The sequence below is a fragment of the Theropithecus gelada genome, chromosome 4 (assembly GCF_003255815.1).
Source record: "Theropithecus gelada isolate Dixy chromosome 4, Tgel_1.0, whole genome shotgun sequence".
NCBI classification, from domain to species: domain Eukaryota; kingdom Metazoa; phylum Chordata; class Mammalia; order Primates; family Cercopithecidae; genus Theropithecus; species Theropithecus gelada.
The window spans coordinates 167,708,944-168,242,615 of record NC_037671.1 but is presented as its reverse complement, the minus strand read 5'-3'; the positions used below and the strand labels follow the sequence as shown (position 1 = coordinate 168,242,615).

Sequence of the window (533,672 nt, the reverse complement as noted above, 5' to 3'; positions counted from 1 at the left end):
TTAAAGAAATTTTTTTTTTGCTGAAACAATAAAGGAAGTAGTGGTATTTGTTGATTCAGTGAAAATTTTGAGCCTGATTACAGTGTACATAAGTGGTGTAAGATATATAGGGTCATAAGACTTAAACTTCCTATCCCTTTGTTTCACAAGACATCGTCAGCCCGCTGCCTCAAATTAAACAGTAATAAACGGCAATAGGAGAGCCCTAGTTGAGTTTTTTTTGGATGTAAGGGACAGACATTTACTCTGGCTGACTTTAGAGGGGAAAATGTGTGGCTCACAGAAATGAAGGAAATCTGGGGAGCCAAGTGCAGGAAAGACAAGGTTCTGTACCTATCAGGACTGAGCAGTAGGGCCTTCAAGACAGGTTTATCAGGACCCTGCACCCAGAATGCTTTAGCTCTATCCATTTCCTTCTTTGTTCACCTCATTCAAGATACACATTCCTGGGAGAGAAAGTCCAGTTGGCATGGCTAGGGATACGAGGCTCACTCCTTGGCCAGGGAAGAAGAGCTAGGTAAGATTGATGAAATGGGGATTGTGTAGTTCCCCAAAGCACAATTGGAGTACAACTAGGAGATGCAGTGGATCCTCCCAACAGTTAGTATTCTTAAAGTACAGAGAAGGGAGATGCTGGTGAGACTTTATAGGTGAGAAGGGGCTTCAGCTAGACCTTTGAGGATGAGTAAGAATGAAATAAATGAGGAGGAGGGAAGATTTCAGGTGGTGCTAAATGAGGCGCAAAGGCTTATAGTTAAGATTGAGTCAGATGTCCCCGCTAGAGTCAGAAGTGGCAAAGATGAAGAAGAAGATGATTATTCCTTGGAATTGCATCAATAGGAAAGTAAGGATAATGCTAAGTTTAAAGGGACAGATAATTCTGTCAGAGAAACTGCAAGTATAGAGATAACTAAATAGCAAATATTTGGGGAAAGCTTAAAGGAGACCTATGTACTTTTGAAAGAAAATCCAGAATAAAGGATATGCTGGAAGAACTTTCTAGACATGAGATTGAGAACCCAAGTTGGGGGGTGAATCGTGAGGAAGGGTAGAGTCCCTGCTTGTTCAGAGGCAAGAGGATAGGCTGGGGGGCTGGATGAATGTTGAGATATCAGCACAATGATTTGGATGACACTTATTCTAGAAATACCAGATCTTACCAATACAAGGTGGAAGTCACTGCCAAGGGAAGGAATACCGTGTTGGATGAAGACTCGGAGGTGAAGGTGTTTTGGGATCTCTACTGTAGTCAGATTGCATAGGGATCAACAAGAAGTCAGTAAAAGATGACAAAACAGGCCAGGCATGGTGGCTCACACCTGTATCTCAGCACTTAGGAGGCCGAGGCGGCCAGATGACTTGAGGTCAGGGGTTCAAGACAAGCCTGGCCAACATGCCTGGCCAATTTTTAGGAGAGATGAAATCCCATCTCTACTAAAATGCAAAAATTAGCTGGGCATGGTCTCATGCACTTGGGAGGCTGAGGCACAAAAGTCGCTTGAACCCAGGAGGCAGAGGTTGCAGTGAGCTGAGATCTGCCACTGTACTCCAGCCTGGGCAACAGATTGAAACTTCATCCAAAAAAAAAAAAAAAAAAAGATGGCAAAACAACATCTCTGTCTAAGTTAAAATTAGCATGAATTTCAGTTGCTTTTCCAAATGACTGGATGGAAACACTTTTTGGTTAATATTCAAAAGCTAGGGTTTCCAAAACTTTGGAGCAGATTATAAAGATAAGATAATTTATTCAGGAATTTAGCCTTTGTTCCTAGACTTAAAGGATTATTGGAAATATTTGGAAAACAGCAGAGTGGCATATTTTATTTGTGATATTTTGTATCCCTTATATAAATGGAGAAGTTGCCACAGAAGTGTCTTGATTTTATATCCTTTTCATAAAATAAATGCATTACTAGAAACACCAGACATTGCAGTGTTTTACTGAAATAGGATCCTGTTTAGCTATACTCACCCTTTTTCTCTGTTTGCCCATTATTTTTCCTGGAGTTATCTCAAAAAAATGGATTAAAAGAAAAAGCATGAACCTACAAGCAATCTTTAACCTCAAATATTTGATCTATGTCATCACATTTAAGTAGCTCAGAATCTGTTTGGAAAAGACAAACGCGAGACTTTGGCTTCTCTTTGCCCCTTTGAAAGAGTCAACATTGTTAAGGCTTATTATTAAGCCAGATTTTCCCCATGCCTAGGTCACCCAGCAGTGGCCCTTTCTCAGTCTGCCTAAGGCAATATAGAAACAATTGTTTTCTTTTATGTCATAGTTCTGTTTCCACAAAATTAAAAGGAAACCAAATGCTACTTGCTGCAAAAGAGGCCATGAATTATGTTTTAATAAAAATAATCACCCACTATTTATCTGTTTTGTAAGTTTAAAATTTCATGGCCTGGATTTACTTACAATGAGCTATAGCAAACCTTTAGAAACATAACCTATGGGGTATCTGCCTGGCCTTAAATAGGGCCTTCAATGCATAGTATATAGTTTGTTCAAGGAGAAGTGAACTAGTCATTGATGTGGCTCATTACAACAACCACAATAACAACTATTTATTAGTCTGTTTTCACACTGCTGTAATGAAATACCAGAGACTAGATAATTTATTTAAAAAGGAGGTTTGATTGACTCAGGGTTCTGCATGGCTGGTGAGGCCTCAGGAAACTTACAATCGTGGTGGAAGGGGAAGCAGGCACCTTCTTCACAAGGTAGCAGGAGAGAGTGATTGCTTGTGAAGGAGGAATTATCAAACAGTTATAAAACCATCAGATCTCATGAGAACTCATGCACTATCATGAGAACAGCATGGGGAAACCACCCCCATGATCCAATCATCCCCCACCAGGTCCCTCCCTCAACACGTAGGGATTATGGGGATTTCAATTCAAGATGAGATTTGGGTGGGGACGCAGCCAAACAATATCAAACTACCATGAATTCTGCTGGTTGGGTTTGTAGTAAGTTCTTTACAAATATCATCTATTGAATATAGATAATCATAATATAAATATAAATAGAGATAATTGCAATAAATCATATAAAGCAGGTATTATGATGATCCATTTTTCAGGTGAGGAAACTGAGGCTTAGGGAAATTAGGTAACTAGCCTGGCATCACACAATTAGTAAGTTACAAGGTCAGAGTCAAATCCACATCTGGATGGTTCCAAAGCCCACATGTTCACCATGCATTGCTATTTTTTTTTTTTTTACTTAATAAATGCCCCCACATGTGACATTATGCTAGATTCTCAGCTAGAAAACTGTACTCTAACTTTTTTAAATCGTTTTTACATTAAAAACTTACATTTTTTATTTGAAATGTATTTTAAGCTTAAAAAACTTTTACAAATAGTACAAAGAATCTTTGTATGCCCAGATTCCTCATATACTAACATCTTACATAGTACAATTATCAAAATCAGGAAATTAACACGGATACAATTCATACTTTCGCCAGTTTTCCCCCAATAGCTGGGATGACTAGGATGATACAATTCAGACTTCACCAGTTTTCCCATAAAACTAGGATGACATGTTGCATTTAGCTGCCATGTCACCTTGGTCTCCGTTAGGGACAATCCTATACTTGCATGACCCTAACAGTGGGAGTCTTTTTAACTCTGTACCCTCACTGCTTTGCTTGCTCCCTCCCAGTCTCTTGAATCTAAAACAGTGTCTCAGCCTTACTTCAAAAAAGTACTGGCCAGTTATTTCTGCATAATGTTCCTCAATTTGGGTTTGTTTGTTGTTTCTTTATAAATAAATTTGAGTTGTGCATTTTTAGTAGAAAATATTACGAAGTTACATTGTGCCCTTCTCAGTCCTTCATACCAAGAGGCACCTGATGTTAATTTGTGTAATCACAGCTGACATTAACTTTGATCTTTTCATTAAGGTGATATCTGCCAGATTTCTCCACTGTAAAGTATTTTCCCTTTGTAATGAATAAGTATGTTGTAGGGGAGATACTTTGAGGCTATGTCAGTATCTCATTTCTCATCATGCTTTTGCCCATTAAGTTCATCATTCATTGATAATTCTTATTTAAACAATTATTATAGTATTTGAAAATGGTGACATTTTCGCCATCATTATTTCTACAGTTATTAGTTGGAATTCTATTGCAAGGAAAAGCTTTTTTTTCTTTCCTATTTATTAATTTATTCAATAATTTATTTATAACAGTGTAAATAAATTTTATCCTCATGGATTCTCATATTCCATGGCTATTGTCTATTACTATTCTTATTTATTTTATTCGTTCAAATTGTCCCATATTTGGCCAAGAAAGCCCCTTCAAGTTGGCTCCTGTATCCTTTTGACATGTCCATGTCCTTTTTTAAAAGCACATCTTTACTTTCTAGCAACACAAGAAGTTCCAGGATCATCTGGTACTTTCCCTGCCTGTCTCTGTTATCAGCCATTTCTCCATGGAGCCCTGGTTTTTTTTTGTTGTTGTTGTTGTTGTTAGAGAATGGTATTTAGAAGCCAAGATCTGGGAGTTGGGTATACTCATTGCTACTGCAGTAGCATTGCTTCTCGTCTTTCTTAGTGGAGAGAGCTAAAAATGTATGTGTGTACACACAAATGCTTATTCTATATATATTTGCATATCTGTCTCCTGAATATATATTATATATATTAAAATCACTTCATAGTGATAACCTCCAATTCCAATCCATCTCGCAAAGCTTATTTTAGACTCTGTTTATAACTCCTTTCTCTGACAGTGAAAAAACCAGAATCTCATTTGCTCCAATATATTCACTTATTTGCTCAGTACTGGAATTCACAGAAAGTAGTTTACTCCTATAAGTACATTTGTACATGGTTCATTTTATCTTTCATCTTAGTGTACATTGTCAAAACACTGTTTTTCAAAGTAACCTAGGTTAGTTCCTTTTTCTCCTTCCCTTTCTGCCTCGTTATATTATTCATTCGTTACTTTATAGTTAGGTTTATTTGTCTGTATTCTCTGCCAGTTATCCATTTATTGCCCCTTATCTCCACATTCACCCTTTGTTACTTACTCTGCAGTAATGGAGCTGGATCCTTTAAGTATTTCTCTGCAGTGAGCATGATGTTACAATTGGTCAGCAAAGAGCACTGAGGGCTGTTGTAGGAGAAAGGGGCTTCTTTCCCTTGTTCTGATGTGCTGCTGTTTTTTGTTTTTGTTTTGTTTTGTTTTGTTTTGTTTTGTTTTGTTTGAGACAGAGTCTCGCTCTGTCGCCCAGGCTGGAGTGCAGTGGTGCAATCTCGGCTCACTGCAAGCTCCACCTCCCGGGTTCATGCCATTCTCCTGCCTCAGCCTCCAGAGTAGCTGGGACTACAGGCGCCTGCCACCATGCCCGGCTAATTTTTTATTTTATTTTAATTATTTTATTTTGTGTGTGTGTATTTTTAGTAGAGACAGGGTTTCACCATGTTAGCCATGATGATCTCAATTTCCTGACCTCCTGATCCTCCCGCCTCGGCCTCTCAAAGTGCTGGGATAACAGGCGTGAGCCACCATGCCTAGCCCTGATGTGCTGCCGTTTTGTCTCTTCACTCCTGCCACACGGTGGCCAGCAGTGTGTAGAAAAAATTTAGTGCTGCTTTGTCCCAGCTGCTTGTTCAGACCACATGATCCTTTGGTGAGCTCACAGCTCTGGCCTTGGCCTGGTGACTACCTCGATGTGACCCTCCTAAAGTAGACATTGCACACCTCAGGTCTCATGCTGCCCTGCTGATGAGTGGGCTCTTAATGTGCTGAGTCATTCTCTATGCCCTTCTGCCAGTCTTGACTACTTGCACTCCAGAGGGGTGCTTTCGGCTTGCTGGCCCTGGCTGCAATTTCTTCCTCCCAGCTTTGGCATGCCTACCAGAGGGTGTATTTTTTGCTTGCCTGATGACTGTGGTACAGCTCTGGGCCCAGAGAACCCATTACTTTTTAGTATTTATTGAGTATCTCCATCATCTCACATGAGAGCTCAATCGCATCCTTGGAGAGGGGCCCCTTCCAAGTTTGTTCATTATTTTTGTACTCTCTCTCAACTCTAGAATATTCTTTAGGGCTGTCTTTACACCTTCATAGTTATTTCCCTGTTCATATTGAACTTCTCTATTCAAATTACTGCATGACTTGTGCCTCCTGGCTTGGACTCTTGACTGATGCAAATTCCATTTTGGATTTTCTTCATCATCCCTGTTGATTTTGAATATCTATATATCTTGAGCACACGAATCACTACTATGGTTGCCAAAAGTCAGAATTTTTTAAGAAGGGTTACTCAGAAAAGAGTCACTCCTCTGCCCGCCACTATCCATTCTATACTGCTCTCATTTTTCCATCCTTTCCAACCCAATTCTACCTATTTATTGTATGTAACTAGGAGTCATTCCCTTCTCCTTACATGTAGCTAGTGATTAGTTTCTGGTTTATCTTTTCTCTATTTATTTTGCACTATTGAGCAGATATGTGTATAATTTCTCATTTCCTTTTTTCTTACACAAAAGATAGCAGGTTTTTTTTTTTTTTTTTCATATTTTGCTTCTTTCACTTCACAGTATACCTTAGGAAGCACAGCATATCAGTTCATAGAGATCCCTTATCACTCATTTTTTACAGCTGCATAGTACTCCACTGAGTGTACTATAGTTTATTCACCTACTCTCTTAAGTATTCAAGCTCTTTCCAACCAATATCATAATAAATGACCTGTATATATGTATTTTTGTACTTTTGGAGATGTATATTTAGGGTGGATTCCTAGAAGTAGGACTGCTCAATTGAAAAGTAAGTGGATGAATCATTTTGTTAGTCATCACCAAATCCCCCTCTAAAAGGATTGTGCCAATCTGTATTCCCACCGGCAATGCATGAGAGTACCTGTTTCCCTCTATTCTTGCCAACAGAATGTGTTGTCATACTTTTAAATTTTTCCTTATCTGATAGGTGAGAAATGCAATTGTTTTAACTTGCATGTCTTTAATTATGGGCTGTTTGAATATCTTCTCATAAGTTCACATGCCATATATCTGCTTTTAAATGAGTTGTCCATGTCTTTTTTTTGTTTTTCAGGTTATTTTAATCATTTCCCTCACTAAGAATTCTTTGACTATTGAGGATATTAACCCCTTATCTGTGTTATAAATTATACATATTTTTCCCTTTTCACTTCGTGTATGGTTCTCCTGCAATAAAAATGTTTTGTTTTATGTAGACACATTTATCAATATTTAATTCTTCTGGATTTTAAGTCCCTATATCAAGGTTAAAGAAAAAGTCACCCATATTTGCTTCTTGTATTTGCACAGTTTAAATGTTTACATTTGGATCCCTGATCCATTTGGAGTTTATTCTTGTATATGGTATGCGATACAGATTTTATCATTTTCTAAAGGCTACCCGATTTTCCCCATCTTTGCCCTAGCAATACCTATGTAAGATACGCTACATTTCCATATGTCTTGGGTCTCTTTGGGGACTTTTAATTCTATCCCACTGGCCTATTTTTCTATTCCTATGGTCAGGCCTAAACTGTTTTAATAGAGGCTTTCTAGTACGTTTCAGTGCGTACCAGAACATTTCTCTTCACAATTGTTATTTTAATTGCTTTCCTGGATATTCTTGCATGTTTACCTTTCCATATTCACATCAGTAACAACTCGTCCTTGATCGTTAATTTTATGTGATACCAAATTGAGGAAGCAATTCAGGGACCCAGGGATACATGCCCATTAACAATGAATAATTCAGCCAATGGGAGATCATGCAGAGACCTGGGCCCCAGAAGATTGAGGACCAAGCACCAGTAGCCCAGATGGGGTGAAGAGGTAGGAGGCAAACCCCAGGTAAGTACATATCTGGAGTCACAGTTGGGTGGAACATCAAGATAAGAAGGTGAGAAGTAGTGGCCATGCCCAGAAGAGATAGCAGAACCATAGCCTTACACCATGGTGGGAAAGGGCCAGCAAAGTTGATGCAGGAGCCCATTTGTCCTAAGTCCTCAGGTGAAGTGAATTTATATTATTCATTAAGAAGAAAATATTCCCAGCCCTCTGTTCAAATAGTTAATATGGCTTTCAAGAGTGTTAAGTGTATTTATATTACACATCTCTGATGTAAGGTTTACTTTATTTTATCCCTAGAAAAATCTAAGTTTTTTTCTTGGAGGGTTTAATAATTTGAAACTAAAAATTTTAAAAGCATTTCAAACAGCCCCTTTACCTCCTCTGCCCACGCATTTACCAAAATAAATAAGGCCACCCTGCAAGCCACTCTCTGATTTGCATGGCAGTGAGATCTGATGCAAATTCTCACATTTTAGGCTATTTCGGGGTTTGTGAAAATGGCAAAGGGTTCCTTTCTTTAAATAGTCCTGGGCATGATACCCTTGTCCAGGGGATTTTGACAGTACTGTTACTGCAAATTAAAAACATTTCAGGAAATAAAATGTTCATGATAAAAGAAAAATTTGGGGTGGTATCAGCTTTGGTTTTTGCCGTAAGAAAACATCCCAGTCTGGAGTGGAGAGTTAGAACTTGTGGCCTGGCTGTCGACTGTGGCTCACACTTCACTCCCATCCTGCTGCCTGCCATAGAGGGCTACACTGTTCCTAACCGCCCCCACAACACCCCACACACATTTCACTTCTTCCTCCTCCCAACTCCCACTGCCCCACAAAGAAATCAGGATTGGATGCCCCTTTGCACCCCTCCGAATTCTTTAAAAGCATATAAAAGGTACGTGTCATGCTCAAGGGCTTTGTATGTTTAGTCTAGTGTTTATACAGAATCCAGCACTGCATCTGTTCATAAACAGGTAGCATATGATAACCCCTGGTTCACCCCACCTGGTAAGAAGATTGTGCAGGAAGCACCATTTGTCACGTCCTCACCCTTTGCTCATCCCCATGCACCATCTCATCCTGCCCCACTGCCCGGAGCAGCCAAGGTCCCCATTCTGTGTTCCAGGTGGTGGACACTGTTTAGTTAATGAGGATTAATAATGACACATTAACTATTAGAGGGAATTGGAAGAAATGGAGAGGGAATTCATAGTTACAGAGCACCACCTTTGTCCAAGGCAAAAGTGCTTGAAATACTGTGTTTCATGTAATTATCATAGCTCTCTATGAACTGGGCATTTTTATCCTCATTTTTCATAGAGTCATTTGTGAGTCAGGAATTTTCTCAGCTCTCCCTGGCCCATAGGCTGTGCTGAGTTATGGTACGTTTGATTTCCTGGCCAGTGTGTAGTAAGTGCTCAAGAATCTTTGGTTATTTGTAGCTTAATCATGGACTTTCAAAAATTCAAAGCCTGACCCCCATATAATTATTTTCAAAGTTTCAGGCACCAGCAGGGATATTTTGGTGGATTATCTCTGTCACACAATGTAGAAAGAAGACTGCCTTGTCCGACCCTGAGGAAGGTTTCTCCGACTTCTCTGATTTTGTTTCTTCTCTTTTCCATGCATTTGGCTGACCCCAAATTTAGAAAACCTCATAACATAATTTGGCTCTCTAGATTTTCTGAAAAGTAAGTCTGTCCCTCATGACCGAGCTTACTCTACATTGCCAAAATGCCAGCAAAGTCTGACCTCAAAAGGACGGAGTGTGCTTCTCCCCAGTTGAGAATGTCATTCACATTCCCTTTAAGGATTATTCCCAGTACAAGGGGCTGCTTCTGAATGCAGCGAAACGCAAATGATCAGTCAATATATGTAAATCTGCTTGACCTCACTAATCATCAGAGAAATGCTAACTAAACGTAAGAGAAGCCATTTTTCAAAGTCCAACAGATTACTCCAAATTCAAAAGATGGATACTATCCCCAAGTCAGCATGGATGTAAGAAAACTCTCATATATTTTGATGGAAATGAATGTTGACGCACATCTTTAGATACCCAATCATCAGCGTTGATCAAAATTTGAAATGTGCATATTTGTTAGTTCACTTTTAGTTGTTTTCTGTCGTTCTATAATCGCTTTTCCGAATTTTTGTCTCATTTTTTCTCCTTTCTTTTCTTTCTTTTTTTTTTTTTTTGCTAGAACTCTTACTGGCTGAAGTGTCTTTCCTTGTGATGCACGTCCTTCACCTGCTTTCACTTATGCTCAGTTTATTCCTGCTTGTTTAATTTGAGAGAGGGAAGCACATATAACCAGGTTGTTTTTTATTTAAGGGAATTTCCTGAGTGCCGCCCTCATTCTTCAGGCCCAAAAATAAATGGGAGATGTGTCTTCAAGAAAAGGAATGAGCAGCTGTTGTGAGAGGCCTCCAGCAGAGGCTGACTCTATGCCATTCTGGGGATGTGGAACTGGGTCACCACATGGATAGTTCACTTTTTCATCCATGGCCTGCCCAGCTCCTGGATCTCCTCTCCCTAACTGAAGAGCCAGGGCTGCCATTAGCCCACCTGGGGTCTAGTGTGAATTACAAGGCCTCCTCTTTAGATGAAAGCACCCCTCTGGCCAGTGCTTAGTGAGCAGATGGGTGTCTCTGTGTGATTTGTCTTAGCTTTGTTTAGAAAGGCAGGGGCTCTATCCCAGCCTCTTTTATTCACCCTCTGGGCCAGGCATGCTTTAGCAGGGCAACACCTGTGCAACCTTACCTGGGGGTCCTGAAAGGATGCTGGGTTGTCTTGCAGAGCCAATGAGAAATTGGCACTTTGCCTGACCTGTAATATGGGCCTCAGCCTCCTTGCCCACCTGAGACCAGGCTTTAGCATTTTTGGTGGATATGTTCGGTAGTTTTGTTCAGAGTATGGCCATTTCTTTGTTTCATTAAAGACAGTTTTCTTCCATGAGTTTTAAGAGAGAGGAGTAAAGTAAAATCCCTGTTTATCCAGAAGCTTAATTTCAGAAACAGAACATTATAACTTATTTGAAATTGTCTTTCATTTTACACTTTTCTTTGGATGCCTGCACACTCATAACTGGCTTCTGTCAGTCACACGCACTTATTGCAGAGAAAACATACTTAGATTTCTAGTTACATGGTATTGTTCAAAAATAATTTTTTGCTTGACTTTCGTGCCAGTCAAATGCTGCCTCATCATCTTTGGGTCCTAGACTGTCTTCAATGCTCTTTTGCAGTTTTCCCAAGAATGCTGCTGTCTGGAGAGGTAAACAAAAGGGTTCAACATTTTAATTATGGCATATTTCACTTATTTTCAGTACACAAACCCCACGTTACTTAGTTTCAGAATTCCAGTGGGCTGTGATGACAATTTTAGCTAAACCTACCAGCCTATTGCAGGCTTGGTGGAGTGGTTTGAATTAAGCTATGGCTATTTGTGTGTCTACCTTACAGGAGAAGAAAAAGAAACAGCTATTTGATAAGGAAAGGCCAATTTTTCTGAGCATTTTTTTTTTTTTTTTTTTTTTTTTTTTTTCTGGTTGTTTTTACTTTGTTTTATTGGGTTGTTCCCTCCAGCAAGAAAAAGACCGACTTATATTTGGCCACATAGGTGAAAAGTGGAATATGGAATCCACATTAATTGGTGGCATTTTTTTTCCTGATTCATTCTGTTCTCTTAGGGATTGCCACCCTGGGCAGCTGGACTTGTTTGTGGGCAGCCACTAGTGAAGAGAACTCTTCAGCCCTTTCTTCCTAAGTTCTATGTTTTTGACATTAGAAAAGACTCAATTTCTGACTATATTCATGACTTTCCTGTAAGACCACTCCAACAGGAGTTGTTGGAGCCAGGATGGAGGCTCCTTCTCTTGTGGGAGGCAGCTTCTCCTGCATACTTAGATTTTGTGACCTGGTTTCTGGATTTGAACAACAGTCGATTTGTAAATAGCTTCCAAAGGACACCCGAGTGTCCCCAGGATCATACTGAGCCATTAATTCCTATTTTGTAACTTTGGTGGGTGGGACAACTTTTTCCTCTAGAGAGAATCTTTTATTTTCTTTTTTCTTTATTTAATAATATTCTCTGGGTTCCAAGTAAATTTTTATGAGGAGGAGTCACAAAAATATACTGGGAGGAGAGGGGTAAAGACAACATAAAAGTAATGCATGCTTTAATATAGCTGAGTTGACTGAAAATCAGAAATAAAATTTTAAGCCCCTCAACTGTCTGAATGGATGCCTGTCTCAGCCAAGGACATTCCAAAGTTAACCTGAAAAATTAGTTCAGGCCACGATGGGAAGTGGAATTTGGACATGCCTCATTATACACTCCTCCCTTTTTGGAATTTGGGCGCAGCTGACCAGCATTAACATCAACACAGACACCTAAGACCAACAGAACAAACTCTAAGTCTGATAAGAAATATTTACAAGCTGGCCAGGCGTGGTGGCTCACGCCTGTGTTCCCAGCACTTTGGGAGGCTGAGGCGGGTGGACCATCTGAGGTCAGACGTTTGAGACCAGCCTGGTCAACATGGTGAAACCCAGTCTCTACTAAAAATACAAAAATTAGCCAGGTATAGTGGCGGGCACCTGTATTGCCAGCTACTCAGAAGGCTGAGGTAGCAGAATCATTTGAACCCGGGAGGTGGAGGTTGCAATGACCCACGCCCACGCCACTGCACTCCAGCCTGAGTGAGCAACAAGAGCGAAACACTGTCGCAAAAAAAGAAGAAAGAAAAAGAAAGAAAGAAGAAAGAAAAGAAGAGATTGATTTACAATCTATTCTCTCTGAAGCCTGCTACTTGGAGGTTTCGTCTGCATTATAAAACCTTATTCTCCACAATCCCTTATCATAACCCAGACATTCCTTTCTGTTGATTCCAGGTCTTTAGATAATAACTCTTTCAACCAGTTGTCAATCAGAAAATCTCTGAATCTGCCTATGAGTTGGAAGTCCCCTCTTTCCCCCACTTTCCAGTTGTCCTGCCTTTTCGGACCATTCCAGTGAACATCTTACATGTATTGATTGATGTCTTATGTCTCCCTAAAGTGGTATAAAACCAAACTATATCCTGGCCACCTTGAACACATGTTCTCAGGACCTCCCGGGGCTGTGTCATAGGCCATTAGTCACTTAAATTGGAGCAGAATAAATCTCTTTAAATATTTTAGAGTTTGACTTTTTTTGTCAACATGACAATGGCTTGCTTAGTCTAACCAGCATGTTCTAGGACGCTGTAAAATTTAAAAAAAAAACCCAAGTACCAAACAAATCACTCTTCAAGGGGAACAAGCTGACAGTAATGGGTACAAAAGATGGCTGGTTTAGGTGGAAAAGTAAAAGAATCAGCCACCCCCTTTAGGGTTTTGCTGAGTGTTGTAGATAGGGCTAGGATTGCAGTGAGCAACACCTTAAAAATGCTTAAGGCCCAGGTCGTTGGGAATTAGCATTCAGATGTAATTGAAGCTAAGATGTTTTCCAAAATGATTAACATTTCTTGGCTTAAAAATTGGGGAACTAGGCCGGGCGCGGTGGCTCAAGCCTGTAATCCCAGCACTTTGGGAGGCCGAGACGGGCGGATCACGAGGTCAGGAGATCGAGACCATCCTGGCTAACACGGTGAAACCCCGTCTCTACTAAAAAATACAAAAAAACTAGCCGGGCGAGGTGGCGGGCGCCTGTAGTCCCAGCTACTCGGGAGGCTGAGGCAGGAGAATGGCATAAACCCGGGAGGCGGAGCTTGCAGTGAGCTGAGATCCGGCCACTGTACTCCAGCCTGGGCGACAGAGCGAGACTCCGTCTCAAAAAAAAAAAAAAAAAAAAAAAAAAAAAAAAAAAAAATTGGGGAACTAGCACACTGGGCTGCCTAGGGCTGTTTGTACAGGGAAGGCCTCAGAAACACCAGAATCATCTGAAGCCCCTGGGGGTTTTACATAGCTGAGGAGTTTTACTTGTTCATTTGTGTGTTTACACCCTTGAGACAATACAATCTAAACAGTAATCGCCCTGTTAAGTGGTAGTCGTGCCAATCTTGCTAACTTATATCACAGTTCTCTGTTTCTTCAAACATGATGACCAAAAGAAAACCTTTTCTGGATATTTAAGTCAGGGATAGCTTTAAAAACCTCCATGGCTGCCATGCAGTATTGATGGAGTTTGCTCCTGGGCCTGTGGAGGTTTGTAAACTAGCCTGGAAATGCTCCTTTTAAAACTCTGCCTGCTTTTCGTGCTTTGTTTGTGTTGTTTCTTTTCTGACTGTGTGCGGGGCCTTGTCGGTCCTCTGAGGGTCTGGCCTATGGTTCCTGGCCCATAGAAACTTTTCTTCTTTTTATATCTTGGCAGCTCTCAGGCTCCTGGAAGACTGCAAACCCTGCAAGCAAACTTGTTAAGGTTTTAAACATGAATCAGAGACATCAGCAAAGGCCAAATGGGACATCCTGCAATCTTTACTGTGGACCACGAGAAGCTATTTTTTCACTATAGGTACCTTTCTTGCTTACTCCCTGATTTCTGGCTTTGCTTTATGTGGACGAGGTTTTGGGATATTAATTTAAGATAAACTAGGAATCACCATAATTTCAAAGAAGAAGAAAAAAGTATGGTAAAAGCAATATTGTGTTTTTTATTCAGAGCTTGTGTTATATTCTGTTCACAGTAATGGAGAGTTCCCTTTACTGCTATGATGCCAAGGGGTTGGGCATTAGGAGAATTGTGGCCAAGTCTTGTGGGTGGGGAAATCTAAAACAGCCACTTCAGATAGCTTTGGATTGGGAGAACTTGGTAGACGGAAATGTGACTTCCTGTCCTGGTTTTGTTGCTGCCTCAAAAAAATTACCCATTTACTCTAGATCTGTTTCCTAAATTGTAAGTTGAAAGATTTAGAAGAGAAAATAAGATTCTTCTAGCTTAACATTTTGATTTGTGTGTGTTTCTACCTAAAGATCTTTAAAATACAGGACTCCTGGCACATGGCCAAATGGTAAATACCAGATCGAATGCCATCCTGAGATCAGATATCAGGACAAGAGCAAGAGAACAAGTTACCTGAGTCTCTCTCATCAACTCTGACTTGACAGAACAAGGCAGGCAAGATTAGAGACAAGCACCACCTTCCTGGCACTGTAACCTTTTCATCAGCATCCATTAGACAATGCAGGATGAAGTGACTACTCTGTTGTGGCCCAGAATCCATCAGAATTGATGACTAGGAATAATTATGACACACTCCTGGCCAGTTAGGCTTCGGCTGGTATTTGTTTTGCTGCCTGAATTTTATAATCCTCTTTCTGGTCTTAAAAATATTAAATCTCATTCTGTGTGTTCCACGTTTAATAATTTTCTGTCCCTTGAGACTTTGCCGTCTGCATACTGAGTGTAAAGGGCTATCTTATTCTGAAAATTTCTAGCAGCTTTTGTGTTTAGCAAAACTGCAAAATTCATAAATTGTAAAAGGAAGTTAGGAAGGGCGAGGAAGCACATTTCACTTTCAACATATTGTCAGAAATGAGTGAGCTACAGTCTGGGGACAAAATCTTGGCCATGAAATGATGACTTGATACCCATCATTCTGATCTGTCACAGTGATGAGAGCAGGCAGATTGGTTCTTCTTGAGGGTGTGGGGGCCTCCTGAGGATGGTGACTGGTTTGGAAGAAGAGTGGAGATTTTCCTGTCTCCCTTTCAGACTGTATTCGCACATGCTCACCAGCGTCTTAGAAGAGCCACTGAGAAAACCGTATGCAATATGCAGAACGCATTGTATTTTAAATTTGGATGTCATTCACAATCACACACTTGCTTAGGAAATGTTATTTAGATATTCATGGCACAGTATGTATACTTGGGAAAATATATGTGTGGAAGGTTTTAAAGTCTGGTAAGATTCGAAATTCCTGTATGGTTCTGTCTGCCTTATAAATCTCAGGCACATATCTGATTTCTAGTCAGTTGTCATCCATTTACTAATATCGCGGGTATTCTGAGAGATTCTAGGATTATTCACTAGGGTCTAATTCATAACTGTGTCTCCATGTTGAATTATAATAAGCCTACTCAACCTACATTCTTGCTTTCCTATTACAGATAAAGTCCAATTCCTTGCTATCAGTTACAAGGGCCCTTATGATCTGGCCCCTGCCTATCCCTACAGCGTCCACTTCTATACCTTTCCCTTCCTATCATTCCTTCTGTCACACTGGCCTTCCTTCTGTTCTTAGAACACACCGATCTCATTCTCATTTCCTCAGGACCTCTGCTGTCGCTCTTCCCTCTGCCTGGAATGCACATCTCACTTGGCAAGGTTGGCTGCTTCTGTGATTTAGGTCTCTGCTCATGTGTCACAACTTCGGAAAGGTCTTTTTGAACTTCCCTGTTGAATGTTACTCCCTCCCCACCACTTCATCACACACATGTTTTATTTTTCTCTAAGTACTCATCACTCTGAGAACTAATCTTTGTTTCACTGATTTCCTATTTGTTTCCCAGGCAGAAATGCAAGCTCCATAGCAGTAGGGACATTGCCAGTGTTTTCCAGGTACCTGGCACAGGGCAGTGGCTGAGTCCACATTTGTGGACTCAGTGGCTGCACATGTGCTTTCTGCAAAGCCAGCGTTAGGTCATGAGAGTCAGAATAACAACAACAAACTAAACCACAAAAAAAGTTATGTCAAACAGTGGTCCCTACCAAGTTATAAATCTGTGCTTCCTAGGGGATTCACAGCACTGGCTCTTGGAGAGATGAAAACATAAAACTCTATTACCCCATGGAATTTTCCACATCCGCTTGCTTGCTCCCATCCTTGTCCCATTGTGACCCACTCTCTCCCTCCAGATGGTGAATGCTACTGGTATCTCCTAAAGCCTGACTCAGGAGCCGCCTGCCTGAGGAAGCCCTTCCCAGAAGCCTCCTCTCCTGCCTCCCTTCACACCTCTCCCCTGCATGTCTTCTACACTCTGATAGCATCCTGACTTATATTTGGCTGACATTCTTTTCTAGGGAAGCTACTTTTTCTTTTGGTGCATTGGTAGGGAGGAGGGGGATAGGCAAGGATCCTTTTTTTTTTTTTTTTTTTGAGACAGTGTCTTGCTGTGTCGCCGAGGCTGGAGTATAGTGGTGCAGTCTTGGCTCACTGCAACCTCCGCCTCCCTGATTCAGATGATTCTCCTGACTCAGCCTCTCAAGTAGCTGGCATTACAGGTGTGTGCCACCACGCTTGGCTAATTTTTGTATTTTGAGTAAAGATGGAGTTTCACTATGTTGCCCAGGCTGGTCTTGAACTCCTGACTTCAGGTAATCCGCCCACCTCGGCCCCCCAGAGTGTTGGGATTACAGGTGTGAGCCACTGTGCCTGGCCTGTTTTTTCTTTCTTAACTGAAGCCACCTGTGTGTCTTCTATTAAATGTGCCTGCTGTCATCTTCAGAAAGTAATTTGTTTCATGAGAAAAGCAACAAAGGAATGTTTGTCTACTGCCTACATTTAAAAATGCCCAATAAGAGTGTATCCATTCAGAATGGCCTGCCCTCTCTAGTGATGACAGCCTGCAATTCCACGGTTTTCAATGAAGTCACTGACTATTGTGAATCTCAGAGTTGGAAGGGCTGTGGAGGTCTTGTCTGCCAAACTCCCACCACAGGCAAGATGCTGCGAACCCTTTCAGCACAGTAGCAGAATTACAGAGTAGAATAATAGGGTTAGTCATTTCATCTTTTTCCCTGCCTTGGGCAGGAACAAAGCTAAAGCACCCTAAGCAAATAGAGAGATTTCACACCATCCCCGCAGATTTATTCTTTGCAGGACCCTCTCTTTGGTGTTTCCAAAGGCAAAACCATGGTGTCGAGGTGTAAACTGACAACACAGGAAATCGGTGGTGGGGCCAAGCCAATCTAGATGCTCAGTCCCCAGTTCCAGGCTCCTAGACCAGACCACATTCCTGCCGTTTCCATGGGACCCAAATGTTTGTGTGGGTGTAGTAATTTCCAGGAGGAACTGATTACAAGGCAGCTGCCTCACCTCTACTGGTGCCAGGAAAATGAACCCAGTGACCTCAGGCAGCAGGCATTTCCCCACATCCTCTACCTGATGTTCTGGACCTTGAGGTTTCACAACCCAACTTGACTCAGTGTAGGGTGTTATTTAATTGCACAATAAAACAGGGCTACATAGTTTGCTGTGTTCACACCTGTGGGATGTTGAGCTACAAAAAGCAGAAAAGGCAAAAGAGTGGAGGCCAACGAAACTCTATAAATCATTTTCATTTCCCACCACCCCTGTGTCTGATGCTCAGGTGGTTTCTTTCTTCTGTCAATTTCTCTTGAGTCCCTGCTGCTCAATTAGAAAACAAGCAAGGAAAGAAACCAAAGAGCATGATCCAGGAGAAACATTTTCTGGGAGGTTGGGAGACCTCAGACCCAACTCAGGCCTCCTGTGTTGGTCCCACTGGGGTCCCTCTGCCTCTGTCCTGTGGGAAAATACACTGCACACAGGCCAGCAGCTTGCATCTACGCTGAGCAAGTCCGCCCCCAGGGTTGGTGGTTCTATGTATGCGTGTGCATGAGTGTGTGTGCAGAGAGGAGGCTGTGGGATAGAGAAGCTGTGAAAAGGCTTAAAATTTAACCTCCAAAGAGGATGCTTTAGTTCCAGAGAGTCCCCACTAAAGAATCCTAGCACAAAATTAGGGATGTATGCATCCTTCTGTCAAAAGGTGTTGCCAAGAAACACGTCAAATACTTGTACTTTTTGTTCAAACTCAGAGTTAAGTCACAGTTAATGCACTCATCAAGACTGTTAAATAAAGATTCCAGTCAGAACAGAAATATCTAGAGCTCCACAAGAAATCTGCTGGTGCAGACTGTCACCGGCTTTGAGATGCCTGGCTCTGCTGATGTCACTGTGTCCTGAGTTTCTCTCTGTGCTTGTTATTACCCATGTTTACATTGCCTCTCCATTCCCCACCCCAAACAGTCATTTTATTTGAACAACCTCTCCTATATCTCTTTCTTCCAAACAACAACAAAAGGGGAGGTGTTGCCAGTGGTCTCTGATGGAGACTCAGGGATTCATGGCTGTGACATCTAAATAGCTGCCCAAGGTCCTTCCTGCTTTGCTAAGTGACCAGAAGGGCACACAAATGACTTTCTCTGAACTTCCAGCTGTTCTGCACTTGCTTTTTGGGCCAGATTACTCAGAATTATGAAGATTTTATAGCACATTGGAAAAGTGATTGCCAGGTCATTTTCTAAAGCCTGAGTTTTCCTGCATTTTATCCCCAGCTCAGCTTTTACCTGGTAGAATAGAATTTTTTTTGGTTTTCCCACTTAAGAGGAGGAATAAAAGAAATGGGCCTTCAGAGCCATTTTTAACAGTTTAGAAATGAACACAACTGCTTTTTCTGTCTCTTGGCTGGTTTGACAGAGAACAGGGTTTCACATTCTAAGATGGGGAGTTCCAGAGGGATCAGGACCCCTACAGCTCTGGATGTCCTCAGCCAGGGTTTACAGGCAACCCAGGTCTCAGTGGGATGGATGGCTAAGCCTCAGCTTAAATTACATGTGGTGGTGGCAGGTAGCATGGGAACTCAAGGTGTGCTTAGAACAACCTCTGGAATGGAACACGTGGGGTTCCAGTTCCAGCTCCTCCATTTACTTACTGGTGGTGTGACCTTGGTCAAGTAACCCAATGTCATTATGTATCATAATGATAAATGACATCATTCCATGATCCAGAGTGGCTACCTCACAGGATTATTGGAAGGGTTAAAGGAGCTTATATTTACTTGGGTTATTATTCTGGTGTATAGTAATTGTAGGGCAAAAAGAAGAGATTTGTTAATCACTGAGAAATAGGGAGGTGAAAAGGTTAAAGAAATCTGAAAACTATTGGAAGAGGGCATAAATTTGTGGAATTGACATTTCATTTTTATTTGATGAAAGTTCTTTGGAGTTCTTGCAAATGTAGATGTGTCTCACCTTCTCTGCCACCCTGACACTTAGGCTACATCAATACAGCTTCCCCAAGGACCGTATTTTTGTCGTCTCAAAGTTGGTTAGATTGGGGTCACATTTATTACGTTTAAAAAGAATGTGACCCATTTTTGAGCTCTTGGATTATACTTAACTATTTTAAAAGATTAGAGGAAGTTCTTACAGAAACTACCTTGGTGAATTCTGGAATTACAGACATTTTTCCCAAAATACATCCAAAGAACCAATTACTAATTTTACTACAAATCATTGGAACAAATGGTTACACATCATCTCAAATGGAGAAAGGTCTCTTCTTTGACGAAGAGAAAGGAATTTCTTTTTCTCACTTCTTTCTTCGACTCTCAATGGAACTCCAAATCAAATTCTCAAATATCCTTAACAGAGTGATCCCCTAATGCTGTAATCAGCTATGTTGCCATGTTCAAACACAGTGCAATGCTTTTTGTTCATCTGTTATCAAGCTTCTTTCTCTTTAATTCCTTTCAAGAAAATGGAAATTCAGTGAGGAGAAATGTACCTGCGTATTAGTTCTCCCTGTGTCCAAGGTCTGCAAGGATGCAAACTTGAAAGACGCTTCCACTCCATGGGGCAAAGGTGTCTCATCTTTATCAGCTTCTAGGAGGGACTCTCAGACCCGCGGGGCAGGTGCCCAGGGTGGGCAAGTCTTGCCTGGCCCTAGGACCAGGGGAGTAGCCTTGGGGGCCAGCGGTTCGTGGCTACATCACCGTACGCCATGTGGCAGGCCGGGGTCAGGGGACCATAGCCGCTGTCGCAACGTTCTTTTCCAGAATCCTCCTCCTCTTCTTTTCCCTCACCTGTCCTGCCTTCCACCTCCCTGGTCTGGCTCTTTCTGCCCAGTGGGGACCTTTCTCTCCACACTTAATGGAGCAGCACCAAGCATAGTGTTGGGGGTGAACTCAGGACAGACTTATTACCATAATTCTGAATTTCCTAGCTTTTGTCAGTGTAAGCCAGATGCTTAATGCTATTTTAATGCAGTTGTTTTGCGTGTGAATAATATGCTCATTTTGCCAAACCTCAAGCCCTGGAACTAAGATCTCATAAAAATGCCTAGAGTCCAAAGCTAATAGCTGTTATTCAGCTGTTACAGGGTAAGGCCTAAAATGTTTCAGATTGATGTTCTCACCAGGGCAGAGAGTGACATGCACCTTCTGAGGGGTGGCTGAGGCTCTAGATGCTTGAGGAGTAGGAAGAGCTGTGTCCCATCAGGTCGTTCCAGTTTGCCCCTCCACGTGGAGGTCTCTGGTATAGAGGTTTAAAGTTTATTCTCTCCTCATTCCCTAGAGACAGCTTTCTCTTTTGTGGTCCTCTACTCAGCGAATACCCTCACCTCCAACCCAAGCTGAAAGTTTTGGAAGTCATCTTTGATGCTTGTCCCCATCCCCCAGTCTGCATCCCCCCACCATTTTCATCATATATATCCAATCATCACTGACATTCATTCAACAAGTATTTATCAAGGCCCTATTGTGTGCCAGGTACTCTTGTGGGTGTGACAATAAAATGATGAGCTACTCTTAAGAAGCAGTGTAGGGTCATGGTTAGGAGTATGAACTGTGGCCCAGAGCAGTGGCTCATGCCTGTAATCCCAACACTTCGGAAGGCAGAGGTGGGGGAATGACTTGAGCCCAGGAACTCAAGATCACCCTGGGCAATGTAGGGAGACTCTGTCTCTACAAAAATTTTCTTAAAAATTTGCTGGGCATGATGGCATGGGCCTATATCCCAGTTACGAGAGAAGTTGAGGTGGGAGGACCACTTGGGCCCCGGAGGTCAAGGCTGCAGTGAGCCAAGATCATGCCACTGCACTCCAGCATAGGCAACAGAGTGAGACCCTGCCTCAAAAAAAAAAAAAAAAAAAAGTATTAACTGTGAAGCCAGGCAGCCAGGTTCACATCCTGGCACTATCACCTGTTAACTCTGTGACCTTGGGCAAGGTCTTCCTCCCATTGTACAGTGGATTAATAACAGTGCCTCCCAGTACCTCCTTCGTAGTTACTTTCTGGTACATAATGAATTAGCATTTCTAATGCACTCAGTGCCTGGCAGGTATTAAATACCATGCAAGTATTTGAAAAATAAAACATAGGAGGGAGGACATGAGTGTCAAACTGGCACACAGACATGGGAGGCCCTGGGAGCTCTCAGATGGCTGGGTTGGGATCTGCAAGACCAGTGGGCAGCAAAGTCCCATGAGCTCCATCTCCTGCTACTCTCCTAGTTCAGGCCTCTGCTGTCTCTCATCTGGAGTGCAGAGGCATCCCTCTAAGTGGTCTTCCTTCCTTCTTCTCCTCCTCTCCAGGCTCAGCCAGTGGGGCTTTTCTAAAATGTAATCTTATCATGTCATTTCGTAAATGACATTCTTCAGTGGCTCCCGAGGGCCCTTGGGTTTCTGCCATACTCCTCGGTGGACTTACTGGGTCTGCATCATTCTTCTTCCAGTGTCTCTCTGGTGCTCTTTTCCTTCTCTCTTCAATGTCTGAGACACACATGCATGTGCTATTGCTTCAACGCCACAGAACTGCTGTCTGTTCACCCTACATGCCACCGTCTCTCTCCCCACTGGCCTTGGCACTTTGAGTTGCCTCCACCTGGAAGATCTGTCTGCTCCACCCCACCTTTTCCCTGGTAAACTCCTATCTTCCTTTAGACTTCAGGCTTTCAACCTCACTTGCTCAGGGCAACCTCCCCTGGTCTCCACTGTGGGGTTCTTTGCTTCTCCTCTGGTCTCCCACGGTCCCTCTCAGGGCCCTATCACAGCATATTGGTTAGTTTTTTGATTGTGTCATTTTTCTCTTTACTCTCAAATAACATGATGGAGAGTAGCAACTGTCTTTCTTGTTCAAGAGTGCACCCCCAGAGCTAGGCACAGTGCCTGGCATGCAGTAGGCTTATAGGACATATGTTATGGGTTGAATTGTGTCCCCCCAACAAATGGATATGTTGAAGTCTCAATCCCCAGCACCATAGAATATGGTCTGATTTGGAAATAGGGGTGTTGCAGATAGAGTTAGTTAAGATGAGGTCATACTGGAATAGGGTAGGCCCCTGATTGAATATGACTGGTGTTTATAAGAACACCATGGCCAGGCACGGTGGCTCCCACCTGTAATCCCAGCACTTTGGGAGGCCGAGGCAGGTGGATCATGAGGTCAAGAGATTGAGACCATCCTGGCCAACATGGTGAAACCCCACCTCTAATAAAAATACAAAAATTAGCTGGGTATGGTGGTGTGTGCCTGTAGCCCCAGCTACTAGGGAGGCTGAGGCAGGAGAATTGCTTGAACCTAGGAGGTGGAGGTTGCAGTGAGCCGAGATTTCGCCACCGCACTCCAGCCTGGTGACAGAGCAAGACTCTGTCAAAAAAAAAAAAAAAGAGAGAGAGAGAGAATGTCATGTGAAAATAAAGACACATGCATACAGGGAAGGTGATATGAAGATCTGAAGATATGCTGGGAGAAGATAGCTGTGTTAGGCTGTTCTTGCATTGCAATGAAGGAATACCTGAGGCTGGGTAATTTATAAAGAAAAGAGGTTTAATTGGCTCATGGTTTGCAGGCTGTAGAGAAAGCATAGCACTAGCATCTGCTTAGCTTCTGAGGAGGCTTCAGGAAGCTTCCAATCATGGCAGAAGGGGACACGGGAGCAGAAATCTCACTTGGCAAAAGCAGGAGCAAGGGGGTGAGAGGTGCCACATGCTTTTAAACAACCATATCTCATGAGACCTTACTCACTGTGGTGAGAACAGCACTAAGCCATGAGGGATCCACCCCCATGACCCAAACAGCTCCCACTAGGCCCACCTCCAGTACTGGGGATTACATTTCAGTGTGAGATTTGAATGGGGACAAATATCCAAAGTATATCAATAGCCATCTACAAGCCAAGAAGACAGTCCTGGAATAGACCCTTCCCTCACAGCCCTCAGAAGAAACTATCCCTGCTGACACCTTGATCTTGGACTGCTAACCTCTAGAACTGTGAAACAAATTTCTATTGTTTAAGCCATCCAATGTTATGGAAATTTGTTATGGCAGCCCTCGCAAACTAATATTACATGTTTTTTCAAAGACTGGATTTACGACACTTTTAAATGTGCTCCTATAAGTAAAGACTTAGCACATGCACAAATATACCCCAAACAGCTCCGTATTCCACAAATAGATGGACCCACAAGAATGGCAAGCGCAGGTGGCTCTTAGTCATCACAGCAAGCAGCCAGTTTTAGCTTCCAACGACCCCCTCTCCCTGGGTATTCCAGGAACTTCACCCGAGTGGACAGGCGAGGTGACCCTCTCTGTGAGCCACCATAGGGGGAATGTGAGCTGGTGGGCCAGCAGGTGCTTGTTTTTCCCTCCCAGTCAGAAGACGCAACTGAGAAAAAGCCAGAAGAGATGGCGGTGGGACAGAGCAAAGATCAAGGAAGAAGAGAAATAACAGCAGGAATGCGGAGCCAGTGTGTGTTCATTCGGCCTCCAGAACCACACCACAGGATGTCAGGTTAGGTTGTACAGAAGCCAAGATGTCAGGCGGGAATTTCCACCCTTCTTAAAAAAAAAGTTCTCCTCCTCCATTTGATTGCAGCCTCTAATAAGCAATTCTTCCAAATTTCTTCTGACTTCAGAAGTTCAGAGTATGTTGAGCTGAAGAAACACCAGGATCATAATTATGGTTATTATAGGGAGCTGTGTGCCCATCACCACAGCATCTGGCTGTAATCACATACTTAATGGAAGGCGAGATGATCTGTTGCTCATAATGGGCAGTTTCTGAGCCAGGCAGCCACCAAGCACCCACCCTACCACTTGGAGGCCCAACAGAACAGATGTTTGTAGAAAGAAGAGATGCTTATGTCTGTCTGGAGGGCCAGTGACTTCAGAAACAGTGTCAGGGAAAGCAAGTTCCGTAACTGGGTCATGGCGCATGTATGGCTCAGACCAGCCAGTAAGGATGAGAAACGGGCTTTCCCTCCACTCTGGGTGACAGGGAAAGCGTGGAGTGGGGGCACATCTCATTGTCCTCTCACAGATGGTGAAGTGGAAAGCTGTGACTGTGGGACATGAACCAACACTTATTCCCATTAATATCAAGTACCTTGCCTTATTCTTCAGCAATTGAGATGCCCAATGCACTGAAAAGGCAGAGGGAAAATCCCTCTAGCCAAACAAATCCTTTGAAGCGTGATTATCTTGGTCTGCTCAAGCTGCTGTAACAAAATACCATAGACTGGGTGGTTTAAGGAGCAGAAACTGATTTATCACAGTTCTAGAGGCTGAGGAGCCCAAGGTCGAGGTGCCAGCAGATGCGGTGAGGACCCCTTTCCTGTCTTGCAGATAACCACCTTCAGCATCTTCTGCTGTGTTCTCACATGGCAGAGAGAGGAGGCTCTGGTGTTCCTTCCTCTTACAGGAGCACTAGTATTATCATGGGGGCTCCACCCTCTTGACACATCCTAACCTAATCACTCCCACAGACCCCACCTCCTAGTACCATCATACTGGGGATTAGGGCTTTGACATATGAATTTTATGGGGACACAAACATGCGGTGCACAATAATTAAACTTATTCTGTAAATTGTGTGTGTGTATGTGTGCATGCCCACGCCATTCACTTCTTTTTTAGACTTCAGGTTGGAGAGCTGAGAAACCTAGTGCCTGAGCAGGCCTCATTCCCTACAGAGAGGGCCTGTGACCCCCTCGGGCCTCACCCTGTCTCAATCTACAGACCACAGTACTTACCTTGTGCCCTGCACTTACTGCACGAGGTCTTGACTATAGTACAGTCAGCTCATTCATCAGTGAAGCCCTTTAGATTGGCACTATTAGAAACCCTGAAGCCATGTGATTCCACTGTTTGCCACAGATTCTGGGTACTTTAGTCAACATCCTTAAACATAAAATCCTACAGTTGTCTAACCTCTCTTGGATGACCATGCCCACGGTTTCTATACTTCTCCCTTATTCCAGTCTTCTGCTGCTGCTTGCCTTCTGTGGTTCCAGTGAAAATAAACTTCCTTATTTCCTTAAGCAGTTTTATATCCAAAAATCTTCTGTGTGTCCCCAAAGGCATCTCAAACTCAACATGGCCAATAGGGAATTTTTTAAAATAAAATTTCCTTTTAACTTTTAATAAGAATTTATTTTTGCACGTTTAAAAAATTGTAATTTTCAGGACATGTAAGAAAAATATTTTTTGAAATAAGCATACCTTTGACATAGAAATCACACTATGTGTGTGATCTTTAACTAAAAAAATTAATCAAGAACTATGACCTCATATGCTACACAAGACTATTTGCCCATCCATCTGTCCTTTTTCATAGCCCCATTGTGGGGCTTTAGGATATAGTTCTGTACACATCTCCATATCTACAAAGAATTAAGATGCTATATCAAAGATATCCAGAAGTTATATTTGGTAGAGAATTAATTGGCTTAATTGTTGATGCATAACACAGACCACTAAAAAGCAACATAAGATATAGGACAAGTAAAATAGAACATTGTCACTAAGGTCAGATAATGGAAAAACAATCACATCCTTTAAATTTGATGCATTGAAAACAAAGTCACTTCTTCAGAATTATTACATAAACAACATACAAAACTCCAAAAGTAATAGCACAGAGTCATGATTTTGATAAGGCACTTTAAAGACAGCAATCAAACATATAAAAATGTCAAATATAAAAAATATTAAAAGCGATAACCATAGAACTAAACAGGAAAAAATATTGTATTAACCTGTTGTCATATTGCTATAAAGAAATATTTGAGACTGGGTAATTTATAAAGAAAAAAGGTTTCATTGGCTCATGGATCTGAAGGCTGTACAGGAAGTGTGAGGCTGCTTGGCTTTGGTCGGGGGGGCTTCAGGAAACTTTCAATTGTGGTGGAAAGCAAAGGGGAAGCAAGCATCTTCATATGACCAGAGAAGAAGGAAGAGAGAGATAGGAGAAGTGCCACACACTTGTAAACCACCAGATCTCGTGAGAACTCACTCATTATGGAGTACCATGGGGGGATGGTGCTAAACCATTTGTGAAGACTCCACCCCCATGATCCAATCACCTCCTACCAGGCCCCACTTCCAACATTGGGAGTTATAATTGACCATGAGATTTGGGTGGGACACAGATCCAAACCATATCAAATATGCATTCCTGGCCAGGTGTGGTGGCTCATGCCTGTAATCCCAGCACTTGGGGAGGCTGAGGCAGGCGAATCACCAGGTCAAGAGATCAAGATCATCCCAGCCAACATGGTGAAATGTCATCTCTACTAAAAATGCAAAAATTAGCTGGGCATGGTGGCATGCATCTCTAGTCCCAGCTACTTGGGAGGCTGAGGCAGGAGAATCGCTTGAACCCGAGAGGTGGAGGTTGCAGTGAGCCGAGATTATACCATTGCACTGCAGCCTGGTGACAGAGTAAGGCTCCGTCTAAAAACAAAAAAACAAAAAAACAAAACAAAAAAAAGAAGCATTCCTTCTAGACAGTCTTTTATTTTATGAAGTAAAGACTTTAAAAAAATTATATAAGGGTAAAAATTATTTATCGTATATTTTTTAAAGCTACCATCAAAGTTCAAGTCTCCATAAAAAAGAGAATGTTTTCCTTCAAGTCAATGAAGTTCTGATTTATACATTTTTCTAGAGAAATAATTATAGTCTTCATGCTAAGTATGGGAAGAAAAAATAGCTTTTAATTATGTTTGTCAATTATTTTATTCAACATTTAGTGAGTGTTATGTGACACTGTTTTAGATGCTGAAGACAGAGAAGTAAATAAGACACAGTCATGGGTTCTAGAGAACTTAGCCTAATGGAGGTGGATGTACCATTGGCAATCTTAAAGTTACCTCCCTTGGTCCATAAGATTAAGGTCTCCTTCAAACTCTGGCATGCTTGGAATCTTGTTGCAAAACAAATAACAGTGTACCTAGTTTGTTACTCGTAGCACCATGACACTATTAATATTAACTATCTACTGATTAACTCTCATAAAGGATTCTATAAAAGCTTAGAGGGCAGAATGTATTTAAGGGTAAACAAGTACTGGTCAGCTTCAAAAATAGCATCAAAATTCTGCTTTCTCCAAAGTCAAGAAAAACAAGAAAAAATTCATTCTGAGTATATATAAAACTGCTGGAAAGAGATCATCCTATATATTTCACACATGTGCAAATATCATATATGAGGAAGTATGAATTATTGCACCGTTATTATTAAACAATGAAGCATGCCAAATCAGCTGTCAGGTTTTGAAGAAGAACCATAGCCCTCTTTCAAGAGATCCCACCACATTTTCAGGAAATGAGCATTTTCTGTAGACAAGCTGAAGGCAAACTCTTCCACTTGAGCTGATGCTACAAATGGGGCTTCAAGAAGTTTCGTTCACAGTGCTCTTCTCAATAGCAAAGACATGGAATCGACCTAGATGCCTATCAGTGGTGGACTGGATAAAGAAAATGTGGTACATATATACCATGGAATACTACACAGCCATAAAAAGGAATGAGATCATGGTCTTTGCAGCAACAATGATGCAGTTGGCCGCCATTATCCTAAGTCTATAATCCTAAGTGAATTAAAGCAGAAACAGGAAACCACATACTACATGTTCTCACTTAGAAGTGGGAACAAAACATTGAGTACACGAGGACATAAAGAAGAGAGCAATAGGTACCGGGGCCTATTTAAGGGTGAAAGTGGGTGGGAGGAGAGTGAGGACTGAAAAACCAACTCTCAGGTATTAGGCTGATTACCTGGGTGACAAAATTGTTTGGATGACCCAAACCCCCACAGCAGGCAATTCATCAAACAAACCTGAACATTGACCCCTTGAACCTAATATAAAAGTTGAAAACAAAAAAGTGTACTTAATGAAAATGCATCTCCAATCTTCAGCTCCTGTTCCTCCGATGGATCCACCATTTGGCTACTGTCCCTGCTTGGAACTGGCCAGCCCAAATTCATGGGATCGCTCAGGGAAGATGCTGAAGAGAAGTCTGAAGATGAGGGAGAAAAGGGAGGCAGCAGGGGTGGTAAAGAAACCTGCAACTCCTCAGGGTCAGCCATGGGGAAGGGCTGGGATGGCAGAGCCAACCAGAGCAGCCAAACCGATACTGTCTTTCAACTACTTGCCAGCAGTGAGTTTTTAATATCCCTTTGCCCACACCCCCACCTGTGAAACTATGTCTCTGCCATTGGCTAGTTCAGTTGGTAATACCACCACCTACTTACCTGACTTATCCTCCTCCCTTACTCGACATCCTACCCACCTATCAAGTCCTGCAGGGTTGACTCTCAAAATACTGCATATGTCAAAATATAAGGGAACCTGGCATTCAGAGTAGAGCCCCGTGGTGGTTTTTTTTTTTTTTTTTTTTTTTTTTCCAATGAGAAGATCCTCTCCATAAATCTCAACATTTTTTGAGGGGAGCTAATTTAATTGATAGTCAAATGTCTACCTAGCTATATTTAAATGATTAATTTAGCTATACATGCATACTTAACATAAAATATAAGATACTAATTTAGAATTTAATATCATCACTCACATTTCATCAAACAGTTCCATTTAAATTCCTCATGTGCAATTTTGACAGCAGGGGCTTTGTCATCTCTGGAACCTCCTGTAGAATTAATACTGTTTTCTAGAGCAAATCACGGTCAGTTCTGTGGTGTTTAAGGCACCGTACTTTTGGAGTCCAGATGTGATTGTGTCTCTGGAAATATTTTCAAAAGTCACAAGAACCCATAGAACAGCTGTTTTTTCAGCTGCAAATGGTAAGGCTCACTATGTAATTACTTATATCTTCATTTTAAAGTCATCTTTCAAACATTTGTTTATAACACCATCCAACACTTGCATTGGTGAGGTCATAATCTTAGGGAAAATATTTCTTGAAGTCCCATTTCTTTTCTTGTCAGTTTCCAAATGATTTCAGTAAGAACCTCCTATGTTCGGCATTCTTTTACGTATCAAGCTAGGAAAGATAGTAATTTGCTGCTAATTGAAGAGATCCTAAGAAGCAATATTGAAGAGTTCAGGTCTCCCTTCATTCCCCTTAGAGCAGGCTTTCTAGAACCCTGACCCAGGTATGTTTAAGTATCAGAGGGAGTGCTCCCCTCAGATGAGCTGATTCACTGGGGTCCAGGGCCCAGGCTCTAAGCTGGACTTCAGTTGAAATCACTGTGTGCCAGAAATGTCTCACCCCAGCTCTAGCCTGGCTGGACTGTGCTTCTCTTCAAACAGGGCTTTCTGTCTCGAGACTTTGGCATGCTCCTCTTCCTCCTGCTAGATGCTGTTCTCTCTCACTCCCCATGTTTCCATATTTCAACCTACTCATCCTTTGCAGTTCAGCTTCTAAAATGATCCCAAATCCTGGTTAGCCATTTCACACTTTGGATGAGAAGATATGAATAATTCAGCCCAGTCCATCACTATTGTAAAAGCAGCTGAAGATCAAGTTCCATCAAAGTGGAGCCAACAATATCTTTCCTTACATTTTCAGAGGAAAGCAAGCATATCTTCAGAATAGTGATGAAATCTGCCATGTAGGCCTCTGAACATTCTCTTGTGTATTTTCTGTGGCCCATTATGGTAATTTCTTCTCCTCTTTACCTTTTTTTGTAACTGGGTGATTATACTGCCAATCCCTGGGTACTATCATTTGCATTGCAATATGAGGCTTCCATTTAATGCTTGCAAATTGTGGGACCAAGGCTGAAACTCCAATGTGGGAGTTGCTTCCACATAAGTCAGAAGAAGTTACATATACATGAGTGTGGCTCTGAGAATAAAGAACGTCTTTTCATAATCACAATTTAATATTTAAAAATAAAATCTCAGTTAACAGAAAAATAATAGGAGCAGGATTACCACAACAGACAGAGGAGAACTGAAATGAAGTGCTCTCATGAAAGTTTCATAAAATACAACCACACACATATTACACACTTGGGAGAAATCCCATAAAAGTTCTACACAGGAAGAGGCAATGTTCTTCCTGCCGCCCTTCCATTTTAGCAAGGATTTGTTCTGAATTCTGAAGTCCCTACAGGTGAGTGCTCACAGGCATTGCAGCATTTCAAAGGAAAGAAGTTACTATCACTGGACTGGGAAGATGGAGAAGAAGAATGAGCTCTATCCCGAGAAATCACAGGTGATTGCTATCAGAGGACAAGGATCTTCATATAGATGTGTTCTAATTCAGGTTTTTTTCTAGAAGACATAGTTTTGTTTTTTTTGTTTTTTGTTTTTTTGTGATCTCAAATTCAGGGGAAAGCATGGTGTTTTGAAGGAGGACAATTTTCCTAGAGGTAAGAAGACCTGGATTCTAGTCCCATTTCACCTCCTAACTATCAAGTAACCCCTTAGTAAGACCTTGACTTTGTTATCTATTTATCATGGAGATTGAATGAGAACATCTTGAACATTTAATGCTCTAATCCGGCTATCTAATGCTCATTGGTGTGTGAAGACTAGTGTAGCAGGTTCATAGTCTATAGCCACCAGGGCCAAATCTTTACCTGGAGTGTGTTACTCCAGCACTGAGCTACATAAAGGAGTTAGTGGGACACCAGATCTGGAGCCTGATAGTTGGCTTGTCTCTGATTTGTTGGTCTGGCAAAATGCATTCTATTCTGCACAACAATCTTCCATGGAGTTAATTTTTCTGTGGAAGGTGTGCACACAGGGGTGTGTGTGTGTGAGAGAGAGAGAGAGAGCCAGACAAAGACACACACACACACACACACACACACAGAGAGAGAGAGAGAGAGAGAGAGAGAGAGAGCCAGCTATGCTCCAAGAAGTGCAAAGTTAAAATACATGGAATTAACAAAACCAAGGACAGAGAGGTGAAAATGAAAATGAGACAGTCCTAAGCCAGATTCTGTTAGAAAAATAGCAACAGAAAAGTACCAGTACTTATAAATAATGCTCAAATAATACTTTGTTCTCTGCAGTTTAGCTGTATGTCCGTATTTAAGTAAGATTTTTTTTTAACTTCCCACGGTACACTGATGCATAAATAAGATTTATTATATGTAGTAAAGCAGTTTCAGGTTCTAGGAAATTCCTTAAGTAAAATTATTTATTTAAAAATACTCATATTAGATATGATAAATATTTTCCAGTTTTCAATTAAGGTCTGCTTATTTCAAGAAATATCTAATATAATAAACCAAGATACAAATTCCAAGGCTGCTACCCTACAACAAAAATATACAGATGTTCTTTTGCGCTTTATTGTTATAAAATTGGACACATATGGAATTGTTCATAATTGTTCACATAGTAGGAAAAATGTATAGTGACAATTATGAACCTAAATCTTTTTTTCTAGTCATTTGACCTATTTGGAGGCAGCATGGTGGAATGCAAAGAATAAAAGCTTTGTCAATTCTGGACTCAAATCCTGGCATTGCCACTTCTTGTAGGATCTCGAGTGAGTTCCATAATCTATCTAAGCTTCAGGTTCCTCTCCTATAAAAAAAAAAGTGATATTTTAGGAGATGGTTTTGAAAATTAGAGATGATGTATTTAAGTACACAGCAAATGGCACTTGATAGGAGCTCTATGATAGCAGCTATTTGCAATGGACTGAACGTTTGTGTCTCCTCAAAATTTTATGTTGAAAGCCTAATCCCAGTGTGACGGTATTTGAAGATGGAGCCATTAGAAGGTGATTAGGTCATGAGGGTGGTGCACTGTTGGTGGGACTGTAAACTAGTTCGACCATTGTGGAAGACAGTGTGGCAATTCCTCAAGGATCTGAAACTAGAAATACCATTTGACCCAGCCATCCCATTACTGGGTATATACCCAAAGGATTATAAATCATGCTGCTATAAAGACACATGCACACGTATGTTTATTGCAGCACTATTCACAATGGCAAAGACTTGGAACCAACCCAAATGTCCATCAATGATAGACTGGATTAAGAAAATTTGGCACATATACACTATGGAATACTATGCAGCCATAAAAAAGGATGAGTTCATGTCCTTTGTAGGGACGTGGATGAAGCTGGAAACCATCATTCTCAGCAAACTATCGCAAGGACAAAAACCCACCACATCGCATGTTCTCACTCATAGGTGGGAATTGAACAATGAGAACCCTTGGACACAGGAAGGGGAACATCACACACTGGGGCCTGTCGTGGGGTGGGAGGAGGGGGGTGGGATAGCATTAAGAGATATACCTAATGTAACTGATGAGTTAACGGGTGCAGCACACCAACATGGCACTTGTATACATGTGTAACAAACCTGCACGTTGTGCACATGTGCCCTAGAACTTAAAGTATAATTTAAAAAAAAAAGTGCCCTTATAAGAAAAGGCCAGAGAGCTAGCTAACTGTCTTTCTACCATGTGAAGACACAGCAAGAAGTCCATAGTCCGCCACTCAGAAGAGGACCCTCACCAGAACCTGACCATGCTAGCAGCTTGATCTTGGACTTTCAGCCTCCAGAACTGTAAGAAATGTTTCTGTTGTTCGTTAACCACTCAGCCTATGGCACTTTATTACAGCAGCCTGAGTTGACTAAGACACTGTTGTTATTCCATTCTATTGACCTGGCCTGTTGCAACACTCCCAGTTACATGTCTACATGTCGGATGAGAAAGAACTGGTATATCCACAATGTGGACATGAAAATAAGTTCTCTCTTCATTGAGATGGAGGGTCATGGAGGAAGTCCTGCTAATATGAATATACATGAAAACTACTCTCTGGCGGTCACCCCTGATTTTCCATGCTCACAATGATGGGGATAGAATGGGCTCTCTCATTCTCATCCTAGACACACCATCATTGTAAACAATTGTGCTCCCATTGGAAGTTTCAATTTTTTGTGCTCTCATTGGAAGGCCTAATAACCACACTCCCAGCCACATACAGAATTTAAGGAGAACCTAATCTGGAAGAAGTGTTAAGGAAAAGTGCACACACCAAAAGCTTGGCAGCTGAAAAGAAGTCCTGTCACTCTAACAGTTTCTCATCATTTAAAAAGAAGTACACACACACACACACACGCACACACACTCACACACACAGAGAGAGACAGAGAGAGAGAGAGAGAGAAATGAAAATGTCTCAGGGTGGTCTGTGCAGATCTAGCCCCTGACTACAACTTTTCCCACAATTTTTTCCTCCCTCTGCTTTGGCTGCCCTGGTCTAGCTTCAGGCCTGCACTCCTATTCTCTCTGCCTGGAAAGCCCTTCTCCCTGATCTTTGCATGGCTCAGACCCTCATTATGCACAGGTATCTGCTCAAAGAGAAGGCCTTCCTGACCCTCTCTGGATAAGAGAGTGCCCGCCCCATCTTTCTCTTCCTCCATCCCGCATTTTTTTTCCTTTTTCCCCTTCCTTCCTATCTTTCCCTAACCACTACTCTGCCTTCTTATTTTTTTTCTTCATGCACTTAACATGACTGGAAAATTATTTATTCACTTTTTCTTATTTTCCTATGTCTGTCTTTAACACTGAAATTTAAGTATCATTAGAGTGAGGAATTAGTACTTACAATGCTGGTATGCGGTAGGCACTCAGTATTTGCAACATAAATGAATAAACAGAGAAGCAGGAGACTGGATTGTCTCTTCGAGTAGGTAATGACTTTCCAACTCCATGATTCTGCAAGTATTTTCCAAATGCAATTAGATTGGGAGTATTAATGAATTTCTATTTTCAGTTTACACAAGGTCATAACTATTTAAACCAGTTCCTATTTAGTAGCTATTCAAGTAGCTAAGTCAAGTAACGGTAAGTAATTCAAGTGACTGTACTCAAAGTTAAGCCAGTGAATCTTTAGGTTGGAGGTGAAATCTGCCATACAGGCCTCTGAGTGTTCTCTTGTGTGTGGTGTGTGGCCCATTACACAATTGGATAAGTCTTAAAACTGCAGAAGTGTTTGGGTTCTCCACTACAACAAAACCAACAGTACTGTTTATAAGCAATATTTAGACCCAACACTGTAAGCTCAAGGAGGACAGGAAGCACATTTTTTTCTCTCACTGTTTCATACTCAGAATCTAGCAAAATACTGGGCACATCATTTGATGAGGAGCTTAACAAATGCCATTAAATAAATAGATATTCAAGTTTTATTTCTCCTAGTGACTTTAGCATTGTAAACAGCTAATGAGACTATTGATCATGCTCTGGGGTTTGCATCTAAATACCCACCCAGTACAGTTACTGGGGTGCTGACTCCCCGATCCTTTCTCCTTCCTTCTGATGAAATGGCACCTCATTCTCCTTGGTAATCATTTGCCTGCTGCTTGTTGGTTTTTGTTGCATTTGGTGCTTTTTGGCCTCATTCAGTGGATGTTGCTTTTATAGCTACCTCTGTTTGTGTCTTTGTCCCCACCTGTTTCTCCTCTGTGCTTGCTGTTTGGCTGTAGCCACCACAACAGCTTCTGAAGATGAAGCATAGTTATGTCACAACTCATGGACAAGGCTTTCTCAGTTCGACCCTGAGTGGGTGACAGTGTCATCCTCAGAGTAATCAGAGGTCTTTTGTACTAGAAGATGAAGGAAAGGCATGTGACTCTTTCTGACCCCACATGAATATCCCCAATAGCTTACATCTTTTGATTTTCTTATCAAAAGAGAATAAAATTCTTTCGATTCTCTTATCAAAAGGTGTTAAGGTAAAAACACCTTAGGATGTTTTCAACATCTTCCCCACCTGGGACATCCTTATCTTACCCATGGATGCTGGGCAGCCCTTTTCTCCCCTTCTGGTCTGAAAAAGTCTTCTTTAGCACCCACTCTTAATGAACCAGGAGCACTCCTGCAAATGAGTTACCAGTAGGGGCAAATTAAGTCCCTACCTGAATTTTTGTTACACACTTAATTTAGTTGACCAATATCCAAAAACAGAAAAAGATAAAAGAAAAGTAGAGAGCTTTATTATAATTTTAACAACCATTTTCCAAACCTTTCTAACTTGATATTTACTTATTTAAAAAATATTTTCAGGCTTTCCTCTCCTTAAAGGAGTAAATTTTGCTTTGTTGCCATTAGCTTTACACATCATCAAAACCCTGAAATTCCATAAAGCATCCTTAATTTTAACTTTATTTCATGTTTTTATTTTTTAGAATAAGAGTTCAATGACTGACCCCACTGCCCCTCTGAGGGTAGAGATTACCACTCCCAAATTCACTTACGATAATGGCCTCCAGCTCCATCTGAGTTGCTGCAAAGGACATTATTTATTCTTTTTCTACAGCTGCATAGTATTCCATGGTGTATAAATGCTACATTTCCTTTACCCAATCAACTGCTGATGGACACCTATGTTGATTTTATGACCTTGCTCTTGCAAATAGTGTTGCAATAAACATAGAAGTACAGGTGTCTTTTTGATATAATGATTCCTTTTCATTTGCATAGATACCCACTGGTGGGATTGCTGGATTGAATGGTAGTTCTATTTTTAGTTCTTTGAGAAATCTCTATACTGTTTTCCATAGGGGTTGAATGAATTTACATTCCCACCAACAATGTATAAGAGTTCCCTTTTCTCCACATCCTTGCCAACATCCATTTTTTTTTTTTTTGACATTATAATTCTAGGCATTCTGACTGGTGTGAGGTGGTATCTCACTGTGGTTTTAATTTGCATTTCTCTGATGCTTAGTGATGTTCAGCATCTTTTCATGTTTATTGGCAAGTTGTATGTCTGGTTAAAAGTCCTTTTAAGTAGGAGTTAAATTCACTCTACAGAGAACTTCCATGACCTCAGTCAGAGACAAGAATTTATTCTTGGAGATAATGAACCAGGGCCATTTAGCCTTCAGGCACAGCAGAAGAAGAGTGAGTGTAGTACTGAAACTGTAAAAGATGAGTGTTATTAGTCTGTTCTCACACTGCTAATAAAGACATACCTGAGACTGGGTAATTTACAAAGGAAAGTGGCTTAATGGACTCACAGTTCCACATGTCTGGGGAGGCATCACAATTATGGCAGAAGGTGAATGAGGAGCAAAGTCACATCTTACGTGGCAGCAGACAAGAGAGCGTGTGAAGGGAAACTGCCCTTTTATAAAACCATCAATTCTAGTGAGACTTATTCACTATCCCAAGAACAGCATGGGAAACGCCTGCCCCCATAATTCGATTACCTCCCACTGGGTCCCTTCCACAACACGTGGGGATTATGGAAAGCTGCAGTTCAAGATGATACTTGGGTGGGGACAGAGCCAAATCATGTCAATTAGCATAGGAGTTTTAGTATCTAATGGCTTTTCAGAGAGCAAGGGGAGAGGATGCAGAGAAAGACAGAATGAGAGAAAGAGTAGGAGGAGAGCAGAGGAAGTGGAAAAAATATTATAGAAATAATGTAAGAAAACTTCTGAGAACTGGCTGACATATATTTTCAGATTGTAAAGGCCTAACAATGCTCAGTCCATTGAATTTAAAAGACTCACACCAGGGCACATTGTGAAATTTAATAACACTGGGGATAAAGAGACAAGTCAAAAAGTTTTGAGAGAGAGAGAGAGAGACAGAGACAGACAGAAACATAAAGAGAACAGCAGATAAAGAAATGGGGATTATAATAAGTATTAGGCTTCTCAGAATCAACTCAAGAAGCTCAAAAACAGTGAAGCACAGTTTTAAATATGAGTGGAAATTATTTCTAACCTGGAATTGTGTCCTTATTCATGGACCATGAAGATAGAATAAAGACACATCCAGACATGTAACAAGTAAAGAAACCAAAAAAAAAAACAAAAAAAAAAACCAAAAAACAAAAAGAAAACAAAAAAACCCCCAACTTCCCATGTATTCTCTCTTAGAAAATCTTTGGAGGCACCTCCCTCTCTCCCTCCCTCCCTCCTTCCTTCCTTCCTTCCTTCCTTCCTTCCTTCCTTCCTTCCTTCCTTCCTTCCTTCCTTCCTTCCTTCCTTCCTTCTCTTTCTCTATTCCTTTCTTTTATTGAGACAGCGATTTGTGCTGTTGCATAGGTCAGTGTGCAGTGGTGTCATCATAGCTCACTGAAACCACCAGCTCCTGGGCTCAAGCAATCCTCCCAGCTCAGTCTCCCAGGTAGCTGGGACTACAGGTGCGTGCCACCACCCTGGCTAATTTTTTACTTGTAGAGGTAGGATCTCATTTTGTTGCCTAGGTGGGTCTCAAACTCCTGGCATCAAGCGTTCCTCCTGCCTCTGGCCTTCTAAGCTGTTCGGATTATAGCTGTGAACCACCACGCCCAGCTCTGAGGTTTTTCTTATGTAAATAAAGAATAAACCAAGAAAGAGGAAGACACGGAGTCCCCAAAACAATGGCTCAAACTTGGGAGAGAAGAAAAGGGAGTTTCCAGGTGGATGGAGACAGCAAGTCTCAGGATGTCACCCATGGAGCAGGCCGCAGCCTGGGCACATGGAGCAAAAGGAAGGACGGCTCCCAGAGAGAACCATTCAAGTAAAATGATGAGATGGATAGATGGCCTGATGTGTTTGATCCTATTGAAAGGGACTTCATGCTTCCGATGAAAAGTTTGGGTAAGGATTAGTAACAGTGATATTAAAAAATTAAGTAAGCAAGCAAACACGTGAGGCTATTATTATAATAGCCTCAGAAAGTAAAAGTTGTGTGAGAAAGTATTTGTAATCATAGACATCACCTGGCTCTATGGTACAGCTGTTAGAGCATCAAACTCCACAGCGTGATGTAATTTGTTATATGAATTGAGATTTGATGTGATCAAGGAAAACCAGAGATATGGCAGTTGCCTGGGAAGGTTTTGATTTGTAACTATCATAGTTTTTCAGCAGTTTCCCCTTGTCATTCTCTTGGGGTGTTATTTTTCCCCCCAACAGAATTCTGCCTTCTTCTCTACGATCCTATGATCAATGAAAATAAGTAACACTCTGGAGCAATTCCTGTCTTTATTTAAGCAGGTGCTAAATAATTATAGACATCGTTAACATTTAAAGAGTGTATTTCCTTTTAAGTCCTTAAAGTACATGTTCACCTTCATGTTTCCTATGAAAAGTAAATTTCAACGAGGAGAAGAAACAAAATGGCAAAGCAGTTTGAAAAGCCCAAATCTTGACTGGTTCTGGTAAACAGAAATGTGACAGGTGGTTTCATCTTCCTGAAATCACTGTTTTATTCTGAAAAGAATGGAAGTAACTCTGGCTTAGAATCCCTTTAGAAATGATGGGGACTTTGAACTCTTCTTTTGTAAGGTGCAGTTGTGAGTTACATATACTTTCTAGGGAGTCATATGCAATTGACTGATGTGTTGACATCGAGAGATCAGTTGTGCCATGTATCTATTTTCCAGGCTTATTCATTTAAAATAGCTCCACAGTGAAAATAAGTGTTGACACTGAGGGTTACTAGACACTGAGGGTTTTTTTTTTTTTTTCTTTCTGGAGTTATTGTTCTTATGTCCTGGAATATACTTTCTTGAAAGTCTTTTAAAACTATGATAGTATCTCATATTTCCCCAGTGGTTCTGCCTGAAGGCAGAGAAATTGATTTCAATGACCTCTCAAGACCCCCTTTGAGTCTTAATATATCTGAGTTTGCCACCTGTCCTGCAGGCCACCAGAAGGTGTCAACCATTAACCACAGGAAGTTCTATGGCCCCATGAAAATAGTGATTAATAAGAGAGGAATACCCGAAGTTGACCTGCCATCCATGCACCTGATTTTCTCCTTGGATATCGTAAAGGTGTTAGAGTTAAGATGAGAGATCTCCATAACACCCAGAGAACGGATCTACAAAAGAATTTTAAAAGATACTATTTTCTCTCATCATTTTAGTGATACAGTTTGTAATGGAGGTAAACCTGTGAAGATCCATTGCTGTGATTTTAAAAACTGTAATTGCAGAAACTTAAACCTCCTTAATCTGGAATTTGGACTGAAAACCACCACTAAATGAGGAGACTGCCAATACTCCTTCTTTTAACCATACAGACGAAATATAATCTCACTAGAGCTTTTCTTAGAACCCATCTGGAAGCCTGGGAAAAGTAATATGAAGAATTCAAAATTTTCCTAGGCATATAAAATAATGAGCATGTTTTAATATGTTTCAACTCAGTGAAACATTTTTACTCCATGAGTGTGAAAGTAAGATTTGATCTGGAAAATATTTCTGTATTATATTAGGACTACTTTTTCTTCTTTTTTTTTCAGATAAAGCTGTATCATTTTACAAAGTGCAACTGTATGAAGATATAGAGAACTGAAACTTACTTTACAGTAAAATCTGAGCAATTTTATGATTAAATAGTATCCTTCTTCCCTAGAGCCATGTGAATAATAAAAACTGCCCCAGAATTATGTAATTTAATCTTTGTTCATTCAGATGTTCACTCAACACCTCTTCCTTGTGCTTGTGTTTATTACGTTAATGGATTATTTATATTTTCCTAATTTTTCTTTTCTGTCTCCCTCTTTCATTTATAAGAGTGCTGGTGGTTACATTGGGTCCAGCAGGATAATACAGGATAATCTCCCTATCTCCCCAAATCTGATTAGCAACCTTAATTCCATCTGCAATCTTAACTCTCCTTTGCCATGAGATATAACACATTCAGAGGTTCCAGGGATGAAGACATAGACATTATTCTGCTTACAACATCATGTCAATTCTCACCACAGTAGTCTCAGGCTGATCCATTAAAAAACATGCTAGCTGGGTGCGGTGGCTCACACCTGTAATCCCAACACTTTGAGAAACCAAGGCGAGAGGATGACTTAAGCTGAGGACTTGGGGGCTGCAGTGAGCTATGATCACATCACTGCACCCCAGCCTAGGCGACAGAGAGAAACCAAGTCTGTAAAAAAACAACAAATAACATGCTGGATAACATCACAACTCTATTTGAATAACTTTTTATGTTATTCAATAACTTTTTATGTCTGTTAGGGTAAAAACCAAAGTCCTTATAATAATACTTCCCATGCCTCTTATGGTCTGACTCCCTGCTCCATCCCTGACTTCTAGCTTGCTCAGCCCCAGCCAGTCCGAAATACACCCCACCCCTGCAAAAAAAAACCTTGCCTCAGGGCCTTTTCCTTAAGTATTCACATTGCGGATTCCATTAGCTGCAAAAATATAATCAAATATCACCTTATCAGTGACTTTCTTGATAAAATAACTTCTCTCATTCCTCTGGCAATTGTTATCACCTTTATTCAATTTTATTTTCGCTGTAGTACTTATCTTTATATGACCTGCTACATATTTATTGTTGTTGTGTTAATGTTCTGCCTTACACATGTCCACTAGCGAGGCTGCATGTAGGAATGAGAGTAGGACTTTTGTTCTTATTGTTCACTGTTGTATCTCCAGTTCTGAGAAAAGTGCCTGGCACACAGAATACTTTAGTGAATGAAATAAATGGATGGATGGATGGATGGCTGGATGGATGAATGGATGAATGGATTGGATGGATGGATGGATGGATGGACAAACGGATGGATGGATGAATGGATGGATGGGGGGACGGAGTGCTGTTGCTTTACACAGGGCAGAGGTTATGATGTGAGGGAAAATGACCCGTGTTAAGTAGAGCGCTTGGATTTATCACAAATAGATTTTTGAATAAAAGGAATTTTCTTAGCTTTATCACTAAGAGAAGAGGTACAGAGAGTTCCTAAGTCAACATGACTAATTTTTCCTAGAATTATAAGAATTTGCTCTAAAAACCCTTCGGGAGAGGGCAGAATGCCCAGGAGCACACCCAGTTTGTGGCAGGTGCCATGTGGAGCCTGCGCCCAGGAAACTGCACCCAGGTCCAGGGAGCCTGACAGCCTCAGACAAAAAGAGAAGCTCAGCTTAAAGTCTACATGTGTTTAAATTTGTTTTTAAATTCTTCATTTACAAGGGTGAAAATGGGACTGGGCACAGTGGCTCAGGCCTGTAATCCCAGCACTTTGGAAGGCCAAGGCGGATGAATCACTTGAGGTCAGGAGTTTGAGACCAGTCTGGCCCACATGGTGAAACCCTGTCTTGACTAAGAATGCAAAGCTAACTGGGTGTGGTGGCACATGCCTGTAATCCCAGCTGCTTGGGAGGCTGAGAAAGGAGAATCGCTTGAACCCTGGAGGTGGAGGTTGCAGTGATCTGAGATCGCGCCACTGCACTCCAGTCTGGGCGACAAGAGCAAGACTCCATCAAGAAAGAAAAGAAAAGAAAAAAGGAAAAGAAAAGGTGAAAATAGACTAGGCATGGTGGTGCCCACCTGTGATTGCAGTGCTCTGGAAGGCTGAGGTGGGAGGAACACTTGAGCCCAGAATTTCATGACCAGCCTGGGCAACATAGGAAGACCCCGTTTCTGCAAAAAATGAAAACAAATTAGCCAGATGTGGTGGTGTGCACCTGTAGTCCCAGCTACTGCAGAGGCTGAGGTGGGAGGATCGCTGGGTCCCAGGACTTCAAGGCTGCAGCGAGTCGTGATGGTGCCACTGCACTCCAGCCTGGGCCACAAAGGGAGACCCTGTTTCTTAAAAAAAAAGGTTGTGTGTGTGTTGGGTGGAGGGGGGCGCAGGGGTGAGAGAGAAAATTCTTCTCCATTAAATTTCTGCCAAATTGTTGTCTATTTCTCAGAAATACTGAAAATAGTTAACTTACCCGTGTTAGCACATGTGTGTTTCAGACAGAAATACACTGATACACCAATTTTAAGTGGTAAAATGTGTAAACTGAAAACAAAATACAAAAAAGCAGTACATACAGAAGATTTTTAATCTCGGTGAAATTTTCAAGGACAATGGAACTTAATGGTAATTTATTGGATGTAACCCAAATTTCATGCGAAAAATTCTTCAGGAAGAGTTGACAGCACTTCCCTTGAGGCAAAAGAAGAACCATGGTACAGAAACTGCTTCATTCTTTTCTGTGCCCTGAATCCATTTCTGAATTTCTTACTTTCCATTCCCATTCTAAAACTTTTGCTTTAGCTGTATGGTTCTTTATGTAATGTTGAAATTGCAAAAAATAAACAAAAATGGCATAAGGTTTTGTGAAGTTTTATTGCTACATTTTCATCCTTAAAGCAGAGAAATAAATAGCTGATAAAATTCAGAGTCCTTCCATATTTATCCAATATCTGCTTTTCAGGTGCATTAATTTTATATAAACCTTTGGGAGTGATGGATATACTCACTATCTCGACTGTGGTCATGATTTCATGGTATATACCTACATCAAAACTTCAAAATGTGTGTTTTAAGTGTGGGCAATTTATGCCAACTGTACCTCAGTGAAGATATTTTTTAAATTTTAGAAATGCACACACACATCTTCTAAAGCTACACTATTCAGTGAACTCCCATGGTTATTTAACTTAATTAAAATAAAATAAAATTAGAAATTAAGTTCCTTCATTGTACTAGACACACCTCGAATGCTCAATAGCTTCATATGGCTAGTGGCTATCCTATTAGACAGTGCAGACACAGGACATTCCCAGCATTGCAGGAAGTTCTATCGGACAGCATTGCTGTAAATAATTCTCCGACTTAGCCCTCATTTTCATTTCTATGCCTTTACTTTATGATTTTATTAAAGCTAAGGTCTCCTGCTTTTAGCCTCCACATAGAAACTGGGGCAATCTTTCTAAAATGCAGATCTGCGCTAGTTACTTACTGCTCAAAATCCCACAAATTTCCCCATAAGATGAAACCCAAACTTGCAAATGGAAGCTAAGGGAAGGACCTTTCCATCCTCCTTGTCTGCTCTGTCTCTTTACTTCTTTATTTAGGCTCTGTTCTCTAGAAACATTAGCGAATTTGCCCCTCATCTTTGCCAAGGAAGCTCACTGTTTGCATCTGTACTGGGTGCATTTATGCTTACACTTTTAAATTTTGAAAATGATTTTACCTATGAAGTCTTCCAACTCTCCTTGGATTTTTTTTTTTTTTTTTAAGAGATGGGGTCTCACTCACCTAGGCTGGAGTGTAATGGCACAATCATAGCTTGCTGCAGTCTCAAACTCCTGTACTCAAGTGATCCTCCCGCCTAAGCCTCCTGTGTAGATAGGACTACATGGGTGTACCACTATACCTGGTAAAATTTAAATATTTTTTTAGAGATGGAATCTCACTAAGTTGCCCAGGTTGGTCTCAAAACCTGGACCTCAAAAGTGATCCTCTCTCCTGGGCCTCCCAAAGTGCTGGGGTTCCAGGTGCAAGCTACTATGCCTGGCTTTTTAGACAATTAAGTGATAAAGTTTGTCCCATGACATCTGCACATGAGTCTATTTATTTTAGGAATCTATTGAGACTTTCTTTGTGGGTTAATGTATGTCTATTTTTATGCGTGTTCTATGTGGACTTGTAAAAGAAGGTACAATTTCTGTTTATAGAGTAGGAGGTTTGATGTGTATATTTTACATCATCCCATGGATGGCATTTTGATACATGAACTATATTTTCTATGCTTATACATACTCTAGAATATTATATATTTTTTATTAAACATATAATCGTATTTTAAATATTTTTTAAAGGATTTAAGCCTAATTTTCTTGGTCATAATAAAATGTGTACATTCATGCACCACTCAACGATGGGGGTACATTTAGAGAAATGTACCATTAGGTGATTTTGTCATTGTTTGAATATCATAAAGTGCATTTCCACAAACATAGATGGTACAGCCTACTACACATCTAGGTTATATGCTATGGCTTATTGCTTCTATGCTAGAAAATTACAACATGTTATTGTACTGAATAATTTAGGCAATTGTAACACAATGAGAAGTATTTGTGTATCTAAACATACTAAATGTAGAAAAGGTACAGTAAAAATATAGTATAATCTTATTGGACCACTGTCATATATGTGATTCATTACAGAAACGTTATGTAGTGCATGACTGTACTTGAATTATCTTAGTTGAAGACAAATAATTTCATACGATTTTAGTCTCCCTTCATTCTCCTCCAAACACTTCACCATTTTTAAACTCTGAGGTTTCAGGCTAGGCAATAATAATTGTGGAGAGGGTTATGAGGTTGCTCATCCCTGTCTCATGATCTTAGATATCTTGTAGGGATGGTCAACCACTGATCATACCAGTTTCTATTACCCATCTTTTCACATGTCATCATTTGAAAATCAGAAAGTGCATTAGGTAATTATGTGACTTATTCTCTCTCTGTCATCTCTACGACTATGCAGAGTATATACACACATCACACAAACCTATGAAACTAAATCCGCTGTGCTGACACATTGCCTCCTCTGAGGCCTCTTCCCTATTTGACTGCTGGAACACTGATAACCGGGCCCTGGACCATCCAATCCTCCAGGCAGGAGTTTGAAAGAGCCTTCTCAGAGTATCTCATAAACCCTACAAGAAGGACATACAGATAATAAAACTGGATAGCATCAAACTGTGCAGATAAATCCGCTAATGTGAAGTGTTTAGTGGACAATTCCTCCCACCTACTTAGAGTTACATACTGATTTTTTAGTGTTCCTCTCTTAAATATGAAGAGACAGCCAAGAACTCTGTCACTTCTGAGGAAAGTCCCTAAAATGAAAAAGAGATAAGAAAGGAAACAAGCAGCAAAAGTAACCTGCAGAAAAAAAAGCTATGCCGAAAGAAAGAATGTATTTAAAACTTTACTGATATCCTCAAGAAACAAAAGAAGACATTGTAGACAGAAAGCAAGAACAGGATGCTATATGATGGGAACATCCAAGAAACAAGAAAAGAGCCTTTGGAAATTAAAAAACTGTTAGCAGTTGAAGAACTCAATTGAAGAATTAGAAGATAAAATCAAGAAATTTCCAAGAAAGTAGAGCAAAAAGGCAAAGAGATTTTAAAAAGATTAGAGGAACAACGACTACTGTTTGTTAACCAAATTTTATGTGTATTAATATGTGAAATAATTAATAATAATAAATTTATTTGAGGAAAAAAATTTTTTTTAATCACCTGAACTGGATTGGTCCTTGCAGGCAACATAAGAGTTGAGGACATGGTGGTGTGGAATGTCCAAAAGGTGACCTTGACTTGTGGTTGATTAGTTTGAAGAACACCTAAAAGAGATGGGTAATAGGAGCTGGTATTATCAGTGGTTGACCATCCCTACAAGTTGTCTAAGATCATGGGATGGAGCAAGCAACCTTATAACCCCCTTCAAAATAATCTTTTTAACAGTTTATTCCAGTTTTCTCTTTTGATATGACTCCTATAGCTATTAGGGCGAAAGACTAAGACTCAGGCCAATTTTAATATGTGTAGTCATAGATTTAATCCTTCAAAATCTTATGTAATTTTCCACTACCTCCAAAATTTAAGGATGATGAACACTGCATAGGAATTGTTTACATTAAAAATTACTATATTTTTAAAGTTAAAAAATTATTTGCCCTTTATAGCATCTTGACTTCCTCCCTCAGTGTTCACAAATTTCTCTTGTCTCAGAACCCTGACCATAACTATCATTTATAACACTAATGTTTTCTTTTTGTTGTTGTAATTAACAAGATTTACATTCAGGTTTTATTTTTCATTAATTAGAGACAAGTGGACAATTTCTCTTTGGGGTAATTTATAGATGTGGCATGTTGGAAAAACACTGATCTTTTCTTGAATTACATTGTTGTTTATCTTTCCTTTGTGTTCCATTTCTTCAGTTGCATTGTGAACTCATGAAGGTCAGCAAATTACCTTACACTTTGAATTCGCCCTTTAGTTCCAACCACATTACATTGAAAAAGTAGCACTGGCTTCTATCTCTTGAATTCTTATTAGAAGTGAGGCCATCTTCACAGCCAGCTCTTTGAATGTTTACAATGGCTCTGCGAAGAAGGAGACATTATTATCTCCACTTTCTGGATGAGAAAACTGAGGTTTATAGAGGTTAGTAACAGGGTCCCCCAGCCAGTGAATGGCGGAAGTGGGAATCAAAGCCATACCTGTCTGGATCTACAGCTGGAGTTCCTAGGAACTACGCTGTTTGAACTGACTATTCATTTCCTTTTGTTTCAGAAAGATTAGTTTTCTTTCAGCTTCAGGAAGACAAGCTTGGGAATATGTCACAAAAGGCAATGAACGGTGTTATTCTGTTCATTTCTCCCTTTTCTTGTCTCTCTGCTGTTTCTTACGATTGCCCCTTTCCACTAACTGAAGGGGCCATGGCTGGGACAGTGACAGAAATAAGGGAATGTTGGAGGATGTTGGGGACAGAGTTTTGGGGCCTCTGGCAATCATCAATATGCTAAGCACTTAACAATCCTTAAACAATTTAACAGTAGAATGTCCAATGTCCAGGAACAAATTATTTCCATTGCCATCCCGTATGGTGGGGAGCACAAAAGAATACTGTTCGGGTTAGCAGGGGGGCTGGCAGAATCCCAGGTCCACTCTGAACCCACACCCACACCCTTGTCTCAGGCCCCCTCGCCTGTCATTCCTCCAGAGAAAAGCAGTCAAGCCTCTCAGCGGTGGGGAATGACCACCATTTCCAGTGCAGGCTGTGAAACCCACGGTCTCAAAGGAGAAAGAATGTGAGTAGTGAGGAAGGGAGTGTTGTGGACAAGAATAAAGAGAGGGGACTGAAGCCTAGTAAATGGGCAAAAATAATGAGTTGAGAAACAGCTTGCTAGAAAATGGCTAGAAATCCGTGAGAAGAAGGAGAGTCCCTGAGGAGAAGGGGAGGGGACAGGAGAAAGAGAAGGGGTCCCACTGAGAAGAGGAAATTGTGTACAGCCACCATTAGCTTGGGATCCGTTCCAGAGCCATCCTCAGGTTATTTTTCTTGTACTGTCTTTCAAAATGTAAAATTTTATACATGTAAAGGAATATATATATATATATATATATATATAAAGTATGTTATAGACACACACACACACACACACACACACGCAGTAATTTTTACATTGTTACAATTTTGTGCCTAAATAAAGTGTGCGAAAGCACATGGTAGGTAAAACAGGTTCTACTCCTTGGTGACCATGCAAGAAAGGAGATATATTTTTACCTGGAGTATGGGATGATAATTTTTTCTCCTTTGCTATTTGAAAGGGTGTATTGCAGGTAAAAAAAAAATTTAACTTTTGGGGATGCAAATAGCTTTTCCCAGTGTCCAGGGCTTACACCCTTGTCTCCTATGTAGCTGAATTGGAAAGGTCCTTTAAGCTCAGGCCCTCCAGCGGGGAAATGGTCTTTTCTCCTGGTCATAGTTTCAATTGATATTAAAGTTATAGAGCACTTTGTGCCCCCCAAATAACTTTTTATTAGATTGTGTGGCAAGAAGTTAACTTAATGATCTGCAAAAATTAAATAACTCCAAAATTTTGAGGGACACCTATCAAGAGAGATCTGTCCCAAAAAACAAGCCTGACTGGAAATTTAGTTCCACTGGGTTGTGGCACTTCGTGGGTGACTTAACCCATATATTTCCCACTCCCGTTTATTGAATTTCTTCCCTTGTTCTCTGGGACTCTGTCCCAGCCCAGGCAACAAGGTTGGAGGCACACAGAACTTGAGGACAAGAATGTCAAAAGTCCTCAGCTCAAATGTGAGGCAGGAGTGATTTAGGAGAAGATGCAGTAGGCTATCACTGCTCCCTGTCACAACCAGAAGAAGAGCCTCTAAGCTGGAAGGGAAGAGAATTGGCATAGAACTAAGAGAGTTAGACAATGGAAGAGGGTGCCTTGCAGCTTACTCTGGGTTGAGTCTATTTCTTGGTGGGATATAGCAGGAAGAGAGAAATACCACACAATTTGGAGGTTGCTCACATAGAGGCATTCCATAACTTGCTTTTGATATGGAATTCTCTCTTGCAGAGATATAATTGATAATGCGGTATATTCAAATATAAATGCACCATTTATTTTCCTTTTGGTGGGAATTGTGGAAATAGAGTTTATACAGATCTCTGTTTATAGGGCACAAACCATACAGATGGCCCATTTGTGTGTGAATTTGCATGTTTTATGAATCCTGACTGTCAATTAAAAAGCATTTGACTATGCCAGAAAAAATTAAATTATCTATTTTCTCTATTGAAAATCATAATATAAAGCCAATAAAACATACACAACCCCAACTCCAACAAAAAAGAAAGGCAAGGAAAAAGTAGCATAGAAGTGTGGCAGGCACTCAATGAATGAGAATATTTGTTACTGTTCTGGATTTTCTTTATTTTTTTTCAAACAGTCTCACTCTGTCACCCAGGCTGGAGGTCAGTGGCACCATCTTGGCTCACTGCAACCTCCACCTCCCAGGGTCATGCGATTCTCATGCCTCAGCCTCCCGAGTAGCTGGGACTACAGGCGTGCGTCACCATGCCTGGCTAATTTTTTTGTATTTTAAGTAGAGACGGGGTTTCACCATGTTGGCAAGCCTGGTCTCAAACTCTTGACCTCAGGTGATCTGCCTGCCTTGGCCTCTCAAAGTGCTGGGATTACAGGCGGGAGCCACCACACCCTGCCTCTGTTCTGGATTTGTGTGTGTGGCATTTGTCAGCTTTGTAAAATTAATAATTTTTTGAAGAAATGTTCATGTCACTAATTTCATATTATATTTTTTCTTAAATAGGGCCTCCAACATAGTTAAATCTGCTGTCCTACAACACTGTATCTGCTCCTGATTCAGTTATAGAAAAAAATTAATTTTGGCACATTTACTTCATCTCTCAAAAATATACCCATGAATATCTCAATATAGAAAATAAATATTATTTTATTCTTAGTGGAAATAGCATTTCAATGTTTTATTTTTTTCCTAATAGTACTAAATGCAGTTTCACTCTATGAACTCAGTCATTCTTTATATGGAGATACTGTGGTATAGGGAAACAGATGCTCTGGGGACACACAGGAAAACACTGAATCCTAGCACTGCCACTGACTGCAGTGGGCTCTTCAGAATGTCACTAGTCCTACAATCTCAGTCCCCTCAGTTTCTGGAAGATATGTGATAGACATACCATTATGAATCTATCTCACCCTAGGATCAGGCCCGTCTCTATTTCAGAAGGCCCCTGTGTCTGCCAGACAGAAAACACCTTCATGAATAGATACTTAATTTCGTCAAATGCTTTTTCTGCATCTGTTGAGATTATCATATGGTTTTCTTTTTTATTCAACTAATATGGTAAATTGATTTATTTTATGACACTAAACAAACCATGTATTACTGGGATAAACTCTACTTGTGATGTATTTTTTTAAATATATTGCTGGAGTCAACTTGCTAATGTTTTGTTAAGAATTTTTGTGTTTATGATCTTGAGGTATGCCGGTCTGTAGGTTTCTTTTTTGTGTGATTTGTTTGGTTTTGATATTAGCAGGAATGTCCCTAAAGTATGTAGAGCTTCAGACAAATATTTTTTGCCAGGCCTCTGTCTATATAAACAATTTGATATAAAACATAGTACAAAATTCATGGGCCTATGTGAGGTCTAATAAAGATGTAGAAAAATGGGTGGAGAAGAAGTACTTATACATTTGTTTATTGTCTAATTATTGTTCATAAAGGCTTATTTTGGTAGTATCTATTCCTATTTAGGTCCAGAAACTATCTCCTCCAGTTGTTTATTATCAAAGGCATAATTTCTGGCTTTGTTCTGTCTCCCACTTGGAGAAAATGTAGCAATGCTCTTATTACTCACAATGCTGGAACCTGTTTGTGTTGAAACAGCATAGATCTTCTTACCTTTGCAATTCCCTAATACCACTTCTTTAATATTCGTTACATCACTACTCATGATGCCACATCAACCATCTGCTACCCATGAATATTAGCTTTCAAAGACTCACAGTCAAAGTTGTTACTGTTCTTTGTTGGTGATGGCCACAAACACAGGTCTTACCCAGAATATGCAGAAAAAATATGAGTGATATTTTGTGTTCTGGTCATGTTACATTTACTGTTTGAGATTTTGTAGCATACATGTTGGACTTTTTAGACTGTGACCGGTGCGTTTCTAGAATGTGATCTCTTTCAATGTTGACTGTGCTGCTGCCGTCTACACACTGACACGAGGGGCCCGTGGGTAGGGTAAGAAGGACAGTCCCATTTGTGCAAGAAGTGTCCATTCCTCATCTGGTGTGACTTAAAAACATCCTGGGAGAGCACAACCACATCAATCAGAGGCAAGAGAGAACATCAATCAGAAGGCCAATTGATGCTGCAAGGCAATGCTCTCAACGGCCCCCCAGCAGGAACAGGTACAATAGCTTCCAGGGGACTGCCTGGCATATCTTATGAAGCTTATGGAAGGGGCCAAGTGACCAACTTGGGTGTTAAAGGTGAAAGTGTACAGGGCAAAGGATTCTTGCTACCATGGACAAAAGACATCTGCCGCCTTTAGGTGCTGTGATCGTGGGCGGCACTGCCGTCAGAATGTAGATGGGTGAGAGTCCAGGCATGGGTCCAAACATGTGACTCAAACCCAAGGCTTGGCAGTGACTTCTTGGTAGGCCAGAGTCCTGAACTTGCTCTGTGTCTGACATAAGTGAGAATCGCTCAACATCAGCAGTTTTTCAGCATCATTCTGGGAGACCAATCTTGCATGATCCTACAAGAGCAATATTATGTTGCCCGGAGGGAACAATCTGCTTGCCAAGCCTCCCTCTTGGAGTTGGATCTTTGCCATGGGATCCTGGGATAACCCCAGAGATGTGAGTCTCTGAGTTCCTTGGGCATCTGGTTGATACTGTGTGCAGTGTAGAGGGTCAGAGACGGGAGAATCTGGGCCCAGGGCCCGTTAGAGTCCCAGTCCAACCTCAAGGCACCTTGCCCAGATGACATTGCCAACCCCAATAGATTCCAGGCAGCAGAGGGTGACTTAGAACATCTTGAGGAGGGCACGCCAAGTGGGGTTTCTGAAGCATAAGGGCATGGAGCAGAGGCCAGTTTTTTTGAGTCCAAGGGCAGTACTGGATATCAGGGGAATGTAGGCCTTATAGAATGAGTTGGGGAGTTTCCCCTTCTCCTCTGCAGTCTGTGTTTGTATGGGATTGGTGCTATTTCTTTAAATATTTGATAGAATCCACCAGTGAAGACATCCGGGCCTAGAGTTAACTTTGTGAAAATCAAATTAGGAATTAAATTTCTTCAGTTTTCATAGGTCTATTCAAGTTTTCTTTCTTCTTGAGTTAATTTTGGTGTTTTTTGCTTTTCAAGGAATTTGTCTATTTTATCTAAGTTAAAATTATTGGCATAAAATAATTCATAATATTTCCTTATTACATTGTTAATGCCTATAGGATTTATTATGCAGTTTAGTATTTCTCCTCTTTTATTTCTGATATTGGCAAACATTTGTCTTCTTACTTTCTTGACCAGTCTAGCTACAAGTTTATCAATTATTTTCAAAGAAACTGCTTTTGGTTTCATTGGTTTTCTCTATTGTTTGGCTGTTTGCTATTTTATTCATTCTTGCTCTTATCCATATTATCTTCTTTCTTCTTCTACTTCAAGTTTATTTGTATTCTTTTTTCTACTTTCTTAAGGGGAAAGATTATTTTAGTCCTACTTTTCTAAAATAAGCATCTACAACTATTCATTTCCTTTTAAGCACCCCTTTAGCTGCAGCACACAAATTTTGATATGTTGAATTTTCAATTTTACTTAGTTTAATTTAATTCCATTGTAGTTGAATAATATATTTAGTATGGTTACAGTGTATTACAATATATCTGTGGAACATTACATATGTAATTGGACATGCACAAAAAGAGGAGAAAAAAAGGAGAGTCAGAAAAAATATTTTTTAAAATTTCAAGACTTGTTTTATGGCTCAGTGTCTTTTTAAATATTTTGAGGCTTGTTTTATGGCTCAGTGTACGGTCTATCCTGATGTATATCCCATGCGCATTTGAAAAGCATGTGTATTCTGTAGTTGTTAGGTGGAGTGTTCTATAAATGACAATTAGGTCAAGCTGGTGGATGGTGTTATTTAAGCTTTCTATATCTTTATTGATTTCTTCTAATTACTCTATCAATTACTGAGAGAGAAGTTTGAAATATCCAATTATAATTATGAATTTGCCTATTTCTCTTTCAAAACTACTTTTTTTTGGTTCATATATCTTGAAATTCATTCATTTAAATGTGCACACACATTTAAAATTGTTGTGTCTTCAGGAAGAATTAAGTCTTTTGTCATTATAACATGTTCATCTTTATTCCTGGTAATATTCTTTGTTGTAAAGTTTACTTTGCCTATAATTAGTATAGCTATTCCACCTTTCTTGTGCCTAGTGATATATTATCTATATTTTTAATTCTTTTACTTTTAACCTGTGTCTTTATTTTTAAAATAAATTTCTTATAGATAGAATATGGTTTTGTCTTGCCTTTGCACTCTTTCATAGAGTTTCTGTCTCTTATTGAATAGTTCAGATTATTTACATTTAATGTAATTATCAAGTAGGTTAAAATATAAAATCTTCTGATTTATTTTCTTTGTCCCATCTGTTTTACGTTTCCTTTTTTTTTTTTTTTTTGCTTTCCATTAGATTTTTTTTATTAACTTTACTGAGAAATTATTTATTTACAATAAACTGTGTCTTCTTAAAGTACATACTTTGTTGAGTTTTGACAGTTGTAAACTCACATGGAATCACCAACATAATCAAGATACAGAACACCTCAATAATAGAATAGTTTTAGTATTCCATCTTATCTCCACTATTAGTTTATTAGCTATACCTACCTTTTTTAGTAGTTGTCTTGGAGTTTACAAATTGTATCCTTAATTTATAATAGTTACCTTTCAAACAGTATCATAGCAATTAAGAAGTAACGAAGAAACAGCTATACAAGTTCATTTTCTCCCTCCCATACTTTGTACTATATATAAGTTTTCAGATATTTTACTTCTAAATATATTTTAAACCCCACAACACATTGTTTTATTTTTTGTTTTAAACACTCACTAACTTTTAAAGAGTTTATACGATGAAAAAAATGACTTATATGTAACCACAAATTTGCCATTTTTTATGTTCTTCATTCTGTGTAGAGATCCAAGTTTCCATCTGGTTGCATTTACCTCCTGCCTATAGCACAAGTTCATTGACAAGAGAGTCAACTTCTGTTTGTCTGTAAAAATCTTTTGTCTTAATTTTTGAAAAATATTTCTCTGGGTATGTAATTCTAGGTTGACAGGTTTTTTTTCAGCACTTTAAAGATATTGTTCCATTTCTTTGGGCTTGCATAATTTCTGATAAGAAATCTATAATAATTTTTATCTTTGTTCCTCTCTAAGTGTACCTTTTTTTCTATGGATGCTTTAAAGATTTTTTTCTTTATTCCTTGTTTTCAGCAATATGATTATTATTTCTCTTGAAGTTTTCTTGTTTTTTTATTCTGCATGGGGTTTGTTGAGCTTTTTAGATTTGTGGGTTTATAGTTTTCAACCAATGTGAAAAATTTTCTGCCATTATTTCTTCATATTTTTTTCCTTCTTCTCCCCTTTTTCTCTCTTTTGTGGGTGCCCAGTTACATACATATTGTTCTACAGATCACTGAGGCTATGTTCAATTTTTTTCCCCTTTTTATTCTCTGTGCATCAGTTTGAATAGTTTCTATTGCAATGTCTTCATGTTCACTGATTCTTTCCCCCCTGCAGTTTCTAATCTGTTAATCCAGTTCAGTGTAGTTTTCATATGTAAAAGTTCTATTTGCATTTTTTATATCTTCTATTTGTCTCCAAGTCATGTTAATTTCTCCCTCTGCCTTCTTGTAATATGAAGTATATTTATAATAGCTGTTTTAATGTCTTTGTCTGCTAATTTCATCTCCTTTATCAATTCTGTGTCTATTTCTATTGATTAATTTTCTCCCTGTTTTTGGGTCAAGTTCTCCTGCATCTTGGCATGTCTAGAAATTTGATTGGATGCCAGGCATAAATTTTATGTCTTGAGTGTTGGAATTTTTTTTTTTTTTTTTTTTTTTGGTCTTCCTTAAAGAGAATTGTGATTTATTCTGGCAGGAGGTTAAATTGCTAAAGATTAGTTTAATAATTTTGAGGCTTCTTTCAAAGCTTTTTAAGAGTGGGTCTAGAGTAACTTTTACTCAAAATTTGTAACAAACATCTGACTCTTCCAGGGTCTTTACTGAATGCCTTGTATGTTCAATGAGGCCTCTTCACTCTGGCTAGTGGCAACTTGAATGGTTTCTGGTCTTATGTGAACTCTTCTATTTATTCAGCTTATGGTGACTCAGCAACTGTTCTTTCCCTGAAATTGTAGAGTTTTACCTAATTCATGTGCAGACTGAGTCAGTCAAAGACTAGAAGGGAGGCCATGCAGATTTCTGGAGCTCTTTCTCTTCTCCACAAATTCTAGTCACTTCAGTCTCCCTGAACTCTGGTCTCCTTAACCCAGTGAGACCACCAGGCTTTGTTTGGGATTCTCCTCTTAGTGCTGTAATCTGGGAATTGCCTCTAGGCAAAAAGCCAGTGCTCACAGAGGGCTCACATCGTTTATTTCCCTTTCTTCAGAGATCACAGGCCTAAACAGTTCTGCTGATTAATGTCTGAAAATCGTTTTTTATTATATTTTACCACTTTTGTAGTTATTTATAGTCGTGTATGTGTGCACGTGTGTGTGTGTGTGTGTGTGTGTGTGTGTGTGTGTGGTGATCCAGACCCAAGTATTTGGCAGGAATTACATGGAAGCAGAAATTCCCCAGATACAATATACTTTGAACTTTGCCTCAATATTCTTTGAGTGAGAAAAAAATGCTGCAGATTGCTAGGATCTCTTATAAATGAAAAACTGTTTAGTCGTAGACATCCTCCCCTTATCTATACTACTTCTAGTTCTCAGAAAACTTTTTATCCCAGAGCTTTAGTTGGAGATTTGAAATCAATATAGTGATCTCCCAAGTTATAACTTAATTAGTGCCAAGATTATGGTCTCAAGTTGAATTAGTTTAAATGGAAAACTTAGTTCTTAGAGGCAAAATGTTGTACATTGGGGATCTGTCTTTGGAAAACCATTTTGCAATATAAAAATTCAAAAATTAATGACTACTGTAGTATGAAATTAATATTTTTAAGAAGTGATAAATTGGTCATGAGGGACATTTGTGCTTTCCTGGAACAGCCAGCTAGAGTCCACAGTTGAGGATAAAACTTGCCAAATATCTCACCTTTCAAGGGCAGATAAATGGGTTCTTAATGCCAGTCCTCCAATGTGGGATTTACTAGCAGAAGGCATTTAGCAGAACCAGTTTCTTAAGCCCCACTCCTTTGGTTTTTATAAAATAAAGGACACAGAGAGGGCAAGGATATGGGAGCACTGAAGGAAGGAGAGTCCGTAAAGCATGAACAGTGCCTTTCCCCTCCTCTTCCCTTGGTGGAGAGACTTGGAGGCAGGGAGTAAGGAAATTTCAATATGTTCAACCCTCTTGTGATGAAATCTGTGTTCTCCAATTTCCCTATACCCCCAGGAAGAACTGTGAGAGTGGGAGTCTGGGGGATGCCACTGAGCTAGCACAACAGTTGATGCTATTGTTGCTGAAACTGTGAGCGTGCCCTAGGGCAGCCTGTGATACTCCCTTGGCTTGGCAAGAAGGGATGAGTAAATGCCGTGGAAGGTAGTCTGGTTTATCAGAAGCAGAGACTTTTGGGTGGATTGCTTGTTGCCATGGTGTTAAAGGAGAAGAGGACAGAAGGACGGTGCAAGGGTGGGCCCCCATGGAGTTCCCTAAAGACTAACAATTTCATCATCCCCACTTGAAAGATATTGCTAGCACTTAATGTTGGTCCCTTTGTATTAGACTGAGAGGCAGAGAAGGAACTCACCACCTCTGATGTCATTTGCTATGAAAGTGTAAGCCATTCTCCTTCTCCAGGGACCAAGGGGAAAGAGAAGGGAGAGGGAGTTTTGGAAGTTTGATTTCAAAAAACCCAAGATTAAATATTAAACCTGAGTGGGATAAAGAAATAAGATGTCTGGCCTAGTCAGAATGCAGGGCTGTGGGCCCAGAATATTTTGTGCTGTTTGAAAATGAGTAGCTTCATTCTTACATACATCTATGTTGAGACAGTTTCATTAAACATTAATATGGTTATGCAATATGTGAAACCAAACATAGCATTCAGACAGCTTTTCTGTTGTGTTTGGTTTTACATGCTTGCGAAATTCCTTTGAGAGGATTTTAATGCATGGACTGTTTTGACTGAGCTTTTAAAAATATATATTTTTCAGAAAGCTTGGACATAAGATAACTCTCTCTATTCCTGGCAAATCTCCCTGTAGTAAGCATAGGCATTTGTCATTACTTTAAAATTCTTTGATCTGTACTCAAAATTATGATCATTTGTCCCGAAAATTTTCATTACTTCTTCATGATGAGTAGTCATGAAAGCATCTAAATATCTTTGAATGGCAAATGCTGTTTCCATGGTACTTCTTCAATGATCCTCGGTGCTTCCATTTCAATCAATCACATACATGAATTTGAATGATTTTGACTGGCTTTGGCACTGGGTAATTGCTTTGGCTTAATGAGGGACAACAGTGTTGGCCACCCAATTATTAGAAAATCACAATCTTCAGTTTTAGATATTACCATACAGTTATTACTATATGTACTATTCAGCATAGTACAAGAATTGCCTACATAAATAAGTAAAAATTCTTATACATTAGTTCCATTACTGCTATTAAAACATTATCACAAACTTAGTGTCTTAAAATACACATTTATTACTTAACATTTCTGGAGGTCAGAAGTCCTCAAATCAAAGTGTCAATAGGGTGGTACTCCTTTTGGGGCTCTAAGGGAGAATCCATTTTGCTTCCTCTGCAAGTTCCTAGAAGCTACTTGTATTCTTTGGCTTGTGGCCCCTTCCTTTCATCACTCTGATTTCTGCTACCATCATCACATTTCTTTCTCTCACTCTGACCCTCCCACCTCCCTCTTATAAGGATCTTTGTAACTACACTGGAACCACTGGATATTTCAGGATAACTTCTCCATCTTAAGATCTTTAATTCATTAATTATTAATTTTCTTTTTCCAGAGGTGAGGCTAGAAGCACATTTCCCCCTATGATTGCAGACTGCAGATTAGTCTTTACATACAGGCACAGAGAGAGAGAGAAAGAGAGAGAGAGAGTAAAGCACAAAGATTCTCCTGAGAACTAGTTGGGGGAAACAGGAGATTCCAAGGCAAAGAGGTTTTTCTGTCTCACCACACAGTGATTTTAGAGCAGTAGGTAGAGTCATCCTGATGGGCTATGCTGCTGGGCAAGCCAAGTTGCTGTGATGGGTCAGCTGGTGCATTATCCCACCAAGACTGGGTGGGTGTGTCTTAGTGCCTTCCTAGCACCTGCAGAGACAGTGCTGGGCATGCTGCCAGAAGCATGGCCGGGGTTCAGGGTCTGGGGTTCCCAAAGCAAACTAACCCACCATGAGGAAAAAAAAAAAAAAACAACTAGACAAAACAAAGCAAAGCCTCAAGTCTAATGACATATTATATTTTCAATAGAGCAGTGATGCATACATTTAAATTGTTGCACTGTAAGTTGAATCAGTTTTATATCTAAAGCTTATAGGTGTCAACTTCTGTAGATGTCAATGTAGTGGTCAAATAAAAAAGTTATTTGCTGGGGGAGGGGTAGTCACAGGGCCTCAGAGGAATTGTACCAGAAACTTCTTAAAAATAATCTACTCCTTGAGCTTTCCTCTTCTGTGAGTCATCTGGAGACATGATTGCCTCCTAAATATTGGTTTTGCTTCCTCCTTGCTTTTTCTTACATTTAATTTTCTATTCCATTAATAATTTCAATTCTATGGTTACATAAGACTTTTTTTAAAAACATAAACATTTTTAGAGAACACTGAAATTCAGCAGGGAAGTGGCAGTGAACTTCTGAGGCACAGAAGGAGAGAAAAGCAAAGAAGCAGCTGGCACAGCCAGGATCAGCTCAAAGCCAGAAGGAACTCTACATTGGGGGGCAAAGCTAAATAAAGCATATGGCTACTACACTACTATGGCCACCAAGAATCAAAGCCAAAACATCCTACCAAAGCAATACTATAGCTACACCCACAAGAAAAAGTCATACCCTACTAAAGCCAATCCATAAAATTGGAAGAAGAGACTGTAAAGTGACTTTTACATCAGAAGTGCAGATATGAATGTAAGGACACAAGAAACATGAAAAAGAAAGGAAACATGATACCTCCAAAGGGACATAATAATTCATCAGTAACAGATCCCTAAGAAAAAGAAATTATGAAATGCCTGAAAAAATTTAAAATAATGATCTTAAGAAAACTCAGCTAGATACAAAAGAACACAGACAAATGATGCAAAGAAATTAGGAAAACAATTTATGATTGGAATGGGAAATTGAACAGAGAGATAAATATCATAAATAAGAACCAAACAGAAATCCTGGAACTGAAAGATTCCATGAATGAAAAAAGTACAATCAAGATCTTCAACAATAAACTAGATCTAGCAGAAGAAAGAATTTCTGAACTTGAAGACAGGTCTTTTGAAATAACCCATTCAGACAAAAAGAGGAAAGGAAAAGAATAAAAAATTAAAAAGAATGAAGAAAACCTGTGTGACATACGGGACACCATAATGTGAACAAATATTTAATGTTTGGGAGTTAAGAAGGAGAATAAATGGGCCAAGGCAAAGAAAACCTATTAAATAAAATAATAACTGAAAACTTCCCAAGTCTTGCAAGAGATACAGACGTTTAGATACAGGAAGCTCAAAGTTCCCAAGTAGATTAAATCCAAAAAGGTTTTCTCATATATATTATAGTCCAGAGGCCAAAAGTCAAAGACAAAAAGAAAATTCTAAAAACACCAAGAGAAAAGTGTCCCCATCAGGCTAATGGTGAATTTCTCAGCAGAAACTTTATATGTCAGGAAAGAATGGGATGACATAATAAAAGTACTTAAAGAAAAAAATTGCCAGGCAAAATACTATACCCAGCAAAGCTATCCTTCAGAAATAAAAGAAAAATAAAGTATTTCCCAGACAAACAAAAATGGAGGAAATTCATGATCACTAAACTAGTTCTACAAGAAATGGTAAGGGATTCCTACATCTGAAAGCAAAAGGACAATATCTACTTTTGTGAAAAAATATGAGGATATAAAACTCACTGGTAGAGAAGATAAACAAAGAGAAAGATAAAAGAATCATATATTAACTCTGCAAGTCCCCACCAAATTGTAAAAGTAAACATTAAAAGAGGGGAAAAAAGAATCAAAGTCTATATAAAACAACTAGAAAACAATTAACAAAATGACTGGAGTTTGTTCTCACATAACAGTAACAACCTTGAATGTAAATGGTTTAAATTGCCAAATTAAAATACATAGGACAGATCAATGGATTTTTTAAAAAGACCCAACTATATGCTACCTGCCAGAAATTAATATCACCTGAAAACACATAGACTGACAGTGAAGAAGTGGTAAAACTTTTCCTTGCAATTAGAAACCAAAAGCATGCAGTCAGAGCTATACTTATACCAGAAAAACACATACTTTGGGTCAAAAAACATAAAAAGAGATGAAGAAGGCCATTCTATAATAATCAAGTGATCAATTCAGCAAGAGGATATGACAATTATAAATATATGTGAACTCAATATCAGAGAACCCAGATATAGATAATGCATATTATTAGAGCTAAAGAGAGAAAGAGAGAGACACAATACCATAATGGTTGGGGACTTCAACACCCCACTCTTAACACTAGACAGATTAATCTTGTCAGAAAATCAACAAAGAAACAGATTTAATCTACACTTTAGACCAAATGAACCTAACAGACATTTACAGAAAATTTTATCCAACAGCTGCAGAATATATATTCTTCTCATCAGCACACGGAACATTATTCAGGATAGACCACACGTTAGGCCACAAAACAACTCTCAACAAATTGAAAAGAAGTGAAATTATATCAAGTATTTCTCAGCCCATTGTGCGCTGAGAAATAAAAGTGGGCAAAGGATATGAACAGACATTTCTCAAAAGAAGACATTTATGTGGTCAACAAACATGAAAAAAAGCTCATCATCACTGGTCATTAGAGAAATGCAAATCAAAACCACAACGAGATACCATCTCACACCAGTTAGAATAGCGATCATTAAAGTCTGGAAACAAAAGATGCTGGTGAGGATGTGGAGAAATAGGAACACTTTTACACTGTTCATGGGAGTGTAAATTAGTTCAACCATTGTGGAAGTCTGTGTGGTGATTCCTCAAGGATCTAGAACCAGAAATACCATTTGACCCAACCATCTCATCACTGGGTATATACCCAAAGGGTTATAAATCATTGACCACACAGAATCAAAGCCAAAACATCCTACCAAAGCAACACTATAGTTACATCCACAAGAAAAAGTCTTACCTTACCAAAGCCAATCCAAAAGATTATAAATCATTCTACTATAAAGACACATGCACACATATGTTTACTGCAGCACTATTTACAATAGCAAAGACTTGGAACCAACCCAAATGCCTATCAATGATAGACTGGATAAAGAAAATGTGGCACATATACACCATGGAATACTATGCAGCCATTAAAAAAAAAAGAGTTCATATCCTCTTCAGGGACATGGATAAAACTGGAAACCATCATCCTCAGCAAACTAACACAGGAACAGAAAAGCAAACACCGCATGTTCTCACTCATAATTGGGAGCTGAACAACGAGAACACATGGACACAGGGAGGGGAACATCACACACTGGGGCCTGTAGGGAGGTGGAGGGAAAGGCGAGGGAAAGCATTAGGACAAAGTACTAATGCATATGGGGTTTAAAACCTAGGTGACAGGTTGATAGGTGCAGCAAACCACTATGGCACGTGTATACCTATGTAACAAACCTGTACGTTCAGCTCATCTGTCCCAGAACTTAAAGTTAAAAAAATTAATCTCAACAAAGAGGCCTAGAAGGAACATACCTCAACATATACAGGCCATATATTACTATCCCACAGCCAACATCATACTGAATGGGAAAAAGCTGAAAGCCTTTCCTCTAAGAACTGGAACAAGACAAGGATGGCCATTTTAACCACTCTTATTCAATATGCGACTGCAAATCCTAGCCAGAGAAATTAGGTGAGAGAAAGAAAGAAAATGCAGCCAAATTGGAAAAGAGGAAATAAAATTGTCCCCATTTTTAGATGACCTAATCTTATTTATAGAAAACCATAAAGACTCTACCAAAGAACTCTTAGAGCTGATAAACAAATTCTGTAAAGTTGTGTGACACAAAATCAACATGAAAAATCAATAGCATTTCTATGATATTGTTGATAGCATTGTTATTCTATCAATAACAAACTAACTAAAAAAGATGTCAAGAAAGCAATCCCATTTATAATGACTACAAAAAATAAAATACATAGGAATAAATTTAACCAAGGAAGTAAAAAACTCCACAGCAAAAACTACAAAACACTATTGAAAGAAATTAAAAGGGATATAAACAAATGGAAATTTTATACTTATGAATTCGATAAATTAATATTGTTAAAATGATCATACTACCCAAAGCAATGTATAGAATCAATGCAATCTTTATCAAAATACTAATGATATTCTTCATAGAAATAGATTTTTAAAAAACCTCCTAAAATTCGTATGGAACCACAAGAGACCCTAAATAGCCAAAGCAATAGTGAATGAAAAGAACGAAGCTGGAGCCATCACGCTACCTGAGTTCAAAATATCTTACAAAGCTATGACCAAAAGAGCATTGTATTGGTACAAAACCAGACACGCAGACCAAGGGAACAGACTAGAGAACCCAGAAATACACATATTTACCAGCCAATTGATTTTCAATAGAGGCACCAAGAACATACACTGGGGAAAGAACACCCTCTTAAATAAACAGTGCTAGGAAAACTGGACATTCATATGCAGAAGAATGATGCTAGGCTCTTACCTCTTACCTATACAAAAATCAATTAAAATTAAAGACATAGGTGAAATGCTTCAGGACATTGATTTAGGTAAAGATTTTATGCTTAAGGCTTCATAAACACATGCAACAAAAGCAGAAATAGGCAAATGAGATTATATTAAACTAAAAAGCTCTGCACAACAAAGAAAACAACAGAGTGAAGAGACAATTTGTAGAATGTGAGATGTTTGCAAACTGTTTTCCTGACTATGGGCTAATATCCAGATTATACAGTGAACTCATAAACTCAAACAACTCAGCACCAGAAACAAATAATCTGATTAAAAAGTGGGCGAAGGAACTGAATAGACATTTCTCTAAAGAAGATATACAAATGGGCAACAAACATGAAAAAATGCTCAACATCACTAATCATTAGGAAAATACAAATCAAATCCACAATGAAATATCATCTCACCCCAGTTAGAAATGACTACTATCAAACAGACAAAACATAAGTGCTGGCAAGGATGTGGAGTAAAGGTAACTGTTATACATGGTTGGTGAGAATGTAAATTAGTACAGACATTATGGAAAATAGTATGGAGGTATCTCAAAAAACTAAGAATAAACTACCATATGAGACAGCAATCCCAGTATTGGGTACTTAGCTGAAGGAAAGAAAATCAGTATATTGAAGGGATACCTGCACCCCTATATTTATTGCAGCACTATTTACAATAGCTAAGATATGAAAGTAACCTAAAGGTCCATCAACAGATGAGTGGATAAAGAAAATATGGTGTACGTGCGCGCGCACACACACACACACACACACACACACGTGAATACTATTCAGCCACAAAAATTGAAATCCTGACATCTGTGTACCTTAAATGAGCCTATAGGACGTTAAGTGAAATAGGCACAGAAAGAGAAATACTGCATGTTCTCACTCATATGTAGGAGCTACAAAAAAATTCAGCTCATGGAAGAAAAGAGTTAGAATTATGGATACCAGAGGTTGGGAAGGGTAGAGGGAGGAGAGGGTGGGGAGAGGTTAGTTAACAGATACAAAATTACAGCTAGACATGGGAAATGAATTCTGGTGTTCTGAAGCTCTACAGCATGAATATAGTTAACTATAATTTATTGTATATTTTTGAAAAGCCAGAAGAGGGGATTTTGAATGTTCACAACACAGAGAAATGATAAATGTTTGAGGTCATGAATATTCCAGTTTCCCTGATTTGATCATTATACATTGTATACATGTATCAAAATGTCACACTGTATCCCATAAATATCCACAATTATTACATGTCAACTAAAAAGGGAAAAATGTGGCTTCATTGAAGGTAAAAATATAACTCATTTGAAGCTAGATCTGACATTCCCAACTCCTCAGAAAAATAAGAACAATAACAGTGTTGTGGATATTTTTGTCTCATTTCTGACTTTAAATGGGAAAGTCTTCGGTGTTTTAGATGGCTATTCCTTATAATGATATGGAATGTTTTTATATTTTTCTTTCACTAATATTATCATAAATCAATGTTAAATTTTCTCAAATGTCCTAGAACAACTATAGAGAATATCACGATTTTTTTCTTTTGTGCATCATTGAGATAGTAGTGTTAATGAAAATTCTACTATTAAGCCATCCTTGAATTTTTAGAATAGAACTACTTAGTCATGAAAACATATTTAGTGTTGAATTTATGTTGTCAATATTTTAGTTAAAGCAAGTACTTTTTTTCTTTGTTGGCTTTTATAAGGATTATATTAACTTTGAAAACTAATTTGGGAAGTGTTTCATCATTCTGCAATTTTGGAACATTTAAAATAACACAAGAACTGTTGTTTGAAAGATTTTTTAAGGACTTGCTCATAAAATGATCTGGACTCAATTCCTTTTTTGGAGATAGTTAATGAAAAATTGAAATGTCTTCCCTAAATGTAAGCTTATTAAAGCTTTCTAATTTTTATTGAATCAATTTTCCCTGAAAATTGTACATTTTATTGAGTTCTAATAATTAGTGTCCATAAAGCTAAAAAATGTTTTAAAATTAAAAATTTTCTTTCCATCCTTGTTTATATTGTCAAATATTCGTGTTTCTCTCTCTCTTTCTTTCCAGTTACCCCATGTCATTAGTTTGCATATTTATTGATACTTTTACAGGTGAGATACTGTATTTATTAATCAATTTATCAATTTTGCTGTTTTTCTGCTTATTTAACTTCTGCTTTTATTTTTATTATTTCCTCATATATCTCTATGATTTGGTTTTGTTTTCTACTTCTTCTGCTGAATATGTAGTTTGTTTTCTTCATTTAGTTTTGTGTAAAAATAAAATCTAAGGCTATATATTTTTTCTGTGTATAGCTTTGGCCACATTCATTAAGTTTAATTATGAGATATTGTGCCATTATTTCCTGAATAAATTGCAATCCCTTTTAAATTTTCCTCTTTAACATACTTTTCCTTCCTCAAAGAGTTAGTTTTAAGATTATTAACTACCTTTTTTAGAACAGGTAATATAATTTTTTCAAAAATAAAAAAATAACATGCATAATGAACAATCTCCCACCAATTCTATTTCCATTTTATCAGTCCTGTTTTCCCCTGTACCATTTAAATGGACAACTTTTTACACTTTTATGTATCCTTCTAAAGTTTTCTTATGTGCATACAAGCAAAAATCCATTCTTTTATCTCCCCCCACCCTTTTTGAAAAGTGGCATGCTATACACACTATTCAACATATTTCTTTTTAGAATTTAAAGTTGATTTTTAGAAAATTTTCAATATCAGTGCACAGAATGTCATCATTTCTTTTCTCCCTTCTTCCTTCTTTTTACAGCTCCTCCTTTTTACGGTAGTCATTAAGTGGAGGCATCATAATTTCTAAAAGCAGTTTCCTATTATTAACATTTCAATTGTTTCCATTTTTTCCTATTACAAACTTTGCTGCAATTAATAAGCTTAACATATGTGGAAATATGAGTTAGCATAAGTTCTGAGTAATAGAACTGCTAGGTTAAATGATTTGTGCATTTGTAATCTTAAAAGATATAGACAAATTCCTTTCTATAAGGATTGTGCCTGTTTGTACTTCCACAAGCAATTATGAAAGTGTCTATACTCTTATTCAGTAGAACGTGTGGTCAAAGGCTAGAAGTTTTGTCAATCCAATAGATACAAATGATATTCAGTGTGGCTTTAATATGTACTTTTTCGTATTATGATTGAAGTTGCATTCTTTTCATTTGTTTAAGAGATACTTTGTTTTACTCTGAATCATTCGTGTTTTCTTGCCATTATTTTCCTATTAGGTTATTGCTTTCTTTCTTTTTTAAGGATCTCTATATATATTAGGAAGATAAACCATTTGTAAAAATATGTCAGGGTAAAAGATGCAAGATATAGATCCAACATTTTTTATCCAGATCACTTTCCAGTTGTCCTAATGATATTGAATAACCTATCCTTCCTTGCTGATTTGAGGTACAACTTTTATTATATTCCAAATTCCTACATGTATTCATTTCTATTATTGTTCTTCCTATTTTGTTCTATTAGTTGGTGTATTCATAGTCAATTTCCTACTGCTTTATTAAATGAGGCCTTTATAATATGTTTTAATACTTGGTTGGGCTAGTCTTCTAGTTCTTTCTCATTGCTTTTTTAACTCAGAGCTTTCCTATCAATTCTTGCTTGTTAATTTTTATCTATGATCTTAAAGATCAACTTGTCTAGTTTCAAAAATAAGCATATAAATAAAAAACAAAGGTTTGTATTTTTGAATAATAAATTAACCTGGAACTTGGTATCTATGATACACTCTTGCTTTCTAAGTACATGGTATGTGTTTCCATTTCTTCAAACCTTCTTTTGCATCATTTAATAGTTTCAAAATTTTTTTCATAAAGCTGTTGCTATTACAAAGGGTCCTTTTCTTCCATTATATCCCATTACATCTTATGTATAATAAAACTATGGATTTGCATGTATTTGTACTCGATAACCTTATTATCTTAATTTCAAAGTCAGCTTTCAGTTTATTGTTTTGGATGTGTGTAACAGATTGTAGTTTCCAAATCTAGCCACCAATATCCGGTCATCACATATATTCTTTCTACAACGTAACATTGATAGTTTCCCATCAAGACATGGGGATCTATATTCCCTTTCCTTGAAATTAGACCAGACTATAACTGCAGCAGAAGTGATACTATGTGACTTCTGACTCTAAATCATATTAAATAAAAACTTTTCATTGGGCCTGCTAAGATCCAGGCACCACATTGTGATAAGGCCAAGCAACCCATGGAAAAGACACACAGTCACATGGGGTGAAGCCGAGAAGCAATGTGAAGAGGCCACATATCATTGTTCCAATCACAGCCTTAGCTGAGGCCTCAGTCAACCACCAGCAGCAATCACTGGGCATATAAGTGAGCGAAACTTCAGAGGATTCTAGCCACTAGCCTTCAAGTTACCCCAGCAGATAACCAGCGGCACATAGACAAGCTCAGGCCACCAAGTCCTGCCCAAGTTGCAAATTCATTTGCAAAATAAATATTCTAAGCAACTAAGTTTTAAGATGGTTTTTTGGCAGTAATAGATGTGGATCACAAGGTCAGGAGTTTGAGACCAGCCTGTTCAACACACTGAAACCCCGTCTCTACTAAAAATACAAAAAATTAGCTGAATGTGGTCGTGGGCGCCTGTAATCCCAGCTACTTGGCAGGCTGAGGCAGGAGAATCGCTTGGATCTGGGAGGGGGAGGTTGCAGTGAGCCAAGATTGCACCACTGTACTCCAGCCTGGGCGACACTGTGAGACTCTGTCTTAAAAAAAAACAAAAACAAAAACAAAAAAAACAAAACATTCATCAGCAAATTGTAATGATTTTAGATTTTTCGTTATAATTTTTATAACTCTAATTTTTTTCTGGTTGTGATCTAAGGATAAGAACAGCACACTCGATGCGACATACGCTTCCTTCAAAATCTAATAAGACATACCAAGCAATGTGCCTCTTTCATAGTAGTAATGCATGCAAAATGAAACAATTTGATTTTACTTTAGAGGGTATATATTGACATGTCTCATTCAGATCACTGGAGCCCTAGAAACTTCACAAAGGTAGATGGCCCAGTTTTTTTTGAAAGGGGGCCATTTATCTATTGCCCTCTAGCATGCTTGTGTCTTCTCAAGTTATCTAGGGTACTTGCTGAATTCTTCAAGCAGTGTGATATAATCAATGTAATAAAAACTTGATTTCCCATGGGACAGTTAGACAAACAAGGTCACTGTGGACTAAATCATGATATAAAGCCATGATTGAAATAACCTTCAGAAGGCAATCCTAAACAAAAAGAATAAAGCTAGAAGCATCATGCTACCGGACTTCAAACTATACCACAGGGCTGCAGTAACCAAAATAGCATGGTACTGACAAAAACGGACACATAGACCAATGGAACAGAATACAGAATGCAGAAGTAAGACCACATGTCTGCAACTATCTGATCTTCGACAAACCTGACAAAAAAACAAGCAATGGGGAAAGGATTTTCTATTCAATAAATGGTGCTGGGATTACTGGCAAGTCATATGCAGAAGACTGAAACCAGACCTCTTCCTTACACTATATAGAAAAATTAACTCAAGATGGACTAAAGACTTAAATGAAAAACCCAAAACTATAAAAACCCTGGAAGACAATGGATGCAATACCATTCTGGGCATAGGACTGGGCAAACATTTCATGATGAATACACCAAAAGCAACTGCAACAAAAGTAAAAACTGACAAATGGGATCAAATTAAACTAAAGAACTTCTGCACAGCAAAGGAAACTGTCAACAGACTGAGCAGACAACCTAGAGAATTGGAGAAAACATTTGCAAACTATGCATCTGACAAAGGTCTAATATCCAGCACCTATAAGGAACTTAAATAAATTTACAAGCAGCAAACAACCCCATTAAAAAGTGGCCAAAGGACATGAACAGACTCTTTTCAAAAGAAGACATACATTTGGTCAACAATCTTATGAAAAAAAGCTCAGTATCACAGATCATTAGAGAAATGCAAATCAAAGCCACAGTGAGATAGATACAATTTCACACCAGTCAGAATGGGTATTATTAAAAAGTCAAAAAATAACAGGTGCTGATGAGGTTGTGGAGAAACAGGAACGCTTCTACACTGTTGGTGGGAACGTAAATTAGTCAAGTATTTCAGAAGACAGTGTGGTGATTCCTCAAAAGCCTAAAAACAGAAATACCATTCTACCCAGCAATTCCATTACTGGGTGTATCACCAAAGGAATAGAAATAATTCTATTATAAAGACACATGCATGTATATGTTCACTGCAGCCCTATTCACAATAGCAAAGACATGGACTCAACCTAAATGCCCATTAATAGTAGACTAGATAAGAAAATGTGGTGCATATACACCATGAAATACTATGTGGCCATAAAAAAAGAATGAGATCATGTCTTTTGCAGGAACAGGGATGAAGCTGGAGGCCATTATCCTCAGCAAACTAATGAAGGAACAGAAAAATCAAATACTGCATATTCTCACTTATAAATGGGAGCTAAATGATGAGAACACATGGACACATAGAGCGGAACAACATATACTGGGACCATTCAGAGGGTGGAGAGTGGGAGGAGGGAGAGGATCATTTTATATTTGTTGTTTATTTATTAATTATTTATTAAAACAACTAATGCGTACTGGTCGTAATACCTGGGTGACAAAATAATCCATAGAACAAGCCCCCATGGTGCAAGTTTACCTATAAAACAAACCTGTACGTGTACTTCTGAACTTAAAAGTTAAAATAAAATAATAAAAATATTTATAACACTTGCAGACACACACATACACACACACACACACACACACAGAGAGAAATAGCCTTGAGAAAATATAGTGAGGGCGTTATGCTATCCTTGCAAGGTAAAAGAAATTTATTTTTATTTTTACTTTTTTATTTTTTACAAACTAGATGTAAACCTTTATTTCACAACTGTGTCATATTCACTTTCTGAAAAGACATGGACCGGGGGACACAGCTGAAAACACTGGGAGGCCAGATGCTGGCATCTTCCAGGTGGGAGCATAGCCGTGATCACTCTAGGGCCAATGTCTCCTAGGGCTCTCAGGCAGCACAAGCCAGAGGCACCAGCACTGTGCAATCCCAGTTTTACTTAGAGCCACCTCTTTTTTGTGGGGGGGGGGCATTAGTCCTCATTTCATGCCAGATTTTCAGTAGAGGCTCCCTGTTCTTCCAAATCAGTTCAGGACTGTAAGTAACATACCATATTCCAAAGACAGCTCCCCCAAGATGTGCTGCATAATCAAAAAATTTCCATCCCAGGATCATTCCTGCCGTATCCATGGCATTAATGGCTTTTAGGGCACTTCCTGCCGTGAATGTGAATATTGGAAGAAAATAATGGCAAGCCTCCCTTCCGGGATCTTAGTGTGGACGGCTGCGAGGATCATCACGGTGGCGCGAGATGCATCATGTCATTGTCCATATCTTCGTTTGGCCAACTTTACACATATAATTGACAAAATTGGAAATAACATCTGCAGATAGGTACACTGCCATGAACTGCTCTTGACCCAAAATGTTCACTATACTGGAAGAGAAGCTCCACAAAACATACATATTTGCTGCCATGTGAAATAAGGAGAAATGATTGAGTGTTGACAGCAACATTGGAGAACAACGGACCTTTGAGGCTGGATTAGATGTGAAATATCTGATCACTGTCCACTGTAGAGAAGGTACTCTCTATAAACAGAAAACAAGGACGTTTGCAGCTATGATACCTGAGTCCGCTGACCATTACTTAGGTTATTCCACCCCTTGTTAATCTCTTTTCTGAAGTCTCCTTTTTGTGGTCTTATGCTGTCCGACCAATCAGCTTTTATGCCATCGAAATAACTCTGGACCCTGGATTTCAGTAATTCATATTGCCAAATAGCAGCTGATCCAAATGCACAGCCTGTAAACCCAACAGTAAAAAAATGAAGGTTTTAGGAGAGTCCTTATAGGACAGGGAGAAAGATAAAAGACATGTTTCTTCCACCAGAGGAATCAAAGCACTTCTTTTGTATCCTTCACCACTTGTCCCCTGTCTGATCTTCGGGGTTCAACCTCACTGGGTTCTTTTCTGAATCCACATTTTTTCCTGAATTAATTAGTTAAAGCTGCGTCTGAGCAGCTGCGGCTGGGCTAGGGCCTCAATGAGCTCCTCGCAGCTGCTGCTGCCCACCAGTGGAGCCCACGCTGGACCACAGCCCCAGCCTCTCTGCGCCCAGCCTCGCCACTCCATTTTCCGGCTGAAAGAAAATTTTAGGCTGGGCACAGTGGCTCACGCTTGCAATCCTAGCACCTTGAGAGGCCAAGGTGGGTAGATCACCTGAAGTTGGGAGTTTGAGACCAGCCTGATCAACGTGGAGAAACCCCATATCTACTAAAAATACAAAATTAGCAGGGCATGGTGGTGCATGCCTGTAATCTCAGCTACTTGGGAGGCTGAGGCAGGAGAATCGTTTGAACCTGGGAGGCGGGGTTGCAGTGAGCCGAGATGGTGCCGCTGCACTCCAGCCTGGGCAACAAGAGCAAAATTCCATTTCAAAGAAAAAAAAAAAAAGAAAGAAAATTTTAGCGCCTTCATCCGATATCCCAGGGATTGTATTTGTGTGTGTGTGTGTGTGTGTGTGGTTTTTGTATTGTTTTGTATTGCCTTCTGTTTCCAGAAGGCAAAAAGATTTCTGGAAACACTGATATCAGTGGAGCCACCGCCTAAGTAAGCTTACAATAATTTATCATTCTCCAAAATTCATCAATCTTTTGTACATAGATCATATTAATTTGCTGTTACTGACATAGCAAAATGTCAGTCCACTGACTGGTGGCTTAAACCATATGAATTTATTTTCTCAAAGTTCTGGTGGCTAGAAGTCCAAGATCAAGGCATCGGCAGGTTTGGGTCCTCTGAGTCCTCTCTCCTTGGCTTGCAGTTGGCCACCTTCTTCCCATGCCCTCACATGGTCTTTCCTCTGTGTATGGACATTCCTGGTGTCCCTTTGTGTGTCCAAATTCCCCCTTTTTACAAAGACCCTACTCAGATTGGATTAGGGCCCATTTTAATGGCCTCATTTTAACTTAATCCCCTCTTTAAAGGCCCTGTCTCCCAAAACAGTCCTATTCTAAGGCACTAGGGGGTTAGGGGCTCAATATATAAATTTTAGGGGGACACACTACCACAGTGTAACCCATAATAGAGGTCAGACAGGTAAGATATGTGTAGTTGTGATGGAAACCAACTCTGGATCCTTCAAGTCTTTGATCCTGCACTAATTGCAGCAGTCATTCCAAGGGTGTGGTATTGCTGTGCTTTTCTGTTTTGGTGGATTTCTGCTTGACTTTTCCTACTTAACAGTTCCAACTCCGTGAGTTAGGAAACTAATATGGTAACGCTGCTAGATGCATTCTATATTTCTATCAATTATGCTTTTAGAAATGGGGCATATAGAGTGTGGGAGAAAGAGAGACAGAGGGAAGGAAGGAAGAGAGATTTTTAGCATTTGATTACATTTAAATGTAACTGTAATTTTTAATTAAATTTTTTGAGTTTAAATTTTTTTCAAATTAAAGTTTAATGTTTTTCATTTTTTAATTTTAAAATTTAATTCTAATTTTGGAGTGAATGGTTTTATATCATTTGTTGATCTCTCTCAACATTGGGCAATCAATACTTATATTTGTGTTAAGTAACATTTTATAATTTATATAACATTATATTTTTCATCTTAAAAATAATTATGGTCAACGACTTTGTAAAATAGTTTTTTAAAAACAATTTTGTGGCCGGGCGTGGTGGCTCATGCCTGTAATCCCAGCACTTTGGGAGGCTGAGGCGGGTGGGTCACGAGGTCAGGAGATCGAGACCATCCTGGCTAACACGGTGAAACCCTGTCTCTACTAAAAATACAAAAAATTAGGTAGGCGTGGTGGGGGGTGCCTGTAGTCCCAGCTACTCGGGAGGCTGAGGCAGGAGAATGACATGAACTCGGGAAGCAGAGCTTGCAGTGAGCCAAGATTGCGCCACTGCACTCCAGCCTGGGCAATAGAGCGAGACTCTGTCTGAAAAAAAAAAAGAAAAAAAATTGTTTTGGAGTTATCAAAAAGATTCACATTTTTTAAAATCCGAAAATTATAGAAAAGAACCACGTTCAGTAAACCCATTTTCAACAGGTAATAAAAACAAAAAGGAGACACCAATGCTGTTAGGATTTTGAGATGCACCATGCAGACATCAGGTTCAGAGTGGCTTCATCTTTATTAAAGTCAGAATTTGCATCTAAGAAAAGTTTCACATGATTAAATCAAGAGATGCAATACACTCAGGCTTTTCATGAAATTGACATCATTATTACAAATAGTGCTCATTTGAGGCAACTGTAACATTATTGCAATGAGAAACACCTGTCCCCTTTCCTCTCAGGTCCCTATGGTGGCTTAGGTTCATGATTACAGCCACCTTTAGGACTAAATACACAAAAGCCTTACTCTACATCTGCCCCTTTGACTTTAACATAGTTCTCAAAAAGAAGTGCAATAAACTTTTATTCTTTCTTGATTAGATGGAGTTACAATTGCCAAAATAAAAATCCAAGTTCCAATTTTGGTTTTAAAACTAGAAAAGGAAAAAATGTTATTATCAATAATGACTTTGGGAAGAATTCTTTAAAACACAGTGAGGGTGAGTTCTTTTGGAAACAACTGTATTCTATGTTTATACATATTTATATATAAAAGGTGTCCTCATTGGGGGCGGGGGGTGCTGATCCCACCAGTTCCTTTGAAGCCTTTTCTCCCCCACTGCCAATGCCGGAGGGGAATGAGTCTTCAATGGCGGCTCAATCTAGCTCTTGCGTTTAGGCTTGGATCTCATTCCAATTTAGGCTTTTCTTTCTCTTCTTCCATACCTAGAAATACAGGCAAAGTGTTTTATTTGAGCATCAGATTAAACTACGAGCAGTTTGTTTAATCTGGTTTGCTAACACTACTCACACATCCACTCATCTGCCCTCACTTCTCCCATTCACTCTCCTGACACACCCCCGTTTCCCTCCTAGCTAAGAAGGAAAGCCATGCACAACTTTCTCCAGAAACATCTTCTGTGACCTCTCTTCCCCACCCTTTCCACAGAATCAGGACACAGCATCTCTGGGACACACCCAGCTCCTATGGCCTCTGGGAGACAAGCCTGCAAGTTGATTCATGACTTGCTGAGTTTGCGTGGAAACCCCAGCTAGACTGCTTTTTAAACTAGCTTCTGGCAACATGAGGTGTGCAACTCATGAGTTTCAAACAGACTTCATTTATTTTTACTTTAGTCCTGTCCCTTCCCAAGGCAAGGACTTTGGATTTTAAAAAGCCATTTCTTTTTTTAAAGGTCCTAGAGAGTTTATTAGACAGAAGAACTGTTTATTTCCACACTCATGAATCTTAAACTGCAGTTCTCTCTCTATTCAACCCAATCCTGGTAGAATCATGTTTTTCTTCCTGAAGGACTTGTACGTACTGGACCAGTAAGACCCTTTGCCTATCGTCTGTAGAGAATAGTCAATGATGTTTCATGTTCCTGAAGATGAAAATGTTCATCATTTTTAGGAATTACAGTTAAATCTGGCAAGTGCTTCTTGCTTTTTTCTTTTTCTTGTACCTAAACATTTTTTGAATCTTACCAAATTCTCAGTTTCTTTGTTTCAATAGCAAAAATGAAACAAAATAACTTAAAATACCGCTTTGCAGGTTTTGTTAGTATTCTTTCATAAATTGCAAGCTTTCTGAGGGTAGGGCCCTTCCCTGTTTTGTTCCTGATTATATCCCCAGCACCTAACACAGGGTGTGTGTCTCATTGCAGGAGCTCAATTAATCTTTGTTGAATAAAATTAATAAGCAGTGAACACAGAGAAGACTTCAGAAGCCTGGACTAGTGGAAAGCAGTAGAACAAAATATGGGACTCCACAATATGAAAATTATGAAATTTAACCCCAGAGGGTCATAATGCTAGGGCTTACAATAGGAAGGACTTCCCCACCACATAACCCCCAGCTCCTGGTATATGTTTTGTGCTGTCAGAGTAGTGGTGGTGGAATGTGGGTAACGTGCTCTGAACGAATGTCCCCAGATGGTCTTTTATGTTTGATTTTCATGGCTAAGGAACTGGCAGAGATCTGGAGCACTTTTTCCAAAGTCCTTCTCAGAAATCCTATGAAGGAAAACTGAAAGTTGAGGAGTAAGGACATCTGACGGAAGGAGGAACAGGGTTGAAGGCAAGAAGGTACAACACGCCTTCGTTGTTGGGTAACCACGGAAAAAAGAAAATAGCACAGATTCAGCTCAAACAGCACATGTGTCTTGAACCTCAGCTCTGTCCCTATTCCCTCTCCTGTGGAGAGGCTATCAGGGGCTAAGAGCAATTTGCTTCTCTTTTTAAAGTCTGTTTTTTTCCAAAGCGTTCTGCTGCAGATGGGTTGACTTGGCAGCAGTGCTGGAATCTTCAAAAGCGCGGGTGGAGAACGGGGGTTATTCACTGACCTAGAGAGGGAAAATGGCTTCCCACCTACTTTAGTTTGGCAGCTGTGAGGTAGAGAGAAAAAATTAGACAGCTGTAAATAATGTCTGCAAGAACCAGAGATAAAATTTCCATGCAAAAGGCAGGAAGAAATCTATCACAAAGCAGAGGCAGGATACACTTTTGGGACCAGAGGAGACAAGACTGCAGGGCGCTGAGGGAGTCAAGTCACATGCCCTTCCTGCAGCCCGTGGGGAGGGCTCCACCAGGGGGCAGTGCTGGGACATTGCTAAGCCTGGGTGGGCCTGGGCGGAAATGACCTGTACGGGCAGCGGGAGGCGAAGAGGTGCAGGTTTCTGCACACATAGACCTCTCCTGTCTCCCGGCTAGCCTACTTTCTCTGTCCTCACACCAAACTTTTGGTTTTGAAAAGACTCATTTCTGGTCTTACAAAATGTAGCTTTAATAAGACTGGTCAGATATACCAAAATTGGGATAAAATCTTAGCTTAAGTACAGAAATATTTCAGCTGTGAATTGTGTCCGAACTGCCCTTCCCCAAACTGCTACATTGAAGTACTTAACCCTCAGTACCTCAGATTGGGAGAGAATGCCAAGGGTGTGGCTGGACAGCCATGTGCTAATGAAATTAGGTACGTGACTCACAGATCCAATCAACCTCCACAGCAGATGCCAAACATAGAGAGGTGGTTATGTGAAAAAGATCCACGGAGTGCCCTCTTGTCTGACTGCTTGGACCCCCGCGACTTGCATGGGAGGCCAACACGGTTTTTGAGAATTTTATACCAGCAGAAACATTGACAGCGTGGACTGAAAGGGACAGAGACAGGATGAAATGAAGGACCAATGACTTCAAAGATGGTTCAGCGACTGGTTCCTCCTTGGTTGTAGAGGGTGGAACTATTGCCCAGGGCTGTGGGGGTGGGGCTCCTGTGACCCTGCGCCTGGAAGGCAGGGCTATGTATCCCCTCCCCTGTGAGCCCTGAGGACAGAGCATCTAGCCAAAGAGGATTATTTTCAAGCCTTAAAATGGAATGGAATTTCCCCCGCTAGCTTCAGACTTGCTTGGGAACCATGATTCTTTATTTTTCCCCTGTAACTTCTCCCTTACAGAATGGGAATGTATATTCTATGCCTGTCCCACCATTCTGTTTTGGAAGCAGATATCTTTTTGTCTGGTTTCCCAGGTTCACACACAGCTAGAGAACAATTTTGCTTCAGGATGACTCATACCCTGAGTCTCATGCATACCCAATTTTATGATATTTAAGATGAGATTTTGGACTTGAGAGTTGATGTTTGAAAGACGTTTGGGGTTGTTGGGATGGCATATTTTCATGGGGTGAAGGACATGTATTCTGGTGGGGGGGAGTGAAGTATTATGAACTGAACTGTGTCCCCCGCTCCCAAATTCATACGTTGAAATCCTAACCCCCAGGATCTCAGAATATTACTTTACTTGGAGACAGGGTATTTACAAATGAGGTCATCAGGGTGGGCCCTAATCGAATACAACTGATATCCTTATACAAAGGGGAAACTTGGAGACTGGACTGAACATCAGTTAGAAGGCACTGGCTCTGCCATCACCTATTCTGGAGGGTCACTTAAGATTTTGGGGCCTCAGTTACCTTTGGTGAAAGGAAAGGGTCGGTTTCGATGATTTCCAATCTCTCAGCTGTAAGATTCTGCAATAATGTGAATTTTATCTTGAAGTTGTAGCTAACATAAGCTACCCAAGTAGACGGAGCTGAGCTATTAAAAACCATTATAGAAAAAGGAGGGTGGCTCCAATGCAATCTTTCTTCTTCTTGGGGGATTGTATGGTAACTGATGTGAAATAATCAGGATTGTAGTACTGTACTCCCATGTCCTCAATTCATCCTAACATGCTTCTTTTGGTGAGTGGTTTTCGACTGAACAGCTAACAGAACCAGCAGCTAATGTGACTGAGTAAAGTGGCCAGGTGAGAACGAGGGAAAGTTACTCATCTAAAGCAGATAACTGATACTCAATTCTTTTTTCTTTTCTTTTGTTTTTGAGACATAGTTTCACTCTGTGGCTCAGGAGGATGGAGTGTGGTGGCATGATCTCGGCGCACTGCAACCTCTGCCTCCAGGTTGAAGCGGTTCTCGTGCCTTAGCCTCCCAAGTAGCTGAGATTACAGGTGTGAATGCCGGCTCATTTTTGTAGTTTTAGTAGAGATGGAGTTTCACAAGGTTGGCCAGACTGGTCTTGAACTTCTGGCCTCAAGTGATCCGCCCACCTTAGCCTCCCAAAGTTCTGGGATTGCAGGTGTGAGTCACCGTGCCCAGCCAATGGATAACTGATACTCTATTCTAAACCATTGTCACCAGAAGAGAACAGTGGTCTCTGTGTTTCCAGATCTTAAAATATTTGCTAAGAAGGTGAAAATCTGGCCTTTATGTCAAATCTCCCAATTTTTTTTTTTTTTTTTTTTTGAGATGGAGTCTTGCTCTGTTGCCAGGCTGGGGTGCAGTGGTGCGATCTCAGCTCACTGCAACCTCTGCCACCTGGGTTCAAGCAATTCTCCTGCCTCACCGAGTAGCTGGGACTACAGGCACACGCCACCATGCCCGGCTAATTTTTGTATTTTTAGTAGAGACGGGATTTCACCATGTCGGCCAGGATGGTCTTGATCTCTTGATCTCATGATCCACCTGCCTCCGTCTCCCAAAGTGCCGGGATTACAGGCGTGAGTCACAGCGCCCAGCCGAAATCGTCCAATTTTAAAATACTGATTCAAAACCAAAAATTCCACCGTGTACGCCTAACAGAACTTGTTAGGTAGAAGTTGGGGGAGGCCATCAGTTTGTGACCCCTCTTGTAAATGAGGATGATACTTACTTGGCACAAAACATCTGTCTCTGTGGAACTAACTAGATGGTCCTAGGTACATAAAGTTAATTTTCATATCTAAAATGAATTTTTAAACAGTCAATCTTATGTTACTTAAGAGAATGGCATAAATCAAACAAATCATTTTAAAAAACCTTAATTTCATTATTCATTTTTAACTCTTCATTCAAAACTGCTAAAAAGCAGTATTCTATTAATGTAGAGTGGATATTTCTCTCTACTGGTTTTCAGGTCATCCTCTCATAGAAGTAGCAGAACTGTGGCCAAATGACTGTCAAATCAATCAATTCAAGTGTAAACAGGTACTTAAATACTTCCTGAAAAACATATATTGGACACATTCATTTAAGTTTAAATATAGCCTTTCTCCCAAGAAGCTGAGAAAGGTTTATACTTTGTTCTCAAAATATTATTGTCAAGTAACTAAATACTTCTGTATATTAATGGAGCAAGATCGCTATTTCCATTGAACAGGTGGAACATTATTAAAAGATTAGTTACTGGTTCCCCAGCTGTGGCCTGAACAGAATTAAAAATGTTGATACTTTTTCTAATAGAACATTGATTAAAATCAAAAGCTGCTGAGAAAAGAAACCCTCAAATTCCCCTGGACCATTTAACATTGGCTAATACCCTGACACGTACAATCTTAGAGGATCCACACACACAAAAGTCCGATTCAGTAACCACACACAGTAACCATGGACTCACTGTGCTTTATTTGTCTGATTCGATTGAGCTCCTGGCAGGGTGTCTGGCACAAAGCAGGGTTCTCAATGTCTGTGTCACAGAGTCCATTTACTGCGGGTGTCTAGAATGCTGTGATTGTGTCAGAGGAAAGAGCCAGGGCTTCCTAAAATCTCCAAACCATCTTGCCTTTGGATGTATTTTCATGCACGACTCAATCACTACATGTCTATGCTGGCGCTTTTTCCACCTTTCAATTTTTATGCTGTTTTACATACACTTCGGACAGGTTTTGCACAGCTTGGATAAGATTACGTGCCTTGCCAAGATAGAGGCTCTGCCATAAATGGAAACAAATGAGAAATCAAATCACAGATTAAAAGAGTTTTTGCAGCCACGAAATATTATCTTTTACTGCTTGTAGCTCTTTGCCGCTTTCAGACCTTCCATATGACAGCCACTGGTGAGTCAAGGTGGCTGGAGCATCGCTCACTGCTTAGATAGAGCTCTAGCAGAATGGCAGTGAGACCTTTCCCAGGTGACTGCACCCACATAGAAAGTGGAGATCTGGGTGACTTTAAAGGAGACTGGTTACATTTAATAATGTATCTATTTAATTTGGGGCCCCTTTAGCTAACTAAGGCAGTATTGTGTTGTTAATGTGGACACATTTCCCTAATATGTGTTTTTTGTTAACACTACATTTTTCCCTATAAAATTTTATAGACATGCCTCTTTCCTCTTTAGATTTGGATGTTTTACTAGCTAATAAGACCAAGTGACTAGTAAACCTTTCGGGTAACTGTCAGAAGCTCTTAAATTCATATTGTAGTTATAAAAATGGAGCTCTTTACAGGAGATCCTGTGTGAAGGCTAAAAGAAGAGGCTACAGTGGAATTTTCCCTCAGTCTCTGCATAGACTCTTGTCGGCAGTAATTCTCTTGTTTTATGTTCCCTCAGACAATACTTACGTCTCTGTGTATCCCAGATATAGTTGTTCAGAACTTCTCCCAGCAGGTACAGGAAGTTCATTAAGATGGTTGTAGACCCAAAGAAGATGATTCTGGCTCCTGGGCCAATGTGTTCCAGGAAAGGGTACACCCACATGCCAGTTACATGATGCACCCAGCACACCCTGCAAAGGAATCGGAAAGGAGACAAGGACAGGAGTCACTCTTATGGCAGGCATCAAAGCTGCTGTGATGCAAATATATACTCCCTCACTCTCATCATGCTTCAGCATTTGCCAGTCTCAAGTTCGCTTCTGATACTCAGCAGCTACTGGAAATTTGGTTGTTGTTTTATTTTACTTTTTATTCTTAAGTAATTATAGACTCACAGAAGAAGCACAACACACTCACCTTCCCCTCATGCTAACATCTTGTATAATCCTGAGACAATTAACCAAAATTAAAAAATTAACATTGATATGACAGTACTAAATGATAGGCTTTATTCAGAATTTCCCAGTGTTCCTGTGAACGTCCTTTCTCTGTTCCAGGATCCAATCCAGGACCCCATGTGGTCTTCAGTCTTCACATCTCAGTCTCATACTCTGGCAGTTCCTCAGTATCTCCTTGTCTTTTATGACATTTGAAGGGCATTTGAAGTTGTTGACTTTATTAACACTGTTCAACAATCTTTTAAATCTCTTCTTTACAGAAAGAGACAATATGGCATTGGGCAACCACAAGAGAATAAGACCTAGGTGAGTGTGTGCCAGATACCTTGCCATATGGCCTTCCAACTAGACACCAACACTCATTCCATATGGTGGCACAACCATGCATACCCTAGCAGGTACCAGCTTCCCACTCCTCTGATCTTCAGATGTGACACTGATTTCATTTTTTTCCTATTTTACTTACTTAATCATTCTCTTTGTGTTCCAGAAATATTTTTGACTCAGTGGGAATAGTAACATCATGAATTGCCACCGCTTTCAAAAGTTTAGTTAGAATATCGGCTCCATTAGCTTGGATCCTGACATGACTGCTTACAGCTGTTTTCCAAACATTCTTGAGTTCATTCCTTTATAAACTGTTGGCAATTATGAAGACTAAATAAAATACAGATAACTCGATTGCATTGGGAATAAAGATGACTTTTCATACTCACGTGTTCTGAGGTCATTTTCCTTATCCATGGCTTCACTCTAAGTAGCTTATCTACACATAAACATTACTGGCAGGGCGCAGTGGCTCATGCCTGTAATCTCAGCACTTTAGGAGGCTGAGGAAGGTGGATCACCTGAGGTCAGGAGTTGAAGACCAGCCTGGCCAATGTGGCGAAATCCTGTCTCTACTAAAAATACAAAAATTAGCCGGGCATGGTGGTGTGCGCCTGTAATCCCAGCTACTCGAGAGGCTGAGGCACAAGCATCACTTGACCCTGGGAGGCAGAGGTTGCAGTGAGCTGAGATCACGCCACTACACTCCAGCCTAGGTGACAAAGTGAGACTTGGTCTCAAAAAAAATAATAATAATAAACATTACCTACACATGTACCTCATTTTTGGCAGGAAACCTGGGAATCTATACCTGAGAACCTGCATTATCAATGAGGGTGATACCCTCCCTTCTCTTGCAGGTGAAAATTCTTTCTGGGGTTGGTGGTAAAACAATTTTACACTATTTATGTAGAAAGCACAGATACACACACACATATATACACACACAGATGTACATATATGCATAGAGAAACACATCAATAGGTGAACAAATAATCAAATGTGGCATATCCATGCAATGGAATATTACTCAGCCATAAAGAGGAGTAAAATGTTGATACATGCTACAACACGGAGGGACCTTGAAAACATTATGCTAAGCAAAATAAGCCAGACACAGGTCACATATTGTATGTGATTCCACTTACATGAGGTACCTAGAATAGGCAATTTCATGGAGACAGAAAGCATAGTATCTATCAGTTACCAGGGGCTCAGGGGAGTGGGGAATAGGGAGTTATTGTTTAATGGGAACAGAGTTTATGCAGGGGATGATGAGAAAATTTTGGGTATAGATACTGGTGATGGTTACACAATGTTGTAAATACATTTAAGGACATTAAATAGTATACTTGCAAATAGCTAAAATGATAAATATTATATTATGTATATTTTAGCACAATAAAAAATGTTCCTGTGGTGGAAATTAGGAAAAATATATGTCTACAAAGGTTCCTTGGTAGATGGAAGCAGTAATGAAAGAAAGCTTGAGGAACAATCTTACAGCAAAGAGGCATTCTCTAGGTCTGTCCAGGTCAGCCTGAATCACTGTCGAAATGAAAATATTTGCATCAAAAAAAGAGGCCATATTAGTCCAAAGATTCTGTTAGAAAAGCTGAAGCAGTTGTGAGAATCAGCAGAAATTAAATGGTTAGAACTACCCTGTGGGATTCTGAGAAGTCATATTTTTTTGTCTATAAATTAGAAGCAGTTTCATCATTCTGACATTGTCTTAAATAATGTAAGGAAGGTGCTGCGTACCCATCAAGTGGTTTATTAATCTCCATGGAGAGAATATGCAATATTCCCCCAATTTAATACCATTTAGCTGTAGTTGATGTTGCAAATCAACTTATAAAATTTTAATCAGTCTGTGCTACAGGGTGTTTGCGCTGGAGCAGCCGGATGGATCTGGATTAAATGTGAGTCAGGCCATGCCACTGTTCTGCTGAAAACTTGCTTCCTCTCCTACTCAGAATAAAAGCCAGAGTCCCTAGATGGTTCTTCAAAGACCTACCCGCACTCTTCTGATTTAATCTCCTGTTATTCTCCCCATCGTTCCCTGCCACTCCAGCCCATTGACTCCTTGGTGTTCCTCGAACACTCTAAGCTCTCTCTGTCTCCGAGCTTTTGTATTTTTCCCCTGCCTGGAACAATACTCCTCACCACCCCCACAGCACCTCCCTGGACTCCCTTGTGTCCTTCAGGTTTTCATTCAAATGTCATCTTTCCAGTGATGTCTCCCCTGGCCACTGCATCTAAAAATTGCAACTTCCACCCTCAAAATGTCTGTTCTCGCTCCCTTTATTTTTTCTCCCAGCCATATAATATACTCTACTTATTTTTATTTGTCTGTTTATTATCTGTTCAATGAGCAAAGGAATTTTGTCCAATTATGTTCATTGCTGTATTCTGTGGTTCTTGGAGCAGTATCTGGCAGAGTATGCACTCAATAACTATTTGTTGAATTAATAACCTAATTAAGGAATATAAACAGCAACATCCGTTTACTGAGCCATTACTATAGTGCAGATACTTCGCCAATAACTTACAAATTTTTTTAATCTCAAAAAAATCCCTAAAATCTTTATGCTTTTTGTCACTATATTTAATTTAAGTCAGGAGTAGGGAAACCTTTTCTGTAAGGAACCAGATAGTAAATATTCCCATATGGTCTCAATCACAACTACTCAACTCTGCCATTGTAGTGCAAAAGCAGCCATAGACAATATGTAAACAAGTAAGTGTGGATGTGTTCCAATAAAACTTTATTTATAGACACTGAAATTTGAATTTGATGTATTTTCACATCATGAAATATTCATCTTTTGATTTTTTCAACTATTTAAAAATGTAAAAACCATTCTTAGCTTTTGAGTCATAAAACAAACAAACAAAAATCCAGGTGGTGGGCTGGATTTGGCACACGGGCTGTCATCTGCTGACTACTTGTTTAAGTAGTTCTTTGTATTTCACAAAGCTCCTTCAGCACACTATGTCATCTAGTCTTCTCAGCAATTCTAGATATAGCATGGCATTCTCATTGTACTATTGTATGAATCGGAGCTTATGGGGTATAAATGAGACTATGTCAGAACTGCCAATGCAATGTGAAATTCTCAGGTTTGCAACCTACAAGGCAGAGAAGCAGACAGCTATTCTGAGTGTGGTGCTCATAAACATGATATGTAATCTCCTTTACTTTATACATACCTATTAGGTATGATTATTCTCTTTAAACAGGTAAAGAAACTGAGATCAGACTAAAGAACTTATCATAAAACTGGCAAAGCTAGGAAAGAAGTGCACATCTGATTTCTTTTTTGCTGCATTGACTTGCTTCCCTAAATGAGGCATTCAATATTGTCTCCAAAATGGAATTGAGTGTTTCTTGTTTGGTTTGGTTTGGTTTTCTTAACTTGGTAGGTCATCAAACAATCTCAGATAAAGAAATCCTGTTATTTGGGGTTTCACCTGGATCAGTGTGAATGATGCATCCACTTGTCTTAACAAGTTGTTCTTTCACCATTTGTTTCCTTGATTTTTATCAGGGCTCAATTCTCTGCACAAAGATGACTCATGGCCTTGCCCATCTATCTGGAGAGTTCCTAGTTCTTGGCTGACTTTTACTTTCTCTCCTTCTAAGGTCTTCTTGTCTTAGTGCTCAAATAATGTATGCTTATGGTCATGGTACCAATTTTAATTTTAGCCTAAGAAGTCAATAACCATGATATGTGTGCATGAATATATATGCACATATTAGTATAACAAGATTTTTTGACTGTCTATTTTATTAAATGTACCTCCAATTTCATTCACTTTAAGTACCATTTAAAAAATAACATTTATTCATGCCTCCTATCTCAGTGCTTTGCTATTCACAAATGATACAAAGTAAACGGGTTACATGAATGAATTAAATTACACATGTACCTTGAAACTGTGTACACCTATAATGCATCAATGAAAAAAAGTAAATGAGGCAGAGCTAATTCCTGTCCTCATGGAGTACAATGTAATGAGAAATACAGATAATTAAGAATTACAAGTGTAGTCAGAATTAAGAAAGGGTAAGTGTAGGGGTGCCATGGGTACACAGGGATTAGTCCCCAACTTTTTTTAAACCTCCCACTTGCCTTTAGTCTTTCTTTTTTATTTATTTATTTATTATTATTATTATACTTTAAGTTCTAGGGTACATGTGCATAACGTGCAGGTTTGTTACTTATGTATACTTGTGCCATGTTGGTGTGCTGCACCCGCCTTTAGCCTTTCTTTCTCTTGTGTATTTAACTTTCTTTCAAATTGGTGTTTTTCATAGCTGATGAATGTGTTCAAATGCGTCTCATTAAAGCACAACCAAAAGTTCCCAAGTATTTCACAAGTACTACTCAGGTCTCTCCTCTTCAAAGGCAAACTTCTCCAATAAGTGGTCCAGATTCACTGACGCCCTATCTGTACATTGTACTCACTTTCACCCACAGCAGTCTGGTGTCTCTTCTTGCTATTCGACCAAAAGATACTGGTCTTTGACATCAGCTTCTCCTGGTTTTCCTCCTACCACGTGGCTGTTCCTATTCCCTTTGTCAGTGCACCCTTCACTACCCTACCACTAATTTTTGGATTTGCTTAAATCTTGGTTTCCAGACTGTTTTCTCTTATGCATTCTCAGTTGATGAGTTCATTCACGGCTATGGCATCATGTTCACTATCTATACACAGGTATTTTATAAACTGATATTCTAACCCAGATCTCTCCTCTATTCTAGGCAGTTTATCAAACTGTTCTTAAGACATCTCATTTTGCTCATCTTAAGCAGACAGTACTATCATTCATTCAGTTTTGTAACTCAAACATCGCAAGTCATCCTTGATACTTCCCTCTCTTTCACAGCGTTTAGTTAATCCATTATTATTATATTATTTTACAATTTTATAACTTTATTTGATGTATTTGACGATCAGCAGTTAGTTCTCATCCACACTGACTGTCTGTAGATTTTTGAAAGTGGTAACAGGTACATAGGTAATGGAAGTATAGAACTTATCTGGTGAATCTTCATCCTCAGAACATTTTCTAGCCAACCACACATGGACACAGTATGGGACATTCCTTATTCCTTTGGCCCAGACAGTTTTGTTGGGCCTGGTATCAATGCACACATCTGGAGTTCCCATCTCCTTCGTGGCAAATTTCCAGATCTCTCTGAGTGCCCAAGGGGCAGACTTCTTGAAGCCCACTCCATGGACGTGCTTGTGAATGTTGGTGTATCATCAATGAGGTCACCACCTTCTTGATGGCAGAATGGCCCTTTTTGTCTCACCACCCTTCTTTGTGAGAGCCATTCTGCCAGGCCCAAGTTGGAAAGGAAAAGCGTGAGTAATTGTCCAATCCATTATCTTGTCTTATCAAGGTTACCCCTTACATCTCTCCAATATGTTGATTTTTTCCCACGTGCATCACCAGCATCTTAATTTGTGTTAGAAGCATTTCTGTTTGGAGGACTGTGATAGTTCCTAATTTGTCTCTACATCTATTTTTTCCCCCTTCCATGTCATTCTCACTGCGCCAGAGTGATCTTTCCAAACCAGAATTATGAACACACCATATCCCTGCTTTCAACATGTCAAAGGCCTCCCACTGGTTTTTTGTTAGAGACCCAAAGTTTCAACAAAGTCTAGAGTGCTCTTCATAGAGTGGCTTCTATCTGTCTCTTTGGCCCCATCTCATATCTTGCTCCTGTTCCTCTTTGCATTCCTGTCACACTGGCTTTCATTTGGTTCCTGGATCTTGTCATGTTCCCTCCTGCAATGTGGGTTTTCATATATCCTTCTTTCTGCCTGTACTGTTAGTTAGCCACCCCTTAGGCTAATTAGGTTATATGTATCCTTTCTATATTAGCTCGACTGGTACAATTGATCAATTATCACCTACTCAGGTAAAGTCTCCCCTGATCTATCCGATTAGGACAGATTTTTATAAGTTCTTATAGAACTAGGGCTTAAATTTGAATATCTTTATTTAAATAATATGTTTCTCCCCCTCTACAGTGTAAGTTCTGTGGGGTGAGGCATTGTGTTTATTTTTACCTCTCCTTGGATCCTCAGCACTTATCAGAATGCCTGTCACACACTAGAAGAATGAATGAATGAATAAAGTAGCATTTAAACTGTGATAGAAAGGATAAGAATTCATTGAGTAAAGATAGGAGGGAAGAACTTTCTAGCCAAAAAAAAAGGCATGTCTAAAGAACCGAGAACAAGAAGAAGAGAACACTTTTGTTGTGATTAAGGAAGAGAGGGCAGAAGGATCAGGCAGGTGCCAAAACATGGGTTGATTTTTAATCCATGGTAAGAATTGTAGACTCCATCCTAGTGTGCAAATAGAAAGTCTTTGAAGATATGAAATAAATCTGAAATAGCTCAGATTGAACTGAACCAATCGTATCAGAAATGATAGTGGCTAGAGAGGAACAACAGCACTGGCAATGAAAATTAGCCAAAAGATTTAAGAACACTTAGATCAGTGCCTCTCAAACTGTTGAGTCATGAGTGTGGCATGCTGGAGATTGTCATGAGAACTGGTTGTTAAATCTTTAGGTGGTTTGCAAGCTGGTTGGTTGGTAGCTTGAATTCAACCATGGTGGGAGTATTCACACCAAGGATATGGGCAAATGCTACACATTAGGTATTCCCTCCCTTGCCTCCAGAAGAGCTAACTGGTTGTTAAACATTTGTCAGTAACTCACTGGTTACCAGCATTTTAAAACAGTAACAGATGTCAACAGAAGAGAAAATATTACACGGCCTTGCATATAATGATGATAAGAATTATTTTGTGAAACTTCTATTTCAGTTATGTGTGTTTTAGTTTACAGTAAAAGAAATTTGACAGGCACTGATTTAACAAATAGAATTAAGATAACATGGTGATTGATTAGATTTAGGCAGTGAGGGAACCGAGATGAGTTAAGGATTAATCACAGATTCCTGACTTGATTAGTAGGGTGGAAACAGTTGCCATTTCCTGAGAGAGGGAATGCTATAAGGGAGACTGTTTGAAGGGATGATGAGTTCAGTCTGGACATGTTGAGTTTGAGGTACCTGTAAAATATCCAAGGGGAGATGTTTTGAAGGCAGTCAGTTCTATGGATTTGGACTTTGAAGAAAGGACTTATTTGGCAATACAGGTATCAAGTTCATTGGCAAAATAAAAAAAGATCATGGTTGAAACTATCAGGACAGACTGAGACCCAGGAAGAGTAGAGGGTCTGAAGGAAGTGGGCCCATGAGAGGTCCTTGGAAAAGGTTAAGATTTAAGTGATAAGGTCAAGGAGGATGAGCCTAAAAAGGACATCAAGAAAGATGGGCTAGTCACAGGGAAGCAAAATAGAAAAGTGTGATGTTGTAAAGCCAAGGGACAAGTGGTTCAAAGATAGACAGCATCTATTAGCACAGGGTCTTCATTGAGAATTATTAGAAAAGTGCCTTTCCACCAATAAAGTGGAAGGGAAAACATTTTCAGATTCCAAGTGGTATGTACAACATTCAAATCTACTTTGGATGTTGACTGAGTATAAATTATATATAGTCAGTTTAAAAAATGACATTGTCAAGCTCATAGCTCTTTTTGCTACATGGCCAAATTTCATCCTATTCTGTCATGAGTTGGGGTGGTCACTGGAGCCCTTGAGGAGCGCAGTGAGGTCGATATGTCTTCCCTTTCTCTTCTAGCTATGCCACCTTTCTATTTTTGAGATTATTTTAAAGAGGATTTAAAAACTTTCTCTATTATTCACATTTAGATAAGGAATTAGGTTGTTTGAGATCTAGGCTATTAGCACCGAAGACACAGACTCATATGGCAATAAGAGCTAATTAGCTAACCACACTGAATGGACATGTGCTAAAGGTTATATGAGCAGCTCTTTGGAGAAGGTATTGTATTACTACCATTTTACAGATGAGGACACTGAGGCCTAGAGAGATTAAGTGGAGAATCTGAGATACACACTTCAGCAGTTTAGTGTTCAGCCTGGATGCCAGGCTCCTGTACTGCTCTGAAGGCTAGATGGTGATGGATGGGGACGGGGTTCTGGAAAGCTTTTCTTTTAATGTTTTGCTCAGAACCAAAAAATGATCTAAGTATAAAATCTCCCTGTAAAGTTTTTCTTTTTCCCACTGACTATAAAAGTAATTCATGCTCATTATAGAAAATGTGTGAGATACAGAAATGTTGCAAGATGCAAGATAAATCACTGTGGGTGAAGTTTTAACGCAAGACTAAGTGTCTTATAAAACGCAGAGCTCAGAATTTTACAACTTCCCCTGAGGAGGGGGAAGAAACGCTGCAGACATAAAGTAATAAACACTTCCTTCAGAGAAGGCACTGACTTACCTCTTAAGAAACAGTTACATCACATGTGCATTTAACCTACCGGAATTTACTGCACAGCTTGGCAGGCAATGAGCATGTGCCCCAGGGTGAGATAAGATATGGGATGTGCATCAGCTTCTCACCCAGTAGGTTTCTGTGAGCCTCTCATGGTACCTCCAACCTGAAGCTCCTGAAGGACTTTTCAAGGACAGGTTTGACTTTTGGCTCAAATGCTGATTTTACACCTGGCCCTCTCTTGAGAGCTAATGGTCTAATTTTAGAACCATTCTATAGGTCCCTTGGACCATTGCCTGAATATTGATTGCATGGAGACTGCTTCTTGCTCCATTTAAAAAAATCTGAAATTCTGCTGCAGTTTCCTAGAGTTCATGCACTCATTCATTTATTCAATGAATGTTTCTTGAGTCTTCACTCTGTGTCAGGTGGGGTGAGCAGCAGTGGGGATTGCATGGCTGTGAGGGGCTCACGGTGTGTGTGGGGGTCTGCTGAGATTCCTGATGAACAGCCTGTAGGTCTCAGAAATAGGACAAAGGACATCAGCTTAGATGGAAACAGAGCTCAAAATGGTCTCCTCAGTGAAGTGTATGGTAAAGCCAAAAAATTAATGCATCCATTCACAGGTAAATATCAAATAGAAGGAGCCAATCCGAAATGATATTGAAATAATCTCTAACTCAGTTACAAGTATGATTGTAGAAGTCCATTTTTGACATTCAGAGGGTTTAACAGTATTTTTCAAGACAATATTTTAAGGCATAATCATAGTTTAATATTCATCAAAGCTGTCCCAATTCTTTTCAGTGGAGCTAGCCCAAATGTACAGAATCTGGGAGGCATCCACATATGGGGCAGGCTTATGCATTTGTATCCTGTGCAGTTACACAGGGTGTTGTGCTCAGAAGGGGATCACACTTGTTTTAAGGATCTGCTGTCACCATCTTGAAAGTCTTACATCATTTTTGAACAAGAGGCTCCACATTTTTATTTTGCACTGGGCGTCACAAATTTAACTGGTCCTGCCTATGCAGTTATGTCATCTATATTTGGGATCAACTCTGAGCTCATCCACAAATTTGTTAGTTCACCTTGGATACTATCCACTGAGCCTCAGCTTCCCTTTTGGTAAAGTGCTATAAACCATACCGCCTACCCTAGAGATGTGGTCATCAGATAATGTAGTTTTCGGCATAGTCAACTTATGTTAGATTTAAAAAAAAAAAAGCAAACAGAACAAACAAACAAAAACTTTCCACTGCTTCTCCTTATGCAGAAATATATAATATTTTTCTGTACTTCTTACATGCACGAATGTTTTCAAGGTTACAAGTCCCTCCGCCCACCCCTGGGGAAAGAGGCAAATTGTGAATGCCTCCCAGAACGAATTCCTGTAATGAGGTAATGTGCTTTCTTCCTGATTCTAAATCACAAATATCAGAGTGATTAATCCATAAAGGAGGCCAATAATCCACTTCAGAACATTTTCCTCCAACACATCTCCTGGCACACGTCGGCAGTGATTTTAAGTGATGTGCTTCCATGCAGTCCCACTTTCTAAAGTCTACCTGGTTTTATGGTGATGTTTCCCTGGAGAGAATTCAATTTGAATTCCTCTTAATAACATTCATGACCTGTTTTGCTTAACTGGAATCATTTGGAGCTACTCAAGGCACATAGATGCCAAACATTAAGTAGACACATTGAACATTGTAGGGAACATGTGTTTTTTCAGAAGGGAGGTGGGGAATGTGGTTAGCAAGGCACTGTGACTGCCCAAGCAATCATCAAAATATGGCAGAACTGCTAGCTCTGGAAGGGGAGGAGGAAGAACATCTGAAATTCCACAACAGAAAAATCATAACTTTCCATACTTTGCAGAAATTATCTTCAGCGTCTTTCTCTGGCATCGTTTAAGTCCCTCCTTCCACTAGATGCTTATTTTTAGTACTGCAAACAATGTTCTGATATCCCAGCCATGATAATGTCTTCCTTGATCTGGTTCCCTCCTTGGACTACCAACCTCTCTCTCTCTCATTGAGAGGTGACAATGCGCTAGCAGCCCTCGCTCGCCCTCAGTGGCTCCTTGGCCTGGGTGTCCACTCTGGTGGCGCTTGAGGAGCCCTTCAGCCCACCGCTGCCCTGCAGGAGCCTCTCTCCGGGCGGGCGGAGGCCAGAGCCTGGCTCCCTCTGCTTGCAGGGAGGTGTGGAGGGAGAGGCGCGGGCGGGAACCGGGGCTGCCTGTGCACTTGCGGGCCAGCCCGAGTTCCAGGTGGGCACGTGCTTGGCGGGCCCCGCACTGGGAGCTGCCCGCCGGCCCAGCTGGCCAGGGCAGTGAGGGCCTTAGCACCCAGGCCAGCAGCTGCAGAGGGTGCGCCAGGTCCCCCAGCATTGCAGGCGCCCAAAACCTCGCAGGGCTTCAGCTGCCTCCCCACCAGACAGGGCTCCGGACCTGCAGCCCGCCATGCCCGAGGCCCCCCACCGCCCCCGCTCCTGCCTGGCCGGAGCCTCCCCGGCCTCCCAGACCACCCCCGGCCGCTCCACAGCGGCGGGGCCCATCCACCACCCAAGGGCTGAGGAGTGCCGGGCGCGCTGCCCGGAAATGGTGGGCAACTCCCCTTGCAGGCCCTGCCTAGGATCCACTAGGTGAAGCCAGCTGGGCTCCTGAGTAGGGTAGGGATTTGGAGAACTTTTATGTCTAGCTGGAGGATTGTATATGCACCAATCAGCACTCTGTATCTAGCTAGAGGTTTGTAAATGCACCAATCAGCACTCTGTGTCTAGTTAACTGGGGTGGGGACTTAGAGAACTTTTATGTGTAGCTCAAGGTTTGTAAATGCACCAATCAGCACTTTGTGTCTAGCTCAAGGTTTGTAAATGCACCAATCAGTGCTCTGTGGCTAGCTAATCTAGTGGGGAATTAGAGAACTTTCTAGCTAAAGGATTGTAAACGCACCAATCAGCACTCTGTGTCTAGCTAAAGGATTGTAAACTCACCAATCAGCACTCTGTCAAAACGGACCAATTGGCTCTCTGTAAAATGGACCAATCAACTGTCTATAAAATGGACCAATTACCTCTCTGTAAAAATCAGCAGGATGTGGGTGGGGCCAGATAAGGGAATAAAAGCAGGCTGGGAGCCACCTGCGGCAACCCATTCAGGTACCCTTCTGTACAGTGGAAGCTTTGTTGTTTCCCTCTTTGTAATAAATCTTGCTGCTGTTCACTCTTTGGGTCTGCACTATGTTTATGAGCTGTAACACTGACTGCTGAGGTCTGCGGGTTTACTCCTGAAATCAGCAAGACCACGAACCCACCAGAATGAAGAAACTCTGGACACATCTGAACATCTGAAAGAACAAACTCTGGACACACCATCTTTAAGAACTGTAACACTCACCGCAAGGGTCCACAGCTTCATTCTTGAAGTCAGTGAGACCAAGAACTCACCAACCCCGGATGCAGCATCACCAATCTTCTTTAATAAAGAGCAAAATTCTACATCTTTCTGAACTCCTGCTGTGTGCCAGTGCCTGATGTCAAACTACAGCAAAACTATCTCTGTATCGTTTGTCACATTTGTCCTTTGGGTGCTGCTTCTACCACTGTGAAATGTTTCTTACACATTTTTTTCAGTCAACAAATGTGTATTGGTGCCTAGAAGGTGTCAGACCTGTGAATACAGCAGTCTGTAAAGAAGATGTGGTCCCTGCCCTTGCGACAGAGCTCCCAGTGTATAGCAACACAGACATTAGATGACACCGCAGTATTACACACTCACTTGTGCAAGGGAGGGGTGGTGGTGTCAAGTTTTTTTCCCAGTTGTGTTGCAGTGTTCCTTTTTAAAGTTTATTTCAATGTTTATCAGAATGAAACCATCAAAAGTTCTAAAATTTTATATTAAAAAAGTAGAAACTCCCTGCCCCACCAACTGCCTTTTAGTTTCCTCTTCATGCCCTGTTCTGCTCCAAGAGGAAGCCACATTCAACTCTTTCAGTGGTTTCTTCTAGATTTCATTTCATTTCAATTTTTTTTTTTTTTTATACAGAGTCTTGCACGTGTCACCCAGGCTGGACGACAAGTGACCTCGCCTCACTGCAAACTTCGCCTCCCAGGTTCAAGCGATTCTCTGCCTCAGCCTCCTGAGTAGCTGGGATTACAGGTCCACACCACCACATCTGGCTAATTTTTGTATTTTTAGTAGAGACAGGGTTTCACCATGTTGGCCAGAACTCCTGGCCTCAAGTGATCCACCCGCCTTGGCCTCCCAAAGTGCTGGGATTACAAGTGTGAGCCACTGTGCCTGGCCTAATTCATTTTTTAAAAATTGAAGTATGATTTATATACAAAAAGGTATACATAACGTACACATGTTGATGAGTTTGCAGGTGAGTATAAGTCCATTGAAACCATCACCATAAACAGTGCCATAAACATAACCATCACCTGTAAAACCTTTCTCTCTCCGTTTTTTTGGTGATACAAACATTTAACATAAGATCTACTCGCTTAAGTTTTAAGTACACACTAGAATATTGTTAATTATGGCTTTTATGCTGTATAGTAGATCTCAAGGACTTACCTTGAATCATTGAAATGTACCCTTTTACCAACACCTCTTTGAGTCCCTTCCCAGCCCCAGGTAACCACCGTTCTACTCTCTGCTTCTATGTCTTTGGCTATTTTATATTCTTGATATGGGATCATGTAGTCTGGTTTATTTCACTTAGAATAATGTCACTTCAGTGGAATCCACATTTTAGCAAATGGAAGGATTTATTCCTTTTTAAGGGCTGAATAATATTCCATTCTATGTATATACACCTTTTATTTATCACTCATCTCTCATTGGACATTTAGGTTGTTTCCATGTCTTTACCACAGTGAATAATGCTGCAAAAACATGGGAATGCTGCTGCCTCTTCGAGACCCTGATTGCAACTCTTTTGGATATATACCTAGAATCCTGGATCATATGGTAGTTCTGTTTTCTACTTTTGAGGATCCTCCATACTGTTTTCCATAGTGGCTGCACCAATTAACATTCCCATCAACAGTGTACAAGGGTTTCCTTTTGTCCACATCCTTGCATACACTCATCCTTTTTTTTTTTTTTAAATAGCCATTTTAACTTGTGTGAGGTGATATCTTATTGTAGCTTTAATTTGCATTTCCCTAATGATTAGTGAAGGTGAGCACCTTTTTGTATATTTGCTGGCCATATGCATGTGTCTTTTTTGAAGAAATGTCATTTCAAGTCGTTTGACCATTTTTTTTATCAGGTTATTTTTGTTTTTTTGCTATTGCATTGGATGATTTCCTTAGAAATTTTAGATATTAATTCTTTATAAGATATAATTTACAAATACTTTCTCCCATGCCAGGGGTTGCCTGTTCACTTTGTTGATTGTTTTGCTATGCAGAAGCTTTTTAATTTGATGCAGTCTCATTTGTCTATTATTGCTTTTGTTGCTTGTTTTTTGGCATATAATCGTTCATAATAATCCCTTAAAATCTTTTCATTTTATTGCTTCAGTTGTAATGTTTCCTCTTTCATGTCTGATTTTATTTATTTTAGTCTTCTCTTTTTAAAAAGGTAATCTAGCTAGGGGCTTGTTGATATTGTTTATCTTTTCAAAAAAATCAACCCTTAGCTTAGTTGTTATCTTCTTTTAACAATTATTATTATTTTTCATTTCAATCGTTTTTGAGGAGTAGGTGGTATTTAATTACATGGATAAGTTTTTTTGTGGTGATTTCTAAGATTTTGTTGTATCGATCACCCGAGCAGTGCGCATTGTACTCAATGTGTAGTTTTTTATTCCTCACTCCCCTTATACTCTCCCTGGCGTCCCCAAAGTCCACTGTATCATTCTTATGCCTTTGTGTCCTCATAGCTTAGCTCCCACTTACGAGTGAGAACATATGATGTTTGGTTTTCCATTCCTGCATTACTTCACTTAGAATAATGGTCTACCATTCCATCTAAGTTGCTGTGAATGCCATTATTTCATTCCTTTTTATGGCTGAGTAGTATTCCATGGTGTATATATACCAAATTTTCTTTATCCACTTGTTGATTGATGGCATTTAGGCTGGTTTCATATTTTGCAGTTGTGAATTGTGCTGCTATAAACATGCACGTGCAAGTGTCTTTTTCATACAACGACTTCTTTTCCTCTGGGTAGATACCCAGGAGTGGGATTGCTGGATCAAATGGTAGACCTACTTTTAGTTCTTTAAAGAATCTCCACAAGGTTTTCCATAGTGGTTGTACTAGTTTACATTCCCATCAGCAGTGTAAAGGTGTTCGTTTTTCACCACATCCATGCCAACATCTATTATTTTTTATTTTTTGATTATGGCCATTCTTGCATGAGTAAGGTGGTATCACATTTGGTTTTGATTTTCATTTCCCTGATCATTAGTGATGTTGAGCATTTTTTCATATGTTTGTTGGTCATTTGTATATCTTAATTTGAGCATTGTCTATCTATGTCCTTAGCCCAGGTTTTAATGGGAATGGGATTGTTTTTTTTCTTGCTGATTTCTTTGAGTTTCTTGTAGATTCTGTATATTAGTCCTTTGTCAGATGTATAGATTCTGAAGATTTTCTCCCACTCTGTTGGCTGTCTGTCTACTCTGCTGATTGTTTCTTTTGCTGTACAGAAGCTTTTCAGTTTAAGTTCCATCTATTTATCTTTGTTTTTGTTGTATTTGCTTTTGGGTTCTTGGTGATGAAGACTTTGCCTAAGCCAATATCTAGAAGGATTTTTTTTTTTTGATGTTTTCTTCTAAAATTTTTATGGTTTCAGGTCTTGGATTTAAGTCTTTGATCCATCTTGAGTTGATTTCTGTATAAGTTGAGAGATGAGGATCCAGTTTCATTCTTCTACATGTAGCTTGCCAATTATCCCAGCACCATTTGTTGACTAGGGTGCTCTTTCCCCCCCCTTTGTGTTTTTGTTTGCTTTATCGAAGATCAGTGGCTGTAAGTATTTGGCTTTATTTCTGGGATCTCCATTCTGTTCCATTGGTCCATGTGCCTATTTTTATACCAGTACCATGTTGTTTTGGTGACTATGGCCTTACAGTATAGTTTGAAGTCTGGTAATGTGATGCCTCCAGATTTGTTCTTTATGTTTAGTCTTGCGTTTTTTAGTTTCATATGAATTTTAGGATTGTATTTTCTAATTCTGTGAATAACGATGGTGGTGTTTTGATGGAAATTGCATTGAATTTGTAGATTGCTTTTGGCAGTATGGTCATTTTCACAATATTGATTCTACCTATCCATGAGCATGGGATGTGTTTCCATTTGTTTTTGTAGTCTATAATTTCTTTCAGCAGTGTTTTGGAGTTTTCCTTGTAGATGTCTTTCACCTCCTTGGTTAGTTATATTTCTAAGTATTTTATTTTATTTTTTTGCAGCTATTGTAAAAGGGGTTGAGTTCTTGATTTGATTCTCAGCTTGGTCACTGTTGGTGTATAACAAAGCTACTGATTTGTGTAGATTGATTTTGTATCCTGAAACTTTGCTGAATTCTTTTATTAGTTCTAGGAGCTTTCTGGAGGAGTCTTTAGGGTTTTCTAGGTATACGATCATATCATCAGCAAACAGTGACAGTTTGACTTTCTCTATACCAATTTGGATGCCCTTTGTTTCTTTCTCTTGTCTGATTTCTCTGGCTAGGACTTCCAGTATTATGTTGACTAGAAGTAGTGAGAGTGGGCATCCTTGTCTTGCTCCAGTTCTCGGAGGGAATGCTTTCAACTTTTTCCTGTTTGGTATTATATTGGCTGTGGGTTTGTTGTAGATGGTTTTATTACATTAAGGTATGTCCCTTCAATGCCGACTTTGCTGAGGGTTTTAATCACAAAGCAATGCTGGATTTTGTCCAATGCTTTTTCTTCATCTATTGAGATGATCATGTGATTTTTGTTTTTAATTCTGTTTATGTGGGGTATCACGTTTATTGATGTGTGTACGTTAAACCATCTCAGCATCCCTGGTATAAAACCCACTTGATCATGGTGTATTATCTTTTTCATATGCTGTCAGATTTGGTAGGCTAGTATTTTATTGAGGATTTTTGCTTCTATGTTCATCAGGGATATTGGTCTGTAGTTTTCCTTTTTTGTTGTTATGTCCGTTCCTGGTTTTGGTACTAGGGTGATACTGGCTTCATAGAATGACTTAGGGAGGACTCCGTCTTTCTCTACTTTTTTGAATAGCATCAATAGGAATGGTATCAATTATTCTTTGCATGTCTGATAGAATTCAGCTGTGAATCCACCTGGTCCTGGACATTTTTTTGGTTGGCAATTTAAAAATTACCATTTCAGTCTCACTGCTTGCTACTGGTCTGTTCAGCATTTCTATTTCTTCCTGGTTTAATCTAGGAGGGTGGTATATTTCCAGAAATTTATCCATCTCCTCTAGGTTTTCTAATTTGTGTGCATAACAGTATTCATAGTGGCCTTGAATGAACTCTTGTATTTCTGTGGTATCAGTTTTAATATCTCCCGTTTCTTTTCTAATTGAGCTTATTTGGATCTTCCCTATTCTTTTCTTGGTTAATCTCGCTAATGGTATATCAACTTTATTTATTTTTTCAAAGAACCAGCTTTTTGTTTCATTTATCTTTTGTATTTTTTTTTTGTTGTTGTTGTTTGTTTGTTGGTTTCAATCTCATTTAGTTCAGCTCTGACCTTGGTTACTTCTTTTCTTGTGCCGGGTTTGGGTTTGGTTTGTTCTTCTTTCTCTAGTTCCTTGAGGTGTGGCCTTAGATTGTCTCTTTGTGCTCATTCAGAGTTTTTGATGTAGGCATTTAATACTGTGAACTTTCCTCTTAGCACTGCTTTTGCTGTATCCCCTTTTACTGTCACAGATTAACAGCAGATTTCTCAGCAGAAACTTTACAAGCTAGAAGGGATTGGTGTTATATCTTTAGCCTCCTTAAACAAAACAATTATCAGCCAAAAATTTTGTTTCCAGTGAAACTAAGTTTCATAAGTGAAACTCCCTATGGGAGAAATTGTGGGCAAAGGGGATCTTTCTTGGTACTGTGCTGTGGTGGCTTAGGGGAAGCGTAAATCTGATAGAGTGAAACTACTCATTGCATCCTTTTAAATGCAGCTTTTCTCAGACATTTTGCATCATTGGTGTGCTGCAACCTTTTTCTTGGGTTCCCTAAATCTCACAAAGGCAATCTTGTTCATGAATAGTTGCTTAATCAGTGTTTTTTGGGGGGTAATGGCCAAGACTGGAGACTTCCTATCCTGCCATCTTGCTGATGTCAACCTCTTTCTAGGTTTTATACCCATATGTCTTAACAATATCTATATACTGCTATTTCTTGATTTATCAATTTTATATATCATCTGATTTCCTAAATTAAAAGATATGGCTTCAGTCCGCTTACAATCCCTCCCCCTTTTTTCCCCCCTATTTTTATCAGCTGTTTAGTTTTATCATATTTTGAGAAACTAAATCAGTATTCAGTATTTATGATTATTATGATTATGCAAACTTTGCTCATGGCTGAGTCAAGTGGATTATTATTGTTTTCTTATGCCTTTGGTGTTGTATCTAAGAATTTTATGTCAACTCAAATTCCCTATATTTTCTTCTAGAATTTTTATAAGTGTTGACTTTTACATTTAAGTCTATGATCCATTTTGGGTTAAATTTTGTGAAAGGTGTAAGATTTATGTCTTGATTCAGCTTTTTACCACATGGACTTCCAATTGCTGCAGTGCCATTTGTTAAAAAGATGTCCTTTCTCTCTTGAATTGCCTTTGCTCCTTTGTCAAATATCAGTTGCCTACATTTGTGAGAGTCTATTTCTAGCTCTTTATTTGGTTCCATGGGTTTATGTGTTTATTCTTTTGCCAACTCCACAATGTCTTGATTACTGTAGCTTTATAGTAAGTTTTGAAGTCAGGTAGTGCCAGTTCTCCTACTTTGCTCTTCTTCAACATTGCACTGGCTGTTTGGGGCCTTTTGACTTGCAACATAAACTTTAGAATCAGTTTTTGCTATCTACAAAATAACTTACTGGGATTTTTGGTTAGGCTTACATTAAACCCTTTTCCCATTTGCCCCGAGAATACGTGCCGCCAGTGCTTGCAGCTGTAGCATTTACCCCGAGATACTTTTGCCACGAAATATCTCCGTTTTGTTATTATTTTTTGCATTGCTCTAGTATGTCAACTTTGGAAACAAAAGACATTATTCTATTTATAGTATTCTGCATTCTGTTTTTAGTAGTGGTATTTCCACTTAGAAAATACAGTAACTCACAGTCACTGAAAATGTAAAATTCTAGAAAATGCGGCATTCCTACATGTGATATTAACATCATTCTCCAACAGTTGTTGGCCGAAGATTCATTTGACGAATCTAGTTTTTCCAAAATAGACGATTCTGATGATTCAGACAATTCTGATATTAGTTTTGTTTAGAAGTAACTCCAAGAACAGTTTTTATATTTTATTTTCACACTGAAAATCAATCAGATTTGCTTTGTCCTCAAAGAGTGTGTTTATGTAAAATTAAATGAGTGCTGGTAGTGAGTTGCACTTTTTTTTTTTCCTAAATGTCAATTCTCCTCCAGCTTCAATCTATAGATTAAGATTTTGAGTATTGCCATGCATAAACACAGAATATTGTTCTACTTATTCACATCTACTTTCTTTTTTGAGAGTTCTATAGTTTATTGCATATAGATCCTGTGCGTATTTTATTAGATATTATCTAAGTATTTAATTTTTGGTGCTATTGTAAATGGTATTCTTCACATTTCAAATTCTAACTCTTTACTGTAGTTATAGGAAAGCAATTGATTTCTGCATATTAACATTGTATTCTTCAATATTTTTATAATTACTTACAAGTTTCAGAAATTTTTGTTGTTAATTCTTTGGGAATGTCTGTATAGATAATCATGTCATCTGTATATAAACACAGTTCTTTCTCCTCTCTTTCTCTCTTTCTTACAGGGTCTCACTCTTTCACCCAGGCTGGAGTGCAGTAGTAGGATCATAGCTCAACTCCTGGGCTCAAGTAATCCTCCTGCCTCAGTCTCCTGAGTAGCTGGGACTATAGCCATGGGCTACCTCACTCAGCTACTTAAACATTTTTCTTCTCTCTTTTTTTTTTTTTTTTAAATTTTTTTTTAGAGATGGAGTCCTGCTTTGCTGCCCAGGCTCATCTTGAACTCCTGCAGTTTTGGCCTTCTAAAGTGCTGGGATTACAGTTGTGAACCACTGTGCCCAGCCCAGTTTTTTCTTTCTTCCCAATTTGTATTTACATTTTATTTTCTCTACTTGTCTTATTGCAATAAGTAGGATTTCCTATATGATATTGAATAGGAGTTGTGAGAGGGAATATCCTTGCCTTGTTCGCAGTCTTAGGAGATAAGTATCCAGCTTCTTACTTTAAATATGTTATCTGTAGGGCTTTTTAATTTTAATTTTCAATTAATTTTTTTTAATTGTTAATTTTTGTGGGTTCATAGTAGGTGTATATATTTATGGGTTACATGAGATATTTGGATACAGGCGTACAATATGTAATAATCATATCAGGGTAAATGGGGTATCCATCACCTCAAGCATTTATCCTTTGTGTTGCAAACATTCCAATTATACTCTTTTAGTTATCTTTAAATGTTATTGACTGTGATTACCTTTTTATTGATATCAAATACTAGATCTTATACATTCTTTTAATTGTTGTACCCTTTAATCATCCCCACTTACCCTCATTGCCACGATTAACTTTTCATGCCTCTGGTTCCCATCCTTCCACTATCTATCTCCATAAGTTCAACTGTTTTCCTATTTAGCATCCACAAATAAGTGAGAACATGTGAAGTTTGTCTTTCTGCGCCTGGCTTATTTCACTTAACATAATGACTTCCGGTTCCATCCATGTTGTTGCAAATGGTAGAACCTCCTTTTCATGGCTGACTGGTACTCCATTGTGTATATGTACCACATTTTTCTTTATCCATTCATCTGTTTTTTGACACTTAGATTGTTTCCAAATCTTGGCTATTGTGAATAGTGTTGCAATAAACATGGGAGTGCAGACGTCTCTTCAATATACTGATTTCCTTTCTTTTGGGGTCCCTAGCAGTGGGATTCCTGGATCATATGGTAGATCTATTTTCAGTTTTTTGAAGAGCCTCCAAACTGTTTTCCATAGTGGTTGTACTAATTTACATTCCCATCAATGGCGAACAAGGGTTCCCTTTTCTCCACATCCTCCCCAACATTTGTTATTGCCTGTCTTTGGATAAAAGCCATTTTTACTGGGTTGAGATGATATCTCACTGTAGTTTTGATTTGCACTTCTCTAATTATCGATGATGTTGAACACCTTTTTCTATACTGGTTAGCCACTTGTATGTCTTCTTTTGAGGTCTATTCAGATTTTTTGCCAATTTTTGAATCAAATTATTATTATTTTTTTTCCCTATAGAATTGTTTGAGCTCCTTGTATATTCTAGTTATTAATCCCTTGTCAGACAGGTAGTTTTCAAGCATTTTTTTTTTTTCCCAATCTGTGGGTTGTCTCTTCACTTTATTGTTTCCTTTGTTGTGCAGAAGGTTTTTAACTTGATGTGATCCCATTTGTCCATTTTTTGCTTTGGTTGCTTGTGCTTGTGGGGTATCTCAAGAAATCTTTGCCCGGTCCAATGTCCTGGAGAATTTCCCCAATGTTTTCTCATAGTGGTTTCATAGTTTGAGGTCTCAGATTTAAGTCTTTAATCCATTTTGATTTGATTTTTCTATGTAGCAAGAGATAGTGGTCTAGTTTCTATCTTGTATATATGGATATCCAGTTTTCCCAGCAACATTTATTGAAGAGACTGTCCTTTCCCTAATGTATGTTTTTGGCACCTTTGTCAAAAATGAGTTTATTGCAGTTCTTTGGATTTGTTTCTGGGTTCTCTCTTCTGTTTCATTGATCTGTGTCAGCTTTTATGCCAGTACCACGCTGTTTTCATTAATATATCTCTGTAGTATAATTTGAAGTCATGTAATGTGATTGTTTCAGTTCTGTTCTTTTTGCTCAGGATAGCTTTGGCTATTCTGGGTCTTTTGTAGTTCCATATAAATTTTAGCATTTTTTTTTCTATTTCTGTGAAGAATACTATTGGTATTTCGATAGGGATTGAATTGAATCTGCAAATTGCTTTAGGTAATATGAACATTTTAACAATATTTATTCATGGTCATCCATGACCATGGAATATCCTTCGTTTTTTGCATGTCGTCTTTGATTTCTTTCACCATTTTTTATAGTTTTCATTGTAGAGCTCTTTCACGTCTTTGTTAAGTTGATTACTAGTTATTTAATTTTACTTGTAGTCATTGTAAAGGGGGTTACTTTTTGACTTCTTTTTCAGATTCTTCAATGTTGGCATATTGAAATGCTATGGATTTTTTTATGTTGATTTTGTATCCTGCAACTTTACTGAATTTGTTTATCACTTCTAACAGTTTTTTTGGTGGAGTTTTTAGATTTTTCCAAACATAAGATCATACAAACAAGGATAATTTGACTTCTTCCTTTCCAATTTGGATGTTCTCTATTTCTTTCTCTTGTCTGATTGCTCTAGCTAAGACTTCCAGCTATATATTTTTAATAGATGTTCTTGATCAACTTGAGGAAGTTCTCTTCTATTTATACTCTTCTGAGAGGTTTTTTTCCTTTAAATCACAAGTGGATGTTGGATTTTATCAAAGTCTTCTTGTGCATCTTTTAGTACGATCATATGATTCGTCTTTGGCTTACTGATGTTGTGGATTATATCAATTGGTATTTGAATTTTGACCATTCTTGCATGCTTACGACACATTCCACCTGGTTTTGGTGATTAATTCTTTTAAATCTATTTTATTTTAAAATTGATACACAATATTTGTACATATTTATGGGGTACATGCAATATTTTGTTATATGCATAGACTGTATGCATATACTTGATGCATGATCAAGTCAGGGTATTTGGAGGTCTCCATCATCTTGAGTATTTATCATTTCCATGTGTTGAGAAAATTTCAAATCCTCTCATCCAGCTATTTTGGAATAATTGTTTTTATACATTGTTCAATTTGATTTGCAAACATTTTTGAGGATTTTTTGCATCTATGTTCATGAGAGATACGTGTCTGTAAGTTCTCTTTCTTGTAATGTCTTTCTCTAGTTGTTTTGATATTAAGGCAATGGCTGGCCACAGAGAATGAGTTAGTAGGTATTCTCTCTGCTTCCATTATCTGAAAGAAATCATGAAGAATTGGTATCATTTCTTCCTTAAATGTTTGGTAGGATTTGCTAGTGAAGCCATCTGGGTCTAGTGTTTTCTGTTTTAAAAGGTTACTAATTATTCATTCAGTTTCTCTAATAGAGATAGGTCTATTAAGATTATCTTTCTCTTTGCATGAGTTTTGGTGATCGTTTCTTTCCAGGAATTGATCCATTTTATCTAGATTATCAAATTTGTGGGCATAGAGTTGTTCGTAATATTTCTTTATTATTCTTTTAATGACCATAGGATCAGTAGTGAGATTCCTCTTTCATTTATTATATTAGTAATTTGTATATTCTTTCTTTTTTTCTTGGTGAGCCTGTCTGGAGTTTTATAATTTTATCAGTCTGTTATAATAATCAGCTTTTGCTTTTATTTTTTAAAATTTTATTTCTTCTTTAATTTTTATTATTTCATTTCTCCTTACTTTTGACTTAAATTGTTCCTTCTCTAGTCTTAGATTAAAAACTTATAATATATGCATATAATGTTAAATTAACCTCTAAGCACTGCTTTCCTTGCATCTCAAAAATTTTGGTGAGTTGTATTTTCATTTTCTTGTAGTACAAAGTATTTGTAAATTTCTCTTGACACTTCTTATTTGAACCATGGGTTATTTATTAGTGTGCTATTTAATTTCCAAATACTTTGGACTTTTCTAGCCATTTTTTCTTTTATTGATTTCTAGTTTAACTCCCTTGTTGACTGTGACATACTTTGTATGACTTACATACTTTGTATGACTTCTATGTTTTTTTAACTTTGTTAAGATATGGTTTTTTAAGGCCCAGAATAGGGTTGATGTTGGTGAATGTCCTGCATAAGCTTGAGTGGAATATGTAGTCTACTTTTGTTGAATAAAATATTCTATAGATGTCAATTAGATCAAGCTGATTGATGGTACTGCTCAGGTCAACTATATCCTTATGAATTTTTTGCCTGCTTGATCTAACAATTGCTATGAGAGGGGTGTTGAAGTCTCCAATTATAATAGTGGATATGCCTATGTTTCCTGGAAGTTTCTATCAGTTTTGTCTCATGTATTTTTATGCTCTGCTGTTATGTGCCTATACATTAAAGATTACGTTCCCTTGGTGAATTAATCCCTTCATTATTATGTAATATTCCTGTTTATCTCTGATAATTTTCCTTGTTCAAAGTATGCTTTGTCTGAAATTAATATAGCTAACATCAACTTTATTTTGATTACTGTTAGCATATTCTATCTTTCTTTATCATTTTACTCTTAGCCCAGCTGTGCCTTTATGTTTAAAGTGAGTTTCCTGTAGGAAACATGCATAATATTTTAGTCTTGTTATTTTTACCTACTGTAATAATCTTTGTCTTTTAATTGATGTATTTAGGCTATTGACATTTAAAGTGATTATTGATATAGTTGGATTAATAACTACCATATTTTAACTGCTTTCTATTCATTGCACTGGGCATCTGTTTCTTTTTCTATGCCCCCCCTTTCTGTTTTCTTTGGTTTGAGTATTTTATATGATTCTGCTTTCTCTTCTCTTTTAGAATACTTCTGATTCTTAAAAGTATTTCTTTTTATAATTTTCTATACTATAATCACCTAATAAGTTGTTGCCTTTGTAACATTAAAAAACACTTCTCTAATACCTCACTTAAAAAGAAAAATCAAATATTTTCTTTGATGATTATTTATTCCTTATTCTATGCTCTTCTTTATTTAGTGTAGATCCATGTTTCTGAACTTTATTTTTCTTCTCCTTGAAGAACATCTTTTAATATTTCTTCTAGGGTAGATCTGTGGATGATGAATTCTTTCCATGTTTGCTTGTCTGAGAAAATATTTCTTCTTTACTTTTGAAAGATAATTTCCCTAGATATATAATTCTAGGTTGACGGCTTTTGTCTTTCAATACTCAATACTTTTCCATTCTCCTCTTGCTTGCATGATTTCTGATGAGAAGTATATTATAATTCTTATCCTTGTTCTTCTATAAGTAAAAGGAAGCCCCCCATTCTACCACTCCCCACCACCAGCTTCTTTCAAGATTTTCTCTTTGGCTTTGGTATTTGTAGTTTTTCTTTTAAATATATTTTTAGAATATATTTTATATATGGTAGAAACTTTACACACCCCTATGGATGTTACACTCAGACTGTTTATAATGAAGGCTAAAAATACAAGGGAAAGCCATATAATGCTTTGTGGAAATTTCACAGATTAAAGTAGCTAAAATGGAGGCACTAAAGACTTACTCATTCATAAATGTTTTCAGGTATCCTATAGGAAGGAGAAAGGTAAATTAAATTAAGAGTTACAACTTTTACTCTTTCCTGAGAAAGTGGCAGAAATGATATTTTGGTAGGACTGAATACCAGAAAGATGTTAGGTCTGAGTACATTATTCTTTTTATTTGAATGACTGAGTACTAGTTGACTTCCCTGTTGACCTCAGAACAAGCCAGCCAGCATAATAAAGCCCCCATGTGCTGCTATGAACTCAAATAATCAATTCACAATCAAAGAGAAGTGACACTTACCAGAATGCATTTATTTTAGACAATAGAGAAATGAGCAAGCCCAGGTGTTGAGTCACTGGGAAAAATGAGGACACACAAATCAACACAAATCCAAAGCTGTTTTCATTCCTCAATGTTATCCTTACACCTTAAAAAGTAGAATTCTCTTTTCTTCCATAGTTTTTATATTGTACTTTTATTAGTGTGCAATCACAAACTTGTCTTTCATAAGATTCAGCACTAATGAAACTATTCTAGTCACCATTGGATTCTATTTGTCTCCAGGGCAATAATATAAGACAACTGAGGGTTATTAACATGTAATAAGATCAAAGGCATACTAGTCCTGCTTAGCGGACAGTTGCTTAAAAGAAAACCTTGGTAGACATCATGCCTTGCCTTGTTGTCACACCCAGAGACCAAGTTCTTGACTCTACTGGCATTATCAATATTCTATTTATTTTCATTAAGCAGTGACATGGTGAGTATTTGGATACTGTCTGATATGGTTTAGCTCTGTGTTCCCACCCAAATCTCACCTTGAATTGTAATAATCCCCATGTCTCAAGGGAGGGACCAGGTACAGATAGTTGAATCATAGGGGTAGTTTCCCCCATGCTGTTCTTGTGATAGTAAGTTCTCATGAGATCTGACACTTTTATAAAGGGCCTTTCCCACACCTTTGCTCTGCACTTCTTGCTGCTGCCATGTGAAGAAGAATGTGTTTGCTTACCCTTCCACCATGACTGTAAGTTTCCTGAGGCCTCCCCAGTGCTGCAAAACTGTGAGTCAATTAAATCTCTTTCCTTTATAAATGACTCCATCTTGAATATTTCTTCACAGCAGCATGAGAATGGCCCAACACCACGTGTAAGCTGCCAAGGCTTGGGACTTGCACCCAGTCTGTCACCAAGGTGAATAACAAAAGAAAGACTGCTACCATGGACACCTACTTGATGGCTTATGTGGTGAGCTCCTTGCTACTTGAATACTAGCAAATGCCACACAATAAAGGGCTGATCAATATTAGGCATAAAGCTTCCATACAAGAGCACTGATTATTAACTTTAATGACTGCCTTGAACATTGCAATCCGAGGCAGCATTATTGTCCAAACTCATTAGAAAAGCACAGGGGAACTTGTTTTAAGATATACTTTGGTTTGCAAAGCAAGAGTCAATTTAAGGCCATCTCCCAATATTTGTCTCTTATAAAAGCTACACAGTTAGTTTAAAGATAAAGGAACTTAAAAATAAACTATTAACTTGCAGTGAACTGAGATTGCGCCACTGCACTCCAGCCTGGGTGACAGAGCAAGACTCCATCTCAGAAATAAATAAATAAAATAAATATAAAAATAAATAAATAAACTATTAAAAGTGAACTAAGAAGCTGAATCACTGCCAGCTACATTTCAGTAGTTTGTCCTCACCTCATTTGTATGTGTCAGATATTTCTTCTGCTCCATGATGCCTTCTTCATGGAAAATTCATTCAAAGGCTTACAGTATACAATTTAAAACACGTAGCTCTATTTTCTGTGTGTGGCTATATTGAAGAATTTATTTGGTCACAAGTATACATATGTAACAAACCTGCACGTTATGCACATGTACCCTACAACTTAAAGTATAATAATAATAAATAAATTAAAAAAAAAAAGAATTTATTTGGTCAATTCAAGCAATATCCCTATTAACTTAATATGCTATAAAAATCAAGACTTTCCTTAATTTAGTAATTTTTCGAAGTATACATGGTCAAAATTTTAATTAACAAAAATAATTTAAAAGGTCTTTGAAAGCAATGGTTAGGGAAGGCATATCACTAGTAGTTTTTAATTTTTTCTTTTGAAAAGGGACTTACACCCTCTTCTGATTATCTAATGCTAGATTACACTGGAAATCCTGGCTGGTAACTTATTCTTTTCTATCTGTGTGCAACTGAGTAAATAGCCTCTTGCCTCTTTCCAGTTGTGTTCTAGAAACCATCATTCAAGAGTGGAGTGCCAAATGTGGACAAAGAAAACGGGAGAATTGCAAAGCTAATATTTCTGAAAGATTTATTTTTAACTTTGATAAAAACTTGTCCAGAAATACAAACAAGTATGTTTTGACAAACATTAATTACTCTAGTTCTCAATTATTTTTAAAACTGCAGAAATTCATCTCTGAAGAATTTCAGCTGCCAGTGTGTTGGAGAGACGTGCTCATTACTACACCAAGTCCTAGTTCTCAGCATCTTTAACCCTCATGGATCCATGTTTTTGAAAGCATCCACCACTCATTCACTGATTTATTCCTTTAAAATTTATTGAGCCCCTCTTAGGCAGCAGGCATCATGCCAGACATGGGGGCTCATCTGGTGAATGTCACAGTGCTTGCCCATAAGATTCTAGCCTAGTGGTGGTGCAGGGTGGATGGGTCACAGCAGGGTCAGAAATGCCATGATGGGGTGAATGGAGGGTGCCACTTAAAAGGGGCAAGTGACACTGACTCAGAATGTCAGGGAAAGCTTCTGGATGATGTGACATCTGATCTCAGACTCAAGGTTAGATTGGGACTGGCAGTGAGACCTGGAAGGAAATGGTCGAGGCAAAGAGAACACTGCAAATCCCAGAGGTGAGTTCGTGGAACTAGAAGCAGTTTAGTAGAGCTGAAGTGTGGCGTTCTGGGAAGAGGCAGAGCTTACTGCTGACGAGTTTTGTGTGTCATAAATTACATGACTGTGCAGCATCATACTGTGGTTTTTAAATTCAACCAGACCCTCTCAGTGGTCTGAAATTCCTCTGCTACTCATTTCTCTCTTTAAGCATATGGGTACTTCATAACTTCAAACTTCCATATTTATCCAAAAAGTAGAAACAAACCAAATGTCCATCAATTGATGACACCTGTAACAGGCTCTGTTTGACACCTTCAATAGCCCAGCTACGTGTGTTGCTATTCCAGCCATGCTGTTCCTGTAATGCTTCTAGTCATATACTGCTGGTAGACTTAGGTGATGGTGGCACTCACACAATGCCCTTCTATGACAGTTACACCTGCCCTATGTCATGCTATTTCTCGACTCTGCTAGCTGAGACTTGGAAGAGTATTCTTAAGGACTGTGAGAAGAAGAGGTTAAAGCAGAGAAGAAATTGTACATGATGCCAAGGAGAAGTGGTGCTGCTCTGTCCTGGATGTCAAACAGGAACCACCATTGCTTACCATCTACCCTGGAGAAGAGCACTAAGCTCCCTCACAGTCAGTTGACCACCTCTGTCAAGGAGAGAGTCATGGGCCTGGAAGTTCTTTCTAGCCATCCTCCTCAGGTATGAAAGCAGTGGCACTCAAGATAGCACTTCCATGTCACCCTTGAGATGTGATGCTTATATTAGAAAAGATCTATATGCCAACACAACACATCCCATCTGGTCTGGTAGTACTACCATGTGTCCTGCTACTACTGGCTTTAGAACACAGACAGATGTCACAGCCTTGGGAAAAAAACACAATAAAAATTAAGATTGCTCTTCTTCTGAGTGTACATACTGTGTCTGGTGACTGTCTTTACCTTCCAGCAGATGTGGAATAGCAAGCAAGAGTCTGATGAGTCTGACCTGCTCATTGCCCACTGCAATTTTAGAGAGTCTTGCTCTGTTGCCCAGGGTGGAGTGCAGTGGCACAAGCATAGTACACTACAGCCTCAAGTTCCCGAGCTCAAGCAATCCTCCCACCTCAGCCTCCTGATTAGCTGGGACTATTAGCTAGCTATGTTGCCCACGCTGGGTTTTGAACTCCTGGGCCCAGGTGAGCCTCCTGACTAAGGTTACAGACATGAGCCACCACACCTGGCTACTTTTAAATGGACAGCATCTTATATTAGACTTATGTACTTGGAAGATGCCTTTTTAAAAAGACACCTGTCTTTGTCTGATAGGCAAATAGCACTATTTCAACTTGTATTCATATTAACTATTTCTTTATAATACATTTTCTAAAATTCTTTACATATCTTTAGTTTAAAGTTTAGCATGTGTGGCTAGACACTTTGTGTGGCAAAGGGAGAATAAGGGGAACATGTTTATAGAGGGCACTTGGCCTGATGTGATGGGTCTCTGGCTGCCTGACAATTTCTTTCAAGTTGTTCACTCCTCTAGGGCCTGATCAGATCTCCACAGAGTATAAATGACAATTCCTGGATTTCTCCAGAGGCTGGCAAGAATTTAAGAATGAATTGTCATTTCTTTGTTGCAGTCTTCCAGCAGAGGTAGAAAACGTATGTAAACCTGGCCCTAGGACTCCATTTTCTTTCTTATCCATTTTTTTTTTTTTTTTTTTTTTGCGGCAGAATGTCACAGGGCTAAATTAGTCATTCTAGTTGCAAAATGATTTGTATTTTTACCTGTAAATTTATGCATCATTTTAGTTTACGTAAGATTTTTGTACATAATTCTCAGCTCTATGGATGACTTACACATCTTGTTTTTCTACTGTTGTGTGAGAGTATCACAGCCCAAGGATACGTCATTGTGCAAGAAAAAACAAAAGTGCTACCAGAAAGAAAAAAAATACCCAAACTGGAAAAAATAAACTATTGAAGAGTTTTAAGTAGGAGGATTGACAGGATAAAATTTGCATTTTAAAAAAACTCTCTGGCTGAGACATGAAAATTGGAGGAGAGGCAGTGTATGAAAGCTTGCCAGAAGGGCTAGAGCATCAGGGAGTGTGAAGAATGGGGCCTCCCAAGGAGGCTGAGTAGGAGCAGTGTTACAGGAAATGGGCAAACCAACCACTCTACCAACCAATCACCCAACTAAGCAACCACCCACCCAACCAACCACCCAACCATCCAACAACCCAACCATCCGACCACCCAACCATCCATCCAACCACCCAAGCAACCATCCAACCAACCAACCAATCATCCAAATAACCACCCACCTACCCACCCAGTCATGAAATAATCAGTTCAAAGAAGGATGCTGTAGAAAGGAAAAATGAAAACGGTTTTGGTGGGGAGAGTCGAGGTGGAATATATATTGCAGTGACAGGAGGAGGGCAAAATGTCAATGGCTCCAGGTGCACTGAACTGCTTTGGCTCCCTGACTATGGTTTCCTCTCTGTTGCTTCTAGGCCATCTCCTTTTTCTGCCTGGGACACTTTTATCCTGGACCTTCATAAAGCTAACTCTTATTTACCCTCCAAGAGGCAGCTTACATGTCATTTCCTCTGGGAAGCCTTTTAGGACTCTCTAAGTCTGGGTTAGAGAACCTTCCTGTAGACTCTATTTTTTCTCTTGCAAATAGCAGTTATCAACTGGATGACTATTGCTTTTTAGTTCCCTGTATCCTTCAATAGACTGTAAGCTCCTTGAGGACACAGCTGAAGCTTCTTCCATAGTCTACCTCCTGCACCTGGTAGACACCTGGTAGGCACTCAATAAGTGCTTGTTTGAGAGCGTTAATGAACTTTGTCACCAGTCAAGATGTACCCAGATCTTTCAGAATATTAGAGAATGAGAATTAAAATATTATAATAATAATAAGCCAGTTGCTTATCTTACTTTGAAAATTATTAGGGAAATGGGTCTACTTACATGTACAAAGTCAAAGTTTTATATGGTTATTTTAGATCAAGTTTCTCTTGCCATTTCCATCACATCACAAGCAAATGGTCTTTTGGGCTATAAATTTCTGTTGACTCTTGGGGTATACGCTCATCTCTGCCACAGATAACTCTTCATCGGAATTGTTTACTTTTAACCAGATGTTAATGTGTGCCTCTGTTTGGTGCTGTGGGAGATACAAATGCCTGGGTACTGGTTTCCTCTCAGTTTCTGTCAGCTGTGGAAACCATCTGCTAAAGGTGGGACTGGGCAGGACAGGGGTCCCTGTGAAGAGGCTCACATACATGTATCCTCCCATGCAGCCCACAACAGAATATGTTCTGAGCCTTCAAAATGCTCTCATACTCTCAAAGACACCAAGAAGGCACCCCTGAGGGAAATGAAGAGGTTATGATTTTGCTAATTAATGAATCTTTCCTCTATGTGGAATGGTTTTATTGCCTGAACTGGGTCATCTCTCCTATAGGATGTGAGTCACTCTGGCAAGGAGCGCAGTCTGTGAGGTTTCTGCTACAACTTTATCAGCTTCAGTTGGCAATTTAAATGAATCAGGCAGGTGGGAGAAGAAACAATAAAGCTGAAATTCAATATTGGAGAAATGGATGGCAGGGGTGTCGTAAATATTTTATATGGTTACCACTGAACTAAATGTAAGAGACGTAGGGGTGTGTGTGTATGTGTGTGTGTGTGGTGCGGGGGGTGGGTGCGTGTGTGTATGTGTAATATATATTCATTTTCCCTATTTGCTTGCATTTAAAACTCACTGTTGCAATTTCTCTTATTAATGTCTATCTTAAACATATTTTCTGTGATATTTTATTGATGTAATGTCTAAAGAAAATGTGCTTGGATTAACTCTTAGAATACTGGAGACAAGGAAGCCTTCTTTATTTTCTTTAAGATAATTTCAAGTGCTAATCTTTTTCTTGCTCTAGATAGTGAAGGGAGGGGATTTTGGGGGCAGACTTTGGAGAAAGAGTTAATCAAATAACCACAAAACTTCAACTATTTTTAAAATCCCCTAGCAGAAATCAACAGAAGATTCTAGTAGTGCAGCACAGAGAAGCTGAACCAAGTCTGGAGAATCAGAGAGGGCTTCCCCAAGAAAGAGAGTTAAGTTGAGGCCTCAAAGAGGAGCAGGATTTGAAACTAACACTGGTGCGAGACATGACATGGGGAGAGGTGGGATTTGTTGGTGGCACAAAGAAAGTGAAAGCTTTGAAGTGGACGAAGCTTATTGTTTTTGACAATCAGAGAAGATCACTGTGGCTGAAGCTAGCAAGGAAAAGGGAAGGAGGAATATGATGAGGCCAGAGGTCAGCAGGGGTCAGGTAATGCAGGGCCCCCTAAACCATGTAAAGGAATTTTGGTTCTTATCTTGAGGAGCAATGGGAAGTCATCCACAGTCTTGGAGCAAGGGAGTAGCATGATGACATTTGTTTATAAAAGATCACTCAGGGATCCTTTGGATAGATAGGAGTTGGCGGGGGGGATGCCAGTTCTAGCAGTGGTTGAGGGGAGAGATAACTGAGGCTGGGACCATAGTGTTGGCAGTGGAGATGGAGCAAAGGATAAAGATTCTAAAAGTACATCAGAGGTACAGAAGTCTGAAATTGGTGAACAACTGCCTGGAGTGGGCCTAAAAGAGATGGGTTAAGGATGTCTCATAGATTTCTGGCATGAACGACTAGTTTCAGGATGATGACAAGCGGATGCAGGTTTGTGGGTGGGATGCAGACATCTGGCATGGCATGAGGTTGGTTTGCAATTGCTAAATGAATAGATATGGAGTAGGTTCAGGAGAGAGGTATGGGATGGAGTTCGGAAATGGAGGCATTGCAAACATATGTGGATGGGTTTACCTAGGGAGAGTGGGTAGTAAAACAAGAGGACCTGGAAGTGAGCTCTGAAGAATTCCAACACTGAGGCTTGGGGGGAGTGGAAAGAGCCACTAAATGAGGCTGAGAGGGATCATCTTCAGAATGGAGGGAAAATAAATGGTTACAACACCTAAATCAGAGGAAGAGAACATATCAGGAAGTGGGGGTGTGTTTTAGTATCAAATTGCTGAAGTGTCAATTGAGAAGAGGTCTACAGAGCATTCCATAAATGCAGCAAAAGAGAAGTCACCAGTGACATCAGCCAAAGTTTTGCTAAAGTAATGACAGCTGAAGCCACATTGGCGTGGGTTAATAATAATAATATTAACATAGTACATTCTCTGTGTGATTTACTGTCCTGTGCGTTTTACATATACTAAAGACTAGTATTAGTTTAATGGTAATGCCAATCTGATGAGAGAGTTATTATTATTCCATTCTACAGATGAGAAAACCAAGAAACAGAGAGGTTAAGTGACTTGGCCCAGTTCATATGGCAGAATCAGAATACAGGCTTAGGCAGTCTGGCTCATGAATTCACTCTCTCAACCATTACACCACCTTGTCTCTTAAGCCTTTGCTGTGTGAGAGTAGAGACAATGGAGACAACTCTTTGAAGGCAAGGCACTCAGCTGTGAGTAGGGAAATAGGGAAGCAGCTAGAGGTACAGGGGCTGGTCCTAGAAGAGCAATGTTGTAAGGTGGAGACTGGGACTACAGTGTGTTTAGATGCTGATTGAAAGGATCCAGCAGTGAGAATGAAGTTACAGGAGAATGAAGTGATGAGCACGAATGGGGTCCCAGGAGAGCTGGAAGGGTATGAAGCCAGAGTCCAGAAGGAAGGATTGCTTGCTGAAAGACATAGAGACCGTTTTCCTATTGTCTCAGGAGCTGAAGAGAGGATGGGTGCAGAAATGATGTTTGCAGGGGGAGATTGAAGGAGTCCCTGTTTAGAGTCTTTTATCTTCTCTGTGAAATAAAAGGCCAGGCCATCTGCTGGGAGGACTGGGAGAGTGAGGTGGAGGCAGAGGGAGTGAATACAGATGGCTGGAGAAATCCACAGGAAAATTGCCAAGTAGCATCAAGGGCACAAGCAGCATCACACTGGTGATCTGAGCAGACTATGGGGAAAAGAAGCAGTGGTGTGGGCATGGCTGCAGGGAAGCTAGGGAGTGTGGGAACGATCATAACCACATAAAACATGACTTCAGGGTGGGGCAAGGTTAATAGCACATGGGGAATTCTAGTTGTTCATGTACTCCCAGAATGTCTAAGAACCAGCTGTTGGGGTAGAACAACAAAAAACTCAGAATAATAAATACTGGGGATTGAGACAGATTATATACATAAGCCTTTTCTATACAGATGCAGGTCTAAGAAGTCGATTTGACCAACACCCAAGTGGACATTCTCAGGGGCCAAGGGCAAGACACACTCTCTGTTGTCAGGCTTTCAACTGCCCAGATGGACTTTTCCTTACAAGATGAGAAAATAGTGCATTCTCAGCAACGTGCTTGTACAAATACGCAGATTGGAATAATGGGAAAGTAATGACATTCTCAAATCTCATGGGAAAAGCAGAGCTCCGGAAATAACTTAATATATGAACCATAAGAAAATTTCAGAAAACTATTTAATATTCTTAATAGGTTATGAAGAGCCACACATCCTGTAAAGTAGGACCAAAACTTGTATGAAGAACAGAGGATAAAAAGAAAGTAAAGTAAGGGTGGGGGAAGAGAGAGAGAGAAAAAGAAAATGAGCCTTTCTCCTAGGGTCTCTGCAGGCATTCAGGAATTTTGTTGCCTAGGAGGAAGGAAAGATGTTCTCATTTCCTGAGCATCCCTATGGACTCTTTAATCCTCACAACTCTCTGAGGCAGGCGTTCTTTCCCATTTTAAAGGTGGTAGCAATGAGGCTAAGAGAGGATAAGTAATTTGCTCAAAGACCCCAGGAAGAGGGGAACTAAACAAGGAGCATCTAACTTCAAAGATCTGGACTTCTGCCTTCCAGGGTAAGGTTCATGAGGGAAGAAAGTTGCAGAAAGAGCTAAGCTGAGGCTCTCTGAGGACGGAGTATTCCTAGCGTGTAAACAGAATAATAATGGCCACTGGAACTGAGTGCAAGTTAGGTGCTGAACATTGTATACCCATTTTTCTGATTCTCACAGCAATCCTGCCTGATCACTATCATCATGCTTTTTTTTTTTTTTTTTTTTTAAGATAAGGAAATTGAGGCCCATAGAGATTAAGTGATTTGTTCAAGTATTTGTTTTTTTCCTGCTACTATGACACATTGCCACAGACTTGTGGCTTAAAACAACACACATTCATCGGAGAATTCTACAGGTTAGAAGTATAAAATAGGTCTTATTGAGCTAAAATTAAGGTGTCAGCAGGGCTGAGTTCCTTTCTGGAAGCTCTACGGGGAGAATCCCTTTCCTTGCCTTTTTCCGCTTCTAGAGGGGGTCCTTGTTCCGTGCTCACAGCCCCTTCCTCTGTCTTCAAAGCCAGCAATGGCAGTTCGAGTCCTTTTTCCACTGCATCTTTCTAACTGTCCTTCCGCAGTCATGTCTCTCTGACCACAGTTGTGAATGGCTCTCTACTCTTAAGGGTTCACAGAATTAGACTGGGTCCACCTGGACAAAGCAGGCTAACCTGCCCATCACAAGGTCCTTACCTTAATCACACCTGCAAAGTCCCTTTTAACATGTGCCATGTCAGGGAACATATCCAAAAGTTCTGGGGATTTTAGGATGTGGATATCTTTGGGGGTTTGTGGTGGGCATTATTTTGCCTTCCATACCAAGGTTAAACGTTATTAAAGGGGCTGAGTCCAGAGTTTAATTTAAACTTGGCCAGGAAATCCTGTTGACTCTACCTTCAAAATATATCCAGAATCCTATTAACGCCATTTCTACCACCAGGGTCCACGCCACTTCATCTCTTAGCAGGATTTCTTCTATAGCCTTCCCTTCTCTTCTCCTTGTTCTACCCTTGCCTTCAATCCACTCTTAACACATTTGCCAAAGTGATTCCTTAGAAATGTCTCAGTTCATGTCAAGTCTCTGTCCAAACCTTCCAATGACTCCCAACTTGAATTAAGGGCAGTCTTTTCAGTGGCCTATAACGCTATCCTTCCCTCACCCTAGGAGCTCTGTGCACTCTCCCCCTCACTCTGTTTCCACACACAGTGGCCTTCTGCTTTCCTTGAACACACCAGGCTTATTCCTGGAACCCTGAATGGGAGGGGGTTTACTTCTTTATTCCATGTACTCCAAGACCCTGAAGTAGAAGAGAGGGACATGGCCTGGTTCTGAGATGCCTCTTTCCTTTCTGGTGGGGGAAAGGGAACAAGGATGAATATCTTCTGACTTCACTGCCTGTGCTTGTGCGAGGGGCTTTCCCTGTGGTTGGCAAATCCCTGCTTCCCACTGATCAGTGCTGTGAGGCTGAAGTCCAGGTGCTCACCTCTGCATCGGTGCATATGTGTGAGGTTTGCAGGGGTCTCTGAAGTGTTTCTGCAATGAAGAGCTTCCTTATGTGGGGGATCTGGCTGGCTCCAGCTAGACCTCTTTAACACCCCCTGGTTCCTGTCCAGGGTAGCACACCCCATGGTTTCCTGCTGCTGGAAAACCCTTGCCCAGGAGCCATTCTTTCTTGGGTGGGCTACCATCAAGACAGCTCAACTCCAGCAACCTTCCTCTATGTCAAACCAGATCTACAAGAAACTCTGACACTTACAATGATGGGACCACAGGCCGCTTTACAGCTTCCCCTCCCTCTGCCCTGCCATATCTTTCCAAGACTCTTTTCCTTGCTTAAATAGGAGACATAAGGAAGGCTAACAAGTCAGCTTCCTAAATTCCTGCCTCATCGCTATTATTTACCAGGGATTCCCTTAGAGATTCACACTTGGCTTTGGTCAGTATGGAGAGGCCTTTCCTTCCCCCAATGGCTCCCCTAGATCCAAAACTCAAGACTGCAAAGACCCTGTCCCTCTTCCCCAACTTGGGAAGAGGGTGGGGAAGACGGGCATGATGGAGCATGGATGGACTTGGTGATAGTAAGTGAGAAGAGTCCTTTGTCTGTCTCTTATAAGCCCCAAGAAAGGTAGCTCTCTTCAGAATGTGAGATACTTATTGTTACAGTAGGTAGTTAGTCAGACATGAAAGGGCAGGAGAGCATTCCCCCGCTACCTCCCTACAAACAAGAATGTCAGGCAACCATCAGGTGATGGTCAGTCAGTTGTTGTTAAAACTGCCTCTTTCAAATAATAATTGGTTGCAGTTGGCACCAGGGAAAGGCAGTCTCCCAATGGAGAAAGACACCTAAAGTTCATGATCAACAGCTTCCTGATAAGATCTCAGGAGGTGGGTGAGTGTGCTCAAGCATGCACACGAAGAGGCAAAATGGTGGAGTTTAATTGGTATATGACCTTCTAGGAGCATTCAACGGGTAAGGGAAGAATGCCGCAAGTGAGCATGCACGCAACTCCAATAAACACACTGAGCATGCGGCCCCTGCCAAGTGCTGGTAGGCCACTGTGCATGTGGGCAGCCCACTCCAAGGAAAGAATCAGGGGGAAAGGAACACAAGACCCCGAAAGCATGCCAACACATAAAACACCAAGTCAGAAGGTCAAACTGCACACTTGTTCTCCCAAGTTGCCCACTTGACCCTCTTCCAAGGGTTCTTTACTTCCTTTCATTCATGCTCTAAAGCTTTTAAATAAACTTTCACTCCTGTTCTAAAACTTGCCTCAGTCTCACCCTGCCTTATGCCCCGTGGTCAAATTCTTTCTTCTGAGGAGGCAAGAAATGAGGTTGCTGCAGACCCATATGTATATGCCACCAGTAACATTATCAACTTCATTCATCTTGGACTCGGTTCTCTAATGCCAGAAAATCAGACAAATGTACACAAACCATTACAGATATAAAAGTCAACAGCTATGGTGGAGTGAAAGAGTCAAGTTGAACTGAGAAAAATGTCATCTGCTGGTCAAATAACACATGTCGGCCAGATTTGTTTAACTGGTGAAGAAACATCTGATTAAATGGAAGGAATTGAATGTGGTCTAAAATTTCATTTTCTTAGTAAAGAGGGTACAAATTTTTTCCTAAAAATTTTACTCATTCATAGCTAAATATTCTAAGACTTTAAAATTTGAGTACACTCTTATTTTTATTTTTGAGAACTTTTTCTCTGGCTTACAAATACTGTATGTAAATAAAAAGTAATGTATGTTTCCAGCAGAAACTTGAGATACAAAAACATTTCAACAAGAAGCCAAAAAATCATCCAAAATTGCCCAGTTGAGAGACAATCAAATTTTGTGGAAGATAGAATTCTGACATGAAATAATTTAGAAATGATCGTAAAAGAATGAACACACTTCATTCTGTAAACCAAAAATAAAATCCTAAGCCTCTCAACCAACTGAATGGACCCCCTCTGGGCCAAGGGGACCCTAGAGAAACCTGAAGAATGGAATTCACAGCCATTAGGGGAAGGCAGGTTAGACATGCCTAATTGTACCCTCTCCTTTTTGGAGTTTAGGCATAACCGACCAGGATTAACTTTAAAATAGAGATCATAAGACTAACAAAACAGACACTTCATGGCAATAAGATTCCAAATTTCAACCTGATTTTGATGTAGCATCACATAACAGATGGTAGGTCCTGAAGGAAATAAAACATATCTTAGCCCAAAATATATTTCTTTGACATATTTTGAAATGGCTCTGCAGAGCCATCTTTTGTGGGGGATCTTTGCATTTGTAGAGAGTCTCCATTAATACAGCCAGGACATTCCTGGATCCAGGATAGATTAACCAAGAGCCTGATGCCTTTTAGGGTCTGAAAAGAGACATTTACCATCCATTCTCTCTGAAGGCTGCCACCTATGAGGCTTCATCTACATAACAAGAAACTTGGTCTCCACAATCTCCTTTATCTTAACTCAAGCATTTATTTCTACTGACTTAAAGTCTTTAGACAAAGCTTAACTCTTTCAAACAACTCCCAATCAGAAAAATCTTTGAATCCACCTATGACTTGTAACCACCCACTACTTCTTTGAGACATCCTGCCTTTTAAAGTCAAACCAATGCATACCTTACATGTATAGATTCACATCTTTGCTTGTAACTTCTGTCCCTCTAAAATGTATAAAATCAAACTGTAACCCAACAGTCTTGGGCACACTTTCTCAGGACCTCTTGATACTGTTCTCTGGGCTATGCTCACTCATGTTTGCTCAGAATAAACCTCTTTAAATATTTTACAGAGTTTGCTTTTTCCATTAACAATTCTGATTTTACTTTGCTTTATTTTCTGAGTTGGAAAGTTATTCGATGAACACATTTGGGAAATGAGATTTGGAATATGGAATTTGTTTAAAACCACTAGGGCCCAGAGACAACAGACATCTCTATTTTGCCTTAAATACACTCACAGCAGTTGACAAGGAATATTTATACTTAAGTGGAAACACCCAGGATCCATTTCGTCCCCTTCACTAACGCCTACTTGTTCTTGATGTGTCCTGGGTTGAGAGATCAACATGTGTTATACATGGCTTCTGACATCTCACATGGGCTCCGATTGAATGAGAAACCCCTGAAGGAGGGGAGAATAGCCAGGGGCTGGAAGAAGACTCCTCAGGACAGAGACTACTCTTAAAGTCTTGAGGATGTACATTTCCTAGGGTCTGAGTTGGTTTCCTCTTTCTGTATCTTGCAGATTGAAAGGCAGAGCAATGAGAAGCAGCAGAACTGCAGAGAGACAAGGATTCCAGGTGCTTGGAAGTGAGGGTGGAGGCAGCCTGGGAAAAGATTCAGCCCCAGACGACTGCACCAGGTGGAGCAAAGATGTCTTCTCTTTTATAAATGTCAACCAGAAGGCAACAAGAGTCAGGAGTCCATGATTTTACAGCTCCCCGTTGTTACCCAGTACCCCTGTAAGATTTCCTAATCATTCTTTTATAATTAAAAAATATATATTTTCATATCCTTTAGAGTTGTTTATGACTACTAAAATTGTTTTTGATTTTGTGCAAATGATCCAGAATGAGTAAAAAGAAAACATTTATGGTAACTAAAATTCTCAAGCCTTGAAAAGAAAACATTACTGTTTATACTACTATTTGTTGAGGAGCATTTCAGAACTGATAAATAGCAAATATAGGTATTTTTTTTTTACTGTGAGTCAGGCATTGTTCTATGGGCTTTATATGCAGTAACAGTGTCTTTCCAACTACGAGGTACATTCTGTCCTCCTCCCTGTTTTACTTCTGAGAAAGCTAAAGTCTAGAAATGTTTCCAACCCAGAAAGTGGCCTCAGCTACCAGGCTTGGCTGGTTCTTATGTATTTCTTCTCAACAAAATAAAAAACTCAGTATGTTCATTCATGGAGTTACTCTTCACACAGCAAGGGCAGTGGAGGGTCCAGTTAACAGACTACAATCTGGAGCTACACACTGGGGCTTGTACCGTAGTTCTGGCAACAGTCCAGTGGCTCATCCTGGGCAAGTCATGTACTCTCTCTAAACTTCAGCATGCTTCCCTGTAAAAATGGGCAAGATATCATGCCTATCTTTAAGGACTGTTTGGGCAACTAAATAATATTTGAACTGAACTTGGCACAGTGTCTGGCTCAAAGGAGTGGTACCCATTATGATTCCTGATACTTAAACTCTTACATCAGACACCAAGGAGACCTCCGTATGTATCCAGAATGCTATAAATAAGGGTCCTCTCAATGATTGGGGAAAATCTCACAAACAGGTGCAGAGAAATGCGTGTTGGGGGGGATGATGATCAGGGGAGTGTCCAGGAAAGGAGTTAAGAGCTCCCCACAAATGGACAGGTGATGTTTGGGCTGGGGGAAAGAGAAACGTGGCAAAGAGGCAGAAGTCGTCATAGAAGGAGATGGGATGGCCTTTAGATGCTAAGCCTGGGGAGGACTGCAACGGGGCTAGGAAACAGAGCCACCAAGAATAGGAGCTCAATGGGAACCAGTCAATGGGGAAAGTCCAGGTCCCTCACTTTCTCTACTCTCACTATCCAAACCTGGGAAGAGAATAGATTCAGATGAGGAGGGCCAGCTGAGTCTAACTGGACAGTAAGTTAGAGTCCCAGCAAAACAGCCAGCCAGCCTGGCCAGCAGCCCCTGAGGTATAGATTTAGCTCAACCTTACTCAATATTGCACAGACCATCTACTTCTTTTATAATTAGCATGTGATGAGAGGAATGCTTTCTTTCATCTTGGCATGGGGCTCTGGAATGTCCAGTTACAACCCTGGTATGCTATCAAAAGATTTCATATCCCAAACCTTTGGCTGTTGTGTCACTGGTATGTTGGCCCTAACATAGTCTGAAAGGAAGCAAAAGCCAGTACCCTTTTGATAACAATTAAAATCTTGGATTTACATAATGTGACATGACGTGAGGGCCATTGTTTAGCTTTTGGCATAGTTATGAATGCCCAGGGCAGAACACCAAAGGAAAAAGTCTACTTTGAATGCTTTCTCAGAACAAATCTGAGAGAATTCACTGGTTAATGTAAATACATGTCCAAACAAGTACTGGTTTGCTTAGGGAGTACGCAGAGCTGGCAAGCCTCACTTGGCACACAGAGCATGAGTAATGCTTCATTTTCATGAGGGATCTTGGGGGTCTATAATGAGGACTATGTGGCATTTCCCATGTGTCTCTTTGGAACGTGGACTGATTCTACCCACAACGGAAGACAGGCCATCAGAAAGTACATAGTTCCTGAAATCTCTGGGGCTCTACAAGATGCAGATAATTTAATAGCATATAAATGAATTTGCAGAAATATACCCAGAGTTCCCAGAGTAAAGAACTTGCCTTTTCCACAGGTAAGCAAATAGGAGTGCAAAGTAATGAGACCGTATTTGGGGTAGGGGTGGGAAGTAAGACTGATTTTTAAACTATGGCTATAGGCAGTTCCAGGTATGTTTTAAACATCGTGGCATCCCTGGAATAATTGTGCAGCCTCCCTACTTGACTCTTCTGAAAGATAACACTCCTTTGAATGTAAGTTCATATGTATAAAGCACATAAATCCATTTTTAAGACATAACTTTAGTCATATTGCAGGTATGAGTTCTGATCATTTGGACATTTTCTATCAGAGAAACTTAAGGTTTAGGATGAGGGAAAAAGCTTAGAAAGTAATTAGGAAAACAAACACTTCCCTAGTCCTTGCAAGTGGTCTTTACTAGTTGAAGGAGGGGCCAATGGGAGGAGCTTATTTATTTATCTATTTATTTATTTATTTTTGAGACACAGTCTTGTTTTGTTGCCCAGGGTGGAGTGCAGTTGCGCGATCTCGGCTTGCTGCAACTTCTGCCTCCTGGGTTCAAGAGATTCTTGCGCCTCAGCCTCCCGAGTAGGTGGGATTACAGATGCCCACCACCACACCTGGCTAATTTTTTATATTTTTAGTAGAGATGGGGTTTCACCATGTTGGCAAGACTGGTCTTGAACTCCTGGTCTCAAGTGATCTGTCTGCCTGGGCCTCCCAAAGTGCTGGGACTACAAGCGTGAGCCACCACGCCCAGCTGGGAGGACCACATGGTCGTAAAGCTCCTCCCAGCTGGACGCGGTGGCTTATGCTTGTCCATATGGACATCCTCTGGATGTCTCCTTATATCCAGCCAGAGGGTGTGACTTCCTGAAGCAAATCTTTCTGCTCAGATTTGGGGCATCATGTGATTATGCAAAGTGTGTCATGTACTGTAGCATCCTTTATTTTATATTTCAACTCCAGCTGGAGCAAGATGCTCCATGGAGATAGGGCCTCCCAAAGAGCTCTAGGATTTGGGGGGATTAAGTACAGTTGAGGGGTGTTTGGGAGAACATTATCCAGTCCTTCAGGCTTAAAGGAGGGGATGGTGACCCAGAACTCAGGACAGAAGAGTCCCAAGAGGCAGAAATGCTGGCAGGAGGGAACTCCTCTGTGCGTGTTAATATGTCAAAGAGGACTTGGAATTATAAAGAGAAATAAGAAATTCTCTATGTTAAGATAAATAATTTTTGAAGTGTTAAAAACCTGATAAGAACTGAAATTAATGTGAGGTAGACTCGCCAGGCAAAAATTCTTTTATCAGATAAATTTGGCACCTCGCACTTCGATCTGAACTGTGCACAATAGATCAAATGAAGATTTCTTGTGTTTTATTTACCCCAATATTTAAAAACAGAACAGTTTAATGCATTCTCCATGTAACAGCTAATTCTGGAGTATGTTTTAAATGGACCGAGGAAAATGTACAATTTTCACTTGTTTCCTAGTAAGTTTAAAGTCATTGCTCTAAGAGGTCACTTCTGTTCTCATCTGTGTTTGCTGCAACTCCCCTTCCCCCCAACAAAAGCAACAACAAAATCCCAAAGCAAAAAAGCCCTTAAGCAATAAAACCGGTGTCCAAGAAAAACATTTAGTTTGAAAAAGAGTTGAAAAATGTAGCCTTGGAAGAACCACTGCTTACATGGGATTGTTCAACAAATTCCTGTTGTGTGAGGTTTGGCATATACTTTCTAAAAATATAAGCATCTGGGGAAACGAGACAAAGCACAGGTCTTGGACCAAATGAGGCACACAGTGTGAATCTGTTAGTGATTATATCCGTAATGAAATATGTGCCCAAATTTAGCAGTGCAGAACCTAATACAATAAGAAAGCCCAGCAGGCATGGTCCTTACCATAATATATAGCCAACAGAGAAGGTACATATGGCGGTGAGTCCGCTGCTCCTGCTGGGATACTGATGGTGCGATGTCCTCATCTCGATTAATATAAAGGGCAGAACCGTGGTGTGCTGGAAAATAACAGAGACTAGGTGACACAGATTCTTATCATTGTCTCTCTGTAGTTGTTTTTTCTCCGGTAGGAGAATGCACACTATAAATTCCTAGGAAAGCGTCAGGCAGAAAGAAGTCTACGGCTCGCCAAAGAAGTAGAATGGACATAAAACCACATAGTGCCTTGATTGCTCCATTAATATTTTTCTTCTGTATCTTAATTTTTGAAATTTTATGGTATTTTTTGCTCATTACAGAGAATTTTGATAACATAGAAAAATGTCGAAGAAAAAACTGGAACAAAAGAAAGGAGTAACAATAACCACTGTTAACATTTTGGTGTATGTCCCATTTTTTCTTTCCCTGTTCATATTACTTATACATAGTTAATATCATACTGTGTGTGCAATTTTGTTTTGGATTTTTATCATAATATTGCAGCATGAGAATTTTTGATACGGCATTTTAGAAATTCTTCTAGAAAATCGGTCTTGACCATAGCTTTGGAGAACTCCATTATATGGCTATACCAAGATTTATTTAACCAATTCTTGTTCCTGGATATCAAGATGTAAAAGATTTTCAACCTTTCATTTATTAAAAACATCATGATGAACATCTTTCATAGAACTCTTTGTCTGAATGTTAAATTATGTTTTTGTTGTCAAAGGCTATACAGATTTTAAGGCTGTTGATAAATAATGCCAAATTATGTGTGCGCGAGCAGCAGGTTAGCAAGCAACGCCAAATTAGCTTTCAGAAAGGGTGTGCCAGTTTGGACCAGCAGTGCATGAATTTAGATATGATGTCTGAAGGCAGAATTCCAAGAAGCTGAGTAGAACATCTTTTTGTTTTTCTGATCCAGTGGTTACTCTAGACACTAAGTTTATTGGAACAGGATGGAGATGAAATTTATCCCATCTATAGGTAAGAAGAAAGGAAACTAAAATTCTTAAACCTTTCAAATGTTCAGATGCCCTCGGTTTTGAAATTTAGTGGACAAATATGAGGAACAAAGAGTTTCTAAGATAAAACTGGCTCAGGATATATATTTACCTTCCAATATTGGAGACCTTCTCAAGAGTATAAAGATGGCAGAACTGAAAACTGACCCATCAGCAGTTTTAAATTCTATTTAGTACTTCCTAAATAGCCGTGAAAGAATCATTGCCTTGCTCTTCCTGTATTATTTGTGTATTCAAGGCAAAGGCAGGAAATTGAATATTATGATTTTCAAAGTCTAATAAGTATTTTAGTAAAATGGAACCAGGTGGCAAGTGGGCCTTGGCAGGCAAAAGGCATGTTGGGGATATCTAAATGAATATCTTTGGAGCAACCTGTTGTTTATATTCTTAGAAAAAAATAGAAAGGCATGATTTTTAAGAAATATTAAGACAGTGGACAATCTTTGCTTTAAACATTCTCCTTTAGATAACTGTGCTGACTGCCAATATATTAGTAATTAGAGTGTGGCATTCTGAGAAAATCAGGTGAGTGATTCCACAGTTGGGTAGCTTTATATTTATCTTTTATCTTCCTCATTACTATTTTTTAAAAACAATATAATTAGCTCTGAAGAAAGTCATGCGAGCCAATGTATATGTGTGCTAATACAGAGACAGTATGCATTTTAAAGATTGATTGATTTTTCATTATAGTTACCTCAGATGACATCCGCCTGGAATGTCGCCAACAGTTTGAGATGGCAACAGTAGTTTTACAATGGTGCATTCATGTAAAATTCAAATGTACACCTGGCAATAAGGCTATGTCTTATCAAATCTTACACAGAAGAAAAATACCTGCAGATCAAACCTTTATACTGATGATAATGCTGACCCTGAGGGCCTGTGTGGGTTATAAATGACAATGACATTACTTTTGGATCACTGATATTAATACATTTCTTAAGTTCTACCCTTCATTCATTGCTCCAAATAAGTAGAAAATCCTCCATTTTTTAATAAATAAATATTGGTTGTATAAATAACCAATCAGAATATGCTTATTCAGTTGTCATTATTTTATCAAGGAAAGTGATAAAATGTATGCCTATCTTCCAGATAGGACATCTGATAGTTGCTGATGATCAGATGTATCTGGGAAAATCAGCATGTACTGTAATCATTCCAGGAAGAAAATCAATTTGAAAAAGGAATATCTTTCTAGATCACTTCATCATTGGCGTCATCACCACTAAACAGGAGCAACTTGTCCCATCAGTGACATAACCACAGACAAAAGATCTTTTTGTGGCTAGCTGCGTATGTGCAGGTTTGTCCAGTGACAAATCTTAGTAGGTTTTTCTATGTCAAGGTAATAGCTTATCATTTGGAATTTTCATGCACTAAAGACTGTGGATCTCCCTCTCTAGAAATTTATAATGTAAGTTATGCTTATTTATACATAGTATATATTAACAAACATAAATTAGTGTAAAATATTTGCTGCAAATATAAACGTTGCCTTACAGTTAACTAAAGTTTTGTGAACTAAAAGAATGGTAAAAAACTACGAATGGTCCTGCTGAATAAGTAACCTTTAGCAGTTGAGTTATAACTTAAAATCCATAGCAGCAAGAGAGATAATTATTTTAGAACTACAGGTACGTGAAATCCAGTTCCAATCCATTCTCAGGCAATACTCTGCTTCAATGACTTAAGAACCAGAAGGGAAATATTTAACTCCAGTTAAAATCATCATCGCATAAGAACAGCACTCTTACATTTTGCTCACTGTGGTATCTGCAGCACTTAGAAAAGAGCATGGCACAAGAGAGGTACTCAGTCAACGTTTTTTCACATAATTTAATCTTCAAACCAACATCCTATATGGATATTAACAACTCTATTCCGTAGATGGGGCAAAAAAGGCTCAGAAAGGTTAATTATTTTGCCTAAGATCACAGAGCTAGTAGGTCTAGAGGTAGGATAGAAAACCAGTTCTGGGCCGGGCGCAGTGGCTCACGCCTGTAATCTCAGCACTTTGGGAGGCCGAGGCGGGCGGATCACAAGGTCAGGAGATCGAGACCACGGTGAAACCCCGTCTCTACTACAAATACAAAAACTTAGCCGGGCGCGGTGGCGGGCACCTGTAGTCCCAGCTACTCAGGAAGCTGAGGCAGGAGAATGGCGTGAACCCGGGCGGCGGAGCTTGCAGCGAGCCGAGATCGCGCCACTGCGCTCCAGCCGGGGGGACAGAGCGAGACTCCGTCTCAAAAAAAAAAAAAAAAAAGAAAACCAGTTCTGTATGCCTCCAGATCTCATGCTCTTTCTTTCTGCATTAGAATTATATTTTTACAAGATATCACAGTTGAATAATGTTTGAATCAATAAACCTGTAGGAGTGCATAATTGCAGATCACTTACATTATCTCCCAACGGATTGGAATTAGTTTTTGGTTGGGCCTCAAAACAAATAAAAAGGTCTTCACTGTAAAAAATGATTTTTGCTAAATATGTTTTTCCTGTGGTACATTATCATATCAATAATAATAAACAATAACATTAGCTAGCATAGAGTCAGAACTTTTTTTAACTTTTATTTTAGATTTGGGGGTACATGTGAAGGTTTGTTATATAGGTAACCACACGTCATGGGGGTTCGTTGTACATACTATCTCATCACCCAGGTTTTAAGCCCAGTACCCAATCATTATCTTTTCTGCTTCTCTCCTTCCTCCCAACCTCCCCCCTCAAGTAGACCCCAGTGTCTGTTGTTTCTTTCTTTATGTTCATAAATTCTTATCATTTAGCTTCCATTTATAAGTGAGAACATGCAGTGTTTGGTTTTCTGTTCCTGCATTAGTTTACTAAGGATAACAGTCTCCAGCTGCATCCATGTTCCTGCAAAAGATGTGATCTCATTTTTTTTATGGCTGCATAGTATTCTGTGATATACAAGTACCACATTTTCTTTATCCAATCTGTCACTGATGGGCATTTAGGTTGATTCCATGTCTTTGCTATTGTGAGTGGTGCTGCAATGAACATTTGTGCGCATATACCTTTATGGTAGAATGATTTCTATTCTTCTGGGTATGTACCCAGTGATGGGATTGCTGGGTCTAATGGTAGTTCTACTTTTATCTCTTTGAGGAGTTGTCATGCTGTTTTTGACAATGGGCTGGATTACACTCCCACCAACAGTGTATAAGTGTTCCCTTTTCTTTGCAACCTCACCAGGATCTGTTACTTTTTGAAAGTCAGAACTTTCTAGTGGTATGATGACACTTACAGACGGCTGGAAGTGAACTGAAGCATGATCTGTTTCTGTTTCCCCAAACACAAATACCATTTACAACTTATAGTATTTTCAGGTAGATGTAGATCCATCTTGGATAAATGAGAAGGTTACAAAGTCTGGTCACCAGAGGTGGCTCTTGGCTCTTAAGAATTCTTTGGACTGTTCTCTGCAGTACGTTGTCAACAGAACAATTCCCCAGGAGCTGAGTTAAAAACAAGGCTTGACTTGTTTGAAGGACTAGGTAAAATGAAGCATTGACAGCCCAAGGAGTAAACCTTTGGTCTTCCATATAAACTCCAACGTAGAAAGTACTGGTCTAGGATATCAGTGGTGAACCTATCCCAAGCTCTATCATCCATTTTAGCTAGTTTTAATGAGGAGCTATAATTTGGAAGATTGTGTCCAAAAACCAAGCCTAAATCTATCCTGATTTGTTGCATCATTTGTGTTTTTCTTAATGGGGTCTTGGTGGGTCCCCCGTGATGCAGCGGAGTGAACTGACTCCACTGCCATGGATGCTGTGAACCGACCGGCCTCCCGTGTCAAAGGTCTGTCTGCAGAAGAGATCCACAAGGGGGTGTCACCTCCACACGGAGCAGTCCTCACACCTGAGATAGGGCTGGATTCACTCAAGGACCCATGATTAATTCTGATGTGAAGACCCTGAAGCAGATGGGACAAGAAAAAGGGCTTTTGCAGAAGAGGCTCAAAGGAAGACAGCAGTGTAATGAAGTGGAAAGATTAGGAGGCTGGCCTCTGAGATCTAGTTCTGATTTTGTCCTTGCTCACTCTCAGACTCACAGGTTTTCACACGTGTGTGAAGCTTAGTATTATTCTTTGTAAAATGAGGTAGTTGGATTAAATTAGGCTTCTCATGAAGAGCTAAGGAGTTTTGCTATAACACATGCTAGAGCTGACCCACATATGCTTTAGGGACAGTAGACACAGTGCCAGGGCCCATGAAAATGCCTTAGTTTCTTTTAGAATCAGAAGAAAAAATGAACTTTCAGAGTTGAAGATTATATTCATCTGTATACCAATGCCATCATAAAACATCATATACATATACTTACACACATACACACGAATGTAAGAAGGGACTCACTAACACAAAGTGCTTAAAATCTACAAAAGCCACACTGTGGCCCTGTTCATGCTACTTGATTTTTTTTTTTAAAGTTCTCAACCAATTCACATTTTTCTTAAATAAATGTACTTAAAGAAAAACTGTATGTAAACTCTCATAAATGGAATATCATTTGCCATAAATAGAAAATAACCACAAAACCAAATACAATAAAAATGAATTAATCTTAATAAATATTTGTTAGATTATTTTGAGGCCTGCCCTATCTGTGTTAAATAAGGACGTTAGTAAATACTAGAGGGGCATTAAAGATATACTGGCGTAAGGCTGGACACAATGGCTCATGCCTGTTATCCCAGCAGTTTGGGAGGCTGAGGCGGGTGGATCACCTGAGGTCAGGGGTTCGAGACCAGCCTGGTCAACATGGTGAAATCCTGTCTCTACTAAAAATACAAAAATTAGCCAGTCGTGGTGGCAGGCGCCTGTAACCCTAGCTAGTTGGGATGCTGAGGCAGGAGAATCACTTGAATCTGGGAGGCAGAGGTTGCAGTGAGCCAAGATCGCGCCATCGTACTCCAGCGTGGGTGACAGAGCAAGACTCAGTCTCAAAAAAAAAGAAAAGAAAAGAAAAGAAAAAAGATATTCTGGCATAAAAGAGAGACTCTCCTAAACAGAATGAGAAGGACTGAAAGATAATTCAGAGGGAATAAACTTTTCAGTATGTAATTCAATATTATTCAATGTCAGGTCCCTGTGCTACATAAATTATCTTGCAAAACACCAGAGCTATACAGTCTGCATACTGGGGTATACTGGAATAGATTATTTATAAGTTGTAGTTGTACCTTCTAACTACTAGATTATTTGATTTATGAATCAAATGTCCCTTCACCAGGAAACTGGAAAGATGGATGAGTTGGAAGTTTAGGTTCTGACAGAAGAATGTAACGGTATTAAAGGAAAAAAGTTCACATTACACAAGAAGGATCTGGACTGGCTCCTGGGGAAAATTTTGGACTATCTGTGATGGCAATGAGTGACCTATAAACTACAGAGAAGTTTTGGAATAACCTTCGCTGTGGATTAATAGAAGGACAAAAATTATGCTGCACGATGGTATAAATCCAGGCAAGTCAGATGGATGAATTAGGGGGCCTCTCAAGATTATTTTAGATCTGTAGAATTGAGGGTTATAATCAGAGTGTACAACAGAAAAATTAATAGGCAATATTTGAAGACTATGTTCAACTGCTATTTCTCTCATCTTTCTCCTTCTCTCCAAAATATTTTTTAGTAGGAGGGTACTACTCCCATATCATATGAACACCAGGCAAAAATCGTTTCTTCCTCAGAAGTAAAACCAGCTTTTGAACGTGAGGTGTGGCCAACCTCATTGGGTCATAAAAGACCTGGCAATCCCGTCCGCTATTGGCACCTGTAGGATACAGGCAGGCCTCTGGAAGTGTTTGCACAGTTAGGTGTGCATCAAATCGCTAGATGAGCTTATTCTTGCCTTCATGTTTTCTAATACCCCAATGACAACTTTGGATCTTAAATAAAAAGATGGCAGTGTGCATGTGCCTGTGTGTTGCACGCTTAATAAAGACATGCATATCTTTGCAATCTACATATCTTTGTGTTACTGTGCACCTGTATTCTTATGAGCACCTAGACTGCAGGCAGGGCCAGCGATGTGACTGGACTTGCCTTTGAAGATGGGATAAGGAAGGTCCAGTAAGTTTACAGCTATATTGTATATAACAATAATATGAAAAACTATCCTAAGATACAAAAAGTGTGCACTCTAGATTGTAACTTGAATATTTTGTTTATTTTTTCCTGTTTCCTCTCACCTTGCATAGAACAAAAGGGTATTAAAAATGAGAAAATTTTTATCCTGAAATAAAGCAAGAGGAAATTTCCAGATTTGAAAATAAAGCCCCATTGCATTAGTAAAACATGATCTAAAACAACAGAAAGGGAACATGGGCAAAACTGAGAAAAATCACCAAACTCTGACTGATCGTAATCTTTGGCGAAGCTTCTAGGCTTCCCAAATAAGTCAAATGTTTGAAGAATACAGGAAAACGCAGCATTAGTGAGGGCATGAGGAGAATCAGCGTGGATCTTCCCTTGGGGCCACTGTACACTGTTAGCTGGATGAGATGTTTCTCCTCTTCAAGGGAGATAGAAATGACATCCCAAGTAGCTTGGAAAGAAAACTGATGTGGGCTCCAAAAAAATCCCCCGAATTTTTACCTTGGGAAATCTGACAAAATGTTTTATCTTGAAACTATCATTATTAATTTTGTTAATTGGTCAGCTCAATTTCTGTCACCCTTCCTCCCTTCCTCCCTCCCTCCCTCCCTCCCTTCCTAGTAGAGATATTGTAGTGTTTTGAATGATGAGGAACTGCCAGTCTCAGCCACTATACTTTTTGTTTCTCCAGAAGTCAAACAGAACTTCCTCTTGTCATGGGTCTCCCTCTCCCCAGGGCCCGGTGCTGGCTTTAGTTTGGTGCTGCCTATAAGTATGGCATAGAATCTCTCTCCAGAAACTGCCAGGGTATTTTTAAACTGTGCCTTTTTGGCATAGGTTGGATACCTGTTCCTGCTGGCTGTCAAATCAGGCTGAGATGCTCTTACACCGGAACAACCTCATGTTCAAAATCAGGTTAGAAACAGTGACCCAAGGTGAAAACCTCAGGTTCAGACAGAACAACACTTACTGAGTGCCAGCATGTTCTGGGCACTTCCAAAACTCTTTATAGGCTAAGGACTAAATTTGGAATTTACTCACTTCTAACATTAGCCCCAACAACTCTTAATATGGTTTTAATAATTATGCCAAATAAAACAGTGCTGCACACTTAATAAAGACATGCATATCTTTGCAATTAAGAGCAACTATATGTCATAGGAACCATTACACTAGGACAGTGACACGTTTTACTGGGCTATTATTTTTGCATTTAAAGATTTTAAATATGACTTGAGGCAGTAACTATCTCTTGCTGAATCCTCCTAATGAGGACACCTAGGAGGTGCTAAGGGGCCATGGCATTACCAGGAGGCTGCAGCGTGGTGTGTATTTTCTCTTTGCTTTTCAGCCCAGCAGCCTGTGGGCAATTAAAGAATTCTTTTTGCAAGTGGGATGCTATATAACACCCATTTTTAAGTAACCTAGTGTTTGCTTTCTTCTACAAAGATTTCCCAATTAGTATGTGTAGTTCTCACAGAATAGCACCTCTAATGAATACCCTCAAACAAGCAAACCACTATACTATGATGAGCTGTATGCAGACTTGCAGACAGTCAACAATGGCGCAAAAGCCAGAGCAATTTGCTCAGCTTCGTTATGTCAAGGAAAGACCTCACATAATGGTGGACATTTGAACTGAATTTTTAAGTGTGACTAGGGGTTGACAAGCAGAAGAAAGGGTAAAGGAAAGTGTTCATTCACATGGCCAAGGAGAAGAAAAAGTATGTAAAGGTAGAGCACAGTCCACTAAGGGCACTGTTACCACTGCAAGACGTGAAAGAGGATGAAAAGCTGGGTTTGCATGGGTGAGGGTGAGGGAGGTGTCTGCCAAACCCTAGAGGGTTTTGAGCTGAAGTCTGCCCTGCAGGAAGCAGACGTTCCTCTGTAGGTTCAGACATCTTCCATGGAGTTTAAGATCTAGAGAAGTAGGAGAAACAAATTTGGATATTAATAGTAGAAAGATTAAGCTGGAGAAAGGGTGAAGAAGAGAGTGAAAAGAGGAGAGATTTATCTGCCAAGTCGCTCCTCTCTCCTGCCTGGCTTCTATTCTGCTGGCTTTTCAAGGAAGGGACTTTCCATGACTTTATTCTAGGCCACCTCCTCAGCCTCACAACTCTTCCTCACATCTCTGCAGCCTCCTCACCTACAATTTCCCCTTTTCTACTCTTCTTTTTCTCCTTTACTTTAATAAGTTCTACAGTACTGAAAACAACATAAGGTAAAGAACAAAAAGAAAGCTAGTCTAACTTTGTAAATGTCAATTTGACAGGTAAACAAAGAAAATATTTTTTTCATCCCTCTGTGTTTATGCTGCTTCCCCTATTATTAACTGGATGTGCAGAAATATGGAATAACAGTAATAATAGCTACCATTTACTGAGTTCCTAATATATGCTGAGTTTATACTAGACATTTCCCGTTATTATCATATTTAATTCTCACAACAATCCTAATGCAGTAGTTATCTTCTTCATTTTATACATGACAAAATGTAGGAACAGAGGGGTTCACTTGTCAAAGGTAGTGTAGAACTCATAAATGGTGTAGCCAATATTTGATTCCAGATCTTCCTGACTCTAAAACATGCTCTTTTACTGACACACGCTGCTTCCCACACTTGTTAGTTCATTCATTCATTCAACAAATACTATATTCCTACTATGCACCAGTCATCCTTGCCTCCAATGGACTGTTGTTCTAGGAAATGTGTCTCAATTAGGCAAATAAAAATTTAAAGTCTCTCACCTTGGAAAAGATCTCATTCACTGGGGTTGCAATGTATAGGATCTTGGAGTAGAAGTGGATCACACAACACATGCAAATAATTGAAGTTATTCTGTGAGATCTATTTATTGCATGCCAGGAACTGTACTAATCGCTTTACATGGATTAAAGCTCATTTAATTCTCAAGATAATGCCTCAAGGTATATGTCGTTATCATCATCAATTCCATTTTACAGAGACTGAGGCACAAGAACTTAAGAAAGTTGCACAAGTTTATCCAACTGGAAGGTGGTGAGTTTGTGCTCAGACTTGGGCAGTTTGGCTCCCGATGCTCCACTGCCTATGGAGCACTGGGACAACCGAAGGATAAAAGAATGGCCAGGGGAAGATCTCATAAGAGGGAAGGGAGCTGACTGTGTCATGGCTGTGTCTGGGAGAAGGAACCTGAAATAATCTCTCGTCATCCCATCATTCAGCTTCTTAAGATTCCGGAGTCTGAGGGACAACAGGTCAGTCTTTATGCCCATGTTGGAGGGTAAATCGCATAGGTAGCAAGGGCCTCATGGAGGTAGAGGGGAAGAAGGGAGAGTAACTCCAAGCCACTGTCACAGAGAGGCATTCTCTTTCTGAGATTTGTGCTACCTTTCTTGTGTTTTTGGTGGCCTATTCTCCTTAAAAGTATTTTGGAAACTGATATGGTTTGGCTGTGTCCTCACCCAAATCTCATCCTGAATTGTAGCTCCCATAGTTGCCCCGTGTTGTAGGAGGGTCTTGGTGGGAGAAAACTGAATCAGGGTGGTTTCCTTTATACTGTTGTCATGATAGTGAATAAGTCTCACAAGATCTGATGGTTTTATAAGGGGTTTCCCCTTTTGCTTGGCTCTCATGCTCTCTTGCCTGCCACCGTGTAAGACATGCCTTTTGCCTTCCACCATGATTGTGAGGCCTCTGTGGTCATGTGGAACTGTGAGTCCATTAAACCTCTTTTTCTTTACAAATTACCCAGTCTTGGGTATGTCTTCATCAGCAGCATGAAAATGGACTAATACAGAAACATTTTGGGGAGTGAGGTGAAGAATGGGAGAAGAGAGAGCAATGGGGGACACGGCAGAGGTGGATGGCAAGGGAAAAGTGAAACTCAAGTAGGTGTTCCTGCAGTCAGTAAAATTTAAAGCATGGAAGTATTTTCTTAAGGATCATGAAAAAAGTGACAAGTTTGGGGAGCAACTACAGAAAACCGAAACATCATTCACAACATTCTGAAATTTAACAAAAGGAACCTTGAAAAACAATAACCTAGGGTTTTAAAATTATTCACCTGCTTTTCAGATATTTTCTCAGTAGAATCCACTTATTCATAGATATCAGCATCCTCCAATGTCAGAGTATGGCTTTAAAAAGACAATTCTGACTATGTGGTTGTCTTCATTAAAATCTTCCTTTTTTTTTTTTTTTTTGAGTTGGAGTCTTACTCTGTTGCCCAGACTGGAATGCAATGGTGTGATCCCATCTCACTTCAACCTCGCTCTCTCGGGTTCAAGCAATTCTCCTGCCTCAGCCTCCCAAGTAGCTGGGATAACACGCACCCACCACTATGCCTGGCTAATTTTTGTATTTTTAGTAGAAACGGGGTTTCACCATGTTGGTCAGGCTAGTCTTGAACTCCTCACCTCGTGATTCACCCACTTCGGCCTCCCAAAGTGCTGGGATTACAGGTGTGAGCCACTGCGCCTGGCCAAAATCTTCCCACTATCTTCAAGTAAAGTCCAAGTTTCTTGGCATTGCCTTCAAAGGCCCTTACTATGTGATTCAACCTACTTTTCTAGATTAATCTTATACCACTCTGGACTGGCAACTGTTATTGTTCCACTAAAAGACCTCAAACTTTCATGTCTTTGTTCACCTTCTTCTTTCTGACTGCAATCCCTTAATATTTGGGATTTTATCCTTGGTATATACATATCGCAGAGTCCTTTTCCTCCCATCAAAGAATCAGCCTCACATTTTTATGCATCCTCAGTTAGGCGGGGCTGCAGAAGGCTCTAGTCCTGGCAACGGGCCTATTATTAACAGAAGGGATGTGGACACTCCTAGGTCAGTGCATTTAAAAGCTAGTGTGTGTTCACTCTCTCTCTTCTCTACCATAGTGACTTGAGAGCCACATGTTAAGACCATAGATGGAAGAGTTCTGGATGTCTGCATTATTACCTAGAAGAAAGCTGCTCTGGAGGGTCAACTGGATAACAATACACTTTGTGTGAATGAGAAACTTTGTGGGGTTAATCTACAGAGAATGAAGTTACTATCTTTGGGTAAGTTAGCCTATTCTGACTAATACACTATTCCACAAGGTCAGCTCTGTCTTAGGGGGAGTTAATTCCTCTTTTTCGTGTTCCCACTGCATACCTACATGATGGAACTTAATGACTATACTGAGATCTATCTCAGTATAATCCTATAGAAATAGTATACACATGCGGTATAGAAATAGGGTAGTAATATACCACATAATGCTATAATTACCATGAGGGAAGGTGATCCTGATGCAATGGAAGTACTTTAGGGAGAAGGAACAAACCAGTTGAGCATTGTATGCTAAACTTTTGTTGAAGGAACCTATTAGTATGACTTCCCCTTAAGCAAATCTTCTGTTTCCATTGACTTTCATTAGAAAAAAAAAAAAATCCTTGCAATTTAAGAGGAATAAGAAATAAGTTCCTGAATGCAATTTATAGATAAATTGAAAGATACATTCATCTTTACGGGACAAAACAATAATTTCCTATTATGTTAAGAAAGGGAGCTATTTTGCCCCAAATCATAATCATAAGGGAATAAGCCACCAAACTTAAGCTGTGTACTCACAAAATACGTAGAGGCATTAATTTTTCGAAGTGAAAATAGTAACACATTTCCATCGACTTTTATAATTTCATCACGCTCCCATATCACAGTGAGGAAGCAAATTTCAATGACACTAAAGATGCTTCTTCACTAAGTTTTCAAATACAATGATTTCAAATGGTTTTAATTTACCCTTGTTTATGATGAAAATAAATGTTATTTTGATTGATTGGCAAACGTCTACTAGCAGCAATAAGAGCAATTATGTTTGACATGGAGACATTATAAAATCTATAACCCAAACCTTTAAAGCCTGATTTAAAATGTCAAATTTGACTTATGAGAACCAGTTATAATCCTGCTTCATGTAAAAAGCATTAGGTTAATGCTGGAGCAAAGTACTCTTGCCAAGCATGCACTGGCATAATTAATCAGGGATATTTCAGAAATGAATCATCTCCAAGGGGTTATTGATTTACTGTCATGACACGTTTTTCCTATGGGCTGTGATGGTGCTCTGGAGCTGGGATGCACTGGCATGTATTTTTCAGTGACTAAGCCTTGATCTGTCCTCCTGGATTCCTGCCATCTCTGCACTGACATCTGCAAACACTCACATTTGACAGCCTCATGCCTGAGTGTGGTGGCTTCCAAGTTGATTAGAATTAGTTCAGAGGGGTTTTGGACTAGTCTGAGTGTAATCGAAAGCAGAGAACCATGAGTCTCAAGAGAGTGGCAAGCACCCTGCAAATGGCATCATATTAATAGAGAATGTGCCTGTGCATATGCACACACACATGCCAGCATACACAAGCACACACCCATGCACACGAACACACATGCCAGTATACACAAACACACACCCATGCATACACACATGCAAATATACTAGTACATATTCATGCATTTGCACACATGCAAACACATACACTCATTCATGCACACACAAGCACACACACCCATGTGCACACACACAAATGTGCACACACACATATTAACACACTTAAAGAATGAAGAATATTTCAGCTTTAATCTTCAAGGTCATCTCTATCACCTATTAAATGAAATTAAAGCTCTTAGAGAAATACTATTTTATTTAAACACACATAAAGTATTTATAACTTAGCTCTTTTTCACAATGATTCCATGACATAAGGTAACGCTGTCAAAAGGGGCCTTTAAAGCCCAGTATAGTCTAGAGTTCTCCCAAAGATTAAAGGAAAAAGCCAATGGAGAAAAAGGCAATTTAGCTCACAGTTCAAAACCTTTTCTCCATAGTCTTTGGCTTTGCAAAAAGAAAATGACACATTTTCAACACAAAGCAATGGGGATAGTTACAGAAGTGTGGGTGGGAAGGCAGTAGGTAATAGGCGGAGAAAGTCCTCTAAGAAATGGATAACATTTCTGTTACATCAAATTCCTATGCCCTTTGCAGGTCTTTGCTCACGTTATATTTCCCTGTACATTCCATATCTTGCTTAGGCTGCCTGGAAGATTCTGTGATCAAGGTTGAGCTCAGATGAATGGAGACTCTAGTGACCACACCGGCTCTGCTAAGTGTGGGAAGAGGGGGAAAGGATGGGGCCAGGAAGTCTTTCACCATTAGCCGGCTATGTAACTTTGAGTCAATCGGAGCCCTTCTCGACCTCAGGCTCGTCGTCTGTAGGATTCTGCAGTACTGGACAGTAGGAGTCCTGTTTGAATCTTGGGAATTTTTGTCTATATCCTTGATGACACATTTTTGGATCCAGGGTTTACATCTGCCCTTCCTTTTCCTTCCTTCACTATATCAACTCTGAGTTTAAATACTATACCGTATCCCAGAGAAGTGCACAAAGTGAGTGTCCAGAAAAATCAACGAATGTTCCTAAAGTGAACTCACTCCAGTAACCAGCACTTGGATCAAAAACAGCTTTGCAAGCCTCCCAGAATGTCCTCTTCACACTTCTTCTTGTCACAGTGAATCTCCACAAAGGCAACTACCATTCTGACTTCAAATACCATAAATCAGTTTTGCCGATGTTTACATTTGTATAAATGGAATCATATGTTATGTTTTCTTTTGTGTCTGACTGCTTTTGCTCAATATTACATTTGTGATATTCATCTGTATTGCCTTGTGGCGCTGCAGTTTTCCTTCTCATTGCTGCATAGTACTCCGTTGTGTGAATACAATACGATGTATTTATTCATTCTGTTATTGATGACACTATGGTTCTCTACAGTTTGGTGCATTTGGGAAGAGTGCTGCTATGCCCATTCGCGTGCATTCTTCTTTTGGTGGTCATGTTTGCATTTTTCTTAGGCATATATACTGAGGAGAGAAACTGCTAGCTCATAGGACATGATCACTGATATTCAGCTTTAACAGACAGTGTCACAGAGTTTTCCAAAGTTATTGTACCAATTTACCCTCCCGTCAGCAGTGTATGAGAGTTCCACTTATTCTGTATCCTTGTCAACACTTGATATTGTCTTTTTCATTTGAGTCATTCTCATGCTTGCCCTTTAAATTTCAGTGCTTTATTTCTAACTTATCACCTTCTGACTCAAGTCATCCAGATTGTCATACTGTTGCTGGTCAGGTTCCCTGTGTGGCAGATTCTGAGATGGAAATCAGCATGCAGAAGTTTATTAGGGAAGTGTTCTAGGACCAACACCTGTCCAGGGAAAATAAGAAAGCATGATCTAGGCAAGGAAGGTGTGGCCTTGTGATGCAGTCTGAACAAGGGCCTGAGCCCACCCTACTAGGAGCTGCAAAGTTGTGAAGGCCCTGCCTTTCAGAGTTGCCCCTAACAGAGGAAGTGGGTCAGGTCTTTAAAGCCCAGCATGGACCAGTTTTATGGGATGAGGGCTGTCACAAGGAAGGTGGTCTGAACTTAGTAAGGCTGCTGTCTTCACATGAGGGCAGTTCTGGAGACAGCTTAGAGCAGAGGGCTGAAACTGAGGGCACTCCCACCTGCTGGGGAAGTAAGTCCGATCCCCAAAGGGGACCTGTGTGGCACATCCCAGCATCCACCAAACATGGTTAACACCACACCAAATAATACAGCTAGTCTGAACCTCTGATTTTAAAATCCATAGGTGGAATATCTACAATGAACAGATTCTGACAATCCACAATTGCACTGCAGGGTTATGAATTTGCCGACATCGGCATTTATGGGGACTTAGTGCTCTTATGAAACAAGAAATTGGTCAGTACATGATTAAATTCCTTACCACCACTTAATTTGGGTGCTATAAAGTCAGCCCCTATAATTTTATATATGGTCATGCACAGCTAATAAGCCTCCTTGACATATAACTGGCTTTCTTACTAGCCAGGGCATAGTTGGCACTTGATGCTCTTTAAAACTTGTTATCAATTTGTAGCTATTCAACACCTTATTCAGCTGAATAAGGCACATGTTAGACCATCTAGCTGTGGTTCCTGTAGACTTGAGGCTCAGGGAACAATGCCATTCGTGCAGACAGTATCAAGTGCTTATTCCCTCGTGAGGCAGAGCACCAGGGAAGGGAGCCGGAGGAAGAAACATGCTCTGAGTTCCACATGTAGATCACACAACTAATCTTTGGTTTTATTCCTCCTTATGGCCCTATGTTGTGTCATTTTCACACACAGACCAATATTTTAAATGGCTTTATTTCCCAAACTGTGTATATCAAGTCATAACCCTCCCTATTTCTGTTATAATTAATCATGGATATATATTTTGGCCAGCTTCAGATCAGCATGAGATCAACAATATTACAACATTGTGCTCACAGAGTTCAGCCAAATCAAAGAAACCTGACATTTTCATCAGCCTCTGCAGCCTAATTCTGGGTAGAGGCACATTTTTAAAGCTTAAACACAGTTGCAGATCCTTCCCTGTACCAAATTTGGTTGACCCCGAGGAGTCAGGTTTCCATTCTGTGACTATCTCAGGTAAACGGAAAAGTCCCCAGTGTACACAGTGATGAGTGGCATTTCTATCTCTTCACCAGGAGCCTCCCTCATGAACAGAGACTGGACCTTCAAAAACTGCTCATCAGCTTTTGTCTTCAGGTCCAACCCTTGCTCCAGCCAATATATCTCCCTGACTCCATATTCTTCTTGCTTCGATAGTCATAAGTCTATGATATCTGGTAGTCACTGAAGAAGGAATCAAGATGAGGGCAGGGCTAAGTTGGAGCCTTGAGAATCTTTTCAGTTTCAAGAATCAGAAAGGATGAAGGGGAAAAAGATGGGAGAAAGACTGTTCAAAAGGTACAGAATGTGCAACTTTTTGGGTTGCATGAACTAGATATAATGGCCAGTTCCTGGATTACTGGGGCTAGGAATTGAGTGAGTTGAGGATGATAAAAATAGCTGTGTGCTGTGCTATACGAGGACAGACAGCTTATAGATTATGAAAGTAGAACACACTAAAAGTAAAAATCAATTCAGTAAGTGTTTTGGTAAGTGGGTGAATATGATCAAGGAATGAAGAATGACTAGGAAAAGCTAGGATGCATGAAGCATATCAGGTGTTCTTGTAATAAAGGGAAGTCCAACAAACCCTTCTCCAACATGGCTTCAGAGGACCCTTTCCTCTGGCCTCAACTCACCTGGGTTCTGATCCTCACTGGCAATCACCTCAGTCTGGGGGAAGCACCATGGCTTCCAGAATTTGAACAAAAATGTTTAAATCCTTCAAGTCCTTGAGCAGGAGATGTTTTACAAACAGAGATGAGGATTAGGAAAAGGAAAAGAAAGAGAGAGAAGCAGGACTGCGTCCCTTTTCTGATTCATGTGCATATTCTTTGAGGTCAGGTCCTTCCATTGGCTCTGCTTAAATTGGCTCTAGATCATATTATTGTCCTTAATGAATTCTTACCCAGAATGGAGTGCCATGGTGTGATCATAGCTCACAGCAGCCTTGAAATCCTGGTCTTAAGCAATCCTTCCACTTCAGCCTCCTGTGTAGGGCTAAACTACAAGTGTGTTCCACCATGCCCAGCTGATTTATTTTTTATTTTTTGTAGAGATGAGGTCTCATCATGTTGCCCAAGCTGATCTCAAACTCCTGCCCTCAAGTGATCCTCTTGCCTTGGCCTCCCAAAGCACTGGGATTGTAGGTGTGAGTCACCATGCCCAGCCCTTCCTGACCATTTTTTTTTTTTTTTAGTTTTACTGGGTTATAATTGACAAACAGAAATTGTATATATTTAAAGTGTACAACATGAGGTTCTGATATATGGATACATTGTTAAATGATTACCACAATCAGTTAATTAATATATCCAACACCTCACATAGTTATGTGTGTGTGTGTGTGTGTGTGTGTGTGTGTGTTAACACTTAGGGTCTACCCTCTTAGTTTCAAGGACATAATACAGTAAGTATCCCTGATTAATTCTTGACAGCTGATCTCAGGCAATTTCCATTTAACACCTGCAATGAATGGGCCATATTATTATTTTTATTATTTTTTGAGACAGAGTCTCACTCTATTGTCCAGGCTGGAGTGCAATGGCATGATCTCGGCTCACTGCAATCTCTGCCTCCCAGGTTCTCCTGCCTCAGCCTCCCAAGTAGCTGGGATTACAGGCACTTGCCACCACACTCGGCTAATTTTTGTATTTTAGTAGAGATGGGGTTTCACCATGTTGGCCAGGCTGGTCTTGAACTCCTGATCTTGTATCCACCTGCCTCGGCCTCCCAAAGTGCTGGGATTACAGATGTGAGCCACCGTGCCCAGCTTATGGGCCATATTATTCTTACTGCCCTCCAAATCATCGCCTGTGACACACTACAGAGAAGCAGGATTCTAAATCAAGAGTAATGAAGAGAAATGCCACTGAATGACATTTGAATGCCTGTGGCATGGTAGGGGCTAGAGACTGGGCAAATGAAATGCACCTTGAAGGAACAGCTGGGAAGGAATGTGCACACAGCGTTTCCAGTTAGTAGGTGCTTAATACATGTTTATGGAATGAGGGAATGAGTGAGGATTTTGCAGAAACACTGTGGATACCAAAGGCATTACCAGGTTACTTTTTGTCACTTTAAGTTCAGAGGAAGGATGAGGGGGTGTTTAGTTCTTTCTATCAGGGTCTCTCTCAGAAATCTTTCTCCTCCTAGTGAGGTATATTGTGTTCAGCTCTTGCCAAACTTAAATTGCATCCATGTTAAAGAGGAAAAAGGCTTTAGCACATTCCTTTGGGGAATGGAAACAATTTATTTTGTTTGTTTCTAATGGAGCGGGTTAGCTCCAAAATCTCACTGTGAGGTCTGAGAATCTGAGTTGAGGACCGCCAGGCAGCTAGAGGGGCAGAGAGAGGGGGGAGGAATGAAGAGAAGGAGAGAAAGACTGAGACCTTATCAGGTGACTGAGATAGCAGCAGCAGCCAGGGATCAAGGCAATGCATAAAACAGAGTTCCTGGATTCACATCAGGAATACATATTTAGCCAAATATTATAAGAATATAAACGCTTCCACGACGATTATTTAACAAAGAAATGCTAGTTTTTATTTTAAAATTACAATCTTCCCCTGCAGCTCAGCACAACCAACTTCAGTATCTTTGGGGGTGGGGCAGAATGGAGTGGCTTTTGTTTGTCGGTTTTCCCTCCTGGGTATTCAGAAAAATGAAACTGCCAAGCTTGTAGTTCATCTTCCTTTGCAGGAGGAAAGGAGAAGGGCATAAATGCAAATGACCTGGGCGATAACAAGTAATGAGATTTTGGAAAGACTCTCCGATTTCTCAACACAAACTAGATGACGAGAAACATAAGCATGATTTCTCATCTGCTGGTACCCCTTGAAAGCTTATTTTGTAATATAATTTATTTCCAAAGGGTGGGCTTGGTCTCCTAACAAGAGTGGAGTGTTGTCATTGCGAAGCTGCAAATATCAGTACACAGCCTCAAGGAAAACGCATTCTTCTCAGAGTTCCCAAGCCTGTAATAAGACTTGCTGGCGTGTTCAGTGATATATGGTCTTTTTATTTTCAGCAGAGAGCAGTATGCTTTGGGTCTTCAAAATATTGTTTAATTGCTTTACAGAAACCAATCAATAACACGCAGGTAAAGTTTTTGGTAAGACACATAAATCCTAGCATGGGGAGACCAGCTGTTGTGAGATTCTGGCTCGGTGCCAGTTTCCAACTGGGGAGTCTCAAGGAAATGATCCTGAATCTGGGGCTTTGTTTGAATTTCAATGGAACATAATCGGGCGACATCTGGTCCGCCACCTTGTGCTGGCTTGGCCACACTTCATCCACCATGGCTCTGGGCACCTCCTACGGGGCTTCCTGCGAGCGCCAGGCACCCGTGCCTTGCCCATCACCAGATGCCAATCAGTTTTTCACAGTGGGGGACAAAAAGAGAACTTGGGGCCTTGAAGATGCCTGCTGAGAACATCTCATAAAAAAGATCTTAAAATGCAATTTGGGTCCCACTGCCCCACAAGTTACTGGACACCAGACAAAAGAGAATGCAAAAGTAACTTTGAGGGGAGGAAAAGTGAGCAGGAGTGAATAAGGATAAGCACTGGAAATCCACAGTGTGGGCACAAGATAAAGTAAAGGTAAAAAGGGTGAAAAAAATCAATGAATAAAGGCCAATAATAAATACCCAGGCATATAGGCACTCATACTAATAAAATAAACAGGTATAATCAAGTTAAAAACCATTTACACATACTAAATTAGCAAACTTTTCTTATAAAATAAGAATCTGTCATGTTGCAAGAATACAGTGAAAAGCACCTCTCATGAATACTGGACAGAAAATATAACTCAACCACTGTTGTGGAAGCAAACTGTCCCCACTAACAAGGACTATAGTTCGATTTCTGGGAATCTGTGCTAAAGAAATAATAACTAGCCTAAATAAAAGAAATAAACATAAGATAAAACACATTCTCCTTCAGCTTGGTAAACAAAGATATTTTCCCTAACCCTACTTACAGTAGCAAAATAATTTAAAATAATCTTAATAATCTACTATCAGGGAATGGTTTGTCAACTAAGATATATCCACTCAGTGGAATATTACACAACCATTAAAAACATCTAAAATACTTACATATCATATTTAGACGTCAAAGAACATCAAAACATATTTATATTATCATATTTAGTTTCATAAATATTACATGGAAAAATCTAAAAAGAGCACATCATAATGTTAACACAGATTCCTTTGTCTGAAGAACCATGAGTGATCTTTCTTGTTTCTACATTTTTATATTTTTTAGAATGTTCTTTAATTTGTGTGTATTACCTTGTTATTAAAGTCACATTCATAAAAATTTTTTAAAGCATACATTAAAGAAAATGTGTATGTACAGGAAAGTATTTGAATAAAGTGTTTCCAAGAAAACACAGAAATATGAAGAACCAGGGCAGGGCTTACAATAAGCTGAGCAGATGAGCAGGAGAAAGGGCAAATGGGCATGTTCCCGACATCAGAAATAAGAGTGAGAAGGAAGTAGAAGCTTAAGTAAGTTATAAGAAAGAAAGAAAGAAAGAAAGAAGGAAAGAAAGAGAAAGAAGGAAAGAAAGAAAGAAAGAAAGAGAAAGAAAGAAAGAAAGAAAGAAAGAAAGAAAGAAAGAAAGAAAGAAAGAAAGAAAGAAAGAAAGAACGAAGGACCAGGATATAGAAAACAAAGAGGGGAAGCTATCAAATAAAAGTGGTATTGCTGAATATTGACGACTTTTGCTTTGCTAGGGAACCATTTAAAAATGCTTGGTCACCATAAGCAACACTGGGGAAAGGCCATATGAATTTACAATGCAGAAAAGTCAAAGACAACTGGGGAGAGTAAAGGTGATGTACTAATCTGATCTTCCTTATACATAATCATGACCAAAAGAGTCGTTTCAAGCTTTCAAGTCAGTCCTCTGTGACATCAGTGCCCTAACAAATACTACTTGTGGCTCTCTCCTGTCAATCCACTCATCTGTGGTGTTAATTTTATGAATAATATTTCAGGCTGGCTATGCAGATTTATTTGAGGAGGAATGTAAAGGGGAGAAAATTAGAAAGCATTGCAATAACAACGCATATGAGAACTTTTGAAAAACTGACCATTGTTTTGGCAGAAAGTGTAAAATGCATGATTCATCTGTGGTCCCCCTAATGATTTTCTATCCGTAGATTGGCCCTTTGGGAAACTCTACTAGATAACATAAGTCTTTTTAATATCTTCCGTTGCTAGACTGTAAACCTTAATTTTTTTCTAATGAGTCTTCAATTTTTAGTTCTGTTTTGATGCATATTGCCTCCCTCTACCTTTTTCTTATCCTGCGTAAAACTCCTTTCACTATTGTAGGAATCTGTAAGAATCCCTATTTCTTTTTTTTTTTTTTTTTTTTTTGAGACGGAGTCTCGCTCTGTAGCCCAGGCTGGAGTGCAGTGGCCGGATCTCAGCTCACTGCAAGCTCCGCCTCCCGGGTTCACGCCATTCTCCGGCCTCAGCCTCCCGAGTAGCTGGGACTACAGGCGCCCGCCACCTCGCCCGGCTAGTTTTTTGTATTTCTTAGTAGAGACGGGGTTTCACCGTGTTAGCCAGGATGGTCTCGATCTCCTGACCTCGTGATCCACCCAGTAAGTTGATGTGATTCTTGGCAGCACCTTCCATCATTTGAAGAGCATGGCTTCTCAGAATTTTCTTAGTTTCTTTGCCTCTGTTCCCCTATTTGCTTTGCAGCTTGAAAAAGTGAAATAATATAGGGGAGTTCTCGTTTTCCAGCTGCACAATCAACGTAAGGCAGAGCTGTATGTTAGAGTTTCTCCCACAGAAAATAATTTTTCCTACTTCTTACTTGCGGATGGAGCCTTCAATTTTCTGGAGAAAAAAGTACCGTGGAAATGATGTCACCCTGTTTTAACAACATGAAGTATTTAATATTTCCTATGCTACTTGGATTATGTAAGCCCATTTACCTTCCCTCCCCTGGCACAGTTTAAATTTACAAGTGGTTTTAATATAGAGATGATTTTGCTAAGCAATATAAAAACACTTCCTCTTGCAAATTCTTAGACTGCTTTCTGTTATTTATTTCACTGAACATCCATGGACTGAGCTGCAGCAATGCTGAAAGCGTCTTTGCAGCAGCACCTTGAATATGTCTTCCAATTCTATTTATTAACAGCAAAGGATACGTTAGATACTCTCTCTCATAACTCAAACGTTTTCTGAAAGATAATCATTAAGAGAAATTGCTGTAAACTAACCATTTGCTTTTTCAAGGGTGCAAGGATTATCAGCCAACTTAAATTTAATGCACCAAAATCAATGAGGAAAAAGACATCAAGAAGTTCCCTAAATCACTACAAAGCTAGAGTTGTTTGTTTAGAATATCTTTAACTAGAGCCTTTTTTATTTTTTGTCTTGTGAAGCAATGGTAACTATGAGGTAACTCTAATTTTCCATCTTTATGAACTTAACCCATTGGTGGAGGGTAGGCTGGTGTTGATTCAATTTCTCCAGGTGTGGTGAAAAGCTTTAGACTCAAACATTTAAAAAAATTGCACAGAGGAAAGGTAAGGGTCATAATTTATATATATATATATATATATTTTTTTTTTTTTTTTTTGAGACGGAGTCTTGCTCTGTCGCCCAGGCTGGAGTGCAGTGGCGCAATCTCGGCTCACTGCAAGCTCAGCCTCCCAGGTTCACGCCATTCTACTGCCTCAGCCTCCAGAGTAGCTGGGACCACAGGCGCCCGCCACCACGCCCGGTTAATTTTTTTTGTATTTTTAGTAGAGACGGGCTTTCACCGTGTTAGCCAGGATGGTCTCGATCTCCTGACCTCGTGATTCACCCACCTCAGCCTCCCAAAGTGCTGGAATTACAGGTGTGAGCCACTGTGCCTGGCCTATATATGCTTTTTAATAGATTTTTTGGCACATAAATTCTGACTTTAATCAAAGCTACTTTTCAGGGTGAAGCTTTTGCCTGCTTAGGCCAAGGCCACCAGTATCCATACACCTCCCCCAAATTCAGCCTTGCAGGGGCTGGAAAATGCCAACACCAAAGAGCTACCCGTGGCCAGGCACGTTGGCTCACATCTGTAATATCAGCACTTTGAGAGGCCGAGGTGGGTGGATCACCTGAGGTCAGGAGTTTGAGACCAGCTTGACCAACATGCTGTAACCTCGTCTCTACTAAAAATACAAAAATTACCCGTGCATGGTGGTGCACGCCTGGAATGCCAGCTAGTTGAGAGGCTGAGACAGGAGAATCGCTTCAACCCGGGGAGGTGGAGATTGCGGTGAGCTGAGATCGTACACTCCAGTCTGGGTGACAGAGGGAGACTGTCTCAAAAGGAAAAAAAAAAAAAGAGCTACTCATGCTTTCCTTCTTCCTTCCCCATTCCTCTGCAACATCTGATGTTTGTGGAAGATGACTCAAGTCATCTCCAGGCTGTTGCTTGTGGGTTTGAAACTCTGGGAGTCTCCTTTCTTTTAATTTCTCTTTCTCTTCCTACCAGCTAAAGAGCTGAAACCAAAGAGAAAGACATTCTTTTTGTTCGTTAAAGGGATGGTGGGGGGGGAGGTGAAGGGGAATTAGGGCTTCTTTAAGCAAAATATACTGTTAAATGAATTGCAGGTTTTTGCAGTTGTGGGATGGGAAGCCCAGTGGTTACTGAAGTTACACCTGCGTTGGAATTCTAGCTTTGCACTTACTAGCTTTGCGACCTTGGGGAAGACATTTAACTTATTTAAGCCTCAATTCACACAGCTGTAAAATGGGCTTAAAAAGGAATAACGACCTAATGATGTGGTGCTGGAGTAAACCAGGCAATGCATGTAAAGCAGTCACTATAGTACCTGACACAAAGTAAGTGCTCAGTCAATGTTTGTGTTATCATTTTATTGTTCCAGCTGTAGTCTTTTCCTGATTCTTTCTTGTGACCACAGCACCCCAAAGTTTTTGAGTTATCTTGGACCTAACTGGACCCAGCAGGGAATATATTATCATGGATAAATGAAAAAAATGAATGAATAAAATTTACTGGTTTCCAAAGGAAAGCAGAGAATACATTCAAATTTCAATTATTTAATAAACACCAAACACAACAATATATACTGAACCGGAGAAGTTGGATGGGATAAGGGGAGGTATCTTTAAGAGCAGAAGACCCTCACTGTCTTCATTACTCCCTTCTCCAGTGCAGCTCTGGCCACATACTCTACAGAATTTTTTCCCTTGGCTCCCACTATATTCAAATCTTATGATACTAAAACTTTTAGGCAGCTCAAAGGCAGTAAGTCCAAAACTAAATTCATGATCAGCTATTGTGCCCTGCCACTGCTCTCCTAGTGCTCCCTATCCACTACCCAACTAATTGCTCAAATGAAACATTGAGAGTCATTCCTGACTTCCCTTTGGGTTCCTGGCTGGTAAAACTGGACAGGGAACACCAGCAGTGAACTAAGTTTGGGGGTACATTCCCAATTTTGGTTATGAGCACTCAAAAAATGAGAAAACCTTTTGATGTTCAACTTAATGGGAGTCTGGAGCTTGCAAAAGAATTCTTAGCTAGGTGATAAATGCAGCTATAATTGTGAATATGCTCATTTAAAAGAAAGGCATACATATATATTAAGACCAGAAGAGGGCCCAAGAATAAACCTTGAAGGACTCCATGTTTAATGGCTGGATGGCAGAAGAGATGTGCCTGCAATGCATAGTAGAGAAAGTAGCCAAAGAAATGAAAGGAAAACCAGAAAGTGTAGTATCAGGGAAGCCAAGGGGAAGAAAATAAAAGGAGAGAGTGGTGTATGGCATTTAATGCTGCTGAAAAGGCAAAATTGGGACTAAAAAATGTCTATGGATGTTCTGGCAAATGCAGGTTGTCTTAGTCTGTTTTGTGTTTCTATAATATAATACTCAAGGCTGAGTAATTTATAAAGAAAAGAGGTTTATTTGGCTCACAATTCTGGTGGCTGGAAAAGTCCAAAATTGGGCAGCTGCATCTGATAAGGGCCTCGTGCTGCCTTCACTCATGGCAGAAAGCAGAAGTGGAAGTGGATGTGTGCAAAGAGATCACATGAAGAGAGAGGAAGTCTTAAATTCTAGTCCCAAGAGTTTAGGTTGGATATATGGGCTAAGAGGATCCACTGCACTTTTATCTTCTGCCCCCATCATCCCCTGGAAAAGGTTTTGCCAAGGTTTCTGTTGACCTCTGCTATGGTTTGGATGTGGTTCCCATGATAGCAGATTGTTAAAAAGAGTCTGACTGCTGTCATGGTAACTAATCCATTCCTGCACAAGGTCATCCATCTATTCATGAGGGATCCACCCCCATAACCGAGACACCTCCCATTAGACCACATCTTCCAACATCAACACAGGGGGGATCAAATTTCAACGTAAGTTTTGACAGGGGGTGAGTCTAGAATATAAGACTCTTTCACAATTGTTCCTCAAATTATTTTCAGGTTAAGCTTTCATTTATATTCTTCAAAATGTCTCTGCCTCAACTGTGCTAGTTCCTTCCTTGGTTTCTTTCTCTATTCTACTTCATACCCCTCCTTGATTCTCCCTCTGCCAATCATGCCCATGAAATACCTTCATTAGCTGGGAGAGGCTGCAGTCAGAATCATTTGCAAGAAGAAAAATCTTTAAACCAAAATTTTATGAGTTTTGCAAAAGGATATGGGTGAGAATGGAAGATATTGCTCTCTTTAGTGTTAGCGGTGGTTAAGAAGAAATTTTTGCATTGGGATCACATATAATCAGCACTGCTGAATCAGTACAAACAATTCTATTGATGATTTGAATCATAATATGCTGGTGGTTGTTCACAAAATTCATGAAGAGGCTGAATGAACACGAGCTCATTTGAATTTGTTCAGCCACAATCAATAGTCTCCCATTTAGTGACAGATGAAACAGGGTGGAAGGCTTTTGTCTTCATTTTACAGATGAGGAAACTGGGGACTGCCCTTCTTTAGCATTTTATAGAAATGGTTAATTCTAGTGAGAAACATCCGGCCTTTATCACTAAGGATACCTAGATTAAAATACTATTGATAGCATGGATTCAACTGGAGGACTCTGGGCATCAGGTTGACTTATAACAGGTATTCAGTAGTTATTCGTTTCTGTTCCCTTCCCTTCCTCCTCTTTAACTTTTGAAATCCCAGTTAGAGAAAACAACCGGCCACTGTGCAGGGATATGCTGAGCCTGAGAGTGGCCGGAAATGACAAACTTTAGGGCGGTCTCAGCCTCTCACTCAAATGCATACTTTTAGAACTGTCTCCATCTTCCACATATAGTATTGAAAAAAGTGAGAATTAGAACTCATGACTTATATTTCTGTCTCCAGGGCCCTTATCATAGCACCCAGAACTTGACGGATGACCCAAGACCCAAAGGTTAAAAGAGCAGATTAAAAACACCCGGCTAAAACCCTCTGCATGACCTGAGACAAATAACAGAAAACATGGCAACTTTATTTGCTGAGCCATTTAGGGCTGGGAATGTTGTGAGAACTAAAATAAAACAAAACAAAGAACCAAAACCAAATCAAACAAACAAGAAACCAAAAAAAGTAGGCATAAAGCCTTCTGTAAAAATATAAATGCTTAACTATAACCGTTCAAACACATATACACGTACAAAAATTCACTGTGTATTTCCACTGAAAACCCTAAAGATTCACAAGTGTTTATTTGTACTAATTTCAGAAATTTAATTTGATTTTTAAAGATTTCTTCATTTTTTTGACAAGGTCACTAAATTTTTTTTTTTTTTTTTTTTTTTTTACAAAGTTATGCTACCTGGAAATATTTAAGATCACTCTAAATAGTAAACACCACATTTCAAACCTCATTTTATTTTAGTGATTCAGGTGTTCTTGACTCCAGGAACAAATGAGACCACAGGATCTTGGAGTGCACCCTGAAAGCCATCGGGCATGGACGGAGGCAGTGGGAGCTGCCAGCTGCCTTTGCAATTGACACGGTGACTTCAGCAAAAATGACATGGGAGCCTTGGCGTGATTCTTTCAGAAACAGTCATTCACTGGAAAGCCATAAGATATCTTAAGTGTGTAGGTTCTATGACTCTAGCTGCATGCTTTAGGGGCAAATGAGACTAAAGCTTAAAAATGCTTCCAAAGCCAATTATATCATTTAAGATTTCTAGCCTCCTCCTCACCACTGTCATAAAATGAAGAAAGGGACTTAATTTTTGCATCCCCTACTGACATTTTTACCCTACTGACATTTTTACAAGAGTCAGAGAAAATAAGTATCTTCCAGCTAATTTGGATTGTTTGTAAAAGAATGTAAGTTTCTTTTTTCTTCTAATATGTCAAGATCTGGAGAGTGTCGAACAAAGAAAACAAGAATCTGCTACAAACTGCCGATGAAGTGGGGAATCATAGATATGAAGTATACATTGGATTAGGTAAATGCCATATTGATAATATATGTTTATTTCAGTAAGATCCTTTTCCACCCTATTTCAGCTGTAACAGTTCCATTTTTATCTGCTTGACGTCTATGGAAGATTTTGTTTGGATTTTGGGTTCAATAACTAAAGAAACATTTGAAAATCACTGTGCAAGAAAAATGTCTAAACCTGCCAAAATAAAATTTACTGATGGCAAATGAACAGCCAATGTTCGGGTTGGAGAAGTCAGTAGCATAATGTACAGTAAAAATTGTAGCCCCAGAAACCAGCCTATGATATGACCTAAATAAAACTGTAGACTTAGAAGGGAAGGAGAGAAAACAAGGGGTTGGGGGAACTTTTAAAGTACCATTGATTTTTTTTTTCCACTTAAGAAATCCTAATTTTCCTTAGATTTTAATCACAGTGTCCATTTCCCAGCCAGTTGTTTTCACTGCTTTCCTCTACACATTATATAGACTTATTGGGAAGTTTACTTCTGTTTATTTTAATTTATTTTTGTCCTACAATTTATCTCAGTTCCTTTTGAATTTGGATTCTGTTTATCTAGCTCAGATATTTGATTTATAAAGCTTTATGTATTTGCTCAAGCATCTAAGCCACCATTTGTAAAGGAAGACTCCAAAACTGTATAATAATGAAAATAACCATGTCATAATTTTAGACAACTCAGGATAGGAAAACATGTTCTTCAACTACTCCTTAATTTTTTGAAAGATTAATGATTTGTGAAACAGATATTCTGCAAAAGAGAGTATCTCAAGTTGAGAGAGGACATAGCAACAGGGTTATAAGATCTAAGACTCTTTGTGAAAGGATTAGTATATAACATCACACCTAGAAAAATAATGAAATTAATATAAATTTATATTTCTTATCTTTTAGAATCCCCTCAAATTTCCATACAGTATGGTCCCTCTCTCCAGAAAAATCTATATAGGCACATACTCTCATAATCAGAAAATATTTATGACCTCCAATCCACCCACGGATAATGTGGGTGACCCCATAGTATGAACTGAATTGTGTTCCCCAAAATTCATATGGTGAAGCATTAACCCTCAAAGTGACTGTATTTGGAGACAGAACCTTTAAAAAAGCAATTAAGCTTAGGTAAGGTCATAAGGGTGGAGCCCTAATGCAGTAGGACTGGTAACCTTATAGGAGACAGAGACACCAGGGGCATGCTTGCACAAAGAAGAGGCCACATGAGGACATGAGCAGACACCATCTGCTAGCCAAGAATCGAGGCCTCAGGAGAGAGACCAAACCTGCCGACACCTTGATCTTGGGCTTCCAGCCTCCAGATATGTGGGAAAATAAATTTCTGTTGTTTAAGCCACCTAGTCTGTGGTCTTTTGTTATGGCAGCCTTAGCAGAACAATATACCTCATAACTGAAAGAACCATTTTCATATATAGAGAAGAGGGTGATTCAATTGTTGTTGCTAACTGCAGGCCCCTACTGTTCCACACCTGAACTGTTCTGTATAACAAAACAACGTAAGGGGCTCTTCTATGCAGTCATGCTGGGTGATGTTCTTATGTGAGAGTTTACCTAAGATCACAGAATCAGAAACTTCTAGAGTGAGGAGAATCTTTTGGGACAGGTTCTCACTGTCACCCAGGCTGGAGTGCAGCAGAACGATCATGGCTCACTGCAGCCTTGACCTGGGGCTCAGATGATCCTCCCACCTCAGCCTCCCAGTAGCTAGGACTACAGCTGTTGTAGTCCCACCACAACATACCACCAAGCCTGGCTAATTATTACTACTATTATTATTTGTAGAGACGGGGTGTTGCCATGTTGCAGGCTGGTCTCAAACTCCTGGGCTGAAGCAATCTGCCTGTCTTGGCCACCACGCTTGCTGGGACTACAAGCATGAGCCTCTGTGCCTGGCCAAGAAGAGCCTATTTTTAAGTGCCTCACACAGCATCACAACTCTAACAATATCTTCCTTAGGAAACAAAATAATAAACGCTTCATTAGAGTTACAATTGTATATTATCTAAGTCAGTGACTTAAATTGGAGGGGGGTGGGCAGAATTAACTCAATAGTCTACGAGTCAATATCTAAAAACAAAACAAAACAAAAGATGGAAAAGAAGAAAAAGAAGTTCGTGCTTCAGGTTGTGTTTGCAGATAAAACAAAGCAGAGACACCCTCACGATGTCCAGGACTTTCCCTCATGGTGCGATCTAACTGTTCAAGTACCCAGGGAAGAGTCTCATTTAAATAACTTAAGTTGTTTTAAATTTGTCATGATGCCTCTAGGATGCCCACCTGGGCCAACATGTCCACCTGATGAGGGACCACTTTGGATGCCCCTCTCTGCTTCTGGCAGGTTACAGAAAGCTTCAGTACAACTGAGAATCAAGCACGTTTAACACCCTTTCCTCTAAGTCATGTTGCAAAGTGGCTTTCTTTGCTTTCCACATTTTCCCCAGATCTCTCGGTAATTACCAAGAACTGCTACTGCTACTTATTATTATTTTTGTTTATTGCTGTGTACTCCAACAGACCCACAAAAGGCAGGAACCCACCACTTTGAAAAGGCGCTTTCTCCCTGCACAGAAGGGAGCAAGCCTTTGAAGAGGAAACAGTCTGTGGGAGCTGAGTTCAAAGCACTCCCTGATAGTTAGGAAGCGAGAGAAGACTTCAAAAAGAGGAAGGGTCAGTCTTTGATGAATTTAAAAATTCAAAAGAATTTCTACTGCCAGCCTAACAGGGAGATTCTTTCACATTGTGCTGTAGGGAGAGGAGGTGGCATTTTTACTAACCCATGAGATTCGATGTAAACAAACCAAGACCAGTAACTTCGTGATAGGGGATTAAGTGTTGTTGGAGTGGAAGTTTCTGTTTAGTTTTAAGAATTTAAAAACAGTTTGAAATGCTTCCTTGAATTACACATTCTGAAAAACTGAAAATGATTTACTCTCCCTGTTTAAACATTTTTCAGTGCAAAAACTGAGGACTTCATAGAATAACTACACAGTAAATGCGTCCTTGGTGACCATCAGCTCATGATACATATTTTGTTTAGGAATAATCTGTTTATATGCACTGTGGGAGACAGTTAATGAGTTACTGATAGAGGAGGTATAAAACTCCTAACTTCCCTGCATGGCTATGCTGAAGACCAATTAACTGAAACATTTGTGCCAGGACCCCACCTTGAAATTTGGAAAGCATTTTTCATAGAATAACAATGGAATAAATAAATGTTGGTTAGAGGGATTTGGTTAGCATGATATTTGATATATTTTGGGTAAAATGGGTCTTACCTAGGTGGTAAGGTCAGAAACCTAACTTCATTGTTTGTATAAAGAGAATCATACTGAGTTCTTAGTTCCAACTGAGCAGGAAATTTTTAGAACATGACCCATTCAATACTTAGGAAATGCCTATGGTTGTTACCAGGTGTGACAGACAGATTCTAAGACGCTTTCCAATGATTCCAAGTACTCGGTATTCATGCCCTCGAATGTGGGCTGGCCTAGCGACTTGCTTCTAACCTACAGAACATGGTAAAAGGGACAGGATGTCACTTCTACATTTAGGCTAGATAAGATTGTAGCTTCTGTTTTGCTAGCAAGTGTCCTCCCTTGGCTTTGATGAAGCAAACAGCCATGTGGGGAGGCCCACATAGCAAGAACTGAAGGGGCATCCTCTGGCCAAAAGCCAGCTAGAAACTGAGGCCCCCGATCCAACAGCCTTTGAAGAGCTGAAACCTGCCAACAGCCATGTGCACTTGGAAGCAGATCTTTCCCCGTTCAATCCCTCAGATAAGATGCCAAACCTGGCTGGTACTTTGATTGTACTTTGAAAGGCTCTAAAACAGAAGACCTAGCTAGGCCTGTCTGAAATCCCGATCTACAGAAATTGTGAAATGATAAATGTGTGTTGTTTTAGCTGCTAAATTTGTGGTGATTTGTTATGGAGCAAAACAGAAAACGATCTAACCAAATATAGATCATCTAACCATTCTGACCTTACTCATACATGTTTGGGTTAGCCCACAACCAGCTCAACAGGGCCCCTAATGTTGTTTCAGAGGAATTTTACATACCTTCTTAACTTCTTAGCACATTAAGGAATTTGTGAAAAATTTCCCCACTCTTGGCCTCCCCCATATCCTCATTTTCCATTTATTCAATTACCCAGTATTTTGGATTCCTATGCTGCTGGCTGTTCCTGTACTGTGCATTAAGAGAAACTTGGACCCTCACGTCTGTAATCCCAGTACTTTGGGAGGCCAAGGCGGGTGGATCACCTGAGGTCAGGAGTTTGAGACCAGCCTGGCCAACATGGTGAAACCCCATATCTACTAAAAATACAAACAATTAGCTGGGTGTGGTGGCACACACCTGTAATCCCAGCTATTCGGGAGATTGAGGCGGGAGAATCACTTGAACCCAGGAGGTGGAGGTTGCAGTGAGCCGAGATCGCGCTATTGCACTCTAGCCTGGGCAACATGAGTGAAACGCTATCTCAAAATAAAAACAAAATGAAACAAAACAAAAAAGACAAGAGACCCAGTGGTAAGACCACCCTCAAGTCTGGCAGAATGGATGGTACTCACATAAATATCTGCTTTCCAAGAGACAAATAAGTGATACAAAAAGGGGCAAAGCGGCATGAAAATTCTGAAAGGAAGAATTACTATCTGGGGGATGGAGTTTGACAAAGCTTTGGAGATGAAGAAATGGAGCATATCAATGGAGAGGAGATGTAATGGGATTTATCTGGGAAACATAGTTTGCTTCATTTAAAGCAAACAAAAGGGAAGGCAGATTGCCTTTCTTATCCAGTGTGTAGATGTAGATGGTGGGAGGAAGAACAGTGAAAAGAATGATAAAAGGTCAAGAACCAGGATGGGACTCAAAAATGGCCAGAAAAGTTGTAGCTTGAAAGTGCAGTGCCATTTGGGGCCAGAGGAATCTAGGTACACAGAACCCGAAAAAAACAGCAGGCCAGTGAATGTATTTATTCATTCAGCAAATAGGTATTAAGCACCTATAATAGGCAGCACAGTGCTGTTCTCACAGAGCTTACAGCCCAGTGATCTCAGAAGGCTCAGCCATGGTGTTACCCCTACTCTACCCCAGGCCAAAATTTGAAGAGTTCAATCTAGTTTGCAAACAGTGTCAGGTGCGCTTGTTCTCAAGATAAGAGCTCTGGAGACTTCTATGGGTCAGTTAAGTAAGTATGTGAATTAATTTCTTAGGGCTGTTCTAAAGATGACCGCAGCTTGGGTCATTTAAAACAACTATCGGCTGGGCGCGGTGGCTCATTCCTGTAATCCCAGCACTTTGGGAGGCTGAGGCAGGCAGACCACATGAGGTCGGGAGTTCGAGACCAGCCTGGCCAACATGGAGAAACCCCATCTCTACTAAAAATACAAAATTAGCTGGGCATGGTGGCACATGCCTGTAATCTCAGCTACTCAGGAGGCTGAGGCAAAAGAATTGCTTGAACCAAGGAGGCAGAGGTTGCCGTGAGCCAAGATTTCACCATTGCACTCTAGCCTGGGGGACAGAGCAAGACTCCATCTCAACAACAACAACAACAACAACAACAATCAATCAATGCATTCTGTCACAGTTCTGGAAGATAAAAACATGAAATTAAGGTGTTGGCAGGGCTGCAGTCCCTCCGAAGTCTTCAGGGGGAGAATTCTTGCTTGCCTCTTTCAGCATCTAGAGCAGAGGTGTCTAATCTTTTGTCTTCCCTGGGCCACACTGGAAAAAGGATTGTCTTAGGCCACACATAAAATACACTAACGATTGCTGATGAGAAAAAAATAAATTGCAAAAAAACAACCTCTCATGATATTTTAAGAAAGCATACAAATTTGTGTTGGGGTGCATTCAAAGCTGTCCTGGGCTGCACGTGGCCCATGGGCTGTGGGTTGGACAAGCTTGATCTAGAGGCTGCTGGAAGTCCTTGGCTTGTAGCCACGTCACTCCAATCTCTGTCTCTGTGGTCAACCTGCCTCTGCCCCTGCTCAATGTGTGTCTAACTTCTCTCTGCCTTTCTCATACAAAGACACCTGTGATGATGGCATTTGGGACCCACCCAGGTAATCCAGAATAAACTCCTCTCAAAATCCTGAACTTAACTGTATCTTTTTGCCACATATGTGAATAATCACTCTTTTGCCATAATAGGTTATATTTATAGGTTCTGGAGATTTACATGTGGATATATTTTTTATTAAAAATGTTTAGATTTCAATATAAACTACTCATAGGAAATCCTTTGAGATTTATAACTTGCCCATTGTCATTTTAGTTATCCCATGCTCAGATCAGAGTAATTGGCATGAAAACATTTAAAACGTGAAAATCATGTAATTCTTTCAGGAGATTCCAAAGAAGAAAGGTGTGGAATAACATAAAGAGCTGCTTCCTATTCCAGGGCCAGCCTTGAGAAGGAAAAAAGACACAGGTGATCACAATCATGGAGAATAGCGATTGAGCCTTAGGGCCCATGCACCTGCTGTGCCAAGACAGGGGACCATGCCTGGGTTCAACCAGCAGGGGTGCCTATGTGGTCTGCCTTGCTCCAGACAGGCCACCACACTTAGAGGCCCCATGATGCCTGCCACACGTGCAGTTTCCTTTTTCTAGATTTCTTATGCATGGCTTGCCATGGCTGTACATCTCAGTATTCCACTTTCCTGGTCAAAGCCAGCTGGACAAAGAGCCAGGACTTGATCCAAAGACAGCCTTCTGTAGGCAGGCAGCGGCCCCTAGGGTGACCTGTTTGAATCACTACATGCCCAATGGAGGTGCATAATATGGAATTATGACTGGTGACCCAAATAACATTCTTTCGTTTAGAGACTTTACATGTGAAACACACATAGGGCATCAGCAAACATAGGGGGGTTGAAGCAAAAGCCACAAGAAGGAAGTAGACAGAAGCCAGGAGATAGTAGAGGCTCTGAGTAACACAAACTATGCAGGGGAGGGGTTGTCTGTAACAGTGGAGAAACCATGTACTGGTAGTGCAGTAGGAAGTCCATTCTGGAAGAGAAAGGAGCAGAGGTGGGAGAGCTAAGTGTTGAACTGGGGAGGCTATCAGAATTGCTATTCCATTTCCAGGTCTACTGTTGGATGAAAGGAACTACTGTCCTGTCCTGGCCATGACAATGAACAATGTTCACGTCTCCACAAGGCCTGGCTGTGAGGTGCCTGGCTGGTTTCATGTCCATGCATCCCCCTAATAGGTTCATATTCACTTCAGTAACCCAAGCTTCTTTCTTTCCCACAACATGAAAGGACTTAAAACCCAGCCAGCATATCCAGTATTGTCGTCGAGGAATGCTTAATCACTGATGATTCCGTCACTATGTTACTGACAGTGTATTGAGGAAAGAGCTTCAAACCAACCTTTTGTCCCCACAGAAGATGTACAAATCAAAGGACAACTCCATACCTGGATGTAGCTTTAGGATTTTCTTCTGCTGTGGTCATTAACATCTCAGGTGAAAACACTGTAAAAACTGCAATGTATTTACAAGTGACGATCAGATTACTTTGTGGTAAACTTACCCTAATTTTTAACATATTCATCCTACATAATTATATACTTTACTTTTAATTAACACAAATGGCCCCTCTTACAAACCGAAATTAAATATAAGTGGGGGTTGGTCATTTCATTTCCCTCTGAAGAATGAACCTCCCCACAATGCTGAAATTTTTTTGAAAAATGTTTAAAATGGCATAATTTCTGATTTATTATGTTCTTGACATTTGCTGTGCTTCAAGATCTCCTGTGGGACTTTTAAAAATATGGTTGCTCATGCTTTACTCTGAGATTCTGATGAAGGAGAAATTCAGCTAACTGATGGGGTTGCATAGGAAGTGGAGGACGAAGCACACCTAATTTTTGCCTTGATTCAACAAGTATTCAGGCAACTGAATTCATAGAGCTTGACTCCTGGCTCAGGATGAGCTGGCCTTTTACATCAGCAAAGCTGATCTGTGGGTGGGAGATGTCCGCCCCTTTGGGTTTCATCAATGGTCCCTCTCTGTTTGCAGTGGTTACCCAGAAAAGCTGTTCTCTGAGGGTGGTGGTGATGGGGGTGTTAATCTCCTCCCACTACTGGCAAAACCATCGAGGCCTGACGAGCAACCGAGACATGGTCTTCAAAGCAACAAGCTATAGCTTGGTGTCTCTAATTACACCCTATATTTGAGGGCACTGGAGACAGCCTCCTGAGACATAAAACCGTGCCTTCAAAAATATGGGAGGAAGCAAGGCCCTTATGTGTTCCATTGTGACATAGTCTATGCAAACAGTGGCAAACCCTAGCTCTATTTCCATACTTAGGGCACATGACTATAAATGTCCTCCGTTGTCTTTAAATTTACTTGCAGATATTGGTATGTACTGGTAGGAGTTTTCTGTTTTTTCCCTGCAGAAATAATGCAGAATTATTAGCCCCATGGATAATATTATTTTCAAGGCTCATAAAAACTCCATTGACTCTCAATAGTCATAAGACACTCCCAGGAGACCACAAAGGAGTACTTTTGAGATAGATACTGATGCTCAGCATGGCTCAGTTTGCCAGAGGCAGAACCCAATATGGGTTATTAGCACTTCATCCATGAGAAGCAAGAGCCTTTTAGACAGTGTTCAGTGAGGCTCTCATGTTTTTGTAAGGAAAAACCAGACGAAAATGGAAAGATGAAGACCTCCTGAACCATATCCACCCAGATTCAAACCAGGTCCTAACATTTACCAGCAGTTAGTCTGATTTCAGCAGAGTCAATGAACTTATTTTTTTTATTTTTTATTTTTTTTTTAGGCAGCAAGCATAAATGTTTAGAGATCCCAGAGAAAGGCTGCCTGGTTTAGAATCCTGGCTCTCTCATGTACCAGCAAGGAGTTCTTAGGCAAGTTTCTTAACCTTTCTGTGCTTCAGTTTCTTCCTCTATCAAATGGGAATAATATTAACAGTGAAGAATAAACTTGCCCAAGGTGATGTCTGGCCATTTCCCTTGGCTACTGGAAGGTTCCCTATAGGCCCTTAGAATGTCCTGGCTGGTAGAAGTGTCTTTGTTTGCTAGGGCTTTAGCCACCAGACGGTCTTAACAGTGATTTATGATGGGGGCTTTAAACCAAGAGGTATCAGTTCTGCCTCCAGACATAACTGGAGACTAAAAGTCAGCGATGTGGGTAGTATGTGATCAAGTCCTCCTAAAAATCTTGGACACCCTTTGGGAGGCCGAGGCGGGCAGATCATGAGGTCAGGAGATCGAGAGCATCCTGGCCAACATGGTGAAACCCCGTCTCTACTAAAATACAAAAAATTAGCTGGGCATGGTGGTGTGCACCTGTAGTCCCACCTACTCAGGAGGCTGAGGCAGAGGAATCACCTGAACCCGGGAGGCGGAGGTTGTGGTGAGCTTGCCCCACTGCACTCGAGCCATGCGACAGAGCGAGACTCCATCTAAAAAAAAAATAAAAAATAAAAAATAAAATAAAATAAGATCTTGGACACTAAAGCCCAGGTGAGCTTCCCTGGTTGGTGATATTCCATCCGTATTATCACACAGAGTCACAGAGAGGAGTTAATGCCATATAACTCCATGGGGACAGGACAACTGGAAGCACCACATCCGAGCCCCTTCCGGGCTCTGCTGTATGAGCCTCTTCCCTTGGCTGACATTATTCTGTATCCTTTTCCTGTCATAAACCATAGCCATGAATATAACAGCTTCCAGTGGGTTCTATGAGTCCTTTTTTTCTATTATATCTTTGAAGCTGAGAGTGTTTTTGGGAACCCCTGAATTAGCAATTGGTGTGAAGTGAGGACATTATTCCTTCTAATTTCACAGTTGGTTCTTTTGTTCATAGTTGGCTAAACCTTTTGCATTCTCTCACTGGCTGTTGAGAGGATTACATGAGTTTTTATATGTAAAACACATAGAACATTACATGGTATGTAAGTGCTCAGTAAATGTTGGCTATTATTTTTATGAACTCCACACGCAAACATTTACTTATTCAATGCAAATTTCTGTGGTGAATGGCTCAAGCAGATTGTCTCATTTAATTCTTGACGTGGTTTGGCTGTGTCTCCATCTAAATTTCATCTTAAATTCCCACGTGTTGTGGGAGCGACCCGGTGGGAGGTGATTGGATCATGGGGGCAGGTCTTTCCCATGCTGTTCTTGTGATAGTGAATGGGTCTCATGAGATCTGATAGGTTTATAAGGGGGAGTTTCCCCGCACAGGCTCTCTTCTTGCCTGCTGCCACCCATGTAAAATGTGACTTACTCCTCCTTGTCTTCCAGGATGATTGTGAGGCCTTCCTAGCCACGTGGAACTGTAAGTCCATTAAACCTGTTTCTTTTGTAAATTGCCTGGTCTCAGGTATGTCTTTTTCAGCAGTGTGAAAACAAATGAATACAATTCCTAACTAACTGTAAGAGGAAACTGAGTGAAACTTAGAGGGCTTCAGTAGTTTACCTAAGTTGAGTCAATTAGAAGCAGAAGTGAGGCCCTAAACCAAGCCTGTCCCACCCACAGCCCAGGACGGCTTTGAATGTGACCCAAAGTGAATTTGTAAACTTTCTTAAAACGTTAAGGAGATTTGTTTTGCAACTTTTTTTTAAAGCTCAACAGCTATTGTTAGTGTTATTGTATTTTATATGTGGCCCAAGATAATTCTTCTTCCAATGTGGCCCAGGGAAGTCAAAAGATGGGACAACTGTGCCCTAAACCCTGATCTCTGTGACCTGAACACACACCCATATGTCTTGAAAGCCTTTGCTTTTAGCTGATAAGCTACACTGCCTCATAAAATACCTCTGCTGAAGGAATTCACCAACTATGCATTGCTGTAAGGATTACAGATGATGTTTGCAAGCTCCCAAGGAAAGTGTTCAATAAATGAGAGCAAAAGTCATCAAGTTTCCAGTGTTTTTCCCGGCAGGATAGAAACACTGAAATGACTCTGTAGGAAAAAGCTGGATGAAGAACCTCACTTTTGGGACTACTTCAGCACCCTCATCCCAAACTTGTTTATTTCTTTTCAAAGCAATTATCATTCTGTATGACTGCAGCTTTGGGAGGTGCAATATTTATTCTTGATTGGATTTTTGTACTGACATATGAAATGAATAAACATTTCAGTTTCTGAATTAGAGTGTATCAAATTCCATTATAGTATCAATAAAATGAAAGAAGCAGTAAATTTAGTACAGAGCCTCAGGGGAAAAAAATCAAATCACCATGAAACTCTACACACTCAAAATCTTCTCTGGAAGCTGTGTTGCTTTTTCCTTTTGTATACTTCTGTATTTGTTAAAAAAGAAAACCAGACTTTGGATAGTGGTAGCACTTTCCACTGAAATAAACTGAATAATACCTTTCCATCTACCTTGAATGGTTGTTGTAAGTATCAAATGATATAATGTATGTGAGAGAAAGTGTTTTGCCAACTGAACTCTACTAATATAAGAGATTATTATAATATTAACTTGGGTAATGTTCAATGTTTTCCTGAATAAACGGAGAAAACTTGTTCATTAAATGGGCTTTGAGAAGGCTGACCCACCCTTTCCCAACTAAAAGAGACAATGGCTGCTGATCCTTAATGATGCTAATTTAGTGACAGGGATATTACAGATTTGTTTTTCTTCTTCGAAGGTTAAACTGTTATTCAAATGAAGGATTGAGCATAGTTCCTTCTTAGAGTAGCTATTTAAATATAATGACCTCACAGAGAGTGAAGGTAAGTTCAAGTGCTTTGGGTTGTGAGAAAGGCTTTAGTGGTAACATAGCTTTGAGCTTGTGAACTCCAAGCTGAATTTATACATTTTTCAAAAAGAGAGGAATTAACTTGATAATGTAACATATCATAAAACATCTGAGAAGACACTGAGATCCCAGCACTCTTCTAAAGAGCCTGCACAGGCAGCACCTCTTTGCAGCTAAATCAGCTCTCCAGCCTATACATTGATGCTCACAGTGTTTTGTTTATGAAACTTCAGAGCAAACCATTGGAGGTCAAAGCCTTCTCTTTGCTATATCTTCTGCTACAAGTATATGGTGCATTCTCAGCATTGACATGATTAAAGCCCATACCCATGTGATCCATTTAGTACATTATCAGAGCCTACTCAGTGTGCTGTGAATTCATGCAGCCCTTGGAATAATCTCATGGCCCCCAAGGGGTCTACATACCTCAGACAGAATTTTTCTGTAAGAAAAATCCTTAACTTCTTACCTAGCAATCAAAGAGGTCAATGTCTTGACCTGCGGCTGCCCCCTCAACCTCTTGCTGTTCCTCCACTCAGCCCCTGGGCTGGGGAAGCACCTGCAGTCTGTGCCAATTACAGCCTCCACCCCTTGTCCACCTTGATTGATAAGTGAACGCCCTCATCCTTCCAATCTCATCCACGTTCATTTCCTCCGGGAAACACTCCTTACCTCCTTCAGGAACAGAGAGTTATTCCTCCTTCTGTCTTCCAGTACCATTTAACATATACACTGTATCATTTTATCTCACAATGTGATAACTGCTACTGGGTACGATTCCCTCAATTACCTGTCAGCTATTTGAGGGCAGTTGTTATGCGTACTCATCTTTGCATTACTAGTGCTGATCAGAGAAAGTAAACAGGTTTCAACTCCTGACCCAGCTGACATGGCTTGAGAGGACCTGCCTGAAACACTGAGGTGAGGATTTTGATGGCAAATCTAGGCCTGGCAGGAAAGAGTGCTGTGATGGATTAGCTACGTCTGTATTGGGAGCAGGAGGGGAGATGAGGTATGAGTGATGCATCTGCAGTCTTCCCATAGAGATGTGTGCTTGATAATGTTAGGATATGTTTTCCTATTTCACTCTCAGTGGTAGTATGGCACTTCAGGGCAATACTTCCGAACCATAACCAGGTGACAACACAGAGTTCCTTTTCTTCTTGATCAATTCATCAAAAGTCTCCTTCCTCTACTGTCCTATATATAGCAATTGTTCAACACTACCTATGTTACCACTGGCTACTGCCAAATAAAATGTACAAGTTAATCTGGGGTGACTTAAGATCAGATATCTTGAAAGATGAGATGTCACCTGGTAAAAAGATTCCGGGCATTTTTTGTAGTCTAGGATACTTTATCAGGTTATTTTTAACTGGGAGGCTATTCAATGAAAAAAATAAAAGGCTAGGGTTCCAAGCAAGTGTATAATTACGGGAAGCACCTTGCTAATTCCAAGAATGTATGGGCTTCCTTTTTTTTTTTTTTTGAAACTTCTCTTAGTGTTATTTTCTTAATTTCATTTGGCATAGAAAGAATATCACTCCTGATGATGCATCCTAGAATTATTTGTCTTTTATTGCCTTCTTGAATTGTTTTAGATAAGTGGTGAATGTCTTAGTATAATCAACCTCTGCATGGAATAAGGTTTTAGCACCTACATACACAGCTGCAAATGTTCCCACATCATCAGCTGATTATTTATCAAGTACTGGAAAGAAGCTGGACCAAGGACTTTTTTCTAAAAGGAAGAGACTGAATTTATATAAGCCTCATGGAGTATGAAAAACACCTTCTAGCCTGATCTCAGGAACCAGCTCTGTCTGCCCACAAACATTTTGTAGATCTAGGATGGAAATAATGTTGGCAGAACCCAATAACTCTAGTGGGTCATTCATATAGGCCATCAGATAGGCACTAGGCTCAGTAACAGCACTTCACCTTTTACAACCACATGCAACCTGGGATAAGGGAGACAAATACCCCAGGACCAGCAAGGGCTGTCCGTAGGGGCATATCCGCAGCCATGAGTAGCATGCACTTCCTGCAGAGATGCATGAAACATTATTATTTGTATAAAATGGAAGTGTTCTGTGTCAGGCTAATGGATGCTAAGTTTATCTTTCTTGGATTTTCCAAGCTTAAAAAAAAACTAATTTAGATTTATCTGTAGGTGTCATCTTTCCGAGACTCCTTGGACACATGGTGTGGCGACTTAGCATATGGATTTAGGATTCTCCTAAGCACCTCTATAATGGCATTGGGTCACTAACTCTAACAATGTGGCTGCATCAAAACAAGCCATGATTTAGAGTTAGGCAGAAATGGATGTCGATTCTGGCTCTGCCAATCACTAGCTATGAGATTATGGTCAAGTGATTTTACCTCTTTGAACTTTGATTAACTTTTTCCATCTGAAAAATGGGGATAATTCCCCCTTCCCCATATAGTTGTGGGCATTAAACAAAGTTACATATAAAAACTGCCATACAGTAGAATTTCAAAAAGCACAGCTATTTTATTATTATGGTTATTGATATAAATATGTTATCATGTCCATTAATTTGAGCTTGGTTATGAAATATAAGTGGCTTGGGTTCTATTTTCCTCATATTACATAGCAACCCTACCACTCAGTCTTTAGTCTGTTTTCTCTTGCCAATGATTAGAATCCCTTGTGTTGTTCCTAAAATTTGGCTGCGTTCTTGCTTCTCCTGGCCTGAGGATAACTTCTCCTTACACTGCTATTGCTCATGCTCATTCTAAGCCCTTCTCCCTACTACTTTTCCTCTTTATCCTGGAGGAGGAGACGTGTCAAAGAGATCAAAACACAGTTGTGTGACTTAGGGATACACAGGTTGAGTATCACTTATCCAAAATGCTTGGGACCATAAGCAATTTGAATTCTGGAGTATTTACATACACCTAATATCTTGGCAATGGGACCCAAATCTAAACATGAAATTCATTTATTTTTTATATATGCCTTATACACATAGCCTGAAGGTAATTTTACATGATATTTTAAACAATTTTGTGCATAAAACAAAGTTTATATTAGGTAGCTCCATGTGAAATTTTCCACTTGGGGTATCCTATCAGTTCTCAAAAAGTTTTGGGTTTGGGAGCATTTCAGATTTTAGGTTTTCAGATTAGGGTTGCTCGACTTGCATTGCTTAAATGCTCTGTGCTTTTGTTTCCTCACCTATAAAATAGGGAGAAAAACAGAACCTACCCATAGGGTTGTCCTGAGTATTAAATGAGTTGATGCTTGCAAATTCCTTAGAACAGTGCCTGACACACAGTGAGCACAGTGGAAGTGTTAAATAAAAATGAAATGAAATACAAAGTGAAGCTTTTGATCGGAAGTGTAACAGTAGGGCTGCATGGAAATGAACTCTTTCCCTAGCTACTTTCCTTCTATCTCTTAATGCCTCGTCACAGAAGTGGTAAGATGATGACAGCCAAGTCTGAGTTTGGACCTGAGGGAAAAGTTGTCAGGAAAGTCTGGGTTGAGTCAGGGATATAGGCCAAGGGGCAAAAGGGCTCCACACAAGTCTAAAACAGTTCAGTCTTGCTCACCAGGGTCAGGGTTTTCACATAGGGGTTTGGGATAGTTGTTCGCTGAAACAGCATTTCTCAAGGACTCCCAGGGCTTGTTTCTTTTAGGGGCTGTCTTGAGCCTTTGTTAAAAGTGACTTTAACATTTAACTTGTGCCCAGCACAGGATCAACTGTAAAGGCTATTTTTTATGGCTTTATTTGTTGTCGTTGAATTTTTTTTTTTTTTTTTTTTTTTTTTTTTTTTTTTTTTTTTTTTTTTTAGTCAGACCACTTTCCTAATGCCCTCTGCTGATGGATAGAGATTCTCCAGCTAGCCTCACAAACATCAGGTCAATGTTTGTAAAGGAAAATCTATAGAAATCTGAGAACTTCTCCACAAGCTAAGAGCAAACAGGAATGTGTATCATTTCCATCTGAGGAGTAACTAACTCTTCATGATGGTCCTTTAAGTCAGATACTCATAGAGTATGGTCTGCAGACTGGTGGCTGGCCATTGGTATAGATTCACGGAAAGGTAAGTACAGGAATTGAGAGTAAACACTTGAAGGATTTTTAAAGCCACTTTCCTATTGAATCCAATAAAAAATGTCGGCCCTGAATATTGTTTGGTTTTTTAAAAGATTTATTTTCCTAGTAATTAATTTTTTATTATATTTGGTAAAAATTTTGGTTCATGACAGACTGAAAATTTTTTAAAAACCAAAAAACCCAAATACAAACAAATGCTCCTTTACCAGTGATAGCATTAATTGTTGGGAAAATTCCACTAGCCATTGGTCCAGAGGGAAGGAGCAAAGATTGGATGATGTGCTCGATCTATGATCTCATACCTTCATGATCCTAGGCAGAACAGGGTGGCTATGGTTTATTTGTTTTATGTAGAAATATGAAAAAATCCTTTTAGAAGTCCCAGCTATTATCTTGCCATGTTAAGATCAATAGACTTGCCACATGTAACTTCTCCAAGCTAAACTTTCGTCATACATAACGTAAAAAAGTTATACTTAATTTCTAGGGTTCTTCTGAAACTCAAGTAGTCAGCACTTGTACAGCACTCTCTATTTGCCAGGGCTTATTGTAATGTGAAACTACACCACCTATACTCATTTCATCCTTACAACAATCCTTAGAGATATTCACTATTTTAATTCCTATTCTGTAGATGAGGAAACTAGGGCATAGAGGGGTTAAGTGACTTGCCCAAAGTAAAACAGTCAGGAAGCAATGCAGCTGAGATTTAAACCCAGGAGGTCTGGCTGAAGAGTCTGTTCCTTCATTGCCTATGTCATACTCTTTTTCATAAACGGTTTCAATAAATGTTTGCTCTCGGCTCATTTATTCTCTTTGTCCATTTTAGATGGGCTTAGGTAATAGTGAAATTCTACCTGGAACCTCTAGTGTTCAATATATCTAATTACAGGGAGATATTTCGCCTCTGCTTTTCTGCCTGTTGCCACATTTCACAAGTTCCAGTCAGGTAAAACATCCTGAGCCAGATGTGGTTAATATAATGAAGCCAGGAGACTACGGGATGAGTCTTAATTGTCTATGTGGCCAACACATAGGCCACCCCCTGCCAAACTCCTCACTTCATTTATTTGATCACCCAATTGTCCATAATCCACATTTTGAACACAGGCCATGTATCAGGTCTTGTGATAGGGCACAGGAAAGATCAAGACACATGTCTTAATGTGAAGAGGGAGAAGTTTACTAGGTAAGGTAGACTTATAAACATGGATGCGGAAGCGGGAAGATGAGAGGGAAACAAGAGCGTGTGGTGAAAGAGGTGGGAGAGAGAACACATGGTCCTTCCTACATTCTTTAGGGGCTGCTGTTCCAGCCAGTGGTGGCCCCTCGGCTCATCGACAAGCAGCCGGATACAAGTATCCACCATCTCCTCATTCTGAAGCCACAGCCACAGTCTCATCCAACAAAGGAAGTGAGCACAAGATTTTTGAGTGGCAGTGTTAGCATGGGTTCTGTGGGTCCTGAAGGTTTTACCACTAATATCTGCTCAAAAACATTCAGAGGACTTTCACTTCTGTTATGAAATTTCACAGGACTTGATTGCCCTTTTCTTACATTTCAATTCTGAATGCCTCTTTTCTTCCTTCAGGAGCCACGCCAAATGTCATTTCCCCCATACATCCTCCCCTCATCACCACCTGCCCCACTCCAAGCAATGTTGCCAGTCTCTCTGCACACCCTTGGCAAAGCACATATGCTGCAGTTACAGCTGGAAATTCATCAATACCTAAAAATTCTGCCATGAGTGGACTGTGTCTTAGTCATCTTTGTTTCATAGTGGCCAGTTCAGTAAAGACTTTTGGATGACTGAGCTTCTTTTAGGCTGCCCCAGTATCAATTTATCCTGGTAATTATGTCTACGGTGTCTGGATTCAAGATGAAAGGGAAGTTGTAATTGGTTCTCCTCCATCTCAAATACAAGCTAGTCATACAGATTTCATAGGAGTCTCTTAGTGGCAATCTTATCCCCTACCTTTCCCTTTTAGAGACAAAATCTTTTTAATAACAAAGGTTTTGCTGCAGGATCTATCTTTTCTAGCATTCACATGTTAGGCATTCCCACTCATTACAGTTCCTTTAAATGTTCCAGCTTTTCTAGGGCCAAATAGCCATTGTTAGAGTGTCTGTTTCCACCCGATTCTATGACAGACACTGTTAATTGTCTATTCACTTTCTTTCTTGCAAATCAAACTCAGATTTTTTTAAAGCTGGTGGAGATCCCATGACCTCAGAGAAAACAGAACCCCTTTCCCAGACCCAAAGGACAAATTATGATTGGATTAGGGCTCAACATATGACCCAGTTCTAGCCAATGAGATAAAAGGAAAAGCTGGCTGGGGAAGGGCTCCCTCTCTAGAGTAAAAACTGAAACAAAAATAAATATAATAGTGGGAAGAAAGTCTTTCTCTACAATGGCTTCCTTTCTGCTTGGGTTGTTGTTATGAGAAAATAATTCTGGGCACAACAGGAGCCATCTTATGGACAGGAGATCATAACTTTGAGGATGAAAGGCCAACACTAAGGGTGGTGATAAGAAGCCTGAAAAGAAAATGGGGCCGGGTGCAGTGGCTCACACCTGTAATCCTAGCACTTTGGGAGCCTGAGGTGGGCAGATCACCTCAGGTCAGGAGTTCAAGACCAGCCTGGCCAAAATGGTGAAAACCCGTCTCTACTAAAAATACAAAAATTAGCCAGGCACAGTGGTGGGCACCTGTAATCCCAGCTACTCGGGAGATTGAAGCAGGGGAATTGCTTGAAACCAGGAGGCAGGGGTTGCGGTGAGCTGAGATTGTGCCACTGCACTCCAGCCTGGGTGACAGAGAGTGAGACCTCCATCTCAAAAAAAAAAAAAAAAAAAAAAAAGGTCTTTGGTGACACTGTTGAGCAATGGAAGTAACACAAGAAATACCCCTTGACTTCTTTTTATGGGAGAAAACAGACTTCTAAGTTTTCAAGCTTTTGGTCATATTTTCTCTTACTTGTAGCCAAAAGCTTCCTAGCTGATACACTTCATAATTTCTTTTTCCTGCTTCTCTCATGAACTCAGACTCAGCTCTTTTCTCTTTTCCTACATTTCTAATAGAAAAGTTCCTTCAAAGCTAGGTTCGGTTAGAGTAGAAATTGTTTTTCCAGAGCTGGTGGTAACCTTAATGTTACCTACTGAATAGATGAAGAAACTAAGGGAGAGAGAAGTTCAACGATTTGGCCAGGACATGCATACAAAATATTGGGCATGCATACTAAATATCCCGCTTTTCTGATTTAAAGTTTAATCATGAGTTTATCATATATTAGTTGACAGAGATGGTATCTTTCTTGACTTTATAGCCCCAGCCCCTAATACAATGCCTGCACACTATATGTTCCTTATAAAGGTTTATTAAATGAATAAATTGTAGCCTCAACTACATTATAAGCTTCATGAGACAAGACTTCTTCATGACACATTATAGATTAAATTGCAGCCCCAACTACATTATAAGCTTCAAGAGACAAGGGTCCAGCATGGTACAGGGCACACAGTAAATGCTCAAAAATATATGTTGGATAGATAAATAGATGGGGTTTGCTAATGGATGTGTGACACTATATTTAAGAGCTGAAAAATTAATTAGTTAAAGGCATTGAACTTCAATGCATTAGATGATTAATGTCAAGGGGGTGGGGACAGTATACAAAATAGTTCAACTCTTGCATTCTACAGCCAGGCAGTGGGGTTTAGATTTAGATGCCTTGCTTGCTGGTAGCATTGCTCATTGTAAGTTATTTAACTTGTCTGAGCCCCAATCTCCTTACATGTAAAAAAATCAAGATAGTGACAATTATCTCCTTCGTTGGGTTTCTGTGAGAATAAAATGGAATCATGAACATAAAACATGTAGCACAGAGCTTGGTGTGTAGAAAAAATACAATTGCTATTATGATTGTCTATTTTTCCGGTGAAAACATTTCTTAAGGAAGTGTAGACATTCTTTTATACATGTGGTTTAGAGCAAACAAAGCAGTGTCATTTAGGTTGACTTGATGCAAATGTGTTTTAGTTGGGGGGTGGCTTTTTTGGTTTAGGTAGCTCATTTTGCTTACAGTTTGAAGAGGAAAAAAGCTAAGCAGATGGCACGGTGACACAAAGGACTGGAGCCTACTGTTGCTAGAGGTTGTAAAAGTGGAACCCCATGGTTGCCAGCTTGGCTGGACTTCAAACAAGTCCCATAAAGAGTGTGACTCGCTCAAAAGGGGGCAGGAACTTGGTGTGAAGCTCTCTAAAATGCAAAGAACAACATCATTATATCCACAGTAGCTTGACTCAGTGCTGGGCTCTGGCCATAGGCCGGATGGCAAGAGGGCATCAGAAAATCACAGGCAGTGCACCTGTGGAGGGACTCCAAAGACTGAATCCTTTGAAAACGCCTGACTCCAGAACAACGACAAATTACCAACAGATGGCGTGAGTCACAGACTCCGAGTCCGAATAAGGCATCTGCAAACTCACGGCAGAGGCCCTGCCCCGCTGGGCTGAGCTGGACAGACACAGGCCCTGGCCCAGATGGCTGCGAAGGTCACCAGGAGGGACACCAGCCGTATGCGCTCAACTCATGAGAACTGGCACAACTCATAAGGCCCAAGGAGGCTTCCCAGGATTAAAGGAAACAGAAACCAGATATCATGGTCAAATAAAACCTCACATGTCATTTTGGGGGTTTATTAAATACAAGAAAATTAAAATGTGATGGGGTTCAGTACATATACTCGAAAATATTTTAAGCTGAAGGAACTTGGGAAAATGGCAGAAGTAGGAAGGTCTTCTCACCTCCTCCCTTCCCCGCCCTGCCTTCCTTCAAGCAAACCTTGGGAGACCCTCACTGGAGAGGTGCCCTCCCTAGATCCAGAGGAAAGAAGCATCTTTATCTCTGAAGAGAAGAATTGTAACAAACAGGATTTCCTCCAGTTTATTATCAGTAGGTCACACTTTTTAGTCCAATTATACTTCATAACTATCCACTTCTGTGTTAAACCTAGCATAAAAAATACATGGGTTTCCCTGTTTCTTTAGGTCTTCCTTTGCCTTAGGCAGGCATCCACGTCACGTAAAACCTAAATACATCTGTAACATTTTCTCTTGTTTATCTATCTTTGTTATAGGGGCCTCGGCCAGGAACCTAGATTTTTTTTTTTTCTTCCTCTACAAATGGATCTGGGAGAAGAGAGTGACATGGGAAGCCTCGGAACATGGCATGCCAGGGAGGCATTTAGCAGAAAAAGGCCACCGTTTTCCATTCCAGAAGCTTATTTGATGTACTTCCTTTCTCGTGCACAGGTTTAGCTTCAGGTCAGAAAAGTCAGGTAGATATTTACATTTCCCACATACCTTCCCTGCCATTATTCTATAAAATATGACCACATGCCACAAAACAAAAATGTATCCATACAGATTTCAGATGTTTTCCTTTTTCCACTGTTACAGACACATATATGTCCTCATAGAGACCAGCAATGATGAAAGGAAATACTAAATTCTATTTAGTTTAAAAAAAAAAAAACTTGCATGGAATTAAGTCCTCAAAGCATCTCATTTGAAGAAAAATCTTATCTTCTGGGTTTCCACAGCACCCGGGGCATAACCTACCACCTTACATTGCATGTCACCATTCTCCACTCTGCCACTAGAATTTCAGCTCCTCATCTGCTGTTCATCTTTAAATCCCTACCTCCTACTGCACCATCTAACTTTCAGTGGGCCCTCAATGAATGACAGATGAATGAATGAATGAATACATGCAGGCACGCAGGGCTATGGAGTAATGATTAGGCCTCCCTGCCTCCCCCCGCCCCAGGAAGGGAAGTGCATTTGAACTCAAGGGAATAATACCTTTGCCACATTCCAAGACAATCTGATTGGAGTTCATTTCATCCTCACCTCCCAAGTAGTGTTTGCTCATGTAATGTATCATGGAATATCCACCACGAGCCACGAAAGGCCACTTTCTAAATTAAAGGTCCAAACATTTTTGTTCCATTTTATTATCACTGGTGTTGGTTTAGGTTCCTGAGTCTAACTCTGATCCATTCTTTTTTGATAGAAGTATCCTAATCAGCATCTGTGTGAGGAATCCTCACTCACCTGGAAAAAGGAAGCCCCAGTGAGGCAACACTGGATGGATGGGTTCTTTCTTCCCCTTCCTACTTATTTCTCCAATAATTAAACTATTTTTTTTTCCCCAAAGAAAGACAATAACTCCGAATCAGTTCTCAATCAATATTTTCTTCTCCTTTGAAGCAAAGCTCCTGAAAGGAATTTGATGCTCCCAACCAGGTGGGGGAACTCTGAACTCTGAAGGATTTTCTCTTTTCTTTGGGGAAACCCCTTAGGATATTCATGGCATTCTCACTCATCACTCTATTTCTGAAAGAAGGCAATTGACAAAAGCAACAGGAGTCAATCTCATTGTTGCAATTTTCCTGAGCAACATTACTTTTTCTTCTTTTATGAGTGTGTGTGTGTGTTTGTGTGACAAGAGATTATAAAAAGAAATCTTTTACCTTTGAAAAGGCTAATTGCCCAAGGTTTTACTTAACAGTGGGAAAAACTGTCAAAGTCCAAGTCTTCCTCTCCTCACAGCAACATAGTCCCCCTACCGCCGACCCCCGACCAGGATGGGTGGGCAAAGGTATGTTTAGGTGGGTCTTTGTAATTTTCAGAGTTTCACTGCCTGCCGTTCAAGCACCATGGATAGATGCCAGACAGGCAATGGAGCTGGCTTCCCAGTGGCATCTCACTCAAAGTACAGGTTCTTTTTTTTTAAAGAAAGAAAAAAGACTTTCTTAATTTACTAACTTGGCAAACTATGTACATGCTAGAGGAAAAAATAACAATTATTCACACGTGGCATAGCAAAGTGAAGGCAATTCCCCATTCATACTGTTAAATTAAGTTTAGCCTAAAGCTACTGCTTACATACTTGAAATTCACCCTAAAGAGTTTTCTGTACATAGTGAACTGTAACCTAACTGAATGTGTAAACAGATTGTAACCTACTCTTCTACCAATCACCGAGTTTAGGCCAATCAAACGTGGCCAACTATTCAAACCACATTCAAATAAGACCAATGCCAAACTGTAAGCAATCTGACCAATCTGGCTATTTCTATACTTCACTTCTGTTTTCTACACATCAGCTTTTTTTTTTTTTTTGGTCCATAAATCTTCTTTGACCACATGGCAGGGCCAGAGTCTCTCTGAACCTACTCTGGTTTGGGGGCTCTCTAGTTCACAAATAATTCTTTACTCAATCAAAGTCTGTTAAATTTAACTTGTCTATGGTTTTCCTTTTAACAATACATAAGCAGGGTTCATTTCCCCGTTCTTCTTTATCTCATCAAAGCACCAAACATTTCTGAATTTCCTGGGTCCTAATTTGAGCAAAATAAATTAATCACCCAAGGTCATGTAATCTCAGGACTTGGTTTTGAAATGTAAAACATTTTATATTTAAAAATTTGGGTTTTAAATTTCAGATTTAAAAAATGGCTGCAGTGCCAGGCAGAGCCAACCCTCATGGTCCATGCCCCCAAGGTGATGGCCATGAGAATCCCCTCATGCTTCAACCCCTTTCTGGACATCCGGGACAAGAGGGTTGGGTGTTGCCTGGAGTGCGGGCAGACCCCAGGGGTCCAGGAGTGATACTCTTGGACTCCAACTCCACCAGAGAGGGCAATAAATCCTCTGGTGGTGGCCTCCAAGCTTGCTGACTGTTTCACGTACATGTCAGTTGTCATTATTTGGCTCAGGGGTACTAGCATAGGCCCGGGAGCTTCCATAACAGAAGAAACAGGAGGCATGGCCAGCATGAGTCTGAAAGGACCTTGCTTTAAGTGTCTATGTCAATTTGCACCACCTTCCACACATAAACATGTATTGACAGGCAGAATTTTGGATTAGAGGCCAATGGAGCCAATATGGTGTCATGAAGCAAAATTGCCAGAAAGGTAAAATAAAACAAAGAAGAAAGGATCCTGTGAAGTAGGCAATCTTGCGGGGAAAAATGAATTTGGGAAGCTTGTATTCTGCCATAAAGGGAAAAGGGAAGCAAATAGCTCAGTTATTAGCAGGTTATAGTGATAAAAATATGTAACCTACTTAAGACATTTGCATCTTTAGAAAAGATGGCAAAAAAATCAATTTTTAACTCAAAGGAAGGATTATTATCTAGAGTTTAGGGGTAAGAAGCATCTTGGCAAAGAAGGTGTTTGGGGGATGGTGGATAGTTCCCTTTGATGTATACCTTACAATTATGGACAGCTGGCCTGCACACATGCATTTGGTGATGGTATACTGCCTGTGTGCCATGGTTTGGTGGAGGACAGTGTCTATTTGACTAAGAACCGCCCTTCATGGGCTGCTCAGCCTGAGCCTCAGGGTGTCCACACGCCAGACTTTCTCTCTTACCACCTGATATTCTTAGCGCCGCTTCCACCTTACCCTTAATTCTCATGAAGTCCTGGAGTACAATAAAAACTCAGAAAACACTGCTAATTCAGAGGGGCTGCCTGTCTACTAATTGCTGGGGTTTATATGAAAATTCCATTAAGCACAGAGAAACAGAACAGATTGAGAAATACCTCCAACTTTCTTTGCACTGTGGTCCCCCCAACTGATCCTTCATACAGTTGCCAGAGTAATCTTTCGAAACCTCACATCTGATCTATATAAAATCTTTCAAAAGTGGCAGAGCCTCCACAGTGCCTTTATGATTAAATGGAGAGATCCCTTAACTTGGTATCTAAGGTCTTCATGCTCTCATAGCTGACTACATTTCCCTTTCATGTTCCACCAGTCTTCACCTAGAATCTGCGCAGGAGGCATATCAAAGAACTCACAGTTTATTTAGTATTCTGGGCTTTTCCTCCATCATCTATACGTATGCTGTCAAATACGGTAGCTACAACAGGCATGTGGCTATTAAGCCCTTGAAAAATGATTAGCCTAAACTGACATGCGCTGTAAGTGTAAATGCCAGATTTTGAAGATTTATTTGAGCACAAAATAAAGACTGTAAAATATCTTTATAATCTAAAAATACTGGTTACCTGTTAAATGGTAATATTTAGTATTTGTTGAATTAAATAAGATATACTATTAAAGTTAACATCACACTTTCTTTGAACTTCTGTTTAATCTGGTTTGCATTTGTGGCTTGCGTTGTATTTCTGCTGGACATTACTGGTCTACAGCTATGCCCATGCTCCCTCAGCCAAGAGAGAGAGAGCCCTTTTTCACTCTGTTCATGAGATAGCTCCTCTCCATCTTGTAAGATGCAACTTCAGCATCACCTCTTCTGGGAAGATTTCCCAGCTGAGTCAATGCGCCTCATCTTATCTCTATTTTAAAAATTAGCATAATACCTTATTTGTAATTACCTCTTTAGGTGTTAGTCTCCTTCACTATTTTGAAGGAAAAGATCCTTCCTCCACTATTTCGGCATTAGGTACTGCCATTCTGTGAATGCTTGCTTAACGAAATAAATGCCGTTTCAAACCTGAACATCAGTGGTATGCATTCATTTATTCTCTAACACATGTGTAATGAACACTTGTTATACACTGTAAGAGATGTTAAGATAAAGTATTATAATCTCTTATATCTGTATAATTTACTACAGTTTACACAATACTATTATATCCAGTAACTTTAAGGAACTTTTGCTGGGTGGCAGTTCATTTATTTTTATGCCTATTTGTTAGATGAGGAAACTAAAGCCAAAGAGTGTGACTGACTTTCCCAAGGTCATCCATACGTGATGTGATTAAGTCAACATTTTAATTCAAGAATGGAAGGTGTGAAAGTTAATTGTACATTTAAGAAGCAACAAATGGTTCTGAAGGCTGAAATAAAGAGGGGCAAGACGTAAAACTGGAGCGAAGTTGAGGAGTCAGACTTGCTCTGTTGGTTAATATTTCTCAAATTTTAGTTATTCTCTTACTGTCTTCATGAGCTTTCCTATATCTAAGAACAAGTTGTGCTATTATTTGTTTAGTATTTTGAAAATGAATTATAGGTTGACTCACTTATTTTGCTGACCATCTAGGTAATAATATTCATGGTTTGATACCTATATATTGTTATTAAAATGCAAAAATACAATAATATATTATTTGTCTTAATGCATAGGATATTCCTAATATATAACAGTTAATATTATGCTAATATTAATCATATTGGTATAATATGTATAATATAGTATTATACATATAGTTGTGTATATTACACATATGATTATACTAATATGATTAATATGATTATACTAATATGCTTATTATAAAAGAAAAAGGAAAGTGTAAAAAAGTGTGAAGTTAACTTTAATAGTTTATCTTATTTAATTCAACAAATACTAAATATTATCATTTAACAGGTAATCAGTATTTTTAAATTACAATATCATAATATACTAATATGATTAGTATGTAACTATAGTAATCTAAACTATAATATATAAGATAGTATGTTATAACTTAACTATCTTACGTATTATAGTTTTACTTTAATAAGTATTTACATTTTTACTAATACATAGTAAAATAAGTATAATAAGTTTGTATAAGTAGCAAAATCATTCACCACTATGTCCCTAAAATCATTTCATGTACCAATAGCAATATCATACCTTCCATTGGGAAACTGCTAGGGACATTAGCAAACCATTAAAGGATCTTAAACTTTCACAGGTTAGAATTTAATTACATTTTAAACATAATCGGGTTGCTATTTTAGACTTATAGAAGCCAATCTCCTCGTTTGAGGGTAAATGGAAAGACAATGAAGAGATATTAGCTCTAGTCAACTGTAAGTTAGGAAAGTTCTCTGAGCTCAGGATCACATTTTTAATTACTTTTAAAATAAAAGACACTAAGGTCATGAAATGTTCCATTGAATCTTGATGTGATGTCATTTTCTCTCACTGAATGATGAAGCCTTATAAATGGGACAGGTTGCAGATGAAATAGTACCACAGAAACCCACAAATTTCCTCCTTGACTCTGGTCAAAGATCATTTTTTTTTTTTTTTTTCTGAGAGTCCAGAAATGAGAGGCATTAAAAATGAAATTATTACAAAAGAATTAAGAAAAAAACAACTAAATGGCATTGCCTTGGTCATCTTTTTCTGTGGAGGGTGGTCTGTGTGGGGTGCTATCTGCTGAAAGAAGAATGATGAGTTGTCACTGTCATGGTGGTTCAACTCATTTGAGACACAAGCAATGACATCATAGCAGTCTCCTGGTAAATGAGGGTGTGGTAGCATTAATGATGGTCTACATGCTCTGGTGAGTTGGAAAGCATTAAATTGCAAATGTGAAAATGTCCATTACATGATAAAATATACACTTTTCCCAACAAGCTGCACCTGCCTGTTTGTGATAGAACTCCAGAGAGGGTAGAAGGGAATGGACAACAGGTTGCAGGAATACATTGTTGGGATTCCCAGTTTGGGATATATTAGAAGTGAATGTGTCTTTCGCCAAAAAAGAAACTAAAAGGTTAAAAAACTGCAATACAATTACACACTAAGGTAGTGTCAAAGCTAGAATTATAACTTAAGTCTCTTCAAACCAATTCCATTTTGGAGGCAAAGGTCTTCATATATGAGTAGTAAGTACAAATTGTTTCCTGTGCTTTGTTCAAATGGCAGGAAACAGAGCTGCTGTCTTCACACTGCCTTAAGGTCAAGTCCAAGGGTACTCCTGGAGTCAGGTCTTGCCCCTACTGAAGCACAGGACCCACTTAGGGCCATATTCTGCCTCCTTTGGCTTGGAGAGTCACAGTTCCTCCTACTGGCCCCAAATCTGGGTTTCCATCATGGCAATGGCATGATCCGGCACTGCCAAAAAGATCTTAGCCAGGCATCCTTCAAAGCAATGTCTCATGTGGCCACAAAAACAACCTTTGCCTTTTATAGAGAATAAGAATTGAACTCTTAAATTTAAAGTGAGTTGGCGTTTTATACTTGACATCTTGGAAATGAAAAAAACACATTTTTTTAAAAACTAGCTCCACACCTACACAAAAGGAGCAGATGAAGGTTACTTTTATTTTCCCTGTTCCCCAGACCACACCCACCTTGGGGCCAATTCATCACTTTTGCAAGAACCATTTCTTCATTTGGTTTTGAGCTTTCAATAGTCCCAGAGTCGAAGCCCCCTGAGTGCCTCTTGTTTGTCCAAGTAAATGTGGTCCCACCCTCTCATGGTGACTCAAATCCTCTTTCCTGCTCCTCAGCTGTTCTCTCCCTCATGTGGGCCTGTGGCTGTTTGATGCTGTTGCCTGCCTGTAGACTCTCCTGGTTTTGGTGTTGGGACACTTGCTCCACCTGCACATGGCAGTCGTGGTGTCTGTCCCACACAGAGTCCTGCAGAGGGCCACCATCTTGCTCAGCCCCTGCTATAGAGATAGCCTTACCTAGCCACATTTTGTACTACTTAACTCCACCCTCGCCTTGGCCACAACTGACTGGTCAGAGGCGGATGCTTCATTCAAGAATAGTCTAGTCTGTATGTAAAGAGGCCTGGTGCGAAAAAACCAAAATACAGCCCCTTGGGGGCCTCAGGTAGGTCATTGTAGGTCATGAAGAACAGTTAACTATGAGAGAACCAAATTTAAGAGGGCAGGGCAGAGATTTTCAAAGTATGTTCCAAGGTGCCTTTGGGGTTCTGTGGGGGTAACGCAGGGCCTGGTACAGGGATGAGGGGAGGTCCGAATGGGAGGGGCTGAGCCGACTGCCACTTTGCAGTTCAGTTTTTATTAGCTTTAAATATAAGATGTTACTTAAAGAAAGAGTTTCAGGCTTAAAAGTGTTTGAAATCACTATAGAGAAAGATAAAATAGAAAGAGAGGAGGTTAAAGGAGGTAGATAATAGATACCTAACAGATAAAGAGGAATGCAGTGAGCTCTGGGGGAATTACTGGTCACATTAAGGACCACGAGGTGACGACCCATGCTCTTCCACTCTTCCTGCAGCTCAGCCCTTCGGCGGCCCCAGTTCCTCATGGCCTGTCCTGGGTCCCTGTGCATGTGCACCCTGATAGTTGATGCTGCCAGCCCACCCCTAGGTCCTCCAAGACCCAACCCCTATGGCCACTAAATCTTTGTTTTTTTGCATCAAAAGAACCCTGTTGAAAGAACCCTAAAATATCAGTCAGGGCTTTCCATGCTGAAAAAAAAAATTTACCCCAAAGAGATCAAGCTCTTTTGTCCTACATTTGGAGGACATGACTCTGCAAGCTTATAGGAATATTTTAGGCCCTAAAAGTCTGTTTTTGTGCTTTTGCTTTTTCAATTTTACAATCTCTTAGATCCAAGAGTTTAGAACTTTCCAGTCCCCAGGCTGGAGGACACTTAAAGATTATCTCTCATTGGTGCTTTCTGAAACCTTCCTCCTGATGCCAATAGGGCCAAATGGGGATGAAGGAGGGGCATGGGGCAGGGGCACGGGGCAGTCGTAATGGCTCCTCTCCACCAGACAGCGTACTCCACGCAGAACCCTGCTGGGCTGTTTCCAACCCCATTCTCAACACTTTGTCCAGGGCCTAGGACGTAACAAGCACTGACTAAGCATTTGTTGACAGGGTGACTGACTGGCTACAGGTAAAATTCTTGCTTTCTGGGACAACCTTCTGATTTCCAAGAAGTCTTTTCTCTTTGTTCAAGAGACTTAATTTGATGATAAAAGTTCAGACAGTGAATTATCTTCTTTAGGACAGGGGTGTCCAATCATTTGGCTTCTTTGGGCTACATTGGAAGAGAAGAATTGTCTTGGGCCACACATAAACTATACTATAACACTAACGATAGCTGATGAACTAAAAAAAAAAAATCACAAAAAACTCAATGTTTTCAGAAAGTGTATAAATTTGTGTTGGGCAGCTCTCAAAGCTATCCTGAGCTGCATGTGCTGCGGACCACAGGCTGGGCAAGCTTGCTTTAGAGCACTAGATTCCTTAGAAAAATAAGATCCTTGGTGGCCTGCCCTGACATCCCAGAGTTCCCTAAGAGAGGATGGGAATTAGCTACCCCTTGCTAACTCCACTCATTTTTTAATGACCAGCTGTGTAGATTCTACACAATTGTCACAAAATTATGCTAATTCTGAGGCCTACCTATTTAAAAGTCAATAAAAATTAACTGCCTATATTTTCACTTCCAAAAACACACACTGAGATGAAAGTCTGGTAAAAATATTTGTAGCAGCTAACAGAATTATTTGGGGAATTATGTAATCAAAGAAAAAGATCTCTTGATTTAAAAAGTTAAGAAGAGGCCGGGTATGGTGGCTCAGAATCGTAATCCCAGCACTTTGGGAGGCCGAGGCGGGTGGATCATGAGGTCAAGAGATCAAGACCATCCTGGCCAACATGGTGAAACCCCATCTCTACTAAAAAAAAAAAAAAAAATACAAAAATTAGCTGGGCAACGGGGGGCATGCCTGTTGTCGCAGCTACTTGGGAGGCTGAGGCAGGAGAATTGCTTGAATCTGGGAGGCAGAAGCTTCACTGAGCCGAGATCACGCCACTGCACTACAGCCTGGCGACAGAATGAGACTCCATCTCAAAAAAAAAAAAAAAAGTTAAGAAGAGTGGAATGTGTAACTGCCATTTTAAGGCAAGCCTGAACAGGTGACTCTTGTCATTATACCTGAGCACTTTTGTAAGACAAACCAGTGGATAAATGTTGAAACAGAAGAAGTCAGAGAACAATGATGACTGGTTTTCTCTATCACCATTACACAAGATTCACCAGCAATTACAAATGATCTCTTTGCAAATGAGCAGCTTTCTCTTCAAGAGATCTGGAGCATTTTTTTTTTTTTTAATTTGCTAAAACCTATTCCCTTAATCACAGATGTGCTCTTTAAAAAAAGTGTATGTGTTATTGACTATAAAACAATTATAAAAAAAAATGCCAAAAGAGAGAGTAGAGGCATATTACATGAAAATACATACAAATTTGCCTCTAAAATTGGGACAGAAACAAGGGAAAAGCAAGACAAAGTTGCCCCATACAGTTTAGAGTTTGGGGAGAGGCAGTCAATGAGACAAATTGTGTTTTCCAATACCTGAGTTGTAAGCAGATTCTGACTTTCACTTTATGATATGTAAAATTCGCTTCTTGGAGCTATGGGTTTTTTTTTTCCTAATTATTAAATAAGCTGCTTCTTTTAGGCAAATAAAGCTAATAACATCAACATGAAGATGCAGGAAAAAGTTATTTGTAGTTTTCGAATCTTTACTCTCAGTGACAGTAAAGATTTCAATCTCCAAGTTCTTAAAAGAAGCAAAATAAATAAGAATACCTGGCTTATGTTTTAGGAACTTTTGCTTACTTAAAGAGAAAGCAATGGCAGTATTTAATTATTGAAGGCAAAAATGACTTTCAGTCAGTCATTTATTCATTCTACAAGCATTTTCTGAATTCTTCTCATGTGTGAATTATCAGAGGCAAAGAGGCTTGAACTGCCTCCCACTCCCTTTCCTTGTGGGATGTCTAAGACACGAGCCTGATTAACTACAATATAAAACAGAGAGGGATATGAATAAAACACTGTTAAGATACTTTAGGGAGGGGGAGAGCTTCTCAATGGGCAGACAAGGGAAGGCTTTCTGGAAGAGGCCACACTTCAGCATAAAAGGACAGTGGATTTGAACAGGCAGAGACAGAAGGGAAGACTACAGCAGTCAGGGAAGGCAAGGATGTTGGGAAATGGTGGACTTTGCCAAGAACCTGGTATAGACAAAGGACAGTGCTTGGAATTAAGTCTGAGGAAAGCTACTGGACTCCAAGCAGGAAGACTTTTAAATACCATATTGGAGAGTTTTAACTTTATTAACTGGGCAATGGGCACTTGTTAAGGGGCCTTGAGGCAGAGAATGGTTTAAGAGATGTGGTTTCAGAAGATTAATCTGGCAAATGTACAAGGAATCTATTAGAGGGGAAAAATGGAAGGCAAGGAACCTTGCTGGGAGAACATCACAATGGTCTTAGTGTCAGGGACTGAGGACAGCTGTAGGAGCAGGAGGGATGGAAACCACGGGTAGATTCAGAAAACACTGAAGACAAACATTGTTATGGCAGGAAGGAAGGGAAAGGGAACATGTATTAATTGAGGACCTACTACATTACTCACAGCACTAAACATGTAGAATGAAGATACATCTTGTTTTGCTTTGTGCAGTTTAAGACTTTGCCTTTTTTGGAGGGTCAAGGGATTTATTATTATTTATTAACAATAGCCATGTTCACTCTCAATGTGCTCTAGTTTGGATAATACATTACATAACCGAATTTTAATATACTTTTCCTCTCTTATTTCTCCAAACAATTCTGTTTATAGATGAAGAAGCTGAAGATCTGAGAAGTGAGTTACCTAATGGCACCTGACCAAGAGGTGGCCAACCTGGATTTGAATCCAGACCTACATAGTTCCAAAGCCCAGAATCTCCTACTATTCCTGGTTTCCTGCTCTCAACTTAATGGCAGGTCATGGGGGGCATTGAGGTGGGAAATGCCCATTAAAGGAAATAGGGATGTTGGGAAGAGGAAAGGGAGGGTAAAAGATGAGGAGTTCCGGTTTGGATATGTGGTCTTAAGGCACTGGAAGGACACTGAAGCAGTTGGTGACATTGGCTGCAACTCAGGAGCAAAATCACACTCTAGTTACAGATTTGTGTGCCTTCCAAATCAACAGATGCGGGAGTTGAAACCCTGGGACCGAATGACATCACCAAGCACGAGACTGCAGGACAAAGGTCACAGCTCAGACGCCTGCAGTGGCCAGGCAGGTAACACAGACGAGGCAGGGCAGGCAGGAGACGTTCAGGAGGAGTAGGAGGAGGTCTTATGAGGACTATCTTAATTTCCCCTAAAAATTATTTGCAATTTTAAATGGCAACACTACAGCCCTTACGATGGTAGTCTATTTCTTAATTAAGGCTGGTGACTCGACTGATTTCCAGTAATTTAATTTGAAATAAATCACAATTTATTTATAAAAAATAGTTATTCTGTTAAAGAGAAGCCTCATTGGTAGAATAGAACATTATAAATTATAGTCATTCAATTTTTGTCCACCTTTTCATCATAAGAGGAACTTCAAGTGAGAGTCTTTTTTAAAAAAATGCAATTACTTTTTATCAAAATTACTAGCTACATTCAAGTACATTAAACCAAACTGCAGTGCATTTTCACTGTCTTAAAAACAGACAAATATAATTCAGACCCTGTTGCCATAAGCATGAAGTGGGGCTGGGGAGGGAGATGGGAAGAGAGGGACAAAGCCTTGGAGGAGAGAGCTTTTCAAAAAGCAATACCCCCAAATTTCAAATTATTTTTTCAAATTATTTACATTTGAAAAAAAATTAATTCATTAATAAAAACTTGAGTTACTAGTCTTGTCCTTGTTTCAAACTCTCGATTGCAAGGCAATAAACACCTGTAGCCTTCAGAGGCCTAAACCAGTGGTTTGCAAACTTTCCTCAGTATCAGAAGTACTTAGACTTGTTTACCTGGAGGACTCATTACAGCATAGATTGGGAGGCCACATTTTGGAATGTTCTGATTTTGTAGGTCTGGGATGGACTGTGAGAATTTGCATCTCTAACCAGTTGCCAGTAGATGCTGATGCTGCTGGCACAGGGACTACACTTTGAGAACCACTTGCTCAACACACCAGTGGGTCTGCTAGACAGAGGCTGGCTGGCTTCTGCCTTTTTCAGAATTACTGTGGAGCACAAACATCCACCAAGGCTGTTTCTCATGGCACTCTGGAAAATGATTCAATGACACTGCTTCGAACAGAGGTCCAGCTTTTTGCCTCATTGTCTGTGTTCTGAATCCAACCTAGTTTAATATTTTGGAAAATGTTACCCTTTTCTGTACTGAGCAAAGTAAATATTTTGTCAGTTGTTAAGGATGAGCTGCAGAATAAGACCTAAAGATGTATCCAAATTCAGCAGGAAGGCTTGGAGCTGCTTTGGAACTTTTTCCAGATTGTGATTTGCAATGTATTTCAGAAGCCAGCCGAAATACCAACCACTTGATCTATTAAGAAAAGGCTGAATGAACCTTTTCACAGCAGAATATATTTTTCCACACCAACTCTCATTACACTTGGCAAAAAAAAAAAAAAAAAGGAGAAAGAGGAGACAAACTGCTTTTCTGTCAGTAGGATTTCATATGAGTATTGTTCTTATATAAAGAAATTGGTAGCAGAGAGTTTTTCAACTGCAAGAAATTGTTAGCAATCCTCTAGTTTGTCAACTGCTAAAACTAAGGCCCAGGGATGGTCAATGTCATTTGCTAGAAAACCAGACAGTGGCAGAGCTGAAATGAAATTCACAGGCTCTGGACTCTGAGGCCAGCACTGTTCTTTTCACACCACACTACTTCCCTTGCAATAAGAATCAGAACGAATTGACATTTAAAAAAAAAAAAAAAAAACAAATACTACCAATGGTGCATTTCACACTGCCTTTCCTGATAATTCCTAACCCCATTAGTTACTGATGGCTTCACCTGCTAGTGAGTGCTATGGGGGAACAGACAGAAGGGAGTCCTGGAGGGTCCTTTTTGGATGTTCCTTACTAACCCAGCATTTGCTGAAGATTCTCACACTATGGTGCTTTGGGGTCTCTTTAACGTACTATGTGAGCTGAGACTATAGAAATATAATCCTCATTATGGTGAAATTCACATTCTGTCAAGGAAGGTTCACATGAGGTAAGGGATCTCAGAGATCACCAGGTTCACATATCTCATGTTTAAATGAGGAATCAAAGCTCTCAGGAGTTGAGGAACTGCTGGGGTGTTCACAACCTATGAAAGTACAGGGCTAAAGCCTGACCCCAGATCTCTTGCCCTGCAGCATGTTGCTATTTCTACCTTATCATCCTGTCGACTGTAGTACAGTGTGTTGATTTAAGTCAGAAAATTGCATGCTCCACTGTGAATCTAGATCCAAAAATACTGAATCTGTTCAGCATCAAGAAAGAAATACAGTAATCACAACAGCTATGATTTCTTGAGTGCTAAGTCTCTCCCAGGCACTGCTATAAGCACGTTACATGAATTATTGCATTGAATCAGTCATATCACTGAGGAACACAGAATATCATAAAATTGGAAATTGAAATTAAGGATGAAATGATGAAAATGCATGAAATGCATTACATGAAAACAGAGCCTATGCTATTTTCCCAGAATATAATATCGTCTATTAAATGCAATAATCTAAGTAAAAGATTTAGAACAATTCTTGGCTCACAGTACATACTAAATATTAGCTGCTATTATCATATTTTCTCTATTTCTTTGTGTGGAACAGAACAGAAAATTTGGACCTAGATAAAAGTTATGAGCCATACAAGATCCCCAGCTGCCACCAGCAAAGACCACAGAGAACACTGTGTAGTTTGGACTAAAATGCTCTCAAAAGCCAAAAGCTGAAGCCAGAGACCACAAAATTAAACAGGTCTGTATTGGGTCTTGGTTTTAAGGAGCTCAGAGGGTTTACCTGGTTCCTCCTCATCAATCTTTATCACATGCAATTGGAGGGGGGAATGGATATAATATGAAAACCTTTTCCTATGAAGACAGCTTGCATAGGCAAAACAAATTACTCAAAGCCAGTGGTGACAACCCAATTTCCTTAATAAGAGTGTGCTGATCTACTAGCTAAGAAAAAGAATATCACCATTAATTAAGATGAAACTACAATAATAATACTCATTAAAGCACCCATGGTAGGTAAACTGCCTTGTAAATTACCCACCTGGGAATGCTTGACTTACTAGGTATTTGCAAATTGGTTAAACAACAACAACAACAAAAACTAGTGATATCCAGACCCCAAGTCCATTCTTTGGCCACCTACTTTCTCTACCTGGAGCTACAAGAGATTCACTGTGTTTGTAATAGAGGGATAAACTGAGATCAGTCGGTGAAAGATGCATAACGGTAGATTTTGGCTCAAGATAAGAAAGAACTTTCAAAAAAATTAGAGGAAACCAGTAACAAATGTGCTGCCAGCTGAGGTGATGTGCGCTCTGCACATGATCAAGGAGAGGCCCAATAAACACTTGAAGCGTGAGTAGTTATTGGTATCACAATTTTCATTGTCATTGTAATCATTATCTTATTAGCATCCTATCAGGTAGATGTAAACATTGATGAGAGTTGAAAATGGTTCCACTTAGAGAGGCCAAATACCAGAGTCAAGATTTGCTCTTAGGTCAAAGTTGAGTTTGAATCTAGAATCAGTTGCTTACCAGTGATGAAGCTTCAGAGTTGGCAATCAAACCTAAGTCTCGGTTTCTGCATCTGTATGATAGAGATTATAATAACAACGTCTCCTGTTCATTTTTTCATTCACAAGTTACTCACAAAGCATCTACTCTGGACCATGCACTTTTCTGGATGCTGGGGGATGGACAAGACAGATAAGATCTCTCTTTTCTATGGGTTCACATTTCAGTGTGTGTAGACGGAGTCAAGTAAACGTAAATATAACAAACTAAATACATATGTACATAGTAATAAATGTTATGAATTCAATAAAACAGGATGTCCAGGGTATCTTTAATCAGGATGGTCAAAGAAGACTTCTCTCAGAAGGTGACATACAAGTTGGAACCTGAAATAAGAGAAGGGGCCAGCTTTGACAAGCTCCAGCAGAGGAAGCAGCCAAGACCCTATGACCTGACCCCAGCCCCCTAAGCTAGATTGGCGTGTTGGCATGAGCAGCTCAAGATGAGGCTGGTGGTGAGAATTCCAGGTAAGGTGGGAGGATCTGCAGCACAGTTCACAGGACAAAGGAAGTACCTGGCAAAAAGAACAGTTGGGTCATTATTCATATTCTGAAAACTCCATGACATAGTAATGCCCTTGTGTAGTGAAGGCAGACAGAGGTCATGGCTTCTCTGTTGGGTGACACCCCAAAATGCCCAGGCCTGGGCACAGGGACAGGTTTCCATGCTACTCTGCTAATCTAACCTACTCAATCTAAAAGCACAATCTACATTTTAACCATGGGAGAGGAGAGAATTTTAGAGCTGGAAAATAACTGGGCCTGCTCATATATCAACAGTCATGATAAGGAATAATCTGAGGCTTTCTTGAAGCCCTGAGGAGTAGAAGAGTTAAGAGGGTGGGATTCTAGACCACCGCCCCTTATTCCAACCAGAGGAGTTCTACCGGCATCTGTTCTTTTGTTATATTTTTCACTTGAAAACTGAGTTGTGTTGCTAAAAAAACTCCAAGGCTTGAAAATCACCAGTTGACTCCAGTTTTGTTTTGTTTTGTTTTTGGACATAGGAGCTCAATCTGTCACCCGGGCAAGAGTGCAGTGGCACGATCATAGATCACGGCAGCCTCGACCTCCTGGGCTCAAGTGATCCTCCCACCTCAGCCTCCCAAGTAGCTGGGACTACAGGCATGCACACCTCACCTGGCCTGACTGCAGTTTCATAGATAAGGGACCTGAGCCTCAAACTGAGCCCGAAGGTCATTAGCTAATTAGCAGCAACCTGGGGCTAGGGTCCCTCTCTTGACTTCTGATTTAATGTTTCCCATCTGCTTTATTACATTAGAACACTTATTCTGATCTTTACAGATACGGCATTTGCTTCTCTTCAGCTCTATGTCAACCAGTATGTGTTCCCTTTCATATAAGTGTGTATCTGAGTTCTGATGCTCTAATGAGTTCTGCTATTTTGGAAAGTAACTCTTCTATTTAATTAATTTTGAACAACGAATACAGGACCAGTTTTCAGTATATTTTCAGTTCACAGAGGTTTCCTCAGAACCAAAAGATGTTTCAGCTAGGGTCTAGGAGTGAGGTTTGAGGGGAAGAGGATTAAAGCAACAATTTCTGAAAGGATTATAAAAATGTCGAATTGCTCTGTGCTACCTGAGGGAAAACTAAAGCTGAAAATTGGTTAAAGAGAAAACTGTGGAATCAGGGGTCAGAAAGTAGCAGAGATTCAGGAAGATAATAAAAGACACAATTTTCAAAATGTTGAGAATGAAGAAGGGTCCTTCATTGTTACCTTTTTGCCAAGGGCTTCCTTTGTGCTGTGATGCCTATTTTTAAGAATCGCCATCTTAGATCATGAGAATGGTTTATGTTCTATCTCAACTCAAGTTTTTGTGGTGGAGGATACCATCTTGATACTTTAAACCATTAGAAGCTGGTTTAGTGGAAGCAAGAAATCTGTAAAGATTTGTAAAGGGATATGTCAAACCCTTGCTTCAGGGACAGCAAGTTGGGCTGGAGATTTGGCTTAAATAGCAACGAATTTCCTATTTGGAAAAGAACAGGAACAATGGGGAACATATGATATTTTATTCTATTTTTGACCATGGAAAGCAATCCTGGCATGTAGGGAAAGGTATCTAAAGTGTTTCCCAGATTAGCTGACAGTAGTGGGTAAGATGCCTTCCTTTGGTTAATTAATGCTGGCAGCTAGGGCAGGTGACCCAAGCATTTTCACAAGGTTGGAAATTTGCAGAGTTCAAGGTTTTGGAAGAAGTTAAACAGGATTCTCTTCAAAGGAGAGTAAAGATGTTTCCCAAATATCCCACAACTAAATGGAAGAACAAACCCTAAGTGAGGACAATATTAACAGTTAGTATAAGTTAATATCTTCACTCTTTATGGAGTTCATTTAGGTTGCAAAAGACAAGTAAGTGAATTCACAAATGAGATGATGCAATTAGCAACACGCAAATGAGAAAACATTCACACTAAAATAACAATGAGCTGTTGTACTTCCTTCTATTGCATGAGTGCTGACAGGGTTTTAGGGAAACTGGTGATCTCAAGCATGGCAGGGGGCATGGTAAATCAATATAGCCCTTCTGGAAAGCAGGTTGGTAATACATATTGAGCCATAAACATGATCCTACCATGTGATCAGTAATCCCACTCTTGAGAATCTATCCTAAGTAATCAAAAATATGTGGAAAGTGGCCGAGCGTGGTGGCTCACGCCTGTAATCCCAGCACTTTGGGAGGCCAAGGTGGGCAGATCACTTGAGATCAGAAGTCCCAGATGAGCCTGGCCAATATGGTGAGACCTTGTCTCTACTAAAAATACAAAAATTAGCTGGGCGTGGTGGCAGGGGCCTGTAATCCCAGCTACCTGGGAGGCTAAGGGAAGAGAATCACTTGGACCTGGGAGGCAGAGGTTGCAGTGAGCAGAGATCACACCACTCCACTCCAGCCTGGGCAACAGAGCGAGACTCTGTTTCAAAAAAAATAAATAAATAAAAAGTAGAAAGCTATAACCATAAAGACGTTTGTTGAAATAGTGTTTAAAAGAACACAAATTTAGAATAGGTGAGAAATTTCAATTCAACAAATGATAATTGAATATCTACTATGAGTGGGGTGTACTAAGGCAGAGTTCCATCCCTCAATAATTTATAATCACAATTTAATGACTGTACTCTTTGGAATATTATGCAACCATCATATCAATCCAAGTTTTTGACTGTAGGCAATAGAAACTGACCCTGAACATCATTAACATGACAACAACAAAAAAACACAATGTTTGGAAGGCAATTGGGGTTCACAAAATTAAATGGAGTCTGAAGGATCAGGCTGGTAAAATGCCAGCAACAAGAGCTCTAGAAGTTTGGTTGTCGGAACACCAATAAGCTGGTTCTAGTTCTATGTTAGAAATAAATTATGAAAACTTAACGAAAAGCATAAAAATTTCTCAATTGAATATGTCAAGTATTGTGTAATGAAGAATACTACTGTTGACTTCTAACAGTGGTTTTGCTACTAACTAGTCATAGAACCCTGTGTGACTTATTTTACATTTCCCAGCCCTAATATTACAGCCATGTGTAAAATGAAGAACCAGATTAGAGATTATTTAAATGATGGTGCTCTGCTAGCTTCCTTGTCGCTTGAGTCTATATCAAGAGAGGCAACGTGTTTGAGATTCCTCCTTTCCTTTAACTGCTCTCATGCAGCTGGGGAAGACACTGTAGAGAAGCATAGACCACTTCTGTTTAAACCTGGACGCAGCCACATAATCTGTCTCAATACAAAGTTCCAGCTATGTACTACCCATCAGTTGGAGTTTGCATGGAAGGAGAAATCAATTTGCCATTCCTGGTCTGTACTATGTTGTTCTATATTCACAGGATAAGTTAAACCAGAAAAGCCAAGACATCCTAGCAGCAACAAGTAAAGTCTCTGCTGAACAGAATCTCCAAGAGTAGCTCTTGTCCTGCTGCTAAACATCAATTCAGCTTGTACAATCTCCCTGGTAACAGAGTACAATAAGCTATCATCCAGGCAGCCTGAAAGTTTTGTCATATAATTCAAACAGATTTTAGGAGCTCTCAGCATGGTGTTCTTCATTCAGTTCCTACAGGCCTTGCCCTTTGTCCTCTATCCTCCCTGTCCATATACCTGATGACTGTCCCATTTATATTCTGCTGGAATCATCCAAACTGAACATAATGGAACTTAGAAACCTAGAAAAGCCCTGGATCATCCGGTCTTAATAATCAAAAGAGTCTGGAAACAGAAATGTCAGAACTTTGTATAATCAAATAAGGATCAGTTAAGGGAGAAGTCTACTGAAGGGAACACTTTTTAAAATGAAACAAGAGTCTTGACAGTTTCTCTCTTTCAAATCAAGTTTCATCTCACCAATAAGATGTGTTCATTAGGGTGAGATTTAGCTATATATATCACACGGACTCAAAATCACAGTGCCTCAGAGCAGGGATCAGTAGGCTACAGTCTATGAATCAAATTCAGCCTGCCACCTGTTTTTGTAATTAAAATTTTATTCCAACGTAGTCACTCATTTGTTTATGTATTGACTGTGGCTGCTTTTGAATTATGACAGCAGAGTTGAGGAGCTGTGACCGAGACTGTATGGACTACAAAGCCTAAAATGTCTATTTTCTGGCCTTTTACAAAAATGGTTTACTAACCACTGCCTTAGAGTGTTCATTCATTACTCTCTTATGTAAAGAAGTCTAGAGGCTGGGACTGTAGGATTAATAGTGCCATCAGAGAACCAACCCATTGCATCTTTTTGCTTTGACATCCTAGCACACGGGTGCTAGGATCCTCTAGGTCATCTCATGGTCCAAAGTGCTGCTGGGACTCAGCCGCCATATCTAAATATGTCAAATCCAGGTCTGAAGAAAGAGGAAAAGAAGACACTGGTGAAGGAGGGTTCCTCCTTGATGAGTCAGCTCTCATTAAGCAGTCCTCTTGATAGTTCCACAAAACACTCCACTTCTATTTTATTTGCCAGAACTTAGTTGTTTGCCATATCTACCTTCAAGGCACACTGGAAAATACTGTTTTTTTTTGTTTGTTTGTTTTATTGTTGGTGGCCACATACCCAGATAAAAATAAGAGTCCATTGTTCTGGAGAAAGGGCAAAGTGAATGCTGAGTTAGGATAGCACCAGTCTTTGCTAAAAAACACTATTATTTAGTGATCTCATGAGTATCAGGATTCACAGCTCATCCATACCTTTTTCCATTGTGGGGGTGGCAATGTTTAAAGAATGAAGAATTTGCATTCTGACATCATAAATACAATTTATTTTATCTTATGTTTAATCAGTTGGTGTGCATATTAGCCAATTATTAATCGGTCAGTGATAGATCAATTCATTCATTCAACAAGACCTACTGAGCACCTACAATGTTACAGGCTGAGAGTGAAGCAAAGGGATCTGAAGTGCAATAAACCCAATCTCTGCCCCCAAGAAGTCCCAGGTCAATGAAGGAGAAAGACAAGTAAATGGACAATGGCCATTCAGGGTGGGAAATTTCCCACACCACCGTATATTTGTACACCACGGAAAGCACACAGGAAAGGCTTACAATTTGAGGTGCATGCTGATGAACCAGTTGGGAGGAGTTTGTGGAAGAAACAGGAGCACAGCTATTTCAATATGAGGGATTAGCAGGTGCCAAGACACAGAGGGCAAAGGGAGAGAACAGGCATGGAGAGGTTGGTGCAGCACAGGTGTGCAGGGGGAGGAAGGTGGGCAAAAATCACACCCAGAACAGAAGGGACCATGGCACCAAGATGTTGGGTTTCATCCAGAGTAGGCACTGAAGAGTTCCCTTAGAAGCAACAGGACTAATCTGTGTTTCATAAGGATGAAACTCTGGCTACAATGAGGAGGATTTGGATGACATGTGAAGGCAGGAAGACAGGGGAGAAAACCTCTATTTACCCCATCACATATTCTGCAATGGTGCTTAGGTTAAAGTATGACCTTGTATTGTTGCACAAGAAGATCCACTCACCCAATAGCTAATTAGCAAAAAGGCCTAATAATAATAACCTGGAATTCATTTAATCCTCATAGCCATCCTGGGAAGCCTCATCTTATAGAAGAGGTAACTGAGGCTCAGAAAGGTTAAATGGCTTGTGTAAAATGTCACAGCTATGAGTGACAGAGTGGGACTTGCATTAAGGTTTTCTGATCTCAAGTCCAGTTATCTTTCTGCTGCATGAGAGCAATGAGCATTCCAGACTCAACCAGTCACCCTAAATTCAGTCCAGGCAGGACTATCTGCATGTTTTGGCAGGAACATATCTTGATGGCATTAAATGTAGGAAAACACGGAGGCATTTCCCTTCTGTTACTTTATGAGGCAAGTTATCAAGAGTAGTTTACTAGGCTTTGGCAAAGTCTCTTAATAGGAAAAATCAAGCATATGTTTTATTATACTTTTGTTCAATGTTGTGGCAATTATTCAGAAACTCATGAAAGATCTGTTTCTTTAGCATTCCAGCTTTCTATTTGATTATAGTCCATCTTGCATCATTTATGTGGAGAGCCACAAGAATTATCAAAATAGACATATTAAAGTCTCAAGTCAACTACATTTAATAAATTTTAATCTTTTAACTTGTTGTCATAGATTGTTGTCTTCTCAGAAAGAACTTCCCAGGCCAGGTGTAGTGGCTCACCCCTGTGATCCCAGCACTTTGGGAGCCTGAGGCAGGTGGGTCACCTGAGGTCAGGAGTTTGGGACCAGCCTGGCCAACATGGTGAAACCCTGTCTCTACTAAAAACGTAAAAATCAGCCAGGTGTGGTGGCGGGTGCCTGTAATCCCAGCTACTTGGGAGGCTGAGGCAGGAGGATTGCTTGAACCCAGGAGGCAGAGGTTGCAGTGAGCTGAGATGCAGTGGAGTTCCACTGAACTCCAGCCTGGGTGATAGAGTGAGACTCTGTCTCAAAAAAAGAAAAAGAAAAAAGAGAAAAGAAAAGAAAGAAAGAAAAAGAAAAAACTTTCCAGACACCTGTGCTCCTCTCCCAACCTTCATGTTTGAGTTAGATGCTGCCCCTCATTTATTATACTATCCAGTGTGCAGTCAAGGAGCTTAGAAACCTGCTTCATGATTGTCAGCTTCCTCGCCTGTTTCTCACTTCAAAGATGGTAAGATCCTTGAAGTCAGCAACAGGATATTTATTTGTCTTTATATATCCAGCGTCTGGCACAGTGATTGCCATTTAATAGCTCACAATAATTATTTGTAGACTAATTAATAAAATTAAGCAACAATGTATATTTAAAATGATACTGTATCAAAATCCTTAGCACATTAAAACGATTTTTACTTTCTCTGTAATTTTACTGCCAAAAAAACACAAAAGCTCTAAGAACAACTTCAGAGTATTTCAAGGGGCTATTAGGGGTCCATTTTGATATTTGTTAAGATTGAGGATCACAATGCTTTTTCAGAAGTTGATCCAGAGATGGCTGCATTGTGGTTCCATTTTTTTTCTCCCTCTGTCATATCTCCCACAATAAGCACAGGCTTTGCAGATTAACTCTGCCTTAGTTTAAAATCGGAAATGTTATGTTGCTGTCTTAGAAGATGAGATGTTATGCTGGGCACATATATGCCTTTCGAATTCACTCTGCTTTCTGTTTGTCAGCCCACCATGCTGCTACTTGATAGGAGGAAAAGGCTCCTATGTTTTGGTCTGAATAGGAGCTAAACTCATGGGACTTACTGCCTACAGACACACAAACACTCGAAGCTCTTCTACACTCATATGTTTTACCACTCTCCTGAAGAGTGTGGCACCCTGAGCCACCGAGTTTTCATTTTTTTTTGATTCAGTTTGAAGGCCTGAATGAAGTGCTACTATAAATTAATGAGACATTTTCATGAAACGGAATTCCTATTCAGGAATTCATGATCTGGTCAGTCATCTGCTTAAAACATGTCTGGAAGTCATTGCCTTAAACCCTGTTCTAAGAGTGAGGTAGGAAACCCCAAACAAATCTTGTACTACCACAGGTGATGCAGAGGGAGCCTGAAGTCCTGATTAATTTCCTCACATTTGTGTGCTCCTTCCCATCCTATAGGGAGGCTGGGGTAAAGACGGTTTGGTTGATTTCAGAAAATGCTATCTGCTGAGCTTTAAAGACTGTCTATATAGCGTAGTTGTGGGTTTTTGAAAAGGTGGAGAGAAGAATGGGCTTGAAGCATGAGGCGATTAAAACTGGTCTTCAAGAATACGTGGAATTTGAGTTGTTGGTGGGTTACAAGCATTTTTCAACCTAGGGCAATGTTGCTGTCTGGGGGACATTCAGCAATGTCTTGAGACATTTTTGCCTGTCACAAATTGTAGGAAGAGGGGTTGTTACTGGTGAGAAGAGTCCAAGGATGCTGCTAAATATTCTACAATGCACAGAACAGCCCTCAGGCCCTACCCAACAATAATTATCTGGTCCCAAATAGTCAATAATGCTGAGGCTGAGAAACCCTGGGTTACACAAAGGACATTCAGAACAAGTAGGATACCACAGGAAAGGAAAAATTTAGAAATAAACTTATGTTGGATTTTTTTTTTTTTTTGAAACAGGGTCTCGCTCTGTTGCCCATGCAGGAGTGCAATGGTACGATCTCAGCTCACTGCAACCTCCACCTCCTGGGTTCAAGCAATTCTCCTGCCTCAGCCTCCCGAATAACTGGGTTTACAGACGTGTGCCACCATATCTGGCTAATTTTTGCATTTTTATTAAAGACAGGATTTCATCATGTTGGCCAGGCTGGTCTCGAACTCCTGTCCTCAAGTGATCCACCAGTCTCAGCCTCCCAAAGTGCTGGGATTACAGGCATGAGCCACCACACCTGGCCAATTTTTTTTTTTTTTTTTTTTGAGAAGGAGTCTCACTCTGTTGCCCAGGTTGAAATGCAGTGATAGATGCAATTTCGGCTCACTGCAAGCTCTGCCTCCCTGGTTCACGCCATTCTCCTGCCTCAGCCTCCCTAGTAGCTGGGACTATAGGTGCCCACCACCATGTCTGGCTAATTTTTGTATTTTTAGTAGAGACAGTGTTTCACCTTGTTAGCCAGGATGGTCTCGATCTCCTGACCTCATGATCTGCATGCCTTGGCCTCCCAAAGTGCTGGTATTACAGGCGTGAGCCACCGCGCCTGGCCCGATTGTTGGAACTTTTAAAAATTGTTTAGACTCCTTCTCATCAATCTCCACTTAACCTAATGTTCACATATGAAGGACCTATGGGATATTTTCACATTTAAATATTCCTTTGCTGTCGGTACAGAGTATAAACTAGGAAATTTGCAATGTGGTGGGGCTCTGTGGTTCCCGGAAATGGGTTAGCCCACACTAGAATTCACTCTTTCAGGATCCTGTGGCCCATGTCTCCTTCATAGCACCAGCCACAATACACATCAATGCAATTCTTATTTATTATATGCCTCCTGTACTAGAATATAAACCTCCCACAGCAAAGGACTGGATCTGGTGTGCTTCCGGTTTATCTCAGAGCCCACCAGTGTCTGGCGGTGGGAGGGGAGCTAAGAGAGTAAACTCTTGAGTCAAACTGCCTGGGTTTCAATCCTTATTTCACCATTAACTCACTCTGTCACCTTAGGCAAGTCACTTAATTTTAACAAAGGCTCAGTTTCCCCATCATATAGAGAGGGATATCTGGTGCCTACCTCACAGATAAAACTAAGTAAGTTAATATGTGCAAAATGCTTACTAAACGTTTGTTGATGAGGGAAGCATCCAAAAGCAAGCAAAGATAGGGTTAAAAATCTGTCTGCCCCCTACAAAATTAGGAAGAAAAAACTTCATAAAACATATTGGCTTCTACCTTTTTGGTGTTCAAAAAATTTAAGACTTTTCTTCTTTGTGATCTATGGTGGAAGGCTGTATGTTAATATTTTTAGTCAAAAGGCCTTGAAAGCCATAGCAGAAGACACAATTTTGCCATATTGATTTGACTTAATAAATGTTCCACCCAGTGTCTCCGCCATGTCGGTTTCTCTCTACATATTTTCTCTAGGTTAATTTCATTTTTTATTGTCTCCTGATAAAAACTGATTTATGGCACTTTGGTAAGTCTACTTAAGAAAGGAACTGAGTATTCTGTGGTTGAATGCCACTAGTCTCCTTCCTGTATATGAGCAGCCTCTTTCTACAGTGTTACATTCTTCAGCATCACAGGGCTCTTCCAAGTACACAGAGGGTTTACACTTTGTTTTCTAATTCAAATTGTCTGAAACTTTACTGTGTTCTGTACATCTACTACTCCTTCAGGTTCCTGATCTCTTGCTACTTTTCATCTTTCCTTCACTATTTCCTATGTGTCTACCTTGTGGAAGCCCTCGGGAGAGAATCATGATCTCTGGTCATTCACTTAGGTACACAATTATTCGCTTGACACTCAAGAAGCATTTATTGAGCACCAGTGTATTAGTCCATTCTCATGCTGCTAATAAAGACATATTCAAGACTGGGTAACTTATAAATGAAAAAGGTTTGACTTATAGTTCAGCATGGCTGGGTTGGCCTCAAGAAACTTAAAATCATGGCAGAAGTGGAAGCAAACACGTCCTTCTTCACATGGTGGCAAAGAGGAGAAGAATAAGCAAAAGGGGGAAAAACCCCTTATAAACCCATCAGATCTCATAAGAACTCACTCATTTTCACAAGAACAGCACAAGGGTAACTGCCCCCATGATTAAATTACCTCCCACCAGGTCCCTCCCATGACGCGTGGGGATTATGGGAACTACAATTCAAGATGCGATTTGGGTGGGGACACAGCCAACCTGTATCAACTAGTGTATTTGAAGCTCTGCTCCTGGCTTGTGGGATACAGCAGTGAACACGACAGGCAAGGCCTTGCCCTCCTAGAATAGACGTTCTTGAGTGTGAAGGGAGATGGTAAGAAATAAGCAAGCTAATGAACAAGGCAATCTCTGACAAGACAATATTCTTACAAAAGAAATCAACAGTATAATTGTACTAGTTTTCTATGGCGGCTATTACAAATTACCATGAACTTGGGGGCCTACAACAACACATATTTATTATCTCACAATTCAAAGGTCAGGAGTCTGACATGGGTCTCACTGGGCTAAAATGAGGGAGTTGTCAGGGCTCTGTTCCTTCTGGAAGCTCTAAGGGAGAATCCATTCCCTTGCACTTCCCAGTTCTAGAGTGGGTCCACATTCCTTGGCTCATGGTCCCCTCCTCCATCTTCAGAACCAGCAATGGCCAGTGAAGTTTTTTTACATCGTATTACTCTGACATTGACTCTTCTGCCTCCCTTTTCCATATTTAAAGGATCCTTGTGATTACAATGAGCCCACTGAGATCATCCAGGATAACCTACTTATCTTAAAGTTAGCTGATTAGCAATTTGCATCTCATCTAAAACCTTAATTCCCCTTTACCATGCAACATATTCACAAGTTTTGGGGATTAAGACTCCTTTAGGGGACATGAGTCTGCCTACCACAATGATATAATGGGTGACCATGACCATGATTTTAGTATCCTGTTCAATACCTACATAGAAGAGATGTTTGGTAAATTCAGTACTTGGTAAATGGATCACAACTATATATATTTGCTTCTTGTTAAAGGGTCAGAGCAAGGGCTGTGTTTTCTTTATTGCAGGAACTGCAGGGGTGAGGTGACTTCAGCCAACCTTCTAGGTTAACTAAAAGTTTTCCCAGTGCAGAGAGACACTCAGGGGGCCCTGCTCTTAATACATCAGGCTCCAGAGGCGAAACCCCCCAGCCTTTCTCCTACTTGTCCTCTATGTCTAGCTGCTGCCATTTGGCTACTGCAGGACCCAGGGTGGTGATCTTTCTTCATGTCCTCTCAGCAATTGCTTCTTCCTGCAGCTTCCCTGAGCACTCTACCACCTTCATTTCTGTCGGCTGTGGCAATTTTCCTGAATTATAAATGGAGATTTTTTTTTAAGGATCCTAGGAGATCATTTTCCAGATAAGGAAAGTGAATTTTAGAATAGCTGGGGGAAAATATCTAAAATGGTTTAGAAAGGCTTTTGATGGATGAAGTGTGAGATTAGACAGTTTTATGGGGTTGCTTTTATGCAGTATGAATATGGTAAGTTTAATTTTTAATTTCTGCAGCGTTGCTTGATTTTATGATGCCACTATTTTGCTGGATGTATCTGACAAATGCTATTCTTCCTCCTCACTAAATTATAGCCTTCCGTTCCTTAAAATGTCTCATAAGAATTAAGCCTTGACAGTCTAACAAGACCTAGCATCACTGACCCTTCCTGCCCCTGATTATATAACACAGTTGGCTGCATATGTGTCACTTTGCCTCTTTCATTTGTACGTATTTATCTTATTCTGAATTCATGGCTGTGTTCTCCATGCAAATGTAAGCTCTCAGCAGAAAGGGAGAAAGTGGCCCATGGCTCTTATTTTGCTTGTACTTCTACCCAATGGCTACAGAGTTCTGTGGCCAGAAGTTGCTAAGTTAGATTATTTAATAAAGAGTGTTGCTTGAAAATACTGTAGAAAGATAATTTTATTTACTATTTACCTTTTACCTGTGCAATAGAACATGGGCAGTGTTCATCAGAACGATTTCAGAATTCATTTTTTTCAGAGAAAGTAACAACAAGGCATACTGGAACATTCAAGAAGGCCAGTCTTACTCACAAGAAGAAAAAGCCTCTACAGTGCATTCCTTAGAATGCTTTAGATGGCATTCTGGTCTCATTTCATATTGAGTTATAGCCAATTAGAAATTACCCTTTATACAGACAGACATTTTCATCTCTCTATAGAATGGCCACTAAAATCTCTCACCCAGAAGACGGTAAAGCAAGTCTGAAATATCCTAAATTAAAGACATAACTCTACTGACTGAAATTCTGAGGGTAACAAACCTTTTAGGCAAAATGAATTATGTCTGTCAATGTTATGTTTTATGCTTAGCAAAATGTACTGTGAAAAAAATGAGAATTTATTTTCTTAATTTCCTTTCTAATTTTTCCTTAAATCCACCCTAAGGATCAGCACAAACTCACTGATTTTATAATCTACTCCCATTTGGAATCTGAGATCAGGAAAGAACTCACCTTCTATGACCAAAAATGTGAGTTGCCTGAGTTTTCAGTCTGCTATGGAAGCCCAAATAACTAGTTCCACCTTGCTTCTGGACACGAGGATATAGCTGATGACACTGTATTTATGACACAAATGGGAAGGAACAGGTGTGTGTGTGTGTGTGTGTGTGTGTGTGTGTGTGTGTGTGTTGTAATGGTTATGGGAAATCTAAATTGAAAGTTTGCTGCATGTAGCTATAACGTTCGCTTAGATAATTGCTTTTTGTAAACATAGTTTCTTACAAAGTCTTTGCTTGCTGCTATGGAAGCAATGACATTAACAGAAATAACAGTGGTGCCACAAATCTTCAGGGATTTTTTTTAATGGAAAGGAAAATTTTAAAACTAAAAATATACTTTTTATTTGCAACTATGGGAATACAAACACCAGAAAAACACAAGAGGACTGTATATTTGGGACATGGAAGGTATTCTATCTGGTGGTTTTAGCAAGACAGTCATGGAATGGAATCTAGGTCTTAAGTCATTGCAATTGGGGCAAAGGAGGGGAACAAAACTGCATTCACAAAAAGAAGATTACCTGGAGGGTGTGATACAACTCCCCTCATTTGTTCCTCAACATGCTCCATGTACCACTCTTATGGATACAGAGGCAGCACCTTAATATCTCTTGAATTTATATTACTTATGATATCTGAATTGACATTTATTTTGCAGTGCCCATTAAAAAATGTCCAGATCTAAAAGCACTGAAATATAAGAGAAATGCCTTCTATTTTTGTCTCCACTCTAAACATCAACACTAGTTGAACTTCTGAAGGCACATTATTACAATCAGTGGCCTAGCTCATTTAAGTTGGCCTCTATCAGCCCTATTACCAAAGACCATGAAATGGTTTTCTGCATGCTTGAACTTAATGATCTCATAATTATTGCTGTAAATTATTTATATCAAAATGCTGACTCATAAAACTTGGTTACAGAAAAATTTTCTTTACATTAAAGACCTCTATGCTTTTTGTTTTTGTTTTTGTATCTTTTTGCTTTCTTCCTGATCTTACAAGTTATAGAGGGTTAAAAGGAGAAATGTTACTTTCTGAATGTTAAATCCACTGCAGGGCTGTGGTAGACCTATGCCAAAAAAGCAAAGATTTGCCTCTGTTTCTCTTATTAAATGGATATTTGAAAATACTACCACTAACCTCTGAAATCTGAAAATGAGTGGAGTTGGATTTATGCCCTTCTGTTAGCAGGCTGGCAGTGGCACCTATATTTACAAAGTTGAGTATATTATACCAAGGATATTTTTATTCACTTAAATTTTACATCAGTTAATTGATTTAGAAAAATATTATTCCAGATTTTTGTGATAGAGAAAATGCAATGGTTAAAGATTACGAACTACCTTGAAAAGGGGAAAAAAAAATAGTTGTTACTTAAAATAAATCCAGAATGACTCCATGCCAGAATTACATCAACACTGCGTTGTAGAAAGTTGCCTGCCAGCTATTACAGTGGACAGTGACGGATTCAATTTTAATTTCTGCAGTTAATGCCATGTCACACATGTGGCTGTGTCAGCCTTCACTGACCTTTTGGATCTGACAGTGTGTCTATACAAGCACTGGAGCAAGTGGAAACTTAATAAGAAAAAGAGAAGTCATGGATCAACACAGGCATAATACCTTGGTCATTTAAAAACACAGATTCAATAAATGGATAGATAGATGATTTCTAATGATTTGGAGGGGAATGAAATAATATAACAATTACACAGTATTTCCATTGGCAAGGCCATCAAAAGTTGATTCCTCAAGCACTTCTGCTATCCATAAATTCTCATGGTTGATACTTTTCTTTGCCCTGCAATCTGTATTTTATTAAAAGCTTTTGTTTGGTGAATTCTTTGCTGCTGGCTGAAAGACCTCATGAATGCCCTGGAGTGTTGTAATAGCACATTAATGCAATATTACATTAATCGATGGCACTGCAGACATATACAATTTTAAAAACAAAACAACTGCAAAATTCACATCTGCATTGTATGGGCGAGTGTGATGTTGACTTGGCAAAATGTCACATTCCAAATTCAGCTATCCTGAAACCAATCCAATTTGTGTATTTTACATCAACAACAGAAAACACTGATTGAGCAAAGGTAATATATTTATGCATCCATCATTTATCACCGGAACATATAATGTGAAAAGAATGAGACATGAAGCCAAAGAGAAACATTCCTTTAAAATGAATTAGAAGGTTCTAAAGACACTTATTAAAAGGACTCATACAGGAAAAACTGTATAAATTAACCCAGTCAAACTCTGTGGATACAACAGGAGCCAAGCCATGGTCATTGCAGCTTTGAATACCTGCCAGACTGTCACCCTCATGTGGCTCTGTTTTTCATCCAGAAGGGGATTGGAAGAGATTATCTGGATAATTTGTAGAAAGCAGATTTCATGTTTTGCTACTCCAGCCTTGGTTCATGGCTGGGGTGCTCTATCCCTTAAAAGCATGGACTGGGAATAAGGAATATAGATGGACATATTTTCCAGGGAAGCCAATTTACTTGCCCCACTGCCCTGGACTACACCAGAGTTTGGTGTGCTACATGTGTTTGGTACACAAAAAGCATTGAACAACTCAGCCAAAAATCTTGCAGACAGCGTTTTCAGACAGAAGTCTGTGGAAGATATATCTGGTAAAATCAGTGACAATATATTATGAGAATGAGGAAACAACCCAGAGGTAAAAGACATGGATGGTGGGTAACATAATTTTTATTATGTGAAACTCCTCTTCTACTAGATAGGCTTGGATTACTTAACTGTAGAAATGACTCCTTCTCCTTTCCCTCATCTTCATCTCAAAATTTCTGTTTCCACCTTCTGGAACCCCTTTTCTTTGTCTTTATCTCTGAGGTGGACATGTCCCTCCCCCATTCTAAAGATAATCACTCTACCTTTCCTCTCAATTTGGACTCTGCATATTGTTCAGGATCTCGTTCTATTAGCTGTCTGTATGGGAGATGAAAGATGGCAATACATTCTTTGCTACTCCCTCCACTGTGAGGCGCATCTGGTTCTTACCCTTGAACCTGAGCTAGCCTTAGGGACTTGACTGATGACCAATAAGAAGCAGCAGAAGTGATGCTCTGGCCTTCTGAGGCTAGGGCTTACGAAGCCTGGCAGTTTCACCTGGAATACTGCCCTAGGAACTGTAAGTTGCCAAAAAGAAGTCAGACTACCCTAAGAGGCTGTTGAGGCCACAAGTAGGCATTCTGGCCAACAGTTCCAGCTGAGCGCAGCCTTCCAGCCATTCCCACCACGGGCACAATACAATGTCAGCCAAAGACCACAAAGTCACCTCTGTCATCCACATTTGGAACAGAAGAATCACCCTGCTGAGCATTGCCTCAATTCCAGACCAACACAATCCTAAGCTATAACAAAGTGATAATTGTTTAAAGTCATGAAGTTTTGAGGAAGTACATTATACAACAGTGGATACTGGAACAGAGCCCTCTCTAACCTTTAGTTTTGCATTTTTTAACTAATTCCCTTCCTTCTTCTATCTACAAATCTGTTCAATTCTTCCCAGTGTTAAAAATCTTCCCTCAGTCCCACCATACTACATGACAAAGCTCTGCTTCCCTCAGTGGTAGCTATCTCTAAAAGACTACTTTATACCTACAGTTTTTATTTTCTCACTTTCCACTCTGTAAACACATGGCAATTTGGTTTTCACAACCTCCATTCTAAAGTGGTAGAATTTCAAAATTGGAAGAGATGTAAAAGGCTGAAATCATCCAGCCATGTCTTCTGTCGAATTCTTCTTCATAAGGTCCCTTCTTTGTTGTAGGTGCCTCAACCATGATACAGCATCTCAAGGGATATGGCTCATGGTTCCAACCAAGGATGTTCATTTTATCTCTGGATATCTGAGACTGTGAGAAACTCTCTCTGATTCTACACAGAATTCTGTGTTTTTAAAGCTTCCATCCATTGGTTCTAGTTTTCTTGCTTCTAAGTACATAGAAAGAGCCTAATCTCCCCAGTTTAGAGGGCACAGTATAGGTAAGACATAGATTAGGCACTGGTAGTAGAGATGGAGAGATGAGAATATATCTTGCACTTCTTCCAGTCTAAAACATTTTATTGATACTGAAATTTACTTGCATCTTGAAATTAAGGTGGAAAGTGAAAAGGCGAATTTTGTAAATATCCTGTATCTTTCTTGAATGTAATTTAACTTAAGGTCTCAAGCCACTATTCCATTTGGCTGTAGGAAACATGGAGACTGTCTGGCTATGTGACCTTCAGTAATTTAGCTGCTGAAACTACAGCCATTTCCAAGAGATTAAATCTTGTTCAGTTATTTCAGTCAAATTCAGAATTTAAACATGGTCAAATTAGAGTTCTAACTTTCCTTATCTTTTCCTGGGATAGTAATTCTAAGAAGGCCCATATGTATCATGGCCTCATGGGGGAGGTACCTGGTTCATTACCTGCTCATCTTTGATGGAGACTTCTACCCACGCTGCTTTTGCTGTGGACATTGTTTCTGTTTCCACAGCCTCCAGCACAGAGAATCCATATCAAATTTACTGATGATGTTCCCTCATCAGGTCACCAAGGCCCTTCTGACCCTCTCAGGGCAGTCTCTCAGGACATGAATCTTAAAATGTTTTCCATGTTGCTGGGACACCTCCACTAGTGATTGCTGCCTTTCAGTCCTCTGGGATGCTGCTTGCTTCCTCTCCTGGGAAGTGATGCTCTAGAAATCAAACCCAGGTTCCCTGTATGCTGGGATTTCTCAAAACACTTGTGGAGTTTCAGTGATCTCCCATTCCAGGGGCACCAGGGAATGTAGAACCTTTTCAGCATCTTTCAGCATCTAAACTGCAGATTCTCCTCCTGCCAGCAGCTAAAACATAATCTCTTTTGGGACAAGAAGCTTCTCTGACATCATCCTTAATTCTCCCCAAACTCTACTGTTGATGTGAGAATTGTCAGGCTTTAGTTCTTGATATGCAAAGGAAACATTAAAGAAAATTTTTAAAGTTTATCTTTAACAAATTCTGTCTTATAATTAAAACCAAACCAAACCGAAAACTAACCCTGGCTCCTGGCTATCTTTTATGAGTTGCATGACCCAATTTTAGAAGTCAATAGCCAAGAATCTGCCTGTTTTTTTGTGATTAGCTGTCCCTGAGGATTTTAGCTTCAGGGACATGAAGTAAAAAAGGAATTACCAAGAAGGAAAAAAAACATTGGTTAGGATTTTAAAAGACAGGCCCACTATAACTACATTTGATTTGGTGGTGCTTACTTTATTTCCTGAAAACTGTTATTAAATTAAATTGATGGTACCTCTTACATCAGTGGCACAGTAGGAATGAGAGGAAGAAGAAATCCAGAAGTCGTTTCTCTGCAACGTGGTATAAGAGAGTTGTTAAGAGTAGACTTGAATAGCCTGAATTTAAATTGTGGGTTTGCATTAACTGGGTATCTTTGTGTCATTTACTAACTTTCTAAGCCTCATTTCCCTCATCTGTTATTTAGGGTAGAGTCTGGCACAAAGCAAATACTCAAGCAGAGTTTGTTGTTCTGATGTGTGTGATGTGTTCTAAGGTGTTTGATGTGGAGGAAAGTACAGAAAAAAGGTAAGGATGACTCTATTAATCAGATTTACAACTAACTTGCTAGTTCCTGAGGTGGAACTAGAAGCAGGCTGTCTTTCCACCAAATCATTGTGCCTTTCCGAGAATGCAGATTGATGAGGCATGAATAAAATGCAGGCCTACTTTAATTTCATTCTCTCAAGACCTAGTGGGATAGGAAGGAAAGGATCCCCAGGTCCTTACCAAAGAGGAAAATTAAGCATTAGTAAAGGTTGGGCATGGTAAAGGTTGTGGAGATGTCCACACCTATGGATTTCTAATCTAATGGATAGAAGAGCAACATCTGCATCTCTCAGATTATTCGTGGGGTGCCTTCTACTTATGGGGCCCATTGAGGATAATCCTGTTTGTAACCAAGTGTGGTCAGACTCAAAGAGCTTAGCTTCTCAGTATAAGTAGCCCACAACATCCTTTAAAAATATATAGTGCAAAGCCAACCACAGATTTAAATTTAAAGCTAGCACTGGTGCCTAAATCAAACAGCTACGTAGCAATGAAGTTGTATCAGAAAGCTTTATTTTTTTAATTTTTAAGATTTTTTTTTGAAACAGAGTCTTACTCTGTCGCCTAGGCTGGAGTACAGTGGTATGATCATAGCTCACTATAGCCTCAGACTCCAGGGCTCAAGTGATCCTCCCACCTCAGCCTCCCAAATAGCTGAGGCTACAGGCACAAGCCACTGTACTCAGTTTGGGAGCTTTTCTTTTTAAGGCCTACAAACTTTAGCCACTTTGGGAACAGTCTGGGGTTCAAAGAATATTTCATAATAAAGTGGTATCTGCTTGGGCTTCCTAATAGAATTGTCCCATGGACTCTTTGCAAACTAAATGATTTACTTTACTGCCTTGAGCAGCAAGGTACATGGCAATGACTGATATTTACTGAGATGGGAAATAGGTTTGGGAGGGATATCGGAGTCCAACTTTCAGTATGGATGTGTTACATATGAAATGTCTATGGGAAATCCACGTGAGATACTTGGTAGGTTTAGAACTCAAATGAGATATAAATGTGGGTGCTCTGTTGACTTTTGTTGGGTGAAACTGTGGAGTACGAAGAATTCCCTCCAGAAGAGATTGTAGGAAGAGAGGGAGAGTCCAGCAATGGTCCTGAAGCAATGCAATATGTAAATGTCCAGGAGAGGAGGAGCCTACAAAGAAATGGAAAAGCAAAATGAGAAGCCAGGAAGAGAGAGTTCCAAGGAAGTGGGACTTGCCTGATAGGTCAAGCATTGCTCAGAGAGTCAAGGGAACTGAGGTGTAAAAAGTGTTCATGGAATTGGTCAATGTGGCAGTCACTGATAACTAACAGTTTCAGTGGCGTGGTAAAGGAATTCTGATTCAGAGTCAGTTGAAAGATGAATGGAAGTCAAGCAGTGGAAATATTCTGGGTTGACAACTCTTTGGAGAAGCTTAGAGTGAAGGAGAAAGGAGAAAGAAAGTAGAGATATGGGGGCACTGTGTGGATAAGGAAGTACTGAGAATTCAGTACAGGGGGTGTGCAGGGAATATAGCTCTTGCTACACCAGTGACTCCTAGTATCTTTAACGTGAACTGAAATCATTATGTCATTTTCACAATGATGCCATAATTTCCATCCTCTACTCCAATGAAACTGGCTTAAAAAGTATTTTCTCTATTCTCTTCAGTAGTAAATTCACGCTCTACCTACAACTTCAACTTTCAACTTCGGTGGCTAATTACCCACACTAACCTTTCTCTGTGCTCTAATACTGTATTTTGAGATGAACATCTCATGTTGAGATGCACCAGTGTCTCAAAACTACACATCCTTATAAAAAGTATCAATTTTCTCAGTCAGATCCTCTTCACTTCCTGATTTACTCTAATGAGACATCCAGATACCCATGCTCAAAATCATATCATTCTTTCCTGTCACCAGGAAACTATCACATGTTCTTTGGCTTGAGCCTTTCTCTTGGTGGTCCCACTCTCCCCACCACTTCCATCTGTCAAAAGTCTACCCTTCCTTTAAAGCTTATACTATCTAATCCAGGAAACTCTTCCTGATCCTTCTAATTTGATGTGATCTCCTAACATTTAAGCCTTCTTGTATACTTCTCTTAAATTAGATTTATCTGAGGGACTGTCTTGTTTGCCTGAGTCGACTTTAAACTTGTTGAGAGGGGCTTTATCTTACTTGCTTTTTACAGCCCTTCTATCACTGGATGAAGTGGCCACTCACCAAAATCTTGCTTAGTTGACTCAAAAGCAAATTGTTAATGAATTCTTTAGATGACAATAAGTTTTCTGGTATACGCATGCAGAATAAATAATACGCTGGACACTTAAGAAAGCACTTAACTGGAGTACAGAAATGAGCTCATATGAGAATCAGGACACAGCCAAAAATTATTTTTGTTTCTTGGAACAAGTATTTATTTAGCTTTTATTATGGAATATTTCAAATACACATAAAAGTAGAAAGAATAGCATAATAAACCCCGATGAACCCATCATCCAGCTTCAACAACTAACATTTTTACCAATTTAATTTCAACTATTCATCATCCCCACCCCCATCTTTTGCTGGAGTATTTTAAAGCAAATTTCAGACATTGTATCATTTCGCTTATGTATATCTCAGTAAATGTCTTTACCAGATGAGGTTTTGTTTTATAATTTAATCATATGTCAAACCTAATAAAATTAATTCTAATAACTTAATATGATTTAACATCCTAGTCTTTGTTCAAATATTTTCAATTCATTGCAATCATTTTATTGAAATACTGATTCTTTAAATAGTTATAGCCTTTTTAAAAGCAACTTAATGCAAGAAATGAACTGTTGATTCTTTTAGCATATGCACTGGAAGAGGTTAAGGAGAAAGGAGACCTTCAATTTCTGAATTAGTTTCCATGATTCATTTCCTTCCCTTTTCTGCTACTGCAGTTTTGGATCTTTTTTGCAGTTTATTTGTAGGTTTATTAATGATTAGGACAGGAAAGAAGGTATGGCAAAGGCTGCTATTTGTCCCACAATCTCTCTCATCCCCTTCTTCCACAAGGATAGATATACTGGTATTTACAGATGATGTTTCTTAGACTCACTTGCAGTTAGACGTCCGTGCAACCCTGCAACGTTTGGGAGCAAAAGTGATGTGTGCAATTTTTGGGTCATGATCTTAATTGGAAAGAAATGTGCCCTTTCCTCTCATCCCCTCTTTCCTAATGGCTTAAATGCAGACATGGTGTGGTAGGCCATCTGCCACTATGCAGATAAGGAACAACCTCAGAAGATCCACAAGCAACCAGATGAAAGAGTCTGGGGCCCTAGATGACCTCATGAGGAAGAACCATCCTGCTAACCTCCAGACCATCAATTTAAATGATTTTGATATCTGTTAAAACAGCTGTTCTGATATCTTAAGATAGAATGTAAAACTCAACAATGTCAGTTTTATAATTTTTCTAACAACTGAATAAGAGCATCTATTCCCAACGCCACAGATAATCAAATGTTGTCTGTGTATGTTTCCAATTATTACTAGCTGTCAGATGCTGTCCTGGAGCATGGTGATCAACAAACATTAACTAAGCATACGCCATGGGAAGCAGCAAAGCAGAAAGGCTGGCTGGGTTTGGTTCCAGGCAAACTTTTGTTTGCATTTTCCCTTGCCACCTCTTAGCTATGAAGCAGTTATTTAAACTATATGAAACTTTAAAAATCTGTAAAATGGAATGATAGCAGTCCATAGAAAATCAATTATAGAGAGTAAACAGAGGACTGAACATAGTACTTGGTCCACAGAGGTATCCAGAAAAGATAAATTTCCTTTCCTTTGGTTCTCTGTGCACATAAGTCACAGGGTCTGATAATTTTCAATATATCCACTATTGCTGTAGCCATTCAAGTCTCCAGGACTCTTCCAAAACAGCAATACTACAACAGGACATTGATTGGGAAGTCCTGGGGTATACAACACCAACTTCTTTTTTATAGGCTATGAAAGAAGTTATGGGAGATACTCATGGATGAAAAATATGGACTTTCTCCCAAAGATTATATGGCCCACTTAGAAGAAATGTTGATAAGCATGCATCAGATAGGGCAATACCAGCGGATGGAATACAGAACCCTCACATCTCAGAGGCTTTGTCTCCTTTCTGTAACAATAGATGTTCCTGACCTACAGTGAGGCTCTGTTCTACCCAATTATTCAAGGATCTAGACTGGCAGACTTACCAACCAACCTGGAAATAAGGGACTAGAGGATCTGTGGGAGGTGTTTATGGGCCAGATCTGCAAATTATTACATAATGTCCACTCACATTCTATTGTCTCATAATTGTCATGGCCAGACCCAACTGCAGGGGATGCTGAAAAATGTCTTCTGGTTGAGTGCCCAAGAAAAAGAGAAATGAGTATGAGGATCAGTATGCCCTAAGCAGCTGGCCTGATGGATAAGTTAATGAACTATTTTATTCAGCTTCTACTTGAGTAGTGGGAGAATACACTTAGAAAAACTTGCTCAAAAACTTCTACTAACAGTGTCTTCCAAAAGCCTTTCTATGATACAAGAAACAAATTTAACAAAGATGATTTTAAAAAGAATTATCAGAAAAAGTTTCCTGAGCACTTCAAAGTGACTTTAGTAAGTAAAAATAATTGCTTTAAAAAGTTTTAATGTAAGAAAACATAAATTATTTTAGTTAGAAAAACAGTAAAGCCTTGGATTACTGTCCTATGGAAAAAAACAATAAGCACATTTGTGTCGAGAAATGTTTGAACTTTCAAGGGATTCTCAAGAGTCATTAGCTTCAAGTTGTCTTTTCCTAAACAATGATGTCCCAGTTGCTGGATCATCAGCATGCAGGTGACCCGGAAACCACACACACATTCATCACAGCCATTGTCAGCATCTCTGAGATACACAGAGAAACTTGCTAAGAGGCTGCAGACTATTATGTTTCACTATAATGATATTTCCAGAAATAAGAGGAATTACACATTAATAAAGCAATGAAACTATGCAGGTAACCATGACAACTGCTGCAAATTCAATAACATTTTATGTTCCTGAAGAGTTTTTTTTTTTCTTTTTTCTTTTATTGCCAGTAAGATCAGAGAAATTATGAGAAGGAACTGAGAAGCATTTATGTCTCATCTGTATGCTCAGACCTCCAAAGACGTCAAGGGTGTGCTTAGCACATTATAATACCAACTCACAGCAATCTTTGAAAATGCCCTTCTTGGTTCCTAGATGCATATTTATCTTGAGAAACAGTCAACGCCTGGAGCCCAAAGTGCAATGCCTTTAAATGACATCTGGTCAGAGAACCATTTCTCCAAGTTGAGTCCAATTTCATCTCTTTAGATAAAGTACATTCCCTTTTTTGAATCCCCTCAAAAACAATTGGCTTATCTCTAATGGCACGCCCATGGAAACTTCTGAAGGCTCTTAAATATCTACATCAGATTTCAGAAAATTTTAAAGAAAGACATATAATCTGAGTTGTGCAGTCATTTTCCAATTTATCAAATCATGGGGGGGGTGTGTGTGTGTGTGTGTTGCTTTTGTTGCTTCTGATGTGCTGACAAATGAGAAGGCACAAATGGGAGATTATTTTAAAGATTCTCTCTCCTCCCCTCCAGAAATGGGCGAAACAAATAACTACTTTTTCCCACTTTTCTGCAAGTTCTCCTATGATTTCTCCTTTTTATTTATAGATTGCCATTCAGATCAATATAGAAAAGAATTATTCTGGATGACAGCACATTAAGCAGTAGAAAGAGCACCAAAGGCCATTATCATGAAGCTGGGAAAAGTTCCGAGCCAGCTAAATAAGGCCACAGGCCAGAAGCAGCACCTCTTTCACTGGGAGAAAATAGAAGGTCAGAAGGAGGCAAGGCCAGAGGGGAAAATCATCTGCCCCTCAGACACCACTTCTCAATCTGCCCTTGCTTCGGGATCAAGTAAAAGATGAAGCCATCCATCATCTTTCCCCTAAAAAAATGCCACATGACAAGATGTTTAATTGCTTTTTGTTTTCCAGGCAAGGCTCCTCTTTTCTTCTGGTGGCTTTTCTTGTCATCACTTTGGCACTCAGGAGCACCTCTGCCAGCCACTGTCCTCGTCTGGTCAGACCTCCTTGTGCCCAGGACGTTGCCAGCCCTGCCTCCTTCTGGAAGTGCTCTCCTCAGCTGCCCTGCACTCCTCCTCCCTGAGATCTTCTCCCTCCCTGGCAAGGGCTCCCTCCCAGCTTCCCTGCATTGTGTCCTCCCCCGCGCTCCCTCAGGGTGGCCGGTCGCCAAGGTTCCACTCTCAGCCTTCTTCTGTTCCTTCCTAAATCCAGCCTGTGCTTGTCAACGTTTTCCCGCAGCCCTGGAGAGGGAAGCCTTCTAAAATGTTCATCTGACCCCAACTTCCCCCTGCTTAAAACTCTTCAAAAACTTCCCAAAGCTATCAGGATAACACTGAGTCACGTTTCCTTTCTTTCCCATTTCTCCAGTGTGTAAACTAATCATTGTACTCACACACAACTTAGCCTTACTTCTTGTTTCCTACAGGGTAAAACCTAAACTAGTTTTTGGTATGTAGGAGTCTCCAGGATCTGAACCCCTGCTTATTTCTCTAATCACACCTCCAGCTATGCTCCACCTTTACCTCCTCTTCCAGCTATATGTAAATATTCCGAATTCCCTAGACTCAGCATGAAATGGAAATTGCTCCCTAAATCACCATAGCCACCCTAAACTCCCACCTTCAGCCTTTACAGTGGTCCCAGAGCTCTTCACTTCTCCACCCTTCCAAGGAGCTTTAATTTCCCCTCCTTTATTGGCTGTTCTTTCTCAAGAGGAACCCAGTCAATATCCAGAACAATCCCAGACACAAGGGGTTAAATAAATATGTGTTGGGCCAATCTCCATGAATGGGTTAATCTCTTACTACGACTCCTCTTCATTCTCTGGGTGAGGCCCACTTTCTAGGGACTCCTCCATAGTACTGCTCACAACGGGGCTTCTCCCTCTTTCCAGTGGGACTAGACAGATAAAACCTTGTTTCTTTATGGTTCTGGTCTAGAGAGCTGCAGATGTGCCTAGAGAGCCTTGGGTGCCGCTGCAGGACAGCATCAGGGACAGTGACGACAAGCAGCATGCTAGGAGCCACCTGCCGTGATGTGGAGAGATCAAGCACATGTTCAGGTTCTCCAGGGGTCCTGAGGTTACAGCATCTTGGGGGACTCCCAAAAACACAAGCCAGGCCAGAGGGACTATAGGGACCTTTAGGTTTTTATCCACACATAAACCACTCGACTTGAAATTATCCAAATAAATAGATGGATTCAAGAAATTTATAAGTCAACCCAAGTTATGATCACCTGAGAAGAGAATGTCTCATATTTAAAAACCTCAGTTTGCACGGGACTTTTCCCTGCTCATCATCATGATAGGGCAATTTGGTTTGGCTCTGTGTCCCCACCCAAATCTCATCTGGAATTGTAATCCCCATAACCCCCACATGTCAAGGGACGACCTCATGGGAGAGGATGGGAATCATGGGGGCAGTTTCCCCCATGCTATTCTCGTGATAGTGAGTGAGTTCTCATGAGATTTAATGGTTTTGTGAGTGTTTGACAGTTCTTCCTTCACATGCTTGCTCTTTCTCACCTGCCGCCACGTAAGACATGCCTGCTTCCCTTTCTGCCATGATTATAAGTTTCCTGAGGCCTCCCCAGCCATGCGGAACTGTAAGTCAATTAAACCTCTTTCCTTTATAAATTATCCAGTCTCCAGTAGTATTTTTATAGCCATATGAGAGTGGACTAATACACAGGGGTAAGCAGAAAGAATCATGCCCTCATAAATCATTTGTGACTTTCTCCAGCCTCTCCCACATTTTACTGATTATACTTAAAGCAATTTATATCTCTCATCTATACTGAAATATATATCCTTTTTCTTCCCCTATTTTTTTTTCCCTATATCTTGCTGAATCATCAGGAGAAAGTTTATTTCCTCACTTTCCTCCTAAATCCCTGAAATTCTCTAACCTTCAATATGCCCTTCCATGAAATGGGATAATAATCAGGTTGTGAGGATTAAATAAACATTATCTAAAAGGGCTTAGCACAGCAAGAGGGACGAACGTGATGCATGTAAGCTGTGATCATTGTCCTTCACATTCCATTTACGAGTGGTAAACAGAAGAAAATACAAGAGACAAATCTCTATTAAGGAATAGGAAAGCAGTACATTTTACAACGAAGTTCACATATAAAGCCAGAGCCATCAACTTCTTAGTTCTCCTTAAAATAAGCAGAACTGTCCTTCAGAATTGCTATGATCATTTAACAACCAATAGTTATTTTTCACTTCTAAGTGCAAGGCCCTGTTCTAGGTCATGTGGAGGATATAAAAAGAGAGCTTTGTGGAATTTACACGACAGAAGTCTATTTCTTTTCTATATATTCTCACTATTTCTCAAAAGGTCAAAGCAGCTTGCAATGAAAGGCTCAGGGTGGTGAAAATCAAGACAAAATGAAGAATCAGACAAAATATATGGTAGGAATGAAAGACAGAAAACTGTACCTGAAGCCACAGATAGGCTGGCTGTGGCTCGAGGGCACTAACCGTGTCAGAGGAGAAGTGGAAAGAGCTCTCATTAGCAGAAAGGAATGCATCACTATCAGGTGAGGCAACATGGCTTCTATTACTAAATTTTAGAAAGAGATTATTGCATGGATATGCTCATATTGAATAAAATAATAGAAAATATCTTCAGAGTGGTTTTGCAGAGCAGGCAGAAAGTGCCTGGAGCTGGACACACTTGATTTGAACCCGGGCTCTTGGTTGGATCATCATGGACAGATTCCTTAACTCCTTTGAGTCTCAGCTCCTCACCTGTGGAATGGTGGTGATGATCCCTCCCACTCAGTGGTACTTAGGGAACAAATGTGATAGCATATGGAAGTGGCAGGCCCCTAGCAGTTACTTAAAGATTTATGTATTCCACTCCCCAGATCCACCCTCTATGTGTCATCACTATTCCTTGTAAATTTATATGGACTTGAATGTTCATACAATAACTTTTTATAAAAATGGATGGATCATAGGTCATCTACTTGTACAGGTGTTTGGATATCTGTCTCCTTCACTAGATTATAAACTCACAGGGACAGGAGTTCTTTCTGTTTTGCCTGCTAGCATAAATAGTGAGGAGCACCTAGCACATAATATGTGCTCCATTGATACTGGTTATAGGAATAAAGTAAGGCTTTTTTTTTTTTTCTTCTTGAGACAGAGTCTCACCCTGTCGCCCAGGCTGGAGTGCAGTAGTACGATCTCGGCTCATTGCAACCTCCACCTCCACGGTTCAATAGAATCCCCTGTGTCAGCCTCCTGAGTAGCTGGGACTACAGGCATGTGCCACCATGCCTGCCTAATTTTTGTATTCTTAGTAGAGATGGGGTTACACCACATTGGCCAGGCTGGTCTCGAACTCCTGACCTTAACTGATCCACCTGTCATGGCCTCCCAAAGTGCTGGGATTGCAGGCGTGAGCCACCATGCCTGGCCTAGGAAGAAAAGAAGGCATTTTTGTTGAGGACTTATTCATTCAGTCTAAGGATGTGGCTTTTTAGTGACCAGATTGAAGCACATAGCATAACTGCAGAGGGCTGCGGCTTCTTTGATGGATGCTCTCAAAGATCAACCTTAGATGTCTTGAACACTCTCAGACTCCTGAAATTAAATCTGCTTTCCCTCCAGCACCAGCACTGAAGTTAAAAGTTTAAAGCAATTAAACAATTGATTTTATCACTTTTATGTTTTTTACATCTACAAGTCTTCAACTGTATAATCTACTGTTTATCATTGTAAATGCATGATAATTCAGCTTCAAAACAGAATGAGGAGAGTTTGGGAACTAGCCTCAAAAATGAATTACCACTTATGTAACAAAATTATGGGAAAACGTGTTTCCAGTTCCAAATAACTGGCTCATGAACGAACTTTTGAAACCCAAAATCATTTGCACCTCAGGGTTGTCTAAAACATGCAAATGAGATACCAGAAAAGTTTTACATTTATAAATGCCATTAAGATTTTTTAAATGTAATCTAAAGTAAAATGTTTTGTGTCCTTCCTTCCCGTCCCTTTCCCTTTCTTTTCCTTCTTCCTTCTTTCCTCCTAGATTCCCACATTTCCTTCCTTTCCCATACCTTCCCATGTTCCCCAAACACAGTTTTCGAAAATCCTCTATATTCCAAGCTGCTTTGGCAGAAGAAGCTCCAAAAAAGTGTTAAGACTATGACTCACCTCATTGTAATTCTGCTTATAGGATTTATGGAAAAGTAATGAGATCCAAGAAAATAAAATAAAACTTTAAAATCCCACTGACAAGTAAGTTTTTTTCTGTAGGAAATTGAGTTATATAAAAGATTTATATTTTGTTTCATGTAACCCAGAAAAAACTCATGTCCCCTGTTAACTGCAGTCTTTAATTAGTTATAGATGATTTCACTCCATATTTTAAAGGATTAATGCTAATTGAAACTTGTAGTACACTTTTAATCTTATATTAAATATTAATATTAATTAAATTTTCCGAGAATCTTGAGATGGTGCCAGTATTTTATTGCAATAGAAACTGAGGCAAAGATACCACCCTATAACCAACCCATTAGAGTTATGTGTGCGTGATTATGCAGATTAACTCAGGTTTGTCTCTTTGCCATAATCTCCATTCAGCTCAGATCTAGATATCACCAGGACAGCTTCCCTTACTTTGTGTTCTTCCAATAACCACATTTTTTGAACCCCAGGGATGCTTGTGAGACCAACAAATTCAAAGATCTTCAAATGTGGCTCAGAACTATGTAAGGGAGCATTAAAAAAAAAAATAGATATCCCAGATATCTATTTGTCTTATCCCAGACAGAATCCATCAGAACCTCTGAGTATGAGACCTGAGCCATCCAGGGTTGGCCAACATTAATGCAACTTCAATGGCATGGAAAGAAGAAAGCATCATCAAGACCTCTAGAAATGGGATGGCTTTCAAAGGAAAAGAGTTTTCAATGGGGATCATATCTCTTTCAAACATGTGTGCTAGTATAAATATAAATGATGATAATGTAGAAAATGTTTGAGAGTTTGCAATAAGATAGGAAAGCAAAGAGGACAACATCCCATCATGTTAGAATACAGGTTGAGAAAGTCCTTACCTGGGGCTTTGGAAAGAAGGCCTCTGTTCAGCTGAAGGAGCTGTGCCAGGACACTGAACGAAGATTTTTGTAAGAAAATGCTTTATAGTTTATTCCCATGCACAAAAATAATCTTATATGATTCTTAAAAAAAAAAAAAAACAGGACAATGAAATTCTGAATATAACTTAAAAGTGAAGATACTGTCTGATCAGACTAAATAATAAGCTCCCTACTTTTCTCATCTCTAAAATGTTTACACCAAAAGATAAATGGAAAATATTGACAGAAGAAAGCCAGTGCTGAGCACTGAGGTCAGTGGGAGAGCAAGGGCATGAGAAGTCTCAGGCATCAAAAACTCACCGGGCCTGGGCCTTGTCTTTTTATTCTGTCTCTCGACTCCTGCAATCTGTGATCCATGATATTAAATATCAGAAGTCATGGTGTTCCTTATGGTTGATGTTCTTTGTTGTACTTTCCTTTCTATTTCTCATCCTGCTATGGGCTGAATGTTTCTGTCCTTTCAAAATTCGTATGTTGAAACCCTCACCTCTAAGGTTATGGCATTAGGAGATGGCCCTTTGGGAAGTGATTAGGTCACTGGGGTGGAGTCCTCAATGAACGGGATTAGTGGGCTTTTAAAAGAGGCTCCAGAGAGATTCCTTGTTCCTTCAGCCATGTGAGGACACAGCAAGAAGCTGGAAGGCTGTAATCTGGAAGAGGATCCTCACCAGAATCCAACCATGCTGGCACCCCGCTCTTAGACTTTCCAGCCTCTAGAACTATGATAAATAAGTTTATGTTGTTTATAAGCCACCCAATGTGTGCTATTCTGTTACAGCAGCCTGAATGGACTAAGATACATCTCTTCTTTATTTACGAAGCTGAGAAGTATTTCAGGAAATACATTTAAAATGACTCATATTAAAATAAGAGGGCTCTAAATTAGGGATGAGGGTTTTGAGGGAAATTGTGTTCTTCAGTTAAAAACATTTAGGTACAGAAAAAAAGGATGATAGTGCAATTTAAAGCAAATCACCTTTAAGACACATCAAAAAGGATAGTAAGGTAAAATGATGAAATATTTCTGAGTTTTCTATGTCAGAACCTTGCATGCAAACTTACCAAATATAGGCAATTGGGGAAAAATTCATAAGCAAATAATTTAGCATATGATACTCAGCAAAACCTAATGAAAGATCATCAAGCTTGATTTCAATATATAATAAATTACTGCATTAAAAAACTATTTTGCAAATACATTACTGTTCTTAAAATAAGTTACTATATAAAATGTGAGCAGGGGCTGGGTGTGGTAGCTCATGCATGTAATCCCAGGACTTTGGGAAAGCTGAGGCAGGAGGATCGCTTGAGGCCAGGAGTTTGAGACCAGCCTGGGAAACATAGTGAGGCCATTGTCTCTACCTTGGGAAACATAGTGACCCCATTGTCTCTACAAAAAATAAAAAAAAAGTAGCCAGGTGTGGTGGTCCACACCTGTGGTCCCAGCTACTTGGGGGGCTGCGGCAGGAGGATCGCTGGAGCCCAGGAGTTTGAGGGTGCAGAGGGTGCAGTGAGCCATGGTAGTGCCACTGTGTACTCCAGCCTGGATGACACAATGAGACTCTAAAAAAGTCTCCAAAAAATAAAAAAATTAAAAATGTGAACAGTTGTGTAAACAATTATAATCTATAACTTTGACTTTTATCTCAGTTGCATGGCTTACTTATGTAACTCTACAAAATGATGAGTCTGGAAGGCTTGAGCTTTTAAGAAAAAAAATTCATAAATTCTACTGAATCCACTTTAAATTTATAGAAATACAAAATTACTTATTGAAAAATCCCAGGCAGTGTAAAAAGGAATGTTCCGGGAAGTTGCTATTGCCGGTCTTACAGATGTATGTTTCCCAGGATTACTTTGTAGAGATTATTAGAATTTTAAAAATGAGAGTGGCCAGAAGTCTTCTACAGTCTCCTTAGAGAGTTCTAGAAGGGTTAGATGGTCTTATTTATTTATTATTATTATTTTTTAAAGAAGTTTATTTATTTAGTAATTTTTAAAAGAAGTGTATTTGGTAAAAGAAGTATAGAGCTGGCGTAAGAGAATAGATGACTTGTACCCCGAAATCTTCTGCTGTCTCACCTTGACTGCCCCAAACTTGGACTGTCTCAGCCTTGCCAGGGTTATAGAAGGGAGGTCACAGGGAGGGAAGCTGAAGCAGCCTTCCAGTGCCACGCTAACCCTGACTTCCAAATAAGGTTAAAGCACAGCTTCATGTTATACAGAGTCTGAAATGTCAGCCAACTTCACCAGCATGAGAAGTGCAATCAGGCAACATTATGCAGCAACATAAATATATCACTCAGTAAAATGGAAAACCATATAGCAACAACTGGTGTCAACATCAATTAACATGTTTAAACAGTGACAACAGTTTACTCTATGAGTGTGCATACTGAGGAAAGAAACGCCCTCCTCCTAGAGTCTAAATCATATCGATGGGCAGCTTACAAGTAAAGAGAGATACCTCTTCCTCCCATCTTTTCTCTATCCATTAACTTCATCCTCATTTGTGGCTTATCCTTCATTTTAAACTCCCATCTCTCCATTTATCATTGTATCCTTTGAGCATCAACCTCTCCTTCAGCAAATGTTTTTTAAAAATCACCTAAAAGAAACAACAGTGGTATGCCAATGTTTTCCATTACCTAATTTTTCCAACCTGTTACAAAATGCAACTAATAAAATCAAGAGTGAGTATCATTCCTTAAGGAGGTTAAAAATTCATGTTCATCCAACACCAAATTAAGGGGCAATTTTTGACAATGCTGCGGATACCCTTCTGTACATCACTTGTGAAATGGCACTCCTTGAAGGCCTGTATTTCATCAACTTGGCAAAACTTCATTTCAAGGTCATTTCCAAATGCCCTTCTTGTGCAGAGCAGCATGCATGGCACCAGGTCAATCCTTTAGTCATTGCTGGAGCAAGCTTTCTGTGGAGCAGCAGCCTGCTTCAAAGTCAGATGGGCATTTGAAAAGCATGCCAAGAAAACTTTAAGCTTTGAAATGCTGCAGAAGGAAAGGTCGCAACATCTTTTAATTGCTTTCTCTCCCCGCAGAAGGTTGCTTTTCATATTTTTATGCAAATATTACAGACCTACCCAGTGTGAAAAACAGGTTAAAAAATGTGGTAAGTGATTTTGTGCATATGTCTTCAATTGAGCAGAGTGTCGAGTGCCAAACTTCAACCAAGCTGATCATACTGCAGTTCTGTGTAAAAGCCCAAAGTGGTGGAATCTAGTTGCTATAGCTGCAAATTAAACAAATAAATGAGACACCATGGAATGCAGCAAAATATCTGCGGTCTGATTAGTTCATATTTGCCATATGTGTGAATATGAGCAGTCAAATTCTGAGTTTAAGCAAAGATCTTTCGAATAGGTATAACGAAGGGGGAATTCTTAACAATAAATAAGGAAGATTTGAATTCTCTGTCCAAGGATAAGTAACTTACATTTTATATCAGTTTTAAAGGAATTTCATTACTTTTTTTTGTTAGGAGTACAAATTCAGTGTTGCTAAAAATATACGATTTCTACCGGGGCAGTTTTCTTTGAAACTTTAGATTGAGATTGACACTAACTTGCCAGTTATTATACGGTAATAAGTTAAAATCTTTAGCTCTAGGGAGGCTTTACTTTTGTTTACATTAACTTTGTTTAATTTTATTTATTGGGCCTGCTGTGTGGCAGGCACTGTGCTCTGTACTTGTGAGGACAACCGCGTGAATCCCACAACACACTCTACGCTTCCTATGAGTAGAGCTCAGTAGAGAAATTGAAGAAGACCATTTGAACACAGAATTCCATTCTGACTAACCTCTTAAATCATTTACACCAAACTGTCTTCACAGAATAATAAAACCAGAGAAAACTCGAAAGGTTATCCAGTTCAGGTCCCTTTCAAATGTCTGCATTCATTAGAAGTGCAGCCTAAGGAAATGAAGTGGCTCTTTTGGGTTAAACTGGTGTGGGAAAAAGAACAGAGTAAAAAAGCCATATTAGTATGTACGTAGTGATGGCAGAGGGTAGGTATCAGAAGGAATGTCTACTAACAATGGTCTGTTTATCCCAGCACATGGAGATAGCAGCAATATCAGCAGCAGCACCTGGATATACAGGATCCTTAGCTATATTACCAAAGCCAATGAATTAATGTACTTGATAAGGATGAAATGAGTTGCATAAAGGGGAAAAGTTTCTACCAATCTGGGCTACTTATTACAGCAAGGTTTACACATATCTGAATTAGACCATTACCTGTAAGCTCAGTTCCTGCATATAGATACAGAGATGGTAAAAACAATAGGAGAAAATCATCCTTGCTTGGATGAAAAGGAAAATAATAAAAAATGCCAGGAATGTTTATCAGTGACTTAATGAAATATGTTTGGTGAAATATAATGATAATTTAAATTCAGCAGCATCTCTAACTAGATGTTTACAAGGCTCCATGGAGAAAGGCCCCACGGCACACAGGTACAGAGAGGGCAGCTCTTGAGTGGTCCAGTCCAAGATTGGCTGCTCATAGGCTGTGAGCGCTTGGGCAAGTTATTAGGCTGGACACTTGGAGGCCATCAGATATAGCTGTGCCATTTGTTTGAAATAAGAATATGGATCCTGAAAATTATAAATCAATCAGCTTGACAAGGGTGCTATAAGGTTCTACGACAAATCACTGAAAGGCTAGAATGGCTCACTGAAGGATGTAGAAAATTCAATGATCATAGGTACCGGCTTAGGTTCACTTAGAGAAAATAATTTTATTTCCTTTCCAGAAAGTGTTACTAGACTTGGAGAATAAGGAAATGTGATAGAGGTTCGTTCACTCAACCATTCATTCATGCATTCCTTCAAAGAACATTTCTGAGACCTATTATGTGCCAAGCACTGAGCCAGATAATGGAATATGCAGAGGATGCTAAGACCATCTGCTTGCCCCCAAAGGACACCAACTTCCAAAAAATGTAGCAACAAACTACCAATACAGCACAGCAGATGCTACAGGAGAGGTACCTGCTGTGTAAAGAGGGTCATAAATAAGGGATAGGCATGGGAGAAGCAATGCACGCATGAGCAAGTGATGTAATGGGAGAGGTGATGCATGTATGAGCACACTCGGATAAGAAGCAGAGTTCTGAATGGTAGAAAAGGGCTCTATACCCACTCAGTTCGGGAGTGCAGTGTGCAGGGGCTGTGACAGTGTGGCTGGAGTGCTGTGTTAGCCACAGGTTAAAGGGGACAGGGAGGATGCTGAGGACCTCCTGTACAAGCTGCACCTCAAGAAGAGGCATAAATGGGCTCAGGGAAGTCAGCCAGCACCTCAGTATCCCTCAAGAACCAGGCAGTTTGGGGACTAATTCAGTAGATCAGATTCAGAATCAAAGGGTCATGAAAAATGTATGAGATTGAATTTTTTTTTTTTTTTTTTTTTTTTTTTTTTTTTTTGAGACGGAGTCTCGCTCTGTCGCCAGGCTGGAGTGCAGTGGCACAATCTCGGCTCACTGCAACCTTCACCTCCTGGGTTCAAGCGATTCTCCTGCCTCAGCCTCCCGAGTAGCTGGGACTACAGGCATGTGCCACCATGCCCAGTGAATTTTTGTATTTTTAGTAGAGACAGGGTTTCACCGTGTCGGCCAGGATGGTCTCGATCTTTTGACCTTGTGATCCGCCTGCCTCGGCCTCCCAAAGTGCTGGGACTACAGGTGTGAGCCATCGCACTTGGCTGAGATTGAATATTTTCTATTGGGGGTTGCCACACTCTTGTCCTGGCTTCTCTTTAGCTGACCGTCTTTCAACAAGACCCGAATAAAGAAGTATAAAGATAAGATGAGGATGGGAGGCCATCAACACATTCTTGCTATCTCCATGATCTGGAGAAAGGTAAACTTGGAAGTAACATGAAAAAAGGACTGGTGAAGAAAGAGGGCAGAGGACAGGAGATGAGAGATGAGGCTGCTGCCTCAGTTCAGCTGAGAGATGACCAAATCTTAAACTAAAGCAGACATTGTGGACATGAGGAGGCTGGGGCCGATCTGGGAGCTATTTTGGAGGTGCAGCTGATAGGACCTGTCACCTAACTGTGGGGGATGTCATAGGAAGAGGAGCTTTGAGATGCATCTTGCCATTTTTGAGATGGTAACACAAGACAAATAAGATTTAAAGGAGGGGTTAGCTCAAGCCATCAGTATGGTTTATCTCAAGGTCCTTGTATCAGAGGCAGAATGTGATGCCCACAGGGTAGTTGGATTAGGAAGCACAGACCTGGGAAGGGCGCATGTAGAGCAGAACCTGAAATCATGGGAGAGAGTGAAATCTTCGTGGAAAGAGAACATGAGGGGAACACAGAGGACTGGTTTTAAATCTTGCTGAATGGATGAAGGGACTGGAGAAATTTGGGTGGCAGAAAAGAAGACTCAGTTCCTTCTAAGAGTCTTTCCTGTAGCTGAAAGCCACCTGTGACTGTGGTTGGCTATTGAAGCTCCATCACTGGAGATGCTTAATCAGAGGCTGAAAGGTAATTAGCCAGGATACTGTCCAGGTGATTTAAGGTTCACATGGTAGATGAACCAGATGATTTTTAGAAACACAAGTTTAGGATTCTAGGATTCTGTGGTTCTATGATAGAAAATGCAGCCTCTTTCCACTTTACTTTCTTTGGCAGCAACACAGATGTGTGCTGAGGTGGGAGCTTCAATTAAGAGGGAACTGGAAAGGATACAGGTATGGACTTCCGCCAAGAAAACGGGTCTGTGGCTAATGAATGATCTGTCTGTGGCAGTGAAGAAGGAAGCCAGTTCCTAGAACACTACCTTCCTGCCTTCCACCACCCCCTCCCCTAAACATAAAGACCTAAGGGCAAATGAATGGAAAACATATGAATTAAATTTATTTTGAAATATCTATAGATTTAAGTATTAGGGGAGAAAGCACTTGTGTAAACCACACTCTGGGTTTTGCTGACCTCAAATTATCTGAATATAACTTATAGACTTCTTGATGAACTAATACTATTGCTGGGCCGACTCATCATTTAAACAAAGAAACAAGGGCTGAGTGCAAGCCAAATAATAGCATTAGTCTTGAATTCTACCCTAGCATGGCAAATTAGTTCTCCAAAAGGATTTGTGATGGCATGAAATTGCCTTAAAAAGCCATTGTCTGGCCGAGTGTGGTGGCTCACACCTGTAACCCCACCACTTTGGGAGGCTAAGTCGGGCAGATCATGAGGTCAGGAGATCGAGACCATCCTGGCCAACATGGTGAAACCTCCTCTTTACTAAAAATACAAAAATTAGCTGTGTGTGGTGGCGCATGCCTGTAATGCCAACTACTCGGGAGGCTGAGTCAGGGGAATCACTTGAACCGGGGAGTCAAAGGTTGCAGTGAGCCAAGATCGTACCATTGCACTCCAGCCTGGTGACAGAGCGAGACTCCATCTCAAGAAAAAAAAAAAAAAAAGAAAGAAAGAAAAAAAAAGCCATTGTCCCATTCTTTCCTTAGAGAGAGAGAATAACTAATGCCCAGATAAAACAATTAATATGTAGAAGAGCTTTTCAACAAATTTGAGCCAGGCTGACCTGTAGCTATGCATTGTTCTGGAATGTGATCTTTGGACATCAGTCCAGGCCTTCTCAGGCAATAATGGCAATATAACATGCACAAAAAGACCCCTTCTGGGAACAGCAGGTCATGTGTGCAGGATTTTCCTGCACTGCAGCTGAAATTGAAGAGTGAGGTTAAATACAAGTTAGAAAATAAGTAAATGCTTTGAGGTTGTACTCTCTGTCAACTATTATGAAGGGGAGGAGAGAATGAGTGAGAGAAAAAGAGAACAAGAGAAAACATGGACATAAATTGATAAGGATGATTCATTCACGCAACAAATATTGATTGTCCATTTTGTACAGGCATTGTTGTAGGTATTTGGGATAAATCAGCAACTGAAATAAAGACCCCTACCCTATGTAAATTCCATTCTAGCAAGGGAAGATAGACAATAAACCATAAATAAAACATATAAGCAAAACCACATTCTATATCAAGGATGATTAGTGCCATGGGAAGGGGGAGCAGGTTAGGGGATTTCAGTGAGTGGGGAGTATGGGGTTAGCTGTAGTTTCTAATTGACTGCTCGAGGTAGGCATTACTGAAAAGGTGAGGAGGAGGGTAGAGGAGTGAGCTAAGCAAATCTCTGAGGACAGAGTCCAAGAAGAGAAGGGTACCTAGGGTGTTCAAGGAACCATAAGGAGGCTAGCTTGATCCATTAACATCTATTGATTCATCAAATGGTTACTGAGTACCTATAACACACCAAGCACTATACCAGGCACTAAAGAGAAAAAAGGCCAGGTGCAGTGGCTTATGCCTGTAATCTCAGCACTTTGGGAGGCTGAGGCAGGAGGATTGCTTGAGGCCAGAAATTTGAGATCAGCCTGGGCAACACAGTGAGAACTTGGTTCTACAAAAATTTTAAAATTTAAAAATTAGCCATGCACTGTGGGGTGTGCCTGTAGTTCGAGCTACTCAGGAGGTTGGGTTAGGAGGATCCCTTGAGACTAAGAGTTCGAGGTTAAAGTGAGCTATGACTGCACCATTGCACTTCAGCCTGGGCTGTGCAACAAAGTGAGACTCTGCCTTTAAAAAGAAAAAAGAAAAAAAAAAAAAAAGAGAGAGAGAGAGCAAGAGAAAGAGAGAAAAAAATTAATCCCTAAACCTTAAGTAGCCATGGAGAAGGTAGGGTATAAAGAAGTGTATGATTTGACTCTGCCATTCTGCCTTCTTTATTCTAGAACATTTTTAACCCTCTTTTTCCTCTCGTCTCCCCCTTTCCCAGCTCCTTACCCTGTCTTCCTCTTTTCTATGGCCATCTCACATCTTCTCATTCATGACACTATCCTTCTTTCTTTCCTCTATTCCTCTATCTTTCTTCATTCTCCATCCTGGCCTCTCCCTGTCTCCCCTTTCTCCCTCCAGTTTTCCTTGTCTTTTTACCTCACAAGGTAGTTCACAATTTATTCAAACATCAGCTTAAAAATTATATATTTTTTCCAGTTCATAATATTCTGGTTAAAGTAACAAAAAATGTCATTGGCAATAGCTAAAAGTAAATGCCTTGAAATTTATTACTGATCTGAACAAACAGAATAATCAAATCTTCACATTAAAATTTAAATCTGCAAAATCTAGCATGGGAGGACTGGACTTGTTAGAACTAATGATCACAGATGAAAATTCACAATGGAAGAAGCTATCATCATCCATAAAATTTGGTAAGAAGAAAGCTTACATATGGGAATAGCATGAAGCAGTTCTGAAAGCATCTGACTCATTGTTGATGTAACTCTCCTTGTTCCTGGTTTTTGGGGGTCTTATTTGTTTTCTTTGGGAGGTCCATTTGAGAGTCCTAGAGAGAGGTTCCTAAGAAATGTCTGACCTCTGTTCCAGTTTCTTACTTTCATTTTTGAAAATTTCCAGAATCTTAGTTACTTTAGAATACTTTAGAATGGAAATTGGAAAAGGCCAGTTTTTTTTTCATATAAAATATTTAAGATATTCTTTCAACTAATAGCTTATTTTTATGAAATATCTAACATCAGTGTGGCACAGACTCCATGAGTAATGAAATGTACAATCTGTGTATCCCAGAGCTGGAAAGTTACCATAAGTCATGCTATCTACCAAAAGAATAACATCAAATCTGAGTTCCTGCAAAACCAATGATCATCCAAGTGGCATTTAATGCCTTCTCTTCTGGGAAAGACAGATGCACAAAATCTGTAGTAATTACCAAATGTCAAAATAATATTGAAGAGAATAAATCATTGCCTAAATTAAGGTTCTCTTGAGGATCAGTTACATATAACAAGAACAACTGATAAATCAAGCGTGAAGAGGGGTGGAGTTTATTATTTTTTTCTCCTCATAAATCACACGGGAAATGAACAACTCCTGCTGTGATTATAAGAATATCAAGATCTTGTCTGCTTAAAGATCTTTGGTAATAATAATAATATTCTAACCCTATTCAGTGCTTTGCATTCTGAAAGCACTTTATAAACATGAATTAGTTCTTCAGTAAGCCGAGGCACTATGTGATTGTTGGTATTTCCTGTTAGAGCATCACTGAAGCTCAGCAATCTTTCTAGAGTTTAAATATTTATTTATTTATTGCTTTCAGTATATATTTACTTCACATGACAATGCATTAAAATCATAATAAGCAGAAGAGAAAGGTTCATTGTTCTATTTTTGCAATGAGGAAACAGGCCAGAATAACAATAGGGCTTCTCCTTGTCAAACTGTAAACGGCCCTTTGGGGACTACGCTGTTGGCTTGTGGAGCTGTTTTCCTACTTGCTTTCTTCCATCTCAAATATGCCATTTCCAGCCTGTAAAACTGCATCTGTTTTGTGTTTTTCTCAACCTGCAGCCCCACAATATCTATCAGGGTGATTTGCAGATCATAGGTTTATAATACATGTTTGTTAGATTGAATTATATCAAAGTCCAGGTCCACATGTTGCAGGCCAAGCAGAACTCTGTCTCCTACAACTGTCCATGGCCACCTGCATTACAGTTTGGAAATTCTGATTCATTTGCTGACATCACTTGTGCTTTTCTTTCATCTGATCATCAGTGGACTGAGGACAGAAAGATGGTGGAAGGACAGAAATGTAAATATGACATTCTTCCAAGTTTCAAAAGCACATGCATAAACATTCTTTTAATCATCAACATTTATTGAATGCCTAATGTTTGTCATGTGCTGCAAGTTGCTGAGAATATAAAGTTAAATAGGCTACAAAGAGAGAACGATTTTTGATTTTAGATATTGAGCCGGTTCCATTTAAATGTGCCATATTGTATATGCTTATATTTTTAATTACAATAAATTAAAACAATAATTCTCTCTTTTGATATTTTCATAGAGCCTGGAGATAACTTAGTATTTATACAACAAGATTGCATTACTTTTCTAATTCACTGATTTACTCATTTCTTCTCCTCTTCAAATAAATTCTAAGATTGGTTGCTGAGAAAAAAAAAAGTAGACAATAGAAAGGAAGGGATATGCCACTCTCCTTTCATTATAATCATGTCTAACTTCTAAAACTTTAGTGTAAAACAAAAATGAAAGCCCTGTGGATTTCAGATCCTGTAAGCTTTCTTATGCCTGTTTTCTGACTAATTTTGTGCTGGGCAGTTGAATGCTGCAAATTCAAGACCGAGTTGATGACGTGTTCTGAAATGGTGTCATCATATACTTAACTATATCTCAGTTCTGTGGTTCTGGGCTCTAGATTCCTAGAAACTATGTTGAGACTCTTCAAATAATGAATGTGATTCTGCACATAAGAAGAGTGTGCATTCTTTCTTGGAATTCTTTTAATTATAAAGATCTCAACAGGCAATGACTGCATACTGTAAATGTTTAAAACTTCATATTTTCCCAATCCCTCAACATCCCCCATCAACAGGTTATGAGCACTCCAACCAGACGACCAGGTGCACCAGTGTGATAATGCTGGTACTTGTCACAAGTTCCCCATTAGCCCTCTCCTGACATTGACCTAGTGACATTCAAAAGCACCAGTGCAATCCCCTCACACCTTTTGTTTGTGTACTCTACTCTAGCCCCCAATAAAGCCACTTACCCATGGGTTTTCTCTCTCCCCTCCCCATCTACCTGGTTGAGCCCACTCCCCAGAGCTCCTACATGGACCCTATGTCGTGGGGATTGCCATGCCTCTTGTCTCTAACTCCTGTGAGTATATATAACAGATCCTTTAATTTCTTATGTCTCTCCCAATGTGATTTCTGTGGCCATAATGGAGTGATCATTACAAACTCCAACAAAGAGACCTACTCCCCTATTTATATCACAGGCAGCCAGGCCTACAGCATCATAATCATTTGTAGAAATAGGGAAAAGTTACAGAAGACATCATCAAGATGGCTGACTAGAGGTACCCAGCATTCACCTCCTCCAGTCACATGTTGAACAGAGAGTCTAGGGGAGAACACTGGAATTCAGCAAAGAAGTGACAAAGCCCCTCTGGGGCATGGAGACTTGGGACAGTAGCACAGACAGAGAAGCAAAGCACTTGGCTAGGATCGGCTCAGAGCCCAGAGAGACCTCAGGCACAGGAAAAAGGTAAGGTGAAAATCCCCAGCAGTCCACATTTCCACCCTGGCTGCCTGTAGTCCTAACAAGAAGAGAGCCCCCAGCTCACAGGACCTGAGTCCAGTATAGGGAGTTACCTGGAAACCATGTGACTGCATTGTTCCCTAGAGGAAATCAAGCTGAGCCCCAAGCCTGCAGGACACAGGCTGCCACAGAACATCATCATGTTGAGAGTAGAGCCACCACCAGTGTGCATCCTGCCCTGGGGCCCCAAAACCCCTAAATCTCCTCATCTTTGGGGTCCCTCGGACATCCCATCACATCCACCCAGAGGGATGCAGAGTCATGATAGCAGCTGTGCAGCCAAGACCCCAGCATCTGAGCACACACGATATTCTACACCCCAGGAAACAGGCAGTCCACTACAGTGGGAAGGCTGCCCATGGAAAAGAGGGAGGCAGTGCATGCACTCCTCAGAATCCAAGAGCTGCCTGTCTGAAGCCTGCTGTTGCTGCCACCAGCAACCCCAACCTCTGCAGTAGCAGAGTAGGTGCCCCTCCCATAGGACTGTGGATCCGCCTGACCAGGCCCACCACTGATGGCAACCTGCTCTCTCCAGAGCAAAACTGCTGCACACCCACACATGCCCTCCAAGGGCCAAAGAACCAGCCTGGCCAAGATATGTCACCACTGGAGACCCCACCCCCTCCAACAAAGTGGTTTTGTACTCAAGTGCATCCCTCAGGGACCCAAGGACCAGCTGTCCAGGGCTGCTACCATCACCAATGACCCTGCCCCCTCCAGTGATGAAGTCACCCAGGCCCACTGCTGTCAGAGAACCTGCCCACTCCAGTGATAGAGCTGCCATACACCCATGCTTCCTAACGCCAGAGCCCCCAAACTGATCTGCCTGGTGTCCCTGTTCCCAGCAAAGCCATGCAATAGCCTTTACAAACAACCACAGCATAGGCCACTGAGGTACTCACAGACACCAATGATGCTGATTATAGCTGAAGAAATCATACGGAGACTACATTACTGCCCCCATACTGAATCAAAGCCAAAGCACCCTATCCAACTGTATATTTATGATACATATACATATACAGAAAAACATTTTTCCCTATGAAAGCTACTCCATAAAATCAGAAGAGGCAGTGTCCCACCAGAAGCACAGATATCAACATAGGGAAACAGGAAATAAGAAAAAGGAAATGTGATGCCTTCAAAGGAACACAGTAATTCTCTAAGTAACAGACCCCAAAGGAAAACCAATCTAAAATACCTGACAAAATGCAAAATAACAAGGAAACCTGGCAAGATACAAGAGAACACAAATAGATTCAATGAAATCAGAAAAACAATTCATAAGCTGAATGAGAAATTTTTAAAAATAGATATCATTAAGAAGAATGAAACAAATGTTAGAACTGAATAACTCAGTGAGTGAAATAAAACTAAAATTGAGAATTTCAATAATAGACTAGATCAGGCAGAAGAGTTTCTGAACTTGAAGACAGTTCTTTTAAAATAATCCATTTAGGGGAATGTGGGGAGAAAAAATGGCAGATAAGAGGCAGGACTAACTTGCAGCTCCCACTCAGACAAAACCATGTGTAGAGGCTCATATCAAGAACTTGCTCCAGGAACCACTGCAGGAACATACCAGGAAAGCCAAGAGAAACCACAGACCCTTTGAAGGAGGTGGATTGCTGCTGCAGGCCCTGTGGGACAGCTGAGGAACTGTGAGTTGGCTTGCTTTCTCAGCTGGGAGGCTTGTAGCCTGGGGCAAGTTCTCAGCACTGCTCACCAGCTGCCTGGAAATAAACTGTGTGATATTGGGAGTGGCATGGTGGGAGGTGGGAGTGAGAACGGCTTTTCATGCAGCAGGGTGCATGGGAGCTAAGTGGCTTTCCCTCACTTCCCTGGTGACCTGTGTCACACAGCAGAGGCAGCCACAACTCCCCTGGGAACATAACCCCCTTGGCCTGGGAACTACACCCCCAATCTCCCACAGCAGCTGCAGCAAGCCCTGCCCAAGAAGAGTCTGAGCTCAGACATGCTGAACCCTGTCCCAGCCTGACAGTCTTTCTCTACCTGTCCTGGTAGCCCAAGACAAAAAATATAATCTCTTGGGAGCTCTATAGCCCAGCCTCACCTCAGAAACTTGAATACTCATCCAAAGGCGACCCTAGGGTAAGCTTGTATCCTCCCTACACTCCCACAGCTGATGCACTCTTCATAGCGCCACCTCCTGGCTGGAGGCCAGCCATCACAAAACCAGTGCACAAAAATACAACCAAGAACCCTCATGGAGTCCACTTCCCTTCCCTGCTACCTCCACCAGAGCAGGTGCTGGGATCCACAGCTGAGAAACCTGGAGACAGATCACGTCACAGGACTCTGCAGACACTTCCCAGTACCAGGCCAGAGCCTGGTAGTTCCACTGGGCGGCTAGATCCAGAAGATAAATAACAATCACTGCAGTTCGATTCTCAGGAAGGCCCTCCTTAGGGGAAGGGGTACAGCACCACATCATGGGAGAACCCCAAGGGACCAAAAAATCTGAACAGCAGCCTTGAATCTCAGATCTTCCCTCTGACATAGTCTACTGAAATGAGAAGGACCCAGAAAAACAATTCTGGTAACATGACAAAACAAGGTTATTTAGTGCCACCAAAGGATCACAGTAGCTCACCAGTAATGGATCGAAACCAAGATGAAATCCCCAAATTGCCAGAAAAAGAATTCAGAAGGTCAATTATTAAGCTAATCAAGGACGCATCAGAGAAAGGTGAAGTCCAACTTAAAGAAATCAAAAAATGATACAGGATATGAATGGAAAAATCTCCAGTGAAAAAGCATAAATAAAAAATAATCGCAACTTCTGGAAATGAAGAAATCACACTTAGAGAAATGCAAAATGCACTGGAAATTCTCAGTAATAGAACTGAACAAGTAGAAGAAACAACTTCAGAGCTCAAAGACAAGGCTTTCGAATAAACCCAACTCAACAAAGACAAAGAAAAAAGAATTTTAAAAAATGAATAAAGGCTCCAAGAAGTTTGGGATTGTGTTAAATGACCAAACCTAAGAATAATTGGTGTTCCTGAAGAAGAAGGGAAATCTAAATGTCTGGAAAACATGTTTGAGGAAATAATCGAGGAAAACTTCCCTGGCTTTGCTAGAGATCTGGACATCCAAACACAAGGAGCTCAAAGAACATCTGGGAAATTCATCACAAAAAGATCATAGCCTAGGCACATAGTCATCAGGTTATCTAAAGTAAAGACAAAGGGAAGAATCTTAAGAGGTGTGAGGCAAAAGCATCAGGTAACCTACAAAGGAAAACTTGTCAGATTAACAGCAGATTTCTCAGCAGAAACCCTGCAAGCTAGAAGGGAGTGGGGTCCTATCTTTAGCCTCCTTAAAACAATTGTCAGCCAAGAATTTTGAATCCAGCAAAACTAAGCTTCATAAATGAAGGAAATATAGTCTTTTTCAGACAAATGTTGAGAGAATTTGCCAATACCAAGCCAGCACCACCAGAACTGCTAAAAGGAGCTCTAAATCTTGAAACAGATCCTGAAAATACACCAAACTAGAATTTCATTAAAGCATAAATCTTACAGTACCTATAAAACAATAACACAATGAAAAAAAAACAAGGTATTCAGGCAACAAATAGCATGATGAATAGAATAGTACCTCACATCTCAATAATAACATTGAATTTAAATGACCAAAATCTTCTACTTAAAAGGCAAAAAATGGCAGAATGGATAAGAATTAACCAACCAAGTGAATAGTACCTCATATCTCAATAATAATGCTGAATGTAAATGACCTAAATCCTCTACTTAAAAGACACAAAATGGCAGAATGGATAAGAATTAACCAACCAAGTGAATAGTACCTCACATCTCAATAATAACATTGAATGTAAATAGCCTAAATCCTCTACTTAAAAGATACAAAATGTCAGAATGGATAAGAATTAACCAACCAAGTACCTGGTGTCTTCAAGAGACTCACCTGACACACAAAGACTCACATAAACTTAAGGTAAAGGGGTAGGAAAAGATATTCCATGTGGCCACCAAAAGTGAGCAGCAGTAGCTTTTCTGTTTCTTTTTTTTTTTTTTTTTTTGAGATGGAGTCTTACTGTCATCTAGGCTGGAGTGCAATGTTATGGTCTCTGCTCACTACAACTTCTGCCTCCTGGGTTCAAGTGATTCTCCTGCCTCAGGCTCCTGAGTAGCTCAGATTACAGGCACCCGCCACCATGCCTAGCTAATTTTTGCATTTTTATTAGAGACGGGGTTTCACTATCTTGGCCAGGCTGGTCTTGAACTCCTGACCTTGTGATCCACCTGCCTCGGCCTCCCAAAGTGCTGCGATTACAGGAGTGAGCCACCGTGCCTGGCCAGGAGTAGCTTTTCTTATATCAGACAAAACAGACTTTAAAGCAACAACAGTTGCTTTAAAGAGGGACATTATATAATGATAAAAGGACTAGTCCAACAGGGAAATATCAAAATCCTAAATATATATGCATCTAACACTGGAGTTCCCAAATTTATAAAACAATTACTACTAGACCTAAGAAGTGAGATAGACAACAACACAATAATAGTGTGGGACTTCAATACTCCACTGACAGCACTAGACTGGTCATCAACACAGAAAGTTAACAGAGAAACAATGGACTTAAACTACACCCTAGAACAAGTGGACTTAACAGATTTTTACAGAACATTCTACCCAACAATTGCAGAATATTCATTTTATTCATCAGTGTATGGAACATTCTCTAAGATAGACCATGTGATAGGCCACAAAACAAGTCTCAACAAATTTGAGAAAATCTAAATTATATCAAGTACTCTCTCAGGCCACAGTGGAATAAAATTGGAAATCAACTCCAAAAGGAACCTTCAAAACCATGCAAATATATGAAAATTTAAGAACTTGCTCCTGAATGATCATTGGGTCAACAATGAAATCAAGGTGGAAATCAAAAAATTCTTTGTACTGAACAATAATAGTGATACAACCTATCCAAACCTCTGGGATACAGCAAAAGTGGTGCTAAGAGGAAAGTTCATAGCATTAAATGCCTACATCAAAAATTCTGAAAGACTACAAATAGACAGTCTACGGTCACACCTCTAGGAACTAGAGAAACAAGAACAAACCCAACCCAAACCCAACTGAAGAAAAGAAATAATCAAGATCTGAGCAGAACTAAATGAGGCTGGCCATGGTGGTTGTCTAGGCGCAGTGGTTCATGCCTTTAATCCCAGAACTTTGGGAGGCCAAGGTGGGTGGATCACTTGAGGTCAGGAGTTCAAGACCAGTCTGGCCAACATGGCAAAACACTGTCTCTACTAAAAATATACAATACACAAATTAGACAGGTGTGGTTGTGCACGTCTGTAATCCTAGCTACTCGGGAGGCTGAGGCATGAGAATTGCTTGAAACCAGGAGGCGGAGGTTGCAGTAAACCAAGATTATTGTACCACTGCACTCTAGCCTGGGCAACAGGGTGAAACTCTGTCTTAAAAAAAAAAAACAAAAAAAAAAACCACAAAAACGAAATGAAGTTGAAGTAAAAAAAATACAAAAGATAAATGAAACAAAAAGTTGATTCTTTATAAAGATAAAAAAAATTGATAGACCATTAGCGAGATTAACCAAGAAAAGAAGAGAGAAGATCCAAACAAGCTCAATTAGAAATGAAATGGGAGATATTGTAACTGATACCACAGAAATACAAACGATCATTCAAAGCTACAGTGAACAGCTTGATTAACCAAGAAAAGAAGAGAGAAGATCCAAACAAGCTCAATTAGAAATGAAATGGGAGATATTGTAACTGATACCACAGAAATACAAACGATCATTCAAGGCTACAGTGAACAGCTTTATGCATATACACTAGAAAACCTAGAGGAAATGGATAAATTCCTGGAAATATACAAACTCCCTAGATTAAACCAGGAAGAAATAGAAACTCTAAATGGACCAATAACAAAAAGTGAGATTGAAATGGTAATTAAAAAGCTACCAATAACAAAAGTCCAGGGCCAGACACATTTACAGCTAAATTACAGTTAAATTCTATCAGCCATTCAAAGAAGAATTGGTACCAATCCTATTATACACTATTCCAAAAGATAGAGAAAGAAGGAATCCTCCCTAAATCATTCTATGAAGCCAGTATCACCCTAATACCAAAACCAGGAAAGGGCATAACAGCAAAAGAAAACTACAGATCAATATCCCTGATGAAGATAGATGCAAAAATCCTCAATAAAATACTAGCTAACTGAATCCAACAGCATATCAAAAAGATAATCTACCATGATCAAGTCGGATTCATATCAGGGATGAAGGGTTGGTTTAACATTTGCAAGTCAATAAATGTGATACACCATGTGAATAGAATTAAAAACAGAAAATTACATGATCATCTCATTGGAGCCATTCTAGAGGTTGGCTCATCAGCAAAACTCTTCTAGACATTGGCTTAGGCAAAGACTTCATGACCAAGAACCCAAAAGCAAATGCAACAAAAACAAAGATAAATAGATGGGACTTAATCAAACTAAAAAGCTTCTGCACAACAAAAGAAACAATCAGTGGAGTAAACAGACAACACACAGAATGGGAGAAAGTCTTCACAATCTATACTTCTGACGAAGGAGTAATATCCAGAATGTACAAGGATCTTAAACAAATCAGCAAGAAAAAAAAAATCAAACAATCCCATCAAAAAGTGGGCTAAGGATATGAATAGACAATTCTCAAAGGAGGATATACAAATGGCCAACAAACATATGAAAAAATGCTCAACATTACTAATGATCAGGGAAATGCAAATCAAAACTGTCTGACTCCTGTGAGGATGGCCATAATCGAAAAATCAAATAATAACAGATGTTGGTGGGGATGTGGTGAAAAGGGAACACTTTTACACTGTTGGTGGTAATGTAAACTAGTACAACCACTAAGGAAAACAGTGTGGGGTTTCCTAAAGTAACTAAAAGTAGATCTACCATTTGATATAGAAATCCCACTCCTGGGTATCCACTTAGAGGAAAAGAAGTCATTATATGAAAAAGACACTTGCACATGCATGTTTACAGCAGCAAAATTTGCAATTTCAAAAATATAGAACCAGCCCAAATGCCCATCAATCAATGAGTAGATAAAGAAAATGTGATTATATATATGTGTGTATATATATATAAGTGTGATACACACACACACACACACACACACACTATTGAATACTACTCAGCCATAAAAAGGAATAAAATAAGTACTGGCATTTGCAGCAACCTGGATGGAATCAGAAACTATCATTCTAAGTGAAGTATCATGAGTGGGAGCTAAACTATGAGGATGCAAAGGCATAAGAATGATACAATGGACTTTGGGGACTCAAGGGAAAGGGTGGGAGGTGGGTGAGGGATAAAAGACTACAATTTGACTATAATTTGCTTCAGAGAGAAGCTTTTTTGGTTGTATCTACTTGTTGATATTTCAGCTTTCTGTATCTGGATGTTCATATCTCTCCCAACACTTGGAAAGTTTTCAGCTATTATTTCATTGAATAGGTTTCCTATGCCTTTTCCCATCTCTTATTCATCTGAAATTTCTATAATGGGAATATTTGTTTCCTTAATGTTGTCCCATATGTCCTGCAGGCTTCCTTCATTCTTTTTTTGTTGTTGTTGTTCTTTATTTCTTTTTTTTCCCCTTTTCATCTGAATGGATTTTTTTTTATTTCAATAGGTTTTTGGGGAACAGGTGGTATTTGGTTATATGAATAAATTCTTTAGTGGTGATTTCTGAGAAATCAGATTTCAAAGAAACAAAGAAAATTTACAATTAAAGCTAATGAAGTACTAAAAAGAAAAGATGGCAAATAAACAACCTAAAGATGCACCTCAAGGAACTAGAAAAGCAAGAACAAATAAAACCTACAATTAATAGAAGGAAAGAAATAATAAATACCAGAACAGAATTGAAATAGAGACAAAAAAATTTCAAAAGACCAACAAAAGAAATACTTGTGTTTTTGGAAAAGATAAGCAAAATTGACATACCATTAGGTAGACTAAGAAAAAAGAGAGAAGACTCAAATAAATAAAATCAGAAATAGAAAAGGAGACATTACAACTGATACCATAGAATTACAAAGGATCAGGAGAGGGAACAGCTCAGGGGTAGAGCATTTGACTGCAGATCAAGAAATACAAAGGATCATAACAGATTATTATGAACAACTATGTACCAACAAATTGAAAAACCTAGAAGAAGTGGATAAATTCCTGGACACATATAACCTATCAACATTGAGCCAGGAGGAAACAGAAAACCTGAATAGACCAAGAACAAGCAATGAGATTGAATAAGTAATAAAAAGTCTCCCAACAATGTAAAGCCCAGGGCAGAATGGCTTCACTGCTAAAGTGTACCAAACTCATAAAGAAGAACTACCATAAATACTTCTGAAAATATTCCAAAAAATTAAAGAAGAGGGAATTATTCCTAACTCATTCTATGATGCCAGCATTACCATGATGCCAAAATCAGACAAGGACAGAACCAAAAAATTAAACTATAGGCCAATATCTCTGATGAACATATATGCAAAAATCCTCAACAAAATACTAAAATCCAACAGCATATCCAAAAGTTTATATTTATCCCAGAGATTAAAGGATGATTCAACATACACAAATTAATAAATTTGATACCTCTCATAAACAAAATGAAGGACAAAGCCCATATGATTATCTCAATAGACACAGAAAAAGTATTTGATAAAATTAAATATCATTTACAATAACAACTCTCAACAAATTAGGTATAGATGGAATATACCTTAATACAATAAAGGCCATATATGACAAACCCACAGCTAACATTATACTAAAGAGACAAAAGCTGAAAGCTTTTCCTCTAAGATCTGGAACAAGATGGAACTAAAAATGATGAGCTCATGGAAGTAGTGAGTAGAATTGTGGTTATTAGAGGTTGGGAAGGGTAGCCAGGAGGGGAGAGTATGAAGAGGTTGGTTAGGAGACACACAATTATAGCTAGATAAGAGGAATAAATTCCAGTGTTCTAGAGCAATATAGAATGAATATAGTTAACAATAATTTATTGTATATTTTCAAAAAGCTAGAAGAATTTGAATGTTCTCAACATAAAGAAATGATAAATGTTTGAGAAAATATACATGCTAATTACCCTGATTTGGTCATTACACATTATATACATGTTTTGAAATATCACTCTGTACCCTGTAACTATGTTAAATTACTACATGTATGTTAAAATTAACTTTAAAAGGTACAAGTAAAGGAAAACAGAATTAAGTAGCTGGTATACAAAGGAGGCAGGGAAACATTTAAATTTTATAGCATATGTATGTGGTACCCATTGAAAATTAAAATAAGCAAATACATTTTTGAAAAAAGCTACAAATAAAGCTAATGAAGTACTAAATAAAATGTTTTACCCTCCTACATTGTCAGATGTAGTTTTACAAAACAAAATAGAAAATATGTGCTTGGATAAGCAGTAAAACATATAAAATACAAGCTATAAATATAAATATTTAATATTTAATATAATAAGAATATAAATATTCTAAAACTATATTTTCCTTGCCTTCATTTCAGCAAAATTATTAAATATGCTATTATAATGGAAAATTTCACAAAATTTTCGCTCTACTGATAGTAATAATCTAAAAGATGAATCAAAAATAAAATTATAATCAAAATGTATACAATTTGAATTTTCAATTAAAATACATACATTAAAACAAATGTGAGAACTTTTTTGTTCTTGAGACAGGGTCTCACTCCTGTCCAACTGTCTGGAGTGCAGTAGCATGATCATGGCTCAAGCAATCCCCCCACCTCAGCCTCCTGAGTAGCTAGGACTACAGGTTCATAACACCACATCCAGCTAATTTTTTTTTTTTTTTTGAAGAGACAGGGTTTCACCAAGTTATCCAGACTGGTAAGAAATTTTGAATGGACTTATTTCCATATATTTAAAAATATTATTTTAAAATTAATATTAAAAACCAATTAGAATTAAAAGCAAATACAAATTATAATAGTTATTACAACTTAAAATATTATTTAAACAAAGAAGAAAATGCTCATTTATTTGAAATGTCATTTTATTACACATTTTATGAAAATTATTCATAATTCCAGCATTTAATGTTCATATTTTAATTGCTAGGCTAAAGGATCAGCATCATGGTTTATCAATTTTGTATCTATAGTTACACAGATACAGAATTCAAGTAATGTAAATTGTCTAATATTGCAAAATATGTCTGAGCCACCATGCACAACTTCTTTCTCCTCAGTAATTCTGGAACTATCAATTGGAACATGAGGAAAAACAAAGAACTGGTCATTTATCACTATTAGGGCACAGAATTCATTGTGAAAGAATCTATTGAGCTCACATTATCTTAGAGGATTTGACATATTAACTAATTTATCTTTTCTCTTTCCTAAATATTTGTGTCATTCAATTCCTCCTGGTGTTTCTAAGTAGTATTTGTCTCCAGGAGTAAGAATTTTAAGACATCAAAGTGAATCAAGGTAAAATTAACAGAGGCAAGTCAAAGTTCTAATGGCTGGATACATGCTTAATAAACCATTTGTTCAAAACATTAAAAATTTAGAACCAGGATCCACAAAGACTGTGATTCATTCTCTGGCATGAAGGTAATATTGTGCAGTTCAGGCCTGTTAACAATAGGCCAAAGTGGCCGAGACTTTAATTCTATAGCACATGACGCAATTATTTGTTGTCAGCAAAGTTTCTCCTAATGTCAGAACAAGGTAACTGACATCATTTCACATTCAACTGGAGGCTGCAACTTCAGGAGTCTCCCTTTAATACTCACAATTTGGACACTCTAATTAGTTATCTAGGTGATATTACTCCTCCTCATATTTGGAGATGTCACAAAAGATACTATTTGTACAAGAATATGCCTACCTTTTGGCCACAGCCTGCTCCTGATTGAACACATGACAATGTTTTTTGGTGTAACGTTTGAAGTGATGATTTACAAAGCCTATCTCCATTTACAACTCAGCTCTTGGAGATAAGGAATTTCATAATGTCTTTTTCTTAAAAATACGCACCTAATTATTGACTGATTTATCTTAGACAGCTAAAATATGCTAAACAGTTTGAAAGTAAGCTTTAAAATACCCTGAAGATGTTTCTCTTATATTTTGTTAACTTTACTGTTGTAAAAGCTATACAATGCTACTCTTTTTGTCAATAATCAATTAATGTTTTGCTTGTTCAGATAAAATGTGGCCACACATTTGAGGCCAGACAGGCTTGCATTCAGATCCCACTTCTACCACCCTGAGCTATGTCATTTGGGAAAATTATATAATGCTTCTGAGGTTCAGTTTCTTCATTTGTAATTGAGATCATTCCTTATTTGCAGTGCCATTGTGAAAATTTAATGATACAATCACTGTGGAGTGCCTGGCACACAGTACATTCTCAAATAAATAAATAAATAAATAAATAAACAGTAGCTATGTAACTGACAAAGAATTATGGAAATCAGCTATAGTGAATTCATTCATCAATTTAATAAACATGTATTGATCCTACTGTATTCCAGACAACTGGGCAAAGTGCTTGGAATAGGAATTCAAAGGCTGGTTTGCACTAGGAGCTTAATATTTCTGTGGGGATACAGACATGCATAATAGAGATATGAAAGTGTTGTGCAAGCACAAGTAACAGAATAGCTAACTTTGCTTGGGGAGTTAGGAATGGCTTCTTAAAGAAGATAGAAACTAAGCTAGCAGGAATTTGTCAGGAAAGACTGAGAAGGGCATTTGGGGCAGAAGATTCAAAGGCATGGAGTTACGACGTGCTTTTCACATTCAAGAAAAGGAAAAAGTTGGAGAGGGCCATAGTAACCATGCCAGGCCCCATGGATGGCTAAACTGAACTGACAAGACCCAGCTGATGTGTTTGGAAATAGACCAGAAGTGCCATGCTAATCCTTCAAGAGTGTGGCTCTAACTGAACTAAAAAAAAATTCAATTCTCTGAGATATGCCACTTTTGATGAATTGGCTTAAGGAAGGATTGATCAAAACCCTTCAGTACAGTGATGTTTGTTTGCTAGACACACCACTTTTCTTCAAATATACCAAAATTGGGGGCAGAAGGGAAACTGTTATTTTGTACTCAAGGCTCATGATTTCCAGCTCTTCCTTCCCCTATAATTTCTTGTGATGGGCTGCCCTTTTCACCAGGAACACCCCGGGACATGTTCTAAAACTGCTGTAACCAAAATGCATGCTTCTTAGTTAATAACAAAGTAGTGCTCAATTCCAAAAGCTGAAAGGGAAGATGACACAAAATTTCACTGCAGAAAATATATCCTCAAATGTTGTAAAATGATGTGAAAACCATCCAAAGCACTGGATTTGAAACTAGTGAGGGGAACATCATGGCTAAAGCATCAGAAAGAATTAGACTGAGAAGAAGGAAAAGGCCTCAAAGCCACAGGCAAACACCCTAACTTGGGCAGAACCCTAAGAGGCAAACAATCCCACTGCTAAAGACACCTCCAAATGCCTGCAACAGATCTCCGAGAGAAAGTAACAGCCTTGCTGCCCATCTGAGGGAAACTGTCCAGCTGCAGTAGTTACTTCCAACAAAATCCTGTCAATGTGAGGTGCAGGTGGAGCGGAGGGCTGGTGGCTGTGTAGGTGGGAATCCAACCCTGGGATCTGAGGACAAGCCTTCTAATGGCACAGAAATTAAATTCATCCCAGAATTCGCTAGTTATATTATTTAACACCACTGACACACCCACCTTAATAATCTGTGGATTCATCTACTACATAGTTTGAATAATGACTCAATTTCATGGGAAGAAGTTTCTATTTATATTCAGTAAATATTACAGTATTCTCTAATTGTAATTTCCCATTATAACCTTCCAAGATTTCATGGATTTTTAGGCAAATTCTATGGAAGGTCTAAATAGCAGATAATAGCTATTTAATAGATTTTTTTTTAAAATAAAAGAAAGCCATTTGTTTTAATCCACTCACCATTCCGTGATTCAGCCACCCTGGGATAAAATTATCCAGCAGCTTCGGGTATATCATCTCTCTGTCATAGGCATAAATGATCCAGAACACTGCTACAACAAACTGGAAGGAAAAAGAAATCTTTTATTTCAAGTTCATTGACTATTCACAACATACAATTTATTGGTTAACAATAGTTTAAAGAACCCAACAGAATTTGGAATCTATGATGAAAGACAGATCGGTAAACCAGCTAATGATTGGAAACACAGGTCTAGCTTCATTCCATTAGTAGTAAAAGTTAAGGTGCCTCCTGTATCTCTGATCTCCCAACTGTGTTCTTTCAGGCAAAGGGATTGGTTTCTGAGGGAGAAAGAAGAGGCCTGTTTTCATGAACAGCTCCGTTTCAGGGCTAACTGTACTGATCTGATTCCTCTCAAGAGGGTTTAAAAGTTCACTGGTGGTTTTTTGGATCCCATTACCCACTATCTAGGGTTAGCACACATTCAGGAAACTGTCGGGTATGTCCCTTTTCCTTGAACCCATCATGTGGTTTAAATTAATCTTCACATTCTCAAATTTCCACTTCACCACTAGCAGCATTGAAACCACTGCTATAAAATCTCCTAAAGTCACATTTCCAGCAAATGTATTAATTTATACAGACTAAGCAAGGGCTTTAGCTGCACTGAGAAGCTAGGCCCATGGAGGGTAAAGGAAGATTCCTAATTCTCTTGGAATAACTTAGAAGTTCATCTGGGTTCCAAAGGTTTGTTTTGGCCCAACAGCAACATAATCATCAAAAGAGAGTAGAATACTCAATGTATTATTTTACCCTTCTTCCAACTAATGGTGAGAAAAGAAGTTCAGATAAAATAATGAATGGCCCGAGGTCTTAACCTTCAGCACTGAATTTAAAAGAAGTGTATGTTTTTGTAAATGTCAAAAAATGTAGCATAGAAAGGGAACCATCCCACAGGAAGAGATAAAAGTCTCTGTAGAGTGATGTCTCAAAATAAAAAATGCTACAAAATGGAAAAATATAGCATAAATATTAGAAACAATTTTGACTTCATTTTATATCTCATTCATGCTCCCATATTTTATTAATAAAAATAATAGTTTAATGCCACTTCAAATTGGTGGTTTTGGTAGGTTGGTGGAAGAAAAGACCAGAATGAAAGAAATTAAAGTGGTGGTAGGTGGCAGGTAGAGGCAGTAAAAGGCGACTCCTGTTTCATGGCAATGGGCAGTGAGGGAAGGCAAAGGAGGCCGGCTATCTCAGACATGTAACAGGGATTAGGAGGGTGTGTATGATCTTACAAAATAGGAGATCCAGGCAGTATTTTGATTGGCTAAAAGTCAGAGTAAAAGGAGATAGAAAGGGAATGACTGATAAGCAAGGCCCAGGAAAAGAAAGGGATTAGGATTATAAATACAGATGAAGCATCCTTCCCTTTAAAGTGAAATGCAAGCACTTTTGCTGACAGTTGGAAATAGAGCTGAGTGCAAAGGATTTGGGGCACTGCTATGGATAATGTGCTAGGAAGTCCATAGAATATTTAAAAGGAAGATTGTCATGAATCAGGAAGACCCAACAGAGATCTAATAACAAGATTTTGTAATAGAACCAACCAGAATGTTTTCCCAGGCTGTCTTGAGATCTGTGAAAATGAGGATTTAGGAAAAAGAGGGTTTAGGAAAACTTGAGGATGCTAGGGATTTTGTAGCACAATGGCTTGGGTAACTGGGGAAGATAAAAGGTTGAAAATAAGGGATGCTATGAGAACAGAAGAACGTCTTTAAGCAACTGGCTAGCATTTCTAAGCTGGCACTTGGATTACATGAGATATCACACCTAAAGATATTAGTGACAGACAGTAAACAATTAAAGATAGTCATTCCTGTTTTCACTTCTTTTGCTGGATAGATGTGACAAGTGACACCAAACCAATTAGGGCTGATCATGTGCTCTGATGCCAGGGATGCATCGCCAGGCATCACAGCAGTACTACCCCGCCCCATGATTCCAGCCTTGCTATTCAAAGCGGATCAGCAGCACTCATGTCACCTGAAAGCTTTTAAATGTACAGGATCCCAGGTCTCACTCTGATCTGTTCTGATCCTGTGTTTCAATAAGATCTTATGCACATATAAGTTTGAGATGTTCTGCTTGGGGAGGCTCTACTTTGGCCACCTTGAGCCTCCTCCCTTCCCATGGAGTGAAGAGATCCTGTGGCCAAGTGGCTTGTCTATGCAGAGCATGCACCTCTTCCCTTGGAGATCACACCTGGAGTAACTGTGAGCCTGGAATTCCCTGCCCACATAGTCATGAGTATGCCTTGGGGGCATTTGTGGATCTCCCCCTCCAGTCTGAACCCGAAGGTAGACTGTGCAATAAATGTGTGTTTGCCTTAACCTGAGGGTGGTAAAGGCACATCTGTTTCTGGAGGGTGAGGACCAAAGGTTTGCATTTTGTCTGGGTGTCTAAATACAGGCATGGAGCCACTTCAGTCCTGGATGGAGCCACTGATGCAAATCTCTTCACCTTTGCCATATAACATAACCTAATCAAGGGAATGACATCCCATCATATTCACGGGTCTCTCTGATACTCTATGGAAGGGGATTGTACACGCTGGTGCAGCAGGGGATGGAATCTTGGCGTCATGTTGGAATTCTGCTTATCATAGGCTCCCACTGTGTTCTTTCTTTCCAAATTGTTTTGACTCTTTTAAGTCCTTTGCATTTCCATTCAAATGTTAGAGTCTTCGACTGTTAATTTATACAAATATACTGCTAGAATTCTCATGGTGACTGTTTGGGGAGAGCTAACATTTTAATAATATTGAATCTTCCAATCCATGAGGATCATTTGTATCCCCTAACTTGGGACTTCTTTAATTTCTCTCAGCAAAGTTTTTGGTTTTCAATGCACAGATACTGCACGTATTTTGTTGAACTTATCCATAAATATTTCATGTTTTGTGATGCTATTGTGGAGAGTATTATATTTTTTAGATTCTTTTTTGTTAGTTTATAAAAATGAACCAATTTCTGAATATTGACATTATATTTTATACCTTTGCTAAATTCATGTAGTAGTTCTAGTCGCTATTTTAGAAATAGTTTTGCATTTTATACTTACATGATCTGCAAATAAAGACAGTGTTTTTCCCTTATAATTTTATGCATTTTACTTTTTTTTTTTTTTTATTGCACTGCCTGTGACCTGCAGCAATACGTTGAATAGAAGTGATGGAGAGTGAGCATCCTTGCCTTCATCTCTATCTTAGGGAAAGTGTTCAGTCTTTCCACACTTACGTTTGATATTAGCTGCAGGCTTCTCTTAGTTGTCTTTTATCAAGTTGAGAAAAATCTCTTCTATTCTTACTTTATTTGGGAATTATATACATACACAATGAATAAGTGCTTAATTTTTGAATTTTTTTCAGATGGTTTTGTTTCATATATTGAGATGATCACACAGTTTTCCCTCTTTATTCTGTTAATATGGTGAATTATATCAATTGATTTTGAAAGTCAAACCAACCTTATATTCCCGGTCATCATATATTATAATTTATATAAATATATATATATATGTTTTTACTGGATTCAATTTGCTGATACTCTGCAAAGAATTTTCTTTTCATCTCTATTCATGAAGTATACTGATCTCTGATCTGTAATTTTCTTTTCTCATAATGTCTTCACCTAATTCTGGGAATAGTATAAATTCTGGAATCAAAAGATGAGTTGGGAAGTGTTTCCTCCTCTATTTTCTGAAGAGTTTTGCACAAGATTAGTGTAATTTATTCCTTATGCAATTGATATACTTCCCTAGTAAAGCCGTCTGGACTTGCAATTTTTCTGGTGGGTAGATTTGTGAATTCATTTTCTTTAATAAATATAGGGCCATTTGGGCTTCCTACTTTTGCTTGAGTTGATTTTGGTCATTATTATCTTTTGTGGAATTGCTATATTTCACCTATGTTTTGAATTTATAAAATTGTTCTTAATATTTCATCATGGAAACTAACAAATGCTATGAATCCGGTATTTTTTCCCTAGAGAGAGCCCACTGTTAAATATTTACTAACATACCACTATTAGGAGTCACTTTCTGTTCACCACAAGTGATCATTCACAGCATCCACAACACATGAGACTCAGTGTGAAGCTTTGGTCAATACTTTGATCCCTACCTTATACTGAGGGAATTATATGGGTTATTAAAAGTGAAGTGACTTTCAAGAAAGTGTTAGTTACCTTTCTAAGTGTAATACTAGAAGGTCAGGAGGCCCAGCTAACTGAGTAATCAGTCTTCTAAATAATTCTTTAGATATAAACACAGAACAGATGGTAGCTTCTTGGCTTCCTGCACTGATATCCTCCTGATAGTATAGCCATCAGCAAACCCAAAATAAATTTGAACTCTCCTACCAGGGCATGGATATGGAACAAAAATAGTTTCTCTTGGACAGGCTAAGCGATACTGAAACCTTCCACTGTTGTGAAGAAGTGTCTTCTCTGGCCAGGAGCAATGGCCAGCTATTCCTCATCCTACACCTGCTGCCTCTTGGCTGCCAGGAACAGAATACTGTACTTGAACTGAGAGTGGAAGGAGCACAGTCACTTTCCAGTCCTTTAAGCTTTGAGACAAAATACTTGAGTGACAGCTAGTCATTGATGTCTCATTTGAACCCCCAGAATTACTAGGAAATTAATGCCAAAAGAAAATTGGATTCACAATTTGCCTCCTTTTGAAAGGAGTCTCTCACATGGAGTCTAACAGAAGCTGAAACTTCAGCTTTAGTCCACTTCTAAGAAGAAGCTTTATTGATTAATGGGAAATTCTTTGGAATTGGGTAAGACCAATTAGAATGCAAAGGATGTTGGAGAGAAATTTGCCATGAAGAAGGCTAGAGTCATTTATCTATAGATTGGTCTATAAAGGCCGGATAGCATCATCTCAAACATTTACTGTTGATGGAGGGAAGGAAGGAGGGAAGAGGGGAGGAAATGGATACATCCTTAAAGTCTGCAGCTTCAACTGGATAAAATCTTATATATATTCTGATATGTCAGTACTGAGACTTTACCAAATACTCATAGGAAAAAGTTTAAATTCTGTTTGGGGCTCTATTACCTTGCTTCCAGATTTCTTTTTAATGACTTAGTTTCCAGTCAATTCTTTCTGTTGCAGAAGGGTAATCTTTAGAAATGTTTCCAATTGTGATTTCTCTATGCAAACAGAGAAAGCATGGGCATGAGAATAAGCTGGGTGTTGTGCATGCTATCTGGCTTCGTCTCTGAGGGCCCCCATGCAAAGAGTGAATGTTTCCTTCAGCAGGACCCTTGCCTTCCTACTTTCGAGATCTATGGAATCCTGGGTGTCCAAGTCCTCTCTTTCTGGCTGATTTTCCTCAACCATACCCTCAAATTCAGAAACATATAGTGAAGCTTAGGGCTCTCTAAAATGCCACAGTCTCCTTTGTTCCAGAGGACAATCAGTTTCTAGGATTCATTCCTAAAAGCATGACATGGAATTCTTCTCCTTAGAATGTAAGTCTGTGAGTAATGTTAATTTTTTTATGCTATGAATTCTGCCCAAATCATCTTAAAACCCGAATCTCCATATAGAGAATTGCCAAAGCACATGTTGATGTTATGCTCTTTTTTTCATGGGTTTTAACTTCATCATTTTGATACATTTACAATTTATCCATATTTGCCTAGATTTCTGTTCTTCATTATCTCTACTGACTCAGGAAGTAATGATAGAATACAAACCCAGCTCCTACAAATGCCTACATGATTTGGTTCCTTCCTTTCTCTCCAATCTCGGCCTGTGGCATGTTCTGTCTTGTTCCTTCAAGCCCAACCGGTAATTTGTTCCTGAAAATTATTAAGCTCTTTCCTGATTCAGGGCCACAGCATTTTCTACTCTGTGCCAGGAATGCTCTTCCCCTCCTTTCACATGGCTGGATTCTCTGTTCTTTCAGGTCTAGCTTAAATAGCACCTGCACTAGACCTTCCACTGCTCTGTTGTCTATTATAGAACCTGGCAGACAACAGGCTCTTGCTGTTGTTGCTGCTGCTCAGTTCTTCCTTGTTTTGTGGCTCCTCTATGAGAAAGTGAAGTATCAGAGAACAGGAATTGGTTTGTCCTGTTCATTACTGGTTCCCCACTGCCTGGCATAGAGCATGGATGTGATAAAAATTTGCTGAATAAATGAATAAAGTCTATTGCTGTTCCTTGTACATGCCAGACTCCACATCTCCCACAGGAGCAAGTACCTTTTTACTCCTTTTCTTCCTATTGACCTAAAATTCCTCCTGTATGTTCCCTGTGGATTTTTGTCCTTCTGTGTGTAAGGAAGAAATCTCCTTCCTTCCAGGCTACTCTTATGGCCCAGCCCTTCTCAGATCATCTATGAGATAGCTCCTCCCTCACCTGCTTAAGTCTTCTATCATCCTATAATAATCCTCTGGACTTCAAGATCAAGAGCAAGACTGAAAGCTCTCTTTCCTTAAGTCAACCAAAAATTAGTAGAATGAGAAACAGAAGCAAAACTGATGAAACAGTAGGAAACACCCATAATCCAAACATCACTCTTTAAAAGGCTGCCAAGTGTTAGGAAAATTAAACGAGGACATGGGGAGACTCTGATGGAAGAAACAAGATCCTGCAGCTCTCTGGTTCAGCGAGCAGAACAGAGCGGTCTTTACAGGTGGCAAACCCTGAAGGACATTAAATGACCCTTGGCTGGGAACATGAGGTCTCGATGCATGGAAGCACTGGGGAAATGCTCTGATCCCTGTTTGGCAGTAGGGGTCAGAGGTGATGATGCTAAACATGGAAACGGGCTAGTGTGTCATCTTTGCCAGAGCAGGATGTGGGTGCACTAAGGTCAACAAGAAAAGAGTGGTGGTAACAAGCCTGAATATATGGCTCATGCTCACCTGATGGAAACAAAGCTTTATGTCACCATCCAAAAGAGTTGTGATAAAAATGAGCTGAGGAGAGAGAAACGAGTTGAGCTCACACAGAGGCCATTCTCCAGGACAAGGCAGTCGTGGAAAATAGATGGAAATTCAAGCTGCCCTAGCTCCGTTCCCTAGCCTGTCTCCAGTTCTATCCTTTCACAAATAGCTGGCTCGGTAAGAACAAACCAATTTAAGAATGCATAATCACAAGAAACGAAAGAGTATGGGATGTAGTCATAGATACCACAAAAAACATAAAGAGGAAGATGATTTTAAGAAGTCAGCGGAATGATACACACCAGAAAAGTTTGCCCCAATAGGTATAATTCATGATCAAATAATTCTCCATTAAAGAAAAGAGGTCAAAGAAGAAAAACTGAGATTCGAGAGAAGATAGAGCAAGAGGAGAAGAGGATAAAGGTGAATGAACTTATGAAATGAAACATAAAAAATAAAACTGAAAGTCACATTAGAGGCAGTAAAAGGAAAAATTGCCTTTGGTGAAGACAGTCGGGGTTTAGCTTTCTGCAGAACTGTGGACTAGATACACTGAAAAACCTTCCTGCTGTGAAACACTAGGTGCTAAATAAATTACAACAAATATACTTTTAAATGTATTGCTGAGCACACAAGAAAGGAAGGGAAATCACTGGGAGCCACAAAAAAAAAAAAAAAAAAAAGAAGAAGAGAGGAAAAATGAAAACAGAAGCAAACTCAGAAACTGGGACTGCCTGGAGGCAAATACCAATATGAGAGTCAGAGCACTCTGTGGACTGTGGTCAAGGAGATGGAAGGCAAGGCCTGAGGCCACATAACGCGATGGAGGAAATCAAGCCAGAAGAGCCTGGCCCTCAGAGGGCCTACACCTTCAGAGAAAGGGGAGCCTGGAGAAAGTACTCTCTACCAAGTCAAATAAATTGCTTTTTACTCCTAATTGCCCAGACTTTTTTAATCAAAAAGGTTTTTTAATTTCATTTAATTTTTTTCACATTGAGGTAATCATTTTTTCCTCTTTTATCTTTGTATTAGGAAAGCGAAGCTAAGATAATTAAGCAAGGTCTGCAAGGTCTGAAAATAAATTTTAAACTTACACCAAATAACTGTAATGGATACTCTAGTGCTTTCCCAGATCCCCTCTTCAGAGTCAGGGCATCCATTGGCCAGTGCTTAGGACTATCAGTTGCTGGCCATTCTCAGCTATATCCTTCAACGGGAGTTGCCCTCAGCTACAGGGAATGGAACAGCCCAAGGTCATGCTCCCTCCTCAAGGCAGTACAAACCCAATGACTGGCTAATGCAAGGATACAAAGACCCTACCCAAATTTAGGATGACTGTGAAGGGCCATCCCAGCTCAAGAGCTCCTACTGTGTCTCAGTTACAACTACAATATGGGTGAGCTTCCCTCTCTGCCCAATGCTGTCTTCCTTACTTCCTAACAGGGGCACCTCCCAAAGGCTGCCTCCTTCTGCATCTCAGAGCCTGGTCACAGGAGTCCAATCTAAGACAACACCATTCATGTAGAAGTGCAACAGACAGATACATTGAAGCACGAACATATTTGTAATAAATAAATCACTATAAGGAAATGTATAAAAAGTAAACATTCTTTACAATCTTCACCTGCAAAGATCTTTATTGCCAAAGGGAGAGGTATATCTTTCAAGATCTTTTTCTACATATGTAAAATGCACTCTACACATTATTCTATGAAATTAGGTCATACTATACCTAGTCTTCTGCAATTCTTCTGACTTAATATTTTAAGAAGATACTCCATGGTTCTTAAGTGCTCCATAGAACCCCACTGTAGGATGATGTACCATAGTTTACTCAAGTACTCACTAATGGATATATGCATTCTTTCCAATTTCCCAGTTTCTAACAAGGCCACAGTAGATGTGTTACATGTATGTTTTTATGTACCTACATTGGACCTCAGAGGGATAATTTGCAAAAAGCAAAATTACGTTTGCACCAACCTACATACTAGGAGAGATGCTCCAGGATCTGAGGCCCCCATTGTTGGCTCGGCTTGCTGACATGAGGCTCCTTTGTCACTCCCTGTCCCAGTACCACTGCCTTCACCCCAGCTTCAGGCTCTAATGTCCCTATCCTGGACTCCTGCAGTAGCCTCTTGGCCAGGCTCACCGGCTTCAGTTCTCTTTAACTCCATCTATGCTTTATCTTGGTGTCTGAGTAAGCTTTGAAGAACTTGCCAGTTCAAAAGTCCCAACGGCTCCTCCATGCCTGCAGGACAAAAAATCGAACTTCCTTTGTGGTCAAGCCCCAAATGCTCTTCCCAGTACCTTTCCAGCTTCTTCCAGGGACCCTCTTCACCAGACTATGTGTGGCTTCCCAAACTCATCACACACTCTAAGTATACATTCCTTTGTGGGTTTTATAACTGCAGCTTTAAATTCATTAAAAAACAACCCATTTCAAAATCTAAGCTTTATCCATTACTGCTATCATGGTGCACTTGTTTTCTTCCCCCAGTTTCTTGTCAAACATAATTGCTTCTTTCCTTGACCCCCACAACACTGTGCTTGTAACACTGGCCTACTTAATTCTGACTCCTGCACAGCTGCCAGTTCCTCTAAGCTGCTGAGGGCTCTTTCACCCTCCAGGTCCCCATCAATGTTGCTCCCTTTCCCTAGAATGCCTCCCACCATCCCACCCAGCTCACCCTACCATAGGAGTGGGAGCTTAGATATCACCCCCCTAACAAGAAGCCTCTCCTGAGCTGTCCTAGCTTCCGGCCCCTGGTCTTCGCACATGCTCTCATAGCACGTTACATTTTTCCTTCGTAACATGAGCACAGTTACCATGAAATAACTGACTGTACGCTAGGAGCGGTTGCTCACGCCTGTAATCCCAACACTTTGGGAGGCCAAGGCAGGCAGATCATGAGGTCAGGAGATCGAGACCATCCTGGCTAACACAGTGAAACTCTGTCTCTACTAGAAATACAAAAAATTAGCCGGGCGTGGTGGTGGGAGCCTGCAATCCCAGCTACTCGGGAGGCTGAGGCAGGAGAATGGCGTGAACTCGGGAGACAGAGCTTGCAGTGAGCTGAGATCACGTTACTACACTCCAGCCTGGGCAACAGAGTGAGACTCTGTCTCAAAAAAAAAAAAAAAAAAAAAAAAAAGAAATAACTGACTGTGTAATTACTGGTTTCTCTTCCCAGTAGAATGTAAACTCCATAAGGGCAGAGACAAAGTCTATCTCTTCTCTGTTACACTGTCCCATCTCTTTTCCTGCCTTATATTTTGAAACTATTTTGAGTGGCTCCCGTCTATAATCCCAGCACTTTGGGAGGCTGAGGCAGGTGGATCATTTGAGGACAGAAGTTCAAGACCAGCCTGGCCAACATGGCAAAACCATGTCCCTACCAAAAATACAAAAAAAAAAAAAAAAAAAAAATTGCCAGATGTGGTGGTGTATGCCTGTAATCTCAGCAATTCAGGAGGCTGAGGCAGGAGAATTGCTTACCTGAGAGGTGGAGGCTGCAGTGCACCAAGATCACACCACTGCACTGCAGCCTGGGCTACAGAGAGAGACACTGTCTCAAAAACAAAACAAAACAAAAACCCCTCTATTTTGAAATAATCTAAGACTCATAAATTGAAAGACAACACAGTGTTCCCGTGTATCCTTCCCCCAGCTTTCCCCAGTGATATCATCTTACATAGCCATGGTACATCCTCAAAACCAGAAAATTAACATTGATCCGATACTATAACCTACAGACCAAATTCAGGTTTCACCAGCTTTGACATGCACTCATTTTTGGTGGAGGTGGGAGTGGTATCACACATATAGATTTGTGTCACAACTGCCCTGCTCAGGATACAGAAGCATTCTGTTATCACAAAGAAACTCCCTGGTACTAACTCTTTTTTTTTTTTTTTCCTTTCTTTCTTTTTACACAGAGTCTCACTCTATCGCCCCAGCAGGCCTGGTACTAACTGTTGATACTCACACCCTCCCCACAACCTTAACTAGCCCCTGGCAACTGTTGATTTGTTCTTCATCACTGCAGTTTCGTCATTTTGAGAATATTATACACATGCGATCTTTCTCAGTGCTTTATTAAGGCTGGCTTGCCTTTGTGTAGTCTTAACAATCTATGGGCCAGAGATTTCAAAAGCAACATGTTCTTTAAGAATCATAACTACTTTAAGGTAGCTACTATTATTTTACCTACTCTTACAGATGAAAAAAACATATCTTTAGAAAATTTTAATTTTAGTATCTTTCCCAGAGTCAAAAAGTTAATAATGTCCAAACCGGAATGTGAGGTCAGGCAGTGAGACCCCTATGCTTTCAAATTTTTTTGCAGGGGGAGTAGAGACAGAGTTTCACTTCATTTCCAGTCTGGTCTCGAACTCCTGGTTTCAGGTGATCCTCCAGCCTTGGCCTCCCAAAGTGCCGGGATTATAGGCATGACCCACCACACCTGGCCACTTTGAATCTCTCTAAACACTTTTTGTACATATTAGATACTTTTGAATCTATTAATAATTAGCCGAATAAATAAATTAAATGCCAAAGACTATTATTTCATAGCTAGTTCTGGGTCCCCTAGAAGAACCTGCATATAGTCGGAACTCAACTTTTGGCTAGTAAATCTGGTTAATCATTCTAGAAAAAAACTAAACGGAAAGGAAAATGGTCATGAATGGTGAAAAATCATCAAGCTGGTCCTCTGGATTGAACATGCTTCACAAGGCCACAGGGTAGCAGCATTCTTGTCTGTTATAGTAATAAATGCATTAATAAAATCTCTGCTGGGCACAGTGGCTCACACCTGTAATCCCAGCACTTTGGGAGGCCGAGGCAGGTGGATCACGAGGCAAGGAGTTCGAAATCAGCCTGGCCAATATGGTGAAACCCCATCTGTACTAAAATACAAACAATTAGCCAGGCATAGGGCACCTGTAGTTCCAGCTACTCGGGAGGCTGAGGCAGGAGAATCACTTGAACCTTGGAGGCGGGGCTTGCAGTGAGCCGAGATCGCACCACTGCACTCCAGCCTGGGTGACAGAACAGAACAAGACTCCATCTCAAAAAAAAAAAAAAAAAAGCATTTCAACCAGGATTATTTGACCAGGTACATCTTCCCTCTAGGAAATTCATATCCATAAGAAAGAGAAGCAATAGTGACTTAGAATACTTGCTGGTCCTAACTGATACCTGGGTCTTGCCTTGTACCTTGCACATTTCCTTCCCTACTCAAATTTTAGTTAATAGGCTCCCATCATATTCTCACTTTATCTTTGAGGTAGAATCTTCCCCCAGAATGCCAGCTTGCATGGATGGATCCCTGTGACTAGCTGTCTCTCTGGATTTGCAGATGGGGTCTTTGAGGTTGTACCCTGTGTCATCCCTGTGACTTCAGGCTGAAACCGCACCAATCTTGCCATACTCCTCCAGTTCTGTCTCTTCTCACAGCCTCAGGCATCTCTATCTGGTCAGTTTTACCACTGACCAAAACATGAGAATGATGGCTATTAGGGTTGATTTTTTTCCCACCTACAGAATCCAAATTGCCTGGGCTTGGCTTCTAGTGGTGGCAGTCTTATTTTGTGAAGAGTGATGTCTGAAGGGTCTGGTTAGCAAGGTGGTGTGCATTGTGAGAGGGTAGGGCGTGGCGAAAATAAGGCCTGGAGGGAGGAAACTTTTGTACATCTGGTTGTCTTACGCCTCACACAGGTGAGATTATCCCGTAAGTTGAACATTTTACCACTCTAATAACTAACCCTTCTGTTATGGGCTCAGAGTTAGATCCATTTAGAATGGAACTCCACTCCAAATAAATAAAGCAAGGCTTCTTTCACTCTCTGTCAAGTGACAATAAATGAAATAATTAAACAGATAGCCATAAACCTCACATAAGACTATTTTTAATATGCTAGGGAACCACTATCAATTAGGATTGATTTACGTTTCTTTTGGAAAAAAAAAATCTATTTGGGCCTTTTCTCCACCATAAAATCACTGAATAATCAAACTCTTGCTGTCTTTCTGTCTCATTTTTTAAATAAAAGGGGACTATAGATATTTGATAAAATTACATTAATGTAAGTATCCAAAGGGTAGCTGTAAGTACACAGGAGAGACATCCAGCTAAACACATCTCAGTTACCTGAGGATAAAAGTAAGAAACACCTAATTTAATCCAATCTAGTACAAGTTAATTAACAAACCAATCATGCTTTTTTTTAGAAGCATCCTATGTTAGATGACTATGTGTCAATGCCTATATTTGATGCCTTGGGTGTAGTAGCAGAGTAACAGAATACTATTGACCAGAATACTACTGTAACAGTGGAAAGTGAAGGCTAATAAAATGAAATACAGCGTACCCAAGAAAGATACACTAACAGGAGAATGATCATAATAGTGAGTAGGTGTATGGGCATTAAAGAGCAAAAATGCATCGCCAGTTTTGTAGACAGGACAGAGTTCCCTGGCCACCCGAGGAAGCATTGTGTTCTACCAGGCCAGTCAATCCCCACTGTACAAATGAATTCATCAGATTATAGTAATTTGACTACCTGTCACTAGTATCATCCAATTCAAGTTCACCCAGAATTCGGCGTCCCTTTTGGCTTCTTCGAAGTTATTGCCTCTAGGGAGAGTTTGGGCAATCTGACAATTTTTTAGTTCACCTGATAAGCTTTTCACAACATAAATTACTTATGTTTCTGATTTAATCTTTAGCCTATAATCATTTACTCAGCATAAGTTCATTGACTGAGAGAAGGATTATCTCAAAATAGACTAACAAAACAGAGTGTTCTAGGCTACAAGAACATTTCGGGACTTCCAAGCACACTAGGACACCCACAAATGACTATATCACTGCTCTGGAATTGCTATGGGGCTAGGAGAGGAGGAAGGCTATGGTTTTCTGTTTTGTTTATTTTAGATTATATACATTAAAAACTAGGAAAATACATAGCAAGTTATACACATAATTTGCAATGGGAAAATAACTTTTGGAGAGGCTGGCATATTTGTTTATTGGTATTGTATCAATAACACATCAATATTTTTTGTTTTTCTCTATGAACCATTTGCCATTCACATTTAGAACATGAACATCTTTAAATGCGAGCACACTTACAAACACAATGGTGAATTATTTCCCAAAAGTGAGTAGTTGTAGGAGGACTTTTCTAATACCTTCCTGTGGGACTTTCTTATTATAAGGGTAATAAGTGCTTATTGTGGAAATTGGTGTGAACTTTTGCATTTTGCCTTTAAAATTTTTCTATGATGATCTATGCTGTATAAATAAAGTGGGAGGAGTCAGCAAACAAATGGTCATCTTTGGAATCAATATGACTCAAAGATGGATATACACTGTCCATGAGTCTGCAATCTTTCTGCTTGAGAGCACTTCAGAGCTTTCTTTCTTGGCATTTGGTCTACCTGCTTAGGCCCCATCTAGAATCATGGACCAATGATAGATATTTTTGTTGTTGAAAAACACTTTTCATCAATTAAGAGATACGGTTATACTCAACTAATTAACTTTGAGTATCAGCAGTTGAGGAAGGTGCCAAGATTGGGGAGAAACATCTGCTTTGACACTGATCTGTGAAGGGGAACCTGGGGATCCAACATAAATCTACTTCATGAGGGTGATTTTCTCGCCCATGAGCTTTTCTTTCTTTCTCCTCTCTTAATACCCTTTTTGCTTGAGACGCTTCAAGCACAAATGTCATTCATCAAACATCACTGATCAGATCTCATAGGGCAGGCATTTTCTTTCAATAGGACAGAGGCAGAGAAAGAACCAGCTGCTACAGCCAGGATGGCAGCAGTTTTCCCACCCTAATGGGCCCCAGTCTTCTTCCGGACATCACAATCTGTAGGGACGAGTGGCTTCCTGTTGCTCAGTGTCTCTTATTTATTAGGTAAGATCCTCTTCTAGAGTCAGTGAAATCATACGATAGTGGTTAGCTTAGTGACTGGCACTTAGCACTCAATATACGATAACAGAACTTGCCAGAATGTCTATTGAAGGCTTCTTTCCATTTTCCTTACTTCCATCCCTTTTTAAAGGGATAAAAGGCATAAGAAAGTTTCTCTGCCTTTCTTAACACCATAATATAGAAGGCACTTACCCAAACAGTCAAGATTAATTACAGAAGGCCTTTGATGAACAACAGGGCTCAGGATGCTACAGTGTTTGCCTGAGTGACAGATTTGACTTACACCACCTCAAATCCTTGTTTAAAATGGGTGGAGGAATCAATTATAAATTTAAAAAGAAAAGCAGATTTGACTGAAAACCCTTGATAAAGCAGAGTTTTGGTAATTCTTTTAAAATGTTTCACGGTGTAGGTGTCATTCAGTTTTTAGGATGCTGCTGTGGAATGCATTGGATCACTTCTTGCCAAAAATAGTTTTTTTGCAATTGTGTAGCTACAAACTATGCCTTCTTGGAAGCCCAGCGATGATTCACAGATGATATACTGGATACATTTTGCAACCAATTTTTTTAAAGGTAGCCAATTCTACTGATATAACCTTATTTTCACATATTAAAAACAAGTACGTTGGGTAAACATATGGTAGCTAAAATCTGCATGCAATATTTGAAATGAGAAGACAAAGAGGGAAGGTTTTCTTTTCTTGTCAAAACGTGCACTTTGCAAGCTGTCCTGTAAAACTGTATAAAACCATTGGCTCTACAGTGTGAAACAGTGTATCAAAGGGAGACAACAGAAGCACAAATGAACACAGTCTGTTAAGCCACCTCAAGGAAAAAGATAAAACAGTTATTTTCAATCCAGATTCTACACAACTCCTATTCTTATTCTGATACATTCTCCAAAGTTAGAAATTTTGGTCAGCTCAGGCCTTATGTACATAGCTAAAGATGTCTATCAGGCAAATGATGAAAAGTAAAATTAGGTTAGGTTTGTCAAAAAGTTTAGAGTACAATCACGCATCACTCAATGACAGAGACATGTTCTGAGAAACATGTCATTAGGCTATTTACAATCCTGTAAACATCATAGACTGTACTTACACAAACCTAGGTGGTATAGCCTACTGCATACCTAGGCTCTATAGATGGTATAGCCTATTGCTCCTAAGCTACAGACTACTGAATACCACAGGAAACTGCAACACGATATTAAGTATTTGTGTGTTTAAACACACCTAAACATAGTAAAGGCATGTTGTTGGTGGTTTTTTCTTTTCTCTCTCTTTTTTTGTTTTTTGGAGACATAGTCGTGCTCTTGTTGCCCAGGCTGGAGTGCAGTGAAGTGATCACAGCTCACGGCAGCTCGAACCTCTAGGCTCAAGCAATCGATCTTACTGTAGTCTCCCATGTAGCTGGGACTACAAGAGCATGCTACCAAGCAGGTTACTTTTTAAATGTTTTGTAGGAACAGGGTCTGGCTGTTCCCCAGGCTGGTCTTGAACTCCTGGCTTCAAGCAACCCTCCCATCTCAGCCTCCCAAAGCACTGAGATTATAAGTATGAGCCACCACATCTGGCCCCTAATACAGTTGTTTTGCTTTTTGTTTTGTTTTTGAGACAAGGTCTCACTCCATCGCCCAGGCTGGAGTACAGTGGCACAATCTCAGCTCACTAAAACCTCCATCTCCCAGGCTCAAGGGATCCTCCCAGCTCAGCCTCCAGCTCAGCCTCCCGAGTAGCTGGGAATACAGGTTTATGCCACCACACCTAGTTAATTTTTTTTTTTTGTAGAGATGGGATCTCACTATATTCCCCAGGCTGGTCTCAAACTCCTGGGCTCCAGTGATCTGCCTGCCTCGGCCTCTCACAGATTACAGGTGTGAGCAACCATGTCCAGTCCATAATATAGGTTTATAGTCTTATGGGACCACTGCTGTATATGTCATCTGTCATTGATGAAAACGTCATTATACAGCACATAACTGGTTGCTAAGAGCAAGCACTCCGTTAGTTGGAGTGTTAGGGTTCAAAGCCTGGTTGATTTACTGGCATCATTTACTTGCTGTGTGACCTCAAGCAGGCAAGCTATAAAATGGGAACCCCATCTGTAAAACTGCAAAACAGAAGAGTCTTCGGTGAAGTGAGAATTCCTACCTTCTGGGGATGTGAGGATTAAATAAATTGTTCCAATATAGCCCTTAGCACAGTGCCTGGCCCACAGCAAGCATGTAGTGAGAGTCAGTTCTCATTCCATTGTTTAGGCTCTTGGGTTGTTTGCAGGTTTTGCTTCCTTGGGAAGGGCTATAGTGAGAAGACTCAGAAAGTACAAGTGGAACTGTTCGCTCACAGGCAGGAACTAAAACAGGTGACAGCAGAGGCCTCCGTATGTGGTGTATTCTTCAGAACTCTGAGCTAATGGGGTGGGTTCAGGTAGCATTTCTGAATGTTCAGACCAAAACGTTGCTTTATTAATGAATCTGGGGGCCATTTTCCTTTGTTGACTCGGTGCTAATTTTATTGTCTAGTGTAACAGCCACCCACTGGGCCAGGGCATGCTCACAGTACCCTCTGGCCAAGGGAGTGCGGAGTCTTCCTTCTTTTGAGTTATGTATGCATGTATGAATGCAGTCTTCTTATTTCATGGTTGATTTTTAAGTGAAACAAAGGGGAGGGGAGATGTCCTCAGGATCAAGTGGCAAGGTGATAAAATTCCTCTCTCGTCATGCCTGTGAACTTGGGCATGCCACTCCTTTGTGTCTAGGATTTTTTCTTATTTCACATTCCTCTCCAATCTTTTCTGGTCAAAAATGAACAAAGTAGCAGAGAACCCAGAAAAGTGCAAAAGCAGACAAGACTTAAGGGCTCCTTCCACTCCCTCTGTGGCATAGCTTTCTTCAGTTTCCTCATGTGGCAACAACTCCACCAACACAGCCCAAATTCCCAGTATACATTTGTTGCTATGGGTAAATCAAGTACCGACGTAGCCTACTTATGTACAGACCTAACCTAAAGGGACATTCTCTGGTGGGAAACTTCTGGAAAATGTGCTCTTCAGAGGTGCTTAGGAGACTGTGAGCTGGCTGGCAGGGCTACACTCTCCTCACCACCTGCCCTCTCCTCATCTTCCCACTTTCCCACCTGAGTTTCTGCATCACCTTCCCAATAGTCAGAATTATGCCTTAACTTTTGTTCCGTAAGAGGGATAGAAAAAGGTACAATGAATGAAAGTCCTATCCTGGACTGGCTATTTGTGGTAAAATAAGCAAATCATTAGAATGGTAATCACATGGGCACAATTAAGTTAGTAAATTTTGTGTAGGTGGAAGGTCCACTAGCTCCTTCCTTGAAGGGAAATTACTTTTTTATTGGCTGATGTAACAGTACATTTTGGTCCAGCTAAAGGAGCTAAGAGTTACCTCAAAACACCCACGGGGACAGTAGTAATTTCAGGAACACCCACAGAGCAAATAAATTATTGTTTCCTTTTCTACACAGAAAGCAATGGTTAGGGTGGAGGGATGAGGTGAAAGGAGAAAGGTAGAAAGAGAAAGAGAGATAGGGTGAGAGAGAGGGAGAGAGAGAGAGAGACAGAGAGAGAAAGAGAGAGAGAGAGAGATGGGGGTGTTGGGGAGATAGAGGGAAAGAGGGAGGGAGTGAAATATTCAGGGAAGGAAGAAGAAGTGTGAATGCTTTTTTTCTTTTCTTTTAAAATCAAGAATATTGCATCTTGTCCCTGGTCCCCAAAACAAGGACATATATAAGATCCTGGTTTTGTGGGTCACATTGTTGAGGACAGGAAACACATGTCTAGTGTTACTGAAAATCAATTCTACCTTTTCCTGATCTCAAATTTCAAATATGTATTTTACTTATGACTATAATTATGGGAAGAAAATATCTTCATTTTGTGAGATATTTCTGTGATTTTTTTTCCCCAGAGAGAGAGTAGGAACTCTGTGAAATGATCTATGGGACATGATAATGTCTAGGGGAAAGGGTGGTCAAGGAAAATTTTACTTATTGAACCCAGTTGTCTGAATCTCTTGAGTTTGTGGTCTAAAGCAAGGGACACCTCTGACGAATTTGATATGGAGCTTTAGAAATTAAACCATTTCATCAAATGTGTAAGAAATCTTTCCTTGAGAAGGACTTCTTCAAATATCAGATTTCAGTTGTTGTTTATGATACTACTGGTAAGAATACACTAAAAATGATTATTGGTAGAGAATGAATGGGAAAAAATATACCTTTTTGGCTACAACAGAAAATGTCCATGATTAATCTTATCAGCTTTACTGTATATATTTTTCATACTGACATAAAAAATTACCTAGACTCATACTAGTTTTTACTTATTTTACATATTGTTATTCCCTAAATTTGTTACTTATTGCATTTTTTAAAACTCCTGGTTTTGTTTGGGTAGCAATATGCCCAGCCCCTAAGGATAAACCATAATTAGTTTAAGCCCTCATGGTAACTTCATTTCCTTCCGCTGCTTCTTGCATTCCCAGGCCCACACTGCTGGTTGTAGCTCTGTGATGGTTCTGACCAATGGGACCTATGGTGAAATCTGCGGGTGGAGCTTCTGGGAATAATCTATTCGCCTGAGGAAGAAACAGATACTTGGGGAGGGCTCCCTAGAGTTTCTTCCTTTTCTGTCCTTGAGCATGGTTGTGAAGGATGTGATGCTTGGTGCTTTATTAACCCTCTCGAGGATTTAGGTGGCAAGTCCAAGGACAAAAAGGTAACACTCTGAAGATAAATGTGTGGAAAATATAAAATGTACAAGTCTCAAATGAAAATACTGCCTGGACATGGTGGTTCGTGCCTATAATCCCAGCACTTTGGGATGCCAAGGTGGTGGATTGCTTGAGCTCAGGAGTTTGAGACCAGCCTGGGCAACATGGCGAAACCCTGTCTCTACAAAAAATACAAAAATTAGCCGGGCATGGTGGCACACACCTGTGGTCCCAGCTACTCGGGAGGCTGAGGTGGGAGGATCGCTTGAGCCTGAGAGGTGGAGGCTGCAGTGAGCCGAGATCATGCCACTGCACTCCAGACCAGGCAACACAGTGAGACCATGTCTCAATAAAAAGTACAATATATGAAAACACTGAGCAATACCACCCTGAAACTGCCTGTCAAAAAGTTTCATGTCTTGTGAGATATTAAATATCTTTATTATTTAAACCACAGTTGGCTGGATTACACTCAACTAATCTTGAATTATTTAGACACTGCTCCTAATGCTTGGGATAAAGCAGTAAATGAAACACACAACTTCCCTGGTCTCACAGAGTATGAACCAAGTCAGAGAAGACAGACACTACACAAATAAAAGAATAAACATAATATGCCAGGTAGTGGTAATCATCATGGATAAAATAAAGTAAGGTAAAGGAACAGAGAAAAATGAGAGGCTAATTCATATAGATCATTCATAGAAGCTTTGCTGAGCTTATTTGAGCAGACTTGAATGAAGTGAAAGAGTGAACCAGGCGGATTTCTGAGGGTATTCTGTTACTCGCAACTGAATGCATCATTAAGTTATACATCCAGTAAGTTCTTAGTCATTCTTCAAATAGAGCTTAGATGTCATTATTTCTGAGAAGTCTTTCAGGACCTCCCACCTACTTAAACTAATCCCTCTCGCTTTGCAGATACTTCTCTGCACCTTAAACACATGTATTATTATACTCATCACACCCTATTTTAATTTACTTGTTGATATAGCTTATAAAGCCGCCCTCCCTAGACTGTGAAACCTTTGAAAGACAGATTGATTTTCAGCCAACACTATCCTGACTCTTAGCACTCAGTACTTGCTACACAGTAGGCTCCATGGGTCCACAAATAATTACTGATTTGACGAGCACTTCTGTCCTTTGAACGGTCTAGCTATAAACGTGCGGTTTTCCCTGTTATATATTTTAAAGTGGGCATCTATGTGAAATTTTGTTACAGTGTGACTATTATGTTTAAGAAATTTGTCTTGGAAGCATCAAAAAAGCTGACCACTCTGAGCTAGCATAAACGTGTGCAAATTAAATAGGTCACCTAAGCAGAAAATCTTTGGTTCTCAACTGAGGAGAAAAGAATACATGAGATGATTGAGAAGCAACCTGGTTTCTTATCAGTTACATATATCTAAACATACAATGTCCTTGATCTTTTGAAAAGTTATTAAAAAATAATTGTAAGATCACTTACGTAGTTTTGGTAATTACAGTTTTCTGAGCCTTTCTCCCGGTGTTGGGAAAACATGGCTCATTTTCCTTACTGATCTTGAATGAATTCTCATCTATGAACCTTCCTTCTTAGGTAACTCAGTTCACATTCCTTATTTCAGTGCAGGCGGCAAGCATTTGATTAACTCCACCTGCAGTGTACTGGGTTTTACCATAAAACATGATCTAGCCAATGTATTTTTAACTTCAGAAGTGAAAAGAAAGGAAAAGGACATTTAAAGAAACTTAAAACATCAGTTAAGGCTTAAAGAAAATAGAAAAGTCTTGACTTTAGGTATCTGTGTGAAAATTTAATAAAGAGAGGATCAGAAGATATTAAGTGTATTTTTAAGTTGAATCCAGAATTTGTAGAATAGGGTAAACAATTTATTTTTTTAAATTTCCCCCTTAATATCAAAACAGAAGGAAAGGCATTTGCTTTTATTTATAATCTCAAATAGAATCAAATTCTCTTCCTTTATGTGTTATATTAACAGACCTTAATATTAGTCATTAATATTAATTTTCTGGTTTCCCATTTAAGCCAATCTCTTTCATTTAAAAATCAGTAATGAAACTACAATTTTTAAGTTGTAGGTTTATGACAATCTAAATTTATATGCATCTCAAAACCTTTCTTAAAGATAGCTTAGAATTAGCTAGTATGTCAACAAATGACTTTTGGGAATTACTTTTCTAAAACAATAGCAATATACTTTTTCTTTGAGTTTGCATTTGAGATTTTAAATCCATTTTCCATGTTTCCTAAGGAAGCAGATACCATACAGTCCTATTACAAGTAAAATCAAGTTTTAAAGGATTTTGGAATAGGTTGATACCTATAAAATCTTCACCAAGTCTTTACAAGACATGATTATAACACTAGAAATGGTTACTTAACAAACAGCTTTCAGTCAAAACTCAGATAGGAAGGTCAAATTCCTGAAAAGTTAATACAGGCACATGCCAGTTTGCTCCTAATAACCTGGACACCCATCCCAGGTTAGAACTGATCGAAATCTCCAAGGTCTCCTCAGACCCACTCAGAAAGGGCTATCATCTTCATACCGGGATGGGGCAGACCAGCACTGGGGCTAGAGCAACCAGACTAACACCAGGGCAAACGTGTACTGGTGAGGTTATGAGGTTAGATTACGTGCATTATTCAAGCTGAGCAGCTACAAACGAATAGGATGCATAATTTAGAATGAATAAAAAATGGATAATTAGTTGGGTATGGTGGCTTATCCCTGTAATCTGGCTACTCAGGAGACTGAGGCAGGAGAATCAGCTGAGGCCAGGAGTTCAAGACCAGCCTGGGAAATTTAGTGGGACCCCTGTCTCCAAAATAACTTTTAACTTAGCAGGGCATAGTGGTGCATGCCTATAGTCCTAGCTACTTGGGAGACTGAGGTGAGAGGATCCCTTAAGCCCAGGGGGTTGAGGCTGCAACGAAATATCGTTGCACTGCATTCTAGCCTGGGAAACAGGGTGAAACCCTGTCTCTATAAAAAAAGACAGCAAGTTTAAAATGTATAAATAATTGTTCTTTTTCATTAAAGAGCTTCTTTGGTAGGCAGTTGGAGGCACATTTAGGATTCCTGAGAGAGGCACTTTCATAGTCATTAAATTCATAGATATATATTTTATTTATTTATTTATTTATTTGCTGTTTCTGCTCTTCTGTCATGCCCCCCTACTTTTGTGGTTAAAAGTCTAAGCCTAGTCTCTTAGCCATAATGGTATCTGCCAACACAAAAGTCAACAAACTCACAGGAGACAAAAGACATTCTTGGTCTGATTGCTCCTAATAAACTTCAGTGCTTCCAGACCACATAATGTCATAGAATTATTTGTAATGATTCTTTAAAAGGGTGACAGGGTTCAGAAATAAACTGCACATGGTAAGAAGAGCCTCCCATGGGTTATCCTTGCAAAATTAGTTGCAAGGCTTTGGGAGTGCTGGTGGTTTCCGGCCATTAGCATTACTAATCAAGGCCAGCTTTGTATTTATGGGAATCTACACAAATCAAGATGATACATGCCATGTTCATTCAAGCAATCTTGCCTGATTTCTTCAAGGTTATGCTGAAATAAAACTTTCCTCCAATTATCTTTGATTGGACTGTTTCATGATTTTTATGTATCCTTGAGATGAAGAGAGAGCCTGAAGTGGATGCATTAGGTGCATGGGTCACAAAATCATATTTAGGGCTTCATGCTCACATAAAGCAATTACTGACAACTCTCAATTAACCTCGTTACTGGAGGAAGCATTAATGCAGAAAATACAAATCCCAGATAACCCACCCATGTCTTTCTTGCTGCCATGGTTTCAGCTGAGGTGAGAGAGAGAGAAAGAGAGAGATAATGGGAGCATCAGGAAAAGCTCAGGGGCCAATAGATCTCTTCAGGAAAATTTATACAAAGTTGATAAATTCAGCTGTACAGACGTAATGCATTCACTCTTTACTTTCTTTTTATGCCCGATGCCATTTTGCCTGTACCATGAAGCAAAAATAATGTTGCTTTCCCTTTCAACTTCTGACTGACAAAAAGTAGAAAGGCAGTAGACAAAGAAAGTCAGTAGATAGTAGCCAGGGAAGCACTCTGCAAGGTTGGCAGTGCCCCAGCTGTCAGGGTGGTAGTGCAGGGGAGGCCTCTGGGGACCACAGGAGGACCCAAAGCTGAGGCTCTGCACCTGCAGCTATAGGATGCCCGGTGCTCCCCTGGCACAGAGAGGGTGCTTAAGAATTTTGCCCTTTAGGATTTTGACTGTGTCCACCAAAATGATGAAGACATTTACTTGTAAATGTTATCATTAATCATCTGCACACATGATAAGCATTTTTATGCTACAGATTCCTACAGGCATAATTCTGGTTCCATCAGTTCTTGGCCATTAATGCTCTTCCATCCTTCTGATGTAATGAGCCCTCCAGGTTGGCACCTCCATTCCAGGCCTGGAGGCACAGAAAAAGTAAATATGATGCTTCTTCAAGTGATTTCTTGTGACATTGCTTCAGGGAGAGTTTGCATTTTAATAAGGAAGAAAGTCATAAGTCATAAGAATGAAACTACAGCAGGATTCTGGATCCTTCTGAGCAGCTGGGGGAATAGGGAAAAAGGTAAAGGACAGGGGAAGCTCTGAAGTCACAGCAAAGACACAGCACCTTGGAAAGGAAAGGTAGGAAATAAGTTTAGGGAGAGAAAGATGAAAAAATCACAAAATTAAAGGTTTTAGTGAAAAAAAAATGTTGTGTTAAAATACTGATATAGTTTGGCTGTGTCCCCATGCAAATCTCATCTTGAATGGTAGCTCCCGTAATCTCTATGTGTTGTGGGATGGACCCAGTGGGAGGTAATTTAATCATGGGGGAGTTTTTCCCATGCTGTTCTCATGATAGTGAATAAGTCTCACAAGATCTGATGCTTTATACAGGGGAGTTCCCCTGAACACACTCTCTTGCTTGCCACCATGTAAGACATAACTTTGCTCCTCCTTTGCCTTCCCTCATGATTGTGAGGCCTCCATAGCCATGTGAAACTGTGAGTCAATTTAAACTCCTTTATAAATTACTCAAGTCTCAGGTGTGTCTTCATTAGCAGTGTGAGAACAGATGAACACAAATACTTGTACAGAGGCACATTCATATCTTCTGTAAATATGACTTTGCAATAAAATTAACGGGATTTGGGAAGGAACAATTTATCAGGCTTTTTTTGGCCTCAAAATGAATTTCTGTGTATTAGAGTGAAAAGTCTGGTGGAAACTGCATAAACAGATATAAAACGTCAAATGACAGAGCAAGAGAGAAATAGTAGAAAACATATGATGATTTCTAGAGAATACTGACCTAGATTCTTCTTAAAACAGGGGAGAGGAGGGAGAGAAAGGAGGGGTGGAAAGAGAAAAAGAAATGTCACTTTCTTTGAAAGAAACGTTAAAAAGTTTAGGAAAATAATAGACTAGTAACTATGAAGGGAACAGTGACTCACAATAACAGGGATGATTACGAAAGATGGAAATAGTGACTACAAAATATCAATGGGCAAAAAAAAAAAAAAAATAAGTTAAACACATCAATGAGTTACACATCTCTAATTCCTTATCTATTCTTTGATTTCTTTTGTGATTCTCAAGGGCACTGATCCCCTCCATGTGCTGGGTGACACGGGAGGCCATGGTCGCAGCGATGAGGACTGTTCGGGCTGTCAGAGAGCCACCAGGACAGCTGCACCCACATGCCATGAAAGCATGATGCTGGGACTTCTGGTTTAAGAGGGATGGGGTGAGTGGGGATGAAAGGCACTTTTATTCCTCTTTTTTCTAAAACATAGGCAAAACAACGAAGACAGTGACAGATGGAGGAAAATATCAGATGTACTAAAACAAATAACTAAACAAAAAGGCCACCACTTGTTTTACAAACCATGAAGCATACATGGAGTAACTTTAGGAAAGACACTGAGAGTTGACATATACTTCAAGCTTCAGGCAGGTACAAAACTTTCCCCCAAAGGAAGGTCAAAAATATCTAAAGGGCATATGCCATGAGCTTTTGAGGAGAGTAGCAAAATTTACAAAATAAGTCGAAATTTTCCCTGTAGAGACATAATTTAATACCACATACAGAAGGGAGCTAAGAGAAAACGTGTTAACACTGTACTTATATTTACTTTTTTTTTTTTTTTTTTGAGACAGAGTCTTGCTCTGTCGCCCAGGCTGGAGTGCAGTGGTGAGATCTCAGCTCACTGCAACCTCCACCTCTCCGATTCAAGCTATTCTCCTGCATCAGCCTGCCGAGTAGCTGGGAATACAGGCGCCCACCACCACACCCGGCTCATTTTTCATATTTTTAGTAGAGACAGGGTTTCACTGTGTTAGCCAGAATGGTCTCGATCTCCTGGCCTCATGATCTGCCCGCCTCAGCCTCCCAAAGTGCTGGGATTATAGGCGTGAGCCACTGCGTCTGGCCTACTTTTTTATTGTATTACTATTGTAGTCCTTCTAGCCAACGAGGCTTCCACAGGCAATGACATGTCTGTAGAAATTTCAAGGGAGTAAATGTTAAAAAAGAAAAAAGTACACATGATATATATAATATATATACATATACTATATATTAGATATAGATGCATATACATGTACACACAGACTTATATTTTCTAGATAATTCTTTTAGGCAGAAAGTATATATTTTTGTGCTTTATGCTAATGGAAATGTTCTCTTAGATGATTATTCTGATAGAAAGTATTTGAATTTTTTTTGGAAAGTACAAAGAAGGAAATATTAAGTAATATGGAAAGCATAAAACTCTGCTATGCTAAACAATGGAATTTGAGAGACTTGCTGGTTAGCTTCAATCTGAGTACTCATTTAAATTTTCAGAGGACAAGGATGAGGGAATGAGGAGTGTGACCAAATTATAATGCTCTCTGGCCATTGTGTTGTTCTCAGGGTTAAGGGCTATTTATTTCATTCAAGAAAATACAATTTGGCACAGAGGAAAAGCAATTCAGTGACCATCTGAGTGCCTACTAATTGGTCTTAAAGCAAGCATGTAGGCCCACCTACCAGCTACAATCCTGACAAATATGAGTAATCCACTGGAAGGATTTATGAACAACTTTCTGACTCTTCCTACAATGGACTTGGGGCATGTGCTGGACCACATCACTGAGACTTCTGTTTTTCCCTGAAATCAGCTGGCAAATGAAAGGTCTGAATTTGAATTAAATAACAACCCCTTACGCATCTTTACAATTTGTGATATATATGAGTTCTCTTCTTCTTCTCCTGGCTACGCTGAGGTTAAAATCAGTAGGGTCTCTGAAGGCCTTTAAAAAACATGGTTTATGTGCAGATAATGGAAAATTAACAGACTTGTGAAGGAAGTTGAGTTATGGAGAGAATCTAACTGAAAACAATGAAAATCAATGAAGTCAAAACAGACCCAAACATTAAGAGGCATTTACTTCAGTGATAGTAGCTAATGGCACAGTTGGGTAACTGAAGAAGTATGAGCTAATACTGATTTCCTCTCCCAAGTTCAAAAAATACTAGCCTGGTTGACCCAAGAACCCTACCTTTCAAGTTTGGGCTGCTTAAGAAACTGTTATAGACTGAATTGTGTCCTCTGCAAAATTCATATGTGGAAGTCTTAACCCCCAGAATCTCACAATGTGACTGTATTTGGAGACTGGGTTTTTAAAGAGGTGATTATATATGGTTAAATGAGGTCATTAGGGGGCCCTAAAATAAATCTAATATGACTGCTATGCCTTATAAAAATAGGAAGTTTAGGCAAAGACAGGCACAGAGGGACAAGCATGTGAAGACACAGTCAGAAGGTGCCATCTGCAAGCCAAGGGGAGAGAGGCCTCAGAACACACGAACCGTGTGGACACCTGCATCTCAGACTTCAGCCTCCAGAACTATGAGAAAATAAATGTCTGTTGTTTAAGTCACCACGTCTGTGATACTGACAGCTCTAGGAAACTAATAATACAGAAACCTTTTATAATGAGCTCTTTTTTTTTTCTCTTAGAAGTCTGAAATAAGAGCCAAGTTTCTTTTGTGGCGAAATGCATCCTCCATCATACTCACAACCCCAACAGGAAAGGCCAACACAGCTAACATCCAGTCCCGGAGAGAGATGAGCTTCCTGAGCTGCCTCTCTTGCTCCTGGTTCCCACTTCCTCGAGTCAGAAGACTGGAAAGATCAGTCAGCACACAGATGCCAAAAAAGACAGCCTGGATAACCTGTAGGGGGACAACAATCAGTATGAGTCATTAAGATCTAGAGACCCAAGCTGTGGAACAGCAAATGAGCTGCTGGTGTACAACATGACATCTGATAAGAAAGGATCAGAAGCATATTTTAAAGAGCTGCCCCTAGAAATAGAGAACAGACATTTACAACTTGCTAGTATAGAGAAAGTTCATCTTTAAAACACCACTTCCATTTTCACTCACCTCGGGACAAGTGCAAAACATGTGTGGACACACACATCTAAATAGAGCCCGACAGAAAGCAATATCAACGATCAAACTGGCAGGACCGTTATTTTAAAGCATCACGTCTATGGTTTGTAATGGTTTCTACTATGTCAAGTCTAAGTCAGGTCTATGGCTTCTACTAGTCAATATAACTAGTGAGTTTTAACAAACATCTAAGAAGTGAAAACAAAAGGGTGAGGATGGTCTGAATAATAGGACAATTCAGTCTAAATGTAAAAAAACTTTCCTATGCTTTCATCTCTTACATTTAGATAGTTCTTCTACCAAAGGAAGTGGTAGGAAGTGGGTCCTTGAGTCATAAAAAAAATAGACTGCATGTAATAATTAAGGCTGATATGAAACAAGTTTTTGTTGTCAAACTTGAACCAAATGACCTCCTACTCAGGTTTTTAGTATTTATCGAAATAAAATATTTCCAAAGTAATATAAACAGAGATGTCCATACCATTTCTCCAATCCCCCCCCCCCACAAAAAAACTACAGGTTGTACATTCCCCAAATCAATTACAAACGGAAGCATTTAGATCAGCTATGTTTCATTTACTTGGACTATGGCAGAGGGAGAACACTGCAGGCACCATACTGTAATGCAGCTAGGCAGATGATCATTCAAATTATGGAAAGGGCAGAAAATGTATCTCCTGTGCACAAAGTCATACCAAATTAGCACCAAGGATACATTTAGGAAAATTTTTCTGGCTGTTTTCCTACTGAAAATAGTTTACAGATTATATCTTTGTAAAAGACACAATTTTACTCATTGGCTCTTTAGAAAAGATAGCAAGTACCTTTTTTGGTAAATTTCCTCATTGGCAGTAGAAAAAGTCTGTGAACTCTCTGTGGATAGGGTCCTCACAAGGGAAGAAGGATCCTAAAAAGTATTTGGTTCCATTACTTAGCACAGCACTAGAACACTGAAATTGTTAACCTAGGCTTTCTGGAGTTCACCAAATTTTACTATTATTAGTCAGGCTTAGCCAGAGTAATGTTCTATGTTTCCTCATAACATAGCCTTTCTTTAGCTTCAGTGACTTAAGGTTTATTGTCATTCTTTCTACAGCCAGAAAAACCAGAGTAAGAAAAGCTAAGACTGCCACAATTGAGAACGACACAATAGAGGTGTTGGCAAGAGTCATGTTTTGATAGCTAGAAATAACTTAAATGACTCAGGGAATAATTTCATACTTAGAAAAAATTTCTATTTTCTATTTTTTATATACTTCTATTCATATATTTCTATTTTTCATATCTTAGGACTTTAGATATTTGAATCTCTATGTTGGCCCTAATAGAGTTTGATTAAACTGGAGTGACCCTACCAGGGCATAATAATCTTCATGCTAATCTAGCTAGTAAACATAAAAAGGTGACTACTAACCAGGGAAATGCAAACTAAGACCACAATAAGATAGCATTTCTCACCAGTGTAATTATTTACAATTTAATTCTGACAATACCAAGTGTTACAAAGATGTAGAACAACCAGAAAGCTTATGGTAGGAATGTAAATCTGGACAACCAGTTTGAAAAACAACTGACAATATCTACAGATGCTCTTCAACTTATGATGCAGCTATGTCCCTATAAACTCATAGCAAACTGAAAATATCTTAAGTTGGAAATGCATTTAATACAACCGACCTATGGAATAGCATAGCTTAGCTTAGCCTATGTAAAATGTGCTCAGAACACACACATTAGCCTGCAGTTGGGCGAAGTCATCTAACACAAGCCTATTTTATGATAAAATGTTGAAAATCTCATGTAACTTATTAAATATTGTACTGAACATGAAAAACAGAATGGTTTCATGAGTACTCAAAGTATGGTTTCTATTGAATGTGATCATTTTCACACTAGCATAAAGTTGAAATATAATAAGTCAAAAATTCTGAGTTGTGGATCATCTATAGTAATTTAAAGGTTTGCCTTCATACCAAAAACAACTAGACATACTCTATTTATTTATTGATATAATTATAAAGGGCATTCCCTACAGAAACTCTCATACATGTGTACTAATCATATCTACCAAAGGATAATTTGAGTGTTCATTGACTCAAAAAAGTTGAAATAACTATATATTTCTTTTTTTTTTTAATTATACTTTAAGTTCTAGGGTACATGTGCATAACGTGCAGGTTTGTTACATATGTATACTTGTGCCATGTTGCTGTGCTGCACCCATCAACTCGTCAGCACCCATCAACTCGTCATTTACATCAGGTATAACTACCAATGCAATCCCTCCCCCTACCCCCTCCCCATGATAGGCCCCGGTGTGTGATGTCCCCCTTCCCGAGTCCAAGTGATCTCATTGTTCAGTTCCCACCTATAAGTGAGAACATGCGGTGTTTGGTTTTCTGTTCTTGTGATAGTTTGCTAAGAATGATGGTTTCAGGCTGCATCCATGTCCCTACAAAGGACACAAAATCATCCTTTTTTATGGCTGCATAGTATTCCATGGTGTATATGTGCCACATTTTCTTAATCCAGTCTGTCACTGATGGACATTTGGGTTGATTCCAAGTCTTTGCTATTGTGAATGGTGCCGCAATAAACATACGTGCGCATGTGTCTTTATAGCAGCATGATTTATAATCCTTTGGGTATATACCCAGTCATGGGATGGCTGGGTCATATGGTACATCTAGTTCTAGATCCTTGAGGAATCGCCATACTGTTTTCCATAATGGTTGAACTAGTTTACAATCCCACCAACGGTGTAAAAGTGTTCCTATTTCTCCACATCCTCTCCAGCACCTGTTGTTTCCTGACTTTTTAATGATTGCCATTCTAACTGGTGTGAGATGGTATCTCATTGTGGTTTTGATTTGCATTTCTCTGATGGCCAGTGATGATGAGCATTTTTTCATGTGTCTGTTGGCTGTATGAATGTCTTCTTTTGAGAAATGTCTGTTCATATCCTTTGTCCACTTTTTGATGGGGTTGTTTGTTTTTTTTCTTGTAAATTTGTTTGAGTTCTTTGTAGGTTCTGGATATTAGCCCTTTGTCGGATGAGTAGATTGCAAAAATTTTCTCCCATTCTGTAGGTTGCCTGTTCACTCTGATGGTAGTTTCTTTTGCTGTGCAGAAGCTCTTTAGTTTAATGAGATCTCATTTGTCAATTTTGGCTTTTGCTGCCGTTGCTTTTGGTGTTTTAGACATGAAGTCTTTGCCCATGCCTATGTCCTGAATGGTACTACCTAGGTTTTCCTCTAGGGTTTTTATGGTATTAGGTCTAACATTTAAGTCTCTAATCCATCTTGAATTAATTTTCATATAAGGAGTAAAGAAAGGATCCAGTTTCAGCTTTCTACTTATGGCTAGCCAATTTCCCCAGCACCATTTATTAAATAGGGAATCCTTTCCCAATTTCTTGTTTCTCTCAGGTTTGTCAAAGATCAGATGGCTGTAGATGTGTGGTATTATTTCTGAGGACTCTGTTCTGTTCCATTGGTCTATATCTCTGTTTTGGTACCAGTACCATGCTGTTTTGGTTACTGTAGCCTTGTAGTATAGTTTGAAGTCAGGTAGCGTGATGCCTCCAGCTTTGTTCTTTTGACTTAGGATTGTCTTGGAGATGCGGGCTCTTTTTCGGTTCCATATGAACTTTAAAGCAGTTTTTTCCAATTCTGTGAAGAAAGTCATTGGTAGCTTGATGGGGATGGCATTGAATCTATAAATTACCTTGGGCAGTATGGCCATTTTCACGATATTGATTCTTCCTATCCATGAGCATGGTATGTTCTTCCATTTGTTTGTGTCCTCTTTGATTTCACTGAGCAGTGGTTTGTAGTTCTCCTTGAAGAGGTCCTTTACATCCCTTGTAAGTTTGATTCCTAGGTATTTTATTCTCTTTGAAGCAATTGTGAATGGAAGTTCATTCATGATTTGGCTCTCTGTTTGTCTGTTACTGGTGTATAAGAATGCTTGTGATTTTTACACATTAATTTTGTATCCTGAGACTTTGCTGAAGTTTCTTATCAGCTTAAGGAGATTTTGGGCTGAGACAAAGGGGTTTTCTAAATATACAATCATGTCATCTGCAAAGAGGGACAATTTGACTTCTTCTTTTCCTAACTGAATACCCTTGACTTCTTTCTCTTGCCTGATTGCCCTAGCCAGAACTTCCAACACTATGTTGAATAGGAGTGGTGAGAGAGGGCATCCCTGTCTTGTGCCAGTTTTCAAAGGGAATTTTTCCAGTTTTTGCCCATTCAGTATGATATTGGCTGTGGGTTTGTCATAAATAGCTCTTATTATCTTGAGGTACGTTCCATCAATACCAAATTTATTGAGCGTTTTTAGCATGAAGGGCTGTTGAATTTTGTCAAAGGCCTTTTCTGCATCTATTGAGATAATCATGTGGTTCTTGTCTTTGGTTCTGTTTATATGCTGGATTATGTTTATTGATTTGTGAATGTTGAACCAGCCTTGCATCCCAGGGATGAAGCCCACTTGATCATGGTGGATAAGCTTTTTGATGTGCTGCTGAATCCGGTTTGCCAGTATTTTATTGAGGATTTTTGCATCGATGTTCATCAGGGATATTGGTCTAAAATTCTCTTTTTTTGTTGTGTCTCTGCCAGGCTTTGGTATCAGGATGATGTTGGCCTCATAAAATGAGTTAGGGAGGATTCCCTCTTTTTCTATTGATTGGAATAGTTTCAGAAGGAATGGTACCAGCTCCTCCTTGTACCTCTGGTAGAATTCAGCTGTGAATCCATCTGGTTCTGGACTTTTTTTCATTGGTAGGCTATTAATTATTGCCTCAATTTCAGAACCTGCTATTGGTCTATTCAGGGATTCAACTTCTTCCTGGTTTAGTCTTGGAAGAGTGTAAGTGTCCAGGAAATTATCCATTTCTTCTAGATTTTCTAGTTTATTTGCGTAGAGGTGTTTATAGCATTCTCTGATGGTAGTTTGTATTTCTGTGGGGTCGGTGGTGATATCCCCTTTATCATTTTTTATTGCGTCTATTTGATTCTTCTCTCTTTTCTTCTTTATTAGTCTTGCTAGCGGTCTGTCAATTTTGTTGATCTTTTCAAAAAACCAACTCCTGGATTCATTGATTTTTTGGAGGGTTTTTTGTGTCTCTATCTCCTTCAGTTCTGCTCTGATCTTAGTTATTTCTTGCCTTCTGCTAGCTTTTGAATGTGTTTGCTCTTGCTTCTCTAGTTCTTTTAATTGTGATGTTAGAGTGTCAATTTTAGATCTTTCCTGCTTTCCCTTGTGGGCATTTAGTGCTATAAATTTCCCTCTACACACTGCTTTAAATGTGTCCCAGAGATTCTGGTATGTTGTATCTTTGTTCTCATTGGTTTCAAAGAGCATCTTTATTTCTGCCTTCATTTCGTTATGTTCCCAGTAGTCATTCAGGAGCAGGTTGTTCAGTTTCCATGTAGTTGAGCGGTTTTGATTGAGTTTCTTAGTCCTGAGTTCTAGTTTGATTGCACTGTGGTCTGGGAGACAGTTTGTTATAATTTCTGTTCTTGTACATTTGCTGAGGAGTGCTTTACTTCCAATTATGTGGTCAATTTTGGAATAAGTGCGATGTGGTGCTGAGAAGAATGTATATTCTGTTGATTTGGGGTGGAGAGTTCTATAGATGTCGATTAGGTCTGCTTGCTGCCGAGATGAGTTCAATTCCTGGATATCCTTGTTAACTTTCTGTCTCGTTGATCTATCTAATGTTGACAGTGCAGTGTTGAAGTCTCCCATTATTATTGTATGGGAGTCTAAGTCTCTTTATAAGTCTCTAAGGACTTGCTTTATGAATCTGGGTGCTCCTGTATTGGGTGCATATATATTTAGGATAGTTAGCTCTTCCTGTTGAATTGATCCTTTTATCATTATGTAATGGCCTCTTTGTCTCTTTTGATCTTTGATGGTTTAAAGTCTGTTTTATCAGAGACTAGGATTGCAACCCCTGCTTTTTTTTTGTTCTCCATTTGCTTGGTAGATCTTCCTCCATCCCTTTATTTTGAGCCTATGTATGTCTCTGCGTGTGAGATGGGTCTCCTGAATACAGCAGACTGATGGGTCTTGACTTTTTATCCAGTTTGCCAGTCTGTGTCTTTTAATTGGAGCATTTAGTCCATTTACATTTAACTATATATTTCTTAATAGTTGACTGGATAAGTAATTGTATTATATTCATACAATGGAAATCTAAACAAATATAAACATTTTATTTTCACAGCAAAATGTTAAACCAAAAAAAAAAAAAAGGAAACCAGGAAATAATAGTATGTTCCAACACAATTAAAATCAATTTCAAAAAAACGAAAAGATAAATTTAAGGATGCAGGGATATGAAGTAATATATGAAGAAATGCATGGGAATTAATAACATTTCATTAAGGTACCTCTAGAGAGAGAAGGATAAGATTGGAGGAAATATTATCCATACAGGGCCTCAACTGTACAAATAATATTTTATTTCTTAAGTTGGTTATTTGGCACACTGAAATTGATTGTATTATTCTCTCTCTATTTCATTGGTGCAAAATATTTCCAAATAAAAGTTTAAAGAGAGTGGTTTTTATTCTTTTGAAATATAGCTGGTTAGCTTCTTTCAAATCCTTCCCTTCTAAGTCAATATCCCTTAGTTTTAAAGATTGACAAAAAATAGGATTTGGGAAGCTCAAGAAGCCTAGTTTCTGAATTACATGTAAAATTTCTGTGGGATTTTGGTTTACAGGCAAAGGAAATAGAATATTGCCTTGGTACTGATAAAGCATAAATACCTGGAGACCACTGAATTGTTTTATGCAGCCTGGAAAGCAAGGAAACATGATGGAGGATAAGTCCAAGAAGGAAAGTTCTGGTTAAAGCTATTGCAATGCCTTCCAAAGACAAGTGAATTCACTACTACTGTTCACCTAAAAACTCCATGATACAGTAACTGGACCAGGTTTGCCTTCATACCATAAACAACTAGACATTTGAACTAAATATATGAACCAGCCTTTTCAGATATTGGACTTTTTACTCAGCAGGCAGTCAGATAAATCTCTTTTTAAAGGGTTTACCAGATGAAATCAAGCCCATCTTAGATGATTTTCCTTTTTCCATATGAAGTAATGTTGTTACAAGAATAATCATATTCACATTCTTCCCAAACTCTACTGGAGGGGAATACACAAAGGTTAATGTCTTTGGGGGTCATTTCAGAAGTCTACCTACTACAAGCAATCGGCTAAACAATTCTCAAAGCTCATTCAAGATACAGATGTATTCCAGTTCTGACTAATCACATAGGAGAGGGCTTATTGGCTACAACAGGCATTCAGTAGAGACCCAAGAAATCTCATGCCTACATAGCGGTACTAACATAGCCCTGGAATAAGGCTAACATAGATCCACCCCAACAATACTTAAAAATAGCCTTCAAACAAACAGAAAAAAACTGTTCTACAAGTAGTTTAAATGCCTATTAAAAACAAAATTCTACATTCTTTAAAGGAAGATAACAAATTACAGACATTCAATAACATAGCTCACAATGGTCATCATCCAATAAAAATTACTGAACATGTCAAGCAGTAGAAAAATATCCTTAACCATAAGAAAAGCCATTCAATAAAAACAGATGTAGAAATAACAGAAATATTAGAATTGGTAGACAAGGGCATTAAACAACTAAATTAAATCAGTTCAAAAAGTTAAAGGAAGACATAAAAATAGTGAGAGAAATAAGATATTAAAAAGAATCAAAGTTAATATTCAGAAGTTAAAAAAATCTGAAATCAAAAAGTCACTGTATGGAAATAATAGCAGATGAGACACTGAAAAAGAAAAGATTAAAAACTGAATACATAGAAAACATGAAACTGTCCAAAATTAATCACTGAAAGAAGAAAGACTTTAAATATTAACAATCTAAGTGAACTGTGAGAAAATATCAAGCAGTCTAACATATGTGTATTGGAGACACAAAGGAGAAAAGGGTGGTCAGATAGAAAAAAAAAAAAAAAACTGAAGAAATAATGGCTGAAGTTTTTCCAACTTTTCTGAAAACTATAAACCCACAGATCCAAGAAGCTCAACAGTGGAGTATACACAAAGAAAACCACATCAATGACCAGTGTAATCAAATTTCATAAAATTTTGATAAAGATGGACATTTTAAAGCCACTGGAGGGAAAAAAAATATCACCATACAGAACAAAAAGAATTAACACATATTTCTTGTGTAAAATGATCCAAGCCAAGAAACAATGAAACAATATCTTTTAAGTTTTATAAGGGAGAAAACACTGTCAAAGGTGAAAGACTTTTTCAGATAAACAGAAACGGAGAGAATTAATTATGATTAGACTTTCACTAAACGATATATGAGAGGAATGAAGAAATGATATCACATATGGAAATCTATACAGATCAATGACAATTGTTGAAAAATAGATGTGGATAATATACACATGAAAATAAATATAAAAAATTTTTACTTTTCTAATTTCTACATTTATTAATGATAATTAACTAAAGCAAAAATATAACTATTTTATGAGGTTTTAACAATATTTAGAAGTAAAATTTATAATAACAACAGCACCAAGGACAAGAAGAAAGAATGGACAGTATACAGTTGTTAAGGTTCTTACATTACATATAAAGTTGTATAATATCAGTTGGCAGCAGACTGTGATAAGTTAAATATGCATATTGTAAACCACAGAGAAACCATTAAAAGAATAGAGGGGATTAGCCAATGTATTAGTTGTCCACTGCTGCATAACAAATTACCACAAACTTAGCAGCTAAAACACCAACAATATATTACTTCTCAGTTTGTAGTTCAGGTGCCCAGTAAGGTTACTCTAGGTTTTATGGTTAGGGTACCACAACACCAAAATTAATGTGTTGGCCAAGCTAGGCCCTTATGTGGCTGAAAGAAAAGATCTACACTCAAGCTCATTCAGGTTGGTAGAATCCAATCCCTTGACATTGTGAGACTAAGATTCGTGTTTCTTTATTGGCTGTTGGCTAGGGTCACTCTCAGTTCCTCGTGTCTGTTCTCCAGTCCTTGTACATGGTCCCTTGCATCTTCAAAGTCAGCAAGAGAATGTTGAATCCTTCTTATGCTTCAGATCTCTGACTTTCCTTTCTGCTTTCCTCATCTCTCATTGGCTTGAAAAAGTTCTCTGTCTTTAAGACTTGTGTGATATAATCAAGCCCACCTGGACAGTGTTCATTTCTTAAGGCTATATATCATAACACAATGAAAGGAATTATATCTCATCATATTCACAGGTTCCTGACATTAGTGTGAAACATCTTTGGGGGCCATTTTAAAAATTTGGTCTCCCACAGCTAATAAGCCAATAGTGGAAACAAAATGAAATACTAGCAATATTAAATTAATTCAGGAAAAAGTCAAAAATTGGGAAAAAGGAAGAAAGAATAAATGGAACAAAAAGGAAACACTAAGATATCAGACTTAACCCAACAATGTCTGTAATTATACTACATATAAATGGTTTAAGCTCTCCAATGCAAAGGCAGGGATTATCAGATTGGATTTTAAAAACCAAACCAAAACAAAAAAGCATGTAAGTATAAATGTTAAGTTGGTTAAAAGTAAATGAATGCAAACACTAACCATCAGAAAGCTGAAGTAACTACACTAATATTAAAGTAGGTTTCCAGCATGTTCTCACTTATAACTGACAGCTAAATGATGAGAACACACGGACACAGACAGGGGAACAACACACAGTGGTGTCTATTGAGGGGTGGAGGTGGGAAGAGGGAGAGGGTCAGGAATAATAACTAACGGTACCAGGCTAATACCTGGGTGATGAAATAATCTGTACAACAATCCCCAGTGACGCACATTTACCTAAGTAACAATTTGCACATGTACCCCTGAATTTAAAAATTCTTTTTTTTTTTTTCTTGAGACAGAGTCTCACTCTGTCACTCAAGCTAGAGTGCAGTTGCAAGATCTCAGCTCACTGCAACTTCTGCCTCCTGGGTTAAAGTGATTCTCCTGCCTCAGCCTCCCCAGTAGCTAGGATTACAGGGATGTGCCACCACACCCAGCTAATTTTTGTATTTTTCATAGAGATGCGGTTTTACCATGTTGACCAGACTGGCAGGTTTCGAACTCCTGACCTCATGATCTGCCCACCTCAGCTTCCCAAAGTGCTGGGATTACAGGTGTGAGCCACCATGCCCAGCCTCAAAAGTTCTTTTTATTAAGTAGGTTTCCAGAGCAAGCTAAGCATACAGTAGGGAACACTTTTTTCTCTTTCGAGCCTTCATAGTCAGCTACACTGTAGAGATAAATTTTTCTTTGTGAGACCTTAGATTTTTCTACTTCACAAACCTCAGGATAGCCAGGGACTCAATAAAAAGATCACTTTAAATTGTTTTAAAGTATACATCAGCCAGGCGTGGTGGCTTACGCCTGTAATCCCAGCACTTTGGTAGGCTGAGACAGGTGGATCACAAGGTCAAGAGATCAAGACGATCCTGGCCAACATGGTGAAACCTCATCTCTATTAAAAGTGCAAAAATTAGCTGGGCATGGTGGCGCGCACTTGTGATCCCAGCTACTCGGAAGGCTGAGGCAGGAGAATCACTTGAATCCAGGAGGCGGAGGTTGCAGTGAGCCGGGATCATGCCACTGCATTCTAGCCTGGTGACCAAGGGAGACACCGTCAAAAAAAAAAAAAAAAAAGTATTTATCTACACAAGGAATATTACCAAAAATAATGAGGAACATTTCATAATGATAAAAAAAATCAATTAATCAAGAAGACATAATGATCTTAAATATAGATGGACCTAATATCAGACCTCCAAAATAGAGGAAGAAGAATCCAATTTAACCAAATTACTCAATAATTTTTTATATAAATAAGTAATTTACTAATTCTTGGGAAATAGTTGCTTTTATAAAGATTTAAAAGAAAAGGAATAGGAATAGGAAGGAACTTTAACATGAAAAAAAAGGAAAAAACAGAATCTCGAATTCTAGGAGAGGGATAAAACAAGATAATTTCTGCAAATCTAAATGTAATAGTCTAAGCAACACTTTCTCAGATTTATATAATTAAGAGTATGTACAAATGAAGTCTTAACACTTTTCTACAGTTGATTCATCTTCTTACCCAATGGTGTCATCTAACACAGCAGTTCCCTCACTCTCTGTAGACCTCTCTGCTTGTTCTCCCCTACTTGGGACTATAGTACAGCCCCCACCTCACCTGAACTGCTAAGAAGACTTCCCCAAAGAGTGTACATGGAGGTCAGGGGAAGGAGGTACTACAAAATAATTTTTTCCTATTTTCTTTTTTTTCAGATGGAGTCTTGCTCTGTTGCCCAGGCTCAGGGCAGTGGCATGATCTCGGCTCACTGCAAGCTCTGCCTCCCGGGTTCATGCCATTCTCCTGTAGCTGGGACTACAGGTGCCCACCACCACATCCAGCTAATTTTTTGAATTTTTGTTAGAGATGGGGTTTCACCATGTTAGCCAGGATGGTCTCAATCTGACCTCGTGATCCACCTGCCTCGGCCTCCCAAAGTGCTGGGATTACAGGTGTGAGCCACCACGCCCAGCCATTTTTTCTTATTTTCTAAACACAAGGAGACAAAGAGGAAATGTTTGGGTTTTGTTACTGTTTCTTTAATTCACATTGGTTAGTCCTCAAAAGATAATGTCTAAAAATTATGAAACAGTCTATCCTTCTCAGGAAAGAAGCATAAACTTACTTTTGATTATTTGCTTATTTAAGAAGCAGTTTGCCAATACCATTAAAACACTTGAGATTTCTGTCACTTTATAAGAGTTTGATTTGAACTGACAGTTTACAAATCCCATTACAGACATTTTATGTGTGTTCTTCTGTTGCCTACACGAATCCTGCTGACCACTGCAACTTAAAATTCATTAAATTAACTGTTAAAAATGTAAAAGTTATATGGAGATGCACAAGTGGATCTTAAGCAGGATTACCTTGAAGTATTATTCAATTCCAGCCATTCTGCAGAGCTGGCACTTCCAAACCATCAACTCAGCATGACACACATATACACCATCTGGCTTTGGGTTCTTAGCAGGCTAGTTGCTCTTATTATTTTACATTGCATGTAGAAATGAAGTGGTCAAATATATCATGTCTCTCCAAGAAATATAAATAGGAATAGATCAGAACAACAACAACAAAAATCCCAGGATTACTTTGGACTCACTCAGTATTCATTTCTCTAAAATCTTCTCTACTGTTTAATTCCTTCTCCATCTTTTTTCTACACCTCCTCAACTCTCCGTGTCAGGAAATCATAGCTGCCTTACTGAGTCATTTTAGATTTTAAATTCATTTTCGTAAGTATGGAAGTGTACTCAAATTCCATTCATGTCTTTATCTTTTTTGAAATGCACAATTGGTTTTGATTAAATTAAACTAATATTCTATTCTTTTCCTTCTCTGGAATGCACTAAACTATTACAATCCTGTTTGTACTATACGACAAATTCATTAGACTTCTACCATTTATTCCTAAAATTTATCCAGAATTACTTTTATTTCATCCCATTACATCATCTTCAATATCCTCAACTAAATTTAATTTTGGCTGGACGCGGTGGCTCACACCTGTAATCCCAGCACTTTGGGAGGCCAAGGCAAATGGATCACTTGAGGTCAGGAGTTCCAGACTAGCCTGGCCAACATGGTGAAATCCCATCTCTACTAAAAATACAAAAATCAGCTGGGCATGGTGGTGGTGGTGCGTGCCTGTAATCCCAGCTACTTGGGAGGCTGAGGCATGAGAATCGCTTCAACATGGGAGGTGAGGGCTGTAGTGAGCCAAGATTATACCACTGCACTCCAGCCTTGACGACAGAGCAAGACTCTGTCTCAAAAAACAAAACAAAACAAAAACAATAACAACAAAATAAAACAAGAAAGGTCAGCACCAAAAAAAAAAAAAAATCAAGCTATGTCCTTAATTAGTCGCTAATTTGTACATTTCTACCTAATTGACTAAACTCAGGCAAAACACAAGAATGCATCAAAATAAGAAAAGCAGCACTTTAAGTAAGAAATGGAATCATTATTTGTGTGAATTGTAAAAGGCCAGGGTATATTTGTCTTGACCTTTGGCCATAAGCTCCCCAGTGACTGGTAGCCAACGTATTCCACATTTTGATTACGTTGTACTTTTATAAAATTAATGTAAAGAACACCATAGATTTGTCTTGAAGATGGTTCATGTTTTCAAGTTCATTTTAGGCACAGCAGACAGAAGAAACAAGAAGATGGAATGCTGAGAAGGGCAGCAATGGAAAATGGAGTGACATGGATCATGGAATGAAGGAAAACTGTGGAGAGAACAGATGGGAAAGAGGCAGTGAGATTTATTGGTGTCATAAAGAAAGGCCTGGAAGAGTCCCCATATGAGGATAAAACCATCAATTAAAGGGGAAATGATAAGGAAGAAATATCTACCTGGTCTCTTTTCTAACTAGAGAACATAAAGTATTATGTGACATTTAATAAATTTATATGTAATCCAGAGAGGAATAGTCTATCTACATATAAAATCTCTCTATAAAAGTCACATATGTCTAGATAGATAGATATCACTTGTAGACCTCCCTACTTGTGCTCCCCTACTCAGGACTATAGTATCTATATAGTTCCAAATATAGTACCAAATATATATGTACTATTGTCTGAGTAGGGGAGCACAAGTAGGGACTATATATATCTAGATATATATATATATATGTACATATATAACATACATAGTTATATACGTGTGAAAGAGAGAGACAGAGAGAGTAGTTTGTCATATGCAGAAATGTAAGTAGCACATTTGGAGAAATGGTGTGAGCTTGAGACCTCCCTGTATTTCTGCTACAGTCACATATCATGTGGTACGTTAGAGCAGAAAAAGTTACTTTGTTTTCAGTTCATAAAACTTTCAATGCAGTTCTTGCTGGAAAGCAACCTAGGCAGTATCTATGTTCAGCAAAGACTAAAATAAGTTAACTAATGCATGGAAAGGATATAAAAGCCATAAAATAGCAGTTCTATAAAACACTATCTTCAAGGGATCCCCCTTTCCACAGCTATCTTTCTTTTTAATAGTGCATAATTCTTTCTCCCTGTTATCAAGATCAAGAGTGAACTCCAAAGGTACTTCATCCCCGTGAGACAGTGACTCAGTATGAAACCAGAGGAGTGAATCCCACGAGGATTTCCTTTGCCTTTGTTTTCACTGCTTTCTTTGCCTGAGACATCTGAACATCCGGTAGCAATTCTACAACCAGGGGAGTCCATCATCACTTACCTGGAGTCCATGATCAGTTACATATTTGACTGCTACTCCGTAGAAAAATCAATGCATTTAAAAGAACCACAGGCTCTCTCTCTCTCCCTCATCTACTCAGATGATGCCCATTAGATGCACTGCCTGGTGAATTATCCTCTCCTACCCTTGGAGTGGGTTAGCCTGACTGAGCCAAAGTGGACTTCTCACTCTAATGACCGAAATTCTTTCTAAATCTGTCATCTAAGTGACATGCTTTAAGCCCAAGCTTTTTCAAGGAAACTTCACCACAAACATTTTTGAGGAGATGGGCTAACTGCACCATCAAATGTGTGGTTTGCAGAATGTGATTTAGAGTTCCTCCTTTTGTGCATAGATATTTACCTCATACTGCTCCATCTCATTACTGAAAATCAATGAAACAGGCCATAAGTCACCACTGCAAGCAATTCATTCAGACGGGCAGGAAAAAAAATAAGTTTTCCAGTCAGAAATAATGTACATAGATAAGCAGCTTTGGGAATGAAAGCTTGTCAACATAATTCATTACAATATCACATAGTTGCTTTTAATATAGAAGTAGCAAGAAGAACAACCGTCTAAAGAAGGCATTTGGATATTCTTCACAAAGTAATGGGTACAATCACGCCATGTTCCCTCAACTGCTGGATAAATACACAGCAGGGACCTTCCCAGAGACTCCATTCTAATCTGCAAACAATGATAGAAAATTCTCCCCCAGGGTGTTCTGACCGTGCTTCCTCAGTTACCCGGGTGGAGCAGACGCTGACACTATGAGCTACTCAAAAATTTTACAGGCTTAAAGATTTTTACACTATTAATATTAGCATGAACTTTTGAACACTGAATTAAATATACCATTGATTTTTTTTAACAAATAATTATTGATTGCTATGTACAAAGCACTTAGTAAACTACTAATGCAGAAAGGCACACTATGAAACCAGTGTGCACTCTGCTACAAAGGTGAATATGTTTTACAGTGCCTAACCTCTAACTTAGCAGTATCTCCTTTTGCTAAGTATATGACATTTAGATTTAAGCACAATAATAGTGATAAGCAAATATTGGGGCGGAAAAAGATGTTGCATCTTTGATAATGTTCTGAAGTGCATTAAATTTTCTAACTTTGTAAATTATTTTGTCCCACTAAATTTTTATTCATGTTGGCAATTTTCTTCAACAGAAGATAATTAATTTAACTGCTAAAAATATCATTAAAGAGCTAGATCTCTCTGAAACCTAAATAAAATGTAAAGAAAACTATAAAAGGTACCCTGGACGTCAGGAAGAGCACCCCAAAAAAACAAAACTTGGAAAAGGACCTCCTCCCTAAGGATGGGCTTCAGACCTGATATGGTTTGGCTGTGTCCCCACCCAAAATCTCACCTTGAATTGTAATCCCCATAATCCCCATATGTCAAGGGCAGCACCAGGAGGAGGTAATTGGATCATGGAAGTGGTTTCCCACATGCTTTCTCGTGATAGTGAGTCTCACAAGATCCGATGGTTTTATAAGCATCTGGCATTCCCCCACTTGCACTCACTCTGTCCTGCCACCCTGTAAATAAAGTGCCTGCTTCACCATGATTGTAAGTTTCCTGAGACCTCCCCAGCAACATGGAACTGTGAGTCAATTAAACCTCTTTCCTTTGTAAATTACCCTCGGGTATTTCTTCATAGCGACTGTGAGAACAGACCAATACAAGACCTCACTGGAAAAGGTGTTTGCAGCCTGCTGGAAGAGCCAAAGCTGCTGGGCAAGCAGGAAGCAGCCTTCCCAGGGGCAAGTGAGCCACCACTGATAAGCAGGTGCACAGAAGGAGTTCAGGGTCCACCATGGGCAGGAGACCTGGAGCATGTAGTGTCCTTGTTGGGAGGGCTTCAGGAAAGTGGTCACCGGAACAGGCTGGGGCTGTGAAGTCACTAAGGGACTGCACATTCCCTTGCCTGTGGCTGGGGCAGAGCAACACTGGATGTCCTTACACCTACACCACCGATGAGTGGGGCAGCAGCTGAAAACAGTAAGAGAGGCCCTTCCGCCTGCAATGGCCCTTCAGTGCTCTTTACTGAGAAAGCTCAACATCGACCTCTCTGTGAAGGAGAAATGCTCATAAAATCCAGTCCACTAAGGAACAGAAGGTGTTGAAGGGTGATTTGGAGCTGAAAGATGTTATATATGATAGCATGTAATTCACCATGACTTTGTTTATTTCTAGTAGCATTGCTGACACTATTTCAGTTCTTCTTATGAACTGCAGAAGAATCATTTTAAAACATTTGCTTTTAAATTATTCAGACTGGCAGTCTGAGTTCTATCTTTCTGACTTTGGACGTTTAATTATTTTCAATCCTCTTCCAAAGAAAGTAGATCAGGAAAACCTATGAAGACATTATCTTATTGTTTTAAATATGGTAGAACATTCAAAGTGAGCTAATTTATTAGTAATATGTGATGCTTGTGTTAGATAAAGAAGGCCACAGTGAATGGCAGAAGGTAACTTTAACCTGTATATTGAAAATTAATCAATCTTTATCATGCCTTTCCTGCTCATATCAGAATTCTATAAATAACAAAAACTAGAAAGTAGCTCAAATATGTACAGACTCAACATAGATAAATAAATAGAAATATTAAAAGAAAAATATACAGCAGTGAAAATAAACTGCCTAAAGTAACATGTATCAACATGGATGAACTGTATGGGCATAATGTTGAAGAATAAAAGCCAGTTGTAAATGACTGAGAAAGTATAATATCATTTAAATAAATTTTGAAAAGAAATGAAAGAAACAACAATATTAACCCAGGAATCCACATATAGTAAACAATAAGGAAAAGTAAGGCAACAATAGTAAGAAAAGCCTACACATAGCCAAGTTAGAGTCTGCCCAACTCTGTCTCAATCTATTCTCAGGCAACATTTTGTTTTTCACTGCTCGATTCAAGTATAATGAAATCATCATTAGTGTTGCTACTTTATAAGTGTCTGACTCTTTTGCAGACTACATGGGGAGAGTTTTTAGTTCAACATCATATCCCTAGAGCTTAGCACACATCTGGGATGTAGTGTTAATGCATATTTACCAATTACAGAATTAATATAGCAATGAAGACAGCTGTGTGGAGTGTGAGGGGACCTGACTTGGGACTGGTAGAAAGATAGCCAGGAAATGCAGAGGGCCCCATAAGGAAGGATGCCATTATAGTATATTTCCACCTGTTACAGGATTGTTTTTCCAACAGTGCCCGTAACTATGGTTATAGGGCACTGTTATAGCTATGGTTATAGGGCATGCCAATGGGAATTAATGGGTCTGAGGGTTTGCAGGGAAGCTCAACAAGACACTGGGGCACTGAGGGTATCAGGAGATGAATAATTAGAGATAGATCATAGGGCTTAGAATGGGTCAAGAAAAACATGGAGTCAGGAGAGAGAGAAAACAAGAGTGCTTGGGTAGGTCACAGGTATGGTGGGAGGGAACAAACTAAAAGATGGAAGTCTGTGGTGCCAGAATGGGGTTTTAAAGGTCAAGCTGTTGTCAATGACAGTGAGATCCAGGGGTGGCCATGGTAGTAATCTCCTAGGTGGATGAGATAAAACTCAGCGGATTTGAGGAGATAAACACTATGAAGAACTAATCTCATGTACTCATTATGTTACTGTAAATTGTAGGGTAAAAAAATAGTTTAGAGAAATTAGAATCAAATATAAAGAAACATATGTTCTAAAAAGTAGAGATTTTATAAATCTATCAAATAAGTATACAATTATTAATATAAACTGTTTATAAAACAATGGATAGTAATGGAGTACCTTGCATCAGTAGAAATATAAACTATGGCATTTTTTCTGTTGAGTTACATTAAAGTGATGCATATCCTTTTGATTTTTTTCTACATTTCTATTCTCATAAACATACAAAGTATGTGTTTAAATTCTAATAAGTAGAACCATCAATAGTCAAAGTTGTACATGGACAGAACAACAAAAAATTTTTTGATGAACGCACTCCATGAAAGGATAAGTCTGGTCTCATCACTTTTGTTGTGGACAGAAGAAAGAAAACAAATCCAAAACCTTCCAGAGAAGGTCCAACAGGTATTAATAAAAATATACATTTCTTTTTCTAAAAGCAGTACTCATCTGGAAACTTCTCCTAAGAGAAACTAATTCAATGCCCACACATCAAAAAGTGAAACAAAATTTACAAATCTAAAATCAGGAAGAAATACCACTAAGAGCTCTAAGAACTCAGAACAAATACATAATTTATGCTGCTTTATAAGGTACATTAATTTTAAAACTATCAATAATTTTTTCACCAGAATACCAAATAAACAAAAATAAACTGTGGTTTGTTAGAAATCAGAAAGTATACTAAATTTTACATTAGAAAGCATACTAAATTTATGCTAACTTTTAAAGATAGCTAGGAAAAACAAGTTGACATAAAACTTAGTATGATATATTACATTTAGTGAAAAGATGTTTACAATTTCTAAGTGAATCCATATAATATTTTCCTGAGAAGTGTTTTAAAAATCAGAGCTATTAACAATAACATTATTTGAAATAATTATCACACGGTTTTACTAGTGAAAATAAAATAACTATGGTTTATGAATGATGAAGACATGCACAACTGGACCCTTCTAACAGTTGTCAGAGAAAGCCCTGGTTGCTAACCAGACACACACTGGAACTGCTCCTAGCAAATGGTTTTAATAGCTTCTCCAAATAGCTAACAGTGACATTTTTGTGGCAATTTTGTCTGTAGATAAAGAAGAAAGGATAGATGGAAGGAAAGGAGGAAGGGAAGTAAGGGAAAAGAAGATAAATGGTCTTTGGGAGAAAAGAATTATGTAATGTAAATTGTGGTATGCTCAGACACTTTGAAAAATAAATGTATATTACATGATATGTTCAACTTGATCAGAAAGCAGCACCTGAGAGATGATGATTCAAACTGGTAAATGCTGGAAGAAATCACAAACTTGAAGACATAGTGGGCAAACAAGAGCAACCCTATCCATCTTTTCTGCCATAATTGACATTGGATCCTAGAGCCAAACTGAAAATATTATCTAATATGGTTTGGCTGTGTGTCCCCACCCAAATCTCATCTTGAATTTTAGCTCCCATAATCCCCATGTGTTGTGAGAGGGACTTGGTGGGATATAATTGAATCATGAAGGCAGGTTTTCCCGTGCTGTTCTCATGATAGTGAATAAGTCTCATGAGATCAGATGGTTTTATAAAGGGGAGTTCCCCTGCACACACTCTCTTCCCTGCCCCTATGTAAGACATGCCTTTGCTCCTCCTTTGCCTTCCACCATGATTGTGAGGCCTCCCCAGCCATGTGAAACTGTGAGTCCATTAAACCTCTTTTTCTTTATAAATTACCCAGTCTCAGGTGTGTCTTTATTAGCAGCCTGAGAATGGACTAATACATTATCCAAAGGTGTTCATCAAATTTTGCCAACTTACAGATCATCTATGAGAAAGTTTATATGTAATACCTACAACATCTGCCTCTGTTATTTTGAAAAAGGAAATATTGGACTGGGTGTGGTGGCTCATGCCTGCAATCCCAACACTTTGGGAGGCCAAAGATGGCAGATCACCTGAAGTCAAGAGTTTGAGATCAGCCTGACCAATATGGAGAAACCCTGTCTCTACTAAAAATATAAAAAAATTAGCCAGGCGTTAGTGGTGCATGCCTGTAATCCCAGCTACTCGGGAGGCTGAGGTAGGAGAATTGCTTGAACCCAGGAGGCGGAGGTTGTAGTGAGCCGAGATCACGCCATCACACTCCAGCCTGGGCAACAAGAGTGAAACTCCGTCTCAAAAAATAATAAAAATAAAAATAAAAAAGGATATGTTAATATTACTGACACTGAGCCCAGGTCAAAATGTTTTGGTAAATATACAAAGTCCAACTTCTCTTCTGTGACTTCAAAATATCTTGAATGAAATCTTCTCAAATATTGAATCAGAAAAATCTTCCTTTTTAGTGGCATTATTTTTCTTTGTTATGCTGTGATTGTGCTAAGCACCCCAATCAGTGCACTAAATAGGGGTTACAGACAGGAATGAAGGCTTCTTCCCAAGGTCCTTACTTCAGGAAGAAGTCCAGAAACACTGGATAGAGAAGGGATAAGCCCCTTAGAAACTAAGTCCAAAGTGTCCATGAGTTACTGCAAACACATAAGTGTTATCTTTGTCTCAGGTGAAGGCCCTGCAATTTTATAAGGCCCACCCTGCCACTGGAATATAGAAAGCCCTAATGCTTCAATGCCGTTCACTTCCAAAGTATGCATCTATTACAGTAAGTACAAGCTGCCTGCCTGTGCACTTTTGGACTTGTGTTTTTTACCTACAATTCAGAAGTGAACTTTATTCCCCCTACCCAAGTATCACCCCATAGATGGACACCTCTTGAGAGTGTGGCATACCTTGAAAATGATTACAATACTTTTGAATTGTGGAGCCTTTAAAAATCTCTAATTTAAAGAGATACACTGCAAGGTTTATGGAGTGTTTGATACTTAAATTGAGCATATGTAGGCAAAAATGTATGATCCCCACGTAGCCAGCATGCTCCCAGACATGATCTGAGAAATTCGTCAGTAGGTGATAAACATATTATGTACTTTGAAAATTCTTTTGCTCTCTGGGAGGCGAAGGAGGGTGGATCCCTTGAGCCCAGGAGTTCGAGACCAGCCTGGGCAACATGATGAAACCGTCTCTACAAAAAATAGAAAAATTAGTCAGCTGCAGTGATGCACACCTGTAGTACCAGCTACTCAGAAGGCTGAAGCAGGACCATCAATTGAGCCCAGGAGGTCGAGGTTGCAGTGAGCCATGATCATACCACTGTACTCCAGCCTGGGTGACAGAACGAGACCCTGTCTCAAAAAGAAAAAAAAAAAAAAAGAAAAGAAAATTCTTTCTTTGGGACACTCTCCAGAAGTTCCATATAGGAGTATTTTGGCACTGATTTTTATTTAGGTCACTCAAGCCCCTGTTTGTTGTAAAATTCTCAGTAGGATCATAGGACTTAGTTACTTATTAACACTATCATTCATAAGGCAACATAAATGATAAGTCTTTGGGTTATGCTGCTAAGCTAATTCCCGTTGATTGAATAAATACAGGAGACATGGAAAAGCTCTCTACACATAAGTGATTGCTAAAAGCATGGCTGAACAAACATTTTTCTGGAAGGCATCTTTAACCTAGAAAAACTGGCCCCTGTCATAAGTTCAATCTTTGGTTTTTTTTTTTTACTTTAATGTTGAAAGCATACTGTACATAATGTACACATTCATTTTAGCGATTTTTTTTTTTTTTTTTGAGATGGAGTCTCGCTCTGTTGCCAGGCTGCAGTGCAGTGGCACAATCTCCACTCACCGCAACCTCCGCCTCCCGGATTCAAGCAAGACCCCTGGCTCAGCCTTCCGAGTAGCTGGGACTACAGGCACATGCCATCATGCCCTGCTAATTTTTTGTATTTTAGTAGAGACAAGGTTTCACCATGTTGGCCAGGATGCTCTCGATCTTCTGACCTCATGATTTGCCCGCCTTGGACTCCCAAAGTGCTGGGATTACAGGTGTGAGCCACCGCGCCCAGCCTAGTGATGTTTTAATCTCTGTGGACCTACATTCCTTTTGTCCTTTTCTGAATCAATGTGTTTTTATGTAACAAAATCAGAAGCCGAGATCACTATGTCTGTTGAAATACTATTGTGAAGCATCCTGCACAGAACTGCCTATGCCCAACTCCAGTGGTGCCCAAATTATCTTTGTGCCTGAATCAATCCAATCCCTGTTAGGAAAAAACCTTCAATTTTTCATGTCATGAAGACAGCATTTAGTAAACAAACACAATGTTTTTGCAGGTGGCCACAGTGAACAGGGTAAAGGTACCTCATAAGGTACCACATTTTCCCAGAAGTGCATAATAGTTACAACTACCATCTGCATGATAGGTTACCACAACGCTCAGTCATTGGAGCTCTTCTCTTTTGTAGCTGCAATCACTGCGTTAGAGAGCTGATCAACTCTTGACTTTAGATACTGCCTCTATGTTAATGATGCTGGTATTTTCATCCTTAGCCAGGACCTCTCCCCTGAACTCCAGTTAACCAGACTTCTACATTTGAAAGTCATACAGGCATCTCAAACTTAACTGGTGCAAATCCAAACTCCTTGAGCTCTCCCCCACAATCTGCTTCTCCCACTGTCATCCTCATCTCGGTGGATGGCCACTCAGGCTTCACAGTAACACAGCTTTAAACCCTGCGAATGCCATTCTTTAGCAAATCCTGTTGGCTCTATCTTTAAAAATAACCTCCAAAATCTGACCCTGTGCACCACATCTACTGCCATCTCATTGGTCCACATCATTACCATGTCTCCCTGGGTTGTGGGAACATCCTCCCATCACTCTGTTCACACTCCTTCGAAGGCTTCCTATCTTATGCCCAGTAAAAGCCAAAGTCCTTAGCAACATGTCCCACAAGCCCTTCCCTGCCTCCTGCCACTGCCACTTTCCCCTAACTGCACCCCATACACACTCTGCTCCAGTCCCACTGGTCTCCTGGGGTTGGGGCTGTTTCCTTGAACTGCACCCTCACTTCCTCCAGCTCTTCATTCAAATGTTAGTTTGTAGTGAGGCCCTGTATGTTAAAGGCACCTGATAGCAGTAACTTAAGCATACCCTGAGAAGGACCCTGTATGGCAGATGCACCTGAATGTGTGTTCTGAGCTAAGGACTCTGGGAATGGCAAACCCAGAGATTCGTTCCTTGTCTATGAGGAACATCTGAGCCCCCATACTATCCCATGGAACACAGGCTGCACATGGAATCAAGGCCCCGAGTTGGGGTTGAATGAAGGTTGCCAGGTGGAGGTCGTTATGAGGAGAGTGCTAAGTGAAAAGCTATATAAACTGCATGCCTTTCACAAACCACTGTGGTTTTCCTGTCCAGCCCACTTGCTGCCCCTGGACTGTATGTAAGGTGGTTCTCCTGTCCATCCCACCACCACTGGATTCTCTCCCTGGTATGAAAGTTCCCCAATAAAACACCATCTCGTGTGCTGGCTCTGGGTCTCTTCTGCCTCTTGAACCTGATGCCATCCCCATTGGATTCAAAAGGGATTTGGCAAAACAGGCCTCTCCTGCCACTCTCTGTACACATGCCACCCCTCTCCCCAACTCTCCATAGCTTCCTTCACTGCCTTTTAAAAATTTCACGGCAGCAGTTTGTTGCATCCTTCATCACCCCCACTGAATCTATGCTCCATGAGGGCAGGGATCTTTGTATATTTTATTCCCTGCTGAATCCCAGGTACTCAATAAATATTTGCCAAATGGATGAATGAATAACTGGATTTTAACTCTTTTCATTTTCTTGCTTAGAATACAAGGGCCTTCTTTGCCCAACCCATTACTCTACAAGTATGTTTTGAGGCCTGAATACAAACCAAAGTCTTCTGACTGAAAGCCCATTATATTCCTACCACAGCATGCCAATTAACTGAACTACACACCACATTCTAACCATCTTAGGGGCACAGCCTGGCTTTATCATTACTTACTTTCACCTCCGAATACCTACCAGTGCGTGTCTTACGGGAACAGCACAAATGAATGCACGTAAGTATAAAAAAGAAGAAGAATTTCACCCAGAAAAGATGGTAACCACTTCCTGTCTAGATTATGACCCCTTCAAGGACAAAGATTACGTTTTATTCATTCCTGTATCACCAATTCTTGATTCAGTGTCTGGAACAAAGCAGGGGCTAGATATGCACTAAGTCAAGTCATAAAACCATGTCATGTTAACACTAACCAGGATCACCAAGTGTGTTGATAGTACAGCTGAAAAATCTCATGAAATTCTGCCCTCTGCTCATTCATGACACAGCCAGTACCTCTGCCAGGAACTCTACTACTTTATGAATCTACAGATGCAATAAAGTCAGGAAAGCTGAAGGCTGGCTCTGCAGCAAAAATCATACTTATGGTCAATAAGCCTGTGATTAATGACAGGTGCTTACTATGTGCCAAGACCTTTGCTTGGTGCTTCTCATGCACAATCTTATCTAACTGCGACAAAAGTCCTATAGTATAGGTAGGATATCACCATTTTACAAATTGTGAGTCTGTAACTATGAGAGGTAGAGTGACTTCCTCAAGCTCGTATTTAATCCTGTATCAGTCAATATAAGAAACAGGCTGCTTAACGTCAATGCAGTGCTTTTACTTCATCACACAAAAGCTCCTTTTAAATATGAGAAATTATAGGAATTTATTTATCTTCCCTCCCTGGTATAAATAAATACCATGGTATAAGTAATAAATAAATGCAAATATTCTGGCTCTAAAACTTCCAGCCTTCTATTATTTTTGCCACATTTGTTTACATTTCCTTAGTTCTTCTTTAAACAGCGCAAGAGAAAGGGATACTTTCAAATGGCTACAATCTTTCAGGGATGGAATTTGGACATATGAATGAAAATGAAAGTGTGTGAAATATGCATACATTTTGACCAATCATTCTATTTTAGAAATGTATCTTACTTGGTCACAAAGACTTCTGCAGAAGAATGTTTCGTTCAGTGGAATTTATGTTATTGCCAATCTGGAAATTGCAAAACTGACCAAAATGACATTATTTAAATCTTGAGAGAAAAGTGGGATGTTATATATCCATGAGACATCATGGTTTTGAATAATGGTTAGCAACTTGCGAAAATGCTTATGATGTACAATAAAGTATAAAAAACAAGTAACGGCAACAACAAACCCTACTTGAATGCTGACTGGGCACCAGGCTCTGTGCTGGGCACGTTAGTCACCCTCTCATCTACTCTTTGTAACAACTCCACAAGCCAGGGACTCCAGCTATCTCTGTCTCACAGATGAAAAAGTAGAGGCACAGAAAAGCATATTACATATAACATAACCTCAAATTTATTAAAACACATAAGAAGAAATAATGATTTAGAAATAAAGCATTTAGCCAGAATACTCCAAATAACTGATGATCATGATACTATAATGGTAGACAGTATGCCATGATACTATGTTCTATTGACCCAGAACCTGCAAGCTTGCACCCACTGAATAGTTTAACTGACTTTTTCAAGAGGAAAAATACATACTTACAACCTGAATGTTTTATTCCAATTGTAATGCACTATGTCTTATCCTTAATAAAATAAAAATAGTGCTGCTGTCATATTGTTCATATTCTTCTTCTTTCCTTGCAACCACTTCCACCTTGGTGCATTTTTTCCCCACCTATTTTAAAGTGGAATCAGAGATGTTCTTCCATTCATATGTCTGAGAACTTCTTGAAAATATGTAACTAAAAGAGCAAGCTAAGGCAGTAAACTCATTATGTGAGAGGTTCTTGCAGCATTTTCCCTTAGAAATTATTTAGCATCAAAAAAAAAAAAAATTCTAACTGAGCCACAGTAATTAAGATAATTAAACTTGCATTTAATAGAAGAGAGTATGTTCATACAGTATTAATGCTTTGGCTGAAACAGTAACATTTTAACTTGCTTAACAAATGTAAGTTTAAGCATTTTGAATATTTCATATTTTGTTGTATTCAAAATTTATATCTTTGCAATCAGATACAAAAACAAAAAACAAACAAACAAAAAGAAATAATTTAGCATTGTTTTAAACTAGTCACACTGGTTTTTTAGGAGAAAACCAAAACCAAAACAAAACCAAGCATTAAATATTTTACCTGTACAAGATTTTTGAGAACAGATATGTGTTTTGAAAGTTCAGCTTGAAGATATACTTTTCTACTAACTTTCCAGCCATTCAGGGCCATGAAATGAAAGCAATTACCTAAGTATTTGGGTTATTTGTTACGTTCGAAATTCTGTTCCTTTAACAGGTTAAGAAAACATTTACATAAGATAAACATAGATTTGGTTAAGAAAACATTTGCAGTGTTTGTCTGTCCTAAGAAAACTCACCAAACCAAAAAATCGTTCCAGTAAGTTTCACAGCATAAAGGACAGCTTACGAATCTGCTTTGGAGAAAAGAAATCTGTAAATTTTTTTTTTTTTTTTGAGATGGAGTCTCTTTGTTGCCCAGGCTGGAGTGCAGTGATGTGATCTCGGCTCACCACAACCTCCGCCTCCTGGGTTCAAGCGATTCACCTGCCTCAGTCTACCAAGTAGCTGGGACTACAGGTGCCTGCCACCATGCCCGGCTAATTTTTGTATTTTTAGTAGAGATGGGGTTTCCCTATGTTGGCCAGGCTGGTCTCGAACTCCTGATCTCGTGATCCACCCACCTCAGCCTCCCAAAGTGTCAGGATTTCATGCTTAAGCCCCCACGCCTGGCCAGAAATCTTTAACAATTTTTTAACATTGTATCTGAAAAAGTAGAATGAATCTTTCAAGGCTTTAGGTTGTTCTTACTACCACAAAGGCAAACGGCTTTTCTCTCTCTCTTTTTTTTCTTTTTTTTTTTTTTTGAGACAGGGTCTTGCTTTTTTGCCCAGGCTGGAGGGCAGTAGTGGCATGATCCCAGCTCACTGCAGCCTCAACCTCCTAGGCTCAAGCCATCTTCCCACCTCAGTCTCCCGAAGTGCTGGGATTTCACACGTGAGCCACCAGGCCCAGTCAGCAACATTTTTAGACAAAGTCAGGGTGGACTATGATCTCAGTCAGGCTTAGGATTTTGTCAGACAGCTCCTGGGCACACAAAATAAGATGCTTATTTTTTCAAGTCTCAACTAAACCCGGAAATATGGCTTAATACGTTTACCTCTCCCACCAAACCATATCATGTTTATTTACATGTTTGGGTCCTATTTGTTGGTATTTTATCTCCCATGCAGTTCTCTACATGTGAAGATCAAAAATGCACAGTCTCTGGAGATCAGCTGTTGAAATGGGTGATGGGGTTGCCAGTTTTCCTGGAGAAGATATTTACTCTGAGGACTATTTGTTCATCCATATTTCTCAAACAATCCTCATATACACTTAAATAGAACCCACTCAAACCCAGAATCAGGTGTTCTATCTTCCATGTTTTAAAAATACCTGTCATGTGGCACTTGTCAAATTGCACAGTAACTATCTTTTGATGTTTCTGTTTTACTTTCTATACTAAGAGAGGCTCATAGGCAGGGATGATGTCTTATTCATCTTTGCATCCCTAGAGCCTAATATAGTGTCTATTTCTAAAAGCACCTGCAGAGGGAGGATACAAACGTGAAAGATGTGTGTTTCACCTTTGAAAAGGTCAGAGTGGGGTAAAGAAACACATATAATTACTATATAATATATTCCAGACTGGCGTGTGTGGGGGAATGAGAAGAGGTTCCCTCTAGAGTATGAAATAATCAAGGTAAGTTTTGTAGAATGAGTAAGAAGCCATCCACAGAAGGTGGCTGTGGATAGAGATGTGACTGTTCTGGGCAGAAACAGAGTATTTCTGAAGGAAAGGCACAGAGCGATGGAAGGAACTGCAGGGGCTCTGGATAACAGGTCAGGCAGGTGAAAAGGGGTAGTGTCAAAAGGAGACTAGAGAAGCAGAAGGAGCTCCCTTATGGCTAGGTTTGCAAAGCCATATTGAAGGCCTTGGCTTTTGTGCTTAAGGAAAAATAGAACCACTGCAGAGTTTCAAATAGAGAAGTAGTCCATTTTGGAAAGATCATCCTGAAAGCAGATATGAGATTGGAGGATGACCATATTGAAGGGGCAGAGAGACCAGTTAGGAGGCTGTTTTAAATCAGATGTAAGGCTATTTGGGAACAGAAAAAAGAGACAGATGTAGAGAAGAGGGTTAAGACCACAGAGATATTAAGGCTATTAAGGAGGAAGACGATTTGGATGTTTTCACTAGACATGGGGAAATAAAAAAGAGAGAAGAGTCAATAACCACTTCCAGGCTGCGGGCCCAGGAGAAAGGGTGGCATTCACCAAGGTGCAGAACATGTTAAGATGTTTCCTGTTCTGACATGTTAAGTTTTAAGTGTCTCTGGGGCACCCAAATGGAGAAGTCCAACAGGTAGTTGGACATACGTGTTTGTGGTGTAGGATATTTCAGGACGAGCCTTCAAAAACGTCAGAAGACTGAACCCACAAAGTGCACGAGTTCCACCAGATTGAGGATTCACAATGAAGAAGCAATGAGTCTGAAGCAGGCCATGTGTAATACCAACATTTGTGGAATGAAGACAGCCTGAGAAAGAGTCAGAGAGGCAGGAAGGAGACCAGGAAAGGAGAAGAAATATCAAGAAAGCCACAAAAGAAGAGTTTCAAGGAGAAGGAATAGTTCAATAATCTCAAATGTCAAAAGAACTTGACGAAAACTTCTTTACTGAATCTGGCAAATATGAGGTCTTTGGGTCTTTAGGATGAGAAGAGTTTCAATGGATGTCAGGAGTAAGGGGTTGCTATGAGAAGTGAATTGGTATGAGACACTGTGTCAAGTGAGACACTGCTGTCAGCAAGTAAGAAATATTCTTTCCCAAAGCATGATTGGGAAAGAAAAGAAAAACAGAGTAGTAACCAGCAGGAGCTCAAGAGACTTCAACTCTAAAACAGTATGCTGTCACTGACTCACGCATGAGTTATTAAATTTCAAAATGTTTCTTATTTAATGGGAAACATAATTGGTGGTAAATCTAAACTATGTATCCTTTACTCAATTACCTTGATAATATTTTAATCATTTAATTTATAATTTCATCTCTGGCAACTAGGGATGCTAAATCAAAGATTTAAGAAGGTAAATCCAGGATATAACCTATGTTTAGAATGGTCATTTGCTTTGCATCAATGAATGTACTTCAGATACTTAAAATATGCATTGGTTTATTCATTCAACTATGCACTTACCCAAGGCATTAAGTCTGCTTCTCAACATACTCTGTCATTCTTCCCACACACATCTGCTGCCTTTAAGGATATTCCAAAGATTCCATCTGGACAAGACATACTGCATCTCACCTACCTCAAACCAACAACCAAAAAAAACCCCGCACCTCCTCCTCAAGGTTCAAGGGCACTTCCTCTCTTCAGCTTCAAAATAGTTCCCTATAATGTTTTGTTTAAGGGTGTGACTGTAAAAGAAGATTTTGCTTCTATACAAACTGGAAGTAGCTCTACTAAAAAGAGGACACATAACTAGGAATAAAGCCAGTGAAAGATGTGCCGTCCTCCACAAAGAAAACCCAAAACTTTACTGACAAGGTGAAAAAAGACAAGAAATTGAGGCATCTTCTAGATTCCTGGAAGGTACAATATTGAAAAATGGCAACTCTACTTAAATTGATTCATTTTTATTCCAATTAATAATCTAAATCTTTGTGTGTGAAATTTGGCAAGCTGATTCTAAAATTACATTGAAATGCAAAAGGTCAAGAATAGAAAAAATTATATTGAAGAACAAAGTTGGAGAACTTATATTACCAGATATCAAGATTTAATTTACAGTTATAGTCATTGAAATGGTGTGGTATCAGCGCAAGGACAGGCAAATAGACCAATGGGGCAGCACAGAGTCCAGACCCAGACCCACATATAAACCGTCAACTGCTATACGGCAAAGCTGCCACTGGGAAAAAGAATGGATACCCATGTGAGAAAAAATGATCCTTGCCTCCTACCTAACATTATACAAAAAAATCACTCCCAGACAGACCAGAAATGTGAAAGGCGAAATGACAAAGCTTCTAGAAGAAAGGACAGGAGAATATCTTCATGACCTTGGATTGGGTAAATATTTCTGAAAAGGACAAAAAAAAAAAAAACAATGCAATAACAGAATGGATTAACAAGTTAAACTTCACTGAAAGTAAGAACTTCAATTGATCAAAAGACATCATAAAGGAGGAAGATAAGCCATAAAGAAAGAAGATATATTTGTCATGTATATAACTGAAAATGAACAAATATTTTTTTAAAACTTACCTTCTACAAGCCAGAGTAAAAGAAAGACCACCCAATATTTTTTTTTTTTGAGACGGAGTCTCGCTCTGTCACCCAGGCTGGAGTGCTGTGGCCGGATCTCAGCTCACTGCAAGCTCCGCCTCCCGGGTTCACGCCATTCTCCTGCCTCAGCCTCCCGAGTAGCTGGGACTACAAGACCACCCAATATTTTTAAACGGCAAAGGACTTTAACACACACATCATTAAAAAGACCAATATTCAAATGGCAGGTGAGGAAATAAAAATGATTAACAATATTAGTGATCAGAGAAATTCCAATTAAAACCACAACAAAAGATTACTGCATAGACACTAGAATAGCTAAAATTAAAAACAAATAAATAAATCAGAAAAAAACACTGACACTACAAAGCATTGGTGAGGACACAGGATAATTGGAACTTTTCAACACTGCTGCGGGGAATGTAAATTGCTAAAACCACTTTGGAAAACTGGCAGTCTCCACGAAGCCGAACATATGTGGACTCTATAACCCAGTAATTCTCCTCGCTGAACATACGTGGACTCTATAACCCAGTAATTCTCCTCCTCGGGAGAAATGCATATCCATGTGTACCAATGTCACATGTATAAGCACGTTCATAGAAGCATTATTCTTGATAGCAGAAAGTTGGAAACAACACAAAAATGCATCAGCAACAGAATGGAGTACAAATTTTAAAATATACAAAATGGAATCCTATTTAGTAATGAAAAAGAACAAATGCAATCCTGTATAGTAATGAGAAAAAACTTGCAACCACAAGAGTGAACCTCACAGACACACACTGAACAAAAGAATCTAGAAAAAAAAATGTAAGCTGCATGATTCCTACAGAATACCATGGAAATTTCTATGAAAATTCTGTAGAATTGAAGAATGAGCAGCAATAATCTACAGTGACAGAGGTGAGAATGGTGGTTACCTTTGAGGGGCTGATGACACGGAAGGGATAGAGTAGCTTCTGGGGTATTGGTGATGTTTGATATGTTGATGAGGGTGGTGGTTACACAGATGTGTTTCCTAAAAACTCAATGAGCTGCTCATATAAGACTTCTCCATATACCTGGTTTGTTTTGAAAATAAAAATTAATAAATAACCAGAACAATGTAATCTGTAGTCAATTCATGCAAGGTGTGTGCACTGCTTTGAATATAAACAAATAAACAGGACAATGGCATTCCACAGGAAAACACCCATAGACCAGGGGTTTCAAAGACATTTCTAACTATAAACATCTTAGAAAGTTAAATACCTACATGCATCCCACATATATGTGTCTGTTGAAAACTGGCGAAGGCAAGTGTTAATATCCTCACATACAGTTAAAAGTGTAATTTTATACACCAGAGCCAGATTCTGGGCCCCATCCCAGCTGAAGTTGTTAAGTGAGAAATATCTGAGCTGCAAACTGCCCTTCTGTTTTTTATTCCTAGAAACAGAGGTTAGATCAGGGAAAAGGAAAAGTTAAGGCATTCTATTTCGCTTGTTGTGCTATCAAATGGACACCACAAACATGCGACCATCGTGGTCAGGAGATGTTTTCCAAGTCTTTTCACTTGGTTTTAGGTTTCTCAAGATACTGTCTTATGCTGAGTAATTTTTCTTAAATGCTATGTAGCAAGTAAGAGATCTTAAAGAAAAATTTTCTCTTAGTATTCTTAGTAGAGTAAATCTGGAATGTTTTTTAAACAGATTTGAGTCTAGTGCTTCTAAATCACACCCGTTACAATGTGCTTATGCAGTAAACACACACTAGAAAAAAGCGTCTGCTGAGTCACCTCTGTTACATAGGGTAAGACCTTGCCTATACTCTAAAACTACTTTTTACTTAACTGCCAATTGAGAGATGCAATCTGGCATCAAAGCTTTGGGCAGCCATTTTGACAAGTCTAAACGTTTAAGCAAAACATTTAAGACAACTTAAAACAACAGTAAATCAAGCAAATCAGTTTCCAGAGAAAGTCTTATGTAAAATCATGCTGTCTGTCATATATTTAACTGGATCAGGAATTTAATAAAGAATTCTTTGTTTCCCTCTCTTAGAAGAAACACAAGAAACCATGGAAAATGGAACACACAAAAGATAAATGAAGTTAAAAATGTTTCCACCTTATCACGGTGGAAGGATATTTTGGTTGATCTCTAAGCTTTCAGAAATGACTTCTAACTTGAGGACTCAGAAAACTATTACAGAATATGTCCCTTCCACCTCTGACCTAGAATTCTTCCCCTCTTTCCTGTGTCCTGTGTCATCTCATTCCCCTCTGAGTTTCCAGTCAGCCTCCTTTCCCTCTGCTTCCCAGCCCTTTGGCACAAAGGTTAAAACCCAAGTAAATAGATACTGAGGTTTCCAGATATATCCAGTTGACACATATATGTTTTTGCTTGCAGTTATGAAGGAAGCTTTATTCTAATTTACTTTTAAGGACCTACATTTTCACTTATAGTTTAAAAATATCTCAGTTCACTCATATATCACCATAATTTTATACCACTAGCTTCTACAGTCTAGAAGACAGATGTCTGCATCCATAGTAATATGTTTTGGAGACTTTTATCTGTCTAAATAAATTGTCCATTTATATTCCTTATTTATTCAGGACAAGTCTTCACAATGAGTAGGTATCTTTATATTAAAATACCCTTCATTTGTGTGACAATTAAATAATTTCTTTTCGTCTCAAGAAAATCTGAATCAAATTCTTGATACTACCTATACACATTTTTTTAAGCAAAGGCTTTCCTAAAACAGTGCTACAGTATAAAAACTTCGCTTACCTGTGGACACTATGGAGGTTGTTAGGCTTAACTTTTTACATACAGTTTAATGAGGGTCATTGATGGGACTTAGGGAGACGAAGAACTAATCAAGGTGCTATAGTTTTAATGTGTGTGTCCCTCTAAATTTCTTATGTTGCAACTCAACACCCAATGTGAGGGTATTTGAAGATGGAGCTTCAGGAAGTGATTAGTCATGAGGGAAGAGCTCTCATAAATGGTATTAGTGTCCTTATAAAAGAGGCCCAAGAGAGATCCTTCCCCGCTTCCACTGTCTATGAACCAGGAAGCCATCATTCCTTGTCCTCATCAGACAAGGAATCTGTAGGTGCCTTGATCTTGGACTTCCCACCTGAGGGAACTATTAGAAATAAATCTGTTGCTGATAAGCCATCTAGTCTATGATATTTCCTTATAGCAGCCCAAATAGACTAAGACACAGGGAAGCCACCCCAAACCTAACCCAAGGTCAAGGTTGCTAAACTAAAATGAGTTTGAGAATTGGGAGAACAATATATATGCTTTCCTACTTGAGAGCTAGCTAAATGTTTATTGGCAGAAATCAACATATCTACTTTTTGTATTTGGTAAATATTTTGGGGAGGCCTCCTAAGTGTACCAGGACTGCTGTATGTGACAAGGATTTGGAAATGATCAGGACATAATCCCTGACTTCAGTGAATGTAGAATGCCCTAGAAGAGACAGGCAAGAAACAGATAACCATGCATGTGTCTGCTAGGGCTGCCATAACAAAGCATCATATGCTGGATGATTTAAACAACAGAAATTATTGTCTCACAGTTTTGAGGGCCAGAAGTCTGAAAACAAGATGTCGGCAGGATGGGCTGTGAGGGAGAATCTATTCCATACCTTTTCTCTGGTGGTTTGCTGGCAACTTTCCGTGTTCCTTGGCTTGTAGAAGCATCACTCCCTTCTCTGCCTTCATGCTCACATGGTGTTCTCCCTGTATGTGTGTCTGTTTCCATATTTCCCCTTTTCATAAGAATACCAGTCATACCAGATTCAGGGCCTGCCCTACTCCAGGATGACCTCATCTAAACTTCACTAATTACATCTGAAATGAGCTGATTTCCAAATAAGATTGCATTCCAAAGTACTAGGGTTAGAACCTCAACATGAATTTTAGAGGGACACAATTCAATCTTTAACAATTCAGAAAGGAAATGAGAACAGTGGGGAAAAGCATGCGAGCTCACTAGAACCAGTCACCAGACCTTTGGGCATCCTTGCGGAAAAGCCACTATTTCCGTAATGGCCTCCATTCCTACCATCCCTTTCCAAAAGTCAGTTCCCTGTTCCTGCCATCTGCCCACTGTAGAAGTCAGCTGCTTGCAGAGCTAAAACCTCAAGGAACATGTGCTACTACCACCGAATGCGTATAACAGTTGTGTGAGGGGCCTGACCTTGTCCTTAACTTCCAAAGCAAAGCCCCATGGCAGAACCCAGACTACTCAAAGTGCCCAAAGACAAGTTAGAGAACTCAGCAATACATCCCCTAACCTAAAATGATCTACTTCGCTTATATTGCCAATTCAAGGATAGGAATGTGCTTGTGGACACATTTTTTCTGGAGCTGTGGGAGAAATATTGATATCGTTCGGCAGTTTTTTTCTCAGTAAAACCCACTCTCCATAGTGTTTACAGTCAGCTTGAGAAAAGAATTCCAGCTATGATACTCCTAGACAAATATTTTGGACTTAAGGATGTGAGCGATACTATCACTACAATGCATAACAGATTTCTGCGCTTCCTGGTATATTAATTTGGTGAAGGCCTGTGCCCTAGTGGCTCACTCTCATGGGTTCCCCAGCAGCCTCATCTTAAACACTACTCACACCTGCTTCTGAGTGCCATGCAGGGTCTTCCTTTGGCTCTCACATGGCTCTTTCAGTGAATCCGGTCTTGGTGGTGTCATGCATGTTCTCTCAGTCTTTGATTTATCTGGCTCTTGTGGCATGGGATGCTCCATTAACCACCTATCTTATCCTGGCTTGACCACACCCTCACTACTGTGCTATGATCTCACTGGTCTGTGCCATGTTGCCCTTATTTTTATTCAAAATTTTATCAAAATGTAGAAATGCAGCAATGAGCTGGGAGGAATAATGAGATCTTACCTTAGCTGTGCTTAATTGTTAATATGCCATTTTATGCCCAGCATACACAAGCATCACCTTTGGGGTTCAATTTGAGGCCTACTAGTTATATCTTTTGCACACACTCAGAATATTCTTTTTTTTTTTTTTTTTTTTTTTTTTTGAGACAGGGTCTTCCTCTGTCACCCAGGCTGGAGTGCATTGGCAGCATCACAGCTCACTAAAGTCTGGAACTCCTAGGCTCAAGTAATCCTCCTGCCTCAGCCTCCCAAGTAGCTAGGACATCAGGCGCACACCACCATGCCCAGCTAATTTTTTATTTTTTATTTTTGTAGAGATGAAGCTTGCTATGTTGCTCAGGCAGGTCTTGAACTCCTGGCCTCAAGGAGTCCTCCCTGTATCGGCCTCCCAAAGTACTGGGATTATAGCCATGAGCCCTACACTCAGGGTATTCTATAGTTTCTATGTTTTCTCTAACCCAGCACTAAAACATAAAAACACAAACAGAAATGCTCACACCTGGGAAAGGCTAAGAGGTCTTTGGTGAACAAATGTCACATACTCAAAGGTCTTTGGAACTACAAAATGCCCACTTGGGACAAACAACCACCATATTTCTGCACAGATGGCATCGTTAGGCTGGAAAGAGGGACTCTCACGGAGAAAGGAATCCCTTCACTAAAGCAAGGTCAGAAGGAAGCTTCACCCTCATAATTAAAAGAGAGGCAGAGTCTTTCATTTACTTCTGTGAAGGGATGAGAGGAATATTAGGTAAAGACCTTTATATAATAGGCCCTAAGCACAGTAACTTTTCAATGTTTCTATTTCTAATTGTAGCATCATTTCTATTTCCACAGAATGGTTAGCTGCAAGATTCACTCTTAAATTAAAAAGGTCCCAAAGAGGGACTAGTAAGGCAACAAAGGGGCCTTTCTCAGAAACCAGTATAGACCAACACTCACCTCTAAATTTGCTGATCACATGGCTTCTGGGCAACAAGTCTGTGGTTGATTAAAGTAAAAACAGAAATCTCTTCCCATCATCCCCAACACTACTGTCACCACCAGCAGCAACAGCAATCAGAAACATTGTCAATTTCTTCCATTTAGGGCAGAAAATGAAGGCAAATCATTTTGAGTACAGTACTTTTCATTCAGTTACTAATATGAATCCTAGCCAGTGACTAAACCTCTTCAGAGGCCCAGGTAATGCTCCTTTAAGTGGACAATTTTGTGTTAGAACTTATCAGGAAGAAGGATGTTCAGTAGCTCATTTTAGAAAACTTCTATATTTATTGCATCTACTTTGTCAATGCTATAAATGACCTCAAAGAGCTAAAACTGTGTACTTCTAAATACAGCCATTGACTTCCCCAGGGCAAAGGCAGAATGGATATATACATTCCACAAAGCAGTGTGGCTCCTAATGTGGGTGGACTTAATTTATCTAATCAATGTTACCTTAGAATCCAACAATAATTGGAAGGGGCAGAGTTTTTAATCATTTGTAATATCCTGTACGTGCCTCTTTCACTATACTTCCATGTTGTTGTTTGGGCCTGACACCTCCAATACATCACAATATTTTTGAAGGCAGGGGCTGTGTGTTACTTTTCATTGTATTACTAAAACTAGCAGAGTGGCACACTGGTATTTCAGAAAGTGTTTATCAAGTAAACAAGTCAACTACTAAAAATGACCGTTCCTTCATTGCCTTTGTTCTGGTTTTAAATGTGTAATTCAGTGATACTTTCTGGAAGAACAGATTCTCTAGTAATGATTGTACTCTAATATCCGTTTCCTAAGATATATATGTATACTAGATTTTCACCTAATGTAAATCTTCAGGACTCTGGGATAAAACAAAAAAATAAAATAAAGTAAAAACCCATTGTATAGAGTTTTCTTTGCTTCTTTTAGTTTGCCTTTGGCTTGATGTGGAAATACATAACTATTTTGACATGTCTACATGTGTCTCTGCTCATAAGTGACTTTTCAATTTTATTAAGTCAGTTATCTGTTAACCAAAACAAAATGTAAAGGAATAGAGAGGGGATGAAAAAACAATATCAACCACTATTATTTTATCTAGAATATTGTTACATGTTAAAATAAATGCAGTGATAGACAATTAATGTAATCTCCCCTGGGATATGTTCTATGACCCTATTTATATTATATTATATTATATTATATTATATTATATTATATTGTATTATATTGTATTATATGTATCCTAAGAGGCCCTGAACAATGCACTTCCATTTAATATCTCATGAAATGTTTTAAGTCCTTCCCTTCTGGCTGAAAATATTTTCTCAGACATTAATTGAGGAGTCATAATAGGTATTTTTCTGGTTTTTTTTTTTTAAGAATAAAAACCTTCAGTCTTATAAACTTAATTCTGAGAAAAGATGGAACTAATTAGGTGTGCCAAAAGAGGAAAATATTAGCACCACATATCCACAAGATTGTGTTCAAATGTAAACAAAGAACAATAAAATCATATAAAATATTATCAATATAGTGAATAATACATCCATAAAGCAGGCTGTAAAATATTTATATTTTAAGTTCTCTAGGGATGAACATATTCTACAACAGAAAAAAAAAATCATTTTACTCTTACACATTTTCAGAAATACATTAATACTGTAGGAGACTGAATAACATAGGCTAGGTCTGTTTCCCAAACTTTGCTAACACATTAGAATAACCTGGGAAATCTTTGAAAAATACTGATGCCAATGGCTACCACTAGAGAGTCTTATTTAATTGATATAAAGGGAAACTTGGGCATTAGAAATTGTTTAAAAAAAAAAAAAAACAAAAACCTCCCCAAGTGATTTTTTTGTTTTCTTTTTTTTTTTTTTTTTTTTTAGTTTTTTAAATTATTATTAATTAATTTTTTATTTCCACAGGTTTCTGGGGAATAGGTGGCATTTCGTTACATGAGTAAGTTCTTTAATGGTGATCTGTGAGATTCTGGTGCACCCATCACCCGACCAGTATATACTGAACCCAATTTGTAGTCTTTTATCCCTCACCCGCTTCCTACCCTTTTCCCCTAAGTCTCCAAAGTCCAACACAATAGGCAGTTTCTACGGTGTCACACCTGACAAACCACTCTGGATTCTGTCTCCCCAGTTTTCAGGGCTCTATCCCTCATGCTGCCCTCTAAGAGTCTCCAGTCTCCTCCCCTTCATCTCCACCTGCTCAGAGCCAGCATTCACTGAAGGAATCTAGGCCCTTAACCCTATCTTCCTCTCCTCGTCTATTCCAACTTATCCCTCTTTCCCCCAACCAATAATTCCTCAGAAATTCTTCTAAAATGGTAGAAGAAAAACGAAGTGATTACTTAATTAGTGTAATTTACACAACGTTGTGAGTGTTGATGTGGATCATCCTTGCAGGCTACTCAAACTGGAATTGATGGACTGTGCATTCCAGGATTTCTTTGTGCATTGGTCTCAGCAGTCTCCGAGATGCTACTATATGTGCCACCTCATTATCTCATTTTCTCTCCTTATTCACCTAAAACAGACTCTTCAACAATGAAAGCCAGCAACCTGACATCTCACTTTAATAAACATTACCTACACTGGTTATTTAAAGCATCAGTAAGCAAAAAGAACTACATGAAAAATAACCTCTCAGGCATGCATAAAAAGATATGAAATAAAGCTTGAAAATTTTATAAGAGTGAGCTTAAATTAATTATATAAGAGAATAGGCCAGGTCCTGTGGCTCAGGCCTATAATCCCAGAACTTTGGGAGGCCGAGGCGGGTGGATCGCTTGAGGTCAGGAGTTCGAGACCAGCCTGGCCAACATGGTGAAACCCCATCTCTACTAAAAATACAAAAATTAGCTCGGTATAGTGGTGAGTGCCTGTAATCCCAGCTTCTCGGGAGGCTGAGACAGGAGAATCGCTTGAACCTGGAGGCAGAGCTTGCAGTGAGTGGAGATAGCACCACTGCACTCCAGCCTGGGCAACAGAGCAAGACTTCGTCTCAGAAAACAACAACAACAACAACAACAAAACAAAGAGAGAATAAACTTTAAGTGTGACCATATTATTAGCTTCTCTCCATTAGTATCTTATACAGTCTTTACAGAGGGATGCAATGTATATATTGCTTGCCTTTCAAAATAAAGAGAATAAAGACATCAGAACATTAAACTTAGTAAGCTTTAACTAACACATTTTCATTAAAATGACTCCTATTATTAAAGCAAGTGAATGCTTTTTAATTTTGTTGATTAAAGCTATGGACAAATATCAGTTCCTTCTTTTTTGTGCTTTCTTCGTAAGAGTAATATTTTTAGCATTTTTCTATCCAAATAACACTAAGACAAAATAGTGAAATCAAAAGAATACTTCGAATGACAACAAAACCTCTCCCATCTCTGAAATCAAAGGAAACTACCTAGGTCAATGAGCTACACAGAGTTTTCCAAGAGCAAAGGGAAACCCTCTTCATGTAAATCCTACGGTTCAGAGGATCCATTTGGCAGTAAAAATGGAGTAGAAACACTGACATTGGAAGAATAGAAAGTACCAGCACAAGCAGGGTCAAAAACCAAGCCAGTGCCGTCAGTGGGTGGCATCAGGACCCATGCGTTATATCCATACATGCTGAAATCAACAATACTGATGGAAACTATAGAAAAGGTAAATATATTCTAAAGTCAGCATGACACCACTGGCAAGCAAACAAAACCGTACTTGAATGAAATTCAACTGTGGCTGAATTTTCTTATAAACCACTGGCGACAGGTCTGCCATTGACACTAGTGTTTAGGTTTGGCACTGAACCTCCCAAACAGCAAAGCAGGTGAAATTCTACAAATATACACTTCTAATAAATCATTCTGTCAGTTAGACAGTAACATTTACATATCATCCTTCCATTTCCTAATTGGCTAATCAGTGACAAGACCAACATTACACAGTACTGAAAGCAATAAAAAAATAAGCATGTAAACGATATCACAATGGTCCATTGTTCTGCCAAGCTTACCCCACTTAAACACACTACTTCTATTTGGACAAAGAAAGCTTTCATAATGATACCACTCTCATGAAGCCCCTAATCAAGCAAAACTAACCAACACAATATTTTGTTTAGGGGTATATACTACTAAAAAAGGAGGAGGAGATAAACACAAAATTCAGGATGGCAGCTACTTCAGGGCAGGCGGCAAAATTATAGTCTGGGAAAGTAACATGATATGGAAAACAGCAGTAGAGGTAAAATTATCTTTATAATTAACTTTAAAAACTTATGCACATATCACGCATACTATTTTATGTTGATTATTTATTCCATGCTTAACCTTTTAATAATCCCTCTCTTGCTTAGAATATGGTGTGCTCTAGGGAACACAGCATAGCAAGTTAGGCTAATGCAGAGAGAGTATCTACATTGTTAGTTAGAAATTCATTTGAAAGCTCTTTGATCTTTACAATATTTCTGGCTGAAAAGCTTATGAAGCTTTCTGCAGTAGTAGCAGCAAATAAAAAGAGCTGCTGATATTTACTACTTTTTAGTCAAAAACAAATGTGGACATTTTTGGTGGAATCAAAAAATACTATATGGTTATTATCCTAAACGGTAAGTAAAAACTGACGTTCTTTTTAAATTAAAAACTCTTCACTGAAATGTTTCCAAGATCTGAAGTTAAAGTTAAAATTATTACTTTTTATGCACTTTAGTCAATATGAAGATGCTTCTCTGATCTTTGGCAATTTTTCAAACAAAAGAATATTAGCTGATCATTTTCATCATGTAATTAGGACAGTAGCTAACCAGAGAGACTGAAATTTCCAAGAGCTAAATACAGCTGCCGAATGGTTTGCAATTTTTAGTCCAATTCAAATAAATGAGATACCCATGGGAAAAAAATGCACAGAAGATGCTAACAAAAGTCCAATTAATCCATAAGAACAACATACCCTGGAGTTGTACAACACAGAATTCTTGGATGATGGGAGGCTATTTATTAAGATAGAGAACAAGGGAGTAGAAGCAGGTTTGGGAGGTAAAACCAAGAAAAGTTTTTTAACATAAGTTTGAAAAGGAGGTGGTTAAGATACAAGAATATAGAGTTCAAGAGAGCCTGGAGCTCAAAATATAAACTTGGGGGGGCCATCATCACATAGAATGTATTTAAAGCTGCCATAATGCTAGGTGAGCTCCCCAAGGTAGTGAATGTAGACTATAAGGGGAAGATGGTCTAGAACTGATTTATCAGGAATTCAACATTGAGAGGTTAAGAAGAGGAAGAGGAACCAGTAAGGGAGGCTAAGAAGAAACAGCAAACAGCCAAAATGGTCAGAAGGAAGCTAAGAGAGTGTCACTTCCCAGAATCCAAATTTTAAGAAAACGTTTCAAGAAAAAGAAGTTATTTACTAGGCTAGTCATTCCTGTGAGTTATTTAAGTAAAAAATCAGAATTAGCTACTGTATGTGTTGACGCAGTGGTTACTGATGACCTTGATTAGACCTCCTTCACTGGGGCAGAGTGTGTTTCAGAGCGAATGGAGGAAGAGGAAGTGGAAACCAGAAGCGTAGACTTCTTCCAAGGAGTTTTGCTGAAAATAGAAGCAGAAAAATAGAGTGACACTAGGAGATTTAAGACAAAGACAGATTTTATTTTGTCTTGTTTTGTGTAAGACGAGAGATGAAAGTACACTATATTTGTGGACTTATAGAAGTGAAGCAGTTGAAATGGAAAACTGTAACACAGGAGGGAGGAGAGATACTCTGAGTAATAAAATGCTTGAGTAGGTATGAGGTTATAGATTCCAAGGTATACATGGAAGAGTTGTCCTTAGAAGCACAGACACTTCCTCTACTGCAATAGGAGAGAAAGTATAGTAGAGTTTCAAGTGGAGGTAGTTTGAGAAATTTGATGATGGGAGAATGTAGAAGCTTCTTCCGATTGCTTTTGTTGTCTTATACTGAAACAAGCAGCAAGGTCATCATGCCCTTTGCTAATATGAAGATTGTTCTCTGAGTGAAAGAGACAGCTGAGTGAGAGGATTAGAGAGGGATGCCCAAGATTTGAGGATAGAGGAAAACAGGTGAAAGAGGCACTGTGAGAATTGAAGATGAAACTGCCTAGGTAAGTGTAGTAGCTGGGTGGTCAGCACAGTACGGAGCGCTCATTGGATATTTGTGGTTATAAACATCAAGCAAGATCACACAGGAGGCTTCTATGATTTTCTTCAGTCATTCTTAGCTTCTAGGGTACAGGCATGAGTAGGTAAGTAGTTGAGTTTAAACCAGATTATAGATATTTCAAATGAGTCAGATTGAAGGTAAACAGGATATGATGAGGGTATGCTGGGGTGTGCTTATAAGGTTGGGCCATGCACTCTAAGCCACTAAGAAAAATAAACGAGGAAATGAGAGGGCGTAGGATTGGGAAAGGTGATAAGGTCTAAATTTTTTGCTACAGCAGAATGTCTGAGAAATTCTCCCACTACAATGTAACAGAGCAAGCCCCACTTCAGCAAAAAGCAAGGGAGATTCTCTCTGATAGGCATTCTCCTAGGGAAAAAAAACAAAACTTCACTTTTCCTTTACAATTTAAGTCTGCTGGTACAGGGCTATTCTCTTTCTATTTGTGCCTAAGGTCACTAATGGCAATTTTTTAAATATCAAATTGGGTCATACAATAATGGTTTTCTGTGGTAACCAGATATTGGTTCATACATGTTGATTACAGTCAAGCTATGAGTTTAATTTGTGGTAATATATAGAAAAATTAAGTGCATAAGAAGGAAAAAATCATTTTAAAATTATAATGCTAGGTTGACTTTCAATAAAAATGTACAGTAGGAATAAGGCAATTGCAGTTGTATTACAGTATCAATGACACAGTCCTATTAACCTCTGACTTACATTTGATAGAGATCCATATCTGGATTGAAAGATATTCCTTCTTTTAAAATCATTTTTTAAAAGACAGAAGAGTCATTAAGAAACTGACGATCAATTATTAATATACACTTATCTACTGGCCATCCATATCAGCATGGCACTCTGACATTGTACCCAAAAATGCAATGTCAGGGGAACTCCCGCTGTGAGCTACTAAGGCTAAGTCTATTTACAGTGACAATAACACAACACTCTTCATCTTCTCTTTTTGATTCTGCTATTTAAAACCATAATTTAAGAGCAAGAAAAGCCATCTGATTGGGTGAGGTCTTTAACTTAGTCACTCTCATGCTAGATAGGCCTAAATTAGACTGCAATTTACCTTTGAAACTGACCAATGATAGAAGCATATTAAAATTTCTGAAGAGATACCTTAGCCAGCTTAAGCACATCAATTTATATTCATTCATGTTAACAGCAATGAAGGCAGGAAAAGCCCATATTCAGATTAGTACTTTCAGGTGCTAATTAACAAATAATTCTTAAGTACTCATTAAAGTAGTATCTCTGTAGGAAATATTTGGCCAGATTATTTCTCTGTAACTTTAACCAGGAAAACAGCATTAAAAAGTACCTAGGGCCAGGCGTGGTGGCCCACGCCTGTAATCCCAGCACTTTGGCAGGCCGAGGCGGGCGAATCACAAGGTCAGGAAATCGAGACCATCCTGGCTAATATGGTGAAACTCTGTCTCTACTGAAAATACAAAAAGTTACCCGGACGTGGTGGCACGCGCCTGTAGTCCCAGCTACTCGGAAGGCTGAGGCAGGAGAATCGCTTGAACCCGGGAGGCGGAGGTTGCAGTGAGCCGAGATCATGCCACTGCACTCCAGCCTGGTGACAGAGTGAGATTCCATCTCAAAAAAAAAAAAGTATCTGTAATTAAAATCACACTAACTCAGCTCAATTTTTGACCAATAGTCTGCATTAGTGACATTTTAGTTTTATATCATTTCTACTTCATTCTTGAATTCTTTATTTTAACTCCTCTCTTGGCTTGTTCAATTAAAATGCAGTAATAAACAAGATGAAAAACTAAGATGAGGTATATGGACAGTATGTTCTGAAAACTTACATAACTGATATTTTAATTATCTTAACTCAGGAGGATACCTTGGTTAGGTATAAAATTTTTAGAAGACATAATTTTCACCTCAAAATTCTTTAGGTGTTGCTCTGTTACTTTCTTTGACTCAGAGTCTAAATAATACATAATAAATTTAGATGACTCAAAAAATTGTAATTTTTGCTCCTTACTAGGTAATTTTCTGGAGTGCTCTTTGTGTATGTTTTATATGGTTTTTCATGCATGGCTACTTATATGATAGCTAATCATTATTTTAAACCTCAAACTTTGCCAGGATGAGTCCAGCTATATGTCATTTTTTATGTGTTTTGCCTGAAAGACAATTAACCTTTCAATTCATATACCAGTCTTTTAACTATTTTTGCCTCCTGCACTAGGAATTTTCTTCAATTTTGTTTTATTATTTTTTTCTAATTACTATAGTTTATTATTCAGGAATTATCAATAATTGTTACTGAAGTTCCATTCTCTTTACCTCACGGTTTCTCTTTCATTATTTTCTTTTTCCCTTTTCTTCTAAATTCTGAAAAAATTTCTTTAGCTTGTTCTCCATCACACTGATCTGGTTTCCCACTATCAATTTTACCTTTTACTGCCCCCGTTGTAGATGTTAATTTTGCTATTGCATTTCCTTTTTTGTTTTTGCCATTGCATTTTTAGAGTCTTGCAATTAACCTAATCTCATCCACTTCCCTTTTCAACTCATCCTGTTGCCTTTTCATTTCTCAATTCTCAACTCATGGCATTCTGCTCTGTTTCACTGAGACTACACCTTTTTCAATATAATGAGGATTCTGAACAGTTTTCTAAACTTGTTTCCTATTGTAAATAATTTTCACTGCTGTTCTCTTCTTTAGAGTTTTCAGGATGATATATATTTCCTTTGTTCTACAATAATTTTCAGTGATTGCATGCAGTTGTTATTTTTTTCTGTTTGCTCAACCTGGAGCAAGGAGATAATTGTCTAATGCTAGTATTAATATTTTTCAATAGATAGGATACGGACACTTACCTAGGGGTCCCTCTTTTTACTCGGGTGCTATTCTAGTCCCAGATTTATGGTTGAAAATGTTTATATGTACAATTCTAGCTCAATTTAGTACAATAGTGCTTTGTAGGCCTCCATGCAACAAACCTCAGCTCTATTGAGAAGGTATTTTCCCCTACTCAGTGACTGGTTCTCTCACTCTGAAGCAACGGAGTACATAAAATAGAAACTACAAGCCTCAGTGTACACTGCGGCTAACTCTTCCCATTAGCAACAACCCACAACACTTTATTTGTGTATGTTACATCTCCCATGATGTAATGTACTTCTGTTAGTGCTTTTACTACTTCTTCCTACCCAGTCATTTTCTAGGTTTCCTCCACCAATTTGGCAACACATTGACTGCCTCCCACATCTGCCACCTGAAATGAAAAGAAGTCTTTCTAGATGCTTATTATCTCTGAGTCAAACAGAAAAGTCTTATGACCACCACCTCAGATTTTAGACCAGCAGATATGGGGGGACATCAGTCACATAGAGGCACACCTCATTTTACTGACTCAACTCACAGACAGTGTAGTTTTGTTTTGTTTTTAACAAATTAAAGGTTTTGTGGCAACACTGCATCAAGCAAGGGTATCAGTGCCATTTTTCCAAGAGCATATGCTTACTTCCTGTCTCTGTGTCCCATTTTGGTAATCCTTGCAATATTTCAAACTTTTTCAATATTATTATATCTGTTATGGTGATCTATGATCAGCAATCCTTGATCTTACTACTATAATTGTTTTGGGGTACCTCAAACCTCACCCATAGAAGATGGCAAGTGCGATCCATACATGTTTTGCGTGTTTTGACTGCTCCACCGACCAGCTGTTCGCCCATTGTTCTGCTTCTCTTCAGGCCTCCCTATTTCCCAAGATCCAATAATATTGAAATTGGGTCTACTAATATCCCTACAATGGCCTCTAAGTGATCAAGTGAAAAGAAGAGTTGCACATCCCTCACTTTAAAGCAAAAGCTAGAAATGATTCAGCCTGGTAAGGAAACCAGACATGTCGAAAACCTAGACAGGCCAAAAACTAGGCCTCTTGTGCTAAACAGTTACCCAAGTTGTGAATGCAAAGGAGAAGTTATTGAAGGAAATTAAAAGTACTACTCCAGTGAACACTGAAATGATAAGAAAGAAAACAGCCTTATTGCTGATATGGAGAAAGTCTGAGTGATCTGAAGAGATGATCAAACCAGCCACAATATTCCCTCAAGCCAAAACCTAATCCAGAGCAAGGTCCTAACTCTCTTCAATCTATGAGGGCTGAGAGGGATGAGGAAACTGAAGAAGAAAAGTTGGAAGCTAGCAGAAGTTGATTCATGAGGTTTAAGGAAAAAAGCTGTCTTTGTAACATAAACTGCAAGGTGAAGCAGCAAGTGCTGAAGTAGAAGTTGCAGCAAGTTATACCAAAGATCCAGCTAAGATCCTTGCTGAAGGTGACTGCACTAAACAACAGATTTTCAATGTAGACAAAAGGACCTTCTATTAGAAGAAGATGCCATCTAGGACTCTCACAGCTAGAAATGAGAAGTCAATGCCTGGCTTGATTTTTTTGTAGGGGGAAGGATGGTTGTTTTGTTTTTTCAGAGACAGAGTCTCACTGTGTCACTCAGGCTAGAGTGCAGTGGTGCAATCACAGCTCACTGCAGCCTTGAGCTCCTGGGTTGAAGCAATGCTCCCACCTCAGCCTCCTGAGTACCTGGGACTACAGCCACATGCCACCACATATAGTTAATTTTTAAATTTTAAGTAGAGATAGACTCATGCTATGTTGCCCAGGCTAGTCTCAATCTCCTGGCCTCAAGCAAACCTCCCGCCTCAGACTCTGAAAATGCTGGGATTACAGCCACAAGCCACTGCACCTGACCTGGCCTCAAAGTTTTGATGGACAAGCTTACTCTATTGTTAGAGGCTAATGAGACTGGTGACTTGAAGTTAAGGCCAATGCTCATTTACCATTTCAAAAATCTAAGGGCTCTGTTTGCAGCAGAAATTAAAAGTACTACTTTTAATTTCCTTCAATAACTTCTCCTTTGCATTCACAACTTGTTTACTCAATATTTTAAGCCCACTACCGAGACCTACTGCTCGGAAAACAAAAAGACTTCTTTCAGAACATAACTACTCATTGACAATGCACCTAGTCACCCAAGAGCTTTGATGGAGATGTAAAAGAAAATTAATGTTTTCATGCCTTCCAACACAACACCCATTCTGCAGCCCATGGATCAAGAAGTAATTCTGACTTTCAATCTTATTATTTAAGAAATATATGTTGGGCATGGTTGCTGACCCCTGTAACACTAACACTTTGAGAGGCTGAGGCAGGAGGACTGCCTGAGCCCAGGAGTTTGAGATCAGTCTGGGCAACAAAGTGAGACCCTGTCTCTACAAAAAAAAAAAAAAAAAAAAAAAAATCAAAAAATTAGCCTGGCATGGTCATGCACACCTGTAGTCCCAGCTACATGAGAGGCTGAGGAAGAGGATCTCTTGAGCCCAGGAGGTCAAGGCTGCAGTGACCCATGTTCATGCCACTGCATTCCAGCATGGGTGAGAGAGATATATCCTATCTCAAAAATAAAATAAAATAAAATAAATGTATTTCATAAGGCTTCAGCTGCCACAGGTAATGATTCCTCTGATGAATCTGGGCAAAATTAATTGAAAACTTTCTGAAAAGGATTCACCATTCTACAAGCTATTAAGAATATTTGTAATTTATGGGAGGAAGTCAAAATATCAACATTAACAGGAGTTTAAAAGAAGTCAATTCCAACCCTCATAGATGATTTTGAGGAGTTCAAGACATCAGAGGAGAAGGTTAACTGCAGATGTGGTAGAAATTACAAGAGAACTGGAATTAAAAGTGGAGTCTGAAGATGTGATTCAATTGCTGCTGCAACGTCATGATCCACTTGAACAAATCAGGTATTACTTCTTACAGATAAGCAAAGAAAATGCTTTCTTGAAATAGAATCTACCCCTGTTGAATATACTGTGAACACTGTTGAAATGACAACAAAGGATTTAGAACATTACATACACTTAGTTGATAAAGCAGCAGCAGGATTTGAGAGGACTGCCTACAATTGTGAAAGAAGTTCTATTGTGGGTAAAACGCTACCAAGCATTGCATGGTACAGAACAATCTTTCATGAAAGGACAAGTCAATCAATGCAGCAAACTTCACAGATGTCCTATTTTAAGAAATTGGCAGTCACCCCAACCTTCAGCAACCACCACCCAGATCAGTCAGCAGCCATCAACATCAAGGTAAGAGCCTCCACTAGTAAAAGACAATTACTCAATGAGGGCTCAGATGATCATTACCACATTTTAGCAATAAAGTATTTTTATATTAAGGCATGTACATTTTCTAGACATAATGGCATTGCACACTTGGTAGACTACAGTAGAGTATAAACATAACTTTTATATGTACTGGGAAACCAAAAACTTCATGTGCTTCACTTTATGGCAATATTCACTTTACTGCTGTGGTCTGAAACCAAACCCACAATCTCACCAAGGTATGCCTATATTGGAAAACAATTTCACCAGATCTGGCTTCTGTGGGATGATGCTCTCAAATCCTGAAAACAGATGGACTATAATTCTAAGTTTTTGATATTATAATGAATTTTCATACTTATCTTTTTATATATACAGTATATAAACTTTTAAAAATATACCTGTATCTATGTATAGATAGATAGATAGATAGATAGATAGATAGATAGATAGAGATATCAAACCCAATTTTCAGATGAAGAAATTAAAGCACTGAGAAGATGAGCAGATGAGTATTTGTCAAAGAAATAGCTCGAGGCAGAACTAGGCTGCAAACTCAAAAGGTTTTACTCCAGAACCTGTGCCCTGAGTCACTGAACTCTCTATCCTTTCTAAACACTAAGTTAAGCAATTAGTTTCATCCTAAAATGAGGAGAGTCCTCTCAACTCTTGATTCTTGTTCCTAGTCACAAATGTGTAACAATTAGAATAATAGACAACCTTTATTAAATACAATACTTAATATGTGCCAGACATTGGCTTATGCAATTTCTATACTGCTATAGCTTGAATATTTGATCCTTCCAAAACTCATGCTGAAATTTAATTCCCAGCACTGGCGGTGGGGCCTAATGGGAAGTGATTGAGTTATGGGGGTGGATCACTCAGGAATAGGTAAATCCCCTCTCTGGGTGGCAGTAAATGGGTTATATGTCTATTAGTTTCCACAAGAGCTGGTTGCTAAAAAGAGTGTGGCAACTCCCCTCTCTCTCTTGCTTCCTCCCTTGCCATGTGATCTCTCCATACTCTGGCTCCCCGCTGCATTTCACCATGAGTTTATGTAGTCTGAGACTTTCACCAGATGCCCCATCTTCCACCCAGAAGGATCATGAGCCAAATACATATTTTTCCTTTATAAATTACCCTGACTCAGGTATTCCTTATAGCAACACAAATGGACTAAGAAAAACACATTATCTCATTTAATCCTCACAACAATCCTATATGGTGGGTACTATTATATTCCTGTGTAACATATGAAACAAACAAACAAAATAGAAGCTTTATGACTTAGAGAAGCTAATAAACTCACCCCAAGTCAGAGAGCTCATAGATGGAAAAGCTAGGATTCAAACTAAGTGTAACTCCCATGCCCAAGTGCTAATCCCTTATATTATAAAGCCTAATATATTCATCATATCATAGGTATTAATAGATGTATAATATGCTATATATAATTCTCCAATAAATTGGTAGTATATTTTGCTAAGAAGTCTTCTTTTCTTTTTTTTTTTTTTCGAGACATAGTCTCACTCTGTTGCCCAGGCTGGAGTGCAATGGCATGATATCGGCTCACTGCACCCTCTGCCTCCCAGGTTCAAGCGATTCTCCTGCTTCTGCCTCTCGATTAGTTGGGATTACAGGCACCCACCACCACCCGTGGCTAATTTTGTATTTTTAGTAGAGACAGAGTATCACCATGTTGGCCAGGCGAGTTTCGAACTCCTAACCTCAGGTGATCCACCTGCCTCAGGCTCCCAAAGTGCTGGGATTACAGGCGTGAGCCACTACGCCTGGCACTGCTAAGAAGTTTGATGTTAAGAATTATCATTTTATATTCTACTATAAATACCTGGTGAAATAGAAATGTTCTTCCATCATATACAATTAGTTGCAAATTAGCCAGCAACACTTGTGGAACACATTTGTGGAAGAAAATTTCAATCCAACGTTTCCTGTATTCACTTTGGTAGATCTGCGTGCACTGCATCGAGAGGCATGCTGACCCTCTGACTTCTGATAGGTTTAATCAATGAGTACTGGCAGGAAATTGGACAGAGAAAGAACAGGAAACATGAGGTCTTTGTTCTGTTCACACATCCCCTGAAGGAACCCTGCACACTGGATGAGCACCAAAGGTCAAAGCTCCAGGCCTGGAAGTGATACTCTCCAGTCCCCAGTTACTAACCTACATGTTTTGTGCTATATTTTGTGATCTCTACATCTTGCCCACAATTGTAAATGGTTCTTTCACTAAATTCATTCAAATTACCCACTTTGAGTGCACCAGTTCTCTTCTCTGCCAGGGCTTGGGCTGATACAGAAGTAATCTGCTTTGGCATAGAATATGCCTTAATAGTTTAGAAGAGGATATTTTCCCATTCTATAGGGGTTTTTAATGTTCATATGTCTTTTTTAAAACAGCAAAGGTATACATACGTAATTACAAAAAAAAGATGTGTAGCATTATAGAAAATACTCTTTCCTCAGATTCCTAATGTTGAGAAGCCAACTCTTCAAATTGGACCTAATAAATCACTCATGACTAAAGCACAATTTTAATGCAAGATGCATGGAATGCATAAGGCAGACCCCATGATTACTGCACACAGAAAGCCATTCTTGCTCTCTTCAGCCATGCTGATTCTATCCTAATTAGGATGCTCTAGGAAACTGAAGATTTATGTCTGGCTCAAGGTTTTATGAGCCCAAACCAAATGTGCCTGATATTACTGAATTTTATAAACATCAAGCCAAAGACAGCTAGTCACTTAAATTTATGAGATATGTGGTGAAAGATTTGCAGTTAATCTACTGAACAGGAAATTGTCAGGTTTACGCACCTTGAGTGATCATTGGCATTATTTTTCTATCTATTCTATCCCATTCTATAGCAAGAATATAGAGAAATCAATACTCCAAGTATTGGATGGAGTCTAAATTGATTTAAAGTTAAGATTTTCTCTTAAAGATGTCAGTATAGCAATTTTGTCTTTAAGAATTTATCCTAAGGCCAACCCCCTTTGGGTTTCCTCCCATTGTATGGAAGCTCTGTTTTCACTGTGTTAAATCTTGGAACTGCACGCTCTTCTGGTCTGTGTTTGTTACAGCTCAAGCTGAGCTTTTGCTTGCCGTCCACCACTGTTGTTTGACACCATTGCAGACCCACCGCTGACTTCCATCCCTCCAGATCCGGCAGGGTGTCCACTGTGCTCCTGATCCAGTGAGGTGCCCATTGCTGCTACGCTCGGGCTAAAGGCTCACCATCGTTCCTGCATGGCTAAGTGCCTGGGTTCATCCTAATCGAGCTGAACACTAGTCTCTGGGTTCCACAGTTCTCTTCCATGACCCACAGCTTCTAATAGAGCTATAACACTCACCACATGGGCCAAGGTTCCATTCCTAAGAATCTGTGAGTCCAAGAACCCCAGGTCAGAGAACAAAAGGCTTGCCGCCATCTCGGGAGCAGCCTGCCACCATCTTGGGAGCTCTAAGAACAAAGACCCGCTGGTAACATTTGGTGGCCCATACGGGGATTCTCCAAAGCGGTGAGTAATATCAGACCACTTTCACTTGCTATTCTGTCCTATCCTTCCTTAGAATTGAAGGAAAATACCGGGCACCTGTTGGCCAGTTAAAAACAATTAGCGTAGCCACCAGACTTAAGACTCAGGTGTGAGGCTTCTTGGGAAAAGGCTTTCTAACGACCCCCAAACCTTCTGAGTTGGGAGCATTGGTCTGCCTGGAACCAGCTTCTGCTTTCACAATTTTCCTGGGGGAAGCTGAGGACAGACTAGAGGCAGAAAGCTGTCATCCCGAACTCCCAGCATAAGCCAGTTGAGATCATGGTGCAGCCAGAAGTCTCTACTCAATAGTTGCTTATGCGTGCGCCCCGGCCTTTCCTTCTGATCCATACCTCCTGGGTCCTGACCACAGTTTTCTTGAAAGTGTAGCCCCAAAATTCTCCGTACCTCTGAATCTACCTCCTCTGATCCCTGCTTCCTAGGTACTAATGCTTCAGACTTTCACTTTCTCTCCCAAGTATTAGAGCAAGTTGTATCTCCAAAAGGATCTAAGGAAGCTCTACACTGCATCCTCAGGCCCCTAGGCTATGAGCCCAGGGAGTCTCATCCCTGGTGCCCCTCCCAATTTAGGCATACAGCTCTCCACATGGGCAGTTATGTGGGACCCATTCCCCACCACCCTTGCCAGGGTCTTAGAACTGATGATCTAGTACTTTAACAACTGGATCTGGGTCTACAACAACATAATAGATCAGGATGAAACCATGCAATAGCCCCTGCAATACTCCAATTTTAGGAGTACAGAAACCTAATGGACAGTGGAGGTTAATGCAAGATCTCAGGATTATCAGTGAGGCCACTGTCCCTCTATACCAACCTGTACTTAACCCTTATACTCTGCTTTCCCAAGTACCAGAGGAAGCAGAGTGGTTTACAGTCCTGGACCTTAAGGATGCCTTTTTCTGCATCCCTGTACATCCTGACTCTCAATTCTTGTTTGCCTTTGAAGATCTTTCAAACCCAATGTCTCAACTCACCTGGACTGTTTTACCCCAAGGGTTCAGGGAGCGCCACCATCTATTTGGCCAGGCATTAGCCCAAGATTTGAGCCAGTTCTCATACTTAGACACTCGTGTCCTTTGGTACATGAATGATTTACTTCTAGCTGCCCATTCAGAAACCTTGTGCCATCAAGCCACCCAAGCACTTTTAAACTTCCACGCTACTTGTGGCTACAGGGTTTCCAAACCAAAGGCTCACCTCTGCTTACAGCAGGTTAAATACTTAGGGCTAAAATTATCCAAAGGCACCAGGGCCCTCAGTGAGGAACGTATCCAGCCTATACTGGCTTATCCTCATCCCAAAACCCTGAAGCAATTAAGAGGCTTCCTTGGCATAACAGGCTTCTGCCCAATACGGATTCCGAGGTACGGCGAAATAGCAGGCCATTATGCACACTAATTAAGGAAACTCAGAAAGTCAATATCCATTTAGTAGAATGGACACCTGAAGCAGAAGCAGCTTTTCAGACCCTAAAGAAGGGCCTAACCCAAGTCCCAGTGTTAAGCTTGCCAACAGGGTAAGACTTTTCCTTATATGTCACAGAAAAAACAGGAACAATTCTAAGAGTCCTTACACAGGTCCAAGGGACCAGCTTGCAACCTGTGGCATACTTGAGTAAGGAAATTGATATGGTGGCAAAGGGTTGACCTCATTGTCTACAGGTAGTGGCAGCAGTAGCAGTCTTAGTGTCTGAAGCAATTAAAATGATACAGGGAAGAGATCTTACTGTGTGGACATCTCATGATGTGACTGGCATATTCACTGCTAAAGGAGACTTGTGGCTGTCAGACAACCGTTTGCTTAAATATCAGGCTCTATTACTTGAAGGACCAGTGCTGTGACTGTGCACTTGTGCAACTCTTAACCCAGCCACTTTCTTCCAAACAATGAAGAAAAGATAGAACATAACTGTCAACAAGTAATTGCTCAAAACTATGCCACTCGAGGGGACCTTCTAGAGGTTCCCTTGACTGATCCCAACCTCAGCTTGTATACTGATGGAAGCTCCTTTGTAGAAAAAGGACTTTGAAACGCGGCATATGCAGTGGTCAGAGATAATGGAATACTTGAAAGTAATCCCCTCACTCCAGGAACTAGCACTCGGCTGGCAGAACTAATAGCCCTCACTTGGGCACTAGAATTAGAAGGAAAAAGGGTAAATATACATACAGACTCTAAGTATGCTTACCTAGTCCTCCATGTCCATGCAGCAATATGGAGAGAAAGGGAATTCCTAACTTCTGAGGGAACACCTATCAAACATCAGGAAGCCATTAGGAGATTATTATTGGCTGTACAGAAACCTAAAGAGGTGGCAGTCTTACACTGCCGGGGTCTTCAGAAAGGAAAGGAAAGGGAAATAGAAGGGAATCGCCAAGCGGATATTGAAGCCAAAAGAGCCACAAGGTGGGACCCTCCATTAGAAATGCTTATAGAAGGACCCCTAGTATGGGGTAATCCCCTCCAAGAAACCAAGCCCCAGTACTCAGCAGAAGAAATAGAATGGGGAAACTCACGAGGACATAGTTTCCTCTCCTCAGGATGGCTAGCCACTGAAGAAGGAAAAATATTTTTGCCTGCAGCTAACCAATGGAAATTAAAACCCTTCACCAGATCTTTCACTTAGGCATTGACAGCACCCATCAGATGGCCAAATCATTATTTACTGGACGAGACCTTTTCAAAACTGTCAAGCAGATAGTCAGGGCCTGTGAAGTGTGCCAAAGAAATAATCCCCTGCCTTATCGTCAAGCTCCTTCAGGAGAACAAAGAATAGGCCATTACCCAGGAGAAGACTGGCAACTAGATTTTACCGATGTGCCCAAATCTCAGGGATTTCAGTATCTACTAATCTGGGTAGATACTTTCCCTGGTTGGATGGAGGCCTTCCCTTGTAGGAGGGAAAAGTCCCAAGAGGTAATAAAGGTACTAATTCATGAAATAATTCCCAGATTTGGACTTCCCCAAGGCTTACAGAGTGACAACGGCCCCGCTTTCAAGGCAGCGATAACCCAGGGAGTATCCCAGGTGTTAGGCATATAATATCACTTACACTACGCCTGGAGGCCACAATCCTTAGGAAAAGTTGAGAAAATGAATGAAACACTCAAACAACATCTGAAAAAGCTAACCCAAGAAACCCACTTTGCATGGCCTGCTCTGTTACCTAAAGCCTCACTAAGAATCTGAAACTCTCCCCAAAAAGCAGGACTTGGCCTATATGAAATGCTGTATGGACAGTCCTTCCTAACCAATGACCTTGTGCTTGACCGAGAGATGGCCAACTTAGTTGCAGACATCACCTCCTTAGCCAAATATCAACAAGTTCTTAAAACATTACAGGGAACCTGTTCCCGAGAGGAGATAAAGGAATTATTCCACTCTGGTGACGTGGTATTAGGCAAGTCCCTTTCCTTTAATTCCCCATCCCTAGACACATCCTGGGAAGGACCCTACCCAGTCATTTTATCTACCCCAACCGCAGTTAAGCGGCTGGAGTGGAGTCCTGGATATGTCACACTCAAGTCAAACCCTGGATACTGCCAAAGGAACCCAAAATCCAGGAGACAACATTAGCTATTCCTGTGACTCCCTAGAGGATCTGCGCCTGCTCTTCAAGTGACAACCGTGAGGAAAGTAACTAGAATCGTAGATCCCCATGGCCCTCTCGTCATATTTTTCTTTTTACTGTTCTCTTACCCCCTTTCACACTCACTGCACCTCCTCCATGCTGCTGTACTACCAGTAGCTCCCCTTACCATGAGCTTCTATGGAGAATGTGGATTCCTGGAAATATTGATACCCCATCGTATAGGAGTTTTTCTAAAGGAAACCCCACTTTCACCACCCACACTCATATGTCCCTGCACTTCAGGCCATACATTTCAATCCCTGTATCTTTAACTTCCTTGTTAAGTTCGTCTCTTCCAGAATCAAAGCTGTAAAACTACAAATGGTTCTTCAAATGGAGCCCCAGATGCAGTCCATGACTAAGATCTACCACGGACCCCTGGACCGGCCTGCTGGCCCACACTCCGATGATGATGACATCAAAGGCACCCCTCCCAAGGAAATCTCAATTGCATGACCCCTACTACGCCCCAACTCTGCAGGAAGCACTTAAGAGCGATCATCAGCCAACCTCCCCAACAGCACTTGGGTTTTCCTGTTAAGAGGGGGGACTGAGAGACAGGACTAGCTAGATTTCCTAGGCCGACTAAAAATTCCTAAGCCTAGCTGGAAAAGGTGACTGCACCTACCTTTAAACAACGGGCTTGTAACTCAGCTCACAGCCAGCCAATCAGGTAGTAAAGAGGGCTCACTAAAATACAAATTAGGCTAAAAAGAGGAGGTAAAGAAATAGTCAAATCCTTTATCACCTGAGAGCACAGGGCAAGAACAATGATTGGGATATAAACCCATGCATTCGAGCAGGGAGTGGCAACCCCCTTTGGGTCCCTTCCCTCTTTTCACTCTATTAAATCTTGCAACTAAAAAAAAAAAAAAAAAAAAAAATTTATCCTAGGTAAATAATCACAGATGTGTGTAAAGATTTATTTATTCATATATTCACGAAGACAATCAATATAAACACTCAATGAATATGCAGTCTTAAAAATTATGTTATAGGAGAATGTATAATGGCATGGAAAAAATGTTTATAAAATATTTTAAGTGTAAAAAAGTAGATATTGAAAACACATGTAGGCTTCTGGTGCCAGCCCAAATGGAGTAAGCTGACTACAGCCTATCAATCCCACTGATTACAACTAAGAACTCTGAACAGAGTACAAAAGTCAACTGCCTGAGGACTTTGAAAAGTACACAATGACAGGTGCATTGAGAGCTAAAGCAAAAATAAATAAGGACCCATAAAGGTACAGTTTGTGGATTTTTACTCTCCTTTTTTCCCCTTATTTGACCTGAGTGCAGACTGCATTCTAGAACTGGAAAGCAAGCACTGATAGCAAAAACTCCAGGAGAATCCCCTTCTTTCCAGTCTGAGGATAGAGGAAAAGTCATCTATCATAATCTCTGCTAGAGATTATGATTCCCTCTTTTTTTTCCCTTTAGCATGAGTACCTAAAACCCCAAGAAAATCCATCTCAATGACCAGAGGAACCAAGCAAGAGGAAGTCCTGCTGTGTAACTGGTGGAGAGAAAATATGGTTTTTTTTTTTCCCCTCTCTCTCTCTTTTCTCCTGCTGCCTCGTTGTGAAGGCATCACCAATTGTGTGAACTGCATGACATCATGGGAGGCTAAAATTTTGAGAAGACTCTTTCTGACTGCAGAAACCATAAAAAGAAACATCTTGAGAGCTGGAGAGTATAAAAGAAATCACAAAAAGAAGAGCTGGAAAAAGGAAACTTGGTTGATTGCCTGCTTAAACAGATAAACAAAATCAACATTTCTCCATAGAATTTTAACAGGACCTTTAGCCTCACCACATAATGTTTGATACGGTTGGGCTATGTCCCCACCCAAATCTCATCTTGAATTGTAGCTCCCATAATTCCCACATGTTGTGGGAGGGACCCAGTGGAGATAATTGAATCATGGGGGTGGTTTCCCCCATACTGTTCTCAAGATAGTGAATAAGTGTCATGAGGTCTGATGGTTTTATAAGGGGTTTTCCCTTTTGCTTGGCTCTCATTCTGTCTTGCCTGCTACCATGTAAGACACGCCTTTTGCCTTCCACCACGAGTGTGAGGCCACCCCAGCCATGTAAAACTGTGAGTCCATTAAACCTCTTTTTCTTTAAAATTACCTAGTCTCAAATATGTCTTTATCAGCAGTGTGAAAACAGACTAATACAATATTCAAAATGTTCATGGTATAATCCAAAATAATTTGACATACAAAGAGCCAGGAAAAATGGGTAAATATTAAGGGAAACCACAATCAACAGATGTCAACCCCAAAAGGACCCCAATGGTGGAATTATTAGGCAAGAACTTTACAGCAGCTCTTCAATAATTCTCCATAAGGTAAAGATGAACACTGTTAAAATGAATGAAAGATAGAAATTAATTGCTGAGAAATAGTAACCATAAAATGGAACCAGGTGGACATTTTAGAACTGAAATACACAACACTGGAAATTTAAAAATCCACTAGATGGATGCAATAGCAATATGTAGATGACAGTGGAAAGAGTCAGTGAATTTGAAGATGGATCAATAGAAATGATACAATCTAAAGAAGACAGAAAAAGAGAAACAGAAAAAAATGAACAAGTCCTCAGCAACCTGCGGAATAATAATCAAAAGATCTGACATGCATATCAATGGAGTCCTGGAAGAGTAGGATCTAAAAAGAGTACTCTTTAGTAGCACTAAAAGAGTAGGATCCTCATCAGTAGATAGAGACGTATAAGAATAGTCATACTACATCTACCAAGTGTCAATATCAAGTGGCAGCTTCAAAGCCAAATTGGTGGTTGGATGTAAAGTGGAATTTTAATTGGTGGAAGAAGAGATGAAAGAAAGAGGTAATCATAGAAAAAATATTTTAAAAATAATGGCTGAAAACTTCTCAAACTGAGTGAAAGACATAATTGCAGATTCAAGAAGCTCAGCAAAGTCCTACCAAAGTAAACTTATAAAATCATACTCAGAAACATCACACTTAGACTGCTGAAAACCAAAGATGAGGAAAAAAATACAAAGGCAACCAGAGAGAAACAACACATTGTCTTTAAGAGCACAATGGCTTAAATAATTGCAAATTTCTCTTCAGAAAAATTCATTCATACAGGCTAGATGACAGTGACACATCTTTTAAGTGATGAAACAAAAGAACTGCTAACCAGAACTTTATATCCAGCAAAAATATCCTTCAGGAATGAAGGCAAAACAAAGCATACTCAGATGAAGAAAAACCAACAGACTTGTTGCCAGCAGATCTCTTCTTAATGAAATGCTAAATAAATTCTGAAGCTGAAGGGAAATGATATCAGAGGGAAATATCAACATAAGAACTAAAGAGAGAGCAACAGAAATAGTAAATATCTGGGTAATCCAATAGAGTATTTCACTATATACTAAGTCCTTTAACATATTTATTGTTAATAGCAAAAAATATATATTATAGGGTTCTCAAGTTATATAGATATAATGAAAATTACAACTATGACATAAATTGAGGAGGGAAAAGTGACAAGGCTTATCTATTTCACTTGAAGTGATAAACTATTCTCTCTAAGTAGATTGTGTAAAGCTAGATTTGTATATGGTAATTACTAGAGAAACAACTAAAATAATTCAGAGATATACACAAACAGCCGACAGATAAAATTAAATACTAAAAAACATTCAAATAACCCAGAAGAAGGCAGGAAATGGAGGTGGAGGAACAAAAAAAGGATAACAAATAAAAAACTAATAATAAAATGGTAGCCCTAAATCCAACTATTTTAATAATTACATTAAATGTAAATTGTACCTATTAAAGAATAGAGATTATCAAATTAAATTTTTAAAATAAGATGCAACTATATGTTATCTACAAAAAAAATCACTTTAAATATGTTGATAAAGATAAATTAAAAGTAAAAATATGGAAAAAGATATACCATGCAAACACTAATATAAAGAAAGCTAGAGAAGCTATACTAATATCAGACAAAGCAGAATTTGGAACAAGGAAAATAATTACCAAGGAAAAAGAACATTGTATAGTGATAAAGGGTCAACTCACCAAGATACATAGCATTTCCAAATGTGTCTGTACTTTTAACAAGGTGTATGTTCCAAAATATATGATGCAAGAACTAATAAAACTGAATTAAGAAATAGACAAATCCACAATTATACTTAAGAGACTTGGATTCTCCTTTCTCAGTTAATGAGAGACCCAGAAAATAGGCAAGAATATAGAAGACCTGAATAACACTATCAACAAACTTCTCCTAGTTGACATTTAAGAAACACTCCACTTACTAAAAGCAAAATACATATTTCAAGTGCACACTGAATATGTAACATGATGGCCCATATTCTGAGCCATAAAACCAAACTTAACAAATTTAAAAGAACTGAAATCATGCAAAGAATGATCTCCAATTGTAATGTAATTAAATTGGAAGTAAATCATGAAAAGATATCTGTAAAAAATATATCAACAGTGTACAACTCACTGTAAAAGAGAACCAAAGGAAATTTTAAAAAATATTTTTAACTGAATGAAAATGAAAATAAGATGTATTAAAACATGAGATAGAGTTAAAGTGGTGCTTAGGGTAAAATTTTTAGCATCAAATGCTTATATAGGAAAGAATAAAGGGTTTGAATTAATCATGTAAGCTTCCCCATTAAGAAATTTGTTAAAGAAGAACAAAACAAACCCAAAACTAACAAAAGGAAGAAACTAATAAAGGTTAAAAACAGAAATCAGCCTGGCACAGTGGCTTATGCCTGTGGTCTCAGCAGTTTAGGAGGCTGAGCAGGGTGCATTGCTTGAGCTCGGGAGTTCAAGACCAACCTGGGCAACACGGCAAAACCCTGTCCCTACCAAAAAGTACAAAAAATTGTCTGGGTTTGGTGATGTGTGCCTGTAGTCCCTGCTACTTGCGGCTGAGGTGGGAAGATCACCTAAACCTGGAAGGGGTTGAGGCTGCAGTAAGCTGCACTCCAGTCTGGGTGACAGAGCAAGACCTTTTCTCAAAAAAAAAAGAAAGAAATCAATGAAATTGAGAACAATAAATATAGAAAAAAATCAAAAGCTGATCTTTGAAACAAATCAATAAAAATGTGTGTAACTCCTAGCCAGACTGATGAAGAAAAAGGAGATAAGGCACAAATTACCCATATCAGCAATGAAATACTATTATCACTACAGACCCTACAGACAATAAGAGAAAGATAAGAAGCAAATGCTGAAAGACGAAATTGACCAATTATTTGAAAGATACCAAATCTCAGTTTTGAAAACTGACAACATTAATAGTCCTACATTTTGAAATCAACCAAATAGAATTTGTGAATAAAATTTTCCGATAAAGAAAATCCCAAGCCCAGTGGTTTTCACTGCTAAATTCTACCAAACATTCTGGAAAGAAGTAACACTAATTTTGCTTAATCTCTTCCAGAACACTTGAGGAATGAGGCCAATATATCCTAATATCAAAGCCAAAAACAAGAAAAGAAAAACACACTATTGACAAATTTTCCTCGTGAACTGAGAGGCAAAAAAACTCAACAAAATAGCAAATTAAATCCAACTATATCTAAAATAAGCAATACATCATAACCAAGTAGCACTCATCCCCAAATGCAAGCCTGGTTCGAGTCAAAAATCATCACACATCAATATTTTAAATTACACTACAAAACTATGGTAATCAAAACAATATGGTGCTGATATAAAAACACATGGACGAGTGCAACAGAATCAAGAGCTCAGAAATGAAGTCAAAGATATATAGTCAACTAATTTTTGACAAAGCCACCAAAAGAACACAATGGGGAAAGGATAATCTCTTCAATAAATGGTTCTGGAAAAACTAGATTTTCACAGGCAGAAGAATAAAATTTGACTCTTCTCTTGCACCATATACAAAATTCAACATGAAATGTACAATCAACATAAATGTAAGACCAGAAACTATAAAACTCCTAGAAGAGAATACAGGGGAATAGTTCCCAGAAAATGGTCTTGGCGATGATTTATTCATTTATTTGGATATCATACCAAAAGCTCAGGCCACAAATCAAAAGTAAATAAATGAGACTACATCAAACTAAAAGTCTTTTGCACAGCAAAGGAAACAAACAATAAAATGAAATGGCAACTTAAAAACTGGGAAAAATATTTGCAAACTAATATTTGATAAGGGTTTAACACTTAAAATTTATAAAGAACTGATATGACTCAATCATAGAAAAACAAATGACCCAATTAAAAACAGGCAAAAGACTTGAATAGACATTTGTCCAAATAAGACATAAAAATCAAGAACAGGTCTATGAAAAGGTGCTCAATATCACTGATATAGTTTGAATGTGTGTTCCTGCCTAAATCTCATATTGAAATGTAATCCCCAATGTTGGAGGTGAGGCCTGGTGGGAAGTTATTGGATCATGGGGATTTCTCATGAATGGTTTAGCACTATCCCCTTTGCTGTCCTTGTGATACTGAGTGACCTCTCCTGAGATCTGGCTGTTTACAAGTGTCTAGCACTTAACTCTCTCACCCTGCTTTTGCCACCTAACATGCAAGCTTCCACTTCACTTTCTGCCATGACTGTAAGCTTTCAGAGGCCTCCCCAGAAGTAGATGTTAGTGTTATGCCTCCTACACAGCCTGCAGAACCATGAGCCAATTAAACCTCTTTTCTTATAAATTACCCAGTCTCAGGTATAGAAATGAAAACCAAAACCACTATGAGATAGCACCTCACACCCATTAGAATGGCTATTATCAAAAAGCCAAAAAAGAAGAAATGTTAGCAAAGGTGTGGATAAAAAGGAACTGTTGTACACTGTTCATAGGAATGTAGGTTGGTAGAGCCATATGAAAAACAATATGGAGGTTTCTAAACAATAAAATTAAAAAAAAAATAGAACCACCATATGACCCAGCAACCCCTCTTCTGGGCATATACCCAAAGGAAAGGAAATCACCATATCAGAAAGATATCTGCACTCCCATGTTCATTGCAGCATCATTCACAATAGCCAAGATATGGAAACAACCGCTCTGTTGATAGACACGTGGACAATGAAACTGCAGTGTATATATACATATAATTCAGCCCTAAGGAAGAATGAGATCCATTTGTCACAACATGGATGAGCCTAGAGGACATGATGCTAAGTAAAATAAGCCAGACAGAGAAAGAAAAATATTTCATGGTCTCGTTTATATGTGAAATCCAAAAAAAATCAAATATACGGAGAGAGAAAACAAAACAGTGGTTACCAGGCACAGGAGTGGGAAGTGGGGAGGGAATGAGGAGAAGTAGGTCAGAGGATATAAAATAGCAGATATATAGGATGACCAAGTCTAGACATCTAATGTACAAAATGAGTCCTTAGGACTCTATGTAATAAAATTGTACTCTATTTGGGATTCATGCTAAACGAGTGGCTTTTAGTGGTTCTTGCCACAAAATCAAAAAATGGGCAACTCTGTGAAATAATGGATATGTTAATTTGCCTCAATACTGTAATCTTCTTACTATTCAAACATATCCCATAACCTCATGTTGTATACCTTAAATATACACAATAAAATTTTTTTTAAAAAATTTGGGGGAAAGTCAAGAAAAGCTATATGAACAAATCAAACCATAAGACAAAATTCAACATCCACTTGTAGTTTTATCGAATCTCTCGGCAAACTTGGAATAGTAGGAAACTTACTCAACTGATCAACTGATAAGGGGCATAAACAAAAAAATCTATATCTAATATCATACTTAATTGCAAAAGACTACATGTTTTCCTCCTAAGAAAGGAACAAGAAACAAGAAAGGATCCTCCTAAGGATATCTGCTCTCTCCTCTTCTACCTGAAACCTACTGGAAGTCTTAACCAAGGCAATAAACCATAAGAAGGAAATAAAAGCTATCCAGACTGAAAAGGAAGAAATAAAATGTCTCTATTAACAGGTGACATGATTGTCTAAATAAAAAAAGAAACTCCCATAGAATCGAAAGCAAAGCTCCTTGAACTAATAAATAAGTTTAGTTAAATCACCAGGACATAAGGTCAAAATATACAAATTAAATATGTGTCTATACACTAACAATAAACAACCAGAAAGTAAAATTTAACAAAACAGAACTATTTGTTTCACTAAAGAGGATATACAGATAGCAAGTAATCATATGAAAATATATTCAACATCGTTAGCCATTTGAAAAATGAAAATTAAAACCACAATGAGCCAGGCACAGTGGCTCATACCTGTAATCCTAGCACTTTCAGTGACTGAAATGGGAGGATCACTTGAGGCCAAGAGTTTGAGACCAGCCTGGGTAATGCAGCAAAGCCCTGTCTCTATGAAAAAGAATTAAAAAAAAAAATGATCTGGGCATGGTGGCACATGCCTGTAGTCCCAGCTACTCGGGATGCTGAGGCAGGAGGATCAACTGAGCCCAGAAATTTGAGATTACAGTGAGCTATGATCACGCCACTGCACTCCAGCCTGGGTGACAGACCAAGACTCAGACACACACACACACACACACAAAAAAAAAAAAAACAAAAAAAAAGGAAAAAAGAAGGTGAGGAGAAGGAGGAAGAGGGGGAGGAAGAGGGAGATGGAGGAAGAAGAAGAACAACAACAACAAAAAGAAGAAGAAGAAGAACCACCATTACCACCACCACCATGATGAGATATCACTATATACCAATTAAAATGGCTAAAATTAAAAATATTGACAACATCAAATAACTGGCAAGAATGGGGCTAAATTTTCTCTCTCACATATTTCTGGTGTAGATGTAAAATGGTACAGCCACTCTGAACAAACATTTGGTAGCTTCCTATAAAACTAAAAATTGCAACGATCATAGAATACAGCATTTTTCTTCTTGGATGTTTATACCAGAGAAATAAAAACTTACGGTTACACAAAAACCTCTGCATGAATGTCCACAGCAGCTTTATTTATAATAGCCCAAAACTGGAAACAATCCAGATATCCCTTAATGGATAAATGGCCAAACTGTGGTGTATGCATACTATGTAATACTACTGGCAATTAAAAAGGAACAAACTACTGATACATGTGACACCTTGGGTGACTTTCTAGGGAATTATTCTGATTTTTTTAAAAAAGCAATCCCCAGAAGTCACATATGTAAGGTTATGGATACATAATATTCTTGAAATGACAGAAATCATAGAAAGAACAAATTAATGACTGCCAAAGGTTAGGGATGGGGCAAAGGGAGAAGGTAGTTGTGGCCATAAAAGGGCTACATGAGGTATCTTTGTGATAATGGAAAGGTTCTGTATCTTTGCTGTTTCAATATCAATTATCTTGGTTGCGATATTATAATACAGTTTTGCAAGGTGTAACCACTGGGAGAAAGTGGGTAAAGCCTACACCGTATCGCTCTGTATTTCTTAAAACTGAAGTGAATCTACAATTATCACAATTAAAATGTCAATTAAATATAAAAGGGTCGCTGCCGTTGAATTTTGTATTCTCTAAAATTCATGTGGAAGCTTAATCCCCAATCTAATAGTATTAAGAAGTAGGGCCTTTTAAGAGGTGATTGAGTCATGAGGGTTCTTCCATTAATGGATTAATGTGTTAATAGATTAATAGATTATCACAGGAGAGTTAGTTATCACAAGACTGGGTCCGTCATAAAAGCTAGTTTGGCTCTCTCTCATATGCTCCTCTTGTCCTGTGATGCCTTCCAGCATGGTATGGTGCAACAAGAAGGCTCTCACCAGATGCCAGCACCATGCTTTTGTACTTCTAAGCCTCCAGAACTGTAAGACATGTTTCTTTTCTTTATAAATTACCCAGTCTGTGGTATTCTGTGATAGCAACACAAAACGGACTAAGAAAATCAAAATTTCTAAAAAAAATTAAAAATAACATTCACAATAGCACTAATCAAAAATAAAATAGGTATAAACCTAATAAAGTACATGCACAAACTAAATGCTGAAAACTACAAAACACCAATGAAAGAAATAAAAAAATCTAAATAAATGAAGAGATAGGTCATATTCATAGGTTGGAAAAGTAAATACTGTTAAGATGTCCAACTTTCCCCAAATTGTTTTATGGATTCAATGAAATTCTACTAAAAAATCCAAGTACAATTATCTGTAGATATTAACAAGATTATACTAAATTTAAACAAAAAGGAAAATTAGAATAGCATCAACAAATTTTGAAAAAGAACAAAGATGATTCTCACTACTTGCTTTAAAGATTTACTATAAAGCTGCAATCAACAATGTGTGGTACCTGTGAAGAGACACACACATCAGTGGAGCAGAATAGAATCCAGAAACAGACACACAAATGTAGTCAATTGATTTTTGACAAAGGTGCAAAGGTAATTCAAAGGCAAAATGACAATCTTTTCAAGACATGGTGTGGGAAAAATTGCACAACATATACCAGAAAAAAAGGATTATAGATAAAAATGTAAAACCTAAAACTATAAAACTTCTAGGAGGTTCCACAAAAAGAAAAATGGTAAATTTTCTATCATCAAAATGAACTTTTGCTCGTAAAAGACACTATCAATAAAATAAACTACAGACAGAGAGAAAACATTTGCAAATCACATATTTGCCAAAAAGCTTTTATTTGGCAAACATAAAATCTCTCAAAGCTTAATAATAATAAAACAACCCAGTATTTTTTAAATGGGCAAACTTCACAAAGAACATAAATATAGGCCGGGCGCGGTGGCTCACGCCTGTAATCCCAGCACTTTGGGAGGCCGAGACGGGCGGATCACGAGGTCAGGAGATCGAGACCAGCCTGACTAACACGGTGAAACCCCGTCTCTACCAAAAAAAAAAAATACAAAAAACTAGCCGGGCGAGGTGGTGGGCGCCTGTAGTCCCAGTTACTCGGGAGGCTGAGGCAGGAGAATGGCGTGAACCCGGGAGGCGGAGCTTGCAGTGAGCTGAGATCCGGCCACTGCACTCCAGCCTGGGTGACAGAGCGAGACTCTGTCTCAAAAAAAAAAAAAAAAAAAAAAAAAAAAACAATGGTTTCTCTGCGAGAGTTCTTTATGAACTCCTCAAAGTCCATTTCTATTTCCTGGTAAGAGAGCACAGATTCTCTTGGCATCAGCAANGCGGGAACCCGGGAGGCGGAGCTTGCAGTGAGCTGAGATCCGGCCACTGCACTCCAGCCTGGGTGACAGAGCGAGACTCTGTCTCAAAAAAAAAAAAAAAAAAAAGAACATAAATATATTATTAAAGGCACAGGAAAAGATAATTAACAACTTTAGTCATGAAGGGAACTCAAAACCACAATGAGATACTGCTACACACCTACAAGAATAGCTGAAATAAAAGAAAAATTGACAACGCCACACTCTGAATACAATGTGAGCTCCCATCTGCGGAGCTCTCACACATTGCTGGTGGTAATGCAACACGGCACATCCACTCTGCAAAACTGTGGGGGTCTCTTATATAGTTAAACATATACTTACCATATGACCAAGCAATCCCACTCCCAGGCACATGACCAGTAAAAAATGAAAACATGTTCATACAAAAACTTGTATGCAGATCTTTACAGCACCTTTTCTCATAATCACCCCAAACTGAAAAAAGCCTCTAATATACTTCAACTTGTAAATGGAAAAATAAAACTGGTACATCAATACCATGGAACACTACTCAGTGGTAAAATGGAATAAATTACTGATACATACAACAACATAGGTAAATCTGAATTGCTTTCTGCTAAATGAAAAGCCAAACTGAAAGACATACTGTATGCTTTATGTATTTTCTAGGAAATGCAAAAGTATACGAATGGAGAATGAATCTATGGTTGATAAGATTCAGGGGAGGGTTCTAGTATAAACAGGCAACACAAAGGAATGCTTTTAGGTGACTGTGGTGGTACTTACGCCATTCTATGCATCTCTCAAAACTTATAGTATTGTATACTAAAAGGAATAAATTGGCCAGGCGCAGTGGCTCATGCCTGTAATCCCAACACTTTGGGAGGCTGAAGCAGGTGGATCGCTTGAGCCCAGGAGTTCGAGTCCAGCCTGGGCAACATGAAATCCCATCTCTACTAAAAATACAAAAAAATTAGCCAGGAGTGGTGGCATGCACCTGTAATCCCAGCTACTCGGGAGGCTGAGGCAGGAGAATCGCCTGAACCTGGGAGGTGGAGGTTGCAGTGAGCTGAGATCATGCCAGTGCACTCCATCCTAGGCAACAGAGCGAGACTCCATCTCAAAAAAAAAAGGAATAAATTTTACTGTATGTGGATGAAAAATTTATAAAAACTCATATTGAATTTTTTGGTTTTTTAACAGAAATATATATGACTGAAAAGACAAATATCAAAATACTAACATTAGTATCTCTGAGTGATATCCATAATTTAAAAATAAGTTTTAAAGAATATGATTTTTTCTGATATCTGACTAAATACGTACGAACACACATTTACATATACACTGTAGCCTGCCTCTCTCAGTATGTTCCTGTATGTACATAAAGTTCCAAAATTAATACCATCTTGAAGCATTAAAATGCTAAGATGCAAGGAAAATTAGAGAGAAGTAAGATGGACTATATTTTCTTCCCTGTATTTCTATAGTTTCCTGTATTTGCACGAATTTTCTATAGTAAGTATGTATCACTTTTGAAATTAATTTTTAAAATTATAACACAGCCTGACAGACCTAAATATAAGTCAGTGTGAGTGGGCTAGTGCATTGTCTGACTTTGCAGAATTCCATGCTTCTGTCTCATATCTTGTTCAATTCCACAATGGATCTGATCAAGTGGTGTCTCACTTTCCAAGAAAGCTCTGCTTTCACCGCACTCAGAAGGGCTACCCTGCAGGTGAGGCATGGACGCTTTAACTGTCTAACTACAGACTGCACAAGAGAGCTATGCTGTATGGAGTCCTAAGCAGTAAGATTTTTTCCAAGCATGCTTGGATCACATGAACATCTGATTCAATGTGGAAAATTGTACTATTGTTCATGCTTCCACAGAAACATGTGACATTTCAGAGGAACACAGGCAAACAAATGAAAACCCTCAAGAGCAGTTACCAATTTTGCTAAATGTTATACCAGACATGGGGGAATGGCAGGATGGGAAAAGAAGTGACCTCAACTAGTGGTCAGATGACTTTCTGTAATTTCAATACCATTTGCAACTAAGAGGGAATGGGTGATTATATCATCAACTATTTCCCCCACTCTAACAAAACCAGGCCCCTATTTTATGCCTGATCCAAAAGAAACATGCAAAGAAGGTGAAGAGGATTCTATGCAAAGCATTACTCTCACAATTCTTCCTCCAGGTTAGGAAAAAACATTACTTGAGCCTTCAAGTTTATGTGCATATTTTAGGGTCAAGTCCGAGTCTCCTGAAGAAAAAATTTGCAATTTTACACTCTATATAATATCCAAAACCCCAAAAAACAAAAACAAAAAACAGAAAAAATCCACCTAATTTTGTACCCTGAGTACTCAATAAACTACTAGCCTTCACGTGGCACTGTGTGGTTTTGACTGGCAAAACTAAGTACATAATGACAAAGTCACATAATGACATGCAGAATCTCTTCTCAAGATATTTTATTTCCTTTTTAAAATTAAGTCATGAACTACAGCCAAGAATGTTTTATGATAAGTATATAAACAAATATAAGACTAACTCAAATGCAAAATATAGTATACTTAAGCAGCTCATTTTCCCTCTTTAACATTTTTTAAATGTCAAAAAATCTCAGCATGTCTAAAAACAAAAATAGTATCGTCCAGGTACACTTGACCATTTCCTGTTCTTTCAGCACCCCAGCTTTTTCACATCTGAGACTTTATTTATCCTGATCTCTCTCTGGTTTTCTGATTCTTTTGCAATACAGATTTAGATAACAAAAATGTACCTAGATTATATTACCTTTAACTTCTACAAAAATACCTTCACCTAGCCAAATATAAGACCATGCCTTTGGCTTTCATAAAACCATCAAATAAGAAACATTAACCATAAACATTTTTCTATATATTACACTAAAAAACAATCAAAGGCATTACCTACTATGCTAACCAATGTTCTTTTTTTTTTTTTATTTTTATTCACAGACAGGATTTGGCTCTGCCACTCAGGCTGGAGTGCAGTGGCACTATCATAGCTCACTGCAAACTCGAACTCCTGGGCTCAAGTCATCCTCCTGCCCCAGCCCCCCACATAGCTGGGACTATAGGCACATGCCAGCACCCCCAACTAATGTTTAATTTTTTGTAGTGGGAGCCTTGCTATGTTGCCCAGGCTGGTCTCGAACTCCTGGGCTTATGCAAGCCTCCTACCATGGCCTCCCACAGTGCTGGGATTACAGGTCTGAGCCACCATACGCACCCTTAATGTTCTTTAAACAAATATCTGAGTGATAAATTACCTTGAAAGGTCAGTGCCTGGAACGAACTGTATTTTTCCCAATAAATTATTATACTTCCTTTATTTCAACATAGGGACAATACAATCAAATGTGTATTGTTTTTCACCTTAGTTGCCCTGAACATTATTTAAATTTGTTTCTCAATAGCAGTAACTAACCCATCTCTCGTATCTGAAACATATCTTTCTCTTTCTTTTATTTTCAAATTGTAATTTCTTACATGTTTTTGTTATATCACAACGAAAGTCAATCTGTAATATGTTTTGAAAATAGGCAGAATTCAGGCCAGGCACAGTGGCTCACGCCTGTAATCCCAGCACTTTGGGAGGCTGAGGCGGGCAGATAACTTGAGGTTAAGAGTTTGAGACCAGTGTGGCCAACATAGTAAAACCCTGTCTCTACCAAAAATACAAAAATTAGCCAGGTGTGGTGGCGGGCGCCTGTAATCCCAGCTACTTGGGAGGCTGAGACACGAGAATTTCTTGAACCTGGGAGATGGAGGTTGAAGTGAGCCAACATCACCACTGCACTCGCCTGGGTGACAGAGTGAAACTCTGTCTCAAAAACAAACAAAGAAACAAACAAACAAACAAAAAACAAAGAAAATAGGCAGAATTCATATATTAAGACTGCTCTACAGGGTCCTACAATTAATCCATGTAAATTAAGAAACAAAAACAATGTGGCTTAGAACAGCATTTATCAACCTTGAATGTGCATTGAAATCACCTGATGATATTATTAAAATGCAGACTCTGATTCAGAAGCTCTGGGGTGGAGCTGGAAATGCCACGTTTCTCACAGGCTCCCAGACAAAGTTGATCCTGCTGGTCCTCGGCCCACACTTTGAATAGGCAGGGCCTGAACAATATTCTGCCATGACATGAATGAAAAGCCAGTCCAGGAGGAGTAATGGGTATGATACGGCCCGAAGAGAGGATGACTCTTAAAATGGCCAGTACTACAAACTAGAGCCAATGGGATTCCCAGATATTGGTTTCAATCTTTAAAAATCAAGATGTCTTAAATCCATCATCAATATTTTACATTTTCTAAAAAATCTAGTTCATGGTTTTCAAAGAAGTTGATTCTGACTCATCTGTTAGACACTCTACCATACATATATGAATAACGTTCTGGTTGATACATTTTTAAATTCCTATCATTTTGAATATTTTTGGGAGAAGACAGAAGAATATTCAATGAAAATTTGGGAAGAGAAAGCTTCCATTTACTTAAACATTTACTAAACACCTATTATACCGCAAACACTACTTTAAGACCTCAAAATACATTTGCCTTTTTCTTTTCATTTATTTATGTTGGTTTTATCCTAATTCTTCTTTATTATCTTTTGGGGCAATTATCTTGTAACATGCAGCATAATCACTTTGCTAGTGAATGAGTGAATGAATCCACACCACTTGAGGAAAATTCGTCGGCTGTGATATTGACTAAGAAAACGTTAATATTTGATCAACAGCTAGTTTAAATTTTCTTTCTTTCCAGCTTATTTCCAATTAAGTGTATTCCTTCTCCTGGCCTGACAGGTTACATAATGATAGTCTCTGAAATACTTCACAGTAAAGACGTAGTTTTTCCAATGTTGTCCATATCAGGCCTCTAAGCTGAAGCTCAGCCATTGTAACCCCTGTGACCTGCACACATACGTCCAGATGGCCTGCAGGACCTAAGAAGTCTGGGACAGTCGAAAAACCACAAAAGAAGGAAAACAGTCAGTTCCTGCCTTAACTGATTAACCAACATTACAACATTCCACCATTGTGACTTGCCCCTGCCCTACCTTAACTGATCGATCGACCTTGTGACATTCCTCTTCTGCACAATAAGTCCTATGATCTCCCCACCTATGTACCTTGTGACCCCCTTCTCTGCTAACAATAAATAACCACCTTTTACTGTAATTCTCCATTACCTACCCAACTCCTATACAGCAACTCCTTCCCCATCTTCCTTCGCTGACTCCTTTCTCGGACACAGTCCGCCTGCACCCAGAGAATTAAAAGCTTTATTGCTCACACAAAGCCTGTTTGGTGGTCTCTTTACACAGACGCGCTTGACAGTCCAGTCTTTACAGATTCTCATATTGTCCACTGTTACACGTATGTATGTCTCCTCCACATAATTTCATGGATGAAGTAGGAAAAAACTTGCCTTTTTGTTAAAGCTAAAATTAACCAGTTATCTACTATACATAAAGGGCTAGCTGAGTCACTGCATTTATTTCATATAAGTACAAAAACAGTTAAGTTTTTTTCTAAGTCAGAAGCTTTAAAGCCAAGTATACTAGTTTTCTATTACTGTGGTAACCAATTGCTATCAATTGAATGGCTTAAACGACACAAATTTATTATTTTACAATCTGGAGGTCAGAAGTCCAAAATATGCTAAAATTAAGCTGTCAGCAGGTATGTGTTCCTGGAAACTATAGGAGGAAAACCATTTTCTTCTCCTCTCCAGCTTCTAGACACCTCTCACACTCTTTGTCTCCTGGCTCCATCCTCCATCTTCAAACCCAGCATTGTCAAATCTCTCTACGACTTTCTTCCAGTCACATCTTCCTCCAACAATCTCTTGTCTTCCGTTTCCCTATTCCTTTCAAGGACCCTTGTAATTACATTGGGCCCAATGGGATAACTCAGGATAGTTACCCTATTTTAAGGTAAATTGATTTGCAATCTTAATTCTATCCGCAACCTTAATTTCCCTTTGCCATATAACCTAATGTATTCACAGGTTCCTGGCATGAGAATGTAAACATCTTTGGAGTCCCATTATTCTGCCTACCACACCAAGACAGTGTTCTTTTTCCATTTACTAGCTTCAATTTTCCAAAAGCACCTTAGTTCTCTTACAGTTTCTCAATACTAGGAAAAGAAACCATTGGAGAATAACAGTATAAGATTACTGGTAGCAACAATGTGCATTTCAGTTTTTGACCATAAGCTCTGAATCTACTGGAATGACCCTCATACCCAAAGAGAGATATGAATACAGCCAGAATGGCCACTGCCACATAACTGTGCTCCCAGATGCACGCAGCCTGAGATTCCTGACTCAGATCCTGGTAAACTGAAGCCATGGAACATGGAATCCAAGTGTGACTACCAGGATAAATGATTCCTGCAATCCAAGTTGGCTAGAAAAAAGGGCCCTCTCATTACAATTTTAAAAAGTTAAATCCTCTTGCAAAATTACTCCAATAAACTTAGACTCATTAATATTGTACAAGGCACTAGGTAATAAAGTTTACAGTCTTTTTAACATTAAAAGTAAAAAGTAAAATGGCTAAATTATAGTAGCCTAATCTTTGCATGCCATTACTGAGGATTGACAGGTTGGTTGTTTTAACAGCTGTACAATGCTTAAGCTCTAAGGATTCCAAATCTCAAATAATAAAAAGAATAACACTTTGCGTGAATGTTTTTATGACTATATCTCAGACATACTTTCTCACAGGAATTCTTGGTTAAAGATTATTATATTTCAATCAGGAGCCACAGAGTAAAAAATTACAATGGCTGGCTAAAGGTCCTATACAATCTGAAGCTAAATATGAAGCAAAGTAAATGTTCCACATTTGAATCTACTGTGTGACTTCAGGGATAGAAAAAAAAAAAGTCCTTTATGGTGATTAGTATTTAAATCAGGCAAGTGCAATCACTGAATGCTAAAAGATAAATTATATGACAGCATATCAAGCTGACTCTACTATGGTCTCATGTCACACAAAGGTTATGAGAGGTATATTGTTTCTTCTGAGCCTTGTTTTTTAACGCACAGTAAGCAATGCCAATTATGAAAAGCAGGCATCTCTTGGGTTAACCAACACCCTCAATTTCTACCTCTGTTCACCTGCTGACCCCTCCCCTTGCTCCCACAACACAGCATCTACTGTAAGAGTGGTGCTGAGGGCTGTTTCTAGTACCTATGGCTCTCACAGCATATCTGTATTTTCACCCAGCACTGCTCCTTAGCAACATTCAAATGGGCCAACTCTAAGTAAGATCTGACTTAGGAATGGGATAAGGTAGTGTCCCAAAAGGAGTTTTGCTCACAGACCCTCAAAGAATTCTGAAAATCTATGCACATATTTTAAAATAACGTCTCAACATCCTTAACATAGTTAAGTGTAAACACTTGAAAAAGGGACATCTTTCTGGCGCTCTATGGCTGGTATGCTTGCTTCATATACACATGCATCAGAACCTCAGGGTTGCAGATTTAGCTCACTCAATATATGGAAAATGTCTGCGACACAACATAATTGGCAAAACCAATCCTCATTGACAGCCAATCAACCCAATAAGACTTTCTGTCAAGACAACTCCAACAGTTGTTCAATCAAATATAAAGATAGTCCTGGTGACAGCCATCTATCTTCTGGAAGCTAAAAGGAACAGACAGAAAAATACACCCCAGAGCCTTGTCACGTGCTCCTCACTTGGATGAATGGGGAGAATGAAAGAATTGGCAGGCATCACCCATGTTCAGGGGGAAATTAGTTTCAAGCAGAGTTGGAAGACGAGGATCTGAAAATTAAAACCCTTGAAACATTCTATGCCCTGTGAAGTCTTGTGGGCCTAAGGGTATGTGCACAGTTTGGAGACTCCTGGGCAAAAGAATTGAAATTCCACTCTGAAAGCATCTAATATAATGCAAATATAAGGTGTTATTTTTAAACCAAAAGCCTCTCTGCATTTCTTTGAGGCATCCTAAGGCTTTGGAAATTTTTAAAACAGGTATCATGTTCTCTTCATCAGAATGGAGGGTCAACAAGAGATTATAATCTCGCTGGTGTGGCCAACCTAGTGTATAGTCTTGGATAAACAGTTCAGGGAGTCCCAGGAATTGGTTCTACAATTTCTCTGAGTGCTTTCGAACTTCACTGCTTTTGTTTTAAGCCTCTTCCTAATAATCTTTTAGCATGTGTCTTAGTCACCTTTACCCTGAAATTCCTAGGTCCATCCATGAGTTCATTATTGGGCCTTATGCCTATGTTCTGTTCTCCAGGGGGGTTGAAGAGGGCCTTTTACTGCCAGAAATAGAAAAACTTTCAAAATGATATACTAATAATAACCGGCACCTGTCAAGATTATCATATTGTGCCAACAGAGGAGCTGCTTATGCAAACTACTGTAAACTTGTACATCGGAAGACAGAGAAGTGTGTACAGTCACCTTTGGAAATGCACTTTGAAAATCTCTGTCTCCTAACATTTACGGGGTAAAGGTTGAAAGTAAATTATTGACAAAGGGGGGGAAAAAACAGATGCAAAGAAGACAACTTTATTAGGTGCTTTCTCTCCCTTATGAGAAGGATTTGATTCTTTCAGGTGAAGTTCCAAATCACTAGACAATACCCAGTTTCCTTCAGTTGCACCAAGTTCATCCCACGGTGGGTGCTTTGAAAAGCACCTTGAGGGCGAATGGGTCTCAGGCCACTCATGATCAGGTCCGATGCTTTTGTTAGTTGAAGATTCTTCCCGTGTCACCTCTTAGAAGTAGTTCGGTGTCCCCCTCCAAAGAGCCCACCACCTGGCTGCGCCCCACCTCCATTTGTCCCCCAGCTGTCAGGTAAGGGTAACCCAGCCAGGTAAGGATGAGTGGTTCAGAAGATGCCGCTGCGGGGGCAGCCAGGCCTTCACACGCAATCACTGGGGAAGAGGCGAGGACACGGGTGGATGCTGGAGGCGCGCACGTGCGCAGGTGCTCGCGCATACACACACACACACACACACACACACACACACACACATACACAGAGGCACGGGGTGCGGGGCGAGTAGGGGGAGGAGACGGCCTTACCAGATCAATAAACGTCAGGAATTTCCAGCTCCCTCCGTAGGTCTGGTGCGAGGGCATTTCGATGGCCTTGTAGTTACACAGGATAGAGCAGTAGGACAGCAGGATTGCCACCCGCAGCACCTGGCAGGGGACAAGCGCCATGTTCGCCAGAGGCCTGGGCTGGCTGGGCGGCGAGGAGGGCGGGAGGGAGGGAGGGAGACGCCCGGCGCGTGGGGGCGGGCGCCGTGGGAACACTGGCGCGGGGCGGGAGCTGGCGAGGGGCGGGGGCGGGGCGGGGCGGGGGCGGCGAGGGGGCTGGGCGCGCGACCCCGGGGACTGGCGCGGCCGCGAGCGCCCGGGTGACCTGTACTTGCTGGGCGCGGTTTGCGGACGCTCTCCACTGCCGGCCACGGCCTGGCAGGCGGCATGTCGTCATCTCTTTCGTCACCTTCGTCATTCTGCTCTTGCGATCGCAGGGTCCCGGGACACCCGGCCAGGGCACCCCCTAGGAGCCCTAGGAGTGGGTGCGACCTCTGAGTGCGACGGAGGCTCGGGAAGTGCGCGCTGATCTCCAGGGGGAAGCGGGGCCTGTGGCTAGTGGGCGCCGGGCCGGGTGAGGGGGCGGGGAACCTAGATTGAAGGAGGGGACCCCAGTGTCCGCAAATGTCCCCCCACCTCCCGGAATCGCGGTGATGCTTCTTGGGGTAGTTGCAGTTGGTTAAGAGCGGGTGACCCGTGCGGAGAGATCCAGTGGGGGTGTGAAGGTGGCGTGTAAACCTGAGCACAGTCAGCCGCGAGTGACTTTCGGTATTTTGGAGCAATAAAGTTTTCAGTGTTGACTGACGACTGTCAATCACTAGGAAACTCTAAATTCTGCTTTCAATGGGTAGGCTACGCAGCACTTTTCCACCAGAGATTGATTAATGTCATATTAGTATGTAACATCAGCTAGAATATGAACTTTGGACAAGTGGTTTGTAAATAAAAAGCTATAAAGAAAGGATTATCAAATAACTTTCTGCCACAGGATTGCATTCAGCTTTAAAAAAAATTTCAAGTTTGGATGTAAAACCCCTGCGTGTAATGTAATACTAATCTTTTGGATGTTAAACTGGTTTTGCCCTTTTACTTATTTTTTTCTTACACTGCACTACCAGGGCTTAATGGAAGGAAAATAAATATAAACTGGAATCCCTCCTGCCTTCCAGTAAATGTTGTCACACTGAAATTGCATCAGTCTGTGGGCAACATTTTCATTTCAGCCAACCAGATGCAGGGTCGGATTATGAAAAGGCAACATAGGTATTTCCTGTGGATCCATTTAAAACAGGTGTCCTCTCCAAATAGTCTCTGAGTCAGAGGATGTGGAGGGAGGGCTGGTGGGGAGAAGCATAGTGGTAGAGGTAAAGAGAAAGTAGCAAGCCATGGATGTTTTCCTGAATGTTTCCAATCAAGGTCTAAACTAGATTTTTTAAATTGGCATTATAATTATGCTAACAGAATTGGTGTCAGAAGAAGATTCTACTAGCATTAAAACGATGTATTATTGATGATTTTTGGTCATATCTTAATGTAAAAGTTGGGTTTACTTTTTTAAATTGTGCATCCTTGGTACATGGTTATAAAACTGCCAAAAATAAAAATAAATAAAAAAGAGTAGATCTATTGAAGATCTATCTACCTTAACAGTGTGTCCAGAGTTGGTTCCTGCCGGTGGGTTCGTGGTCTCACTGACTTCAAGAATGAAGCCACAGGCCTTCGTGGTAAGTGTTACAGCTCTGAAAGATGGCAAGGACCCAAAGAGTGAGCGGTAGCAAGCTTTATTTTGAAGAGCAAAAGGACAAAGCTTCCACAGCATGGAAGGGGACCTGAGCGGGTTGACCCGACTGGCTGGGGTGGCCAGCTTTTATTCCTTTATGTCCCCTTCCGTGTTCCATTTCTGCCCTGTCAGAGTGCCCTTTTTTCAGTCCTCCTCGCAATTGGCTACTTTTAAAATCCTGCTGATTGGTGCGTTTTGCAGAGCGCTGATTAGTGTGTTTTACAGAGCACTGATTGGTGCATTTTACAGAGCACTGATTGGTGCATTTTACAATCCTCTTGTAAGACAGGCAAGTTCCCCAAGTCCCCACTAGACTCAGGAAGTCCAGTGGCCTCACCTCTCAATAAAGCCTTAATAAAGTTTTGTGAGTTATTGTGATATTTGCAAGGTTTGATATACCCTTCCTGCTTTACATGTTAGAAAATTATTAAGACTCCTCAACCCCATTGTTACAAAAGGAAATAATATTTTCATAAAGTCATTTTTAATGGTCAGGTTTTTTTTTGTTTGTGTGTGTGTGTGTGTGAGTCTAGCTCTGTCACCCAGGCTGGAGTGCAGTGGCGTGATCTCAGCTCACTGCAACTTCCACCTCCTGGGTTCAATTATTCTCCTGCCTCAGCCTCCCAAGTGGCTGAGACCACAGGTGCATGCCACCACACCCGGCTAATTTTTTTGTAGTTTTAGTAGAGATGGGGTTTCACCATGTTGGCCAGGCTGGTCTCGAACTCCTGACTTCAAATGATCCACCTGCCTCGGCCTCCCAAAATGCTGGGATTACAGGTGTGGGTCACCCCGCCCGGCCAGTTTCTTTTTAAATAAATAACGATAACGCTTAATTGAGTATTTAGAGCCTATTCTGCTGGGTTTGCTTTTGTTGTTTCATGATTTGCCAACCATAATGAGATGGTTTGTGCTTTAAAAAATGAAGCGTTTGTATAAAACTTGACTGAAATACTATTTTTATGAGAATGTCAGTTCACAATTTTTGGAACCTCTTGATAACTATCAACATGTCCAGATTTGCTTTCTCTGCTTTTCAGACCATATCTAACAATCTTAGTCATGTTTTACAGATCTTTTGTGGAAAATATTAATCTACACACAGATTGTGTTTTTACAGCATAAACAATACAATGGGTATTATTGCTTTTAAAACTTCTTTAGGTAAGTTATTACTTTTTATGAATTATAATACATTATTCACTTCTGATTATTCTTATGATGATTCCATATTTGATTTAGATAATACTGTTTTCTATGTATAGAAGAAATATTTGCATGTCTTTTTTTATCTTTTTCATTCTACTACACAGTGAGACTGGAGGAGAAAAGCCTTATCCAGTTGAATTTCATGAACAGCAGTAAACATAAGAAACACCAAGGGAAGATTTCAAGAACACGTTTTAGCTTCAAGCTATATTAATATTCTTTGTTGTAATATTTCTTAGACTATATATGAGGCTGAAGATACCCTTTCTTAAGTACTTCTAATAATTGAGATAGACTGTTCATTCCTTTTTTTTCTTTTGGAGGGGGAGTGTATTAGTCCATTTTCATACTGCTATGAAGAAATACCTACGGCTGGGTAATTCATAGAGACAAAGAGTCTTAATGGACTCACAGTTCCACATGGCTGGGGAGGCTTCACCCGCATGGCAGAACGTGAAGGAAGAGCAAAGTCACATCTTACATGGTGGCAGGCAAAAGAGTGTGTTCAGGGGAACTGCCCTTTATAAAACCATCAGATCTCGTGAGACTTATTCACTGTCACAAGAACAGCACAGGAAAACCTGCCCCTAGGATTCAATTACTTCCCAGTAGGTCCCTCCTACAATGCGTGGGGATTATGGGAGCTACAATTCAAGATGAAATTTGGGTGGAGACACAGCAAACTATATCAGGGAAGATGTCTGTCTGACATACTGATGATAATACCTGTTACTTTGGGAAATGACTGGGACTCTTATGTTACCCTTAAATTGTATTCTAAGAAGCCAACTTTACGTAACTATTGGTCCTTGCTTAAAAGTTCAGGAGGAATAATTGTGTTTAGACATATCCTTACAGTATTCGATATTTACACATTTCCTTTGGTTCCGCATTTACACGAGATAAGCATTTTCTAACAATAGCAATATATTTGGAACAAATTTTTTTTCCCCATTTATCTGTACTTCAAGGGTGAAAGATAGGACATGTCCCTCTCAGAGGCCTGGGCATGGAAAAAATCTTCAGTATTACAGAAAAGATACCTTTGAATTATTTTTATTCATTATCAATATAGCACATTTATGATACTAACATGGAAAAGCATTTTTAAAAAAAAAAACATTTCCCCCACTCTTTCCACCCAGAGAAAACAATGAACATTTTAGCATATTCCTGCAAGTCTTTTACAATATAGATTTAGCTGGTTGTGACGTACTATATAACAACTTGCATCACAGAGATTTCTTCTGCCTCAAGTTTAACAGCAATTTTCTCCTATTTAAAACGTTGTAAAAATCATGTTTAATGATTGCATAGCACAACATCATACGGACACATCATATTTTGCCTAAACTTTTTTCTTTTTGGATATTTATGTTCTTTTAAAGTTTTCACCACTATGAATACACAGTAATGTCTATATTTTGAATTGAGAAAGCTACTTTTTTAGGATTACATGGAACTCAAAACCAATTAAGAAACTACACTTCTAGAACCTACTGTGTGTTGTTCATGTGTGTTTATATGAACTGAGGTGACAAGGAGAGTTCTTTTACCCTGGAGGGCAGTTGGGAAACATTAAGTGAAAGAAGTAGGTAAAAATTACTTTTTTCCCATACAATTGATGCTCATTGCGGCTTTTTCAAATTGCCATAGACACAAAATGCAGTACCAATGCATTTAATTAGTCAGGTGTTTTTTTGTGTTTGTTTTGAGGTTTTTTGTTTGTTTGTTTTGGTTTTAGTTTGTTTGTTTTGTTTTTGCTATTAACCAGTAAAAGTTGCTCTTTACAGGCCAAATGAGCAACAGCTACTAGTGGTTGTGTTGATGCTACAAGTTTTCACTGATTTTAAAATGGACTCTATTTGCTACAGAGAACTCTATAATATAGATTTCTAAACACAGAGAATTCTATGGAGGGTCACTGAAAAGTGTTAGAAAAATTAGTGTCTAGAGGAATCGTGAGTCATTGCATGATCTCATACAGATGTGAAACATCTCCGTCACTCTCTAGTACTAGAAGTGCATTTGCCAGTGCTCCTCATCAGGCTTGGAATACTCTCTCTTCGTGTGCATGTATCCAAACCCAACACATCCAGCAAGACTCAATTAAGTTCACTTCATCTGACAGTCCCTCTTTGGGACATATGATGTAGCCACCCTGCTCTGAATGGTCCACCTGGATGGCTTACTGGTGAGGCAAATCCTATATGCATTCATTATACTCATTATTTCCTCCTCAGAAACTGACCCACTGAAGTTAGAAAACTCAGGAACGAGCCAGATGGCCTGGGGGTGCCAGTCTCTTAATGGTGCTAAAATGTCCCTGGAAGCTAGCAAGTTGAAGGTAATATACTTACCTGAATTCTTCTCAGGGAGACTACTGTATGATGTTAAAAGAAATGTTATCACAACCTACTTGGTTGGATGGATGATGGTGACCGTGAGACTTTCTAAAGCTTTCTAGAGTGACAATAAATGATTGTCAAATCTCCACCCCCAATGGGTGTACATTGCAGATGTAATTAGTCAAGATGACATAATGCTAGAGTAGGATGGGCCCCTTATGCAATATGACTGGTGTCCTTAACAGAAGACAGAGACACACAGGGAAAATGCAATGCGAAGGCAGAGACAGAGACTGGAATTGAGAGGTGACAATGTGCTAGCAGCCCTCACTGTCAGCGCCTCCTCAGCCTCCGGCCTCAGCTTCCACTCTGGTGGTGCTTGAGGAGCCCTTCAGCCCGCCACGGCACCGTGGGAGCCTCTCTCTGAGCTGACTGAGGCCAGAGCCGCCTCCCTCTGCTTGCAGGGAGGTGTGGAGGGAGAGGTGCGGGCTGGAACCTGGGCTGCGCCGGCCGCTCGCGGGTTCTGGTGGGCCCAGTTGTGGGCTCCGCGGACCCCGCACACGTAGCGGCCGGCTGGCGCCGCCGGCCCAGGGCAGTGAGGGGCTTAGCACGAGGGCCAGCAGCTGCGGAGGTTGCGCCGAGTCTCCCAGCAGTGCCAGCCCGCAGGCGCCGCACTCAAATGCGGGCCTTAGCTGTCTCCAGGCGGGGCAGGACTCTGGACCTGCAGCCAGCCATGTCTGAGCTGTCTGTGTGTGGTGGGCTGCCGCTAGGCCTGCGCCTCTCTGACGGGCGCCGCCCCCTGCTCCAGGGCGCCTGGTCCTATCCACAGCCCAAGGACTGAGGAGTGCAGGGGCAGCTCCGGACTGGCGGGTAACTCTGCCAGCATCCCGGCTGCAGGATCCACTGGGTGAAGCCAGCTGGGGTCCTGAACTGGATGGGGACTTGGAGAACTTTTATATCTAGCCGGAGGATTGTATGTGCACCAATCAGCACTCTGTGTCTAGCTTAGGGTTTGTAAATACACCATTCAGCACTCTGTGTCTAGTTCAGGATTTGTGTCTAGTTCAGGATTTGTGAATACACCAATTGGTACTCTGTATCTAGCTCACCTAGTGGAGACTTGGAGGACTAGCACTCTGTGACTGTATCTAGCTTAAGGATTGTAAACGCACCAATCGGTACTCTGTCAAAAACTGACCAATCAGCTCTCTGTAAAATGGACCAATCAGCAAGATGTGGGTGGGGTCAGATAAGGGAATAAAAGCACCCTGCCGAGCCAGCCAGCAGCAACCCTTTGTGGTCGCCTTCCACACTGTGGAAACTTTGTTCTTTTGCTGTTTGATAAGTCTTGCTGCTGTTCACTCTTTGCGTCCACGGTGTGTTTATGTGTGTTTATGAGCTGTAACACTCACCGTGAAGGTCTGCAGCTTCACTCCTGAAGTCAACAAGACCACGAACCCACTGGGAAGAACGAACAACTCCAGACGCGCTGCCTTTAAGAGCTGTAACGCCGGGAAGGTCTGCAGCTTCACTCCTGACAGCGAGACCAGGAACCCACTAGAAGGAAGAAGCTCCAGACACATCTGAATGTCTGAAGGAACAAACTCTGGACACACCATCTTTAAGAACTGTAACACTAACCGCCAGAGTCTACGGCTTCATTGTTGAAATCAGTGAGACCAAAAACCCACCAATTCCGGACACAGAATGATGAGGAGCCCAGGAATCCCAAGGACTGCTGCTGTCATTTGAGTAATTGTACAGGTTTTGTTTTGCTGAGTGAAGTATTTAGGAGTTGGAGCAGAGCTAAATTGCTCTGGGTAGTAGAGAAGAGGTGGACACCATTACCAGAGGACCTTCCTTCTCCAATCCTTCTAGATCTTTCTAGAATAGAAGCCTTCAGCCTCTGTTCTAAATAAGTGCTGAATATTTAAAGGATATAATAATCAAATTCGTTAAAGATCGGGCATGTATCGTAATTAAGTAAATCTAGATGTAAGGTAATAGGGCATGATTGAGTCTCTGAAAAACTGGAGCAAATGCCATTTACTCTTTAGTAAAGACATTTCCATTCAAATATTTCAAAATTTTGTCAGCCAAAAATAGAAATTTAAAAATGCCCACCTTTGTGCTAGAGTCAGCTTATGGGATGCAGTTGGGATTTCTGGATTATTTGTTTGAAAGAGTGCACTGTGAATGTCTTAACCACAATGTCTGCAGGACCCTGGCAGGCCCACTTTGACATCCTACTCAAGCCCTCCTCCTCATTTGTAAGAGTTAAGGCTACTTTGGCTGGAATTGACAACTCTATTTCTTAAAGCAGGGTGGAGGAAAACATGAAGACGAGTCAAAAGGGGCATGTACACTGACCCTTAAGGAAGGTTTGCAGAAGATACTGTCACACAACACTTCCACCTTCACTTTTTTGACCCGCGTTTATCCATGTGGCTACAGCTGGGAAGAGCAGCCTCGTTTCTGGGTGGAAATGTGCCAGCTGGAAATCAGAATTCCATTAGCATGGAAATGAGATGTCATGGATTGAATTGTGTCCCCCAACAAGATATGTTGAAGTTCTAGTCCCCAGTACCTCAGAATATGGCGTTATTTGAAAACAGGGATATTGCAGATATAATTAGTCAAGATGACATCATACTGAATTAAGGTGAGTCCCTTATTTAATATGACTGGTGTCCTTATTAAAAAAAAAAAAAAAAAGAAACAGAAAAAGCCAGGTGTGATAGTTCACACCTGCAATCCCAGCACTTTGTGGGGCTGAGATGGGTGGGAATTGCCAGATCTCAGGAGTTGGAGACCAGCCTGGGCAACATGACAAAACCCCATCTCTACAAAAAATACCAAAAGTAACCGAGGGTGGTGGCATTTGCCTGCAGTTCCAGCTATTTGGGACTGAAGCAGGAGTCCCGAAGTCGGAGGATTGCTTCAGGCCAGAAGGTGGAAGCTGCAGTGAGTTGGTTTTGCACCACTGCACTCCAGACTGGGTGACAAAGTGAGACTCTATCAAAAGAAGAAAAGAGAGAGAGAAGAAGAGGAAGAAGAAGCAGAAGGAGGAGGAGAAAGAGGAGGAGGAGGGGAGAAAAGAAACAGAAAAGAAAGAGAAAAAAGAAAAGAAGACAGAAGCACATGGGAGAAACACCAAGGACTGCCAGCTGTCACTAGGAGCGAGGAGAGAGGCGTGGAACAGATTCTCCCGCCCAGCCCCCACAAATAACTTACCCCACTGACACTTTAATTTCAGAGGTATATCCTCCAGAACTGGGAGACAGTATGTTTCTGTCACTTCAGCCACCTGGTTTGTGGTACTTTGTTGTGGCAGCCCAAACAGAGTAATACAAGAGAGAAAATAGATATTGGGAGACCACTAACAGTTGCTACCACAGTTTCCCATCAATAGTGTAATTCCAGTAATTTGTTCTCTGCAACGTTTCTCCAATTTGAAACTTCATGTCTATTTTTCCTGCTGTTGCCTTATTGAATAAGCTCTGTAGGTGGTCTTACTGGCTCCACTTTTGCATCTCCATGTCACCCTTATCACTACCACTAGGATTATATTCCTGAAATATAGATTACTTCTCTCCTCAAAAATTGTCAGTGATTTCCCATGACCTGCAGGAAATCTCACTCTCTCAGAATGGCATTCAACATCTTCTGTGATTTGGCTGACCTTAACCCCAATTTTCAACTTCTGTAACTGCATCTTTCTAAATAATTATGCATTCCATTATTATAGGAATACATATTTTTCTCCCAAAACTCAGCATTTACTTTTACTCTTCCACACCCCTCAAGCACTAATGATTCATATTACCTTCTCCATCTGCTGAAATTCTACTCATCTTCCAAGGGCCAGCTCTGGTTGAAATTCTATAATAATGCCTATATTTGCATAGTACTCTGCCATCTAGAAAGCATTTCACGTTATACTAAATGCAATCGTGGCATCTTCTCAAGATATCTATGGCAACTCAACCCGTGGGTATTCCTGCACAATGACCGTCCCCCGTATAATAGGAACTGCCCTGGGATGCTCTTCACATCTAAGTAGCCAATGCATAGATGAGGCAGTTATCAGCGGGGATTCCCTCTCTTGTGTAAGATGGAAAGCTTATTTCCCAATAGTTTGAGATATGTGAAGCAGCTAATTAAACTATTCTCTTTGTACCCAGACTCTGTCCATAGAAGGCAAGGCTTTGGGGAAATTGATAGCCTCTGTACAAAGCAGTATTACAGAAATGTGGAATGCAGGGATGATAGGATGGGTTGATACTTCTTACCATATTAAGTAACTTTTTCCCTTGAATTAAAGGCAGCTAAAATGCCTGCAGTCCATTTATTGGGCCCCTGTGTTAGTCATCCACAGAGCTAGTTGAAAGTCAGTTTTGGAAACTGGCATAATAAACATCCAGCACAAAAGAGGAGTGCAACAAAATTAAACTAAGCACCATTATTTTGTTTTCAAGAGACATGGGATTCGCCATGAGAGATGTCAGCATCAAGCTGCCCTGCCAAATGCCAAAAGCCAGTTTTAATTATCTGTGAAACTAGCCAACTGAGAGCCCACAGAACTCCAGCTTTCCTTACCCGTGGGAAGACCTTAGCAGACCTGTCAGAACCAAAGCTTGTTCTGACACCTTGTTCCCACAGGAGCTGAGCATCCAGTTTCCATTCCCCTCAAAAATTCACCTGTCAGAAAAAGCAGATGAATGGCTCACATCACTGATGTCTAGGCTCTGGCTGTAGAAGATGATCAGACCCACGAGGCCGGTTGGAAGATTACCTGGAATACAATGAGGTGGCTGGGCCAAGCCATGATTCTGAGTCAAGTCAGAATCTGCTGGAAGGACTGCTGAGAAATATTTTACTAGTGTAGTCCTTTCCTTTCCCTGTTTTTTGAATTCACTGTGCATATCATGGCTGGAGGTACAGTTGCCATCTTGTAAGCATGAGAGAAAGAACAGAGAATTTCAGAGTTATCTGCCCTGATATACATAACCTGCTGAACCAAATGGGCAGTTACCTCCTTCCAGACTTCTTGTGATTTAAGAAAAACAACCCCCTATTTGTTTAAGCCAATGGAGTACAGTGTTCTCTTATGTACAACAAACTGGTAGGTCAAAGAGCTATGTGGGGCTATTTCCTGGTATCCTTTTTTTTTTTTTTTTTTTTTTAAATGAGACGGAGTCTCACTCTGTTGCCAGGCTGGAGTGCAGTGGCATGATGTCTGCTCCCTGCAACCTCCATCTTACGGGTTCAAGCAATTCTGCATCAGCCTCCTGAGTAGCTGGTACTACAGGCACCCGCCATCACGCCCGGCTAATTTTTGTAGTTTTGGTAGTGACGGGGTTTCACCATGTTGGCCAGGATGATCTCAATTTCTTGACCTTGTGATCTGCCCACCTCGGCCTCCCAAAGTGCTGGGATTGCAGGCATGAGCCACTGAACCCGGCGTGTGTGTGTGTGTGTGTGTGTGTGTGTGTGTGTGTGTGTGTGATGGAGTCTGGCTCTGTCGCCCAGGTGGGAGTATAATGGTGTAGTCTCGGCTCACTGCAGCCTTTGCCTCCTAGGCTCAAGCTATTCTCCTGCCTCAGCTTCCTGAGTAGCTGGGATTACAGGCATCCACCACCGTGCCAAGCTAATTTTTGTATTTTTAGTAAAGATGGAGTTTCACCATGTTGCCCAGGCTGGTCTTGAACTCCTGACCTCAGGTAATCCACCCACTTCAGCCTCCCAAAGTGCTGGAATTACAGGTGTGAGACACCGTGCCCGGCCTTTCTGATACCCTTTAAAAAAGTGTTGAACTGACTGGGTGTGGTGGCTCACGCCTGTAATCCCAGCACTTTGAGAGGCCAAGGTGGGTGGATGGCTTGAGGTCAGGAGTTCCAGACCAGCCTGGCCAACATGGTGAAACCTCATGCCTACTAAAAATACAAAAAAAATAGCCGGGTGTGCTGACACATATCTATAATCCCAGATCCCAGCTACTTGGGAGGCTGAGGCAGGAGAATCGCTTGAACCCGAAAGGCAGAGGTTGCAGTGAGCTGAGATCATACCACTGCACTCCAGTCTGAGTGACAGAGCCAGACTCTGTCTCAAAAAGTAAATAAATAAAATAAAATAAAATAAAAAGTGCTGAATTATAAGATAGTGGGCTAGTCCTAAGGAGACCAAGATTCAAATTCTGTGCTTTTTTTTTTTTTTTTAATAACAAACACTCATCTAATACTATAGGTCCGGCTCTGAGCTTTACACTTTACAAATTTTAACTCGTTTTATCCTCCTTGAGGATGGTTACTATTATCTCCATTTTACAAAAGAGGAAATGGAAGAACAGAGTAAATTAGATAGACTGCCCAAAGTCACACAACCTGTCAATGGCAGAGCTAAGATAGGAAACCCATGCATTTTCGTTCTTAAACGTTACACTGAGCTGCTTGATAGGTAGTCAGTGCATATCCTATCCTAGATTCCGATTCACATTCATATCAGACAGAAACAACGAGTATATTTCAGCATCTCTGTAGACATAATTGTCTGAGAAAATTCTAGATAAGAATTCCAGGAGTCACACATCATTTCATAATTTTTGTAGACTTTCCATGTATTGACAAGCTTTTTGTTATCATTTAGCAATGCCATTTTATTTTATGATATCTGAGCCATCTGATGTTATCTTTCTTCTTGAAATGAATGCTTCATCAAATTCCTATATATGCTCCATTTCCCCATTATTTCTTTCACATAAATTATATTCCATCATTAGATTCATCCAAGAATTATATTCATTTTCATTTATTTTCTGGAATGTTAAGCAAATTTTAATTTGCCGGATGTCCCTTTAAGTTTTACTTAAATTGATGAATTATTTCCTTTCAAAATCCTCTTTCTTTCTACGTTAATATATTATCAGAGGCCAGACACCTTTATATTGATAGATGCGGAATGACAAAACTCTTCTTTTTGGAGAAAAACTTAGAGATCACCTAGTTCAGGTCTTTCATTTTATAAATGATGAAACTGAGGCTCAGAAGAGTTAAATTACTTTCCTAATGTCACAGTCAGTTGGTAGTGATGACAGCGGGGCAGGGAGCAGGCAGGGTCTGCCCTCCTGGGTGCCGCTGCAGCTGCCCAACCTGCAGCTGCAGACCTGGGCGTCCCACTCCATCCACGGAGCAGGCAGGAACCGGGGACAAGTGGGAGTCCCGCCCCTTCCGAGTTTGTGGGGCAGGAGCTCCCTGGGTGCAGCTGTGGCTGCCCTCCCAGGTGCAGGACCTGGGCATCTCTGCAGCCTGCATCCCCTGGGTCCTGGAAAAGCCCCCCCCCATTCAATTTCTGTTGGCTCGGGGGTGTCCACTCCCACTGCCTGGTATCTCTCCTCTCCTTGTGCTCACTCTAATCTCAGAGCGGGGTTGGGACTGAGCCCCCGGACCATGAATGGCAGGGGAGACAGATTCCTGGGCGGAAGGGGATGGGTCCCCAGTAAGGCCTCACCTTCAAGCCAGGGAGGGCCTGAAGGCTGAGGGCCAGGCTGCCAGTCCTGCAGACTGGAGTGGGGACTTGTGGTGCCTCCTCCAGGTCCGCCCATGGCCACCCATGGACCAATCAGCATGCACTTACTCCCCTCTGAAGTCCATAAAAGCCCCAGCTCAGGCAGAGCAAGGCAGAGGGCAGAGGATGGAGAGAGGATGGGAGGAACAGCTGCATAGAGGAGCTATCCTCTCAGCTGATAGCTGGAGATGACTAGATGACCTGCTGGCAGAGAGGAGTCACCCTCTCCAGGGCCTCCTCTCTGCTGAGAGCTGAACACCCCACAAGATGACCTGTCTACAGAGAGGAACTACCCACTGTGGGTTTCCTCCAAGCTGTTGTAACATTCAGTAAAGCTTCTCTTCATCTTGTTCACCTTCCACTTATCTGGTACCTCATTCTTCCCAGATGCAGGACAAGAACTCAGGCAAAGGCTCCACTGGCCGCAGAGGTTTCTGGCCAGAAAAACAACACCTCAAAGATCCTGCAACAGTAGTAGAGCTGGGTCTAAAACTTTTATTAGGGTAGCTTATTTTCTTTTCTTCTTTTCTTTTCTTTTTGTTTGAAATAATAAACTATTTTTAGAGCAGTTTTAGGTTTACAGAAAAATTGAGCAAAAAGTAGAGTTCCCATATTTCCGTATACTCCATCTCTACCAACTGCCCCACCTTACATAGTTTACCCTAATATCAATTTGTTGAATTAGTATGGTACGTTTATTACAACCAATGAACCATATTGAATTATCACTAACTAAAGTCCGTAGTTTACATTAGAGTTCACTGTTTGTGTTGTATAATTCTAATGGTTTGGACAAATATATAATGTCATATATTTACTACTAGAATATGATACAGAATGCCCTAAAAGTCCCCTATGCTCTGCATCCTTCCCTCCCTTTCCCTGGGACCTTGGAAACCACTGACCTTATTACTGTTCTATTGTGTTGTCTTTTCCAGATGTCATATAGTTGGAATCATATAGTATATAGCCTTTTCCTACTAGCTTCTTTCACTTAGCAACATTTAAGGTTCCTGCATGTCTCTTTATGACTTGATAACTAACTAGTTTTCATTGTTGAGTTAAATTCCATTCTACGGATGTATCACAGTGTCTTTATACCTTCGCTTAAGAACATCTTGGTTGTTTCCAAGTCTTGGCGCTTATTAATAAATATTTATTTTCAGGTTTTTGTGTGAACGTAAACTTTCAGTTCATTTGGATAAACACCAGGGAACACAATTGCCAGATCGTATGGTAAGAAAGGTAAGATTATTTTCAGCTTTGTAAGAATCTGCCAAACTATCTTCCAAAGTGGCTGTACTATTTTGGATTCCCATGAGAAAAAAATGAGAGTTCCTATTGCTCCACATCCTTATCAGCATTTGGTGTTGTCAATGTCGAATTTTAGCTGCTGTAATTAGTATATAGTAGTATCTCATCGTTATTTTAATTTGAAATTGCCTGCTGAGATATAATGTAGAGTACCTTGTATGTTTATTTGCCATCTGAATGCTTTTCTTTTTTTTTTTTTTTTTGGTGAGGTGTCTGTTCAGATCTTTTGCCTTTTTTAAACTTAGATTCGCTTTCTTACTGTTATTTTAAAAGTTTATTGTATATTTTCTATATGAATTCTTCAACAGATATGTTTTGCAAATATTTTCTCTCAGTCTATGACTTGCTTATCATTTTCTTAACAGTGTCTTTTGCAGAGGAGGAGTGTTAACTTTTGAGTAAGTCTCACTTAAATTTTTTTTTCATGGATCATGCGTTTGGTGTCTTATCTAAAAACTCATTTTCAAACCCAAGGTCACCTTGATTTTCTCACTTTGATGTTGTTATCTTCTAGAAGCAGTTTTTCATTTTAAATTTATGTCTATGATCCATTTTGAGTTAATTTTTGTGAAGGTGTAAGGTTTGTGTCCAGATTAATTTTTGTTACCACATGGGTGTCCAACTGTTCCAGCATCATTTGTTCAAATGACTATTTTTGCTCCATTATATTGCCTCTGCTTCTTTGTCAAAGGTCAGTTGGCTATATTTATATCGATTTATGGGCTCTCTGTTCTGTGATATTGATGCATTTATTTTTTCCTGTAATACTACAGCTGTTTTAAGGACTATATAGTGTATTTTGAATTCAAGTAGTATCAGTCCTCTAACTTTTGTTTGTGTTAGCTTTCTGATTCTTTTGCCTTTTTTGACATAGCTTTCCAAAATAACTTGCTGATATTTGACTGGGATTGCATTAAATCTGTATGCACAATGGAAAGAACTGACATTTTAACAATACCAAGTCTTCTTATCCATAAGCACGAATATCTCACAATTTATTTAGATCTCTGAATTCTTTCATCAGAATTTTGTAGTTTCCCTCATGTAGATCTTATGCATATTTTATTAGACTTGTACTTAAATATCTGATTTATTTGGTGCTAATGTAAATGGTGTTTTGTTTTTGCTTTCCAATTCCAATCATTTATTGATGTTTTATAGAAAAAAATAGACTTTTGTCTATTAATCTTGTATCCTTCAGTTATTTTAATCATCCATAAGTTCCAGGAGATTTTTGGTTTCTTCTTTGGGATTTTCTATGTACACAATCATGATATCTGTGAACAAAAACAGCTTTATTTCTTCCTTCCTGATCTGTATACCTTATATTTTCTTTCTTACCTTATTGAATTAGCTAGGACTTCCAGTATAATATAGAATAGGAGTGGTGGGAGGGAACATTATTGTCACGTTCTTGATCTTAGGGAGAGTGTATTTAGTTTCTCACCATTGAGTATGATGTTAGCTATATGTTTTTTAAAGCTATTCTTTGTCAAATTGAAGACATTCACCTCTATTCCCAGTTTGCTAAGTCTTTATTATGAATGAGTGTTGGATTTTGTGAAATGCTTTATCTGCATCTATTTATATAATTATATGATTTCTTTTCTTTTACTTGTTGATGTGATAGATCACATTAATTGATTTTTTAATGTTGAAGAAGCATGGCACACCTCAAGTAAATCCCACTTGATCATGTTGTATAATTCTTTTTCTACATTGTTGAGTTCAATTTGCTAATAATTTGTTGAGGAACGTTGCTTGTATTCATGAGAGCTATTGCTCTGTAGTTTGTTTTTTTCTCGTAATGTCTTTTTCTGGTTTTTGTATCAGAGTAATATTGCCCTGACAGAATGAGTTAAGAAGTAGTCTCTCTGCGTCTATTTTATAGAAGAGATTGTATAGAATTTGTGTCATTAATTCCTTAAATGTTTAATAGGATGTACTAGTGATTCCTCCTGGCCTGGTTCCCTCTGTTTTAGAAGATACTAATTATTTATTCAATTTCTCTAATACATATAGGCCTCTTTAAATTGTCTATTTCTGGTTGTGTGAATTTTGATACTGTGTCTTTCAAGGAGTTTGTATATTTCATTTGGGTTGTCAAATTTGTGGGCATAGAGTTGTTAATAATATTCCTTTATTATTATTTTAATCTCTATGGGATCAGTAGTGATGACTTCTGTCATTTGTGATATTGGTAACTTGTGTCTTCTCTCTTTTTTCTTGACTAGTGGGACTACAGACTTACCAAATCGATTGTCTTGTGAAAGAATTAGCTTTTGGTTTGCTGATTTTCTTTATTGTTTTCCATTTCATTGATTTCTACTCTAATTTTTATTATTTCTTCTGCTTAGTATTTAATTTGCTCTTCTTTTTCTAATTTTCTAATGTGAGGGCTTAGATTACTGACTGATTTTAAGTGTCTCTTCTTCCCTAATGCATGCATTTAATGCCATAAATGTCACCCTAAACACTACTTTCCCTACATTCCATAAATTTGGATAAGTTGTACTTTCATTTTTTATTTAGTTCAAAATATTTTTCAATTTCTCTTGAGATTTCTTCTTTGACCCATTTGTTGTTTAGAATTGTGTTGTTTACGAAAACTATAAAAACTCTAGAAGAAAATCTAGGCAATACCTTTCAGGACATAGGCACAGACAAAGATTTCATGACAAAAACACCAAAAGCAATTGCAACAAAAGCAAATATTGACAAATGGGGCCTAATTAAACTAAAGAACTTCTGCACAGCAAAAGAAATTATCATCAGAGTGAACAGACAACCTACAGAATGGGAGAAATTTTTTGCAATCTATCCATCTGACAAAAGTCTAATTTCCAGAGTCTACAAGGAACTTACACAAATTTACACACACACACACAAAAAAAAAAAAAAAATTAAAACGTGGGCAAAGGACGTAAACAGACACCTCTCAAAACAAGACATTCATGCAGCCAGCAAACATATGAAAAACGGCTCAACATCACTGATCATTAGAGAAATGCAGGCTGGGCGCAGTGTCTCTCGCCTGTAATCCCAGCACTTTGGGAGGCCAAGGCAGGTGGCTCACTTGAGGTCAGGAGTTCAAGACTAGCCTGGCAAACATGGCAAAACCCTGTGTCTAATGAAAATTAGCTGGGCATCGTGGACATGCTTATAATCCTAGCTACTTGGGAGGCTGAAGCAGGAGGATCACTTGAACCCGGGAGGCAGAGGTTACAGTGAACTGAGATCACAGCAATGCACTCCAGCCTGGGTAACAGAATGAGACTTGGTCTTAAAAAAAAGACAGAGAGAGAGAGAGAAATGCAAATCAAAACCACAATGAGATATCATCTCATGCCAGTCAGGATGGCTATTATTAAAAAGTCAAAAAACAACAGATGCTAGCAAGGTCGTGGAAGAAAAGGAACGCTTTTACACTATTGGTGGGAATGTGAAAGTTCAATCATTGTGGAAGTGTGACGATTCCTCAAAGATCTAGAAGCAGAAATATCATTTGACCCTGAAATCCCATTATTGGGTATATACCCAAAGGTTTATAAATCATTCTATTATAAGGATATGTGCGTGTATATGTTCATTGCAGCACTATTCACAATGGCAAAGACACAAAATCAACCCAGATGTCCATCAGTGATAGACTAGATAAAGAAAATGTGGTACATATACATTATGGAATACTATGCAGCCATAAAAAGGAATGAGATCACATCCTTTGCAGGGACATGGATGAAGTTGGGAGCCATTATCCTCAACAAACTAACATAGGAAGAGAAAACCAAACACCGTACGTTCTCACTTATAAGCGGGAGAGGAACGATGAGAATATATGGACACATGGGGAGGAACAACACACACAGGGGCTTGTTAAGGGGGCGGGGAGAGGGAAAGCATCAGGAAGAATAGCTGACGGATGCTGGGCTTAATACCTAGGTGATGGGTTGATCTGCGCAGCAAATCAGAGTGACACATGTTTACCTGTGTAAAAAACCTGCACATCCTGCACGTGTACCCTGGAAATTAAACGGTGATGAAAAAAATTACAAAAAGAAAAAAGAAAAAGAAAAAAGTGTGTTGTTTAATCTCCAAATATTTTGCGATTTTCTAGCTAGTTTCCTGTTATCAGTTTCTAGTTTAATTCCATTGTGATCTCAGAGCATACTTCATATGAGTTCTATTCTTTTAAATTTGTTAAGGGGTGTTTTATAACAGAGAATTTGTTCTATCTTGGTGACTGTTCTGTATGAGCTTAAGAAGGATATGTATTCTGCTGTTGTTGGAGGAAGTATTCTATAAATGTCAATAAGATCTAGGTGATTGATGGTGCTGTTTGGTTCAATTATGTCATTACTTATTTCCTGCCTACTGGATCTGTCAATTAGTGATAGAAGGTTGTTGACTTCCCCAACTAAAATAGTGGATTTATTTATTTCTCCTAGAAATTCTGTCAATTTTTGGCTCATGTGTTTTAATACTTTTTTGTTAGGTGCATGTACATTCAGGGCTGTTATGTCTTCTTGGAGAATTGACCCCTTTACCATTATGTAGTACACCTTCTTATTCCTGATCATTTTTATTGTTCTGAAGTCTGCTTTGTCTGAGATTAATATAGCTACTTCAGCTTCCTCTTGACTAGTGTTAGCACGGTATATCTTTCTCTATTCCTTCATATTAATTTATCTGTATCATTATATTTAAAGTGAGTTTCTCATATACAATATATGGTTGGTTCTCGTTTTTTATCTACTCTGACAGTCTCTGTCTTTTAATTAGTATATTTAGGCTATTCAAGTTTAAATTTATTATTTATATAGTTGGATTAATATCTGTCTCATTTGTGAATAGTATCTATTCATTGCCCTTGTGCTTCGTTCCTTTTTTTTTTTTTTTTTTTTGGTTTTCCACTGTTTTTCTGATTTTCTGATTTTGATTGAGCTTTTTATATTATGCCATTTTTTCTCATCTCTTACCATATCAACTATACTTTTTAAAATTTTTGTCAGAGGTTGTCCTAGAGTTTGAAGTACTCACAAATAATCCAATTCTACTTTTAAGTAACACTATATCACTTCACGGGTAGTGGAAGTACCTTATCCTGGAGTATTTCAATTTTTTACTTTCATCCCTTATAACATTTCTGTCAGCCGGGCACGGTGGCCCCTCATGCCTGTAATCCCAGCACTTTGGGAGGCCAAGGCGGGTGGATCAAGAGGTCAAGATATCGAGACCATCTTGGCCAACATGGTGAAACCCCATCTCTACTAAAAATACAAAAATTAGCTGGGAGTGGTAGCATGTGCCTGTAATCCCACCTATTTGGGAGGCTGAAGCAGGAGAATCACTTGAACCCGGGAGGTGGAGGTTGCAGTGAGCCAAGACTGGGCCACTGCACTCCAACCTGGCAATAGAGCAAGACTCCGTCTCAAAAACAAACAAACAAACAAACAACAAAAAAAATTTCTGTCATTCATTTCACTTGTCCATAAACTATAATCACGAAATGCAATGTTGCTATCATTATTTTGAACAAACTGTATCTGTTAGATCAATTAACTACAGTGGCTTATGCCTGTAATCTCAGCACTTTGGGAGGCCAAGGCAGATGGATCACTTGAGGTCAGGAGTTTGAGACCAGCCTGGCCACCATGGTGAAACCTCATCTCTACAAAAAATACAAAAATCAGCCAGGCATGGTGGCACATGCCTGTAATCCCAGCTATTTGGGAGGCTGAGGCAGGAGAATCACTTGAACCTGGTAGGCAGAGGTTACAGTGAGCCAAGATTGTGCTGCTCCACTCCAGCCTAGGCAACAGAGTAAGACTCTGTCTCAAAAAAAAGAAAAAAGAAAAGAAAAAGAAAAAGAAAAAAAGAAAAAAATGTTTTATTTTACCCTTATTTACTCTTTCTGTAACATTCTCCCTTTCCTCAATTATATCCTAGCCTATATGTTTTTCTTCTCTTTGAAGGACTTCTTTTAACATTTCTTGCAAAGCAAGTCTACTGACAACAAATTTCCATGATTTTTACTTGTCTAAAAGTTTTACTTCTAACTTCTGAAGGATGACCCAGGACAGAATCCTAGGTTGGTGGTTTTCTTCTTTCAACATCTTAAATATTTCACTTCATGTTCATCTTGCTTGTATGGATTGTGACTTCAGGGTAATTTTGATTCCACTTAGTCCCAATTTTCATGAATAACTTTTAGTGCAATGATTTAGTATTTTTTAAAATTTCATTTTCTCTCAAAAAGATCTTATTATAGTAATGTATAACCTCTTTGAATCCAGAAAATACTATTTCTTTGCAGTCATTTTTCCTTCTCCCCTTATCATACAGTAGAAAGGAAAGAATAGAAAAGGTACTGAATTCCAGGTCCAAGTCAATCACCTTTGCTTTTCTCAGACTGTCATTGACATTTACACCAGCATTATCCTCATCGTTTCATCACTGCAGCCACCCCAACCAATCTGCCTCCTCTGTATTATCATACAGGAGAAAGGAAAGAATAGAAATGGTACTGAACTCCAGGTCCAAGTCAATCATCTTTGCTTCTCTCAGACTGTCATTGACATTTACCCCAGCATTATCCTCATCACTTCATCACTGCTGCCACCCCAACCAATCTGCCTCTTCTGTGTAAGTATAACCTTCTTATTCTATTTATCTTTAAAGAGCTTTTCTCTCCTAAAACATACACACTATGGGTCTTCAAGAGAAAGGGCGATGCTTAAATAATACAAATAGCAGAAATTTGGGGGAAGATGTGGCCCTTTGGAGTTCTGGAGTAACTAAAAAAATCCATTGAGTGTCTTGGAGAGACCAATTCCTCCTTTCATTATAAGTTCTTAATCAGTGGAGAAGTGAGCCAGCTTGGAACTCAATATCAGTTCTATTGTTGGTTAAGATGATTTAGAGAATGTGACTTGGACCTCTGGCAAAAATGAATATACATATGTAAAGCTATTGACCTCTCTTATAAGGGCAGAGCTTGATCCAGTAAGTTTACTCTGGGCAGAAGAGAAAAATGTATTTTGTGAGAATGTTCATCCAAAAGAGAATTTAAAAATAGGCTTTTTCCCCCATTTTCACCACTTAATCACTCTTCACCAAGAGCAGTGAACATAGGAAGAAGGGTGTATGTCTCCTTTTAATATTTTCAGGAGGTAAGAAGAAGTTCCTATTTCATGGACCAGCAAGAAATCTGAAAATTCTGGAAACAAAAACAAAGACTGATCTAACCAGCAGAAACTGGGGAGATGTTACAACATTTGTATAGGATAGACTCACAGGAGAGGGGAAAATGGCACCTGAAACTTAACTCCAGGGCATACATTTTTTAAACCAAGATATACAGACTATAAGAAATCATTTTCCTTATTCCTTATTCCTGTACATCACATTTTCAACCTTCCCAACTTAAAACTATAACAATCTAAGTTTTATAATGTATAGAGAAAGAACTTTATCAGTAGAAATAGAAGAGCTGAATACTACACCTTCATTAATTGTTACAGGTAGTCCCCACCTATCCTATCCTTGAGGAATCTTGGGGTCTTGTCCAAGTCCCTTACAGACTGTAGGGCTTGGATTTTATTACATTTTATTTCTGTCTTGAGTGTCTCTCCCCTATTTAAGACCAGTAGGTACACATGCTTGGAATTATATGTCTACTATGAAGTGTGTAATTGCTTTTGTTTATTGTTTGTCTCTTCCTACTACAATGTAATCTCCAAAAAGATGAGGAGTTTGACTACTTTTTTCACTGACAAATCTCCTATGCTTAACACATAGCTGATATGAAGTGACTGAATGAAAGTGAAAGAAGAAAAAATCGTGAAGCAATGAGAAAGCGTGTGTTGCATCTTGTGGCCCTGTTTAATAGATAAGAAAAGAGAGGGCTGATAATATTTGTCAATGCACACAGACAGTGAGCTGAAATATTGCAGGATCCTAGCACAGGTATGATTTCAAATACTCAGTGCTGGAATGGGGAACCTGTACCACTTCTCTAATTTCAACGAAGATCAACATAATTATTTATCCTTTATTCATATAAATCTAATTTACATTAGTCAAATTGAACTTAATTCATTTTTATGGGATCTGAAAATGTACAGAAACCAATTCCAGAACTTCTGCTTCCAACAATGGTGGAAAACATGTTTTGGACTAAAAATAAATGATAAAGTGGTATAAAATATTTTTAAAAAATTCGTTAAGGGCAACAGAGAGAATTTCTACTTCCAGAAAGGATATAGTCAGTGTGGTGTGGCAGGCCAACACTTGGGCTAACAACAATGAGAAAAACCTAGGGAAATTATATATATTTATAAAGGAATCAGAGGGTTTTAAAAACAAGAACTAAATGGATTAAAATTCCAGAGAAGTGAGAACTTTCCGGTAATGACTTGATGATGTCCACAATGTTTTACCCTTGGCAAAATTGCCACTTTGGAATGCAAGCTAAGGATGAGGCTGAGTCCAGGCAGAAAGATGCAGCTGGGGAAAAAGTTAAACTAACAAAACTTTTAGCAGTTATATGGGGCTTTGGTGACTCACTGAAGATGTGAGAAACCCCAAATACATGATAACTAAGACATTGACTGAAGTTTGAGACGGTATAGAGTCTAAAACAGTAGCCCCTAAACTTCTGCAATGCAAAGTAAAATCCCCTGCAGCGTCATGGTGCTAGAGAATCAATGAACTGCTATGGAAAAGAGGAGCCCAGAAACAAAAGAAGGTAAAATATAAAAACATAAGAGGGAGTAGGGAATTGACATTGATGATCTATAGTTGGTTTTTTGATGGGGATATTTACAGATTCTGAGCAAAGCTACAGGCTGTCCCTCATAGAAAACAACAACAGAGATCTCTAGCCTTCACAGAAGACTATAGAGTGTCTCAAATACATTGCCAGTCTTCCTTTCAAGAGAGTTGCTGAATTTTGAAGCTTTATGGAGCAGGAGGTTAAAGAGCTAAACTGAAAACTTGCTGTTATCTTTTAAGGCTGGGAAGACAGAGATCCACCAGGCTCTCAATTGAAAGCCCTGGAGGGCTACACCCTAAGAACAGAAGTGAATCGGAGGTACACTTAGCAAAACTGAAACCAGCTTCTGATTCAGAATAATCTCTGACTCGACTGAGGTGATCAACGGCTATTCCACCTGCCCAACAGAAGAAAAGGGGAACACTTTTGAGTGGAAGGCAATATCATTTGTACCCTTTATCATTTTATTATACATAATGTCTAACATTTTTTAAATTACTAGACATGGAAGATCAAGTTCATTTGCCCAATAATCAAGAGAAAAAAACACACAATAGAAACACAATTATAGATGATCAAGATATTGTAATCAGCAAACAAGAATTTACAAATAATTTTTATGAATATGACTAAGAAAATAAAGTGCAAAGTCGATGAGGAAATGGACAATTTTTGGTAAAAGTAATCTATAAAAAAGATTTCTTTAGGCCTTCTAAATCTGAAAAAATATAGTATCTTCAGTTAAGAAATCAATATATGGAGAAAACTGCAGTAGAAGGGGTCAGTAGAGATAGCAGTGTGTCCAACAGCCAAGAAAGTAAGGTGGTGGGCATACAGATAGTGATGCACACAGGGGCAAAAGAAATCATAATGGGAAAGCCATGTGGAGGCAGCAGTGTGCCTGATGTCCAAGGAAGTATGCATAGGAGGTACATGTGGTGGCAGTTGTGTGCCCAGCAAAAGAAGCACCAGGGAGGTGAAGGTGAGAGTAAGTTAGCAATGTGTCCAAGGTGAAGGAGTGCACAGTTAGCAATGTGTCCAACAGCCAGAAAGGTGGAGGCAGGGGCATGGAGGCAGTGGCATGTCAAACAACCCAGGGTTTGGTAGAGAGAATGTTCAAAAGTGATGACTTGCCTGGAGATGAAAGCAGGAGTGATGAGTTGGCCATGGCAGTACCTAGCATTTTCAGGAAATTAATTATGTAAAGGAGGATTGATCCAGAAAGTATCTATATTGAAGCTAATGGAAGCTGGATTTCTCTCTGTGGGAAAAGAAATTTACAAATATGAAAAGGGGAAGAGAAAAAAATAACTCATTGCTATTGTTATGGTAAGAAGGAAGAAGGAAGGAAGGAAAGAGCAAAAGGAAGGAAAGAAGGAAAGAGTGAAAGGGAAGTAAGGAAAGAAACAAAAAAACCCAATTATCCGGGCAAAAGCGAATATGTCTGTGTACATATACATGAATACATACATATATTTCAAAATTCTGACCATGGAGAGAGCCTAGTTGCAATGACACCCCAGTGGCAATTAACATATCAAGTATGTAGGTTCCAATTTCCAAAACAAACAACAAGGACTCCTTGTAAAAGTGGATGATTCAAAGATAGAGGAAGGGAAATTTCAAGATAAGCCTGGAACACTGGATAATAATGAACTGTGGTTTGAACGGTGGTATTTATCACTGTCCATTTTCTGATTTGAAAGACTTGGCGATTACTCTGTAGGAGAGTGTCTTTGGGAGAAGTAGTAACAGGAATATTTAGAGATGATAGGACATAAGGATTTCAACTTGCTCTCAAAATATTCACAAAAAGGTATTATATTCTTGAACATACACACATTATCTATCTATCTATCTATCTATCTATCTATCTATCTATCTATCATCTTTAAAAAGAGAGATGGAGAAAATATGCAACTATTAACTGTGGAATCTGGATGAAGAGAATGAGGGAGTTCATTCTACTGTTCTTGCAACTTTTCTGATAAAAATATTTCAAAGTAAATTATTTCAAAATTAAAATTAAAAACTCAATTTATGAGTTTAACAATAAGTTGGACACTATTGAATACAAGACTTGTGAACTGGAAACATATCAATGAAAAATTTACAAAGTGAAACATGGAAGAAAAAGGGAAAGGGAAAAAATAAGAAACAGATGTAAGAGACATACAGGACAAGTATGAAAGGTCTACCACGTAAAACTGAAGTTTCAGAGAGCAAGGAGAAAGAAATATAGCAGAAGCAGTATTCAAAGGGATAATGGTGGGAATTTTCTAAAGTAGACAAAATACATTTAATCCACTGATTAAGAAGCTCTGCAAACCCTCAAGCAGGGTAAGTATAGAGAAAACCACAATTATGCAACTCAGATTAAAACTGCTAAACCAAAGACAGAGAAGATAGAAAAACCAGCCAGAAGAAAAAAGACACATTATCTACAAAAGAGCAACAATGAGACTGGCAGCTGTCTCTAATAGCAACAATAGAAGCCAGAAGATAATGGAATGCTATCTGTGGAGTACTGAAAGAAACTAAAGGCCAACATGTGAAAAACAACCTTCAAAAATGAACGTTAAATGATGACATTATCAGAAAAAACAAATAAACAAACAACAAAAAGAAGCAAAAAGGAAACAAAAAACCAAAATTCACATAATTTATTGCTAGGAGTTTTACACTGAAATGCTGAAGGGATTTCTACTAGCAAAAGTGAAAAACGATCTCATTTGAAAAGATGGAAATTCAAGGAGGGAATGAAGAATATTGGATGGGTAAATATGTTGGTAAATATAACTGAATATTGACTACAAAAAATTATGTTGAATAACTGAAAGAAGGAAAACACAGCCACTTGAAGGAGCAATGTATGGTCAAAATGCACGCAGGAAAAACTTCTTTAAAAGAGTTACTTCATACTCTGGGTTGGCAGATGCAATAAGCAGGGGTGCATCAAAAGTAATGGAGAAGGTGATTAGTTGGTGTACTTCAGCAGCAGCAACCAGATGAATTGACTTCTCTATATCTCCCTATTAGCCACAAGCTACGCAGCAGCCTGCAGGTGGGAGCAATGACCGTGTATGCATGGGTCAGTGTGCTACATACAGTAAGTACAGGATGGTACCAGTTCCTAGTGAGAGGACACAGATAAATAGAAGAGACTGAAATGATATACAATAAGCCAGTAACTAATGTTGCCACTAGAGATGGGGTTAGAGGAAATAGTTTTATCTACATTATATGAATCTTTCACAATAAAAATGTATTCATATGCTATTTGTATAATTAGATATATATTTGAAAATGAATAATTTTGTATAGGAAATATATGTTTGACTCCATGCAATAAATACTGACATCAACATCAAAATAAAGCATTTCTAAAAATCACCTGGAAATAAAAATACAGTCTTCTAGATAACTCCTGTATCAAAGAGGAAAAAAGAATCCTGATAACATAATATAATCTTGTGAATTGTAGCCAAATCTTACCTTATGAGAAATTTTGTTTAAAATAACATAAATGTATAACTCATAAAATTAAAAAGAAGAAAATAAATCAAAAAAAAGTAAAAGAATCTGAAAGCAATGACTTAAACAGGAGAAAGCCAAACACTACAATGTATTGATAAAAACAGTGATCTTGTATTTGAAAAGTTATAAAAACAATACAAACCAATCAATCCCTGGCAAGTCTAGCCAAAGGAAACCAACGAGAACAAAAATACAATATCAGAAAACAGAAAAGGGGTATAATCAAAGGAAATTATAATTTTTAAAAAACTTTTTTTTTTACTTTTCTGAACATAAAATTTTAAAATAGATATTTTTTAGGAAACTACAAATGACCAATTTGCCTGAATAAAATATAAGAAACTGGAATAGATCAATATCCATAGAAAAGTTGAAAATTTTGTCAAAAAATACTGTAAAATGGCTCTGGGCCACGTTGGTTTTCTCTGAAATTTTTACCAAATACTGATGAATAGTTAAGTTCTGTATTACTTAATTGTTATGAAACTATAGAAATCATAACTTTGATACAATAAACCTGATAAATATGTCACAAAACTATGGGCCAATCTATCTAATAAGCACAAATAAAAAGTCTATTATGAAATATCAAATCCAACAGTATACTAAAAGAGTAATACACTTTACCTGATCAAATTTATTCAAGAGTAAGAAAATTGTTCAAACTTGGGAAATATGCTAATGTAATCTTGGTAGATGCTAAAGGACATTTTATAAATGTTAACATTACTTTTGATTAAAATTCCTAGTGTGCCAAGGGAAAAGCAGACTTTCTTAACTTGGTAAGGAGTATTTTTTAGAAATCGAAAGCCAATATAATACTTAATAATGAAATACCAAAAATAATCACATTAAAGTGATAAATAAGAGAATGTAGGAGCACAAGAGGAAAAACTAGGGACTCTTCCAAGATGGCCTAATAGGAACAGCTCCGATCTGCAGCTCCCAGTGAGATCGACACAAAAGACAGGTGATTTCTGCATTTCCAACTGAGGTACTTGGTTCATCCCATTGAGACTGGTTGGACAGTGGGTGCAGCCCACAGAGGGTGAGCCAAAGGAGGGTGGGGCATCGCCTCACCCAGGAAGCACAAGGGGTCAGGGGATTTCCCTTCCCTAGCCAAGGGAAGCCATGAGAGACTGTACCAGGAGGAACAGTACACTGCTGCCCAAATACTGCACTTTTCCCATGGTCTTCAAAACTGGCAGACCAGAAAATTCCCTCCAGTGGCTGGCTTGGGGGGTCCCATGCCCATGGAGTCCAGCAAGCTAAGATTCATTGGCCTGAAATTCTCGCTGCAAGGGCAGCAGTCTGAAATTGACCTGGGATGCTGGAGCTTGGCAGGGGGAGGGGCATCCACCATTGCTGAGGCTTGAGTAGGCGGTTTTATGCTCATAGAGTAAACAAAGCTGTCGGGAAGTTTGAACTGGGCAGAGCCCACTGAAGCTCAGCAAGGATGACTGCCTCTCTAGATTCCACCTCTGTAGGCAGGGCATGTCTAAACAAAAGGCAGCAGTGCCAGTCAGGGACTTACAGATAAAATCCTCACCTCCTGGGACACAGCACATGGGGGAAAGGGCAGCTATGGGGACAGTTTCTCCAGACTTAAATGTCCCTGCCTTATAGTTCTGAAAAGAGCAGTGGTTCTCCCAGCATGGTGGTTGGGCTCTGATAATGGACAGATTGCCTCCTCAAGTGGGTCCCTGACACCTGTGTAGCCTGCCTGGGAGACAACTCCCAGTAGGGGCCAAGAGACATCTCATAAAGGAGAGCTCTGGCTGGCATCTGGTGGGTGCCCTTCTGGGACAAAGCTTCCAGAGGAAGGATCAGGCAGCAATATTTGCTGTTCTGCCGCCTCCTCTGGTGATACCCAGGAAAACAGGGTCTGGAGTGGACATCCCGCAAACTCTAACAGACCTGCAACTGAGGGACCTGACTGTTAGATAGAAAACTAACAAACAGAGAGGAATAGCATCAACATCAACAAAAGGACATCTACACCAAAACCCCATTCATAGGTCACCAACATCAAGACCAAAGGTAGATAAAACCACAAAGATGGGGAGAAACCCAAGCACAAAGGCTAAAAATTCCAAGAACCAGAACACCTATTCTCCTCCAAAGGATCACAACTCCTCATCAGCAAGGGAACAAAACTGGATGGAGAATGAGTTTGATGTGTTGACAGAAGTAGGGTTCAGAAGGTGGGTAATAACAAACTTCTCCAAGCTAAAGGAGCATGTTCTAACCCATCACAAGGAAGCTAAAAACGTTGAAAAAAAGTTAGAGGAATGGCTAAGTAGAATAACCAGTGTAGAGAAAAACATAAATGACCTGATGGAGCTGAAAAACACAGCACAAGAACTTCATGAAGCATACACAAACTTCAATAGCTGATTAGATCAAATGGAAGAAAGGATATCAATGATTGAAGATCAAATTAATGAAATAAAGTGAGAGGACAAGACTAGAGAAAAAAAGAGTGAAAAGAAATGAACAAAGCCCCCAAGAAATATGGGACTATGTGAAAAGACCAAATCTACATTTGATTGGTGTACCGGAAAGTGACGGAGAGAATGGAACCAAGTGAGAAAACACTCTTCAGGATACTATCCAGGAAAACTTCCCCAACCTAGCAAGACAGGCCAAGATTCAAATTCAGGAAACACAGAGAATACCACAAAGATATTCCTCGAGAAGAGCAACCCCAAGTCATACAATCATCAGATTCACCAAGATTGAAATGAAGGAAAAAAATGTTAAGGCAGTCAAAGAGAAAGATTGGGTTACCCATAAAGGGAAGCCCATCAGACTAACAGTGGATCTCTTGGCAGAAACCCTGCAAGCCAGAAGAGAGTGGGGGCCAATATTCAACATTCTTAAAGAAAGGAATTTTCAATGCAGAATTTCATATCTATCCAAACTAAGCTTCATAAGGGAAGGAGAAATAAAATCCTTTACAGACAAGAAAATGCTGAGAGATTTTGTCACCACCAGGCCTGCCTTACAAGAGCTCCTGAAGGAAGCACTAAACATGGAAAGGAACAACAGGTACCAGCCACTGCAAAAACATGCCAAATTGTAAAGTCCATTGACGCTATAAAAAAACTGCATCAACTAATGGGCAAAATAACCAGATAGCATCACAATGACAGGATCAAATTCACATATGGTAATATTGACCCTAAATGTGAATGTGCTAAATACCCCAATTAAAAGACGCAGACTGGCAAATTGGATAAAGAGTCAAGAACCATTGGTGTGCTGTATTCAGGAGATGCATCTCATGTGCAAAGATACACATAGGCTCAAAATAAAGGGATGGAGGAAGATCTACCAAGCAAATGGAAAGCAAAAAAAAAAAAAAAAAAAAGTAGGGGTTGCAACCCTAGTCTCTGATAAAACAGAATTTTTTCATTATTATACTTTAGTTCTAGGGTACATGTGCACAACATGCAAGTTCGCTACATAGGTATACATGTGCCTTGTTGGTTTGCCACACCCATCAACTTGCAGCACTATTCACAATAGCAAAAATAAAACAGACCTTAACCAACAAAGATCAAAGAGACAAAGAAGGTAGTTACATAATGGTAAAGGGATCAATGCAACAAGAAGAGCTAACTATCCTAAACATATATGCACCCAATACAGGAGCACCCAGATTCATAAAGGAGACTTACAAAGAGACTGAGACTCCCACACAAAAACAGTGGGAAACTTTAACACCCCACTGTCAATATTAGAAAGATCAACAAGACGGAAAATTAACAAGGATATCCAGGACTTGAACTCAGTCCTGGACCAAGCAGACCTAATAGACATCTACAGAACTCTCCACCCCAAATCAACAAAATATACATTCTTCTCAGCACCACATCACACTTATTCTAAAATGGACCAGTAGGAGTGTTTGGAAGTAAAACACTACTCAGCAAATGTGAAGAACAGAAATTATAACAAACTGTCCCTCAGACCACAGTGCAATCAAATTAGAACTCAGGATTAAGAAATTCACTCAAAATCACACAACTACATGGAAACTGAACAACCTGCTCCCGAATGACTACTGGGTACATAACGAAATGAAGGCAGAAATAAAGATGTTCTTTGAAACCAATGAGAACAAAGATACAACATACCAGAATCTCTGGGACACATTTAAAGCAGTGTGTAGAGGGAAATTTATAGCACTAAATGTCCACAAGAGAAAGCAGGAAAGATCTAAAATCGACACCCTAACATCACAATTAAAAGAACTAGAGAAGCAAGAGCAAACAAATGGAAAAGCTAGCAGAAGACAAGAAATAACTAAGATCAGAGTAGAACTGAAGGAGATAGAGACATAAAAAAAAAAAAAAAAACCTTAAAAAAAATCAGTGAATCCAGGATCTGGTTTTTTGAAAAGACCAACAAAATTGATAGACCGCTAGCAAGACTAATAAGGAAGAAAAGAGAAGAATCAAATAGATGCAATAAAAAATGATAAAGGGGATATCACCACCAATCCCACAGAAATACAAACTACCATCAGAGAATACTATAAACACCTCTAGGGAAATAAACTAGAAAATCTAGAAGAAATGGATATATTCCTGGAGACATACACCCTCCCAAGACTAAACCAGGAAGAAGTCATATCTCTGAATAGCTCAATAACAGGTTCTGAAATTAAGACAATAATTAATAGCCTACCAATCAAAAAAAGTTCAGGACCAGATGGATTCACAGCCGAATTTTACCAGAGGTACAAAGACGAGCTGGTACCATTCCTTCTGAAACTATTCCAATCAATAGAAAAAGAGGGAATCCTCCCTAACTCATTTTAGGAAGCCAGCATCATCCTGACACCAAAGCCTGGCAGAGACACAACAACAACAGCAAAAAAAAAAAAAAAAAAAAAAAAAAAAGGTAGAGAGAATTTTAGGTCAATATCCCTGATGAACATCGATGCAAAAATTCTCAATAAAATACTGGCAAACCGAATCCAGCAGCACATCAAAAAGCTTATCCACCACGATGAAGTCGGCTTCATCACTGGGATGCAAGGCTGGTTCAACATATGCAAATTAATAAATGTAATCCATCACATAAACAGAGCCAATGACAAAACCCACATGCTTATCTCAATAGATGCAGGAAAGGCCTTCAACAAAATTCAACAGCCCTTCATGCTAAAAACTCTGAATAAACTAGGTATTGATGGAATGTATCTCAAAATAATAAGAGCTATTTATGACAAACCCATAGCCAATATCATACTGAATGGGCAAAAACTGGAAGCATTCCCTTTGAAAACTGGTACAAGACAAAGATGCCCTCTCTCACCACTTCTATTCAACGTAGTGTTGGAAGTTCTGGCCAGGTCAATCAGGCAAGAGAAAGAAATAAAGGTTATTCAACTACGAAAAGAGGAAGTCAAATTGTCTCTGTTTGCAGATGACATGATTATATATTTAGAAAACCCCATCATCTCAGCCCAAATCTCCTTAAGCTGATAAGCAACTTCAGCAAAGTCTCAGGATACAAAATCAATGTGCAAAAATCACAAGCATATCTATACACCAATTACAGACAACTAGAGAGTCAAATTATGAGTGAATTCCCATTCACAATTGCTAAGAAGAGGATAAAATACCTAGGAATCCAACTTACAAGAGATGTGAAGGACCTCTTCAAGGAGAACTACAAACCACTGCTCAATGAAATAAAAGAGGACATAAACAAATAGAAGAACATTTCATGCTCATGGATAGGAAGAATTAATATCATGAAAATGTCCATACTCCCCAAGGTAATTTATACATTCAGTGCTATCCCCATCAAGCTACCACTGGTTTCCTTCACAGAATTGGAAAAAAACTACTTTAAAGTTCATATGGAACCAAAATGATCCTGCATAGCCAAGACAATTCTAAGCAAAAAGAACAAAGCTGGAGGCATCACACTACCTGACTTCAAACTATACTATAAGGCTACAGTAACCAAAACAGTATGGTACTGGTACCAAAACAGATATATAGACCAATGGAACAGATCAGAGTCCTCAGAAATAACACCACATGTCTACAACCATCTGATCTTTGACAAACCTGACAAATGCAAGCAATGGGGAAAAGATTCCCTATTTAATAAATGGTGCTGGGAAAACTGGCTAGCAATGTGCAGAAAGCTGAAACTGGATCCCTTCCTTATACCATATACAAAAAATTAACTCAAAATGGATTAAAGACTTAAATGTAAGACCTAAAACCATAAAAACGCTACAAGAAAACCTAGGTAATACTATTTAGGACCTAGGCATGGGCAAAGACTTCATGACTAAAACACCAAAAGCAAAGACAACAAAAGCCAAAATTGACAAATGGGATCTAATTATGTTAAAGAGCTTCTGCACAGCAAAAGAAACTCTCAGCAGAGTGAACAAGCAATCTACAGAATTGGAGAAAATTTTTGCAATCTATCCATCTGACAAAGGGCAAATACCCAGAATCTACAAAGAACTTCAACAAATTTACAAGAAAAAAACAACCCTATTGAAAAGTGGGCAAAGGATATGAACAGACACTTCTCAAAAGAAGACCTTTATGCAGCCAACGGACATATGAAAAAATGCTCATCATCACTAGTCATTAGAGAAATGAAAATCAAAACCACAATGAGATACCATTTCTCACCAGTTAGAATAATGGTCATTAAAAAGTCAGGAAACAACAGATGCCAGAGAGGATGTGGAGAAATACGAATGCTTTTACACTGTTGGTGGGAGTGTAAATTAGTTCAACCATTGTGGAAGACAGTGTGGTGATTCCTCAGGGATCTAGAACTAGAAATACCATTTGACCCAGCAATTCCATTACTGGGTATATACCCTAAGGATTAGAAATTATGCTACCACAAAGACACATGCACATGTATCTTTATTGTGACACTATTCACAATAGCAAAGACTTGGAATCAACCCAAATGCCCATCAATGATCGACTGGATAAAGAAAATGTGGCACATATACACCATGGAATATATGCAGCCATAAAAAAGATGAGTTCATGTCCTTTACAGGGACATGGATGAAAGTGGAAACCATCATTCTCAGCAAACTATCACAAGGACAGAAAACCAAACACAGCGTGTTCTCACTCATAAGTGAGAATTGAACAATGAGAACACATGGACACAGGGAAGGGAACATCACACATTGGGGCCCGTTGAGGGGTGGGGGACTGGGGGAGGGATAGCATTAGGAGAAATACCTAATATAAATGATCAGTTGATGTGTGCAGCAAACCAGCATAGCACATGTATACCTATGTAACAAACCTATATGCTGTGCACATGTACCCCAGAACTTAAAGTATAATACAAAAAAAAAAAGAATCCTTTCTATTAATACTTCTATTATTCAACAAGATTCTGGAACTTATGGCCAATAAAAGAACATAAGGAAAGGAAAGAAAGTATATATTGGTTGCAAAATGTATGATTTTTACCCAAAATTATATAACTTCTTTGGAGTAAAATCAAGAAAACTGTTTGCTACAGCAACATAAGTATGAGAAAGCAGTTAATACAAGATTAATATACCAAAAATCAAGAAAAGTTAGAAAAGGAAGTGGAAAACAAGACTCATTAATAATGCTAATAAACATACTTAGAAATAAATCCAATAAGAAAGATGCAAGATTTTCAATTAAACACAAAAGAAAGACTAAAATAAATGAGGAAACATAACTATATTGGGGGAAGAGTATAAAGTAATAAGTTATAATAAAATTATTGCAATTACAATTAAAAACTAAATTGAGCATTTTCGGAACCTTCAAAAATTAGTTTAAAATTTCATTTGAAATATAATAAATAAGTTAGAATGCTATGAGCAATGTGAAAATGATTAATGAAGTCTTGGTCTGTAATTTGTTAAAACATATTATAAAATACAGCAATTAAAACACCCTGATACTAATAGCGATAAAAATCAATAGGTCAATGAGTTATTCATAATAAAAAATAGACCTTGATGTATATGAGATTTACTATATAATAAAAGTGACATTTCATATTAGTGGAGAAAAGACATGTTGTTCAATAAATGGGTTGCAAAATTTGCCTACCCAATTGGGAAGAAATGAATCTATATTCCTACTTCAGAACCATATCCTAAAAGGTCTCTAGATTGGTTAATGTTTTAAAAATAACAAAAATAATAAATGTAGCAGTGGAAAATAATTTTTATGTAAGGAACACCTTGCTAAACATATCAGATAAGTACAAACCATAAAGAAAAAGATGAATGAAATGACTATATAAACAAGATAAAAGACAAATGACAAAATGAGGGGAATTGCAATGACACCCAATGTGTTAAAATTATCTTTCACAAATCTGTAAGATAAAGGAAAACATCACCACAGAAAATAAACAACAAATATGAACACAGAATTCACAAAGAAGTAACATAGATGTTCATTAAACATAGTTCTTAAAAAATATACAAACTCACAATTAAGTAAACAAAATTAGAATATCAAAGACTAAAATGTATTAAAAATTTACATTGTTAGGTATGGCAATAGGAAAAAATATGGACTTTAATTGTTCTTGACGGAAGAATACACTGACATATTTTGTTTTTCCCTCCTAGAAATTTATTCTGCAAAAATATTTCTCCGAGTAATCACAGACACATGTATAATGATGCCACTTATATTACAAGTGTGAAACTAATCCAAATGCCTATCATTGGGGGACTGGTTAAATAGACTATAATAACTCCGTATCATAGAGTGGAATACTATGTGGCTATTAAAAAGAATGAAATGACTCTTTGTGTATTAATATAGAAAGATACCCAATGTATATTGTTTAGTAAAAAGGTAAGTGCATACACATACACACGGTATGATATATTTTTGGTAGTACATGTACATATTTGCATAAACACCGTCCAAAAACTGGAAGGATATAGACCAATTGCGATCAGTGGTCTTCTCTCAGGCATGGTGTAAGGATGGGGTGGAGATTTTCATTATTCCTTTTGAATAAATTTGTTCAATGATGCCTATGTTAATTGTATATAGAAAAAAATGAAAACGAAGAAGTATATGGTAAAATGGGGAACTCAAAGCCAAACTTGTGCCTAACTCTGACTTTAAATACCCGAAGAAAACAAATTTTGAAATAAAATTACTCAAATCAGTCCTATATCTCTGGAATATGATAAGTTTCACAGAGATTTTTACGTTGTTTTCTCCACGGATTTCTCTGTGATGATCTGCGCTGCACTGCTTGATGAGTCCAAAGGGCTTTGCTGATGATCAGGATGCCAGAGTGTGGCGCCAGAGAGTCACCAAGCCCCAAATTAAACTTAGGAACTATGGCAAGGTAGGGCCCCCAACCAACAAATCAAGGAACCCAGGCCTGTCATAACTGTAATCTCTCAAGCCCTATTTTCCTTCACTTCTAAATACCCTTGCATTGTTCCTTGAACCATCCATGGAGGCCATGTAAGATGACAGCAGCTGCTGTCAGGGAAACTACCTCTGGTAGCTGTAGTTTAGGGATGGGATGGGTACAGAGAGATGCTCTGAAGACATGAAAACACCTCTTTAATGTGGAAGGACATTGACTTGTAGGGAATGGAAAGAACATTAGCAATAAACTTTGGTAGCTGTTTTGGAACACAGAACACTTGGAATGGAAACAGAAATTCCCTCAGGGAAAATCACAGCAAGTAGACTGCAGACACAAAATAAAGAACAGCCCAGAATATACAAATGAATATGTTTCTTCCTACACGTAACTGCGTATCTTTATAGCATCACCTTCAAGGCTAACATATTTCATTTCCTTTACTGCTTTATAATTCTTTGGAGAGCTGACTTTAAAAACAACATTGATGTTTACACTCTTAAAATTTTAGTGCATATATGCACTCAGAAAATTGGATTAGATTGGGGAAAATCCATATAGTAGTAAAATTCTTTTAAAAATTACTAACTGGCTGGCACTTTTATCTAAGTATGAGAATCATGAATTTTTCTCAGCATTTCCTTTTAAAGAGGTTATAAAGTTAAGCTGTAAAAGGATTCACATCAGTCCTGATGGAACAAGGGATGATAAAGTCCAAGCAAATAGCCATTGACACAAACTTGTCTTCGTCTTTATAGGAAGGGAAATTTCAAAAATAACTCTGGAAACAGTAATTTTTATAGAGTGAAGGCAAGATTGTGCATTAAAATGTGCATTTTGTTAGGAGGCAGTCATATGAATTGGCTCTACGTCACCACCCAAATCTCATCTTTTAGCTCCCATAATTCCCATGTGTTGAGGGGCCCAGTGGAAGATGATTGAATCATGGGGGCTGGTCTTTCCCGTGCTGTTCTTGTGATAGTGAATGAGTCTCACAAGATCTGATGGTTTTAAAAATGGGAGTTTCCCTGCACAAGTTCTCTTTGCTGCTGCCATCCTTGTAAAATGTGACTTGCTTCTCCTTGCTTTCCACCATGATTGTGAGGCCTCCCTAGCCACGTGGAACTGTTAAGTCCAATAAACCTCTTTCTTTTGTAAATTGCCAGTCTTGGGTATGTCTTTATCAGCATCATGAAAATGTATTAATACTGGTAGACTACTGGATCTAGGCCCAGTTTTGTTATTTATTATTATATGGAATTGTATATCTCATTTTGGGTAGCTTATCAAAACCTTGAACCTCCATTTCTTTATCAAAAGATAGAATTGAAGTAGATGGTGTCAAAGATACGACAACTCTAAGCTCTCAAATATAATTGTAGATTTTTAACAAAATGCAACAAGTAGAGAGAGAGAGAGATGAAAGAAGGAAGTGAGGGGATAAATTAAATTTAAAATGATGTCAAGTACTAATTTAAAAACTAGCTTTTACTGACTTGAAAGTAAATTTATTCTGTTTTTAAACGCTATTTTAAAAATATGCTTTATTCTCATTTATAAAATCATTTCTTCAATTAATATTATATCTGAAGTCATAGTACATGTTATTTTTTTGTTATTGAACAATTTTTGTTATGCTATGATCTGAGTGTACCTTGAAATTTAATATGTTGAACTTCTCTAATGTGACAGTATTAGGAGGTGAGACCTTTGGGAAATGATTAGATCATGAAGATGGCACCCTCATGAATAGGATTGCCTTTTACAAGAGGCCCAAGAAAGATCCCTTACCCCTTCCACCAAGTGAGGGTGGAAAAGATGCCTTCTGTGAATTAGAGTGGGCCCTCACCTGGTAGCAAATCTGCTGGCACCTTGTTCTTGAAATTCCTGGCCTTCTGAACTATGAGAAATAAATTCCTATTGCATATAAGTCACTCAGTTTATGGCATTTTTTTATAGCAGTCTGACTAGACTAGGACAGAGTAGTAAGTAAGCAAAATGGGCTCATTTTTATATATGACATAGACAAAAAAATGTAAAACATGTTACTGGAAAGATACTAAAGCACTCAGAAAAAATGAAATGGAAATGCTGTTTTCTCCTTGAACAGGGAAAAGTGTTTACATGAGAAAAGAAAAAACAAGAGGAAGATAATGAGGTGTCTGATTTTTAAAAAATAAACTTTTACTTTTGAATAGTTTCCGATTTACAAAAAAAAAAAAGTCATGATGATAGTACAGAAGGTGGCTATATAACCTGTACTCAGTTTTTCTTATTGCTAATATATCCCATCTCTATGATTAATTTGTAATAACTAGTGAATGGATATTGACATATTTTAATTAACTAACGTCCAAACTTTATTCCAATATTTTTACTTTTTACCAAATAACCTCTTTCTGCTCCAGGATCCAATTCAGGGTGTGACATTACATTTAGTCGTCATGTCTTCTGATTTCAGTCTCTATAATTCCCAGTTCCCCACAGCTGGGACTCCTGACATCCCATATACAAGAGCAACTCAACCCCTGTGTCAGGCCATATTTAAACTGTGCTAATCCCCGAGCAGAAGCCTCAGTATCAAGTCCCATTCTTAATATCAAGTCCCACTAAGTTTGACCACATACTAAAAGTTGCCAAGTTAGCCAGTCAGTCCCAAAGTACAGGCCTTCCATGTGCTCTGTTCCAGTAGCTACTTTTCTGAGGCTAAGACCCCTTTACTTTTAATCTGATCTAGGATCAATGTCTCCTGCTGAATTTTGACTCCTATGCTCACACCCTAGTCACACATCCTTCAGTGTCAGGCTCTTAAAAGAAGGTGGTCTTGTCCCCAAGCTCAATCTTGCTATGTGCCACTGATTCTAAAGTTGTGCTTCTGCATTAACCTGATTTAAGATCTTTGTTAAATAACCTATCTGGTTTTCCTCTCAGAAACCTAAGAGCTTGTTTTTCTTCCAGGAAAATTTCCTGGTGAGTGTCAGAATCCTGTCCCTGAAATCCAGTCTACCAGCTAAGGCCTCGTTTCGCCATGGACACCTGCACCACCCGTCCCTAGGACCTGCATGTTCATGGAGACACTGGTATCATGTCATGGATCTCCACTCTCAGTCCAGTCCTCTGAAACACATGCCAAGGAGTTCCTATATGAAATGAATGACTGGTCAGGGGCCATCATGATTATACTCAACAACCATGATTGTACTCAACAAATTTTCTCTGAGTAAATGCCTGTGGGCGAAAGCCCAGGGCGTAAACCTTGGAACCTGAGTCAGCTTCTGAGGGGGAAGAGTGGCTCCCTCTCCAGTCAGGCCTGGCTCTGTCCTGCGCATTCTCACCAGCAGCCAGCAGTCACATTCTCTAAATGAAGCAGTCTTTTAGCTGAACAACTCAATAAAAGGGGGAAACTCAGTTTTTGTCTAAATGAAAGAAAACTGAGGACAATGTAGGTGCCATTTCCTGACTTTATCTAAATATAAGTTAAATTCTACACTGCATTTAGTAATGGATAAGCTTTGTTCGCAGCTATAGAAGTCATGATTGTTAAATATGGTCAAGATAAACCATTTATTTTAGCTCTTTTTAATTGACATGACACTGATAAGATACGAATTTGAAAACCACGTAAAAAATCGGGAAACACTAAAATACTGATTATGTAAGGTTAAAATTTTATTCATATAGGGATACTTTTTCCAGCAAAATAAATTTTTTAATTTAAAAATCTGAGTTTTTTTATCCAATTGTCAAAATCAGATTTATCAGCTAGCATAAATCATAATTCCTATAACAGTTTCATAAAGTAGGCTAGGTTTACAAACACAGTCTATAGGGTGCTTTTTCTTGTATTCCGTTCATTTTAATTTTTAACTGATGTTTATTATTTAATAATGTTATTCTTTATTTGTTATTATTGACACCTTTGAGTTTAAGTATTCTGTAGTCTAGACAGGATACACTTATCGATACTGTAAATAATAGATAAAGGATTAGTGTACAATTTGCTGTTAATGTAATTGATGGATTTGATTCTCCACTGCATTACTTCTCTGTTCTTTCTTTAACTCTAATGCCAATGGTCTTGATCATTGGACAATGCCTATAATGCCTGCATAAAAATGAATGTGGTTCTTCATATTTCTTAAATTTGTTTTTTTTTTCTCGTCGTTTCATAAAAATGGTGTTACAAATAGAATGGCACAAAATGAAGCTTGAAATCAGGATGTGTTTTGCTGTTTTACTAACTTGCTATACACAATTTATTTTTCAGAGGTGGAATATTGGGGTTATTTAATGGAAGGTGTGAAGTTAGAGAAATGAGAATAGAAGTAGCTTTTCATGTCTGGGTTTACTGAAGTGAGGCAGAATGACAGAGTGGACCTTGTCTCTCCTCCTGTGCAATTCACAGAGCTTATAGGAGGTGACTCTAAGGCCGAGGCTGAGATTTCAGGTGGACCTCTGAAAGGGTGAAAAGGCATTCCGCCCAGCAAGCAACTGTCCATGTATCACCCTTAGTCATATTAATATTAAAAGAAATCGAGCGTATGCTTGAAAACAGCCTTGCTTTATTTCTGTCGAGAACAAGACACAAAGAATAGGCTTAATTGCAGATATTTTACATGTCTGTATATGAATTTTTAGTTGCAATGTGAATGGGATTAAAATTAGAAAAAATATATCACTGATTACAGGTTATAAAGTATTAAGCATACTCAGTTTCTAGATCTTGGTTTGTAATACTATTCTCCAATACAAAGCATCAGACTCCTTGGAGAAATGGCTGATTCTACGAATGGGGCAGAAAATATACAAGACAAATCTGGAGCATCGCGTAGTGTCATAAAATAAGGAAATGCTAAAAACAAAACAAAAATGGGGTATGGCAACATAGAAGCCAACAGAAAGAGATCCCAATGGCCACAGCTGGGGTAACTGGAGCAAGAAGATAAATAGTGCGGTATTACATTATATCCCAATGTATGAAACAAATATCCATGAGTTATTAAATAAATAACATGTAAAAAAGAATTCCAAATAATTTGTATAGCTATCTCCTCAAAGATGTGGAGAATAACTCCCCCGCAACAACCTCCATAAGTATGAGCTGCACATAGTGACTTCCTTCTAAAGAACACAGCATGGATGGAAGGGGAAAGAGCAACTCACAGTGGAAAAGAACTCTGCTTCAGCCACATAATCGCATTTGACATCATCTGTGACAGGTCATGTTGACAGCATGAACTTTCGATGTGATGTGAGGAAAATGGCATTCTACCTCTGTGTTCTTCCTCCCCAAAATTTGTAACCACCATCTAATCATGAGGAAAACATCATACAAGTCCGAATTGAGGAAAATTCTACAAAATGCCTGATTACTATTCATCAAAACTGTCAAGGTCATCAAAAAGCAAGGAAAGTCTGAGAAACTGCCACAGCCTAAAGACAGTCCAGGGAAACATGATGACTCAGTGGTATTCTGGGTGGGTTTCTGGAACAGAAAAAGGGCAACAGGTAAAGTCTAAGACCATATGAATAAAGTATGAACTTTAATTAGTAATGATGTGTCAATATTGATTCATTAGTATGACAAAAGTACCATAGTAACGGAAGATGTTAACAATTAGAGAAACTGGGTGCAGTGTTTATGGGAACCCTCTGTACTATCTTTGCAACTTCTCTATAAATCTAAGACTATTCTAGGATACAAAGTTCATTTTAAAATAAATTTTTTAAAAATTTAAAATACTAGACCAAGATATCAAAATAGGTAGAAATCCTCAGTCATAGGACTCTAATAATCCAAGATGTAAACTAAGAATTATACCTAAAGCTGTTCAAAACAGGATTAATTAAAATAACATAAAAAGGAAAACTAGGGAATGATTAGAATAAAATTATTGTATAATTATAGCCATTTGATGATGTCAACTTTTAAAAAGCATGGTGTGATATGTATGGTTTGGCTGTATCCTTACTCAAATCTCATATTGAATTGTAGTTTCCATAATCCCCTTGTGTCATGGGAGGGACCCAGTGGGAGGTAATTGAATCATGGGGGTGATTACCCCCATGCTGCTCTTCTCATGATAGTGAGTTCTCACGATATCTGATGGTTTTATAAGAGACTTTCCCCCGTTTGCTAGGTACTTCTCCTTCCTGCCATCATGTGAAGAAGGGTGTGTTTGCTTCCCCTTCCAGCATGATTATAAGTTTCCTGAGGCCTCCTCAGCTATGCAGAACTGTGAGTCAGTTAAACCTCTTCCTTTATAAATTATCCAGTATCAGGTAGTTCTTTATAGCAGTGTGAGAATGGGCTAATACAGGTGGTAGATAGGCAAATACTTGTGAAACACTACTGAATGAAAAAGATGAAAAGATTGATAACCTCTGACCTTCTTGTGGTCTGAGACAAACAGACTTCTTACTTTTACTGCTGTGGTCAGGTTTTCTGTTCTCTGCGGCCAGATGCACTCCTCATAGTCACAACAAAGAAGTAAACGACAGTGCTCGAAGATTGTAAATTGGGGTAAATCTTTCTAGAGGAAATACAGAAATATATGACAAAAATCTCCTGATTTTGATAACATTAATAAATAAGTTTAAACTTTAATTTATACATATTTTACCTATTGTGAATGTACATAAAGATTCAAATATTTGAATATTAATTTAACCGTTGTTGGGTTTGGGGTTTTATTTGAGTCTCGCTCTGTCATTCAGGCTGGAGTGCAGTGATATGATCACGGTTCACTGTAGCCTTCATCTCCCAGGCTCAAATGAGCCTCCCACCTCAGGGTAGTGGGTAGCTGGGACTGGAGGTACATGCAACCATGCCTGGCTAATTTTTTAAAAATTTTTTGTAGAGATGGGATTTTGCCATGTTGCCCAAGCTGGTCATGGCCATTGTTAATAGCATTTTAAAGAAAACTACTTTATGTCCCAACAATATATTATTTACATAAATATTATATAATATTTACATAAATTCTGGTTCAACCATCCAATAGAATACTCTACACTCATTAAAACTCAAGTTGTATAACTTCACAGGAAAAGCTTCATAATAAGTGTAAAAAGGAGCTTTCTCAAAGAAGTAGGAATCATCTCATACTTTAATATAATGATAATTACCTATTTATAATGATTACTTACATATGATTATATAATATGATTATGAATTATCAATATACTTATATAATTCAATATAGAAAATAATGTAAAATATATAAATATTTTTATATTACATAGGCAGAAAAGTTGGAGGATTTTACTAACCAAAGCTAGAATAGTGATTATCTTTAACAGTGCTTTTTATTTTTTTATGTTACATCTTACATTTTTATAATACATTTTTTTCTACAATTTCAAATTTTACACTGTCCTTGTATTGTTTTTTGAACCAAAAAAGAATAAATATTATTTAAAAAAATTAAAACCATGGTTAGAACTCAGCTGTGGTAAGAGTGTAAAGTCAACGACTATAAAGTTATTTTTTAAATTGTTACACATGGACTTACTCCTAATTAAATGTATTTCACCTTGAGAAGAATTACTTCTGTCTGTACTTTAGTGTCTAGAATACTGCAATTTTGTGTAAATATGAAATTGGGTCTTAACTCATCTTCACACAGCTTTCTTAGGTGCTCCATGGCATCTGAGAGCCAGTGTTTTAAACAGAGTCCTTACAATCTGGAAATTTAAGTTCTAAGTTTAGATTATTTACATCTCCCATTGTGTTTTCACTAAGTCCCTTCACTCTTCGGAAATCATAGTTTCCTACATGTAAAAGGATATCTCCTATGATTAAATCATGAGGTATCCTGGGCAGATGATGACTTCAGTAATGTTGTGCCCCCAAAAGAGAGTGTGGCTCAGAGTGGGACATGTTTTCCTTTCCTTTGAACACATATTACCTTGCTCATCTCCACGGCCTCCTACAAGGCAGATAAGCAACAAATGTGATCATTACAAACAATCGTCAGATGAAGCAGTGACATAAACAGGCAGAGTAGGATGAGGGTGTGTTGATTTGCAGACCACGTGGGAGGAGCAGCTTTCAGAGCGAAGAATGAATATTGGATGAAGTTATCAGGTAAAAATGGACTTGCTCAATATCCCAGAAAGGAAACTCCTCCTGTGCCTGAGTTCAAGAACAACTGCCTAGGGTGTAATGAGAGACTTCAGCTGATGGAGGGGAAAATGACATGCCACCTGGAGAAAAACCCAGGGAGAGACCAATATTCCCTTTGTTCCCCTTATAGAGGCCTTACACATTCCCACTGAAACAGGAATTAACATCAACACAATTCAGGTGCCTGAGGAGTTCCTTTTTTTCACAGGCAGGGTCTCTCTCTCTCTCTCACTATTCCCAGGGTGGAGTGCCATGGAGCAACCATAGCTCACAGTAGCCTTGAGCTCCTGGTCTCAAGGGATTCTCCTGTCCTGGCTCCCCAAAACTCTGGGATTATAGGCATAACCCACCACGCCCAGCTCCTGGGGAGTTCTTTATCTTTGGCAAGTCTAAATTAGCTCCAGCCTGATTGGGATGAGAATAGAGTAGATTCCTTCTATCTCTTTTTTTAAATTAAAGTAGTTTAAGAAAAGATATGGAAATGCAGAAATGGATACAATGTACTCCTAAAAAGATGTCAGGAATCCACTCTCTCTCACATTCTTTCTCTCTCTCTGTCTCTCTCTCTCCTCTCTCTCACTCTCTCTCCACCCCCCTTCCTCCTTCCTTCTCTCTGTTTATGCCAAGCTTAATGGGAAAACGTGCCAGGGTACACTTTCTGAGGGTTTTAAAAATTACTATAATAACGAGAAAAATAGTAACTTTAAGGTGAAGAAACCTGGAAGACACCACTTTCACCAAGTAATCAAAGTTAACATCAGCAGTAAGAGACAAATCAATGGCCTGTGTCTCCCGACATGCTGCACTTAAAAGGACATGGCATAATTTCTGTGATATTTTTACTCAAAAATGTATATTTAATTGTGGAATCTATCAGATAGACCTAAATTTGGCCAGGCACAATGGCTCACACCTGTAATCCCAGCACTTTGGGAGGCCGAGGTGGGCGTATCACTTGAGGTCAGGAGTTCGAGACCAGCCTGGTCAACATGGTGAAACACGCTCTCCTAGAAATACAAAGAATAGGCTGACAAGGTGGCACATACCTCTAATCCCACCTACTTGGGAGGTTGAGGCAGGGGAACCACTTGAACCTGGGAGGAGGAGGTTTCAGTGAGCCAAGATTGAGCCACTGCACTCCAGCCTGGGTGACAGAGCAAGACTGTCTCAAATAAAAAAATAATAATAACCCTAAATTTAGAAATATTTCTAAACATAACTGATCAGTGCTCTTCAAACGTGACAAGACCATGAAAGACAAAGCAGCACTGAGAATCAGTTCTAGAATAAAGGAGAGTAGATATACATGGCAGCCCAAAGCAGCATGTGATCATGGATTGGAACCTGGACATTAAAAATGACATTAGAGAGACAATTGGTAAAACTTAAAAGAAGATTTGATAATTGTACTGAATCAATGTTTAATCTCCTGATTTTGATAACTTAGTTACATAAGATGTTAACTTCTGAGAAATTTTGGTGAAAATATACAAAGATTTTTTGTAGCTGTTTTATAAACCTGAAATGATTTAAAAATGAAGAGTTAAAAAATTAAAAATAAACATATGAAAATGGGCAGAGAAATAATTTCACATTTCACATAGAACTCAGAGTACTTTTAGTAGCAATGGTCCCGTCAAGTAGTAGCCCCATTTTATAAAATTAAGGAACTTAGACTAAGAAAGCTGAAGTCACATGCTTTAAGATCACAGAATTAGTGAATGTTGACTTCAGGTCTGTTATGATGGCCTGATAACAGATATGATATTTTGATAAATTGAACACTTTAGTCTTCTGAAATGCCCTCTTTATCCCTGGTGATATTTCTTGTTTTGAATTCCCATATAATCTTAAAAGACAGAGTTCAGCTTTATTATGATCAGTGTTTAGTTACACTTTTACACAGTGTTTATGTTACATCTTTTATCATCCTTTTACTTTTATCCTTTTTTGATATTTAAAGTGAATTTCTTATAGACAGTATATAAGTAGTAGGTCATATTTTTTTATTCAGTCTTACAATCTCCGTCTTTTAATTGGACTGTTTATACCATTTGGGTTTAATGTAATTATTAATAGAGTTATGTTGAAATTCTTTGTCTTACTATTTATGTTCTCTTTGACCCACTTGTTCTGAGTTCTTTTTTCTCTTTTCCTGCCCTCTATCATATAAATCAAGTATTTCATTTTAGTCTGTTTCATCAGTACTATGACTTAGTGTTTCTCTCTTTTTAAAAGTGTTTGCTTTAAGTTTTACAATATGCATCATTAACTTTTCACAGTCTACCTTCAATTAATATTATGCCTCTTCCCATATAAAGTAAGAACTGTACAACAGGATACATCCTTTTCATCTTTTCTGTCTGAAATTTGAAATGCTACAAAATTCAAAACATTTTGAGTACCAAATTGATGCTTTAAGTGGAAAATTCCATACCTGACATCTTTGCCTTCTACAACTCATTGCATACAAACTTTATTTCATGCACAAAAATATTAAATATATTGCATAAAATTACCTTCAGGATATGTGTATAAGGTGTATATAAAACATGGATTACCTTTGTGTTTAGACTTGGGTCCCATTCCCAAGATACCTCATTATGTGTACTCAAATATTCCAATATTCAAAAAATCCAAAATTCAAAACACTTCAAATTCAAAACAAAGCATTTTGGCCAAGGGATACTCAACCTGTATTATTGCATAGACTTCACTTCTACATGTATTACAAAACGTACAATATATTGATTATATTGTTTTTCACTGAGAATTATCTGTTAAGGAATCAAAAAATGAGAACAATGTTTATTCACATTTACTATTTCTGTACCTTTCAATTTCAATACTTTGCAAAGATTTAAGTTTATTACGTAATTTTCCTGAAGAACAACATTTAACATTTCTGTAGTACAAATTTTCTTTATTATTATTATTATTATTATTATTATACTTTAAGTTCTAGGGTACATGTGCATAATGTGCAGGTTTGTTACATATGTATACTTGTGCCATGTTGGTGTGCTGCACCCATCAACTCGTCAGCACCCATCAACTCGTCATTTACATCAGGTATAACTCCCAATGCAATCCCTCCCCCCGCCCCCCTCCCCATGATAGGCCCCGGTGTGTGATGTTCCCCTTCCCGAGTCCAAGTGATCTCATTGTTCAGTTCCCACCTATGAGTGAGAACATGCGGTGTTTGGTTTTCTGTTCTTGTGATAGTTTGCTGAGAATGATGGTTTCCAGCTGCATCCATATCCCTACAAAGGACACAAACTCATCCTTTTTTATGGCTGCATAGTATTCCATGGTGTATATGTGCCACATTTTCTTAATCCAGTCTGTCACTGATGGACATTTGGGTTGATTCCAAGTCTTTGTATTGTGAATAGTGCCACAGTGAACATACGTGTGCATGTGTCTTTATAGCAGCATGATTTATAATCCTTTGGGTATATACCCAATAATGGGATGGCTGGGTCATATGGCACATCTAGTTCTAGATCCTTGAGGAATCGCCATACTGTTTTCCATAATGGTTGAACTAGTTTACAATCCCACCAACAGTGTAAAAGTGTTCCTATTTCTCCACATCCTCTCCAGCACCTGTTGTTTCTTGACTTTTTAATGATCGCCATTCTAACTGGTGTGAGATGGTATCTCATTGTGGTTTTGATTTGCATTTCTCTGATGGCCAGTGGTGATGAGCATTTTTTCATGTGTCTGTTGTCTGTATGAATGTCTTCTTTTGAGAAATGTCTGTTCGTATCCTTTGCCCACTTTTTGATGGGGTTGTTTGTTTTGTTCTAGTAAATTTGTTTGAGTTCTTTGTAGGTTCTGGATATTAGCCCTTTGTCAGATGAGTAGATTGCAAAAATTTTCTCCCATTCTGTAGGTTGCCTGTTCACTCTGATGGTAGTTTCTTTTGCTGTGCAGAAGCTTTTTAGTTTAATTAGATCCCATTTGTCAATTTTGGCTTTTGCTGCCATTGCTTTTGGTGTTTTAGACATGAAGTCTTTGCCCATGCCTATGTCCTGAATGGTACTACCTAGGTTTTATTCTAGGGTTTTTATGGTATTAGGTCTAACATTTAAGTCTCTAATCCATCTTGAATTAATTTTCGTATAAGGAGTAAGGAAAGGATCCAGTTTCAGCTTTCTACTTGTGGCTAGCCAATTTTCCCAGCACCATTTATTAAATAGGGAATCCTTTCCCCATTTCTTGTTTCTCTCAGGTTTGTCAAAGATCAGATGGCTGTAGAGGTGTGGTATTATTTCTGAGGACTCTGTTCTGTTCCATTGGTCTATGTCTCTGTTTTGGTACCAGTACCATGCTGTTTTGGTTACTGTAGCCTTGTAGTATAGTTTGAAGTCAGGTAGCGTGATGCCTCCAGCTTTGTTCTTTTGACTTAGGATTGTCTTGGAGATGCGGGCTCTTTTTTGGTTCCATATGAACTTTAAAGCAGTTTTTTCCAATTCTGTGAAGAAACTCATTGGTAGCTTGATGGGGATGGCATTGAATCTATAAATAACCTTGGACAGTATGGCCATTTTCACGATATTGATTCTTCCTATCCATGAGCATGGTATGTTCTTCCATTTGTTTGTGTCCTCTTTGATTTCACTGAGCAGTGGTTTGTAGTTCTCCTTGAAGAGGTCCTTTACATCCCTTGTAAGTTGGATTCCTAGGTATTTTATTCTCTTTGAAGCAATTGTGAATGGAAGTTCATTCATGATTTGGCTCTCTGTTTGTCTGTTACTGGTGTATAAGAATGCTTGTGATTTTTGCACATTAATTTTGTATCCTGAGACTTTGCTGAAGTTTCTTATCAGCTTAAGGAGATTTTGGGCTGAGACAATGGGGTTTTCTAAATATACAATCATGTCATCTGTAAACAGGGACAATTTGACTTCTTCTTTTCCTAACTGAATACCCTTGATTTCTTTCTCTTGCCTGATTGCCCTAGCCAGAACTTCCAACACTATGTTGAATAGGAGTGGTGAGAGAGGGCATCCCTGTCTTGTGCCAGTTTTCAAAGGGAATTTTTCCCGTTTTTGCCCATTCAGTATGATATTGGCTGTGGGTTTGTCACAAATAGCTCTTATTATCTTGAGGTACGTTCCATCAATACCAAATTTATTGAGCGTTTTTAGCATGAGGGGCTGTTGAATTTTGTCAAAAGCCTTTTCTGCATCTATTGAGATAATCATGTGGTTCTTGTCTTTTATTCTGTTTATATGCTGGATTATGTTTATTGATTTGCGAATGTTGAACCAGCCTTGCATCCCAGGGATGAAGCCCACTTGATCATGGTGGATAAGCTTTTTGATGTGCTGCTGAATCCGGTTTGCCAGTATTTTATTGAGGATTTTTGCATCGATGTTCATTAGGGATATTGGTCTAAAATTCTCTTTTTTTGTTGTGTCTCTGCCAGACTTTGGTATCAGGATGATGTTGGCCTCATAAAATGAGTTAGGGAGGATTCCCTCTTTTTCTATTGATTGGAATAGTTTCAGAAAGAATGGTACCAGCTCCTCCTTGTACCTCTGGTAGAATTCAGCTGTGAATCCATCTGGTCCTGGACTTTTTTTGGTTGGTAGGCTATTAATTATTGCCTCAATTTCAGAACCTGCTATTGGTCTATTCAGGGATTCAACTTCTTCCTGGTTTAGTCTTGGAAGAGTGTAAGTGTCCAGGAAATTATCCATTTCTTCTAGATTTTCTATTGGTTGAGTTTCTTAATCCTGAGTTCTAGTTTGATTGCACTGTGGTCTGAGAGACAGTTTGTTATAATTTCTGTTCTTGTGCATTTGCTGAGGAGTGCTTTACTTCCAATTATGTGGTCAATTTTGGAATAAGTGTGATTTGGTGCTGAGAAGAATGTATATTCTGTTGATTTGGGGTGGAGAGTTCTATAGATGTCTATTAGGTCTGCTTGCTGCAGAGATGAGTTCAATTCCTGGATATCCTTGTTAACTTTCTGTCTCATTGATCTGTCTAATGTCAACAGTGGGGTGTTGAAGTCTCCCATTATTATTATATGGGAGTCTAGGTCTCTTTGTAAGTCTCTAAGGACTTGCTTTATGAATCTGGGTGCTCCTGTATTGGGCGCATATATATATTTAGGATAGTTAGCTCTTCCTGTTGAATTGATCCCTTTACCATTATGTAATGGCCTTCTTTGTCTCTTTTGATCTTTGATGGTTTCAAGTCTGTTTTATCAGAGACTAGTATTGCAACCCCTGCTTTTATTTGTTCTCCATTTGCTTGGTAGATCTTCCTCCATCCCTTTATTTTGAGCCTATGTATGTCTCTGCATGTGAGATGGGTCTCCTGAACACAGCAAACTGATGAGTCTTGACTCTTTATCCAGTTTGCCAGTCTGTGTCTTTTAATTGGACCATTTAGTCCATTTACATTTAAGGTTAATATTGTTATGTGTGAACTTGATCCTGCCATTATGATATTAACTGGTTATTTTGCTCGTTAGTTGATGGTTTCTTCCTAGCCTTGATGGTCTTTACATTTTGGCATGTTTTTGCAATTGCTGGTACCGGTTGTTCCTTTCCATGTTTAGTGCTTCCTTCAGGGTCTCTTGTAAGGCAGGCCTGGTGGTGACAAAATCTTTAAGCATTTGCTTATCTGTAAAGGATTTTATTTCTCCTTCACTTATGAAACTTAGTTTGACTGGATATGAAATTCTGGGTTGAAAATTCTTTTCTTTAAGAATGTTGAATATTGGCCCCCACTCTCTTCTGGCTTGTAGAGTTTCTGCCGAGAGATCTGCTGTGAGTCTGATGGGCTTCCCTTTGTGGGTAACCCGACCTTTCTCTCTGGCTGCCCTTAAGATTTTTTCCTTCATTTCAACTTTGGTGAATCTGGCAATTATGTGTCTTGGAGTTGCTCTTTTCGAGGAGTATCTTTGTGGCGTTTTCTGTATTTCCTGAATTTGAATGTTGGCCTGCCCTACTAGGTTGGGGAAGTTCTCCTGGATGATATCCTGAAGAGTGTTTTCCAACTTGGTTCCATTTTCCCCCTCACTTTCAGGCACCCCAATCAGACGTAGATTTGGTCTTTTTACATAATCCCATACTTCTTGCAGGCTTTGTTCATTTCTTTTTCTTCTTTTTTCTTTAGATTCTCTTCTTGCTTCATTTCATTCATTTGATCCTCAATCACTGATACTCTTCCTTCCAGTTAATCGAGTCAGTTACTGAAGCTTGTGCATTTGTCACGTATTTCTGGTATCATGGTTTTCATCTCTGTGAGTTCATTTATGGCCTTCTCTGCATTAATTATTCTAGTTATCAATTCTTCCACTCTTTTTTCAAGATTTTTAGTTTCTTTGTGCTGGGTACGTAATTCCTTCTTTAGCTCTGAGAAGTTTGATGGACTGAAGCCTTCTTCTCTCATCTCGTCAAAGTCATTCTCCATCCAGCTTTGATCCGTTGCTGGCGATGAGCTGTGTTCCTTTGCAGGGGGAGATGCGCTCTTATTTTTTGAATTTTCAGCTTTTCTGCCCGACTTTTTCCCCATCTTTGTGGTTTTATCTGCCTCTGGTCTTTGATGATGGTGACGTACTGATGGAGTTTTGGTGTGGGTGTCCTTCCAGTTTGTTAGTTTTCCTTCTAACAGTCAGGACCCTCAGCTGTAGGTCTGTTGGAGATTGCTTGAGGTCCACTCCAGGCCGTGTTTGCCTGGGTATCAGCAGCAGAGGCTGCAGAAGATAGAATATTGCTGAACAGCAAGTGTACCTGTCTGATTCTTGCTTTGGAAGCTTCCTTTCAGGAGTGTACTCCACCGTGTGAGGTGTGGGGTGTCGGTCTGCCCCTAGTGGGGGATGTCTCCCAGTTAGGCTACTCAGGGATCAGGGACCCACTTGAGCAGGCAGTCTGTCCCTTCTCAGATCTCAACCTCTGTGTTGGGAGATCCACTGCTCTCTTCAAAGCTGTCAGACAGAGTTGTTTGCATCTGCAGAGGATTCTGCTGCTTTTTTTTTGTTGTTGTTGTTTAGCTGTGCCCTGTCCCCAGAGGTGGAGTCTACAGAGACAGGCAGGCCTCCTTGAGCTGCTGTGAGCTCCACCCAGTTGGAGCTTCCCAGCGGCTTTGTTTACCTACTTAAGCTTCAGCAATGGCAAGTGCCCCTGCCCCAGCCTCACTGCTGCCTTGCCGTTAGATCGCAGACTGCTGTGCTAGCAATGAGGGAGGCTCCGTGGGCATGGGACCCTCCTGGCTAGGTGTGGGATATAATCTCCTGGTGTGCCCGTTTGCTAAGACCCTTGGTAAAGCGCAGTATTGGGGTGTGAGTTACCTGATTTTCCAGGTGTTGTGTGTCTCAGTTCCCTGGCTAGGAAAAGGGATTCCCTTCCCCCTTGCGCTTCCCAGGTGAGGCGATGCCTCGCCCTGCTTCAGTTCTCACTGGTCGGGCTGCAGCAACTGACCAGCACTGATTGTCCGGCACTCCCCAGTGAGATGAACCCAGTACCTCAGTTGAAAATGCAGAAATTACCTGTCTTCTGTGTCGCTCGCGCTGGGAGCTGGAGACTGGAGCTGTTCCTATTTGGCCATCTGGCTCTTCCCACCCAAATTTTCTAGTGACAAATATTTCTCAGCTTTTGCTTGTCTAAAAATCTTTATGTTTTTCTTTATTCTTAAAGGCTCTATTAAAGGATATTCCTGCTGGATACGGCTAGGTCGTGAGTGTTTTTCATTTAGTACGTTATAGATATCTTTTGACTCACAGGATTTCTGAGCTGAGATCACACCACTGCACTCCGGCCTGGGCGACAGAGTGAGACCCTGTCTCAAAACAAAACAAAAAGAACAACAAGAAAAATTTTTTGTTCATCATCACTTATTATCAGCATTTTAATTATGATGGGCTTTGGCATGTTTGTGTCTTCATGTGTATATGTTTATCTGTCTTGGGATTTGTTGAGCTTCTTGAATCTGTGCATTTACAGTTTTCATCAAATTTACAAAAAATTTTTCCATTATTCAAGTATTTCCCCATAACTAAAATTACACGTGATATGGTTTGACTGTGTCCCCACCCAAATCTCATCTTGATTTGTAGTTTTCACAATCCTCATGTGTTGCAGGAGGGAGCCAGTGAGAGATAATTGAATCATGGGGATGGTTTCCCCCATACTGTTCTCATGGCAGTGAATAAGTCTCACAAGATCTGATGATTTTATAAGGGGAAACCCCTTTCATCTGGTTCTCATTCTGTCTTGCTTTATGCTATGTAAGAAGTGCCTTTTGCCTTCCGCCATGATTTGAGGCCTCCCCAGCCATGTGGAACTGTGAGTCCATTAAACCAATTTTTCTTTATAAATCACCCAGTCTCAGGTATGGTTTTATCAGCAGCGTGAAAATAGACTGATAAAACACATATGTTAGATTAGCTTGGTACAGGTCACTAATGCACCATTCTTTTTATTTTGTACTGTTTTATTAGGGATCACAAACATGCAGAGTTCATTGCCAAACATCCTGAGACAGTTGTTCATATATTTTGTCCAGTGCTCCAGTTGTTTGTGGTGGGAAGGTAAATCTGGGTCCTGTTACCCCATCAAGGCTGAACGCAAAAATATATATTTTTTTGATTTGCTGGATTATGTCTCAGAAAGCCACTGTTCCCTACACCTATTTTCCCAAAGACTGACCTATGTTTCACAGCCTGTGCAGGGCTTTCTCCTTCACTTTTATGATTCAATTCCTTAGAGCAGAAACCTAAACAAGAACTGAGACCACATCAAGCTAGTGAAATACATAATAATAAAACATTGAGACATGCTTATGGTCAAAGAGGTATTTAATAAACATAAAGATGTGCTATATCTTGATTGTCCAATAACCAAACTCTTTACCGAAAAGAGTGCTTCCTTATAGTCATGTAGTATTTTATGAGTACTCACTAGGCACTTAGAATAATTAATTAAACAAGAAATGGTTCTGGACCATGTTTGACTGTGTAAAAGTTGGAACATCAATGAAGTCATATCTAAAGATAACAAGAGTCACATTAAACAATATATCAATATTATGTGCCAGAAAAAAGGGTAATAATGTATGTTCCTTACAGATAGTTATGACCTTAAATGTGTTTATTTCAATCGGCATTTGAAAACCTGTTATGAATCCCCCATGTCCTCAAGGTAATTGGTATATAGACCCTTTAGTGTCTGTCAACATCCTATTTTTCCTTGACTTTTCTTTTGACCTGCCTGCCCTATCATTCACCTCCTGCCACTTAGAAGGTCCATCCTCTGCCTCGTCACTTGATCAGCACCTACACGATTTTTATGACCCAACTCTTCTGGGAGGCTTTTCTTGGTTCGTTCAAATATCGTTTCTTTCTTTCTCCTTAGTGCTGCTTCCTCAGTTAGCACTTCATCATTGTGCATTCTGGTAATTCTAAACCTGTATCACCATTAGTTTATGAAGGTGGGAAAATTTTCTTATTCATATTTTTATCTTCAGATTACAATATCATAGTTGATGCATTTGAGTCAGAAAATAAAAATTTGTCAGGAAAACAAATGAATGAGGGAATTCATATGAAACTACTTATTAAAGAGACCTGGAATTTTATTTTTGGAATAAAACTAGAAGGAATTTTAGACCTGTAAATTTGTACAAGAAATAACAGAATCAAGTATTGTCCTGGAAACCTTGCATATTTTTAGAAAGAGATTTATGGAACCAAAAAAAAAAAAGTTTGTGAAGAAGGGACTAGGGTAGGGAGCGTTTACTTCTGTCTTTTGACTTCACGGGAATTTACTTGGCTGACTTATTGAAGGTATCTGCTTTTCAAGAGTCAGTTGTGTGAAGGGACTCTTTGTAAATGACATGTACTTTAAAAAACTTCTCCCTTGTCATAGCAGAAACAAAAGATCAAGCAGAGGAGTGCATGCGTAGGCAAATTATGAAAGAAGTTATAGTAAAGCAATTCTTTTGAAATTATAATATTTCAGGACACCTATTATGCATGTCATGATTCAATAGAAGACATTCATACATTTAAAAATATTAGCTTTATTTAATTATTACACATTGTACTCATAAATCATATCACTTTATTCTCCATAAATATATATATAGCTATAATCCATCAACTTACAATCAAATAAATATATAAATAAAAAATAAAAATAATGGCTTTAAAAATATAATGGTTTTTAAAAATTTTAGTCATATTCCTAGGCATTTTTTCTGTAAGCTGCCCACAGATCAAAGGATAAAATTTTTGTGCAGAAGACTAATAAAAGATATTATCCTCAGGAAACAAAGAAAGACTCAAAATTCAAGACAAATCTTTATGTACCCATCCACCCTAATGTCTATATTAGGACTCAGCAGGTCAAACAAAAAGGCACAGTACCAGACAAATGGAAAATTAACAAGCATCAAACAAACATTTGTAATAAATGCATTGACAGAAAGTAATTTTTCAGGAGGAAAGAGGAGGATGTGAACAGATTTTGCCTTGATCAAATGGAAGAACAGATTTTACCTTGGTCAAATGGAAGAACAGATTTTACCTTGGTCAAATGGAAGAACTTAGGCATGTATCAATGGTTTGCATACATAGGAATGAGACTTGCATTCTACATCTTTTACACTAAGCCATTCATATATTTCTGAAGATATAAAAAGGGAAATCCACAATAATGAAATTACTATGTATTAATAGTTAATTTGACAAACACTACAAGCCCTGAAGTCTATAAAACTTTATTAGAAAGAATTTTTAAAACATCTTAATATAGCTTTCCACCATATTCAGATTTTTACTCTGTTTCAATTCTAAGGGCTATTTCATATTAAGTGTAAAGAGCAATGTAGGTTGCTATAAAATATTAATTTAAAAATATGATAGAAAAATTAAGGCATTCATTCCAACCACCTCAATATTGTGACTAACATGTCAAGTTTTGTTTACATTTTCTAATGTTTACAAATAAGAAAATCAGCTACATTAAACTTGCATTTATATAATCACAGAAATGGAACACAGTAGCACACAATTTTGTATTAAAAGCACTAGGGAATGTTAATGTTCGTTTACCATGAACTGTTATGCTTTTCACATGTTGTGACATCATATCTTCTTAGAACTAGGTACAATTTTCACATAGAGTGAAGAAGCAGATGTGTTTTGTCCTGAATGAAAGAATTAGACAGTGTTACTTCTATTCATCAAATATGACTGGAGTTTTCTTATGGTGAGTTTGTTACTCATCGGGCAACAGAGAAAACAGATATGAGTGAAGGAAAACGCTATGCTAAGGACGGGACGCTGACCTGTTATGAAATAGGAAGTAGCTCATAGGGGTAATATGCCCAATAACTAGCTTGCATACCCTTGAGCAAACGACCCCCTTGGATCTTCAGTTTCTTTGTGCAAAACGTATACAATGAGAGCCCTTTAATGATAATATAGCTACAGTACAAAACATAATTTCTGTACATGAAAGATAAGAAATAAAGTACAATTCTCAAGTATGATTGAAAGGTACTCTAAGGTTTGCTTATCTTTTCATAAGAGAATGCAGCATAATAGGCATAAGGCACTGGGTTATGGGGGATTCCAAGATAAATAAGACAGACACTTTCTTCCTAAGAAGAAACTTCTTGAGAATAACAAGCATTTATTAAATACTTCTTTTATTCCAGGCACTGGACTACATTACTTCACTTCATTACGTTCTTACTGCAACCTGGTGCTTGAAGTGCTATCATTACAAGGATGAGGAAATAATTCAGAAAGGCCAATTGAGATGGTTATGGTCATGCCTTATACCACTGGCGGGTATAAGCAGCGACTCCAGACCCTGAGTACTTCTCCATTGCAGCCCTGTGTCTTTTTTTCAGATATTGGTACACTTCAAGGCAAAAAGTGATAAGTACTAAGGCTCCTCCACCAAAATGCTCAGAAATCCACGAGAAAGGAAGGGAGACTTCCTCGTTTCAACGTCGTTGTGAATTAGAACTGTAACATGGGCAACAGTTTGCCAAAATACTCCCATGTCAAAATGGCAAGGTCAAAGTCGCTGTATGAATGTGCGATGTGTCTGGCATCATGGGTCAAGGAAGAAAATTTGATCCACTAGACAGGAAGAGATAATTCTTGGAAGAACAGGGTTGAGTGTATAATTGACAAGAAGTTTGGGGACTTGATACAAAATCCTAGCTGTGGTGATTGGCCCCTAAATCTTAGCTCTCACAGAGGAATAGTTCTAAACCTCACTTAATGAAGGAGTGAAAGCTGTTTGACATTTTCTAGTTAGCCAGGACTGTACCTCTTTGTACTTTTCAATGTTTTTACCTCTCCCTAGAATGCCCTTCCTCTTTTGGGCAATTAACGAGTAACTATTACACATTAATTTGTATATTAATTCTGCCTGTCCAATACAAATAGGGCTTGCTCCGTGGAGCTCTCCCTAAGCTCTTTTCCTCTCCCAGATTTCCTTCTCTAAATAACCATAATCCTTACATTAAAAACAATTATTTTAGACTTTCAGATAAGTTGCAAGGATATTTACAGAGAATCCCTGTATGTCCACTTTTCTTAAACCCTCTCCCCGATAATCCCCCATAAAAGTTAACAGTTAAATCTATTAAAGCTTAAGTACTAAACTGTGCATGTCACAGGTTTGAATTCTGAAGAAAAGATACCTAGAAGACAAGTCTGTGCCTTGTGCCTGGTAAGTAGCAAACTAATTTTGCTGTCAGTTTAAAAATCCTGCTTTAAATTACTCAGATTTCAATATTCCAGTTTCTTTTCAGTTTGTAATTATCATTAGGATTCTATCATCAACATTTTAGCCAATTACGTTACTGAATGCTATGTTTTTAAAAAAACAATTACAGATGGCAACCCACTTTGCAAATCTCCTCTGTAAAAATAAAATAATTTTTAATGTTGGTTTGCTGGTCAATCAGACGAATAATTAAAGCAATGGAGTTTTGGGTTCGTTTCTTATTTAGCAGTGGTCAGTTACACACAAGAAAACTGGCAGGAGAGACTGCAGCACTTTCCATTTTGTGAAGGTTGCCAAGAAAAGTCAATTTATTTCCAGAACAACCTTGAAAATGTTCCTCCAATTTTCAGCAGACATGGTTTTGCTGAAAAATTTTTTGCTTTTAATTAGGTTCTTTTATTTAAATGTCTTGTCTAATTATTTTCTTTTTAGAGATTACAGTCTTTTTAATAGAGTCTTTTTAATAAATCTCAGTTCCTATCATAAATCAGCATATGCCAAGTGGAGTCACTCAATTCTATAAAGGATCTGACTCAGCAGGAACAATAAAAGTATGATCCACTTGTCATCTGGAATGCGTGCTGAAAACTTTATCATCCACATCTCTATAAGTTTTCTTCTAGACGCTCATTGTTCCTTTAGATCCAAAAATTTTATTCAAAAGAATCAAAAAGGAGAAGTAAACAAGACAAACCTCATAAAAGAGAAGTACGTAGTAGGCATGGAGCATCTGGGTGATGTAGGAGTTGGCAAAGTTCATAGACGACTATGTTTAATCATGTCTTGTTGAAAGTTGTGTGCGTACGTGTGTGTGCATGCACGTTGTGCATGAGGTCATGCAAATGCTTCAATTTCATGAATTTATCAGTTCTCAGTCATAAGGCTAGTGGGCCTCTATGAGAATGCCATTCATTGATTACCAAAATATAGCCTAAACAGGGGTGTCCAATCTTTTAGCTTCTCTGAACCATGTCAGAAGAAGAATTGTCTTGGGCCACACATAAAATACACTAAGACTAACAATAGCTTATGAGCTAAGAAAAATAATAATTGCAAAAAACCTCAAAATGTTTTAAGAAAGTTTATGAAATGTTTGTGTTGGGCTGCATTTAAAGCTGTCTTGGGCCACGTGAGGCCCGTGGACTGTGGGTTAGACAGGCTTCATAGAACCATCCTTGAGGCAATATGGGTATTGTTTCAGCAAACCCATTACTGACCAATTGAGCATTTTGGATTTTAACGGTAATCTTCTTTCCTGAAACTTGTTTATTTATTTATTTATTAGAGTCAGCATCTCGCTCTCTCACCCAGGCTGGAGTGCAGGAGCTCCATCTCTGCTCACTGAACCCTCTGCCTCCTGTGTTCAAGCAATTCTCAAGCCTCAGCCTCCCGAATAGCTGTGATTACAGGTGCCCACCACCATGCCTGCTAATTTTTGTATTTTTTGTAGAGACAGGATTTTACCATGTTGGCCAGGTTGGTCTCGAACACCTGACCTCAAGTGATCCACCCACCTCGGCCTCCCAAAGTATTAGGATTACAGGTGTGAGCCACCATGCCTGGCCCATGAAACTTTTAAATATTACTTATGTACCACTCTACACATCCAATTTAATAATCTGAATGACCATAGGTAATTAAATGCTCCTTGAACAATGAGCATCATTTTTTATGTGTTGTGATAGTTTCATAGATGCTTCCAGCCACTTAATCCCTGTGGTGTGAAGGTTACATTTCAGATTGAGGTTTCCAGTAATAGTATAAGCAAATCTTAAATGAATACCCAAAGCATTATTTATTTTTTCTTAGAAGCCAAACTGAATTTGTGGAAGAAAAATAAGTCAGCGTTTAATGGATGGAACAGAGAGTGGAAACATCTGACAGAACAGTAGGAAACTTTGTTCTGTTTTGAATGCCTCACCACTACTCATACCATCTGTCATGCATTTCTCATGAAATAAACAATTTTCAGAATTTTTTTTGTCCAGGGAAGAGACATTTTGTATTTTATTGATTTATTTATCCTATGTAGACTTAAGGTAATGACATTTAAGAAAATAACTTTGGAACGAGATACTTTTATCAAAACAGGTAGTACTTGTTTTATTTGAAAGCCTTTCTCAAGGACATAAGATGGGGATACACATTATAATACATAGATTGAATGGCAAATGTGGGGGGTGGCTTGGAAAGAGAGGAAGTGATGCCAAGAGCAAATACTGAATTTCCTGCCGTTTTTATTTCCTGAAGTCAGAGTGGCTGAGAAAGGGCTGGCTGAGAGAAAGAGCTGGGGGAAGGGAAAGGAAGGATGACTCTTCTCCGGGGCGGGGTGGGGAGGGGGGTCTCCTTCGTAAAATTTTTGAACTGTCGCCACAATCTGGCAATATTTTTATGCCAGAGGAAAGATGACACTCTCCTCATTATTTACAGTTTTCATCAGATGTCTCAGTTGATTATACAAGTTTCTTCCGATCATTCCATGTGTGAAAATTAGCTTTTCTTAAATAGTTAATAGTCCAGGGTGTTTCCCATAACTGTGCAGTAACACCCTTGACGTTGAACACTAGTGGCTTCATATGTTTTCAACATTCTGTTTCTAAGATTTTGTGTGTGTGTGTGTAATAACTTTCACCTTCAGTTTTCAACCTCTTGTTACTTCTATCCTACAAGTGCTATTTTTCCCATCTCAAGGAGAGGAATGTTGTGATATTAGGTTTTGAATGGAGTCTCAGCTTCAATGCAGTTCTGTGTTCTTGGGCAACTTCCTCAGTCTCCTGTTTCTTCAATTGTCTATCTGCTCCTCGTGGCTGTGGTGAAGGTTGAATGAGATAATATATTTATAGCATCTGGTTCGTATTAGGAAATAAATGTTTATTCCCTCCCCACACTGTTTCCTCATTGTTCCTATTATTGAGTTCATCTTTGCTGTCCTGGCTTTCATCCCTGCGTCTCTCCTCTCCCCCTGTGTTCATGGCACCGCTTCGTCCTTCTATGGATGGGACAACAACATCTAACAAGACAGAGGGGCTGTGGGCTGAGGTGACTCCCCCTACATTATGCTACGTGCAAAACAATTTTAAGGCTTCACAATTTGTATTTCATAAACCAATAAAAAGCACTGGGCGTTAAACCACCAGAGCTATTCTGGCCTTTGCTCATGGTTTTGAAATCAGATTTATCCTTCATCTACATACCTCACTATCTTCTGAGGTCCAGCCATATTTTGTTGCTTTCTTCCTTCAAGTCCCACACCCTTGTCATATCTTTATTTGTAATCTCATTATCCTTTTGCTTTCTATTAACATTTTCCCTCCCTTTAGACTCTCCTCAAATTGGCTAACCATTTGAAATTAACAGTGATTTCTTCTGGTTAAATACGATGGCCTTTCATCTCTACATTTTATCTACCTGTACTGGTGTGGATGAGAATTACCAGGATTAACACTATTCTGTTTTGTGGTGGCATCTGAGTCTTCACACCTCTCATCCCAGCCCTGCATTCCCATACATGGCTCAGCTTCAAATTATGGTGTCTCTTTACCTAAAACACCTTTTGTAACCATTTATTTTCCCTTTTTCTAGGCACTAAAAAACCCTCAAACTCCACCCATTTTCCATTTTATTCACAATGACATCTTCTTCTTAGAACCTCCTGTAAATCCTTCTAGTCTTTCCCTCCCCTCATTTACCTTATATTAGAAACTATACTTAAATATTAAAATGCCATTTTCATTACTATTACCTTGTTCAGAAACTTGCCTCTCAATTGCCAGTTTCTTAAGGTTAGTACTGAAACCAAGTTTCAAGGCTTCACTGCTAGTAATGCCCTATGATTTGCTGCTTCTTTATTTTTCTCTGAATACTCTTTTCCAGAAAGGCTTCTAGTATGTAGAAGAGAATCCTGTAATGGACACATTACTTTGGCTTTTCCTTGGCCAGTGGTAACAGGTAGGGAAGCACATACAGAATTATTAGAAACCGTAGAGGAGAAAGTGGAGAAAACAACTTTGTCTGTGGCTCTGTGTGCTAATTTACATCAAGACAACAATGTACTCACTAGCTTTTCTCAAAATCAGAGAATTGTTCAGGGCTATTTAAAACCATTAAGATTGTTAGCTATTGCTTCATACAAATAAGCCCCTGGCCAAATAACAATAACTTAACTTTCTAGCTCTGCTTTTTTTTTTTTTTTTTTGAGATAGAGTCTCACTCTGTCCCCTAGGCTGGAGTGCAGGGATGCGATCTCAGCTCACTGCAACCTCTACCTCCTGGGTTCAGGTGATTCTCCTGCCTCAGCCTCCCAAGTAGCTAGGATTACAGGCACATGCCACCACACCTAGCTAATTTTTGTATTTTTAGTAGAGATGGGGTTTCACCATGTTGGCCAGGCCGGTCTTGAACTCCTGACCTCAAGTGATCTGCCTGCCTCGGCCTCCCAAAGTGCTGGGATTACAGGCATGAGCCACCACACCCGGCTCTAGCTCTGCTTTTTAACAGCACTAAAACCGAGTATTCAAAGCAAATGTTTCTCACGAGCCCTTTTCCAAGAACCAGTCTAATGGCTTTCACGCTGTTAATTGTGTTTATTACAAGGGATGGTAACTTAGTACTCACATTCCTAGTAGATGCAAATACTTATGCTGACATTTCCATTGGTTTGGCATGATCCCCATGGTTTCTGCATGAGAATGAGGCTTTCTGGCCCATTTTCAACTAGCATTCCCAAGTATTCAGAAGGGCTTCTTCTCTCTCACCCTCATTTCACATTCTCTCTAAATCCTTTCCTTCCAATATTCATTGAGCCACCAAATTGATGCCTTTTTCACATTATATTTGCACTGCGAAGCCAGGTTGGTCTCCCTGCCACTAGTTCTCAAGACTTTAATCTATGCCACCTGTCACAGCGAGCTTAGATTTCCTAGAGCAGAACTGGAAGTCCTTCCCACTACAAAATTTGATTGCTCCTCATTCTGGAGGCCATGAGTGGTGGCAGTCAGGGTCCTGCACTTGTCCAGCATCGTGACCCCAAATGCAAACAAAACTTACACTTTACATGTATTGTGTCTTCCCCTGACCCTTTTTCAAGAGGATCCTTCCACCCTACTTCCCATTCTCAGTTTCTTAAACTTACTTATCCTTTAGAAACAACCTAGACAAAAATTCTACCTCCTCCATACGGCCTTCCCAGGATTCCTTTAAAAATGGGCTCTTATGACTTTGAATTACAATTTTTGTTACCTGTATTGTAGATAGAAGATTCTTTAAGGCTGTAGCTCTATCAGGTGAGCTGACACTTTATCTTGCATTTATAATTATTTTCTGATTGCTTCAAAAGTCTCCCATCAATTAAAACCTTGCCTTATTATCTATAGTTCTTGTTTCATTCTTTCCTGATATGTTAATCAGGACATACTGGCATATCTTTTAAAAATGCTTATGAGAGAGTGATATGTTGGGTTCACCTTGGCCAGTTAAGATGTAGGATTTAGAAAATAGGACAAGGCAGGTGAGCAACATATAATGATTGAATAGATGCATGAATATACAAACAATATATATGTTTTCTTTCTTTTTAATTCGTTCTCCACACTGTAGCCAGAATGATGTTCCACCTGCTTATGTTGCTTCCCTGCTCAAGCCCTTTAAAGTCTTGCCATTGCTTTTAGGATGCACAAACCCTTAAGATGCCTCGTTATGATCTGGTTCCTATTTACCTTGGTAGCTTCCACTCCACTCCATGCCACTAGTCTTGTCACATTGAACTTCTGTCTCTCTGATGAGTTCCTACCCTCTCTGGGCTTTTCTAAATGTTGTTACCTCTGTGTGACATAATCTTCCTGCCCCTCTGCCACCCTCATTCTCCAGCAAATTCCAACTCATCCTTTGGATCTCAGCTTAGACATCACTTCCTCTGGGAAGCTCCCTCTGACTATCCAGGACTCAAACAAGTGCCCTTCCAAGATTCCCTGACAGTTCACGCATTGCTCCAGCATGGGTCTGTGTTATTATTGACCAGTTAGCAGCCTGACTCCCTCACTCGGCTATCTTTGTGAGGGCAGGGCTATGCCTGTCCCATATACCACTTACATCCCAACATAGCCTAGGTTGGAAAGATTTAATTTTATTTATTTATTTATTTATTTATTTATTTTTTTAAATTTATTTATTATTATTATACTTTAAGTTGTAGGGTACATGTGCATAACGTGCAGGTTTGTTACATATGTATACTTGTGCCATGTTGGTCTGCTGCACCCATCAACTCGTCATTTACATCAGGTATAACTCCCAATGCAATCCCTCCCCCCTCCCCCCTCCCCATGATAGGCCCCGGTGTGTGATGTTCCCCTTCCCGAGTCCAAGTGATCTCATTGTTCAGTTCCCACCTATGAGTGAGAACATGCGGTGTTTGGTTTTCTGTTCTTGTGATAGTTTGCTAAGAATGATGGTTTCCAGCTGCATCCATGTCCCTACAAAGGACGCAAACTCATCCTTTTTTATGGCTACATAGTATTCCATGGTGTATATGTGCCACATTTTCTTAATCCAATCTGTCACTGATGGACATTTGGGTTGATTCCAAGTCTTTGCTATTGTGAATAGTGCTGCAATAAACATACGTGTGCATGTGTCTTTATAGCAGCATAATTTATAATCCTTTGGGTATATCCCCAGTAATGGGATGGCTGGGTCATATGGTACATCTAGTTCTAGATCCTTGAGGGATCGCCATACTGTTTTCCATAATGGTTGAACTAGTTTACAATCCCACCAACAGTGTAAAAGTGTTCCTATTTCTCCACATCCTCTCCAGCACCTGTTGTTTCCTGACTTCTTAATGATCGCCATTCTAACTGGTGTGAGATGGTATCTCATTGTGGTTTTGATTTGCATTTCTCTGATGGCCAGTGATGATGAGCATTTTTTCATATGTCTGTTGGCTGTATGAATGTCTTCTTTTGAGAAATGTCTGTTCATATCCTTTGCCCACTTTTTGATGGGGTTGTTTGTTTTTTTCTTGTAAATTTGTTGGAGTTCTTCGTAGGTTCTGGATATTAGCCCTTTGTCAGATGAGTAGATTGCAAAAATTTTCTCCCATTCTGTAGGTTGCCTGTTCACTCTGATGGTAGTTTCTTTTGCTGTGCAGAAGCTCTTTAGTTTAATGAGATCCCATTTGTCAATTTTAGCTTTTGCTGCCGTTGCTTTTGGTGTTTTAGACATGAAGTCTTTGCCCATGCCTATGTCCTGAATGGTACTACCTAGGTTTTCCTCTAGGATTTTTATGGTATTAGGTCTAACATTTAAGTCTCTAATCCATCTTGAATTAATTTTCGTATAAGGAGTAAGGAAAGGATCCAGTTTCAGCTTTCTACTTATGGCTAGCCAATTTTCCCAGCACCATTTATTAAATAGGGAATCCTTTCCCCATTTCTTGTTTTTCTCAGGTTTGTCAAAGATCAGATGGCTGTAGATGTGTGGTATTATTTCTGAGGACTCTGTTCTGTTCCATTGGTCTATATCTCTGTTTTGGTACCAGTACCATGCTGTTTTGGTTACTGTAGCCTTGTAGTATAGTTTGAAGTCAGGTAGCGTGATGCCTCCAGCTTTGTTCTTTTGACTTAGGATTGTCTTGGAGATGCGGGCTCTTTTTCGGTTCCATATGAACTTTAAAGCAGTTTTTTCCAATTCTGTGAAGAAACTCATTGGTAGCTTGATGGGGATGGCATTGAATCTATAAATTACCTTGGGCAGTATGGCCATTTTCACGATATTGATTCTTCCTATCCATGAGCATGGTATGTTCTTCCATTTGTTTGTGTCCTCTTTTATTTCACTGAGCAGTGGTTTGTAGTTCTCCTTGAAGAGGTCCTTTACATCCCTTGTAAGTTGGATTCCTAGGTATTTTATTCTCTTTGAAGCAATTGTGAATGGAAGTTCATTCATGATTTGGCTCTGTGTTTGTCTGTTATTGGTGTATAAGAATGCTTGTGATTTTTGCACATTAATTTTGTATCCTGAGACTTTGCTGAAGTTTCTTATCAGCTTAAGGAGATTTTGGGCTGAGACAATGGGGTTTTCTAAATATACAATCATGTCATCTGCAAACAGGGACAATTTGACTTCTTCTTTTCCTAACTGAATACCCCTGATTTCTTTCTCTTGCCTAATTGCCCTAGCCAGAACTTCCAACACTATGTTGAATATTTATTTATTTTTTAAAACTACGTGTAGCAAGATTTAATTTTATACAAATCAGTGAATATATCTCTTTTCTACCCTTGTCTATATATATCATTATGAATATGTATATATGAATACATATTAAATATGGATAAATATAAATATATGTTACATATATTAAAAGTAATGGCAAAACAGCAATTACTTTTGCATGAACCGCATATAATATATTTCTTAAGATGATAGGTCTAGTGAGTGACAGGGTGGGTACTCCTGATGTAGGAGGTTGTCTAAATGTGTCTTAGAGTAAATATTTTGGAACATTATATGCTGTCTTAGGACTTCTTTCTTTGAAAAACCTTCACTTCTGATCTGTGTAAAATGTCTTTCTGATTCCTTTCTGATTTCCTCCTTTAGGATTATTTTTAACACTACTCTTTTCCAGATATAGTTCCTCACTCTAATAGAATAGAGCTTTATTCTTTGGATACAGTACATCCATTTTGCACATTATCCTAAGCAAATCTTGCTTTCAATTTTGTTTTGATTTAAAATAATGGAAGTAATGTTTTCAAATTATCTACTCTGTCTTTTATTTTTGCCTTTTTGCCGCTGTTGTTGTCATTTTACTTCTGCAAGCTCTCTGTAGTCTGGAGCCTATTAGGAGGTCTTGGCAATCATTCACTTCCTCATAATTTGGAAAACTGTGGAAACTGGACCACCGTTACCATAGCTCATTCTGCGTTGGTGTTCTCTGTGAATCTGTGAAAAAAAGGTTTTTCCATCACTAATAAACTAAAATAAAAGTAACACGAAGTATTCCAAAATACAAATGATTTATTTGTTGGCAATTTTCAATATTTTTTATCCATCTTCTGGCCCACTAGCAAAGTAACTTGAGGAAATCAGATGTCTTCATTCCTTATTTTTCAGATGCTGGACGGCACCTTTAAGAAATCATGCAACAAGTATTCAGTGTTTGGTAGAAGCACACAGATCCAGGAGTCCAACCCACATATTAAAATGATGATGAGGCTAAACCTGTTCCACATTCTTTACCTTACTCCTTGTCCAACTTGCTACTTTGTCAACCACCAGCAACAACTGTTCCCACCCCTGCCCCTCCTCAGTGGACTTGCATCTCTGGCTTTTTGCCCTTCACTTCTTCTACAGGCTCATGATGTATCTCCTGCCTTCTGGTTTGGCAAACTAGAAAGGACAGACTAATTACTTGATCTGTCTTTCTGAGCTAAGGACCTTTTCTCGTAAGATTCATTCTGGGCTCTGTTGCCTCCCTGGTTCTGACTCCAGAGGGACAGATGTTGGCTGTTATCTTGAACCTAGAATCCGGAAATGCTTCAATTTTTGCCAATGTCACAACTCTACAGTTGAAAACATACAATTGTTGAACCCACCCTACTTCATAGGAGAGATGATTCTTGATATGGTTTGGCTGTGTCACCACCAAATCTTGACTTAAATTGTATCTCCCAGCTATTCTCAAGTGTTGTGGGAGGGACCCAGGGGGAGGTAATTAATTCATGGGGGCCGATCTTTCCCATGCTACTATCGTAACAGTGGATAAGTCTCACCGGATCTGAAGGGTTTCCGCTTTTGCTTCTCTCATTCTTCACTTGCCGCCATCATGGAAGAAGTGCCTTTGGCCTCCCGCCATGATTCTGAGGCCTCCCCAGCTATGTGGAACTGTAAGTCCAATGAAACCTATTTTTGTTCCCATTTGTGGGTATGTCTTTATCAGTAGCATGAAAATGAACTAATACATTCTCCCCTCAAGTTTTTGCTGCAATTGAAAAACTTTATGATCTTCTAGACCAGTCCTTGATCTTATCATGTTCTCTTTTGGTCATAAATAGTTTGTAATGCTGCTTTTATGATTCTGAAATAAAAATGATGGATAATATTATCTACCTACACATCACTTCAAAAAAATCAATATAATGCACAAACTAGTATAAAGAGAAATAAGAAAAGTAATTTATAATAGATTAGTATGGATTTCATTATATAACTGTTCAATAATGAGTATTCCAGAGGAATAAGAATATTGTCAGGTGATTGCACCTATGCACCAAACCAACTTGTGACTGCTACAGAGGCAGATGGTTAGAGGTGGAAATTTTTTAATTTTTATTTTTAATTGACACATAATACAATGGGATGTTTTGATACAATAATTGTTTTTTTATTTTGAGACAAAAATTGCATAAGTAGTGTTGCTGTCAGAATATGATTTTCAAAAAAAGTGGTAAAATCAAAACAAAACAAATACAACTTTCTCCTTGGGAAATGCAATGTTGTTATATAAAATGAAATTCGCTTCCAGGCTCAAATCACATAAACAGGTGTTTTTTGTTTGTTTGTTTTTGTTTTTGATACAGAGTCTCGCTGTGTTGCCAGGCTGGAGTGCAGTGGCACCATCTCAGCTCACTGCAACTTCCACCTCCCGGGTTGAAGTGATTCTTCTGCCTCAGCCTCTGCAGTAGCTGGGATTACAGGTACCTGCCACCATGCCCGGCTAATTTTTGTATTTTTAATAGAGACGAGGTTTCACCATGTTGGCCAGGATAGTCTTGATCTCTTGACCTCAAGTGATCTGCCCACCTCGGCCTACCAAAGTACTGGGATTACAGGCGTGAGCCACTGCTCCTGGTCCCACATAAACAGGTTTTTAACTTATACATATATCTTGTGGGGCAATGAAAAGTTATGTGGGATACAAGGCAATTCTTTATTGTCTGGAACTGTCTCATGTATTGCAGGACTTCTGGCATTCCTGGAACCTGCCAAAGATCTAGACAAAGCCAGTAGCTTCTTTTTCATGGCGACAACCAAAACATGTGCTCTTCCCCATTTTAAAACTGCCACCAAGGGGATGATAGAGCTCTCATTGAGAACCACTGTTGAAATTACCCACCACCTACCCAGGAATGTGGACAAGAAGAAAGAAGTGGAGAAAAGGTGGTGGGTATGAATTGACATTTATATGTACCTACTATGTTGCAATGTCCATGAAATAATTTTATGTATTTTTTTTAATTTCATCTCCAAAATCAACCCTTGAGGTAGGCAGGCTAGGGAAGTTAAATAACTTACTCAAAGTCATACAGCTGAGAAGTATGAGCTGATTGGAGCTTGAGTCCTTCATAGCTAATAGCATTCTTGGCTCTCTGGCTTTACAGAAAATGAGGAAATGGTTAATACTGTACAAAAGGTGGAGAGGCCTCTTGGTGGAAATTTCAAGGGAGTTCCCAGCTGAGCCAGGCCAGATGCATGAAAGCCCAGGCCAGGCAGAAAGTGTCAATCATGCTATTCACAAGCGCAGCTGAGGGAGGTCCTGTCCACTGCTTTGCAGTAGAGTCTAAAACTTGGCCGGAGACACAGCCCTGCAACAATGCCACTCTCTGTAGAATTGTCTTTCTTTAAAAAAAATCTTCATTGTTTTCTCCCTTATAATAGAAATGATAGATGTTCATTGTGAAATGTTCCTACTCAATCTAGAAATATATAAAGCAAGAATGAAAGTTCTGTAGTCCCATCACTCAAAGATAATTGCTGCATACATCCTTTTGGGTTTTTTTCCACAGTGTAAAAAAATACTGATTGTAAAAACGAGATCATACTTTAAATAATGTTTTTTTAACTTGCTGTTTTTATTTAGCAATATATTATGGCTTTTTAATCCTTGTCAATATACAAAAAACTTTCTCTCTCCTAATTTTAGTGATCACATAATTTAGAATTGTATGTCTACTTTTACCCTAGGTCCATAAGGAAACTTCTCCCAGGGGAAAAAGACACAGACACAAAAAATACTTTTTTTTTTTTTTTTTTTTTTTTTTTACTTTTTGCTGTCACAAACAATGCCATAATGGGCATGACTGGGCATATATCTTTGGATAAAGACACACATACCTCTGTAGTATAAATTCCTAGAAACAGAACTGCCAAATTGCTATCTGAAAGGCCCTACCAATCTACAGTTCTATCAAAGGCACTTAAAAATGTCAATTCCTTACACCTGAGCAAACCTACAATTCTATTTTTCCAATTGGTTTTGGGGAAATAATCCATGCTAATTTACTTTATTTTATTTTATTTTTGGGGGGGCAGAGTCTCACTCCCGTCACCCAGGCTGGAGTGCAGTGGTGTGATCTCGGATCACTGCAAGCTCTGCTCTCTGAGTTCATGCCATTCTCCTGCCTCAGCCTCCTGAGTAGCTGGGACTACAGGTGCCCGCCACCACGCCTGGCTAATTTTTTTGTATTTTTAGTAGAGACGGGGTTTCACCATGTTATCCAGGGTGGTCTTGATCTCCTGACTTCATGAACCACCCGCCTCAGCCTCCCAGAGTGCTGGGATTATAGGCGTGAGCCACAGTGCCTGGATGCTATTTTATTTTTAAAGTACATCAAAAAAATTATCTTCTGAAATAACACCCTTCGAACATTTTTCCATTGGAACATTTTACTACATATCTGTCCTGTGATGAGTGGTGCCCTACAAAAGATATGCCCACTGGGAACCTGTGAATGTGACTTCCTTGCAAAAAGTGTCTTTGCAGATGTAAAGTTAAAGATCTCTAGATGAGATCATACTCAATTATAATGGGCCCTAAATCCAATGACGAATGTCATTATAAGAGAAAATGAGAGAGGACACAAATAGGTGACATGATAACAAAGGCAGAGATTGGAGAGATGCATCTGCAAATCAAGGAATGCGAAGATTGACCAGCAGCCATCAAAAGCTAGGAGAGGTGCCTGATCACTCAGGCAACCTACAGAATGGGAGAAAAATTTGCAATCTATCCATTTGACAAAGGGCTAATTTCCAGAAGCTACAAAGAACTTAAACAAATTTATGAGAAAAAATAAATAAATAAAAAAGTGGGCAAAGGATATGAACAGACATTTTTCAAAAGAAAACATTTATGCAACCAACAAACATATGAAAAAAAGCTCATCATCGCTGGTCATTAGAGAAATGCAAATCAAAACCACAATGAGATACCATCTCATGCCAGTTAGAATGGCGATCATTAAAAAGTCAGAAAACAACAGGTTAGAGAGGATGTGGAGAAATATGAACACTTTTACAATGTTGGTGGGACCGTAAACTAGTTCAACCATTGTGGAAGACAGTGTGGCAATTCCTCAAGAATCTAGAACCAGAAATACCATTTGGCCCAGCAATTCTATTACTGGGTATATACTCAAAGGTTTATAAGTCATGCTGCTATAAAGACACATGCACATATATGTCTATTGTGGCACTATTCACAACAGCAAAGACTTGGAACCAACCCAAATTCCCATCAATGATAGACTGGGTAAAGAAAATGTGGCACAGATATGCCATGGAAAACTATGCAGATGTAAAAAAGGATGAGCTCATGTCCTTTCCAGGAACATGGATGAAGCTGGAAACCATCATCCTCAGCAAACTAACACAGGAACAGAAAACCAAACACCACATGTTCTCACTCATAAGTGGGAGTGGAACAATGAGAACACATGGACACAGGGAGAGGAACACCCCAAACCAGGGCCTATCAGGGGGTAGTACACTGGGGAGGGATAGCATTAGGAGAAATACCTAATGTAGATGATGGGTTGATGGGTGCAGTAAACCACTATGGCATGTGTATACCTATGTAACAAACCTGCACCTTCTGCACATGTACCCAAGAACTTAAAGTACAATTAGAAAAAAAAAGAAAAAGCTAGGAGAGGTGCATGGCCTTGATTCTCCTCAGAGCCTCTAGGAGGAACCACCCCTGCCAGCACCTTGACTTTGAACTCAGACCTCCAGAATTATGAGAGAATAAAATTGTGATTTTTAAAAAGATTTTATTGCGGAGAGTCCAAGATGGCTGAATAGGAACAGCTCCAGTCTACAGCTTCTACCGTGAGCGATGTAGAGGATGGGGGATTTCTGCATTTCCAAATGAGGTACAGGTTCGTCTCACTGGGGTTTGTGGGACAGTGGGTGCAGCCCATGGAATGTGAGCCGAAGCAGAGCAGGCAGTGCAAGGGGTCAGGGAATTCCCTTTCCTAGCCAAGGGAAGCTGTGACAGACAGTACCTAGAAAATTGGGACACTCCCACCCTAATACTGCGCTTTTCCAATGGTCTTAGCAAATAGCCAGCAGGAGATTATATCCTGCGCCTGGCTCAGAGAGTCACCCATGCCCACAGAGCCTCAATCACTGCTAGCACAGCAGTCTGAGAACAACCTGCAAGGTGACAGTGAGGCTGGGGGAGGGGTGTCTGCCATTGCTGAGGCTTGAGTAGGTAAACAAAGCAGCCAGGAAGCTCGAACTGGTTGGAGCCCACTGCAGCTTAAGGAGGCCTGCCTGCCTCTGTAGACTCCACCTCTGGGAGCAGGGCATAGCTGAGTAAAAGGCAGCAGAAACTTCTGCAGACTTAAACATCCCTGTCTGATAGCCTTGAAGAGAGTAGTGGTTCTCCCAGCACGGAATTTGAGATCTAAGAATGGACAGACTGCCTCATCAAGTGGATCCCTGACCCCCGAGTAGCCTAACTGGGAGATACCTCCCAGTAGCAGCTGACTGACACCTCATACAGCTGGGTGCCCCTCTGAGACGAAGCTTCCAGAGGAAGGATCAGGCAGCAACATTTGCCGTTCTACAATGTTTGCCATTCTGCAGCCTCCTCTGGTGATACCCAGACAAGCAGGGTCTGGAGTGGACCCTCAGCAGACTCCAACAGACCTGCAGCTGAGGGTCCTCACTGTTAGAAGGAAAACTAACTAACAGAAAGTACATTCACACCAAAACCCCATCTGTATGTCACCATCATCAAAGACCAAAAGTTGATAAAACAACAAAGATGGGGAGAAACCAGAGCAGAAAAGCTGAATATTCTAAAAATCAGACTGCCTCTTCTCCTCCAAAGGAGGCTCCTCACCAGTAATGGAAAAAAAGCTGGATGGAGAACAACTTTGACGAGTTGAGAGAAGAAGGCTTCAGATGATTGGTAATAAGACTTCTCTGAGCTAAAGGAGGATGTTCAAACCCATCACAAAGAAGCTAAAAACCTTGCAAAAAGATTAGATGAATGGCTAACTAGAATAAATAGCTCAGAAAAGACCTTAAATGACCTGATGGAGCTGAAAACCATGGCACGAGAACTTCATGATACATGCACATGCTTCAGTAGCCAATTCGATCAAGTGGAAGAAAGGATATCAGTGATTGAAGATCAAATGAATGAAATGAAGTGAGAAGAGAAGTTTAGAGAAAAAAGAGTAAAAAGAAATTAACAAAGCCTCCATGAAATATGGGACTATGTGAAAACACCAAATCTACATCTGACTGGTGTACCTGAAAGTGATGGGGAGAATGGAACCAAGTTGGAAAACACTCTTCAGGATATTATCCAGGAAAACTTCCCCGACCTAGCAAGGAGGCCAACATTGAAATTCAGGAAATACAGAGAATGCCACAAAGATACTCCTGAGGAAGAGCAACTCCAAGACACATAATTGTCAGATTCACCAAAGTTGAAATGAAGGAAACGATGTTAAGGGCAGCCAGAGAGAAAGGTCAGATTACCCACAAAGGGAAGCCCATCAGACTAACAGCAGATCTCTCAGCAAAAACTCTACAAGCCAAAAGAGAGTGGGGGCCAATATTCAACATTCTTAAAGAAAAGAATTTTCAACCCAGAATTTCATATCCAGCCAATCTAAGCATCATAAGGGCAGGAGAAATAAAATCCTTTACAGACAAACAAATGCTGAGAGATTTTTGTCATCACCACGCCTGCCTTAAAAGAGCTCCTGAAGGAAGCACTAAACATGGAAAGGAACAACTAATACCAGCCACTGCAAAAACATGCCACATTGTAAAGACCATTGATGCTATGAAGAAACTGCATCAACTAATGAGCAAAATAACCAGCTAACATCATAATGACAGGATCAAATTCACACATAACAATATTAACCTTAAATGTAAATGGGCTAAATGCTCCAATTAAAAAACACAGACTGGCAAATTGGATAGAGTCAAGACCCATCAGTGTGCTGTATTCAGGTGCTATATGCACCCAATACAGGAGCATCCAGATTCATAAATCAAGTCCTTAGAGACCTAAAAAGAGACTTAGACTCTCACACAATGATAATGGGAGACTTTAACACCCCACTGTCAATATTAGAGAGATCAAAGAGAAAGAAAGTTAACAAGGATATCCAGAACTTGAACTCTGCTCTGCATCAAGCAGACCTAGTAGACATCTATAGAACCCTCCACCCTAAATCAAAAGAATATACATTCTTCTCAGCACCACATTGCACTTGTTCCAGAATTGACCACATAGTTGGAAGTAAAGTACTCCTCAGCAAATATAAAAGGACAGAAATCACAACAAACTGTCTCTCAGACCACAGTGCAATCAAATTAGAACTCAGGATTAAGAAACTCACTCAAAACCACACAACTACTTGGAAACTGAATCCTGAATGACTACTGGGTACGTAACGAAATGAAGGCAGAAATAAAGATGTTCTTTGAAACCAATGAGAACAAAGGCACAACATACCAGAATCTCTGGCACACATTTAAAGCAGTGTGCAGAGGGAATTTCTAGCACCCAATGCCCACAAGAGAAAGCAGGAAAGATCTAAAATTTACACCCTTACGTCACAATTAAAAGAACTAGAGAAGCAAGAGCAAACACATTCAAAAGCTAGCAGAAGGCAAGAAATAACTAAGATCAGAGCAGAACTGAAGACATAAAAAAACTGAGCAAACTATCACAAGGACAGAAAACCAAACACCGCATGTTCTCACTCATAGGTGGGAATTGAACAATGAGAACACTTGGACACAGGTTGGGGAACATCACACACTGTAGTGGGGTGGGGGTGGGGGGAGGGATAGCATTATGAGATATACCTAATATAAATGACAAGTTAATGGGTGCAGCACACCAACATGGCACATGTATACATATGTAACAAACTTGCACGTTGTGCCCGTGTACCCTAGAACTTGAAGTATAATAAAAATAAATAAAAATAAAATAAAATTTTATTATTATACATTAAGTTCTGGGATATAAATGCAGAACTTGCAGGTTTGTAACATAGGCATATATAAGCCATGGTGGTTTGCTGTACCCATCAACTCATCATCTAGGTTTTAAGCCCTGCACGGTTAGGTGTTTGTCCTAATGCTCTCCCTCCCCTTCCCCCCACACCCCAAAAGGCACGTGTGTGCGTTGTTCCCCTCCCCGTGTCCATGTGTTCCATTGTTCAACTGCCACTTATGAGTGAGAACATGTGGTATTTGGTTTTCTGGTCCTATGTGTGTTTGCTGAGAATGATGGTTTCCAGCTTCATCCATGTCCCTGCAAATGACATGAACTCATTCTTTGTATAGCTGCACAGTATTCTATGGTGTATATGTGCCACATTTTCTTTATCCAGTCTATCATTGATGGGCATTTGGGTTGGTTCCAAGTCTTTGCTATTGTGAATAGTGCTGCAGTAACCATACATGTGCATGTGTCTTTATAGTAGAATGATTTAAAATCTTTGGGTATATACCCAGTAATAGGATTGCTGGGCCAAATGGTATTTCTGGTTCTAGATCCTTGAGGAATCGCCACACTATCTTCCACAATGTTTGAACTAATTTACACTCCCTCCAACAGTGTAAAAGCGTTCCTATTTCTCCACATCCTCTCCAGCATCTGTTGTTTCCTGACTTTGTAATGATCACCATTCTAACTGGCGAGAGATGGTATCTCATTGTGGTTTTGATTTGCATTTCTATGTTGAATAGGAGTGGTGAGAGACGGCATCCTTGTCTTGAGCCCATTTTCAAAGGGAATGCTTCCAGGTTTTGCCCATTCAGTATGATATTGGCTGTGGGTTTGTCATAACTAGCTCTTATTATATTGAGATACATTACATCAATACCTAGTTTATCAAGAGTTTTTAGCATGAAGGGCTGTTGAATTTTGTCGAAGGCCTTTTCTGCATCTATTGGGATAATCATGTGGGTTTTGTTGTTGGTTCTGTTTATGTGATAGATTACGTTTATTAATTTGCATATGTTGAACCAGCCTTGCATCCCAAGGATGAAGCCAACTTGATCATGGTGGATAAGCTTTCTGATGTGCTGCTGGATTCAGTTTGCCAGTATTTTATTGAGGATTTTCGCATTGATGTTCATCAGGGATATTGGCCTAAAATTCTCTTTTTTGTTGTTATGTTTCTACCAGGCTTTGGTATCAGAATGATGCTGGCCTCATAAAATGAGTTAGGGAGAACTCCCTCTTTTTCTATTGATTGGGATAGTTACAGAAGGAATGATACTCTTTTTACCTCTGGTAGATTTCAGCTGTGAATCCATCTGGTCCTTGACTTTTTTGGTTGGTAGGCTATTAATTATTGCCTCAATTTCAGAATAGACCTGTTATTGGTCTATTCAGAGATTCAACTTCTTCCTAGTTTAGTCTTGGAAGGGTGTATGTTTCCAGGAATATATCCATTTCTTCTAGATTTTCTAGTTTATTTGCAAAGAGGTGTTTATAGTATTCTCTTATGGTAGTTTGTATTTTTGTGAGATCGGTGGTGATATCCCCTTTATCATATTTTATTGTGTCTATTTGATTCTTCTCTCTCTTCTTCCTTATTTGTCTTGCTAGTGGTGTATTTTGTTGATCTTTTCAAAAAACCAGCTCCAGATTCATTGATTTTTTGAAGAGTATTTTGTGTCTCTATCTCCTTCAGTTCTGCTCTGATCTTAGTTATTTCTTGCCTTCTGCTAGTTTTTCAATGTGTTTGCTCTTGCTTCTCTAGTTCTTTTAATTGTGATGTTAGGGTGTCGATTTTAGATCTTTCCTGCTTTCTCTTGTGGGCATTGAGTGCTATAAATTTCCCTCTACACACTGCCTTAAATGTGTCCCAGAGATTCTGGTATGTTGTATCTTTGTTCTCATTAGTTTCAAAGAACATCTTTATTTCTGCCTTCATTTCATTTTGTACCCAGTAGTCATTCAGGAGGAGGTTGTCCAGTTTCCAAGTAGCTGTGTGGTTTTGAGTGAGTTTCTTAATCCTGGGTTCTATCTTGATTGCACTGTGATGTGAGGGACAGTTTGTTGTGATTTCTGTTCCTTTACATTTGCTGAGGAGTGTTTTACCAGCAATTACATGGTCAATTTTAGAATAAGTGTGATGTGCTGCTGAGAGGAATGTACATTCTGTTGATTTGGGTTGTAGAGTTCTGTAGATGTCTATTGGGTCTGCTTGCTGCTGAGATGAGTTTAATTCCTGGATATTCTTGCTATCCTTTTGTCTCTTTCATCTGTCTAATATTGACAGTGGGGTGTTAAAGTCTCCCATTATTATTATGTAGGAGAATGAGTCTCTGTAGGTCTCTAGGGACTTGCTTTATGAATCTGGATGCTCCTGCATCATCTGTCTAATATTGACAGTGGGGTGTTAAAGTCTCCCATTATTATTATGTAGGAGAATAAGTCTCTGTAGGTCTCTAGGGACTTGCTTTATGAATCTGGATGCTCCTGCATTTGGATGCATATATATATAGGATAGTTAGCTCTTCTTGGTGAATTGATCCCTTTACCATTACGTAGTGGCATTGTCTCTTTTGATCTTTGTTGGTTTAAAGTCTGTTTTCTCAGAGACTAGGATCGCAACTCCTGCATTTTTTGCTTTCCATTTGCTTGGTAAATATTTCTCCATCCCTTTATTTTGAACCCATGTGCATCTTTGGAAGTGAGATGTGTCTCCTGGATACGGCACACGAAATAGTCTTGACTCTATCCAATTTACCATTCTGTGTCTTTTAATTGGGACATTTAGCCCATTTACATTTGAGGTTAATATTGTTATGTGTGAATTTGATCCTGTCATTTTGATGCTAGCTGGTTATTTAGCCTGTTTGTCATGCAGTTTCTTCATAGCATCGATGGTCTTTACCATTTGGCATGTTTTTACAGTGGCTGGTCCCACTCTTCCTTTCCACGTTTAGTGCTTCCTTCAGGAGTTCTTGAAAGGCATGCCTGGTGGTGACAAAATCTCTATCATTTGCAGGTCTGTAAAGGATTTTATTTCTCCTTCACTTCTGAAGCTTAGTTTGGCTGTATATGAAATTCTGGGTTGAAAATTCTTTTCTTTAAGAATGTTGAATATTGGCCCCCACTCTTTTCTTGCTTGTAGGGTTTCTGCTGAGAGATCTGCTGTTAGTCTGATGGGCTTCCCTTTGTGGGTAACCCGACCTTTCTCTTTGGCTGCCCTCAACATTTTTTCCTTCATTTCAACCTTGGTGAATCTGATGATTATATTACTTGGGGTTGCTCTTCATGAGGAGTATCTTTGTGGTGTTCTCTGTATTTCTTGAATTTGAATGTTGGCCTGCCTTGCTAAGTTAGGGAAGTTCTCCTGGATAATATCCTGAAGAGTGTTTTCTAACTTGGTTGCATTCTCCCCATCACTTTCTGGTACACAAATCAAACATAGTTTTGGTCTTTTTACATAGTCCCATATTTCTTGGAGGCTTTGTTCGTTTGTTTTCACTCTTTTTTCTCTAATCTTGTCTTCTCACTTTATTTCACTAATTTGATCTTGAATCACTGATATCCTTTCTTCCACTTGATTGAATTGGCTATTGAAGTTTGTGCATGTGTCATGAAGTTCTCATGCCATGGTTTTCAGCTCCATCGGCCATTTAAGGTCTTCTCTACACAGTTTATTCTAGTTATGCATTCATCTAGCAGTTTTTCAAGGTTTTTAGCATCCTTGTGATGGGTTAGGACATGCTTCTTTAGCTCAGAGAAGTTTGTTGTTACCAACCCTCTGAAGCCTACTTCTGTCATCTCATCAAAGTCATTCTCTGTCCAGTTTCATTCCCTTGCTGGCAAGGAGCTGCAATCCTTTGGAGGAGAAGAGGCGCTCTGTTTTTTGGAATTCTCGTTTTTCTGCTCTGGTTTCTCCCCATCTTTGTGGTTTTATCTACCTTTGGTCTGTAATGTTGGTGACCTACAGATAGGGTTTTAGTGTGGATGTCATTTTTGTTGATGTTGATGCTATTCCTTTCTGTTTGTTAGTTTTCCTTGTAACAGTCAGGCTTCTCAGCTGCAGGTCTGTTGTAGTTTGCTGGAAGTCCACTCCAGACCCTGTTTGCCTGGGTATCATGAGTAGAGGCTGCAGAACAGCAAATATTCCTGCCTGATGCTTCCTCTGGAAGCTTTGTCCCAGAAGGGCATCTGCCTGTTTGAGGTGTCTGTCAGCCCCTATTGGGAGATGTCTCTCAGTCAGGTACACGGGGATCAGGGACCTGCTTGAGGAGGCAGTCTGTCCATTCTCGGAGCTCAAACACCATGTTGAGAGAACCACTGCTCTCTTCAGAGCTGTCAAACAGAGATGTTTAAGTCTGCAGAAGCTGTCTGCTGCATGTTGTTCTACCATGCCCTGCCCCGAGAGGTGGAATCTATAGAGGCAGTAGGCCTTGCCGAGCTGTGGTGTGCTCTGCCCAGTTTGTGCTTCCCAGTCTCCTTTTTTACACTGTGAGCTACTCAAGCCTCACCAATGGTGGATGCCCCTCCCTGCCCCTGTCAAGCTGCAGCATTGCAGGTCGATCTCAGACTGCTGAGCTAGCAGTGAGCAAGGCTCCATGGGCATGGGACCCACCGAGCCAGGCATGGGACCCACCAAACCAGGCATGGGCAGGTATGTCCTGGTCTACTGGTTGCTAAGACTGTGGGAAAAGCACAGGCTTTGGTCAGGAGTGTAGCGTTTCTCCAGGTACAGTCTCTCATCGCTTCCCTTGGCTAGGAAAGGGAAATCCACCAACCCCTTGCCCTTCCCGGGTGAGGTGACACCCCCCCTGCTTCAGCTCACCCTCCATAGGGCTGCACCCACTGTCCAACCAGTCTCAGTGAGATGAACCAGGTACCTCAGTTGGAAATGCAGAAATCACCCATCTTCTGTATCGATCTTGCTGGGATCTGCAGACCAGAGTTGTTCTTATTAGGACATCTTGGGAGAGACTCTTGATTTGCATTTCTCTAATGACCAGGGATGGTGAGCTGTTTTTCATGTGTTTGTTGGCCACATAAATATCTTCTTTTGAGGAGTGTCTGTTCATATTCTTCACCCATGTTTTGATGGGTTTGTTTGTATTTCTTTTTTTTTTTTTTTTTTCTTTTTTTTTGTAAATTTGTTTAAGTTCTTTGTAGATTCTGGATATTAGCCCTTTATCAGATGGATAGATTGCAAACATTTTCTCCCTTTCTGTAGCTTGCCTGTTCACTCTGATGATAGTTTATTTTGCTGTGCAGAAGCTCTTTAGTACAATTAGATCCCATTTGTCAATTTTGGCTTTTGTTGCCATTGCTTTTGGTGTTTTAGTCATGAGGTCTTTGCCCATATCTATGTCCTGAATGGTATTGTCTAGGTTTTCTCATAGGGTTTTTATGCTTTCAGGTTTTACATTTAAGTCTTTAATCCATCTTGTGTTAATTTTTGTATAAAGTATAAGGAAGGGTTTCAGTTTCAGTTTTCTGCATATGGCTAGCCAGTTTTCCCAACATCATTTATTAAATAGGGAATCCTTTCCCCATTTCTTGTTTTTGTAAGGTTTGTCAAAGATCACATGGTTGCAGATGTGTGGTGTTACTTCTGAGGCCTCTGTTCTGTTCCATTGGTCTATATATCTGTTTTGGTACCAGCACCATACTGTTTTGGTTACTGTAGGCTTGTAGTATATTTTGAAGTCAGGTATCATGATGCCTCCAGCTTTGTTCTTTTTGCTTAGGATTGGCTGGGCTATACAGGTTCTTTTTTGATTCCACATGAAATTTAAAGTAGTTTTTTTCTAGTTCTGTGAAGAAAGTCAATGGTAGTTTGATGGGGATAGCATTGAATCTATAAATTACTTTGGGCAGTGTGGCCATTTTCAATATATTGATTCTTCCTATCCATGATCATGGAATGTTTTTCCATTTGTTTGTGTCCTTTCTTATTTCCTTGAGCAGTGGTTTGTGGTTCTCCTTGAAGTGGGGGTCCTTCACATCCCTTGTAAGTTGTATTCCTAGGTATTTTATTTTCTTTGTAGCAATTGTGAATGGGAGTTCACTCAAGATTTGGCTCTCTGTTGTGCTGTCTTTTTAAGTCATGCAGTTTGTGGTAATTTGTTATTGCATCCTAGGAAACATCTCTGTAAGCATTTTTCTGTTCCTATGTACCTGAGTGGTGTGTATATACTTTAACACCAGTAGGATAATTGTCCACATGCTACTTTGCATATTGATTTTTAAATTTAACAATATAGCCATGTTAATTAGGACAGCACATAATCCTTTTATTCACAGATGTAGACGAAAATGTTTTTAATGACATAGAACTTGCATGCCATAAAATTCACCACTTTAAGTATATAATGCAGTGGATTTTAGTGTATTTGCAAGGTTGTGCAACCATCATCTATCTAATTCCAGAATATTTTCATCAGCCCGAAAAGAAACTCTGTACCTATTAAGTCATTCTCCATTTCTCTCCTCCACCAGCCTCTGGCTTCCATAAGTCTTAGCATCTGTCTTTATGGATTTGCCTATTGTGGACATTTCATATAAATATCATCATATAACATATGGTCTTTTGTGTCTGGCTTCTTTCACTTAGCATAATGTCTCCATGGTCCAAATAAGTTTTCACTTGTGTAAGTCTTTCATTCCTTTCCATTATTAAATAATGTTACATTGTATGGATATACCAGGTTTGTTCATACATTCATCAATTGATGAATAGTTTGATTGTTTCCCACTTTGTGGCTATAATGTATAATGCTGCTATGAACACACATGTCCAAGTTTTTGAGTGGACTTACATTTTTAATTCTTTGGGGGTACATATCTAAAAATGGTATTGCTGGGTCATATAGCTATTCTAGGTTTAAGTTTTTGAGCCTACTCTCCACAGCAACTGCACCATTTTACCATCCCACCAGCAGTGAATGAGGATTCCAATTTCTCCACATCCTTGCTAACACTTGTTATTTTCCTGGTTTTAAATAAATTATAGGCATCCTAGTGGATATGAACGGGCATCTCATCGTGGCTTTGATTTGCATTTCCCTAATAATTAATGATTTCAGGCACATAGTCACTTTTGATGCTTCCAAATATTCTATTGTTTGTATGTGCCATGCTTTATTCCATAATTTGTTTAAGCAGTTCCCCACTGATAGGCCTGTAGAATGTTCTAAAATCTTTTATCATATAAGTAGTTTTGCAGTGTATCTATTTAGTCTGCTCAATGAAGAAATTTCCTTCGGGTAAACTCCTAAGATTAAGATTGCTAGTGCAAAAGCATGCTCATTTTACCTTTGACATATGCCAAACAATCTTCCTGAATAGTAGGGTTTATTTTCTGGTGGTGTCTGTTTCTCTCAATGCTGGTTAACAATGTCACAACTAAGCAACTTTGAACCTGGGTGTTCAAGAAATGTCATATTTCCATATTTACTTAAAATCAACTTAAATTAGACTTAGTGGTCTAATCTGTTGATGTGGGGAAGAGGATTACATTATAGCCCTAAATGGGGATTTCCTTAAAGCCTGTCCCCCCACCTCATGGGGTTCTTAAAACGGTGCCAATGGAGCAGAGAGCATCCTCTCTCCTTCTGTCCACAAGGCTACCACAGAGATGTTTATTCTCCAAAGTCTCATGGTCCTTTGGATTCTGACAATTCTGCTGCTGTTTCCATGCTACACTTGAGGATCTTTTAAAAACTGACCTTAGGGCTGGGGTCTTTACTTCCTAGGGTGCTGCCCCAGCGGGGCTTAAGTCCCTGCTGCCCTCATGACTCTTTGAACCTCAGCTTTCTTCATTTTCTCTATAAATCAATTCTGTCTCTCTCTCTTCCTATGTTTCTATCTGCCTCTATTTCTCGTTGCATCATCTCTCTACCTCTTTATGAAGCCAGACATAATCTCCTTAATAAGTTTAGTTGCATACAAATGACAGGAAAAGTTAAGCAGATTTTGCTTTACCAAACCTGGTAAAATCCATGAGATAACAAAACAGGGAGACTGGAATTGGGGTAGAACATACTTACAGGGAGAACAAACACACATTAATTGTTCTAATTATTTTGCTTCGTTACGTTTGTCAATCTTTGTCAGCTTTGCTAATCTGACATACACACACAACACGTAACTTTATCTTTACTCGTTTTCTATCGAGTTGTTTATTGTTCTCTGTATTGATTATACATATTTTAATCTTTGTGAATCTTATAAATATTGGATTGTATTTTGTTTTGTTTCAGTTTCTATATATTTTATTTAGTGATATTGGTCGACTTTTCCTATGTTTATTATTCATTTTTGAATCTGTTATGTTAGTGGCCTTTTCCTATTCTTTGCGCATTTCCTAATGAGTATTTCACTTTTTCTTATTACGAGGTGCCCTTTATAACAAAGATAATCAACCCCTCAAAGGCATCACAAATATTTTCTCCCAATTTGTTATTTGCTGGCCAGGTTTTCTATGGCTTTTAAGTTTCTAATTTTATGTAATCAATTGTCAGTATTTTCCTTTATGGTTTTGGACTTTTTATGGAGGGTCACAGTATGCCTTTTTTACCCTTAGAAATCGTCTCCCAAGTTTTGTTTCTGTGCTATCCTACTTTATTCTTTGTATTCTTTATTTGCATTTTCAAAATATGCAAATATTTTGTCTGGATTGTTTGTGTGTGTGCGTATGTGTGCTGTGTAAGGAAAGACAATTAATTTTTTTTTCTATTTTGGTTATCAAATTTCCCAAAACTATTTATTGATCAATTCATCAGTTTTCTGCCGATTTGAATTTTTGCCTTTTTCCTCTATTATGTTTTCAAATTACTGTTACTCGTGTTTTAATTCTATGTACATATTAATCCTATGTATTTCCTTTATTTCTAGCCATCTTACTGAACTGTGATGTTAATAAATCAACTATTTCTCTTGGTTTTCTGTATATGAGAATAATAGATAGCATCATCTAGGAAAGACAGTTTTAACCCTCAAGTAAATATCAATGAAAATTTACTGTTTTCTATATTGGTTTTACATATTTATTGTTAAATATATAATAAATGCTTTCTAATTTTTGTTGTTGTTGGGAATAGACATGTGAGTGAGTGTGAGTCTGTCTGTCATAATGCATAACTAGAACCTTGTTAACAGTATTAAATAATGAAGACACATGTTTTCAGTGTTTCTGCTGAGCCTCTTCTTCACCTTTTAAAACATCTTTGGTTCCTAGTGAATACACAGTTAAAATATTTACGAGAAGTGTCAAGTTGGCCTCCCCCAATTTTTAGCAATTTATACCCCTACAAGAGTTTGCAAGAATGTCTATTCCTTACACTCATGTTGTGAAAGGTCGTAATGTGTCCATTTATCTGTCATGAAAATGATTTTTCAAAGAGTAAATCAAATCACCCCAGTAATAATTTGACATATTTCTCTCCCATTACTTGGTTTTACTATCCTTGTGCTCCAACTATGCGCTCAAATTCTTTGCTATGTGTTGCCATTTTCTCCACTCAGCTCACAGCCTCCTATCTAGCCTCCATCTTGACTCTAACCTAGCCATTCCTCTTTTTTGTTTGCTTCACTAACTCAACCTCTCTTACAGAAGATGGAATTGGCCTAGTCAGTCAGATTCTGGCCCAGTGGAGAAGACTGTGTCAAGGATTGGGTTCTTGAGGGACCAGAGGTGAAACTAAGTCAAAGTCTCTAGGTTGAACCACAGAAGATAACCTGTACAAACAATAGGAAGACCATATGCAAACATAGGATCCAAGCTTAAAAACCCAAACATAGCCAACTCACTCCTGAGACTGTCAGCTCCTCTCCGACTTGGAGCCATAACAAGTCTACAGCTGGTATAGTTTTTTTGCTCTCTCAAGTCTCCTGGGACCGAGGTTCTCTGTGGCTTTCCATTTGACCATGCTAAGAGCAAACTTGTCCTCAAGAACAAAGATGGAATTTCAGTCATACTTTCATGTTCTAAACAGCAGGCTAGAGGAAGGGAAAAAGAGGAGGCAAAGAGTCTGTGACAATTGTCTCTGATAGAAGGTTACTGGATGCTGGTACAGGACACTTTCACGTAAATTCCATTGGTTGGAACTTAGTGACATGGCCATACCAAGTTATAAGGGAGGTTGAAAGTGTAGGTTTTGTTCCAGGTGGCTGTCTGCTTTGCTAGAAATTCTATTAATTTGCAAGAAGAGGAGAATAGATATTGAGAGGTAATTAGCAATTATTGCCACAAGGACCTACTAAATTAGGAAATGAATTAGCCTTCACAGTTTAACAGAGAAAGACAGGTATGTGGATGAACAAATGAAGTAAATTTCTATATTATGGCTGTGGTTGAGTGAAGTATACAATAGGGGGCTGGAGTACAAAGGAAGAATTGATCAATTCTACTGCTAAAGAAAAAGATCTGGAAGTTTCGTAGAAGAAAAGACATTTCATCTAAGTCTTGAACATTGAGTACATTGCCAGGTGCTCTGTAAGGAAAAATATTTGAGGTTGTAGGAGCAGCATAGGCATACAGGAATAAAATATGATGGTGCCTTCAAAAATATGGAAGCATCTCCGTCTGGGTGGTAAGTGCAAGGGAAGTGAGTAGCACAATAGTAAATGGACCAGTAGGCAGAGACCAGAAATGAACAGCCATGTGTGCCCTACTTAAGAGTCTGGACTTTGATCTCTAGGTAATAGACATCAGACTTGAATACTAGAATTACAAGATTAGATCTGATATTTCTTTTGAAGAATAATTTGAAAGGTCTATAACTGGATAAAAGCCAGTGGCAGGAGGAAGTGTTCAGGTAGTCTCTTAGATTTTTAGCATGGAAGTCTACATTAATGAGATATCAGTCAGGGTTTTCCACAGAAACAGAAGTTGTAGGACTCTGGGTCCTGGCAAGTTGGAAGTATGTAGGATAGGACTGCAGGCTGGAACTCTCAGGCAGGAGCTGCTGCTGCTGTCTTGAAACTGAATTTCTTCTTCTTCAAGGAGGACTGTTTTGCTCTTATGACTTTGCAACTGATTGGATGAAACCCATTCAGATTATCAAAGATAATTACTTGAAGTCAACTGATTGTAGATGTTAACCACATCTATAAAATACTTTCACAGCAAAACCTTGATTAGTGTTTATGTGAATAACTGGGTATTACAGACTATCCAGACTGACACATGAAACTGATCATCACAGATGGTGACACTACTAACTCTACAGAGAATACTGGAAACACAAACTTAGTAGCTAATGAGAGAAAATAATGTGGTTGGCCGGGCTCGGTGGCCCACTGCCTATAATCCCAGCACTTTGGGATGCCGAGACAGGCGAATCACTTGAGGCCAGGAGTTCGAAACCAGCCTGGTCAACATGGAGAAACCCCAGTTGGCTGATGAAAGGTTTTTCCTAGTGGCAATTTGGCTGGCAGCTGCCAGGGCTGGGCTGGAGCACACTGAGGGTGGGGGAGGGGAGGAATTAATCCCACCCAAAGATGCTGGGATGAAGTGAAAATGAAAAAAATGAGAAAGGGTCTAATTATAATGTCTCAACTTAATTAAGAAACCATGGTAGTAGAGAGATGAATTATCATGCTACTGCCATGGCAATCACTTCCAATGTCTTCAGCTACTAAAGAGGACTTTTTTTCAGACCCGATTTCTCCATTTGGCTAAACTTAAAACTCTGTGTGTGTGTGTGTGTGTGTGTGTGTGTGTGTCTGTAGACATATATATATATAACATATATATAATTGTAGTCTAATTGACCCCAATTAGCGTATCTTGGATGTTCTGTTTATCTCTGAATCACTCTTTGTAATCAGGCAGACATGAGATTTGACTGGTCAGGTGTAAACTTAAAACTCTGTGTGTGTGTGTGTGTGTGTGTGTGTCTGTAGACATATATATAATTGTAGTCAGTAATACAATTTAATTGTACAATTACTTTTACTTCATGACAACTAGATTTTAATTTGTTACAGGATTTTTTGTGACTGTAATTGTGTTAATTTTGACTACACTTTTCATAATTTGCATGGAAAGGGCATTTTAAAATGGATACTCAATTGTCTATAATATCTTATATCCACAAGAATTTACAGTGCTTTTTTTAAAAAAACAAAAAAAAAGTAAACAATAAAAGAACATTTAACCTTTTAATCTTCACATATCCTCATGAGGGAAGCATCAGTATTTCCACTTACAGATGAAGAAACTGAGGCTCAGAGATAAATGATTATGTTTCCTAATCCTCACTACGGTGTTAATATCTGGGTTCAACATCTGGGCAGCAACACCAGAAAGCCCCTCTGCTGTGCTTCAGGATCACTCTTATCACTGCATAAAGGTGAGAACGGCTTCCTTCTACACCCAGTCTGTTACTCTGATTGGGCTATTTATGCATCTGAGCGATTGTTAACGGTGCACCAAGAGGAGGCAGGCAATTACTTTTTCACCAACTATCAATAGTAGATAATCATATTAAGAATGACACAGAGTTTCATTAAAATGATAACCACTCACTTTTAAAAGAACAAAATAGAACATCAGATTCCTAACGACTTGGCTGTTTACATGTCTTTGTGGTACCTAAGTCTGAGTCTAAGCAACTTTGTCTTCATATTTGATTTAAAAGAGGAAATCCTTCTCACTCCCTTACAGCTTTCTGTTTTATGCTAAAGACCAAGAAAAGTCAAATGAAGTAAAGATTATGACTAAATAGGATAAATAAAAATGGAAAAACTGTGTGTCAGACATGAAAACTTAAGAAGAGCTATGATATTCCCACATTGTTACTCCTCTTACACTTCCCAGGGTATGCTACATTTTTGCGAAAAGTCAGGAGGTTTAGAAACCACACAGAGAAACATTCCTTGGAAAGGGGAACTCTTCAATCGTCTGAGATTACAGATCTTTGAATTGGAATGGTATGCAGTTGAGTTTTCCATTCACGGTTCCAGGAAAAAATGGGATATTTTTCCTATTAAGAATACTGTTATTTAGTTATTTTGAAGTATACAGTACATACATGCTTTTTTATAAAACCACTAGATTTCATAAGTAGCACACATTCAAGTATTCCAAAATCTCTCCACTGCTTTCAAATCAGATCTGGGGTTTGACTATAGAAAAAAATTTCATTTCAAGTACAGAACAGAGCTGAAGTATCTATCATATGGCTCATAAAATACTTAAATTTTATTATTTATTTCTTGAGAATGACTCAGCCATTCATATTTATTATACTAAAATGCTGTACAACTACTGCCAATAAATATTGGAAGAGCTTAACAATCCAGACACAATGTGGTAATTATTCTGTCTTGACAAAACTTTTCATAAGTCTTGAGAAAAAAGGAGCATTGCTTTGAAACTGAAAAATAATCTTAACTAGTAAAATATAATCAAAGCACTGCAGTTTAAGTCAATTTTCCTTTCTGTTTTGCCCAACTACATGTGAAGTAAACTATATATATATATATATATATATATATATATATATATATATATACAGAGAGAGAGAGAGAGAGAGAGAATAAGTTACTTAAAATCTCTAAACCCCAGTTTCTTTTCCTATAAAATATGGAAAATAGAAACAGCCCAACCAAAAGCATAGGACTGTTTCAACTGCTAATTAAAAATACCCAAATCAAAATGGCAAAAGGAAAGAAAAAGAATGCGTTGACTCCTGTAGATTGAAGTCCAGGAGTAGCTTGGCATCACTGTGGATGGATCCTGGTTCAAACAATGTCATTAGAACTGAGTCAGTCTCTATGCCTTGGCCCTGCTTTTCTCTGTTAGACCAAAGTCTTTGGCAGGCTCTCCTCGTGGGGCAAGACGGCCTCCAATAACTCCAGGCTTATATCCAACTGGCTTCAGAAAGAGGTCTGTTTCTCAACTGTTACAATGGTAGTCCAATAATTGATTGGCAATGACCCCAATTAGCATGACTCGGATGTTGTGTTTATCTCTGAATCACTCTTTGTAATCAGGCAGACTTGAGATTTGATTGGTCAGGTCTAGGCCGTATGCCTATCCTGTAATTTGTGTGGAGAGCCAGCCCCAGCCAAACAGTGGGTATTTGAGAGTAGATGAAGAATAGTAGCTCCCCATAGAAAATCTAGGTGCCATTATGACAAACAGAATATATTAGATATAAAATATTATTATACATACAATATTTAGTCATGATAATCAAATAAGATAAAATATGTATGTAAGATATCATGACTATAATGGATTATTTTTTGTTATGCCAGATGTTATTTAATTAAAATATGTCTAAAAACAGTTTATGTTTTCAGTAATGCCATTAGGCATTTTATAACTTGAAACATCTGAGTTAAACATCTCTTAGGAATCTCCATTTCATTTTGCCAAGTTCTCCTCTGTAGTCTTGGTGGCAAACTCTCATGGTGCTGACTGCAGAAGAAAAGATCGCTAAGTATTATCTTCAGCAAAAGAGTTCGAATTCCCCTGAAATAATTAAGCAAACTTGTGACAAGCAAATAGCAAAGCACTTTAAAAGAGTTGAAGATAGTGGTGTGATCTTATTTTGCAATTATGCAATATGTCATTCTTTGAACAAATCTGCATAGAATCAGGCATTTTGATGTTTGTATTGTACATTTGTTATTTGAGCACTTACCTGAAAACTGGCTTTCTTGAATTTCAAGTGTTCTAGATTCTGGCTAAATGGTCACCAGCCCTAGTTCCTATTCCTGGGCACACATAAGGTCTGGATAAACCAGCCCCTTTGCATTGGGTTGAGACCAGATGACTCTGTTGGGTAGATGGACTATGGGCAGAGGTGATGTAAGCTGCTTCTAGATCTGGCAGCTCTTCAGTCCTGTTGTCCAATGTGACACCCTCGCAAATCACATCTCAAAGATTCATAAGATTGTAGGAACCTGAACCCCTGGGGAGGCAGGAAATCTGTCAAAAGGAACTACCAGATCCACTTGGAAATGTTACAAAAGTAAATACATAAAAAATTTTTTTTTTACTTATTATAATTTATGTTCTTGGATACATGCGCAGAATATGCTGGTTTGTGACATAGGTATACATGTGCCATGGTGGTTTGCTGCACCAGAAACCCATCATCTACATTAGGTATTTCTCCTAATGCTATCCCTCCCCTAACTCCCCACCCCCTGACAGGTCCCGATGTATGATGTTTCCCTCTCTATGTCCATGTGTTCTCATTGTTCAGCTCCCACTTACGAGTGAGAATAAGAAGTGTCTGGTTTTCTGTTCCTGTGTTAGTTTGCTGAGAATGATGGTTTCCAGCTTTATCCATGTCCCTACAAAGGACATGAACTCATCCTTTTTGGCCGCATAGTATTCCATGGTATATATATGCCACATTTTCTTTTTCCAGTCTATCATTGATGGTCATTTGGGTTGGTTCAAGTCTTTGCTATTGTGAATAGTGCTGCAATAAACATATGTGTGCATGTGTCTTTATAGTAGAATGATTTGTAACCCTTTGGGTATATACCCAGTAATAGAATTGCTGGGCCAAATGCTATTTCTGGTTCTAGATCCTTGAGGAATCGCCACACTATCTTCCACAACGTTTGAACTAATTTACACTCCCTCCAACAGTGTAAAAGTGTTCCTATTTCTCCATATCCTCTCCAGCATCTGTTGTTTCCTGACTTTGTAATGATTGCCATTCTAACTGGCGAGAGATGGTATCTCATTGTGGTTTTGATTTGCGTTTATCTAATGATCATTGATGATGAGCTTTTTTTCATACGTTTGTTGGCCACATCAATGTCTTCTTTTGACAAGTGTCTGTTCATATTCTTCATCCACTTTTTGATGGGGTTGTTTGGTTTTTTATTGTAAATTGTGAAGTTCCTTGTAGATTCTGGATATTAGCACTTTGTCAGATGGATAGATTGCAAAAAATTTCTCCCATTCTGTAGGTGGCCTGTTGACTCTCATGATAGTTTATTTTGCTGTGCAGAAGCTCTTTAGTACAATTAGATCCCATTTGTCAATTTTGGCTTTTGTTGCCATTGCTTTGGTGCTTTAGTCATGAAGTCTTTGCCCATGTCTATGTTCTGAATGGTATTGCTTAAGGTTTTCTCATAGGGTTTTTATGCTTTCAGGTTTTACATTTAAGTCTTTAATCTATCTCGTGTTAATTTTTGTATAAGGTGTAAGGAAGGGTTTCAGTTTCAGTTTTCTGCATATGGCTAGCCAGTTTTCCCAACATCAATTATTAAATAGGGAATCCTTTCCCCATTGCTTGTTTTTGTTAGGATTGTCAAAGACCAGATGGTTGTAGATGTGTAGCATTCTTTCTGAGACCTCTGTTTTGTTCCATTGGTCAATATATCTGTTTTGGTACCAGTACCATGCTGTTTTGGTCACTGTAGCCTTGTAATATAGGTTGAAGTTAGGTAGCATGATGCCTCCAGCTTTGTTCTTTTTGCTTGGGATTGTCTTGGCTATATGGGCTCTTTTTTGGTTCCACATGAAACTTAAAGTAGCTTTGTTCTAATTCTGTGAAGAAAGTCAATGGTAACCTGATGGGGATAACATTGAATCTATAAATTAATTTGTGCAGTATGGCCATTTTCACAATATTGATTCTTCCTATCAATGAGCATGGAATGTTTTACATTTGTTTGTGTCCTCTCTCACTTCCTTGAGCAGTGGTTTGTGGTTCTCCTTGAAGCGGTCCTTCCCATCCCTTGTAAGTTGTATTCCTAGGTATTTTATTCTCTTTGAAGCAATTGTGAATGGGAGTTCACTCATTATTTGGCTCTCTGTCTGTTATTGGTGTATAAGAATGCTTGTGATTTTTGCACATTGATTTTGTTTCCTGAGACTTTGCTGAAGTTGCTTATCAGCTTAAGAAGATTTTGGGCTGAGACGATGGAGTTTTCTAAATAAACAATCATGTCATCTGCAAACAGAGACAATTTGACTTCCTCTCTTCCTGTTTGAATCCTCTTTATTTCTTTCTCTTGCCTGGTTTCCCTGGCCAGAACTTCCAGTACTATATTAAATAGGAGTGGTGAGAGAGGGTATCCTAGTCTTGTGGCGGTTTTCAAAAGGAATGCTTCCAGCTTTTGCCCATTCATTATGATATTGACTGTGGGTTTGTCATAACTAGCTCTTATTAGTTTGAGATACATTCCATCAATACCTAGTTTATTGAGAGTTTTTAGTATCAAGGGGTGTTGAATTTTATCGGATGCCTTTTCTGCATCTATTGAGATAATCGTGTGGTTTTTCATCATTGGTTCTTTTTATGTGATGGATTATGTTTATTGATTTGCGTATGTTGAACTAGCCTTGCATCCCAGTGATGTGGCCGACTTGATCTTGGTGGATAAGCTTTTTGATGTGCTACTGGATTTGGTTTGCCAGTACTTTATTGAGGATTTTCCTATTGATGTTCTTCAGGGATATTGGCCTGAAATTTTTCATTGTTGTTGTTGTGTCTCTGCCAGGTTTTGGTATCAGGATGATGCTGGCTTCATAAAATGAGTTAGGAAGGAGTCTCTCTTTTTCTATTGTTTGGAATAGTTTCGGAAGGAATGGTACCAGCTCCTCTTTGTACCTCTGGTAGATTTTGGCTGTGAATCCATCTGGTCCAGGGCTTTTTTTGGTTGGTAGCCTATTAATTACTACCTCAATTTCAGAACTTGTTATTGGTCTATCCAGGGATTAGACTTCTTCCTGGTTTAGTCTTGGGAGGGTGTATGTCTCCAGGAATTTATCCATTTCTTCTAGATTTTCTAGTTTATTTGCATAGAGTTGTTTATAGTATTCTCTGATGGTAGTTTGTATTTCTGTAGGATCAGCGGTGATATCCCCTTTATCATTTTTTATTGCATCTATTTGATTCTTCTCTTTTCTTCTTTATTAGTCAGGCTAGTGGTGTATGTATTTTGTTAATCTTTTCACAAAACCAGCTCCTGAATTCATTGATTTTTTGAAGAGTTTTCATGCCACTATCTCCTTCAGTTCTGCTCTAATCTTAGTTATTTCTTGCCTTCTGCTAGCTTTTGAATGTGTTTGCTCTTGCTTCTCTAGTTCTTTTAATTGTGATGTTAGGGTGTCGATTTTAGATCTTTCCTGCTTTCTCTTGTGGACATTTAATGCTATAAATTTCCCTCTAAACACTGCTTTGTCTGTGTCCCAGAGATTCTGGTATGTGTGTGTTTGTTCTTATTGGTTTTAAGGAACTTATTTATTTATGCCTTAATTTCTTTATTTAGCCAGTAGTCATTCAGGAGCAGGTTGTTCAGTTTCCATGTAGTTGTGCAATTTTGAGTGAGTTTCTTCATCCTGAGTTCTAATTTGATTTCACTGTGGACTGAGAGACTTTGTTACAATTTCCATTCTTTTGCATTTGATGAGGAGTGTTTTACTTCCAATTATGTGATCAATTTTAGAATAGGTCGCTAATTTTGGAGTTGTGACCTGTTGAATACATTGAGCAAGTCTAGAAAGAAATAAAATTTTGCTAATAATAGCATTGCTTCATGTCTTGACAAATCTACATAAAGTACACTAACTGACAAGAGCAACAATTGATTCAAGTTCCCTTAGACCTTTGAGGAAGCTCTCCTCATCTGTTCCAACCTCAGGAAAAAAAAAATAGTTAAAAAATAATTAACAAGTTTGACTTCATTTTCTCATTTGTACTTACATTGCACAATTACTATGTGCCTAGTTTGCACCAAAAGTTTACTTGCTGCCTGCAGGCCGTTAAGCACAGTATATCCAAATTAAATCCAATATCTTTCCCTATACAGTTCACAAACTTCCATTTCAATTCTATATCCCCTTGAAAGACAACACTACCCAATTTCACCAGCCGAAAACCTAGGAATCAGCCTTAATTTCTATTTCTCTGTAAGTTGATCCTGTAGAACTTACTCTTATTACCTTCATTTTACTCCTAACCATCTGCATCTCCTCCCTGATGATTACTAAAATAGACTCATTACTTGTTCTCCTTCTTCCAGTCCTGTCCCTTAACCAACATTCACTTCGGAGCTACATTAATCTTTCTAAAATGCAAGCCCGATTATATCAACCTCACTCTTATAATCATCCAGTATTTCCTTGTTACTCTTAGGATAGTCCAAACTCCACAGTGTAACTTACAAGACACTGTATGATCTGGCCTTTGCTTCCCTCTCTAGCTTATCTTTTGCTGTTGCTCCCAACACCTACACTCAAACCAATCATTACCATGAAAAATCCATATGTGTCTGATCCAGCCAAGATGCCATTTTGCTAAATTCATAGGTACTAGAACTTTGAAAGTAAGTTATATCTGCCCATTTGGTGCTCCCCAGTTCTATCCCACTGCTAGGCTTGTAAACATTTATAAAGCCTGGAGAAAAAGGCCCATGTACTATGTATTTAAATATTTAAAAGTTATCAATCTAGCTAAGACTGTTAAATAAAATGTATTCTATCCTTCCATCTCACTAAATATGTTCATACCAACCTGTAAGGCCAGGCTGGAATTTTGAATTCTTAGTTTTTAGCTACATTGGAGTGTGGCAGTAGTGTGAGGAGAGATGGTCTTAGGCAGCCTATCCTTTGAGCACACACATGGATACTCGGCCCAAAGGTCAGTCCACTTACTGGTAAATAGCACCCCTTGGCCACTCCATAGGCCTCAGAGCACACAGACATCATGATCTGCACTTGGAAGACTAGACCCAGGCCAGAGGTCCACACAGTCACCGAGAGAGGCCCTCACTGTAGGGACAGTGAGGTCCTGGCTTCCGGGTATTCAGAGCATGATCTATAAGAGGGCGCTGTAGGCTTTGAGTGAGAACATCCCTTTCATGCTACAGACTCCTTGCTTTAAGGGGAGAGACATAGTTAGAAGATGACCAGATTCGGGCCTGTAGAGAAGAGCCCAGAGGTCCTCTTGCCTGGATCTAACGGCAGTGTTTCTTCCTGTCTGTCTCCATCCAAGGTAACCACTATCCTGAATCATGCTGATCATTTCCTTCCTTTTTTATTTACATACTTCTATTTCATATCTATATAGTCCTAGAAGTATTACATTTAGTTTTAGTGTTTCAAAGTTTATTAAAAGGTTATCTGTATGTATCTTTGGGAATTTATTTTATACATCTGTCTATCTAGCTATCATCAATTTATTTATTTTTTACACAATATCGTTAATATTCATTCATATTGTGATGTGAAGCTGAAGGTCATTCATTATGAATGCTATATAATATTTCATTGTTTGATGGTCACCAGTTATTTTATACATTCTGCTGACAACAGGCAGGTAGGTTGTTCCTAGGTCTTTGCAATTTTTAAATAGTATTGCTATAAAGATCTTCATCTGCATCCCTGGTGCACACATGCAAGAGTTCCTCTTTGGTACTTACCAAAAGTGAGTTGCTGGGTCTTAGCTCTGGTTGGATCTCACAAGTTCTGATATGTAATGCTGTCATTATCATTCACTTTAAAATTTCCATTATGATTTCTTTACCTCATGAGTGATTTAAAGAGCATGTTTTTAAGTTTTAAATATGTGGGGAATTCATATTTTTCTTATTATCTATTAACTTAATTGAGTTGATGTCAGAAAATGTGGTCTATATTATACGCATTTTAAGATATTTTTGAGGCTTATATTTTGTCTAAATACATGATCAATACTTATAAGTGTTCTATGTGTACTTGAGAATAATGCAGTTCACATCATCTCATTGTTGGATGTAGAATTCCATCGATGTCCATTAGGTCAAGTTTTTAAATTGTGTTGTTGAGATCTTCTGTGTTCTTGCTTAGAATCAATGGATTAACACTTCAAAAAATGAGGGAAATTCAATGAAATTTCTCACTATTTGGTGGAGTTTTGTTTACTCCCTTTATATATTTTGAAGCTATTAGGTGCACGGTGTTTAGAATATTTATACTTTATTGATGTGAATAGATAGATAGATAGAGATCTTCTCTGACTCTAATCGTGTTTTTGTCTTAAAATCCATTTTATCCGACGTTAATACAGCCACACAAGTTTTCTTTTGGCTACCATTTGTCTTATTTTGTTCCATTTTATTATTTTCAACACAGATTTCATTGTTATTCCCAGTTCGTTCTCTCTTCTCAGTACCTTATGAACCCTTGCTATGTGACTTGCCTTAGCCAACAGAATATTGGTGGGATGATACAGTTAGTGGCTTTACACATGCTTGAAAGGTTGGACAAATTCTCTTGTATTCCTGACTTTTGCCATGATAAGACCCTGCCTTGGGTAGCCACTGATCCAAGGAAGATAGGAAACATTTGGAACAGACTAAGGCTGAACCTATGTTTTAGAGCAAACCCCAGTGGGCAAAATCAGCTGTACCCAAGCTGATACACAGATGCATGAGTAAGAAACTATTATTGCATGCAACTGAGATTATGTGGCTGCTACACAGCCAAAGCTGGCTGACATAACATATCCTATGCTTTAGTATGTCTCTTATAAAAGCCACATAGCTGGAATTTTTAAATTTCAATTGTTTTTGGGGTACAGGCGGTTTTGGTTACTCAAATGAGTTCTATAGTGGTGTATTCTGAGATTTTAGTGCACCCATCACCCTAATGGTGTACACTGTATCCAATATGCTGTCTCTTATCTCTCACCTTCCTCCTAACCTCCCCACCACAAGTTCCTATAGTCCTTTATATCACTCTATATGTCTTTGCATTCTCATAGATTAGCTCCCACTTATAAGTTAGAACATAGGGTATTTGGTTTTATATTTCTGAGTTACTTCACTTAGAATAATGGCCTGCGGTTCCATCTGAGTTGTTGCAAAAGCCATTATTTCTTTCCTTTTTATGGCTGAATAGTATTCCAAGGTGTAAATGTACCACATTTTCTTTATCCACTCATTGGTTGATGAGCACTTAGGTTAATTCCATATCTTTGCAATTGCGAATTGTGCTGCCATAAACATGTGTATGCATGTATCTTTTACATATAATAACTTTTTTTCCTTTGAGTAGATACCTACTAGTGGGATTGCTGGATTGAATGGTAGATCTACTTTTAGTTCTTCAAGGAATCCCTTGAACTAATTTACATTCCACCAGCAGTGTGAAAGTGTTCCCTTTTTACCACACCCATGCCAACATCTATTGTTTCTTGACTTTTTAATTATGGCCATTCTTGCAGGAGTAAAGTGGTATCTCATTGTGGTTTTGATTTGCATTTCCCTGATGATTAGTGATGTTGAGCATTTTTTCATGTTTGTTGGCTGTTTGTATATCTTTTTTAAAATTCAATCAGAAAGTTTGATGGGTTTAATTCATTTAGATTTACTGAAATTGTTGATATTTTTGTATATTTATATACACCGAAAGATTTCACTAAGGTAATTAATTACTATTTTAGTTTGAATTTCTTCTTAAGCAAACTCTGAAATAAGGATTTGGTTGCAAGTTATGCATTTAGGAGGTGATCACAAGAGTAGAGGAACTGAGAAAATGAAACTAGAAAAAATGGAAACCTAAAAAATCAAATAATAAAATAAGTATTGGGGCCACCGCTCCAGGTGAATGCAACTTGCTATGGATCATCCTTTCTGATGGGGATACAAAAGGCATTGGTCAGATCAATATCTGCACGTCAAGTGTCAGAGGCTGTATTAATCTGTTTTAGGAAGATGCCACATATATGTAGCACGGCAGTTGTGGCTAAGGCCTCCCTTAATTACATTCACAGTAGTCCACTATAATCCACCATATTCCACCTCCATTCATCTTTTTTTTAATAGAAGCCATAATGATGAGTTAACTAGGGACATGATGGAAAACATTACCTGTGTATCCTGTAAGTCTCTGAGAGTATTGTTAATGACTGCCTGCTGTCTAATTTGTGGTATTGCTTCCAATTTGCTGTCTTGGCTGGTTGGAGAGAAAGCAGTAGTTTCATGGGCTTCCACTTGGATTTTCTTACTAGTATATCACTTATCTTACAAGTCAGAAGCCAAAAGGGGGGTTCTGCAAGGACTTAAGTCTGTCCATCTTGGTTAGACACTCAGACACTGGGATAACACGAACAGGTTGAGTCTGTGAACCCATTGTGAGATGGATTTGGTCCAGGATTCCATTTATTGCCTGTCTTCTGTTTTGTCCGCAGTATAACTTGGGAGCTATGAGAGTACCTTGAATCTTCTGGTATTAGAAAGAGTTTAGGTTCATTATTTCATTGTAGAGTTTCATTCCTAGGTTCTCCCTTCTAGAACTACTCCTGGTACCAACAATCTTAGATCAGTTATCAAAAATAGACCCTGAGATATGAATTTGAGTTCAAATGGTTCTCGGAAGCACAGTGAGTGATATAGTTTGGCTGTGTCCCCACCTAAATCTCAACTTGAATTGTATCTCCTAGAATTCCCATATGTTGTGGGAGGGACCCAGGAGGAGGTAATTGAATCATGGGGGCTGGTCTTTCCCATTCTATTCTCATGATAGTGAATAAGTCTCATGAAATCTAATGGGTTAATAAGGGGTTTCCATTTTTGCTTCTTCCTCATTTTTCTCTTGCTGTCACCATGTAAGAAGAGCCTTTCACCTCCAGCCATGATTCTGAGGCCTCCCCAGCCATGTGGAACTGTAAGTCCAATTAAACCTCTTTTTGTTGTCAGTTTCAGGTATGACTTTATCAGCAGCGTGAAAATGAACTAATAGAGAAACAGGTAGTGGAGAAGTGAGAAAATCAAGGTATATATGTAAATAAAAGATAATGTTAATATGTTAATGAGTGGGCAATTGAAGCTTGGTTCTGCTAGGAACCCTCGGAGACCCTAAGTCACACCTCAGAAGAGCTCCAGAGGGACAAGAAAGTTGAGATATTTATTTTCCAACTCACATCTGTTAGTGGTTGAGAGTTGCTCCTGGGGGTATTCATTCCTAGGCACTTCTGGCCTGCCAGCATGTGGGTTGAGCATGTGTCTGCAGGCCGAGAACAACCTCAGTCAGAGAGGGGCAGCTACATAAGGTAGCAAGTCATTGGAGTGTATGGGATTTGTTCAACAAAGCTACAGGCAGAAACTGACAAACTGACTCTAAAATTAGTGTGGAAATACAAAGGACATAGAATGCCTGCAACAGCTTTGAAAAAGAAAAAAATAGAGAGCTAATATTTTCTGATATCAAGATTTACAGTAATCAGAATACTGCAGTACTCGCATCAAGACAGACAAATCTATGGAACAGAACAGAGAGTCCAGATACAAAAATAATGACAACTGATCTTTGACAAAGGGTCAAATGCAGTTTAATGGAGGTAGGATAGTTTTTTCAATAAGTGATATTAGAATCATTGGATACCCATATGCCAAAAAAGAAAATAAACTTGAATCTGTATCTTGTGCCTTATTAAATAAATTAACCCAAAATGGATTATTGACCTAAATGTAAAACCTAAAACAATCACACCTCTAGAAGAAAATATAAGCAGAAATGTTTGTGACCTTTGACTAGGCAGAGATTTCTCCGCGTGTGTGTGTGTGTGTGTGTGTGTGTGTGTGTGTGTGTGTGTGAGATGAAGTCTTGTTCTGTCACCCTGGCTGGAGTGCAGTGGTGCAATCTCGGCTCACTGCACCCGCCGCCTCCTTCAAGTGATTCTCCTACCTCCGCCTCCCGAGTAGCTGGGATTACAGGCACACGCCACCATGCCTGGCTAATTTTTGTATTTTTAGTAGAGATGGGGTTTCACCATATTGGCCAAGCTGGTCTTGAACCCCTGACCTCATGATCTGCCTGCCTGGCCGAGATGTCTTATATGACACCAGAAGAATTATCCATAAGAGAAAAAAATGGGCCGGGCGTGGTGCCTCACTCCTGTAATCCCAGCACTTTAGGAGGCTGAGGTGGGCAGATCACCTGAGGTCAGGAGTTCGAGACCAGCCTGGCCAACATGGTGAAATTCTGTCTCTACCAAAAATAGAAAAATTAGCCGGGTGTGGTGTTGGGCACCTGTAATCCCAGCTACTCAGGAGGCTGAGGCAGGAGAATTGCTTGAACCTGAGAGACGGAGGTTGCAGTGGGCAGAGATCATGCCATTGCACTCAGTCTGAGCAGCAAGAGTGAAACTCCATCTCAAAGAAAAAAAAGAAAGAAAGAAAGAAAAGAAAAGGACATACTGAACTTCATAAAAATTTAAAACTTCTCTTTATTTATTTATTTTATTTTATTTTATTTTATTGAGATAGAGTCGTGCACTGTTGCTTAGGCTGGAGGGCAGTGGCACGACCTTGGCTCACTGCAACCTCTGCTTCCCAGGTTCAAGTGATTCGCCTTGTCTCAGCCTCCCAAGTAGCTTGGATTATGGGCATCCACCACCATGCCTGGCCTTAAAACTTCCCTTCAAAAGAGAATGAAAGACAAATCATAGACTAGAAAAAAATATTTATAATTTACATATCTGGTAAAGAACTTCTACCCAAAATATATAAAGAACTCTCAAAACTCAACAATAAGAAACCCTCAACTTTTTAAAATGGGCAAAAAATCTCAACAGACATTTCATCAAAGAAGTGTATGGATGTCAAATAAGCATATGAAAAGATGATTAACATCATCAGTCATTAGAAAAATGCAAGGTAAAACTATAATGTGATTCTACTACATACCCATTACAGTGGCTAAAATTAAAGGACTGACTATAGCAAGTGCAGACAAGGATGTGGTGGAACAGGAACTCTCTTAAACTGCTGATAAGAATGTCTGGAAAACATATTAGCAATTTTTTTAAAAGTTAAAGATATCCTGACCACATGATCCAGCATTTAACTCTTACATATTTATACAAGAGAAACAAAAGCATATATTCATTCAAAGACCTGCACATAAATGTTCATAATAGCTTTACTTATAATAATCAAATAGAATACAGTCAGCAATAAGAAAGAGTGTTCTGTTGATACATGAAACAATACAACAATTTTTTATCTCCATTGAAACTGTTTTATATCTTGCTAATATTCCACATTTCCTAATGTATAGATAGAGTCAAATCACAATAAAGTGGGCATCATTTTGTAATGCTTATATAGTCTAGACCAGGGGCTGGAAAACTTTTAATGTAAAGGGCCAGATGGTCAATATGTTAGGTTTGCAAGCCAGATGGTCTTAGCCACAACTATTCAACTCTGACTTTTAGCACAAATACAGCCATAGACAATAGACAAAAGCATTGGTGTGGCAGTGTTCCAGCAAAACGTTATTTACAAAAACCAGCAGTAGGTGGATTTGGACTACAGAATGTGGTTTGCTCACTTCTAGTGTAGACCATTAGAACTAGTGTCAGTCTTTCAATGTTTCCCATTTTTGTTTTTGTTTTTTTTTTTTTTTTTTGAGACAGGGTCTTTCCCTGTCACTCAGACTGCAGTGCAGTAGTGCAGTTATGGCTCACTACAATCTCGGCCTCCTGGGCTTACATGATCCTCTCACCTCAACTTCCTGAGTAGCTGGGATGACAGTCACATATCACTATGTCTGGCTAATTTTTTTTTTTTTGGTATTTTTCTGTAGAGACAAGTTTCTGCCTTGTTGCCCAGGCTGGTCTCAGGCTCCTGGGCTCAAGCAATCTGCCCACCTCAGCCTCTGAAAGTGCTAGGATTACGAGTGTGAGGCACCACGCCCAGCCCATTTCCCTGATTTGATGTGTTTGGATCTGGGTCCTATTGGCCGTTTGCCAAATATACTGATCCTGGATATTAGGGAAAATATCAATGGACCCAGCTATCTCTGTGATGCCAAGAGGCTTAGGTATTTAGAGTTATCTGGGGAATTTTATGGTGTCAAGGAACAGGTTCTTTATCTCACAATGTGCTAAAACCCCATGAGAAGTGCGATGGATTAAATATGACTGCAAATTTTTTGTCATCTCTCTTTCCATGCGCACCACCTGATGGAGAGGTAGAGTTTGCTTTTGCTCTTTTTGGATCTGGGCTGGCCCTGTGACTGCTTTAACCAATATAATGTGATAGAAGGGATGTTATTCTAGTTCTGGGTCTAAAACTTAAGAAAGTGTCAGAAGTTTCTGATTTTGTACTTTCAGGTACCCTGAGCCACTATCTAAATGGTCTGCTTATCTCATGAAAACACCATAAGGAGCGATAACATGTGGTGAACACAGAAACTAGATGGGGAGGGAGAAGCCAGCCATGCCAGCATCCAGGGCTGAACTCAGACTTCCAGCATCTGTGTAGAGGCATCAGTCAGGCCACAGCTAACTGCAGGCCCAGCTAACATTATGTGGAACAGGAGAATTGCCCAGATCATCCCAGTCAACCAAGATCATAAAACTGTTTTCAGCTATTATGTTTAAATAAATGAAATAAGGAGATAAAAAATACTGACTGGGACTCTGTCTGAATGAAAGGATTAGTAGATTAGATTAGTGATTCTCAAAAGACTTTGTTGGATGCACATAAGTGTCCACAAAATAAGTTTATTTACTGTAGAACTCAGAGGCTTTAACACTTACGTTTAATAATAAGCATTATGAAAACTGCAAGAGGACAGAAGAGTTGCCTGTGACTTTTTTAAAAGTGTGTTTATTCACATCCTGAGGAAAGATTCCCAGAAGAGATGATGTCTAAGCAGTGTCCCAACCATGAAATAAAGTCTCCTAGACACTGGACAAGATCATCTTTAAGCTTATTTCCAGCTCCAAATGTTATTATTTTCTCAAACCCATTATAAAATGGCCTCTCTTAGCACTGTGAGATCTGTAATACAAGAAGTAGAACAAACACATGAAGTTCCTGTTGGAAATTCAAACTTCTCATACAGCCTTCACTCATTATGGATAAAGGCTTCTGCTTTGAGTCACCTAAGTACGTTTGACTCCAAACTTGATAAATGCCTTGAAGTGAAAATATGGTGTCAGGCAGTCCCTATTCATGAAACCAACCAACCAACCAATCAACCCATATCATGACTTAATGGTGTGAGACTTCAGCAAAACTTTATAAGAACTAAATTTGTCGCATTTGTATCTTCTTGTACCTGCCACAAAATTTCCTCTGTCCAGTGACACTGGTCCTTCGATTTGAAAATAGTGCCACTGGTTTTTTCCTTCTTAAACTAACAAAAATAAAAGTGAAAGAAACAACATTATCCAATCTCATCTGTCTGTTGGGACATATCGTAATTGTTCTACTTGGAATCTCAGCACCAAAATTCTTGAATTATCTGTCTACACAGTTTGCATTTCTCCCCTTCTCTTTTCATTTACACCACAATCTACTGCAATTTGACCCCTTCTCTCATTCTGTCTCAATTATCTTCAAAACTGGAAACTTTCCCCAAGTATTTGCATTGAATCCCAAACTTTCAGTTCTTACCTGTATACAATGTGACTGAAAGTAAGGGGAGCTCCCATATCCATACCTCTAGTCGTCCTCCTGCCCATAAACCCAATACCTGAACTCCAGACCTATGCAACTAACAACCTATTTCTACCTGAATATCATGAAGTATAAATAAACTTCACCCAATGCCAACAACATCAAACCCGCTCAACTATTTATTCATGGATTCAACTGATACTTGTCAGTCACCTATTCTGGGTCAAGAACTTTGCTAGGCAATAGATCATAAAAGTGATCAAGACTCCACCCATAGGGAGCTTATAGTCTAGTAGTGGAGATAGACAACTAGACTAGCATTTATAGAGAAAAACCTGAGTTTCTATGGGAGCACAGAGAAGAGACAGTTTAGTTCAGCCTTGATAGTGGTGATGGGGGTTTGGGGAGGGTGGTATGAAAGGCCTCCCAGAGATGAAAATGATTAAATCCAGTCTTTAAGATTGGATGGGGCAGGTAAAGGATGAGAGCAGAGCAGCCAGTCAGAGGAAGTACCTTGTAGAGAGACTCACAGGGAAGAAACTGCATCACATACTCAGGGAACAGCAAGTCGTTCTGCCTAGCTGACCCAAAGAATGATGCCTGGTGAGGAGCCATGGATGATCAATACAGGTGGAAGAAGCCTTCCTTTAAGGAACCCTAATTCTTGGGCCACTTCAGTACTGTGCAACAATTACATGTTTTGTTTTTGTGTTTTTCTTGTAGAGGGAGTATGTAAAATACATATGCCATGTTTCCAATAAAGTTAAACGTGCACCTACCCTATTACTGAACAAATGTTTTCTCAGATACGTAGCCAAGAGAAATGAAAATATATGTCCATGCAAAGACTTATGTAAGAACATTCAAAGCATCCTTATTAATAACAGCCCCAACTGGAAGGAACCTAAATGTCTGTCAATAGGAGAATGAATAAACAAATAATGGTATATTTATATAGTGAAATAACATTTCATAATAAGACAGAACAAACTGTCCATACATGCTGCACTGTGGCTGATTCTCAAAAACATGCTAAGCAAAATAAGACAGACATGAAAGATTACATGCTGAGTGATTCCACTGACATGAAGTCCAAGGGTAGGTGAAATGTATTATGGTGACAGAAAAGGGTTGCTCTGGGGGTGAGGATGGATGAGGAAGGGTGAGGATGAATGAGGATGGGAAAGGGAACTTTCTGGATGGTAGAAATGCCCTCTATTTGTTTTATTTTTTTGAGACAGAGTCTCGCTCTGTTGCCCAGGCTGGAGTGCAGTGGCACTATCTCGGCTCACTCCAACCTCTGCCTCCCAGGTTCAAGTGATTCTCCTGCCTCAGCCTCCCGAGTAGCTGGGATTACAGGCACGTGCCGCCACTCCTGGCTAATTTTTGTATTTTTTAGTAGAGACGGGGTTTCACCACGTTGGTCATGCTGGTCTTGAACTCTGGACCTTGTGAACCACCCGCCTTGGCTTCGCAAAGTGCTGGGATTACAGGCGTGGGTCAACGTGCCCTGCCTATTCAAAACTCATTGAGCTGAACACTATGATATGTACATTTTATTGAATGGTAATTATACCTCAATTTTTAAAAATGCCAACAAAAGTATTTCTTTTAAGAGTCTAAATGTAACAACATGGTTTGGTTTGTCCACACTAAAGCTGTTCAAGCCTTAAAACATTGTACAGTGCAATTTAATGACCCTGAAATATATTTTTAAAGTCATGGAAGAGAAACAAAAACAAGATATGAACGGATTATTCAAAAAATCAGTAAGACATAAATACTTCATTTTAACTGAATTTGCATAGATGTTTTGGATCTTTTCAATTTAAAAACCCACAGAAATCAATGACTTCTGATATGGGCATATATGAAAAACAACTGTTTTGTCATCTGTGAATTAATGTATTAAGGAACTTGGAGAAAATCCAGATGAAATTTGATAGAATATGAAAAAAAATCGAGAGATAAATTCAAGTAGAAATTGCTCTGACATCAAGAAGTAAATTGTAACAGAAATATTTTTAGATAATACAAAGAGCAATAATTCATTAACAGGAAGAGGGAAGTACTGAATGGGCTTTTTATTCTTTGATAGCACATTTAATGCAGGGGACTGAATCACATGAACTCATTGAGAAAATATTTAAATTTCTTTCAAATTTGATACACAATCCTGACATTGACAGAGATAAAATCGAACTCACATTACACCATTACAACAAGGACACCAGTGACAAGCTGGTTAATGAGTAGCATCAATTGAAAGAGTATTTAAAATTACTTACACACAAGAAAATTATCAATGCCCTGAAATCTTACAGCTCTTGCAGTTGATATAGGAAATAAATTTGACTGAAGTTTTCCTGCACTTGACAACAATCCTGAAAACTTACTTATAATTATGAAAGAGTTCTGAACCAGAAAGAAAACAAATTTCAATCAATCATACCAAAGGAATGACTGAATGAATTATCATTGTTCTCTCTCTATAGAAAATAATATGAAAAATTCTTGGCCGGGTGTGGTGGCTCTTGCCTGTAATCCCAGCGTTTTTGGTAGGCTGAGGCGGGTGGATCACGAGATCGAGAGATTGAGACCATCCTGGCCAACATGGTGAAACCCTGTCTCTACCAAAAATACAAAAATTAACCGGGCATGGTGGCAAGTGCCTGTAGTCCCAGCTACTCGGGAGGCTGAGGCAGGAGAATCGTTTGAACCTGGGAGGCAGAGGTTGCAGTGAGCCGAGATCGTGCCACTGCACTCCAGCCTGGGCGACAGAGCAAAACTCCATCTAAATACATAAATAAATAAGTAAGTAAATTTTGGTCACGTGGTCAACAATATGCAAGTAAAAGTAGAACAAGTAGAATTATAGATGTGATCAGTTAATACAAAATATAAGTTTTTTTTCTAAGATTTTGTGATATTTCTGGCATTTGTAAGAATGCTAAAACTTGTAATTTGTTGTGATTAATTTTCTCTATGCAATAAATGTTCACTTTTATTAGTAATTCTGCATTTGTAATTTTGTATTCTTTTTCTTAAAATGGATGTCCTAAATTATACTTGCCTAAGACCCTACAACACCTGGAGTAACCCACGCATTTTTTTTTAGATTATGTGTTCCTCAAGGGAAGAGACTGTGGGCTTTTTCTCTCCACACCTGAATAAAAGTAGGAGCTCAACAAATATATGTGCAGTGAAATGGAATGAGGGCAAACGATCTGGTGGTATAGTAGAAAGCAAAATTTGGTTATGGTAGGAACAGTACAGACACATCTGGATCATAGTCTAAATTCTCTCCACGGACCAAATATATATATTTCACCCCTTAGGTTATTGGTCTGGCAGACTCCAATTTTTAGTAGGGTTTATATAATCTAACCTTCTTATAACCTCTGCTCCACTGGATACAGGTATTACTCAGTTGAAGTTAAAAATTGAATATAGGATTATGTGCAATGCTTTATCTATAACTTTCTTGTAAGTGTAAACTCAGTACATCTCTAGTTTTCTAATATTTTGGAGGAAATGTTACAAATAGGTAAGGAAAGTTTGAGCCTTTGCTGCAAATTCAAGTATACTCTGAAAAACTCAATTATCTACCTTTGCACTATAAATGACAATGAAAATAGTTTTATAAGACAATTAATATTACAAGTCATTTATAAGCTCCAATTTTCCAGGTGAACTGAAGTTATTTGTTACTTTTCAAATCAGAAATAGAAATGGTAGAATTACCAAACCATAGGTTTGCTTAAGAAGCTGCCAAGTCAAGCAGTACCACCATTATCCCATCCAAACAGATGTTATCCTATTTTTAAAGACTTCTGGGAAAGGGAGATTCCCTAACCTTCCTTAGCAACCCACTTGGATGTTTAACAACACTTGCTGTCAGGGATGCTGGTTCTCTGAGCCTGGATTGAGTATTTTTACACGTTTCTATGTGTTCATGTTTTTCCTTGTCCTCGTTTCCTCTTTTGGTACTAATTTTTGGCTTTTTCCATTGACTTTGTTTGTAGACATCTTTTTTTCTGCAAATAAAAAAATCTTCAATGACCCCCCAAAATTAAACAAAACGCATAGAATATTGTCTTACATATCACACATATTTGGGATGGAAATGAGTTTTAACTTAGATTTTATACAACTAGTACACAGGCATTTGATATTCACTTCCTATATATGTGTCCATTAGACATTTATGAATTTGTGCGAGTTAAGGACATATATCATTTTATTGAAATGCATTACATTTTGGCAGTGTTAAGTATTTGAACGTATCATTTTGCTTTAGTTGTTAGTTTTTTCTGAATGCTTTACAAATTTTCTGTATTTGAACTGGATAAGAAATTCTAATAGAGGTCTGAGCAGTGCTGAAGATCTTGGGCAGAACACCTCTTTTATTTCTGCCTTGTTAATTTAGAGTGTTTGCCTCTCAATCCATCTGTGCATCTAGAAATCTGTATTAGTCAGGGTTCACTAGAGGTAAGAACTAATTATATATATGTGTATATGAAGCTGAGTTTATTAGGATAATTGACTCACGATCACAGGGTGAAGTCCCATAATAGGCCGCCTGTAAGCTGAGGAGCAAGGAAGCCAGTCCGAGTCCCAAAACCTCAAAAGCAGGGAAGTCGACCATGCAGCCTTCAGTCTGTGGCTGAAGACCTGAGGGCCCCTGGCAAACCACTGCTGTAAGTCCAAGAGTCTGAAAGCTGACAAACTTGGAATCTGATATTCAAGGGCAAAAAATATCCAACATGGGAAAAAGATGATGACCAGAAGACTCAGCATGTCTTCTCATTCCACTTTCTTCTGCCTTTATTCTAGTTGCATCGGCAGCTGATTAGATGGTGACCACTCAGATTGAGGGTGGGTCTGCCTCTTCCAGTCCACTGACTCAAAAGTTAATTTCCTTTGGCAACACTCTTGATATGATTTGGCTGTGTCCTCACCCAAATGTTATCTTGAATTCCCAGGTGTTGTAAGAGTGACCCAGTGGGAGGTAATTGAATCATGGGAGTGGGTCTTTCCTGTACTGTTCTCATGACAGTAAGTCTCACAAGATCTGATGGTTTTCAAAATGAGAGTTTCCCTGCACAAGCTATCTTCTCTTGTCTGCTGCCATGTGAGATGTGCCTTTCACCTTCCACCATGATTGTGAGGCCTCCCCAGCCACGTGGAACTGAAAGTCCAATAAACTTCTTTCTTTTGTAAATTGCCCAGTCTCAGATATGTCTTTATCAACATCGTGAAAATGGACTAATACAATCCTCACAGACACACCCAGGAACAAAACTTTGCATCCTTCAATGCAAACAAGTTGACACTCAATATTAACCATCACAGTAGCTGACCAATTATCCTTAAATACCCAGCTGGCCATATCTCATATGAAAACTGTGATTTGACAGGTACCAGGAAAGTTATGTTGTTTTGAAATAGTTCTTATTATCAGGTACCTGAGTACCTGAAATTCCACTAATAGTGATTCATTTCATTGTACTATTTTTTTTTTTCATGTGTGAACTCTTTTAAAATACATAGCTTTCTAGAATTGTAAGACTTTGATCAATTTACTCCAGGAAACTGACCTCCAAGTGTACTTCTCAGATAAGGAACTGGAAGTCTGGTGGATGTCTGGGAATGAAGATATATAGGCAGAAGATGAACATACATTCTAGTTGGCAGTGGATGATCTTGATTCATGCCGTTTGTCCAGATGTAATGATTCATAGCTTCCCCTTTTGCTCTCAAATGTATGATCATCTTTGTAAAGTCAACCAAAGCAGGAAATGGTTATTAAGTGAAGCTGTGAGGAGTTTGGGGAATAACTCTGGAGGACTTAGATCTGAGATTGATTCCCTGCTCTCTTACTTGTTGACTGAGTGACCAAGGGCAGATTATTTAACATTTCCTACTCTCAGCCTCCCCATTGACAAACATGGACTTAATCTTAAGTGTCTTTTAGATATACCTTGTAATGATGCAGCCATTAATATTGGTAACTCCTATTTTGCACAGGCTTGGCATTTGTAAACTATTCAAATCTGCCAGACACAGATACTTTTCTACTCCAGGGTCACCCTCTTGTTATTTGCATTTCACTTCTAATTGTGTTCCTAAATTTCATCTTTGTCAATTATCTTGTATACCTATTGTCTTTGTTCAGGCCTCTATAACAAAGTGTCATGAAATGGGTGGCTTATAAACAACAGAAATTTATTTCTCACAATTCTGGAGCCTGAAAGTCCAAGATCACAGCATCAGCATGATTGGGTTCTAGTGAGGGCCCTATTTCAGGTTACAGACTCTGGGCTTCTTGTGTCCTCACATGCTGAAAGAGAGTGAGCTACTCTCCGGAGTTTTCTTATAAGGACATTTATCTCATTCAGGAGGGGTCCACCCTCATGCCTAGTCACTTCCCAAAGGTCTTACCACCAGATAGTGCTACCACCACATTGGGGATTAGATTATAATCTACGAATGTTAGAGAATACCAACATTCAGTCTCACAACCTGCACCTCTCTGTCTGGCAATGGCTTTGTCACTTTCAGCTGTGTTATTGGATATTGTTCTATGTATGTTCACTCTGTCCTATATACCAAGCTGTCAGGTTCTTGAAAGCAATAAGATTCATCTTCCCTTTTTACTAGGAATCTAACACAATGTGGAAAAAAAAAATAAAGAACTGTCAGAATCACATTGCTTCACTGAGTTAAAACTCTAGGCTTATGTATCATTCTCAGCTTCATTCTCGAATTATTTTCACTGAAAATAAAAGGTGTTAAAGTTATTGCTATTTTGTAAAGGGTGTGAAATAATTTAAAACAGATGCAAACATTCTTGGTAAGTGTAGGAATTGCATCCTTCAGGATTAAGTTCCAAAATAAAAACAACTTCGATCATGACAATTTCTTTGCTATGCAAACTAAGAAAATGAGTCTGCCTTGAACCAGAATAAACTTCTACAGAGCTGGAGCTATATCTCCATGGTCCATTTGGTTCTTAGCCTTCTCTCTGGGCCTGCCAATCAAGACACTTAGGAGAGTGCTTTGCTGGCATATGCAAGCCCTGACTACTTGAAATGAGGCAGATATCACCAGGGCATTTTAGAGGCCAGACACCAGATGGTAATAATACATTTCAACTATTAGAAGTTTGGATCAGAAAGCTAAAGGTGCAAGTCTTACCTCATTTGTCAAATGATGTAATTCATTATTAAATCAAGACACACTAGTTAACATCTGAAGTATAATTTTGGTTGCTATTTATAATGCACTCACCGGTTCATTTGGCTTGGGTTAGCTTATTTAATTGTGTGTTACATTTTACATTTGTTAAATACTTAGGAGGACTAGGAAATGACCTGCACAAATCCCAGTTCTGAGTAAATCAAAACTTCTCTTCCTGTGCCAACTCAACATTAGAATGTTTCAGTTATGTGAAGAAATTACACATTATTTAAAATACTTGGAAGAGGAGACTACAGGAAACTCTCTAGGTAAATGTAGTGAGGTCTGACAACATGTATGGGCTTTGGGGGATGTACATTTTTAGAATGAAAGTGAACACATATCCAGCTCACAAAAAGAGAGAATGGCCATAAATAAATAAATTAATTGCTTTTTTTTTGTAGAGGGTGACAAGATCTTGCTCTGTAGTCCAGGCTGGAGTGCAGTGTCACTATCACAGCTCATTGCAGCCTCAATCTCCTGGACTCAAGCAATTCTCTCACCTCAGCCTCCCAAGTGGCTGGGACCCCAGGCTCATGACACCACGCCTCACTATTTTTTTTTTTTTTTTTATTTTTTGTACAGATGGGGTCTCACTATGTTTCCCAGGCTGGTTTTGAACTCTTGTCCTCAAACAATCCTCCTATCTTGACCTTCCAAACTGCTGGGATTACAGGCATGAGCCACCACTCCCCAGCCAATTAATTTCTTAAGATAGTGATAACAAAAGAAAAAAAAGATTAGCAGGCTAGGGTATCTACACTGGGAAATCTTTACATAATTCTTACTAAGAAGTGAATGAGTTCAGCTTTTTAAAAAAATTATTTTAATTTTTGTGGGTACATAGTAGGTACTCCATATTTATGGAGCACATGAGTTTTTGTTTGTTTGTTTGTTTGTTTTTTTAGATGGAGCCTTGCCTTGCTCTGCCAGGCTGGAGTGCAGTGGCACGATCTAAGCTCACTGCAACCTCTGCCTCCCAGGTTCAAGTGATTCTCCTGCCTCAGCCTCCCGAGTAGCTGGGACTACAGGCGCTTGTCACCACGCCCAGCTAATTTTTGTATTTTTGGTAGAGATGGGGTTTCACCTTGTTGGCCAAGCTGGTCTGATATGGGCATACAATGTGTAATAATCATACTATGTAAAATGAGTTTAGTCTTGAAGAACCTTTAAAGAATAAAATCTTGGTAGCTCTGGCATTGACTCGGAAAAGAAGAGAACGTAATCAATCTGATACTGAATGTTTTATGGTTGCCACACTGTCTGCAAATGGAGTCATCATCGTCTTCATCATTAGCATCATCAGCACAGCTAATATGTATTGAGCACTTCCGATGTGGCAGGCACTGTTCTAAGAATTGCTACCTGTCTTAATTCATTTTATTCTCTCAAAAATTCTATGAGGTAGGTACTCTCATGCCCATTATAAAGATAAGAAAGCTGAGACCATATAAGTTGCAAGAATTATAGAATATTGAAGTTGGAACGAAACTTAGGGCTCACTTTGTTCAATTCTCAGTGTATGGATGAGGAAACAGGTACAGAGATGAATGCATTGCTCAGAGTCACATAAGAAGTTAGCGCCTAACCATGAATATTTAGATAAACAAGCAGCATATATTTACTGCTTAATGTATAACATTTAACCCTGACAGTAACACTATGAAACAAATACTATGGTCTCAATTTTGTAGGAAAATGAAGCTCTTAGAGATGTTAAGTGATTGGCCAAATCACTGTCAGGTAAATGAGGGTGTTGGGTTTTGATCTCTGGACTGTCACTAGACATCATGACAGTATCAGCAGGCTGCCTCTCGAAAGCATAAGACGGTCTCCTGTCTGTTGATTTTGCCCTGCACAGGGTGGCCTTACTTATGCTGTAAACAACTGCATTTTAGTCTTTAGCCTTGTTAGATTTCATGTCAGAGGAAGCAGTTCATGGAACCCTGGAATAATTAAGGAAAAAGCCAAAATAAGTGGCAGCCCCTGTGGTAAGTTCTGAAACACCAAAACAATAAGAGGCTTTCAATTTGTTCTATGTAATCAAACCTGGATAACAATGGAAAAACTCAACTAAATATCTTCGCGCTTTCAGATGTCCTGATATTTATAATCACACAAATGTTCTTCATTTCTGCTTTCACTGAGGAATTTTAGGGGCATTTTGCAAACATTGCTATTATATTTGTGTAAATGCAATAAACCTAGTGATGTAATCTCTTGTTGGAAACTTAAATACAATTGTCTTGATATTTTTTCTTCTTCAAATTTTGCCCTGGCCATGACATTTAATATTTCCCATTACATGTATATTATCGTTTTTTTTTAAAAATGGCATCATGGTTTCATTTAATGAAGGGTGAATTTTAAAGATGCCAATTGGTTGTTTTTAGCATATCTTTAAGTTTATATATACTTGGATCAATATATGCTACTAGAAATGTAATTTGAAATGACAAGTGCACACAAGATATTTACTAGACAGAAGATACATATATATCTATATATACACCTTCAGATTTCACATAATTACTAATTTTTAAAGTTACATACATCGAGCACTTAATGCTCTAACTAAGCCACCCAGCTAAATATCACATTTTCTGTGCAAAACAGAAAATTTGAAAAACTAGATTTTCAAGAGCAAAGTAAATTTGGGAGTTGCTTCATTAACATGGAGACGTGATTTGAACTTGTAACTATCTACTAATAAGAGAAAGGTACCCTTTATAGATATTCAGAAGGCTATTATTTTTACTCATCTACTCTGATAATACAATGGATGTTCTAAGACAAACTGGGGGTGGTATCTAAGGGCTTCATTTATCTGAAATTAGAAGTGCCCATAATGTGTTGGCAGAGCTGTGGGCAGCATTGTGTGTTTCCCAGCTCTCTCTAATTAGCCATAGAAAAATGTGAAGAATAGCACCCACATTATCTAAATTCTTTTTAGGATTTGCTACCTTAAAAACTATTTTCCTTTTGTTACATTCAATATGTATAATTAGGCTTTCAGAAAGTCCTCTATTTGGAATTCTTTCCTTGCTGACCTGCCACCCAATAGCAAGTAATATCCAGCAGTCATTACTTATTTACTGAAGGTTGTTTCTGGGAAAAGTTTTTTGAATTAATTAATAGAACACATAAGATATATGTATTTTTTAATCCCAAATGTCTACCCCCTTCCTCAGAACTCATCTAGCCCACAAAAGTGTCTTCCTCTGGTTGCCTTTCTTTCATTATCTCTTAGGACTTTCTCCTCTGCAGTCCCCACCTTCCATGTCCACCCACACTGGCCTTTCAGTTCCTCATGGCACAGAGCTTCTCCTTGCTTTAGGGCTTTTGCACTTTCAGTTCTCTCTTTCTGGGGCTCTTTTACCCTGCTTTTCCTCAGTCAGTTCTCAGCCCAAATGTCAACCCTGCAGATACCTCTTCCCTCATCCAATATTACCCTACCTACCTATTTATTGCCTATCAATTACCTTGTTTTATTCTTGCCATTTTTCATGATTTGAAACTGTCTTATTGGTAAATTTGTTTACTATCAGTTTCTCAACCAGAATGTGAGGCCCATAGAACCTAGAGGCCTCATCTGCGTTGATCACTCCTGTATCTCTAGTCATCAAACTTGGTCTAGCACATGGTTACTTGAAACATTATTTTAAAAATCAATACATACATATGTGCATGCATGCATATATACATATATGTCTTTACTCAAAAACCAACCTATAGTGATAGAAGTTAGAGCACAGATTATCTCGGGGTACCCTGTGGGAAGGGGTACAAGGGAGCCTTCTGTAATCTTAAAAATATTCTCCACCTTTTTCAGAGTAATGGTTACACTCACACAAATATATGCCAAAATTAATATAATTGTACACTTATTTGTTTACTTTGGGTACCTACATTTTTAAAAATACTTTTTTGTCAACTCATCAAGGACTGATTTACACACATGATATTTGGTGAGCTTTGTACCAGTGGTGCTTGGGTCAGGCATCCTTAAATGCCCGGCAAAAATTTGATTGTTGGAAAAGAATCATTGCCTTGAAGGACAGATGTAATAACAACAGAACAGGTTGCCTCCCCAAGGCTACATGTTTTTTGGACACAGGTCTGTTTGAAATATGCCCCGACCCGTGTCATTATATAAGATGTTATTTAGCATAGGGAGTCTAACACATTTCAGTGACAGTGTCGTGGCCTATACACAGCCCAGGAAAAGATAAGAAGGCAGGAGTAAAATACTAACGTTAAAACTCAGATTATTTATTCAACACCATACATCACTGGCACAGTCTCTGCTAGTTAAGGATCCCACAGTAGAGTGCAGGAGAAATGATTATAAAACAATGATAGATACAATTATAGGGCACTAGAGGGATCTGGAGCATATCAGTTTGCCAGAACAGAAGGTATTGACATATTCATCCACATATACAAGAATGTCAGTGGGAAATGACATACTGAGTAAGTAGTTCCTTTATAAAAAATCTTTTTAAAAAAGATACAAAACAAATAATTGACTTTCTTATGCTGTTATACTAACCAGAAACACTGGGAGCAGTCTCATCTATATAAGTGGACTTTTCAAGTAGCTGAATATTTTGAGTACAAAATGTTTTAAAATGAGTTTAATTTTCTCCTGTGCAAATCTTTCTAAACAGATCATGGATTTCTTCTTCCTTTTATACAAGGTGTATTGCTATGACACAGTAGTCTCTCTGTTGTTTGGCTTTATGAAGCACGTGGATGATCACGTGGGACTATTTCAGCGATGGCTCTGTTGTTACCCCAGTAAGAGCTAGGTAAACCCACCCTGCTTTGCATCTGCATAATTTTGTTATCTTCTTCTTTGCTGAGAGCAACCTCCTCTGGATGAGAAATAATATCCTCTACTAGCACATTTTCTCTTCGATGCTTCCAACTTGCTACCTTATTTTACATACAATTTCTAGCTCAGGGCCTAAATCACTGCACAAACTTAGTGACAACTATTTGACTTTTTTTGCTTTGCTACCCTAAACTCAAGGTTCAAACCTATATAAAAGAGGGTCAGCTCAACCAGATCTCACATCAATAGATAAATTGGGAGTGGATCAAGTCACTATTCTCAGGAATTCTAAAAGTTTAAGGACTTAGGTACTAATGAAAGACTTCATTGGTGAAATTCAAGAAAAATACATTTTTTTCCCAAAGTGTTTTATGGCTGACAATGAGAAACAACTCTTCTCCTTTCTGACCACATAGTATACCAAATTTGTGTGGCTTATGTTTAAACCAAAATCACTATTCTCAAAATCACTATTCAACTGCTTGCCCATATACTCACATTTCTTTAACATTGGAAAATGATTTTTTACCCTAAGAAACCACTGCAAGAGTTTGGGAGGAATTTGGACTTTGATAAGCTCTCTCTGTTATTTTTCTCTTTCATGCTTCCCTCTCTTCCTGCTCCCTTTCTCTGTCCCTGCTAGACTGTTAGGAGTTTCTATTTCAGAATCTTATGATTGAAAGGGAATCCCCTGGTTGCTTGAATGAGGAAGTGGAGGCTAAGAGAGGGGACTCGGGTCTCCCACTAGCTCAGGGTCAGGACTAGCACCTGTACTCCGGGCTGACAGAGCCACCCAGCTTCTGCCTAAAAACCCTGGATCCTCATGCCCCCTCCACAGGCCCTGAGCACAGGTATCCTCTGTGGTCAAAGATGCTGGCTTTTGTGTTTGCCTTTCCCTTCATCTTTTCAGACATTTCCCTTTCAATTTGTATCCTATTCCTAGTTGCCCTAGTATGCCCATGTTAGTCTGGTCCAAGTTTTGGATCTCTCTGTTTTACTCCCCCTCCAGACCTTCCTATATTATCTCCATTCTATGCTTTGTCAGGATAAATCAGTTTGATCACTAAGCTAGCTGTCACTATGTAAGGCAATCTAATAAATTAATCTTTCATAAGAAGTTAATGACTGATTAAGAGCTTAGGATAAGAAGAGCCTACCACTTGTAGTTAGCTTGTAAGGGAAGATTTCTACAGAGGCAAATCCTTAACCCCAAGCGGTGACTGTTAAGTGGAGGAATTTCAGTTCTAACCACTTTTGGAGCTGGGGGAGGGTGATGGAAGAAATAGGATGGAGGATGATGTTAATGCGGTGCTCTTAAATTGCTAACATTGTATAATAAGCCTACATTTCCCTATATCTAAGGTGGCAGTTTAGGCATTAGTAATCCTGGACAGTGTCTTACTGGCTGTTCCTTTATCTGATATTTGTTCATCTTTAAGAAGGTTATCTGTGAAACATCATTGAGCTTCCTCAGAATAAAGGCTTGACTGGGCATTCCTTGAGCATTTTCTAGAATATAACATGTATTTCACAGCAGATTGAACTGATGAAATATGCAGTATCCTTCCATAAACTATGGGCAGGATTGGTCCTAAGCTAAACTAGAAAACCATCAAAGTTTGCTTGCATCTTGCTCATCCCCACAGCTGACCTCTCCTGCCCCTTGCGTCCTCTATGTATTCCTGTGTTCTGTGCTTACCATTCCCTCCTCCCCCTCCACCCTTCTCATCCTCAGGCCTGGATCATTCATGGGATCATTTCTTTCCTGACATATTTATTGCACAGAAGAAATCTGTTTAAAATAAGCTCCACATGAATATTTTTAAAGGAGAAAAAGAGACCAACTTGTCATGAAGGATCACGTGAAACCTGAAGAATGTGACGAACAGGGAAGAAGGCAGTTCTCAGCCAGCCAGCCTCCATTCAGTCTGAGGGACAAAGTGTAAAGGGATGCTTCTCAAACTTTAATGAGAATAGTAGTCATTGGGGATCTTATTCACATGGAGTTTCCCAGGCCCTAATTTTGAGGATTCTGATTTTATAAATCTAGGGGGTAGCCCAGGTTTTTAATAGAGTATTTCAGGAGATATTGCTACAAGTGGTCTTTGGAATATATTCTGAGCAACTCTGGAGTACAGGGTGACATTTGGTTAGTTGGATGTCTGCATGCTCTGTCTGCCTTGTAAAACCCATGGGGATAAGCACTTTATCCTTCAATCCTAACAGATGTCATCTTGAATCACAGTATGGCTCTGGCTGATCGGTCCTTCATTACCACTATCTCCCTCCACTCCTGAGCCAAAGCATGTATAGTGGGATAAAACGACTTGTCTACATTAGAATGATTGGATTTGTATCCTATTGACAATTCAACAGATATGCAGACATTCCCTCCAAATTATTTTCTTCAACTAATTTTTGGGGACCTATGTTTTGTTTTTTTGTTTTTTTTTTTTTGAGACAGAGTCTCGCTCTGTTGCCCAGGCCGGAGTGCAGTGGCCAGAGCTCAGCTTACTGCAAGCTCCACCTCCCGGGTTTACGCCATTCTCCTGCCTCAGCCTCCGGAGTAGCTGGAACTACAGGCGCCCGCCACCTGGCCCGGCTAGTTTTTTGTATTTTTTAGTAGAGACGGGGTTTCACCGTGTTAGCCAGGATGGTCTCGATCTCCTGACCTCGTGATCCGCCCGTCTCAGCCTCCCAAAGTGCTGGGATTAGAGGCTTGAGCCACCGCTCCCGGCCCCTATGTATTCTTAACATCACAAGAATCATGACACTGCTTAATTTTCCACCATATACTAACTAAAGCAGGTAAGTAGGAAGCAAGAGATCCATCAGAAAGGCAGTTCTAAGTCATTACTCTTTATTAAGACCTAAGGCTATCTTCTATTTATTCATTAGAATCCCATAGCAGGTAACCCTTTTAATGTCTTATTTATAGTACTATAAATTTATCTGAGAGACTGGCATGTCAGTTAATTCATTTTGCACAATTTTATGGGGGGAATTTATTACAATGATTTATATAGAATGTACAGGGAACTAGACACCTCATCTTGACCAAATCCCTAGTTATAAAAAATAGGGAAACCAAAGCCAAAAGACTTAAGGGATATAGTGGATACTTTCCACCCCCTGGTTTGCAAGACTCCTTTTTTTGGGGGGAACAGCTTTTTTTTTTTTTTTTTCTTTTCCATGAGGACCTTTTCCTCTTCAGGCCTAGTCATGACCAATCAGATTACTCTACCCAAGCCCGGCAAGTGGTTCAGGTGCAATGACATGACTAACGCTGCCTGAGCTATCTGGAAAGAAGGTCTTTCCCTGCTGGGTTGCTTATCTAGGAAGGAGATAATCTGGGAATGCTGCCACCAACCTGCAGAATGTTTGCCTGAAGGGCAAAATGAAGCACAGAGATAAGAACAGACATGGAGAAGGCCTTACGGGGTAATAAAATTTGAGCCTCAGGATCTCGCTATGTTGAAAGTTAGTCCTTGAATTATAGTTATGTGAATCAATGAAATCCATTTTTCCTTAAAGTCATTTGAGTTGCAGATTTACAGAAAGAGTCTTGATTAGTAACATGGACATGGCTGGTTCTGAAAGCTTCATGTAAAATGTCTCCTGGTACCCAGTTCTCCTGCCTGGATATATCAGGTTCCATGCTTTGTGGCAGGAGGTCTTGTGCTTTAGAATACGTAAGTGACAACTGCTTTACATGTTAAAAATGCAGAGTCCTGGGCCCACAAAGATTCAGATTCCACGGAGCTGAGTGGTAAAGGCCCAAAACTTGCCTTTTATGAAGCTTTTCTGGAATTCTTACAGTGGCCTGAGAGGCCTTCTGTTCACTGGCTGTCTCATTTTATTCTAGCCACACCGTTACCATTGATGTCTGTAAAAATTCCAGGTATTGGAGCTGTACCTTGGCTGCTCCCTCTATCTGAAAAGCTCTGTCCTCCAGGTATCTCCAGGTATTTCCTTCAAGCCATGGCAGAAATCTCACGTTTCAACAAGTCTTACTCTGATGTTCCCATTTAATATAGCATCAGGACAACCCTCACCCCACCTATATCCTTTACCCTATTTTATGTTTTTCCCCAAAACATGTTACCTTTCAAAGTCCTATATAATTTATTACTTACATTTATTGTCTATCCCATTCTTCCTCCAAATCCTCTCCTCCCGCTGGAATGCAAGCTCTGAGAAAGCAGGGAACTTTCATTTGTTCACTGATGTATCTTAAGAATCTTCGGCACATAGCCGGCATTCAGTAAATATTTTTTGAATGAAAGTAATTTCAGTTCAAAGTGATTTTCTGACAACACTATGAAAAATGCCATACAACCATGTAGCCATTAATTATTTTACTTTCTTAATGTCTGAAAATGCAGATTACCACATTTTCTTTCCCTTTGAACCTGAGAAGTGGTAAGAAGGATGCATGATGAAAAGAAAGCTCCTGCTTCCTTGATGATGCTCCATATGGGTGCCAGGCTGGGCAGCAGTGCCCCACCCAGCCTCACTTCCCATAGAGCTTCTTAGAGCTGCATGCCCAGTTTTCTACCAATGCTAGTTTTGTCTTTGGGGGCTTTCTGGGAAGAGTTTTTTGATTACTCTATTGCCCTTACATGCAAGCAACTGGACATTGACTAAATATGGATAGCATATTTGGGATACAGACAGAAAATATGGGTTATAAAGGAGATTCACTTGGAGAAGAAAAGCCATGCAGCCTTTTGGAGAGAAATCCCCAATCAGAAGGCCGTTGGGACTGACCACAGGAATAAGCAACCACAATAGACAATGCTTTCTATAAGTCCTCTGTAGGTCAGGCTCTGGAGTGGATGGTGCTGATTTGCTCCAAATCTTTAGTGGCACTCCCTCCACTCGGGAGGTTGAGGCGGGAGGATTGCTTAAGACTGAAAGGGAGAGGCTGCAGTGAGCCAAGATCATGCAACTGCACTCCAGCCTGGGTGATGGAGCAAGACCCTGTCACCAGAAAAAAAAAAAAAGAAAAAAAAAAAAGAAAAAAAAAAGAAAAAAAAAGGATTCTTCCCAGCAGAGAGGATGTCACCTAGTTACGCATATTCATAATAGTTTTACTTTACTTCAATTCAATGCAGGTTATCTTCTTTCCATCGTCATGACTCTGAAGCAAAGTAATTATTTAAAATTTGTCAAATTTTGACTAAAACTCTGTTCAGGGATCCTCTTTGAAGGTGGGATCAAATCATCAAAATAGATGTATATCTGCCTGGTTTTCCTTAAAAAATATTTTAACTAACTACTGGAGTATCTTATTATTCCCATTATTCTCTTTAGTCTTTTAAAGAGGTATTTAAGGTTTCAACTAACATTCATTCTAGTGAAGTAAAACACTGCCTGCTACTTGCCTTTGCTTAGTTTCTGGGAGCTTGGGCAGCTGCTGTTGTGTTTGTTGAAGGGAAACTGGATTCTTAAAGAAACTGCTTAATCTTCTCTATTAAGCAATTAAATAAAACGCTCTCTGGGAGTATGTAGCAGGTGGGTTTGAAAGTGAAAAAAATTTCAAAAATTACATTTTGTGCGTTAAATGGATGTTTAAAATGCAACGGCATACATTTAAAAGAAAATGATGATTGGGACAGTTTTTTAAATTAAAGCCTTCAAGTTGAAAAAGACTGGATATTGAAGAACCTATACAATGAAAGAAGAAGTTGCTTAAGTGGAAGTAGGCACTGAATTTAAATGAGATCAACCTAAGAGGAGGACGAAGTGAAACTTACGCCAAATTGTTCAGATTTTTCTCCTCTGAGAAAAAAAAATCGGTTAAAAAAATGTATCACCGCTTTATTTGGCAGAGTTGCCCTTCACGGCACTGTTGCCATAGCATAGAGACCTCAGAAATACACTGATTGTAGGCCAGAATGAACAACAAAACAAACACGGAACCAGCGGCGCTATTCTCGCAGGCATTAAGGGGCTGCCCTTCCTTTGTAATGCATTCATTTTTAATGAAAAGGGAAGGGGATATTTTATATGTCCTGACATTTGGTCCCTTTCCGCGAAATTTGAAACTCGAGACACAAAACATTCCGCAGTTGTTGGTGAAATACCTGCTTTAAAAGCAGAACCACAGTTATTGTCTTTGGCCCGGAATTCCTGAGACTCATTTCCACCCCTCCCACGGAGTCACCTGCTCAGGGGGAACCCCGGCCAGAAAGCCGGGTCGCACCAGGTCAAATCTTGCGCGTCTCTTGTTTACTCCGCCCCGGGCAGGGCGGCGGCGCGGCCGGGGGGTGGGGAGGACGGATGGGACCTGCGGCGCCCTGGGCGCTCGGCTTGGCTCCACAGGGCGCGGGGACTGGGGCGCCCGGGAGGGGCTGCGCGCTGTCCCCGCTCGGCGGGGAGACCACCCGGAGGAGGCACTCCGGGCGCCGGCCCGGCCCAGCAGTCACTGGTCGCGCTCGGGCACCGTGGCCGCCTGGGAACCTCCCCTGAGGGTGCACACCAGTCCACATAGGCAGGGTAACGGCCCGAGGGAGCCCCGGTGTCCCCCGGGTGACGCCCGGCCTGGGAGGAAGCCCAGAGCTTCGGCACCCACTCGCCTGGGATTCTCCGCCCCCCGGCCCCGCTCTCCCAGGGCTGGGTGTGATTTCAACTCCGGTCCCTTCCGTGGAGAGGGAAGTGCACAGGCTGAAGGTGGCAGCTCGCCCCGAGGTTCCAGCGCGGCCCACCAGGAAACCGGCAGCTGCTCCTTGCGCCGCTGCCCACACCTATTTGAATTCCCCGGCGAGGGCGGGCCGCGGTCCCAGAGCTGGGGGCCCCGGGGGCACCCGGGGGCACCCTGGTGAGTGACCCCAGAGAAGGCAATTCGGGCGTTTAGAGCACGTGAAAAGTTCGCGCGCCCGCAGGGGCACGGAAAGTGCTAGTAAAACACTGCGAAGCTCCAGAAACGCAGCCAGGAGCCAGTCTGATTTTGCTTTTCTTGATCGATAATTGTGAGTAGAGGCAGGGGCGAGGAGAGGCCAGGGTTCCGGAGTACTGGGACTAAATCTAAGGACACTACTAATTATACAATTCCGTTCGTCAGGAAGGCAGACGACGATTCTCTGGGAAATGGGGAAGGGGTGGGGACAGAGGAGGTTTCCACATCCTTAGAGAAAATTCTCAGGCTCCTAGAGATGCCCAAGTTTTTTTGCATGACAAGCAGACACCGACTCTCCAGGGAGTTCCCCGCTCCGACCGAGCGAGTGCGCGGCCGCGATCTCCCTGCCCGGAGCGGCAGCCGTGGGGCCGGGCCCTGCCCTCCCGACCGCCTCCCTCCCCCGTCCCCCGCGCGCCGCACATCCCTCTCTCGCTCGCTGGCTCCAGACTGGTTTTTCTGGTTCAGCCTCCCTCCCTGGGACGCGCTGGGGGATCCGATGACGTCGCTGGCTGAGTCTCTCCCTCTTCCTCCCTCCCTCCCTCCCTCCGCCTCTCCCCCCAGTCCGCCCTCGCCGCGCACTCCTCCTAGTAACTTCTGTTCGGGGAGGCGCTGCCAGGAATAACCCGGTGCGTCCACAGCCCGGGAGGGGAGGCGGCCGCTGCGGCTCCCGCACGCAGACAGCTGCGGCCCGGGCCTCGCGGCTCCCGCCTGAGCCCGGCGGCTCCTACCCCTGGCCCATCTCCGTACAGTGTCAGAAAAATAAATAAAGGCAAGAGGAGCCTGGGCTGGCGGTCGGGATCTCTTCCCTCCCTCCGCGCCCGCCCTCCCTCTGTCCTTAAGGAAATGCTACCAGACACCCCCCACCAGACACGCTCAGCCTTGGCGAGGAGCGGCCGCCGCGGCAGCAAGAACAAGGGCACCAGGGGGGTTTCCTCCCCCTCCTCCTCTCCCTCCTCCTCCTCCCCGTCCTCCTTCTCCTCCTCCTCAGCGGTGACTTTCCAGGTGAGCGGCCGCCGCGGCTGCGAGGATCCCCCTCGCCCGCTCGGGCTCGGGCCGCCGCGTCGCGCCCTCCTCCCGCCCCTGTCACCCGGCGGCGGCCGGGAGCTGACAGCCGCCCGAGGGGCTCGCGGCCCGGAGGCGGGCGGCCGGCGGGAGGCGGGCTGGAGGTGAGGGGGTGGAGAGGAGGAGAGCAGGGCGCCGCCGAGCGCCGTGGCTCCCCGGAGGAGGGTCTCCGCACAAACATCTTCGGTGACTGTGGCACAAGTCTTTGCCAAGTTGTGTCTTGGACCTTGACGCTCCCCGGAGCCCAGAGCAACTTGGAGGGTCTCCCGGCTTGTTCACAGCGTTCCTCCACGTCTCGCCTCTGGGGTGCTGGGTGCAGCCTCGGGGTGCGCGGTGGGCGGACCGGCCACCGCGAGAGCGGAGCGGCGGGAATCTAGGTCCCTCCTCGGCTCGGTAAGTGGCCTGGGCGCTGGGTTTTTCCTGCCTCCTTCGGCGCTGGTAGCTTGTTTCACTTTATATTGGAATCGCCGCCGCCTAACTCCGTTCCCCGCTCCCCGGCGCGTGCCCCTAGCCCCTTCCCGGTGGCCCAAGGGTGAGGGTCGGAGGGGGCGGGGATGGGGGGAGACCGTGGGAGGGGTGTCGGGCGCGTGGGGAAATGCGGGGAATACCCTGGCCGCGGATCTATGCAGATGAGGAGAGGCTGCTTTGCGTAATGTCCTGGGGGGAGGGGGCCGCGCGGGAGCGCTGGAGGCAGGAATGTGCCTGCTTACTAATGAGCGACGTGCACCGGCGCGCACGGCCCGGCCACCGCTGCGGCTGCGGCGGCCGGCGGCGGCCCGTTGTCAGGTAGCGGGGGAGGGGGCCGCTGCGCGCGGCGCGGGCGGCCGGGCTGGCGGGCGGCGCGAGGCCCGGGCCGCCGGCCTGCGGCCGAGCGAGCGCAGCGAAGGCGCTGGCTCTGGGCATTTCAGTGACTCCCTTTACCTCCGGGGCAAGGAAGGAAGGAAGGAGAGAAGGAAGGAAACGAGGAAGGAGGGGACTGTCTCGATGGAAGGTTCAGGCGGAGGCGCCCTCGCCTTGCGGGTGCACCGGCCGCAGAGCGGCTCTGGCAGCTGCCTGCTGGACCCGCGCGCGTGGAGACGGGTGGGGGCGGTTTGCATGCGTGTTTGTCTGTGCGTCTGGCCGGGGATCGGGAAGGGACATGTGTGTTTGGGCTGTGCACTGTGGGGAGCTGGGTCTGCGCCTTTATGTCTGTTCCCTGAAGTGGGTGGAACGTTGGCCCGTTCCGGGAATGTTCCATGACGTGGTGCAGCCACAGGAAGGGGGTTAACGAGGGGCTCTCTGCCGCGGCAGCACTGCCGGCTGCTATCAAAGCAGATGTGCTGCTGCTCCTCCTCCTCTTTCACCTCCTTTCACCCCCACCCCCCGCCTTTCCATTCTGTGCCTCTGGTACTGGTAGGGGTGAGACAGGAAAACATTGCTGTGGGTGTGTGCGTGTGTGTGTGTGTGTGAGAGAGGTTGGGGGAGGGGGTGCTGATGTGCATGTGTGGGGTCTGTCATATTTGTTGGTGGGGTGGGGGGGGTGGGTAGACTCCAGATCCGTTCTGCTACCCCAGCTGTTATCACAGATCGGTTCGCTTTATACGCATGTGCCTCCCGCGTTTGGTCCTTCTTACATAACACATCCAGTGCAGCAGAGGACATGAGAAAATGCGACCCCAACCCTCCAAACCCAAATTGGGTGAGGGGATAGAAGGTCAGGAAGCGTCCCTGGGTGTTGTCCTTCAGGGACTTGGTTCCTAGTGGGGGAAAGGAAGAAGGGAAGGAGGGTTTCTTCAAGTGGCTCCTGTCATCTCTGACTTAAAAGCATCTAACTAAAAAGGACTGCAGGCACTAGTCCTCCCTAACGGGAGAGCTTGTAACCTGCTACACCAAGGGAACGGGGGCAATTTAACCTCGGGAGTGCGGAGAAGAGAGAGGGTCCTTAATCAAGACAGTTGGAGGAGAGGAGCAATAATGTGTTGGCGGCAGATGGGGGGCGCTGGGGATGACTTGGAGGAGACCAGAGGAATCTCTTGATAATAGGTTTCACTGGAGGCCTTAGGACACCTGTAATGGCTTAGCATTCACACAGGAAGCTGTGTGTGCAACTGACATTGCAAAACCCTTATTCTCTGCAGAGTTATTTAGGCCTAAAATGAATATAGAAAGGCTTGTTGCCTGTACTTTCATTATAATGGAAAATTTGAACTGATTTTTCTCCTTCATTTTCTGCCATTTAAAAAATAACTCAGTTTACCTCCAAATGAATATTGGTACTCGCCCCCAACCCTAAAGCTAGACCTCAGTAATTCACGAGAGAACTGTTTTTCTAGCATACCCAGAGCCCTAGTCAAGGGTTATTGATTTTTCTCTTCAGTACAGTTGTTTCTTTTGTAGTGCATAATCAAGCCCAGAAATTACTTGAAATATTAATAAGATCCATTTTAATTAAATTTGCAATGAGCTGTCCTCCTAGAAAAAGGCCATTTAACTTTATCAGAAACGTTTCCTCCAGTGATATAGTAATGTTTGGTGATATTTGTCCTTGAGCAAACCAAGTTATTTTAAATATTTGCACATATAGATCACATATGTTTGCTACATATGTAGCAAATGCTTCATTGCTTTTTCACCTTATAAGAGTGCCAAAAGCAGAATTTTAACAAAGTAGATTGTGGAATGAGTAGATTGGGTTTGATTTTTAGGATATAGGCCAAATGGCTTATCAGAACAGAAATGCCCTTTCTGTGAGTAAAGTGGGTATCATTTTCATTATTAAGAGAAAATTCCCTGTGGAACCCTAAGGAGTCATGGTACCAAATGACAACTGTACATTTGCATTGTGAACTGAAAAGGAGTTATCAGTATTTACTTAATGATAGTGTTTGTTTCAAGTGTCATAATCCCTTTCGACCACTAGGTTTGAAACATGCAGTATATTTCTTATATACAGAAACGTATTACATTATAATGATGAATCTTTTGAACATTGTCTGAGACAATTTCTTGCGTTGAGCATAGGTCAGGTATAAAACAAAATTTGCTCATTGGCATCTGTATTTTGTTACAGTGATTGTATTTTATGTGGCTAACTTTATTAGAGATGGCTTGTATTTATACAAGGATATTCAAGAGTAAATTGATGTGTGACTGATTCAGGGACAATTTTGGGAATGGTGGTATATTAATGATCTTACAAATTTAAGATCTGATTTTTAATTGGTTAGATCTTTGTAGAGGTGTTTGGTAAAATACCACTGAAGTACATAAAACATTTATATATTCCTATTTAACATGGAATGTGAAAAATTTCCTATGTGTATATTATCACATAGGAAAATAAAGCTCTTTGATTACACTGAAAGATTAACCAGCAGAATATTTTGATTGATCAGGCTCCTTTGCATGAGATGTGTTTGTGAATATTCTTGTTACCATGAAAACAAAACAGAGGACAGTATATATGGAGACATTCCTTGTGGAGTAATGGTGCATGTGTCTGCTTGAACTTTTGGCACTTTGTCACTATTCAGAAAATCAGGTTGACTCTTTTATGCTGATTTAATTTAAAATGAAAAATCTTATTCCAGAATTTGCCATTTTTTTTCCGAAGCAGGGCTCATTTTAACAGCAGCAATAACAAATAATTCTTTGTGTTGTACACTGTATTGGGTTTCAGTTTTTGAATTATAGCAAGTACACTATTTGGGTTGGGTTTCAGTTTTTAAATTATTATCAATAATTAGCTAAAGTCAATTTGAAAGCTTCACGTAGCAAAAGTAATTTTAAAGAATGATAGAAAATGTTAGTTGGCATGAGTGAAAGTATAATCTATAAGGTTGTAAAGAAATTTAATAACTGATGTGGTAATTATTATCGTAAGGGAAAAGTGGCTAAGGTCAACTGGATGTATGGTTGTGGATCAGACAGGCTACTCATCTGCTATTTGTTAAAAATAAACACTGTTTTCACATTTTGGTATGTGATCAGCATCAGCAGAACTCTCTCTTGGTCTATACATTAATTCTGTAGGTGGAGAAACGGTTCACAGTTTAAATATCTACCTGAAAATTTCAATGATATGCTTCCAGTTCGTGGATTTATATGTGAATTCATCATCAATTCATATTTTGGCTAAAACTTGGGATTTAACTGTTACAACTTTTAAAGTGATATAAAAAGGAGCAGAGGAAGTTTGCTAACTCAATGAAATTAAGGTTTCATAAGGAACTTCAAACCATCCAGAGTGTATGGATTCGCTTTAACCATACAGGCAGATCCTTTATGAATATGGAGCTAAAGTTTAGTGAATATTCAAGTGAGGGCTCTACTGTGAAACCTGTAGGATTTACAGTGTTTGAAGTTGTGGATGAACACAGAGGATTAAAGAAAAATAGGAAAACTTTATGAAAATAAGATCATGCTTGTATTAAAGTCATTGTATGAGAAGTAATATTTTCTCTTTGTTCCTGGTATTTGGTGACAATCAAAAGCACTGCTTTCTGTATGATATTTATAGCAATGCTTCTGAAAAAAAGGTTGAGTAAACCAGTATTTGTAGCTATGAGATGCCACTAACTAATTTGGGAAAACATTTTAGCACTTTATTATTGTGTCACAACTCCGAAATCATTGTGAGAAAGAGGATAACATAGCATTCTTGGTCTGTGCAATCTTTGGCTTATCTAAGCCAAATTGTGAATATCGACATTAGATAGACACGGGCCTAAACTGGCTTCATGACTACATTTAGAATAGTATCAGAACTGCCTGATATTTGGGTCACTATTGTTCTAGGCCGAATTTGTGCTATCTTAAATACACTCCCATCACTCATCATTTGAGGTATTACCTATGACATGTGATCTATTCTACAAGTGTCTATAATCTTAGATTTCCAACCCCCTTAAAACTTGAGATCTAATTGTTTAGATCTATCTGAGAAAGTACTTTGGAGAGAGGAAGAGATGGACATGATGTTTATGTGCCTGAGGGTGATTCTCAGCAGAAAGAAGAGGTAGTCTCACCTGCTACTTCGGGGTCATAGGGGGATGGAAGTAAGTTCAGGAAGTACCCAGGGCCAATCTTTTTGACTTTTCACTTACGTATAATCTTAATCCTCTATTCAGAGTACTATGACTGGTGCACTATTATTGTTGGTCAATGCAATTCACTCTCTCAGTCATTCAACAAGTATTTCCTGTAGATTAGGCCTTGTGCTAGACATGCAGGGTATAAATAATGACCCGAACTACTAAAGGAGCTCCTTTCCAGGAGTTAAAAACAAGCCAGTGGGGCTGATAACAAGAGAAAGGTAATGCAGGGCCTTGAAGGAAGTTTGACTGCAGGAATGATTATCCAACCTGACAAATGTGAGGACTGCCTTTGGCAAATCGGGACACATCATGACCCTCCAAATGACCATGTTACAGGTTGATCCTTGGAGAGGGAATTTTGAGGGGCAGGGCCTTGAAATTGGAAGAACCTTGGTAACACCTGTCTCTTCTCAGTGCTTCCACATCAATTGTCTTGGAGCACATGGAATTTTTAATGACTATATGTAATGACTTCAGTTTGAAGGATTTACCTGTAAATTAACTATTATTATTTGCAGATTTTTTAAATAACAAATAATTTAAGTTCTAAAAATACTTACTTGGTGCTCCAGTTAACAAAAATGGCCAGCATCATTGATTCAATTAATAAATAACTACCAATTCAGAAGTCTTTACAAGGTGACTGTATGAAGTAACCAATTAATCTTTGGAACCCTGCATGAGCTAGATCTACATATTTTCAAACAACTAGCAAGGGACTGAGACATTCAATTATCCCAATAATTTCTCCTCATGATTGCAAATATCAGGATCTTTGGAGAAATTTAGATCTGATTTCTTACTTTCCATGTGATTAGGGGTCTGTGTGACATGAAAATATGAAGCGAAAGAGTAGAAACAGAGGTTAGTGAAAAATCACTTTCCTTTATTTTGTCCACTGCATCATTTGATTACTTTTTTTTCCGTTTTATAATTTATATAATGTAGGAAATTCAATTTGGGTGACAAAAAGAGTCTTTTAAAATTTTTATTTATTTATTTATTTGAGACAGAGTTTCACTCTGTTGCTTAGGCTGGAGTGCAGTAGTGCGATCTCAGCTCACTGCAACCTCCACCTCCTGGGTTCAAGCAATTCTCTGCCTCAGCCTCCCGAGTAGCTGGGATTACAGGTGCTCGCCACCACGCCTGGCTAATTTCTTTATTTTTAGTAGAGACGGGATTTCACCATCTTGGCCAGGCTTGTCTTGAACTCCTGACCTCAGGAGATCCACCCACCTTGGCCTCCCAAAGTGCTGGGAATATAGGCGTGAGCCATCACGCTGGGCCAAAAAGAGTCTATTTTATGTAGTAGTTTCAAGCTTGGGCTCTGCAGTCAGCTCAAGAGTCAGAATGAGCAACAGAGATTAAAGGATGATGATTTCCAACTTCAAACATTTTACAATCTAGAAGAGACATGACTTATAGTAAACTTTATTAAAACTTACAATTGGGAGTAGAGTATAAATGGAAGCAGGATTTTTTCCAACTGGAAAGATCAGAGGGTTCTTATGAGAGGAGGGGATTCTTTTTTTTACTGAGGACCTTGCATGTTAAGTAGAATTTCATTGAGTAAACAAGGGAGGCAGGAGCTCCCCATACTCTGACCTGGAATGGGAGGGGACAGGGATAGTGCCAGGGCAGAGGAGGAGTTGGGAGCCTGGAAAGGTACGTAGCTCCAGATCTTTTGGTGCCTCGAAGACCTGCAGAGAAAGCTGAACATTACTGAAGGTTTTTGAGCAGCGGAGTAGTGCTGTAAACTGTGTGTTTCAGAAAGCTTATAAGGGTATATGGGATGAATATCTTGGTGGCAAGGGGACAGTTAGATTGCCAAAATATCTTAAAGAGAAGTAATGAAAGTTGCCCCTACTGAACGATAATATGAATTCTTTTATTCTGTTAATTTATATGTTTAAAAGTACCCTAAAAATCATAAGTAACAAAAGTGATTAAAATATTTTGTTAAACATGGCCAAATGTGTATGACAGGTTGTCAGTTTGAACAACATTATAAGTATTGCATCATTATTTTAACCTAATATAAATTTTTTTTACTACGGAATATATTTATAGATATGAGTAGTGAAAGTTGACCATCAAACACCAACTTGCAGACGTTTATACTTAAAATTACAAGGTAATTATATGTTTAGGAATACATGTATGAGGAATGGAGCAGTGATACATTTCGTGGTTAGTTGGAATACTGCTTTTTAATTGATACCCAGCTGTATCTAAATCATTACAATACTGCACAGATAGTGTAGCACAGTGTATTTGAAATGCAGCGCTTTGTTGGGCAAAGATTTATTTAATGGTTTCATTTTCTCTGCAAAACAAAAAAAAAGCAGGAGATAATCGAAGCTCTTATTATTTGCATTGTGGCAGATTTCACTTGAGTTCAGAAGCCTAGGAAAAAGGTGGGACTTTTGAAAGTAGGGCAGTAGGTAAATGTAGACACACCTTCATTTGTATTTGATTAGGGATCTGACAGCATGCATATGTTGTGTACAGGTTTGCACGTGTGCATACACACATATACAAATTGTAGAAAACCATAGGTGTTCTGTGAGAGAGAAAATTTTGCTACTTATACAGTGTGACTTCTCATCCTGATAGTTGCAGAAAATATTTCTTTTAAAATGGAGATTAATGTCTAATTCCATAAAAAGAAGATTATAGGAAAGGTGATTTAAACTGTAAGTAGCTTTGTTCACTAAGACCCTAGATTTATTTGAAACAGTGTTTTATTTCTTTTGGAAGGCAGACAACTAGTTTAATAGTGTACATATGAAACGCTAATTTGGCTTGTTAATTGGATGCAATTAAATTGAGGTTATTTTATACTGCTTAATTGTTAGAAAATTACATGCGTTGCCATGCCTGTGTAATGCGAAGCAAAAGCGGAGGGTATAGCCGGAGTGGGGCTGGGAGGGGCGCAAGATCTAGTCCTGTCTTTGCAATTAACTTTCTGTGAAAATTGGAAACAAGTCATCGAAGCTCTTTGGACCTCATTTGGAAATGGAAGAGATTGGAACAGATGGCTCCTAAAGCTTCTTCCAGCTCATATTCTATCAGTTTATAAATTCTACTTTGTAGTTGTAGAGAATGCAATGTCATTATATTCTGTAATTATGGTATTACAAGGATGAACAAGACACTTAAAAAAATCAGCACAGTGCCAATTTAGCAAATCCGTTAGAAGGAAGGCAATTTCAGCTTAAAGAGCACTCACCTGTTCCAGGCTCCATCCCAGGCTGTCTCCCTACATTACGTCACTGAGTCCTAACAACCACCCTGAGAAGATTTGGTTTTTTATCGTGATGTGTACACTTAAAGAAACTTCCATTCAGACAGGTTTTTGCAGGGATGGTTTGATAGTCATTGGTGAAGCAGGATTCGAACTCAGGGTTTTTTGGCTCCGAAAATGCTTTGTCTTTTTACCATTTCATGCAGTATAAGCAATTGTTTACACATCAAAATTATTTCAAATATTTAAAAAAGGTCAACCATATTTATCACTTAGCACAATGTTTCCCCTTAGTAGTATATGCATAAACAGGTAGCCTATGGGATTAAGAACCTGGATTTGAAGTCAGACAGAATAGGGCGAATTCCAACTCCACTACCACCTGGGGGAATTTGGGTAAGTTACTTAACCTCCCTGAGGTTACAAAATGAGGATAATACCCATTCAAGGGTCATTGTGAAATTTTTATGAGAATGTGTGCACCCATCTCAATGAGCACATAGTAAACGTTTAATACCTGGTAGCTATGGGTTATTATTAACAAGGTATTAGACCATAAGAAAAACACAGGACAATTCAAATTGTTGTGACAGTAAACTATTAAATTTTCAAATGGTCCATTAAACTCTTGACTGAAATGGTTTAAGAAACAATGTTAGAATGACATGGTTTCACATTCGACAGTTAACAAATGGAAACATCAACTAAAATCTGGGGTGTTTCTCACTGAGCCCAGCCAGTGCTGTGCCAATGAAGTGAACTTAATTCTCTGGTTCTTTGTGGAAAATCATTCTGAAGTTTTTGCTCTAAAAATAGCTTTTGGGGCCTGAATTACCCAACTTGAACTTCTGTGCAAGAGCCAGAGGACCAGTGATTACTCGTGGGGCCTTGGGCCTACTTAAGAGATACAACTTGGGTGTTCACAGGACTGTTAACTTTAATTTTAAAAAAATTATTAATTCAACAGAGATGTATTAAACACCTGCTCTGGGAAAGGTGCTGTTCTAGACACTGGCAATCCATCAACAGACAAAAATAGTTAAAAAATAAATTCCTTGCCTTCATGGAGTTTACATTCTAGTAGACTAATTTAGAAACTTTTTATGGCTAATTCAGTCACTGTATTACTTTTCAGTGTTTACAGGAATCTCTGCTTTTATAGTGGTCTCTCTTAACCCAAATAACAATTAGAGAAACATTGTAAGACTTATTAAATCACTAGTGAAATACCCCATTTATTTTATATATCTGTGGATGTATGTAGGTACATATATTTCATAGTAAGGTAGTTTTCGACACCTAAATATTATAGCACTGGATTTTTTAAAAATTCATTTTTATGGTTCAGCATTATGGCCCTTTATACCTGTAGAATTAGGTGGTGGTGGCCAGGTGCAGTGGCTCATGGCTGTGATCCCAGCACTTTGGGAGGCTGAGGGGGGTGGATCACAAGGTCAGGAGTTTAAGACCAGCCTGGCCAATATGATGAAACCCCATCTCTCCTAAAAATACAAAAATTAGCCGGATGTGGTGACACGTGCCCACTTGGGAGGCAGAGACAGGAGAATCGCTTGCACTCGGGAGGTACAGATCGCCTCACTGCACTCCAGCCTGGGTGACAGAGTGAGACTCCGTCTCAAAAAAAAAAAAAAGAGAGCGAGAAGAGAATTAAGTGCTGGCTGTTTTTTTTTATGGGCAAGGAAAAAAAATGGTTTACAAATGACACATCCTTTTTTTTTTTTTTTCTTGAGACAAATTCTCGCTGCGTCACCCAGGCTGGAGTGCAGTGGCGCGATCACAGTTCACTGCAGCCTTGACCTCCTGGGCTCAAATGATCCTCCCGCCTCAGTCTCCTGAGTACCTGGGACTGCAGGCTGGTACCACCGTGTGCGGCTAATTTTTGTGACCCATTCTGTTGTTAAATGCATTTATAAACTTACCAAAGTGAAGTAATTAAACAAATTATATTCGGAATTTATATTTTTAATTTTAAGGGAATTATTCATCTTCTAACTGATAATTTTTGCTATAAAATTTCTAGTGGATTAGGATGATTTCACTTTCACAAAAGTGTGCTCAATACAGTGTATGACATGTGCTGGGCATACAGTTGATATTTCGTGGATGTTTAAAGTCATAATTCTCAAGAAGCTTACTGTCCAAATGGTAAGGAAAAACACCTGCTACACTGTAAGATGGGGGTCATGAGAACCAGATGAAGGAGATCCTCCAGGAGCTCAAGTCCTGTCTATCTTTGTGCCAATAGCCAGAGCTCATTAGTCTGTGCACCTTTATTTTATTATTATTTTGTGACAGGGTCTCACTCTGTCACCCCCACTGAAGTGCAGTGGTGCAATCTGTGCTCACTGTAACCTCCGACTCCCAGGCTCAAACGATCCTCACACCTCAGCCTCCCAAGTAGCTGGGACTACAGGCACCCGCCACCATACTGAGCTAATTTTTGTACTTTTTGTGGAGACAGGGTTTTGCCATATTGCCCAGGGTTGTCTCCAACTCCTGGGCTCAAGCCATCCACCCGCCCTGGCCTCCCAAAGTGCTGGAATTACAGGTATAAGCCACTGCACCCAGTCTGTCTCTGCACTATTAAGTGCTTCTTGGCACATTCGATTTTAATGTTTTCCAGGAAACAAGTGCCTCCATGTGTCCCTCCAGCAATCCCAAACATCTCTTAAACATAGTTGTGGGCTACCCAGGCTCTAAACTCCCCATTTGTTTTTGCAGCAAGTGAACAAATATAGGGCCTTTTTGAATTATGTTTCTCCCTACAGTTGGATAGGTCAGCTTATATTTGAACTGGGATTCTTCCACCTAGGACAGCTTTCTTTGACAATATTTTGTTCAGGGTGCTCTAAGAAGGACACTGTGTGAAGGTGGCTGTTGCTCATGAGTCTGGGGTTTGAGGAAGCATTGTTTCTTGGTGTGCCTGTTTGGACCAATTAGGTGTGAAAGAGGGAGTGTATTCCTTTCCGCCACTAAGCACCCTTGTAGGCCAAGACAAATGGAGGACGAAAGGCTGGGGTGAAACGGTTTCCTTTCATGCAAAGCAAGTGGTGAAAGCCTCTGTCTTTGCAACTCAGCAGTGTCCCTTGGGATGGTCTTGATGGCTGGTTGACTACTTTATGGATAGATCATGGGAAGTTCAGCTTCTAATTATCCATGGAACAGTTATCAAGCTTTATTTTTCTTTCTTCTGCTGATACTTACATTTTAATAAATTCACTTTCTCTAAACAAGGGAAAAATCCAGGGTTATAAGCATTCAATTTATTTTCTTGTCAGTAGTCATGTGTCAAAGTTTATGTTGGGAGAGATACAGAGATATAACCTTTTTGGGTAAAATGAGGATTTCAGATATCTTTTCTGCCCTTGTGAGGCTGTGCTCATTAGAGCCTACACTGGAGCTCTAGAGAACACCAGAATGAATGACTTGAAACTCTGACCCCACTAGTTGATTGCTTGCCTTATTATTGATTTGCAAAAAGATTCAGGCCAAGAGGCTGTACCTCTGTTATATTTCATTATTTCTTCATCCGTAAAAATGAAGCATTGTTTATAGCACTCACCTACCTCCTGGGAATACAGCAGGGTAACAGAAGAGAATTGGCGTGGCTATTTTTAGTGTGTGAAGCAACACTAAGTTTTGAGAATAATTCAATTGTTGAAAAAAATCTGATACACAGCAATACAATGGTGACAAGGGTTAGTAGAGTGTTGTTGAGATAATTGACTGATATTGATGCAATTTATTACAGGCCTATGTAATTGTTTTCAGAAAGATAATGGTCAGCAGTTCCACAGCTTGTTATAGTATCTCCTGATGGATTTAAATTTTGTCTAGGTCACTAATGCACTCGTGTCACAAAGTATTCAGATACTTGTACCCACATTCAAACAAAAGAAAAGGGATCTAAAGACATTTATTTTTGGATCTGTAATCTGTTTACTTTTTCAAATGACCTCAGTACTATTCGTGATAAACTTGGTGCCCAATTTCAATCAAGTATAAATTTTAAAATGGGTCAAGTGGCTGAGAATATTCTAAATGACCTTTTAAAATAATAATCTGACGGTATAGAATATAACAAACAATTAGACGCTGAGTGTGGAAGTTAAATTTTCTAATGGACAAAGTCCAGGTCTGTCCAGTCATCAGTTGGTTTTTGGCTATGTTTGGTGGGAGTTTGCTAATGTGAAACCTAATGATGTCTGAAAATGGTCCTGATGGGTATTAATAGCCATCTGGAAAAATTGTACATCTTCACAAATAATCCCAAGAATTTATACTGTGAAGACATTATCTTGATAGTTCTTCTTTTCCTGTATTCTTATGGGTGATGTAGGATGAGAGCAGTATGAAGCAAACAGAAGACATTTTGAAATTAATCACAAAATTCCCATGGCTTTGAAGCCTGCTATTGTTATACTCACCCTTCTTACAGCTTTAAAATCAAACAATGCCAAACAGTATATCTAACATTTTTAATTTCCTTTGAGCCAAATTGATTTGGTTTAAATTTCATTTCAAATTTTTACAGTATGCCATATTCTTATTTGTATTTGACATGTAAATATTTGTGAATGGAGCAGGCATGAAGAAATGAAATTCTGAGGTTCTTTTAGAACATGCAAATGACTGCTTCCTTATTTAGTGCAACCTGTTACCAGTGCTTTCTTCCCAATGGGTCAGCTTTTGGTTTTGAGCAGGCTGCATCATCAGTCCCAGTTGAGCTTTTTGTGAGAAATTTTACTTCTTCCTTTCATTGTGATACAATTTGTGGTACTTCAACGATGCCTTATTTAGGGCATCTCTTAAAGTGTCTAATTTAAATACGCTGATTAATTTTCTTAGGTGTAGGATCTGATGTATCAGTTTTGGTTTGTCAACTGGTGACAGGACACTCTGCAATGTAAAGTTTCTTACAGAATTTCAGGATTAGATAAAACTATTGGAGGCATCATTTAATCTCTAACTGAGCGAGAAATCACTTAGGACAAATTACCAAGGACTCCTTGCATTCAGTTTCTACTTAAACACCTTTTTATTTCTTAGGGAGGCCTATTCCGTTCTTGGACATTTCTAGTTACCAGCAGTTGAGCCCTTTCCAGCTATCTAGAACAAGTTTACTCATTGTCTTGCATGACAATCCTACAATTATTTAAAGATAGCAATCTTGTTCACCTTAAGTATTCTTTTCTCCAGGGTAAATATTCCCACTTCTTCAACTAGACCTCATAGGATGTTGTTTTCATTTTTATTTTATTAATTTCCCAGGGATCAGATTGTTCATGTCTGAAATTTACTCCAGGCTGAGTTTTTTTTTAATAACTCCTGAAAAATAAATTGCTTATTACCATTTACTTTCCAGAAGACAGCCTCTTACCAACTGGCTTAGAAATGTTTTACAGAAAAGGACTAGCCATGCTGGCTGAGACTTTTTATGTAGTATAACTAGAACAGAGTTGGAATGTATAATAATGTAATGCAAATTGATTTTTAAAAATATAATTCTTGAGATTCTGGTATGTGCAAGATATATGGGAATATGAAGTAGAGTATAAATATACATAGAATATAAATGTAAGTAGAATATAAAATATAAAGAAGAGTCACTATTCTCATCATCAGGACTTTTATAATCTACCCTATTGAGGAAAAGAATGATGTAAGGGAAGCAGTAACTAAAAGAAGCAGGTTAAGTACCATGAGAGAGGCACATGTGAAGTACTGAGAAGGTGCAACATCAACCCTAGCTGAGGTCTCAGGAGAGGTTTCATAGCAAAAGGAAATGCTTTACCTGGGCACACATACCAATATGGGAAAGTGTCAAGAGTATTTTCCAAGAAGCATTTCATTTGAGGGAAGCATAAAATATGTATTAAGTAAATGTTGGTGAGAAAGTTAGGAAGATTGGGATATATGGTCTAAAGACTCGTATTCTAGCTTAAGGGGTTTGAACTTAAAACGATAGATAATGGTAGATGTAATGTACTCCCATTGAGAGTTTGGTTCCTGAATTGTACAGTTCTGTAACTACATACACAACTTAATGAAATGAAACAAACAGATAAAAGATAAGTATGTGAAAACTATGCAGATAATTCAGTTGCATTTATAAGTAGCAGGGAGTATATGTATTTTGCATATAAGACATGTTTGCTTTGAATTGGCATATTATTTTTATGTACTGTGTCCTAGAAAGCCAGCAAGTCTTAAGGATGGTAAAGAGAAGGTTATAGTTTTATGGGTAGTTTGTTAGAAAAATAAAGCCACTGAGCTTGAAGATACCAAAGTAGAAAAGGGTTCTATTGGAACCAAAGATTGTGAAGCAAGCAAGTAGGTAGGTAGGTTTTTCATAAATGGTTCATTCATTCTTATATGTTCATGTGTGTGTGTGTGTGATTCACTTCTCTCTTCATTCCTATATATATCTGTTCAGTCAGTGAGCTCCCTTCCTTTCATTTCAGCTATTTAATTTGAGCTGGGCTTTGATTTGGGAAAGTACTGGCTCTAGAGGAACAACACAGTCGTTCAGTGTGTAATGGAAATAGGATGTGGACCTCAGAAAGAAGAGAGTCCTGATTTTGTCATCACATTTCTTGGGAGTCAGTTTTCTGGAAAAACAGCAAATGATTGGTGAAAGCTCATTTGAGAAGGATATTACTCAATTTGGTTATTGCTAGAGAAGAGTGAAAATTTAGTATGCCCTTCGGAATATTTTTAGAGAGGAGGCCAGTTTGTGAAACAAGTCAGGCTGGCAGATACAGTCTGCCCATATCAAAGACTTGAAAGTCTATGAAAATGTAGAGACTCCTGAGATAGAGAACTTGGATCTCAGAAGCATGAACAGCCAAACATTTTGGTAACAACTTACTGTTTCTTTCATATTCTGACTACATATTTAAATGAAACCAATCCTGAATGAAGCAATGAGTTTTAAAATAGTTTGGGGTCTTAATCCTTTTCATTGTATGAAATAATCTATCTTATTAGGTTGGAATTGTGCACTTTCATGATGTACTTTAAGTAAGAAAAGTGGAGCACTTTAATTTTTTTTTAAAGAGAAAGTGTAAAATACATTATCCTGCAAAGCTTCCTTTTATCCTCACAGTTATTTCTTTTCTTTCATGGTATAAAAGAGGTGCATTTGAAAACAGCACCAGGAACCTGAGGAACTCCTTTTTTAAAAAATTTTTTTGGTTCTGGTTTGTATTTTCAATTGTGTGTTTATTCACAAGCTAATTTTCTTACTGTTGTCATACTGATCTTTATATAATTTATGGTAATATTGATTTTATTTAGCCTGTAATTAGGATTATAAAATAAAACATTTTTTAGTCTTCCCTCTTTGTCCTTTCCAAGTGCCATCAACAGCAACTAAGTATAGACCAGAGAGCATGAATTTTGAATAAAATCTTCATTGAGCTTAGACAGTATTTGGGGAGTCACATGCAGCTTGGGGAGTGCTAATTGTATACCATTGGCAGATGATTTGAAGGAACAAGTATAAGTATGTTCAAATAAAAAACACAATAATTGCTGCAGAGATTTAATGGATAAAAGAACAATTGATATGAAGGGGAAAAGACATCCCCAAAAAAGGTTGATGTAGGATCATTCAGGAAACAGATATCCACTACAGTATTTCCTAGGATTGGATACACTGGAATCACATTTACAGTCAAGGATCGTTTGATACAGTTTGGGAAGCCAAGTAAATAAAGCAGTTGGATGTGATTAGATGTTTTGCAGGTCCCTCTCAGCACTCACACTCAGGGGCACTGGCCACTGGGAAGTAAAGAAGTGGTTGCAGTTAGGAATAAGGAGTTTGAGAATGAGAAGAGTTTGGGACTGCTTTTCAGCAAGATTGAAAGGAGCCACTCTGAGGTTCCTATAGCTATGCTAGTCCTGAACTGAGTGGAGATTTCAGTTCTCTGAGCCTATTTCTTGACAAAATAGGGATAGAAATATATATATGTGAAGTAAATGGCAAACTCTAATGTACTATACAAATTTAAGATATCATGTGATAAAGTTGTATTATTCAGATGTTTAGCAAATAAGACAACAGAATATTACTGAAGGGCTTTGCATCCCTGTAAGTGGGGAAACCTAAGTTGGCTTTAATATTGCCTGAAATGGTACATGACTGGATAGCACAACTAACATATATTAAATTGTAGTCTTTTGATGTGCCTTTACCATATAAAAAAATTTCAGTAACTTTCTAAAAATGAAACTTAAAGAAGCAGTAGAACCGAGGATGAACCTCATGAAAACATCGAGCTGATTTCTGTGCCATTTCTTAAGATTAATTTCTGGTGAATTCTTAGGTTACAATGCAATGCACATTTTAAGTGTCATGATACTCATAAAACCCTAAACCTATGCTTAAAAATAGAGTTTATATTTTTAGGGTATTTTTAGCTTCACAGCAAAATTCAGCGGAAGGTACAGAGATTTCCTATGTACTTCCTGTCCCCACATACACACAGCCTCCTCCACTATCCAAGTCTTGCGCTAGAGTGGTACATTTGTTATAATCCAAGAACCTACACTGACACATCATGATCACCCCAGGTCCATAGTTTACATTGTTTTAATTCATGTCCTGATGTGAAACATTGCTTAGTTCAAATGTTAAAAGATGTTGACACAATAAAACATCTGTAATGTTTGTTCACCATGAGAACAGAATCTACAATTTGTTTTGTAGTTGACGATCTGTCTCAAACTGCACAAGCTGAAATTAAACTATTTCAATTTTTAATTCAACATCATAAAATACCTTATGGCCTTATTTTTAATCGTTATTAACCGTAAGCCACAGCTTCGCTACTATTACGCATGGTTATAATCTGGTTTATGGCTTGAAACTAGATGGAAGACTGGAAATTTAGAAGAAAGGAAACTTTAAAAATCTTTAAGAAACATGAATAGGTAATTTCCATTTTAAAACACTCTGGCTAAAGGTTTTGTTTGCTATTAAAGTGGATAAGTACAAGATTGAAAGATTCTTAAGAGATTCGGATTTTTAAAAGTATTAGTTGAGATAGGATAACTTAAGGTCCTAATAAATAAAAGGAGTTTATATGTTGTGTAGTGGGTGTTTTCATAATGAAAACATATAGAATATGCTTTTAGAAACGTCTCAGGGAGCCTTCTTGCCTACTTTCACCTCACTGGAGCTCTGCAGTGCATAAATGTTCCTTTTCCTGTTTTATGTCTGATAGTTATTTACGGAATCCACAATTGGAAAGGAGACAGAAAAACGAGGGGAAAACAACTGCAACAACGCTTACGTGATTTTTCGCTTTTGATGACTTGGAAATAATCCTACTGGAAAAAAGAGTCATCTTTAGGGAAATTGCGTTGAAAATTACGCTGAGAAAAGTGCGCCCGGCCAGTGCGTCCTTCAAACACCTGGAAACGCACGCCTTTTCCTCCCTGTGGGAAATCCAGGCGGTGGAGGAGGGCAGCCCGCAGTCTGCGGCTGGGATCGCTGGGCTTGCAAGCTCGGTTTCCTCCGGGAGGAAGAGCAGCTCCGCCCCGCGCAGCCCCAAGGCTGGCCTCCGGTAGCAGCGCTGGGCCGGCCGGGGACGGAGGCGCTGGGAGCGCCCGCGGGAGAGGAGAGCCCTGGCCGCCCGCCCCGCGCCGCCGCGCGCTGCCTGCCCTGGACGCGGCTTGAACTTTGGCCCCCGGTCCGCTCACACCCGAGGGAGCATGAATGCAATGACGTCTCCGCTGGACTCAGCTGCACAACAGGAAATGCTCTCGGCCTCCCCTCTTCCTGCCGGGAGAAAGTGGGGTTCGCCGCGCCCGGCGGCCGCCGCAGCGCCGGCCCAGACCTAGTTTCGGGGACGCGGGCCCAGCGCCGGGAGCGGGTCCGGGAGGGAGAACGCGCGCCCCGGCCTGAGTTCCCTGGCCCCGGCGTGTCGGGGGCTTCCACGGTGCGGAAAACCCTGGGGGTCAGGGGACGGTTGTCCTCGCGGGGACCACAGCACTGGCAACTCCCTGACTGAGAGGACACCCAGTCAGGTGGGCCTGGAGCACCGGGGGCTCCCGAAGTGGGGCCTGATGGTGCCCAGGAGCGCTGACGTCAGGAGGCCTGAGTCCATTTGTCATTGCCTGGATAGAATATAACGCTTTCTTTTCACAAAGCTCTCGCAGGAAGCCCCTTGTTTAACTCTCCCTCTAACTGCCACCTTTTTACTTTATTGTGGAAACAAGATATGAATGTTTAGTGCAAAGCACAAACATCATGCCGTTTATACACTTCCAGACAGAACCATTACAAGAAAATGATCTCAGTGTTTATTATTTTAGCTGTTGTTATTCAGGGAATATGATGAATTTGGTTTAAAAGAATACTAATGATCTTGTGAATTTGAAGACAGTATCATAGCCCTGGATTTATTATACTGAAATTATTAGATGAACTTTTACTGTTTTTATAATAAAAATATTATTTTGTTAGAGGTAGACATAAAAAGTTGAACACAAGCAAGTTAATCTAAGCTGTTAAATTTTTAAAAAGTTTAAATTTGCATGAATCATCTTTTGAATTATATTTGAGAATCGATGTTTAGTACTAATAATCTATAGTTTAGTAACTTGAACCTTACGAGTCTTCCATACTTGCAGGTGTGATAAAGAAGAGTTGTATCAGCTGAGCAGTCGTCATTGTGATTACGTCCCTGATTGACTCATGAATAGGCTTTGTAATGGTAGATTGTCCTTTTGGACACACAGCCAAAATGCTAAAGTTCACTGGGAGGTCTGCTAAGGTTTCTTATATCAAAGAGTTGACAGAGAAAGGACTTACTAAATGAAAATATTATTTAGTAGTTCCTAGTAAACCTCAAAAATCATTCCAAATTGGAACATACACTATGTTTACATGTTTAAGTTAAACTGAGTCATGAAGCTAACCGCTGACTTACGTATGCTTTTAGTAGTGTTGCCTAAATATTCTCCTTTAAAAGAAGTCCCCACAGGATTATGAGATGTACATATAGTACAATGTCATTTTTCTTGGGAAGCTTTCAGCTTACTTATGCAATAAGGAAATTTAAGGTTATTTGAATACATCTGGAATAATAGCTTTAGATTTTTGAAATTGTCTTTTTGGGGTAGCTTTTCCCTTTTTCCTTGACAAAATATAACACAACGATCCTTTTTCCCATCTGAGCTTATTTCAAGTTGTTATGGTAGCAAAGTTATGGGTTATGAAATGCACAAAAATGTTGGTACAGATATACTTAGTGGTCCCCTTAAAATAAAATTGGAAATTAAGAATAGAGGGGAGGTTGTGGCTCCTTGGTATTATGTTAGGAGAGCAGAATCCATTATAGTACACTCTTACAGTTAAACAATTTGGAGGCAAACAAGGTTATGTGAGTGACAAAGTTTGGTAAACCTGGAAAGCACTATGTTAATGCAAGATTACTTTCTAAAAATATGATTCTCATTCCCTTTTTTCCTTCACAATAAAATTGTATAGAACATATGTGTAATAGAACAAGGAGAACTTCTAAAATGCATGTTAGTTTCATCCTTTGAGGTCACATATTGGGTCTCCTGCATTCTATTTACTCTCTATAAGATTTAAAACAGAGAGAGCAAATAGACAGAAGGCAGGGGACCCAACTATGTGGCCTCAAAGGATGTGGCCGCAAAGGTACTATGAAAGTATTTATTTAGTAGTAGTATTATAGGGACCAGTTACTCCAGATTTATATGAATAACAATCCCCAGATTTTATGCAGCATCGTGTTGGAGGTGCTAAGTAGGATCCTTAGACATATTAGTTGAATCTCATAATCACCAGGAGATTAACATACTATTTTATGAAAAATGGAGTGTGAGGAGTCCTTATGGACTGCATAGATTCTGAATTTTTGTAACGTTAATCCAAACCCAGTACCTTGTCTGCAATTATAGTCTAAGCATATGTGATTTGATTAATACATGAATTACAAATATATCTACTTTTGGCATATATTCCACTTTTTGTACTGCAGAAGAGTTCTGTGCCTTTGCAGTGACCAAAACTATAGTTCTGTTTAGGGTCAGTAGGAGAATATCTTTTTCCTCTTAACTGAAAGTTTGTGTTTCTTGGAGGAAAATCCTAGAATAAATGCAATCCTCCATTGTATCTGGGAATTACAATTTGAAATATCTTAAACAGTATTTTTTGAAAGAATTGGTTGTCTACTCTGTGCCTTTTCCAATGAGCTACATAAGTAAAGGCAGAGTTTTGTCTTTTCCTCTCTGAATGCCTAATGCCTAGAACAGTGCCCGACCCCGAGCAGTTGCTCAGAGCACAGGTGCTGAATGAAGAAATAAAGATGATACTGCCATCTCTTATATTTCAGATGCTATTTTGTGGTCTTGGATCATAATTTTAGAATTCTGTTTTTGTTAAGAGGTTTAAAGTCAGCAAAGGTGAGATATTATTTGATTTTTAATGAAATGTAAACATACAGCAGATGCACAATAAACATTTATTAAATTAAAAAACCACCAAAAGAAGCATGATACTGCAATCCTGGTGCTTTATTTACTATTCTAGTCATTTGCAATCCTCCTTTTGCATCTAATGAGAGTCATTTTTTAAAAAGCTCATTGACCTATTGATTTATAAAAGAAGACATTTAGCAAAGCTAAAGAGAGGCCCACTTGAATTTGAATCGTTTTAACTAGCGCTTAACCCTTGGGCTCTGCATAGCGGTTTGAGATCCAAAGATTCTTTGAGCTCTTAAACCTATTTCATATTTGATTATTTATTGCCTAACAGGATCTTTGATGCCACATTTGAGCCTCTCTGGAAATCGGGATTATGGATTAAAAGCCATTGCTGTACCTCCTGCCTGGTATGTGCCTGACATAGAATCTAGGGGCTTCATAGGGCTGGCTTTGTGACCTGTGCATTTGCACAGGGCTCCAAGCTCAGAAGGGCCCTGAGTCTGGTTTAATGATCTGCTGTCACTGTCTTGAAATTAATTTTTGAGCAAGGGGTCTTCATTTCTCTGCCTTGCTAAGGTACAACTGAATAAAAAACAGATGGTGTGTTTGGGATCCATCCAATATATCAGCTTAATTGGAATATTATTTGGAATCAAATATGAATGGTTTTGAAAAAGAAAATCTTCTCCAAAGTGTTCAATATATCCTCTTGGTTGGAACATAGGAGACTGTAGCTAACATCATGGGAAATATAATAGGTAGCATTAACTATCTTATTTTTAAATATCATATGTTACATTTTGGTTCATGTTTATCTTATTGTTCACTATTAAATATTTAACTATGTTTTATTTTTTATTTTTATTTTTTTGAGACGGAGTCTTGCTCTGTCGCCCAGGCTGGAGTACAGTGGCGCGATCTCAGCTCACTGCAACCTCCACCTCCCAGATTCAAGCAACTCCCTACCTCATCCTCCTGAGTAGCTGGGATTACAGGCTTCTACCACCACGCCTGGCTAATTTTTGTATTTTTAGTAGAGACAGGGTTTCGCTATCTTGGCCAGTCTGGTCTTGAACTCCTGACCTTGTGATCCACCTGCCTCAGCCTCCCAAAGTGCTAGGATTACAGGTGTGAGCCACTGCGCCTGGCCTAAATATTTAACTATGAAATATTTATCTCTATTATCAGTGATATAATTATTTACTAATTACTGATTTATTGATAATACTCTGTTAAGATACTGGGCAGGATTTCTATTAAAACATGTTTGTTTTCAGGAGAGTACTATGTGTTTACATGAATACATGTTCATGTAACTACTATGTATTTACATACTCATACCTGCAAAATAATAGGAGTGGACAAGACAGTCTTAAAAAAAAATCTGTATTTGAGGCTCTCTAGGGATGTGCATGTCATAATTCTTATTGAGAGCCAGTTCTGTTGCTTAATCAGACTTATGACTGGAAAAGAGGCAGTCATTATAGAGTGGGATCAGAACTGTGGGTTTCAGAGCTGGCCTGCCTGGGTTTGAATACTGTCTCAGCTACTTTCTAGTTGTATGACTTTCGACAAATTATGTTTTTTCCCTTAGCCTCCAGTCTGCTCACCTGTTAAACAGGGATACCTCTTAAAACAGACCTTGTGAGGATTAAGTGTACTAATATATGTAAAGAACCTGGGCTGCAGTAAGCACTCAATAAATGCAGTTCAGGCCACTCTGGACCTTACTATTTTAAAATGTTAAAAATATATTTATGTGGTTATTTATGTTTATTAAATGTGAATTGAGAGCTTGTATTGCTGTCCCCAAAGACATCAGAGTCAAATGGAGGGACTGACTTGCAATTCAAGAATCAGGATATTGGAATAAGGGCAAAAGTAGAGGGAGAAGGGCCTGGAGGGAGCCCTAAACCCTCCTTGCAGAAGAGGTGAAATGGAACATTCCTTCAGCTGCCCTTGGAAGAATCAGAAGACACCGAGTGCAGCTTCGTGAGGGTTTGAGAATGCATAGGGAGTTTGGGGAATTTTAAATAGCTTGGTATGACTGAAGTTTAAAGGACAAGTGGGAGATTGTGAAAAACGGGGTAGAGATGTAAGATGAGGCTGGATCCTGAGGATGTGGACTAGAGGGACAGGAGGGAAATGAAGAAAGGGTCACATCTTAGAAGCCAACAAAGTTGAGTTTCCCCAAAGAGACTTTAAGCATCAACACCATATGCTATGGAGAGTTACAGTAAGAACTGAAAAGTGATTAATAGTTAGGAAATTGCTGACATGTACTTTCATCTGTCATTTGCTATTTAGTGTAAATGACTATTTAAGCTTTGATTTTTTGGAAGTGTGGAGAAGATATCTAAATTAGAACCCAAAGTTTTTGACTAAAGGAGGATTAAGTCCTAGATTTCCAAAAGAAGTTTGACAATCCTCTTTCTCCCTCGGTTCTTTCAGATTAGGATTAACCACTGGTTTGAGATTAGTACATGGCCCAACTTAGATTATAATCCTTAGTAGGGATAGGGCAATAGAGCCTTATTTGATCACTGTAACTTCAGAATCTGATGGGATTTTTAGTTCATAATGATAATTTAAAAAAACTGAGGGTCAGTCACTTTTCTAGGCCCTTGACATGTGTTATCCTCTTTTTTTTTTTTGACGCAGAGTCTCATTGTATGACCCTGACTGGAGTGCAGTGGCACAATCTCGGCTCACTGCCACCTCTGCCTCCTGGGTTCAAGCGATTCTCATGCCTCAGCCTCCCCAGTAGCTGGGATTATGGGCATGTGCCATCACACCTGTCTAATTTTTGTGTTTTTAATAGAGACAGGTTTTGCCATGTTGGCCAGGCTGGTCTCGAACTCCTGGCCTCAAGCGATCTGCCTGCCTCCCAAAGTGCTGGGATTATAGGCATGAGCCACCTTACCCAGCCTATCCTCATATTTTAAACTTTTTATTTTTTTGAGGCAGGGCTGTTTGTCTTCTTATTTTATAGATGAAAACAATGGAAGGGCAGTGAAGTTAAATATCTTGTCACACTGCTAGTATGTTTTGGAGCTTGCATTTAAGCTCTGGCAGTCCTAATTCAAATCCTACTTTCCTTTTTCATGACCTACTTCCTTACTGTAGCTCTGTATACTTTTGCTGAATGAATGGGTGAATGAATGAATATATTGGGGAAAAGAGATGGATTTATATATATAGAGAGAGATAGGATCTTGCTCTGTAACTCATTATGGATTGCAGTGGCATGATAATAGCTCACTACAGCCTCTACCTCCCGGGCTCATGTGATCCTCCTACTTCAGTCTCCCAAGTAGCTGGGACTACAGGCATGTGCTCCCATTCCCAGCTAATTTTTTAAATTTTTTGTAGAAATGGGTTCTCCCTATGTTGCTTAGGCTGGTCTGGAACTCCTGGACTCAAGTGATCCTCCTGCCTCAGTCTCCCAAAGTGCTAGGATTACAGGCATGAGCCACCACGCCCAGCTGGATTAATAATTTTTTAATCCAGATTAGTAAATCTGAGTATAAATTTTTTTATCTCTTTGTTGGTGGTAGGTACCTCGTCCCTTTTATGTTCCTAAGAGAAGTTTATTCTTCTGTTACCTATGTAATAACCCAGTTTCTAAATTACTGAAGCATAGGATGTATTCAGGAATTGATTTCCTGGAAATTAGGGAATTTCCAAATGAGTTCTCCCTTCTGCTATCCAATAAGAATCATGGGGTGTTTGTTGTCAGGGAGGAGGTCCTTAATACATGCCTGTGATCTGGATAGTGTAAGAGTGGACACCACGGGTAGGGCTCAAAGTGAAGCTGTGAGCCACTCACATGTGACAGAGGACTAGGCCAAGATCAGCTCTGCATGCTAAACCTTTGGAAGCCAGGACTTCAGAGATACAAGGATAATTGAGTGACAATTAAGTAGCAGAGTATGAATAGAAGGGATATTGTCCTTACATTTGTGACTTTCTTTTTAGCTGTAACTCTGACGTCAGGTAGCAGTTACACAATATGGGGCTGTAATTCTTACTTTTGGAGATGAAGTGAATGGTAGAGGAAATGTTTTTAGACTTTTAGAAAGATCCAACTATTGCGTCTTTATAATGAACAGAATAATTAAATTTGATGGAACCAACTTTCCTACTGTAGAAATACTTTTAAAGAGTTTATGTCTAATGACATAAAAATATACTTAGGAAGCTCTGTTTTTAACCAGAACAAAGTGTTTTTTGACTTCTGTTGTTACATCCTTTGAATAGGTTAACATTTCTGCCTCCTTTGAGGACTAATTCTTTGCTCTTTCACATCAGTGACCAATGTAGAGTTTGCCTACATTTATTTACAATTTACTAACATTGCTTGAGAAATAGCACACTAAATATGAAAGGAACAGAGTAAGATCCATGTCAGGGTATCAATTTTTAACTTTAAATAAACTTATAATTATCAGTATTTTAAAATGCCATTTTATTATTTTTGCATAGATAATGTATATTACATCTTATTTCCTAAAGCTTAATAGGTTTGACCATAGACTTTATTTATGGAAGGCAAGTAAGAGAATAGTTATAAAAGTGGGTCTTTGAGTAGAATAATAATAAACTTACCCATAGTATAAACTGCATTGTGACATGTGTTTCATTAAAAGAAATGTGATTCTGAAAAAAATGGCTTATATTTGAGCCTATTAATGTGGATCTAGATTTGCATAGAAGACATTTGTAGACAGTTTCTGATTTGAGCTGCAGCTGGTAAAATACATTCCTTACCTATCCAATAAGAATATAATAGGATTTGCTTTTTAATTTTTAAAGCACAATTATGAGTCAGTGTTAAACTATAAAGCTCTGAAACTGGTGAAGAAAACCACTATCAGGAAGAGAGCAGAGAATATTTTGTATATTTCACAAAAAGGGCATTTAACAGTATTGTTTTCTAATTTTACTTTTATTTCAATCTGTTTCATTAAAAAAGAAAGTTGAGGTGACCTGCCTCAAAGGTCTTTATAATTTTCGAGGCTTCTTTCTGCTTGTGTTTTTGTAAATCTAAAATAAGAACGCACTGAAAATACGCTGGAATTAAGAAAATCAGTGTGAGTAAATGAAAATGTCATTAAATTTGGTAGAGTAATGGAGAGAGGGGTAACTTGAAGTTGATAAAGACATAAAAATCAAAGCAGACGAATGTATTTTAAGAATAAAACAATCTAAATTGCATGACTTAAAAGTAAACTAATAGGTAGAGAATTATGTATTATAAAGAAACATGAATGTGTTAACTACAGGTGTTAATATTTAAAAAATTACAGTGGGAATGATTTGAGACTTCAGACTCTTTCGGTTAAATGGCTTTTATGACATCACTTTTTCTAAATTACTGGAACCCATATTTGGTTTTACATTGTTTTGTCATTGGAAAATGCATTTATATAACTTAAGGCTCTTTTCTTTGTCTTCAAAAAATTATATGAACATGTTATTTCCCTAAAAGTGAAAGAACATTATGTTTTTTATTGGTGAATAAGAAGTTGTTATGGAGTGCTCTGTTTTTACAGCTGTGCTTCAGGGTATCACGTTCTGAAGAGGTCAGCTTGGCATGACCTCATGGGCATGAATCTCAGGGAGACAATTCTGAAACAGCCACAGGCCTGCAGCGTCACAAAGCCAGGGCAGAACATCCAGATGCTGTCATTAGGAGGCATGCGGTCTGTTAAAGCTTTAGGGTGGAAGGCCCAGGAGGATGCAGCTAGAAGAATGCAGCATCCACATTTGTGGCAACTCTCTGGGTGCTGTTGTAATTTTAGCTCTTGAGTTTGTTTAATAGAAAAAATAAATAGGGCCCTGCGTGGTGGTTTACACCTTTAATCTCAGCACTTTGGGAGGCCGAGGCAGGCGGATCACCTGAGGTCAGCAGTTTGAGACCAGCCTGGCCAAAATGGTGAAACCTCATCTCTACTAATAAATAAATAAAAGTAAGTAAAAAAAAAAATAGGGAAAAATAAATAGGGAGGCAAAGAGGAAAGGTTTGAAGGAAAAAGGTATTGAGACTGAAGTAGAGAGACTGTTGTAATTTCATTTCATGGCTCATGTTGTTCTTGTTAAAATTACAGAAGCTCCGGGCATGGTGGCTCACGTCTATAATCCCAGCACTTTGGGAGGCTGAGGTGGGTGGATTGCTTGAGGTTAGAAGTTCGAAACCAGCCTGGCCAACATGGCAAAACCCATGTACTAAAAATACAAAAATCAGCCAGGCATGGTGGTGCATGCCTGTAATCCCAGCTACTCGAGAAGCTGAAGCAGGAGAACTGCTTGAACCCAGGAGGCGGAGATTACAGAGAGCCAAAGTGGCACCACTGCACTCTAGCCTGAGCAACAGAGCAAGACTCTATCTAAAAAAAAAAAAAAAAAAAAAAAAAATTACAGAAGCATATTATGATTTTGAGAAGGTGTGTGAAGCTACTTTCTTTATCTGATAAGAACAGAATTTCTGTGTCTAATACTCAGATATGATCATTTGGGATATGGATTAGCTTTGCTGTCTTTACTTTGGACTCCTCTGTATCAAGGTTGGTGGTAGTTGAGTACACGTGTGATTGGAAGTTGTTTATAAGAGTCTTATTTAATCAAATAAATTAGGAATTACTAACGTTTTCTCATCATTTAGAAATATGTGTTATATTTTTTATCATCACTGTTAATGAGAATAAAATTTGTTATTTGGAATTCACGTGCACTCAGAATTGTTGCCACTTGCAGTGTATGTAGTGTCACCATGGACACCATTCATACCTGTTGCTTCTGCTGCGGTGGCTGTCACTGTCCCTATCCAGAGCTGTACTAAGATCTGCACTCAGAAAATTTTGACGAAAATTGTTTAATAGGGTTGGAGTGATATAACCTTTTTTTTCCATCATTCATGTATTCTGTTTTTCATATCAAGTAGATTGGTAATCCTGGAGAAGGGAGAATTAGTAATAAAACCAACAGTATATCACATATGAAACTGCTACTAAAATTTTACTTACTTGTTTCTTGACTATTAGAATAAGGGTGGGAAAGAAGTTATCAACTAATCACCTTTGAAATTATGGATGAGTGACATAAGTTAATAATTGCTTATGGCAGCATAATTATTAACAGTACAATAGTAGAGGAAGTGCATTTAAAATATAGTTAACATACGGTAAACCAGCCTGTCACATTTATAATATGTCCATTATGCTATAGTAGAAGCCTTAGGAAAATTAAATACTATGTATATCTTTCTAGAGAAAGAATTTCCATCATAATATGGTAGTCAATTAAAACACAGTAGCTTCTTTCAATACGTAAAGGATATTTGCTTACTGTTGATTAATGTATTTAACAAATACTAATTGAGTAGCTGTTATGTGCTGGGCGCTGATCTGAGAGCTGGGGATACAGCAGAAACAGTTTCAGTCCTCATTGGAGGACCCTAATCCGTATTAATCTGACGATCATACGATGCAGAATTATAAATTAGTTGATAACTTCTTTCCTCCTCTTATAATTATAAATTATGCTTTTAAGGTGCCAGGAGAGAGGAGAACAGGAGAGCTTCATCTCTTTAATGAAGTCAGGGAAAGATTTTTCTGAGAAACGGGCGTCTTGAGCCCAGATTGACTAATGGGGAGCATTAAATAAGTGAAGGGGTTGAGGGATTCTCCAGGTGGAGGGAACAGCTAGGGCACAGGCTCTGTGATTAGTGGGATCATGGTTCTAATCAAAGGCGTAAAGGAACACTGCTATGGCTGGAGCACCAAGAACAAGGGAGCTGTGCAGGGCTCAGTCCACACAGAATCTTATAAACTCAGTTTAGGATTTTGGTCTTCATCCCAACTTGAATGGAAACCCAGAGAAGTTGTTCAGACATGGGGATAAAAGGATTAGATTTGCATTTTGAAATTTACTTGGACTATGTAGTAGAGCTTTGCATGGTGAACAAATTGGAGGGTGATTTCGGATCTAGAACTACTCAAGAGATCATTGCAGTAAACCAGGGAGTAGATGACTACACTGAATTAATCCACTACAGTGAATTAAAGAGGTAGAGGTGGAGAAGGGAGAAAGATTGGTGAGATTTGAGAGATTTCCAGGAGGAGAAATAGATAGGGCTTGATAGTAGACGTAGAGAGTGAAGGAGAGGAAACAGCCTGGAATGAGTCCTAAGTGTGTGGCCTGCGCGCCTGAATGGGCGGAGGCGCAATTTATTGGGATGGGGCTCACTAAGGGGAAAGCCAGGTTTAAGAGAGTGGTGATTTTTGTTTCTGGATTTGTTGAGTTTAAAGTGGCTTTGAATTATCTAAATGGAGATGCCAAGTATTCAGTTAATCATAGGAGTCTGGAGGAGGGGGTGGTCTGGAGATGGAAGTGGGTGTCATCAATGTATAGATGGTGTCTGAGTTGGAGTGGATGAGAGGGTGTAAAGAGAACAGAGACGAAAAGAGGATGTGGGGCTGACTCTGGAGAAACCCTAACTTTTACAGGCCTGATTCAAGGGAGTGATGCAACCAAGATTAAGAAAGGCTGGATAGAGGTCCATAATAAAAGAGAGTCCAGTGTCATAGCATCTATGTGAGGAGAGATACAGTAGCGATTTTGCCAGGGCTGCTGTGATAAAGTCCCACATGCTGGGTGGCTGAAAACAAAAGACATCTATTGTCTCACAGTTCTGAAGGCTGCAAGTGTAAAGCCAAGGTGTCAACAGGGTTAGCTCTTTTGAGGGCTGTAAGGGGAAATCTGTTCTTTGCCTCTCTCCCAGCTTCTGGCCATGGTTTGCAATCCTTGTTTTTCCTGGGCTCCTCATTACTCTAGTCTCTGCCTCAGTCTTCACGTAGTATTCGCCATCTGTGTCATGTTGGATGAGGGGCCCACCCTACTACAGTGTGATGTCATCCTAACTAATTACATCTGCAAGGACCTTATTTCCAAACAAGGGTGTGTTCTGAGTTACTGGAGTTAGAACTTCAATGTATCTTTTATTATTAATATTTTTAATATTATTGTGTCCAATGAGTTTCAAATCAAGTGTTTATGGTAGCTGAGATAAATGCAAGGAGTAGGAATAGAAACAAGATTAAACGGGGGAGAAATAGTGGGAAAAACAATTCTTAGAGGAGATGAGATTTGAATTGGGCCTTAAAACAAGGGGCTCAGGATTTACATTTGAGGAAAGTTGAGGTGGAAAGGGGATTACCAGAGAAGAAAACCTGCATGACGTCTTGATCTGGAAAAGTATTCACGGCCTTCAAAAAGTAGGAATCTGCTCTTTGTCACTTAGCATAAAAGAACCATGTTCTTGCTGGTTTCCCTTTGTATGGAAAGAATATTAGATATTTGTATTTGATGAAGAGCCTTTTGGCATAAGTAAGGCTGGATTGTGCATTCAGTTTATTTAGTTAACAATTATTTATTATGTACCAACTACTGTTTGCCAAGAGCTGGGGATACATCAGATTTTGAATAGTCATTTAACCTCTCCCTGCAACACTTCTGCATCAGCCATCATTTTAACACACAGTTTATGAGTGAAAGTATGTTGGTTGTCTCTTGTGACTCTGCCCATTTTCAGAGTCATAAATGTAATAGTAACTAATAATTACTGAGCAGCTTACTCAAGACCCACCACTATTCTAAATACTTGGCCTAAGTTAACTAATTTAATCTTTATCCATACTTTATAAAGTAGGCTCCAAATTTCATAAACTCTAAGGTATCATCGGTTGCAAGATGGCATTTGATGTACCTCTAAGAAAGAAAAACAAATATTCCAATTTTTGAAAGATGCCATCCATCTTTCATGAAATCAGTAAGACACATTCTGATTTCAAAAATGTTAAAATATGAAAAAAAAAGCATATGTCTTAGAATTGGTAGACCACTTAAATTTGATGGCACATGATTAACTGTGGCTGACATGTGAGAAAACAGAGGCACCAAGAAGGGTCTGTTGCTTGCCCAAGGTTACCTACGGATACACAGTGCAGCTTAGATTCTGCTTCAAGGGGCTGGTGCCAGAGTCCGTCCCCAGTACTATGACTGCAATCTTGGAGCACATCTCTGGCACTCTTTTTTTTTTTTTTTTCCCATGTACTGAGAGCCTGATAATGTTTCAGGGCTCTAACTTGACTGAGTTTTGGGGTACACTGTGGTGGGAGAGACAATGTGCAAACGTGCAACTTGCTGATTTGGCTGATCAGAGACTTTGCTGGGCCAGTCTGTTAGTTTACTACTTTTTATCAATCTGGAATGTTGACAATGAAGAAATGCCACAATGGTGAGCCACGAGATGGGGTGGAGGTGAGGATGGGGCAAGAGTGGGTGACTTTTCTTGTGGAAAGTGATGCATCTTTGGCCCTGTTCTAAGTTTCACTTCCTCCAAAGGCCACATTCAGCACCCCCTGCAGTTGACTGTGCTCTCTGTGATTGTCATCAGTTGTGCTCTCACCGTGTTACTTGGTTTCATTTCCTGTGTTTTACCTTTCCTCTGGTCTATGGTGGCCCTGTAGACACCTCTTTCTTCCAAGGCTTGTGGGAAGGTGCCTAGAAACTTAGTAAAGTATGGCAATTAGATACTTAGTTAAGTATGGCAATTAGATACTTAGTTAAGTATGGCATTGAAGTTGGCAGAAGAAAGCAGTGAGCGGTGAAGTACCAGTGTGATAACTCTTCAATCCTTTTTAATATTTTCTGTCTTCATGGGGACAGCCAGTGTGTCCTGATCCATGGGTTTTCCCCTTCAAACTGGTTTATAAGTTTGTTCATACTTCAGATTCTTTGAAACTATCCAAATGATAGCATGAAGGAAATGTACGTTTTTCGTGTTTCAGAAGTCGTTGTCAGAGTGAAAGTAGAAGTTCTCATTAGCATCCCAAGGCTTGAGTTTTTGAAGATGTTGTAACAGCATGAGTAAGAATTGAATTGATAAAACTTTTTGACAAGCTCATCCTAAGCTAAGCTGTTTGGTTCCCATAGGTCACCATGAGTCCTGGTTTTGTCTCCCTGCTGTGGTAAGGGGCCATCCTCTGTGTGCTGGATGATGACAGTCTTAGTCTCCTCGTCTGTAAATTGGGGCTAACAATACCTCCAATACAGCCCAGTGCTTTTCTAATTTATGTCTGCTAAGTACATTTTCAAACCCACTTCTAAAATAATTTGATTTTTTTTTCTCCTTATAAATGTGCAGCACAAGCAGTAATTCCATCTAAGTATCTACCTTGTAGGAATGATCACAAAACCTTATCATTCTTTAAACTTACAGTCCCCAACCTTTTTGGCACCAGGAACCAGTTTCGTGGAGGAGAATTCTTCCATGGTGTGGGGATGGTGGATGGTTTCGGGATGAAACTGTTTCACCTCGGATCATCAGACATTAGATTCTCATAGGGAGCATGCAACCTAGATTCCAAGCATGCACGGTTCACAGTCGGGTTCGCACTCCTATGAGAATCTAATGCTGCAGCTGATCTGATAGGAGGCGGAGCTCAGGCAGTAATGCTTGTTTGCCCACCACTCGCCTTGTGCTGTGCGATGTGGTTCCTAAAAGGCCATGGACCATTACTGGTAACTGAACATGACCCACTGGCCTTGAGAAGCTGACTGTAGAGGAGATGGATGTGCTCGTAGCTATCAAGCCAGGATGAAAACAACCGTGAAAAGAGAGGTGTGATGAGGAGAAGGGGGAAGGGATTTCTGAGGAGAAAGATGTGAATTCTGCTAGAGGGGCTTGAGAAGACTTAGTGGGAGGGACAAGAGTTTGATCACTGTTGTTAGCATGTGTTTGGAACTAGATGTAAATAGCAATGGTTGTATACACTAAGGTCTGAAGTTGTCTTTTCAGAAAGAGTGACACTCTGGAGCAGTACTCTCCCGTTGAATTGGATTGGCCGATATGGTAGCCGTTAACCACAAGTGACTTTGGGGTACTTGAAATGTGGCAGTGCAACTAAGGAACTAATTTTTAAATTTTATTTAATGTTAATTTTATATTTAAACCTAAGCAGCCACATATGACTAGTGCCTACCATATTGGATAGCACAGCCAGAGGAAACCTACTGTCACTAACCCAGTATGGGGATTTCAGATAATTGTCTTGATCACAAATCAAATCACAAAGTCAGAGACTTTGACTGGATTTTGCTTTTCAGTATTGTTAGCCATAAGTACTAGACTGAAACATCCGTTAGACACTAAAATACAGTAAGTAACTCATTAATTATGAAACAATGAGCGGTAAGTTAAATTAGTGATACCCTCTACACACAGACTCATGCATAGATCTACATGCATGCACACATATGCATCACAGACACACAAACACTGACACATACTTCCCCTGTTTGTTTCTTGAATTGAACAGAGGGAGAAATATGTTTTTGAATGACTTGTTGTCTCATTTCTGAGACAGTGAATTAATGATCCTTCTGCTGGGAGCAGTGTCAGGCTGAGCAGAGTCTCTGATGGAAGGAAAGGACCATTTCTGCCCTACAGTAAGAACCCTGCAAAAAAGGGTCTCAGATGATTCTTAGTTTCCTCACCTGTAAATCTGGTGATAACAATACCTCCTCCATCTGCCTCAAAAGATAATATATGTTTGTAAAAGCTTCTTTTCAGGGAGATTTTCCCAAACCAGTATCTCATCTTTTTAATAAGCCTGCAGGGCATTTCTCTTTCTGTGTTGACTGTGGTACCAAGAGATATGATTGTACATATTTTCTCCTTGATCTTAAATGCGCTATGGCAATCATCACACCTTTTTAGAGACCCACTTGAAAATTGCTACGTTTAAATTCTGCCCCAAAATTGTTTTAGAATTCTTCCTTTCTGAATCCCAACTGTATTCTGCTCAGTCCTAGGCTCTGCCCCCTCAGTAGGTTTGTCCTGTATCCACTAGACTCCCCTGAAATGTTGCTTGTGCTTATTTTTAAGTTTTTTCTTTTTTTTTTTCATGTGTTTGTGCTTTGTCTTCCATATTAAAGTGGAAACTCCCTGGGTATAGGTGGCCTTTAAACTTTATTGTCTTGAACTTTTTAAACTTAATTTTATCCAGTGCATTGCAGAGGGTGGCATTCATTAAATTTTGCAGACTGGTAGTAAAATAGAGGACTTGAGTCTTTAGGGCTCAGACTGACATTTTCAGTGTGTAGTCTTTGGTTATTTAGATCAGTGGATTCAAGCTGTATCATGCACAACGGTCTTTCAAGGAGCCTTAAAAAATTCAGGCCCCCATGCTCTACGCATGTGATTCACTGGGTCTGAGATGAGGCATAGGGAATCTGAATTTTAAGAGGCAAATTAGGTAATTCTGCTGCTGATGATCTGAGAACTAGTCTTTGAGAAACAGTGGTTTATATATTAAGATACCATTTCTACAGACTGTACTTAAAGAAGGCTTTTCTGGCAGTAGGGATCTTGCTTCTAAGCAGAAGTGTAGGTTTTTGTTGTTGTTTTGTTTTGTTTATTTTATTTTTATTTTTATTTTTATTTTTTGAGATGGAGTCTCGCTGTGTCATCAGACTGGAGTGCAGTGGCATGATCTTGGCTCACTGCCACCTCTGCTTCACGGGTTCAAGCAATTCTCCTGCCTCAGTCTCTCAAATAGCTGGAACTACAGGCATGTGACACCACACCCAGATGATTTTTGTATTTTTTAGTAGAGACGGGGTTTCACCACGTTGGCCAGGATGGTCTCAATTTCTTGACCTCATGATCTGCCCGCCTTGGCCTCCCAGAGTACTGGGGTTACAGGCATGAGCCACTCTGCTCGGCCTGTTTTATTTATTTTAGAAGAGAATGAGAGAAGAGTGAGACATTTTGTTGGTAAAACATTTCTTTAAATTACCTTCTTAAATGGGTGGCAGGGTCAGTTGTGTAATAGAAATATCTCATCAGAAGGAAACAGATAACCCATAAAATGATTTTATCAAACTGCAATGGTAGAAAATACCTATTCAGCCTCCACTCAGAGTTTGTCCTTATTTTAGGCTCAGTTTTAATAGGTTTGATGATCTGATTGGCTAGAGATTAAGGGCAGTATATGGAAGTCAAATATTGTCACTGGTAAAGGATCACATATTGACTGCAAATGTAATCACTGACAGCCTGAAAGTGAAGAAGGAAACAGATAAACTATAAAAATCAGAGGCAAGATCTTAAAGATCAAAATATAGGCCACTGGAGGAAACAAGAGTGCAGGGGTAAGCAAATGTAAGCATCTTAGTAGCTTCAGAAGCTATTACTGTGTTTCCCCCAATTTACAGTAGCTATTTGTTGATCTTTCTACTCAGAATCTAAGTTCTACTAGGGCTGAGACCATGCCTGCCCCATATGATACTGTTATCTCCAGGACTTAATGTTGTACTTGACTCATAGAAGAGGCTCCATAAGTATTTTCCTAGTAAATGAAAATAATTGAATGAGTAGGTTTGCTATGGTGACCTATGTTTATGATAATGACCCTGAGACGTTTCTGATTAAAAACAGAGGCAATTTTTTTTTGCATTTTAGGTATATGTAATCTCAAAAAATGTTGTTGTATAAAGGCTTATTAAACATGCTTAACATATATTCATTCATTCCTCAGTGATCTCCTCTCTAACATTGTTGTACTCTCCCCTGCCTACTTTATATTTAAATTGTCTTAAAATCATGGGATTTAATTTTCAGATTTATAAATACTCATAGATCTATATGAAAATATTTTGAATCATCTGCCAATGTATACTATACCATTACTATGTAAACACAGCATCTTTTAAGGTCTTGAAAAATATTCAGATAGATTTTTGTCTATAGATAATAGAAATCTATGTATACCAATTTGAAGCTATCTCTTTCTGTACAGCTAATGCTTTTATAGTTAATTGTCCTTTAATAGATCATGAGGATTTCCTTGGATCACAATATATTTATTAAAATAGATATTTCAGCATGCATACTAATTAAGAAAATGAATGTTATGTGTTAGGCAGACACACAGGCTCCATATAGTAGAGAAAATAACGTTTAGATACCTCTAAAATGATATACCTGCTCTTCAAGTGTTTCAGATTTGTATCATTGAAATCTGCCCTTTAGTAGACTATTCTTAACGAAAAAAGGAAAGTTATTTTTGATATTCTATAAAACAGGTTAAATTATGCTTGGTTCCTTTGCACTTTGTTTCAAAACTGTGTTTTTAATTTGTTGTGTAGAATTCGGGTTTTTTTTTTTTTTTTGCGAGATGGTATCTTACAGAGTGGAGGAAAAGATGAGAGGAAGTCTTTTTCCATAGGTACGTATTTGATCTTAGGCAGAATTTTGAAATAGGGAAAAGTGTGTTTTTGACAGTGATATCCTATCACTTAGCACTCTTCTCAACCCACTCAACCTGAAGACACCAAGTTATCAAAATTTAGTCCTTGGTCTTTGATTGCTATAGTCCATTTCAGTCTAAACCACTCCTTTAAACTTTTCTAGTTCCTAAGTCATCTGTATTTTCTTACCAATCAAAAGTCCCAGCCAACAATTATTTGAGTACCTGTTCTGATTTTGGCAATGGGCTAGAAACTGTATAGAAATAAATGTGAACCCTAGATCATGTTCTCAGAATGCAATCTAATATTGTTAATAGCATGCATGACTAACTCATTTTACTAGAAAAGGCAGAATATACAAAAAAGAGGCATAAACCAGATGAAATGAAAGTTCAGAGAAAAAGACCAGTTGCAGGAACCAGGAAAGGTTTTTCTGGAAGATGTGGACCTTGAGGATTGGTTAGCATCTTTAGAAGCAGAGATGGGTTGGAAAATGGACATAATGTTACAAGTGAAAGTAGGAACACCACGTATGGCTGCCCAAGAGTTGGATTTTGCAAAATCATGAGGGCACCATTCAAATAAAGTATGATATAAATGGTGGCATTAGTGAAAGTCAGGAGACAGGAAATGTACAGGGTTAAGATCTGCGAATCATAAGTAGGATAGCCTGGACCATGTTGTGATGGAACTTGAATGAAAGAGTGAAGTTGTTTTGCCCTCTTCTTTAGGTTGTTGTGCTAAAAGTCCTTTCACACCTCTCAGACTTTGAGTTTCTTTGATTTTCTGTAATTCAGTTGGTAAGAGAGAACTGAGGAAGATTTTTGAGTAATGGAGTGGCTTGAAATTTCAGAAGACGAATGATTAGTTAGAAATACATGGGGTGAAATGAAAAGTTATTAGACTTCAGATGTGTTTAAAGTGGTTCTGCTTCTTTAAGGCCATCAAAGTACAGTTGGAGTAATACATCAAACCGGTGCTCTAGGGGAGGTCACAAGAACAGACCTTTTTGGATTGGTCCTGTGTGCAGGTCCTGTCTGTTGAATTGCCCAGTGGACAGCCTGTTGATCGCAGCTGTTTGTTTATGAGGTTTCACTCCCTTCTTGAGCTCCAGCTCCATGAATCAAGAGCCCCAAAAGGAGGCTTGTTAACAGGCTGCTGGAGTAGGGTAGAGACAAAGTAATGGGGCTCAAATTACAGAGGTGAAAAGGAAATTTATTCATTCATTCATCAAACCTTTATCAAGTACGACTGAGGGTAAGCAATGACTTTGTGTGCTTTGTGTATATTCAGTATCTGGTGCTATTTTATTGCTTTGACCCTTTCTCTCCACAAATTCTCTAAAAAGTTTTAGATTTCTTCACAACAGCTGAGACTCTCTAGGGGTAACAGTAAGACTACTGGTAGTGCTAGAAGGCGACAACCCGGGGACAGCAGCAGCTGGTTTTATTTTTGGTTTTTGTCAGGTGTTTGTAAGTTGAGAACTGCCTGTATTCAAACAACGTGATTTGGTAGTGTATACTGAACTCCCATAGAAATAATGGATATAGTACAATCACAAGGATAAAAATGAACAATCTAACATCACATGCTAGGTAGTAAACTTTGTAAGCACTTGGGCATGGATTAATAGCTTAAAGAGTATGGATATGCTATGAACCATTCACAGTTTCATTTCATGTAGGATATAGGTCTTGCTTTGGTTACAGAGATCTGGCCATTGGTGAACTCTCCTGTGGAATAGTCATTGTTTTTTGGTAGGTACTGGTTGATGCATTTGGGAGATTTAATTTTGGAACTGACTGGATTCTGTAATTTATTTGTTCTTGTCAAGTTTTTAATTTATCACACAAGCAATATTATATCACCAATAAAGAACAGATGCATAACTATCTCATAGGCTTTTACAATGTATCAACTTGATTTTTAAAATTTTTCCTTGAATAGTCTTTGATCTTTGCCCACATTCATACACTTGAAATAGTTATAATCATGATATTGATACAATCCTTACTTTCAAAATCATTTTTATAAACACTTTCATTTTGCAAATTACCATATTCTAATTTTAATGGCTGCATATTTTAATCTAATTTAATGATCACAGTTTTCTAAAAATCCCCTTATTCCTGAATGTTCATTATTTTTTTCTTTTGGGGTTGTTTTTCAAAGGGTATAAATATTTTTTATCATACATGGTCCCCATTTTCAAATTGCTTTCCATTTTTATCATGATTGTGCCCAAGTAAAAATTCTGACTGCATTGTTGTTTTGGTTTGCATTTTAATAATAATTAATGAGATATCTTTATTAATTACATTTCTTTGTCTGGATTGACTTGGCATATCTTTTCTAATTTATTTCTTGGTTATTTTTTGAAAAGTTTCTATGAGCTTTTTATATATTTTAAATATTAATTTTTGTTACCTTATATCTACTTGGTTCTACTATTTCTCAATGTGATTTAATTATTATTTTGTTATTTTATGCAATTAATGATTTTAGCTTTATCTAATCTAGATTATCTGTTTCTGATTAGTTTTTCATGAATGCCTTCAAAATTATTTTAAAATTACAGTGATTAAAATAGTGTAGTTATCTGATTATTATTATTGTTAATTTTTTGGGAGACAGAGTCTCACTCTGTCACCCAGGCTGGAGTGCAGTGGTGCTATCTCAGCTTACTGCAACCTCTGCCTCCCAGGTTGAAGCAATTCTCCTGCCTCAGCCTCCCAAGTAGCTGGGATTACAGGCATGTGCCACCACGCCCAGCTAATTTTTGTATTTTTAGCAGAGATGGGGTTTTGCCATTTTGACCAGGCTGGTCTCGAACTCCTGACTTCCAGTAATCCGCCCCCTTTGGCCTCCCAAAGTGCTAGGATTATAGGCGTGAGCCAACGCGCCTGGACTGATTATCATTTTTTATGTTGCTTCTTGGTCTACTGTCAAGTGGCTTGGATTCTTATGGACTTGTATATTCTAAAACCATGACCAAGGTGGGGAGAATTAACAGTTTGAACCATTAGTAGTTAAAGGATCTAATATGTCATATAATTTTTTCAGATCAGATGTAGACTTATAGATTGATGGTTTAGACAGCAAATGAAAACTACATTCAGAAATTTCTGAGTACAGTGAATCTGGCTAGTAAATTAATAATTGTATTTAACCTCAGTTTTAAAAACAAAAACACTTATATTTATTAAACACTTGAAAAACACTCCATGTTTGGAAATTATTTTTTTTTCCACGAGCTTTTGAGCATTTATAACACTACTTTCCAGTGTCTTGTTTTTAAACTGTAAGTAATAGTACATTTTTAAATGTGATCTCAACTCATTGGTCGTTTGCAGAAATCATTTTAGCAGGCCCCCGTATTGATTACCTAAATCATGCCTTGTTGGTTTTCTTCTTCTGAGGCTCAGATTTTATGGTATAAACAGGATGCACTTTTGGAATTTATAGTGCATTTCAAGATTTTCTTTATATTGGTTTAATTGATATTATAATTATTTTTAAATAACCTAAGTTATCTGGTAAATAGTTTATTGGTAGATGGTTGAGCAGTATCTTTTTTAACTTTAATTTAGAGATGGGAATTCAATATATCTTCCAATATTTCATACAGTAGAGGAAGAATTTAAAAAGTGAATGAAAGGTTGTTTTCCCTTAGTTTTAAAAGATAAATTGTAATATCAAAAATATTATAAAGTAAATGGGTAACCAAAATCATCAAGATAGTTAAGAAAATGGAATTAAGTTGGTTATAACAAATCATAAAAGGAGAGGAGTCATACTTGTTAGGACAAGCTTATGCTAATGACATATCAGCCTATGTTATCCCAGGTCAATAGATATGAAAACCGCAGTTTACCCAGGGTTACTTAACTGATAATAATAGTGTGAAGATAACAAATTGAACTGATACAAGTAGAAAGACTAAGAATGATCTTCGGGATAAATGAAAACAAATGGATAATAAACTGATGTTGCAGAGTAATATAGGTTATGGTGTTATGCTTTAAAATATCAGTATTGATAGAAATATTCTCGTGTTCTTTTGTTCTTTTGAAGGGTAAAAAGGGCTGTTTATCTTTTTTTGCATGTCATCAGTTTCATTGGGTTGCCTTATTTTCATTCAGAAAGAGTATGGACTAATATCCATATTGAGGTATGATTTAGACTTGAGTGTACTAGTAGGAAATTTATCAGTTGCGTGTGTGCGGTAGTGCTTGGAATGAAATGTCACTTTCATCTCTGATACTGTACCTAGTGCGTTTTCTCATAGGCTTAATTTTGCCTTTTCAAGTTTGATGTCCTGTTGTTCAACACGAACAACAGCTTTAAAGGGCGATATCTAACTCATTCTTAAAGGAAATATATATGACGCTGTAACCTTGTTACTCTAGCATTGTTTTCAAAATGTTAATTACTAAGTTTTCCAGAAATGACTTTTAAAGATAAATGCATAAAAGAGATGGGTAAATAATATTTGGGGATGATAAGTGTAACAAGTGGAGAACAAAAGTAGAATGTGTGTCCTCAAATTCATCTTTGTAATTTCCCACTTTTTCATTTGGATGTACTTGTCAAATACGAGTTGAAATTCAGGCAGATCGAATTGGGTTTTTAAGTCTAATAATGACTAAAAGTTTGGGTTTAATATTGTTATGAAGTTTTGTGTTTAGTCTGAAGTAAGTGAGCTTGCTACATCTCAGTCACTTCCTGCCTCATCCATATTCCTTAGTGTATAGCTGTGTTCCATCTCCTTGTATATATTGCAAAATGATCTGTCACTGTTAGGACACTTCAGGTGGAAAAGGTTTTCAGAGATTTATTTAAAATATCAAATTGCTACTAAGATGGAATTTTTTTAAATTTTATTTTGGTGCAATCATTTACTTTGTTTTGGGGCAATCATTAGCAATAAAGCAAGAGTGAAATGGATGAGAGAGATGAGTATCATAGACTCTAAGAAGACATCCTTATTGATAACCCTCTTTAAAAAGGAGTCCAAGAGAGCACCACCATAGTGGCGATTTCACATTTTTGCTTTGTTTTTTTTAACTTTGATATCAGAATCAGTGTGTGAAGTAATGGGAACCACCTCAACCATTTTTTTCTGCAATATGGTACTGGTATATATGCATATATGTACTGGTGCATTAATTTATGGGGTTGAGCAGGAGTTCATGATGCATTAATGTTATAACATAATTATAACATTAATATTTTGTGGATTCTTCAATACATAGCAATTAAAACAAAATGATTGTACTCCAAGTACAGAAATCAGGGAATAGTTTCAGTAGAATTTCAGCTTAAGAGATATTTACTTACATATTGAGAGTCAATCAAAGTGAAGTCTCAGCCTAGGACACTATGTAAGTGAAGTACTATGTTTATTTCAGAATTTCTTAAATTTATACTTGACAGGAAAGTTCCTGGGCTTGCAAGTGATTATTGTTGTTGTTACTAACTGGCGTAGATAAGAGGGGAAATGGTGGTTTAAAGTGTACATTCAATCAGCAGCAAGGGCTGAACTATTGAAAATGTGTTCTCTGTCCAGAAAACATTTTATTTTCACATAATTGTTTAAGTGTCTCCAGTGAACATTTACAATATTGATGGGGGTATAGTGCTTGTGGTTCAGTTAGCTCAAAGTCTTAACTTCTGTGCCTGGGTAATGGTGTGTTGTATAGCAGTAATTCTGAAATTATTTGTAATAAAGGAGAAAACACCAGAGAAAATATCTGTTTACTGCTTCTAGTTTTACAACAAGGGAACACTGTTAGGAGTTCCAAAGTAGCATTAGTAGTTCAATGTTGAGATATTTTGTCTCCTCACCCCCCTGTCTCTAACATCCTGTTTCATCACAAATGTTTATCATTTTACTCATTGGTTCTCCACCCGTCTTGTGGGCTGCTGTGGTTGCTGTCACCCAGCCAAGAGGCTGGGGAATGCCTGTCCACAAGCAGTAAGGGGCATGTGGTTAGGGTGCTCAGAAGGTCCTGAGCATTGTAGTATTAGCATTTTGAGGCCATTGAGATAGGGAGAGAACAAGCCTATTTAAATAGCTGCCAGAATGATCAATACAAGCACCATTGTTGCTAGTCATAGTGGAAATATACGCACTGTCTTTAGCTGAAGTGTACAACATTTGAAGATGTCATGCTGAGGTGTTCTGAAAGCTTCAAAACAGAAGAAGAAAAATTCTTATCTAAATAATATTACTATCTTAAAAAGGCTGTTCTGAGTGGTTGGTTAACTGTTTTAAAGAATGGTTTGGTTTGCCTGAGAAGTTTATTTGGTATTAATTAGCTACTCACTTAAAAATATTTAATATGACACAAGATACAATGTGATAGTACCATGGCACAGTCTACTTGTTTCAGATGGAATTGACATTTTGGAAGAGTATGGACCAGGAATTTTGTGATCTGGAGTTATGGATTTGGGGGCAAAATACCACAAGGCAAAGTTCCCATCTCATCACATTTTGTTAGGAATTGTGTCACATCAACATGCCTTATCACTGGTGATGTTAACCTTAATCATTTGGTTACGGTAGACTCTGCCAGGTTTTTCCACTGTAAAGTTACTGCTTTTCTCTTTCTATATTCTATTCTTTGAAAGTCAGCCCACACCTAACTGGAGAAGAATTAAGCTTTATCTTTGAAGGGAGGAAATAGCTACATATTTTATTGATTGATTGATTGACTTTGGTATGGATTCATGGATATTTATTTTATTATTTGGGTTATCATCTAGTGCCATCACTATTTTATTCCTCATAAACTATTTTCTAATTCTTAAGATTTCATTTTGCAGAGCACTCTAGCACTAATATTGTGTGTAGCTTAGTGCAACATCTTATCCACCTTTTTTTGCCTCTCCCTCCTCCACATGTTTGCACTCTCAGTTTTCAAACCAATGGATTCAGTTTTGCTGTTCTGGTTAAGATGAAGGTCATTTTCCTAATCAAGTTGTAATGCATGCACTGTGGGAGGAGAAGTCATAATACAAAACTTCTTGTCGGCAGATTGGCGAATTTACCTGAGACATTGAGGCTCAAGATTATGAGAATGTGTGACTAGGACCAAAATCAGATTTCCAGGTAGGAAATCAAAATTGTTCTATTTAACTCCTTTGCATTTGATTTTGCAGAAGTCAAATCACTGATTTCTTAGGAGATACAAAATCTGAAAAGGAGGAGCAGCATAGACATTGAGGTTGTGCTAGGAATTACTTTGTTTTTCTTTCATTAGATTATTTTATTTGATTTCCAAACAATAGGGTAATAGCTAAGTTTTGAAACAAGATCTGAGAGGAACTTGCAGAAGCATATCTATGTTTGCAAAAGTGTTCTGGATATGATTTTGATCTTGAAACCTATTTGAAAAATAATAATCAGAATATAAATAATCTTTAGGTTTATCATATCAGAGAAAATAGATACTGGTTATGTGACGTTTTATGTGTTTCGTAGCATATTTATTAGCTATGGATTGATTTGTGCTTTGCATTTCTCATAAACTTCCCTAGATGTGATAAGGTCACAAACTCTCTCTGTTAGAAAGGGCAGGGGTGGGGAAAACTCACACATCATGCATGCACTTAAGTTTTGACATATTGATTTACAAAGACAAGAATCAGCTTGCTAGCAGCTTCTATGAGGTAATTTTACATGGAGTAAGTAAAAAAATTAAATAGAGTTCACGCAGAATATGAAGATAAGCAACTGAAAATCTGAAATAAAAGTGGAGTTAATATTATGCAGTGATTCTTACCTCTGCTGTTAAAAGCATAAAAGCACTGTGATCCTTCCATCTAAACTACAGAGGTTTCAGCTCCATGGCAACACGAAGAACCTATTCTGTCAGAGGGTGTGTATACACAACTGCATTCAAAGCACGGGGCTGGGAGTGAGTTTGGGGGGAAAACCCCCAACCCTCCAAGACTTGCCCATGCATTTTTATGTGTGTATTATAATAAGGTCTTTGTGCAAGGAGGCCTGATAGAAGTTCACATCAGCTGCACTCTGGTCTTTTACATGATCCAGCCGCCATCCACCTCCCTTCTTTCTCCAGAAAGGAATCCAGAAGAGGCAATTAAAGAATGTGACTGCAAGAGAAATGCTCTTCTCCCTCTCTCTTCTTGGAATGTCAGCATAGTTATTGCTTTTCTGTGTGTCTCAGGGGGGCACTTGGCTGCTTCTTTCCACAGCCTTATTCCAGGGAGAGCTGTTTAATTGTAGCCTTCATATAGAGTAGGGGCTGGCGAGAGCCATAGTCAGCTTTCTCCTCTGTGCAAGGAGTGCTTTTGGTAGGTCATCTGATGTCCCGCCTTGTACTTAAGTACCGTGTGGCCCGGGCTGGCGAGGTGGCGTGGAGTGATTGGCGAAGTGGGTATTCCTGCCTAGAGTTTCTCAGCCCCTCACTCAACTCTCAGATGTCAAGTTTCTTCTCTCACTGTGCTTTGCAGCCATACTCATCTTTGTCAATTCCACCAGTCCTTTGCTTAGTTTCTTCATTCAGAACTAATAGTATCACCACTTGACTACTGATATGCCCACGTTCCTGTCCTGCATCTTAGAAGTGAAAGCACAATCTGAAAAATGTTTATTTTTGCTCTGTTCCACTTTAGCCAATCCAGGAGATAAATGGAATATTCTGCTCTATCCTGGTTAGCAATGAGAATCATCTCTATTAAGGTTTAGACCATTTTTATTTCACCGAAAACTTGAGGTTGAATATCAGTGATTCTCTCCACTAGATTCAGAGACTAGGGATCCAGGAGATAGTCTATTCAATACAGATCTTCACCCTTTTCCTTTCACCCCTGAACTTAACCCCTGCCCAGGATCAGAGATGGCTGCGGTGGTGGCAGGAGGAGATTATTGACAAGTGGCCTGGGAGAGGAGGATGCTATGTTCCTGCGGACACACAACAGCTAAATGTTGTTTTCAGCCTTACACTTTGAGCTGCACTCTCCTAGAGTTTACAAAGATAAATGACCTATTCTTGCCTCATTGTTTCTGCCTGGATCATTCTCTTGGGATTTGCTTTTAAAAATAAATTATTTGCAACTAAGATTATATGTACACATACAATTGGTTTCATTTACTAATTCACTTGTTCGAGTATTGTTGACTATTGCATGTGGGCCTGAGCATGCAATAAAAAGCAGACATGTGTCCCCGAGGAGCTAATGGTCTAGAACTGAAGGCTGCAGTCTGTAAAAATGGCAATACATTATGAAAGGGCTGTAAGAGAAGGATGCACAAAGCTTAGCTGTGACATGAAAGCAATGCAGCAGCTTTACTTGAGAGGCTTGACAGAGGACTAAGTGCTTGAGCTGCCTCTTGCAGGATGGGTGGGAATTTGCCTGGTAGACAGCATGGGAAAGGGCATTCCAGGAAGATAAAGCCTTAGCAAAAAAGGATCCAGAGACATGGAAACAGAGAGGTGCATTTGTGAGGTGCATTTCACATGGCAGGATTACAAGGTGGGAGGAGGAGGAGTAGAGTCACAAGGGAAGGATATGGAGAGCTTGGCCATGACCAGGTCAAGGAGGGTATGCCATGCTGCTACATTTGAACTCTGTCCTGTAGGCAAGACGGGGGGACATATTCCGATTAGCATTTTACAAAGATCTCTCAAGCAGCATCACAAGAATGATACAGAGGAAGACAAGCCTGGATTTGGGAGACATGGTTTGCAGACAATTATAGTAATATTCAAGAGAAAAAAATGAAAGCCTGAATTAATGCTGCGATATTTAGAATACTAAGCACCAGATGGACTGTCAAGCTTAGCACACAGTACTTAGTGGCTGAGTCAGTGTGAAGGGTGAGGGAAATTGAAGGCAATTCCCAGGACTTGCAGCTTGGGTGACAAGTTGGGTAGTGACGATACTGCTCAGGATAAGGAAGATGAGCAGGCCTTTGAGAAAAGTAGTGACCTACATTTCATTTTTAATTTTAATTTTAATTTATTTATTCAGATGAAGTTTTGCTCTGTCGCCCCGGCTAGAGTGCAGTAGTGTGACCTCACTGCAACCTCCACCTCCTGAGTTCAAGTGATTCTCCTGCCTCAGCCTCTTGAGTAAGCTGGGAGGACAGGTGCGCACCACTACACCTGGCTAATTTTTGTATTTTTAGTAGAGACGGAGTTTTGCCATGTTGGCCAGGCTGGTCTTGAACTCCTGACTTCAGGTGATTCGCCCGCCTTGGCCTCCCAAAATATTGGGATTACAGGCGTGAGCCACTGCGCGTGGCCTGTGTGACCTACATTTTAGATATGTTGTATCTGTGGTCATGTGTGGTCTGTGGAAAGATCCTTGGCTTTGGGATAAGAAAGACCCGAGTTTCAATTTTACTTCTTCAAAGTACTTCACCCGTGCATTCTTAGGTAAACCTCTGGAGATCCTTGATTTCCTGATCTGTAAAGTGGGGATAATAATTACTGACGTGCAGGTTGTTTGTGATAGGTAAAGCTCCTGACTCAAAGCCAGTTCCAAATAAAGGGCAGATTGTTATCACTGCAGTGTCTATAGGCAGATGTCAAGACCTGGAGCCCAGGGAAGAGACTGAAAATGCAGACGTAAGTGTCAAGAGCATAAAAGAGAACAAAATCAGTGGGGCTGAGGTGCCATGCTTGTTCACTCATCCAGAATCATTTGTTGAGAGCAGGTGTGTACTAAGCTCTGTATAGGAAGTAGGGAAGCCGAGATAGACAAGGATTAGTCCCTGGCCTCAGGATCTTAGCATCTATAGAGTGAGACAGAAAAGGAAGTCAAGAGTGTTTTGAATAAGAAGTGGCTCAATGATGAATCAATATGTCCAGATTTTAAAATTGTGTAATATAATATATATACAGAAAAGGATGTAGACAGTTTGATGGATTTTCACCATTTGAACATTATCAGCATTCTAAGAGCACATCTCTTGCCCTTTTCCAGTTATGTTAGAACCCAAGGGTAACTGCTGTCCTAACTTTTAACACCGTATCTATTACTTTTGCCTGCTTTTGTCCTTTATATATATGGAATCATGTGCTCTGCTTCATGTGTGTGTGTCTGACTTATTTCACTCCATGGTATGTCAGTGAGATTTGTTAATGTTGTCGCATGTAACAATCATCCATTCTCATTACTGTGTTGAATTCCATCCTATGAATGTGCTATAATCGTTCATTCTACCATTGATAAACTTGGATTACTTTTGGTTTTGGCACTTACAAATAGTGCTTCTATGAATAGTATGGTACATCTCTGCAGGTGCAGCCCTAGGGGTGGAGTCGCTGGATCATGGGGCTTGCATGAATTCCGCTTTAGTAGTTATTACTACGTGCCTTTTTGAAGCAGGTATGACAATCTGTGCCCCTTCTAACATGCATGAGGTTCCTAACTGTCCTCAACCTGCTGTGACATTTTCATCTTTTGCATTTTGGCCATCTGATGGCTATGTAGTGGTATTCCCTTGTAGTTTTAATTTTTATTTCTTCGGTGGTTAACAAAGTTGAGCCCCTTTTCCTATTTATTTATTTTTTGGATATTCTCTTTTTATAAAGTGGCTGCTGAACTGTGTTTTCCACCTTTCTATTGGGCTTTCTCTATTTTCAGCATCAATATTGAAACAATGAGAATAACTATTGAGGGCCTATCTAGAACTATGTTTGTGGAGGTAGAGAAGAGAACAATATAGTCATACTCTGTACTCCAAGAAAGCGTGGCTGTGCGTAGGAGAAGTGAGATGATAGAATAAGACATAGGACCCAGAAAGCATTTCTGCATCAGTGTGAACCTGTTTATATGTGCTGACCAAGTAGAGCCATTGGAGAGGGAACTGTAGATGATACAAAGGAAAGATAATAATCGAGCAGAATCCTGGAGCAGCTAGAGTGCTTTGAGCTCTAGAAAGGACTGATTGGGGCAGGAGGAGGTATACTACTAAGTTTATGGGTAGAAACTGTGCATCAAATATAATTTTCTTTGAAAAAAAATTCATTATTATTATTTTTTCTTTTTGTGAAGTGAAAAGCCAATTTATTTATCTAGAAAAACTGGATAATATTGACAAAAATGGGGAACACTTGGAATTGTCTCTGGAGGAAATGGCAGAGAGTGCTGAGCAGAGCATCCTGGAATAAGAAGGCCGACATTCAGAGGGCTCCGCAGAAGTAGCTCAGCCTGTGAAATTGGTACTTTTTCTCAGCGCCTCTAGATTACACAGGAACAGAAAAACCAGTGAACCAAATTGAGTGGTTTTTAGGATGGGTATGAAGGGCAAGGGTGTCAGATGAGTTGGGATACTGGCAAGACAAAGGGTGAAGTGGTTCACAGTGGGATTCAGAGACAATAGTGAAAGAAACCCAGAGCAGGAGGAGGGGGAAGATGGTGAACTGCTGGAATTGAGGAATTGGGTGTCTCCATAAGGTTGAAGAATAAACACTAAGTGTGAAGGTTAGGAAGGTAGGTGATGTGACACAATTGAATATATTAGCCTGTCTTAGAGACCCACATATAGTAATTTCCTGTCGGGTTTTATGGGCAATAATCAAACATTTCAGCAAGTGACATCTCAAAAAAGGTCACGTTCTAAGTTTTAGCTTATCTTTTGCATTGTTAGTAACTAAATACTTTCTATTAAATGAAAACTTCCGATGAAGTTTTATTTGAACATTTTTCTCTAACATCGGCCATTAGTTGGTTCAATAAGGTAGTTTTTAATAATGAAGGTTAATTGAGGGATCCAAATGGTCAGGTTTCATATGCAAATGAAACACCAAAAATAAAAATCTATTGCTTTGGTCAACTTAAATGAAACAGGTTGGGTGCGTTTCTTAAGTCATTCATTATCTTTGGAGGCCTGGTTTGATCCCCTCTCTATTCTCTAGTTGTGTTTCCTGGCTGCTACACATTGAAATAAATAATAAAGTGTGTTAAAGTCTTTGGTTTAAATTTAGTACATAAAATGCCCCATATTGTGTGACACTCTCAGCTGAAGTCTAGAGAGTGAAGTTTATGTTTTTATAAAACTAGCACATACACTCTGCTAAATGAAAAAGGCTTCAATGGAAGAACGACTTACAGGAATCAGCAGACTGAAAATCTTATGATTTATCCCAGTATGTAGAGAATTCACCTTGGCAACTTGCTGAAAAATGTAGATTTGGAGCCCCAGCCCTGGAGATAATGATGTGGATTGTCCACAGACTCAACTTTGAGGAAACTGCTGTTAAGCATCTCGTTTTGGAAGATTGCTATGCATACCGTCCTACATCATTTGACCAGGAAACAAAGCAAATAACAAGAAAGGGAAACTACAAAAGAAAAAAAAAATGATAAAATAAGATGAAAGCAAGAAAAGAAACAAGAATTTAAGTCCTGAAAAAAACATTTCTACCAGATTTTTATTGTTTTAAAAAAACCAAAATTTCAGTGGATGCTAGATAGAGTCATAACTGCAAGATTACAAACAAAAAACAATGTGAAGTGTACAAGACTGCACAGAAAACATATCAAGATACTGTTCAAGAAGAGGTAAACGGTCTATAAATTTAAACTTCAAGTGTTAACATTAAAATGTAGGTCTAAGTTTTATCTTCCCAACAACTTTTAAAATTGTAATGTGATGGATGTGCTACTTGTGATAATTTTGGTCATGGAGAAGGACTGTTATAAACAATTAAATTGGATTACTTAGTTTTTCTCCTGAATACCAATTCGTTCCAGTGAATTATCAAGGCGACTTTCAATCTCCAGGATGATTTTCTACTGCTTCCAGGGTTGTTGTGAAGATGAATTAAGGTCTGAGGACAGTGTCTGGCATATTGTCAGTGGGGACAGTGTAGTAGAGTAGTTCTGAACACATGCTGTGGATGCCGTAGACCCTGCGTTCAAATGACTGCTCTACCACTAACTAGCTCTATACCCTAAGTTAACTTGATTTAGTCTACTCATCTGTAAAATAAAAAAAATTAGTGCCTTCCCATAGAATTGTTTTCCAGAAATAAAGTAGTAAATGTAAAGCACTTGGAGCACTGCAAGACACGCTGGACACTCAATAAATGTGATCCTGAAACATAGCTTCTGTTGTCAAGTTCACTGTTAAAAGTATCTTAAAGTTCTTAAAAATTGTTATGTAAAATAGAGGCATATAGTTTTATAAAGTTACAGTTGTCTTGAGCTTTATTCAATTTAATTTATGGATCATCTACTTTTAAGTGCTACTAAGTTTATGGGTAGAAACTGTGTATCAAATATAATTTGATGAGTAAGATATGGCCCCTGTGCTCTTGAACAGTCAAGCTTTGGGAAGTTAATCTGTTGACTTGGTTTTCTTGAGTAGATATTATACTATGTTAGGAAAAAATGTTGAAATTAATTAAAACTCTATTATACACCACAAGTAAAGGATAGTACCTGAAAGACAGAAGGGGAGGCTAGTAATATGTCATCCCTTGATATATTATAAAGTATAGCAGATCACACTAGAAAGATGCTGATATTTTTCCTGAGCTGAACATAATGCAATAGATGGAACACAGATGTGATATCATAAAACCCAGCTATTAAAATGGCAACTCTACTATTTATTGATTATATGACTATAAGCAATTGACTTAACTTGTGCCTCAGTTTCATCATCTGAGAAACAGGCACATAGCTACCTTGCTGAGTTGTTAAGATGATTAAGTGAGTGAATGTTTGTGAAGATGCTTTATGAACTATAAGATTTTATACATTTGTGTGTCTTTGTCATGATTATGTAATACAGGACTTGTGGATTTCTGAAGAGCCATGGCTCAGAAATGAACCCTTACAATAATATATTTTAAATAGGGATACAGAGAACTTTATCATTCTCTGTAGAATTACCTGTAAACCAATAATGGATGGATAACATGCTGCAGAGATTAGGCTTCCCTCCCCCCGAAAAATGCAAGTGAAACAGGTTAGAAAGGTTGCACACTGACCTTAGGGCAGAGTTAACAAGTTGTAGAATAGAACTGGGTAGAATAGTGTTGTTCTCATTGCTCTTCATGCCATTTCTCTGGCTATTTCTCGATTGAGAGAAAGGAGTATGGGCTTTGAAGTCAGACCTAAATTAAAGTCCCTGTCCTGTCACTTGCTAGTTGTAATTTGGGCAAGATACTAAACCTTTGTAAATTTCAGTTCCCTCATCTGCAAAGGGGAGTCAGATCACTTGCCTGACAGAATTGTGATCACCAGAGATGGTATCTGTACAGTACCTGCTTGATAATTAGCTGTTACATGATTTTTCTTATGATTATAGATTATCAAATTTTTCAAGGCAAATTGAATTGCACACTTACCGAATTAGGAATACTAATACAACTGATAAGAGCAATTGTTTTACTGTGGGGTGTCTTTGTGCTAGGCGCCATTCCAAATATATTACACACATGATGACCTCATTTACTCTCTAAACAACCTGACCATGTAGGTACTACTGTTATTCCCACTGAGGCTCAAGGATTGTATCCACCTTGCCCAGTGTCACCCAGCAAGTTTGTGGTGGAAAAGGTTTACAAACCTGGGTGTTTGTGACTCCAAGTCCCACTTTCCAGTTCCTGCCTGGCCAATATAGGGATGTGGGGTAGAGAATGAAAGGACTAATGATTTCTTGAATGGGATGTTTGCTTTCAGAATCTTCACCTTTCCCATAGACATTATTGGAAGGGGCTTGCACCCACCTGTCATGTAACTTTTGAGGATGTTACGAAGCCTCACTGAGCTCCACTTTCCTTTTTGGTACAATGGAATGATTATACTTTTAAGAGTTGTAGCGAGCATTTAAGTGGGATAATAACTGTAGAGCTCAGTCCTGGAAGTCATTTCCATCTGTAATCTCGACTCCCCATTCCCTTAAGTAGGAGGTTTGCACTGAGGACAGAGCCTTGGGGGAAATGCCTGCTGTCTGTTTAAATTGTACACCAATAGAATTCTATGTTATTCAGTATTGCCTTGTATTAAGCCATTGATGTTATATCACAGGATATATGATTGATCCCTTTGAAAGGTCATTAAAATATTTGCTCACATATCTTCTTGTTTATTTATTATATGCGTTTATGAACTTCATTTAATGAAGATAGGTCGATCACTTCTGTCTTGTCATTAGTTTGCATCCCGTGTCTGGACATGTGTACTTAGAATACAGTCCCTTTAAGAACCACTAGCCATCAGCAAAAATAACCTAGAGCAGCTCAGGTTACTGCCAGGCTCCAAAGACTCTTGGGGGGTCAGGTTGCTTATTTCTCTGGCACCTCGGCTGGGATGTAGGAAGAGCATTATCCATGCCAGCAGAGGGTATGTGTGGATTTGTGCACATGAGTCCGTACTTTCAGCCAGGTGCCCTTAGACATGACTTCTTTTGGACGTGCCCCTTCTTTATGGTGGAAATCTTCTTAGTTGGGCCACTTAAATTGTTTTAAATCTGTTCGGACCCTGTTCCTGGACCTGTGTGCAAGAGCCTGTCTTTCCTATCACCCTTGAGTTTCGTACTATTTCTTTAAAAAAATAAAAATGTAAAAGATATCAAAACCCATCAACACAGACAAACATCTCCTATCCCCAAAGTGAAAGTGTGGTAGGCAGCACAGTGAGGCCAGGTCAAGTGAGGGCACACCCTTTTCCCCGGGACCCCTGTGTCTACATGGGTCTGTCTCGGCTAGCCTTTCTTCTAGGGAATGTTTTTACTGGCTGGACATAGCTAAAGGATCAAAGAATAAACGGGACATAAACAGGGCCTAAGGCTCTATAAAGATAAACAAACAAACAGAATGAACTCCTTAATGAAGTCCAGTTTTTCGATCACGGAGAAACAAATATTGTAAGAGGCATTACAGTGTTTGAGAGAGGACAAAGAACCAGCAAGGACTTAGACCGTCGGGGGCTGTGTCTCAGCGATGTTGCCGAATTAGCTGAATTGCAGAATAATAGAGTTTTAATAGCTAGGTGGTATCTGTGAGTGACTCAAAGTCTCTCATTTTACGTAGAAGGAGGGCGAGGCCCAGGAAGGCTGGGTGACTTATTTGAAGTTACTCAACTGGGTGATAGTAGATCTAGATCCATAGCCCGGGTGCACAGATCATTCATCTCCACAACTCTGCAAAGACACTGTCAAGAGTTGAGATCTCTCCAAAACCCAATTTCCTTATCTATAAATGGTGATTGTACTACCTGGCATACCCACTCTGTAAGGATCTGCTAAGTGAGTGTGGATGAGAACACTTTTTAAAATTATTAAATGATATATTAATATAGTCAACATTAAATTGTATGTAAACATATATGTATGATGAGATAGATGTACAGTGTAATACCTAGTATTTTGCTAAAATTCTTAATGTGGGAACACATGAACACAATCTAGGTTCTCCTTTGGAAATGGGAAACAGTAGGAAATTCCTTGAGTACAAGAACAGGAGTTCTAGACTTCCAGTTACTAACCTGATGGTTTTACCTACTGACACTGTTATTACTTACTTTTCTGCAAAGTGAAAATAATGAAATCCTAAGCCTCTCTTGGAGTTGTCTCGAAGAGAACTTTAAGCATATAAGTGAAAGTACTTTGTGAACTGAAAAGCAAACAACAAAAGTGAACTATTTTTACCAAATATTTTGAAGACTGCAGACCCTATCCATACAGCACAGGTATGATTAAGGAGACAGGCCATATATACGAAAGCATATTTCAACATTCTGTGACCTCGATGTCAGATAAAGACTGTACACCACAAGTAATGGCTAATATTACAGTTTACAAATGGAAGTGTAATCATCCTTATAATTATTTTAAAATTGATCTTTCCCTGTAGACATTTATCCAAATTGTCAAGACAAATTCCTGGTGTTTTTCATATTTATGGGACATTATTTTCTGTAGTAATATACTGGGTAGAGATTTAAGTGTTTTTTTTTAATTACTTTCTCAGTTACACTATTTGCGCTAATATTTATATGTCTGATTTATCTCATTAGATTATTATATTAACAGAATATTTAGGAGTTGCGATTAGTATTATGATTATTTGGCAGATAGGAGGTCAGGTGATTTTTCCAAACCTCATCGAATGTTAATGGCAGAGCTGAGATTTGGAATAAGCTCTTTTGGTCCAGATCCTGTGCACTTGCCACTCTGATCCATCTCTCTGTGTTGTGCTGGGGGTTCCATTCTGTGGACTGTATTCTTCATTTGTTTCTTTGGTAGTAGTTCTTTCAACATATGTACAAGGAAATGAAGCAAGACTGTTTCTACCTTCAATGAATTTAGAGTGTTAGAAGGAGTGCAGAGCAAGTGCACGAATATGTAAAGAAGAACACGCAATAAAAGCTGAACTGTGTTAACTTTGTAAAGATACAAAGTTTTGGAGGAGCTTGTTAGAGGAAGATTCTCTATGGAACTCTGTTATCTGATCTTCTCACACTTCCATGGATAAATTTCTTCAACAGAATGGGTTGTTTTACTGATGTAGAGCCTCTTCTACTAGCGTTAGAGTTAATTTGCAAAGGGAGTGAAAAATATAGGCATTTAGGTCTGATTTCTTTAACAGAGCAGGCAGTGTTGAATTAGCAAAAATGAAGACATAGACCCTAATTAACACTGGCACTTGAATCCTTGTAAACAAGACTGATTTTGGGGAAAGGGGAAATGATAGACACTTAAAGGGGGCTCCATTGATGTCAGGGCTAATTTGGTCTGTGCTGCCCAGTGCCACCCAGTCTCATGAGGTTATCTAAATTTAAAGTAATTAAAATTGAAAAATCAGTTTCTCAGTTATACTAGCCACATTTCAAGTGTCAGGAGCCACTTATGGCCAGCGGCTACAGTATTAGACAGCATAGATATATAGATACATGTCTAGTCGACAGCACCAAAATAGGTCATTTTGATGTCTGATAAATGTATGTATAATTGCACAGCAGAAATCACTGAAACATAATAATAGCTGCCATTTATTGAGCACCTTCTCAATAGGTGCCAGCTGTTGTAGCAGGCACACAGTGTATGCTATTCCATTTGTCATAACACCATTTTGTAGCTTGGGAAACTAAGGTTCAGAGAGGTTATGTAATTGCCTAAGACATGAGAATACTATTGTTGAAGTCAGTTTGCTTTGCTTTCAAAGAGAATTGCTCTGCCATGCCTTCTTTTTATTCAGTCTAGTTAGACCACATCAGGAGTTTTGTTTGTTTGTTTCTTTGTTTGTTTTGAGACAGGGCTTTGCTCTGTTGCTCAGGCTGGAGTGCAGTGGCATCATCACAGCTCACTATAATCTCGAATTCCTTAAGTGATCTTACCGCCTCAGCCTCCCAAGGGCTACGGGCGCTTGCCACCCAGCTAATATTTTGTAGATACAGGGTCTTGCTTTGTTGCCCAGGCTGGTCTTCATCTCCTGGACTCAAGAGATCCTCCTGCCACAGTCTCTCAAAATGCTGGAATTACAGATGTGAGCCACCATGCATGGCCACATCAGGAGTTTAAAATGTCAGTGCAGTGTCCTGTCATTCAGTCCACTTTAGTTCAACAAAAGTGCCAGGTACTCTGCTGAGAACTGGAGATGCAGTAATAAGTATAACACAGTCTGTGACCTTAAGGAGCTCAAAATCAAATAGAAAGTTCAAACACATAAATGAAAAATTATGATAATGTAGAGTGATCTCTGATACAAGACTTTGTATGATACAACTAGGAGCCATTGAAGGGTTTTGATGGAATGAGTAGTATAGTCAGAGTTATGTTTTCTACAACTCACTTTTGGTCATGTAGAGCATAGTTTGGGAGAAGAGGGAGAACTAAGGATAGTTATTTTATTTCCCTGAGAGAAGCACTGTGTTGAAGGGTAAAACTAAGGTCACGGCAGTGGAATTAGAGAGAAGATAGACAAGAAACAGAGGTACCTTGGTAAAATTGTCATGGCTTCGTGATTAGACATGGGAGCTGAGGTTTAAGGATGACTCTCTTGAATACACCTTGGGTTCTTTAAATGTTTGACTTCATCAAAGGAGATCAGGCATGAGGGAAAGAAAGATTGAATATGTGTGTGTGCAAGCACTCTTGTAGGTGCATTGCAGGGTGGGAAAACAATGAAGATAATGACTTCATTGAGCCCATGAAATATTTTGGAAGCAATCTTATTTACTAAATGAAAAATGTCACTATTAAACAATGAGAAAATTTAAGGATGTAATTTTTTAAAATTAAAAATAAAACAGAATCTATGGCTGGGCACTGTGACTCATATTGATAAACCCTGCATTTTCGGAGGCCAGGGTAGGAGGATCGCTTGAGCCCAGGAGTTTGAAATCAGCCCTGGCAATGAAGTGAGACCCCATCTTTACATGGCATGCACCTGTGGTCCCAGTGAGTTGTGGTCACACCACCGCACTGCAGCCTGGGCAACAGAGTGAGTATCTCAAAAAGAATAATAAAACAAAATAAAACAGAATCCCATCATAACACTGAGACTAAAGGAGAAAACTGACTTTATAGTCTAAATGTGAGGTATCTGTCCTTGACTGGGCATAGGATAGTGAACTAGGGATGTATTTTCCCATTTTTTGAATACAGTTAAAACATGTAAAATGATTTATTGTCGTGGTACTTTACTACTGACAGAGAGACTAATTTGAAAAAGCTTTTTTTTTTTTTTTTTTTTTTTTTTTGCTGCATTGCCGTTTTGCTGTATCCTCCCCTTCCCCCAGTTCTTTCCAGATAATTAAATAATCTGGTGCTAAATTTAGTGACCAGGTGATTACATTGTTTGATATTTCAGAAACCTAAAAGCACATACTCTCTGAAATGTATTTTTGCATTTTAAAATTTTAAGCAATGATTTGTTTAACCTCTTCATTGGAGGAGACAATGCAGGAAATGATCTCACAGATTTAAATAACTATAATGATAGCATAGTTTCCAATCTAGGGTAAGGGAGTTTCATTTTCTCTTAACAAAAAACAATTGTTCTGCTGATGGTAAATTTAACAGGCCTGGAATTACTAAAACTAGGAGTGCTGATGGAAATAACCTCTTATGGGATTCAATCAGTGATCTCTGGTTTGACAGTTAATATGTCAGTGCAATTTGGAATACTGTCTCCTTTGGATATTGGTATTGTTTAAAATTATCTGAGGATCCTCAGTTCAGACTTGACCAGCATAGACCACCATGACCGAAAGCTGTCAAATGTATGTAGCAGGGTGAAACATGATCATTTCAGGGTGCCTCGGCTGATTTTGAACTATCCTTTTGTAAAATTAGTGAAACATTTTTGGTTTCTGAGTTAATATTAAGTATTAATACATTTTTTCTTCTTTGGCAAATAGGAATATGTCTCCTCTTTTAGGTTTTTTTTTTTTTAAATTTCTCAAAGTTTTTCTTTATTGTTCATTTTCCAAAAAAATGCATAATGAAACTTTATGAAATAAAACAGTTTCTAAATTTCATTTTTTATTTCACATTTTATGTCAGGAATTAAGGGCTGAATGTTGATTGGGAACTTTGCAATATTTATGAGTGGAGTGATGGAGGTACATGTGTACTTCTTCAAAATTGCTTTAGCAATGATCAACTAGAGGGCACCAGTGAACATTTCCATTTAGGTTCTTTAAACTAGGCCACATACTGTTGACACATATGCACAGGAGAGAAACGTGAATGCTTTGTGAAATCTTAGTACTAAAAATATGTTGCACCTGTATTTATAGCAGTGTTATAATTCTTGAGGAAAATGATGTAGAGCCTACCAGGACAGGAAGAGAAATGTCATCTTGTTAACTAGTTCACTGGAGAGCTACCCTCCAGAGTAAAGCCCTAAACATGTTTTGTCAAAAGTTACAGCAGTGTTGTTAACAGGTTTTTGCCATTTGTGTGGGCAAGATCGTTAATAACATTAAGCACTGAGATAAATTCTATCACAGATAAATTTCTATGGCTAATAATTAACTGGGTAACAATGGAAACCTGTCCACAATTAGGAAAGGATTTATAATATGACTAACAAATAGGGTGTTACAAGTCGGAAGTGTTCAAGTTCTGAGGCAGAATTTTGGGTTCTGTCATAGCCAGTTGCCTTCATTGTTCATTGTGTCAGCACATTTGTTTAAGGCAAACTGGGAAGGGAGCATTTTTAGATATTCAAATATAAAAATGTGCCAAAATCCAGCATTTTCTGATATGAAAGTTCTGTGAACGACCTGCTTGCAGGGTAGCTATGCATATGTTTGAGTAGGAGGAAAACAGAACAGATGATTTGAAAACTATTAAAATGGTTATACGTGTAAAAAGTTATTTTCCTCCTCATAAAATTAAAAAAAAACCCAGAATTTCAATCTTAGTTAACATCTTACTTGTCATTTGCTCAATTAAAATACTTGCACATAAGATTTCATTGATTGATGCATCCATTCATTCATTTGTCAAACAATAATAATGCCTACTTTGTATAAGATACCATATTTAGTAGGTGTATGTAATACATGTGGTAATTATTTCTGTAAATGATCAAACCAATTCATGAAAAAGATAACTGCAAATACAGTGGGCAAAATGTCAGCTTTTTTTGGTGAAATTTGTAATTAAACTTTACTTAAAAGCATGTTTTATAAAGATCTAGATGCAGAAAGCAATTTGTGTTGTTTTCCTAAAGTTTATTTGGAAAGCAACTAAGTCTGTATTTCTTTGGACTGATTAAATATTACTGCTTGGGGACTACGAGTTAAAGAAGAGAAATCATTATTTGAAGGAGAAAGTGAATAAAATAGAAGATTATGTGGCATTTTATAAGATAGTTGGTGGTACTGTTTAGGGCTTATAAAGTTGTGTTCAAATTTACTAAACAGCTTGTTATTGTGGGAGCTTATTTAAAACAGCTTTTTGTGGTTAAGTCTGTTGAGGAAGCTTAAACTTCAACTCTCCAGCCACTTAACTGCAGCACGTTGACTTCAGGTCTCTTGTAAGAAAGTCTAAATGTAGGCTGTTGAATAATCCCTTTGAGGGCCCTGTAACTATTTTTATGCCTGGATATGCGTCATCAGTGGGTATTTTCTCTGGTGACTCGCTTCCATCAGGTCTCCTACCATACATTCTATCAGTGAGTGACTTATGATTGATGGGAACCACGGCTTGTTGTTTAGCTTTATCTGTGACCTCAGCGAATGGACAACAGGAATTTCCAGGCTGTTAAATTCCCTGAATGCTTGAAGACAGGGGCTCACGGTGTTGCTCAAGGCAGGTAGCAGAGTGATATTATTCTCCAGCGATGATGGGGGAGGGACGAGAGAAGAAAGGGGAGGGAGAAGGAGGGGAAGGGAGGGGGAATTCCTTTTGTGAACAGCAGCAATTCTGGCTCAGTTTGTTTCTTAGCCCTCCTCCGTGGCTGTGTGTGGGGAAAGGTGCATTTCCTGGACCTAAGGAAGCGGGCGGTCAGAACCTTGCCATGGGCTGCGCAGAGTAACTCCATGGGGTTGACTGGAGAAGGCACCGAGTTTTCTTCAGTTAGTTAAGATTTTGTTTTCCAAATCAGTTAGATTGGTCCATGAGCAACTGGACTATTACAATCCTGTATAAAAACAGAGGTTTTGAATTTAAAGGTGTGCCAGCATTCCTAGTGCTATGTAGGAATTTAGGGTTGTTTTTAATCTCTCTATGCTTGGGTATCTATCTGGAGGTGATTTTTGAAGTTAACCTGCACCTCTTATCAGCATGCTTTGGGGAGCAGAGCAGTGTATTTGTGTATGTGTGTGAAAATGCTTTATAACTGAATGCACAAAATGTTTTCTCATTGTCTTGCCTTTCCCTACCTCTTTCTTACACACGTGTGAATAAGGTTCCTGAACTGGATGTAGTGAGATTTAGTCATCAGCCTCAGCAGCTACATTTGCTTTTGGATAACGGTGTCCATCTCCCAAACTTTTTTCCTAGTCTGTCTTCCTAACTCCTTCTTTTCTTTCTCTTCCCGTTCTTTCTCTTCCTGTCTCTATCCTTCCCCTATGCTACTTTGTTTGCAAAAGTAATTCTTGAGCTTTTGCTGAATTAAGGAGACAAGGTTCTGTTCTGATGAGGTGTAGTTTAGGTGTGAATGAAACGACACTTAGTTTGTCCATGTTTGTGTAGTCTACCTTTTCAGCGATTATTTTGTTTTTGTTTTTTTAAAATGACAATTAGGCAAAATTGAAACACTCCTTTTAGTGTAATAGGATTGCATCGTTCACACATTTAGGCAACATTGATTTGCTGATCTTTTAAGGCTTTTTTTTTTTTTTTTTAAAGACACTTGTTGATTTGGCTTACCAAGTTTTATTCCTTTCTTTTGTCCAGAACAAAGGCATATTCCCTTAATGTAAGAGATTACCAAGGCTGCTTGTCACTGTAATTAATTTCTTAATGGTTTCCCTCCTAGGAAGCAAATTATGAAATGCATTCCAGGATCCAGTACCCTCAAACAGATATTGTGTGTAGGATAAAAAAGCCCTAGTGGAAAAAGAGATTTTTAAACTTTGATCTGTTTTACAATTCTGTTAAGTGGGCATGAACATTCATAATTATTTTTATAGCCTCATTTCAAATCAGCTATCCTAATGGTAAAAATGTTTCACCTGTCAAGTCATATTGTTTCAATTTTAGACATTTAAAATTCAAGGGATTGAAGGAGAAAGAAAAATGACTGTCACTATAGACATTACCTACAAAAAAGAAAAACCTTCCTGTTGAAAACTTGCTTCTTGAATAGCAGGATGACTCATGACAAGAAATTTATAATTTGAAATTTGTGAAAGATTAAACTCAGAGCTCTGTGAGTTTTCAGTCATTAGTAGTTGAATGAATTAAGCCTTCATAATGCATCTAATTAGAAATAAATTATTAAAATATTGGTGAGATCCATTGTTTATGTCGATTTCATTGTACTTTTCCTGAGGAGCCACTGGAGATGAGCTTTACTTTCATAAGCATCACTCTATATGAAAAAGTTACATTTGACGGTTAGTTCAGATGCTACTGTTCTTTGCCTTACATTGTAAGGGATGTTATTAGAAGCTATAAAATCCTTCTCCCTTTCCTTAGACTGTATGTGTGCTTGTATGTGGAGGAGTATGAAGGCAGAAGTAAACATGTAGGAGGGTTATGTATTCTTCATTAAAAATATATTTCACAAAAGATTATAGTTTGTGTGGGAAGGAAATAGCTGCTTGTCTGTTGATTGCATTGTGCTTATTCCATATAAAAACTGTTTGAATTGAGTCAGGATAACCTCATTTTGATAATCTGATGACTGCTTCTGCTTGGAGAAGAGAATATAATTTCAGGCTTATATTCTCTGCGTGCTGATGGGCAACAGTAATTGTTCTGTTTTTGGCAGAGCTTAGCATGGAATCTGCTTTGGTATTTTTATAACTACATATGCAAATCTTTTCTCCCAAAGCTTTTCCCCCCTTTATCTCTCCATGTGCAGAGCTTTTTGTAATCTTCAGTACTGTGAAATTCCAAAGGTGTGATATCTAATGCTGTCCGTGTATGATGATGTGTAAACCTAAGTTAAAGCAAAATCTTGGCTTGAAGTGAAGTCTTTTTGTTAAAGCAGATCCCGTACTGTGAGCAGATTTCCCTGTATACGTGGTTTCTATGGAGACACTTTTATTATTTATAGATGATCAGACTATTTGAATGTAGTATGGGTGGTTAGTTTATCAGCTTTGGTCAGTGCAGCTGATGGAGTTTCCTGGTTAATATGTGGTCCTTTCACTAAGCTTCCTGTTAAGTTGCAGGGTTTAGGAAAGTGAAGCTAACACCAAAAACCAGCCTAAAACATTGAGGTGACACTTAATTTTACCTTCTTAAAGGTACATTATGCCAGCATTAAGTAAACAATAAAGAGAAACCCTCAAAATTAGGAAGATT

General features: G+C 39.2%; 2 protein-coding genes and 1 pseudogene across 9 annotated transcripts in view; 1 reads left to right on the top strand and 2 right to left on the bottom strand.

Annotated features, from left to right (window-relative positions):
- Positions 1 to 28,113: 28,113 nt before the first annotated feature.
- LOC112622689 lies at positions 28,114 to 28,944 on the bottom strand (annotated as a pseudogene).
- Positions 28,945 to 70,517: 41,573 nt separating this feature from the next.
- On the bottom strand, positions 70,518 to 348,307 carry AIG1 (androgen induced 1). Of its 7 annotated transcripts, none has more exons than XM_025383417.1 (6): positions 348,085 to 348,288; positions 271,595 to 271,750; positions 243,831 to 243,932; positions 124,149 to 124,264; positions 79,951 to 80,114; positions 70,518 to 70,804 (listed from the first exon to the last, which is right to left on the bottom strand). In XM_025383417.1, the coding sequence occupies exons 1-6, from the start codon at positions 348,223 to 348,225 to the stop codon at positions 70,620 to 70,622; spliced, it is 864 nt and encodes a 287-aa protein (XP_025239202.1). In that variant the 5' UTR covers positions 348,226 to 348,288; the 3' UTR covers positions 70,518 to 70,619. The 7 variants fall into 7 exon arrangements, with proteins under 7 accessions (XP_025239202.1, XP_025239206.1, XP_025239204.1 ...); XM_025383421.1 differs by lacking the exon at positions 70,518 to 70,804 and adding an exon at positions 73,129 to 75,457 and having other exon boundaries at positions 348,085 to 348,307; XM_025383419.1 differs by lacking the exon at positions 70,518 to 70,804 and adding an exon at positions 73,129 to 73,796 and having other exon boundaries at positions 348,085 to 348,307.
- Positions 348,308 to 471,144: 122,837 nt separating this feature from the next.
- HIVEP2 (human immunodeficiency virus type I enhancer binding protein 2) overlaps positions 471,145 to 533,672 on the top strand; it is a 196,414-nt gene continuing 133,886 nt past the window's right edge. The window contains exon 1 of one of the 2 annotated variants that reach the window (XM_025383454.1): positions 471,145 to 471,562. The gene's annotated coding sequence lies outside the window, so the exon portion shown is untranslated. Of the gene's footprint in view, positions 471,563 to 472,305; positions 472,409 to 533,672 lie in introns of those variants that run through there. The other variant, XM_025383453.1, reaches the window with a different exon arrangement.

Bases quoted from the DNA above. Each gene is read 5' to 3' on its own strand.
- AIG1 (XM_025383417.1), bottom strand. From the start codon at position 348,225: ATGGCGCTTGTCCCCTGCCAGGTGCTGCGGGTGGCAATCCTGCTGTCC. The intron at 243,933-271,594 runs GTGAGTATGATG...TTTTCCTTCCAG, and splicing joins TGGCCTTTCCTGTTGGGGTT to TTTGTTGTAGCAGTGTTCTG. The intron at 70,805-79,950 runs GTAAGTATTGTC...TTGGGTTTACAG, and splicing joins TATCTGGGATACACAGAGAC to GCTGTGCATTTGGATCAGCT.